General features: G+C 45.5%; 6 protein-coding genes and 3 long non-coding RNA genes across 36 annotated transcripts; 5 read left to right on the top strand and 4 right to left on the bottom strand.

Annotated features, from left to right (window-relative positions):
- The first annotated feature begins 65,071 nt into the window (after window positions 1–65,071).
- IL17B (interleukin 17B) lies at window positions 65,072–78,005 on the top strand. Its single transcript, XM_053299460.1, has 3 exons — window positions 65,072–65,200; window positions 74,040–74,365; window positions 76,887–78,005. Exons 1-3 carry the CDS (start codon window positions 65,180–65,182, stop codon window positions 77,131–77,133), a joined length of 594 nt encoding a protein of 197 aa, XP_053155435.1. The 5' UTR covers window positions 65,072–65,179; the 3' UTR covers window positions 77,134–78,005.
- Window positions 78,006–79,258: 1,253 nt separating this feature from the next.
- On the bottom strand, window positions 79,259–88,079 carry PCYOX1L (prenylcysteine oxidase 1 like). The gene is made up of 6 exons (XM_053299459.1): window positions 87,742–88,079; window positions 84,745–84,951; window positions 84,009–84,183; window positions 83,618–83,829; window positions 83,267–83,407; window positions 79,259–81,291 (listed from the first exon to the last, which is right to left on the bottom strand). Exons 1-6 carry the CDS (start codon window positions 87,860–87,862, stop codon window positions 80,633–80,635), a joined length of 1,515 nt encoding a protein of 504 aa, XP_053155434.1. The 5' UTR covers window positions 87,863–88,079; the 3' UTR covers window positions 79,259–80,632.
- A 1,298-nt stretch (window positions 88,080–89,377) lies between these two features.
- On the bottom strand, window positions 89,378–113,998 carry GRPEL2 (GrpE like 2, mitochondrial). Of its 2 annotated transcripts, none has more exons than XM_053303336.1 (4): window positions 113,842–113,998; window positions 98,146–98,302; window positions 94,341–94,422; window positions 89,378–92,841 (listed from the first exon to the last, which is right to left on the bottom strand). In XM_053303336.1, the coding sequence occupies exons 1-4, from the start codon at window positions 113,916–113,918 to the stop codon at window positions 92,471–92,473; spliced, it is 687 nt and encodes a 228-aa protein (XP_053159311.1). In that variant the 5' UTR covers window positions 113,919–113,998; the 3' UTR covers window positions 89,378–92,470. The 2 variants fall into 2 exon arrangements, with proteins under 2 accessions (XP_053159311.1, XP_053159312.1); XM_053303337.1 differs by having other exon boundaries at window positions 98,146–98,281.
- A 7,211-nt stretch (window positions 113,999–121,209) lies between these two features.
- Window positions 121,210–233,043, bottom strand: AFAP1L1 (actin filament associated protein 1 like 1). 6 transcript variants are annotated; one of them, XM_053300471.1, is made up of 19 exons: window positions 232,750–233,043; window positions 171,686–171,814; window positions 164,926–165,009; window positions 163,261–163,358; window positions 159,036–159,147; window positions 156,419–156,517; window positions 154,962–155,173; window positions 153,689–153,868; window positions 145,618–145,713; window positions 145,039–145,132; window positions 143,679–143,831; window positions 142,901–143,112; window positions 141,343–141,488; window positions 135,366–135,444; window positions 134,364–134,475; window positions 132,276–132,440; window positions 126,768–126,946; window positions 125,065–125,193; window positions 121,210–122,841 (listed from the first exon to the last, which is right to left on the bottom strand). In XM_053300471.1, exons 1-19 carry the CDS (start codon window positions 232,805–232,807, stop codon window positions 122,818–122,820), a joined length of 2,361 nt encoding a protein of 786 aa, XP_053156446.1. In that variant the 5' UTR covers window positions 232,808–233,043; the 3' UTR covers window positions 121,210–122,817. The 6 variants fall into 6 exon arrangements, with proteins under 6 accessions (XP_053156446.1, XP_053156448.1, XP_053156449.1 ...); XM_053300473.1 differs by lacking the exon at window positions 232,750–233,043 and adding an exon at window positions 232,538–232,651; XM_053300474.1 differs by lacking the exon at window positions 232,750–233,043 and adding an exon at window positions 230,334–230,352.
- Window positions 233,044–246,437: 13,394 nt separating this feature from the next.
- ABLIM3 (actin binding LIM protein family member 3) lies at window positions 246,438–442,815 on the bottom strand. 12 transcript variants are annotated; one of them, XM_053297264.1, is made up of 22 exons: window positions 441,868–442,815; window positions 335,367–335,507; window positions 320,914–321,097; window positions 314,125–314,237; window positions 303,725–303,851; window positions 300,574–300,667; window positions 287,995–288,082; window positions 281,263–281,321; window positions 279,648–279,719; window positions 278,565–278,720; window positions 273,500–273,529; window positions 273,011–273,140; window positions 271,952–272,050; window positions 269,864–269,914; window positions 265,283–265,417; window positions 264,395–264,459; window positions 261,907–262,054; window positions 259,002–259,031; window positions 257,881–257,939; window positions 254,274–254,334; window positions 251,630–252,963; window positions 246,438–248,371 (listed from the first exon to the last, which is right to left on the bottom strand). In XM_053297264.1, the coding sequence occupies exons 1-21, from the start codon at window positions 441,881–441,883 to the stop codon at window positions 252,887–252,889; spliced, it is 1,935 nt and encodes a 644-aa protein (XP_053153239.1). In that variant the 5' UTR covers window positions 441,884–442,815; the 3' UTR covers window positions 246,438–248,371; window positions 251,630–252,886. The 12 variants fall into 12 exon arrangements, with proteins under 12 accessions (XP_053153239.1, XP_053153242.1, XP_053153241.1 ...); XM_053297267.1 differs by having other exon boundaries at window positions 265,283–265,402; XM_053297266.1 differs by having other exon boundaries at window positions 271,952–272,044.
- Window positions 280,573–292,117, top strand: LOC128345401 (uncharacterized). Its single transcript, XR_008316440.1, has 3 exons — window positions 280,573–280,822; window positions 281,300–281,480; window positions 292,003–292,117. It is a non-coding gene; the product is annotated as an uncharacterized LOC128345401 (long non-coding RNA).
- Window positions 321,643–339,724, top strand: LOC128345402 (uncharacterized). The gene is made up of 4 exons (XR_008316441.1): window positions 321,643–321,757; window positions 325,687–325,873; window positions 335,349–335,461; window positions 336,537–339,724. It is a non-coding gene; the product is annotated as an uncharacterized LOC128345402 (long non-coding RNA).
- LOC128345403 (uncharacterized) lies at window positions 364,240–366,329 on the top strand. Its single transcript, XR_008316443.1, has 2 exons — window positions 364,240–365,234; window positions 366,097–366,329. It is a non-coding gene; the product is annotated as an uncharacterized LOC128345403 (long non-coding RNA).
- A 6,050-nt stretch (window positions 442,816–448,865) lies between the features above and the next one.
- On the top strand, window positions 448,866–537,005 carry SH3TC2 (SH3 domain and tetratricopeptide repeats 2). 11 transcript variants are annotated; one of them, XM_053297784.1, is made up of 19 exons: window positions 448,866–448,934; window positions 466,726–466,893; window positions 492,657–492,776; window positions 495,944–496,048; window positions 497,798–497,925; window positions 503,385–503,490; window positions 504,839–504,982; window positions 505,594–505,789; window positions 506,557–506,630; window positions 507,605–507,800; window positions 514,380–514,516; window positions 515,091–515,132; window positions 515,227–516,936; window positions 517,045–517,225; window positions 523,877–524,027; window positions 526,693–526,815; window positions 529,959–530,109; window positions 534,183–534,379; window positions 536,681–537,005. In XM_053297784.1, exons 2-19 carry the CDS (start codon window positions 466,821–466,823, stop codon window positions 536,870–536,872), a joined length of 4,026 nt encoding a protein of 1,341 aa, XP_053153759.1. In that variant the 5' UTR covers window positions 448,866–448,934; window positions 466,726–466,820; the 3' UTR covers window positions 536,873–537,005. The 11 variants fall into 11 exon arrangements, with proteins under 11 accessions (XP_053153759.1, XP_053153767.1, XP_053153768.1 ...); XM_053297790.1 differs by lacking the exon at window positions 448,866–448,934 and adding an exon at window positions 483,982–484,102 and having other exon boundaries at window positions 466,609–466,893; XM_053297791.1 differs by lacking the exons at window positions 448,866–448,934; window positions 466,726–466,893 and adding exons at window positions 482,642–482,965; window positions 483,982–484,102.
- Window positions 537,006–574,104: the final 37,099 nt, after the last annotated feature.

The raw sequence follows: 574,104 nt of genomic DNA, 5'->3' as shown, positions 1-574,104 counted from the left end.
AGAGAGAGAGAAGGGGGAGAGAAGGAGGGGTGGCAGGGAAAGCTTGGGGGTGGGGCAAAGGAGACGGGCCTGAGGTCGTTGCCAGCTACATGCCTGGGAACGTAAATGAACTCGCTCAGAGAAAGTTGTTTGTAATAATTTACTTCCTCTCCAGTCCTCCTGCCCCATTTGGGAAAGCAGAGAAGCCTTGAGAACCACATGCTTGGAAGGAATAAATCCTACCTCACTGATGACAAATGTGGAATGCCCTTGGCCTCTGCAAGAGGGGCAAACTGGTGGTGATGGTGGGAAACAACCCTGGGTGTACGCAAGATTAATTAATGTACATTATTTACTTATCACCCAGCTTTAATCACCTTTTTAATACACACAAAAGAAAACATTTTCCTGCTCCTTCCTTGTTAATGTCTGTGTTTGGTGTTGGTGATTATGTGGATGCAGCCATATGGTGGTGGTATGCGGGGGCAACGAAGCCAGGACTTAACCCAGTTGAAGCGTATTGTTCATGGCAGAAGCAGACAGACTGTATAAAGAATGGGGGTGGGGAAGAGGTGTAGAGATGTCCACTGGCCTGGATTGGTCCACCTTGTGATTTCCATTACTTTGAAAAGCTCCATCCAACCAGGCTGAAAAGGGCATCTAGGCATATGGAAAAGAGCAAGTGAAATTCACAAACACCATCTCTCCCCCCGCAAACCCCATGGACATGCGTGTGTGCATCTGTGTGTGTGAGATGGAAGGAGGCAGGAGGGAGATAAGAAATTTTCATATGTCCAAGACAAATCCACCCCCCCCCCCCAGAATGCCATCCTCCATAAACACCATTCTTGTCTATACATCTTCACTTATGGCCTACCAAGGTAAAGGGCTATAAGTACAATGCAGTGCAATAGAGACTACTGTAAGGCTGACATGGAACCCATCGAGCACAAAGCTGCTGCAAGTGGGCTGGTGTTCTGTGGAGGAACATGATGCCACATCAGTTTGCCAAAAACTCTCACTAATGGCAAACTTTACATCACCCTCTGTGGAAAGAACCCCCCTTTGAAAGAACCTGGAGCATAATGGGTATCCTCCCTGCCATTATACCCAGAATCCCAATGCTGGGAAGTGGAGCTCCCTTGAGAGTATTGAGTGCAGAATCTACCCCCACTCCATTCCACTGCCCGCTCAGACCCCTTTTCCATTTTCTCTTCCTCTTTATATGTGCAGCTATAGATCAGCAGGATGAGTACAGGATGAAAAGGCAGCCTTACAACAAGGCCTGGTGAAATGGCTGCTTCAGTCAGCAGCTTTTGGGTGCTATTATCGGTGACAAATGTTGCCTCTGCTTAAATGCAAGTCTAAAATAGCTTTCTAAAAACTTTACTCTCAAATGTCTCCCTGATGCAAGTACTGTACCCCAGAGCATTGCTATACGAAAGCTGAAGAGAACATAAATGCTTGGAGCCCTTTTGGAAACACTTCTTGACCAGCATCACCTAGGGAGCTGAAGACCAGTCCGGTATTATGGGATAGGGATTGGCAACTCAGCCATTTCATTACAGGTGAGCAGGCTAAGGTTGACCCCTCTGCTAACCTGGGTCCTGGAACTGGGGGTGGGGTGGGCAGAGGGGACTGGAGCCACCCCCAAAGATTGGCTGGAGCGGTAAGCCTCCCTCCCTGGATGATTAGAAGAAGATGTCTTATTCTCTAGGACTCCACAGCTGACTGCAGAGCCTTGCTTGCTGTATCTGGGAGCAGAGTTTAGCTGTGAAGGCAAAAGCCAAGCTGAACTGAGCAGCTAGCAGCGCGGTGGGGTGGGGGGGTGGGGAGAGAGACTGAATGCTGGGGAGAGGGGAGAGAGAATGCCTTGAAACGGAGTGTCTAGTTCTTCTGCCATTCTGTCAAAAGCATGAATAGTCTCTTTTCATACAGCTGGGATCCCTTACAGCCTGCCCTCGCCTTTTGAAATTGAGCAGACTTATAATCTCAGTGTCTAACCTTATATTTACTCAGAACTAACTTCTACTCTGTTCAGTGGGCTTACATCTATGTAAGAGTGTGTAGGCTTTGAACTAATTAAACAAATGGCTGTGGTGGCCTTGGTAAATGCAGAATAAGTTATGTTGTTTGCAGATTGAAGAGAAGCAAGGTACACCCCAAAGTGCAAGTGTGTGCGTGCACACACACAGTTAGAATGTGTAAAATGCCTCTGTCAAAAGACAGATATTACAAGAGATCTATCTCTTATATGAGGAAGAAAACCAGCACAGAAATGGGCATAGAGTCTTCTTCTCTTCCTTCTCCCTGCCCATTTTTCTAAATATTGTTTTTCCCTGTACCTGTCTTTTTGATTAAATATTGACAGGTGGTGGTTGTTCTCTCTGTCATATATACACACATACATATGTGTAGGAGTATTTCTTACTCAAAGTCTTGAGACTCAACAAAGCATCACAACTGTTCTTTTGGTGGTTGAATGGCTGGCTTATATATTTCGGAGGATGGGGAGGTTTGTTGCCTCCCCCCCCCACACACACCACCCACTTGATCTATCTGATCGGCTTTTGTGGTGAAAGCTGAGAGTTGCTGCTGGCCTTTGTGAGTAAGAGAAGAGGTGGCCTCTACTCCCCATCTCTGCTCCCCACCCATATCCCCCCGCCATTCCCCTCATATTTCATGGTCAAACCGATTTCATGAATGAACTGATTTCAACAATATCAAATGTGATAGCTTGTAACCTTATTATTTGTCCATTAAAAAGCAGATGTAAAAATGTGCATGAAAAGTAGGCAACATTCACCATGTCCTGACCATCTGGAACCCTCCCTTCCCTACGTTCAACAATATTTCTGGAGCTCCTGTCTGCAAACAAAGAAGCTTTAGCCAATGCAGCAGATACAGTTTCTGATCATTTCCCCTGTTGTGTTTGGGAAAGAAATAGAAAACCTGACCATGTACAGATGGGAAATATGAACCCATGTAGGGTACTAGGAAGTGTACTCCGATGATTTAATTAGCATCCTGTTCAAAACCCATGAAAGGCATTAAGGTGATAGGAATTCTACATCAGCAGTTCCTTGTGTTTTCTTTCACCTTGTTCTTCTGCTAACAAGGATGCCTGTATAAATTCCACACCAGTGTCCTTTATATGAATCTTTGCTACTCCTGATGCTTCTGTCCTCACTCCTAAAAGCAACACTACTGCATTCATAATCCTTCAGCAACTGTCAGGTGGGGAAAGCATGACTTTTGTGTGAGGAATAAGCCAATGTGCAGAAGTACTGTATGCATTTCTAGAGGAGCGTGAGACACAGATTTACTAGCTCCATCTTATCACCTGAGAAACTGAAGCAAGTTTCAGCTTGATTTAGTTTTTCTTTCCACGGCAGTGCCGGGCTTCTTTTTATCTCCTTCCTTGGCACTCCCTACCAGGCACAGAAGGGCTTGTGCAAAGTTTTGTGCAAATCACCTGTTTTTAGTCATTTACCTTCAGGCAGCAGGCCACCAAAGAAGTAGCTGCTGTGTTTCATTAGGTGTGATACCTGGACAGGTGTAACTAAGATCAGATTTTATTATTGACCCCTTTGTTAGACGTGTTGGTCTGCCTGGTAGGGAAAATCGTGAAGACACACATAAGCTCCAAATGAGTGACCCAAAACAACGTCTCTGCTCCCCTGATCTGGCTATTTTGCACAGCCATACAGAAGTACAAAGAAAGCATGCTTCACATTTGAGGGAGACTATGCAACTGGGTAGTAAAACATAAGTTTTGCTCCTGAGCTACAACATATAGGTAGTCAGGAAAAATAAAGTGCCTGATTTCAAAAGCAGAGCCCAGTATTATGAGCATATATGGTGCCGGTGCACAGTAGTTTAGCATGTTGCGTGCGACGAAATTAATCCATTGAGATCCATGAGGATCTTGCTCCAGCAAATAATGACTTCCAATGAGTGCCTAGCTTTGGTACTAGAACAGACTGCAACTCCTTTGAAGACACAGAGCTACTTCACACAATGGAATCTAAGGAATTAGGGGTGGATCATTATGGCCAGTGTTGCATACTTCTTGGAAATATGGGCCTGTTAAATTAGCAGATATCCTTAAAGAAATCCCACTAGTAGGAAGAGGTACATTGTTTCTAAAGGATTGCCTTGCTTACTGTTCTGAGCAAATTAAGAACTCTTAAGTTCTTAACTCTTAAGTTCCTGGACATTACTGAGTTCACCACAAAGACAAATTCCAATTATAACTCATATTACTGCTAGAAATGTTGGCAGTATTCGCTCATACTACTACTAGAAAAATTGGCACTGATACAAGGTAGGATTGGAATCCGTCCTTGTCAAAGTGTCAGAAGGCTTTGTCTATGTCATGGATTGCCTCTCGTTAGATGACCTCTCACACCCCAATATTCAAATTAGCTGTAAATTGTATCAGAGAACTACAAGGATCCAATCCAGAAGCCACACTACATTGTGGGTTCATGCTCATGAGGATATTGAAAGGACAATAATTAAAGATAAGTACTCAAGAGAAAAAGCTTCTTTAAAAAATACTCGTTTGTTTATATAACTTCTAGTACGGCATATACAGACCAGTAGGACATCAAAACATAGCACTGAAAAGTATTGTCCAGGAGCATTGTACTTACAAACTGCAAAGTAAGAAACACTCAAGTGAGGCAACCTGAATTTCCACCTTTTTTTATTCTAAAATTTCTCGTGGCTATTCAAAACCATAACTTAGTGAAACATGTCAGCATTCCAATTCTCTCATAATAGGAAACTTTTGTCACATACACAATTGTTTGCTTCTTCTTCAATCTATTGTTGCTTTAACTCAGACTTATAATTAACCTGTTTTATGTAGTCTTTAAACTTCCTTCACTAATCCTTATGTTTGAGAAGCAAGAGAAAAATTAGATAGGCCCTAAAACACATCCTGAAACATGTAAACATATCTTGAAAGCATTGGGGTTCAGGCGAGGTAAAAGAAAGGTCATCATCTCTAGGTCTAGCTGAATCAAACAAAATAAGGAAAGAAGGGGTGCACTGATTTGACCACTCCCTCATGAGAATGAAGACCATGGAGTTATCCCTTCACAACTCATGAGAAGAACCATCCAGGGGGATGGGGACAAACACTAACAATGTGTGGTGAAAGCCCTTTTCACCATTCTTTCAGGACCGCTCTCTCATGAGAGTGTAAAGCCATGGAGACACACATGCTGCCCAGTCTGGTTCCTCCACACAAGCAAGCCACAGGGACAGGTACCCCAGCAACACCTCTCCCTGCCTTGATGACTGCAGCAAAGCAGGCCCTCTGCCAGCCCATCAACCCACTTGAACATATCCATCTTTATTTTTGCCCAAAACTGTGACCCCTCTCTTCTGGGGTTGCTGTTGGAGATGAACTTCCAGTGCATCGACCTTTTGCACCAACTGTCCTAATGACCACTAGGGGCATTGGGAGTAGAGACAGTGAGTCAGGGTCTCCCTATCTGTCCCTACTCTATGACCCCTGAACTGACTCTGCAGCACTTCCTGTGCTGAGTGACAATCCTTCCTTTCCTCCTAGAGAGCAGATGGAAACATCTCTCTCTCTCTCCTTACCTATCCACTATGTAGTCCTTTAGATCAGAGATAGGTCTTTCCTATCTAAGTGTATTTAACCAATAAATGTTTAGTGTTTAGTCATACAAGGATCTCCATGTGTTTTCTCTAAATAGCTGCAATATCCAAACCATCCTCTGCTACCTACTGTAACTGGAGTGTGTGCTCATTCCTTAGTGCTCTGCTGTTTTACCTATTGTGGGTAAAAATCAACAACCTCTAACAGTTGCAGATAACTGGGGCTCCTCTCTCCTACTTCCCTCCATGCTAGCAGACCTGAATATGCTTCAAAGCCAATCTGAACCTAGGAAATTTGAATGAGAGTTAAGATCTGTCCCTGGTCCCAGTGTTTTCCCAGTCTGCCTACCCAACAACTCCCGGACACATGGAGCATCAAAATATCTTTTGGGTGTGTCAAGGGCTTCCCTGGAGAGAACGTGGTTGCTGTGCAAAAGTTTTATCACTAACCAGAGAGAATGGGGGCTCCACACAAGCGAGGCCTCCCTTTTATATGATGGCTCAACTCATGAGTGTGCAGTCCGATGGAAGACTGAAAGTTGGCAAGCCTAAGTTCTCCTAAGATTGCAACTGAACAAGAGAGGCAACTTTTTAAAGTGGTGGTATTAAAGTGGAGAGCAACTGGCCCTATTCATTCCCAGCACAGCATCCCTCCAGTTGCTGTTGCTGGTTTCTATCTTATATTTCTTTTTTAGATTGTGAGCCCTTTGGGGACAGGGAGCCACTTTAATATATTAATTAATATATCTGCGTAAACCGCTTTGGGGACTTTTGTTGAAAAGCAGTATATAAATATCCATTGTATTCATTGGATACATCTTATTTATTTGTTATTTCTCTGTGTAAACTGCCCTGAGCCATTTTTAGAAAGGCGGTATAGAAATCGAATGAATGAATGAATGAATGAATGAATGAATGAATTGTCCTCCCGAGTAGACTGGCCCTCTCATGAGAGGGTAATCCCCGGTTGGCAAGCCAACACAGGTGCAGGAGTGTGGTTTGGTCTCCATGGATTGCTTTACCAAGGTGAGCCATCACAAGAGCATCCTTGATCACAGCGGGCCAGACCCCAGGATCCTTTGCTCTCCCGCATATACATATCCCCTCCTGGGAAGTCATCATGTTCCCTTCCTGGAGTAACAAGAAAATAGGCAAGGAGGTACGCTGCCACCCCGCTGGACCCTTTTAAACTACAGCGCCGGTGGGGGGAATGCAGCAGGAGGGGTAAGACCACCCTCTCCCGCCTTTAAAGGTATCCCCCTCCACCCTCGAGCTACCCCCCACCAGTTCCATGCACATCCCTACCCACCGCACATTAAGGTCTCCTGTACATTAAGCACACTATATTGATAAGCTCTGAGAGCCCTGAGAGCCCTCAGCATCCCGCTGCTGCCAGAAATTATGCTTGTTCAAGACTGTTTTGTTGCAAGGCTCTTAGGAGGGTGGTGGTGCAATTGCTGTCAGATGAAGGGCTTGCATGGCATTTAAAGGGATTCAAATGCCCTTTCCCTGCTGAGGGTGGGTGGTCCATTCAAAAAAAGGCATGATTGCACTTGACACACCCCCTTGAAGATCATGGCCAATGGCTGACTCCCTGCAGACATTCTGATGCCTTGCCCACAGTCTGGTGATGCAAGCGCTACAGAGCTTGATAGGACAAGGACTCAGTGGACCAGGAAGAGGGAGGGGCTACTCTGCCCTGGAAACAAAGGTTGCTGGGCTCCAGGTGAATGAAGATCTGCCATGCAATTCATGGTTAGAAAAATTAACCATGGGTTTGGCAACCTCCGGTTTAACGTTATGTGCAAATGCTTCCAGAATTTCAGTATTGCAGCTTTCACAGAGCATTTCATTGGGCTGTAACTGAATCTCCTCTTTAAGTTAACTTAACATGGCATCAAACTCAAAATTCCAGTCTCCAAAATAACATGCTTCATCCACTGGTGACAGCTAAGCATATTTAATATGTTTCTCAAAGGTTCAGTCAGAGTATCAGTATTTAAAGTGAAAAGAGATTATTCTAAGCAGGATCAAGCCTTCTTCTTTCCCTACTATAGGTTATTAAGACAAAGATTATGCATATTCAGCTAAATGCTTTCAAAAGCATTTATCATGATAAGGTAATTCTTAAGTTATTCTTAAGCATCTTCACTAAACAAAGCCATAATGATTATCTTATAACTATTTTCTGAAAGAGTTCAAAATATTATGATCCTTATGAACGCACAATCAGAGCACCTGCAGGCAAGAGGGAGGTACCAACAGACTTGGCATAACCTGTAGATAAGTCAGGCCAAACATTTGAAGAGAAAAACCTAAGAGGAGCAAACCCCTCCAAACTGCCCCAATGTAACTCAATGGAGTGAAATGTTCATGGACTTAGAGGGCAATTAACAGACAACCAGGTGGGCAAAGCTAATGGAACTCAGTGGCAAAGAGCAGAGGAAGGTTTGAGAACAGGAATCAAAACAGAGAACAAAAAGAACAGGAAATGTATCAGCTTGAAGAATATTCCTTTATAGGAACATAGGATGCTGCCTTATAATGAGTCAATTCATTGGTCCATTTAGCTCAGTATTGTCTACATTGACTGGCAGCAGCTTCTCCATCTTGTCAGGCAGCAGTCTCTCCTAGCCCTACCTGGAGGTGCCTGGGATTGAATCTGGAACCTTCTGTATGCAAAACAGATGCTGTACCACTGACCTACAGCCCCAGCCCCTCAGTACAGCCCCTTTTGCTTCTGAGAGGAAAGTTGTCTTAAACGATTTAGTTTTCTCACCAGCCATTTCACAACTTGGAATTTCTGAGGAAGAAAAGGTTTGACATGTTTTAGCTCTTGGTGTTGGGGCTTAGCTCCCTTCCCAGAACAACATAAAAACAACTGTATATGTCTGAACTCTCCTGAGGAACGGAAAGGAAAGTTGCTCACTGAATTTGTTAATCTGCTGATCATTGATTGTGTGTGTGTGTGTGTGCGTGCGCACACACACACACACACACACACAGTCACACAATAAACTAATGCACAATTAGATATAATCCATTCCACAACTCCTTTCCCTCCCTACAACCTCAGCAAATATTGATATTGATTTGGGCACATATTGGGCACATGATTGGGCACATGATTTGGGCACATTGATTTGGGCAAATATTGATTTGGGCACATTAAACTGACCCTTCACCAGCCAATAACTCTTGAAACGTTAAGGCTGGATGAAATGTTGCTGGGACTGAGCACCAGAGAAACCCCAGAAATCAGAAAAAAATAAAATTTGTTTATGAAGTAAGGCCCAAGTCAGAGTAGGGACTCCTGTCTTTGTTGCTAACTTTTGCTTTTTCACCATGGTCAGCCATAGGCTCAAGTGACACATACACACACACATACATATTTTGTTGCAGGTCCCTACTTGCATTTATAATTACTGATCTTCAAACTGGTACAATTGGTAAGTACAATTGGTACAGAATGCAGCCACCAGACTGGTCTGTGGAACAACCTGTAGGGACCGTATAACACCGATGTTAACATAACTGCACAGCTACCGATATGTTTCCGAGCGAAATACAAAGTGCTGGTCATTACCTATAAAGCCCTCAAAAGCTTGGTTCCAGGTTACTTAAGAGAGCGCCTCCTCTGTCATGAACCCTGCTACCTATTAAGATCATTTGGGCACATTCCAGATGAGACCCTACAATGGGGTCAGGACATATCTCGGAAGTGTGCTTCCACACTTCCTGCGTCGGGACACCTCAGTCTCTACGCGGACACAACAGGGTGCCGTTCACATTTCCAATGTCTTCTCTTGAATTTAATCACTGCAATATAGAGCTAGGATGTCGTGTATCCGGCGTGAAAAAGTTGCTCTTTTGGGGGGTTGTTCGTTGCTGTGAGACTGCTCCCCCTACTGTTTATGTTTCGAATGCAAGTTGCCCAAAAGGAGGCATTTTGCTGCTGCTGAGCAGCTAGTCTGGAAAGTGCCCTGGAGAGGTCCAGTTACGGTTGCCGCCGGCTTGTTTGGTGGCAACTTGGGGCCAGGCCTTCTCTGTTTCTGCCTGGAGCTTTGGAATATGCTCCCTATCAAAATAAGAGCATTTCCATCTCTGATTGCTTTTAGGAAGACCCTCAAGACACACCCATTTTCTTGGGCTTTTAATTAAAATTAATTTTAAACTGTTTAATTGTTGTTATCCCATGAATTATTTTGATTTTTTTTTTAAATTACGTGAAATAGTTTGAACTGGTTTTACTCTGTTTTATTTTTGTTGTGCTTTAAATTGTGTACACCATCTAGAGATACACATATCATTACCAGGTGGTATATCAATATGATTGATAAATTAAAAAAATAAATTAAAGTTTTATTACATTAAAATTCCTCAACAAATTTCTTTATACATACAATTCCTTATGACATAGATTCTATTGTGTGTTCACAGCTGGCCATATCTCAGCAAATCCCAGATGCAAACTTTTCTGTTTGTTTGGAAAACCTCCTGTATGCAGATCCAGTCTAAAAAGTTGAATTTAACAGCTCCTATTATAATTTAAACAAACTAATGAGTATTAAATAATTCCACTTCCTTAATTCAGCAGTAATACCCATCCCTCAATACTGCATATCATGTAAACTTTGGATAGTAACAAAACCTTTCCTAGTTCCACTGATTACATCACATTTCCCCCTGCTCCATGGGAATTACAAAATCCTATTGCTTCCTCATGATCCCCCAAAATATATTCAGACTCTCACATTGTGTTACCTTTGCATAAAAGGTAAAGGTAAAGTGTGCCATCAAGTCGATTTTGACTTCTGGAGCCCACAGAGCTCTGTGGTTTTCTTTTGGTAGAATACAGGAGGGGTTTAACATTGCCTCCTCCCGTGCAGTCTGAGATGATGCCTTTCAGCATCTTCCTGTATTGCTGCTGCCCAATATAGTACCAGTGGGGATTTGAACTGGCAACCTTCTGCACCACTTAAGGTGACCTTTGGTACAGTACATGTACTTGCTTGGTGCAACTTTTCAATAGTTATGTTATGAAGTGACCTTTTTCTTAGACTCCTCACATGGATTCAGAATCTTCTGTGTTCTTCATCTAACCCCTCCCCCACCATTGTTTTATTATAGTATACCCATCGTGGAAATCATATTATTCCCTGATAGTTCTTCTTCCTTCTTTAAATCCCATGGATAGTCAGTCATATATATGCTCCTCTTTCCCCAAGAAATATTTCCAGACCTTGTACTGCATTCCAGCCTATGCTTCTTTTACATGATATTGCATTATAAAGCAAACTGTACAATCAATATTTGTTACTGTCGTAGCATGAATAAGGCCGTTCACACGACCAGCCCTGCCCAGGCTAGAACTGCCCTCCCTGGCCTGGGTAGGGCTAATCATGAGAACTACCAGGACTGCTTGCAATCCCAGCACTCCTCTGCTGGGCAGCCCGGGTTTTGTACCTCAGCTAGAAGGGAGGTCAGAAGGCACACGCATGCCCTCCAACCTCACCATTTGGGTCAAGTGGGCACATGGACTGCTGGAAGCCTGCTTGGCCATAGAGCCAGGGGGGAGGAGTGTCCAACCAGCAGGCCATTCCCCTGCTTCCTGGCAGCTGGGCTTCACTCCCCCTGGCTCAGGATCAATGTGCTGCACATCATAGCGGCACTCATGTGGGTAAGCGGCATGGTGAAGCCCATAGGGAGCCCTGCTAGTAGTAGTTTAGGAGACACCGCTGCTGTCAAAATCCATGTGCTTGTGTTTACGAACAGAAGCACATGGCTTTGGGATGATGTCATGGCGACCATGTGGGTGCAGACCTGTCAGAAGGCCCTTACGTCACAGGAAATGGTCAAAGGAGGGGCTTATGTCACAGGGAAAGGTCAGAGAGGGGGCTTACATGACAGGAAAGGGTAAGAACCAGGGGTACGCCCTTGCCCCAGAAGTTTGGCCCCCCACCTTCCACTCCACCCTAGAATATGCCCGGGCATGATCTGAAGGTGAAAGTGTGACCCCTCTACAAACACGCCACACCATCCTGGACCAATAGGAACAGGTTTCAGAGCCCAGAAAGGTCCAACTGTGCATGCATGATAATGGGCCAGCGGCCATTTTGTGCAATCTTATTGGCCAAAGCAGGGTCAAGTGACCCCTCTACCAACAGACCCCACAACTCTGTTGCCAGATTTGGCTTTTTAAAAGCCAAATTTTGGGTTACGGCCCATTTGACTAACGAGTATACCCCTGAGGTTCTGGCCACCCTGTCACAACCCCAGGCCAGTAGGAATTGGCTGTGGTTCTCTGCGCCATCTTGTTTTTGCAGTCTCACTGTTTGTGTGATCATGGGGTCTCCTGAGAGATCCTTGGAGTCAGCTGTACCACCATCAGTTGTAAAACTGCAGGACCCCTTTTGCCCTTCACTTCGGTTTGCTAAATTTGGGTGTGAGGCTTCAGAAACCGGAGGTGAAGGGACCTCCAGTTTTCTATTTCATCTGAATTTGGCCAGAACAATTGCTCCTTGTTTAAAATCCTCGAGGTTTTTTGCCCTTGTAATCACATTATTATGCTTTAAAATGCAACCATAAAAAATGCAGCCTAGTTAACACAACAAAACAACTAAAGGCTCATATATGCACTTCCATAAGGAGAGTTGACAAGAAGTATTTCTTCTAGTCCCAGAAGTATCTCTGGGAAAAGTTGAAGGAAAGAGAAGAAGAGGACAACAAACAGCAAGGTGGATGGACTCAACTATGACAACAATGAATGCACCACCGAGAGACCTTAAAGGCCAAGTTGAAGACAGATCATCCTGGAGAGAATCTATCTATGTGGTCATTAAGAGTCAACACCAACTTGATGGCACTTAATCAATCAACCAAAGGAGAGTTGAATCCTGTGAATGCAAGTATGTTGAATAATTAAGTACTTATCAAGAGCTTACTGTGCCTCTTGATTCCCAAACTTAATCTGTGCAAGAGATATCAAATACGTTTAAGTATGCTTTGATGAAGTTCTTCCAAAGGATGCAGTTAAATTCCCTTTTAGCATGGCAAGATGACAATTAGGCGATCACTTCTGTTAAAATAGCTCTGTTACGGTATTCATCTGTCTTATAAAAGCATTCTCATATTCACAGTTCATGTGAGGAAATACAGTTCTACTGGTTCCCTCTGTTCAGGCTTTTAAACCTGTTTCTTCTTTCTTGGAACAGGAGTAGGTTTTTACCTATATTTGTGTTATTTCACTTACTGTACATTGGATTCCTCCTGCCAATTCCCTTTAATCTTACCAGCATATTTGGGTTGTTCTCCTTCCTCCAGTTTCCAGGTGGCAGTCCTTGGCTTGAATCCAGAGGGCCAATCCTTTCTCTGGTTCATACTCATCAGGTTTCCTCAAATCCTCTTGTTGTCTCAAATCATAACGTGGTAGTGAAGAGAGATTTCTTAGGTCTTCCAGAGATCTGTAAAAAAACATCCTCCTTGCCTTTCGGAAGCTTCTGTTTTCCTTGGTGCCTTACTGGCACTTCTTTCCTCAATAGGAATTAATTGTGTCCCTTGTGATTTCCTAAGTAACCCAGTCCTAAAGTTTGAAATACATTATTTTAAAAAACCAACAACTGAAAGGTTATTAATATATGCTTGATTGTTTACTTGGGTGTTTAGTCCAGAATGGATATTCTGCAAAACTGCAGTCCCACTCACATGTGGTTTCAGCATAGTCCAAGCTGTATTAAAACCATCAGTAATTCTCATGCACATAAATGGTATAGTTCAGTCTCTGTTCCAGGGGTAAAAGAGTGGTGCCCTGGTACCTTGAGTTAAGGTACCATATTTCCTGATATTTAGTGGTATAAGAATTCATTGCCCCATCATTTTCCCCCCAAAATTGCTTCAGTAACAGGCAATACAGATTGCAGAAATTAAACCGGTACTCTTCTCTCTTTAATTAAAGTTGGCTGCTTGTAGTTATTCATTAACCCAAAATAACCATTAAGTATCCCACTCTGGGATTCCAGACTTTTACTGTGATCTCTAAAATGCACTTTGTACATGCTCTCTGTGCAAGAGTAATTTCTAAGTCATTTCTCTTTTCATTAAAAATGCTCATGTTTGCAATATTAATTGCCACTCTGGGCTGTTCCCTTTTATTTTTCTGATTTTTCTCTTTAGGCTTTCTTTAGTTAAGCTTTGGGAAGGAGATCTGGTCTTGCAGTAGCAAGCATGAATTGCCCCCTTTGCTAAGCTGGGTCTGCCCTGTTTGCATTTGGATGGTTGAGTACATGTGAACACTCTCTGTTTTAAGATATTCCCCTTCGGGACTTAGGCCTTAGCTTAGTGATAGAGCATCTGGTTGCATGCTGAAGGTCCCAAGTTCACAGCCTGGGATTTCCAAGAAGTTTTACTCTTGGGGCTTTTAAAGCCCTTGAACTCACAGCTTCTCCGGAATGGAGGGGGTGCACTGCACTCACATATCGGCCAGATTGGCCCCTGCAAGTTATCATAGAGCAGTTCACACACAATTTGGGTTTTTCACTGTGCCTTAGAGTGTAGCCCGATTTATATCTAGGGTTAAAAAAATGTCACTTTTTGTGTTGTTTTTTTGGGATAACTTTGAGTTCTCAGTAAAGCTTCCCAGTAAACTTGCGGTAAAGCTGGCTGTGTGTATAAGTCCCAGGTTGGGCTGGGAAAGACTGCTGCCTCAAATTCTGGAGAGCCAGTCAGAGTACTAGCAGACAATACAGAGCCAGATGGACCAATGGTCTGACTCGGTCTTAAGCAGCTCCCTTTGTTCCTAAGCTTAACTCTCGACTTGGTTTTCTCACCAAGAGGGATTATTACTTTTTCTCTCAAGAGCCTCATGCTGCGACTCCAACCATTGCAGATTGCATCTGGTAAGATGACCTCTCACAGCCCATTCTGTAAATTGTATCAGGAAACTCTTATGTGCAAGAATCCAGTCCAGAAATCACAGTACATTGTGGGTCATGTTCATGAGGGTATTGGAAGGACAATAATTAGAGAAGTATTCCTACAAAAAAAGCTTCTTTAAAAAATCACTCTTTACTTCTATAGCTTCTAGTATAGCATATATAGACAAAACGTAAGATATCAAAACATAGTGGCTGACAGACTGTGCAGTAAGCCACACACCCAGGAGAGAAGTGGGCACAAGCACATAGATACTCCTAACAATGGTGGGGGAAGCTCTGTGCATCCTAAGACTTGTGTCAGAGCAGCTGTGGCCTATTCCCATCAGTTCCACTGGAAGCAGGTTGCAGCTGCTCTGATGTAGGGCTAAGGATGCACGGAGCCTCTCCCACCATGGTTAGGCATCCATATGCTGGTGTGTGCCACAGAGTCAGCAAGCCACATCCCCCATGATGCACGGTATGTCAGCTAATATTGATTACAAAGGAGATTTCATGAAAAATAGTTTCAAGGAGCTTAGTAAAGTAATGAGAAGAGTCGGGTGAGAAAGCCATAAGGTGATCTAAATTCCCATCAAACTTTCCATCTCTTTTATCCTAAAATTTATCATCACGTCAGCATTCCCGTCCTTATTGGCACGTACACATTTGTTTGCTGCTGCTTCTTTGATCTATTGTTTAAATTTATGATCAACCTCTCTCATGTAGATGTTAAACTTCCTTCACTAACCCTTATGTTTGAAAAGCAAGAGCAAACTTAGATCAGTCCTACAAACACATCCCAAAACACATCTCTTGAAAACATTGGGTTTCAGATTTTTAGGTTAAAAGTTCATCATCTCTAGGCCTAGCTGAATCAAATAAAATAAGGAAAGAAGGGGTGGATTTATTTCCATATCCATGACAAGAGGGCTTCGTAAATCCCAGGCCCTACTGTGCTATTCTGTGTTTCCCAAGCCAAGTTAATTCTTGAAAATGGCCCTAATAGCAACTCTATTGCCCAAGATGGTCAGGGAGTGAGGAACCTGCCTCCGCTTCCTGAATTCAGCATCCATATCAATTGCTAGTACCCTTTGGTCAAAAGGTCCAAACAGCCCTTTATGGAACTCAGTCTGAAGCTTCATTAGGTACACATCTGTAGATTTACACCAGTTTGTTTCTGTCTTGGATGAAAGAGGATAAAACTGAAGTCTAGCACTGCCAGGAAAATTGCTGACTCCAAGCCGCATTTTCCTTGTGCCTTATCTCCCATACGCAAATTCATAGGCATGCATAGACACACAAACTTGCTGTCAGGCAAAGTTTTACTGAGGTGAGACTGTTTGTTTCTGCTGAGTTTGGGTTAGGCGCCTGGCTCATACAAGATCTTACTAGTACTGCCAAGAAGAGAGGGAGCATATCTATGAAAATAGGGAAGCAAAAAGAACAAAGGGAACTGCAACCAGCCTGTCTGTCCCAAATATGGAGCAGCAACAATAAGAATCAAAATGATGCTGCTTTTGCAAATAGACACACCTAGCCTAAATCAGTTACCCAAGAGAAATTTGAACACTCCTTACTCCTTTGCTTCAGCAAAGTTGATCATACTCAAAATATATTGGGTCAGTTATGCTGCCCACCATCTAGCAGTAGAGGGAGGCGAAGGCACATGCCCTCCTGATTGCTGGTAGTGTATGTGGTGAAAATGCCCAGGAAGTGATTGTGTGCAAGGGTTCAGTTGTAGTTGCTAAGCTCAGCAACTGACAGGAGCCACCCTTCTTCAAATCTAAGACTGCTGATGTCAGTTGTCCACACTGAGCAATCACAAATGAATCCTCGCATACTATTACTTCCTGGATGCTTTCCAGACGGCCACTTAAAATTGCTTCAAAACATATAGGCTTGGTGTGCATTTGTACGATCTGGGTTTTGACACCGTCTTGCACACGGGAACAGCAAGATGCCATTTGAACAACCACAGCCTGTTTTGGGATCTTATCTTAACGTTTCAGGTGTAAAAGCGTTGTATATGCATTACAAAAAATAGCTGATTTTTTACAAAAGTTTTGAGAACAGTTTGCAGGCTTGCTGGATTTACTCAGAAGCAAACAATTCAGCTCAGTGGGTTTCCTCCCAAGTAAGAGTGCATAGGATTGCAGCTATAAATCTGTGGCTTGCTCAGAGGGAGAATTTTTTTAACCCTAACCCAGTGCTCTTACACAAATCATGGTGCTGAGTCCTACACAAACAGGGTGCATGTTTTGGTGGGGTCCACCTAGTGACATGGCTGTGGGAAGTGACTGCAGCTGCAGTAAGTGACTGCCAAGGCGAAGGGGCACCCCCCCACACCCATGCCCAGCTGCAGCGGGGAGGCATGGTGAACAGCGAGCCCCTTAGTCAAGGGAAGAGAGTGGCAAGAAAGTTGGCCATGCACAAATTCACCAAGGGAAAGGAAGTGAGGGGAAGCTGTCAGTCACCTGCTCCCTCCTCCTCCTCCTCCTCCTCCTCCTCTTCTTCTTCTCTCTCTCTCTCTCTCTCTCTGAGGAAGTGGTGTTAAATCCAAAGATTGCTTCAAAATGTTATGGTAAAAGCCGTGGGATTTTACACCACTTCCTCCTGCAGTCTGGAAAGCACCCTGGTCATATTTTACTGCACAGGCATCCAGGAACTGGGAGCACACTTGCCTCCACTGCCCGACATTTGACAGCACAACTACTAACACCAGATTGTGAGAACCAGCCCATTATCATGGTACTTGTCGAGCAGGAATTGGCAGTTGTGGCGGGGAATGGCAGGAGTTGTAATCCAACAACATCTGGGGACTCCAAGATGGGATCTCCTGATCTAGAGGAGTCAAGAGCTTCAAGATCATTGGCAGCCTGTCCCTCTGGTTAAGTGTGGCCCATTGCAAACAGGCCTATGTATTCTTAACCCAGCCCAGCTCTCCTTTCCAGCATATCCCCTTCTTGTGGCTTTTCTATGCCCTCCGTTCTCTTGCCTGCCATACTCCACATGCTGAGCTCACTCAGCCAAGCCATCCCATTTCACGCTAACAGAAAGACAAATAAATGTTGCCATTAAGTATCCTCTATAATTAGCCACCCAGTTTCCCAAATGAAGTGAAAAATGTAACGCTCCTTCTGCTTGCTCACTAGATGGTAAAATCTTGTTCCATGACCCGATAGGGTTGTGCCCTCTGGTTTCTAAGAAGACTTAATAAGGTAATGTTTGGGAGGTTACTATCTTTATAGCCCTTGTCTTATTGCAACTGTGTAAAATGAAACAAAACATTGAGGGTGAAGAATTCCAAAGAGATACTTCATTTTTATACTGTTTTTCCAAGATGCTGTAGAGCAAGACTCCAGCCAGGTTGTCCACCAAGTTTTGGTATCTCTGTCATGAACCACAGTTGCCTCTCCTTCTCCTTACCTCCATGGCTACTCCTCCTCCTGACTTCATTGTGAATGCCTGCGTGGGCTTGCCCAGAGAGCTCTCTGTCTGAAATCCAGGCAGGCCCTTTCCTCGCTCCTAGTTCCTGCTCTCTCTAGAGGTGGATGTGCTCTGAAGCTGGGTGTTGACCCCTACCAGCCACCACGGTTGGCAGAAACCGACATGGCCAGTCTATAAGGGTTTGCAGCTGGTTTCCTGGGCTTACTGTGATTGACGGGTTATTCCAAGGGAAACGTTTCTGCATTTTCTGGTTATGTGATAGAGTGGTCTAACAGGAGCATGAGAAGCTGCCGTCTGGATTAGAGCTAGGGCAACCTTTATGTATCTATTTGAAATATTTATATTTCACCCCTCCCGTACAATACTGCTCTGAGCAACTCACAAAGACTGACTCACTCTACTGATCTGGTTTAGAGTCAATGACCATTTCTGTCATCCTCCATACTCCTTGAGATCACACTTGGGACTCATCCTTGGCTCATGAATTCCAAGGATGCACTGCCAGAATGGGTGTATATGAGGGGAGTTGTTGCTGAAATTCCAGGATCTCACTGCTCAGACAGACTGTTATTGCTGTTTGCTCCTTTACAGTGACTCAGCTCAGAAGCTGTAGTGCAAAACAAAAAACAACCACAAAACCTGCTAGCTGATTCTGTCCAATAAGTAGTAGCTATCTAGTACAGGTGTGGCCAACCTGAGGCTCTAGCTGTTGTTGGGCTACAGCTTCCGTCATCCCCAGCTGCAGTAACATTTTGACTGGGGGATGATGGGAACTGTAGTCCAATAAGAGCTGGAGAGCCTTCAGCTGGACACCTATAATCTAGAGTAACATGAATATGCTTTTGTGGGGAGGGGCTTTAGCTCAGTGACAGAACATGTACTCTGAATGCAGAAGGCCCCAGGTTTAATCCCTGGCAGCATCTCCAGGTAGGTAGTACCAGTGGCATGTTGTTGTTGTTGTTGGGGGGGGGGGTGCTCGGCAAAGTTCTGCACTGGACTCCCCTTGATGGTTAGCTAGTGTTGGCTCCTTCCACCCTTCTACTGAAGGGGGGTGGAATCTTCACTGGTGGCAGCTCCTCCTCCTCCTCCCATCTTTGGAGGGTAGGTGGAAGAGGAGCTGCTGCCAGATCTGCTCCCATTCGCTGCTAGGGATGGAGGGTGTGAGAAGAGGAGCTCTGCCACTGTCAAGTTATTTAGTGGCAGCACCAGCTCCTCCTTCTTTCACTGGTGAGCCCCACCTTCCTCACTGGCACCATCACAGGGGGCTTTGAGAGAAAGCCAATTGGCCAGAAGAGCTGCCATGTAAGCCTCATGGCCAAGAATACTCTCCACATCCTCCTCCATGGCCAATGGGAATGTTCCCTATAATAATGCAGGGGACTTTGGGCGATGACCCAATTAGTAGACTGGGGTGTCATGCGTAGCAGTGGCATGCCACTGGTGTGGAGGATCCAGGGGTCAGCCCAGCTCGGTGAGCAGCCTGTTCAGCCCCTGATGCCACCCCTGTAGATATGGCTGCCAGTCACTGTAGATAGTATTGATCTAACTTGACCAATGATCTGACAGTATAGGACAAGTTCATATGTGCTCCCCCATCAGTGGCATTCAGTGCTTCACAGTACTCAGAGCCAGGGGCAAAGCAAGGCTGGAGTGGGCCCTGGGGCAAAGAGGGAAGATGCCCTCCACGCCCACCTTCTTCTTTAGAGAGGCATGAGGGGGAGAGCAAAGAGCAAGCTCTTATTCAGCCTCAGAGACCCAGGGACATTTGCTCTCCCTTGTCCCCATTCAGTTATAGCGATCCCCCTGCTCAGAGCCAATGGGGAACCTTGAGGATGTCTCTGTTCTTAGTTTCCTACGCTGTGTTAATTAAGTATCTCCTCATTAAGTATTCCTGCAGGCTAGTAGGGTTGTTCACATGACCACTGCGCGGCTAGGGATGGGGAGGGCAGAGGGGAGGCAGGATCGCACCTACCTTCACCCACATGACCTCCTTTCCCTTCCAGTCACACTGCTTGCCCACCCACATGTTTGCTGCTGCAGCAAGCTGCGCAGTGATTTGGAGGCTGGGGAAGCAAAGCCAGGCCTCCAGGAATCCCACAAACACTGAGGAAACTCTTGAAACGGAGGCACTCCTTCCCCCACCTCTATCACTAAAATGGCTGCCGGCAGCCTGAAAAGAGCTTCCAGCAGCCTGGCTGCCCACATGACCAGGCGGAGGAGAGTGCAGACACCACCACCCCGCCTCACTTTTAGCCCACGTAAAAAACCTGTGCTGCCCAGCCAAGGAGCACTAGGATTGGGACCAGTCCCAGCAGTTCTCACGAGCAGCTCTACCCGGGTAGGGCTGAGCTAGCCTGTGTAGAGCTGCTCATGAGAACAACCATAGTATCTAGCTTTTCATCTGTCATGTTACATGGGTAATTATTCCCAGCATAAAAGGTTACATCGTATAATTTTAGTGGAATGACATGTAAATGTGACTTCTGCTTTGAGGTGGATGTGGTACCCTTTGCACCCTTTTTCGTGCAGTGCCTGACTAGATAGCCCTATTGTGTTACTGGATCATTTTGGAATTTCCCTGCACATTAGGGCACTGATATGCAGTGTTCCTTTACCAAAGCTGAACAACTCTCTCATCTGCCTAAGTCAGGCAGTATGAGGGAAGCTACTCTGGTCGTACCCACCTTGCTCGCCACAGCACACGTGTCTCCACAGTGGCTGTTCCAGAATTTCCCCCCGCCCCCAGCATACTATATTCAGTATGAAAGGTGAAACATTATATATTCCCTCGGCTCTAATGAATTCCTGTGTATGAATGGACACAGGTTATTGGCCTGTTCTCAAGATACCGAGGCAAGCTCTTTCTAACAGGGGAGTCGCAAGCACAGGATATGGGGTGTCTGTGTCTGTGAGACTGAGCACGCGCATGGGTTCTCTGAACTCAGACAAAAAACACAGGCCCCTGATAACAAAAGCATTGCTCTTGCCAGTCCAAGTCATTGTACAAACACATTACACTTCCGGTGCTTTAACCAGCCATGGAACACCACCAGCTGACGGAGGACTGTTTCGAGATAAGCTGGAGTTTCTTGGCCCACATATCACCCAAGGCAGCTTGAATAAGTATCTGGCTCCCCCCGCCCCTTTATTATTATTTTTAATAATTGCTTCTGCTGTCAAGATTAAATATGTGAAGGCTGGCATGATTAATGAGCACACCAAGGTCAGAGCACCCTTGCAGGGTCATATACCGAACACGTACATGCCTGAGTTTCACATTTAATCCGGTGCATGCACACAATAGTTCTTCTGAATGAAACACCTGCATTTCTGCATGGTCCGAAGAAAAACATGCAATTGGGTGTACATGTGTACCATGGATGGAATTTTTCCAACCAGTCCAGATGGCAAAAAAATAAATAAATAAAGTGGTTTGGCAGTCTCTCAAACACAAACCATAGATGGTGGATGAGGGTGTCTCTGGTGAACTGCACAGTTCACAACACTTCTGACACTCTTCTTGACTACATGGGGCTTTTTTTCGAGTCCATTCTTGGCCACACTGCTGTGGAGGATACCAACTGTGCTCTCTGAAATGGCTTGTTCTAAGGCATGGGACAAAGAGTTTCATTTTTCTTTTGCAGGCATTAGGGGTGTTCACGGAACCGGCTGGCCTGGTTCAGTTCAAGTCCGAACAAGACTCAAACCAGACTGGGCCAATTCTGTCCAGTATCCCCTCAAATCCGCCCCCCCCCAGTTTGGTCTGGTCTGGTGTGGTGGGGGTTCATGAATTTATTTTTAAAAAATCACTTACCCCCTCTAGGGGACTTCCTCTAGGTGCTGGTGGTGGGTCTGCAGGGGTTTCCCTTTCCCCTGCTGGCATCCTTGCTACCTTAACTGGCCATTTGGCCAGCTCTACGGCCCATTCAGCCCCCCCGTAAGGCCTCGCAGAGGCCCATTGCACAGGTGCGGCAAGGGGTAAGTGATTTTTTAAAAGTCAGACCGAACAGGGGGTGGTTCTGTTTGACCCCAAATGGTTGAACCAAATCGGTTCAATGTTGAACATGTTCGGCGTCGAACCTGTTTGCACACCACTAGCAGGCATTGCTATTTTTGAGCCGATATGTCTATCAGTGAAAGCTTCTTCACATTCATAGCCTACAGGTATGCATAGTCAGAATGGTTTGCACTTGTGTGAAAGTCATCCAATTCAGGAAGGCTGCTCTGGAGAACTGGGACCAAAAATATATTAAAAAAAAACACCCAACTATTCCTGATATTTCCTAAGAGGGCAGTTGTCAAACATTGCCTACTAGATCTTTACAATGGCTGGGCAATTTGGGCACAGAGTACAGCTAGGTCTATTAGCAGCAGCCCATTCAGCAAGAGGCTGTGTGATTTGTTTGGCAGACGATGATTAAGAGGGGAGTTGGCCAATCCATCTCAGAAATCCCTGTGTGACAACTTAATGGTTTGAAGAGAGTGCCAGGTACAGGCACAGAAGTAAATGTTAGGGTTTTGTGAGCCGTAAAACCTTTCTGCAGTCAGAGTCTTGGCTGGTCCTGTTTAGGGTGTGATTTAGCTCCACTAGCAGACACAGGACCAATTAGGGAATGGCTCAAAGTCTTCATGTAGAGTGGTGTCAAAGCCAGCAGTACTGGACGGCAGTAAAGATAGACATGCCCACAAGGCCGAGAACAAGCCTACATAACTTGTGACCCACCAAGCTGATTGCAGTTGTATCACAGGAGCTTGATAAACCTCTTATTGTTATTGGAGTGTGTTTGGTGTTGTTTCTTTTGGAGCTGAAAAAACACAGGGATTGTTGTCAAGCATGTGGCATGCCATCAGGGGTATAGCTATAATAGAACGGATGGGTTCAAAGAACCTGGGGCCCCCAGCTCCTGAGGGCCCCCTAGCTCCACCCCCTCCCTGTTTTCTTCATTATCTTCCTTACTCCAAGAGGCCACAGGAGAGAAGGACAAACATGGACTCCCTGTCCCTTAGCTACACCCCTGCATTCCATAATGCATGGCTGGTGGGACTGCATGTTGCCCTCACAAGGTTCTCATTCCATAAGCAGAAGGGGAGAGTGGATACACAGAGGGCTGGCTCTTGTGACCAAGGTAAGAGTAGGGGGTTGTGGGAGCATCCAGCCTGGCTCCAAGCCCCATGCGTGCTCTCGAGGAATGGGCATGTGACAACAAAAATCAAGGTAGGAGGAGCGGAAAGTGATTAAGGTCATTCTCATGACCAAATGGAGGGTGGGGGGACTTGAGGGAAGGCAGAAACCTGACATGAGCACAGTCAGAGCTCTGTTGGAGAAAAGAAATATATTTAAATTATATTTTGCCCAGACCTGTAAAGGTTTATGGGCAGGCTACTTTGATATATATATATATCTAGCAGAGTATTTCGGGAGCTATCCCACTCCCACTACAGAAGAAGCTAACAGGGTCCCAGGGACAACAGCATGTAGATGATAAACATGGAGACTGGTTTAAGGTTAAAATAATCTACTTTATTTATAAGTACATGATGACAGGAAAGATGTATACCCTAGCTGCTAGCTACATGGTGGTCAGAGAGAGACCTATAGAAGCATTCTTGGGAGAAGGAGGGGGAAGATAGCTGAGGTAATTATCGAGTTGGTCCAAACTGAGCAATTCCTAACCCAGCTACCAGGTCACCTCTCTGAGCAGGTCTGTGTTCAGGGACCCAAGACCATTGAGGAAGCTGGACATAGGATGGCTGACTCCAGAGTTAAAAGGACAGTGGGGGCATCTCAATGGGACCAACCCAAGTTTTTCCCAAGGTGGGAGGAGCCCAGGAGTCCTACCAAGGTGAGCCCAGGGACAAGTCACACCCCACATGCTACACTACAAGGGGGCAGACAGACTGAGCAGGCCAACCCCAGATGTTTTAAGTGTGGGGAAGTGGGACACTTCGAGAGGGACTGCCCCAAGGCTAAAGCCCTAAAGAACATAGTTCACAATAGGAGCCCAGTGGTAGTGGCTGCCCCTAAAGGGCCACCTCCTTGTTTTGATGTGGAGGCTGTTCCACCCAAGAGGTGAGAGATTGTTTGGCTCAATGGCCAACAAGTCACGGCATGGAGGGACACTGGCACCACGTTCTCAGCCATACACCCCTCGCATGTCAAGGCCCAGAAGCTTCCCCAGGCCTCATGGTGCAGGCTATCTTCACCAAAGGCTGAGCAGAAATACCCCTGGCGAAGCTCCCTATCAGGTGGGCTGGCTGGAAAGGAGAATGGGAGTTTGCAGTGATGGGAGAGCTGCCATGCTTATAGGAGAAGATTTAGCTGACCATGTTTGGGAGACTCTCCACCCAGGAGGGAAGGAGCTAATGACGGTGGAGCGGAAGAGGCCGACCCAAGGTACCGGGACCCAGCAAGCCTCACCTATTCAGACTGGAGGTGCACCTGCAGACAGCACCATTGCTGGGGAGAGGCCAGGATTCAACCCAAGAACTGAGGGGCCCAGTAGAGGAGAAGTCCAGCTATGCCCAGGAGCAGAGGGTGATGCTCCTGTCCCAGAGCACCTGCAGCAGGCAAGTGACCAGGATGGAGGCACTGCGGAGGAGAAGGCAGAGCCAGCAGAAATGCTAGGAGCAGCCATCAGCAACAAGGCCGAGAAGTTCTGGAGAGATCAGGAGGCAGACCCAAGCTTGGCACAACTGCAGAAGGAGGTGAGCCCTGAGTCACCACTTCTCAGTGAAACACTGAGCTCCTGGATCGTCATCTAGAATGGGTTGCTGTACCTTGAGTATATCCCTAACACTCACAGGGAGGGTTGCAAACCCCCAGAGGCAACTTATAATGCCTAAGACACATTTTTTAAGTGCATCTCAAAAGTAGTGCATGCCCACCCAAAGGGACACATGTGGGTGGGGAAAACCAAGAACAGAGTAAAGAAAAACTTTTACTGGACTGGATTCAGCCAGGATGCGAATGAGTATGTCAAGTAATGTGATGTTTGCCAGTGGGTGGGGAAGAGCCGGGACAAGGGGCAGACACCTGGACAATCCTTGTCTGGTCAAGGCACACCATTTTGCGGAATGGCAATAGATATCCTGGGACCTAGACAACCAAAGACTCCTAGGGAAAAACAATGCATACTGAATCTAGTGGACTGTGCCACTAAGTGGCCAGCAATGGCCCTGAGCCACAAAGACGCAAAGGCTGTAAGTCAGGCCCTCTTGGACATTTTTGCCAGGATTGGTTGGCCGGGCAAAGGCCTGACTGATGCAGGGGCCAAGTTCATACATGGGGCAATGAAGAAGCATTGGAGCACCAATGGTGTGGAGCATCTCACCCTAGAGTCTGGCCAGCACCTGACAAGTGGATCAGTGGGAGAGGCCCAAGGAACTTTAGGGGCCATGATCCAGAAGGCCATTAAAGAACGTTCCAAGGATCCGGGCTTGGAGCTGCCACAGCTGTTGGATGCCCACAGAGCTGTGCTGCACCCAACCCTAGGATATTCTCCCTTTGAGCTAGTCCATGGAACATATGTCAGAGGGACTTTGGGACAGATGCGACTTCAGTGGGAAGGGAAGGAAGCCCCCCAGGGAGAAAATGTATTGAACTTTGGGGGCAAACCCCAAAACACACTGAAAGAGACCCGGTCCCTTGCGCAGCACAATCTGTGGAGGGGCCAAACAGAGCCAAAGGCCTGGCCTGGCCTGGCCTACATGCCAGGGAGCAGATCTTTGATCCAGGAGAACAGGTGCTAGGCCAGCCAGGACCAACTAACCAAATGAGGAGACGTGGGGGAAGGAGTATCAAACTGCTTTAGAGGCATTAAAAGCAGCCCTCAGAAGAAAAAAAACTCCATCCTCCAAACCCCAGACTTTAAAAGGATGTCACTAACCACTGATACTTCTGAGAGGGGCATTGGGGCAGAGATGATGCTATTGGGTCCAGACAAACCCTCCTATGGATGTGGTCCTTAATCAGAAGTGGTCAGTGGGGGAGAATCACTGGCTACAGGGGGCTCATCACAAGAAGAAGAAGATCATGGCAGGTGCCTTGTCACAGGGACACTTTGAAGTCTCCATTAGAAACTACAGACCTTTGGGGAGGGTGGAGGCAACAGATTCAAGAGATTCAAATGTTATTGTGACTTTAAAAAAATTACTGTGTTGTATGTATAGATATTTTTATTTTATTTTATTTAACGTATTTATATACATATTTATAGATAGTTAAATTAGGAAATTAAGCTTTGTGTTCCCAACCCTTTAGAGACAGGACCTGTCAACTCCTGTTTCCAGCCACCTGTCTTAATTTAAGGAGGGGGTGTAGTGATCAACCACCCATCCCTCTAAAGATTTAACAAGGAGTGAACCCTTGCCTTGACTGACATGCTGGTGAACTCCAGCGCAGCCAATCAGTACACCAGGTGGGTGGGACCTAGAGAGTGGTTGCAGGGAATTCTGGGAACAAGAAAGGCAGTCTTTTTTGGAGAGAGGCACATGCGGAAAGGTTTAGTGAGGGGAAGTGTAGTCTAGGAAAAGTTTGTTTTGTTAGACGTTGCGTTGGAATTTATATTTCTTTGGTATGTTTGTTTTGAATATTCCTGATACTGTTTTATTATAGTTTACCTGTAACGTAATTGGAATAAGAAATTCTAGCCTATGCCCATCCTACCTAGGGTGCTGCAAAAGACTCTTTAAATATTTAAACATGCATTAAGACAACCTATTTTTATAACCTAGTAAGGTTACAGTATTCTTAACCGTATCTAAAAGCTAGAATGCCTCAGACAGAAGGATCTGCAGTAATTGAATAAAACTGGGTTAAGGGGCGTAGTAAGGTTGGAGCAGGCCCAGAGACAAGATTTTGAAATGGGTCCCCCCTCACTGAAGTAAAATTTTAGGTTTTGTAAATTGTGGATGATGCAAGTCATTTAATGGTTCTAGAGAAAGACATGCTGTTGTGGTAGCTCCAGGTCTTAACACTCACATCAGTTTCAGAGGATAAATACAACTGAAGGAAGCCCGGATGGGTGCATGGCTGGGGGAGTCAGTCATGTGACTTGCCTCGGGGGGGGGAAGACAACTGTCTCCCCTTGCCCTATTATAGTTACGCCCCGACTGGGTTTTTTTAAAAAAAGTTCTTTTCTTTTTACCAACCTCTCTCAGTTGATTTTTAACTCAGGAGAAGTGGGGAAGGAGATTTTCTCTGGTGCAAGCATGTCCTCAGATGTTCAGCAGCTATTGGTTTTCTCACCACGTGTGGCCTTGCATATGGAAGATTTAAGAGAGTTTTCCCTGGAATTCCACCCCAAGCCCAGGACTCTGTCGATAAAACAGGTGGTGGTGGCAGCCTTTTGAACCTACCGATAATACAGAAGAGTTTTAGGAGAAGCCTAGCCGGGCAGCTCAGCCGGGGTGATTCAGCATTTCTTTCCCTCGTGTGAGCTTGCTCTGAGACAAAGGCTTTAATCTGCTACAGATATGAACATTTATCTACCCATTTATCGATAGTTTATATGTGTATCCAAAGATAACTGCATATATTCCTCCAATTATTATTTCTTGCCAAAAGTTTGCCTAGTGTGGTCTGGATATGAGCTGCAGATTTGATCAGTTCAGACAGGACTGCAGCTACAAAGATGAGGACCGTGTGTGTGCGTGCGTGTGTGCGTGCACGCGCATGCTCATCCATTTGATCTTCAATAAAGATCAAAGAAAGGCCAGCCCCTGGCCAGCTGCCCTGCAAGCTGCAGTGATAAATCTCTGGTTTGCCAGCCGTTACTTCTAGCAAAATAAAGCCAGCACTTCAGAAGGAGATGGGGACACTGGAGCATGTCCCTATCTGCACACAAAGCAAGAATCTAGGAGCCAAATATTACATGATTGCTCACCAGCCTTGTTTGTTTAGGTAGGTTGCTTGTTGTCTGCAGGGCTGGGCAGAGTTCAGGCTTGCAGAATCTATTTTGGTTTTTGCTAAAATGCCGAGGCCCATCTGTTGTAGTGGAGCTTAGATACGTTCTGTAGCTTCCTGAGGATGGGCACCATGAAGAGAACCAAACTGTCAATTTTGAGACAATGACATATGAAATCCTAAGCAGCGGCTTCCCAAACTGCACTAGGAAGGTGATGGCTGCATATTCTTTACCACACATCAACCAGAACCATATGCAAAATTGTGGCTCAGACTGGTGGGCACAGACTCTTATCATGAAGGAACAGGATGCCTGTGAAAACACACTCAGCACAGGGATTTGTTTTCAGTGCCAGAGCACCCTTTCATGCACAAAGTGTCCCCCACCCCCACTGTCTTCATTTCAGCACCCAACTTGCCTTTTGGAAGGGAGAGGTACCCTTCTTGTTGTTGCTATTGTTAAAACAACTGAGAGTCAGACACCCTTAAGAACGTAACAGCCCTGCTGGATCAGGCCCAAGGGCTATTTAGTCCAGCATGCCGTTTCACCCACCAGGTGCCTCCAAGAAGCCAGGGGGCGAGGCAAGCTTGCCCTCTCTCCTGCTCTTGCTCCCCTGCAACAGGTATTTAGAGGCACCGTGCCTCTGAGGCTGGAGATGGCCTACAGCCACCAGATTAGTAGCCATTGATAGGCCTGTCCTCCATGCATTTGTCTAAGCCCCCTTTAAAGCCATCCAAGCTAGTGGCCATAACCACATCCTGTGGCAGAGAATTCTGTAGGTTAATTATGCACTGTGTGGAACAGTATTTCCTTTTGTCAGTCCTGAATTTCCCAATCTTCAGTTTTATGGGATGACTTCTGGTTCTAGTTTTTTAGGAGAAAAATATCTATCTACTCATGCATAATTTTATATAACTGTATCATGTCTCCCTGAAGTCACCTCTTTTCCAATCTAAAAAGCCCCAGATGCTGTAGAATTATCTCATAAGGAAGGTGCTCCAGGCCCCTGATAATCTTGGCTGTCCTCTTCTGCACCTTTTCCAGGTCTACCATGTCCTTCTTAAGATACAGTGACCATAACCTTACACAGTACTCCAAATGTGGTCACACCATAGGTTTGTATAAGAGCATTATAATACTAGCATTCTTATTTTCAATCACCTTCCTAATGATCCCTAGCATGGAATTAGCCTTTTTCACAGCTGCCGCACACTGAGTCAACACTTTCAATAAGCTGAGTCAACACTTTCAATGACCACAACCCCAAGATCTGTCTCCTGGTCAGTCACTGTCAGCTCAGACCCCATCAGCGTATATGTGAAGCTGGGTTTTTTGTCCTAATATGCATCACTTTATACTTGCTTATATTGAACAGCCTTTGCCATTTTGTCACCCACTCACCCAGTTTGGAGAGATCCTTTTAGAGCTCCTCACAACTGTTTTGGATTTCCCTACCCTAAGTAGTTTAGTGTCATCTGATAATTTGACCACTTTGCTGCTTACCCCAACTTCTAGATCATTTATTAACAAGTTAAAGAGCACTGGGGGACCCCACTTCTTGCTTACTTCCATTGTGAAAACCATCCATTTATTCCCACCTTCACCTCCATCCATTTATTCCCACCTTTCCCGTCCTTCAACCAGTTACCAATCCATACATTTACCTGTCCCCTTATCCCATGACTGCTAGGTTTACTCAAGAGCCTGTGTTGGGGTATTTTGTCAAAAACCTTTTGAAAGTCCAAGTATACTATGCTAACTGGATCACCTTTGTCCACATGTGGCTATCAAGGGATAGCATGCGGCTATCAAGGGGACTCATTTATCTCAAATCTACTTGAAAGAAGGCGGGGAAAGAATAGTAACTGCATTTTGTTTACCGATGACCTCTCAGTGAACAAAGGCTATCAAATCCTAGTTGTTTACAAGAATACTTCAAAAGCACCCCAAATGGTGCTGAGGTGGCATACTTTAAAATCTCAGTTACTCTGTTGCAAAGAACAGATATTTAGGAATATGCAAAGCACACACACAAAAGCAAAATAAATTCCTGATGCACAGTCTGACTAAACAAATTGTTCCCTATGCTGGGTTCCTGAAGCCAACAAACTTCTGGCTTCCCCTTTCCTTGACTCTCCAAACTTCTGATGAGAATCAGTTCTCTTGCAGATCTCTCACCCTGAGAGATTATCCTGCAGCTCTGCCTGTCTCTCTTTGACACCTCTCTTATTTGCTTCTCCAACTCCAGGTCATTCTCAGCACTTTGATCCAGAATGCGATAGCACACCCCTAATAACACATTTCCCTGTTGTCCTTGTGTTTTCACCCATAATGATTCTGTGGAAGACTCTGGTCCTCCTGGTTTTTCTAGCTTGTTGGATTCTATCACTTCTTTAATATAAAGTGCTACCCCACCCGCAATTAGAGATGTGCACGAACTGGTTCAGAGGTCTACCTCCTTGCTGCTGTGGTACACGTCAGACTGGAAGTGCCCAGTGTGCGTGTGCATGTCATACTTGTGCACAAGCACATCGTGCACATGCACACATACCAGGCACTTCTGGTCTAACATGCCCCGGGATGTCAAGAAGGCAAGCTGCTGCCCCATGGGATCCTTTTTTAAGACAGCGCCAGCTGATGAAATGTGGAGCGGTGGGTAAGAGCACCCTCCCTTCTCTTTCAAGGTTAACACTCCCCCTTGAACTGGCCACCAGTGGTTCTGTGTACATCCCTACCCCCAATCCTCTCTTCCCTGCCTTTCTGTAGAGTCTTTATCCAGGAATAAGAGTGTCCCACTGTTTTTCATCATTTCACTAGGTTTCCGTTATGTCCACTATATCTATGTTTTCATTAGCAACCAAGCATATCTTGGCTTGGAGGCTTCTGGCATTAGTACATAAACACCTATACACCAAGTCTCTTACCTGGCATTGGTGTGTGCTGTCTCCCTTTCCGTTTTTTGACCTTTTTGTTTCCATCTGCTCTATTCCTAGTTCTACCCTGTCTCCCTCTGGTTTATCTGAAATGTTTGCACCCTCACACCTTAGGGGAACCAGATACCACCCAGTTCCTGTCGGCCACCCCTAGGCATCATTTTAAAAGCTGCTCTGCAACCTTATTTCAAGCGCCAACAGTCTGGTGCCATTATGGTTCAAGTGGAGCCCATCCCTTTTGTAGAGGCTTTGTTTGCCCCAAAATGTATCCCAATGCCTTACAAACCTAAACCTTTCCTCCCGGCCCCACTGTCTCACCCACACATTGAGACCCCACAGCTCTGCCTGTCTCACTGGCCCTGCGTGTGGAACAGGTAGCACTTCAGAGAATGCTACCCTGGGGGTCCTGGACTTCGATGATGAACTTGAATCACCCAGAGACCTACCAGTAGATCCTGAGCTCCCTTCTTCCCATCTGTAATTTAGAGAACACAAGTAGTGGAAGTGGAAGGATGGGACTCTTCCAGTAGCTTAATCTTCTGGATTATGTCCAGCTCAGCTCCAATTCTTGTTTCAGCTTAGCCTTTGGGAAGCCAAGTACCCATTTTCTGGGCTGTTCTCTATCAGGTGAATGTAGGTGATGCCATTTTTCCTTTGGAAACAAATTTGAAGTCTTATGGTGAATGATGATGTGTAAGGGAGGCTATTGACTTGCGCTGCTTGAATTCAGCACCTAGTCCCCAGGTTTATGCCACGCATACCCACCCTTGCCCTTTTCCTCTTGGACTCTGAGGAAGAGAACAGGTGCCTACAGGTTAGGTGTGGGCTGTACCGTGTGCACAACTATTATAGACCCTTGCCTTCTATGCTTACTCTAAGTCAATAGTTTTTTGTTCCAGTTTTCCTTGACAGCTGCTAGTAACAAGGAGTGTGGAGTGGAAGCTGGGAGGCGGAGGAAGCAGGAAGGAAGTTGCCAGAGTGTTTCTATGTACAATCATTCACACTGGCTAATTTTCCATCAGGTGCTTGGGATCAAGGAATTAGAAACAAAGGCTTGAAAGGAAGAACTCCATGGCTGTTAGCAAGTGACCTGTGGATCTGGAACTTGTAAGGAGATGTGTTGTAAACTCTGCCGCTGTGATAAATGTGCTTGGGTCACAGCAGCAGGATATGCAAGTTGCCTGGGTGCTAGTGGCCTAATTTTGCTAACACACTCTTTATTGACACCTACGGTTGTTTCTCTTTCAAGAGATCTGTGTATTAATAGGTTGCCAGGTGTGGGCAGCAATGGAACATGTCAAGGCTGGGAACAGCTGAGTGACACACCAGTGGAGAGAGCTTTAGGTGATTCATAAGTGATGTGGGTAGCACACCGCCCCTTAGAGCTGAACATTGCCTTTTGGTGTAGTGGTGAGAGTAATGGACATAGCCCAAGGAGACCCATGGCATTCTGTCATCCCTGGGTGGCTTTGGGTCAGTCACTGGCTGACGGGGCATAGCAAGGAGGTTGGAGTAAGCCCTGGCAGAAAATGTGAATATGGGCCCATACCTCCCACCTTCTTCTTCTTCTTCTTCTTCAGAGTGGTACAAGGGGGAGAGCAAAAAGCACACTGTCACCCAGTTGGTGGGGGGCCCTCTATCAGGGCCCCAGGGATGTCTCTTCCCCCACCCACATCCTTGTTCTCTTGTAACTATGCCCCTGCTGATTGACATACTGCACAGCAAGCCCCACATCCAAGGGGGATGCATGCTCACTGCTTCCGAGTCAGCCAAGAGCCTCTCCATGCAGCTTCTGAAGGCAGAGGCTGCTCCATGCCTCTGAAGCTGTGCATCATTGCAGCTGCAACCTACCCCCATTGGGGACATGGACCAGCCGGAAGCTGCAAAGATGTGCTCTTGGCTGGCTCGGAAGCAGCAAGTGCATTTCCCTCTTGGATGGGTGGCTCGCTGTGCAGGATGTCAACTACTGTCTAATCAATCATTCCATTTTTATTGCTCTCAACGCACTTTGGAAATATTCTGAAGCCTCCATCTGTGAAGGAAATGAAATCAATAGAAAGAAAAATCACCGCTATGACACAAGGCAGAGATTATGCTTAGAAGTAATTAAATATATTATTTCTACGCATACTCTCTGCCCTGTATCGTAGCTGTGGCATAGAATACTTGAGCATTCTTTGATTATGGTAGTGCAGTAATGTCATTGTGGTTTCCCACCAATGTCCCCTCCACCCCGCATTGACATCATGGATTTAAAATTTTTACATAGATATAAACAAACAAACAAAGTGGCTCCCTGTCCCCAATCTAAAAACTCACGTAAGATAGACACCAGCAACAGTCACTGGAGGGATGCTGTGCTGGGGATGGATAGGGCCAGTTGCTCTCCCCCCTGATAAATAAAGAGAATCACCGCTTTTAAAAGGTGCCTCTTTGCTCACTTAGCAGAGGAGAATCCTCCAGAGAACAGCAAGTGGCTTCCATGAGGTCCCTCCCACTCAAGTAACTTACAGGATAGCATCTGCTTAGCTTCAGTAGTGGACTGCAAACCATTTTCTGGACCCAGAATGCACTGAGGCCACACAGGAGGCAAGAAAGGGCTGCACATTTGGCAAGTTTTTTATCCTGGTTGTTTGGAGGAATCAGACTGGATAATGTTCTCTTTGTTTGTGCATGTGTATATGCTGTTCACAGTTGCCCTGGTTGAAAAGAAAATGTGCCAAAGGCTTCTGTGAGTTTTTTTCTGGGTGCAAATTATGGCAATCTTGTACAGCCTTTATGTTCACCTCATGGATGTGTGCTGTGTCTGATAATGTGGTATTTTAACATTTTAACATGCATGCTACACAGCAAGTGACTGGTAAATGTAAGGCTGGAAATCAAAAGTCTCAACTCCCATGCATCCAGACGCTAGCTGTTGGGCACTGGTGTTACTTGCACAAAGAAATGACAACTATGTCCAGCATTACAGCTAAAGAATGCTTACACTTCTCCCATCATTCATAATTATTTTTCATTAATAAGAGATAGAAATTCTAACTCTCAGTGAGAATCACGTGGGAGAACAGAGGAACATAGGAAGCTGCCTTATACTGAGTCAGATCATTGGTCCATCTAGCTCAGTACTGTCTACACAGACTGGCAGCGGCTTCTCCAAGGTTGCAGGCAGGAGTCACTCCTATCTTGGAGGTGTCAGGGAGGGAACTTGGAGCCTTCTGCCTGCAAACATGCAAGTGCTCTTCCCAGAGTGACCCCATCCCCTAAGGGCAATATCTTAGGGTGCTCACAAATGTCGTCTCCCATTCAAATGCAAACCAGGATAGACCCTGCTTAACAAAGGGGACAATTTATGCTTGCTACCACAAGACCAACCCTCCTCTCAGCAGATAACTCTGCCAGGGAATGTGAACGAGACTCCTTCCCTGTCCTACTGACACTGCTGATGAATGTCCAGGAGAGGGCCTTGACCTCCTCTGGGTGCCAGTGAGACATTTCTCCTTGCCCTCTCCAGATGGGACTTGTCTCTGTGTTTATGCAACCCATGGAGTCAGAAGAATTAGGCGCTTTCCATTTTGCCCTTTTTAGAGATCTGGGAGTCTAATTCCCACCAAACAATGTTCTTTTCCAACAAGGTTAAAATAAGCCCTTTAGGCTGCGGCATCCTGTGAGCTGCTAGCATTGTGCAAATATGGGCTTGTGCGGAGAGCTATGACACAATGGGAAGGCTATTCACTGTTTATGAGGTGGGGGAGGAGATGATCGGGATGTGATGGGAGGGGCAGCAGGAAAGCCACAGATCTTCATGCCCCCATATGGCCATTCTCTAAACAGCAAGAGCTTTGCTCCAATGGACACTGTCCCATGATGAAAGATCATTGGATTTAGTGTATGGAAACTTGTTCAGCAAATGCAGCGCACATAACTATACAGTTTCAAAGTATTCATATGGTGAAAGGGAAGAGCACGATGCTCTCACTTCACAGGAAACCGAGGCATGCACTCAGAGACTACATTCAGACACAACGGCTAACTGCAGTTAAACCTGGCCACAGTTGTAACTCTGTTATGCCCGAACATGTGAAACTGCAGTTACGGCCCCAAAGCGAACTCTGGTTTTCCTTGCCAAACTCCATTTGGAACTTTTGGTTATTTCTAAGTTTCACCGCCAACAAGTGAGGTTTTGCTGCTGAGGCATTACGTCTGACTGCTGACACAGCTAAAACCACGGTTTTGCGCCGATTTCCAAATCCCTATCATAGAGGTGGGGGCATAGACCCACCCAGGGACTCCGCTGCTCCATGCTTTTGGTGCTTCTTGATGGTAGCCTCTCGGAAAACTAGTTCTGACCCTCTTGTCAGCTATGCAGCTATGGAGTTGCCAGGCTACAAGGATGGTAACACACTCCATCCTGGACTTGTCAGCCTGCACAGTCGCACGGAGGCATCCCTAGTTCCCACTCTGTCCCTGGCTTCCCTCACCTGGCAAGCGGTAGGGCAAGGGCATGGGATGACAGGATGGGCACGAAGTGCTCTGCTCCCTGAGAAGGAGGCAACAGTCATGCACGTTCACAAGCAAACATACTCCAAGTGGCAACTTAAGCGGGGCATCCCATCACAGCTCCAGGAGGGGGATATTTTGCCCGGGGGGGGGGGAGGTTGGGGGAGGGGAGCCCAGCCCCTTCCCCTTTTTGCAGTTTGTGCCCCCACAAGCTTGGGGGCACTAGGGTCAGTCTTGGGTCAACTGAGACCCAAGGATCCAGCCACCTGACCCAGGGCTCACAGAAGGCTCGCATGAAAGGGAAAGGCCATGTGGACACCCTCAGACTACTCATGAGAAGGACCATTGCGGGGCGGTGGGGAGAGAAATGCCTGGAATGGGGAACAACAAATCTCACACAAGAGTGTCAGGCCATGGGGGCTCTGAACAGAGCCAGGATGCCATGTGCAGGCAAGGCATGGAGAGGGCTACCCCAGAGACTGCTCTCCTAGTCTTGGGGACTGCAGACAAGCTCCTGCTAAACCATGCCGCCTGCCAGCATGCCCCCCCATGTGTACATATGCACCCTTCCCAGCACCCCAGAATGACCGCCTCACTGTCCCAGGGTGGCCGGAGAATGGGGGCTCCCCTCTCCTGTGATTCTCCACACATACAGATGTGCATATGGCACACAGACGGAGCAGGACCCAGGATCATGATAGGGTGTAAAGGTCCATCTCAGTGCCTCCCCCTCAGCTCCCATATGGAGCATCTAGATGTCCTCTGGGTGCCTGCAAATGTCTGCCCACGGAAGGAAGGAGGGTGGGAGGGTTTAGTGGGATCTGTTCTGTTTTTACAAAGAAAGGGTGGGAAGTAGGGCCCAGCTACTTCCCAGGGGTGGGTGGGTTACAACCCAGGCTTACTCATGCGCAGGGCCAGCAGGATCAGAATCACTTCAGATTTTGAAGCGATACTTCCTCTGTGCCAATGATGGGCACCACAGCCCATGCAGACTATGCCTGCTCATGAGAATGTCAGGCCATCGGTGCTCTAAGTAGAGCTGTGCTGTGTTGCTGTGTGTTGGGAAGCGGTGGGCAGGGGTATCCCAGAGACTGCTTTCGTGATCCCGGAGATAGTGGCCACGGTGCTGCAGAAATAAGCCCCCCGATTGGCCATCTGCACTGTGCACAGGTGCACCCTCACCTGCGGCCCCTGCAGTCAACCCTACTGCCCTGGTGCTGGAGGAGAAGTGGGAAGTGCCTTCTCCTGCAATTCCCCATGCCCGCCTATCTGCATATGGCATACAGCTTGAGTGGACCAGGGATTTTGAAATTTGTGTAAATACATGGTCCCGTTGGTGTAGTACATAGCTGCGCACGTGGCCATGCTATGGCACATGGGAAAACAGGATCTCTTCTGGGGCTTGTGCAAAGCTTCAGAGAGTTTTGGAGAGAGGGGAGGTAGTGGAGAATATTATCTATAACTAAGAGAGTTGGGAGCCCCACTAAAGCAAGGGGCCCCTTGGATTCCCTGGAGGTTAAGTGGGCTGGCTATTCTCGTGAGCTCACAATACACGGGTGGGGATGTGCCCTTTTATAGGCAAAACCAGTCTACATCCCCACATCCATAAGGGGCTGGCCCTCCTTAATGTCCTGGGCCCTGGTGTAGCGTGTGGTGCCTGGCCCCATAGGAGGGCCTTCTCTGTGGTTGCCCCTCTTCTTTGGAACACTCCCCCCCAATTTGTTCAGCCCCCTCCCTCGCTGCTTTTAAGCCCCTTCTTAAGACCCACCAGTTTTGTCTGGCATTTGCCCTTTAATATTTTTTTTAAAAATGGATTGATTGATTGTTGTTGGTATTTCTGTTGTTCACCGCCTAGAGTCTTTGGAGGAGGTAGTATATAGGAAGTTTTAATAAACAAACAAACAAACAAACAAACAAACAAACAAACAAACAAACAAACAAACAAACAAATCCCTTATGAGACTGCCAGCCCAGCCGGCAGCAAGCTGCTGGATGGAAGGAATTCTCTTGGGTCTGGATGAGTGAAGTTAGCAATTATGTAACTGAAGTTAGCAATTACGTCTGAATGCGGCCAGAGAAAGAGAGAGGTCCCCTAACCTCCGCCTCCCAGCCGCCACTGACTCCCCACCATGGCCGGAGCCGCCCCTGCCCCTGCCCCTGCCGCCCACTTCAGCTTCCCTTCTCTCCCCCCACCCCCGGCAACCAGGCCTGGGCCTGGGCCTGCCTCCGCCGCCACATCTGCACGCAGCCCCACATCCCCACACATTTCCGCCCGCCACACACATCTGGCCGACTTAGAGAATTAATTATATAAATTCCATGGTAGTCTTTCATGTGTGGACATTCAGAAGAACATGGTCAGAGCTGAAAGAAAAAGGAATAATTGGTGCACATTTTCTTCCTGTCCCTACACACCAGTGTAATGTATGAGTGGTGGTTAAAAGGTAACAGGTTTAAATAGAATCCATGACACTGTTAACAAATCATGCTATCACAGCACACCAATGACCTAAGTTCTTGTTTCTATGTATGTCGTTATTCTATTCCTTTAATGACTGCAGCCCGCCTTTCATGTTAGTTTAGGAGGCTCAAGTGTATGCTGCTGTTTTAAGACAGGGGAACACCCATTTCTGTGCAAGGACAGATGTGTCGGACAAATATTTCGAAACAGGTCACATGCCTTTTCTGGGGGAAAGGAAAAAACTACCTTTCCGCTATTCTCGTTCATTTTGAGATAAAGGGGTATGAACTAGCGTGCCCTATGAGTATCACAAAAGATTCTTCTAAGTTCCAAAGCTCATAAATCAATATCCCTGACAACCAGTTTCAGGTTTTCTATTCTTCTGCACGCCCTGAGGTGCATATTCCATTCTGTGTCATCCCCCCACACTCCGCCTGCAATTAATGTTGATTTGGAGATTTGGGGGCCTACTACAGTAAATGTGTGAATATTTTCTTCACCACGAGCCAACGTGTGTTGGGAGAGGAAGGCTTTAGTTCATCTAGAGACATAATTTGTGAACTTGCCAATGAGGAGAAAATGCTGATCATTCTTGCACTAGTCTCCTTCAAAAGTTGCCACAGCTCATAGTAACTCTTTGCTCCTCCTAATTCACAGCCTTGTTTCCTCATCTGGAGAAACTCAAAATTTAAATTGCCTGGCTGACATATTGTGCAAGATTCAATTTGGCTTGTAGCAGAACATGAACGCAGTTGTGCAAAATGCAGGAAATTGCACAAACACAATCATGCAGCCAACAGTTCATTGTTTCCAGTGGCTGTTGATCACGCAATTGCGCTTGCACAGTTTCTCACGTTTGCATAACAGTGCTGTTGCGCAACTGCACACATTAATATATGGCTTTTCAACAGAAGATTTCACAGTGGTTTTCAAAGACAAATAAATAATAAGATGTCCCCAAAGGCCCACAGTCTAAAAAGAAACGCAAGGTAACACCAGCATCAGCCACGGAAGGAATGCTGTGCTGGGGTTGGATAGGGCCACTTGCTCTCCCCATGATAAACAGAATAAAAGGGGCTTTTTTCGGGGTAGCTGCTAACTGAGTAAAGTTATTTAGATACCTGCTAACTTCTCAGTGCCACCACTACTGCCACCATGTGATGGAAGCAAGCTGCACCTTGTGGGCCCACCTATCCGTGCTCCTGCATCACTTGGCACTGCAACCTGCCACTGAAGCACAAACTCCATTCTGGCTTCCACACTCTATGGATGGTCAGTAGGATGCTGGCAGGGAAAGGAGACAGAGCTGCATTCAGACGAAACATGAAACCTGAGTTGAAGGGGCCTCTGGTAAAAGTTTGTGTACGTCTGAATGTGTACAACCACCCAGGCAGCCAGTTTCTCATCACTCTTCAGTCTTGCTGACTGCAGAGATGGAGCTCTCTGTTACATCCAGAGACATCTAATTTGGATGGGAGAGCAGGGCGAGTGGAACCCGCAGGTCCATTGGGCCTGCAGCTCCACATTACATGCGAATGCAGCCAAAGAGAAGCTGCTCATGAGAGCAAAGTGTTCTGAGTGAACAAAATGTTCCAGCTGCTCCCCAGAACTTGGACACCATAACACATGCAAAAAAATTAAAATTGTTTGGTCCTTGGAATAGTCTCTATTCATCCTAATGCAAAAAAAGTCTTTTGACACACACACACCCCGCAATAGTCACATATCCTCCATAAAAGTCTCTAGTTGGCAACCCAATGCTGTAGCAAAATGCAGTACTCTGAGGTCAGAGTTTGGTTAAACTTTGTCTCCATAGATGGAATTGCCAAGACAGCTGGAGCATGTTTAGAGCAAAAGGGGCTGGTGGGTCAAATGATACAGCAGAGCAAGTAGAGTCTCTACTCTAAGAAATTCACCACAGAGAAAGTAAATGTCCAGATTCCAAACTGACTATAAGCTCAATGGTCAGTATACGGTTGCATGCTCCTCTGAGGGGTGAGAAGTCCTGGGGCAGTGCTCCCCAGAGTTGGCTTCATTTGGATGAGAGATTTGTCGTATATTTTGTTATATTTGTTTTATTTACAAGTGTACAAGGAGAGCATAAGTGGAGGCAAACAGCAGGCATTCCTACAAGGCTGCAGATGCTCTACCCCACAACAGGTTCCCATCAAAGCACCCCAAGGTACCTTCAGCTAAAACACATCTACTTCTCTCTGTCTCTTCCAGATAGGAAACATAGTTTACACACACACACACACACACACACACACACACACACACACACACACACACACACACACCCCTCTGTCCCCTCCTCTGTGGGAGTGCCACCTTCCTCACCCTGAGGGAGCTCCTGGTGTCAGGAGACCATCTGTGTGCTGCATGTTATGTTTCTGTAACAGAAATGGGGTGCAGGTGTGGGGGCAAACTGCTTGTCTGAAGAGGCACTTGTCAACCCTCCCACACACATATTTCTGGAGCCACCCTTGCCTGGCTTACCTCAGGCAAACTGGGTACAAACGGAGACAAAGGTAGGCCAGGCAAAGAGAAAATGAAGCTGCCTGTTTCCCTCAGCAGCTGTGACCTTTGGTTTTTCTGTAGAACCTGTTCTGTGAGACTGGTCGAGGGAGGATTCTTACCCCACATGTGTCATGCTCTTGCCCACGGATAGCAAAGAGGAGTTGGAGACTGGCTACCCTCCAGCAGCGGGAGAAGCTGAGGGGAAGAGCTCAGGTGTCAGGCCGCAGGAGGTAGCTGAGACAGGCCAGGGCGAAGGTTTAGGACAAGAAAGCCCGTTAGGAGCAGAAGAGACGGGGGTGTGTGTGTCAAACTCTGAGCCAGAGGACGATCAACCATTAACCCCCCAAGAGCGGAGATGTGCAAAATGCCGACAGCAGGTGCAGACACTCAGAAGGAGTCAGTGCCTCCTTAACAGGGAAGATAAACACTGAATCTCTAACAGCTGGCCAGAGGAGAAGAGCAATTAGTCAAGGACTATAAATCAGTCAACAGGCAAGGAACAAGTTGCTGGAAGCAATGTGTTGTTTGAGCTTGCTGCATCTCCAGCCTTCGGTTATGTGGAACTGCCCAGCTTCATGATTGGACTCCTGAGTTCCAAGTTGCCTCCAATGCTAGATGATCAGGTCCAGTCCAGAAAACTGGATCTGATCTTCTGCACAGCCCCATCTCCTACACCTGCATAGCCTTGTCCTGTTTTGTGGCTACAGTAAAACATGTCTTTCCTATGTACAATCTCTTATCAGCAGAGCTTGAACCTTCCTAGGCTTGGGGTGGAATCCCAAGGAAAACTCTCTTTATGTTGCTATTGGATAAGAACAAAAGTCTTCCACCTTGAAGCCTACACATGGTGAGAAAAATGATAGCTGCTGAACATCTAAGGACATGTTTGCACCAGAGGAATCCCTCCTCAGTCCCCACCTTTACCTGAGTGAAAAACCAACTCAGAGAGGCATGTAAAAAGAAAAGAACTTTAAAAACTAGTTTTATTCAATTACTACAGATTGCTTCCGTCTGAGGCTTTCTCAGCTTTAAATACAGTTAAGAATACTTAGTAGGATTACAAAAATAGGCTGTCTTAGTGCACGCTTAAATGTTTATAGTCTATTGCAACACCCTAGGTAGGGTGGGCATAGGCTAGTGTTTCTTATTTTAATTACATTACAGGTAAACAATAATAGAACAATATCAGGAATATGCAAAAGCACACACACCACACACACACCGCCTTGGGGTTGTCTTTTAACGAAAGGCGGTATATAAATGCAACAATAAATAAATAAATATAACATCCCTAATGCAAAGTCTGACTAAACAAACTTTTTGCTAGACTAAACATCCCGAAGCTATAGGCCCTGGTTCCTTGCCTTGAACTCACCAAACACCTGATGAGAATTCAAGCTTCCTGCCCTTCTGTCTTTCAAGGAACTGCAGAGTTATTCTCCTACAGCCAACCACCATGGCCACATGTCCTTCTCAGCACCTCCAGCCTAGCTTCTTCCCTAACCAAGAACTCCCTTCTTCCTGGCAACAGCTCTCTAGGTCCCATCCACCTGGCGTGCTGATTGGCTGAGTCCTGGAGTTCACCAGCCTGTTAATCAAGACAAGGGTTCACTTCCAGTTAACTCCTTAGAAGGAGGGGAGGCAGGTCACTACAGCAAGTCTTCGATGTGTTTATGACATCCATCTCTACTTTTCTTTGTGGACTGATTCTGCCACAGTAGTTTTGCTATTATGCCCATTTATGGGCAACTTACTGAGAACTAGCAAACTGAAATGGAATCCAAAGTAGAGAGATGTGATGCTGCTTGGAGTGCTCTGTGACCTCAAGAGCCTCCTTCCTGTTACTGAGGGGATGACTCCACCCCTGAGAGGTCAGGCTTGCATCTTGAAAATCCTTCTGGAAGTATGGTTGCTTCTGGAACTGCAAGTAGAGCCTGTAGCAAGGAGGATCTTTTTAGCCACCTGCTACATAGGCAGGGATTTGCATTGGAGAACACAGGCACCCTTCCTCATCCATACGCATGTCACCTCAAAGATTTACCACTGTAATTTGCTGTACATGGAGCTGTTTATATAGATTATGTGGAAGCTTCAGCAGGCACAGATTACAGCAACCTGCCTTTTGACCGAGACAAGTCTCCCAGTCCAGTTTAGGAGATCCATGCATATCTCACTGCCTGGATCAGGAACCATGGGCATAGCATCATAGAACTACAGAGTGGGAAGGGTCTTCATAGGCTATATACTCCAACCCCTGCTTGCTGCAGGAAATCCAGAGCTAGAGCATCCCTGACAAGTCTCTGCTTGGAGATCTCTAGCAAAAGCGAGTCCTCCACTGTCCAAGCCTCTGCCAAATGTTTTCTATTCTTGCCTTCTGGGGCAACAGAGAACAAGTCTTTGTCCTCTTCTATATGACAGTCATAGGAACGAAGGACATTAGAACAGCCTTGATGGATCAGACCCAAGGCCCATCCAGTCCAGCAACCTATTTCCCACAGTGGACCACCACTGTGAAGCCCACGCAAAAGGTGAGGGCATGCCCTCTCTCCTGCAGTTGCTCCTCTGCACCTGACATTTAGAGGCATCTTGCCTCTGAGGCTGGAGGTGGCCTATAGCCATCAGACCAGTAGGCATTGATAGACCTGTCATCCATGATAGGCCTGTCTTTCAGATATCTGGAGGGTGATATTATGTCCCCCTTCAGTCTCTTCTTCTCTAGGTTAAAGCTTCACATGCCCAGTTCCTTCATATCTTCTTCATAGAGCTCATTTTCCAGACCCCTTTATCCACTTGTACTCTAGCCATCTACCTCGCTGCTTCAGCCCCCGTAGTTCTTTTGTATACCAAGGGGCCAGTTTCGAAGCAGGTCAGAGAAGACACTTGGGACTGATCGTGTCCTGGTAAGTTGGCTGTTCCAGTTCTCTCCAACAGGGCGTCAACAGGATCACTGGCAGAGCCAACACTAAATCCCTCCAAGGCTTCTTGGAATCCTGTTGGATACAATAACCTTCTTGGACAGACCATCCTAGGCGTGGAGCCTCTGCCTTTGGTGGAAGCACTGGCAAGGTTTAAAGTGCTGCAGAAGCATTGGATTGGCACTCACTGCATGAAATGTCAGTCTCTGAGGCCAAACAAAGCCCATGCAGAGTGAGGATGCTGCTTTGTGAACAGGTGACTGCTTTCAGTTCCTATACATTCATTCATTTGATTTATATACCATGCTTCCTAAAGTGCCCCAGGGCAGTTTACATAATTAAAAAAAAAACACCATAATAAAACAATTAAAATAAAATAAAAACATTTAAACCAGATTAAAATTAAAATTAAAAATTAGACATCATTAAAAGCCAGGCTAAAATGATGGGTCTTTAACTGACTTTTGAAACAGTCATCAAAACAACGTTGAAAGGTGATGCCTTTCAATGCACATGAAAAAATTCATCAAAATTGCCCCCTTTAAACTCAATCCCAGAAGTACACCTTACTCCACAAGAACCTCTCCAGTCAAGTTTTAAGCATCACAAAGGCTGCTGAGAGTTTTTGGAGATTCCAGCCCAATAGTAATGAATTGTGGTCCTGCCATAATTTGTACACCACTCTGTAGGGGTAAGCAGCGAGGTGGCCAGGATCTCTCCAAACTGGATGAGTGGGCGACAAAATGGCAAATGCATATCAATGTTGGCAAGTGTAAAGTGATGCACATTGGGACGAAAAACCCCAACTTCAAGTATACACTGATGGGATCTGAGCTGTCGGTGACTGACGAGGAGAAAGATCTTGGGGTTGTGATGGACAGTTCATTGAAAGTGTTGACTCAATGTGCGGCAGCTGTGAAAAGGCCAGTTCCATGCTAGGGATCATTAGAAAGGGGGCTGAAAATAAAACTGCTAATATTATAATGCCCTTATACAAAACTATGGGGCGGACACAGCTGGAGTACTGCTTACAATTCTGGTCACCACATCTAAAAAATGACATTGTAGAACTGGAAAAAGTGCAGAAGAGGGCAACCAAGATGATCAGGGGCCTAGAGCACCTTCCTTATGAGGCAAGGCTACAACACCTGGGGCTTTTTAGTATAGGAAAAAGACGACTGCAGGGAGACATGATAGAAGTCTATACAATCATGCATGGTGTGGAGAAAGTGGACAGAGAGAAATTCTCCTTCTCACATAACACTAGAACCAGGGGTCATCCCATGAAATTGATTAGCACGAAATTTAGGACCAACAAATGGAAGTACTTTTTCACACAATGCAATGTGGAATTCTCTGCCACGAGATGTGGTGATAGCCAAAAACCTGGATGGCTTTAGGAGGGGTTTGGATAACTTCATGGAGGAGAGGTCTAACATCAGCCACTAGTTGGAGGGCTATAGGCCACCTCCAGCCTCAAAGGCAGGATGCCACTGAGTATCAGTTGCAGGGGAGTAACAGCAGGAGAGAGGACATGCCTTCAGCTCCTGCCTGTGGCTTCCAGTGGCATCTGGTGGGCCACTGTGTGAAACAGGATGCTGGACTAGATGGGCCTTGGTCCTGATCCAGCAGGGCTCTTATGTTCTTATGTAGCTCGATCCCTTTTTACACAGAAAAGAACCTCTCCCGCCTGTTTTCAGACAGTTTTGTTCTTCATCCCTAAACTTGGTGCCTGGCTCTTTCCATAATTCAATATGGGCTTGAGAGGAGAGCGGGGGTGGGGGGGACATTGTTTCTGTCTTTCATTTTTAAGGAATGCAGAAGATGTACCCTGAGCACAGAGAACTTGGCTCTGATGGGAGAGGCCTCTTAAATTTTTCTCCAAAAAAGAGAGAAATCTACAGAGCAAATGTAGCCATGTCTCAGTCGTGTATAAATTGCATTTCCAAGTACTGACACAACCAAGACTATTGGGAAGCATTGCAGGCACTGCTCTAACATTGGCTGGGACAAGCCAGATTAACTTCCCCATGGCCTGTTCAACTTCTTGTTATGCTGTGCTACATTATGCAGCATGTTACCTAGCATAATGCTATTCAAAATGGAAGAAAGAAGAGTTTATGAAATTTTTAGGAAAGGAGGGACCACATGGATTTCAACAATGTAAGCTTATTGATTCTAGACAACCTTTGAACCATCTCAGCATCTTTGCTAGAAACTGACTTAACATGTATGTGCCTGTAAGACGAAAAGCTGTTGTGTGCCTCATATTCCCGCAGTCACCCAGAAGCAGGTTTGCCACCATTTCTTGTGGCAGCACCCCTGATCTGTGCCATTAACAGCTGTGCAACAAGCAGAAATACAGCAGTGAGACTTTCCCATGGTTGCCATTGTAGGCTGGGTTAAAGCTTCACCTGTATATCACATAGCTCAGAGAATGAAGGCCCTCCTCACAAGCTGAAAAAAAATGTGCCTCCTTTTAAGGACGTATCGGTAATTGAAGGGGTGTGTCCAAAGGACACAAGTCACCCCAGATCCCCCCCCCCAAAAAAGAAGAGAGGTTGCTGAGGGCTCCTCATCTGCCATCTCCCTCACTCATCTGCCTGCTTCTCTCTCCTCCAGCTCACTGCCACTTCTGCAGCTGCAACACGTAAGTCAACATTCCTTGCATAGGACCCAGCTTGCTAACCTGCACTGGCTGCCATGCAGTATGATAATGTCAGTCTGTTGCCCGGTCATGACATCATTATACTGCACCACAGGTGGCGGGTCATCCAGGTGGTTAGGGGAGACAGGGCTGCGGAGGTGGCAGTGGCAGTGGCAGTGGTGGTGGCAACCTGGCCATAAATTTGAACATGGGCCACTATCAATGGTGCTATGCCACTGAAGCTTTTATAGTGCCAGGGCCAGCAGCACAGCATCCAATATTTCACAAACTACTGCCACTACCACGACGACGACGAAGACGAATATGCATATACCACTCTTCAACCAAAGTTCTCAAAGCAGTTTACATATATACAAACAAACAAAGATAGCCATCTTATTTGTCTGTCCCACAAGGGCCCTGTCCCACAAGGGCTCACAATCTAAAAAAGAAACATAAGGTATGTTTCTGTGACTCCTGAGGATGTGGACAAGCTGCTTGGGATGGTGCAGCCTACCACCTGTTCACTGGATCCTTGCCTGTCTTGGCTGCTTCTATCTAGCAGGGAGATTGTTGGAGATGGCCTAATTAATATCATAAATGCATTGCTGAGGGAGGGTAGGGTGCTCCCCTGCCTGAAGGAGGCAATGGTTAGACCACTCTTAAAGAAGCCTTCCCTGGACCCCTTAGCGATGGATAGTTACAGGCCAATCTCCAATCTCCCTTGGTTGGTCAAGGTGATTGAGAGGGTGGTGGACAACCAGCTCCAGGCATTTTTGGAGGAAACTGATTATCTAGACCCAGTTCAAACTGGCTTTAGAGCTGGTGATGGGGTTGAGACAGCCTTGGTCGGCCTGATGGATGACCTTTACTGCGGAACCAACAGAGGGAGTGTGACTCTGCTGGTTCTTCTGCATCTCTCGGCAGCGTTCGATACCATCGACCATGGTATCCTTCTGGATTGCCTGTGGGAGTTGGGGATAGGGGGCACTGCTTTGCAGTGGTTGTGCTCCTATTTCTCGGGTAGATTCCAGATGGTGAAGCTTGGTGACAGTTGCTCCTCAAAACAGGAGCTGTTATATGGAGTCCCCCAGGGCTCCATTCTGTCATGAATGCTTTTCAATATCTACATGAAATCGCTGGGTGAAGTCATCAGGAGGTTTGGTGCTAGGTGTTATCAGTATGCTGATGACATCCAAATCTACTTCTCCTTTTCATCTTCAGGAAATGGCACTCATTCTCTAAATGCCTGCCTGCAGGCAGTAATGGGCTGGATGAGGGATAACAAATTGAAGCTGAATCCAAGCAAGATGGAAGTGCTCATCGTGGGGGCTCAGAATCTGAGGGGTGAGTTAGATCTTCCTGTGCTGGATGGGGTTACACTTCCCCAGAAGGAGCAGGTGCACAGCTTGAGAGTACTCCTGGACCCAGGCTTCATCCTGGTATCTCAGGTGCAGGCCATGGCCAGGAGTGCTTTCTATCCGCTTTGGCTGATGTGACAGCTGCACCCATTCCTTGAAGTGGATGACCTCAAAACAGTGGTGCATCAGCTGTTTGAATGTTTAATTGGTTTTATTCTGTTTTTACAGTTTTGATTTTAATTGTTAACTGGTTTTAATCATTTTTATTCTGTAGTTAACCACCCTGAGCCATTTTGGAAGGGTGGTATATAAATCAAATGAATGATTGAATGAATGAGGTGGACACCATCAACAGCCACTGGAGGGATGCTGTGCTAAAGTTGGATAGGGCCAGTTGCTCTCCACCAGCTAAGTATAAGAGCATCACCACTTTAAAAGATGTCTCTTTGCTCAGTTAGCAGGGGTAAACATAGGAACAAGACTTGTAACCCCCCTCCACCCATTTTCTTACCAAGCATTCATTCATTCATTCATTCATTCATTCATTTATTACATTTCTATCCCGCTCTTCCTCCAAGGAGCCCAGAGCAGTGTACTACATACTTAAGTTTCTGCTCACAACAACCCTTTGAGGTAGGTTAGGCTGAGAAAGAAGTGACTGGCCCAGAGTCACCCAGCAAGTATCATGGCTGAATGAGGATTTGAACTCTGGTCTCCCCGGTCCTAGTCCAGCACTCTAACCACTACACCACTACTGGCCAAGAGCTCTCACCCTCGCATTACACATTGCTGAAGGTTCAACTCTGTAGGCTCTGTGATCATATCTCTTGCATTGCTTTAAAAGCCAGTAAGATTAAAGATTCAGCAAAAGGACACAACTGCCAAACGATCTGCTTTTGACAATTCAAAATGAGCTTCACTGGGAGCGGTCCTTTCATGAGGCGAGGCGGGGTGAGGTGATAGTCTCAGGTGGCAGATTATTGGGCTGCTAGCAGGGCAGGGAGATGCCCTCTGCTGTCACCATTGGAGCTGCTCGTTGGGACTGATCTGACATGCACAGCCTTTGCGAGGAGTGCCTCTCCTCACACTCTTTGCAGAGACTGCAAGAAGCACGAAGAAAAAAGAGGAGACTTCTGGCAACTTTCCCTCCGCCGCCACCCCCACCATTTCCAAAGCTTACAAAGGTCAGTTTTGAAAGAACGCTGGCCCCCACCAGGGGCAAGGGGCAAGGTGACATTTGATGCCTTGCCTGAGCTGCCACAATGTGTTGGGCCACCCCAGGCTGTGCTCACCTCATGGTACCTTCATGTCCACATGTATGCACTGCATTAACATGCATGTATATAAAAGACAAGATGCATCCACTAGGGGTGAGCACGAATGGTTCATGCCAAACTGGTTCACGCTGAATTGGGGCCAGTTCGGGGGTTTGATCCCAGACCAAACCAGCTGTGAGTCAGTCTGTAACTGAACCGAACCAGGCCTGGTTTGGGTGAAGCGGTTCGGCATTATAATGAGCAGCCTGGCGGGGTGGCTAGAGAGGGGGAAAGGTGCTTACCCAGCTGGTGCCACTGCAAGTGCCGCTGCCCGCCTTCCTGGCACGGCCCCAAGTGCGCCCCCCAGTCCTTTACCAAGCCACTGGCTTGGCGGCAGCTAAAGGAGGAGGGAGCACGTTTGAGGCCATGCCGGGAGGGTGAGCCGCAGTGAGGGCAGCCATGCCGCCTGGGTAAGCTCCTGTCCCCCTCTCTCGCCACCCTTAAGGGCCCCCACCCCCTGCACTTGTAAAGGGGAATCCTCACCAGATTCCTCTTTACTAGTAATGGCTGCCCAAACTGCCTGGACCGGTTCGATCAAATGGATCAGGCTGGCCAGCTGGTTCGACCGAACTGGTTTGGAGCTACGTGGCTTTGGTTCAAATAGATTGGTATTCAGACCAAACCACATTTTTTGGCTTGTGCATACCCCTAGCATCCTCCACCAGTCTCCACTCAAGAGGTTTAACTTCTAGAGACCTGGGAGTGAGGATAACCCTGAAGAATGGCAACTCAAAGTAACTCCAACTAAAACAAAAATGTTAGCGGGGCATTCCCAAGAGGCAAACATAGGGACAGTGCTTGAGCGGGGACTGATTCCAGAAACCAGGGGCTGTCCATGGTCAATAGAGTCAAGTGGCACATCTGCCAGACTGGGCAACCTGGTGATCTACACAAGTGGTGAGGCCATGCCAGCAACGCTGAGTTTATGCTCATCTGTTTGAAGCTTATCTCAGTGGCAGTGGAGCATATGCCAAAAAGCAGGTCAAGTCATCTTTCCCAACCAGCCAAGGCTTCCTGCCAAGCTGGCCGTGCTGTGCACTGCTACTCCCAAACACTCATAGAAGGTGACTGCTGAATCTGCCTGGGAAAGGCATTTCAAGCATGAATACTAGTCTGTCCCTTCAGTTCTTGCAATGCCTGGCTAGCCATTATTTAAACAGAAGTCACAACTTCACTTTTGCAGCACCTTGCTAGCTTGAGAAGCGTGACAAGCTGGGGCTGGGTGGGGTAGGGCCATACAACGGAGAACACAATTGGCCTTTGCACTAGCACCACCCTGTGGCATTTCTCTGGAATGACAAGGATGGCAGAGGGACTGCAGTTATCACTCAGGCCAGTAAAACCAAAGATTGCAACAAGCACTGTGCTAATTAATATATTTCCACGAGGTTTAAATTCCCACCTCTCTTCTTCTGCATTGTAGTTCCACACCAGCTAAAATGGGCCTCCTTTCCCCTCCTCCTTTTCCCTGTCAATCAGAAATATGGGAGAAAAGACGAGCAGCAAGAACGACAAACTGCCATGTCAATATGGTCTGACATGGTGTGTGCACCACTGTTGTGCAACAAGAAGGCTATGAGGCAGCTGCTGCCGACACATGGCTGCACAAGCAGCACCCCCCCACACACACACTTTTTCCCATTGTGGAAGCTAGGAGAAAGTGCTGGAATGCTGCTTGTGCAATCGCACATCAGCAGCAGTGTCTTCCAGTTCTGCGACTGTGGTGTGCTCTGTCTCCATAATGGTGTGCAGCATGTTGGCCACTGTGACTACTTTTCTATCATCCCGATGTAAAACCATCCCTGACATCTAATTTAAGCTGAGCTTAAAAAGCAAACAAACATGGTTGAGTTGGTTTCAGACTGGCTAGGCCGCAAGCCCACCTGAAGGGTATGTGAGGGAGATAGAGGAACTCAGTGTGTGTGTGCCAGAGAAAAGAGAGCAAATGTGGGCAAATATAATTTGCTGGGTTCCTCTCTCTTTTTAAAATCATAAACCCAACATTTGTGAACATTTCTGGCTTGTTTTCATTTGACTGTGTATGTCTTCTGGCTCTGGGCCCTAGGAAGGTTTTGGTATGCAGACCGCTGTGCTGAGAAACGTGGTCACCCCCGTGTCTTATTTGAGCATTTTAAAAAGGTCCAATGTCTATGCTACTTGAGGTTTGTAAAAAGCCTTAATTCAGGGAATGTTTTTGCGTAATTTATTGGTTGATCAATTACACATAATTGAAAATGCAAATTGCTGAAGACACCTGTCTCAAATCAAGGTAGACCATTTCCAACAGGGACAACGTCAGCCTACTGCAAATAAGGTGTGTCAGAAGACTGGTATGAATTTGACTTCCATGCGTATAGAGAATCTGCAGGTACCCACAGGGTGCTGCTCCCTTTGTATGACACAAATGATGTGCTAGTCATCATTTCCCTAACAAAAGTTGGAAGAACAGTCTAAACTACACACACAGCAGGATACATAAGTCTGTCTCCACAGGACGGTGGCCTGTTTCCCAGAGAAACGTTTGCCATTCAGTAGAAAGAAACATTATGGAGCAAATTGTAAAATTAGGTCTGCATTCGAAAAGATCTAGCAATGGCTCATAAAATCCTGGTTCCCAGGACAAAATAGCAGCTTCACGGGACAGTTTGGATCAGGAAAAGGGCTGGAGGGGAGAGCTAAAACCCCTCTGCTCGTGTTGCAGCTTCACTCCAGTGTGAGGCCCTTGCAGCCACTTTGGAGGAGAAGGATGGAAGCACCAGGAGATCTGCTCACATCCAGGCTCGGACTGGCCCACAGGGCAACAGGGCACATTCCCGGGGTGCCCCACCCACGGGGTGCCCCTGTGCCCCGCCGCACTTGGTAGCAATGAATACTCCCACCCTTAAGTACCCATTCTGCTCAAAACCCGATGCCCTCCCCACATACATTCCACTGCCCTCTCAGTGCCCCCAGTCCGGCCCTGCTCACATCTCATTTAGTTTTGTCCAACAGGGCAACTAAAAATGACAAGCAAAGGGTTTATCCAAGTAACAGTTATTAGCATGCCCTCGGGGCCAGCGTCATAGGAACATAGGAAGCTGCCATATACTGAGTCAGACCACTGGTCTATCTAGCTCAGTATTGTCTTTACAGACTGGCAGCGGCTTCTCCAAGGTTGCAGGCAAGAATCTCTCTCAGCCCTATTTTGGAGAAGCCAGGGAGGGAACTTGAAACCTTCTGCTCTTCCCAAATTGGCTCCATCCCCTGAGGGGAATATCTTACAGTGCTCGCACATCAAGTCTCCCATTCATATGCAACCAGGGTGGACTCTGCTTAGCTAAGGGGACAAGTCATGCTTGCTACCACAAGACCAGCTCTCCTCTCCAGCGTCAGATCTGGCCAAGCACTGGCCAAGGGCCGAGGAGTGCCCTTATCACACCTCAGCCTTTGTGGGATAGTCCTGCAAGCTGCAAATCCTTCCTGATCAACAGGCCATAACACAAAATTCAGTTCACATGTTATGGATGGAGGGATAGCTCTCCACAGCTTCGCTGTGTGTATGTGTGTGTATATGAGGAAGGGACCAAGCTGCAGAAAACTGATCAACAGACAGAAAATTTGTAGAGGCAAAGGCAAACTCTCATAAGAGGCACTGATCAGTGCAGTCACTGGAACTGTTTCTTTCCAACTCCACATTTGGTGATCAATCTGGCCAAGAGAGTATGGCAACGTTCAAACTGCAGGCAGCTGCACCCAAGGGGAAAGATCCAATCTCATCAAGCCATCCAAAGATACTGGCCTAGATGGCAAACTTTTGTATCTTGGGGAGCTGCTCTAGTCTACAAAGAGAGCTTTAGGAGCCACTAGTACATTTTGCCATACAAATGGACCCTGTAATGAATAACCAAGCATCAGAATAGAACTGGCTTGATCTGGCACAGTGAAGACTCCACAGCTGTAGAGCACATGTGCTCAAGCACAGGCAGGGCATGATTAACTCCATCTGACTGCAGCAGAGGGAGAGATGAGACAGCAGGGTCTACTCCATCCTCTTTCCTCTCAGGCCTCCACTAGCAGTCATTCCCGATGGGCGACATCAGTAGAAGGGGCAAGACAATGAGGACCTCCCCTGCCTACACCACTTCAGCTCAGCCAGCGCCATCAGACTCTTCTTCTCCCAGAACTATTTCCTATGTAGTCATCCCACCTGGTTATTATGTGAAAGTTTTGGTACCTGACTTTGCTTATTCTTCTCTTCCCTTTTTTTCTTTTTGTATCATACCTATTTGATTATAAACTGGTGACAGGGCCTATATTGTTTTTTAGCCTACTTTCTAAGGGGAAGAAGGGTTATGAGCTCACCATGTCGGTGTTAGTGTGTCCATGCCCCTAAAAACAATTGCTTATACAGTTGGATATAAACCAAAGGGAGGGGGACCTAGGAGACCTTGGCAGAATTATTATTATTTATTTTGCAGATCTGCCATATTGTTTCAAGATAGCAGCTACTCAAAGTAGAGGCCAAACCCCTTTGTAACACTTGTGTTGACAATCAGTTACATTTACAGCACATGGGAGGGGATCCTAGGTAAGAGTCATCATGCTAGAAGAGGTGGAAAATAAGTTCCATTTGTTCTACTAGGAACTAACCTATGCATAGCACCTAGAGATATTTAGGTGCTTTTAGTTTGTTTGTTTGTTTGTTTGTTTGTTTATAAACAAATGAATTATCATGAAACTCTGGAATGAATGAATGAATGAATGAGTATGTGTGTGTGTGGAGAGGGAGAGAGAGAGAGAGAGAGTCTCCCCAGCACCACCTGCCGACCTGTTTACCAAGGAGAGTCCTTTCTTTTCGGGAATCTGTCTCTGTTCTCTCCTTGTTTGGGGATGCTTTGTTCTTTTGTATAATTGGTCACATGAATTTCTGAGTCATTCTTTAGGATTCAGCTCCTTCCCTAGAGTCTCTGCAAATTAAATCTCCAGCTATGTGGGTGGATGCATCATATCTCTAGTGTACCTGGATGTAAATGGGTACAAAGCACTAAGGCACTATGTGGTGCTCAGCATATCATGGGTGGAATCTAGTCATCAGCAATGTGTAAAACGGCATGGGTGGGGGTGGGCAGTAATCCTTGAGATGAGACTGGGTTGTTACATGTGGGTCCCTGTTTTCATCTGTGCAGTGTTGGAGGGTATGGGCTTGGCTTGTTTGCTTTGGTGATCTGGAACAATGTGCTCTTTGTGCACTTTACTACCTGCTTTCCATCCGTGGCAGGCTTGTAGTCAGAATTCCAAGCCATGCCTCCCAGGTTGCTTCGCCACACCCCCTGCATATTCACAAGCGTGTTCCTATTTTCACCAGTGAAGGAGCGTATGAGATGAAAAATGCTTACCGTGCCTCCATTACGATTTTGTTGGGCCAGATAAATTTGCCTCTGTCGGAGGTACCACCAGCTGCTGTCTTGGGCTTAGAATATTTATCTTCTAAGAATTGCGGCACAATAGATTTTCTGCATTTTGTTTTCCCTGCTGCAGGGCTAAATAGCAACTAGAGGTGTGACTTTTAGGTCCAGGAAACCATGTTGGGTGTGGCGGGGGGGGGGTAGGGGTTAAGCACTCCCTCCTCTGCAGGGCTCCTCTGATCAAAACTGAGAACCCTCAGCTGCTTTAATATCAAATATAAAAGGGGGGCTGACTATGGATATCCCATAATGTGTGTAATGTGTGGTTTGGCCCCGAGCCTAGGTTCTGTTGCCGTATAGCTCAATGCCCATTTTCTGACACAAGGCAGATGTGGGATCATTTGTTGGACAGGATATAACACAATTGTGGTAAACTGAATGGATGAAGTCTGGTGTCTGGCTGTATTTAGGATTCTACTGTGGAATAGAAAGAACATTGATTTATTTTAGGTGGGGAAAACTGCATCTCAGAAACGAGGGGAAATGTCTAGGCCGGTCCTTTCTTGAGGGGAGGGTCCAGAAGGTGGTGCTGGGGGACTACTGCTCGGCCCCGTGGCCGTTGGCCTGTGGGGTCCCGCAGGGATGGTCTTGTCCTCCATGCTGTTTAACATCTACATGAAGCCGCTGGGAGAGGTCATCCGGGGACTTGGACTGAGTTGTCAGCAATATGCAGATGACACTCAGCTCTATCTCTCCTTGTCATCTGATCCTAGGGAGGCGGTGGATGTCCTGAATCGGGGGCTGGAGGCCGTGATGGGTTGGATGTGGGCTAACAAACTGAAATTGAATCCGGACAAGATGGAGGTACTGTTGGTCAGTAGGAGAGCCAGTCGGGATGAGGAGATTTTACCGGTTCTGGATGGGATTGTACTCCCCTTGAAGGAGCAAGTACGCAGCTTGGGGGTACTACTGGACCCGGCTCTGCTTTTGGAAGCTCAGGTGGAGGCGGTGGCCAGGGGTGCCTTTGCACGGCTTCGGCTGGTGCACCAGCTGCGTCCCTTTCTTGAGAAGGCAGAGCTGGCCACGGTTACCCACGCCTTAGTCACATCACGGCTGGATTACTGCAACGCGCTCTATGTGGGGCTGCCCTTGAAGAATATCCGGAAACTGCAGCTAGTGCAAAACGCGGCAGCGAGGGTTTTATCCGGAGCTGCCCATTGGGACCATATCACCCCCATTTTGAAAGAGCTGCACTGGCTGCCAGTTCGTTTCCGGGTCCAATTCAAGGTGCTGGTTTTGACCTTTAAAGCCCTAAACGGTTTGGGCCTGGAGTATTTGAGGGACCGCCTGCTCCCAAGGGTTGCTGCCCACTTGACAAGGACATCTGAGGGGGCCCTGCTCCGGGTGCCGACAATGAGGGAGGCCCAGCTGTCGTGCACTCGGAACAGGGCCTTCTCTGTTGCTGCTCCTAGACTCTGGAATGCTCTCCCAGTGGCCATTCGTTCCTCAGACTCCATCACAGCTTTTAGAAAGCTTTTAAAGACTTGGCTTTTTACCCAGGCTTTTACATAATCGTTTTTACTGCTGCTTCTGTGTGTTTTTATCTGTTGTATTGTTTTTATCCCTGTTTTATATGTTTTTAGCTTGATGTTTTTATTGCTTGATGTTTTTATTGCTTTTTATTGTGTGTTTTAAGTTTTGTAAACCGCCTTGGGGTTTTCTTTTAACGAAAGGCGGTATAGAAATGTAAAAATAAAAAATAAATAAATAAAATAAATGAGGCTCAGGAGACGAGGCTCTCAAGCTCTAGACTTGAGAAAAAGCAAGTGTTCCTGGTAGCTGCATAACAGGCAGAAATTTCACAGGTGCAACTTTTCCTGTCATGTGAAAACCTAGGAGTGAGAAAAGCTGCCTTTACTGATTTTCTTTCTGTCACACAGCCAAACAAAATATTTAGAACCCTCTTTTTTGGGGTGGCGGGGGGAGTGTGGCTGTAAAGTCATAGATATAAAATTCCTTAGGCTGTGTAGGTAGTTCTCAGATACTGACTAGGTCATCAAAAATTGCTTTGTTATTTCAGACATAGATTGAGGCCTATATCTATAGCCCTCTCCAGTGTAGGCATTATGAAAAGTATGGACATTGTACCCCAGTACAACACTGATGGGGATATACCAGCAAGCCCCAGCCATCACAGAGACTTGCTCCATAGGCCCACCCCACCCCTGTCCATGAGTACAGTGTTTATCTGTAGAAAGCTGATCTAGAGAAGAGAGCTTGTGGTAGCAAGAGGTCTTGTGGTAGCAAGCATGAATTGTCCCCTTTGCTAAGCAGGGTCCACTCTGGTTTTCATTTGAATGGAAGACTGTAAGATATTCCCCTTGGGGGCTGTGGCCACTCTGGGAATAGCATCTGCATACTTGTATGCAGAAGGTTTCAAGTTTCCTCCCTGGCATCTCCAGATAGGGCTGAGAGGGACTCCTGCCTGCAACCTTGAAGAAGCCGCTGCCAGTCTGTGTAGACAATACTGAGCTAGATGGACCAATGGTCTGAATCAGTATAAGGCAGCTTCCTATGTTCCTAGATTACTTCCGTACCTGAGAAGAGATCCTTCCTGTGACTAGGACCACTGTGTAATCAGAAACAGAGAAAGGGTGGGCGAGGAGGGTCCTTAACTTGTCTCCACTGGCTACTTTCTCCCCCCCCCCACCCCTGTGCCACAAATTACCCTCAAGCTACTTTTCCTGTCTCAGGGGAAGAGATACAGGTTCATGTGTATTTTCCTCCATGGGGAGAAATGCAGCTTGCTGGGGGCAACAATGATGAAAAACAGTCATCAGGAGAAAGTGTCTTCTCCGCTCTTGACTGGAGCCTCCAGTGGCTCCTTTTCTTTTCTTTTCTTTTTTTTTTTAAAGCTACACAGTATCATTTAGACCTGGCATACAATGGCAGACATACTGAGCAAGAGTATGTCAGCCTAGTAATGTTGTATTTACATAATTTGAACAAATGCAATATTGCATTACAAAGTAAAAGCCCATTAGAAATAATGGGCTTACTCTTGGGTAACATAATTTGCTTACATTTTGTATTTGTTCAACTTATGTCAATTGCACAAACACAGTGTTACTAGGCTGATGTACCCCTGCACAGTATGTGATCAGCCATTGACTCCAGAGAAAGATCATGACAAACAAAAGTATAATGGAAGGCAAAGTGGAGGCCTCTGGAATCTATTTAACTTTACTCACACTTAACGTTCTATCAGAAGGCCACACACACCCGATAGCGAAATGAAATGAAAAGGAATGTTAGGCACCTCGGTCCAGACGCTTTTGGTGCCTGCAGTTTAGCTGCAGAAGACAAATACAACATGTTTGTCCCTCAAACGTCATAGATACTCCTGAGATGCAAATTCCTCCTTCATTATCCTCCCCGACCTCGAAATGCCAAACTACTGCCTTATTTTTAAAAAAATTCAAACCCAGATTTTCTACTTTCAGTACAAATTTGGGTTAGGATGGAGGCAGAGGTACTCTTACCCCTGGACTTCAGGGTCAAAGTCCAAGGCCTCCACAGCCCCTGGGGGCCCCCAAATCCTCTTTAGTCTGTCCTGGGCAGTGTGGTCGCCCCGGCTGAGCATGAGGATGCTTAATTTGCAGGAGAGTGTGGGCCTCCAAAGGCCTTTAGGTCCAGGCTCCAAAATTACCTAGGTGCACCTCTGGACAGAGGACTAGTGCTGGAGGAGAAATAACAACATCCATGTAATTCCTGCAGTGGTCTTGAGCCACCTTTTGGAAGCAGCCAGAATCGCAAACCACGGCAAAAACCAAGATCCAAAAAGTGAGTAGTACCCTATGTGAAAATCACACGTTTATCAGGCAGAGTGGACTATTCAGCACTATCTGTTTATTGTACTGACATATAACAAAAAGTCCATTGTTAACTATGAATGATGCTTTTGGCATCATTCCATTGTCCTAATATCAGTCATGACTGTTATTGAGGCAATGGAATTATGCCCAAAGCTTATACTCAAACCCATTTGATGTGAACAAACTGACCTTCCCCCATGAGATCTGGGTGTCATTGGCAACAAGCAGGTCTGTACCCAGCTGGTGGCATGGTGTGTACGTGCCACACCAAAAGATTCTCTTTCCTCTCCAGCCTCACTGAACATTTTATAACCTGCCTCCCCTGACTTCTGCAATTTTTTTCTTTGAGGCTGGTTACAGGCCTGGCACCAAGTGAGCTCTCCTCCTGGGGCAAATGACAGCTGCAGGGGATGGAAATCCAGACTGGGACCATGGTGGAGGCAAAATATTAATCCTCTCATCCCCTCACATCACAGTACAGATCAAAGCCCCTCACCGCTCCTATTTAGAGAGGGGGGAAAGCTCAAGCACACCAGCCCTAATGACGTGCTCAGTGATGTATGTATGTATGTATGTATTTAATTTATACCCCGCCCAAACTTATGTCTCTGGGCGGCTCTGGGTGTTAACACATGATGTGGCCTTTAAACTTGACTTGTGATCTTCCTTATCTGAACATTACTTGCTCCATTTTGGAAAACTCCCCCAAAACAAATGAATCAAGAGGTGCAGAGTCTTCATCTGGAGACATGACCAAGCATTGAGAAGACCCAGCTAACATGCAAAATAGCACCAGGGGAAAAAAAATTGCACCTATATTAACTTTATTTTTCTCTGGCACAGAAGGGCACTTCCATGTAGCAGAGAACCTGTGTTAGATAGTTATGTTCAGTGTTGGAAGGTCAGTATACAGTGCATGTGTGTGCAATAGCATTCTTCATGCAGTTCATACCAGTCATGACAATAGATATGGGTAACTCACTAATTTCTTATAAAGAAGTATTGCCTATATGTGAATTTTGTCATGTCTGAAGCATCTCCAACATTATATGGTGAATAACCAGATATCATTGCCTCTTTCCATTAAGTAAATAATTCCAAATCAGAGTCAAGGTAGAAATCAATGGAATCCACTCTATTCTGTGGTGGTCAGACCTCACTTGGAATAGCAGCTGACACAGTGCACAGCGTTCTGGCTTTGGAGCACTCCACCTGGGCTGCTGCACATAAATACATACGCAAGGCAGCACCAATGCTGTTGAGAACAGGAGGTTGCGCAAGCAGCACTGCGGCAGTTATTCCTATTCGCTACCATGGGAAAACTGCAGTTGTGGTGCCTGCACAACTGTTCATTCTCAGCAGTGTCAGGGATGCCTTATGAGTCCACAGCAGCCCCAGCACAGAGTTCCAGTGCCAGAATGCTGCGCATCATGTTGACCACTGTGTCCCGTTCTGGGCCCCATATTTTAAGGAGGACATTGATGGACTGGAATGGGTATATAGGTGTGCGACAAAGATAGTGAGGGGTCTGGAAACCAAGTCCTCTGGGGGACTATTGAAGTTGCTGGGTATACGTAGTCTAGATAAGAGAAGGGGAGAGACAATAGTCTTCAAGAAGGGGCAGGCTTGTTTTGCGTTGCTCCTGAGAGCAGGACTACTACCACCCACTGGCCATCCTGACAGTCTACTGGGCCTGCTGTGTGGCATGAAAGATAGCCCTGACAGTGTTGCACAAGAGGTTGTGCAATCCCTATGCAGCTACACAGTGCTCCTTCCGTTGGAAGCAATGGAAGGAGTGCTGCTTGGAGTCATCATACTACTGACCTCTTGCACAACACCATCAGGCCTGCCTTTCATGCCACACAGCAGCCTTGGCAGGTCCCTTATGCTGGCAAACCACTGTGTAGAATGTTGACTAGTTGATTCCAATTACAAGGAAGCTGATTTAGGCTACCCATTCGGAGGCATTTCCTAACTGTGAGAGCTGTTTGAGGGTGGAACCGTCTGTCTCATGCAGTGGTGGGCTCTCCTTTGCTGTGGGTTTTCAAACAGGGGCTGGATGGTCTCTGGGATGCTGTAGCACTTTTCTGCACTGAGTAGGGAGTAGGACCAGAAGACCTCCAAGGTCCTGTCCAACTTCAAAATTATATGATTCTATGGATCTGGTAACATGGTATTGTAATGGATGCCAGTAATGTGAAGGTAAACACTTACCTTTAATGCATGAATTATAACTTTACAAGGTAGAGAGAGTATGCAGGTTATGGAGTGCCTTAATGAATCCACTCCTTGGGGAAATGTGAAATCCCTCTGGCACATGGGTTTGCATGAGATAAGGGCAGCACATTATAAACAAACAGGGACATATCAGTGCTGATGAGCAATAATCGCCCCAAAGGGATTTCATCAATTCATTACAAGCAATAAATGCTTGCAGAGGCTTCAGATGTATAAAGTTGAGTCAACTAATAGCAAAGGGGCATTCCAGTCCTTTAGCGTTATTAGGAAATGTTTCCAGTTAAATACTCCATTTAGCTGATCTTCTTGTTTCAGACATTAAGTCTTGTAAGCTCCCTACTCAGGAGTGTGGATCTGGTAATTGTTCCATCTGGCCGCTGTGATCAATTTGCTCGATTCTTTGCTGATAAAGTCACCCGCCTTCGACTAGAGTTGGACTCTACCTCTACAGGATCCGATCAAATAGAGGAGATTTCACTTTGTGATGTTACATGGGACACCTTTGAGTTTGTCGAGGATATAGATACAATTCTTTTGGGTATGGGTGCTGCAACATGTTGCTTGGACCCTTGCCCTTCTTAGCTGGTTAGAGTAGCCAGTGGGAATGTAAATTCTTGGCTACAGGAGCTGGTTAACTCCTTTTTACATGAGGGTTTTGTGCCAACAGCCCTTAAAGAGGCGGTAGTTCGCCCTCACTTAAAGAAACCCTCCCTGGACCCTGAGGTCTTTGAAAACTATAAGCCGATCTCCAACCTCCCTTTTTTAGTGAAGGTGTTGGAGAGGGTTGTATGTGCCTAGCTCGAGAGGGTTTTGGAGGAAACCAATTACCTTAATTCTTATCAGTCAGGTTTCAGGCCTTGGCATAGCATGGAGACAGCAGTGGTCGCTCTCGTAGATGACCTACTTCGGGATCTTGACAAGGGTAGTGTCCCTCTCTTGGTCCTTTTAGGTCTCTCAGCAGCTTCTGACACTATTGATCATGCTATCCTTCTCGACCGCCTGTGTGGGTTGGGTATCGGGGGCACTGTTTTATTTTATTTTATTATTTAAGGTTCTGTTCATACCTTAGCAGGCGTGTCTAGTCAGTATGCATTGAGGACAGGTGTTCTGACCCATGGCCACTCCTTTATGGAGTTCCCCAGGGTTCAGTTCTTGCCCCTATCCTTTATAACATCTATATGAAGCCTCTGGGTCAGGTCATTTTCCTGTTTGGGGTGAGATTCCATCAATACGCTGATGATACTCAGCTGTACATTGCCATCCCAGACCATGCTGGGGATGCTGTTTCTGTGCTTGCTCGATGTCTGGGAGCTGTTAAGATCTGGATGGCTCAAAATAAGCTAAGACTAAACCCCACTAAGACTGAGCTAATTTTATTCAGCCCTCATACCAGCCAACAGTTGGATCCAAACCTTTTTTTTTTAAATGGGGTGGTACAGGGCTCCCAAAGGAGCTCTAAAGGTGCTTATCCATGACTTGGGGGTTCTTTTGGACTTGCGCCTCCTGCTTGAACAATAGGTGGAGGCTGCAACTAGAAGTGCATTTGCCCAGCTTCATCTGGTTCTCCAATTATGCCCTTATCTTGATCGGCAGGCACTAACAACAGTGACTCATGCCATTGTCATCTCCCGCTTAGATTACTGTAATGTGCTTACAGTACGTTAAAGATCTACCTTTGAAGACGATCAGGAAGCTTCAATGGGTCCAGAATGCAGCAGCTCACCTACTTATGGGTGCCAAAAGATATGATAGGGTAACACCTCTCCTGCAGTCATTGCACTGGTTACCATTTCACTTCTGAATTCAATTCAAAGTCCTGGTTCTTGCCTTCAAAGCCTTGCAGAACTTGGTGCCTGTTTACCTACAGAATCACCTCTGCCATCCAGTTACATCCCGTCCTGTTAGATCATTTCAGATGGCGCTTTTGTCGGTCCCTGATTTTCGAGAGGTTCTGAGTTCTAGGACCCGCGAAAGGGCTTTCTTGGTTGCTTCCCCACTTCTTTGGAATTCTCTTCCCCTTCAGATTCATCTAACCCCCCACTTTACCAGTCTTTAGATCCTTACTGAAGACCTTTCTTTCCCACTGGGCATTTGCCCTGTAGTTTACTTTATTTCCTTTCCATTATCTATTTTAGTTCGCTATTTTTAATGTAATTTTGATTGTAATTTTTAATGTTACCTTATTTACATGCCATTGTACACCGCCTGGAGTCTTTGGAGTGGGCGGTATATTAAATGCGTCTAATAAATAAATAAATAAATAATAGGACTCAACCAGTACAAATGTAGAATGTATATCCCATATAAGTGTGGACTTTTGTCTATTTTATTGAAAAGGCTCTGGAACCGCTGAACTTTCAGGTTGTCACTTGAAGGTCTATGGAGTTAGCTACAAATGTGTGTGTGTGTGTGTGTGTGTGTACACACAATGAGGCTCTTCTCACAATCGGTGAGAAGAACCATGAGGGGGTTTGCTAGGAGAGCGGGCTAGGCCCGCTCTCCCCGCAGACGAGCAGTCAATCTGCTCCGGGCGGCCACCCACATGACGGCCAGCTCCATCACAGAGCTGGCGGAGGCTGGGGAGTTCAGGAGCCGTGTGGCCCCCGGAGGCTCCAGCATGCCCTGTGCAAGCGTGTAGGGCATGCTGGAGAGACCCCTGAGCTAGGAAGCTGCTTTTCAGCCTCCCAGTCAGGGGTCTCCTCATGAGTTGCTATGGCGTGGAGCCGTGCCGTGGCAACTCACAATTTAAAAAAACCGGGTTTGCGGAGCACTGCATGCCTTGTGTCCAGATGTACATTATGCTGTGAATGAGTACCAGAATTTGCATCGGCAGTCAGTCTGGATATGCAGATCCTCATCCAGCAAGGAGATCAGGGCAACTGCATCTATATTTATTTATTGTAATAATCTATACCCCACTTTTAATCAGGGAACATCTGCAAGATGAATATTTTAAACTCCCAGGAAGCTGATCTGTGGCTTCTTCTGCTTAAGCGTGATGTAATTTGATGAGTATCAAGACAATGCAACTCATGATTAAGCTTCCGGCAGCAAACTTCCAAAATCCACAGGAAAGAAGGTCCATATCTCTTCTCTAATAGCTTGAATAACAGACCATTATGACAAGTAAATAAGAACAAACCTGCTTCTCCCCCTGCCCTATCCATTCAGTCAAAAAGCATATCACCTTGGGCCCCTTCCTATATATGCACAAGGATTATAACATCAAAACAAAAGTAGATCAGAATTTATCACTGGGTACTGGATTGGTCAGCATAACACTGACAAATCAATACTACTACTGCTATGAATATTTATATACCGCTCTTCAACCAAAGTTCTCAAAGTGGTTTACATAGATATAAATAAATAAGATGGCCACCTCTCCCCAAAGGGCTCACAGTCTAAAAAGAAACATAAAGGTAGACACCAGCAACAGCCCCTGGAGGGATGCTGAGCTGGGGTTGGATAGGGCCAGTTGCTCTCCCCCTGCTAAAAAAAGAGAATCACCACCTTAAAAATGGTGCATCTTTGCTCAGTTAGCAGAGGTAGCAGGGGTATACTAGTGCAATGCGATCATCTCATGAAGTTATTTTGATTCCCCTTCCTCATAGGAGCATAGGAAGCTGCTTTATACCCCTGCTAACTAAGCAAAGAGGCACCTTTTAAACATGGTGATTCTCTTTATTGGGCAGGGGGAGAGTAACTGGCCCAATCCATCCCCAGCACAGTACTTCTGGTTGCTGGAGTGTATCTTGTGTTTTTTAGAATGTGAGCCCTTTGGGGACAGGGAGCCATCTTATTTATTTGTTATTTCTCTATGTAACCTGCTTTGAACTCTTCTGTTAAAAAGTGGTATAGAAATATTTGTTGTTGTTGTTCTACTGAGTCAGAGCCTTTGTCCATCTAGCTCAGTATTGTCTCTACACTGACTGGCAGCGGCTCTCCAAGGTTGCAGGAAGGAATCTTTCCCAGCCCAACCCGGAGATGCCAGCGACTGAGCCTGGCAGCTTCTGCATGCAAAACAGACGCTATGCCACTGAGCGATAGCCCCATCTTCCCATCATCACTGCTGTTCAAGTAGGTTGAACTGCATGACAGCTGTGAGAGCTCATTGTGGCCTGCGTCCATTTCTTGGTTCCCTTCCTGGCCCATCCGCAAGCCAGGTTAACATATAATCCCTTTTCTGGTTCTCTGCACTTAAAACATTTTTTCAGTTTTTCTGGTTGATCCCCTGTGTGTTCTCTGCCTCCCAAAGTAGTCTCATGACCTCTCTTTCTGCCTTCATAAATGACATACAGGGAAAGAATGTTCTTTGCCTCTTTGTACTGCCCCAAGATTATTCTAGGCATGCCATAAGAAAACAAGCAAGCTAGCTAGCTAGCAAGCAAGGAAGTGTCAGCTGGACTTTGTGTTGCTACTTCTTCGCCTCACCACACATTCATGCATTTCTAAACTGGAGTGCAGGCCTTCCATTTTGCTCCTGTCCCGAACTGGCCTCTGCACTGCTGCCCCAAAGTGCCTTCCAAGGCGCTGGTTATCCTAATTGCTCTCCCGAGGGAGGATGGGATCTCTACTTGCCAGTCCTTGGACAAGCCTGGCATTGTTCAGGAACCCACCCACTCACGCCTAGGCCTCCTAGGACACCCAGAAGGTCCTGCTCTCATTCTCAGCCAGAAGAAATGCTCCTCACGGCTTCCCAAAATCAACATCCAAGAGTTGCTCCTCTGCTCTTCCCCAGCACAGCAGTTTAGAAATGCCTCTGTTACCATGACGGGACATGGTCTGTCCCCAGGGAAGGCTGCTTAAGTTTAGCAGCTCCTTTTTACTTCCCTCACCCCCACCCCCACCCCAGTGCTGCCAGCAGGTGTTGAAGGCAAATCCAGTCTGTGGACACAATGTGTGCCGATTCCCAGGGGAAATCTATGCGCCTGCTGGGGAGGTAGCAGACAGCACTGACCATTGTCCCGTCTGTCAACATCCTAGCTGGCACCCTGGGGAAGTTTCTTGGTGCCAGGCAGGCCCACCTCCCTGGTGATGAAGAGATTAGGGGTTGTTGCTTCCTTTTTAAAAGCACTCGGCCCCATCTCGTTCCCTTCATTCTGCGGCAGAAGGAGGCCTCTGCAGAGCCCTTGCTCACCCACCCGCTGCGATGGGGTGGGCTCCAAAACTGGTAGGTACTTGGCTGCCTTTGTGCCTCTTTTATTTACTTTCTATTTATTAATGGCCTGTCAGAGTTGTTTGCTTTGGGAAGTGTAAACTTTGCTTCGGTGGACTCTTGCTTTCAGTGCCTGGCATAGAAGAGACAAAACAGCCTCGCAACAAGAAAAAGAGCCCAGCAAAAAAAGCACTTACCCTCACAGCAAAGGAGCAAACTTGATTGCTGTTATGTCACGGGAAGGGTTCACATACACATTATAAGCCCCACTTACAGCCCAGGAGTCTGAAAGCAGCCACACAGGAAGCATCTTGCCAAGGAGAAGAGGATAGCTATCACTGCGGAGGCTCATGGCAGCTACTTCATAGCACAGACTTCACCATTAAGTAAGATAGGACATTGAGAAAACTGCTGAATGGGAGGGGTTAGATAGAGAGACCTTGTAGCAAAGTATACCAGGATCATCTTACAGGCCATCTTGTAAAAGGTGTGGCCTCACCACTAGCGTACACCTCATGGGACTAGGACTGTCACGTATAAATAATGCTGGCATCTTGATCTGAGTCTCTCTGAGCATATACCACCATCACCCACACATGGGCAGTATGAGATCCAATGTAATATAGTGAACACTGTCAGATTGGGACTAGGGAGAAGTTCCATCCCTTTTCAGCCATGACGCTCACTGGATGACCCCCCCACCATTTCTCAGCCTAGCCTACCTCACAAAGTAATTGTGAAGAGGAAGGGGAATCATCACCAGGTATGCTGCCCTGAGCTTCTTGGGGGAAGAATGGAACAGGAAGGTTCCACTAATAAGAAATTGTTTTTTAAAAGGCCAGGGGGCAGGGGGAGAGCCAAGGAAGTATTCCTCAGCTTTTTTGAATTTTAGCCATGCTTCTAAACACAGTTGCAATTTCTCCTCCCCACACTGTCAAACCTGTTTTCCACATACAAGCATGTGTGGGGCATATTGCTGTGTACAGGGATCTGTGAACCTATATATTAGCATCTTCTAAGACTAGAAAAGGCGTCACCTTTCACTCTCCTTCAATGGACACCCAGGGAAACAGGAGGGCAAAATAAAACTAGGGATGTGCGGACCGGTCCGGTGGTCTGGCAGTCCAGAGGTTCAGAGGTTTGGTCTGGAGGTTCAGGCATTCGGGATCGAACCGAACCCACCCACCCCTGGTTCCATCCGGACTGGAACTGAACCTCCAGACATGTTCGTGAATTATTAGGGTGTTTTTTTAAAATAAAATAAAATAAAATAAATTTAAAGTACCTTTAGCACCTTTGGAGGGCTTCCTGTATGCTGCATGGGGGGGGGGGTGTCCACGAGGGTCCCCTTTCCCCCCGTCAGCCTCTGAAGTCACTGCCGCGGCCCAGGAAATTGATCATTTTTGGCCCATTTTGGTCTCTGTAGTGCGTGGCAATGGCCATTTTAGTTGCCGCTGCACATGCATAAATGACCCCTGTGAGCCCTAGCATGACCCAGGGATTCAAGTGGCCACTGCCGTGCACTACAGAGGCCCAAACGGGCCAAAAATGATCGATTTCCTGGGCCGTGGCCATGACTTCAGAGGCTGGTGCGGAGAAGGGGAGCCCTCGTAGACAAACCCTCCTTCCCACGGTATACTGAAGCTCCCTGAAGGGGTTAAAGGTACTTTAAATTAATTTAATTTTTTTAAAAAAATTTGTGTACATGTCTGGACTTGGACCTGGACCAGACGGTGCGGGGAGGGGGAGGTCCGATGTGGGCCGGAACAGACTTGGCCGGTCTGGTTTGAGTCTGGTCTGGACTCAAACCGAACCGGGCCAGCCAGTTCCATGCACACCCCTAAATAAAACCTGGCTTCCCTTCTTCTTGGGTCAGTGTGGTATGGGGGGGGGCAGTGGGAATACCATCACCCCCAAGAAAGCAATATGTACCAGCAAAGGTCTTCTGCAAGGGTGTTTAGCTCACCCAGCTCTTCTCTCTCCGCTTTTGCCCCCATGAGCATCTGTCTCACTATAGGGCTATCTTGCTTCTTCCTCCAAAGAGGCAGTTATGGCTGGAATGCAAGCTAGCAGAAAGGAAGTTTTCATTCACCACAGGATCCCTTCCTAGATCATCATACCTTCCTTTCCTGATGTCCCTCAAGGTGTGTGTGTGTTTGTGGGCATTCCAAGGAAACCTAGGAACTAAGGACAAAGACCCTCTTGAGCATCTATAAAATGCCAAAGAATTATTGCTTGCTTGTTTCTTCATTTCCACATGCTTTGTAGAAACTGGTATCCTTATCCAGTCTGTCTAGGCTGGCAGAGAACCTGAGAGATAGCCTGGAATTGGATGGCAGTCACCATACTAAAAAGGAAAAGGTTTGGACTCTACTCTGGGCATGCTGGCTTGGCTTATCTTCACATGATCAGCCTTGCCAAATGCACCTGTAAAATAGTAATGACCACTTTTCATTTGGATCAGTGCATTCACTGATTTTCTTATTGAGAAGAGCATCATGATGCACCACAATTAGTGTAGCACTAGCGGAGTGTAACAGCAGGAACTGAGGCTTGTTAAGTTCATTGAACACAGTTACTAAGGTTTATTACTTAACTAATACCAAATCATAAACAACAGTCTTATTTGGAATGAAATCATCCTAAGAAAAACAACAGTCTCAAGTATCCAATAAGAAAAACAAACTGACCAGTCTTCAGAACAGATGGCTGACACAGATATTCTAAACTCTATCACAACAAGCCTATACACAGATATGTATATAATATATTAGTGGGAAGAACCAAGACAATGTATATGCACATAAATCCCAACATTCCCCTTCTCATTGACTTATTCCTTAACCCTCACCGGCTGTCATGAGGAATATCTGTATTCCTACAGGCTCAAAACATTAATTGTTAGTTCTTAATTCTAAAATTGTGTCCATTAAGAACATTGTCAGTGACACCCCAGTAAAGAAAACAACAACAAAAAATATTTATATACCACTTTTCAACAAAAGTTTCCAAAGCAGTTTACATCAAAAAATGGTTTTACCTCCATGATAAAAAAAAATCCTCCTGCGGTACAAGCATGCTCCATTGAGGTACTGTCATACCCTTAAGTTAGTTGACTTGCAAAACACTATCTTCGAGAAATATGGAGGTGAATCTCACAATCAGTGAGACCCGCCTCAAGGGGATTTGCGGGGAGAGCTGACTTAGCCTGCTCTCCCTGCAGATGATCACAATTACAGCCGTGGGCTGCCAGATCGGCCACCCACGTGACTGCCGGCTCCATGACGGAGCCAGCAGGGGTTGACTTATAGGTTAGGGTGCATTCTGTTTGAAGTGAAGGACTTTGTGCTGTCTCTTGTCTCAAAAAGACAGTGGAGGACAGACTAGTGAGTCTGTCCTCTAGTGAGTCTAGAGGGTCAAGACATTGGTCATCCCTTCTCTACTGCTCTGACACTATCCCTTTGGAATGTAGATTGCTACTCTCAGGGACTAACTAACTTCCTTCCTGCTTTGCACTTCCTCTCCCTCTTCTCTTCCTGTTCCTTCTACATTGCAACATGCAAGCTCCTCTCCCCTCTGTGCAGAGAAGATGCAGAATCCATCTGCATCCAGCTAGATAGATAGATTAGAGATCCTAACTCCTCACTTTCCTATCTAGAATGGAGTTCTCTAATAAATGCCATATATATTGATTTGAAACTATGAACTGGCTCCAAGTTACTTTACTCTCAGCATACACGCATGCCTTAACTACATTCTGCTGTGTTGTGTCTCTGTGCACTCTGCTATAATGAAAATGGGTTTCTCCTACCAGAGAGAATTCCCAACACATTCAAAGTTCAACATAATGGTAAATTTGCAAAAATGTTCAGCTTTTTTACCTCTTGGCACCTAGCAATGACTGCCCTCAATATGCTTTGTAGGTGACCTATTGGTCAGGCTGCATTCAAAATTCACCATATTGGCAACTTGGAACAATCTCACCTAGCAATGACTACCCCTTAACACCTAACAATATTATCTTACTCCTGTGTCACCCTGGACACAGGAAAAAGTCATTATTACCTGTTCTCAAGAGGAAGGAGTCTCTTCTTGACCTCCTGTCTCAAGAATGCCAAGTCATTGCACTTTTGACCTTTCAGAATAAAATGTTCCATGTCAGCTGGACATCATTGCCTATAATGCCCCTTTCCTACCAGCAAGGACAGAAAAACAAGTAGGTGTGAAGACCAAGCAAGAGAACAGGAGGAAGAGGAGTAATGGATGCACCCTTAACAGTAAATACTTCTGTGTAACTCTCTGCCATGGTTGCCAAGGCTGACCAATGTGGAGTACAGAGTTACCCCATAACAACATTTGCATTTTCATGACATCCGGTGAAAGTTAATTTATAAACTCAACTGCCATCCTATAGCCTGATTTCTGGAAACTTTATAAGTGTTCATGTCTTGTTCTTATGAAGTGAACCAATCTTTTCCTTAGCAGTCTGTATCCACTTATGTGTATCCGAATCAGGTATTCCTTTTATTTTATGCCAGTCTATGGATTCAAGTGTTTTCTTCTCTTTTGCCTAAAAAATAAAATCTTTTAGGTGGAATCTCTTTATTAATCTTGTTTGAACAGCTTACTCCTAATTGTGGTTCAGTCACCCCTTCTTGATCAGATCTCTCTGCAATGTCAATTGATGATTATTATTCAGCTTCTTCACCTGTTGGAAAAACTAAGTCACAATTAGACATTGTATTGACATTAGATTTCTGTTTCTCAAAGTAAGCAACACTACACAACTTGATAGTGTCTGCAGACTGTAGCGGGATTGAGTATTCTATAATTTTTACTGTCTGATTCATATCTCACAAAAATTGCTTCCTCACCTAGAGTCCAATTTCCCCCTCTGCTCCTTAGGGATGCATGTGTGCACTTTACTTCCAAACACTTTGATGTGCTTTAAACTGGGTTTTCTCCCATTCCACAATTCAAAAGGAGTTAACTATTTGGTTTTAGTAAGTAATACCTTTTGTAGATAAGTTGTCTTAATTGCTTCCCCTAGTACTTATTCTCTAGTCCTGCATCGTAGCATGCTTCTGCACATTTCAAGTCCTATTTTTTCTCTGAGCTACTCCATTTCATTCCACTCATATATTGTATCATGGGATACAATAGGGATTGATTCTTTCATGCTTAATTCCCCATTCCTTTAAATACTGCTCAACGTCATTTCTGCCATATTCACCACCATTGTCAGTACACAAAGTCTTAGGTTTCTTCCCAAATCTGTTAGTGACTCTGCTCATATACTCTCTGAGTTTCATCAATACCTTACTTTTCTCCTTCAGTACACAAGCGCGCGCGCGCGCACACACACACACACACACGGATTTCTCCCTGGTGGTTTCACTGGAAAACACCACAAACATCACTATGGATTAAGTCCAAGACCTCACTAGACTGAATTTCCATGTTTGAAGAGTATGTATTTCTTGCCTTTGCTTTAATACACTCAATGAACCTTTTTTCAAACTTGCATGTTTTTATTTTTATCTTTCTCAACAATTGCTCCTTTTGCACCTTGAAGATGCTATCTTTACTTCTATTATCCACCTGACAATGCCATAAGGTCACTTGCTACATTTGCCAACTCTCTTCTATAATCAAACTCATAAAGCTCATCGTCTTTTAACATAGTTCTAACTTTCCTACTTTAAACACAATGATTTATTCAAAAAATAATTCTGCAGTCTCTTTTTGTAGCTGTTTTCACACTCAGTAAAATATGCGCAGCGGGGAAATGACTTGAGTAGCAAGCCAGGGGTTGCCTGTTTGAATCCCTGCTGGTATATTTCCCAGACTATGGGAAGCACCTATAGCGGGCAGCAGTGATATAGGAAGATGCTGAAAGGCATCATCTCATGCTGCGCGGGAGATGGCAATGGCAAACCCCTCCTGTATTCCACCAAAGACAACCACAAGGCTCTGTGGTCGCCTGGAGTCAACATTGACTCGACAGCACACTTTACCTTAACTATTTTGCAAACATGGCACATAACAGGCATCTGGAATGCTTCATTTATTTCACCTGCTCCAACATTACATTTTAGAAAAACTGTGCCTTTTCCTTCTGCAGAATTTGACTGCAGAATTGCCAAGAATATTTCAGCTTTATCACTCATATTAGTTACTTCCTCAGTTTCTGATAAATCCAGTAGATTGGTAAATAAATTTGAAGTTGCTCCACTGTCTACAAATTTTTGTTTTTACTTTGGTTTGTATTAATTCTGCAAATACTCTTGCAGTATACACCTTTCTGTGATTCACAACTTTCCCCTTTACTTTTATGTTTACATGCAGAAGTCTGTTTATTAAAAATCTGCCTTTCTTCCTCTCTTGGAAAGTGCTTTTTTGTTCTTTGTTAGGATGTATACTCTTTAAATGTGAAGTACTTCCACAAACAAAATGTTACCTGCCATTAGTAAGTTTATGAGTCATCATTTTGGACTGTTTCTTCCCTTTCTGTTTGTTGTCTCAGATCAAACTCCAAACAATGTTATTGTACAAAACCTAAAGTCACATACTCCTTTATTTGTAGGAAGTTAGTAATAAATTCATAATGCTTAGGCAAAGTATTTAGCAAAAGCCCAATTTTGGTATAATACTTTCAACACTCCCAAGAAAGAGCCTATGTGCTCCTGTACTTTTTCTCCTCCTTTTAATCTTTTGTTGCACAACTTTAGCATGAGAGCGACATGACTGGTCATAGATTTCTATTGAAAATCCTCCTTCAATCTCTCCCACATTTCTCTTGTGGTTTTCTTATCTTCTACATGATATATCAATTTATCACTTACAGTTAAGGAGGCATGCCCCATGGCCTGCATATTTGCAGCATCCCATGCCTGCTGCTTTCTTCCACTCTCTAATCATCTCTGTTCTTCCAGTACAGAGGACAATTCAAGAGTATTTAGCCACATCATTAAATGCCCAGCTTCCATAGTCAGTATCACTCAGCATCTCTACAACTGGATGCACCTTTGCAGACCCGAAAGTAGCCATTTCTTGTTCATAAACTTTTTACTGCCTATTTTGTTATTTCCAGCAATCTGGGCCCATAATCCCATGTAACAGAGCAAAAATTGAGGCTTTTTATTACTTAACTATTGCCAAATCATAAACTTCTCCATGTCAGCTTCTTCAGGAGCTGGCATATCCTCCCTAAATGCCTTCCAGGAAGCAGTAATGGGCTGGATGAGGGAGAATAAACAGAAGCTGAATCCAGTTAAGACGGGGGTACTTATTGTGTGGGGTCAGAACTCCAGAGATGATTTTGATCTACCTGTTCTGGATGGGGTCACACTTCCCCAAAAGGAACAGGTCCACAGTCTGGGAGTACTCTTGGATCCACCCCGCTCCTTGGTTTCTCAGGTTGAGGCGGTGGCCAGGGGTGCTGTCTATCAGCTTTGGCTGATACGCCAGCTGCATCCACTTCTCGAGATCAATGACCTCAAAACAGTGGTACATTTGTTGGCAACCTCCAGACTTGACTTCTGTAATGTGCTCTACATGGGGCTGCCTTTGTATGTAGTTTGGAAACTTCAGTTAGTTCAGAATGCGGCAGCCAGGTTGGTCTCTGGATCATCTTGGAGAGACCACATTACTCCTTTGCTGATGGAGTTACACTGGCTGCCGATAGGTTTCCGGGCAAAATACAAAGTGCTAGTTATAGCACTAGTTAAAGCCCTAAACGGCTTAGGTCCTGGGTATTTAAGAGAGCGTCTTCTTCGCTATAAACCCCACTGCCCATTGAGGTCAACTGAGGAGGTCCGTCTTCAGTTACCGCCAACTTGTTTGGTGGTCACACAGAGACGGTACTTCTTGGTTGCTGCTCCGAGATTGTGGAATGTGCTCCCTGCTGAGTTACGATCCTCCCCATCTCTGGCTATTTTTAAAAAAACATTTGAAAACCCTTTTTTTTTACCCAGGCCTTCTCAGGTTTTTAATTCAAAATTACTGTTTATTAATTTTATGGTTTTTAAATTATTGTATTGTTTTAATTTTTATATGTGTTATAAGTTGAACTGTTTAAACTTTTATATGCATTTTAATTGTTGTTAGCTGCCCAGAGACATAAGTTTGGGCAGGGTATAAATTTGATAAACAAACAAACAAACAAACAAACAAACTGTCCTACTCTGAGTGAAGTATCATCCCGACAGAAAAAAAAACTTTCTCAAGCATCCAGTAAGGTAAAACAAACTGAAAAATCTGTCTACAGAAGTGATGACTGACATGAACATTCTAACTCTACCACAAGCCTATACACAGATTTACATGATACAATATATGAGTGGAAAGAACAAAGAGCATGTATATACAATATATCCACTGCTTTTATATGATAGCTCAGTGCATGTGTGTGTCACGGTGCGTATGCATGTCACATGACTGATGGCATATGTGCACTAACTGCAAGAGCCCCTCCCTGATTTTGCATCTCCAGATTTCTGCTAAGCAACTGAGAAGTTAAATTCTGATTGGACCTGTACAATTCTGGTCATGCAGTAAAATGAGGTGTTCTCCCATGACCATCATTTCTCTTCAAATATCTGACAATTCCTCTCTAACTTTCTGGCCAATAACTTCACTAGTAGCCTACCAGATGCCGACAGTCATTCTGCTCAAACCCCAACTTACTCTCTGCCTCCTCTATTCCTGGTTACTCCAGCAACTGCAGTGTACTGCCTTCTCCCTTCATCTTTATCCCAGCTTCCTAGAAGGGATCAAGTAGGAGTATCTATGACAACTTGCTACACTGTGAAAGTAATCAGGTTGCTGCCTGTCTTCCTTCCTTCCTTCCCAGATGGTTTTCTGTGCTCTCTACATTTCCTTCAACTTATATGCCATGATAGAAACAAAAGAGCAAAGCAAAGGCACAAAAGGAAAAAGGAGAGGGTCAGCGAAGATCAAGGAGCAACGTTTGAGGGCTCAGGAATCCTCACCCGACCCAGTGCTGAGAGTCAATCCTGGGGCCTCCACAGACTACACCCTTGTGGCAGATTATGAGCAGAGCATTAAAGAGATGGTGAACCAGCTGCAAAACAGCTCTGAGCCACTGGACAGCAAGTGCCAGGTCAACCTGCGACTCTGGATGTCCAACAAGAGGAGTTTGTCTCCTTGGGACTACAGGTGAGATACAGCATGTCCACAGTCAGTCAGTCAGTGAGACTAAAAAAGGGGCACCCAGCTCCTTTTCCCCCTTCATCGTGATGCTCGAGCAATCCATTATCCAAAATGAATAATGTCATAACCTGCCCCTATGGGGAGGGGGTGGGTGGGAAGGTAGATTAACTTCTCTTTCAACTTTTTGCTTAAAAAACACCACCACCACACAGTGCTGGCTTTGCCCCATAAGGATCACCAAGCCACAAAGGCAATAACATTAAAAGTACTAAAGCAGAAGTGGAGGGGCAACCTCCAATGTTATTGTTATTCATTACTAAAACTGTCACAGGCAATGTCCAGTGAGTGTCCATAAGGCACACACAGCCACATTCCACAGGGCACATGTGATACCAACAGCTCTGCTTATCGACTGCATGTCATTTCCCCCAGGTATAAAATATAGCACACCCAGTGCTGGGATAATACAATGTGCCTGCAACAGAAGCACAACCTTGTGGGGAAGACATTTTAGACTATAGCAAATGTTCATTTAATCTACTGAAAATATGACCATGTAGAAAGGCTCACATATTTTCTGAACATCAGAGCTCATATTAGCCTTTGCTGTTAGCCAAAAGGGATAACAACATATTTATATACTGCTTTTCAACAAAAGTTTCCAAAGTGGTTTACATAGAGAAATAATAAATAAATAAGATAAGATGGATCCCTGTCCCCAAAGGGCTTACAGTCTAAAAAGAAACCACAAGATAGACACCAGCAACAGTCACTGGAGGGGTGCTGTGTTGGGGATGGATAGGGCCAGTTACTCTCCACTTGCTAAATAAAAAGAACAACAACATTAAAAAGTTGCCCAGTTAGCAAGGGACAACAGCTGCACCAAGCGTAGCATGGGCTGCAGTGTTCACATGACACACTGAGATGTTGGCAATAGATCCTCCCACCCCATGCTCACATGGCACTATTTTATTCAGGGAACTTCTCCCAAACCTTTTAGCCCTTTTTAATTAAAGGGCTAACCTATAAATGGGGGAAACGATAAAACAGATTTCCCAAAGTGTCCCAAAGTGAATGCTGTTGCAGCCTGGCTGCGTGCGGAAATAAAAATCCAGGTTTCAGTGATGGGTTTGGTGCTGCATCCCTTCCCCACATACATGCCTCACTCTGGTTGTTGCTGGAGTGGATTGAGATATATAAGAGTCTGCTGGAGTCAGAAATGGAACTGGGTCAGACCTGGTTTCTAGGGCCTGGGGTATTTCAGTGAGGTCTGCAGGTTTGGATGAATCCTAGGGGACTAAGAACTTGTTCCAGCATCTTTGACAACCCTAGAGAATGGTAGAGGTGCCACAAGACTGTAGATGGACTAGTGTTCGCCCAGACTTCAAAAGGTGGGGGGAAGGAAGAGCCTGGGAACTATGACTGATGAGTCCTGCTTTGACACTAGTGAAGATTACTAGAACAAATAAAACTGTCAAGATGCTTACAGATGGTTTTACCTGTTAAAGATAAAATAAATCCACATGATACCAATGTGATCAGTAGAAGCCAACTTGAATCTGCCAGACTCTCATATCTCTCTGTTTTGTTGGGTTACTAGCTTAGTGGGTTCTGGGAATACTGTGGAAGTAATTTATTTTGATTTCAGCAAAGCATTGGGCAAAGTTCCTCAAGATATTTCGGTCAGCAAACTGGTCAAATGCAGACTAGATAATACCACTTTCTTAAGGATTCACAACTGGTTGGAAAACCATACTCAAAGAGTGCTCACAAGTGACTCACCAAACTGGAGGGAAGTTTTGAGTGGGGTGCCACAGGACATTGTCCTGGGCCCGGTATTCTTTAACATTTTTATCAATGACCTTGGATAAGGGGTGGGAGGAATCTGCATCAAATTTGCAGATATCACAAAAGGGGGAGGGATAGGTAGCCTCTTAGGAGTCGAGAATAAAATTCAAAATGATATTGACAGAACGGAAAAGTGGGCTGAAACTAACAAAAGGAAATTTGACAAAGAGGAAGTTCCGCATTTAGGTCAACACACAAAATCAAATGCACAGTTATAGGATGCGGGATAGGCTCTCTTCATGCAAAGAGGATCTTGGAATGCAAGCTGAACATGAGCTTGCTGCCCCAGAGGGCAGAGGGACTATATCTAACAGGCTTGTTGCAGGAGGGCAGATGTTGGCTGAGCATTAAGAGAAACATCTTAAAAGGTAAGAGCAGTTTGACAATGAAACCAGTCATAGGGGTGGAGGAACTCTCCCTTGCTGGAGACCTTCAAGTAGCGGTTAGACAGCCATCGGTTGGAGATTTGCTAGCTGCAGGTTTCCTGCATTAAGCAGGGGTTGGACTTGATATGGCTCACAAGGATCCATCCCACTCCATAATATTCCATGTATTGGAAGGTGCAACAATGAGCCAATTGCACTGAGCACTTCCATGTATGGCTGTGACCTGTCACTCCCAATTCTCACATGTCATCTAAATTAGCGTGCATGTTCCGATAAAGCATGTTTTTGTTCAGGATAAACCATGATGCAGCACGTCTTCCCGTTGACATTCCAGAGGCCCACTGCCTGTGTGCAGGATGCATCAATCCCTTCACCATGCAAGAAGACCGCACCATGGTCAGCATTCCCATCTACAGCAAAATCCCAGTGCGCCGTCTGCTGTGTGAACCTGGCAAGCCTCACAGGAAGAAAAAAAGGTGCCACAAAGAGTACAAGATGGTTATGGAGACTATTGCTGTGGGTTGCACTTGCATCTTCTGAAGAAAGAGCAGATCTCCTCTTAGTCCTGCTTCAGGTTCTTTTGGGACACAGCATTGCTCTTTCCTCCCTATCTTCTGCCTCCTGCCAGTTCTAGTTAGCCAAGTCCCTCCCACTCACTACTTGTTCCTGCTCCTGCCTGCATGAGGCAAGCTTACATGCATGCACACATGTGTTTGTCAGAGGCACAATTCATCCTCCTCTGATATCCTGGTAACACCTCATAGACACAAGCAACCTTCTCATAAGTGGTGTGTCTGGGTTTTTTTTGCCCCATGTTAGTGCTTCAGGGTCCATACTAAGAAGACCTATGCAATTGCCTTATTTAACCTTAAGCTGCCATGAATTCACAGCCACTGCTGGTTCCACTCTTTAGCTGCCATGATGCTTACTTGTTCAAGAGTTTAGCAGAGGGGAATTGTCTTGGCATGTGCCAGAAGAGGTTAACTGAGAGACAGGAGAAATGAGTTTCAAAACACAGGTGCAGAGTGGGCTCAAGTCTCTCCCCCCTGCCGCCCGCCCCACTCCCAACCTGGTGCTGCAGCCTTTTGGAGTTTATCACTCTTGCTCAGCGACTGCTTAGTGTGCAAGCTGTCTGCATTCATACTCATCTTCTGAGGGTGGTGGTCAAGTGTGACCATATTTGGGCCAGGAGAACAGCAACAGTCTGAGAAACCTCTGTATGCTACCTTTCTTCTCTGGTAGCACCACCCCCAAAACAGAGGAAATAAAACTTTTGGGCAGAACATAACATCTGCATTAACTGCTTAAGGTCAAACATGAAGAGTCAATTATTTGCTCTGTAGAGAGTGCTCCATTGCCTTTCATGGGGGGAGTAGAAGGCAAGTCTGCTCTTGCTGAACTCTGTCAGATGAGTGGGAGGGAGGGAGGGAGGGGAGAGCCTTTTCACTCCAAGCCTGCTTGGCAGGCTATTATTCATCCTATACAAAGCTATCAAGAAAATGCCTTATCATAACACCAAGCAGTTCTACATGTCCTTAGCTGGCAGCCCTGATAGCAGGTTTTGAGTAGCAGCAGGAAGTGCCAAAGGAGTGAGAGGGAGTGGCATTAAAGCAAACAAAACCAGGAGGAAGCAAGAGAGCTCAAGGCAAGCCATGACGCATTACAGCCTCAGGGCAGGAACGCTAACCTAGAAGACTCTCAACCTGGCATGACTGCCTTCTATCCACAGAAGTCCTTCCTTCTCCCACCTCCCCGCCGCCGCTTCCTATAAAAGGGGCAGCAAAAAATATTCTTCCACGCCATGGAAATGTTCTTCCACTCAGTGACACAGCTCAGTGGCAGCCAGGGCATGTCTTTCTATGTAGGAAGTCCCCAGTTGAATTCCTGGCATCTCCAATTAAAAGATCTCAGGGCTGGGAAAGGGCACCGCCCAAGAGTGCTGAAAAGCCTCAATCAAAGCAGACAACTGGGTTTGATGGACCAACAGTCTGACTTCATATATGGAAGCTTCAAAGGGTGTGTTTGTGAAGCCATCTATATAATTAATTCTCCAAGATGTGCTGCTGGGGATGCGTGGGGATGTGTCACGGAACTCTCGTGAGAGTGGCAGCACCACTCACAAGAGTTCCAGGCTTTGGCCAGGCAGTAGAGCCCAGGTGCAGAGGAGGCGTTAGGAGGTGGCCGGTGGGCGGGTGAAACCCTGCTGGCCTGAGGAGGTGGCTGGTGGGCTGGCGAAGGCGCATGGGCCTGAGGAGGCGACCAGCCAGCGAAGCCCCGCTGGCGTGAGAAGGCGGCCGGCCAGTGGGCAAAGCCGAGCTGGCCTGAGGTGGCGGCTGGCCGGTGGGCAAAGCCATGCAGGCCTAAGGAGGGAGCTGGCGGGATGAGGTGGTGGAGAACTAGGGGCTCAGATGCTCTTTGGCCAGTCAGCTAGTTCTTAGGAAAATGTCATGATGTTAGCAGAAGGCAAGGTCAACCAAGTTAACTATAGAGCAAAGCAGCATAAGACAGAGGGAATAATATTGTAGGCCTAACCCTCCTTATAAAGCAACTGTCTATTCTAAAGGGATTGCCCTTGTACTAGAGCTTCACTGAGCATAAGCTAGTAGCTTTACTTTTGGTTCGCTTAAGTTTCTCAGTACTTCATAGAAGCGCAAGTGACAATTAATCAACACACAGTTAAGGAACTTTATTAGAGGAAGTTAAGAAATATCATGTGGCCAGAACTTACTGCCCTTCCGGGAAAGAATTCACTGATAATTGAATTCACTGAATTAACTGGAAAGAATTCACTGATAATTATGTTTGGGGCAGCACTGCTGCTTAATAATAAAAAGGACTCTTTAACTATTTCACAGGTACTTTAATTAAAGCTCACCATTACTTCAAAACAAAACAAAAACACCAACCCATATCTGGGCTGAGATCTGCCTTTTCTCCAGCAGCCAGAATGTAAGAGTGGGGGCCTCACCATTTTGTTGCGCTTATGGACAACTGCCTCAAGTTATCCCTTTACCATACAAATGGTACTTTCACGTGAGCCCAGCTTGATAAGCATCATGAAAGGAGCATCCAGGATGCCATTCCTGGACTTAAAGAAATAGCATAAGGCTCCAAATCAGGAAATATTCCAGTCTACACAAACACATACACACTTTCTCCTAGTTCAGAAACAATGGGAAACCCTTCCTCATTCTCAGGAGTATGCCCAGCCTATCTTGCAACCCCCAAAACCGCCTCCAGTTTCATTCTACACGATATACAAAGGGCAAGGCAACATCAGATCAGCCATTAGCTGCAGGAATTTGAGGTTACCAAGGCAGTGGTTATGCAGTTTCACATATGTACAGCCAGCAGAGGAAATCAAATGTTGAACCTGAGCTCTAGCCAATACCCTAAAGACCCAACACGGGGCTCCCTGGTTGAACACACTTGACAAGTTTATGGGGCTTGGTAAGCAAAGAAACAACACTACTTGGGGGCAAAAGAGGGGAGCTGCAGCTGCAGCAGGGGTGGCATATCCAAGACTCAATCCCAGCTGAAGGGCCTTTAGCATGGAGGCCTAGGCACAAGGAGGCCAGCACAAAGTAGCTGCCAGTCAGAACTGCAGTTGCTGTGAAGGCCAGAGGGGATCCCATCCTCAGGCTGATCCTTTGAAGCTTACCAAGTGATCTGCAAGGGCACTGCATGGCTGTGGCTCGGCAGCTAAAAGGAGCCACTCAGCCTGAAGAAGACAGTCCGTTCCAACTTTGAATCTGGACATTAGCTTGGTTGCAGCTCAAAGCTGACCAGCTCAGATCCCTTTCCAGGTTGACTCTAGGAAGGCATAGACACATTAGTTTGCAGACTCTCTGAAGCAGAGTGTGTATGTTTGGGTAGGGTGGGGATGCACTTGCAGTAGACAACAGATGTACAGAGGTGGATAGCTAGTCCTCAGCTTACTCTCACACCAAACCTTCAGTGCACTCTTTTAATGTCCCTGCTCTTGCATCCAATAAAGGTGAGGCTCCTGGGAAGTCTCATCTAGCAGTCCTTGCTAAATTCACAGCTCAGTCTTCACTTTGTGCATGAGGTCCTTCTGGTCTATTTTTTCAAGGTCACGATACCAGAGGTTGTAAGCCAAGAGGGCTACGTTTTTGGCTGCCACAGCAGCCATTTCCATTGAGCTGGCTGCCCACTCCATGCTGTTGAGGTAGTAGAGGTTGTCATGGAGAATAATAGGCGGGAGGGTCTTGGCAGATTCGTAGGAAGGATAGGCCTGCCATTCTGTCACCTGGACAGAGTAGTAGGAACGGAACAGAATTTTCAACTCCTGCTTCTCCAGCGGATGCCGAGAATGGACTCGCCATACGGCAGCATCTTGGGGCTGCTTCCTCCTGAAGGTACTGGATATATTGACAGGGCAAATGTTATCCATGGAACTGAAAAAGAGGGCAGGGGCATCTGTGGTGAGGACACTGGCAAAGGGGAAGAGTTTTGGATCTGGGAAGCCAAAATAGGAGGAGTTGAGGTAGCCATGGATGATGGAGATGACCGTGGTGTGAAAGGTTCCTGGAAACTCAGCAATGGGTGGCTCAAAGTTCTGGAAGGCGATTTTGCTCTTGTTATCGTGCAGTTGTGTGGCAATGACCACTATGTCATAGAAATTAGAACCTTGGCCTTCCTCATCCTCATAGTGCACCTGGTAAAAGGTTTTTCCTTCTGGAAAGAGACAAAAGAGAGAGCGAGAGCAAAACAGTAACTCAAATATATCATAACCATCACCTCCTACTGAAGGCTTCAGAGGAACTGATTGGACAAGCAAGAGCTAGAGCTGGGTCAGCCTCCCTATGATACAATTCTGCCTGGGCCTTACAGCTCTCTTTAATTAACCTTGTCCCACCTGTAACTCTCCTGTTGCCTATTGGTTTTAACTTCCAGATCCTATTTGGTTAGTTAGGCAAGCCAATGAGCATCATGTACAACTGACAAATGGATTCTGATCAAAAGTCACAGAGAATGACCAGACAGGAAGCTTGTCTGAAATAAGCAGATGGGGACAAGATGGGAAATTCCAGCTTTGAAAAGTACAGGTGGAAATGATACAAAGCAAGACCAAAATATTAAAGCAGAATTGTTTTATGGAAGGAATGTTAGGTAGGGTGTGCTGTTAACACCACAGCCTTCTGTCCAACAGGGTATTTTTGCAGGATCGGCCCTTTTGAGTTCATAGTCAAGAAGACTGGTAAAATGGTGAGCTCTATTAGATTGGACTGACAAACTGAAAGGGCTCAGTTATAGCTCAGGAGACAGCAAGTATGGAATAAAACGTTCACAAGGGCATGAAATGAGCACCTGCGAAGTGCAGGCTAAGAATGTAACATTTCTACAACAAAAAAGCAACCTAGAGTGAGATGTGTACTAAAGAGGGAAATGTGTGTCTCTCTCATTTCTTGTGCAGTTGACTGATATCTGGAAAGGCCCTGAGTGAGGCAAGAGAACAACAGAGAAAGCCCTTGGCAGCTTTGTTTAGATCAATTTCCACGTTATGCAAATCCTTACCTGCTGCCATATACATATTCAGCCATTTTCAGGGCATGAGCAAATGCAATACTGGGAGTCATCTTGGTCACTTCGCCATAAAAGCAATTAGCAGTTCCAGCAAGGGTCCATAACAATAGAATTTCATAAGCAGAATGCACTGGATCAGGATATAGTTTCAACTAAACCCCTATTCATACTTTATGTTCAATACTTGTATGAGTGTACAGTTCTTCACCTTACATTGAACATAGGTACTGCAGTCCACTTCCTATCTGCACCACACATTTGAGGGACCTGTACCCAGGTCAGAGGTGTAGCTATAATTGAGCAGATGCGTTCAAAGAACCCGGGCCCCCAGCTCCTGACGGCCCCCAGCTCCACACCTCCCTATCTTCTTCATTATCTCCCTCACTCCAAGAGGCCACTGGAGCGAGGGATGAACATCAGCCCTCTCTCCCCTAGCTATGCACCTGACCCAGGTTCACTTTTGAAATGAACATAGGTACAAATTCATACTAAAACATGGAAAAGTGTACAAATATCTGTACACATGTACAACATAATAATATCTGAATAGGGCTTAAGACCTAAGCCATGCCCTGGTGTTTTCCTTCCTAGCCAATGCGTGGCGGGGGAGGGGGGAGTTCCCAGAAGAGATAGATCTGCATTTCTGAAGAGACCATGCCTCTTACCATGCTAATAATTCCACGTCAGCGCCTCTCCTTGTTTGCTCCAGCGTTTTCAGAAAAAGTAGCTTAAAACCAGCATTTTTAAAATCCGGAAATACCTCAAGATAAGCTAGAATTTGCATCACAAAGCCCCACTTAAGTGTGGAGTGAGTCCAAGAGTCTTGAAGGGACACTGGAGTAAGTTTGGCTGGTGTGGGAATGCACACACTCTCTCCTGAATGAGATTCAGGGCAGAAGCCCTGTCTGTAAAGCCTCCAGCGTTCCTTCTTTCCAAAAGGCTGCTAAAGCCGTGTTGGCAATACATTCAGGATTATGAATACAACTAATGGCTTTATATGACATCAGCCCACTCGCCCACCTAGCTCAAAACAGACTACTCTGACTAGCAGCAGCTCTCCGATCTCACAGGCAAAACTTGCTTCCATTTCTAACCCCAGAAAGAGATGTGGCTTTGTTTGGCTCACCTGAACTATGCAAGGAGATGGCTGTCACGGTGGCTTGGATTATGTTGGCTTTTGTTAGCTTCAGCAAACCTGAGCACACAAGCTTGTTGCCACCTTCCACTGCCCACATGTTGCCTTGTGCCCCTGCTAGAGACATGGCCCCTGAAGAAACACACAAGGAAGGTAAATGTCAAAAGAATCATTGTTTACAATATTTATATTCCACTTTTCAAAAGACTGGGTGAATTCATATAGCATCACCTGCTCATACAACACTCCCTGGCCTACCAAGTGCAGCCACTGGCCTACTGGAATGAGGCCCTTTCATCCTTCTTGGCAGGTCTGGAGCAATAGAAAATGGATGGCACTCACCTGCAAAGGCGGGCACCAACACCGACTGCCCATAGCTGGCATGTAGAACGGCCACAATGACATCGTCAATGAAGCGCTGCGTGATGCCCACCTCCAATAAGGACTCTGCCACAGAGCGCTGTGTCATGTTGACAAAGGTGTCACCACCCAGAGAATGCAAGAGTTCCTCAAGGCGAGAGAATGCATAGCCATGAGCCTGGTACTTGTAGATCCTGCAGGACATAAAGAGCAGAAAAATCAGGTGCTCTGGCCTTGCAGCAGATCTCAAGTACCTCCAATGTGGTGTTCTGCATTTCTTCTGTCTGGCAGATCATCACCTAAGTCCAGGGTGTAAAAAGAAGACCAAGCATGACGCTTCCCTCTCATTCCTCTGGAAGCCTCTGTTACATACCTCATGAACTTCTCCATTACCTCCTCCATCCACATCTGCAAACGCAGAAAACTCATGCCATAGTGCCACCAGAGTCGGAAGAGATTCAGTAGGTACCAATCTGTCTCTTCTAGGACAAATTGTTCCCCACTAAAGATGGCGCTCTTTCCTGCCACTTCCCGGCGGTGCTTCAGTCCTATAGAAGGGAACAATGGGGGAGAATGATTTGAATCCCTATGAGAACAAAAATTCTTCATGATTTTTTGGTGTGACTTTACCATTGCGGCCAAGTTACCACTGGTTCTCCTAACCTTGGCACTAAGCATTGATCGGTGGAGTTCTGCCTCCTGCGTGCACAATATACATTTACTCCAGGAAAATCCGACACTGGAGAGATATACAAATCCCCAAACTGGATGCTTTTTCACACCATTTCCTGTCTTGCTGCTACACACCCATCCCCTTCTGCTCTGCTGGCTGCACACAACTCTGGCATACACACAGACATGCATGACTGCTAGGCGTCTGAAAGGTAATTAAGTTCAACATCCTGCATCCAAAAGAATGTCTCATACCTAGCTCCTTTCACAGATTAACCTAGATAACAGAACAATTCCTTATCACAAATAGCATACCCAAAGAACAAAGCTAAAAAGGACCAAGGTTCACGCCACTACTCATAGGCTGTGGAAAAGTCAAACAAAAATACTAGCCTGAAGGGGGTAGTTTCCCATGAGTTGGCTGTGTCCATACTCACCCAGCAGTTTAACAAAGTCCTGCATGTGCAAGTTGAGGGAGTGAATAGAGGCCCCACCACTTTCGTATTGCTGCTTGTTGACGGTTACTGTGGCCAGGCGACCCCCCACCGTGTCCTTTTCGTACACATCCAGCTCCACCTGTGGGCCAAAGTGCTGCTGCAGGAAGTGGGCCACTGATGAGCCACCAATCCCAGCTCCCACCACAGCTGCCAGGGCAAAAGGAGAGGAGTGAGTATGAGACAATCACACAAGTAGAACTTCTGGCTGTAGCCCTGTTCAGACAAATGTAGACATTGTACCCAGCACAGTGCCCATGAGAGTGCACCCATCAGCTCCACCCCCATTCTGACAAGTTTTGAAACTTCCCCTGCTCATCACGAGGACAGCATTTGTCTGAAGAGATAAACTTGGGGACAGATTCTTCCATTGATCTCAAATCGAGCATTCTGAATGGCAGGGAAAGTTTCTCCCTGAATATAGTATTTGTCTCTTCAGACAGAGAGCCAGCGTGGTATAGTGGTTAGAGTGCTGGACTAGGACCAGGAAGACCCGAGTTCAAATCCCCATTCAGCCATAATACTAGCTGAGTGACTCTGGGCCAGTCACTTCTCTCTCAGCCTAGCCTACTTCACAGGGTGTTGTGAAAGAGAAACTTAAGTATGTAGTACACTGCTCTGGGCTCCGTGGAGGAAGAGCAGGATATAAATGTAATTAATAATAATAATAATAATGTTGTCTTCATGGCAAGCATGGAGACAGGGTTGTCAAGCATATCAGCATGGGGACTGAGCTTACACACACACTCTCATTGATGCTGTACTGGGATACAGCTTGCCTGAATACGGTTTGTCTTACTCCCCCCGAGGACCAGAGTATGCTCAACACACCAAAGTTCTACAGCAGTACACTTACTATCTGTATCTGTATTTGGGAGGGTCTGTACCCAGGTTCAGTTTTAAAGTGAATGCAGGTACAATCCATCTGTATAGACAGCAGAATGCATGTACAACAATGTCTGAATAGGGCTGTACTGACTATATAGCGTCATTCAACTGATATATACTCAGTTCTTGTCTAGCAGGGATGTCACATTATTTTATTTATTTATTACATTTATAGGCTGTCGTTCTTCCAAGGAGCCCAGAGCGGTGTACATAATTAAGTTTCTTCTCACAACAATCCTGTGAAGTAGGTTAGGCTAAGAGTGACTTGCCCAGAGTCACTCAGCAAGTATCATGGCTGAATGGGGATTTGAACTCAGGTCTCCCCAGTCCTAGTCCAACACTCAAACGATTTTCAGTAGTTCTTAAAATAAATACTTTCAGTCTTCTTATAGCATCAGCCAGTCACAGCTTTTCCATTTGCAGGCACATGAGGAATTGCAATATTTCTTCTACATCACAGTAGATATAGAGTGTTTGGGGGACAGAGTAGACTGATCCCCCACATTTCCCCCCCTCTTGCACCTGAGCGTGTGCCTTTCTAAAACAGACAATACAGTTGTACTAACAGTCCACAAGGAGGAAAGTGGGGAGGGAGGGATCCAGTCCCCACATGTGGTCATTGCACTGCTATGCTGTTCTGGAAAAAGTCAGATATTCTCTGTTAATAAATGTGACTATTTACATGGGGTGGGGTGTGTGTGTGTTGGGGGAGGAATATGGGTGGACAACAGATGGGAGATGATATCATGTGAACCCCCCAGTAAGAAGTGAGTGAACAAAGTGTGACAAACCTGGACCAAACATGCCACCTGAGAGTGCTCTCTCATACTTATTTGTAATTAAACAAATACGCTTCTTTATTGCTGGGCAGAACACACTCACTTAGGAACAAGGCAGAAAAGTCCAATAGTAGTGTCTAACTCCAATCCAGAACAGTAAGTTTGGGTATGCAACTCTTTCATGGTCATGTTACTACACCAGGCAAACAAATATTTCAAGGGGGGCAATTACTTTCTGCAGTGAGTTAGCAATTCCCAAGATCAGTTGAGACAAACGTTCCACAGCACTGGATCGCTCATAACATTTTGTCGCAGTACTCTAACTTAAAGTCACTGTACTCCAACAAGAAAGTTGGACTTGGAGTGGGCCCCCATGAAACAATTAAAAAAGGGACTTGCTGCCACTCCCTGGGGCATCCCTTTATCATGGGGAGGAGCTGTTCTTCTGAACAGTAACTCTACATACAAACAGTGACTCTCATGTGATAAAGGGATGTGCCAGGAGGGTGCTGGGATACTGCGAAGAAAAGTAGATCTTATCATTATGTTGGCTGAGGAGGTATAATCCGAAATGACCCAACTGTGGTATTTAGTCTCAACAAGCCCTAGGAATTACACACCACAGAAAGCAGTTGTCCCTCTTAAGGCGTTTGCTTACTCTAACAACAGATTAAACTACACTATTAATCACAAGCAAGAAGGCTGCTAGTCAAGAGTGGACAGAGGAAGGCAGTCACCAAGTGTCCCTGAGCCCAGCAGCAGGGTAGTGGAGGGGGGCAGCATTTGTGCATGGACAGAGATGTCCCAGAAAGGAAGCAGGCATAAGGCTACAATCCTACGCATGGGAGAAAATCCCACTGAATAAAGATGGATTTACTTTTAGGTATGTATAGGATTGCACATAAGAAACACAACATCCTGCCTCATTATGGATCACTGGGCTTTGTGTAGCCAAAATTAGCATCAGGATGGATTTCAAAAAGAATATCTGTATCAGAAAATGACATGTGACTAGCAGGAAGACAGAAGCTATGAATAACATCCCTCAGTGCTGCTGGCCCAGTCCTAAACAGACAACTGCCATTTCAGCACCATCACCAGCTTTTTATCCTCATGCTTCCCCCGCCACACTTTTTATTTTCTCACGCTGGGCCTCCCCGCACAGAGGCATACTCCTGCCTCTCCAGACCACCCTATTGTAGGCGGCCTTGATTCAACCAGTCAAATCCGGACACCATGAACCAGCCTCCTTTGAGTAAAGAGGAACGCCTACCTATTTTGCCAGGCGGAGCATCCCCTGATGCAGCGACAGAGCGTTCCGTCCACATCACCCCTACAGCTAGAAATAAAAGGAGCCGGGATGCATGAGGCAGCTGATGCACCTCTGCCATCATGGTGGCAGTGGGGAAGGGAAGCGGAGGAGGAGATGGCAGAGGAAGAGGCTGTGCCTCGCAAAAGTGAGAATGAGAATGCCAAATGCAGTGCGTGCGATCACATCCATGCAATCCAAACGGCAAAGCTGGATCCCTAGTCTGCCTGCCCGCCTACTTCTGCTGCTGCGTGACCCAGAGACGATCTTGTTTCTTTCCACTACTTTACTAGACGCAGCAATTCGTGAGATACTGGGGAGGGAAGGGAAGGAGAGGCAGCTGCTCATTGGCTGTGCCTCTTGCAGCGCCTCCTTTGTCCTCGCTGGTTCGCAGGGAACACAGACAAGGAAAAGAGCTGCCTCTTAAAGAGATACCACCCTTTCGAGAAGAGGTTGTAGTCATTCACTTTGATTCCTACAGAATCAGTGTTGAATGCAGTGCTTAAAATACCAATAGGATGGATGGGGCCCTGGGTCTGACTATTACATATATCAAGTCTCCCTGCTCTGTGTCCAGCTTTAAGTCGTCTCTCATTTATCATACAAAATCACTAATGTTCACAAAGCAACGTGGAGTAGTGGAGTTCTGGGTCTGCGGAGAGGAGCACTGTTTTTCTGCGTTGTCTCTCGGCTTCTGTGCGTCATTCAAAAATAGGAGTTCCAGAACATTGTGGTGCCATTTTGACTTTCATTTCAAGTGTCAAATTATCTAAGGTTGATGCTGCTTATCTAGAAATCCTGACCTTTTCACACAACACTTTCACATCACACACTAGATGCGACAGAAATGGGTTTTCAGCAGTCTCACTCTTGACAAATGCAAAATGCTTATCTGTTTAACAGGGACCTGTTTATTTGGGGGTGAGGCTCAGCTGATGACAGAATGGCTGAAAATCTACACAACCAGATACGAAACTGCAACTGCCAAAGGTTGTCATATCACATCTAACTGATGCCACAATAATTTAACGAGCACCACAGGAAGCCGACAGGCTTTCTTAGACTGAGTTTGCCAATCATTAGGCATTTTATTTTCCTGTTTATTTTTTCTTTTTTTAAAAAGTTGCAGATTTGGTATCTGGAATTCTGCTGAATAACATAGGTATTTTGAGCAAAATGTCAACCAGGTTCCATGCCAAGTTCTATCCCAACCAGCAAAACCCAACTGCATCCATTAATTCCCTGCTGGCTTTATTCACCAAGCAGGTTTAAAAAAAAAAAAATCAAAGCTGGCAATATTATTTTGGAGAATCACTCCCCAAGGAATGTCTTTCTGTGGAACATATTATTTATGGGAAACCTAAAGTGATGCATTTCCCATAACTGTTTAGTAGAAGATCATGCAAGAGAGACCAAAAAAATAAAAAAATAAAAAATCAGCTTGCAGAAGAGCAGTTGTGTTAGTCTGTTTTAGCAAAACAAATAATCCTGTTGATGATTTAAAAATATTTATTGTAGCATAAGATTTCATGGGCTGGCGGCGGGGCGCGGCGGGCGGGGGACAATGGTGCAAGCTCAAAACATTCAACCACAGGATGGATCTGGCACGGGAATTCCACTTTATTTAGTACTGAAGAAAATAAAATATTGGATAGTGGCCACTATCACTGAGCCAGCAGAATATACACTACATGATTTGTTTGTGCAAAGATATAAAAGCACACATTGATTATATCAAAGCACACATTGACTATATCAAAGCACCCATGTAACTTAATCCCCCTCCTCCCCAGATTACTGCCTATTTAAAAATAGCAATAAATAAATCACCATAAATCACCATCCCCAACCCCCTCAGTGGACATAAAGATATCCTATTCATAAGGCATCCACACCAAACATGTTTCAGCAGACAGATTTGTTTGGAAGAGCATAGTGCAGGGAGCTTTGACAATGTGACGTCTATACAACACAGGTTTCCTCTCTCACTCCCATCAAGCAAGAAACTTTGGGTTAATAAGAGCAGCATTTCAAGTGTATGAATTTATATGAGACACGCAAATGGCTAGCTGCCTTCTGAAGCAATTGAACTTTGGAAGACTAATGCTGCATATGCACACCTACCTAGGAGTAAAGTCTATTGAATGTAGGAGTTACTTCTGAGTAAATTTATATAGGACTGCATTGCATAAATACTTTTCTCATTTGCTTGGCAAAGGGGATATCAAAACACCTTGTGCTTGCTAATAAAAAATACCCCAAATCTTAAAACATATTTTAAATTAAAATATAAGAGGTCACTAGACCTCTTATATTACTACAAGGAGAATTCATTCAGGGACCAAAGAGTAATTCCCATTTGGTGCTGCAGACAAATGTTGGACATTTGATTTTAGTCCACTTGCTTGAGAAATTTCTTAAGCAATCATATGAAGCTCCAGTTCCTCCCAGCACACTCTACATTAATAACAACATGTCAATTATGGGGTAAAGTAACTGGGGAGAAATACCAGTGGGGATGGATTTTTCATTTCTGTAGTTCAGGGAGTCAAAATGAAATGCCTCTGGACCATCATAAATAACTAACTTGAGTAACTTGGAAGCTAAGAAAGTTATTGGAACCATCAGAAGACAGAATCTAGTTAGCCTGGTGAGAGTCTAACCAGCCTAAAATGAGTCAGCCTGCTCATTTTGCCATGGCAAATTTACTTTGGAAAAGAAAAAGTGACTGTCATTAGTCTGAGATGAGCCTGTCCCGCTAGGATTCCTTTCTTTGTAGTTACACCTAGCCTTCAAATGAAACAAAGAACAGGTTGGGTGTTTTCCATTGTCTCTCAAATTGAGCTAAGATTCCTCACACTACTAAATATCAGGATATCTTCACTTCCATCTATATACTGTATAAAATTGAAATAAGGACCATACATTTTTAGCTTGCATACTACACAGAAACCAACATTCACTTTTCAGAACCAAACATTCACTCCTCTTCCATCTCAATTGTATCAGTTTCTATAGTTAAATGAAGTCAACTGATCCAGATGTTTTCCCTACTATTTTGCAGGCAGTTCAAGAACACTTCAGATGTTTATTCAGGTATTTCATCTTTTTAAAAAAACACCAAATAGAAAAAGCAGATTTGATATCTAATCATGTATTTTATGAATCAGGAGATTTCATAAGATTATTTGCCAATCAATTACTTGACAGCTCAAATATAATGAAAGACTGTACTTTCCATTTGGAGCCAGGATTCTTCCAGGACTGATCCATATATCAAATTGTGCTTGAAAGCCATGGTAAAAATTTGACAGAACATTCTGAAGCCAAGAGGCCTAGATCTACACAAAGAGTTTAGGAAGTTTTCCTACAGATGGACAGTGGTCCAATAGTTGACTAAATAGTCCATCTAGCCCAGTATTGTCTACTCTGAGTGAGAAAGGCAAGAACTCAGGAAGAGGTCCTTCCCAGCCCTGCTATCCGAGAGATCCTTTAACTGGAGATGCTTGGAATCAAACCTGAAACCTGCATAAAAAGCACATGTTCTACTACTTCGTTTTGACCCCTCTCCCAAGTCTGTTCCTGCCAGCTTCAACCATACAGGTAATGAACTTATGACAGGCAGCAGCAAAAGCAGGATGAGTACGGTAAAGGCCTCCTGACAAGTAGCTAACCCTGCCTCTACCTGCCCCCATTGCTACACTCCTGTGGTTACTTGAATAAGCTACTTTTCACACACTCAAGTCAGCTTTTATTATTGCTCAATATACATAGGTAAAGTGTGTTGTCAAGTCAGTGTTGACTCCTGGTAACCACAGAGCCCTGTGGTTGTCTTTGGTAGAATACAGGAGGGGTTTACCATTGCCATCTTCCACGCAGTATGAGGATGCCTTTCAGCATCTTTCCTATATTGCTGCTGCCTGATATAGGTGTCTCCCATAGTATGGGAAACATACCAGCGGGGATTCAAACTGGAAACCTCTGGCTTGCTAGTCAAGTCATTTCCCTGCTGCACCAGAGAGCTGTTTTTCATTGGCTTTTTCCTGTCTGTTGCAGACAGAATTGGCATAGGGAAGAAAAGAACTTAACTAAATCCAAATCAATAGGACTTTTCATAGAAAAATACATTTAGGATGGAATTGTATACAGAAATCAGTGGGACAAAGATCACTGTCACCCAAAATAACACCCCCCCCTTTGTGCTCTTCCAGTATTTTTTCTGTTCTGCTGCATATATTACTCAGAACTCAAAGAGACTTCCATCTTCAAAGTGTTAAATAATCAAAGCATAAGTAGGAAGGCAAGTATCATACTCCAACTTCAAATACAGTAAAGCCAAGGTTAAAGCAGCTTGTCCAAAATGTCAGGGAAAGCAGCAATCATTCAGACACAGCCATTTCTAGGCTCCAGATTACTCCCTGGAATAAATTCCCCCCTCCAACCCATTGCAATATTTAATGAAGACCTGAAACCAATAACAGAAAAGGTCATACAGCTACTCACCTTTGAGAAACAGCTGGAAATATTTACAACACAGCAAAGCAACATTAAATAACTTTACATCTTGGAAGTCAAGGCCAGACAACTGTACTCATCCTGAGAGGCCAGAACATAATGCTGTCTTAATAAATAAAAAAGATAAGACATGCTGTAGCAGCAATAATGTGGTCAGCTAAATCAGTTCATTAAAATTCTAATGGGCATGCTCATCACATTCCTGTGATTCTACTGCCACACCTACATGTGCATGTCTGATAGTGCGGCCAAGGAGTTTATAGCCATCCAGAGTCACTAATGCCACAGTGCCTGGCTGCATGTCCTCTGCTGGCACATGGCATACTATTTCATGATCGTAAGGGTTGTATTTGCCACCAATGGGATTCATTTTTTGCAGGCCATGCTTAGCAAATATGCTTTGCAGTTTGGAGTCTATGAGAGATAGGCCTTCACAGATCCTCTTCAGAGTCAAAGTTGAGTCATACTGTTCTTCTCCCACAGCAGTCTCAGTGGTCCTCTCCAGGATATCTGCTACCTCTACCAAGTCTCTACAGAAACTCTGAATCCCTGCAAATACACAAATAGACAAAGGTCAAAACAAGGACAGTTCAGGAGGCACATGAAGACATAGCAGTCTCTGCTTCAGAGAATATTACTACAGGTTCCAGGGAATATGGAAGCTGCGCTTCAGGGGCAGCAATGTAGACATTCGTTTCCACTTAGGAGGAATGGAATTCCTCCCAGCTTTTCTACTCTCCCTTGCTCAGTAGCGTGCAGAGCTCTGTTTCAGGATGTGTGTGAATTGCACAGAGATAGTATTTTTTTCCAAATAAACTGGCCTTCAAATGTTATGGTTAGAATTCTGCTATTCCTCTTCCCAGATGTATTTTTTCCCCATGAAACTGCTCCAGTGTGACAAAAAGGGAGTAAGCAACATTCTTGCTTACTCACTCTGAACAGTTAGGCTTGCCAGTTATTCTAACTGCCCTGAGCCATTTTGGAAGGGCAGTATACAAATCAAATAAATAAATAAAAAATAATAATAATCTTCTACAGCCATTACTTTTCAAAGAAGAAAATATCAAACATCTCAGAGCAGTCCAGAAGATGCTCATTCTATCTTACACTTTCACTTTAAAAGCAGAATCACTCCAATTAAAGTGATGAAACTCCAGAGCACCCATACATGTATCAATCACCCTCCACTTATCCTATAACACAACAACAACAAACAACTTTGTTAGTCGCCTAATAACAGAAATTGTTCTCTGGACTCCTCACAACACTACATTAAAAACATCCAATACGTAAAACAAAAAAAGCACAACACAAAGCAAAAAACAAAATAAAACCCAGAATACGATACAAAACACTTTAAAAACTTTTTTAAAAATCAGTTCCAAAAATCAAATCTTGAAAATCAATTTTAAAAATCATCAGTGAACAGAATCACCTGGAGTCTAAAACAACAAAATGATGCTGCCAAGCAAGCCTCATTGGGAAGTCTATTCCATAAACAGGGTGTCACCACTGAAAAGGCCCTCTCCCTAGTAGCCACCCGCCTCACATTGTTTGGCAGGGCCATTCAAAGCATAACATATAGCATGGATTATTTTATTTAAAATGTTTACATGTAAACAGACAATAGTGAAAATTGTGATAAACCAAGATGATTTATTAACTCAGTAACTCTCCAGAATCACAACTATTGAATTTTGTAGCTAATTCCTAACAGTTTGAAGTAACCCAGAGGATGCAAAAAAGAGTGACAGAAAATCAAGGTAGGGAGATGAGAAAACAGAACACAAAGTTGATACTATGTGGTCAGGTGCAGTAGCAAGCTCTGCTTCTGCATGCAGGGGCGTAACAAGGCTGGAGTGGGCCCAGAGACAAAATTTTAAAATGGGCCCCTCACTGATACACACACACACTTCACAATATATAGTCATGTGACTTGCCTCTGGGGGCCCCCTCGAGGCGTGGGGGGCCCCAGACAGCCGCCTCCCCTTGCCTAATAGTAGTTATGCCCCTGTCATGCAGAACATCAGCAGCACTCTATGACTTACCAAACAACTTAGCATCTTCTACAAATTTTTGCGTTCTCCGTCTGACATTTTCAGAATCTGTCAGGGCCCTCTGGTATCTTTCCTGCAAACACAGAAAGAAGCAGTCATTAGACACAAAACATTACCTGAAGCAATAGAATATTCTAATATGCTACAAAGCCAGACAAGGACAGTTCAATGCAGCTTATTAGGCAGCTGCAATCTTCAGTGGATACTTTAGACCAAAATACTATTTTAGGTGAGAAGTCTTAACGGGTTGTTACTTGCTGCAGAAGTGACTGCAGTTATGAGGGCCAGGTTAAAATACACACCTGCCTTGGAATCTTCTTTTGATACTGTTTTCTTCAACACACTCCTCCACTAGCAAAAGAACAACTGCAATGGAGACCTAATTATTATTATTTATTATTACCAATTGTACATACATGTGTATGTATTGTCCCATACAAGATAGCATGTAGTGAAGGCCTCTAGCAACTGTTGGTCATTCACCTTTAGCAGTCTAGTCATTACGGCATGTCTGTACTACGCAGATTGGGTTTAACCTTTTTTTTTTTTTTTTGCTTGCTTGCTAAATATTGATGATAAACATTGTATGCATACCCCACTCCAGACACCTTTTGACGGAGGGTGGGGGATAGCAGAAGGCACTGCTTTCTTTATGAATTGGAAGATACGTTCAGGGGCATTCCTGCAGCTTGAATCAGCTTTAAAAGGCCCGGGCAGTGATCCTTCTACAGTGGCAGCAGCTAGATGGATGGTTCGGCCGGTGTCTGTCATTCCATGTTATTAGCCAGACTTGATTACTGCTGTGCAGAAGGCTCCTAATTCAAACCAGCCAGTGGACACATTGTAAGCAGTCTAAGAAAAGCCTGGGGACAAAACATTCATGGGCATTCATTCAAGGGTTAAGTTCAGTAGAAATCAAATGAATTAATTATCTCTTAGAGAGGAAAAAGGCTGCATTTCCTGGCTGGGATAATGCAAAGCAGGGTGCTGGGAAGGAACAGCCAGGCAGCAAAAGGAAGTTCTTTGGAGGTTAACTTGATAGTAGCGAAGAAAAGAAAAAAATAGAAAGAGTTTAGACCTTGGGATGGGGGAAACTTCAGAATCAGTGATGTGGTCTGTTAAACTCATTTCATCATGGGGATGAGGCTATAGTTTAGTGTGGGAGAGCATCTGCTTTGCATGCAGAGGGTCCTAGGTAGGGCTGGGAAAGACACCTGCCTGAAACCTTGGAGAAGTCAATGGCTGCCAGTCAGTGTAGACAATATGGAGCTAGAGGGACCTACGGTCTGACTTAGTATAAGGCAGCTTCCTATCTTTAGTTCAAAATCTAGCTAACCCAAACTTTGCCCATGCAGAAGTGTGGGTGTGAACGAATGTTTCAGTGGGGCGGGGAGCAGTAACTTTAAGCATGAGTAGAGCAGTTCCTTGCCTGCTCCTCCACCGCCCTGCCAGGCACGGCACTGTGCCTCTCAGAAGTTCACATGCAACTGTAGGGCTTCACTCAGCAGCCGGCGACAGGATGCACATGGCTGCTGGACCTGCTTTACTCATGCTTAGAGGTACCGCTTTCTGCCCTGCCGAAAAGATTCAGTGGGGCGTGCTGAATCAATTCGTGCACATCACTATACAGAGGTTTCAGTATTTGAACAGCAAAAAGCTCATACCTAGTGACCAGTGTAATGAACCACCAAAGGGAGGGGTGGGTGGGAGAAATGAAGGAAAATATATTTCTTTTAATTTGGATTAGGTTTATGGAACAAGGGGTCCAAACAAATTACAATTAGACATTTTAGTACTGCACATTGACTGATGATCTTCTACAGATAGGCCAGGTATTTTCAAAGGACATTTATGATTTTAGCTGAAAAAGGAAGTAAGAACTATGACTCATTAGCCATTCTAAAAGCAATTTATCAGGTAACCTGATTGAGCGAGTGATTGCTTCTCAGCTCCCAGTAGTTTTGGATGACACAAAATATTTAGATGCTTTCCAGACTGGTTTTCAGGTGGGCTATGGGGTTGAGACTGCCTTGGTTGGCCTGATGGATGATCTTCGATGGGCAATCGACAGAGGGAGTATGACTCTTGCTGATCCTTTTGGATCTCTCAGCAGCTTTCGATACCATTGACTATGATATCCTGCTGGGTCGCTTGAAGGAGGTGGGATTGAGTGGCACTGTTCTACAGTGGTTCCATTCCTACCTTTCTGGCAGATTCCAGATGGTGTTGCTTGGAGACTATTGCTCTGAAAAATGAGAGCTAAAGAGTGGTGTTCCACAGGGCTCTATACTGTCTCCAATACTTTTTAACATCTACATGAAACCGCTGGGAGAAATTGTCAGGAAGTTTGGTCTGGAGTGCTATCAATATGCTGATAACACCCAGATCTATTTCTCCATACCTACTTCATCAGGAAATGCCAGGACCCCGCTAAGTGCCTGCCTGGAGGCGATATTGGGCTGGATGAGGGATAACAGGCTGAAGTTGAACCCAAACAAGACAGAGGTGCTGTCTATAGGCGGTTGGGATTCAAGAGATGGTTTAGGTCTGCCTGTTCTAGATGGGGTTACACTCCCCCTAAAATATCAGGTTCATAGTCTGGGAATGCTCCTGGATCCCCAACTCTCCCTGGTTTTTCAGGTTGAGGCTGTGGCCGGGAGCTTCGGCTGATATGATCAGATACATCCATTTCTGGAGACAAATGACCTTAAAACGGTGGTACATGTGCTGGGAACCTCTAGACTTGACTACTGTAGTGCAATCTACGTGGGGCTGCCTTTGTACCTAGTTCAGAAACTACAATTGGTTCAGAATGCGGCAGCCAGATTGTTCTCTGGGACAATGTGAAGGGACCACATAACACTGATTCCAAAAAAAGCTGCACTGGCTGCCCATATGTTTCAGAATGAAATACAAAGTACTGGTTATTACCTATAAAGCCCTTAACAGCTTAGGTTCAGGGTACTTAAGAGAACATCTGCTCTGTCATGAACTCTGTCACCTATTAAGATCATCTGGAGAGGTCCGGTTATGGCTGCCACCAATTCGTTTGGTGGCAACTCAGGACCGGCCTTATCTGTGGCTGCCCCAGGGCTTTGGAACTCGCTCCCTGCTGCAATAAAGAGCATCTCCTTCTCTGTTTGTTTTTAGGAGGACCCTGAAGACGTACTTATTTTCCCAGGCATTCAACAAATCAAATTTTTAAATTTTAATGTGTTTTTATGTCTTATGGTTATCTTTTTATGAATTTTAAATGTTTTATATTTTATATTATGTTTTAATTCTGTACACAGCCTAGAGATTTCAATATTAGGCGGTACATAAATCCAAACAAGCAAACAAACAAATTAGAATAAGTACTTATCTGTCATCACCTGGCCAGCAGATGACAAGTTCTAATACTCTTTTTGAAGTTCCAACCCTTTCTTGTTTCTAAGAATAATTTTTATAGTCTTCCTCAGCTTGCTTACCCACATTCTTTAATATGTTCCTCCTTAGTCATCTCATTTATGTCTTGTAAGCTTGAAATTGTTTTTCCACACAACTTCAACCTTTAAATTTCTGTTATTTGATGTAAGAAATAACCGGATGTAAGAAATAACCGCCATCACTTTGGGACTGGCACATTTCTAATTTTTAATAAATCTTTTGAAACCTTTATCTGATCTCAAGCTATATTTGGGGGGCAAACTATGTGTTAGAAATGAAGCTACTGAATGTTCAGGACACCCCCCCCCCCAAAAAAAACCAAGAGTTACTGAGAGGACAAGCCCCTTAAGTCACCAAGGGTACGTACTGTTAAGACACGGACTTGTTCTTCCAGTTTGATAGCTTTGTGATCTGAACTGTTCTCATTCAGGAGATGCCTAGGTTCATCAGGGGGCTCTTCGGGTCCACAGTCATCCCCTGTGCTCCTTTGCTGAGCAGCAGTGCTGAAGGTAAAGAGCAAACCTCTGAAATGATACAGTGACATAGAAAAAGGTAAACAGAATTATAAAGGCACTACCTGTTTTAATAGTAAATGTTAGTTTTATGTTTTTCACACACTGGACAGGGGTGATGGCAATGGCAACCCTTTTGGTCCATTACAAGGGAGCTAACTTGAATGTTGTGCAACTGGGTGGAAGTCTTTATTCTTTGAGCAACAAATGTATCTTTAGCCTTCTGTGAAAGAAAGGCTGAGTTTACTCACTCAGTAGTCTAAGGATGTTGAACACAACACTGCAGCTTGGAAGGTTGATTCAGGTCTCATTGATGTATAGATGAGCTCTTTTTTTTTTTTTTTTTAAGAAGAATTAACGCTACTGCGATGTCAAAGTTAAATGCCGGCTGGCAGGTAAGATAATGGAGACTGTGCACATCCCTTAGGCATGCACAGTGTACGACTGTCTTTAAAATTACACAGCAACCTTAGTGCATTTTCAACTGGTATCCTCAAGAGGCTGGAAACCCAGGACAGGGTTTCATCTCTTTGCTAGTTACAGCAAGAACGCTCTGCGGGACAAAGACTCATTGAAAATCCTCAGCTTCCTTAGGGTGTTGACAACATACCACATATCACAGTAGACTGTGCACTCCATTGTTCAGCCTGGCTGAATTAACTCACCTGAAAGATATTTGAGGCAGTTTTGCAGACACACAAGTTGTTGTTCAGAAAGCAAAAGGTCTCTATATTTCTCAAAGCCGTGTTTTTGGCAATAAGCAAACTTGGATGCTAAGAAACCATAAACAAAACACCCAAGATGTTACAATTTTGCTCAGGGGAACAGGTCTCAAGGTTTTGCCATCGTTTTTATATGTGGCAATGCACTGAACTCCCATCATCTCCAGCCACAACTGATTGTTGCTGGGGATGATGGGAATTGCAGTTTAACAGGTGAAGAACCAAGGTCATCTACCCTGCTCTAAACACTTAGCTACTGCTTAGCCCTAGTATGACATTATGACAACTAAGTCAATGATTACTAGAGGGGCAATGACACCCAGAAGTTCCCTGGGACGTCAGAATTTTTTAGTCAATAACATTAAGAGAGGCAGGTTAGGCAGAGAAAAACTGAGAAGGGTATTTCAAGATGGTGATCATGTGCTAATAAATGGTTCCCATTTCGAGTAAGTAACATGGAATCAGTCTGCCTTACTAGACAGCAGACTAAGGATTACTGAGGTAATGTATGTTGAGCACTGTGAGCCCTCATTCATTCATTCGATTTCTATACTGCCCTTCCAAAAATGGATCAGGGTGGTTTACACAGATAAATAATAAATAAATAAGATGAAAAAGTGAAAAGTATTATTCCTATTGAAGGCTGAACAGAAAGAAAGTCTCCATCTTGATGAAGTGTGGGCCCTTCTGTGATGAAGACATTTCGCATGGTAGCTCCAGCAGTAAACCCACATTATATTCATAACGAACCTTGCCACCTATTAAGATAATCAAAAAGGTCCAGTTGTGGTTGTCACTAGCACGTTTGGTGGCAACACAGAACCAAGCCTTCTCTAGGGCTGCCCCAGAACTCTGCAATGTGCTCCTGAATAAAATCAGAGCCTCCTCATCTCTGCTGGTTTTTCAGAGAGAGAGATGAAGACATACCTTTTAAATTAGGCATTTCAGTTAACAAGTTTTAAAGTTTATATTGAGATTTAAAATTCAATTAATCATTCTAATGTTTTATTATTGTTGGTTGTTTTAAATTGGTTTTTAGTGTGTAAACCTTCCAGAGATGTCTATATTGGGTTGTATAAAAATATGCAATCAAATCAAATCAAAATAAGCCAAGAGAGATGCCATGGCTTGCAGATGAGAGAATTCATTTGAGAGCCAGGATTTAGGAGATTACTTACTTCTCTAACTATAGTCTATGCACATCTACTTACCCTGATACCAGCTCAGCCCTACCCAATATTATATACCGGGCCTTTTTAGAGTTGCCCCATGACTCTGGAATTTACTTCCTAATGAAATTAGAGGGTCCCCTTCTCTGAATGTTTTAAAGAAGGAACTAAAAACATACCTGTTTAGTCAGGCTTTTAGTGTATAGTTTTACAGTTCCGGGTTTTAGAGTTTTTATTGTATTTTAAATTGTTTTAATTCTGTTAATGTTTTTTTAATTGTGAACTGCCAAGGGACTTTTTTGTATAGGAACATAGGAAGCTGCCATATACTGAGTCAGACCATCGGTCCATCTAGCTCAGTATTGTCTACACAGACTGGCAGTGGCTTCTCCAAGGTTGCAGGCAGGAGTCTCTCCCAGCCCTATCTTGGAGAAGCCAGGGAGGGAACTTGAAACCTTCTGCTCTTCCCAGAGCGGCTCCATCCCTTGAGGGGAATATGTTACAGTGCTCACACTCTAGTCTCCCTTTCATATGCAACCAGGGGTGGACCCTGCTTAGCTAAGGGGACAAGTCATGCTTGCTACCACAATACCAGCTCTCTTGGTATATGTATGGTATACAAATGTACTAAATAAATAAATAATATACCTCCTCTACTTCATCGCTGTAATAACAATTTAAGACACTGAAACAAAGTTACACCTTCTAAACTTGTATTAAAAATGGCAATTGGCACCACACACACACACACACACACACACACACACACACACACACACACCACACACACAGAGACCCGCCCCGTGCTTCTGCAATGTTGAGTGCATCTGCTGAGCTTTCCAATGAGACACTTTAAGGGCCAACACTGATTTAATTTCTCACATGTGGTCATTTCTTTATATCTTTAAAACATGATCCAAGGTGTCCCTGTATGTATTAGCAACACAAAAGCAAATACTTGCTCTTCACTTTCAAGTCATATTTGCATATGAATACAAGTTTCTATTACACAGTCTGGAGTGGGGGGCTGATTACCTGTAACACACCAACCTCTACCCTGAATACACATCAGGGAGTGTTTCTGCTAAATGCCTTTGTTCTGCTCTGAATCATTCAATGATGACCAAGTAGAGCCCTTCAGAAGGGAACAAATGCATGACTGGTGTATATTCAGAGCAGCTGCCAGGAAACCTGCTCCCCACTCCAGGTAGTGCAATATGCAACTTGTATGCAAATATGACGAGGAGGTATTTGGATGTTTGTTGCTGATACATAGGGGCACCTGGCAGTCTTGTGAAGATTTATCCCTACTACCACAAGGGGCCCATGTGCTTCAATTTGTGTGTCAGAGAGAACTGAATAACTGCTGGAAGAGCAATATTGTTTCTTTGCCCCTATAGCATCAGTGTCAATTATTCCCCTCTGGGGATGGAGCTGCTCTAGGAAGAGCATCTAGATTCCAAGTTGCCTCCCTGGCATCTCCGAGATAGGGCTGAGAGAGATTCCTGCCTGCAACCTTGGAGGTCACTGCCAGTCTGTGTAGACAATACTAAGCTAGATGGACCAATGGCCTGACTCACTATATGGCAGGTTCCTATGTTCCTATGTAGTACATCAGGATGCATCAGTGTCTGGCACCTAATGAGGCTCATCGACATGAATCTGTACAACTGCTCCCCCAGTCCATCTTACAAAATACAGGTGTTTGAGCTCTACCCAATACCCAACTCCCCCCCCTTCCCCCTCACGCTTTCCTTTGCCATTATGCTTTGCCTGACAGAGTTCTGGACAACGTGAATGCTGCTCACAACCCTGTGTCATTCTGGTTGGTTCTAACACATGTATTACCAGACAGTTGCTTTTAGATTTTTCTAATGGGCCAACATAGCCACCTACAATGTTTGCATTTAGAATCTAGCCTCTACCAGTTGAAGTGTTTGTGGAGAATTGTGAAAACCTAGGTTGTGTTTAACAGTTTGGTGGCAGGGACTCTCTCGAAGGAAGGGAGAGAATACTTCCTTCCCAGCATCCTTGACACTAGATGCCTAGCAGTGCACAGACCTTTCTGCCCTCTTGTTCAGATGACCTATATCAGACACAGTGTGCCCTCTAAGAGGGATTCCCAGATGTTGTTGACTACAACTCCCAGAATCCCCAGTTGCAATGGCTTTTGCTAGGGGATTATGGGAGTTGTAGTCAACAACATCTGGGAATCCCTCTTAGAAGGACCACTGATCAGACACACAAGGGTGGGAGTGAAGTGCAGTGATGTTCTACCAGCCCAGCAGGAAGAAAGGGAAGTTGCTCATTTCCCCAAAGTGCTGATTTGGCAGGGAGAAAAAATTGTCTGTTCAGCCTGTACAGCAACCTCTCTCAAAAGTTCCAGAATCTGTTGTCAGCCCTAATCAAGCTTTAATCTGCAGTTAGAATGCTAGCTGATTATCCCACTGACTAAAACCTGCAGCCCTACATGGAAAGCTAGTGACATAATATAGTAGCCACAATACAGAATATCACCATGCTAATGGATAACAGATAAAACCACTCATTCAGAGCAGCCTTAAGAAAGAGCTTGCAAAAACTAATAGTAGCTCATAAATCTGCAATCTATTAAGAGACGTTTTACTTTAAATGCTTAAACAAATGCTATGGCTGCTTATATTTAGGGATGATGCATGTGCAGTTTGCATTAGGCACATGGGAGGGATCAGAACACAGAGGGCAATGTGGGAGAGAATGAATCTTTGCCAGGAGACCTATGTGAAACAAATCTCTGCTTGTGTGGATCTCTTCTAGCCACTCTCTTCTAGTCATGGAAATCTAAGTCATGGAATACACAGATCATTTAGTAAAATACATTGCCTTCAGTTCTAAAAGACCAAGTTCTGAAATGATGCAACATGGAACTTGGTACCCATATTCCTTCTAACAGGGATTCCCAGATGTTGTTAACTATGACTCCCAGAATCCCCAGCTGCAATTGCTTTTGCTGGGGATTCTGGGAGTTGTAGTCAATAACTTCTGGGAATCCCTATTAGAGGGAACACAGCTTGGTATATAGGCAGGAATTCACATAATATTTAAAGATCAGGTTCTCAAATGAGTGCCAGCAGAAATGGTTTGGTACTCAGAGATATGAGACATCTCACTTGTTCTTCCTCCACCACTTCAATGGTGCAGCTCTTTGTCCACTATGGGTAGCTCCTGCAGCCACCACTTGCTAGTGGCTCTCCAGGCTCCTCAGAAGAAGAAAAAGGCCCTGTTCTTGTGTGCAGACAGGAACAGGCCCTTGCCCTTTCTGAGTGGCCAGAGAACGGCTGGGAATGGATGGCGTTCATGAAGCCTGATGCTGACACACGGCCTGGGGCATATCTAGGGTAGGGCAGGCAGGGCACGTGCCCCAGGCGCCACTTGAAGGGGAGCGCCATTTTTAATTTTTAAAAAAATGGCTGCCAAAAACAAAATGGCCACCGTGCATGCTCAAATGGCCTCTGTGAGACCCTAGTCCATGCCAGGCCTTGCAGAGGCCATTTGAGCATGCGTGGCAGTCATTATGTTTTCAGCGGCCATTTAAAAAAAATGGCCACCACACATGCTCAAATGGTCCCTGCAAGGCCCTAGAGGCCAGCGGGGGGAGGGGGAACCTTTGCAGACCCACCCATGGCCTTTAGGAAGCCCCCCAAAAGGGCTACAGGTTAAAAAAAATTAATTTAATATAAGTCACTGTACACATATTCAGATTGGCACTATGTACAGAGAATCAGGGCTTGTGAATACTGAGCGGAAGCTTATGAGCTAGGATTGTATTCATTTGCTCTTACTTTTCTTCTTGTGATAAGTGAGTTAAATGTGATGTCTTAATAATATGGCTATTAATGGTGAGTTTGTATTTGAATGAGTGTGCAATCCTTAGTATTAAGGCCCACTGGGAGTTTCTTGCTCTCTTTCTCTCATTTTAACTTTCTTTCTGAAATACTAGAATATATTCCAAGCAGTGACACAGTTTACTTTGTATATCCTTTAATTATTTTCAGAGTATGTGGGAAAAGTCAAGTTCTCCATTTATTTTTCAAACTTATGTAATAGTGATGCTACAATGCATAGTAGAGAATTAGACAGGCACTTCTATTTAGATTTCCAAGTACACCTCCACATAGGATTTGGATATTTCATGAGCCCCAGCATACTGAAATTTGTAGTTTTCCAGCATTTTTTGGTCTGGCTATGTCCACTGCTAAATAGTTTTTGCAATATTAATAGATGAATGAGCTTGATCTGTATTTTTCAGCTGATATTATGGTAACGTTATCTGAAAGATGAGTGTCAGATGTTGGACAGGGGGCGCAATTTCAGTGCTTGCTCTAGGTGCTATTTTGCCTAGATACACCTCTGCACAGGGCACATGTATGCCATCCATTCCCTGCAGCTCTCCATCCACTCAGAACAGGCACGTCTCTGCCCCTATCTGCACACAAGAACAAGGCCTTTTTTGCTTCTGTGTGTGGCCTGGAAAACTGCTGGCAAGTGGTGCTGGGGACAGCTGGAGCAACAGCGAGGGTGGCTGGTGGGCAGGGGGGACAGGCTAGCAAGGTAGCCCCAGACAGTATGCATCTGCATGTCTTTCAAGCATCTGGAGTGCCACACATGAGTACCACTTATATAAATTCCTGTACATAGAAGAAAGCTTCAGTGTCACCTTTTCCCTTTACAAGGGACAAACACATTCTGGGGTGGGGGTGGGGTATGGGGGTGGGGTGGGGGGCAATTGGGCATGTTGTTGCAAAATATAAAATGTTATAAAATGTTTAAAAACATTAAATAATAATTTTTTAAAAATGAAAAAGACCCATCTTGACAATGGAATGCATATATCTGTTGTCCAGAGGAACATTTGTCCTTTGAGCGCTGAGTGTAGACAGAAGTTGCCTAAGCAAGGAAATAAGAATCTTTTAAAAGGCCCCGTATGAGTGCAAAGAGACATGGGGATGAACCAATCTCTTAAACTGGAAAGTCTGAAATGCTATTTTGGTAGGTTGATTAATATGTCAGGCCACACACAGTGGACAAACCTAAGGTCTCATTACATAACAAAGTAGCTCCTGTCAAAGGTCTACACTCCATGCTCAAATTCCCAGAAAGCAACCAGTCTTTTCCAACTACTTTCTGACACAAAGCCATCTTGTATACTCAGATTATCCTCCTAGCAGTCAACAGCATGCAGATTTTGAGTCTACTGAGTAACTAGTTTTATTACTAATAAGATCAAGCTATCCTGAACTTGGACAAAGGTTATCTACATCTACCAAAAAATAAATCTACAGATCCAAGTAAACATCTAATCCAGAGTATTTATACTTAGGCAAGCACTGTTTGATGGCAATTGTGATTAGACTATACACTCAGAATTTCTGTTGTGATTTAAGATCCAAGCCTGAGAGTATATTGTAGATTTAACTTTAGAAATCTAGCTGTAACATTTGTATATATTTTCTCTGCTTTCCTTAACATGGGAATCTTTTTCTGCTTTCAGCATTTCTCTCAGTAAACTGAATCATGATTTTGGAAACACAATTCCATGAATGCTAAAACATGGTTTCTAAATCATCAGTCCCCCTACATCTTCAGTCCAATTCCCAAGTTAAAGGGGGGGGAAATAGATTTTAAGGTTGAACACCCTATTACATTATATTTCTGATCTTTTATTTCATCAACTTGCCTTTTTAAAATTATGAAACAATGGGAAGCTGCCGCTGAGCCCGATATGGTAAACTCAAGAAAAGTATGGTTATAATACACTGTTAAGTGCATTGAAAAGTATTGTTAAGTATATTGAAACGTATTGTTATAGTAGTTTCCAGCTGAGCTTATTCTGCCTGGCTCCCAGAAGCCTCCCTGTTTACAGCTGCATCTCCAGGTTTGGAGATTGCACTTTTGCTATGCTCAGGAGCTGCACCGCAATGTGAACTCCTAGTATATATGATACATGGGGACAAGTCACTTAGTTGGCAGTAGACTGATCGCCCCTAGATTTGAACACCAGCAATACAAACTGGAAAGGGGATTATTTTCACACTCCCTCTTTCTATGAGGGGCCCCCAGCTAAGCAGACTCCAGAACTAACTCTTGTGAGTTGTCTGGCATCTAAGGTCATTTCAGACTTGGAATGAACTCTAAAAACTCCCCCATCTTTTTGCAAGAGAGATAACACCTGTTGCAAATGAAACAATTAGGCCAGGAAGGGAAAGCAGATAAAGACAAGTCCAGCAGCAGCCTCCATCACCATAGGGATGAGCCAGTGACGTAACTTTGAACAGGGTGCCCATCAAAACATTTGAAAGAATTATTGGGAGAGTCAGTCCCACCACAGGATACTCTTTTGATTGACCTGAACACTCTGATTTCCATCACAACTAGCCTTGCATACAAAGGGCAATTCGCACACCGTCTCACCCAGGAAGGACGTTCAATAAAAAAGCATTTTGGGGCAAGTCCACCCAAACAGGTTTAGACAGCAAAGCATGACAACAGAAAGATGCCCCAGAGGCATCTTTTGGAATATAACTGTCCCTAACTCCATGACCCAGTGTGCTCCCTTGTGCTTTATACTGGGGACTCCACTACTACAAGTACTCCCTTCTCCATTAGTGCCGCCTGAGCTGAAATCACTACCTGCTTGATCAATTTGCTGGCCTCACGCCAAAACTCAGCTCATTGTGCCTGGTTTACATTGGTCCCCCTGCCGATCTATCCCGCTGGCCTCACGCTGGAACTCTCCTCATGACGAACCCCACTAAAGCCTTCAACTCCCCTGCTCCCACTTCACCTCCCCGGATGGATGCAGGTCTCCAGCTGCCCGAGTTGGATCATTGTGAGGACAGGTGATATAGTCTCTTGCCCGGCTCCTTCAGGGCTGAATCTATCCCTTTCTTTTATTTCTGAAACCTTGCCACTCTATCTTAATGTACCTCTCTCTAGTCTGCCTGGGAATTTCTGGAACCATCTGGAACTTAAAGCTAAATGTGCCTTACAATAGTCCATTTTTAAACATATTTGTATTGCCTTTATGTTAGGACCACCTAGTCTTATTACTTTTATTATTATTCTTTCAAGAAACTCCTCTTTGATTTAATTAAAACTCCTCTCTCAAGCTGGTTTTCTTGAGCTCATATGCTTGCACAGCTTAAGACTGCTTGGAACTGTCTCCCATTTTAAGCCAAACTAGCTGAACCAGGTGCAGAGCATCTGAGCCTCTAGTTCTCTTCTCAGCTTTCCTCTCACCCCGCCCCCCCACCGGCTGCCACTTTCCTTTCGCCCTCCCTGCCCGATGGCTACCCCTCAGCCATTCTCTTGGCCAGCAGTTTCTTTCCCACCACCCATCCTTTGCTATCTAGCAGCTGCTCGCAAACTCTCGTGAGAGTAGCCACACATGGGATTAGCGATGAGTATGTTTAAGAGAAATAGATAGATAGACAGATAGTTAGAAGATTCCCCACATTCGCCCAAACTGAGGGTGTTAACCAATCACCCTTGAGGCAGTTCCATCAACATAGTATACTGAAATGTATTCTTATAGTATACAATTATAGTATATTGTTACATGCAAATTTCTCTCAATTAAATAGGCCCAGCAAGCAAAATAGTCCAATTTCTTTAAAGTACTTATTTATGGAATACATGTCCCCTGAGCAGAAGTAGGAATACTTCAGTCACACTTCCCAAGTGTTATCCTGAGCACACATAGAACAGTACAGATAGCTCCAAAAACCAAGTTACTGACAAAATCACATACACTGCCTTTACTACCAAGTATTTTATAATGTACAGGAGCGTTTGCCCAAGACGTGATAGCTATTATTATTTACCACGGGTATATTGCCCTGCAAGGATCATAGGGAAAGTACAAAATTTAGCTCTGGAATTTACTATGAGATCATTTCCTTAAATCCTGATATTTTAAGAGATAACAGGCTGAAGTTGAATCCAAACAAAATGGAGGTACTGTCTGTAGCGGGTCAGGATCCGAGAGATGGTTCAGATCTGCCTGTTCTGGATGAGGTTACACTCCCATTAAAAGATCAGGTTCGTAGTTTGGGAGTGTTCCTGGATCCCAAACTCTCTCTAGTTTCTCAGGTTGAGGCTGTGGCCAGGAGTGCTTTTTATCAGTTTTGGCTGATACACCAGATACGTTCATTTCTGGAGACAAATGACCTTCAAACGGTGGTACATATGCTGGTAACCTCTAGGCTTGACTACTGTAATGCACTCTATGTGGGGCTGCCTCTGTATGTAGTTCGGAAACCATAATTGGTACAGAATGCAACAGCTAGATTGGTCTCTGGGTCTACCCAAATGGACCATATAACACTGATTCTAAAAGAACTGCACTGACTCCCGATATGATTCCGAACGAAATACAAAGTGCTGGTTATTACCTATAAAGCCCTTAACAGCTTAGGTCCAGGGTACTTAAGGGAGCACCTTCTCTGTCGTGAACCCTGTTACCTATTAAGATCATCGGAGAAGTCTGGTTATGGTTGCTGCCAACTCGTTTGGTGGCAACTTGGGACTGAGCCTTCTCTGTGGCTGCCCCAGGGCTTTGGAACATTCTCCCTGCTGAAATAAGAGCATCTCCTTCTCCATTTGCTTTTAGGAGGGCCCTGAAGACGTACCTGTTTTTTCAGGCTTTCAACTGAAATTTTAATTTTAATGTGTTTTTATCTATTGTGATTTTTATCTGTTTTTATGAATTTTAAATGTTTTATATTTTAGATTATGTTTTAATCTGTACACCGCCTAGAGATTTATATATTAGGCAGTATAGCAATTCAATAATAAACAAACAAACAACTGCATTTCAACAATTTATTCTCACGTTGCTTGGTTCCCCTTTTTTCTTTTCTTTCAAACTTCTGAAAGTACTTGTCATCAGGATGTATGTTAAGCAATGCAAAAATGGGGTGTGGAGGGGTATCTGAGTATATGGTGTAATAGCCACAAAAAAACACCCTGCAATTTATAACAGTCTTAAAATGGAGTCTAGGGCAAGGCATGTTGATAAGCCTCACTGAGTGCTAAGCACAGATCTCAGGTTTCTTGGATGAAGGGAGTCAGCGTGGTGTAGTGGTTAGAGTCCTGGTCTAGGACCGGGGAGACCCGAGTTCAAATCCCCATTCAGCCATGATACTAGCTGGGTGACTCTGGGCCAGTCACTTCTCTCTCAGCCTAACCTACCTCACAGGGTTGTTGTGAGGAGAAACATATCTATGTACACTGCTCTGGGATCTTTGGAGGAAGAATGGCATATAGATGTCAAAACAAAACAAGGACAGATAATAATGGCTGCTCCTCCAGATTTAGAAAATGAAGTCAGCAGTTACATTGTTCCATCTCCAGCACTAATCGCAGCACACAGGCCGATTGTAAGGCAGAGAACAGGAGTAAAAGTGAAATATGGTAGTTCACAAAGCTGGAAACTACTTCTAAGTGGGAAACTAGGTTGGGACTCAAGAGAAGCCAAAGTAGTAGCATTATCTAGCGGTAAGGAGTATTTTCAACCCTCAAATAATAAAGACCAATCTACTGGTGATGGAAGATAATCTTCCTGCAGTTTCAAGATCTCTCTGCAGGGTGACTAAATGTGGTATTCTCTAAAGTACATACAACTCATAGATAAACCACATTGGTCCATTGGGAGGTGGAAATCCAAGTCACAATGCTAGTAATACCTTTTTTTAAACAGGGCGGAACAACTTTGACCACCTGCAGATATTGAACTGCAACTGACTACAGGCCACTGGAACTGGGGATGATGGGAGTCTTAGTTTAAGAACAGCTGGAGGGCTGAATTTGAGTAACCCCACTTTTTTAGGACCAAGCAAAATGACCAAATCTTATGAACTGGGCACTTATAATCTTCTTCTATATAATTAATTCACTTGGCTGGCCATGCGTGGAGATGCGTGGCAAGGCTCTTTCGGTGGAACTCTCGCGACATGCTGCGGAAGTCCCCAGCATTGGGCGGGAGAACTCCGGCAGTCCAGCGGCAGACTGCTGGGACTGAGGGAGAGGAGTGAGCGCTGCACAGAGAGATTGGGGCCCGAGGGCAGGGGCGGACATTTTGGTGACATCGGCGGATGGAAAATTGAGGCCAGATTGGACGGGCATGGGGGAGACTAGGAGATGGATTGGCTGGGCGGCGGAGGCTCGCGTGCAGCAGGAGGCCATTGAATGGCCGCCGCACTTCAACGGGCACTCCAACTTTGGGAATGGACTGGGGTGCAAAGGAGGGGGGAAGCAGCAGGAGAGAGAGCGTGAATGAGAGAGTGGGAGGGGAGAGTGCGCATTTTGCGCACGGTGGGGGAGAGCACGCGAGGAAGCGCAGTGGGGGGAGAGCACGCATGGGGGAACGCGGTGGGGGGAGAGCGTGCATGGGGGAGAGCGCACAGGGGAGCGCGCGCGAGAGAGAGCGCGGTGGGGGAGCTAGAGAGAGCGCGCGGTGGGGGGAGCGCGCGAGAGAGAGAGAGCGGTGGGGGGAGCGCGCGCGCGCGAGAGAGAGCGGTGGGGGAGCGCGCACGAGAGAGAGCGGTGGGGGAGCGCGCGAGAGAGAGAGAGCGGTGGGGGAGCGCGCGAGAGAGAGCACGGTGGGGGAGAGCGTGTGAGACAGCGCGGTGGGGGGAGAGCGCGAGAGAGAGCGCAGTGGGGGAGAGTGCGGGGGAGAGAGCGCGGTGGGGGGAGAGCGCAAGAGAGAGCGCGGGGGAAAGCGAGCGAGCGCGAGAGTGGAGGGGGGATGCCACAGGCTCGGTGCACTACTGCACAGATGCTCTGTGCGTGGTCAGCTAGTGGCCCTCAAAGTGTGCTGTTTATAACAGTGTTCAGATGGCGTCTAGGAAAATCTAAGGCAGCAGACGTGCAGATTAGTTTCACTAAATGCTAGCTAGTCACTCATCTCAGGTTGCTTTCAGGATTCCTGTGATGAAAAAAAAAGGAGAGCATGACTTGTTCCCTTAGGTAAGCAGGGTCTGCCCTGGTTGCATATGAATGGGAGACTTGATGTGTGAGCACTGTAAGACAGGGCTGAGAGAGATTCCTGCCTGCAACCTTGCAGAAGCAGCTACCAGTCTGTGTAGACAATACTGAGCTAGATGGACCGATGGTCTGACTCGGTATATGGCAGCTTTCTGTGTTTCTATGTATGTTCCTAATCACGGTGGTTGTTCCCTTTTTAGAAAACAAAGTCAAGCAGTCACTCTGCTCTATTCCCAATGCAAATCGAAACATACAGGCCAACACATCTAAGATTTTTATGTATTTTGAATATCACATGATGCAACATGAGTCTGCTTAACTCTTCCAAGATCCCATCTTAAGGCTGTTATAAATTGCAGTTTATTAAAGGATATATTCCCACACCCGATTATTTTTGCTTTGCTTATCATCCACCCTGATGAAGAGTTCTGGAGAATTCACTAGCTTAACATGTTTAGTCATTTGTTTGGTCCTAATAAAGCTATTTCTAAAATTGTGGTGTTTGGCCTTCCAACACTGTTTCCCAAGATATATCTGCAAACATGCTGCCTCTGAAATAAGACAAATGCATTAAGTGGTGCCGCGGGGAAATGCTTGACTAACAAGCAGAAGATTGCCAGTTTGAATCCCCGCTGGTATGTTTCCCAGACATATTTCAAAAGATGCTGAAAGGCATCATCTCATACTGATTGGGAGGAGGCAATGGTAAACCCCTCCTGTATTCTACCAAAAGAAAACCCCTGGGCTCTGTGGGTGCCAGAGTTGACAACACACTTTACTTATTTACTGTAGACATGGGCATGACTCCCAAGAGAGTATTCATGTCTTTCAAATATAATGCACAGAGTGACCTTTAAGTCACAGCTTTAGAAGGTTTACAGAGAATCAGCAACCTACACGTTTTCAAGACTACTAAGAAAATCCCAGATGCACAGAGTGTATTACTAAAACTCTCCACTTCAAAAGCAACCAGTTACCCAAATCTGGTAATCAGAAGTTGTTCTTCAACAACAGAACACAATAAAGAAAAAGGTTTGACACACCAACAAATATTTTGCCTGCCATTTGTTTTTGCTTAGGGCCTTTTACGGCTTTGTATTTCTACATTTATATCCTGCTCGTCCTCCAAGGAGCCCAGAGCAGTATACATAGTTATGTTTATCCTCACAACACCTCTGTAATGTAGGTTAGGTTGAGAGAGAAGTGACTGGCCCAGAGTCACCCAGCGAGTTTCATGGCTGGATGGGGATTTGAACTTGGGTCTCACTGGTCCTGGTCCAACACTCTAGCCATCTTCAAAGTAAGCTGTCAGTATTGTCAAACTATAAGGTGGGGGTAACTATAATACCTGGTACCCAAATACCAGATGAATTCAATGTGATGTGTGAATATCTAGTATGCTACAGTTCAGGCAGGTCATTCTAAAGGTGATGCCTGCAACATCAACGGCCACTTGCGAACATTTGTTTTACCCAGTCAATGTCACTTTTGAATAGACTACAGTCAGGAGGAGAGCCACACTATCCAGCAAAAAAGAAGTGAAGCCAATAGGTGCAAGCATGATTGACCAACCTTTTGTGCAGAAATTTGCAATGCAGTTTGCACCGTTGTGGTTGTCAGAGGAAGGTGTTCAATGTTTATGGAGCTCAAAGCACCTTCTTTCTTTTTAGATTGTGAGCCCCTCTGAGACAGGGAGTCACCTTATTTATTTTTCTGTATAAACTGCTTTGAGAACTTTTGTTGAAAAGCAGTATATAAATATCCATAGTAGTAGTAGGTACTAGGAAGTAACAGTGGGAGGGGGCTATTGCTCTCATGCCCTGCACACACAGGCTTCCTAGAACAAAGACATCTGCCTGGCTTCTGTGCAAAGTGCCGGACTCTATGGGCGCCCTGGTCCAGCTCTTCTGACTTTGTTAAGAGCCTGAGAGGGCTCCAGCACCTTCAAACAGAGCACAAAAGAGGAAACTCCGCCAGCTACCTGAATTCTCCTTTCTCTGCAGCCCTGTGAGGGTGGGGAAAAGAACCCAGGCGCTTGGAGCAATCCTTAGGTGATGTGCAACACTACACTGGGCACAGAAAAAAGCCTTCTCAGGATCTGGATATGGCACCTCCTCTTGCAACTGCCCACACACCACCACCCAGCTCCTCAGCACTACAGGGAGGAAAAAACGGGGAGAGGCCAGGAGAGCAGGAGGCTTTGCCTCGTGATTTCTCAGCAGCAGCTGAAAGCAGAGGAGGCAGCAACAGCAAAGCAGGGGAGACTCTTCAAAGCCAAAATAGTCCCCGGAGCGCCTCCAGCTACACAGCAGACACAGACACAGTCACATCGCACCATAAGGGCGGGGAGCTATCCCCTGGGAAGAGGGGGGGGCACATGAGCACACACCTTCTCCCTACACCTCCCCCAAGCAGCCTCTCTGGGTGGGCAGATTTAAAGATGTCCCACCCATATGGCACAAGGGAACAAGAAAGGCTGAGGGGGGTGGGGGAAGGCGCACGCGGTGGAAGAAGCAAGCGCTCAAGGGGGTGGAATGAGCAACTCCCCTCCCACCCTGGCGGGCAACGGAGGACGAGCTGGAGTAGGGATAATTCAAAGAAATAGCGGCCGGCCGGTAACGCGATAACCCCGTACCTGTTGCAGCGAAACGGATGGTGGCTAAGCTGGAACAAGGGGCTGAGGCAGTTTCGCACAGAGCCACCTCCTGCCATCACCAGACGCAGCGTGGTGGATCACGAAGTACCAAGCGGGAGAAGAAGAGGAGGAGGAGGAGGAGGTGACTACATTTCCCATCAGCCACCACTCTTGTGATACGCCCACAGACCTCTGTCCCCGCCAGCCCTTGCACCAGAAGAAAGCTCCACCCTTCAGAATTTAACTCTGTTAGGGAGGGAGTGCACCTTAAGCCTGCAAGTAAAGGAATAGCAGCAGCCCTTTGAGTGGTGGGTTGTGGGGTGGGGGTGGATTTCCTGTGCTTGAGCTGCTGCCAGTGGAAGTGTTGCTAGGCCCTTTTTAAGTTCCCACAGCCTCCCCGGGACCCCGACCCCCTATGTTCAACAATCAATCCTCTTCATTATCTATAAAGCAGACCAAAACTCTCTCTCATTTTTTGAAACTGGTATCCTTGGTATAGCGATCATGTTTGCCCCACAGCACTTGCTTAATTCTCAAATTTCCTTCCCTTTTGCAATTTGCAGTCACTTCTCACAGTGGCCTTGCAATGCCATTGCATACTATTTTTGGAGTTAGGGTTTACTGTGCCTTAGTAGCTTACCCATTGAATCATGTTACTGGAGATCTGTCATACTTTATTGGTTAAAATTGGTATTTACAAAAGTCGGTTTAGTACATTTAATTCTGGAAGACTCTTTCAACTCCAAATGGAAATTGGAGATTACAGAAAAAAAACCTTTAATATACAGATTTTCTCAAGATGATCTTATGGCTTTGACCAGGCCAGAAGAATTATTGTGCAACGCATCCAGGATGTGGAGTTGCAGATGGAACACACAAAGTTACAGAGTGACATTTACATAGGAAGTCTGGCCCTGAGCGTAGGCCTGCTATATATTTAAGTAATATCTTAATCTCAAAGTTTAGACGAGCTCTAACACTTGCCTGTGTAAATGCTCTACCAACAGCCATACTGCATGGGAGATTCCAGGGTACACAATACGCATTAAGATTAAGCCCTTGTGTATCTGGTAACATTGAAACAACTGCTCATGTTCTCCTGCATTGTGAATATTACAAGGACATAAGACACCAATTAATTGCCCCACTTTTGATTAATTTTCTGGGTCGTGGAGATGATTTTTATTTAAACTATTTGCTTACTAACCTTAACCCAGCTGTTATCCATATTGTGGCCAAATATTGCTATATAATATGCCAAATGTGTATTAATGTGGTCTGATTTTACAAGATTATCTTATTCTTTTTATTTGTTTTATTATTTGTTGAACTGCTGGTCTACGGCCAAAATAAAGTTTTACTTGCTTACTAGTAGCTCACCCCTCAGCCTTTATTTTTGGTTTCTTTGCTGTTTCAATTTTTTAATTGCACAATTCCGACTATGAGTATTTATATACCGCTCTTCAACAAAATTCTCAAAGCAGTTTACATAGAAAAATACATACATAAATAAGGTGGACCTCTGTCCCCAAAGGGCTCGCAATCTAAAAAGAAACACAAGGTAGACACCAGCAAGAGCCATGGGAGGGATGTTGTGCTGAGGGTGGATAAGGCCAGTTGCTCTCCCCCTGCTAAATCTAAGAGAATCACCACTTTAAACGGTGCCTCTTTGCTCAATTAGCAGGGGTTAAGCTGCACATTAGGGTTTGGGGGGAGGGAGTGGGGCATACTTTTGCAGGAGGCTACCTGCAAAAAGGATGCTCCTGGGCCATCACCATCACTCCCACTGCAAGCCCAGAAGCTGGGTTGCTGCTGGTCACCAAGTCTGCCTTCTCCCTGCTCAACAGGTGGCCTGCCACTGGGCATGAGGGCTACCTGCCACCCCCCTCCACTGCTGCTGCTGGGTGCAAAGGCCAGCCACTGCCCCTCCACCATGCCCAGCAGCTGCCCACTGCCCCCTCCACCTTGCTCAACACTTGGGTTGCTGCTGGGAGATGAGGGCCACACACCCTCCCCTTGACTGCCCCCTCCACCATGCCTGGCAGCTAGGCTGCTGCTGGGCATGAGGAACACCTGCCACCCCCTCTCCCATGCCCATCAACTGGATCGCCAGTGGGTGCAAGAGCCACCTGCTGCCCACACCACTGAACGCAGCAGCTGCATTGTTGCACCACTCCCTCCATCGAGCTCACCTACTGGGTTTGAGGGCCACCTTGTCACTCCCTCCACAATGCCCGGCAGTTGAATTACCACTGGGCACGAGGCCTGCCTGCCACTGTGCTTGGCAACTGCATTGCTGCTGGGCACAAGCGCAGCTTGCCCCCCACCCCTCCACCAAGTCTAGCACCTGAGTTACTGCTTCCTGCCATCCCTTCGTAGTGCTCAACACTTGGGTTGCCACTGTGTATGAGGTCACTTGCAGGCCCCACCATGTGGGTTGGCAATGGAGGTGAGGGCTGCCCACTGTCCCTCTCCCTCTGCTGAGCCCCAGCCGAAGGGAAGGGAATGTGGAGAAGGAGAGAGAGAGAGAGAGAGTCCCCCTTTCCATTACCGTCACACAGGTTGGGGGCCTAGTGACAAAAGAGGCAGCAATGGGGAGCTCCTGACAAGTTCTAGCTCAGAGCTCCCCACCGTCTTCTGCTTTTTCCAAACAAGATCAGGAGTGGAGACATGTGGGGAATACAGCCAGTAGGTCCTGGGCCAAACAGCGAGGGCATGTGCCTTTTGTAAAGGAAAGTGTGCTGTTGAGTCGGTGTCGACTTCTGGCGACCACAGAGCCCTGTGGTTGTCTTTGGTGGAATACAGGAATGGTTTACCATTGCCTCCTCCCACACAGTCTGAGATGATGAGGCGAGTCTCACAGTCAGTGAGACTTGCTGAAATGAGGTCTGCGGGGAGAGCAGACTTAGCCCATGCTCTCTGCAGATGATCGCCTGCAGAGCCCTGGGCAGCCGGATTGGCCACCCACGCTGGGGGCTGTGGGGATTGGGAGCCGCGTGGTCCCTGGAAGTCCCAGGATGCCCTGCGCAAGCATGCGGGGCATCCTGGAGAGTCCCTCGAGCCCGGGAGGCTGTTTGCAGCCTCCTGGTGGGGTCTACTTGTGTGTCGCCACAGCATGTAGCCACGCCGTGGCACCACACAGTCCGGAAGCTCAGGTTAATGGAGCGCTCGCTCTGCTAACCTGGGCTAAGGGAAGGGGTACTTAAGAGGGAGCCACGCAGCTCCCATTGCAGCACACTATCACCCGAAAGCGGGCTAGGCTCCCTTAGCCTGCTCTCGGGTGATCGTATCACCTTGATGCCTTTCAGCATCTTACTATATCACTGCTGCCTGATATAGGTGTTTCCCATAGTCTGGGAAACATACCAGTGGGGATTCGAACTGGCAACCTCTGGCTTGCTAGTCAAGTCATTTCCCCACTGCACCATTAGGTGGCTTGTGCCTTTTGTATCCAGTGCTAAAAATGCAGATGATTGAGAGAGGGAGGAATCCTCTCTACTGTGCCTTGCAGAAATTCAGGTAGAAATTAAACAGGTACACAGCATTTCACAGCCTGTGTGAATGAAGTGATGGGGGAAGGTGCACCTGTTTGGGCCTGTCATGGAATGATCAAGTAAACAGAGGCCCTGAAATCTTCCTTCTTTTATCAACCTTCTTCAAGTCTAGTTGAGTTTGTAGCACAGGCTTCAATCATATGCACATAAAGTTGGGAGTAGGCTCCATTGAACTCCATGGAACTTAGTTCTGGGTAAACGGGTACAGGACCAGGCTGTTATAATTAAAATACTGACATGTCTTTAATTTTTATAAGCTTCTAAATTATTAAATACTTCTAATCAAAAAGCACCAAAATAAATGTTCACACACTAATGATTTAAACAACACAAATGCAAGGATAAGCACTATTGGAACTGGAAGATATTTTTGGACCAATTCAAATAAAGCTGCAATGTTTGCAGTTATTTAAATAAGGCTGCAATCCATCCTTAAATGGACAAAATCCCACTGAACACACTAAGATTTACTTCGGGGAGGCGGGGATATACTTGGGATTGCACTGTGTGAGACCAAAGCAACTATGCGGCAACATCTTTAGGCTCCAGTCCAGGTTTAGTAACACAGGGGCAGCTCCCTTCTGAGGCCCTGTGAGGCAAGTGCACCAGAGGACATTACCTCACCTGCTTGCTGCCACTGCCCTGCCTCCGTGTTTCTGCTGCCCCTGCTCTTCCTGTGTTTTCCTCACTGCCCCACCAGCCGCCTTTATCGCTCCACACAGATGGCCTTGCCTTCTGGGGTGCCTCACTGCTGGGTGCTGCAGGTTGGACAGGCCGGAGAGGAGAGCTGGTCTTGTGGTAGCAAGCATGACTTGTCCCCTTAGCTAAGCAGGGTCTGCCCTGGTTGCATATGAATGGGAGACTAGGAGTGTGAGCACTGTAAGATATTCCCCTCAGGGGATGGAGACGCTCTGAGAAGAGCAGAAGGTTTCAAGTTCCCTCCCTGACTTCTCCAAGATAGGGCTGAGAGAGATTCCTGCCTGCAACCTTGGAGAAGCTGCTGCCAGTCTGTGAAGACAATACTGAGCTAGGTAGACCAATAGTCTGACTCAGTACATGGCAGCTTCCTATGTTCGGCAGTAGCAGCTTTGTCCACCGACCTCTCCTTGTAGTCACCCCTTCTCCCCCATTTGCCCACTGTGGCTCGGCTGCTGCCTCCTTCCCCATCAGGTCATTCCTTCTCTTCCCTTCTTGCTGCAGCATAGATGAGAATGGCAAAAATAGAAACATGGGAGGAGGGAGGGAGGGATCTTGAGGAGGCAGCGGAGGTGACTGAGCAATGGTGGGCAGTTGCTAGAGAAAGGTAGCATGCTAACTTACCCCTGCTAACTTGGCAAAGAGGCACCTTTTAAGGTGGTGATTCTCTTTATTTAGCAGAGGGAGAATCACTGGCCCAGCCACCCCCAGCACAGCATCCCTCCCATGGCTCTTGCTGGTGTCTATCTGATGTTTCTTTTCAGATTCCAAGCCCTTTGGGGACAAGGATCCATCTTATTTTTTATTTATTATTTCTCTCTGTAAACCGTGGAAGGGAAGTATAGAAATCAGATCAGATCAGATCTATCAATAAAAATAAAATAAAATAAAGAAACAAGGGTGAAGATGCTGCTGTTTGGCCAGCCTGCATTGCCAAGCAGCAGTGGCCCTGGCCTGGAAGGAGAGGCCAGTGGCCAGGGGGAAGAGGGGTGGCATAATTTGGGGCCAGGCTAGGACTTTCACAGCTGCTGTGGCTAGGGGGTGGGGGCAGAAGGGCAAGCTGCTGTTCACCTCAAGCGGCAACAGGTTGGTGCTGCCTCTCACCCTCCTAACCTTCCTTTACCCTTTTCTATCCCTTTGTCTCCTCCCTCCCCACCAAATTTTGTCAACAAGGTATCTGGTGAGGATGAGCTAGGGAGCAATGGATGATCAACAGGACAGGGGAGATTGACACTGCACGTCCCGGTCTGTGTTCTGCCAGACAAGTGATTGAAAGAGAGCAAGTGTGCACAGAGAGCAGAGCCTCTGCAGCAGTGGGTCTTAATCTGTGGAATGTCCTCTCCAGGGAGGCTCATCTGACCCCAGCCCTGAATGTTTTCATACATCTGGGGAAAATCTGGCTTTCTACATGCCTTTAGAACAGGCCGATTGCCTTGTTGCTTTGTCTCTCCTCCTGCTGGAAGGGAGTGATGCTGCCAGTTTCTCCTTTGTAGTGAAAAAGAGTTAGGGGATTTTAATTAACAGTCATGCACTTTAAAGGTGTTCTAGAACACATTCCCTATTTGGGGCAAAGAAAGTGAGAGCATAAGTAGTGTCATCCACTGGGGAGGAAGTGATGACCTTGAGATGTGAGCTGTTCTCAGTCATAACGGACTCCGTTTTCAGCAAGCTCTTCCAGTTGCATTTGTTAAAGCTCCACTCTTGTGACGATCTGTGTTCCAAATTCTCTCTCCGAAATCTGTGAGTGTTCCCTCCTGATCCTTATGTACAGGTGTAGCTGTAACTAACAGCTCGCAGGATGTCGCTAGAGAAGCATCCAGGTGAGACTAGCTGCTCCTGTGCTGTGGGCATTGCTTGCAACAGTTTATTAGAATAATTCAGGAACACGAAGTAGATAACGGAGGACTGCATGAATGGCTTCCAACCCAACCCTACTGCAATTCCAAGGGACATTTGCCATTATTTCTGCACTGATCCAACCAATAAAACCAACTTTCTGGTGGCAGTGGTGGCTGAAGAGTGCATATAACTTCAGTGCTAGTCTGAAATGTTTTTTTAAAAAAATATTTTTAAACAAACCCAGAATGCATAAGGTGATGACCCAGCTTTGTGCAAAGGGATGTCGTGTTCTAAGCAGCTGACAATTTATTCCTCCTCGTCCATTTCTGTGGCACATAGACAGCTTTGTGTACATTAGCTTTGTCGCATATGGTACTGGCAGCTGTTGCTGTCACAGCAGCATTGACCTATGTTGACTGCTAGTTTAAATATCTGGGTGGAGACACAATGTTGCAAACTCTCACAGGATGACAGGACTGCAGCATGGCCATCCTGATACTGAGCGCATGTACTAAGAGAGATCTCTGTTGAAACCAGTGCAATTTATTTCCAGAGTAAACGTGCCAGGCCAAGGTAGCTAGTTTGCCTACAGATGGAATAGCTTCTGTCTTTGCCACCTTGGCTATAGATAATACTGTCCCTCAGAATTCAGAAAGGATCATGTCCTAAGCTTGGGCCATTTTGAAAGTAATAATTGTAGTCAATAGTGGCCCATGTGCCGGACAGGCCTGCGCTGATGTTAGGGACCTGCCGGGGCTGCTGCACAACTTGAAAAGGCAGCCCTGAAAGCGTCGCATGATGGGGCTGCTGCAGATAGACGTACAATAACTTCTGGGCAGTGCTTCTTCCATTGCTTCCAATGGCAGGTGTCCTGCATGATTGCCCTGCAACCATTTTAAGTTGTTCCACAGCAGCCCCATCATGCTACACCTTTCAAGTTGTGCTGCAGCCCTGGCCAGTCTCTAAAGTCAACATAGGGCTGCCTATCATGTCGGTTACTCTTTTCAGAGCTTTAGCGTATCTCTTATATTATCACAGGTTTCAAAGGAAAATAAGCATCATTCTTGAGCCCCTGGAGTTTTGCAACATTACGGTCAATCATCCACAGGAACTCCCCACCCTGAACCTAAAGAAAGGAGATAATTAGTATATCTGTCCACAGTCTTTGTGGTCTTTTCTGGCAGAAGTAGGTCTGCAGCTAAGACTCCAAGGCCTGTGTTTATAACCCCAAATTGGACTTAACATTTGAAAGAAAAAGGGAACACACACACACACACACCTCTGTACAAAGATAATCTCTTATTGAGGGGCAGGAGAGGGAGAGGATACAGATCTTAAAGTGCAGACAATTCTTAAATAGTAAAAATGTATGCCCCAAGTTGCATCCAGAAAGAGAAGCATCCCACTCACCTCCCCCTATAAAGAAAAGTAGGTCGCCACGGCTTCTGGTCTGTTGCAATGGCACAGCAGGAAGATAATTGCAGGCATTTACTGCAAACTTCACCTTGGAGCTTCTCTAGGCCTCTTTCAGTTTTTATTTCTCTTTACTTTCCAAGAGTACAGCAGGCCTTAAAACTGATCAGACCCTATACATATGAAGGCAGCTGGACTCCACACATTGCAAAAAATAGTTTCCCACCCACCCACACCTTTTACCAGAGAGAAAGGCATTTTTAGAAATGCCAGCATAAAGTTCTTTTGTTATTTAGTGAGCGCGCCTAGAGTCTTCCAGTGATTTGCAGAGGAAATTTGCCTTCAATAGCCATCCAGCTGACCAGATACAGTGCCCTTCTTTAAAATAGCTCAGGAGCAGGGAAACATGTTGCAGAAGCTGTTTCTCTTACCACATCAGTTCACTTGTTCACCCTCCTTTCTCACTTGTCATTGCAAGTGGGAGTCCAGCTCTGCTGCGGAGCAAAAGAGGAGAGGAGAGGGGACAGATGAACTGCTACAATGCTTGAACAAGAGAACTTTCGACTGTCCTTGGAGGAAGGGTACAAGATACTCCATGCCATTCTGTAGCTATTGTTCTTATGTGACCCATTAAAAATCTTAAGCGGCAGCATTAAGAAAAACTATGAAAGTTGACAGAATGCTCCTAGCGCAGGTCAATGCTGACAGTCCTGAGATTTTGAATAAAATACAGTGCTGACAATGTTTTCTCCCTGATGGGCATTTGTTGTGCCTCTGTCTGTGGCCTCAGTCAACAGTCTTGCTTTGCAGTAGCTGCCCTGATCTAGTTTGGCAGAAAGCAGGACAATGGCACAGGCTGACAGTGGCATGGGGTGTAAGTAGCCTCTCTGGAGAGGACCCATTGCAAGGCGCTTCTCTGCCTTGCTTCTTTTCCTTGCATTGAAGGATGCTCACCTGGCTTCCAGTGTGAAAGGAGCTGCAGCAAGGGACCTGGTGACTTGCCCAAGATCTCTGGCCGACTTGACTGAATGAGGACTTCCGAACCATCTCATCATCTCTCCCCACCAGTCCAAAAGAGGCACGTTGCTTTATTACCAAGTGCAAAACCCATAAGTCCAGATAGCTGGCATGCCAGACCTATTTGAGGTGCTCCCCCAGACCACTCAAAGAGGAACATCCTGAGAAGACACACACTTTTTAAAAAAATCCTTGAAAGGACTCCCTTCCCCACCCTGCTTCCCAAACTCCCTCCCTCCCTATTTTACCCCCACCAGTTTGCAAGAGCTCAGCTGCTCATGAATTCTTCCTTGGCTGGAGGGTGGGTGCTCTCTCCCTGCTGGAGAACCAACTTCCCCAGCATCCTTCCGTAATTTCATTGGCAGGTGAGAGGCTCTTGCCTTGTTTAGCCTTCCCCTCATGCTTCTCAGTGCTTGAGAGGAGTTCTCCTCACGGGTGGAAGTCCAGTGACCCTTGCTTATGTTTTCTTCATTTCCCATTCCTGGAAAGAAGGAGAGGGAACAGTGCTGAGGACTGCCGGGTTACAAAGGAGATCCTTTCCAGAGTCTGATACACACTGAAAGACAATAAGGTGCCCACATGACCCTGTAAATGGGGTAGGGAGTGGGGGCAGGATCACACCTACCTCACCCCAAGATGATCCAGTTCTATATTTTGGCCACGCGCCCACACAAGCTGCCCTTCTGGGAGCCATGCAGCCATCCGGAGGGTGGGGAAATGAAGCCTGGGCTCCAGAAAACCCACAATGTACCGTGTGAGAAGAGTTGTGCATTGGGTGATTTCCCCGCGGAGGCAGCACACATCCCCAAAAAATGAGGTGCCAGCACACACATGGTGTCCATGCATGTGCAGGTCTTATTTGCGTGGTCAGCAACACCATGTTGACCATGCAAAAGAGGCTCGCACATGCATGGACGCCATGTGTGTGCTGGCCAGTGATGTAGTCACAAATTCACAAGTGCAGGCGCTCTCCGTGGCAGCCCCCACAGCCACACCCTCCCTAAGAGCCACACCCCATGGCCATGGCCATCCCATTGGCCACCCCCTCACTTAGATGCAATAATTTGGAGGGTTCTGTTACAAGAAGTCAAGGATCATGTAGACGCTAGAGAATGTACTAGAATGAATGAGAGGAAATGCCCACTGAAATGCCATTTGGAAGGAGCCCATGCATTTCAGTGGGCATTCCCTGTCATTCATTTTAGGATGTTCTGACACTTGTCCACTGTAGGACTGCATGCTGACAGTCCCAGGTTCAATCTCTGGCAGCATCTCCAGGTAAGGCTGGGAAAGACTCCTGCCTGACACCATGAAGAGCCACTGCTAGCCAGTGTAGTCAATACTAAGCTAGCTGGACCAATGGTCTGACAGTATAAGGCAGGGAGCATGGTAATAAATGGCTGTAATAGCAAGTGCATGACATTAATTCTATTTGGAAAGCAAAGGGCTTTGGTTCCCAGCTGGGACCCTGGAGGGGGGGAAGTACTGGGGCTGCACCCCTGCCCATCCCTGCAGGAACCGCTCTGGGAAGAGCAGAAGGCTTCAAGTTCCCTCCCTGGCATCTCCCGGATAGGGCTGAGAGAAATTCCTGCCTGAAACCTTGGAGAAGCCGCTGCCAGTCTGTGAAGACAATACTGAGCAAGATGGACCAATGGTCTGACTCAGTATATGGCAACTTCCTATGTTCCACTCTACACCTCTGGTGCTGGCACTAAGTGAGGCTTTTTGGGATGTGTGCTGCCTCAGCAGGAAGCTAGAAGGGGCAGCAGAGAGCAGAGAAGGACCTGCTCTCCACTTTCTTAAAGCTCCCAAACTGCAATACTGAACTGTGCTCGAACCATGGGTCAAACTGTAGTTCACACACATCCCTACCTGAGCCTAAATGACGGTTCATAGAAGAGAAATGTCTGATAAGGCATTAGACAGAGCCACAATTATACGGGCCAAGTACACTTTGTTCTCTACATTTCCTTTGGATGGTGTTTTGGAATGTCTTGAAGTACAAACTTTAATGTATTTATTCAGGAGAAACTCCTACTGAATTAAATGGGACTTACTGCCGAGTGAGTGTAGATAAACTGCATTATAAGAGAGAGGGCAGATAATAGGGTAATGGAAGCAGCATCAGAACCGCAATGACACTGTGCTTAGTAGGCATGGAGGAACTCTGCCTCCGCAACCAGCACCTGCCTGTTTTTGAACAGAATGCTGCAGCAAGGGTGCATCTTGCTTAGAGCGATGGGGGACTGTGTGGTATATAAGCCAGTTTTTTCAGACAGAAGAACTTTAGCATTTCACAGAACCTGGAAATATCTGGAAATGACTGAGTTGATGTTGGAGGATTAATTGGGCAGTGGATCTGTTTATAGGGCAAGAGAGCAAGAACTGGGATTGAGAGAGAGAGAGAGAGAGAGAGAGAGAGAGAGAGAGAGAGAGAGAGGGAGGGGCAGTCTTTGCCATCTCATTTATTATTTTCTCAGCAGCCACGTGTATTAGAAGCTTGCTTTTGAAAATTGGCCCTCTGAAAGCTCTGAATTCTGCAACTCTGACCCAGCACACACAAACCCACATGCCCTGTGCAAGAGACCTTAATAAAACCAGCATCTGCAAGACCACATAATACAGGGGCGATGAAGATTTTGGGAGCAGGTGAGATAGAGTGCAGGGGACTGCTGGTGTTAGCCTAGGGAAGTGGAGGTTGTACCTTGGCCTTCTGCAGCACATTCCCCTTGCTGGCAGGGAGGAGGGAAGGGCTTCGCTTCCGCATTTCTGCCGCACAGTTAACTGGAACCAATTGCTCTGGCGGGGTTCCGTTCGGCTGGCTTACAGTTTCCTGTAAAGGGAAAGAACACCAATGTGAGAAGTGTTTAGCGAGAAAGATACCCAGATTGCAACTAGCCGGTCAATACTAATCTTCTCACATAGCTTATTTGGGTACTCCACATGCAGTGGCATGCAGTGGGGACAAATATCCCTGGCCTGCCATTGTCAAGGAGTCACCACGGGACCCCATTGTCCTCCTCCTGCACCCAGGCAACAAAGAAAGTGCTCAATGGCTGTAAGTGCGAGGTGCAGCCCCTTTCCTGCTGCTTCCCAGCCGGAAAACATAGCACTTGGAGTGAGGGCGAGAATGAATGCACCCAGCCAGCATTCCATTCACTGCCTGGGAAGGAGCTGGAGAGGAGCCACGCGCCTCCCCCCACCTTATGGGTGCTGGCCATGCCCCGTGTCAGCATGCTGATACTGATGCAGGGGGTGTGTCCTGTGTGCAGGGGCACTGGGGGCAACAGCAGCATGTCTCCAGGTCACTGGCAAACCCCCTGTGTTCCTGACTGTCCATGTGAGTAGCAACTGTGATTGGCCAGGGTTCCTGCTCACATGTTGTAGGCAGCAAAGGCCCTTTTCTTATGCAAGCCAAGTGCGTGGCTGAGGAAGCATACCCAGCAGGCTTGTTGGTCACAGGGCAGTGGGGCCTGGGGCCAGAAAGCATGGTCTCAATCCCCATTGCTGTGTTCTGCAAATACACAGAGGATAATGTGAGTAGAGGACTTCAAAGGAGGGCTATACTTGTGAAAAACACATGAGTGTTTATCTTGCTATGGGCTTGCATGATTTTCACATGCAATGGGTGAGCACAAGTACACATACTTGGGCCCAGCATCACTAGACAGCATCCTCAAGCAGCTGACAGGGTCCAAGAGCCAGGCAAGGCCCACCATGGATGCCCAGCTTGCTGTTCCCCGGGGTGGATTGGGCTCCTGCAGCCCAGAACTCTCCTTAGTGATTGAGCTGATAAACAAAAGGTAAAGAGTGCCGTTGAGTCGATTTCGACTCCTGGCAACCACAGAGCCCTGTGTCTTTTTTTGGGGGGGGGGTCGAATACAGGAGGGGCTTACCATTGCCTCCTCCCACGCAGTATGAGATGATGCCTTTCAGCACCTTCCTATATCGCTGCTGCCCGATATAGGTGTTTCCCATAGTCTGGGAAATATACCAGCAGGGATTTGAACTGACAACCTCTGGTTTGCTCGTCAAGTCATTTGCCTAAAAAAAATCTACAATGCAATGCCCTTGCCTTGATGCTGAGTGACTGGGGTGCTGTGTTGGGGCAGGGGCACTGCTTTGTGGCAGGGAAAGGCAGTGACCAGTGCAGTTGTGGAGAAGGGCTCTTGGTCAGGGGCCCAATTCTCCCCGGGAGGCAATCAGCCTGGTATCGGTGGCTCTTGGGCCCCAGGAGCTGCTGAGAATTCTCTCAAGTGGAAGTGGCCCTGAGTGTATACAACAAACCAGACACTGGTATGGTTTTCACAACAGTGTACACATTTTTAAATTCAATATTTGTGCAGGGAAAAGTCACAAAAGCAGCTCTGATTTAGGACTATAAAAAGAAAGCAGCTCTTTGCTCACCTTGTTTTCAGGCTTGGTGGCTACTGTTAGCCCCAGAGCTGGCCCTCCTGCCAGTGACTGCTTCAGCCTGTCTTTCACCTCGGTCAGTTTGAGTTCTAAATCCACACGCCGTGCCTCATTTGCTTTGCACTGCTCCTCTACGGTTGCAACACGATGCTCCAGCTCTTTCAGGTCTTTTCCTATTCCCAACATAGATATAGGGAGCAAAGTCAGCCACAAACCATCATGTGGCTCCACACTCAGATTACAGGCACAAGGAGAATAAAGAAGAATAAGAACATAAGAACAGCCCTGCTGGACCAGGCCCAAGGACCATCTAGTCCAGCATCCCATTTCACACAGTGGCCCACCAGATGACCCTAGGAAGCCCACAGGCAAGAGCTTAGGGCATGCCCTCTCTCCTGCTGTTGCTCAGCCGCCACTGGTATTTAGAGGCATCTTGCCTCTGTGGCCTATAGCTCCCAGACTAGTAGCAATTGATAGATCTATCCTCCATGAATTTGTTTAAGCCCCTTTTAAGGCCATCCAAGCTAGTGGCCATCACCACATCTGAAGACAGAGAATTCCATAGGTTAATTATGTGTTGTGTGAAAAAAGTACTTCCTTTTGTTGTTCCTAAATTTCCTGGCCTTCAGTTTCATGGGATGACACCTGGTTCCAGAGTTACGCAAGAGGGAGAAAAATTTATCTCTATCAATTTTTTTCACACCATGCATGATTTTATATTATATGATTATTATTATTGTTTACACAGACAGGTGCTATTGACTGGTTTGTTTTATCCAGACGTCGAGTCCTTCCCAAGGACCTGAGATGGCTGAATTTTATTATCAATATCGTTGTTGTTATTGTTATAGATATTGTCGCAGAATATAGGCTGTTCCCAGTAAAGTTGCTCTTTGTAATTGGCTGATGGTGATTTCCGTGGCCCCTATGGTGTTGAGGTGCTCTTCAAGGTCTTTTGGAACTGCACCCAGGGTGCCAATTACCACTGGGATTATTCTGGTCTTTTTCTGCCACAGCCTTTCAATTTCAGTTTGTAGATCTTTGTATTTTGTGATTTTCTCTATTTCTTTTTCTTCTATTCTGCTATCACCTGGTATTGCTATGTTGATTATTTTAACTTGTTTTTCTTTCTTCTTGATTACAGTTATATCTGGTGTATTGTGTGGCAGATGTTTGTCTGTTTGTAGTTGGAAGGCCCATAATATTTTTGCATCTTCATTTTCTACAACTTTTTCAATTTTATGGTTCCACCAATTTTTGCCTACAGGTAGCTTGTATTTTTTGCAGATGTTCCAGTGTATCATCCCTGCTACCTTGTCATGCCTTTGTTTGTTGTCAGTCTCTGCGATCTTTTGACAACAGCTGATTAGGTGGTCCACTGTTTCATCTGCTTCTTTACAAAGGCGGCACTTGCTGTTTGTTGTTGACTTTTCTAATTTTGCTCTTATTGCATTTGTTCTTAGCCACTATTAAATCCTCTGTTTCTTTTTTCAAGTTGCCATTCATAAGCCATTGCCAGGTCTTGGTGATGTCTGATTTTCCACTTATATTGTGCAAATATTGACCATGCAGTGGTTTATTTTTCCATTTTTCTGCTCGGTTCTTGACTTGTTCTTTCTTGTAGGCCTGCTTTGTTTCATTGGTGTTGAATAGTTTCTCTTATTGACCATTTGAAGTGCATCTTCTTCACTGTCCTTGATATATTCTTCAAGGCCTCTTTTCTCCTCCTCTACTGTTTGATGGACTTGCAGCATTCCTCTTCCACCTGAGCTGCGAGGGAGGTATAACCTATCTACATCACTGCGGGGGTGCAGAGCATGATTGATGGTCAAGATTTTCCTGGTCTTACGATCTATTATCTCTAGCTCTAGCTGGGTCCAGTCTATTATTCCTGCAGTGTCTCTGATAACAGGTATACCTTTGCCTATTATTATTATTATTATTTATTTACACAGTCAGACAGGTGTTATTGACTGGTTTGTTTTATCCAGACATCGAGTCCTTCCCAAGGACCTAGGATGGCTCAATTTTATTATCAATGTTCCTGTTATAGATATCGTCACAGAATATAGGCTGTTCCCAGTAAAGCTGCTTTTTGTAATTGGCTGATGATGATTTCTGTGGCCCCTATGGTGTTGAGGTGCTCTTCAAGGTCTTTTGGAACTTCACCCAGGGCGCCAATTACCACTGGGATTATTTTGGTCTTTTTCTGCCACCGCCTTTCAATTTCAATTTGTAGATCGTTGTATTTGGTGATTTTTTCTATTTCTTTTTCTTCTATTCTGCTATCCCCTGGTATTGCTATGTCGATTATTTTGACTTGTTTTTCTTTCTTCTCGACTACAGTTATATCTGGTGTATTGTGTGGCAGATGTTTGTCTGTTTGTAGTCGGAAGTCCCATAATATTTTTACATCTTCATTTTCTTCAACTTTTTCAATTTTATGTTCCCAGCAATTTTTGGCTACAGGTAGCTTGTATTTTTTGCAGATGTTCCAGTGTATCATCCCTGCTACCTTGTCATGCCTTTGTCTGTAGTCAGTCTGTGCGATCTTTTTACATGAGCTGATTAGGTGGTCCACTGTTTCATCTGCTTCTTTACAAAGGCGGCACTTGCTGTTTGTTGTGGATTTTTTGACTTTTTCTCTTATAGCATTTGTTCTTAGTGCCTGTTCTTGTGCAGCCAGTATTAAACCCTCTGTTTCTTTCTTCAAGTTGCCATTCTTAAGCTATTGCCAGGTCCTGGTGATGTCTGCAATTTAATTAAATTGTTGTTGCTGTTGATGATGATGATGATAATAATAATAATAATAATAATAATAATAATAATAATAGGCCCCCAGTGAGGCATTACCTTGGCGTGGTTGTGGGGCTTGCGGTTAATTATAATTAAATTATTATTATTATTATTATTATTATTATTATTATTATTATTATTATCATTATCAGCAACAGCAACAACAATTTAATTTATAGTCTCCAGAGGCCATGCAACACTTGGATTTGTTGTTCTTCTCTTGCAATTTTCTAAAATCATTTTTAATTTTAATCATTTTTAAAAATCAATATTTTTTCCGGTTAAGCAATGTTTCTTCCAGTAACCTTCCAGTAACCTTGCAGTCTCCAGCCCTGGTTGTTCAACTGAAGATCATGAGTCCTGTAGCCCACTTGCCACCAGATGTCCAGGGACTCCAGCACCTGGTGCGGTCCTTGTTGACCTGGGTGACGACCGATCTGGTATAGATTTATTAAAGTTATGTCCCACCATATTGTTGATGGGAGAGGCACTCTTCGTCTGGCTCCTCTGGTGAGACCTGTCCAGTATGGTTGCACCTCTGGCATAGCTCTCATCTTCCTCAGAGCATGCAAGCCCCACAACCACACCAAGGTAGTGCCCCACTGGGAGTATATTATTATTATACCCCCAGTGTAATAATAATAATAATAATAATAATAATAATAATAATAATAATTATTATTATTATTATTATTATTATTATTATTATTATTATTATTATTTACATTTTATATCCCGCTTTTCTTCCATGGAGCCCAGAGCGGTGTACTACATAATTAAGTTTCTCCTCACAACCCTGTGAAGTAGGTTAGGCTGAGAGAGAAGTGACTGGCCCAGAGTCACCTAGCAATTATTATGGCTGAATGGGGATCTGAACTCAGGTCTACCCGGTCCTAGTCCAGCACTCTAACCACTACACCACGCTGCCTCTTTATAGACCTCTATCATGTCTCCCTGTAGTTGCCTCTTCTCCAAACTAAAAAGCCTCAGATGCTGTAGCCTTGCCTCATAAGGAGGATGCTCCACACCCCTAATCATCTTGGTTGTCCTCTTCTGCACCTTTTCCAGTTCTACAATGTTCTTCTTCAGATATGGTGACTAGAACGGTACACAGTACTCCAAATGTGGTTGCACCACAGATTTGTATAAGGGCATTATAATATAAGCAGTTTTATTTTCAATCCCCTTCCTAAGGATCCCTAGCATGGAATTAGCTTTTTTCACAGCTGCTGCTCACTGACACTTTCAACGAGCTGTCCACCACGACCCCAAGATCCCTCTCCTGGTCAGTCACTGACAGCTCAGATCCCATCTGCATATATGTGAAGCTGGGTTTTTTTGCCCCAATAAAAGGAATAAAGGAGGCAAAAGGAGAGTAAAAGTTGGGAAGCTTAGCAGAACAATGAGGGACTGCAACAGCAAAGGGAAATCAGCATGCATGTTAGCCTTCCACTGATGTCCAAGGGTTGGAAAACAGGAGTTTGGCAAATGTACCAAATAGTTTTGGCCTTTCCCAGCATCAATGAACTGTAATTAGGCTTGTGTTTAATTCTGATCCAGAACTAAACATGAGCGTAATTGGGCAGAATGGAATGAAAAACATTAAAGCTGAGTAGACCTGAGTCGACACCCCAGCTTTCAGAAAAATAGCCATGTAATTTTCATGGGGAAAACGTGTTCTCCCAGTAGATGGCAGTATTGGACTTTCCTCCATTCAGGGAGCCTGCCACACTTTCTAAATGAAAATCTGAAGCTATGCTGAGTTGGCATTACAGTACTGAGTTGAACTAGACAGATTTTTCTAGCTAGGTGATACTAAGCACATAGCCAGCACTAACGAGTAGGTGCTGGGGCTAAGGAGTAAGACGCAAAGCAAAACAGTGGCTGTGACATCCCTATGAGAGTAATATTTAGCACATAAAGCCTCATAGTGCAGCTATTAGCAGTTATAGAAGCTGTTCACACGAGCAGCCCTACCCAGGCTTCCACAGTCCTACCCGGTAATGGCTGCTTATGTGAAGCGCCGGGATCACACCCAATCCTGGCACTGCCCTTCCAGGTAGCCTGAGATCTTTCCCTGGAGCTAATCCTGAGGCAGAAGGGCGCAAGTGTGCCCTTCCACCCTGGTGACCAATTGTGTGTCTGCTTGGCCTGCCTGCGGACACAGAGCTGGGCGGTTAGAGTGCCCAGCTGTGGGGAAATCCCCCAATGCACCATGCTCCTTGCGTGGTGATTTGTGGGATTTCTGGAGGCTGGGCTGTGTTCCTCTGGTTACTAGATGACCGCATGGCTCCAGGCAGTGTAACTCACATGGGCACATGAGCCGCACAAGCTGCGCGGCCGGAAAAAGAAAGGAGATCGTCGGGGGGGGGGGAGAAGCTAAGAGCACTCCTGCCTCCCTATCCCCAGCCTCTCTGCCCTACTGTCCTGGGTTGTGAGAATGACCATATAGCCTTTAATGAGGAATCAATGAGTCTTCCTTTTGCTCCTAATGGTGAGGAGTCCTAGGAGAAGGGGAGGTGTGTCTCACTAGCTAAGAAGGGGCAGGCTGCAGACTCTGTGCCAAACAGCAAAGTATGTTGCAAGTATATGCCAGTCAGAGTGGAGGGATCTGTGCAGAGTGGCTAGGGGATGAGGGAGGGAAGAGAGAGGAAGTCATGGACTGGGCAGAAGTGGAATTTCCCCTCCATGTCAGGAGGGCTGTACCTGGGCTGCTCTTCATGGCCTCTCGGAGCTCCCGCTTTTCCTTGCGTAGTGCCATAAGCTCATTCCGGATGGATGCTTTTTCCTTCTCCAGCTTGTCTTTCTCCGTCAGGAACCTCCTGGCATCTTCCTCAGCCCGGTTCTTGCCATACTTGTACTGGTTGGCATCTGCACATGCATGCACAGAGATAAAGAACAGGAGCAACCCTGTATTAGGCACCAGTGTGTGTGTGTGTGTGTGTGTGTGTGTGTGTGTGTGTGTGTGTGTGTGTGTGTTGTCCAGTTCTACCATGGCAGCAGAAAAGTTTAAATGTAGACCCATGCCTGAAGGAGAACAAGCTCAGGAACTGCAAGGCCAGCCGTAACAATAGCTTGCACACTAAAACAAAACCCATTTTAAGAACTCACTTGCATGCCCAACACAGCCCCTGCCCATACATTAGTTGTTATTAGAATGGCTGCATCTTCTTGTTGGCACAGAAACAATGACTTATGGGCACATGGGTTCAAAGAACTCATGTGCCCCCCGCCTCGGGTCACCTCCTCTCCCCTTCTTTGCTTGGAGTGAGGGTTGGGAATTTCACTTAACTAGTTGCAAACGTAGCTGCTGCTGGTATCTTTATTTATTTATTATTTACATTTTCTATCCCGTTCTTCCTCCAAGGCGCTCAGAGCGGTGTACTACATACTTAGGTTTCTCCTCACAACAACCCTGTGAAGTAGGTTAGGCTGAGAGAGAAGTGACTGGCCCAGAGTCACCCAGCTAGTCTCATGGCTGAATGGAGATTTGAACTTGGGTCTCCCCGGTCCTAGTCCAGCACTCTAGCCATTACACCACGCTGGCTCAGTTTGAACTCAGATTGGCTCAGATTGAACTCAGTGCAGGAGGAGGCTCCCGACCCAGCACCCAGGGGGAGGCTGCACCCCTCCCACACCCCACTGCTCAGCTGATCTCCATACGGTGTAGCCTTGGATGCCAGGTCAGGAGCCTCCTCCCACACCAAGTTCAAGATACCAGTGGCATCTACATTTGCTCTTGGTTAAGTGACATTCTCCACTCTCGTCACACACACCCCTCCTCCCCAAGCATTGTTTCTGAAGAGAGGGAGCGCCCTTGCCACCAGGGTAGGAAACGCACCGCCACTGGTGGGTGGGCAAGTGAGGGCACCCATCAGAACAGGGGCTGCCTATGCCCTCACTACGCTACTGAGCACAACCACACATCCAATTATGAATTGGACTGTTGGAGTTCTAGCCCAGCTTAGCATTCTTGTGACATTTATTTAAGTGGCATCAATACAGTTAAGATTTACAGCCACCAGTGAAGTGCCCAACTTTTTTTTTTTTTAAGGTATAAGAGTCTGTCAAACAAGCTTCAAAGAGCATAAATCAGTACAGAACTCCAAGGTTTCAGCCCAGCATTCCTTATCACGGCTGTACTGGATCTCCTCACAGAAGGAATCTCACAAAAGGAAGAAGATGTTCCCTGAGGAAAAAATAGTCTTCAGGAACTTGCTCTGCAATCCTAAACACATTTAATTCAGAAGCAATGACTTCAAATGGGACACACTTCCAGGGTGCTTAGGAAAAATGACAGGAATGGTGCACTTCGTTTCCCATTTTTCGTTACTGTGAATGGAGCCAGGATGAGGTCACAAACCTACTCATATATGCACAGATTGCTTTCCTGACACTGGCCATTTCCTGACTTGCTGGCTGCTTGTGCATCCTTTACTTCAGCCATATTCTCCCAAGAACATGCCTATTGTTCTGAGAAGCTAGAGGTGAAACAGGAGCACTTGCTCGAACCCACCCAAATCTTGGTCTGGCCTGGAAATTAGTTTTCCTGTGCTAGCGTATGTGTAAACAATCCCCGTCCATCAGGAAGCGGAACACAGATAATGAACAAGCAGAAACTGGGACACGTTCCATAAATGGAGGCGCAGAGTAGAGGGCGAGTGCTGTGTTGTGAGTGCTGAGAATGGCTCTTTGGGAATGGAAGCACCAAGAGTAACCTGCCCTCTCTCCTCTCAAGCTGTTAATAAGTGAGCGACAATGAGCGCTCAGTGGCTAGACCATACCCAAACTTACTTGATGCATGGCGCTTGACTTTGACTTGTGGATCCACACGGCGAGATTTCTCACTGCAAGAGGAACCATGGCGCTTTACCTGGGATCCCGATGGTCGCCCTGACTTTTCCAACTACAAACAGGAAGCAAGAAAGCATTAATAAACTGATGTTTCAGAGGACATTTCAGAGTATATCATGGGTGGGTGTGAGCAGCGACTAAATCTCCTTCCTTGTAGACACACCTGGATGAAGTACATCGTACAGATGCATCTACCAGCTGCCAAGCACTTGGGAGTCGAACAGGGTCACAGCTCAGGGGATGGGGCCCTAGCCAATTGGCAGAGCCTCTGCTTTGCATGCAGAAGGTCCTAGGTTACTCCCTGGCATCTCCAATTAGGACTGGGAGAGACTCCTGCCTGAAAGCTTGGAGAGCTGCTGCCAGTCCGTGTAGGCAATACTGAGCTAGAGGGACCAATGATCTGACTCAGTAGAAGGCAGCTTCCAATGTGGCCTGGAAGAAGTATAGTGTCAGGAAATGCAATCATGAAGAAGGGCAATGTCAGGAAAGCAAACAGAGAAAACAGGGTGATGGCCTTTTTTGTACAGGTAGACCTCAGCACACACAGTCCCAACAACCGCAGTTTTGCACATCTGTGGTCGGGCAATTGAGACCCAACCTCGGCATATGAGGGGTAACTGAAAGGGTTAAGAACCATGTATCTGTGGTTCCTAGGTGGCCAGAAGCCAACCACCATTTTGATGAAAGGAGCCATTTTGTGGCTCATTTGTGTTAAACAAAATTATGCGATTTTTCATAGAAAATTGGCAGAATTGGGGGTTGCGGGGGCATTGCAGCACAGCTGGAGACCTCAAGAGCATGGTGCATTCTTTTTTTGCTCCTATTTCTGCTGTTTGACTTTTTTGCCATTTTTGCGCTTCCAGGAACCTAACCATGGTTGCAGCCAAGAACAGAAGCCCCGCAGATAACGAGGTCCACCTGTATTTCATTTTTAAAGAATACCTCCACTTTCTCATAAGGTACTTCATCATATAACACCCGGGAGGAGTCTGTTTGGTTCTCAAGGGAGGAGCTGGCCCACCTGAAAAGGCAAAGAAAGAGATAAAAATAAATCTAGCACTGTCTGCCAAATCCTGAACATCTTTCTAAGCAAATGATCGAACTCTCCTTTCCATGAGAGCTAACTCTTAACAAAATGAATCCAAGCTCACCATTTGTAGGTATACATTGTCCAAACAACTTTTCTACACAAGCCCTGTGTTTGGGGTAATGCAGGAGAGGAGATGGCGCTTAGAAAGGGGAGAACTGAAGGAACAGAAGTGTTGGGCTCAAAAGAACTTACTAACAAACTACACATGACTTGGTGCTAGTTCTTTAAACTAAAGTATCGTGGTCTGTGAGTGTGTGATCTGGTTCAGGACTACAAAAGGGGCAGGCACTAGCACCAGGGTCCTGATCCAGAGTAGGGGGTATCCTGGGAGGGAGCTCCTATTGGCACCAATAGGTATCCTCCCAGGATAAATAGCATGTGCAGGGTGGCCTCAATTTGTTATTGGCGCCATGGCAGGAGAAAGAGCTACAACACCCCCTCCCCCACTATCTGTGGTCTCAAATCCACATTGGGGCCCTCCCATACATGCTTTTTTGTATTTAAGCTAAAACCGCATGGAAGGCTTATGCTGTACATTTAAAGTAATGCGCAGTTTGATCCTAAGTCGCAAACTCATGCTTTGACTCTTGGAAATGCGAAAAATGCTACATTTTTAGGAGTACACCCAATATGTTTTCCACAACTAAAAATGTTGTTATGTATGAATGTGGCTATGGGTGCACTTCTCAGGGAGTCAGGAATGAGAGAGCCTCCCTGTCAAATGTACATTGTGTGGCAAATCTGGGCTTGCTACTGCATAATGTATAACACACACAAAATCATATAATTAAAAAGATTTACTCTCCACCCTTTAAATTCACTAATATATATATATTTTTAAAACCCCACCTTTCCATTCCACAAATAAAGGCATAGTGAAATTCCCTTTTATAGGTACATAAAACAGGTTATGCCTGTTAAGAGGTATTCAGTGCAACGTTTATTTATGTTTTACTATGCATCCTAGATTACATTAAGAAAGCTGGACTGGCACTGTGCCACATTTACACCCATATCATAAATCATAGATGCAGGCCTGTGTCTCAGCCCGATACAAGATACAAGCCTTTTCACCACATTCATATCCTTGATAGCCTGCTCTATTCCATATTTTGAGTATGAATTAAGCAGGCTGTCATTTTGATTCTATTAAGTTTTAGAGACACAAACCAATCTATATTGCTAGTGTAGATTAGGGGTGTGCAATTCGGTATTTTCGGTGTTTCGATTCGGACCCGAACCGAAACACCCCTGTTCTGTTCTGTGCCCAAATTTTGCTCACCCGAATCACCCCCGATTCGGTTCAGATTTACCCAAATCCGAATCTGAATCTATTCGGGTAAGAAAAACGGGGCCTGGGGCCAAAAGAGTGGGGTGGGGTGGTAGTGCCTAATGTTGAAGTTCATGTCTTATTTAGATTGAAGTTCATGTCTTGTTTAGATTCTATGATAGCAAATTAGAGTGGATTCATGGTGTGTCATTGAAAATCTCATTTCCTATCATAGAATCCACACTCAGAATACCTCAGAAACAACAGAACCCTGTACGCCATGGGTTAGAAACCCATGGGGGTGGTTGGCACCCTATGTGCACTACACCACCACTCGCTCTGGGCCACCCCAGCACCCCCCAAGTGCACTTATGGGGCTGCTGAAAGCTCCATTCTATTATAACTTATGAGGAAAAACCTTAAAGAAGCGTAAACTTCAACAATTAACCAAAAATCAGCCCTCTGCCCAAATCCTTTGAAAAAATTCAGGTAGCTTCCTTGCCCCTACCCGGCACTACCACCAATCCCACACCGCTCTAGGCCACCCCTTCCCCCCCGACATGAAGCGATACACCCTCCATTATACCTAATGGGGGGAAACCTTAAAAATGCGTAAACTTCAGAAATTCACCAAAAATCAGCCCTTTGCCCAATCCCTCTGCAATTGGGGTGGTAACCTCCACCCATTAGGCACTACCACCCCACCCCACTCTTTTGGCCCAGATCCCACGTTATGCCCCCTATCTGCTCCAAAGACACTAAAACTTCAGAAATTCACCAAAAATCAGCCCTTTGCCCAATCCCTCTGCAATTGGGGTGGTAACCTCCACCCATTAGGCACTACCACCCCATCCCACTCTTTTGGCCCCAGGACCTTTTCAATTAAAGTAAAAGGAAAGCAATTTCTGCATTGAAATCAATGGAGGCAAAAAGGCGGGAAATTCAAAAGGACATCAAACTGAAAATGGAGGGGGAAGAAGAAGACAAGGCTGGCACTTTTCTAGGGCACAAAAAGGAGACCCAAAACACCCAAAAAATTCGGACCCGAAACAGGGGTGATTTGTTTCGGGTCCAAAAATTATTGGGTCTCATCATGGGTGATTCGGTTCGGCTCTGAATCACCCGAAATTGGTCGTTTCAGGTACAGATCGTTCTGTGCCCGAAACGTTTTGCACATCCCTAGTGTAGATGATATTATTATTATTAATTATTGTATTTATTTATTTATTTATTTACACAGTCAGACAGGTGTTATTGACTGGTTTGTTTTGTCCAGACATCGAGTCCTTCCTAAGGACTTGGGATGGCTGAATTTTATCGTAAATGTTGTTGCTGTTGTTATAGATATCGTCGCAGAATATAGGCTGTTCCCAGTAAAACTGCTTTTTGTAATTGGCTGATGGTGATTTCTGTGGCCCCTATGGTGATGAAGTGCTCTTCAAAGTCTTTTGGAACTGCACCCAGGGCGCCAATTACCACTGGGATTATTTGGGTCTTTTTCTGCCACAGCCTTTCAATTTCAATTTGTAGATCTTTGTATTTTGTGATTTTTTTCGATTTCTTTTTCTTCTATTCTGCTATCCCCTGGTATTGCTATGTCGATTATTTTAACTTGTTTTTCTTTCTTCTCGACTACAGTTATATCTGGTGTATTGTGTGGCAGATGTTTGTTTGTAGTCGGAAGGCCCATTATATTTTTACATCTTCATTTTCTTCAACTTTTTCGATTTTATGGTCCCACCAATGTTTGGCTACAGGTAGCTTGTATTTTTTGCAGATGTTCCAGTGTATCATCCCTGCTACCTTGTCATGCCTTTGTTTGTAGTCAGTCTGTGCGATCTTTTTACAACAGCTGATTTTTACAACAGCTTTTTACAACATCGTTTTACAACAGCTTAGGTGGTCCACTGTTTCATCTGCTTCTTTACAAAGGCGGCACTTGCTGTTGTTGTGGATTTTTCGACTTTGGCTCTTATTGCATTTGTTCTTAGTGCCTGTTCTTGTGCAGCCAGTATTAAACCCTCTGTTTCTTTCTTCAAGTTGCCATTCTGAAACCATTGCCAGGTCTTGGTGATGTCTGATTTTCCACTTATATTGTGCAAATATTGACCATGCAGGGGCTTATTTCTCCATTTTTCTGCTCGGTTCTTGACTTGTTCTTACTTGTAGGCCTGTTTTCTTTCATTGGTGTTGAATAGTTTCACGTTATTGACCATTTGAAGTGCATCTTCTTCACTGTCCTTGATATATTCTTCAAGGCCTCTTTTCTCCTCCTCGACTGTTCGATGGACTTGCAGCATTCCTCTTCCACCTGAGCTGCAAGGGAGGTATAGCCTATCTACATCACTGTGGGGGTGCAGAGCATGATTGATGGTCATGATTTTCCTGGTCTTACGATCCAGCGTCTCTAGCTCTGCCTGGGTCTAGTCTATTATCCCTGCAGTGTATCTGATAACAGGTATAGCCCAGGTGTTTATGGCTTGTATGGTGTTCCCGCCATTGAGTTTGGACTTGAGGATTTTTCTAACTCTCCTGATGTATTAACTTCCAATTTTTCTTTTAACTTCAGTGTGTGCGATGTTATCAGCCTGGAGAATGCCCAAGGATTTGTAATGTTCTTTCTCTTCCAGGTTCTTGATCTTGCTTCCATTGGGCAGTTCTATTCCTTCTGTTTTTGTTATTTTCCCTCTGTTCATTATTAATGCAGCACACTTGTCTAATCCAAACTCCATTGCTATATCGCTACTGAATATACGGACAGTGTTTAGCCGTGATTCGATTTCTGACTGGGACTTTCCATACAACTTCAGATCGTCCATGTACAGCAGATGGTTGATTTGACTTGATGTTTTAGATGTTTGGTATCCGAGGCCTGTTTTGTTGAGTATTTGTGAAAGTGGGGTCATGGCGATTACAAACAACAGAGGGGATAGTGAGTCCCCTTGGAAAATGCCTCTTCTAATGCTAACCTGTCCAAGTGTCTCACCATTGATTGTTAACTGTGTACTCCACATGCTCATTGCTTTTTTATAAATATCTGAATGTTTTTGCTGACACCAGTTGTTTCTAAACATTTTAGTATCCATGTGTGAGGCAATGAATCGAAGGCTTTCTTGTAGTCAATCCATGCAACACTTAGATTGGTTTTTCTTCTCTTGCAGTTTTCTGAAATCATTTTGTCAATCAGCAGCTGGTCTTTTGTGCCTCTGGTGTTCGGGCAATTTCCTTTCTGTTCAGCTGGAAGCTGTTTGTTAGTTAATAAGTGTTGCATCACTTCATCTGCAATTATTCCAGTTAATAATTTGAACATGGTTGGCAGACAGGTTATTGGTCTATAATTACTTGGAACTGCACCTTTTGCTGGGTCTTTCATTATGAGATGAGTTTTCCCAGTTGTTAGCCATTGTTCAATATCACCTCCTTGCAAAATGTGATGGAACTGTTTTGATAGTTGTTTCTGAAGGCTTGTTAGGTGTTTAAGCCAAAAGCCATGCAGTTCATCGTCACCTGGAGCAGTCCAATTTTTAATTTTCTTTGCTCTTTCACTTATTAATTCTGGTGTTATTATTAGATCTTGCATTTGCTGGTTACATTTTTTGACCTCTTTCATCCAGCCTGCTTTTTTATTATAATCTATTGGATTGTCCCATAATTTCCCCCAGAATTGCACTGTTTCTTCTTTATTTGGTGTTTCTAGGTTTCTTGCAGTTTCTCCTTCTATGCTTTGGTAGAAACGTCTCTGATTCGACTGGAATTGGAGATTCTGCCTGTGTTGTGTAGTTCTGGCTTCATACCTGCTAATCTTCTTTGACACTGCTGTTATTTGCTGCTTTATTATTTCCAGGACTTCTCTAATTTTCCTTGAATCTAGGTGGTCTTTTTGGATCAGATACTGTTTGGTGTTTTCATTCTTCAGCTTCTTGTCTTTCATATCTTTCAATCTGCTAGCATCTGATCTAAGCCTGGAGATTTTATTTTCTAATCTAATCTTCCATTTAAATGATGTACTACTTTCTTTTTTTACAGGTCCATTGATCTTATATCCGAGCTCTTGTGTTGTTATTGTTGCTGCACTGTACATTAGTTGGTTTGTTTCTTGCAAATTATTGGTTGTTATTTCTGCAAGTGCAGCATTAATAATAATAATAATAATTATTATTATTATTATTATTAATTCGATTTCTATACCGCCCTTCCAAATATGGCTCAGGGCAGTTTACACGGAGAAGTAACAAACAAATAAGATGGATTCCTGTCCCCGAAGGGTTCACAATCTAAAAAGAAACATCAGATATACACCAGCAACAGTCACTGGAGGTACTGTGCTGGGGGTGGATAGGGCCAGTTACTCCCCCCCCACTAAATAAAGAGAATCGCCATGTTAAAAGGTGCCTCTTTGCCAAGTTAGCAGGGATATGAATAGAAATTTCAATTATCAGAGGCTTTATCAAGAACAAGCAGTATCAGACAGGCAATCTCAATAGAGGAGGTGACACAGGGTTTTGGGGTTTTTTTGCATCCAGCTACAATCGCAGAATGCCAGTAGAGGAGGCCCTTACATGTAGGAGTGTCTCACAGCATTGATTATATTGGCTATTTTCTCCACATCCACATAGTCATAGTGTAATGCCTCTGGGGTTGTCTGAGAACCTGTTTCAACTAGCAGAAGCCCAAGCCAGCGCCCCAGATCTTCATAACTGCTTGCCTGTGGGTTAAGACAACAGTTAAAAGTGAAAAGGAGAAACAGTTCATGGAGTAGCAATTAACAATATTACAACCCTCTTCTAAGTAAACATAGTCAAGGGTAGATGTTTATAGCAATCGTTCTCCCTTAACCTCAAACTCCCTGTCAGAGTTCCCCCTAACAGGGATCCCCAGATGTTGTTGACTACAACTCCCACAATCCCCAAGCAAAAGCCATTGCAGCTGGGGATTCTGGGAGTTGTATTCAGCAACATCTGGGAATCCCTGTTAGGGGGAACACTGCTCCCTGACTCTCAAACTGACAGCTATACCATTAACCATGGGAATCTCCAAGTCATGTACAACTCTGCCAGTGAGGCTTCCACAAACAAGACAGGGAATGGTTAGATTCTGAATGGACAGGGCCACTGCCTGTCCATTCCAGCAGATCAAGGCAAGTTCAGACTCTGAGCAGAAAGAAGGCCTGGCAAAGACTAGGGGCTGGTTCACATAACCCTGAAAAGCCAATTGACATGTGGGTTGATGGTACCTCGATGAGTGTGGGCATCAAATAGTGAAGCAGCATGTTATTGTTTCACCACGTGCACTAAATCCCACTTTCCCCCCAGTACAGGCTGATGTTGTGCCACAGAGCCACTGGTCGCACATGTGGAAACCTTTGTAATTGTGTAACCCAATGTCAGCCTACATTGGGGGGACGGGACCAAATGGACAGGTGGTAAAGGAACAGGATTTCTTCACCACACGCCCAAACGTAACCCACATGCTCCCAACCTCTGTTTTCGCCTGCTTTGAGATGTTGTTTGCTATGGATTACCTGGTTTGCCCAGTCATGTGGGTTTTTGTTTTTTTTATGCATGTGTTAATTCAGGTGTCTGAATATCAGCTTTGTCTTAAGATCCAAGTGAAGTTATATTGCACACATGAAACTGAAGCATGGCAACATTCCGCACATCTGTATTTTATGAAACAAGCTGCATGAAGGTGTTAATTCCATCAAGTTGATGATGAGAAATTCTTTTGATTGTTATGAGTAATATGGGTTATCAGTGAGGAAGTGTAGGTGTTAAGGAGATCATCTGATGCCCACACACAATCCATTGGCTTCATCCGGTAGACTAGTCTAGCTATAGAATTAATCATCCTGTGTTATTAAATGTCTTTTTCACAAGCATTGCTCCATGTGGAAGGATTTGGGATCTTGGCACAGTTCATGAAAGGCCCACAAAGTTTAGTTAAGTAGGGATGCCTTGGATATCAGAGTTCTTCTGTTATCCAAGGCATCACTGTTTAACTAAGTTTTGTGGGATGCCCAAGACCCCACAGAACTCTGGCTCTGTTTGCCTGTTTATGTCTTGTCAAGGCAGCAGAGGCATTCTTCAACAGAGTGATCAGGAACCAACACACACTCACCTCCAAGGCTGAAACTTCTTGTCCATTGCGAAGGATGCGGAAAGCAAAGGGGTGCTTGGGGCCAAGTCCTGGTGCCACCTCACAACCCCGCAGGACAATGACATTCACATGTGTTCTCAAGTCAGTGCGGTCCTTGTGGAAATAAAGCATGTTGCCTTTTAAACGACACCAACGTTCTTTCCAGCACTGGTTAACCAAAACATTCAAGTAGCCTGTTGGGGGACAAAAAAGCTTCTGAGTGGCCAGTGTTTCAAAGGGAAAATGCAAAAACCTCAAGGTGATCTCCTAGGAAACCAGAAAGTGTTGAGTAGCTGAGCTTAAGGATGACAAATCAAATCAGATCCTGGGAGCCCAAAATTATTTGGAGATCAGTTAGATGTTTGCCCGAATAATTATTAGTCATTAGGTAACCCATTTCCTCCCACAAAGATGCACTGGTAACAAATCATGTTACTCTATTTTTGCCGCTACATAATTGATTCAAACATTTGAATAAGAAACACTTGGATTTAATTGTTTAGAGTATGTTGATTTCAGCTAAAGCCCACTCACAGCATATTATAGAAGTAAATGCTTGCATGGAATCTCTCTTGTCTTATGGTGAGAAAGGGGATGTCACCTGGACCCTGGGTTGTTTTTTTAGTGCCCCTAGATTTAGCTGTCTATCTCTGATCAGCTTGTAGTGCAAAGAAAGGCATAAGATATGGAAGCTGTCACCTGTTATGAAACGTACTTATGAAACATTCTGCCTCTTTCCTTTGCATGCCCCAATACAAACCACAGCAAGGGATGTCTTCCTCTGTAGAGGATGTCTGGGTGTCCTCAGGAGATGGCTTCTTCTTGGAGAAGCTGATTATTCTGGTGATTTTCCTCCCAGCTGCTCGACTCACAGATCCTTTTAATTCTGCTAAGCCACTCTTTTTGCCTTTCCCTAGAAGCAGAAGGAATACAGCTTAAAATCAGCATGTGGATTTTCTGACCCCAAAAGAATCAGGGACCTATTAAAGTCACTGGAACCAGGCTGTATCCCATTCTATTTATATCTCCAGAATGCCTATCAACCAATGTATTTGTATGCTGCCTTTCCACAAAATTGTGCCCAAGGCAGAGGTGTGTGTGTGTGTGTGTGTGTGTGTGTGTGTGTGTGTGTGTGTGAGAGAGAGAGAGAGAGAGAGAGAGAGAGAGAGAGAGAGAGAGAGAAGAGTTACTGGCCTGGATGCTTCAGTAGGGTATCTATCTATCTATCATATTTTTATACCACCTGATATGTAAATCTCTAGGCAGTGTACAGATGCCAACATTAAAATCACAGGTTAAAATAAATAAAACACAATAAAAACAATATAAATCAAATTATTAAAATTCTAATTAAAAGTTTGAGATAACAGGAAAGTCTTGAGGGTCTTCCTGAAAACAAACAGAGAAGGAGATGCTCTTATTTCAGCAGGGAGCATATTCCAAAAACCTGGGGCAACCACAGAGAAAGTCCAGTCCTGAGTTGCCACCAGATGAACTGGTGGCAACCATAACCGGACCTCTCCAGAACATCATAAAAGGCAGGAGGTTCATGACAAAGGAGGTGCTCTCTTAAGTAACCTGGTCCCAAGCCATTAAGGGCTTTATAGGTAATAACCAGCACTTTGTATTTTACCCGGAAACATATCAGCAGCCAGTGCAGTTCTTCCAAAACCGGTGTTATATGATGCCTTCTTCTTGTCCCAGAGACCAATCTGGCTGCCTGATTCTGTTCCAATTGTAGTTTCCAGACTATGTACAAAGGCAGCCACACGTAGAGCACATTACAGTAGTCAAGGCTGGAGATTACCAGCATATGTACCACTGTTTTAAGGTCATTAAGACTCTTAATGGGTATTAAGAGTTGGTTGAAGATAGCAGATCCAGATATCCCCATGTGGTATAACTTTTGTAAGCCCTAGAATGTGCATGATGACTGAGTTACCCTGAACTAAAATTTACCGGACAAGAGGCCCACCAATTCTAGTGTGGGCTGCTTCTAAAAAAGGGGGCAGCTTCACAGAGGATGGGACCAGGGTTTAGTTTGCAGTGCTGTTTTTCTTGTCATCTCAAGCAAAGCAGTGCCTGGCTCCCAGGGAAGCAGAGAAGTGCTAGGAACTCACCTTGCTCATGGGTATCCCTCCGAGTGCCAGAAGAGCAGTTTTCCATGGTTGCAACACTGTCAGAGTCAGAAGTCTGCTTGTCCTGAGATGGCCTCTGTTCAGAGGAGAACAGCACATACAGTATCCAGTTACTTGCTAGTACTCATTTTTCTACTTCTTTTTCTACTTCTTCTCCAACCCCAATTGTGTATACTATAGGTATCCATTGCTTTCACTGATCTAATGATATCACTGAAAGAAATGATCCTTGCCATTTTCCAAGCTAGCCCCTGGATGCTCTTTGCTTTGATAAAGAACATTGGACAGATGCCAGCATCTCTATGGCAATTCTGACATTTGTTACTCAGCACCTGGTTTTCCACATGACCTCATGTTCATTCCATCCCAAAGAGGATTGTATCCCACTCCTCAACAAAACACTATGCAAGAGCTGAAGCAAGAGGTCTCCCTCTAGGACCTTCTTTCCCATTATGAAGTCATACACTGTAGTCAAAATGTGGCTCTACACATGGCATCATAATCTATTGGCCAAATCCCTAAGAGTGGCATCAGTAGGGGAGGGTTGAACAAAGAGGCTACCTTGTCATGGTCCATTTTGCAAGTGAGCATAGGAGATATAGGGACTTCTGTTCCACTTGGTCCTCCTCCATTAGGACTGCTCACTTCCTTTATCACCTGTAAAAGATGATATAAGTGTTGAGTCTCAGAACAGTGGAAACATTGGTACTTCTCATCTAGAACAGACTTTTCATCACTTAAAGCCAGGATAGCTAACTGGTGGTAAGGTACATCAAGGGAACAGTAAAATGTTTGCCTATATTTCTCATGTAAAAAGAAAAAAAAATGAGTTTACACTGTAAGAGATGGAAAAACAGGTCGTTTAGCTGTAACTTATGATCTGGAGGTCATCCATTGTCAGTCATGAGAAATGAGTTTCTGCGCTTGCGCAGGGACCTTCTGGATGGATTAATTAGCTCCTCTCTGACGCCCCTCCCTGCCCTGCATGTGCTCTGTGCCTTTCTTTTCCTGGCAGTCAGGTGCCATTTTGTTTCAGTTTCTTGCTGATCCGCCTGATGTTTAGATGATCCACACCTTGTGCAATCCAGTGACCAAATAGGCAAGTCAGTCTTGTTCCTTAAAATGCTGCAGCGGAGAGGTACAGGTTAGTCTCATGACTGACAACGGATCACCTCCAGATCATAAGTTACAGGTAAGCAACTTGTTTATCTGGAAGTGATCCGTTGTCATCATGAGAAATGGATGACTAGCCAGCTTTTTCCTCCATGGTGGAGGATGCAGCCATTCCACCCACTACTCTAGAACTCTCTTGAGTACCTCTCTTCCAAAGTTGGCTTCCACCGCCATACTAAGTCTATGGCATAGTGCTTTATGAAAGGTGAGTGTGTAGACCATGTAGCAGTCACACATATGTCCTTGAAACAAAGACCAGATAAGTGAACAGTGGAAGTAGCATACGCTCTCGTGGAGTGTGCTTTTATCAGTTTGGGAGGTTGTTGATCCTGTACCTTATACATTAAGAAAATGAGCTCCACTAACCAATGTGACAGCCTTTGCCTGGACACAGACAGGCCCTTATTTTTATCTTTGAACAAGACAAAGAGCATCTTAGTTTGTCTTCCCTTTAGATAATACAGAAGGCACCTCCTTACATCCAGAGAGTGCAATGCTTTCTCCAATCGCGTTTCAGGCTCCTGAAAAAAGGATGGAAGCACAATGTTCTGATTCAAGTGGAAGTCAGTTACTACCTTTCGTAAGAATGTGGGGTTTTATATGTATAGTTAACGTGAACCACACAGACAGGTAAGCGGGAAGTCAATATTGACTTAAATAAATGAATGTAGTTGGATTGTAAAGCTGTTGTAAAAGCCAATAAAATTTTAAAATGCAAAAAAGAATGCGGGGTCAGTACACATAACCACTTTGTTAGGATAAAATTGTGTATACGGCACATCTGTTCTTAAAGCAGCTAGTTCACTTACACATTGGGCAGTAGTGATAGCGATTAGAAAGATGGTCTTGAACATCAAGTAACGTAGGCTCACTTCACAAAGTGGCTCAAAAGGGGATTCCATCAGAAAGGCCATCACTAGGGATAGGCTCCATTGTTCCGTTGGGTGTCTTATTGAGGGGGTAAAGATTATCAATGTCCCACAAGAATTTCTTGCACAGTGGATGTGAAAAGGCAGAGTGACATTGCCAGCCTTTATGTTTCACTGAAATAACGGCCAGGTGGATCCGCAGAGACACATTGGTTAAACCCGCTTCTTTCAGAGTGGTTAAGTATAACAAGACCTGATTTGTAGAGGCCTTGAATGGGTGGAATCCATGCTCTCTTGCATAAATCGTGAACCGCTTCCACCTAATAGCTTAACTTCTTCTGGTGGAGGTTCTATGACAGTTCAGTAGGATATTTTTCAATAGTTGACCTTGCACACCGTTAGTTGCAACGTCCGAAGGGATGGATGTAATATTTCCCACCCGTCTATCGACAATAGATCGGGGTCCAGTGGAAGATGACAATAGTTGTTCCCCATCAGTCTGAGTAGAGACGCAAACCATGGTTGGCGCAGTCACCATGGTGCCACCAAAATGGCTCTTGCAATGTCTTGTATCAGCTTGCCTACCACCCTGTTGACCAGGGGTTGAGGGGGCAACATATAGAGCAGGCTTTCCCCCCAGTGGTGCTGAAAAGCATCCCCAAGGGACCCTTGCCAAATGCCCGCTCTGGAACAAAACTGTGGAAATTTCTTTTTTCTGGTTGAAGTAAACATATCCACCTGAGGAATGCCTCATCTTTCTATCATACGATCTAGGCATGTTTGCTTCAATTCCCATTCATGATGTTGCTGGTTCCTGAAAGTCCTGCTCAGGTCATCCGCCAAGACGTTTTCCAATCCCTTGATGTGGATGGCAGTGAGATAAACATTCTTGGATATGCACCAATTCCACAGCTGGGTGCTCAGAGCACACAGGGAGCATGACATCGTGACACCCTATCAGTTTACATAGGCGATCGCCGTGGTATTGTCCATTTGTAACTGCACAATCATGTTTTAAGCAAGGGTGCAAAAGACTTCAGTGCCTGGTAAGCCACCATCAATTCTAAGAAACTGATGTGCATTCTTTGTTGTTGCATTGTCCACAGACCCTGAACTTGATGGGCTCCACAATGGGCCCCCCAACTCGACAGAGAGGCGTCTGTCGTGACCCACTGTGTCAGTTGGAGGATCAAAAGCAACCCTGTTTAGAAGATTCTCCCTCACTTTCCACCATCTTAGTGACTTTAGAACTTGTGGGGGCATGTCCAGCAGCATCTCTTGGCTGTCAATGTTCGGGCGGAACAATCTCAGGTACCATAACTGTAGTTGATGCATTCGCAATCGCATGTGGAGAACTGAAACTTTGCATGAGGCCATTAAACTGAGCAGTCTTTGGATCTGCCCATTGTTGGGGATGATCCTCGAATAGGCACACAAGTGCGTACATTTGTTGGTATCTGTCCAGAGGCAAATAATCTCTTTTTGTCTGAACATTCAAGATGGCCCCTATGAAATCTATCGACTTGGCCGGTTGGAGTTTTGATTTGGCCTAGTTGACTTGGACTCCCAAGACCTTCAGTAGACGTAAGGTGTATTGGATTTGTGATTCCAGTTCTGGCTTGTCGCGGTGTACCAGGAGCCAATCGTCCAGTATGGAAATACAGTGATCTCTTGCATTTGTAGATAAGCTATGATTGCTGACATACACTTTGTGAACACCCTCGGTGTTGTTGATAAGCTGAAGGGCAGAACACTGTACTGGAATGCTAAATTTCCCATTGCAAATCTCAAGAACTTCCAGTGGTTGTCCTGAATTTCGATATGAAAGTATGCATCCTTGCGGTCTAACGTGGCAAGCCAGTCCCCCTTGGCCAGGAGCGGAAGAATTCCCTGCAACGTTGTCATACGGAACTTGTGCGTATCCCCATGTTGATTTAGGCTGCGGAGATCTATAATCACCCTGAGTCCTCCATCCATTTTTGGGACGATAAAATAGCATAAGTAGAATCCCCTCAGTAGGTCTGTCCACTGCACCGGTACTATCGTACCTTTCTTCAACAAAGCTTGTACTTCTTGCCACAGCGCCGGGGTTGGGGGAGTGGCCTTGAAGCTTGGCAAAGTTATGAACTCGATAGCGTAACCAGTGTTGATAATTCTTAAGACCTACTGGTCTGATGTTATCTGATGCCATGCCGAGGCATGACTGGCCAATCTGATCACACTGGGTGGCAAATGAGTTGTTATTGAAGGCACGCCACTGACAACCAGAACATTGGTGTTTAAGGCTTCGGCCAGAGATGATGGTACAAGCAGTGGACAGTCTCTGAAATCAAAGAGACTGTTTGGTACTGTCCTTTCCAGTATGAGGGCCTTGGTTCTTATTTCTTTGGCCATAACCCTTCCTTTGATGGAGTTTGTAAGGCTTCCTACAGTCTTTGCGGTCCTGGTACTTGAAACGCTGACGGTTATAGTTCCAATAACAGGAGGAGCCTTGGGTCGAGGCAGCAGCAGTCAAAAACTGACCGTACATTTAGACTTTTTTAGAGTGTCCATCATCGTAGCTGTGGATTCGCTAATCCAGTCTTCATGTTGTTAATGTAACGTGGTAGATCACAACCAGGCATGACGTCTGAGAGAGATTGTCATGGTCATTGTTCTAGACTCAGTCTTTGCCAAGCGCTTGAAAGTGCTTAATTGTTGTCTGGTGAGATCACCCGACTTATTAAGTATTTCACCAAATTTTGTCATAAACTCCTCTGGCTTTAGTGTGGCAAGTTCTTTTTGCAAGGAGTCCCAGAGACAGTAATTGTAGCGGGCCATGCAGGCTGCATAATTCGCTATGCGGACAGAAAGGCTTGCAGTGGAATAGGCATGGTGCCCAAGGACATCAAGTTTCCTACCCTCCTTGTCAGAAGGGGTAGTATGCTGGAGTCCGGACTTAGAAAATGTGCAGTCTATAACTACAGGGTTTGGAACGGGATGTTTCAATAGGTAGGAATTATCATTGTCCTGTATGCGGTACAGAGTCTCCAAACGTTTGGACATAAGTGTGAACGTTTGCAATACCTTCCATGCCATCTTAGCTGCTTTAGTAATGACTGGCAGCATGGCAGATCAATAGGCTGCATAGATTCTACAGCTGACATCATTTTCTATACAGGGTCTTCAAGGTCGGTAGTAGGGTGCTTGACCTCTAGACCCAACATCTCCTCCATCTGCTGAATCATCTTCGTATTGATTTCAGTTGTTCGTTTGGGGAAGTGGATGGTTTCGGTGGCATGTCCGAAACAGGATCCAAAGGATTTTGTGGGGCACCGTCCTCCACATCCGTGTCAGTATCCGAGGACTCCAAAGAGTCGTACGAGTTGTCAGATGACTCCATGGGCTCACCTGGGATCAGTATCTCTGCTGGGCAGGAGGGTGCAAGTGGATCTGGAACTCCTCCAAGAGGTGCAACTGGAAGTTGAGGTGGTGGCGCTACAGGCACCAGGGGTACATCCAATGGCACCGGTGTAGTTTGAACACACTGGCTCAGCACCACTGGAGCCCCAGTGGGCCTAGGAGGTAAATGGACCAGAGGGTGAGCTGGAAGTACTCACTGTTGAATGGTCCCCACTGGTTGTTGCGGGATAAGACCTTGAAGCATATGTTGCGTTTTCCACAATTGGAACTCTGCCCAATCGAATTGTGCAGCTGGTGACAAGTTATGATGAAAACTCCATGCATGAATGAGGTCCTTTTGAGGTACATTCTGTAGAGGGGGAACAAACGTAGATGTTGGTTTCCATGTTGAGGTATTAGTAGTAGTAGGCAGGACTACTGTCGCCACTTGGAAAGACGAAGATTTAGCAGCAGTTCCAAAAGGGGACATTGATGGGGTCAATGGAGGCAAATCTTCCTCTCCATCAACCTCCACATCCTAACATCTGCTTAGGAAACCTTGAAAAGTGGAGCCAGAAGGGGTACTAGTGGAGGAATCCAATATGTTCAGCAGAGATTTCACAGTCCCCTAATCCAGGAGGGCATCATCATTGGTATCGAACAGCAACAATGGAGATTTCACCGACATTCTAGCCAGAGAAAGAGCCAATGGCTTGTATGTTTGTGGAACAACAGTAGCCTGTGGAGAGTTTGGTAGAGCACAGTGAAAGGTGCCAAACCTGGTATCGATGGATGACACCGAGGAGGTCGGGATCGCGACCGATGTCGATTGCACCAGAAAATTCAACGTCAACATCAATGCCGATGTAAAGTTTGCTGCCGATACCGATGGAAGCATAGATGTCACTGTATGCGTCAATGCCAATGGTGGGACGAATGGCTCAGTGGGCATTTGAGAGTCTCCTCTTACAGTGGGGATCGGTATAGAAGGGTCTAGGGGTGTGCACGGAACCGCGGAGCTGCGGTCCAGCACTGGGGTGGGGGGTTACTTTAAGGCGCGGGAGGGTTTACTTACCCCTCCCACTGCTCCCCCCCCCCTCCGGTGCCCGTATTTCATGGAATAATGGTTCATACTATTTCCTCGAGCGCCCCTTCTCCGGCGCTCTGCTGCAGCGATTGTTTTAGTAATGGGGCGGCAGGATACCTCCCTGCCGCCCCTTTCTCCACTTGGCGTCATGGCATAAAGTGCAAAAAGGCTTTAAGAAGCCTTTTGTGTGCGCACGTGCACGTACTTCCTTAAGTAAATGGAGTGGCAGGATAATCTTCCTGCCACCCCTTCTTCCATTTCGCTTTGCTGCAAAGTGCCTGAGTAGACAAGCTCCATGATTATGAAGCCCTCAAATGCAAATTTGGTTTCAACTATGGAGCTTCATAAAATTGTGAGATGGTTGATTTGCATAGCAAAGTACCCTTCAAGCCCCTAAACCTCTGTATGGAGAACAGAGGAGCTCCGGAGAATACAATGCTGGTCATTTCTGGACTCAGCGAAATGTTAGACAGATTGAAGACAGGGAGAGTGCAAACCATTGTTTTCCTACTAATTTGTGTTAATAGGCTTCCATGATCTCTCAGTTGTTGGCTAAGTTAAAATAGAGCAAAATATTTAAACTGGCTTTATTTATTTTGTCCTTTTTGAAGTTTAACCAGCGTTTAGAAGAGAGATCATGGAGGCCCTTTATCATCTCTTGGCCAGAAAGCTTTCCCTATCTCCAATGTGTCTGTTCCATTTCAGCTGGGAATGTTGACACAGGTTTTATGAAGAGATTCCAGTCAGGACTGGAGGAACAAAAGCAGCAGCCTCTCCTTAATTTCTTCAGCACATCCACTCCCCAGCCCTGTCACGTTCATACTGTGGTTTCTTCAGGCCTCAGAATAGGTCTAGTTGAATAAAAGATATCTGCTCAGGTATTTTATTTCAATGCCTCACATGCAAGTTGGGTTTAGCCAACACCACAGAGTGTCCACTGGATCAGGGCCAAGGGAGTATTCAACATTCTGAGCAAGGGAGGACCATAAGAACTGCATCCCAGGCAGGAGGGTGGGAGTGCTGAGAAGCAGAGATATATGTAGCAAGGGCAAAAACAGAAAGATCTAAAAACAACCAAGAGCACAGGGAGGAAGGGAGATTTTAAAAATGCCAATGCTCTTGACAGTATTCAAGCCAAAACACACTTGTTCTGCCAAGTGGGGGTGCGGGGTGGGGACCAAACAGCAACACTGAACCAAAGAGTTCATGAAACCTCTTCTGCACGAATAATTCTTTGCTACCCAACACAACCTGATCTATAAAACCTGTTATGCTTCTTCCAATTCAAATAACTCCATCAAGCATGTATCCCAAGGAGATTTATCTCACTGGTAGAAACCAAGGATGCATGTTTGTGGGGTGGGGTGGGGCAGGGCGGGGGGTGGGAATTGAGAACTGCCAAAGAAACCACCATGCCGCAACCCTCCCATTTTCTCTACAAAGCTGAGTTGCAGGGATTAATCAGTGGTCTACCATAGAGTCCATACAACACCACCCAGTGCCCATGGCAGAGACCTTTTGTGAGTAAGCACAGAGCTACCACTGTGTTTACTTTAACAGCTAACATATGCTAGCTGCTTTAATGGGATAGACAGAACTGGTCTCTTTGGGGAAAAAGACAAAAAGGTGACACCAGACAGTAATATTGAATTCCACCTTTTCCAGGCAGTGCCATAAGGCTGAGTTGATGACTTCATCCCATATAGCTTCCTACAGAATCTGTGCTACTTCAGAACAAAAGCAGGAAACAGTGGGGTGGGTGGGTAAGCAAACAGCTCCTCCCCTGCCCTCCCCAGCTATTCCAGACTAACAGAGGGGGAGCGGAAGGGGGAGGGGGGTCATCAAGGCCTGCCCTGCTGGCTGGCTATTTCTCTCCACAGCTGGTGTTGCAGTCAGGCAGGCATGATAAGAGAATTGAGGAAACCCCCTCCCCACTAGAGAGATAACAGTACCTTTCCCACAGGACCCAGCCACTCTTTTGTCCATCTCAGAAAGTTATCAGAGGAGGAGAGCTGTACACAGAAAGGGTATTTGTTTCAAAAGAAGAAACAGTAGGAAAGATAGGCCACAGAAGAGTTGGGGTTTGGGAAGGCACCAGGCTCCCTGTGGCTGAAAGAGGTACCTTCAGCCACTCTTCAGCTTGCTCTTTGCTCTGCACTGCCAACACCAGGGCCTCCGCTCCCGGCAGCGAAAAGCGCAGCTCATGCTTCTTGCGGCGTCCATCCTTCGGCACGTAGACAACATTGCAAACACACAAGGGCACCTCGTGGTGTGGCTGTCTGTGTTTGGAACTTTTGTAACACTACATTTTTTAAAAAAGAAAGAAATGTTCATTCAGAGTCAGGTCTTTCCTGAACCTTGCAAGGTCTGATAAGAAAAAGCAGGGACATATTGCTTGGGGCAGGGGTGGGGGTGGAGGGGAGGAAGGCAGAGACATTCAGGGAGTCTTGCTGCTTAACTAAGTACCCAGCCTTAAAACCAGAGACTTCTAACACCAAACCAAAGAGTACAGAAATGCTCCAATCTTGCTAGCCTCAGAGAAACAGTGGCCAGAATTCTGTGCAGTGCAGTCTGCTGTGCACGTAGAAGGCAGCCCTGAGGCCACTGTGGAGACAGGCTGTTGTGAAACGCCTCAAAACAGTGTGTCTGGGCACTCGCCTCACACAAAACAAGTGCCCACATGCTGTTTTAAGGATTTTCACACAGAACCAACAGCAATAAAAGCCTGGCCCTGGTAAAGGCCTGGGGCTGCCTATCACCTGCGCAGCAGCCCTGGTGGCCTGCTAATGCCAAGGTTGCACTGAACAGAACACTGGCCAGTTATTTTCACTTAATTTGGGGCCAAACTAGACATTACACACAAAATATATAATATTGTTTCAAGAGTCCCTTAACAAATCCAGGAAAAGCTGCTTCTGGAGGGACAGTAGAGATCAAAGCAGCAGTGGCATCTGGTGGTTAACCGTTTCCCTATTCCAGTTATCACCTGTGCAGCTTCCCCACTCCACAGACTTCCAAATGCATATTTGCATTGGAAACTTCACAGAGAGGGGGGAAATAGATGGAGCAGGGAACAGGTTAAGCATAGCCGACTACTCGTGCTTCTCCAATCAGCCAATACACTATGGTGTATGGACACCAACTGGAGAACCATGTAGATATGTGGCTTATTAATGAGTCCCACCCTAGGCTTTTGCCTTTTTCATTTTTAAGTAGCCCACTCCACTGGCCAGTCAATCCCCAGAAGAGTGGGCCTTTGCCAGTCCCATGAATTTAAAAGAGATTAATTCTAAGATATCTTTGGGACATCTTCGTTAGTAGGATGCACCTACTTCCCTTCCCACAACACATCCTGCTCCTTTACAAACCCTTTGGCACTCCACACACCAACTCACCAGGAGTTTGTTGTCCTTGATGACAGTCAGCTGCTTGGTCCATTGCCCAAAGCGCTTCTTGCGCAACAGGAAAGCACAAATCCTGCAGTCCTTCACCAGGTTCATGGAAGCTTCCTGTGATGGCCACTGATGTGTTAACCTCTGTCCTTTCCCATCATCCTCCTCTTCATCATAAGACTCATAGGAGCTGCTCATAGCATCAGAGTCATTGTCTACAAGGCAGCAGGGAGACCACAGTCAGCTAAGATGCTACTGCCAACATCATTGGTGAAATATGTGGAATGCCAATCTTTTCTCAAGGGGCTACAGCTTCTATCTGTTTGTGTATGTATTAAGTCAGAAATCTTTCAGTGGAGGGACTTCAGAGCTGAACTTACACAATTTGCTTTTCCTTCACACAGACACACACAGAGACACACACCCCGCCGCAGGCCTACTACCTATGACATTTGCTAGTCAAGTTCCAATTCCTATGCGTTCCATTTATGTAGAACATGCTGTCCTGTTTTCACTTTCACAAATACCTGACAAGAGCCTGCTGAGCTGCAGCAAGGCAGGCAAAAGCTATATACACATTTTTACAAAAGGTTTTATGGAGAAGCAGTCTAGAAACACACATTCTGTCTCAACTGGAACCCAAGAGGCATATGCTTGCTATCATGACTCAATACACTGTGGTCTGCTTTGTCTTTTAAGTTCTGGTTTGAACTGACAAAATGTTGAACTTTTCACTGCCTATTCCCAGTTACATTCTAGGTGGGGAAAATGGTTCAGGTTAGAGCAAATATACCAGTTCAAATTATGTCTATAATTCAAACCTTGGAGGAGGGGTAACCATTCTCTAAATTCCCTGCAAATTAAGATAACTTCTAACTAAACTAGGTTTTATAGGAATGTGAGAAGGCCAAAACTATTGTGCAGCCTGTAGAAAAACACAACCAATTCCAGCAAGGTGGAGCTCTTTGGTCAATGCATTTATTGGGTATAGTTTATATGATCCACTGGGCACACACAGCCATGAAACACTCTTGCTACAAGCCCAGCTTTAATTTTTAAAGGGCAAGTTTGTCGGCCACAAGGTTGCGGAGATAGACAAGAGTTTCTGAATAGGAATACTGAAAATGTTATGCAACAGACAAATGCACATTCACTGCAGCTCTGTTGCTGAGTAAGTTGCTTAGTGCTATCATAGGTTAATACAGAGCTTCCTTATATATTGCAATATGCTAGGACAAGGAGACACAGTATTCCTCCTTTACAATTCTCTGCAAAATACAAAGCCCTTAGTATAACATGGAAATAGGTTCCCTGGGATATGGTGGTCTACATTTTTTGGATATCATCTGACTGAATGCCTTCTCCCCCATTCACCAGGCCAACAGCTCAGTACTTAACAGCCAGACGATTCAGTTCTCCCTGTGGTTATACACAACACAAGTCCTTGCAATGCTACCTACAAGAGTTTTTCTGTTCTCCATTCATCCTGGTGATAGGGTAGTTGCTGTCTGCATCTTCATAATATCCATCTTCAATTGAATTTGGGGGACTGGAGCTATCTGCACAGAAAACAGATGGGATATTTCAGACCATCACACAAAGAAAGGCCTCCAGTATGTGGCTTCTCTGAAACACAGAAAGCTGCCTTATACTGATTCGGAGAACCTTGGTCTATCTAGCTCAGTACTGTCTACACTGACTAGCAATGGCTCTCCAAAAGTTCAGGCAGGAGTCTTTCCAAGCCCTAGCTGGAGATGCTGCCAGGGATTGAACCTGGGACTTTCTGCAAGCAAAGCAGACACTCTGCCACTGAGCTATAGCCCTGCTCACCTGGTGCAGGGCTGTGGGGGAACACAAGGGCTGTGGGGGAGATTTTATTGGAAGGTGCTGCTGAAATTATTATTATTTAATATTATTTATTCAATTTTTATACCGCCCTTCCAAAATTGGCTCAGGGCGGTTTACAATAAAACAAAGACAGTTAAAAACAATCAACAATTAAAAATTATAAAATACCATAATCATCAAACGATAAAACAATTTAAAAATCCTGAAAAACAGGTACAATTAAAACCCTTTAAAACAATTTAAAAACCCAAGAAGGCCAGGCCAAATACATAGGTCTTAAGAGCTCTCCTAAAAACCAATCAAAAGTTCAAATTACGGATTTCTGCAGGGAGTGCATTCCACAGCCCAGGAGTGGCTACAGAGAAGGCCCGCCTCTGAGTAACTGGAGACGGACCTCCTCAGATGACCTTAGAGTGCAGTGGGGATCATGCAGAAGAAGGCGCTCTCTAAGGTAACCTGGGCCTAAGCTGTTCAGGGCTTTAAAGGTAATAACCAGCACTTTGTATTTTGCCTGGAAACATATCGGCAGCCAGTGCAACTGTTTCAAAACAGGCATAATATGGCCTCTCCGAGAAACCCCGGAGACCAATCTGGCTGCAGCATTTTGAACTAAATGAAGTTTCCGAACTATGTACAAAGGCAGCTCCATGTAGAGCGCATTGCAGTAGTAAAGCCTGGAAGTTACCAGCTGATGCACCACTGTTTTGAGGTTGTCCCCTTCAAGGATCAGCCAAAGCTGATAGAAAGCACTCCTGGCCATGGCCTCCACCTGAGATACCAGAGTGAGGCCTGGGTCCAGTAGTACTCCCAAGCTGCATACCTGCTCCTTCCAGGGGAGTGCAACCCCCATCCAGCACAGGGAGATCTAATTCACTCCTCAGATTCTGAGCTCCTACAATGAGCCATAGGAAAGCTTAGAGCCATCAAACCACCAGGCCAACTTTGAGAAATGACACAGGAAAGCTTTTACTGCCAATTAAGTTAGAAAAAAAGGCAGGCAATAAGAAAGAGAAGAGGAAATGGGACTCTAATAGGAAAGTTTGTTTTTAAACTGCAAAGTCCTTTCTCGGCCCCTCCTCTGCCCCACGGCCACAGGAGAGAGGATGTCATCATGCAGAGGCAGCCAAGTGACGTATTTTATGACTTCTGCTTGAGAAAAGCTCTCTGATTCTTGACACCTTTCCTGACACTCCCTGCAGGTCACAGGCATTGTTAGGAAGCACAAGACTCTCCCTTTAGACACAGGACTTCTGAGCACTCCATTCCAATCTTTTTTGCTCCCTTTATACCTCATGAAATGTGCCATCAAGTCAGTGTCGACTCCTGGTGACCAGAGCCCTATGGTTGAATTTGGTAGAATACAGGAGGAGTTTACCATTGCCATCTCCAACACAGTATGAGATGATGTCTTTCAGCATCTTCCTATATCGCTGCTGTCCGATATAGGTGATTCCCATAGTACGGGAAACATACCAGCCGGGATTCAAACCGGCAACCTCTGGCTTGCTAGTCAAGTCATTTTCCTGCTGCGCCATTAGGTGGCTATTTATACCTCATAAGGGGCTTAAAATATATGGTAGATTCTCCCTGGAGCTGAAACCTCCATTTCCCCCACCCTTCTCCACAGTTTTCCCTATGTCTTCTGGGCTTTGCTAAGGGAGGCCTTCCCCAGATTCTTGGGCAGCAGGCCTCACTCATTCCTGATGATGCTCGCAATGTTGATGCCATGAAACACCCAGCTCACCAAGAAACCTTTAAACACGCCATCGCTCATTCCCTGGAAGTGTGATTTAAAGGGGTTTCAGGGGACCAACAGGGCTTAGCATTTATTAAGAGAAACAAGAGCAGGTGTTAGGTTCATTTGCCTGCCCTCCACTAATCTATCAGGCAGGCTGAGAGCGAGCGAGATTGGTCTAAGTCAAGCCCCTCACATTCCTGACACTGAGGGCTTACTGGTACATTTCCAGGCAAGTCTGAGCAAACAACTGCTTGTGACATCTGAGAGACAGGGTGGGGTGGGGGCAGGGAAGCAGGAAAAGGAGTGTGGCAGCCCCCAGACAGTGTCATTTCCCTCCCCGGGGCCTACCAATTATAAGCCTGTCAATTGTCAGACACCTGGGAGGAGCCTTTGTTTTTCTAGTCTGATACGGGAGTGCCAGAACACAGAGCTGTGTCAAGACCCAGATTGCTGGCTCTCGCTTTCTCTCTCCAGTTGCCAGTTTGACTTACTGTGGGATGTGATGTACTCCGGGGCTTTGCCTGGGCCCAGTGGCAGGGCTTCCTCATAATAATCTTCAGGAGGAGGAGTGGTGGGCAATGGTGGAGGTGGCTCCCCAGAAACCTGAGAGGAAAAATTGGGGAGGCAACATGAATGACACTGTGCTGTATTAATTCGCCTTCGCCCCCGTCTCCCCATTAAAAACATTGGCAAATTGGATACATTTATAAGGAGCAGTGCATCTAATCATCTTTAGACTCCGAGCTGGGTCTCATGATCAGTGAGACCTGGTTTGTGAAGCTCAGCGGGGAGAGCGGGCTAAGCCCGCTCTCCCCGCAGACGATCAGGGCGGGAGCCCTGGGCGGGCGGATCAGCCGCCCACACAATTGCTGTTTCCGTGACAGAGCCGGCGGGGGCTGGGGAGTTCGGGGGCCATGTGGCCCCCGGAAGCTCCAGCATGCCCTGCGCAAGTGCGCAGGGCATACTGGAGAGACCCCCGGAGCTGGGAGGTGGATTTTCGCCTCCCCTCTGGGGGTCTACTTGTGAGTAGCCATGGTGCGGAGCCATGCCAGGCTACTCACGATTGGGAAGCCCGGGTTAGCAGAGTGCTTGCTCCACTAACCTGGGCTTAGGGGAGGACTACAAAAGCGGGTGACCTGCTTTGACTCAACCAGGCTCAGCTGCGAGCCCGGTGAGTCTCACAATCGGTCGAAAGTGGGCTAAGCACCCTTAGCCCGCTTTCCACTGATCGTCAGAATAGCTCTTCCATGTATGCATGGGCAGGGGGATTCCGGTCATGCTCTCTGCCTCTGTAGGCTCAGTGTGGCCTGGGCACTTTTATGGTCAGCTGCTTGTTTTCAGCAGAAGGACATCCCAGGGGAGAAAAGAATGTAATATTTACTGGGCACTCTTGAGGAGCCTGGCTATGCACTAGCACTAAAACTCCCAATTGGGGTCACAACAGATACTTAAGTAGAGCTCTTCCTTGGAGAGAGTGTCCAGCAAACAAACAAACCACTCCCATCAGGGCAAGAGAAGGGTGGCTTCTAGGCTTCTCTACCCACTCCAAATGGAAGCCTCCTGCCCTCATTTCTCCATGTTCTTCCAGCACAGATACAGCTGCAGTTTGCCACCAAGCTCTCCCTTAGACTGGAGGCATACAATAGTTTTTGAAGAGTCGAAAGTGGTTTGAAAGAGACATGGTGGCTGTGCACACCTATGGTGTTTCTTTTGGTCTCACTATCACTTCTGCCCAAAAAGGCTTTGAAATAATATAAAAGCCTACAAAATGCAAAAAAGCATAACAATGGGATGAATGGATACAGAATAAGCAGCCATGACTTTTTCAGATTTCAGTTTTGTTGCCAGTGGGGGGTGGGGGGTGGTCAGTGGTCGGGGGTGGGGTGGGTGGGGACATTGCCTTTCTCCAGGCTCACCCTGCATCCTCCAGTGGCTGTAGTTTTGACTCAATATAGATCATGTCCTTTCTGAAACAGACTGGACTACAATCAGACACCTGGGATTATCATCAGTGGAATGCATGCAAAAGAGAATATGACACCAACATGGATGGCGTGAATCATGTTGTGATTCCATGGCTTGTCAGTCTGCAATGACTCCCAATTTGTATCTGGGCCCCGTTCAAAGTGCTGGTCATTACCTTTAATGGCTCACGTGGTTTGGGACCAAGATACTTAAAGGGCCACCTATTACTATATGAACCTGCACACCAATTGAGATATTCTGCAGAGGCCATGTTCTGGGTCCCAGAGACACAGCTGATGGGAATGCGTGACAGGGCTTTTTTGTAGTGGTGCCCAGGCTTCAGAATTCCCTCTCCAAGATCACCCATCTGGTCCCTACTCTGCAGATTTTATGGAAATTCTTAAACATGGTTTGTTTTCACTGGGCATTTGATTTGACCCAAATAAAATTTCTCTGTGAAAACCATTTTGGGAACTTTTTTTGAAAGAAGTATATAAATATTTGTTGTTGTTGTAGTTGTAGTAAATGGTACTTGAATGCATGCCGAGTGTTGATTTCCATGGAGGAGGATGCTGAGTGAACAAACGCATGTGGAAATCCGTGCATTTCTAGTGCGAATGGGCTCTAGGTCCATGCTTTATGTGAAGCAAAAACCACCACCTTTTCTTTGGATCATATGCATGCCAGCTGTTCAGTGTGCATTTCTCCAACTACTATCTACACTTAAGACCATGGATTTCCATGGGAATCATGGCTGGGGCAGGAACAGTAGGTTTGATGTGGGCAGGGGGAGGGAGGAGTTTGATACCACCTTTGGCTGCACTTTGCCCCCTGCACCTTCCTGATCCAGTTTCTGTTCTGTGCTGGTGGGTTTGTTTTATTTTATTTTTGGTCACTACTCTTTGGATCACTGAAGCACTTTAGTGATTCATAGGGAGGGAGCAGTTCAGAGCAATTAAGTGCAGCAGAGCCGCTGGAGACCTTGCAGCACTTCAGCACTCTAGATCAAACAGATTTTTAAAAACAAAACAAAAACACCTCACAAAGCATTGACACGAACCAATGGTGGGCAGAAAAAGAAGAGGGGGTGGCTACAATACAAGAAAATGCACAGGAATCACTAGAAATCAGTATGAAAGCCATTATGGTCTGAACAGTCTGCAGTCACTCAGATTACATAAAGTATGTAATTCCAGTAATGCTAGTGAACCAAACCACAGTTTAGAAAGCTTCATTTAGAAAATTTCTCTCCTGAATTGTTGCTGGTTGTTCTGTTTCTGTTGCTTAGGTTTTAAATGCTGATTTGAACATGGTTGGCAATCTATCTATCTATCTATCTATCTATCTATAATTCTTTAAGGTGTACCCGTGGCTAATCTCATGTGTGGCAGCTCTCGTGAGAGTTCGCGAGCAGAAGCACCATGGTGATTGGGCAGTGGAGATTCTATATGCAGATAGGGAGGAAGAGCCTGTGATGGGTAATGACAGTTGGAATGCAACTGTTAGTGGTCGGAAGATATTCTTGATTGTAGAGGAGAGGAATCTATATATATATTTTAAAGGATAGTGGTCAGGGATCTGCAAAGAGAGGGGTCATGAGGGAGGAAAGAGCCAGCCCGAGTTCTTTACTCAGGCTTTTATTGAGATAGAGGAGCATGAGCATACTCTTCTACCTCAGTTCCTGGTTGTGTGGCTGCTCGGACTGCTTGTAAACTGAGCAGCCACAGAGCCTGGTGTCTACAGTGCCCGACAGTGGGGAAATCCCTCAATGCACCACGCTCCTCATGCAGTGCCTTATGGGATTTCTGGAGGCCGGTCTACATTCCCCCAACCTCCAGATGGCCATGCCGTTCCCAGTAGCACAGCTCATATAGGTGCATGAGCAGCACTCAGCTAGATCATGTGTGTGTGTGTGTGTGTGTGTGTGTGTGTGTGTGTGTGTGTGTGTAGGTAGGTAGGTGTGATTCTGCCTTCCCCCCCAGCCCTCCCCACCCTGGGTAACAAGGTCATGTGAATGACCTTAATATAAGGTAATTGAAATGAATGTTCCAAATAGTTAGCTTCCCTAGTTATGTTCCCTGCAGAAGAGGCATAGGGAACTCGCCGGCGGCTACGGGATGAGCTCAACAAGTGGCCGCTTGCCCCTGTGGTAATGCATGCACATGTTAGCCCCCTGCGTATGATGTCATATGCAAGGGGACGTGGTCACCAGCAAAAGACAGGAGAGGTGCCCATCTGCCTGCTGCACTTGGCACCTCATTTGTGTGCTGTAATGGTCGGGGTGGATGTGATTTTTCTCTGCCCAACCAAACTCCAATGGCATGCGAATGAAGCCCAGTATAGTGCACCCAGCATAGGGGACAGACGAGTGGGGATGGACGAGCCACTCTAGTGGATAGCCAAAGATGTGGGGAAAAGTGGGGGTGAGCCTTTGGCATCCCCCAGTAATGCTCAGGGCTGTGGTGGCCAAGGGATGCTTGTCCTCCTGTGCTCAATGGTGGCTATGCGCCTGCCCTGCTGAGTATCTCGTAAAGCTGTATTTTGCAGCCATTTGAAACCACATGGATAGTACTGTGTCTGCAGCCCTTTGCTCCTTGTTATTTGTTTCTGCTTCTGTGAATATTTAAGAGGATCTCTTGGACTCTTGCACAGCTCATTCTAGACACCAAGTGTCCACATAATTCCAGCATAACCAGTTGTCACTATACTGGAGCATGCAATAATAGGCAACTAGCGATTGGGAGGACTTACAGTTTTAGTTGACTGACTCCTTGAAAGCTCCAAGCTGATACCTTCTTTGGTATCCCCATCATCTTCTTGCATATCCTTAAGGTCACGCAGGTCACAATCTGGAGGAAGGTTAGAAGCCAGATGCTGAACAATGCAATAATGAATCCGAACAAGCAATTTCCTGTTACATCACAGATCCCTCCTCTGTCTTAATGCACTTCCCTCCCTCCTACTAGCTGGTTGTGCCCATGAGGGTGGAGGGCATTGGATTTGCTTAGCGTCTAACTTCTGCACAATTACTGGGGATAAGGAAAGAAGAAAGGTTTGAGGAGTCAAGAAGTGGACAGCCCTTTCCTTTCAGGGTACACCTATTAAGTCAAGGGATAGTGGCATTTGGGGACAAAACTCATAACACTGCACATAGGACATTCTAACCTGACCCTGACTCCCTCTTTCTTGGCATTTGGAGGATATTATAATTCAGGGCTCCTAGGCTGGACAGAGTCATGATAACGATAACGGAGAGAGGGAATTACCTGAGAATATGCAAGACAGGCATATTCATGATGTTACAGGTTTAGGCATTAAGAAAAAATAGGGTAATCTAAGACTGGTAAATCTCCATAGAAATCTTCATGGTTCCAACTGCTTACTAATAATGTTCACAAATTTCCCCAAGCATCATCTTAATTGGCTTGCATAGCATTTTGTAATATACCAACAGGTTGCTAAATACCAGATGTGTAAGGAAAGCTTCTGTTGATCTGGTAGAATGTAACTAGCTGACATTCTGAGTGATGAAGTGCTGGGGCTGGTGCAGCATTCTACTAAAGCAGCTCCGGCAATTGTGCAGTTGAAGGGTGATTTTTGACGACATCCTCTTCCTCCAGAAGCAGGCTGGGCTATGCTCTGTGCTATGGAAAAATGAGGGCTGCAAGATCCTCAGGTAACAAATTTTTGTGTGGTTCAGAACACTTCCAGGGGAAGGAGAAGTAACTGAAAATCATCTGAGCAGCTGTGCTGTATTAGCCTGGCAGTCAGCAGCAATAGCAGCAGCACTTTCCCACAGCCCTTCATGACTCAAGGTATCAGCCACCGAAATTCTAGAAAAGCCCATAGCCAGGGTGGGAACAGTAGGCCTCTTTCCTCAGCAAAAGCCAATATTCATTGGCTAACATGTCAGGCAGCCCTCCATTGACATTAGGGACCTGCCAGGGATGCCACGCAACTTGAAAGGCAGCCCCAACAGTGTAGCATAACAGGACTGCTGCGGAATGACTTCAAAATGCTTCCAGGCAGCCATGCAACACTCCTTGCATTGGAAACTGTGGAAGTAGGATGGTGTGACTACCTGGAGGTGGTTTTAAGTTGTGCTACACCATCGGGGCTGCCTTTCAAGTTGCACAGAATCCCCAGTGGGTCCCTAGAGTTGATGGAGGACTGCCTGTCACATCAGCCACTATTTTAAGGTTCGAACTTTGTTCTTTATGGGTTTGCCCTGTGGACATTATTAGAAGGTCAGATGGAGATCACCTCCTTTAGGGAATAATAAAAAGACTAAGACAATGCCGAGTGCCAAAAATGTTTTATGCAGGGCTTGGCATTGTAACCTGACCACCCGGGCAAATGTGAAAAAGAGAATCTCTGGCCATGTGGCATTAGGATGGAGTAGCACACAGTACATACCAAACTCTTCAAAGAGTGACTCCACAAAGCTAGTGCCATTATGTAGAGCTGCTGTATTCATATACATGTAGCTCACGTCCTTCCCTGCAAAGCAGAAAGAATGATACAGTAAAAATAGGGATGAAGGCATAAATACTCTCCATGGGTTTGCAAGGTTTCTAGCTTCGGGAAAGTTTTCCGCATCAGCATATCTGGCACAGAATCCTTACATGTTGCAGAGGTTTTTAGAAAGTCTTATAAATGTTGGCATTAGGGGTGTACATGGAACAGGCTGGTCCGGACCAGACCCGAACTGAACCAGTTGGATCCGGCACCCCCTCGACAACCCCCCCACATTTCGCGAACATTTAAATATATATATATATTTACTTACCCCCTTTGGGGGAGTTGTTGGAGGCAGCGTGGGGGGCAGAGGGTGTCTGTGGAGCCTCCCCCTCCCCCTGCTGGCCTCCCTTCATGCCCATACGGGTCATTTGGCCGGCTCTTCGGCCCGTTCAGGCCTTCCCCTTCCCATGCGGCAGCCATTTTGGAGGCCTCTCAGAGGCCAATTGCGCAGGCACAGCGGCCTCCAAAATGGCTGCCATGCCGGAGGGGGAGGCCCAAATGGGCTGAAGAGCCGGCCGGTATGGGCATGAAGGGAAGCCGGCAGCGGGGGGGTACTTCCCGCCACTGCTGCTTCCAACAACTCCCCCGAAGGGGGTAAGTAAAAAAAAATTAATTTAAAAAAAAGTCTGTGAACCCCGCCGAACAGTTGGGGGGTGTTCAGTCCGGGGTCAGACCAAACAGGGGATGGTTCAGTTCAACCCCGAATGGTCGAACCGAACCAGTTCGACATCAAACACGTTCGACACCGGACCTGTGTGCACATCCCTAGTTGGCATTAAGTACTGAAAGAGGGTATCCTATGAAAACCCTACAGAAACACAGTTATATATAGCTAGAATAAAGAAGTTGTTTAATTGAGAATAGTTCACAAATATACAAACATCAGTGTAGCTGGTGGAATCTTTTGCTCACCTGGTGAAGTGGGAGGCAGCCTGCCTGGATGTGTTCATGACCATTATTCCTATCTCAATATTTTAGTTAATTAACTTAGCATAGCTAGGACTAGTGCTTTATCTACTACTACTTTTGTGAATTGTTGCTGGCTGACATGTTGCACAGTGCACACACTGCAGAGTTGTGTGATGCTACATCCATTGGAAATAATGGGCATAGTGCCACACAACTGCAACTGCACATTTTTAAGTAGCAGCAGAACAGCACTGTTCCGCAACAGCACAGGCAGACACATGCAGTGACATGGGTGGTTCTGAACCTCGCGAGTTAAACTGCACAACATATCACCCACTGTACTTATCTCTTACATTTTAACTTCACAAAATAATGGTTACTTATATACTTCTCCTAGTCCATAGCCATTTGATCTCACCTTTACAATTTGTTTTCTCTTTGTGTATCTCTCTCTCTCTCTGTCTGGTTTTTGCTGCATCAGATTAACATGGGCTACCCTTCTGGGTTAGGCTAGCCTCTTAGGATATAATGGAACAAAACGGATTTATGAGTCATGACATGGTTTGGAACATTGGCCTTTCTGTTATCAGCTCCATTTCTTCATCCTACAGAGACCTTGGCGTGGTTCACACAATTATCAAAATCAGGATAGGAGGCAAGCCACTCTGGTTTGCAGGATTGTGTGAACTCACAAATATCCCTCCAACTAACTGAGCTAAAAGGCACTTTTTAAAAGTGGTGGTTCTCATTATTGAGCAGGGGGAGAGCAACTGGCCCTATTCATCCCCAGCACAGCATCCCTCCAGTGGCTGTTGCTTGGGTCTATCTTATGGGGATTTTTTAAGATTGTGCGCCCTTTGGGGACAGGGAGCCATTTTATTTATTTATATCTATGTAAGCCACTTTGGGAACTTTTATTGAAGAGCGATATATAAATATTTGTCATCGTTGTCCAGCCCATCTTGCTTAAAGCAGGGTAACCCAGCTTTCCTACCCGGCTCTTAACAAAGGTAGGAGAAGATATCTCTCCCGCTTTGATTCTCTAGTCATGTGAATCCACTCATCTGTTCTACTCAGCCATCAGTGAAGATGAGGTGACAATTTCACTTAGATGTGCCTAGAAGAATATATGAACTGGAAGGATCCATCTTAGGTAGCTGGAGTCAAAAATTGACCACTCTGAGCCATTATTTGCTTTTAGGCCAATTCAGCAGTCTGATGGAGTGAGAACAATGTTGCTTTTTGGAGGACCAACATTGGTACATGAATTTATTTTTCAACTGTAACCAGTGGAAGACCTTGAATACCTCACTGCTGCCTGAACATAAGCTACCACAGGAGGATCACAGGGTCTAGATAACCTCCTTGATACATTTCTTGTATCAGTCTGAGCTTGCTTGTGTACCCACAATGGAAAGTATGAGAACAGAAAGGACACTATTTGTAAATACCCTGCATCATCATTACTCAACAAATAACTTATTTTATTAATAATTATGAATATTGCTGCATTGCCAAGAGATTGCAACCAATGGAAGTCCTGAAAGGTTCAGGTATAAAGGATGGAGGTCAGGTATGTTGAGGGGAAGCTTTTTAGAGCCTTTGGGGTCTTTTGTCCCCCCCCACCCCCACTTTTTGACTAATAGTTTTTCAGGATGAAGAGGAGCTTCTTTGAAAGGCTTTATTTCCACCTTTACTTGTTTTCCCCTTTTCAGCCAAACTTTAATTTTTGTTGTAATATTAATACAGTGCCTCTAATTTTTGAGACTTCTAGAGACTCCTCAGCTTGAAGACTGGTAGATGTTAAATTTTATTTCTTTACATTTTGACTGTGAATTTTCTTTAATACTGAGGCTATTCACACTATTGCAGAAAATTGGGCTAGCCTCCGCTAGCTCAATTTTCTGCAATTGTGTGAACCACCAGGATCAGCTGTGAGTCCGGTGGTTCTAGAGCGGGTAACCCGCTCAAGTACCCCTCCCCTAAAACTGGGTTTGCGTAGTGAGTACTCCGCAAACCCGGGGTTTTTTAAATCGTGAGTAGCCGCAGCGTGGCTCTGTGCCACAACGACTCATGAGGAGACCCCCAGAGAGGAGGCAAAAAACTGCCTCCCGGCTCCAGGGGTCTTGCCAGCATGCCCTGCGCACTTGTGCAGAGCATGCTGGAGCAGCCCCTGATCCCCCCAGCCCCCACCAGCTCTGTCACAGAGCCAGCAATTGTGTGGGTGGCCAATCCGGCTGCCCAGGGCTCCCTCCCTCTTGTGTGCAGGGAGAGCGGGCTTACCCCACTCTCCCCACGCACTCTCCAGAACCGGGTCTCACTGATCATGAGACCCGGCTCACTGTCTGTTATTGGGAACAAAGCTTTCAAGTAATCTGAGCAGCAGGAGGGAAAGGGCTTATTTAACTGCATAGTTGTATGACGCTTATATTTTATTGAAAATGTTTATTTCTAGGCTTATTTTCCATGCATGCATCTAAGTTGATTTGTTTAATTTCTCCTCAGTTTTTCTGTAAGACACTTAATGCCTGAATAAACTGCTTTTTTTGAGTAAAACCAGTGAGTGAGTCACTATTCTGTGTTAGGATGTGTGTTCCTCCAGCCACATGTTCTCCTATCGGTTAGCCCACCGATGGGAGCAAATAAAGGACCAGATTTTCAATCAGGACCCAGCAGGCATGCTGCAAAGCACACTCTATTATTCTGAAGCTGGAGCAGCTTCAGCAGGGCTGGGTTGGCCTCCTGCTCTTTCGTTGCTTGTCAGAGGGCAGCTGCTGATGCCATGAGACTTTCCAGTCTGCTGGGAGTGCAAAGCATCTGGGAAGGCATGGAGGCCGCAGAGAACCTTCATCCCCTGATTAACACAGCCCCTAATGCCACACCTATCAGCCCCTGATGCCACACCTGGTTTAATTGTGTTTCATCAGTTTGCTGACCCAAACAGAGGTTTTAGTCATGTGCTTCTAATGGGGTAGGAGTTTCCCAACCCACCACCAAATGGTCGTGAGAACAGGCCTATTGTCTTACCAGCCCGAAACAGCTAGGTACAGCTTCTGCTGTGCTGTTGCATCTCTGAGAAAGAATGGAGTTCCTCATAAAGTTGCTTCTTTGCACCGTAATGTCTGAAGCCTGGTCTATCTACTACATGAAGACTGACCAGGCCTGTTGGGCCTCACCATTGTGCTACGTTTACAAAGGTGATCCTAAAGCATACTCAACACTCTTCTACAGCTCTACATTCTAGGAGATGATGAGAAGGCAATCTTTCAGGAAACTTTCCCTGCCATTACTGATCTTCCCATAAAAAAACCATGGTAAGTTTCCAAGAAACTCAAGGGTTCTCTGGAACACACCATTTGAAAACTGAATTTAGGCTAATGATGCAAAAACACAAGTTTCCCATCTCTGTAGGACTTTGAAGTCCATCATTTCCCCAGTGAATCACTAAATCATGGAACGGGAGGCAGAAAAATGCAGTCTTGGTTCCTTGTCAAATTCATCTGACCCAGAACAGGGACTGGTAAATGCAGATGATCCAATCACATCTCCGACTTGACACAGATCTGCCTGATGGCTTACCAGGATAGCAGTAAAAACAGCAGGTAGTGAATGAATTTTGCATTTACAGTCTAAGGTCCCTGAAAGTGTGTAGCTGCCCCAGGGAAGCTACTGTTCCAGAACTTCAGCCAGCCAATCTCCCTCACCCCCCGCCCGCCACTTTCCTCTAGATTTTCCAGCCAACCTAATAAACAGCACCTAACATGTTGATTTTTTCAAAAGAAAAGGAAGGCAGAGCCACTTCCCACCAGTCTATGAAGATCTAGCAGAGAGGAAAAAGAAAGAACAGTTGTCTGAGAGGTTCAAAGCAAGCATGCAAAGCCGCCATTTTCTTCTCAAGGTAGTTATTGCGCAGAGTCATTTTTTGGTGATGCAGAGTAACAGAGCTATGCGGGGTGTTTCAGGGAGATGACAGAGAGGCTTTCCACTGAGGAAATATAAGCCATTTGCTCTTCCCATGGAAATCCTCTCTCTCAGCAGAAAACAGCCAGCAGGAAGGCTACTGGGAACACACATTTCCACAGGAAACAGAACAATGCCTGCCAAGGTATAGTACAGCAAAATATCAGTATTCCCACTCCCTGCAGGCTCAAGTGCTACAGGTGCCTGCTACACATATGCACATTCTGTATAAAAGTAGCACTTAACAGAAAATAGTGTCCTCGGGAGATGGGGGAGGGGTTGTTGTTGTTAAAGAACTAGCTACCTAAGAGCAAACATGCTAAAACCACCTTAGATGAGGTAAAGGGTAAAGTGTGCCATCAAGTCAATTTCGGCTCCTGGCGCCCACAGAGCCCTGTGGCTTTTTTTGGTAGTACCTGTATACAGGAGGGGTTTACCATTGCCTCCTCCCATGCAGTATGAGATGATGCTTTTCAGGATCTTCCTATATCGCTGCAGCCCAATAGAGGTGTTTCCCATAGTCTGGGAAACATCTCAGTGGGGATTTGAACCGGCAACCTTCTGGAGGTGGCACTAAAGACTTAAAAGTGGAGGATTCTTCATCTTCAAAAGCCTGCTGTTTCACCTGCCATGCATAGGGAGCTATCATAAATACTGAGAAAATTCATGTGTATCCATAGGGCACAAATAAATCAAAGAGAAGAGCAGTCAGCTCTTGCCAGCTATTGTTTTATGTTTGTTTATCTCTGCTCCTCAAGGTCAGCTGGAGGACTCAATTTGTTTGTAATGCTCCACCAGAGGGAGTTATGTACCTCCATCAATAAAAGGGGCAAAATATTCAGCATTATGAAAAATATCTGTGGGCCAAGCTAGACATGACTTAGATGCCACAGGACAACAGTTGTAGTGAGTATAAAACAAGTGTAGAGTATGAGAAAAGGAACTTTTTTATATCTCTATGAGAAGGGGAGTTTTCTCTCTCTCTCTTTCCTGCTTGTTCATGCTGCAGAGGCAGAATTGGGTACGTTCCACCTGGGACATTGTAGGGTTTATGTATTATACCTGCTCTTGAGGACTCATTTCATAGGGCCAAACCAGAAATGACAAAGGAGATCTATGAAAAGACTCCCTCTTTGTTTTCCTTTCCTTTCCTTTTTTTAAAAAAAAGATTTAAAAGTAGCTGGCGTGGGAATGGATTTTTGGATTGTGGTGCTGAAGTAGAGAGTAAAATCACCCTCTTCCAACCTACTATTTATCCTGGAAAGGACAGGGATACCCTAGCTTTATGTTTGCTGCAGCTGCTGTCCTGTAGGTAAGGAACTTTAAAATGGCCTCATCACTGCAGTTTGTAGAACAGTCTAACCACCTAGCATTTATTTCCTGGCAGATATAAAGCCTGCTCGCCATTTTTCATGGCTAGGGTTCGGAACTAGCCTTTTGCCTCACAGAAGTCCCAAAGATCCTAGTGACTAGATCTTTTTAAAAGGGCAAGATACATTCTCTGCTAGCCACAAAGCCTGTACCTGTCACACTGGTAGCAAACAACAATAATATTGTGGTCCACTCATGCCATTCCCTCAAGGTTAAACAGGAGCACTGTACAGACTGAAGCCTGTACCGACATGTCAAAGGCCAGGAATGTGTCACAACACAGCAGGTGAGGAACAGAGTTTTCTTGTGCATTAAAATTGCCTAAGCACTAGGAATTGCACAAAACAGGAAAGCATAGAGAAAAAGCATAAGACTTTTGTGGAGGAATGAGGAATAGCAGCAATGGCCTTCTGACCTGCAGGGGGCTGTAGCTTCTGCAAGATGTTGGAGACGGCCATTTTCTTCTCCATTGTTGTGGAGCTCAAGTATTCATGATCCAAGAGCTTTAGCAGTACATTAAGTTCAGGCAAGAGCTGATCCAGCACTATGGGCAGAAAAGGAGAGAACAGAGTCAGAGCATGGCATAGATTTTTATACTGCATGGATTTAAAAGATGAGTCAGATAAGGTGTACTGTCAGAGGATGGGGGTGGGGGTGGTAGACAAATCCTGTGACACCTGGACAAGTCTTGCAACCTGTGACACCTGGCTAGGTATTCAGGTATTGTTGGAGGAAGAGTTCACTGCCCAGTTAACTTTCTCAGGTAACCAAGCAATATTGTGGGAGTGGGGGCCTTGTGCAGGCCCAGCAGGCACACCTGTGGGCCTGTGCCCAACTTGGCAGGCCTCTGAATATAATATAGAGATACAGTTTGGAAAAAGAGACCAAGACACATCAGTAGTTAAGAAAAAAGGTTTTTATACTGGTGGAGGGTGCACTAAAAATGGAAAACCACCTACACAAACAACAGCTCTCTGGAAAAGGGCCTATCACTGACTGACATAAGGAAAAATACTTAAAAGTAGTCCCAATGAAGTTAAAAGAACAAATTAGGCAATGCCATTAATTTCAATGGGACTATTCTGAGTAATTTTCCTCATCCTGTCAGCCACTGTTTCCTAATGAATTATGCTTTTATTACCTCGTGGTGCTGCCCTCAATGGTGCCCAGATAGAAAAAAAAGGGTAACTGGTCAGCAGACAGATGCTCCTCTTTCAGTCCTGCCTGAAATCATAGCCTGGGAGCATTGCTTTGGAAACTTCATAGAAATATATAGTAGGAATGATGCCAAAAGGTAAAATCTGAAGAAAATTTCCCCAAGGAGAACCATTTATTTCCAGATGGTTTTGTTAGTTTCTGCACATTGAGTGCTAGTTTCTGCACACTGATACTCAGAGCAAGCATCTTTTATCAGAATCTCTGAAGTGGAGAAGTTGGAAGGGATATCCCCAAAATGACTGTGTCCTAGACTAGTGCCAGTTAACATGCACTGACACATTTGCTGTCCTTCACTGCATCCTTTAAATTATTGCATGCTCCCCACCCCCTCAGGCTTTTGTGAAGAAGAATGTTCCATGTCTCAACATGGCAGGAAGTATATGAATGAAAGAAGTCACCCCAGATGCACTCTCAGGAAGGCCCACTTGAACTTTTGCACAGCCTTTGGAAACATGATGTAAGTCGCAGCACCATTTAGTTAATGCTAAGCTAGACACCTTCTAAATGTTCTGCCTCACATCATGGTGGATTACTGAGGGAAGCCAAAGAGTTAGGAGGAAAAGGCTACAATTAAATTTATTAGACAAGCATCCCAGCTCAGCTTGTTTTAACTTGACACCTAGCTGCAAAGAAGGGTGCTGTTTAGGAGACCGCCTCACTTTCAGCATTGATTAAAGTTAGTCTTTCCCGTCATGGTTTAGAAATACCTTTCACTTTGAAATCTGTCTTGTAACTTACTACCATTCCCCTCTCCTTCCCTTTTTGCAATCTGATACCAATAGTAGCCACTTTAAAAAGCAGGACTGTGGTACTCTTAGGGGAAATTTCTTTCAGACATTACAATTTGGTGGTCATGGAGATTTTCATTGCAAAATCATGTGTGTGTGTGGTGGGTGCAATGAATTTTCCCTATGGGATCTGTCCTTGAGAGCCCAGGTGAGTTGTGGACCCCAGGGCAAATCAGCCAGTGCAGGGACCCCATCCAGCTAATTTTAATGGTGGCAGCAGGGGGAAGGGGCTGGGCAGTTGCCTCCCCTCTACCCCCCACCCCAAATCGAGAGACCCTGCAGTGTGGTGTAGTGGTTAGAGTGCTGGACTAGGACCGGGGAGACCCGAATTCAAATCCCCATTCAGCCATGAAACTAGCTGGGTGACTCTGGGCCAGTCACTTCTCTCTCAGCCCAACCTACTTCACAGGGTTGTTGTGAAGAGAAACTCTAGTACACCGCTCTGGGCTCCTTGGAGGAAGAGCGGGATATAAATGTAAAAATAAATAATAATAATAATAATAACTCCTTAAAAAATGTAGAAGACAGAAGACTTACATGTCTACTTTGACCATCAAAAAATGATCATCAAGCATTTCTCAGATACCCCCAAGCTGACTTTTGCAACTCTAAGGACTAGGAACTCCCTTGTCTTTTCTGTTGCTGTTTTAAATGGAAGCAGGGATTCTTAGGATACTGATTTGACTACCAATATCAAATTTCACACTTGCACAATTCTGCAGTTGCCTTGAGCAATTGACAACCCTGTTTAAGAGTTCTCCCTTCTGTTGCAGTCTCCTACATATGACTCCTCCAATCTTCAAGTGCTTTTCATCACATTCAGGCAAGGAATGCAAGAAAGAAACAGCTAGGAGGGGGCTACCGAGCAAGGAATTGAGGGTCTTTCCTCCTGAGCACAATCACTCTTGCCATCAAGGCTCTGCTCTCATTGACTTTCATCCTGTCATATCTCCAATACCACTCAGATGCGTGGTATTACATATTATCCACTCCAATCTAATAAGTAGCTGGCTGTTTGCCTAATGTACTCTGGATGCATTTATAGGCTATCCACTTCTGAATATCTGAATAGCTCAGCAACAAGATATTCATCTATTTATTTGGGATTATTTGAACAGCAGCAGTGATCTGGATATTAAAAGTTGCGCAGATTAGCCACATAGATCCTAGCAATCTTGCTGAAGACAAGCACACAGTGCACGAGGGAAATGAAATGAGAAAGCGAAGAGATGCAGGAGATTAAAACTTCCAGGGATGCAGGATTCAGAGTCATTTGTTATGCTACCCCAAGGACGAAATTGCAGGTTATGTTAAATGTATAGTTTGGCACCACAAGTTTAAATAGCATCTGTGAGAGCAGGGGCAATCAGGACTGTGGTGTGTGGGTATTCAATCTTCCTTGCTGTTCTCTCAATGAAAACTATGCCTCAAAAGATGTTATTCATCTCGGAAGGAAAGCTTCTCTTCTGGGATAATAGTGGCTTTGGGGGTACAATTTCTGTTGGGACCATGGTGCAGCAACATAAGATTAAACACCCCCTCCCCATGGGGCATGATCCTGATCCTGGTTTCCCTTCAATTGTTTAATATATATACAGACAGACACATATATATGGAGAGCCAACCTATGCATTTAACATAATGTTTAGCTTGGCCTTTAGGGTAGCACAACAAGTGGCTCTGTATCCATCATCCCTGAAAATAATTCGGTCCTGAGATAAGGAGCTTAAAGGACCTGACATTTGCATGCTATTTGTATCACTCACATTTAGGGTTGTGCGTTTTGTTTTTCCCCGTTTTGTTTTTGGCCCGAATCCGAAACACCCCCATTTTGTTATTTGTTCAAAATCAGCCAATCCGAAACACCCCAATTTTGTTCTTTGTTCGAAATTGCAAATTCTGAATCCGAAACATTTTGGATTTTGAAAAATGGCCCCGGGGGAAAACCCTAGTGGGTGGGGCTGGTAGTGCCCAATGGGTGGAAACTACCACCCAAATTTCAGAGGAATTGGGCAAAGGGCTGGTTTTTGGTGAATTTTTGAAGTATAGGATTTTTCCCATAGGGAAGAATGGAGGTTTCAGCAAAAGTATAGCTTCATGTTGGGGGGAAAGGGGTGGCCCAGAGCAGAGTAGGGTGGGTGGTAGTGCCCAGTGGAGGCAAGGAAGCTGCTAGAATTATTTGAAAGGAATTGGGCAGTGGGCTGATTTTTAAAGATGTAATGGAGTTTGCACATCTGTAAAGTTCTTCCCCATAGGGAATGATGGACCTCCATAATTCCTGCCCCATAACTGCACTTGGGGGGCACCAGGGTGGCCCAGAGCAAGTGGTGGTGTAGAGCACATAAGGTGCCAATCACTCCCATGGGTTGCTAACCCATGGGGTACTGGGTTCTGTTGTTTCTGAGATATTTGAGTGTAGATTCAGATTCTCTGGTAGCATGTGAGAGTGGATTCATGGTTTGTCATTGAAAATCTCATATGCTACCAGATAATCTATACTCAGAACACCTCAGAAACAACAGAACCCAGCACCCCATGGAGGTGGTTGGCACCCTGTGTGCACTACACCACCACTCACTCCCGGCTACCCCAATGCCCCCAAGGTGGAGTTATGCGTCTTCTAAAACCTCCTTTATTCCGGGGGGGGGGACCTTAAAGAAGCGTAAACTTCAACAATTCCTAAGAAATCAGCCCTTTGCCCTATTCCTTTGGAATAGGGCAAGTGGCAGGCACCCCTTGAGGCACTGCCACCCAACTCACTGTTTTGCCCCTCAGGCCCCCTTTCTGCCCCGAATCTGCCCCAAAGACATGTCAACTTCAGAAATTCTTTAAAAATCAGCCCTTTCCCCAATTCCTTTGGAATCTGGGTGGCGGCAGGCACTCATTGGAGCACTACCACCTGAACCACTCTTCTGCCCCCAAAGCCCCCTTTCTGCCCTGAATCCACCCCAAATAACATGAACATCACACATTAACAACAGCAGAGCTTTGGAAAAAAATCAGGCAGATTTCCAAAGGTCATGCACATCCACATCCCTCCCGCCCAAAATGCAATTGATCTATACACAACAGCGTGAAACAACAACAATGAAATGCACACTGCACCACTGGCCAATGAGGGTAAATGCACACTGCTCCACTAGCCAATGAGGGTAAAATTTAACCTTAAATTTGCTTAAAAGGAGCAAGGAGGCAATTGCCAGCAGATCAGCCCATGCTTTCGCTGGCCAATCTGCGGGCTGGAAAGGCTGGAAATTCAAACAGATGTCAAAATTCAAAATGGAGACTGAAGGAGAAAGACTTTTTGCAATTGCAAACTGGAATTCCAAAACAGCCGAAACAACAAAACATTTTGTATCCGAAACAGGGACGTTTTGTTTTGGCTACAAAATCTTCTGTTTTGAGCATTGGGTGTTTTGTTTTGGCTACAAAACAGCCGAAACGGCCTGTTTTGTGCACAAAACGTTTTGTATCCGAAACGAAACGCACATCCCTACTCACATTCAGCTTGTACAGTCCACCCCAACATCATGCCCTGTCCTAATCTGTGTTCTTTTTTGGTTTTCTTTCTTTGAAATGCACCAGAGGTTAAAGATGGACTACAGAACATTGATGCCTCCTTTATCGGTCATCTCTGTGCATAATAATTCTTACTTTAAAGTATGAACACTTTTTACAACCTCTGGCTGTTGTCATACTGCTGCTCTTCTTCCACCTTAACAGGTTAAAAAAAACAGGCTTATAAATTTATATCATCTAGTGATTTAATCTCCAGAAATTTAAATTCATTTTTCCTCAATTTTGCCTTATTTTGTTCCGATTGAACATATGCCCACCTACAAAAGTGCACCTAAGTAATTTTGGAGCCTGGACTAAAAGTCTTTCCCCTTGCGCGCGCGCACACACACACACACACACCACATCATCCCCCCCATGCGCGTGCACGCACGCGCACACACATAGACAGTATTTTCAATACGTTCTTGAGGACACAAAGAGCAACTGTACTCACAAGAATGCAATATAAAATGGGTATATTAAGGCAAATATGCATGAGCAGAAACATTTCAACATGCAACTTAACATATTCCCATTCCACATATTTCTTTCCCCCCTCTGTCTCTAAAGCAAAGGTCATGCTCCACCACCCAGAACAGACTAAAAAGGATTTGGGGGGCCCCACGGGGTGTGGCGGCTCTGAACGTCCACCTGGAAGTGCAAGGGTAAGAGTGCCTCTACCCACCTACTTACACATCAGTTAAGTCCTCAGAATGTGCACTTCCTCCCTCCCACCAACCAGTTAAGCATTCGCCATGTCTGGTTGTGTACTAACTGGGTGTGGTTTTGGTTTAGTTTAGTTTTTTAAAACAGGAGAGCATACATGAGCATCTAGAAAGCCCTGATGGATCAGACCAAAGGCCCATCTAGTCCAACATTCTGTTGCTCTCACACACAGTAGCCAAGCCAACTAGTTTCCTCTGAGAGGCCCACAAGCAGGGCACGATGGCAATAGGGTGTATGCCTAATATACATACACTACTGCTACTCTAAAAATGTAGAGATCAGCACTGTTCATGGCGTAAATGTGGTACAACGCTGCACGGGGCCAGTGATGAACAATGCATTAATCAGAGAGATGTTGATGATTCCAACAGATGTGATGATATAGCCTTAAGAAGATGCAAGTGCCACACACCATTTTAAACCAAAGTGTGCATGCAAGCAAACTGTTTACTGGTTGGTAACAAACACATTCCTGTGAAACAGAAGAATGTATAGCACTTAACAGAATTGCTAAGTATATGCTTCACTCCCTGAACTTAATGAGATTTAGATGTGCTTGACTTTGACTGATATTGGAAGTAGCTGCAGGGCTGAAGAAATCATCACAATCTGCAGAAGTAGATGTTACAGTTTCTTGGAACAATTGAGTTCTTCATCATACTATTCTATCCATTTTTAATTCCTTAGCACAGGAAACTATACTTGATTTTAAATTTAAGTATTTAGGAGGGTTTATTTTAATTAAATAGGAGAACAAAACTCATTGCATTAAGCAGTTATGTGACATCATTTATGCCGGATCCTCCAATTCTGTGTTGTATTTTATCCAATATCTTTTATGTTTTGTTGTTTAGAAGTTTGTCCCATTAGGGATCTTGTAGAGAGTGTGGGGAGTGAGAAAGGAAAAGGAAGGAGAAAATTGAATTGTTTCTGAATAAACTGAGAGTTAAATCTATAGAAGATTACTTTGTGTTTGTGAGGGAAGCAGCTATAACACGCTCTGCTAGCCTCAGGGAACACAGAACATTGCAAACACTTAATTATAGTTTGGACTCAGATATGCCCCAGTATGATTTAGCTTTTTATACCTGTTCTGAGGGTTGTTGTTTTACTTCAAGTGCACAGCCGCTAGGCTTAGGCAAGCTAATCTTTATCATTCATTACATGTGTTTGTGATAAGGAAGAGGTGTTGTATTCCTGATCTCAACAAAGGGCCCACTGACTGCCACATGGGACAATATAGGTCTTTGTTCTGCAGAAAAATTGGTTTAGTAGAGTGGAATGGAAAGAGTCTCCAAACACTCCAGGATTCACTGTGAACACAAGCCAGTGAGCTGCAGTTGACCTAGAACTCTCTGGGACGCGTCCAGGTGTTTGGAGACACAGGTTTGTACCTCACACCATGATGGCATTTGCTTACAACCATAATGTAGCCCTTACTTCTCATGGAAACTGGAGCCACACTGTCCCTTTCCTCTGTTCCCACCCCACTCCTTCAGGCCTAATTAATGCAGAATGCACCACTGATCCAATATGCAACACAGTCCAAGTGAGCCACAGAAAGTACAGTTCTTCCCAGACTATGTGCAAATTACAACAGATGGCAGTTCAATCATTCAAACAATGTAAGCCCTGTTCACATGGCCAAGTGGACATGTGCTGGGGGAGCATTCACACATTCATCTAAAGAGTCTACTCATGTATAAGTTGGGCATGCACATGCCTTCCACACAACTAGAGTCCTGCAAAAAGCAGCATCCCCACTTGCATGCTCAGAGCCTTATGGCTGGGCATACATAGGCTCTTTTTGGACCTTCAGCTGAACACACTGAAGTCAGGAGTGGATCCAGCAGATATGATCCCACTCCCCACTTCATGCATTCATCTCAAATCTCTCTAAATCAAAATGCAGACGTTGAATCAGATATACCTATGAGTTCCCAGAAGAAAGTGGGGGAAGCCTTCCAAGTTCTGAATGCAGGAAAATATCTCAGAAATGTCTGGTGACTTTGCCCATGAAAAGTGGAGTCAGAAGAGCATCCACTTAGGGCCCATTCCCACAATCCTCTATTTTGGGTCCTAGCCATTCTTGTTGGCGTGTGCAGGATAGTTGTGTGAATACTAACATCTGCGCAGAGTTCTGCATAGATTTATTCATTTATTTATTTGCATACTGATGGTAGTATGTCATCATATAAAAGAAAAAAGACTTGGCGGCAAAAGCAGATCTACACAGATCTGTGGTCCCTGCATTCACAAGGCCTCTTCAGTGCATGGCACTTGTGACTGCATAGCTTCACAGTAGACAGTAAGGAGGTTGACTCAAAACCATGGCTGCTACGTGCCAAGACACATAGGTCCTCAATCTTATCACCTTGAGAATAGGTCCTCAATCTCATCGCTTTGTGGTTGGCAAACAGTGATCACATCTCAGTAACAAACGTTAGCCTGATGATTGTTGACATGAGTCACAATCTGAGTAAGGTAAGTCCCCCAGCAAGCTTCAGGTTTTCAAAATGAGAAATCTCACCACAGAATGCAAGCTGTTAAGTGTCGACCGCAATGGGAATTCCAAAGTGCTGACTGATGGAGATGGCTAGTAAGGAGGAGTGTGCAAACGCACTGCACATTCCTATACAGACACCACGTGAACAAAAGAACCTCAGTCCTCTTCTGAATATGTCTGATGAGAGACAAGTGAACAGACATCCTATGAAGCTCTTTACCCACATTACACAACATCTTTACATTATATCCAAGGTGAAACAACAACACAGGCCTCTTTATAAGGGATCCCAAGTGTATCTCCCAGAGCCTGCATTATCTGAGGAGCTAAAATAGGCTTGGAGAACATCTAGGGAAGGAGCAACCACCAATGATACAATAATACCGGTTTTGTTCGAGAGCAGGGCTGCACAACTTCAGCCCTCCTGCAGATGTTGGGTTACAACTCCCCTCACTATTTATTGGTCACTATAGTTGGGGATTTATTTATTTAGTATATTTCTACGCCACCCCAAATTCACATCTCTGGGCAGTTTACAAACACACACCTCCAAGCAGCAACAGAAAAGACATCCTGACGCATTGGTGTAGCCTCCGCACAGCCAGGAATGCTCACAAATAGTTACTGGAAAGGTGCCCATAAACTTGTGTGCCTGAGGCTGCCGGGATAGGTTACAGGCCTGGGCTGAGTGGCAGCTGAATCAAGAACACTGATGAAAGCAGATATTGGCAGCAGCAAAGTCTGGAGACCAACATTCAATGGAGGCAGGAGCAGGGCTGCAGGAGATGACAGGGAGCCCAAGCTTGGGGGCTTGGAGGTAAGGGTGTGGCCAAACTCAAAATCACAGCTCAGTTTGAATCTGAATTGAATTTGAACCTAACTGCGTCCCACTGAAGCGGTTCAGTTGAACCATCCATTCAATTGAACCATTCAGTCGAACCGGTTTGGTGGTTTGGGCAGCAATACTTGTAAAGGGAACCCAGTGAGGATTCCCCTTTACAAGTAAAGGGGTGGGGGAATCCACTGAAGGACAGCGGGGGAGCAGCAAGAAAGGTTGTCTAAGGTTCTTACAGGCCCGGCCACTCGCCGCCCAACACTAACCAGGGCAGCCCAATCGCCACCATATCACTCTTTAAGCAGGCTGCCCACGTGGCAGTGGTGCAGTTCCAGCCTCTGCGGGTGCACAGAAGCCATTTGTGTGGCCACGCAAATGACCTCCGCACATCCATGGAGCCCACACAAATGACCTCCGCGCATCCACAGAGGCCAGAACCGCGCTGCTGCCACACCAGGCGGCCTGCTTAAAGAGCAATCTGTTAGCGATTGGGCTGCACTGGCAGGCGGCAGGCGTTGGTGCCAGCAGCCATGCCGGGCCAGGAAGGACCTTAGACAACCTTTCTCGCCAATCCCCCAATTGCCATTCCTTCACCCTTTGATGTCAAACTGGCCCACTCAAACTAGGCTTGGTTTGGTTCAATCGCAGACTGAATTGGCCCTTGTTTGCAATCAAGCCACCAAAGCAGCCCAGTTTGATGCAAACTGGTTCAACATTAAATGGTTCATGCACACTCCTATACTGGCTGGGTTTAACAACAAAGTTAGAGACAAGGGCTACAGAGCTGTTGTTCCAGCAACAGGCAGGCTGGACGGAGCAGCTTAGAAAGCTAAGGCTTGGAGGCCGGAGCCTAATGAGTCATGGATTGCAGCTGGGACTGCCTGCCTGGGCGCTTTCCAGATTAAACCCCACAACACTGTCACTACAGATCTCCTAAGTGTGCTTTCGTACTTCCTGTGTTGTGACACGGCAGTCCCTGCGCTAACAGCAAGGTGCTGTTCACATTTCCGATTTTATCTTTGTGATATAGTGCTACAACATTGCAAATCCATTGCAGAAAAATAGTTGTATTTTCCCATTGTAGGAGTTTGAGATTCTGGGGATTGTTTTCAATATAACCCTGCCAAGTTGAAGCATTTTATCCCTGTTTAGCATGTAATCTGGAAAGCAACCTGGTGTAGAACTCCTTCTCACAAAGAGTCCCTTTTCCTTACTCACAAGTTCCATTCTTGCAGCTAAGTGGGCATTTTGCCTGTGTTCACAGAGGGTTTCATGGGCCTTCCTCTGGCGCTGTCCAGTCGGAGAGGGAGGCTCCTCCTGATCCACAGGGGAACCCTCACTCCCAAGATGGTCCAGATAGGGGGTTCTCTCAGAGGGCTCTGGGAAGTTCTCTCCTGTGGCCTCCTCTGGCTCCAGGGCCTTGAGAGCAGCTTTGGAAGGGTCCCCACTTTCTGGGGCTTTAAGGGTGGGGGAGGATGCACTCCCCCCCCCCAACGTTTCCCTTGCCGGTGCACGTCTCGCTAAAAGCCCGTTGGGGCTGCAGCATACCTCCCTGCCACCCCGCTCAGAGGGTATCTGGAAGTAACCGGAAGTAGTAGCTGCGACTGCATGCATCGCTCGTATGTGCGCACACACCATGTACATCACACACGCACAACCAACATGTGCACGCGTGAGCAACGCACGTAGATGCAGCCGCTACTTCCGGTTAACATCTGAGCGGGGTGGCAGGGAGGTACATTGCCTCCCTGATGGGCTTCTAGCGAGATGTGCGCCCGTGGGGGAAACATGGGGTGGGGGGAAGTGCATCCTACTCCACCCTTAAAGCTGCCACCACCCCCGCCATTGAACCCTCGAGCTGGGCAACGTTCGAACCGGTTCAGAGGCCTGTAAAAGGGCCTCCAAACCTATTCCTGCACATCCCTAGTAGCAACTGCAGATGGGCCTCTGCAGATGATATCAATGGGCAGTGGGGCTCATAACAAAAGAGGCATTCTCTTAAATATTCCAGGCCTAAGCTGTTTAGGGCTTTATAGGTTATAACCAGCACCTTGTATTTTGCCTGGAAAAATATTGGTAGCCAGTGTAGTTCTTTTAATATAGAAATAATATGGTCTCTTCAAGATGACCCAGAGACCAATCTGGATGCTGCATTTTGCATCAATTGCAGTTTCCAGACTATGTAAAAAGGCAGCCCCACACAGAGTGTACTGCAGTCATCAAGTCTGTAAGTTACCAGCATATGCCCCTGCTAACTGGGCAAAGAGGCACCTTTTACCATGGTGGTTCTCTTTATTTAGCAGGGGGAGAGTAAATGGCCCTATCCACCCCCAGCACAGTACTTCCAGTGACTGTTGCTGGTGTGTGTCCTATATTTCTCTTTAGAATGTGAGCCCTTTGGGGACAGGGAGCCATCTTATTTGTTTTATTTCTCTTTGTAAACCGCCCTGAGCCATTTTTTGAAGGGCGGTATAGAAATTGAATTATTATTATTATTATTATTATTAATAATATGCACTATTGATCTGAGGTTGCTTATCACAAGAAACTGATGCAGCGGGTTGTAGTCCAAGTTGCAAGGAAGTTGTAGTCCAAAAACAGCTGGAGGGCCGAAGTTGTGCAGCCCTGTTCTAGAGCAACACCGGTGTCCATACAATGATAGCACACTTCCCTCTTCTCCCCTCATAGTAGCACCTTTCCCCATGTTGTTCCCGAGCAAGCTTGGATGAAGGCTAACCGAAGGCCTTGTTGGTATTCGGGAGGACACAACAATTTGTTCTAATATGGAGGCCGTTGTCACTCCATAGGATTCTCCTCCACGCACCTATACTAGGCTAGAAAGAAGGCCCCCTTCACACATACACCCATGAGAACTGCTTCTGCATGGTCTTTCCCACATATTGACCCTGCCTACATTTTCACACTGTTCATACTCGTGCCCCCTTACAATATGGGATTTCACCACATGCTGCTGGTTCACTGTGAAGGGTGCCCTAAGTTAGCAGGTTATGATCAGTTTTAAGGACAAGGCACCACAGCTCAAGACTGGAGTGCATACTGACAGGAGGAGAACTGCCCCAAACCTGGTTGCAAAGAATCATGGTCTCTTGTTACTGGGAACAGGTTTCTAACCCCACTGCACAGCATGTTCAGCATATAACCTTCATAAGCCTTTTCCTGCCACCTCCACAGATGCGCTTTTATCTCCACAAGCCTTCTGTTTCCTCCCTGCTCACCAAGGCCAAGCTAAATATTAGTTCTTCAGTTTAAGTGGATATAAACCAAGGAGACCCCAGCAAAAGGGTCTGAGCACACTTGCAATGAGATGCTACACCAAGAGTTGGCAGCTTTTGAGTTCAAGAATACTGCATGGAGGGGGCAGGGAGGGAGGCATGGAAGGAACTCAGCAGGGCTACAGCTAGCCACAAAAGATGTATATATTCTTTGCATAGCCATTACACGTTCCTGTCAGCCACACATTGCCAAGCAGTGCCATACATGCATATCAAGCCCCACACAAATCTGCACAGCACAGTCCAGAATCACCTAATGTATCCCACAAGTGATATACTGGAGTGGCCTACACACACTCACGCATACACACCCCTACTTTCAGAAATGGCAGGCCCAGGGATATTTGAACAAGAGGAGGGGGACAAATGGCCCTGGGCCCCTGAGGAGGAGGGGGGCCACCAGCTGAGTGACAGCTTGCACTCCACACTCCACTCTCCCCTCCCACTCCTCTGGAGAAGGCAAAGAGGTGGGGGTCAGGGGCACATCTTCAATTTTGTCCCAGGGCCCATTCCAATCTTGCTACACACCTGGGCCGTCCCCCAAGATCTGTAAAGAAGATTGTCTACAGAAACTATTGCAGTTTTTCCTTTTCCTGAACCTTCTCCTCTTCTGGTGCTTAGAAGCAACCACCTGTACAAACTACTTCATCTCAGCCCAAGCCAGAATATTTCAATACTACTAATACTACTGCAACTACAAATAATACATAAATAAGGTGGTCTCCTGTCCCGAAAAGGCTCACAGTCTAAAAAGAAACATAAGGTAGACACCAGCAACAGCCACTGGAGGGATGCTATGCTATTAATAAAGACTTTTATTAATGTTAGCATTTTTATTGTGTTGAAGTGTTGAAGGTGCTTTGGTTACATTCTCCAGGGGTAAAGGCAGGCCCCATCTCCTATATTTCAAGTGGAGATTACCTGATCTTTTAAAATAGCTGCATGTACACTAATCCTTTCATTTGTTCCTTTATTAACTTCTCTCACCCCTTCCCCCCGTTCCCCCACACAAGTGCAAAACTACTCTGGGGATTTGGAGAAGATTTATAGTGACATCACAGGTGCTAGTCAGTCAACAGGCACAGTGCACACCTTCTCTCACTGCAATCTGGCAGATTTTTCTTGTTCCTGGAACTTGATCCTGGAGGGGAAAATATATGCTTGGACTGAATGAAGTGAGGACCCTTCCAAACCAACCACACTGCCACAAAAACGTTATGACTGTCCTTACCCTGAGTAATCTTTACAATCTGTAAGGGAGGTCAATAGTATTATGAGCTCTGTACCGGAGCTTTTCCAAATGCTGACTGAATGCAGCTTCACTACGCTTAGGCTGGGGGTGGGGGAGTTCATATCAGGAAACCATTTACAGCAACATCAGGATGGTGACAGAAGGTGCTGTTATGCAGCCAATGGCATTATTCAGCTTTGCTCCTGACGATTCACGGTTACTGCATATTATAGGCATCCTAGAAAAGCAGCCCTTTGGTGCAGTGCTCAAAATGGCTTAATTTTAGACACTTCCTGCTGCAGAAAAGCCGCCTGTCTGGGAAAGCTCCAGATGGGAGCTCAGGCTATGAGACAGTGGCTTGGCCAAGGCCATCCAGAGAGCTCAGGGCAGGGGCACGCAGGGAACCAGAGACCAGGTTTAATTACCTCTCAGTCTTTTAGCTACTATGCTACATTAAGCACAGCACGGATTTCTGTGGCCCCTTAAAGGCTAACAAATGAATTGTTGTGGCATAAGCTTTTGAGGGCTAGAGCTCACTTTGTCTAACGTATGAAGTGCATGCATCTGACAACATGAGCTCTGGCCTGTGAAAGCTTAGGCCACATTGGTACATTTGTTAGTTAAAGCTTTGTTCTTTCTGTAACAGACTAATGTGGCTACCCCGCTGGAATTCAAAATTCCTAGACCTTGGAATCACATGTTTTGGGCATGGCCCTATAGGTTTAAGGTAAAGTGTGCCGTCAAGTCAATTTCGACTCCTGGCGCCCAGAGAGTCCTGTAGTTTTCTTTGGTAGAATACAGGAGGGGTGTACCATTGCCTCCTCCCATGCAGTGTGAGATGATGCCTTTCAGCATCTTCCTATATTGCTGCTTCTCAATATAGTAGCAGTGGGGAGACGAACCGGCAACCTTCAGATTGTTAGTCAAGCATTTCCCCACTGCGCCACTTAAGGTGAGCCCTTTAGGTTTAGGACCTGAAAAGATATCAGCAAAGATTTCCAGTTCCGTATTACTTAGTTTGTAGACACGTGGAGAACCAGGCACCTCGGATTTTCCCCAGTCTAGGCTGAAGGCAGCTCTTAGGCACCTCATAGAGCCAGATCTGCCCACAAGCTTCAGAACCCTCCTGCCAGATTGTTCAGAGAGATCTGCAAGTGGGTGAAGAGGCATGGTTCATCTACTAATGGTTAAAGTAGGCAGTAGGGGGAAAAATATCCCTAAGCGCCTGCCAGTCTAATGACTGAGAAGGAAGGCTTGTAACCAAAAATTGCAAGCCTGTGAGCTCATGAACTGCTGCCTTGATGGATAGCTCTTGAGTTGGGATGTGAGGAGCTAGGGTATCAACAGACACTGAAAGCGCCTTTGTTTTACCTTCTCTCCGTCAGACTGCCTCATTAAATGCATACTCAAAAATTAAAGAGGAAGAAGAACCACTAATCAAAGGGGCCTGTGATCTGGCATGGGGCACCCGGTTGCTGAGCTAAGGCCACCCAAGAGAGCGCAGAGTGGGGAAGGTTTAATGTTTGGTCTTGTTAGGTTTCCAGTCCTGAAGTGGCAGCTTTAGGAAACAAGCTAGTTTCTGGCTAGGCACCTTACGAACAAATGCCCCTTCGCTCTCCAGGCATCATGTTTGGTCCTCTTCGCCTGCAGCAGTGTGACTGCCATATCAAAAACCATTTGTGCAAGGTTGGGGTTCCTAATACCACTTGAATTTACTTCCCATGTGGGACAGCTGGGTCATGTGGTGGGAGATGAGGCACTGGCATGGCTGATACTGTGTGATCCCGTTGTACAAAATGGAAAGCCCACTGCACTGTTTCTGCAGCCCCTGGAGTGGGTGTAGGCCATGGAAAAACATTTTTGGTGGCAATCATGCCATGGCACATCTGGGATGGCATGGCCCTTAGGCAGGCAGCAAGACTGCAATGAATGAAAAGATTCAGACCACCGGTTACCAGCCATAAATGCTCAACAGTTGTAGTGGAACACAGCATAGTGTACTCATCCACTTTTCCACAACAGGCAGGAGGACACAAAATTCCAAAAATGAATTGGAAATCTTTTTGGCTATATAGCCAAAAGGCAAAATGAACTGGTGTCTTGTGTTTCTGTTGGCTAATACAGGATCAAGACCAACATATCATCTAAGTTATATTTGCAGGCTTTGAAACACCCTGGCACTGTCTCAGTTTTAAGCCTGTTAATCAGTTCTGTTCTAGATAGACACATAACTTTCAAATCATTTGTTATATTTAAATAAATGTGTACTTGCAAATCATCAAGGCTTTCTGAAGATCTTGAAGGAAAGGCAGTTTGAATGGAAAATAAGCATAGGTAACATGATTTAATAAACAAAAGCTACAATTAATTGCTGGAAGAAAGGCCATCTTTAACAGTGTTTTGTTCATCAAATTAAGCAATATGGAGCATTCCTTTAAGCAATATGGAGCATTCCTTTCTATAGTAACACATCAAAATGGGATCAAAAGATCTGGCAGTACTGAGGTAGATCCTAATGGAAGAGGATGTGTTGATACTAATAACTTGGCACTGTGTTTCAAGTCGCCTCACTTTCTTTCTGTTCGACAAAAGTTACAAACTTCTTTCCAGGGTGAAAGTTAACTAGAAGCACAAGCCATCCTTCTCTCAATGCAGGGAGGGGGCAGATAGCATGCCTGTGTAAGCCAGCATGGCAGCAAGTCCCAAAGTAGTCACTGCAGGTTCTCAGCTATAGTTGCATAAATGTTCATGGCTACTTGGAGTCTGTAGGGCAGTTGGATAAGAATTAAAAATTCATTTAGAGAGCTATAAGACTCTCAAGGTTAATGGACAACAACAGCTGTTGGTGGAAGGTGGGGGGAGCCAAGTCCTTTTCCTAACCACAGACAAGTAAACCTTAAGCTGTCTCCAGAATGTAATTTGGAGTATGCTTTGGAAGCCAGGAGGTCAACCTAGATCTAAAATCATTTTTGTGTACTGCCTCTTTAAGAGTCAAGCTCAGAAGGCCTCAGGATGAGAAAGGCCATAGGAAACAACTGGAGGAACAGTTTCAGTTTTGCAGCAGATGCCTACATGAAAGTTGAGTCTGTATGAGCTCCTCAGGGGCCTGAATAGTCCTAGGTCCAGATGGATCAATTACTAGAAACAGTCTTCAGATAAGCTGTACTTTTTATTTCACCAATATAAGCTTTTTCTGCTCTGGTCTTTCTAGCAAGTTGTAAGCAATAAATAGTTGAATTGTTACAAGAAGTCTGGTATGTGCTACTGTTCCCACATAACCAGTAGTAATCATGCTCAATATGGCTGGTTCAGCACACTTCTATCCAAGCATTATTTCCACCTCAGTGTTTCCTCTCATAGGGATGGTTTGGATGATACTTCCATCCCATTCAAACTGGCCCATTGAGAACGGAGATGCATTGAGAGAGTGCCAGTCCTCCTCCTGTCTTTCCTGGACATCCGGATGTTCTCCCAGCACATTGCTTAATGGTGGTGGGGGGGGCATTTTTCTGAACAGCTGCTCAACATGCAGCCCAATTGCTAGTTTAAACTGCCACCCCATGCAATAGAGGAGTGTGCTGAGAGGCAGTCGGGACATCTGGGGAATTTGATCAGGATGGGTACACAGATGGTGACTGGCTAACTTTTGTGACTATCAAAAAACCACTTCCCTCTTGCTGAATCAATATGCCAAGCATTTCAACTAAAAGCCAAAAGCCTGTCTGAATCTGTGTTGGATTTGGATCCAGCTAATGTCTCTTTACAAGAGTGAATGGGAGAGGAGAAACAGAGCTCAGAAACAGAGCTACATCAGAAAAAAAACCTACACCAGGTCCTGTCCTCTGAACACCTGTTGCTATGGCCAATAATGGGACTTTTGCCTTTATGTGCAGCTTGTGCTTCCCAGAAACATCTAGTTGGCCAGTGTGGGAAACAGGATGTTGGGCAAGATGAGCCTTTGGTCTGATCTAGCAGGACTCCTTTTATATTCTCTAGACAGCCACCTCTGCATGTACTCTCAGAAAATAATTTAGGAACCATAAAATGACCATTTCAGATCTTACCTCTGCCAAGAACTCAGCAGGCAAACCAGGCAAACTACTATCACAATCTGGCTGGAATGTGGGAATAATCAAAATACTAATCTCCTTCACTCTTTACTGAGACAACAAGCAGAAAGTGCTTTGAACTCTTAGAAGGCTAAGTATTGTATTCTTGAAAAACAAAAAGTCTTGGAAGACACTGCTTTGCATGTCTGAATGAACATGGTGGGTTGGATCCAAACATCTGCATCCAGAAGGAACAGCTAGTGCTGTCATGCAAATATTTGCCATACGTGTATTGTAAATGGAAGCTTCCATGAGAGTTTCCATTTACAATGGAAGAGTCTGAGGAAGCAAAGAAAATCTCTTTGGATTTAGTTTCACTATTCCTCACACAACACAGTCTAAAACAAGGGGTAAACAGACCCTTAGGAACATAGGAATCTGCCTTATTCTGAGTCAGACCATTGGTTGATCTAGCCCAGTATTGTCTACACAGACTGGCAGCGGCTTCTCCAAGGTTACAGGCAGGAGTCTGTCTCAGCCCTATCTTGGAGATGCCAGGGAGGGAACTTGAGACCTTCTGCATGCAGGCATGTAAGTGCTCTTTCCAGAGCGACCCCATTCCCTGAGGGCAATATCTTACAGTGCTCACATGTCTTCTCCCATTTAAATGCAAACCAGGGCAGACCCTGCTTAACAAAGGGGACAATTCACTCTTGCTACCACAAGAAGAACTCTCCATGGCACTTCTGGATCCAAGCCATAATATATACGTACAGGTGGCTTTCTTACATGGGTTGTATTAAAGGCAGGGGGCAAAATGTACCAGATTGTCTTAATGTACCTTACTTAGACCACTTAGCACGCAATACAGAATCTGAAAACTCTCTTCTTAAGAGGTTTTCCCCCTCTCTGGCACTTAAGGAGTTGAAATTTCAGGTCAGAGGTATTGTTGAAGTCCCTGGGGAAGGTAGTTTTAAAGGGATCACCAAATGGCCTGATGTTTGGGGGAAGGGGTTAACATTCAAGAATCCAGACAGCTTGAGTCCTTTCGCAAGGATGCAAGAAGCTTGTATGTCAATAAACAATATTAGCCCCAGTAGCAGCTTAATCATCTATGTCTGTGAAGCCACAAAGCCCTCAAAAAGGGAAGAAAATAAACTGATCAAAAGCATCTCTGCTTCCTTTAGAGGAACAGAACTCCACATCAAAGTGGGCATGGAAGGGGGGAGGCAGGTGAATGCTCTCTCTCTCTCTCTCTGAAGTAAACAGTGAGGCTGTCATCACACATAGCCTAACCCGGGCTAGGGATGCCCAGCCTGGGTCAGGCTGCGCATGAGAACCCCTGGGATTGGACCCAAACCCGGTGGGCCAGCCTGACCCACCCTCAACTACCTGCTTGTGTGCAAGCACAGGCTGCTTCCAGCCCGGCTACACACAGAGATGGGCACCTAGAGCGCCTGTCTCTTGGGGGATTCACAGAGGCCGGCACAATGAGTCCTGGCCTCTGTTTACCAGCACTACAGGCAGCAGCACAGAGATTCATCCACCATGCTGCTCTCGGCAGCACTGGTCCTGTGGGTGCACAATTTATGTGCCGGTGCAGCCCAGGCTATCAGCAGTCATCTGGGGGAAGGTAGGTTGAACCCTCCCTTCCCCTCTGCCCGCCTGCTCAACCGACTGCACAGATGGTTGTGTAAACTGCCCCAGTATGTCAGATGAAGTGGCCACACTGGGCTCCTTCTCCTTCCTAGAATATTAATGAATAGTCATCCCCTACTACTAGGGTTGCCACATGGCCCTTGGTTTTAAGCATTCTTGCTTCTCAGTAGCCTATTAGAGCCGTTTTTGAAAGGTGCTAACTACCTCATTGCTATTTTTCTAGATTTCTCTACGTGTTTTAGTTCAAGATGTATTGGGTGGGGGGCATATTTATGCTGATATTTGTTACGGCAAAACACATTTGGAAGACAAGTCTAGCCTTATGTACTCTCTGGCCTACTGCATACTTTCAGTGTGTTGATTCAAGAGGCATGAGCCCTTTTTCTCTTTTATCTATTCTTAAATCAATAAGCAGACCCTGAGGCTCTCCACACAAGCGGTGTGGAGAGCCATAAGGGGTTTCGCGGGGAGAGCGGGCTTGACTTGCTCTCCCCACAGATGATCAGGCGGCTAGCCCTGGGTGGGCGGATCAGCCCCCCACATGATTACCAGTGCCATTGCAGAGCCAGTTGGGGCGGCAGGGATCGGGGGCCTCCTGGCCCCTGGAAGTCCCAGAATCTGTGTGTAGCACCTGGGAGGCTTCTGTGGGGAGAGTGGGCTAGGCCCGCTCTCCCCGCAGATGAGCAGCCGCTCGTTGCTGGGTGGCCAGATCAGCCACCCACACAACTACCAGCTCCATCACGCAGCCAGTAGGAGCTGCAGAAATTGGGGGCTGCCTGGCCCCTGGAAGACCCAGAATGCCCTGTGCAAGTGCATTCTGGGGAGCTGCCCTACTCCAGGAGGCTTCTGGAGGCCGGTTTCTGCAGGTCGTGAGAATAGCCTCCTTGTGTTTGCCCAGCAGTGGGATATTCTGTGCTTCCCATTTCCACACTTTGGTTCAAATGCATCCTATCAAAACCGAAAAACAAACAGACCAGACAAGCCGGAAACATGGAGACGCAAAGTAATATCGCCTCCTCATTCCAAGAAATATGGAATTTACTCAATTTCCCCAAGTTACATATAACTGCTGTAACTGGGAATGGTATCTAAATACTCATTCCTCCCGTCAAGTGGCTAAATGTAACACAGGGAAACTACTGTAATTAGTCAATTCCTGGCTCCCCTGAAATGAGCAGGGGCAGAGATCTCCCTTATCTAAACTTAGCGGAGAATAGTTCTGAGGAGGAAGGAAGTACCAAAGACTGGGTAAGGGAAGGTATGTTATGTAACCATCACCCTCCCCAGTGTATCCATAGGGCCCTCATTGATCCCACATCTCTGGCTACAGAACTTCACCACGGCTGCAGCTCCCACGCCCATTCTCTTCCTTCCTCATTACAAGCATTTCCTTCCAGTTGCAGGTGAAGGCCGAATGGGGGCAGGGAACTGCCCATTGTTTGTCGCTTAATACAAAACTCTTCCTGTTGCTCAGGCCTCAAGACAATCAGCTGCTCTGAAACGGAGGCCTATCAAAGGAAATACACAAAACAAACTTTTGGAGAGAACTGAAAATCACAAATAAATGGACACATCTAGAAAAATAATACAGAGCAGATTTGGAGAGAAATTTCTTTTGGGGGATACTGGTGACTGAGAACATAACTGTATCCCAAGAGAGTTATATGAACTGATTGCAGTACAACTATTTACTGCAAATATGGACAGACAGAATAATGGAATTAGATATGAAACTTTTCAAGATGTCAACATTGTTCACATAGAGAGAACGATGCTTATATCTATAAGTATATATCTATATAACATAGCTGTGCTAAGTTAGCTCTGAGTAAATAGGTAGATTTCCAAGACTACGATGACATCAGGCTTAGCCCACCATCAAGCCATTCCTTGATTTGCTCAGGAGCTACTATCAAGTTCAGTTCAACATGAAAAAGACCAATGCATATGCCCACTTGCTCTTATTTTTAAAAGCCAATTTAAGGGGTCAACAACCTACAGATGGGAGGGCTGTGAAGAGTTACAGCTACTGTGTTGCCAGCCATGAAGGCAGTCTTTCATTCTCTTGTACTTAAAATGGTCTTCATTGTACACTTTTTAATTTCCTTTTCGTTTGGCCAGGCGGCTTAATCTGTATAAAGAAGGGTTGGTTCCAGGGCAATGACCCAGAAGTCTCCTCCTGAACTCAAGCGTGTAACAGCTGGTTGTGGTTTAATAAAGGGCACTCTGCACATGCTCAGATACACCCTGTTTAGTTTAGTTGTTTATTTACGATCTTAGATCAAACATGAGATACACTCTGTGAATGTGGCTGGTCCCCCACTGTGAACATTAGCATTGAAAACAGGTTCTGTGACAAATTAAACCCTGCAGACACCATCAGAGAGCCCTCATCTAAGTTGTTGGCCATTCACCCCTTCAGTCTGGTTGCCATCTATGAATGCTGACAACTCTTTTTGATGCCTTAAGAGTCAACATTCACGGACCTTGGGCATCTGTTTTACCTGGCCAACAGTGCTGGAGCAGTTCCATCAAGTGTTCTTCAGGTCCCTTCACAGGCCTCTTCATTCATAACTTCTTTTCAATGGGAGAAATGCAAAGTATGGGCCATAGCTTTCCAGAAAGCCTCCGTTGGAGGGAAACAGCTCTCCCAGAATTGTTCCTTTGTGCTTGCAGTTTCCCAGCAATTCCAAACAGCAAAATAGAACAGTTTACCCCACTCTCTACCAGTCCATTGTCCTGTAATATACATTGAAAAGTGCTACAGAATTAATCTGTTCTTTACTGTTCTTATCTCATACATTCACTTGGCTGTATAGTGATGGTGGACAGAGGAAAAAGAGGCTTAAAGGGCTGGGCAGGGGAAAGCAAGGAGACAGTGACCATGATTGTCAGAGTCATCTTTTGAGCACAAAAGATGATAAGAATATGCAGGCAGTGAGGTGTGGTACACAACTATTTTAGATCCCTTTGCCCATCCCAGTTTTTATGAAGAAAATCAAGCCTCCTTCAGATGGCTAGCTATAACCAAGTTTCAGAGTTAGCTTAGATAAGAACATAAGAACAGCCCTGCTGGATCAGGCCCAAGGCCCATCTAGTCCAGCATCCTGTTTCACAGTGGCCCACCAGTTGTCTTCAGGAAGCACACAGGCAAGTGGTGAGGGCATGCTCTCTCTCCTACTGCTACTCCCCTGCAACTGGCATCTAGAGGCATCTTGCCTCTGAGGCTGGAGGTGGCCTATGGACTAGTAGCCATTGATCTGTCCTCCATGAATTTATCTAAACCTTCTAGCTTCCAGAGTTGGCTTCCATCCCAATTTACACAAAGTACATAGAACATTCCTAAGAATTTCAAAACAGAATTCTTAAACAGCAACTAATTTTCCAAGGAGGTCATTTTTTAAAAAGAAGAGAGTGAGTATAGTGGGCCATACAAAGCTGCCATATTCAGAGTCAGACCACTGGTCCATCTAGATCAGTATAGTCTACACTCTGAGGCTATTCTCATGACCACTAGAAAGCGGGTGAAGGGATCCCAGCCCATTTTCCAGCGGTCATAGGAACCACCGGGCTTGCTAGCCCACCTAAATACCTCTCCTCTAAAACAAGGTTAGCAGAGCGAGTGCTCCATTTAAGAGGGGTTTGGATAACTTCATGGAGGAGAGGTCTATCAACGGCTACTAGTTGGAGGGCTAAATGCCACCTCCAGCCTCAAAGGCAGGATGCTTCTGAGTACCTGTTGCAGGGGAGTAACAGCAGGAGAGAGGGCATGCCTTCAACTCCTCCCTGTAGGCTTCCAGCGGCATCTGGTGGGCCACTGTGTGAACCTGGATGCTGAACTAGATGGGCCTTGGGCCTGATCCAGCAGGGCTGTTCTTATGTTCTAATGACTGGTAGTGGCTCTTCTGGATTTCAGACAGGGGACTTATCTGGCCCCACCAGAAGATGCCAGGGACCGAACCTGGAACTTCAAGTATGCAAAGGATATGTTCTACCACTGAGCTACAGCCAGCATCTCAATCCACTGACCTTTGTTCAGTACCATATCTGCCACTTTCTTTGCCCCTCTTTTACGCTGAGGAGGGCAGATGGTCAATATACTATATGTAGTACATACTACATATGGAAATGTATCCCCCACTAACTGGGCAAAGAGGTACCTTTTCAAAGTGGTGATTATATTTCGTAGGGGGAGAGCAATAGTTCCTATTCAGTCCCAGAACAGCATCGCCGCAGTGACTGTTTCTGACTGTGTTCCTTTTTAGACTTGAAGTCAAGGAAGCACCTGATTATTGTTGCTCTTTTTCTATGTAAACCACTTTGAGAACTTTTCTATTGAAAAGCAGAATAATAATAACTATGACTTGACTTCCAGTGTGTGACCCCTACAGCAGAAAGAAAGTCTGGTGATAGTCAGTTTTGCTCAAGGATTAAGTGTTCACATTGAATATCCCTGAGGCTCTACACACGGTCTGTATTTTTTTAAAAAAATGTTTTAATTCTGCTTTATCATATTAAAAGAAATAACTCAAAGTAACTAACAAGAAATGTTAAGGGGGGGGCGGGGCGGAATTAACACAACATTGCACAAAACAGCAATAGTAAAAATAGAAAGAAGCAGCAGAAGAAGAAAGAGGAGAAGGAGATTCCCAGGAAAGGAAAAGGATAAACCTGAGACCTTAGGCCAGGTAGGGGAGAAAAAGGAGTGAAGGGGTTTCAGGAGTGCCAGAGACCAAACACTGAAGCAGAGAAGCCTGAATGTTTCCATTTTGGAACAGGCGATAAGAGATTTTTCTATCACAAAGACAGTAAACACTCCTTTTGAAAACAAAACATGTTCACACCATTTGATCCTGACTTATTATTCTGACTTTGTTATTGGTCAGAGCCTGCGTAGAAGAGTCTGAACTTGGGAGGGAACAAAACAGCAAGAGCAGCAACACTCAGCTATTGATTAAGTATGAGCTGCTTGTAAAATCCTGTCGTCTTTTGACACCCCCACCCTCAGTTTGGGGGCAATAAAATCTCCTGAATCCTGCCTGGTTTATGCTGGTTTACTTTGGTGTGGCTATCTTACATTCAGAAGCCTCCCCAGTTTCCACAGCTGAAGATAATAATCAGGGGTCATCAACAGAGCACTGGAGAGTGTAAGAGCACACTTAGGCTCTCTTAAAATTCTCTCTTCAAGTGCTGCCATTTGGATGCTGGAGTCCGTCCTAAACCATTATCAGCCCACTTGATGATGATGATGATGATGATGATTAAAACTTTTATACTGCCCTTCCAAAAGGCTCAGGGCGGTTTACATTAAAGTTTAGTACAACTTCTATAGCACCTTTGGCTAGCTGGCTCAAACAACAGAATTAGATCTAATGCCTATGCATCATTAACCTTTCTCCATCTCTGTGGAACACCCCCTCCCATTTACAAAGTTATGGGGAGGCTGAATGAGGGGAGTTCAAATTCATGGGGAAGGGAGTTCAGATGGTGGCAGAGAGCTGGGAGCTCAGGATTGGGGAAGCAGAGGTGGCTGCTGGTGAAGGGTAGGCAATATGTGGAACATTGGTACTGGATGGCAAGGGTTATTTTCAGACGTCAACTGCCAATCAAAACTAGTGGCAATTTTAACATTGAAAATTATGGGTCCACCTGCTGTGGGGAGTTTGGGCCTCCAGCCTAGGAATTGAACATCCCCGATAAACAGAACCCAAAGACCAACAATGCAATACAACTGGCTTGACACTTTTGAACTTTGGTGCTGGAGAAGACTTTTGAGGATACCATGGACAGCCAGGAAAACAAACAAATGGATCACAGAAAAAATCAATCCAGAATTTTCACTCAAGGAACAAATGACCAGGCTAAAACTATCATACTTCAGATACATTATACGAAAACCCAGTTCCCTTGTGAAGTCCATAATGCTGGGAAAAGTTGAAAGAAAGAGAAGAAGAGGATGACCAGCAGCAAGGTGGATGGACTCAATTACAACAGCAATGAATGCAGCACTGAGAGACCTTAAAGGCCAAGTTGAAGACAGATCATCCTGGAGAGACTCTAAGTATGTGGTCGCTAAGAGTCAACACTGACTTGACGGCACTTAATCAATTAATCACAAAACAGAAGAGCAGGCCTGTATTGTGTGCCTAGAACAGCCTGGGGATATAGATGGAAAGTGCTGCTCTGTGCAAACAAATCAAGGAGTCAATGTGGTATTTCTTCAGTTAATGGTTACAAGCAGGGATCTGCTTCTCCATAACTGACTCCTCAACTCAATGACAGAGTTTGGACTCATATAAACAAAGACAGGGCGTCTTTACAGACATTGCTATTTTTGAGCTTGCTTTGCCCTCTAGACGCTTCATAGATGTGCCTAATTTGGTTTCACATTCTGTGCATGCAGTTACTCATTCTGGGGACACAATAACAAGTTGTTTAAAAAAGGGGGGGGGAACAAGAGAGAAAAGATGAAACCAGCATTTGCCATCACTGCACATGAAACATCTGACCATACCATTGACTATACAAGGAAGATTTCAGTGTTTGGATTTTCCTCAAAGAATCACAAAGCACTCATGCAAAGATTCTAGAGGAATATCTCTTTATCGATTACAAAACACTATTTGTACAAAGACTGTATTGGGAACCAAGAAGAGGCAGGATATCCCAATAAGGTTTAGCTCCACTCACTAGGCACTGGGAGGAAAGGCAAAATACATACAAACTATGAAAAAGCCCCCCTGAATTGCCTGAAAGGTCAAATGGCAGCTCTTGCCTCCCATAGCAGCTATGGGTAATGCCTCTTCAGACAGGCCAGTCATAATCACTGAGCACCAGAACTGAACTGGCCAATTAGAGCAGTGAATCCTCAGGAGGCAAGTTTACTGGGTATCATCCTTGCTATTCATCCACTCCACAAGACACCAATGTCCTGCATATTGCTTTCCAATCTGGGAAGCATATATAAAATGACACACTTGCCAATATTTGAACATTTGAGAGTAAAAAGAATGAGACTAAGCCCTGTGAACTCCCCATACTTCAACCCATGATGATGATGAAAGCAAGGCCAAGAAAACTGGGCTAGAGATGCTTATATTTGCATTCTTTCAGCTCTTATTTCCAGATGTCCTGTGGTAAGGCCTAAGCCCATTTAAGACTTTGTTATTCTGCTCCATTTGTAAATTCCTGTCTACACGTTTCTTACTGGCAAAAGGTGCAAGAAGCTCTGATTTGGTCTCCCAGTTCAGGTTTTGCAAGGCTGAACCAGATTGGTTTGGAAAGGAACCTCTTCTCACAAGCAGCGAGAAGGGATTGCGGGTGGGCTGCAGGGAAGGTGTGTTAAACCTACCTTCCCCACAGACGATTGTCTCCTCTTCCCTAGGTAGGCGGATGAGCTGCCCAGACAACCAGAGGCTTTCCCAGCAGCTCTGAGGGTTGGGGTGCCAGGATGTGCCCCCTGCCGGAGCTCTGATAATGCACCATGTGAGTGCTAGATTTTATTTTTTTGCCAAATTACAGAAGAATTGGAAAGGTCAGCATTGAAAATGATCCATTATGAAGTCTACTCCATATTCTTATGCAAGAAGATTCATATAAGCCACTATATACAAAGGATATAGGTATATTTTCTCTATGCATTACAATACAACCCGCAGCACACACATAAACAATGGGCCAATTTAGACAACTGTCATTCAACTGGCCCAATGCATGCTTAGGAATGAGCATGTACACTTCTCGCAATATCTGGCAGACCACCCCCATATAATCACATAAAGTTAGAATATCTTAATTGCACCCAATTGGGCAACTAGAAGACTACTTTAAAGGAGCATGTGTGGCAGCTCTTGCAAGAGTTTGCAAGCAGCTGCCTGGGGGATAGCGACGGGGACAGGGGACAAAATGGCGGTGGTAGCCGGCCGGCCGGAGGGAAAGTGCCAGCTGGCTGGCAAGGGAAAACGCCAGGCCGGTGGGCGGGCGGGGAAGGGAAGCGCTGGCCAGCAAGAGAAAACGCTGCCAGACGGCGAGGGGGGGGGGTGAAGGGAAGGGAAGTACTGGCTAGGCCAGCCAGTGAGAGAAACTGCTGCAGGTGGGGAGGGAGGGAAAGCACCATCCAGGCCAGCAGGTGGGGAAGGGAAGGGAAAGCGCTGGCCAGCGAGGGAAGGCTGCCAGAGGGAAAGGGAGGAGGAGAACGGCCTGGGGCTGAAGGAGGGGGAAATGAACTAGGGGCGCAGATGTTCTGCGCAAGATCAGCTAGTAGTAATGATATCCATAGCAAATATTTTTATTCTCTGCTCTTTATAGATACATCCGTATATGCTTTTTAAAAAGCAGTTGACAAGTCAGTCAGTACTGTATGAATGCAGTTACATTTCACATACCTGGAAGAGAGCCATTAAGTCACCTGGTCCATTTCCTCACCACTGGGAGTCTGTAACCTTTTACATATCAATAGTCTAAAGTACAATCGATGATTCACCAATAACACAAGGTATCTGTGGGATTATTCAGCAAAACATTTAAGCACACAAACCCCATGCAGTAGTCAGATTGTATGCAAAATAGATTAGCTTCATGCCACCAAGCCCCACACAGCTGGATACCAGTGGGAGCTGCTTCTCATTGACTCTGAAATGGTTTTAATTGCTGCTCCAGTGTTGCAGTCTTTGAAAGGGGTTTTGAACTGTAATAATGGGGAAGCATCAGAGAAAGAAAATATTATCCGGTTGCTTAAAAGAATATCTGAAACATTTTTGTGGTCTATTAACCAGGAAAAAAACAACAAATTAGGACAAGAAAAAATCCCAGCTGTTAGGAGTACCAACTGCTTGGAGGCTTTTGAACTAGGTATTTTTGGCTAATTAAAACATACCACACTATAAAAATGCCTGATGGATAGCTATACTGATAAGCCACCATGTCCAGGACTGAGCAATAAAATCAGGCTGAATCACCACCTGCTGTTTGAGGTCCCACTGTCAAAGGATCTGGTAGCACCTTATCTATTTCCCTCCTCATTCATTTCCATGTCACTCCCTCTGCTTGAACAATCTGCCCCATCCCACCCTCCACAGCAATCCAACTCCATCTACCCTTCCTCAAAGCTCAGTGGTGGTCCAGGCTGCCTGGACCACCACTTTCTGCCATCACTGTAAAAGGTTAGGCCAGGGGTTCTCAAGTGTGGGTTCCCAGATGTTCTTCACCTACAACTCCCTCATCCCCAGCCTTCAGACATTGTGATGGGGGATGATGGGACTTGTAGTCCAACTGCATCTAAAGACCCAACCCAAGCTTCAGAACCCCTGAATTAGGCCATTCCTACAGCAACACTCCTTTATCAACCGTTTTCCTCTGTCCTGTCCTCCTTACCCTAGAGCTGTAAACCCTCTGGGGAAGCACTGGCCACATTCACATGTAACGTGAAACTGGAGACTGTACTCGCAGCCATTAATTGCATTGCAGACATCTGTCCAACTGCAGCCTGGCAATCTCCGTTTTCAGGGCAGGGGAGTGGAGCCCCCTCCCTCTTTCTGGTCTGTCAAGGCTGCATCCCAGCAAGCTCTGTAGCGCTCATGTCTCCAGACTGTTGGCAAGGCTTCAGCACATGGCCAGGGGGGCAGCCATTGGCCACAATCTTCAAGGGGCCGTGCCGAGAGCAATTGTGCCCTTTCAGAATGATCAACCTGTGCGGGGGAAATGCATTTAAATCCCTTTAAATGAATTTAAGCCCTTTATCTGACAGCACTTGCACTGCCACCCTCATAAGAGGGAGGGCGAGGCTAGTGGCCCAGTCTGGTCCCAGCTTCTTCTTCCAGGGTATTCTGTAGAGGAGCAGGTGAGGGGACGTGGACAGGGAGGTGGAGTGGCTGTGGTCTATAAGGATAACATCTTCCTTACCAGGGTCCCTGTTGGGGTATCTGACCATACTGAATGTGTGTACTTAAGTTTGGGGACCAGGGATAGATTGGGACTTCTGTTGGTGTACTGATCACCCCGCTGCCCAGCGGAATCCCTTACTGAGCTCACGGACTTTGTCGCAGAACTCACGGATCCCAGACTTTTGGTGCTTGAGGACTTCAATGTTCATTTTGGGACCAACTTGTCAGGGGCAAGACAGGAGTTCATACCAACCATGACAACTATGGGCCTATCCCAAGCGGTCTCTGGACCGATGCACATTGCAGGTCACACACTTGAATTGATCTTTTACTCTGATCAGGGTAGTGTTCTATGGGTGGGGACTCCTGTGATTTCCCCATTGTCATGGACGGACCACCATATGGTTAAGGTTAGGCTTACAACCACTTTCTACCTCCGCAGGGGTGAGGGGCCTATTAGAATGGTCCGCCCGAAGAGGTTATTGGACCCAATAGGATTCCAAGAAGCCTTGGAGGGATTTAATGTTGGCTTTGCCAGTGATCCTGTTGATGCCCTGGTGGAGAACTGGAACAACATGCTCACCAAGACAGTAGACACGATTGCTCCTAAGCATCACCTCCGACCCACTTCAAAACTGGCCCATTGGTATACAGAATATCTATGGGGGCAGAAGCGGCAAGGTAGGTGACTGGAGCGCAAGTGGAGAAAAACTCGACTTGAATCTGACAGATTATGACATAGAGCACATTTAAAGATCTATGCTCAGGAGATACGTGCAGCAAGGAAGTGGTTCTTTTCTGCCCATATTGCATCTGTGCATTCAAGTCCAGCAGAGTTGTTTAGGATTGTGAGGGGGGCTAGTATGCACCCCCCTTCCTTGAATCAGAATTTTGGGTCATCAGTTACCTGCTTTGATGTGTTTAAAGAATTTTTTGCAGATAAAATCTCTCGGATTCGGGCCAACTTAGATAGAGACTCCACAATTAATCTGATGTCTGAACTGGAGGTGTCCAACAATTCCTCTTATGCTACTTGACAAGATCAATTTCAGTTTGTGACTCCTGAGGATGTGGACAAGCTGTTGGAGCGCTGAGGCCTACCACTTGTTCTCTTGACCCTTGTCCAACATGGCTTGTTCTATCTAGTGGGGAGGCTGTTGTAGGCAGCCTAGTAGAAATCCTAAATGCTTTGGAGGGAGGGCAGGATGCCTCCTTGTCTTAAGGAGGCAATTATTAGACCTATTCTAAAGAAGTCTGCATTAGACCCCTCAGAGTTGAGCAATTATAGGCCTGTTCCCAACCTCCCATGGCTGGGCAAGGTAATTGAGAGGGTGGTGGTCTCTCAGCTCCAGGCAGTCTTGGAGGAAACTGATTATCCAGACCCATTTCAAACTGGCTTCCAGGCGGGTTATAGAGTGGAGACTGCCTTGGTCAGCCTGATGGATGATCTCCAATTGGGAACTGACAGAGGAAGTGTGACTCTGTTGGTCCTTTTGGACCTCTCGGCGGCTCTCGATACTATCGACCATAGTATCCTTCTGGAATGTCTGAGTGTGTTGGGGGTGGGAGGCACTGTTTTACAATGATTCCACTTCTACCTCTCAGACAGATTCCAGATTGTGTCAATTGGAGATTGTTGCTCTTTGAAATCTAAGCTTAAGTATGGTGTCCCTCAAGGCTCCATACACTCTCCAATGCTCTTTAACATCTACATGAAACTGCTGGGAGAGATCATCAGCGGATTTGGAGCGGGGTGCCCTAAACAGCTTAAGCCCTGGGTATTTAACAGAATGTCTTCTTCATTATGAGCCCCACTGCCCTTTGAGGTCATCTGGAGAGGTCGGTCTCCAGTTGCCACCAGCTCAGCTGGTGGCCACACAGGGACGGGCCTTCTTGTTTGCTGCTTGGAGACTGTGGAATGTGCTCCCTACTGAGATACGATCCTCCCCATCTCTGACAATTTTTAAAAAACATTTGAAAACCCACCTCTTCACCCAATCTTTTTCAGCTCTTTAAATTTTTTAGGTTTTAATCAGTGGTTGATTTTTAAATTGTTTTAAGTGTCTGTATATGTTTTTAACTTGTTTTATGTTATTGTTAGCCGCCCAGAGACAAAAGTTTGGGGCGGTGTACTAAATCAATCAATCAATCAATCAATCAATGGGAGCCGTGCAACAGTCTCGCACAAGCACAATTTCGGGGTGTGTGTGTGTGCAGAGGGGCACTATTTTTTTGCTACTTAGGAAAGGGAACAGGACATGTTGACTTCCTAGGAGGGGATATGTATATGAGGGAGGGCAAAGGATCCTGGAGTCTGGTTCACTGTGACCAAGGATGCTCTTGTGAGGGCTCACCCCAACAAAGCAGTCCATGCAGACCAAACCACACTCCTGCCCCCATGGTGGCTTGCTGCCAAGGCATAAGGGCTCTCATGAGGAGGCCAATCTACTGGGAAGAACCTTAGGCTCTCCAACCTTTGGTCTTCCATCAAACATGACTTCTGTAATGTATTCTATGTGGGGCTGCCTTTGTATGCAGTCCAGAAACTTCAGTTGGTTCAGAATGCGGCAGCCAGGTTGGTCTCTGAGTCCACTCGGAGACACCATGTTACTCCTTTACTGATGGAGCTACACTAGGTTTCCGGACAAAATACAAAGTGCTAGTTATAGCCCTAAACGGCTTAGGCCCTGGGTCTCTAGACAGTGTCTTTTTCACTACGAGCCCCACCTCCCATTCAGGTCATCTGAGGAGGTGCGTCTCCAGTTGCCGCTGACCCGTTTGGTGGCTACACAGAGACGGGCCTTCTTGGTCGCTGCCCCAAGATTGTGGAATGTGCTCCCTGCTGAGGTACAATCCTCCCCATCTCTGGCAATTTTTTTAAAAAATCTGAAAACCCATCTTTTCACCAAAGCTTTCTCAGCATTTTAAAATTGTTTGTTTTAATTTTATGGTTGATTTTAAACTGTTGATTTGTTTTAACTTTTATATGTGTTTTAATTGTTTTATGTTAACCGCCCAGAGATGAAGGTTTGGGCGGTATATAAGTTTGATGAATAAATAAAATAAAATAAAATAAACTGTGCTCTCATGAGTTGAGCTAACCAAATAAAGGGGCCCCCGCTTGTGTGGGGCCCCCATTCTCTCTGGTTAATGATAGAACTTCTACACAGAGACCCTTTCCTCTCCAGGGAAGCCTTTGATGCACTCAAAGGAGATTTTAATGCTCCATGTCTCTGGGGAATGAGGAAAGATCTTTACTCTCATTCAAATTTCCTGGGTTTGGACCAGCATTGTGCCATATTCAAATCTGCCGCCGTGGGGATCATGGGAAAGGGGAACCCTGATTTCCAGCGGCAGCAGGAGAGTGGGGTTGCCATTCTAGGCAAAAACAAAGATGGACATGTTCAAATTGGTGGACGGGCTAGCAAAGGGCATGTTTTGACAGTTTCTTGGTGGCAGTTGCCAAGGCAGGGAGAGCCATTGCTGGGGTATCCGACCACGTGGCTTGCTTTTATAGAGTAACCTGGCTGGCTGGGTGGCATCTGCTGTCCGGCCCCCATGAGTGTCTCCATGGTTTTACGCTCTCATGAGAGAGAGGTCTGAGGGAGAAAGGAATGTCATTGCACATTATTAGTGATTTGGCTCAACACCCTTGTCCTCACAGACAGTTCTTCTAATGAGTTGTGAATTGGTATCCTCATGGCCCTATAATCTCATGAGTGAGGGGTCCACGCAGGAACAGCATAGGCATGTGCAAACTGGTCCAGGGGTTTGTGATTCAACGGTTCAGTTCAGGGGTTCGGGGTTGAACCAACCCCCAACAGGTTCCATCTGGACCGGAACCGAACCCCTGCACCAATTTGCAATTTCTTTTTTTAAAAAAAAATACATTTTTTTTAGTACCTGTAGCCCCTTCAGGGGGCTTCTTAAAGGCCGCAGGGTGGGGGTGGGGTGTCCACAAAGGTTTCCCCCGCCGGCCTCGCTTATCACTGCCACGGCCCATAAAACCTTCCTTTTTGGCCGATTTTGGCCTCTATAAATTGGCACAGCAGCCATTTTTCCTGCTGCCACACGTGCTCAAATGGCCTCTGCAAAGCCTGGCATGGCCCAGGGCCTTGCAGAGGTCATTTGAGCATGCGCGGTGGCCATTAAAAAAAAAACTTGAGGCAATGCTGACCCTGCTGCCCGGCCCTTCTCATGAGTAAGCCTAGGGACTGCACATGTTCCCCCACAGGGAAGGGGCTTGGCCCCCCTTCCCCAACATCATTGTGCAACCCCCCCCCACACACAAAAAAATAGAGCAGAGCCGTTCAATAATGCCTTGTTTTTACTGCCCTTTAAATCCAATCCTGGGTACAGCTGCCCTAAAATATGTTGTTGTCCCAGGGCTCTAATGGGGTTGCCCTGCTTATGTTGCTACCTTCTGCGTATGTACTTGTGCAGATACATCTTTCTCTTCATTTTTGGAGAGCAAAGCACATAGTGGCCATCTTGCCATCCCATCCCCTTTCTCTCCTGATTGCCAGGAGGGGGAACAAGGGACAGTGTGCGAAGAGGGTATGCCCTTGTGTGACTTTACCATTTGACAGGCTTGGGATGGGATGCGGCAGTGTCCCTGTTGCCGGGTAACTGCTTTGTTGGAGCGGAGACAGGGTGGGGGCGGGGCAAGTGCTTGGAGAGGTGGCCAGTGAGAAGCACTGCAGAAGTGGAGCAGGCACGATCCCGGGTGGTTCTGTGCCGCCCTCTCTATTATGATGATTCCAGAAACTGCAAGAACCGGTGGTTATGGCAGCATCCAGATTCAGATAGAACGCTGCTGCCAAAAAAACCTCAGGTTACAGTGGCAAAACTCTACAAACCAAAGGTTCAAATTGGAGTTTGGCAAGGCAAACCTCAGGTTGCTTTTGCTGCGAAACCACGGTTGCATGCATTGGGACATTCACGATTTCAAACCTCTGCCCAGTCTAACTGTGGCTTTCCATTATGTGTGAATGCAGCCAGTATGTCACTTCTGTATTTCAAGCAGTACCATTGCTGATACTAAATTAGTTGCCTTGGGGGACAAGAGAGGAGTTCTAGGTGTCTTCAAGGAGAGGTTAGATAGTGCTTTGTTGAGGAAGCTCTAGCTCTGGATTTTCTTCATCAAGCAGGGAGTTGGACCAAGCCTACAGGACCTTCTCCAGCTCCAACTCTATAATTCTACATACGTGTCCACGATTCCATACCTGCCAACATGTCCCTATTTTCCCACTCACCTGAATGGGGAAAATAGGGACATATTGGCAGGTACGTTATTAAGTATTCACCTAAGCATTAACTGCCCCAAGGCCCACAGACCTGATGTAGATGACAAAGGTGAATTGCCGGATACAGCCTTTTTCTACCATAAACTTTTTTTCTGTGGATTTTTTTGAAGAGGGAGAGAAAATATAACCAATGGCATTCTACCCCCCACCATGTACACTACATGTTCAGTGTTGGCCAATTTAAATTAGCTTGCATGGCTACTAAGATGAGACCACAACTTCTTCCTCCCCCAATACAGAACAAGCCAAGGCATAGAAGAAACAAAATGCTGGGTGGTCATATTTGCGGTGGCTGCCAGAAACGGCACGGTCTGAAAATGAGACACTGTACAGATGCAGGGGATCTCGTCCTTCACACATTTCAGTGCACCTCAGTGGGTGGGGGGAGAGGGGGATCTTCAGGGGCAGCAAGGAATGTATCTATGCTTGCAGAATATAACCTACTTTTACAAGCAGATACATACATTCCTTCTCTCTCCTTCTCCATAGCTGCATTAAGCAGAAGCATGATGGCAGAGGAGAAGGGGAGTTTGCTGTCACAACCTTTTGTCACCAACTAATCCAGGAATCCTGCATGTCCGGCATTCCTTCCCCTGCCCTGCCCTGCCCTACCCACTCTTTCCCCCATAGCAGATCGTAGTGCAGAACAAGAGACAACTTCACAAGTCTTTTTGTAGAGTCTGGTCACGTTCATGCAGTGCACCAGATCCCAGTAAGCTCCTGCCAATTCTCCCATTTGTCTGTCTAAACAGCTGCTGGGAATCAGTGGTGCACAAGAGCTTCCTGTGCTATAGCCAACCTGTATCTGAATGAGACCTTGCCTTGCCATGCAAAAAGTTTCCAATCAGAAACACCCACAGGCCCATGTGGGAGCACTCTAAGGGGATAAGAGATTTAGTCCTTCCTTCAGAATGACCAGCTGGTCTCCTTCACTTCCTGCAGCTAAACAAATACACTCACCTTTCAGAACTAGAGCTTATCCTTCTAGGAGTAGGAAAGACTTGGCTGAGGAGAACTCCAAGCTGATATCACTTCTGCCTTTGTATGTCCTGCAACAATCTAGCATCACCCATCCACCATTTACTATGGAGGAAAACAACATGGTGCAAGATCGGGTGTTGTGCAGATCACAGGTGTCAGGTGAACATCTGATGAGCATCCAACACACACCACAAAAGGTCACCCCACACAGACATGCCTTAAGCAGCATTACGAGCTATGCCAGAGTTTCTTAACTTTGGGCCCCCAGATGTTTTTGGACTACAACTCCCATTATCCTCAGCCATAAAGGCCATATTTGGGGATGATGGGAGCTGTAGTGCAACAACATCTGGGGGCCCAAGGTTAAGAAACCCTGATCTATGCCTTATCAAGATCTTCCCTACCCTTCGGTCCTCCAACACAAATTAGAGTTGCCAACTCACCAGAAAAAACATACATATATTTATATTTCTCACTCTCGTACACACACACACACACACACCCCCTCTGGATTGGCTGCCAGATTTTTTGTATGAAAGCTAGAAATTTAGACTGTTTCCACAATTATTTTCAACCATGTCAGAATTTTAGTAGATATATTGGCATGCATCATGCCTAACTCTTCCATAGCCACCTCTCACAAGCTCTGTTGAATCAAGTGAGGGCAGGATAGCCAAGTCCAGAAGAGAGTGGTGTGCTTGTGGACACCAGAAGCTGTGGAGACCACTTTTGCATGCTCCACTCCATGCTAAACCTCACGTGCAGGCTTATCTCACCCTGCCAGCACTAGGCCCAGGCAGGGCAGGCCCGAGGATAAATAGTGCCCTGGGCGAGGAGTGTCTTTGTGACTCATTCAAAGATCGAGCCACCAAGCTCAGCTTAGTGCCCTCTTCAAATAGGCACCATGGGCAATCTCCCAGCTCACGCACCCCTAAGGCCGGCCCTGGGCACACCCGGCACAGTAGTGGACAGAAAGCCATTGCTATTCACATCACAACCTTGTCCACCTCAGGCTCCTCTTTCTTGTCCTGAGCAGGGATCTGGATTTTTGAAACCAAAACTTGGCAGCCATAACAGAAAGACAGCTCCAGCATGTGATCCATGGCGTATAGATTTAGTCTATGGGAGAACTACAGCTGGTTTGTACCTAGCTATACTAGCAGTGGCTGTCTGGTGTCAAGTCTGTAAGACTCACACTGCTGTAATCCAGATAGACCTCTCTGGATGTGCATTGCACTGCAGCAGACTCTTTTCTAGTGCATGCCATGATATCTGGCATAATGGAGGGAGAAACAAGAGGCCTGAAGGAAAAGGGCCAACATTTTGAAAGAAACAGCCAGTCCTGCTGAGTAATGCATAAAAACAAACTCAAAGACCAAAGGAGAGTATGTTAATATTACTCACAGCCTAGAATAAACTTACTTTTAAAAACAAACTCTGGTGCAGGCCTCTTCAAAACAGTCACTGTGGAGTAGAGAAAGCAGCAGGTTTGCATGACTTTGGAGCCAGGCCCAACCAACAGATATGTGATAGACAAAGATAATGCGCCCAAGGGATTGTGGAAGCTGAAGCTCAGCATAGCTCAGTGACACAGAGCTGAAAATGAAGCTGGCACAGAGGGACAGACCCCTCATGGGCAGGAAATGCCTTCCTCTCCTTGGTGTTGTTTTCAAGTTCCCCCAATTAAAGCTTCCCCAAGCCCAAGGGAAGGCCATTTCCTGCTCTGGGGAGCTCTGCCGTTCCCGGATTGGCATTGGTTTTGGGAAATGGTACAGTGTAAATAGCTTATGAATAAAATCAGACAAAAAGGGGCTTCAAAGGGCCTCCGGGAAACTGTGGCCAACAAACAGGAGAGGCATTTATATCGACAGACAAACAAAACAGGAACAGCACAATTGGATGAAAATATAGCCATCTCCCCAAAAAGGACATTAAGACCCTCCGGGGGGGTGGGGGGAAGGGACACAGGTCAGTATCATGATTTCCTATCCTAGAGAAGGAGAAACTGAGGCCAACTTGAGCGTGTACAGCACTTGTGCCCAAGGAAATGAGCAACATTTGGTCTGCAATAAGCTCTTTATATACTCCTTCAGAAGATTCCATATAAAGAAGCCAGGTGGGAGTGGGAGCTTGGCAGAAGATCCTTCATATGCTCTTCAGAAAACAAGATGGAACTGTGGACTCTGCTTTGGTCTCAGAGCCATCACTCAGGATCCTAGGTGAGATACCACAAGATCCTAGGTGAGATAGCAAGAAACCATATTATAGCTGCTGCTAACCAAAGGACCCTAAATTCTAGTCAAATCATGTGCTCACTAGACAATAGGCTAATTCACACAACCATTCTTGGGGTAAAACAAGTGTCCTACCCAGGTTTGGGAATTGTGCATGCTCTCATTTTGCAGTGGTGTGCTTGTAAAAAGCACTCCCAAGTACAGGACAGCTAGCAGCATAAATTGTGCATGGCATGGTGGGGATGGGCATAACTTTCTGGGACTCACTGATGCTCACAGTGGGTCTCCAGCATTATCCACTACTGCCCTCTTCAGAAGGGAGGACACAACCTCCACAATGAGCAAGATAAAATGCGTCTGCAGACCCTGGATGGTCATACAATTCAATGAACTGCAAGGTAGCTCTAAACAAGGGCTGCTAGAGGATCTCAACTTCATGTAGAGTTAGCGAGAGCTGGAAAAGTGCTATAATAGTCACCCCCAAGACAAGGACTCCACAGTGAAACATCTTTCCACTACAGGAACTGCACAGACCTGAATGTAATGCCAGGAAATCCTGCCCCAGCTTCTGCTTCCTCGGAGCATCAAAACCAAGAGCTCCACCCAACTCATTAGGATTACTTTAGCTCAGGCTATTTTTTTCCTTGATGTTCCAATCCATTGCCTGTCCGGTGTCTTAAAAGCTACTCAGTGCAACCGTAACTGAAGAAGAAGGCAAGACAGCAGTAGAACTATATCTGATTAAAGTGGTCAGCTGAAGTAAGATGCCTTTGCTGATACTACAACATGCACTTTCACATCCAGGGCTATGAGAATTTGATAATAGTGCAGAAAAGCAATAGAATTCATTTTGGGGCAGAGAATTTGTCACCGCCAAAGATGTCCCTGGCAGCTGTGCAATCCACAGGGACTTATTCCTGGCAATAAAAACTGCTTTTGCGGGGAGAGGAGGGGAGAAAATCACCTCCCCTTCCCTCTCCTTGCACACTGCGCTTGTGAGGCAAACCTCGTCTGCACATAAATTTCAGGCTACTAACAAGGACAGAGCTCTTGCTCTGCCCTCACAAGATTGTGTATCAGGTCAACCAAAGGATGCAAATGATACTCATTTGAAAACTGTATATACATTATTAAATCAAGCTTTTGTCAGCACAGAATAAGACTCTGAGGTTCTAGCCTGGAGGGTTCTGTGGGGAGAGCAGGCATAGCCCGCTCCCCCAGCAGACAAGCAGTTGGGCAGCCGGATCGGCCACCCACTCAACTACCGGCTCCATCATGGAGCTGGTGGGGGCTGCGGGGATCGGGGGCCACTCAGCCCCAAGAAGTCCCAGGATACCCCGCGCGAGCATGCAGGGCATTCTGGAGAGATTCCTGAGGCTGGGAGATCGGCTGCAGCCTCCCAGAAAGGGGTCTACTTGTATGTCGCCATGCACCATGGCAGCACACAAGCAGGGAAACAAGGTTAACAGAGTGCCTGCTCCGTAAACCTCATTTAAGGGGAGGGTGTTTTAGGTGGGCTAGCCGCCTTGGGAGCACTGGGCTCGCCTGCAAGCCCAGTGGTTCCCACGATCACTGGAAAGCGGGCTAAGCTCCCTTGGCCTGCTTTCCAGTGATGGTGGGAATAGCCTCACTGCCTTGCCCATAACCCTTGAAGACGGAAGTTTTATTATTTGTGTTCTGCTGCCCAACCAGACCATGGCTATGGCAATTTAAGATGAGCAACTTAAAAGGCAACCCGACAGTGTACCATGAGGGGGTAACTGTGGGAACAGGGAATGCGGGCCACAGTAAACAGGAAGTACATGACTTGCATACAGAGGTGCACCTAGCTGATTTTGGAGCATGGAGCTAAAGAACTGTGGACACCCCGCTCCCCCCCCCCGCAAATTAAGCACCATCATGCTTGCCCTGAGGACCACACCACCCTGGACAGACTAAAGAGGATTTGGGGGCCCCCAGGGGCTGTGGAGGCCCTGGACTTTGGCCCAGAAGTCCAGGGGTAAGAGTGCCTCTGCCTGAATAGGCAATGCTCTGTAGGCTAAAGCACACAGCACAGTTGGGAGAGAACGAGAGTAATTTCAAAGGCAAGGGTTTTCAAATGTCCTTGCCACAGTCAATATGGCACCTGCTCCCTACCCCCATCTGTGACTTCACAGTGAACTCCAGTAGCACTCAGAACCTCTGAAGGGTAATGCAGTCAGAGATTGACTTCACCTGCATTGTTCCCTCTAACAGGGATCCCCAGATGTTGTTCACTACAATTCCCAGCATCCCCGGCTGCAGTTGTAGTCAACATCTGGGAATCCCTGTTAGAAGGAACACTGTTCACCTGACTCAGAGGGAAGACAGGGCCTCAACTCTGACACAGAATACCTTCAAAGAACAAAGAGAAGTATGAGAACCCTGTTCGCTACACATGCCAGAAGACTCAAGAGAGAGGAGGTGTCAGTGGTAATGAAATAATAGCTGGCTCCTGAGGCAAGTCAACGTCTACAGATCTCTGTTCAAAATCCTGCCTTTCTTCTGTAACCTTTTAGTGGACATTTATGTGATAATTATTAGAATCACTGACATCTAGTCTAACATTTGCACATGCGGTACAGGGGAGGACCAATTTTTGCAGATCTCCCCTGCCCTCTGCAGCCCACTGTGCTCCCTCAAAACATGTCCCCAAAGGTCCCTCATCTCTCAGGAACATATTTTTTGAGAGCTACAATGGGCTGCAGAGGGAAGGGAAGATCTGCAAAAATACCCCTTCCATGTAGTGCATGTGCAACTGCAGTCTGGATATCAACAATTATTTCCATTGGTCCCAATTAACTTCCGATATTTTTTGAAATGCATTTCATATTGCTCTTACTCCCACAAAATGAATCCCCATTATACAATGTCTCACTGGAGATAATTTTAGAGTTGATTAGGTTGGGTTTTCCCTTGCAATACATGGATGTTGTTTCAGATTCTCAATATGCAGATGCATTATCTGGAGTCCAAAGCCTCCTTCTCTTTCCTGCATAGAGCCAATTGCAGTGCATCCTACAGAGAAGACACACAGTCCTTTTGTCACAGCAACTTGGAAAATGGATTTGGGTTGTCCTATGGTTACTCCTTGGCAATGCTGTGTCATATGTAACGTGATCTATTAGGGAGGCATGCAACACAGAAGTCTGCATGGCTGTGACAGCTGTGCAGTAACTGGAGACTTTCCACTGTACCACCATATGGTAGTGGAGTATGTGAGGAGAAAGAGCTTTGGAGTCCATAAAGTGTACTCCAGTAGACACTTCGCAGCTGAGAACAGGATGAGAGTCTCTTTTTTTAAATCAAGTCCAGCCCTTCCATTTCCGGCCATTGCTGAACACTGCTGGAGAATCAGGTGCAGTATCAAGGCCACAGCTTGTAATGACACTTCCTCCTATCAGCACAGCCCTTCTTTTGCTAGGGAGATCAGCTTATGGTCTCTGTCAAGCAACAGCACTGGAAATTCAAGGGTAGATTTGTGAGCACCGATGTAGGAGTTTTCCCTGGATGGAAATCCAGTGTCCTAGAAGTGCTAACAGTAGTGAAGTTCCTGTCCTGCATATTCCACTGTGGACCACCATGGTGTTTATTGATTTATTTTATTACATGTATAGCCCACTCCTTTCCAGACTGGAACTCAAGGTGGTGAACATGTGGTTCCCAGGTGGTTCCCCCATTCAGGCACTGACCAGACCTAGGCCTGCTGAGCATCAGCAAGGCAGTTGTATCATGTGACCTCAGACCAGACATTGAGACCACAGCGTTGCTGCACTGTGCTTGCCCACTCTTTTATTCCATAGCTGGAGCCCAGTCATATTGGGCAGGCAGTCAAGAAACAAGAGCTAACTGTAGTGGCAACACCTTAACAGGATAATCAGGACAGTTCCTCAGTCATGGTGTTTCTAATAATAATAACATAGGAACATAGGAAGCTGCCTTATACTGAGTCAGACCATAGGTCCATCTAGCTCAGTATTGTCTTCACAGACTGGCAGTGGCTTCTTCAAGGTTGCAGGCAGGAATCTCTCTCAGCCCTATCTTGGAGATGCTAGGGAAGGAACTTGGAACCTAGATGCTCTTCCCAGAGCGTTTCCATTCCTTGAGGGGAATATCTGACAGTTCTCACACTTCTAGTCTCCCTTTTGTATGCAACCAGGGCGGACCCTGCTTAGCTTAAGGGGACAAGTCATGCCTGCTACCACAAGACCAGCTCTCTTCCTGTAAGAAGAGGAAAGCCACATGCAAAACCTCTGGCAAAACTATCCATAATGGACCGTATCCCAGTGCTAGCACAATGGTGCAGTTTGTGCCAGTTCCATGTCCCTTCTGCTCCAATCATATGCACAAAGGCATTCACGCAACAGTTCACAGAATCAATCCCTGAGTCAGTAAGGTGAAGGACAAAACAGTTCTGGGCTGTTAGCTACAGAAATGTAGATATTATTGGCACATGGTCATTCAGCAATATTTCCTTTGGGCTTTCTGCGAGTCCCATTCAATATACATTTTGCTTGCCTGAAGGTACTCATTTAATCAGTGTTTTATATCTATCAGCAGGAGCTGCACAAGAAATTCTGCTTCCATTACTTACTGCAGCTGGACAGAAGTTATATCCATAAGAGCACGTGTTCATTCTTGAAACGGTTGTTTCCAGGTTACTTGAGCTCTAGAAATCAATTCACATGTTCTTCTAGCCCTCTGGGGGACATTTAATCCCTCCAGTAATGGCCTGAATGTGGGTGGTGGTGGGGGGGAGAGGATTTCCTGGTATCAGTTTCCACTACTGAAGAGATAAGCCAATTGAAGTTTAACCAGTGGCTTGTCTCTTTGGCAATGGGAACCCCTACAGCAATATCAGAAAGGAATGCTCCAGCTGCCCAAAAGTTATCTCCTGCATGTGGATATCCTGATCAGCATCTACACTTATTTCCCCATGTTATTTGATCCCATTCAGAAAGCACTGCTAGCAGGGGGGGAATTTGCAATGCACATAGAAGCCCTATTTAGGCATTATGTTGAACATTCAAACAAGTGTACAGTGTACATAGGCACAGATCTGCATCTTTCCCCACACTTTATGTTCAATAGAGGTCTAGCAGTAAATTCCCTATCTGTACCATGTATTTCAGGGGCCTGTACCCAGGTTCACTTTTAAAACGAACACAAAAAACATTGCTGTACTAGTGTACAGACGTCTGTACACTCGTACAGCAATGTCTGAATAGGACTATAAACACAGTGTCGCTCAGAATAACTGTAAGCCTCACCAAACATCACATGCCTCACAATGCAGACTCTGCTCCAAAGTTCAAATATCACTGGACGGCTGCAGAAGAAGGGGAGCTAGAGGGTGTCATGACAGATCAAGAAGGCTTGGCTATGCGATTACAGACATTTTCCATTTCAAACATAGCATTAGAATGGTTACAGAGGCTCAACAGCAACTCTTGGTAACTTTTCTGAAGGAAAAGGAATGTCTCGGGGATATCAAGAAGCCAAGGGTCTACATGGTCAAATAGTGCAATATCTGATCCATCTAGAGATACTTTGAAAATTCTGGTCTCCATTTAGCACTCACCTTCTTCCACAGTACCCATGTTAGCACCCTGATAAAGCCTTCAAATGTTAAAGCAGGTAAGGCAGATATGAAGAAAATGCTCGCAGATCCCCTTGCTAAAGAGGGACCACAGTGTTGTTTCTCCTTCTTCTCCTCCTTCTCCTTCTCCTTCTGCAGTGGCTCAGTTTCCAGGGGAAGGAATTGCAGCAATGTGGGGGAGAGCTCTTTGCTGCTCCCAGTAACAGCTGGGGGTGATTCTATCCCATCCCATCCCTCTTTCACAACACACCCTTAAGTTTGGCTGCATTTTAGGAGAGGGTGGAATTCCCACAGTGGATTTTAGGCAGCAGATCAAGAATGATTCAGGATTCCGCCCACCCAATCCAATGTCACCCTTTGCTGGTGGCAAGACAGGACCACATACTGCACACTGGTCTAAAGCCAGCAGAACAAGAGAGCACAAACAACCAGTTAAAGGATTCCCTATGTTATGTCATTCATCTCTTGGGTCCAAAAAACATGCCTTTTCAACAGAAAACAAAATTATATAGGCAATGCTCTATAAAGTCATCTGGGAATACATGCAAACTGAAATACTAAAATCCTGATAGAAAATGTTAGTAGAGTGCAATGGGCAGGGGTTTACCTTTGTTTGAAGCTGCTTGTTGTATTACATTGTACTACTTCACTCACAAGTAGGGATGTGCATGAAACAGATTTTGTGCTTTGTTTCGAGTTCAAAACAAAAACGTAGATGGCTGAAACATTTCGTCAAAACAGTGGTTGAACCGGTTGTTTCGACGAAACAAAATTTTAAATGTTAAGATTTGGAACAATGGGGAAACTTGAGACACTCCATTGTTCCCCCAGGGTAGCTCCTAGGGACACCAAAGTGGGTGGGTGCTGCCTACCACCCATCCCACACACACACAAAAAGAGCAAGTGGGAGATTTTAAATAAATTTTAACCTTCCCCCCAAACACCCAGAGGATCCTATGGGGGTTTGGGGGGGAGTTTAAAAATTTGTTTTAAATCACCTGTTTGCCTATTTCTTTTGTGGGCTGGGTGATAGGTAGCACCCATCATGCCCTACCATCCCACCCACTTTGGTGTCCTTAGGAGCTACCCATAGGGAACAATGGGGTGTTTAAAGTTGCCCCATTGTTCTCTATGGCCAGAACAAGCTGCACTCAGAGTGCACATACAAGTTTTGCATTGCAGTTTGCAATGCATTTTGCAACTTGAAAAACACTGCAGAAACACACAATAAAAGGGAATCTGACCCTCCCAACACAGAATACACATTTCAAACACATTCCAAAAAAAGAAACACTGACCCAGAATCCACTGCCAACCACAGTGCCTGTACTGCGGTAACATCATTGGCACAAGTTGCTCTCTCTCACACAATTATGACTCCTTACGTATGTACAGCTACCACAGCAGCACCCTTAGCAGCAAGCATAGCCATAAGCTCAACTAAAGCAAGTTCAGCAACATTTTGACTGAGTTCACCTTGCAATGCAGATTGCAGAGCAGACCAGAGCAGTACGTGAAGCACAAGTTAGTCTCAAGGCCAGACATGGAGCTCATCACAGCAATCACCAAGAAATTACACACACACACACAGCTGCCACTATCCATTCTCACCGTAACATTGAGGCTATTCTCACGACTGCTGGAAAGCACTCTGCTAACCTTGTTTTTGTGATCATGAGTCACCGCGGCAAGCCTCCTGGCCTTGGGGGTCTCCCCAGAATGCCCCATGCACTCGCATGGGATATCATGGGACTTCTGAAGGCCAAGCGCCCCTGTATCCCCACTGCCCCTACCGGCTCTTTGACGGAGCCGGTAATTGTGTGGGCAGCTGATCTGGCTGCCCAAGGTGGGCTCTGTACTCGCCTGCGTGGAGAGTGGGTCAAGCCCATTCTCCCTGCAGAAGCTCGTGTGGAGAGTCTCATTATCTCACAAAACAAAAAACAAAAACAAACCACAACTAAAAGAATGCAGGCACCCAAGTTCTGCCTTTGTCAATCCAGCAAAACCAGATAGTTATAGTAACAATAGCACAACATATTGTACACAGTGCTGAGAAAACCACAAAATCAAACCTTCCTTGATTCCTTCCTCCTCTCCTGATGTATCCTCTTCAAGAGAGGCATACTATAAGGGCTCTCTCTGCCTCCCAGTTTGTTGGAATAAATTTTGAAACTCCTTCCTTTTGTGTTTCCCCTCCCTCCTCCCTCCCCCCCCACAGCCAATGAGGGCACAGTTGCCCATGACAACACTTGATTTGTATGATGACAATCAACCAAGAAGCAAGGAGATCGCAAGCCAATTGGATGCCAGTGCCAGAAAACCAATCAGCAAGGTGAAAACAGACCTCCAAAATGGTGCTCAAAATGTTTCAAATTGCAACAGGGTTGTTTTGTTTCGAGCTCAAAACACTTGAAATGTTTTGCACATACCTACTCACAAGATATTCCTTCCACTGTGAAAATCCAGCCCTACCCAGGTAGGGGAGCTGTAGCCCAGGTAGAGCTGGTCGTGAAAAGCACCGGGATCGGGACCGATCCATGTGCTCCTCTGCCAGGTAGCCCGGGTTTTGTACCCAGTCTAAACGTGAGTAGGAGGATGCACACATATGCCCTCCTACCTCACAGCCTGGTTGTGTGGAAGCTTAGGCTGCTGGCAGCCTAAGCTTCCATAGAGCTGGCAGAAGGAGCAGCCCAGCAGTGGGGAATCCCCCAATGCCCTGTGCTCCTCGTGCAGTGCATTGTGGGATACAGGAGGATGTAACCTGCTTTACGCCTGCCCCCTATCCCTGCTCCAGGATCACTCATTCACTGGTCATGTAGGTGTGCAGCGTGGCAGAGCCCAGGAGTGGCAAGGATCATGGTGGGGGGGGGGAGAGAAAGGTAGGTAGTGTCCTGTCCTGGGCCTTCCCCCCAGCCCTCCCCAGTCCCAGGAGAAATGGCTGTATGAGCAACTTTTTAGTATTTTAAGCTATAGGGCTAACAGAAGGAATTCTGAGGGTAGGATTTTGATTGGGGAACTGACACTGGAGGAGAAGGACTAATGCCCTCTCTAGTATCACAACTCCAAACAAAATGTAGAGCCTCTCCTCCTGGCTTTTAGGTAAAAATGAAACCATCAGGATATCCAGAAATATAACTAAGGATGTGCACAAACTGGTCTGGCACCTCCCTAGGGAAGCACCAACTCGGATCAGGTGCCTGCAGCCGAACCGGTTCGGCAGGTCTTTCCCTGCTCCTGCACTGCCACACTGCTTTTCCGGGCGGGGCACTCACTCTACAAAAGATTGCGCACAGCGGCGGCACTGCTCCCTGCAGCCTGCGTGTGGCATTGGCAAGCACATGGCCACGGTGGATTTGCAGCAGCCATGTGTGTGCCAACACCGCATGCAGGCTGCAGGGAGCTGTGCAGCAGCTGCACACAGCCTTTTGTAGAGTGAGTGCCCCACCTGGAAAGGCAGTGAGGTGGCACAGGAGCAGGTAAGGACCTGCTTTTTAAGGGATCCGCTCTCCACCCTGCCCGCAGCTGCCTGAACCCATTCGGGCTCATCCCTAAACGTAACTCCTGTATCTTGTCTATTCTGCTCTTAGGCCTAAGACATCTCTCACTGAGCCTTGGGATCCTGTAAGGGGATTCAGGAACAGTGCTGGCCATGGGTTCCCTCACGCTATACCATTCCTGTTTTAAAAGTTCAGCTTCTCACACTCCTTCCTACTGTGCTGGAATACAGCAGAGAGCCCATACACAGAAGGGGCAGAAGTCCAAATGCACCATTGCCGTGGTGCTGGAGAAGATTCTGGAAGACCTACAGCTTTGGTAGCCACTAATCCGCTTGGGCTGACTTTTCAACTCACAAAAACAGGAGCAGAGTAACCAAGTTTCCACCCTAGCATCACCCAGCCAGGAAAGCTGGTGAAAGCTCCAGCCAGGAGAGGAGAGCTGGTCTTGTGGTAGCAGGCATGACTTGTCCCCTTAGCTAAGCAGGGTCTGCCCTGGTTACATATGAATGGGAGACTTGATGTGTGAGCACTGCAAGATATTCTCCTCAGGGGATGAAGCCGCTCTGAGAAGAGCAGAAGGTTTCAAGTTCCCTCCCTGGCTTCTCCAGGATAGGGCTGAGAGAGATTCCTGCCTACAACCTTGGAGAAGCTGCTGCCAGTCTGTGAAGACAATACTGAGCTAGATAGACTAATGGTCTGACTCAGTATATGGCAGTTTCCTATGTTCCTAAAGCTGTCTCTACCACAATCTATACCTCTTTCTGGGTGGACAAGGATATTTGCCTAGTATAAGCAGAATGGTAAGAAATCACTTTCACTGTTCAGTCCTTCTCTGTGATGTGCTTGTCATTGATACCATATTGTTTTCCCCGCTTTCTCATCCCTTCCCTCATCTCTGATTTCATGGTGCACTCCATAAGCTTCAGAGCAATCAGAGCTTGACTCAGCCTCCCACCTGAAGCCCAGAACATAAGGAAGAGGTAGGGTCACACAACCTACACTGCCTTTGCTCTGCAATTTGGAGGCATTCCAAAGTTACTCCAAAAGCACAAGATTTGGAGATGCAACCATCTCCTCCCCCACCCCTCACCACATCCTCTATGCATACCAGGGGACCGGAGGGAGAGGCAAGGTCAGTGATGACCACAGATGATGGCTGGCTAGCTACCAAGGCCAGCAAAAGTTTGTGAGGCCCTACTTCTTTGTAAACATCAGATGCAACATATGATTAGCTTGCCAAATAGATAGTAAAGTTTTTCTTTAACTTGGTAAAGTTTTTCTTTGTGTGTGGCAGAGCCTTGAATTACGCATCAGCAAGATAAAAGAAAAGTTTGTTTAAGAAAAACAGGACAAATTGAAGCATATAAAAAAGATAACAGCATTATAAATATGTTATCAAGGTGTTCTGTCAAAAGAGTGGACATTAGGGTCAAAATGCTTGAGTAATAGCAATTCTATTCTATTCCATGCATGACTTTCAAAAGTAAATCTTGCCTATGTTTCAAGGCTTAGCTCATTTAGTCAAGGTGACACTGACTCACTTCCATAGACTATAACTAAGCACAAGTGAGCACGCAGGTAGTAAGAGTTACCACCTTTTATGGAGGAAAACTCTTCAGATGCAGACAGATAACCACCCTTCTCTCCTCGCCCCAAAGCCTCCTATTTGACTCTGAACCAGTTTTGAACATTTGCTTGTAATTCTCTCTGTCTCTCTCTCTCGCTCTGTATATATAGAGAGAGAGAGAGAGAGAGAGAATGAGAATTAAACTATTATTGTAGGTAAAGTAAATAACTTTTCTAAAATGCTTAATACACTTAGTTTGAAATAAATTAAAGTGCAGAAGGTGCCAGTTTAGTTGTTTCTAGACAAAAAGATTTTCTGAGAAACTCCCACTAATAATGCCCATCCCTGGATATAAACATGGAGAAACTCCAGTGTCCCTTTCTAGACATGGGCAAAAGATTACCTAGCTCAGAAGAACTGGCTCCTGCTAAGTTCAGTGGGGCAGCTGCCCCACAAGAGTCCATGTGAGTGCCACTCATAATCATGGCATGTGCCACTTTGGGCACCTGTGCCATAGCCTGCTGACCTGTCTTCGCTTAACTGTCCTCACACTCCTCTAAGACAGGAGATCCCAGTCTTGACCAGATGTTGTTGGATTACAACTGTCCAATATCATTTATTTAATTTATATACTGTCTGATTCTAAAGGCTCTGGGTGCTTCACACACAAAATATGGAGGACAAATTCAGTTACATTTGCAAATGAAGCGCTCCAAGGCTGGGTTAGGGGTGTGCAGAACCGGCTCGATTCGAAACGAGCCAGTTCAACCATGAACCGAACCAACATCAAAAAGAGGTGGCTGGTCTGCATGCAAACCAAATTGAGTCCAGTTCGATTCAAGCCAGTTCAAACCAGTTCGATGGTTCAAATGGCATGGTGACTGCCATTTTGTCTGGTGTGTTTACTAGTTTTCTCCCTTGCTGATTGGTTTTCTCCCACTGCCTACTGATTGGCTTGCAATCTCCTTGGCTCTGGTTGGCTTGTTGTCATTCAAAACCAAGTGTTCTCAGAGCAACTTTACCCCCATTGGCTGGTGGGGAGGGACAAGGGAAGGGGAGCAAAAAGGAGGGAGTTTCAAACTATATTTAAAGCCAGGCAGTGCCTACCTGGCTTCACTCTACCTCTGGAGGAAGAGCTGGCTGGCTTGCCCTGCATTGCTGCCTTGCCTTGCTCCCCTTCTGCCTTGCTGGACCTGCCTGCTACTTTGCTGGACCCCTGCCCTGCTGGACCCCTTCTGTCCTGCTGCTGGAGCCTTGCTGGGCCCTTTTCTGCTGTAGTGGTGTGCACGGAACCACTGTGGCGCGGTTCGGCACTGAGGGGGGTCTACCTTTAAGGGCGGGGGTAGTACTTACCCCTCCCGCCGCTCTTCCCCCTCCGGCGCTAATTTAGGATTGTAGTTTTGGGGGCGGCAGCATTCCTCCCTGCCACCCCTGCCCCCGTCATTGCCCGGAAGTTGCGAAAATAGAGCATGCACGCGCCCATCGCCGCGCACATCACACACAGCATCACACGCCGCGACGGGCGCATGCGTGCTCGTATTTTCGCAACTTCCGGGCAATGACGGGGGCAGGGGCAGCAGGGAGGAATGCTGCCGCCCCCAAAACTACAATCCTAAATGTAGCGCCGGAGGGGGAAGAGCGGCGGGAGGGGTAAGTACTACCCCCCACCCTTAAAGGTAGACCCCCCTCAGTGCCGAACCGGTAAGGAGGCCTCCAACATGGCCTCCGAACCAGTTCGTGCACATCCCTATTCTGCTGGACCAAGGCTTATCTTTGTCTCTTTATTTGTATTTTCTCTTTTGCAGTGCCAATTGAACCCAGAACCCCTGCTAACTTGGCAAAGAGGCACCTTTTAATGTGGTGAGTCTCTTTATTTAGCAGGGGGAGAGTAACAGGCCCTCTCCACCCCCAGCACAGTACCTCCAGTGACTGTTGCTGGTGTCTATCTTAAGTTTATTTTAGATTGTGAGCCTTTTGGGGACAGAGATCCATATTATTTATTATTATTTCTCTGTGTAAACCACCCTGAGCCATTTTTGGAAGGGCGGTATAGAAATTGAATTAATAATAATAATAATAATAATAATAATAAATTGCTTTTTGTTTTCTTAAGTTATAGCACTCCAGTAACTTAACTGGTTGATGTTCTTCTTTCTGTTCTTTTTTGGGGGGATGGCCCAACTGCCAGTCCCCATCTGCCCTGCTCCCAGCCCAGGTGGGCTGTGCTGCATGTGGAGCCGCTGGACACAGACCACACAGCAGATGAGTTGTCAGTGGTCATCGGATGCCAGGTAGAGGGGATGGCTGTCTGGACAGCCAAACCTTAGCCAAAGCTTCCTGGTCACCAACAATGGTGCCAACTTTTTGAGGGTGGCCCACCAGCTGCAGTTTGTGTCGATCTGTTGTATAGCATACACTCGGCACCTGGTCATGATGGATGTGCTTGGTATTGAAGGCTAGAGCCAGGGAATGTAGAGGCCTCCCCACTGGATGGCCTGCCACTGCCATGGCTGCTCTTGTGGAGAAGTGCTGCAAGACAGCAGCCTACTTCCACCAGAGCAAGGCAGATAGGAGGATGCTCAGGACCAGGTTGCATAAGCTTGGCCTACCTGGAACCTCATCCCTAGGAATGTTGAGACCAGGTGGAACTCCACTTTCTCTTTCTCCAGCACCTGCAGGAGCAAGAGGCAGCCATCCAGTTCGGGGCTTGGAAGTATGTGATCTATCCAACGGGACTGGGTGCTCCTTTCCGAAGTTGTCTTGGCATTCAAGCCATTCTTTGTTGACACAAACAGCTTGTGTGCCAAGGCAGCAGCACTAAGCGAGGCTTTGCCTTCCACTCTTCTCCTGGAGAAGATGATGGGTGAGCTCCAGACTTCACTGACCAGTGGGGAAGCATGTGCCCTGGCAGATGGGCTGAGGGCTGGAATGGTGGCTCAGCAGCAAGTTGGGTCAATCGGCAGAGCATGTTTTGGCCTACCTATATGGCCCAACTATGAAGGGCAATGCCATCACTGCTGGTGAGCTGCTAAGGTGGAGGGCCATCTTGGTTCAAGAGGTTAGGCAGGCAGAAGAGGCTGGGTCTGAACTAGGAGGAAGGTGCTGGAGCTCCTACTTTGAGTGCACAGTTCTCACCCAGCAGCAGCATCATCACCACTTCCCAGTCCAGCAGCATGCTGCCCCTGGCAGCACCAATGCTGCCAGCACATCCTCCCATGCATTCCACCCTGTAGTTCAAATGGGGGTGCCTAGGCGCATTGCCAGGGATACAGAAGGAGCCCACTGTGCCATGCAAGAGTGCCAAGCAGAGTGTTATGCAGTACTTGCAGGAGCTGGTGGCAGACCTAGAGACATAGGCAATCCAGTTCGGGGCAACACATCACCAAGTCTGACTGGACTTGGTGACAGTTGCCAGATGGCTCCTGTCATGCCCACCAACCAGCGTCCAGAGCAAGAGGGTATTCTCCATGGCTGGAGATGTGGTGATACCCCTTTGCTCACACCTGGATGCTGACTTGGTGGAGCAGCTGGTTTTCCTCAAAGCCAACCTCCCCTGTTTGGGCTATTCTGAGCTGGATGTGGAGGGCATGTGACTCACAGTTACCCCCACCCACTGCAACACCACTGTCAGCTCACCCCACCCTGTCTAACCCTCAAACCAGATGTGTCACAGTCTTCCCATTAGTGTTGCTGTCACACATAGACACACATACCCCACCGCCAAGCCCATGATGATGATGATGGATGAGTGACCTGAGGCCTAGCACCAATCAGAGACCATGGTGGAGCAGGCAGGAGGTTTGATTTTCTGGGTTCACTGTGTTAGTGTTAAATTTTGTGTGTTACTTTTTTTCCAAGCAGCACAGATACCACACACGTACCCTGCAACTATGGCCCATGATGAGTAGGTGGACTGGTGCCCTGACATGTGTCAGCCAGGCAGGGCCCAGCAGCCAGTCTGAGACCAACTGACTATCCAGTCACTATCCAGAGAAGAAAAATTCTTATCAAGGAAGTAGGCGTTTTTTCTCCTTTCTCAACACCATTTTTAATATGCATGCTGTGCTATTGCCATTATGATTGATGACTACGGTTTTGCTGGATCTCAGGTAGACAAAGGCAGAACTTGGTTGCCTTCCTTCCTTCCTTGTAGTTTGTCCTACAAACTTCTTATAGTTTCATCTGTGAGATGGTGTTGTGGTGAGAAGAAATGGACAGTGGCAGCTCAGCTCTCTGTACTGTGTGTAATATTTTCTTGGTGATTGCTGCAAGATGAGCTCCATGACATGTATGTCTTTGAACTAGCTTTTTCTTTATTCACTGCTCTGGTCTGCAATCTGATTCTACATTGAAAGGTGTAATCTGTAAAAATGTGGCAGAAGAGGACGTTGTTTCAGTATAGCTTATTATGGCTATACTTAAGTGCTGCTGTGGCAGCTGGTGCAATGGAGCCATAATTGTGTGTCAGTGTGTGAGAGAGCAACTTGTGCCGATGATGCACTGCAATGATGCAGTCCACCCAACTCACAAAACAGTTGGGCAACTGAGTGATTTTTTAATGATTTTTTGAATGTTTTCTGGCTCAGTAGGTCAACCCTAACCCTTTAGGGTTAGCAGAACCACCAAGCATTCAGAACCACTCATTCATACCAGTCTTCAGAGCTGGCCGAGTAAAACAGGCCCCGAGTTAGACTAGGAAGCTGTGCCTGAATGCTCATTCCCGTGCAACTGGGGAAGGAGATCCCTTAGTTTCCACTAAGGAAGTATCGCCCATCCTTTTACATTGGGGGCGGGGGAGGAGAACGGTTGACCTTCACAGAATCTGTCATGTGGTGATGAGATTTCAGAACTGTTTTAATTTCATAGGCCCCAAGCTCACACCCCCAACTCCACCCTGTAAAGCCAAACAGGAAAATAAGAGCTCATCTTCCTTCCTATTTCTCCATGCATTTTGTGCCACTGCCCTGCGGACATTAGTCAGAGCCTGTATTGGCATTCTCTTTCCTCTTTACAGAAACCTCTCCAGCCCACAGAAGTTTGCAACTCTCAGCAGAATCTAGCAATGGTCAAGTGCCTTAAAGGGTTATTTATAGCAACAAATCATTGCAAAAAACATATTGAGACTGCCCTGGCTGCCTAGACTGTTACTGGAATGTGTACACTGTATATAGAAAAGATATACATAGCATTTCCAGACATGCACAGTTAAGATTCCACTATATATCAGTGCTCCACTTCACCATGGGTGAGAAGAGAAGTGAGCCACTGCTACAGATTAAGTCACATACACACTTCTGCAAAGGGAGACACTAATAAAGATGACATTAGGGGAAATGTGAGCACATTTGGAAATGTGCCACAAGTGGTCATCATCACCAAATATTTGAACTCTTAATTTTTTTTAAAAGGAGCAACAAAAACAAGTTCATTTTATTCCACTAGAGCCCTCTTCAGACATTATATTGTACAAGTCTACAGTTGTCTATACACTTATCTATGTACCAGTTCAAGTGAACAGAGTCCCAGCACACAAACAACATGTGGCCCCAACACTGTTTAAACAGGGTTTGGGAACATGCATTTAGGGACTGTTCAGGTGAACAGCTCCCACAGATGACTGAAGGACATCTTGACAGCACATCAGGATGTCCTTCAGTTACATCATGGCAGGTGCACTCTCGACTGGCCCATGGTTGTGTGAATGACTGTACCTGCATGCATTCATTTTATTTGTTTATTCTATTTATATACCGCCCTTCCTAAAGTGGCTCAGGGCAGTTTACACTAAAATAAAAAATACATAACAATTAAAATTAAAAAACCATTTAAAAAGCAGATTAAGGCTAAAATTAAAACATCTCATTAAAAACTAGGCTACAAAGATGGGTTTTAAAGACTCTTCTGAAGGCATCCAAGAAAGATAATCCTCTCATATCCACAGGGAGTGTGTTGCATAACTTAGGGATGACAACAGAGAAGGCCCAATCTCAGGTCACCACCAGATGAACTGGTGGTACCTGAAGATGGACCCCTCCTGGTGATTTCAATGAGCAGAGGGGATCTTGTAGAGAAAGGCACTCTCTCAGGTAACCAGGGCCTAAGCCATTAAGGGCTTAAAAATAATAATCAGCACTTATGCCTGGAAGCATATTGGCAGCCAGCGAAACTGTTTAAGAACTGGCATAATGTGGTCATTCCAGGGTGCCCCAGAGACCATTCTGGCTGCCACATTTTGAACTAACTGGACTACATACAAAGGCAGCCCTACACAGACCACATTGCAGTAGTCCAACCTGGAGGTTACCAGCTGGTGGACCACTGTTTTCAGGTCATTCTCCTAAAATCAATAGCAGCTGGTAAAAAGCACTCCTAGCCACAGCCTCAATCCAAGACACCAGGGGGAGACCTGGGTCCAAGAGCACTCCCAAACTACGAAGCTGTTCTCTCGGGGGGAGTGTAACCCCATCCAGAACAGGACATTCTATCCCGTCTTGCAGATTACAGCCCCCAACAATAAACACCTCCGACTTGCTTGGATTCAGCTTCAGTTTATTATCCCTTATCCAGCCCATGACTGTAGGCAAGCATTTAAGGGGCTAATACAATTTCCTGATATTGATGACAAGGAGAAATAGATTTGGGTGTTGTCCGCATATTGATAACACCCAGCACTAAATGCCCTGATGATCTCAGGCAGCTGTTTTGTGTAGATGTGAAAAAGCATTGGTGACAGAATGGAGCCCTGAGGGACACCATATAGCAGCTCCCATTTTGAAGAGCAACTGTCACCAAGCACCACCATCTGAAATCTACCAGAGACACAGGAGCAGAACAACTGTAAATCTGGGAGCAGATTAATTTAAAATTCATTTAACCTGGGTGCAGGCCCCTCAAATGCATGGTGCAGATTGTACGTGAACTGCTGTGCCTATGTTCAACATAACATGTGAATTATATTATGAGCCTTTTCGGTTGTGGCCCCTCGACTGTAGAATGCTCTCCCGGAAGAGTTTTGCCATGCTCTCCCTCTTAGTGTTTTGAAGAAACAACTGAAGACATATCTTATCCTCTGCTTTTATTTTATTTTATTTATTTATTAAAACATTTCTATACTGCCCAAAACTTATGTCTCTGGGTGGTTTACAACAAAACAAAAACAAAACAAAACATTCGTTAAGACAAAAATGGGGGGGGGAGACACACATTACAACAATTTAAAATTTTTAAATAATGTTTTAAAACAGCATTAAAACCAATTAAAACAACATTAATTAAAAGCCTGGGTGAAGAGATGTGTTTTTAAAGACTTTTAAAAAGCTGTCAGAGATGGGGAGGCTCTTATTTCACTAGGGAGTGTATTCTAAAGCCTCGGGGCAGCAGCAGAGAAGGCCCATCCCTGAGTGGCCACCAGATGAGTCGGTGGCAGCTGCAGACGGACCTCTCCAGCAGATCTCAGTGGGCGGCGTGGTTCATGATGAAGAAGGCGTTCTCTTAAATACCCAGGGCCCAAACTGTTTAGGGCTTTATAGGTTATAACCAGCACCTTGTATTTTGCCCGGAAACATATCGGCAGCCAGTGTACCTCCTTCAATACAGGAGTTATATGGTCTCTCCGAGATGACTCGGAGACCAGCCTGGCTGCTGCATTCTGCACCAGCTGTAGTTTCTGGACTACGTACAAGGGCAGCCCCACATAGAGCACATTACAGTAATCCAGTCTGGAGGTTACCAGCAGATGTACCACTGTCTTGAGGTCGTTCACCTCAAGAAATGGAAGCAGCTGACGTATCAGCCAAAGCTGATAAAGGCACTTCTGGCCACCGCCTCAACCTGGGATACCAGGGAGAGGCTCGGATCCAGAAGGACCCCTAGACTGTGTACCTGTTCCTTCTGGGGAAGTGTGACCCCATCCAGAACAGGCAGATCAAAATCATCTCTCGAGTTCTGACCCCGGACAATGAGTACCTCCGTCTTAGCTGGATTCAGTCTCAGTTTGTTATCCCTCATCCAGCCCATCACCGACTCCAGGCAGGCATTTAGGGATGTTATGCCCTCTCCCGATGGTGCTGACATGGAGAAATGGATTTGGGTGTCATCAGCATACTGGTAGCACCCTGCACCAAATCTCCTGATGATCTCTCCTAGCCGTTTCATGTAGATATTAAACAACATTGGAGACAATATGGAGCCCTGGGGAACACCATACAAAAGTTCAGATTTGGAAGAACAGCAGTCTCCAAGGTACACCATCTTGAACCTGCCCGAGTGGTAGGAGCGGAACCACTTCAAAGCAGTGCCTTCAACTCCCAACCCCCTCAGACACTCCAGAAGGATACTATGGTCGATAGTATCGAAAGCCGCCGAGAGGTCCAAAAGGACCAACAGAGTCACACTTCCTCTGTCAATTGCCAATTGGAGATCATCCATCAGGCAGACCAAGGCAGTCTCCACCCCATAGCCAGCCCAAAAGCCAATGGGTCAAGATAATCTGTTTCATCCAAGACTGTCTGGAGCTGGGAGGCCACCACCCTCTCAATTACCTTGCCCAGCCATGGAAGGTTGTAGTCGTTCAAGTCCAAGGGATCCTGGGTAGGCTTCTTCAGAAGCGGTCTAATAATTGCCTCCTTAAGACAAGGAGGCATCCTACCTTCCCTCAGAGATGCGTTTATAATCTCTACCAGGCCCTCTACAACAACCCCGCTGCCAGATAATATAAGCCATGTCGGACAAGGGTCAAGAGAACAGGTGGTAGGCCGCACCATTCCAATCAGCTTGTCCACATCCTCAGGAGTCACAAACTGGAACCAATCCAACCTAATCACACAAGAGGAGTCACTGGACATCTCTACATCAGAGACTGAGGTAATTGTGGAGACGGAGTCTAAGTCGGCCCACATATGAGAGATTTTTTCCACAAAGAATTCATTAAACACATCACAGCAGGTAATTGAAGGTTCCAGATTCTGATTCAAGGGAAGAGGGGCACTCACTAGCCCTCTCACAACCCTGAACAACTCCGCTGGATGTGAACTTGCGGGTGCAATATGGGCAGAAAAGAATTGCTTCTTTGCCGCACGTATCGCCTGAGCATAGGTCTTCAAATGAGCTCTATGTTGCAATCTGTTGGATTCAAGCCGAGTCTTTCTCCACTTGCGCTCCAGTAGTCTACCTTGCCGCTTCAGCCCCCGTAATTCTTCCGTATACCAAGGGGCCAATTTTGAAGCAGGTCGGAGAGGACGCTTAGGAGCAATCATGTCTATTGCCCCATTGAGTTTGCTGTTCCAATTCTCCACCAGGGCATCAACAGGATCACCAGCAGAGCCAACACTAAATCCCTCCAAGGCTTCTTGAAATCCAGTTTGGATCCAACAACCTTCTCGAGCGGATCATCCTAATAGGTCCCTCATCCCTGTGAAGGTGGGAAGTGATTGTGAGTCCAACCTTAACCAGATGGTGGTCCATCCATGACAATGGGGAAATCACAGGATTCCCCACCCACAGAACACCACCCTGATCAGAGTGAAAGACCAAATCAAGTGTGTGACCAGCAATGTGTGTCAGCCCCGAGATCACTTGGGATAGGCCCATAGTTGTCATGGCCACTATGAACTCCTGAGCCGCCCCAGACAAATTGGTCCCAAAGTGAACATTGAAGTCCCCCAGCACCACAAGCCTGGGGGACTCCAAGTCCGAGACCAAGTCCGTCAGCTCAGGTAGGGACTCTGTTGAGCAGCGGGGCGATCGGTACACCAACAGAAGTCCCAATCTATCCCTGGTCCCCAGACTTAAGTACACACATTCGATATGGTCTGACACTCTAACAGGGATCCTGGTGAGGGAAAGGTTATTCTTATAGACCACAGCCACTCCACCTCCCTGCCCACAGTCCCTCACCTGCTCCTCAACAGAGTAGCCTGGAGGAAGAAGCTGGGACCACACTGGGCCCCAAGCCTCCCCCAGCCAGGTCTCTGTAATACATACCAGGTTGGCACCTTATCTGTTAGGTTCCTTAGTGTTTAGCTTTTTACTGATAATGTTGTATGCCACTCTGAGCAGCAGTGCACTGTAGCGGTGAGGTATACATATATATTAATAATAATAATAATAATAACTGCACCTCTGTACAGATCTGCAGCTGTGTTGGTCCATGTAGCTCAGTGCTGTCTGCACTGACTGTCAGCAGCTCTCCAGGGTTTCGGATGGGTCTTCCCCAGCCCTACCTGGAGACGCCAGGGACTGAATCTGGGCCCTTCTACGTGCAGAGCAAATGTTCTTCCATGGAGGATTGTTGTCCTTCTGCAACAATCTCCTAAGAACCATACGCAGCGTGTTAGAAGTGAAACTATGGCTATCAACTCTTAGCACTTGCCAAGGAATTTAAGGGACTCCCACGCTCACGTAAGTTTTGTAAGCCTGACAAAGCCCCATTAAGACAATGCCACTTGAACAGGCACATTTGTCTCTCATTGTGCCTCTTTTCCTGCTTTGCTCCTTGCTTATCTTGTGGGCGAGTCCTGCAAACATGCTGAGAACAGCACAGGAATCAGTGAAGGCCAATGGGAGGGCAGGTTCTCACAAGCACATCTGGTATGCTAGCCACCGCATGCACTGGGTTCCAGCTACAGTGCCATGTACACGGAGAAGTAGTTGTGTAAATGCTGTCAGCACACACAGGACTCTGCAAACACCAGCTCCTAGCACTCCATTATGAGCATTCCAAATAGCTGCTCCAAAAGCAGTGCTCTAGGAGTCAGTGGTCAGAGAGTTCTGCCTGTGCCAGCTTTCCACACAACTGTCTCTGTGCATAGCATTAGTGACTGGAACGCCATTCCTGTAAGTTACCCCAGAGGTAGTATTGAATTAAAAAAAAAATCACAGACCAAGAGCAACAGGTCAGAATGAACCAGGGAGGGACTCTGAGAGCTCTGGTTCAAACACCCATTCAAAAACAAGTCGAAAGCCATGAGTTGGCCTTCCTTCCTGTGAATGATCAACTCACCATAGAGATTGGTGGACAACAAGGAAAAGCTTTTCAAGCATTCAACAGGGCTACCATGCACAATGAACAGTCTCTCAAAAGATCACCCCCACTCCATCATCAACTAGTAGTAGCTTCTACTAGAGGAACAGCTGTCCCTCCTCAAAAAAAGAAAAAGAAAAAGCAGAGATCATAGTATCTTTGGGGACGACCAAATACTGCCTGAGATTGCCACTTTAAATTAGAGGGGCCAGCAGCTTACCCTATACATCTCAAGTGGAAGCCACTCCACTAAATCCTCTTTTAAGAGAGCGCTAATGCTGAAAGGCCAACGTACATTCATTTGCAAGGACCATTACATTGGCCTCAGTAGAATTTACTTTCGGGTAGACACAAAGAGAGTGAGCCGGACAATAAGCAGCTCAGGATGGCGTGTGCTCCGGATCGTAAACACACAGCACTCGGCCGAGTTCGCTTGTGCGTTAGGTCTTAAGTCATCTGTATTGGTATAGCAACGGCGAAGAAATAAAAAGCTGGGAGCGAGCCAAGGAGTTTCTAATACAATTTGGCGACCGCGCGTGCCCACCCTCGAGCACCCAGGTTACACAAAGCCCCATTAAAACAATGCAGGTTTTTTCCCCAGCCGTTCTGCGTGCGCTCATCCCACACAGATCTATTATTAGGTGACAGCGATTTCTTGTACAATAACCCCAAATCCCATTTTGCCACCTACGTTTCAGCCTTTAAAACAAAAAACACTTTAACCGGAACAAATCTGCGATTACTTTCCCTCAAGCTATCGATTTTCCTCCCCTCTCCCCACACAATGGAAGGTACACGGGGAACGTGCCGTGAATGCGAGTCCAAGTGGGCGTGGCACACTTCCTATTCTGTTTAAATGGGCTGATGGAAAAGCAGCCCAGAGAGAGCCGGGAGCGACGCGCTCCCGGCTGTACTAGCCATCGTGGCTAATGAATGGCATTTGAGCAGTCTATGAGCAAGGCTTTCTAATGGGTCCCCGTAGGCTGAACTGGTGCAAACAGGTTTTGTGGGAGACTGCTCGCATGAGGACAGCGACAGCAGGCGCTACTACTAGAAAACACCGCTCTCGAATCAAAGTGCCTCCTACCCAAAGGGGTGCATAACAAGGTTGACGTGGGCCCCGGGGACAAAACGTGAAGATGGGTCCCACCCTGCCTCCTCGCCGCCTTCTTCAGAGAGCCAGGAGGGAGAGAGCAAAGAGCAAACTGTTGCTCAGCTGGCGGGCCCATCTTCCTCAGGGGCCCAGGGACATTCCCCCCCACCTTAATGATAGTTGCGCGCCTCCAGTGTTGTCCTGTTACCAGAAGGCGGGCGAAAGCGCAGCTGTGGCTTCCCTCGTCTGGGAGCGTGCAAGCGCACACAGCACTGACTTCTTCACCGGGTTGGACAGTCTTGAGTCTTGCTCTCAGGCACAGATATGAAATCGCTGCAAAGCCGCCCAGGTCAACAAAGCACATGAGCCAGCGGATCAATAAGAAGCCGTCTAAGGACGCCGCCCTGGGGCTTTGCTTACCGCTGAGTCGGTCCATGGCCCCGGGCATGACTGGACCGGTCGAGGTGGCTGCGTTCATAGCGCGGTCTGCTCTGTGATGATCACTCCAGCGCGCTTGACTCAGGCACCGACTAGCCAGGGGGATGCTGCTCGCGAGCGCAAACGTCAACCTTTTAAGCCAGCTTCCACCACAGCTCGCGCAGTCCCTCCCTGCCGCTTCCTCAGCGGAGGATCCAGGGTCTTAGCGCCCTTCTCACCGGACCCTCCATTCCTCTGTCTCTCCCGGCTGAGAGAACCTCCGTCGGGACAAGCACGATGGGAGTCGCTTGCCCCGCCCTTCCGGATCAGGTGCGGCCATCTGTACACAATGACAGCAGTTCGGCGCGGATCGCTCTTCCTGCCTGACCCTCTCACTCTCTCCCCCAGCCCTTTCCCTCTATAACCCCACAGTCCCTGTCTTTCGTGTCCGGCTCCGGCGGGGGCCCAGGAGTCAGAAAACCTTTTGATCTTTTGAGAGGGGCACAGTCAGAAAGGGCAAAGTGCATTTCTGAGTGGGGCAGCCAGCTGTGTCCCACACATGAGATTTTTGAAACAGAAATATATTTCGCATTAACACTCTCATCCTGAACATATTTTTTCACCCCAAATAAATTCTGTTGAGTTCATAAATGGGGCAAGTGGAGTGGGGGGGATTACGTGTCTGGGAGTGCTTGCCTCCCGTGCCCCCCCCCCGTGGAGCCATCCCTGTCTGAGATCAGATATTGGCATGATCCTTCCTTTATAATTTCACTTAGTTTTCTTGCTTGTTTGGTGCCCCTCACAACCATTCATCCAGGTCCTTCCTTAAGGGGTGTAGGACTTAGAGCAAGGGGAGGGAGTGTGGGCCCCAGGGAGATGCGAGGCCCCAATTCCTGCCTGGGATCTCCCCCTCCCACCACTGCCAGCCAGAACGTGGCTGCCCACCTCAGCAGCCACACTCTGACTTAGCCGGCCCTGCAGTGCATACTGGTTTGCCAAGCAGAGTACACCAGGCTGGCTGAGTTGGAGGACAACCATGGTGACTGGCAGGAACTGTGCTCTGTGCCAGTGGTGGTCAGAAATCTCCATGATGATGCCACTGGTGGCAGGGCATAGCTCTCACCCACTCTCTATTTTTCTCAGATTAGGGATGTGCACAAAAGCAGTTTGCCCAGTTTGGTTCAAGTCTGAACCAGACTCAAACTGGACCTGGCATGTTCGGTTTGGGCACCCCCAAACGAGGGGTTGATTCAGTTCAAATTTGAACTGGTTCAGGCCTGATTCAAGGGTGCCATCCACATTTTAAAAATTAAAAAATAAAGGTGGACTTACCATTGTCAAGGGCTTCGTCGGCCTAGGAGGCTGCTGCTGCGGTTGCAGGGGGGTCTCTGGTGGTTCCCCTTCCCCATGCCGGCCTCCCCCCCCGGTGGAGGGTTTGGCCTGTTGTGGGACCAATTTGGGTCTCTGTAAGCGCACCGTGGGCCATTTTTGAGGCTACCGCATATGCTCGTGGGTCATTTGCATGGCTGGTCAACCCAGCCAAGCAAATGGCCTGCACGGCAGCACAGCGGCCGAAAAAATGCCCAATACACACTCACAGAAGGCCAAAACAGCCCCACAATGGGCTGAACTGTAGGAGATGGAGGGGGGAGGCTGGTGTGGAGAGGGGGACCACCCCCCATCTCCCTCCCCCCACATTTTAACATGAATGGCACCCCCAAACTGGCCCCAAACCAGCCGGGGGGGGGTTGGCTCAACCCTAGCTCAAGTCAAGCCTAGCTCAGATCACGGTGGTGTTCCGTTGGTGGAGACTCCTAAAGTGTCTCCCTTTTCATGGATGGACCATTATCTCGTTAAGGTTGGTTTCATGGCCACAACACCTCTTCAGGGGTGAAGGGCCGATTAAAAGAGGCACCTTTTAATATAGTGATTCTCTTTATTTAGTAGAGGGAGAGTAACTGGCCCTATCCACCCCCAGCACAGTACCTCCAGTGACTGTTGCTGGTGTCTATCTTGTGTTTCTTTTTAGATTGTAAGCTGTTTGGGGACAGAGAGCCTTCTTATTTATTTATTATTTCTCTGTGTAAACTGCCCCGAGCCATTTTTGGAAGGGTGGTATTGAAATTGAATAATAATAATAATAATAATAATAATATGAAGCTAGAATTACACAACACAGGCAGAATCTCCAATACCAGTCGAATCAGAGACGTTTCTACCAAAGCATAGAAGGAGAAACTGCGAGAAACCTAGAAACACCAAATAAAGAAGAAACAGTGCAATTCTGGCGGAAATTATGGGACAATCCAATAGATTATAATAAAAAAGCAGGCTGGATGAAAGAGGTCAAAAAATGTAACCAACAAATGCAAGATCTAATAATAACACCAGAATTAATAAGTGAAAGACCAAAGAAAATTAAAAATTGGACTGCGCCAGGCGACGATGAACTGCACGGCTTTTGGCTTAAACACGTAACAAGCCTTCATAAACAACTATCAAAACAGTTCAATCACATTTTGCAAGGAGGTGATATTGAACAATGGCTAACAACTGGGAAAACTCATCTCATCATGAAACACTGAGCAAAAGGTGCAGTTCCAAGTAATTATAGACCAATAACCTGCCTGCCAACCATGCTCAAATGATTAACTAGAATAATAGCAGATGAAGTGATGCAACACTTATTAACTAACAAACAGCTTTCAGTTGAACAGAAAGGAAATTGCCCGAACACCAGAGGCACAAAAGACCAGCTGCTGATTGACAAAATGATTTTAGAAAACTGCAAGAGAAGAAAAACCAATCTAAGTGTTGCATGGATTGACTACAAGAAAGCCTTCGATTCATTGCCTCACACATGGATACTAAAATGTTTAGAAACAACTGGTGTCAGCAAAAACATTCAGATATTTATAAAAAAAGCAATGAGCATGTGGAGTACACAGTTAACAATCAATGGTGAGACACTTGGAAAGGTTAGCATTAGAAGAGGTATTTTCCATGGGGACTCACTATCCCCTCTGTTGTTTGTAATCGCCATGACTCCACTTTCACAAATACTAAACAAAACAGGCCTTGGATACCAAACATCTAAAACATCCAGTAAAATAAAGCATCTGCTGTACATGGACGATCTGAAGTTGTATGGAAAGTCCCAGTCAGAAATCGAATCACTGCTAAACACTGTCCGTATATTCAGTAGCGATATAGCAATGGAGTTTGGACTAGACAAGTGTGCTGCATTAATAATGAACAGAGGGAAAATAAGAAAAATAGAAGGAATAGAACTGCCCAATGGAAGCAAGATCAAGAACCTGGAAGAGAAAGAACATTACAAATCCTTGGGCATTCTCCAGGCTGATAACATTGCACACACTGAAGTTAAAAGAAAAATTGGAAGTGAATACATCAGGAGAGTTAGATAAATCCTCAAGTCCAAACTCAATGGTGGGAACACCATACAAGCCATAAACACCTGGGCTATACCTGTTATCAGATACACTGCAGGAATAATAGACTGGACCCAGGCAGAGCTAGAGACGCTGGATCGTAAGACCAGGAAAATCATGACCATCAATCATGCTCTGCACCCCCGCAGTGATGTAGATAGGCTATACCTCCCTCGCAGCTCAGGTGGAAGAGGAATGCTGCAAGTCCATCAAACAGTAGAGGAGGAGAAAAGAGGCCTTGAAGAATATATCAAGGACAGTGAAGAAGATGCACTTCAAATGGTCAAGAACGTGAAACTATTGAACACCAATGAAAGAAAGCAGGCCTACAAGAAAGAACAAGTCAAGAACCGAGCAGAAAAATGGAAAAATAAGCCCCTGCATGGTCAATAATTGCACAATATAAGTGGAAAATCAGACATCACCAAGACCTGGCAATGGCTTAAGAATGGTTACTTGAAGAAAGAAACAGAGGGTTTAATACTGGCTGCGCAAGAACAGGCACTAAGAACAAATGCAATAAGAGCCAAAGTCGAAAAATCCACCACAAACAGCAAGTGCCGCCTTTGTAAAGAAGCAGATGAAACCGTGGACCACCTAATCAGCTGTTGTAAAAAGATTGCACAGACTGACAACAAACAAAGGCATGACAAGGTAGCAGGGATGATACACTGGAACATCTGCAAAAAATACAAGCTACCTGTAGCCAAAAATTGGTGGGACCATAAAATTGAAAAAGTTGTAGAAAATGAAGATGCACAAATATTATGGGTCTTCCGACTACAAACAGACAAACATCTGCCACACAATACACCAGATATAACTGTAGTCGAGAAGAAAGAAAAACAAGTCAAAATAATTGACATAGCAATACCAGGGGATAGCAGAATAGAAGAAAAAGAAATAGAAAAAATCAGAAAATACAAAGATCTACAAATTGAAATTGAAAGGCTGTGTCAGAAAAAGACCAAAATAATCCCAGTGGTAATTGGCGCCCTGGGTGCAGTTCCAAAAGACCTTGAAGAGCACCTCAACACCATAGGGGCCACAGAAATCACCATCAGCCAATTATAAAAAGCAGCTTTACTGGGAACAGCCTATATTCTGTGAAGATATCTATAATTACATCAACAACATTGATAATAAGATTCAGCCACCCAAGGTCCTTGGGAAGGACTCGATGTCTGGATAAAACAAACCAGTCAATAACACCTGTCTGACTGTGTAAATAAATAAATAAATAAATAATAGGCAAAGGTAAGACAAATGAAGCCAATGGACTTAGATGTGCCCAACTGCATTGGGCAGTGATCTTCACTATGTTTCAAGTGGGGGCCACTTTGGGGAGGGGGAACCAACAATGTGAAAGCCATTTCCCACCAAGCTGACTTCTGAACAGTATTGATTTTCCTCGGTGCCAGGAGGGTCCTTTAAGAGAAACAGAACTCTCTTTTAAGAACTCTGTGGTGGGAAAGACTACACTTTTCAGCCCTCTGTGCATGTCTTCCAAGATAGTGCAGAGGCTCAAGATGGCTCTGTTTCCCCTACAGAAGCACCCCCACCGTATCCGGGCAAAGCACAGCACTGCATTGTAAGAATGGTCACCTCTGCTTGGTGCCAGGAGGACTGTGTAGAGTACTCAGCTTTGGCTGAAGTTTTTGCACGGGCCAAACAAACAATTAGTCAGGAACTGTACTTAGGGTGTATGTGGGCTGCCACTGCCCCCCCCCCCGCCCGGGCCTTACAGTGAAGCACACTGGCATAGGGACTGCAGCCCTACTCAGCCTAATCCTCTCCACCCAGGCATCTAGCTGAAGCTGAATGGGATTTGGATGTTGTCTGCCCCACTTTGTCCTGGGTCACAGAAGTAGAACATACAAAACTGACCTCTACTGGGTCAGAGACCACCGAGCTTCATATCAGCTGCACTGATCGGCAGTAGCTTCTCTAAGGTTTCAAGCAGGAGTCTTTCTCAGCCCTAGCTGGAGGTGCCAGGGATTGAACCTGAGACCTTTTGCATGCAAAGCAGATGCTCTGCCACTGAGCTGAGCCCTATCCTAGCCATGCAAGCAGAAACCAAGAACAGGGCATGTGGGAGGGCTAGGAGCTGCTAGTGTACAGGGTCAAAATGGCGCATCTGTCCATGCCCAGGTTGGTAAGTCATAATACACAATTATGTGTATTAGCAAAATGATCAAGGGGTAGGCTTTGAGACAAGCAATTCCGACTCTCCATTTCTCTTTCCCAGAAGAATTATGAGTGTGAGCATCACTAACTTCCTTTCAGCATCTGAAAAGACAAACTTCAGGAATTCTTATGCAGCTATTTTTAAATAAAGTATGTAAAACATATCATTGGGGTATGATTCATAAGCTACTCAGCTTGGTGTAGCCCTGTTGAAGTGGTATCCCATGATTCATGTGGTGACCTCTTACAAACTAGGAAAACAGCTTTAGTGTGGAAAGCTTTTTTATTTTGTGGTCAGTCATACAAGCTGCCCCCACCCCCTGGGGAATGGTGTATCAGGCATCCTGGCACATGAATCAGAACCTGAGGGTAAAAGTTCATGACTGATTTATGTGAAATGCTAATTACAGGTGTATGTGCTTGGTTTCAATGGTCAATTTTTCTTGGCAAAATCATTCTTCATCATCTTAAGAGCCCCTGGTGGCGCAGTGGTAAAACTGCCGCCCTGTAACCAGAAGGTTACAAGTTCAATCCTGACCAGGGGCTCAAGGTTGACTCAGCCTTCCATCCTTCTGAGGTCGGTAAAATGAGTACCCAGAATGTTGGGGGGCAATATGCTAAATCATTGTAAACTGCTTAGAGAGCTCCGGCTATAGAGCGGTATATAAACGTAAGTGCTATTGCTATTGCTATTAAGGTTAAAAAATAATAAGCTGCAATTAATTCCCATACTTTTATATAATTCAGTACATGGACATTTGTGAAACTGGAGATTATTTGGTGGGCACACATATGACAGCTGAAGTGTTTCTAAACTTGTCCATTAACAACTGAATGGACCAGAGGGTTGACCAGAGAGCACTTTGGCTGAAGACACAAAATAAATTTGTGACAAATGCCAGTTCCAGTGAGTATGCACTGCTCTGACAAGTAGCAAACTGTGAGGGGAACATGCAGAATATGGATTCGGATACTACCCTCCAACAGGGGCAGATCTACTATTGAACAAACATGTACAATGAATACAGGCCACCACTAGGGGCCAAATTTCTGACTTAAATCATAATTTCCCCATAGGAATCAATGGGAAACTCAAAATATTAATAACTCCTGAATGGCTGGGCAGAAAACTCTGAAATTTCACTCGATGCTCCTACATAATTGTAGGAGTGGACGTTTAAGGAGATCAGTCCACCTGTTGGTTTTTTTAAATATTAAAACAGCTTTTAAAAAATCATTAAAAATCCACAAGTGGACTGATCTCTTTGAACATCCCTGCATTTAATCCTACCGTCATGTGCTGCTCCCATATAAATTTTGAGAACTTTCTGCCCAGCCATACTGGAGTTATAATATGAGGTGCAAAAAGTGGGGGGGGGGACTTCTTGCTTTATATGAAAGCAAGGAACAGTTTCCTGCAAATGAGACTTGGATGATGGACAGAGTGGGAGGTTAAATTCCAGAACTTTTTGTCTCTTTCTGCCATGAAACAAAGCAGATATGATACTTTGAAACAGTTACAGGAACTTAAAAAAAAACTCATTAAAAATCAACGAGTAAACCAATGAATGTCCTTGAAAGTCTGCACACTTAGTTTTCTGTGAGTGGTCTGAAAAGGCCAACGAGCTAGAAATAGAACCAAGCAGCCACTTCCATTAGCAATAAATGATTTGCTTCTTAAGGATCTATTTCCATGCTGATGATGTTTCACATGTCCTGAAGCAAAACAACTTTGATGTTCCTTACCTCACACCATACTTTTTGTTATTAGTTTGTTGCTTGTAAGAAACCATTAATTGCTTGATGCTTTTCAAGCCAAGCAGTTTCCTACTAAGAATGCACGTTGTGATGGTAATGCCTCTCATTCTCTAGGAAAGAAACCACATGGTTACTCTCTTTAGCAGTAAAGCACTTACCTCTGTGTTGGTGATGTTAATATTGGAAGCTTTTCACTTCCCTTTTTTTGAAACAGTGCAATAATTTATGTTCTTTAGGTAAAGGTAAAGTGTGCTGTCAAGTCGGTGTCAATGCCTGGCGACCACAGAGTCCCGTGGTTGTCTCTGGTAGAATACAGGAGGGGTTTACCATTGCCTCCCCCCGTGCAGTATGAGATGATTCCTTTCAGCATCTTTATCATTGCTACAGGTGTCTGGGAAACATACCAGTGGGCATTCGAACTGGCAACCTCTGGCTTGGTAGTCAAGCCATTTCCTTACTTTGCATTATTCCTTACCTTGCATCACAATTTTGGTTATGAGTTTATTTTCTGCAACTTGGTGGAATCTATGATTTTTAAAGCTTTTCCAGATGATTCCCAAAACCAAGCTTGTCTTATTGTTGGGATGTGCAGAATATTCCGAGCTTGAAACATCCTGGAACAGGCTCAGAACAGGCCATTTAGTGTGTCCTGAGTTCAAAACAGAACACCCTTCAAATGAAAGGCCTGTTTCGAGCTTGGGATGGAATGTCATTCCATTCCTCATTCCAAGTTTGAACATTTTGAGTGTTCCAAGTGCCATTTGGGAGGCCTAAAGTGTTTTCCCCTTCCTGATTGGTTTTGGCACTGGCTTCTGATTGGCGTGCAATCTCCTTGCTTCTTGATTGTCTTATTATCATACAAATCAACTTGATTTGTATGTTATCATACTGGATCTGTATAATAACAACTCTCTATTAGTGCATCATAATAGAGAAACCACAGGCAATGTCATAATTGCCCCCTGCAGGGGTATAGTCAAAGTGTCATCCTTCAGCAATAGGGAGAAATGTAGCTGGTGGGCACCTGTCTATACTATGAACATATATGTATTTTATGCCAGACCTATCCTGAGAATTCTAGTTTGGAGAGAGTGTTGATAGTTTTCACAGTTATTCTTCTTCTTGAAATTCCCATTCATCCCTATGGGGAAATTATCTGATGGGGCCCATGGTCAATTCTTGCACACAGGTCCCTTCAGAGCTTGTTATGCCACTGCTCCATATAGCTGCAACTTGCAAGATAGTAAGGTCGTACACACGACCGAAATTGTGGGCGGGATGGAGGGCTGAGCCTTCCTGCACATGATCACTTTTGGTCTGCAGTCTCTGTCACTTGCCTGGCACACAATCAGTGCCACGATGAGTAGCAGAGCAAGGAACTGAAGGAGAAAGTCCTCTGGCATCCCTCAATGCACTACAACAGGAGCACACTGAGGTGTGGTCAGGCATAGAGCATTGAGGGATCCTTCCTCGGCTGGGTGCTCTTGCTGCCTGGCTCTGTGCGCACACATATGACCCCAAACCTAGGGTTAAGAGCTCATGCTTTTAAACCCAGGTTAAAGCCTGGGGTAAATTTCCAGGCTTGGGGCTGAGGCAGTGCCAAGATTGGACTTGATCCTGGCAGTGCACACGGGCAGCCAAGGCCAGGCCAGGCTGCCCAAACCTGGGCTTGACTGCCCATGTAAATAACCTCATTGTTGCTCATTCCTTGCTCCCCTGAGAGTTTGAGTGGTGGTGGTGCCAGCTGGACTTGGTTTCCTTTGGTTGAGAGAACACTGGAGACCTTGGCCATCTTTGTAGTATTTATTATTTACAAACATATAAACAGAACACATATGGAAACAAAGAGGCATCCCTACAAAGCAGCAAATTAGCTTCCTCCTATTAGATCCTTAGAGAGAGAGAGATCCTGCATCCTGAGGTTATTTATACACATGCACACACCCCTCCTAAGTTGGAGGGGTATAATCTTCTTCAGCCCCTGAGGGCAATCTTCTCTCAAAAGATATCTCCAGCCATCAGAAGACCATTTCCTAACCCACTGATGAATCATCAACAGAGCATTCTGTACTATAATATTAACTAATAATCTGTTTAACCAACTCAACTCTATGTTGAATGACTGGGATATCCAACTAGGATATATTTGCCTTCTCAGGTTGGGGGAATTCTGCCAGTCATTGTTATGGGATTCATTTTGCTCATTTTCCAAGTAGGATTTCTCTCAACAAGATTGTTTTGAATCAAGGCTGCTTGTACTCCAACACAAGAAGTAGCAAAGGAGGGTAGGGTCTTGGCTCTTTAAAGGCACACTTTTGCTGTAGGGCCTTTCTTTTTTACGTTTTGAAGCCTGTACCTATGGGTGGTTTTGCCACCTCTAGTAGACCAAACAGAGGAGCAGGCAAAAGCACAGTGCTAAGAGGCAGACAAAAATGTCAGCCCAACTCTGTGCCATAGCCAGGCCTAGCCACACACATCCTGCTTCTGTCCAGGATAGTCACAAATTCCTGAGGGCTGTGAAACTTGTGGCATCCATGCCATAGGCTGGGCATCCTTTTTGAACTGCTCATCTATGTAAAGAATAATGCTTTTTGTATACCTTGTTTTTTATACTTTCTGCTAACATAATGTTGAAGATAGCATTTTGAATGGCATGAGAGTCTTAAGCAGCCCAGATTCAACTACTAATTCTTGAAGGTTCCAAAGACTGTTACACACCCGAGAATCCACTTGCAATTAGGATGGCTCCCATCAAATGACACATTTTTTCCTGTTGTTAAGAGAATCTGTGCTGACAATGCAACACTCCCCAGAGAAATAAATTCAGATATGCTGCCCAATCCTATGCATGTCTACTCAGAAGTAAGTCTCACTGAGTTAAGGGGGACTTGCTCCCAGATATGTGTGCATAGGACTTCAGCCTTAGACCCATTGATATGAATTGACTAAGCATGTTGTTTTTAACCATAACACTAAAAATGCATTTTAGGATATATTCAAAATGCAAAATTCTAAAAATGTTTCTACAATTATTTGAACTCTTTGAGCAAGAATGTTATTATAGATATCTCTGTGTTAGCCTTTAACAAACTAGTAAAAACATTTTTTAAACAATAGGCCAAAATGTAATGCACATTTAACTCAGTGTTGGATTGCGGCTGATGTGTGTGTATCTGTGTGTGTACACACACAGACACACGCACACACACACCTTGTTGTCTCATGAGTAGATTGAAACTGAAACTTGAATACCTAACACTGGACAATCCTTGGACAATCAACATGGTTGATTGTTGCAATGCAGCCAAGAAGACAGATGTCTGAGTTTTCTCACATAAAGTCTTTCTTAAAGGTTGTATCTCTTACAATGACTAGAAGTTGAAAGATAATGTTATTGTTGGCTTTTTAGCAATGAGAGGGGAGAGTACCTATTTTCCAGACTGGAGGGATATGAGAGTTTAGATATCAGATGAGATATCAGATGAGAATTTACCATGGACGAATAAGTCCCTCTTTTGCCCTAACATCTCTTGTAGTCAGGGAGTAAGAATGTATTATCTTGGTTCCTAAGAAGCCCCATTTCCTTGGTAGATCTTTCTCTGTTCTTGTCTGAGTGCATGAGACTGCTTGCCTATATTGATCCAGGAGGAATAAATGCTACAGCAGAACCACATCACTCTGGAAGGACAAATGGTATGTTGAACATATTCTCTGTGGGATGTAATGGGAAATTGGAAGTACTGAAGGTAAGCACTCATTTATAATTAAGCCCTCTTCCAGCTATTAACTGGTATAACTGACCCACCTGACTTCCCTGTAATTAGAAATCCTCTATCCACACACCCCAATATTCCAGGAGCCATCATGGCTACAACTTCCTTGATTACTTGTAAAAGATTACTCAGAGGAGAAATTGTCATGACTTTAATAAGAGACTAGTGAAACAAAGTTGCCTTTCAGATGACATACTGTTAGAAAGCTATATATAATTCAAGCTTCAGTCTGCATCTCATGAAAGTAAATGCCAGCATTCCCAGTTGATCTGAACAGATCAAGGTACCATGCTCTTTGTGCTTTGTGTGGGATATACTGAGATCTCTACATTTCAGTAAGACAATTTAGACAGATTAAATGAAATACTTAGTTAACTGTGCAGATTGCTGGTAACAAGAAGGCTGTGTACTGCTTCATAAAAATGTGTGAAACCTCTGCATCTTAGAGTCAATTCACACATTTATTATGTATCATATTTATATACGACCCCATATAAAACCTCTAGACAGTTTATAATTAAAACATGCATATACATCACTTGATTTCTTATCACTTGATTACTTGGAAGTTGAATACGTGACTCAGGTCAATGGGAAAATGTACCTGAGTGATGATGCAATGGAAGTCCTTCTGGTTTTTATTGAGTGACAGCTCATTTCCTTTGCAAAAGGAGAAAAGGAGCTGCAGTTGGGAACACCAATGGGAGGCAGCACAATTGCACCTCAGACCCTGCAGCTCCATTTCTTCAAGGCAAATGTAGTTGCTTCTCATGAGCATGAGGAGCAATTATGTTTGCCTTGGATAAATTTCTTGATTAGCTGAAAGTCCCTTTTGCTGGTCAATGACCGAATAAACTTATCTATCTGAAAGTCCCTAGAATTATGCCTACCCATGCAACAGCCTGTACTGCTGGACCTGTCAATTGAGTATGTGGCTTGTCCGTCTATAGTATACTATATAATCTATGCATAAGGGCTGGTGAACAAAGGCATATCAGTAGCTGCTTTCTGCGTTTCTGCTTGGAGTGCATTACCAGAAGTGTACAAAATGGCCCTGGAAAGTCAGGTGCCTTTTCCTCCCTTATGCCCCCATGAATGTTGCCTTTTCCTCCATGACTGGCTGATCCCGTTTTCTCCATGATGCCACAAGGCTATGCAGACTGCACGGCTCATGTTGGTTCTACAATTACTCCCATCAGCCACATTCATAAATCAAGTCAGATGCCCCCAGAACATGTGGATAGTGGAGATCCGATGGGTTGCATGAACACACATCTGATGGCTGAAATAAGCACCATCCAGATGAGAGGTACCTTGCTGTGTTTGAGTGTTCCTATATAGCCTGTATGGAGTTCATAGTTTAATCAGTACAGAAAAGTGTTTTTGAAATCTGAGACTTCCCATAGAATGTTTACAAAGAAGAAAGTCCCAGATACCCTCCATTCTTCACCCTGAGCTCAAAGTGTGCAGAGCATTCAAATATTCATGGCCACAGGGTTGTCTCTACTTCCTTCTTCAATATGAAAAGGGGAGAGACTAATGTCAGGATGGGATGAAGTTTGTCCATGTGCCTCCCTCCAATTGTCTGTATCACTGTACTTCTTTATACTGGTTTGTCTGCCCAGGCAGCCCTTTTCTCTGTAATACCATGGCCAGAGATTGACTCTGACAAACATCCAGGCAAATCCAACAAATCTGGAGCCTTGTGCACTCTAAGATTGTGATTTTTCACTGTGCTACCATCCTACATGAGGTTATGCTACTTCCAATATATATGGAACACACACACACTCATGCTCCCTAAGCACCACACATGGGGATGGAATGGGAAGGAGTGTGTCATAGGCTGTGTCACTATGAGATTGCAAAGGTCCCATCATGAGTCTGCTGCAGGACCACAGAATCACCCCGTTTAGTTGATTTAGGCATTGCATAGGGAAAATCATTATAAAAATACAACCATCTGCATATACTACTGTGCTGAAGTACTCAGAAGTAATCATCGACCCATTATTATGACCATTCAGCCATTATATGGAGGCATAAAAGCTTAAGAATCTAGTGCTGCTTCCTGACATGGATTTTGTGTGTGTGTCCCCCCCCTCCCCGCCTTGTGGTATCTGGGATATTTAGAGTAGTATCAGAAAGGCATGACAAACGGCCTCTAAGCCCAGAGGGGTGATGAAAAACCCAGTAGCTTTCTCTGCTGATATTGGTATAATGCAATTTCAGTTGGTTCTGTAATAGATTTGCTGCTATGAATCTAGGATGAAGTAGGTAGATAAATAATGCACACAGCCAGTAACCCCTGAGAGAAAATCTTGTCCTTCTGTTGCCTACAAGCTAGATGTAATGCTGATATGTAAGTGATCACAGGAATCAGAATAAACTTTGGATATTCCCATTGTATCATTTAAGAGATGGTCACAGTGGATAAAACAGTGATGAGAGAGAGAGAGAGAGAGAGAGAGAGAGAGAGAGAGAGAGAGAGAGAGAATGAGAACACAGTAGTCTTTTCAAATTAGGTAAGAAATCTTTTTTTTTTAATAAGAAAGCAGAACAAGCCTACAGTTTCCCACAGAGATAAAGACATTCCATGTACATTTCTTCAATCGGAAGGCTACCATACTGATTTGATCTGGGATCAGAGGCATTGCTAATAGCCAAGAGAGGCAGGACCATCAAAAATACCAAGCAAAGATGAAGGTGATGCTTCCATGGGTACCAAGGCTTCTCCAAGCTCAAATCCTTTCTTTACAATCAAGCAATATCTGTGTCCATTTGGAATCTCAGCTTTTAGTTCCTCAAGTAGAACTTCTGCTTCTTTAGGACATATTTGATAAAAGGTCTCCATAATCACACCTGATGGGGCATAATTTCATCTCTTTTCTTTAAAAATGAGCCAGCATTTATTAAAAGACAGAGTGAAGGGACAGCTATATCTGTTCCCTTGATAACGGACTTGGGGTGTTGTTGCTGGGCAAAAAGTAGTGTTGACCTTGGATTTGTAACATGAAGTTCTCCCATAGGAGTACTTACTTGCTTAATTGTCTGTTTAAACCTCCCATTATTTGGCTGATGGGCGGGTGATGGTGGGAAAAGGCCCATTTTTAACTGGGCACATTCATGGATGGTCCTAGGACATAGCCAGGGCTGTGTATATTTCATGAGCTTATGTGAGTACAGAAACCATGCAGAAAGTGTGCCGAGTGCTAAATTCAGGATATCAAGAGTCTCTGTAGTTATATTTTATAAAAGAAAATGCTTGGTAAAAATTTCCAGAGCCAAAGTGAGGTTCAGTAACTTTTCCAGTAATCAGAGGAAAGGCCTCTGAGGGCCAAGGAGCAGAACACTGTGCTAATAAAGTCTGTGTTCATAGAGGACGGATCTATCAGTGGCCACCCTCAGTGCTAGCTAAAAGGAATCTCCATGTTGAGAGGCAGTTGAGCTGATTACCCAGCACTGTGGACACACCATTGGGATGGCCATCGTCTTCATGCCCTGTTTGTTGGCTTCCAGGGCTACTGCTCACAACAGGATGCCGGACTAAATGAACCTTGGTCTGATCCAGCAGGGCTCTTCCTATGTTCTTATATGCAAATATGTTTAATTTACATAGTGCATTCAGGTCACAGAATACAGTTTTTTCTTGGTGCAGAATTCTGATTGATTGATTTTAGCAGCACAGTGTGCACACAGCCCTGGGCATGGCTAAGGCAGAGTAATGGGAATTCTAACAGCAAAGATACATAAGGCATCTGGCTTGCCACTGGTGGAAAGAAGAAGCTGGACTAGATGAACCCTCCCTTTCATCCAGCAGCAGGGCTCTTCTGACGTTCTTAAGCAAACATTTAGGCATAAGAGGACGAGAGATCGGAAAGGAAGTTAGCTGCTTGTAAAGCATGCGCCCCAAGATCACCACCTTCTGGTCTTTCATGGGCTGGACTTGGGTTTCAGAGACTCAGGGGTGAGATACTGTAATGCCCAAGGGAAGGTTGCCTGACATTCACATAAGAAAAAGAGAGTTCAGTATAAAAACAGGATTCCACTCCCCGCCCCTCTGAAAATGTTTCCCAAATAACAGTTACATTTTTAAAAAGGAATAAAAGAAACCAAGAGCATAAAAATATTTTTGAGGCTTAAGTTCACTCTACAGGCTTCCAAAGAGAGCAGCCATGGCTCCTACTGTACAACAAAAAGAGTTATACAGAGTTTCAATATAGAGATCTTTCTCTCATTCATATATATATATATATATATATATATATATATATATATATATAATATTATAATATATATGTATATATTTATAGGTATGTATATATTTATAATGCAGTGCTTCTAAAATAGCCGTGCCTGCTTCTTCAGCTCGTTCCTCTTCCACAAGGCCAGGCGGTCAAACTCAGCAATGGTCATGCCAAACACCTGGTAAAATTCCTCTGGTGACAGGTGGCGCTGGAGAGAAAACAGAGTGTCAGGTTGCGCAGGTGTGACTAATGTGCGAGTTTGATGGCATGCACATGCATATGGAATTACTGTGAGGCTGTGTGAGTGATTGTGAGTATCTGAGAGTGCTTCTGACTTGCACTGCTCTATCCTCACGCTGTGTTACTGAGTTATTTGAGTGCAGGAGGAAAATGGCACAGGAGCCACTGATCTCCTACAGGTCTCTGTGTGTATGTATGGGAGAAAGAGAGATAGATAGATCTACGATCATGACATAATTTATCAAGCAGGGCGACTCAGATATGTCATATTAGGATATCTATTTTATTGAGCACTGTCACAATGTGTGCAATAATAATGTTATTATGCTATGATGCATTTCGGTTATCAATCCCAGTTCCCTGGATTTTCCATTGCAAGGAGGTGTAGGCATCCTTGGGTGCCACCAGCAGGAAGTATTTGTAAAATGTAGAAAGGTTGTGCTCACCATGGAGGGGGATGCTGTATGCAACTCAGTCCTACATGGCCAAATGATTAGTGTGCTCAGCTGCTAAACTGTCACATCTAAATCACCCTTGGAGTGCAGCTAGAGCACTCCCAAACAGATGCACATCTAACCCTACATCCTGAAAACACCCAAAGAAGTTGGTTCCATTGGCCTCCAAAGCAGTTTATCCTTACAGTTAGGCAGTTTCACTGAGTGTTTAACAGAAATCTCCCTCCCGGTAATTTAAAACCACCACAGTGTATTGTGTAGCTGCAATATACATGGGAGCATGTTTCAGTGTATGGCCATAAGCATGTGCAGAATATCTACAGACCACAATCAACCCCACTCCCTAGCCAGTGGTTGCCTAGTTACCTCCATCCCACAGAAATGTGCTAGAAGGTTAGAGCCAGTGTTGCATAGTGGTTAACAGACTGGGCTGTGAACAGGGAAGCCCTTGGTTCAACTTTTGATTCTGCCATGAACTCACTACGGGTGCTTAGGCAAGCCACTCTGTCTTCGCCTCAGACACGGTAGCTTACAGATTGTGCAGCACCCACCAATCCAAGAGTGGGGCATGCACACTGGTTCTGTTTGAGTCCACACTGGAAGCAAGCGCAGAAAGGTTCCTTGACTCTTAAAGAATTCCATCATTGCTGAGGCAATGCTTCTCCCATTGGAGAAGCAATGGGGAAATTGTTACTGCAACTTCCAGTATGGGGAAATTGTTACTGCAGTGCTGAAAGCTGAAACCCTAATTCTTAATTCTTAAAAGCCACAGAGCTTAATTCTTAAAAGCCAGTGTGGACAGGGTTTGGATTCAATTGGACTAGTATACATGCCCCACTCTTGGATTGGCAGGGTGCTGTGCAGTCTGTAAGCTGCTAACTGTAATGTGAGCTATTAATACCAGCCTACAGCGCACTCTTGCTGTTAAAGTTACTGAGATAATGTACGTGAAAGGCTTTGAACATTCTCAAGTGCTACATAAATACAAAGTGTTACTAGGTTTTGAGTCACAAAATGTCTGCATATAGTTCAAATATGCTTAACGGAAGGAGTTATTTAACATCTTTGGGGGCTGCAGAAAGGGAAGATGGCTCAAGGTACAGAAAGGAATTGATGGCCTTGCACAACTAGCAGCTCAGAGCAGACCCAGACACCAGCAGGTAGCCTTCCCAACTGTCCCTTATTATGCGGGAAGTCCCGTATCTAAGGCAAAAATCTCTTGTCCCGAATGGGAAGCTGTTCCCCACCCCCCACCCCGCCCCATGATTGGCAGAGCCTGGGGCTATCTCTCATCCCTCAGTGCATTTGCATGGAGCCCTTTGAAGTCCAAACTTGCAGGAGCAATTGCCTGGGTTTATTGACATCTTCCAAGTGGCTAATAATTTACTTCTCAAATGTAAATAGACCCACAGACTCCTGCTAACTGACTCACCATGAGAGAGAGAGAGAGAGAGAGAGAGAGAGAGAGAGAGAGAGAGAGAGAGAGAGTAAACCTGGGGGATTCTCTCAATTTTTCACCTGAAGCTTGCTCTATGTCTAAGTGGGATGGTCTGTGGGAACAAAAAACTTTGTGAAATCATGGGGCTTGAGCTGTTGTTCTGTTGTGGTGGTGGTTACAACTGCAATGTGACTGAGTCCAGCCAGAAGGTGGAGAGCTTCTGCTGCTCACTCACCTGGAGCTTCCTGTGGGTGTCATCATTACTCCTGGAGGCGAAAAGAGCTCCTGCAAGTCAGTGACTGTGGGGTAGCCAACTTGGGGCTCTTTGGCTATTGCTGGACTATTGCTCCCATCGTTCCCAGCAGTTGTGGCTCAGGATGATGGCAATGATAGTCCAGCGGCAGCTGGAGAGTCCCAGGTTGGCTATCCTTGCTCTGGGGAATAGTTAGGCCCGGATGAGCAAAAGGTAGGTAGGGATCTGCTTGTAGGTTTCTGGCTAATGCATGCATGGTTTTGACTCCAACCTTTCTTCTTAACATTATTTATTTTGTTTTAAGCACTTTATGACCCTCCCCTCCACTCTCCCCTCACCCCGTGTGCTTCTGCAACAGTGACCAGAACAGCTTACAGAACATCCATGATGAAGTGTAAAATACTTGCAGGTGGGCATTTTATTCCTTTTGCTATGTAAACTATTTTGAGAAGCTTTTGGTTGAAAAGCGGTATAACTCGAATATGTTCTAAATAATAACAATGTTGGCAATGTTGGCATTATTCAATAGCATATTATTCAATAACATGACGAGGACATCTGAGGGGTCCCTGCTGCGGGTGCCAACAATAAGAGAGGCCCGGCTGTTGTGCACTCGGGACAGGGCCTTCTCTGTTGCTGCTCCTAGACTCTGGAATGCTCTCCCAGTGGCCATTCGTTCCTCGGACTCCATCACAGCTTTTAGAAAGCTTGTACGGACTTGGCTTTTTACCCAGGCTTTTACATAATCGTTTCTACTGCTGCTTCAGTGTGTTTTTATCTGTTGTATTGTTTTTATGCCTGTTTTTATATGTTTTTCTACTTTTTAGCTTGATGTTTTTATTGTCTTTTTATTGTATGTTTTAACTTTTGTAAACCGCCTTGGGGTGGTCTTTTAATGAAAGGCGGTATATAAATGCATAAACAAACAAACAAACATCATTAATACTCAGGCTCTTGATTACCACTGCATACACCTGCCCCTCCAGCCAGCCCCCCCCCAGCCCCCCAACTTGTGACCCTCATTCTGGGAACAAAACATTGGCAACCCAACCAGAAGGGACGCTGGGAGATTTGACTCACCTCTAGCCGGGTTCTGTCCACATCTTTGGGCAAGCGATTTCTCCCCCTTGTTGTCACCAGAAGCAGCTCATAAGGGTATATCTGTAGAGGGCAATAGAAAAATAGATTGCTGGGTCACAGTTCTTTGGTCCGTAAACAAGAAAAGAGTAAGACAATGACAGCAAGCTTTGAGGAGATGTGTAAGTAGTAACAGAGACACACACACATATTTATTTAAGCCTTGATGCTTCACTTGATCATAGGTTACCCATTGAGCTTGTTTATATGGCCCTATCTCTTGATGTTACCGTTGCTACTTGCATGGCAAAACTGCAGTGCAAGCTGACACACAGCAGCACAAGAAATGCTGCAGTGATGGCCGTGTGTCTTGGATACCTGAATGGCTTGAGTCTTGGATACCTGAAGGGAGTACCTGCTCCCAAATGATCGCTCACGAAACAAGGTCATCACTGGGAATTCTGCTCTTTGTCTCGAAATGTAGAAAGAGTTGATTGTCATGCAGTTGGGACAGGGCCTTCTCGGTTATTGCATCTCCTTGGCTTCTCTTGCTGCCTCTTTCAATTCAAGTGCATGAGCTCCTATGTCCAGTGTACATCAATGTGCAATTGCGAGGGCAACTGCAAAAACTACATAATCATCACCTCCTCGGAGCAGACACAGAGTGAAACTTGGTAACCGCTAGATAATATCATTCCAGGTTGATGCTGCCCTAGCAGCATCAGGCCTTTGGCTTATCCAGTTCTATGATTACAGCAATTATGTCAAAAATTGCCTGAAAGCACAAGGACGTAAAAGCTGCTCATAACAGAGACCAGAGAAATAGAAGGAACCCAAGAATCTGAGAATGAGTTTTGATCTTCGGACCAGGCAGGACAATATTTCCACAACTGGAGAGCATGAATGCTCATTTTGAGTTGCCACTGGGGACTGAATGTGAAGTCCAGGTGTGTGGCACAGAAGTTTCCAGCAAAAGGCCTCTCTCTTTTCCTCTCACTGTTTGTTCTCAAATCCCCACCTTCCCTAGTTCCTCTTTTCCTGCCTCTCACTTCATTGTTGATAACAGCCACAGCATTCAGTGCCTCTCCACTGCAAACAGACTCGACTGACTTCCCCTAGAACTCCACCTTACACCCCTGAGAATGCTTCTATCCAAAAAGGAGTGCATGAAAGAGCACCCTTGGAAGCACACAGAGGAAGATAAGATTTTCTTCTCGCCTGCTGTCCATACAGCTTCTGTGTTCAGCATTTGAGACCAGCTTAGGTGAGTTTCCAAAGAGAATGGACACAGGGTTCTAGAACTCTACAGGATTCCCGGGAAAGTGATACCTTGTATTCTGTAAGAAAGAGAAAGAGAGAGAGAAGGCGGGGGAGGTCAGTCTCCAATTCTGTTTTTGCAGTCATAAGATCTTTGCCATTTTTAGACTCTGTTTGGACTATTAGATGAAACCTTCAAAAACAAACTGTTGGATGCTATGGTAATGCAATAAGGGGCATTTATAATGACCTATGGGACTATGACTCTCTTGAACAAAGGAGAACCCTTTAAAAGGAGGGGAATCTGGCAAACCTTGTATCACATTCACAGATATCACATTTGCTTTAATTTCTACATGGTCTACTAGTTGTTAGCCTTCAAGCTGGCAGTTTCTGTAAAAGGGTGGTCTATATTCAGTAAAAGGATGGTCTATAATCTGCAAAAATAAAATAAAATAAAATAAGTTCCTGCCCCCAAGTTATCCTATGTCATTAACCTGTATATGCATATTTGCCTATATTTCTTTAGTTTGCACAATTTACTCCACTTCTTTTTTCTTGGTGTGGGGAACTAAGCTGTAGAGGGAGCTGAAGAGCTACCCACTGAAAATCCTATTCCCTTCTTGTTTTTGACATTTCACCAGAAGTTGACTGCACACTTTCAAGCCTGTCTTCACATTTATGAGGGCTAGAAACTTGGGGACTCAGACAAAACAGAGCATTTGTAAGCAATCCTGTTACTTTCAGTATGAAAGATTTAAGCTTCTGTTTGTCATAGAAACCAATGGGATTTAAAATGGCTTAAATCTGGCTAGATCCTGCCTATGCTTAAAAATAAATAACTAAAGCTGAGATTATGACTTATCTTTGCCAGCCACACACAGTCCTGTCTGTATGCATATCTGGATGAGATTCAGCTTGCAGTAACCAGTTCTGTTGCTTTCTTTCCATACAGCTTTTCCCAGAAAGCTATGGATGGGTTTGAATGATACTTCATCCACTGGATTGAGCCCATAGGATAAGGAGTATCCATGCCGTAAATGTGCATGCCCCTTCCCTCACCCCCTGGTGTGCAGGTGTGTCCTTTGTTGATCTCAGGGAGGGGTGGTTGTCTCGACTGTTCTTCTACATGTGACCCAAATACTAGTTTAAACAAATGTTTGAGTCACGTGTAGAGTGGTTTGGACAAACCACTCCAATGGGCAAAGTATCGCCCCAAATGGCCTTTATTTGCCTTATATCCCAGATATACTGAAATACTCTCTCTAGTAACATTAACTCTTGTAGAAGAAGACCAATGAGCACCCCTTGATCAAGGACACTGGTATAGAATCCTGGAGCACACATTTGGGATCCCCCAAAGCTTCTAATTTTAGCTTCATCCACTAACCTCGCATCCCCCAGTTGACAGCGTTCGTGCTGTCGTAGTGGAAGAGTTCAGCACTAGGAGGCTGCAGAGAAAATAAAAATACAGAGAAAAGCGTGACCAGCATATTGGGAAATTTTGTTAAATATTCTTCTCTTGTATATCTGCTTCCATCAGTGGGTGCCTGGAAAATGTTAGTTGGTAAATGAAAGAGATCTTAAATATTTGCTGTGGGTGGGAGATGCCAGGATAGGACAATATTTCGATATAGTAGTTCAAGTTATTGGTCTTAGACCAGGTAAACTGAAGTTCAAATTCCTGTTCAGCCACAAAGCTGACTGAGTAACATTATGCCAATCACTGTCTCTCAGCCTAGCCTGCCTCACAGGGTTATTGTGAGAATAAAAGTGTGGAGGACCATAAGATCTGGATGAAGGGTGGGGTAGAAATGTAATCCATAATACAGCAGAACCTTGATATTTGCAGGGTTCTGTTCCAGGCTGCAGCAGCGGATATAGAGAAACTGTGAATATCGAGTTATGGGATCCTATAGGATTGTGTGGGTTAAGTTCCCGGTCGGTCAAATATCGGCCAACTTTCATGAGGGGCATGATGATGATGATGATGATGATGATGATGATGATGATGATGATTTTGATTTCTATACCACCCTTCCAAAAATAGCTCAGGGTGGTTTACAAAGAGAAATAACAAACAAACAAGATGGCTCCCTGTCCCCAAAGGGCTCACATTCTAAAACAAAACATAAGATAGACACCAGCAACAGTCACTGGAAGTACTGTGCTGGGGGTGGATAGGGCCAGTTACTCTCCCCCTGCTAAATAAAGAGAATCACCACGGTAAACGGTACCTCTTTGCCCAGTTAGCAGGGATTTCTTACTGTGTTCTGCTGCTCCCCTGGAGTCATGCTGTGCCCCTAAGTTGGCCGAAAATCAGCCATAAATCAGAGTTTTGTCCCCCTGCCTAATTTTTTTAAACAAAGACAGGAGCCATTTTGTAGCTTCATTAAAGAACATGGCAGCTGGAAATGACCTTGCAGTCATTTTCGACCACCTCCAACCCACGAGGTTACCCCCCCCACCCCCCGTGTATGCCGTCGGGTATATTTTTCTTGGCTGTGGACATGCGAATCCGCAGATAACAAGGTCCACCTGTATGAATGAAGCAGTGAAACAGTCTGTTGGGCAGGGGGTGGGGGGAGCCAAGAGATATATCCCAAAGATCAAGGAGGCATCTTTCTGAGCCATTTTTGGAAGAAAGTATCCTCAGCACTAAATACCAGAAACCTCACAACCCACTAATAAGGTATCTGTGGCAACCAGTTTGAGATTTATCAGGTTAACATTTTGTTAAGGAAAAAGTAACATTATTTACTTAGTAAATGTATATCACATCCCGTTTCCAAGAGGTTCAGGATGGCATACATACTGTAGGGTTATCCAATTTTATTGTAACAACTTCCCTGGTAGTCACACTGGTTCTCTGAGATCATACTCTTGTTAGAAGTAAAGGACTTTGCGCTGTCTCTTGTCTCAAAGACAGTGGAGGAACGACTAGTGAGTCAGAGGGCTAGAGGGTCAAGACATTGGTCATCCCTTCTCTAGTGCTCTGACACTATCCCTTTGGAATGTAGATTGCTACTCTTAGGGACTAACTTCCATCCTTCCTGCTTTACACTTCCTCTCTCCCTCCTTTTTCTTCCTGTTCCTTCTGCCTTGCAACATGCAAGCTCCTCTCCCCTGCACCAAGTGTGCAGAGATACAGAATCCATCTGCATCCAGCTAGCTAGCTAGATTAGAGATCCTAACTCCTCACTTTCCTATCTAGAATGGAGTTCTCTAATAAATACAATTTATATTGATTTGAAACTATGAACTGGTTCCAAGTTACTTACTCTCAGCATACACGCATGCCTAACTAAATTCTGCTGTGTTGTGCCTCTGTGCACTCTGCTATAATGAAAAAGGGGTTCTCCTACCAGAGAGAATTCCCAACAGCTCTAATTCATTCTATGGAGCTCTGCAGGCTTTGGGGGTGCTTAGCTCTGAGGAGTATGTTAATGCTGATCCAGCCAGCTCCAGATGGCATTGACCTTTTGCACCAGTAACCCTAATGACCACTAGGGGCATTGGGAGTAGAGATAGATAGGTTCTCCTCTTTCCTCTTTATCTCTGCCTCTATGACCCCTTTATGAATAGAATGTACTCAGGAACTTACTGGGAGCGACCTCCTCCTCCTCCTCCTCCTCCTCCTCCTCCTCCTCCTCTTTCTTCTTCCCAGAAATTAATGCTTCTAGCTCTTTCTCTGGGCACCATGCTTCTATAGGTCTCTCTCTGACCACCATGTAGGCAGTGGTTAGATATAGGTCTTTCCTATCATCATGGGCTTCTGAATAATGTAGATTAGTTACATGAATCTCCATGCTTATCATTTACAAGCTGTTCTCCCCAAGACCCTGTTAACTTCTGCTGTAATGGGAGTGAGTGCTTGCTATCTATCTATCTATCTATCTATCTATCTATCTATCTATCTATCTATCTATCTATCATTGTCCTAAACGTACCTGCCACTAATCCCATGCGTGGCAGCTCTTGCGAGTGTTCATGATTGAGCTGCCAATTAGCAACGGGGACGGGTGGCCTGGCTGACTGCGGAGGAGAAGCAGCCACTGCCAGGCCGGCCAGCAGAAGCGCCTGTTGTTAGGCCGGCAGGCCGGCTAGTTGAGGAGAAGCAGTGGCTGCCAGGCTGCCAGGCAGCTGCGGAGGAGAAGTGGCAGCCAGCAGGCTGAGGAGAAGCAGCCGGTGGCGGCAGGCCAAGGAGAAGCGGCCACCAAGGGAGAATGAAATGGGGCTGAAGCGGGGAACAGGGAGAACTAGGGGCGCGGATGCTCTGCGCCAGGTCAGCTTGTATAAGTAAATACCCCCAACAGATGCCAGTTAACACCTTGTGAGCTTGCTCGGCAGACAACTGTATTTATAGGAAGAAAGGGTAGTCCTCCAGAGAAATGTTATCTGGTGTTTAATTACTAGCCCATTCCATATACATATAACCACGTTACTCTCTTGTTGCAGGGGCTGGCCAAGGTTAGATCCAAGGGTCTTGCGATCCCTAGGCCTGAATCTGGACCATGAAACGCTTTCCTCCAAATTTTTACAGCTGATGAATTATATAGAAGAGCAGACTCTTGCTTTGGCTGAACTCAAGAACCCTGGGAGCAGTTCAGAAACAGGGGAGGTGCTGGCCACTACTGCATGTTCAGGAGGGCTTGTGTCTTCCTAAATCCCTTGCTCCCACTGGGAATATAATCTGATCATATCTTATTGAGACTCTTCAGCTGTTTCCTAGCAACTGTGTCTGAGCCTTATGCCCAACTGGCATGATGGGAATGCACATACCCAAGAGGAAACACTCCCCGCTTTTGAACGCGGAATGAAAGATTCTGAGTTCTCTGATTACAGAGAACTTCCAGTACTTAAGATGTGATATTTTCTTGAAGCTATTTCCCCTCAGAATCACCCCAAAGTGTGGTGCATGTCCCCTACCAATACATATGTGACCTAAGAAAGAATAGTCAGAAATACCACCACCACTTAGTGGCTGAGAGGCTTACCCTGTGCAGCCCATTCCTTCTGTAAGCAGGAAGTGAGGCAGATTTTGAAATGAGGGGATCTGAAAAGTAAAACAAAAAAAATAGCAAGCTTTATCAACTGGAAGTATTTGCCTAGGAAAAGCTCTAGTGAGAGAAAGGTCCTTATTGCCCAGTCACAACAGAAAATTAATTGTATGGAGGAAGAACAGAATAAGGTCCATCTCACAACCATTAGAGGGGAAGGAACGGGGGTGGGGAAAGGCAAGGATGAACCTCCCTTCTACCCAGATGATCGTTGGATCACCTTTTCAGCACGCAGCTGCTCACCCACATGATCTGCACAACTCCAAACAGCATGGATTTCTGAAGGCTGAGAGAATAAGTCGCAGCCTCTGCGAATCCCGAGATGCACTGCATGAGCATTGAGGGATTCCCCCTCAAGCTGGGTGCTCTAGGCAGCCAGCTCTATGTATGCTCAGGCTGCTGCAGCCTGAGCATACACACAACCCCGTACCTAAAGGGTGCACTTGCACCCTTTAACCCTGGTTAAAGGTTGGGGTTAGAAGTCGGGCTGGCGGGGGCAGAAGCACCCGGATCAGGAGGCTGCCCCTAGCCTGGGTCGGGCTGCTCATGTGCATAGCCTTACAGACTGGAATTTGTTTACAGCAACTGTTGCATCTGCAGGAGTGGTGGAAACATTGAATGGAGACTTCTTAAAAGAGGTCACTCAGAAAATCCAAATGGTCCCCTCCCACAATGATAAGAATATAATTGTAAACTAAAAAACCTGACCATTTTCTGCCTGCCATAGTGCCCCACATCTGCTGTCTGGCAACAGGTCACCTCACCCTACCTAAGGACAGAGTTGGCCAGGACACTCACTGCTTCCCCTGGCAATTGCAGACACACTTACTGGGAGTTCACATTAACACACAAACATCATCCCTTATAAAAGGCCTTACTGCTTCTCACTAGCAAAAATAGAGGCTAGGAAGCTGTAGTGTGACCAACCTCCACCCTCGCCTCCACAGTCTCATAAAGAGGATGCTGATCCAGCTCTCAAACTCCCATTAACGCCAGGACCTTTCACTTAAACTGCATGAAAGAGCACAGAGCAAGAGAGAGGCAGGATGGGTACGTACCGCTGTCAGCCAGGTAATGCATCCTGGGAGCTGTAGAGGAAGACAAGAAGTCAGTCACACACTTGGGATCTGCTGCTTTCTCAGGCGAGTGGGTCTTGGCACACCCCAAGGGCTGGGTCGCACTGACAAGGCCCGTACAGGTGCATATGTGGGTTACACATGTTCACATAGAATGGAGAGTGTGAACAAAGGAGTGTGGACCTAACAACAGCTGCAGTGGAGAAAATGCTATCGTAATCATGGTTCACACTGACTGTAAAGGTAAAGTGTGCCATCAAGGCAGTTTCGACTCCTGGCGCCCACCTGTGGTTTTCTTTGGTAGAATACAGGAGGGGTTTACCATTGCCTCCTCCTGTGCAGTATGAGATGATACCTTTCAGCATCTTTCTATATCACTGCTGCCCAATATAGGTGTTTCCCATAGGTGTTTCCCATCATCTGGGAGACATACCAGTGGGCATTTGAACTGGCAACCTTCTGCTTGCGACTGTACCTGTACCTTTTCCCAGTAAGAAGAAACACAGCTGGGCATAGGGGCTGAACATAAAATTACCAGTATCGTGAGTGACACACCTATGAGCAGGATCTGCCAGAAGGAAATGCTTAACCATTCTGTCTGCCCATCCACGTTCTCTGCTTGTACGTAAGCCTCCCAGGATAGTTTTGGTGGTTTTTTGTTTTTGAAGTGTCACTGGAAAGGTGTCATCCTCTAGTTTGGGCCAGTCTTGTCGTTACTCAAACCAAGAAGGTAGCTATCAATGGTCCCATCTAGTGGCCAGCTATTGTAATTGCAGAAACACACCTGCAGTTATTCAACTTGCCCCTCCCCCAAACTCCCTCTGCATGGAGGAAAACTGAAGGTGGGACAGTGTGGTAGCCTATCAAAGATTAATGAAAGCTTTCTTCAGGCTCAGGCTAGTAGGTTGCCTCAGGGAATGCTATAGTGTGAGTGCATACGTGTGAGAGAAGGTGTACATGTTAAGCCTGAAATGCGTGCATGCACGCGCACACACACCCTTGGACAAACCTGGGCATCTTAGAATATATGATTCTTGTGAGCATAATTTTATTGTCAGACATAACTGTGAGCTCAAACACTAGGTGGCAGCACATCATATATTCTTCTAGCTCTCTGATATGTGATACACCAGCAAACCCCACTCTAGCTTAGTACAATATGCACACAAATGGGCAAATGACAAAGAATCCTTCTAAAAACATGAACACACCATGTATTAGCTGATTTAAAAGAGCAAAAGACCTTCTCTGGATGTTCCTCAGCCAATCTGACCCTCTCAAACATGACTGGATACCTCTGCCTGCCCTGTAAAAGGCCAAACAGCAGTTGACCAGGCAAAAGGATGACCATGAGAATGTCGTGAGAAAGCCAGAGCCAGATATGTATCCTAGATGTCAATCTGTATAAAGTAGCTCTGAAACAGAGTCACTCTCTTGTTGAAGATGAGGCATGGCTGCTGAGTAAACTTAGCAGCCATGGAATAAGGAATGGAAACAGAAAGTAGGAATAAATTGACAGTTCCCACTGTCGAGAGAATTAAGAAGTGGGATCCCCCAAGTATCTCTATTGGGTTTGGTCCTTTGCCATTATCTGGACACAGGAGTGCGTAGTGAGGTGGCCAAGTCTGCAGATGGCACCTAATTATTCAGGACTGGACTGTGAAACCTAAAATGGACTGCAAAGTGCTCTCCAAACTGAATGTATGGACCACAGACATTCAGTAAATAAAAAGATATATCAAATCATATATTAATGTATATATAGATATATTATATCTATGTAAGCCGCTTTGGGAACTTTGAAAAGCATTATATAAATATTCTTCATCGTATAAATGTGTAAATAATGCACATTAAAAGCTCAGCTTTAGATATATATGAGTAGTGATGTTGTCTGAGCTGGCAGTAACTAACCAGGAAAGATCCTGTGGGCATATGGATAGCTCAACAAAAGCGCTGCTCCGTGCTGCTCTTGGCAACGCTGGTCATGTGGGTGCATGGCTTGTGTTCTGCCCAGGCTGTGAGTGGTCATCTGGGGGAAAGTAGGTTGAACCCTGCCTTCCCCGCTTCCTGCCCGATTGCGCATGGTCATCCACTGAAACTAATGGGCAGTAGATTCAGGACAGGAGAAGAATAACTACACACACAACATAAATAATGTATGGAATTCACTGCCACAATGAGTGGTAACAGCCACTAGTTTTGATGGCTTTAAAGGGGGATTAGGCCCATTCAGGAAGGAAAGATTTATCAGTGGCTGCTAGTGCTAGTCATGTTAACGAAATGGAAGCTTCCGTTTCAGAGTCAGGAGGCTCTGAATACCAGGTGCTGGGGAATGCGGGAGCAGGCGTGGTGGTGGGGGGGGAGGCAACAGCAGGAGAGGGCGGCCTCCTTTACGGCCTGCTTGGGTCTAATCCAGCAGGGCTTCTCTTATGTTCTTTCTTATAAGAGCCTGAGGAGGAAGCTCCATCATTGGCCAAGATTAATTTCTTTTATCTCACAAATCCCTTTTTGCTGCCCTAAGAACATGTATGTGTTGGAGGGTGGAAACCAAGCTTATTCGGGAAGTGAAGTGAAATTAAAATAATTAGTGTTGCAGCAACAAACTATAATCTGGCTCAATGACAACTGTAACCATAAGGTTGATGGAAAACCTGGCCAAGTTCAGTTCCATCCCACAAAGGACTAGAAGATCAATTTCAGCCATACGAGCAGTGGTTAGGAACTGCCCTTTACAACAAATACAGGCTTAACAATACCTGGCTTGAATTTACACAGCTTCAGGAATAGTTGGCATTGTCCATGATACCTCCATGCAATCATATCTCTCATACAATAGCAAGTGATGGCCCATGAGAAGACAACCTTTCTTTGTATTGTTGCTTACATCCATTCAAGGAGCTTTCATAGCCAGCTGTGTGAAGAGCTTCTCTACTTCCTGCTGAGCTGCGGGGCGGCGTCCAAGGGTCAGCATAGGAATGGGATCGAGCCTTCATTTCTTCCTTCAGTATCAGCCTGCCAATACCAGTCTGGATCTAGGCACCACAGGAGGTTAAGAGAACAAATATGATTATATATATGAATTAGGGCTGATCTGGATGTGTCCCGCATTTTCACCATTCTGCTTGCAGGCAAAAATAAGGGGATGGTTGGCTATCTTTCTTCTTCTTCTTCTTCTTCGTGCATGGAAACATTCTGAGTGTGTGTGTGAGGGGGTGAAACTGAAAAGAGTTTTGAGGTATGGGCTCACCACAACTACATGAAACCCCTGGGAGAGATCATCCAGAGATTTGGTGCAGGGTGTTCTCAGTATGCCGATGAAACCCAAATCTGTTTCTCCATGTTGACATCATCAGGAGAAGGCATATTTTCCCTAAATGCCTGCCTGGAGGCAGTAATGTGCTGGATGAGCGATAATAAACGGAGATTGAATCCAGATAAGATGGGGGTACTTACTATGTAGGGTTGGAACTTGGGAGACTATTTAGATCTTCTGGTTCTGGATGAGGCCACACTCCCCCAGGAGGAACAGGTATGCAGTCTGGGAGTGCTTCTGGATCCACACCTCTCCCTGGTATCTCAGGTAGAGGCAGTAGCCAGAAGTCTTTTCTATCAGCTTCGGCTGATACACCAGCTGCATCCATTTCTTGAGATGAACAACCTCAGATGAACAACAGGTATGCAGTCTGGGAGGCCACGCTGGTCTCCAGGTCATCTCAAAGAGGCCATATCACTACTATACTAAAAGAGCTAGACTGGCTACCGATAAGTTACCGGGCAAAATACAAAGTGCTGATTATCTATATATTTATTTCTCCTAGGCGTACCCGTCGCTAATCCCATGTGCGGCAGCTCTCATGAGAAGCTGCCAGATCAGCGACGGGACGGGGAGAAAACAGCCGCCAGGATGAGGAGGCAGTGGCAGGCCAGGCCGGCCACCAGAATGATGCGGTGGCCGGGCCACAAGGAGGAGGCGATGGCGAAGGGCCCGGCTGCCGGGATGAGGAGGTGGCGGCAGGAGGAGGGGACGGACCGGCTTGAAAGCCGGCCAGAACCCATTGCTGGGCGGGGAGGGGGAGAAGCAGGCTGGGCAGGCCATCAGAAGCACAGATGCTCTGTGCCAAGCCCAGCTAATACTGTAACCTATAAAACCCTAAACAGCTTAGGCCCTGGATATTTAAGAGAATGTCTTCTTCACTATGAGCCCCATCATCCACTGAGATCATCCAGTGAGGTTCATCTGCAGTTGTCACCAGTTTCTCTGGTGGCTATAGAGGGAGGGGCCTTGTCTATTGCCTGCCCAAGACTCTGGAATGTGCTCCCTGCTGAATTCAGAGCCTCCCCATCTCTGACAACTTTTAAAAGGTCTCTATTAATTTGGCTCTGGTTTTAAATTGTTTTAAGGTTTTTATCTTTTGTGTTTTAACTGTTTTATGTTGCTGTAGTGTGCCCAGAGACAAATGTTTGGGGTGGTATACAAATTTGATAAACAAACATACATAGTGGTGGTAGCGGTGGCAATTTTTAATTTTAATTTTACATTTTATGTTGTGGTGGTGGCTGTAAAAATGCTTGAGGTACTAGTAATTTTCCTCACAGCCACGATTATTTTTCCCAGAATGCACTGGGTAATAATACTATATAATGACTTCAGGGTGTTCCCAGTGCATTCTGGGGTGGGTTTTTATTTTATTTTATTTTAAAGATGGATAGGAGTCGTCAACTGTGGGGAAATTACCAGCACTTCAAGACAAGTGCAGCTGAGGTCACCATTGCCAGGCATAAAATGTGTTTTAAAAGAAGAAAAGAATAAGGGAGTGTCACCTCTGCCACCAAGTTGTGGTAAGCTTCACATCCTGAAACTCTTTCCTATTTCACCTTCACATTTCCCTTGCTTGTTTCTAACCCTGAAAACCCCTCCTCACACCAAACTGGGGAGAACCCCTCCCAAAAGTGAACTTAGTTTGGTTCAGAACAGCACTAATATGTATATGCAGCTCCCCTTCCCACAACTCAAATTCTCTTTTTTGACTTCAGTGGCAGTAATGTTAGCAGCATTACTGATGACAGGAACTTGTTGGTGATGTGATATATGTTCCCAATGAAGTCACCAACCATGGATTATTCCATCACAATGTAATGTTATCTGAAGAGACAGAAAACAGTCAGAATCTCAGCTGACTGTCTCTTCTTGTAAAGTTGCAACCAGTATAGCAGTGGGAGGTGGCACTGTTAGGACCTTGAAGGCATACTAGCCAAAGGGGGTGGGGAGAGAGAGAGCTTTTGGGAAGTTACAGGAGGTAGCTGGGTTGAAATAATATTTTCAAGCTCAGCATAAAATGGACAAAGAAGAATGAGTGAAGATAGGCACTCACTTTGTGCATCCCTCGATCAAACCCATCTTCTTCTCCTCCAGATGAGAATCTCCGAACTCGTGGTGCTACAAAGAAATGTGGGCAGGGACAGTCAATTCAAAGAACTGGCTTGCGTGGCATTCAGAGGAAAACCATAGCTGCCAATCAGAAAGGGCTTGCTACGCATGGGGCAACACTGGACATGGGTTTTTGTACTCCAAAGGTAGGGTGCTCCTTTTGGTCCAGGACTTTCAGACCGGCATCGGTTTATTCTTTTCAACTCTCCAAGTAATAGAAACATTTTTTAGTGCTGAGTCACAGCTGGGAAGTCAGAGCCTTAGGTCAACTTAAGGTAAAGTGTGCTGTCGAGTCAGTGTCGACTCCTAGCGACAACATAGCCCTGTGGTTGTCTTTGGTAGAATATAGGAGGGGTTTACCATTGCCATCTCCCACGCAGTATGAGATGATGCCTTTCTGCATTTTCCTATATTGCTGCTGCCCCATATAGGTATTTCCCATAGTCTGGGAAACATACCAGTGGGGATTCGAACTGGTAACCTCTGGCTTGCTAGTCAAGTCATTCCCCCACTGTGCCATTAGGTGGCTTACTCCACTTAAGGTAGCCAGTTACAAAAGATGGTAGGGCTCCTGACTCCTGTATCTTTAACAGTTGGGGAGAAGAGGGAATCTCAGCTGGTGCAGCTTTTCTCACTTCTGTATAACAAGCTTTACCTGCAGAAATTCCTCCTCCTATACAATTCTTAAACAGGAGGCACACTCCTCCCAGTTCCCCCTTCCTATGCCTAATATCCCCAGCATGTCATTGCAGATCATGGCTATAACCTTAATCAAGGCGGTGGTGGTGGTGGTGGGGAGCTTCTGTGTCCTGGAGTGGGGAACATATGTTACCTTTGGGTGACCCTTGAAAAGTCCAGTACTCCGTCTCTGAGTGGTAATATGGGTCTGGAGAATAGGCTGGGCTGTACTTGGAGGTCTGGGCAATATCTTCACTGGTTTTGCTTTTCGTAGCTGCAGGTTGGGTATCTGTGAGGAGAAGAAGAAGAAGAAACAGATAAAGAGACTGACTCAGAAAGAAAACCTGACCTCTTTAGAAGACTCTGGTTCACATTACCCAAGGTGCAGGCAGAGCCATTTGTTTAAATCTGGGTCAGCCTCAATCAATCCTGCATAAAGCAGAAGGTGATAAAGTTCCATTTTTAATGCAAAAGGGACACAAAAGGGAAGGGACCCAGTCCAACCCGCATACTTGCCTTTCAGATCATCATAGCCTCTCCCATTCCCCCCACTCACTGTGGGGTCTTTTCTCCCAGCTGGGCTCTCTTCTGGTATCGGAGCCCAGCTGTGGGGTGGGGAGTGACATTGGGAGAAAGGCTGTGTGGGAAAGGATGTTGTGGATGTGGAGGGTTCAGCACCCCTCCCTGAGCACCCCTTTTGCACTAAAATTTGTCCCCACCTCCTGTATTCTAGAAGACTGAGGTAGACCCCAGTTTAAAAGAATGGGCCCACTGTTACCATGTCTATTAATTGAACTACTTTTCAAAGTCAACAAACAATAAACAGGATAGAAACATAGGAAACTGCCAGATACTGAGTCTGACCATTGGTCTATCTAGCTCAGTATTGTCTTCACAGACTGGCAGCGACTTCTCCAAGGTTGCAGGCAGGAATCTCTCTCAGCCCTATCTTGGAGAAGCCAGGGAGGGAGAACTTGAAACCTTCTGCTCTTCCCAGAGCGGCTTCATCCCGAGGGGAATATCTTGCAGTGCTCACACATCAAGACTCCCATTCAGATGCAACCAGGGCAGACCCTGCTTAGCTATGGGGACAAGTCATGCCTGCTACCACAAGACCAGCTCTCCTCTCCCCAAGCTGAATTTATCACAGGCAAAGTGATAACTGGCAGTTGCCTCTTCATAAAGCTGAGGCTCTAAACCAGGGATTCTCAAACTTGGGTCCTCAGGTGTTATTGGACTTCAACTCCCATAATCCCCAGCCTCAGTGGCCTTTGGTTGGGGATTATGGGAGTTGAAGTCCAATAACACCTGAGGACCCAAGTTTGAGAATCACTGCTCTAAACCAAGCCCTCTCAACTTTGGCCCTCCTGCAGATGTTGGTCTACAACTCCCATAATCCCTGGCTATTGGCCACTGTGGCTGGGGATTATGGGAGTTGTAGTCCAAAACCAGCTGGGGGTGGGTGGGGCTAAATTGAGCAGGCCTGCTCTACACAGAGTATTGCAGATAGGCAATGCCCCATGCGCCAGTAGTGAGTGACACTTGTCCCTGGCCAACAGAGAAGTGGCAAACCCATCTGTCCACTCCCACCCTTATTCTACCAGGAGAATGCCCAGGGTTCTTAAAGCCAGAGCTGGAACTGCCATTGCAACCGTTTCCAAACTGGAAGCACAGCACAGCTCCACAAGAGTGCTGTTTGTTCCTTATGTCAAAAGGAAAACAGAGAGTAAAGGGGACATGCTTCTAGGATAGTGCAGCAGAGGCAGGTGGGGAAGGAAAGAGGGAGCAACGGAAGGAGGGGAGAAGAGCGCAAAGTGCAACAGGGTGGGCTGGGCTCCACTGTCTCCATTATTCCCAAGGCTGGGGCAATGAGCAGCTTGTGCCTGACAGGGATGCAACAGCAGATACAACATGCGCCACATGCCAGGACTAAAGGAGGAGGCCCTGCATGGTCTGGCCTCACAGGAGAGTGACAGGAAATGATAGGGAGAACATGGCTTAGCATAAGGCTTCGGAAGGCTTGGGGTGAAACCCACCACAGTCCTGATGTGGATTAGCACCCCTTGTGGCTCCTGTTTGCCTCTGGAGAGAAGCTGCCATTGCAGCTTTCCTCTATAATAACCCAGTGGGGCTGTGGCGGGAGGGGTGATCTGGATTGGGACTTCAGCAGAAGCAAAGAGTTCACACTCCCCTCTGCCCAATCTGGATGTTCCTCTTCCAGCTGCTACCTAACGATGACAACTCAAGCACACCAGGGCCAAACATCATCATCATCATGATCATCATCATCATCATCATTATTATTAATTCGATTTCTATACCGCCCTTCCAAAAATGGCTCAGGGCGGTTTACACAGAGAAATAATAAATAAATAAGATGGACCCCTGTCCCCAAAGGGCTCACATTCTAAAAAGAAACATAAGCTAGACACCAGCAACAGTCACTGGATGTACTGTGCTGGGGGTGGATAGGGCCAGTTACTCTGCCCCTGCTAAATAAAGAGAATCACCATGTTAAAAGGTGCCTCTTTGCCCAGTTAGCAGGGGGCCCTTGATGCAAACTACTGTAGGCCTAAAGCTAGAGACTGAATGACTGATGTGAAAGGAAGTGAAGGTAAGATAGTAAAGGTCTCACTGGCTGTGATGGACAGGCTCACCCTGTTATTTTCTGTAGTGCTTCACCTATTTGATCAGAGACAAAAGAACTGAGCATGAACACCATGGATAATCATGGCTTTACCTACCATATTTTCAGATCTTTTAAAAAACACTGGCCGGCATCATGACTTGTGAAGCGCACGTGAAGCAAAGGAAGCATGTATGCCTTTCCCACATTCTAGAGTAAAGTAGTGTGGGAACTCATGCAGAGGGGGCATGCTTTTAGCCAATCTCCTCTTCACTCTGAAGCACTCCATGACCGCCCCCTGAAAGAGTCCCTCAAGCTCCTGCAACCCTCAGGGATATATTTTTTTTGGGGGGGGGGTGTCACAGAGTGCTTTAGATGGAAGGGGAGATGGGTGAGAATCATATACACCACTGCACAAGTACCTGTGCCGCTTTGCTCCGGAACACAGTAAATGCATGCATGCTTTCATGTGCTTTGCAAATCAGGATGTCAGCCACTCTGTCTCCAGCCTGATATGGACGATGGGCACATAAAAGATCTCCTCAAACAGCCTGATCCTATGCATCTTCATTGAGAAGCCAGTCCCACTGTGTTCAATGGGACTTACTCCCAGGTAGTGCCAAACTCCAAGGTTTGCTGCAGGGAGCTGGTGGGGTTCTCAGAAACATGCATGTTGGGGTTGCTATAAAGAGAGGCAAAAGCTACTTACAAAGCAGCGGGGTGCAGACAGTCAGCAGGGCAGGATGGTTAGGCAGACAGCAAAAAAGGGAAGGGGGAAGGAAAGAGAGGAGATACTTGGTTACTGTCATAAGCCACAATGCTTCTAAAAGGAAAACCTGATTATGAGCACAGAACAAGTCCCTTCTCCTCACAGCTAGGACCTGCCCAGCACACCTCCCATCTTCCTTGATCTCAGAGCAGTACCCCCAAAGGCCCAAAGGGTGCTGCTGTTGTTCTCTTGCCACGACATCCTGCCTGGCTTGAAGCAAACCCAGCCATGCCTTTCTTGTAGGACCGGTTCCTCCAAAGTTCTTCAGTTATATATCTGGCTTCTTCCACTCCCAGCCTGCTAGTGAGCTACGTCAGATGTTAAAATGTGTGTGCAGCATTCAAAGTTCCAAAGGGGAAGGTGACCAGTTGGGACTTAACTAATTTTAGCACTGATTCCTTCACCTCCGGTGTTATTCTCAAAGTGATATTAACTTCTCTAAAGATGTATAGGCAAGTGATCCTTTTTGTGCAAGCTGATTGGATTAGGAAGTGGACACTGTGTGGACTGTATAACTCTACTCTTGTTTTATTGGCTGATGTTGCTGGAGGGTAGACTACTAGAGCAATCCTATCTGTACTGTCCAAAAATGGAGTTGGTGATGCTTTTTACACATTTCTGTAGTGTTATGGGAGCTGCTTTTCTGTGGGATCATCCCACAGAGCCGTGGTAATGTTTAAAGGCCTGCAACACAGTGGGTGAGGCCAATTGCATGGGTCTCTCTCATGCGTAGGAAAGATCTCTGATTGCGTGGGAAAGATCCATGCAGTCATCCCCACCCATGTGGTTGTGGGCTGTTACCCCACATCAGTGCTGAGAGATGAACCCACAGAAAAGTACTTCTCACAGTGCCAGTATAGCATCTAATAGTCACCTTAATGCATAGAGCAGACCCTTTCGTCTTGCTCCATCTTATTTCCTTTCATTTGCTTAAGTCAGTAATAGAGTAAAAATGGCCAACTAAATAACCCATTGCTCCTTTGCCTTCATTCCCTTTGAGGAGGTCTATGTAGGTTTTGTTTCTGATCTATGGAACACCCTAAGACAAGTCTGAAGGTTTCTACCCCAGAATGAGCCACCATGATGGTTCCAGAACACACAGCCATTTTTGCTTTGTTCTTATCCCTGCCCCAAAGGCCAGAGATCTATCTCCCAAAATGAATGTCCCTTTCCCCCAAGGGTGCATCATGTTCAGTCCTGGCATCAGTGTCAACTCTGTATAATTTCAGTAAAGCTCACATAGCTGCTTCATATGCAGCACACTGCAATGGAAGCTATAGGAGAATCGGACGTCATTATGTGTGTTCATATATGTGCCAAATGCCATGCCCAAACTGTACCGTGTCTTTTATAGATGGGGGGTTTCCGGTAGATGTTACTCTCTGCAGCAGCTGGAGGCAAAAAGAAAGATAATGAAGGGAAGAAAGAGACAGAAAAAGAGACAGGGAAAAGAAGCCAGTGTGTGGATTCTAGAGCCACAGGAGCCACAACATTTGGGAGTCAGGTCCCCGCTGCCCATGACCAACTCACTTGCTTACTCCATTTGGTATGTACCCCTTTCCCAGAAGATCGTGGTATAAAGTGAGGCAACCTTATTCTAAGTATCTGCACAGCAGAGATAGGTTGGGAGCCGGTTTGATGGGGGAAGAAGGAATTTAATCCTGTTTGGAGTGATGTGTGCTATAGACAGCCATAAGACAGAGAATGTGTGCGTGCACAAGAGGCCATGCTGTAAGCATGCTCACTAGTAACAGCATGCAGAGTCAGGCAGACATTGCTCCTTCTGGTACAGTTGGTGGCTTGCTTCAGTTCCTGCGAGGGGAAGTTCCGGTTTGGGTGGTGCTAGCAACCATCATCTCCTTTGTCTGCCAATAGTCTCAGATGTTCTAGGAGTTGGTTGTTCTTCAGAAATACAGGGAGCTAAACCTCACCCCATCCTTGCCAAAGCGAAAAACAAGTCAACCACAGTCTCTTCAAAGAAGAGAAAAGCAAAGCAAGCTGGGAACAGGTGCTACCCTACCAGCACACAGGCTTATTGATGGGGCTGGACTGGTGAGACAGACAAAGGGCCATCCATAAAAGACATCAGCAAAAACTACTGGGGCACTAGTCATCTGAACACCATTTCTGGTGGTGGTGGTGGTGATGACTGGAGGGTCAGATGACAAGGAAAATGCCAGAAAGCATGGGCCAGTTGAGGTGACATGGGGCCTTTCCTGCTACAGCCAAGGAAATGCCCTTCACCCATGGATTGATTACGTGGAAGCCTAAATGACACTGCATGACTCCAAACCCACTTCATTGCCCTGCACTCCTTCAGAGAATACATATTTAGACCCCCCCCCCCAAAAAAAGCCTCCAGCAAAAACCTGGATGTGCCTAAACCCAGGGAGCTAGCTTGGTCCATTACTGGAAGGACAACTGCCAAATGAAATCTGGATTTTAGTTTTGATCACCAGAGAACCAAGGGGAGAAAAGTCAAACCCTAACTGTGGGTTCTATCATTTGACTTCATCCATAGTGTGTTTGTTGTTGGAAATCACCTTGAGTATTTTGAATGGAAAGGCAAGATATACATTTTTAAAATAAACAAAAGTAAGCCTTATCTGCCCCTGATAGCTAAAAGCCAGTGTTCCTCTTCCTGACTTATTTGAATGACCGAAGGCAAGATCTTAGAAATCGTTTCAAGTTCTTTTCACATAAAACAGTGTCTGGAAGAGGCCTAAGCTTGACTTCTGGTTCTGAGGGGACATCCAGTGCTACTAGGCATTTGAGAAGGTGTAGGCCACACATGCTTTGAGTGAGTGAATGATTCTAGATTTACTTTGTGAAAAAACCTGGTTGTAGACTGTGTAGGAAGCAGGCAGGTGGGGAGGCCATACATGTATCTACTTGCATACTGACAAGGGACAGGTGTGGACTTCCCTCCCTTCCCGCAGGAGGGGCGGGGCAGTGGCCCTTACCTGGTGGCCCCTGAAGTCTCTGCTGGAGGGGAGCAGCCATCTGGCAAACCCAGAGAAATCTGGGGGAAGGGTGCAGCGGGCCCTGAGGGGAGCAGGAGGAGTATAAGATAAATTATCTGTCAAGGATGGGTGTAGAAGAGTTCCTAGCTGACAGACAAGCTTTGCCGCATGGCCCTTGAGAAAAGAGAAAGGAAGGAAAGGAGCAGGAAGATTTATCCTCGTATGGGAAAGAAAAGCTGCTGGGGAGGGTAAAAACAGGCTTTGGAAGAGGTGGGGTTAAGGTTGCAGGTCTTGTTTATGGATGGCCTCTACTATGAGAGTGTATCTTGCTGTTGCTAGCTGACTCTAGGCTGGCAATAGCACTACTCATGCAATACACATATCTGGCACATGCCTGCATGCATGCACACACACACAAAGACACAGCGCTCCTTCACAGGCTGGCCAGAGGCCTCCAGAGCCTACCTGGAATGTGGAAATGCTTAGGAGCTTGGTATGAGGTTGGTGTAGAAGACCTCACATCTAACTGGCTATAGTAGGGGGAGCTGCGTCCACTCTCTGTTCCTTGAAAGAGCAGATCAGAGGGAGCAGCAGAGAGAGAGAGAGAGAGGCAGAGGAAAACTGGTGTTAAAAGCAGCCATGTTAGAAGAGTAGCAAGCCACCTGTGAATCAATGATGGGGATGCATGGATGGAGGGGTGGTGGTGGCAGCTCCTACACACCATGGTGAAGGGGGAGTGTGGGGTTCACAGATGAACAGGAGCCAGAGGGAAATTCCAAGGTGCATGTCACCAGGGACAGTTCTAAACCCATTCCAGGGATAGTAAAGATGCCATGCCAGGATTTCCCCAGCAGCACCAACTGAGTGCAGAGTCTAGTGACAACAGTATCAAAGACTAGATTTTGGCAGAAGGTGAGGTTCTGATGAACTCATATATTATAGGAAGCCCAAAAGACTTCTGCTGGACATGCTTTTATCTGTGGTTTACTTTCCTGCTCTGCCGGCTTCCTAGTGCAACATGTCAAAACCCTGTGCTGGCTGTGTTCATGCTGAGAAAGAATTTCTTAGCACCTCCGTCTGTGCACATGAATCCTGTGGCATCCATTGCTTCCCACATCATCTGCTCCTTTCAATTTCAGCTCTAGCAAGTAGTCATCATTCTGGACTTGCCACAGAAAAAGGATGATGCTGTATGCGCAAGTGAAGTGAAATCCCCTAGCAATAAACGTTTCACTAACGTGAGGTGCATGAAATAATTGGAATGTAGCTGCCTATGTGCCTACCACCACTCTGTCAAGAAATGGTCCTACCCAATATAGGAAGCTGCCCATGGGATGTAACTTTTTACCCTTCTTTTTCAGAGAGTTAGGACTTCACAATGCGAGCTCTTCAGGAAATGGAAAGATGTGTTGGCACTGATTGCACCTCAGAGAGAAGTTTGTATGTCCTGATGATGTCGCCATGCAGGTTTCCTTTTGGCAGGTGTACTCAGCTTAATCCTGGTGAGGAGAGTCATGCCCTTACCTGAGCGATAATAATGATGTGGAGAGCGTGGGATGGTGGGTGACATGCCCTGGCGGCTATAGGTAGGGGAGTCAATGTAGCCTGGGCTGGACGCTCGTCTCTGCCTCATGTCCATGCTTTCATAAATATCCTGGAAAAGTAAGAGTACTGATTAAAAAAGACTCAGTCACTACAGAGGGGCACACATGTTAGGTCCACCCCAGCCTCTACTTTTTATTTCATTCTAGATGCTCTCCTCCCTTTTCCAACCAAGGGAAGTGAGGGTGGTAACATCACAAAGACATTTGCCTTTACTGTGATCACTGCTACTTGACTCTGATCTGGGAGTCACCTTTCACAGTGTAACCCAAGGTTTATTGGCAATATACTGTAGTCCCCCCAAGACTGAGGGTTGCTTGGCCCAGCTCCCAGCTGGTGCTCCTTCAGCTCTGACTGTACAAGCTCTTGCCACGGGAGCCTACCTATTAGCCTGGTATGGTGTCTGATTACCTGAGAATATGGAGACAGTGTTCCAAGAGACTGGGAGTGACAGGAGGCCAGAGACAAGGCGCGAGAGAGGGACGAGTGGGGAAAGAAAGAGAAGGAAAGATGATTACAAGCTGACTGGATGACTCAGAGGCCAGAACACAGTTCATCTACCCCCAAGTTACTGTCCACTTAGCAAACCAACAACCTTATTAGAGCTGTCAGGGCACTGAGGGAAACCTGAGAGAGAGGCTCCATCAAAACAAAATGATCATGAAGAAGCGCAGAGCCAGCTACACTTTCCTCTCCTATTGTTATGAAGAAGAAGAAAAATAGAGCCAAGTAATTCTCTTCCCCTCCAATACAGATATTTGCCAGACTGCAGTACACTCTCCTCGCCTGCACTGAACTCTTTTGCCTCCCCCCTTCCACTGCCTCTGCACTCAGCAGCCATTTTCTACAGAGGAGCATGAAATGATGATCACTGCCTGTGAATACACAAAGAAACTTTAGACGGCATATCCAGTTTTTTTAAACGCAGGCATCAGTTAACTTATTACACTCAAGAGGATTCCTTTGCTTACTTCTGTAGGGGTAGAAGTAGGGGTAGATCGAGTATCCTTGATCATCACACATCAAGGATACAAAGGTCTGCATGAAATGTCAGACTTAGGCTGACACCTAGATCTGGTCAACCAGCATGAGCAACACAAAATGCACGTGTCAGACTTACACCAGAGAATTCAAACATGATGAAGATGCAAGTCTTTAATAATCTTTCCCCTTCCTTCCTACTTGAGACAGAAGATGCAAGCCAGGAAATTTAATGGCTGAAATGGTCCTGCCCCAGCCCACAGATATATATGGAGCAGCTGCTTCTCCTCCACAAGACGCAGAGTATCCTCAACACATATTCACATGAGAAAAGGAGGAATGTTCTCAAATACCACAGAGAGAATGGAAATATAAAGCACCACTTGCTGAACAACACAACCCATGCCAAGACGATTCCTGGCTGTTTTTAACTGCGCCAAATATCACTCCTGTCATGGCTGCAGTGCAGCCAATATAAGATGCAAGCAGGGCACTCCAGTTCACTGCAAGTGAGATGTGTCAGACCCGAGCACATATGCAAGTGAGAGACAACGGCCCAGTTCATATGTAACACAAAACCGGGAGTTGGCAAACCCGTGTTTTCAATTTGGAACTGTGAACTGCATTGCAGACGTTCATCAAACTGCAGCCTGCCCATCTCCAGTTCCAGGGGAGGTGAGTCCCTCCCTGCTGCTCAGCCACAGAGACCAATCCCAGCAAGCTCCATGGCCAGACTATGGGCAACGCGTTGGCACATCAGCAGAGCGGCCATGCTCCCGAGGGGGACGTGCAGAGCACAATCGTGCATTTTCAGAGTGCTCCACCTGGGCAGGGGAAAGCCCTTTAAATGCCTTGCCATGCCATTCCAGCACTTCTTCTGGCAACAATGGCACCAGCAGCCCCAAAGAGCCTTGTACCCTGATAGTCCCGCACAAGCATGCATTTGTGTGTGTGTGTGGGATATTTCCCTGTTACTCTGGGAGAGGAGGGGAGCATGAAGACTTCCTAGGAGAGGATATGTAGATGAGGGTGGGCAAAGGATTTGGGGTGTGTGTCTGTCTGTCTGTCCCACCATAACCTAGAATGATATTACAAGGGGTCATCCGGGCAAAGCAGTCCATCTAGATCCAATGAACATCCTGCTCAACTGGCAGCTTGCTACTGTTGGGCTTACCCTCTCATTAGCAGTCCAGTCTTCTGGGGAGACCAATGTGGCTGTGAGGATGCTGGTCAACCCATGGACTGCGAGCTTATGAGTTAAGCCACCCACCCACCCAATGGGCCACCACTTGTGCGGGGCCCCCAACTCTTCATGGTAAAAGATAGAACAAAATCTCACACCCCCATTCTCTGTGAAGATGCAGGCACCCAAAGGAGATCTAGATGCTCCATGTTCTATAGCCTGGCCACGTGCGTGGATGGGGGTGACATTGGATGGACCTCTGAATCTATGCAGAATTCAAGGGCCCGGTTCAATGTTGTGCCGTATGCAGATCTGCCGGCATGGGGAATCACAGGACCCCCCCACTTTACAGCAACTCTGAGACAGTGGGGTCACCATTTTAGGGCACTGGCAAGGGTGCGCATGTCCACATGGGCAGAGGGGCTGGCAGAGAGCACGCCTGACAGCAACTTGGCAGCTGCCAAGACAAGGAAAGCAGTTTCTGGGGTACCCCTCCCCATTGCTTTCCTCTACACAGCAACCTGGCTTGATAGAGAGCCCCAATGGCCTGGTAATACCATGAGGGAGCATTCCATGGGAGAAGGGGATGTTTTGCTAACAGGCATCATGACTGAATTTGCCTAGCATTTCTTTCCCCTTTGCTCTGATGGCTCTTCTTATGAGTGGCAAGGGGGTATCCCCATGGCCAGGCACCCTTGTGAGCGAGTGGTCCATCCCAGGTCGGACAAATCTGTCTTCACTGCAGTTGTGCACTCTCTGAAGACTGGAGTACTGCTGACCCTGGTGCCTGGCCTTTCTCATGAGTAAACCTAGGGTGTGCAAACCCTCAAAGGAGAAGGGGCTGGGGCCCCACTTCCTAAAACTTTCAAGTGGGGGGAAAAACTGAACTTGGCTGCTCCAGAATCCCGGCTTGAGGCTGCCTTCTAAACCCTGCCAGGAGCACCCTCTCCCCCACCTCCCACAAACCATTTGATCCCTGCCCAGTGATGGGGTGCCCTGCTCATATTGGCTATCCCTCCATAAGAGGGACTGTGTACCGAGGAAGGCCAAGGGATGTCTGCTGGTCTAGGGACTGAACGCTGATGGGCTGAGGTAATCCCTCTGTAGGAGGCCCCGCTTGTGGGGGGCACCCAACTCTCAGTGGCAAAAGAGTTAGTTTCAGTGTTCCAACACCCCTTCTCCGTAAAGCCTTGTGTGCACCCATAAGTGGTTCTGATGCCCCATGTGTAAGAGCCTGTTCGTGTGTTTGTGGATGGGAGAGACACCAGGTTCTGGAATAGACCTTTAAACCCATTCAAAATTCCTTGGCTCAGTCCAGCGTTGCACCATATTCACAGGAGAGGGGAGCCCTGGTTTCCAGCGGCTCCAGAACAGTGGAGTCACCATTTCAGGATATGGGCAAGGGTGCACATGTCCACATGGGCAAACAGGGTGACAGAGCACACGGTTTAACTACTTGGTGGCAGTCTCCAAGACTGGGATAGCACTCGCCCGAGGACTCATCCCCATGTTTTTCCTCCACAGAGAAACCTTGCCCAGTTACTGAGCCTTGGTGGCTTGGCACTCTCCTATGAGAGTGATCCGTGGGATAATGGGTGGCAAGCGCTCCAATACCACCTAGTAAATTTGATATTAGTGTTCAAAGATGGGAAGGGTTGCAGAATGCACCTCATAGCGTCCCCTCCCCTACTCCTCACATATGGTTCTTCTCATGAGTAAGCCTAGGGAATGATAATCCCCAAGGGGAAGAGGCTGTGCCATGCTTCCCCAACTTTTCTGTTAAAAAAATAGAACTTGGTCACTCCAGGATCCCTGCTTGGGAATGCCTTTTTAACGGGATGACAGGATGGGCACCAAGTGCTTTCTCCCTGAGAAGTAAGTGACAGTGATGTATGTTCACATGCACAAACATTCCAGATGGCTATATAAGCAGGGCACCCCATCACAGCGCTGGGAGGGGAACATTTAGTATGTGGGGGGATTCCTGGGGTCGATGCCTTTTAGAGAGTGGTGCTGCAGCAGCAGCACTTTGGTGCCCTATATGCCCCAAAGATGCTTTTTATGTGCTGATGCTGGCAGTTGCCAAAGACTGCTCCCTGGTCATCTGAAAGGGCTCAGATGAATGCTGCCTTCAGCTTGTGACAGAATCATTGGGCACTGGATTGCTGAATATCTGGCCTCCTTCTGGCCCAAGCACACTTCTCTCACTTTGTTCCCATTTCACGAACCAACTCCTTGTTCAGCAGATTTTAGCAAGTTCGGGCTGGACCAGCTCAGTCCTGCTCTTTCCCCTTACCCCTCATATGCCAAACATAAAGGGAGGGCTGCTTCTAGGAATGGAATGCAGGAAAACAACAAGCCAAAGCAAAAGGCCAGAACTCATTTAACAAGTCAGGTGAGACACATGCAAAGCAGGTCTGTCTCATTTTCTGTTTTGGGACTATCAGGGCACTCTTTCTCGCATCAAGGAATCCTAGACATGCTAGGACACAGCTGAAGGGAGATCCTTGCTCATATTATACAAGGAGAGGCAATTCTTTGAGGGAGCCCTCCTCAAATTACCAGCTGACATACTGCATAACATTACATGCACATTGCAATGTAACGTTCGTGGAGTTGTGCAAGAGCACTGCTGAACTAAACACAAGAACTATGCAAGCAAGGTTGTACAATTGACAGCCACTGGAAATAATGACCATCAATTGCATTTCTGCAATTCTTACATTTAGCACAACAGTGTTGTTGTGCAACTGTGTGAATGTTACATCGCAAAATGCACGTAATGTTGTGCAGTATGCCAGCCACTCTGTTCTAGTTTCAGTGTATTTGAATAACAAATGCACTCCCTTCTCTCAACCCTGGGCAGACCACACAGACTGGGCAGGATCTTGACAACAATGACTTTTAGTCCTACTATCTAGTAATGACCAACTCCCATTGAAATGAATGGGACTTACGTTAGACATGTCTCATTTATTTAAATGGTGCTTAGTCATGATTAACTTAATCTGGATCTTGCCTACTGCAACTGGAAGTCTTTGTGCTTTTTCTGTCGGTGTCCCAGTAGCAAAGGATGGAAGCAGCATTTTCAGATCGGGTCTCACTTTGATATGTTCAGTCTACCAATCAGTTGATTACTTAGCAATAATCCGGTTGGATTCTGTTTCCACCCCCTCACCCTGTATTATGAATCTCAAAAAATGCATTTAAATAAATGGAGTTTACTCCTAGGGGGACACAGATAAACCTCTGTTTCCACTGCAGGCCGTACTGGCTCCCTGCATCCCTGTCAAAAGTGCTGAGAAGCTGTACCTCCCCATAGCTATATCTCTCCAGCGTCTCGTCCGAAGTATATCTGTGATAGGGCTCATAGGAAATGAGGTCAGGGCGCTGCACCTCGTAGATGGCTTTAATCTTGGGAAGCGCAGCCAGGTCTTTGTAATTAAGGATCTCATTATCCACTTTAGCCTGAGGAAAGGGAAAGACAGAGACAGAGAGAGGAAGATAGAGAATGGTAAAGAAATGGGAATTGGGGTGGAGGGAGAGAAGGGACAAGTTGGAGTATACAGGATCAAGGCAACATCAGAGCTAGGGATGTGCAAATCAATTTGAATACAAATTGATTTGACTCGAATCTGGGTGATCCAAATTTAAATCAAATTACCCCTTAAAATGGCAGTTCGATTCAAATTAGAGATGAATTTTCAAAATTCGATTCAAATTCAATTCAAGAGCCATTTGGTACCTTTTTTTAAACCATTCAGCCACCCGAATGGTTAAAAAAAAGGCACCAAAATAGGGTCAAATCAATTTGAATTTAAATTGAATTTCCAGACTGAATTTGAAACTGATTTGAATTCAAAATGAATTTTTGGAATTTAATTCGAATTGGAAATGAATTCAAAAATTCATTTCGTGCACATCTCTAATCAGAGCAAACAGAGCAGATTGTTACCACAGAGGTGAGAAGAGGGAAGGACTGAACCTTGCAAGAGGTGACAGGCCTCTCCCTAGGTAGATGAGGCAATGGTGGGGAAAGAGCATGGGGACTGGAGGTTGTAACCAACATCATGACTTGCATTGGCTGCACTCAGTCATATGCTGCTCAAAGAAGCCCTATCAGTATCAAAGCTCTTTGGCTTTCATCAGGCATTCAAGGATGGATGCAGACATCTCAGGCTGAATTTGTCGGTCACCTTCGCACAGCTCATTGGATCTGGAAAGACCACATTCCCAGTCCATAAGAGCCCAGTTCTCAATAGCTTCATGGGGCAATCTTTTCTTCTCACACCTCCTAGGACCCATAGGACATGTTTTTTCAAGTGGCACTTATAGGAACTGCAAGCCTTCGTCACAGCTACCATTTGCAACCTTCAGCAACAGGGAGGTACTTACACAGATGACGCGGTTGGGGGAGCCGATGCTGGAGCCAGGTGGGGAGATGGATGTTTCTGAAGTTCTCCTGTGCTGTGTAGGCAGAAAAATACAGAATTAGTCATACATTAAACCCTTCTCAGTCTCTGCCTAATCCATGATACTGAAGGAAACCATTCAACCAGTCTTGATCTGAGGGGGCACACCTCCAGTAATGGCCAAGATGTCACCTATCTACCTATATTCTGTCTTCATATAAGGCTTTCCTCTTGCATAGTCTGCTGTATGTTGCCACTTGCTATCATACTTTGCCATCTTCACACTCAGCATTCCATATATGTAGTTTATCTGAACACTCCACTGCAGACTCAAACAACCCAGCAACTCTGAAATACTGTCAACTATTATGCTTTACCTTGCAGCAGGTACTTGTAGTTAATGCTAATGTATACATGACTATATATAACAAGACCTTAGAGAAGATGTGTGGCTGGTACCATCTTCCTCCTCACATGTCTCCCTGGTAATGTTTGATAAAAGAGAGGTGTGACATGAGGTCATAATATTCAGTGCTTGTGGGTTCTTCTCCACTCCCATCATCTGCAGTTCATTGGCTACTGCTTGCAGGGGGTGGAGAAATGCAGAGTGTGAGAAAGAGGTGTTATAAGTTTCTTTTACTAGACATTATTGGAGAAATGCATGGGAAGGTGGGGAGAGACACAGGGCTACAGCAGCCACCAACTTCAATTAACTGAATCATCTTGTACGAACTCTAGAAGCTGCATAGTAATGTTGTTAGTATGTGTCAATCCTTGCTAAGAGTCCAAATGGCAGAATTAATAAAGGTTGGCCCAGCAGTCACTTTGAGCATCAATATTTTTAGGGGTGCCAATGAAACAGTATGGAATCCAAGAGATGAGCCCCAGGATCCTTTGTGATGTCAGTCACATAAACCTCTGGCTTCTAAGAATGCAGATGATGCTGGTTCCATCTTGAGTCCTGTCCTGTTCTGTCTACCATCCCCGGAACCCAAATGTAACAATAATGCAAGCTAAGCAGGGATAGAATTGACTGTTAGAGGCCCGACTGCAATCTCATTGAGCCTATGCCCCAGATATCTTTTCCTTAACAAAAAGCAAAATTTTGCTGCCAAGACATTGAATTCACAAGTGGTGATTCAATCCCTGCATTAAGAGGTGAGCTTTCTCTTGATTCAGAGCCTAGGGTTCGAAAATAATTCCTTGATGCAAATTAATATGACTGAGGGGTGGGAGTATAATGCACATGGCAGTCCATTTGGGAGAGAAGAGGTTCCCCCTTACTTTTCTTCTTCTTCTTCAGGGAAATGGCTCTCAAAAACAAAAAAACAGGGTTATGCTTATGGGCTGGCCTCCTTGGTTTCAGCATCAAAGCTGTTTAGGCCTGTAAACTCAGTTCAAGCAGACACAACCATGTAGATCAGAATGCTCAGATGCTCCAATTCAGACTTCTGCTTCTCCTGCAATTGCTTTGCAGCTTCAAAGCAAGTCAGAAAACTTTCCAGCCATCTTCCAGCCACTGATATATTTCCACATCAGGTGCTACATCCCATCATTGTTAAAATTCTGCCTTCCATCCACCCCCAGTTCTGCTTTACCTTTAACTTTTTCTCTGCCCTTGCTGCTTGTTTGCAGATGGGGTGCCACACTTCTGACCCTGAAACATAGGAGACCAGCAGAACATCAGAACAACAAACTGTCTGATTTACAGATGTTACCCAAGGTCATAAGAACAATACTTCAGAAAACATTCAGCACTCCTTGCTCCAGGCCGTCAATGTTTCTGGCACGGCCTGCTCCTGCCCCTTTCTGCAAGGTAGGCCATTTTCTCATACATTTTGCTGTTAAAACCACTTTGCAAACTTTTGCTGAAAAGCAGTATATAAATGTTTATAATAAAGTAGTAGTAGTAGTAGTAGTAGTCATAGTAGTAGTAACAACAACAATATTGGCTGGCATGACAGGCAGTGATCCATTGATGAGATCAGAACTGTGTCCAGGCAGGGAGCCTTCAGAGTAATTGCCTTTGACACAGTTTTGATTCGTTGACAGATCACTGCCCTTCATGTCAATAATAATAATAATAATAATAATAATAATAATAATAATAATACCCATTTGATTCTTATTAATGAGGTCCTGGATCTCTTTGCATCAAAGACTACAGTTAACACATGAACATTTTGGCCTGCAAGTCTCTTGGTGCCAGGGACACACAACATTTGTCTTACAAACAGATCTAAATATATTGCCAGTGTTTCAGCATTAACTAGAACTGCAATAATTTTATCTTGGGATGGAAGTGACTGGCAAATTCATTTCACTCAGAATGTTAGCTGGAACGTGACAGCAGGGCTCTACTACTAAAAGGCAAATACACCATAAAGGTAAAAGGTGAAGTTGTGCCGTCGAGTCGGTGTTGACTGCTGGCGACTACAGAGCCCTGTGGTTTTCTTTGGTAGAATACAGGAGGGGTTTACCAGTGCCATCTCCCATGCAGTGTGCGATTATGCTTTTCTGTATCTTCCTGTATCACTACTGTTCGATATAGGTGTTTCCCTCTAGGAAACATGGTAGGGGGGATTTGAACCAGTAACCTCTTGCTCCCTAGGCAAGTTACTTGCCCACTGTACCATTAGTTGGCTCAAATACACCTAACTATAGAACTAAAAAAGACTCAAAGGCCACAAGGCAGGACGGTCCACTTGCAATTTTGTAACGTACACAATGGAGAAAGTGTGCAACAAGTAAAGAGCAAGTGCACCGCATTTAAATATCTCCATGGTGCCTTAACATAAGAACGGCATTGCAGAGCAGCTTTTCAACTAACCCCACAGGAAAACTGACAGGAGCTGGGCAGCATCTAGTTGAGGAAACATCATCCCTAAGGGATAAGGATATAAATGTGTCAGATCATCCGAAAGGGGATAGGGTACAAGTTGGAAATGAGCATATGGAAGGATATGACAGCCATTGCAACAGCATTTGGATAGGGACTATATTCGGAGGGGGGGGTGGGAGTGGGGCTGGGAGGAGAGAATATTGGTACACTGTTCCAAACTCAAGTCTCTGGGTGGTTTAAACAAACATAAAATATATTAAATCAGAAATTAAAACAATTTAAATATATATAGGTGTTTATATGAAAATACTAGAAGACTCTGAGCCAAGGTGGCGAAGTTGGTGTGCTTGGTTGTTAATGAAAACATAGATACAGTGGGCATAACAGAAACCTGGTGGAATGGAGAGAAGCAGTGGGATACAGTGCTGAACACAAATTCTACAGTGGACTGAGAGATACAAACACCATCAAAAGGGAAAGGGACTGGGGCTGGTGTTGTCAAATAGGGTATAGAATCCAGCAAAACCTGAACTCTTAGGAGGGCTGCACTTCTCCACAGAATCATTGTGGGTGCTAATGCCAGGCCTAAAAAGTAATCTGTTACTAGTAACATGCTATTGCCCTCCAGATCAAAATGTAGAGGGTCATGTTGAGTTGGAGAAAGAAATCAGGAAGGTATCAAAGGGAGAAAGTATTGTAATAATGGGCAACTTCAATTACTCTTACATAGACATGTCCAGGTCATCACAAAGAATCCAAAATTGTTAGATACCCTAAATAACTGTGCGAGGAGGCAACCCCAGATGTATTCCTAAGTGGCACCTGCTGTAAGACGTAAGTGCTGTTGAACTGATAAGGAACAGTGATCACAATGATATCAAATACAATATATATGCAAGTGGAAAATTCCCAAGAATGTCCAGTACAAACACTATTGACTTCAAAAGAGGAACTTTCTCAAAAACAAATGGATTGATAATAAGGAAACTGAAAGGAAAATTCAAGAAGGGCAAATATCTGCAGACTGCAAGGAGGTTATTTAAACCACAATACTTGAAGCTGAACTTGAACATACACCACAAGGAGAGAAAGGGAGCACCAAGTCCAAGAGAATGCCAGCATGGCTAACAAGTGGCATCAAGGAAGCTATATATATTGCCTCTACATCTGGAGATAGCATATAGCCATCAATACTATAGCATTTTCAAGAGAACAATGGTGTTCGAGGGTACCTCCTGTCTATAGGCTTCCCAGAGGCATCTGGTTGGCCATTGTAGAAAACAAGATGTTGGTTTGAGATAGGCCTCAACTTGATCCAGCAGGGCTGTTCTAATGTTCTTATGCAGAGCAATAAGCAAGTGAACCTAGCCCTTAAATTAATTCGTATGAAATGGATCACAAGTCATGTCCCCCTATATATAAGCCCAAGATTTGGCCACTCTGTGGAGAAATGGGACGTGGTTACTAGATTCTTAAGAGAATGCAGATCAGCTAGTTCTCATGCAACTCTGCAAGGGATGATCTAGAGTTGCTTCCTTGGTTCTCTCTTGTAGTTCCAGTTTTCCCAATATGGTTGGGATGAGCTGGGAGAAAACAGGAGTGTGAATTCATCATAGTTGAGATTGACTAAGTGATATAGTTGTCCCAACCCTTCCTTCTAGCAAAGCAAAATGGCTGATGGTATGCAACAATACGGCCTGTAACATGTGGCAGCAATAAGCTGCAGCAACAAGCAGCAGTAGCAGGATGCTCAGGGATAAAGGAGTGGGTCAGACAAGGCAAGTGGAGAAGCAGAACTAAGACTCTCCAGGGTGCTAATTCCTATGACCAGCTTTCAGTAAGGCAGGCAGGTCTGTTCTCCACTGGGAGTGAATAGCCATTTTGAAATCAAACAAATAAAATAAATAATAAAGTGAACTTCTGATACTACCTTTCCACTCTCGCCACCCCTTTCCTAGCTACACTGTATGATGGAATGAGATAACGCAGCAAGCTCTTGGAGACACTGCATGCCATTGATTTGTGGGGCTTTATCCACTTTCCTAAGATCCTTCCATCTTAATGGTGTGGTCACAGGAACATGCTATCAGCTATCACTGAAAAGAAGGATGCCAGGAAGAGACACAACACTGACAGTGTAATATGACTCCACATGCATCCAATCTGTGGCTGCATCACCCTCCTAATACCATTGCTACCAGTCCTGGACTGAAAACCAGCTACTTCTGGCTGCTGATAAAGGTTAGAGTAAGGTCACAGGCATTTCCACCACCTTTGAGTACACAGACCCTTGCACGGTTTTAATTAGATATGCTTCTGTCTACCTGGCCATACAAAGATATCATCCAAACTGCCAGACAGATGTGAAAAATGTATAAAGCTCTCATAGGCTCTCAGCTGAAACTGAACCAGCAGACATAACAAGACAGTTCCTATTTTACCAGGCTACTGTGATTTGCATTCAAGAATACATAAGATGGTTGTTTTCTTGCTGTTTAGCTCATTGATTTCACTGTATTGCAACAAGGAATAGGAGAAGGCAAAACACTAGAAGTTGTTCCACAGCAGAAGGAATATTGAACCATGGGAAACCTCCACGCTTATACCCTTCCAAGGTGATGGGTATCTTGACTGTATCACTAAATGGATTTAGCCCATCATCCTTGTCTGCAGTGCAACAGGCCAGGGATCAACATAGATGGAGTACTGGTGTAGTGAAAACTGTGATGGTTGAGCACATCGGATGAGCATCCATCCACTCACTGGATCTGCAGGTGTGTCCAGTGAGAAGATTGCAACTGGCTGACTTTATCCAGAGAAACTATTACAACATTCAGAAAAAATTCTGGCTGTTATACCATCAAATAAGGCACTCTTAGAGAGTGTCTTCTTCGGTACGATCCCCACCGCACATTAAGGTCATCTGAGGAGGTCCGTATTCAGTTGCCACCTACACGTCTGGTGGTGACTCAGAGGTGAGCCTTCTCTGTGGCTGCTCCTGGGCTGTGGAATGCACTCCCGGCAGAAATCCATAATCTGAGTTCATTATTGGCCTTCCGGAGAGCCTTTAAGATCTATCTGTTTGGCCTAGCCTTCTAGGGTTTTTTTTAACTGTTTTTAAACCATAAAGGTTTGGCCTGGTTTTCCAGGGTTTTAAAAACTTAATTGTCTTAATTGTTTTAATAATGGTTTTATGTTGTTTTTACCGTTTTCAATTTTCAGTTAATTGATTTTAGAGTTGTTTTTAATGTAAACCACCCTGAGCCATTTTTGGAAGGGTGGTATAAAAATCAAATAAATAAATAAATAAATAAATAAATAAATAAATAAATTTCTTTTGCAGATGAGGCTGCCTTTGTTCTGACATTGTTTTTTGGAGACACGGGTGCACACATCAGTCTCAAAATGTTTAGATATATAACATGGGAAAGGTAATACATACATCCATTAAAGAAGATGAGTAATAACAACAGGTCTGTTGGATCAGGCCCAAGGCCCATTTTCCATGTAAGACATAAACCAGCCTTTTGGAATTGTTCTGAATGGCTATTTTATGTGAAAAACAGACAACCCACCTCCCCCCGTCCTGCAGCCGATCACTGAAATGTTGCTGGGAGTGCAGACTGCGCTCCCAGATTATCCATGTTGTGCCACACAGCATGGAGCTCCAGAGGCTGGGACAATGCATTTCGGCCTCAGGAGATCCCACAATGCAGCATATGGCATGCACAGCGCAATCAGGGGATTCCCCCTGGATAATTTTTTAAAAATATTTTTTAAAAATAAAATTTATTACTTACCCCTCCGGGGAGCTTCTCAAAGGCAGCAAGGGTGGGGCGGGGGTCAGCAGAGGTTCCCCCTCCCCCCACCAGTCTTCCGCATGGCAAAAATCACCCATTTTTTCTTTCCAGGCCTTTCCCCCTCATGGTGGCCATTTTGGAAGCCGTCATACATGTGCAATGGGCCTCTGCATGGCCTGAGTCATGGCTTTTTGTGTTGTTTTTTAATTGACTCACTAACCCCCCGAATGGCCAGGGGTGTGTGGTTTAGTTCCGGGGTCGGACCGAACAGGGGGTGGTTTGGTTCGACCCCAAACTGTTGAACTGAAGTGGTTTGACTTCGACAGCGTTCAACATTGAACCTGTTTGCACATCCCTAAACAGTTTTAGCCCTGTTCTGAGGGTCAAATTTGCATTTTGCTAAAAAGTGTGTTTAATTAGCATGCTTAAGGATATCTCTCCCTCTCCCTCTCTCCCTCTCTCCACAAAAGGCGGCCATGGGCATATGATCTAGACTGGGACTGTGCTATGTGGGGAAGAGCGCTTAATTCTCCCTCTGCACCATTTTCCCACTGAAAACTGTCCCTGAAGCTGCTATTTGCAGAATACACAAATACAAATACACCAATTAAAATTTCTGATACACTGAACTATGACTGGAGAATTTGAGTGTGTGCTAGTCAATCCTGAGCTTTGCATGTCCATTTAGCTGGTCATCTCCCACCCATACAAAAGATTATCATGTGCTAGTCAATCTTGAGCTTTGCATATCCATTAACTAGTCATCTCCCACCCATACAAAAGGTTATCAGCTTCCATAGTCAGAAAAGTACCACTCTTCCCCCAGTCCTTTCTCTACCCACAGATATGTCCCACTTTTAGGTACCATGCTTCAAGGCCATGGTCACCATAGCAACAGGAGCCCCTCACAGGCAGGCGTGATGGCCAGGTGCAGTACTCTGAGGGAATTGCCATTTCTACACCCACAACACAGTGGCAGGGTTTTTGCTGGCACAATGCTGGCTGATGGGCCAATGTGACACTAATGGCACTTCCACTCCCCCACAATGAACCTTCAACTGCCACCCACACACAGAAATCAGCCCATCCCTAAGCCCATAGTTCCTGTAGTGCGAGAGTGAGATGGAACCGACCCTGCAATTAATGCAGACAGACACAGGGTAATTTGGAACTCAGGGTGACAAGCACCTAAAGGTTGCCCAAGGAACAAAGACCTCCCCCCAGCTGAAAACAGACTTGCAAAATAAAACAACAACTCTAAACTTACAATGAGATGCAGTAATTTCTCCCCTACACTCACCCTCAAAAGAGTCATTAAGGGCACATAACAAAACCTCTTGAAGTGAGCTGAGCTTGTTGTAATCAGAACATTCAAAGAAGTTTGCCTGGTGGCTTGATCATGCGGCTTCTATTTGAAAATCTCAATACACTCCTCAAAAAATGGGATAGATAATATTAATCTCCATTCCATGAAAGGTGTAGTGAAGATTAATTACTGTATCTTTAGGAAAGGTTGGAGTCCATCATGATAGAGGATTTCGTGACCTTCAGAGGGACAGAACATGACTCTCAAGTCATGTTCACAACAGATTTGCAGAATGACAGAGATCCTATGGTTGTTTATGTGCATGGAAGCAGATAGCCCTCTTCACATTGTAACCTCTTGCTCCAGGAGGTCGTGTTCTTACCTGTGAGGTACATCTCTTCCCCTTCTGTGAACATCTGGTGGCAACGGACACATCTGGCACAAGTAGGGTGATAATGTTTTCCTCCTGCCTAAAACAACCAAGGAAAGAAAAGAGAATGGTCTAACAAACGGAACATGTCAATTCACATGTATCAGCACTCCTCTGAGAATTGGCTGATTGATGTATTAATTATTACTTCATCTTACCTTTTGGTCAACCCCAACTTCCTCCCACCCCAAATCCAGCTCACAATAAGAAACAGCACAATTTCTTTTAAAATAATAACCACCCCCACCCCCAATTCAACAGCATAAAAGAGAATGATACCACCTCTTTCCTAACTTCTTTCATAAGTCTGGTGGAACTATGCACATGGCCAGAGGTGGGGCATGGGGGTGGGGAGGGGAGGAAGGCTGTGCTAAATCTACCCCCACCCCCCGATGATCCTGGAACAGTGATGGGAAGTGTATAGCACATAGCACAGCTCTCTGGAGGCCGGGGCAATGAATTGAGTGGTGTATTTCACAATGTATTTCACAGTGTATTTCACAACAAAACATTATTATTATTATTATTATTATTATTACTACTACTACTACTACTACTACTACTACATTTATAACCCGCTCTTCCTCCAAGGAGTCCAGAGCGGTGTACTACATACTTAAGTTTCTCCTCACAACAACCCTGTGAAGTAGGTTAGGCTGAGAGAGAAGTGACTGGCCCAGAGTCACCCAGCTAGTTTCATGGCTGAATTGGGATTTGAACTTGGGTCTCCCCGGCCCTAGTCCAGCATTCTAACCACTACACCACACTGGCTCTCCATGGTGCATTGGGGGATACCCCCATGGAATTGGAGCGTCACTGTGTCCATTTGGGTGGCAAGCAAAGCAGCCCAAGCGGTCACACAACCTCAGAACCAGGGTTAAAGGTAGGCTCGCGCCCTTAACCTCAGTAAAGAAGAGGAGAAGTGTGAGCACTATCCCTTAGGGGATGGAGCCGCTCTGGGGAGAGCATCTAGGTTTCAAATTATCTCCCTGGCTTCTCCAAGATAGGGCTGAGAGAGATTCCTGCCTGCAACCTTGGAGAAGCTGCTGCCAGTCTGTGAAGACAATACTGAGCTAGCTGGGCCTATGATCTGACTCAGTATATGGCAGCTTCCTATGCTCCTTTGTTCCTATGTGCCTAAAAGGCTGGGTCCAAAAGGCAGGTTAGGCGCTGCATCAGTACCGGATCCACCTTGATCCCAGTGCTTCACATGAGCAGCCTAACACAGGCCGCCCTAGCCTGGGTTACACTGCTCGTGAGAACAGCCTTAATTCCATTCATATGTAGCACTGCAGCACAGCATGGAAACAAATGGGGCTTTCCTCTCTTCCTCCTGATCATGGTCAGAATCCTATTCCTGGGATACAAATATGCTCACTGTAAGACCCCAAATTCAATTGAAAAATTATTTATGGTAATTTGTATAGGTATCAAACTGTGTTGTTTTGTGAACCAGTCTAAAGCTGTGCTGTTGTGGGAGGGGGGATTTTTAACCATCTTCCCTTTCCTCTGTGGCCCACTGTGCCTCCTGAAAATATGTCCTTGAGAGTTGCACAGCGGGCTTCAGAGGGATGGAGAGATTGTTTAAAAATCCCACCCTCACACAACAGTACAGTCTTAGTCTGGATGTCAGTCCTTGAAAGGGATGGAAAGGAAGGATAAAAATATTTTGATTGATAGATAGATAGCCAAACGGACATCCTTGAATATACCCAGAACAAACTAGTAACCAATGAAGTGCTCTCAGCACTTGTGTAAAGTATCCTTTGAGTGGCACACATGAACTAACAGCTGTGCCGCTGCATTTTGAATTGATGAAAGTTTCGGGACCATTTTCAAGGACAACCCCTATATATCACAGCATAGTAAGCTTATCTGGAAGGCACAAAGACCTGAATGATAAGCATCTTTGGAGGGGACCCTAATAAACCCTAGTAAAGACAATCAGCTACAGAAGTCAGGTGCAGACAACATTTTTGAAGTACTCAGCCATTGTGCATTTTATTTATTTATTTATTTATTTATGAATTTCTATACCGCCTTTCAATGAAAACAACCCCAAGGTGGTTTACAAAAGTTAAAAACATACAATAAAAATGACAATTAAAATATTAAGCTAAAAATATAAAACAAATCTAATTTTAAAACTATAAAATACAAGCATAAAAACTACAAATGAGTTAAAACACATAGAAGCAGCATAGAAACGGTCATGCAAAAGCCTGGGTAAAAAGCCAAGATTTAAGAAGCTTTCTAAAAACTGTGATGGAGTCTGAGGAGCGAATGGCCACTGGGAGAGCATTCCAAAGTCTGGGGGCAGCAACAGAGAAGGCCCTGTTCCGAGTGCACGACAGACGAGCCTCCTTCATTGTAGGCACCCGGAGCAGAGCCCCCTCAGATGACCTAGTCAAGCGGGCAGCAACCCTTGGGAGCAGGCAGTCCCTCAGATACTCCAGGCCCAAACTGTTAAGGGTTTTAAAGGTCAAAACCAGCACCTTGAATTGGACCTGGAAGCAAACTGGCAGCCAGTGCAGCACTTTCAGAATGGGTGTTATGTGCTCCTATCGGGCAGCTCCAGATAAAACCCTAGCTGCCGCGTTTTGCACTAGCTGCAGTTTCACTGCATGTGGAGAACCAACATCCACAGTCAGATTTCTGACACAATTCTTACACAATGCCTCAAAACTCCTGCACCACATGCCAGTCACAAATGTTCCCAGGATGTTCTCAACAGAACTGCCACTCACCCGCAGACATACAGCAATGTGTCACCATTGATTTGCACGTATACCTGGAAAACTGGGTGCAGGTTAGTTATAAAATCTGATGCCAGAATGACAGATAGTCACTGAAACAAATGTTTGCAATCCAAGCTTGAAATGTTGCAGGGCCCTTTGCAATCAATGGGACCATTCCAGGATTGCAATGAATGAGAGCTTGTGGGATCCACCCTAGTTTTAGCACTGTGACAAGGATATCTGTGAGAGCCGCCCAGGAGCTCAGAGCTGTCATGCTGATGAAAGGGACCACATTTGGCACCTATTTATATCAAGGCAGTGTCTGCTGGACTTGGGCAGGGTGACAAGTCATCGCATACCCAGCCCAGGGTGTCATCGTAGCTGTAAACTACACTCTGGAATAGTGTGACATTATTGCTTTACTGCCGCTAAACCATCACTGTCTTGGCATGGTGGGGAGATCTGCTACTGAGCAAGAGTTATAAGATAACTGAATTTTCAAGTCTAGTCCAAGTCCTCCTTACAAGCAAGAGCTGTAACCATTCTTGCTGTCTAAGTGTGCAGCCCTGATTTCTCTTAGAAGACTCTCCGACTCCCACCAGAGAGCAACTTTTTCTGTTGCCTTCACTGATTATGACAATCCAAGATTAGAAATAGCAACCTACTATTTCACCCACTTGTGAGTAACAGGGCTGTTCTCCTTGCCCTTTAACAAGGATAACAGGTTTAATTGGTAGCTTGTTTTCATTCAAAAGTGTCTGTTAGGATTTCAATTATAGGCTCACTTTCAGGGCTCCAGAGCTCAGATGCAGCCACTGGCATGCCTTGCTACTCTACTACAATCAGCTTCACTCTGTTGCAGAGCATTGCTACCATAGGGACATTTTACAGCAATAGTAATGATAATAATATAAGAGAGGACGAGGGATTATTAAAGGGCGTAGAGAAAGAAAGGATAGTGAAGGCCTTTAATTAGAGAAGAAACTTCTAAGTTACAGCCAGTATGCAGACTAGTCAAGGTTTTCCTAAGATGGGGCCATTTGTGACTCATGAGGACAGAGTTGCTAATCAGACCATCAGTACAGTGTCCAGCAATAGCACAGCCATCTCATAACTTCTGGCATAATATTGCTTGGCAGAAGAACCAAAGTGTGTTGCCCTGCAATGATTCTTTCATTGTTTGCTCTGCATATTCATTCATTCATTCATTCATTCCTGACAGCTGTATCTTGCTCTTCCTCCAAGGAGCTCCAGGTGGCATGCAGCAGTTGCTGAGTCTCAAGTTATAAAACCAACCCTATCTCTCAAGTACCATTAAAAGCTCATTCTTCTAGCTAGGCAAGTATTTTGAGTTGTATCTGCCTCAGCTGCACTTCCTGGTATATATCTTGGCAGAGTTCACACTGCATCTGATTTATGTCCTCACTACTTCAAGATACTTCACCGTCAGTATTCCTCTGAGGTGGAGAAATACTGCACAAGAACATTATTTCCAGCAAACTTGTTGCTTGAAATGGGAAGGCTAGGTATTTTCTTATCAGTCAATCTGCTCACTGTAGGCATCCCCCGGCCAGCCATTTGAAGCAGCAAGTTGAGATGCTATGGTTAGTCAATTCTATTCATAAGACTAAAACCTTCAGTGACAGTGAGATACAAATAATGAACTTCTGTCCCTGGAGTTAATGAGATTAGGAGCTGCATAGGAAAGAACTGCTAACAACCCCCTATACTCTGGAACTTGCAGAGTTGGGTGGTGAGGTTGGTGCATAGAATGTGCTGAATCAGCATCGCCAGAACATGAGCTACATTTGGCAGTCCCAATCTATAGGATGATGACTGTTAGCTCAAATGACTAATGTCTGTCAGTAGAGCTGAGCAATGATCCACATGCTGGTGGGGCAGAGGGAGCATAAGGCTAGCCCTCAGCACTTGCGCAGGTGTATTTCTTTCTGCCAGGAGGCATCTGGTGTTTGGCAATCATTGCTGGGGGAAATGCTGTCTTGAAGGAGAGCTCAGTGGAGGACAATTGAGAAGCCTTTTGTGGAACAGAAACCTGCCCTGGATGCACAAGCAGAAAAACCACCCATTTTTAATCCTAATCTTTTCATGAAAAACCAAGGGCCTACGTAGATATGATGGGGAATGTGTGGCTACCAGTGCCATCTCTTTGGTGATGACAGGGAAAAGAAGCACATGATGTGACATGATTGCAGTCAGCCTATGCAAGAGGCCAATGAATCAGAGCAGAGATGGGGAAATGCTGAATGCAATGACAGCACATCAGACATTGATTATACCAGGCACTATTAGGGAGATGAATAGGAGGGAGAAGCAGGTTGGCAGCGGCTGTCCACAAGTCCCTCATAATGCCTACTTAGGCTCCAAAATGCCCCTAAAATCATGTCAGAGGGGTCATTCTTCTGCCTAGTCTGCACCTGCAACCGCCCTGAGCCATTTTTGGAAGTGCGGTATAGAAACCAAATTCGTCGTCGTCGTCGTCGTCATCGTCATCTGCCCTTAATCTTCAGTTTCTGTTTTCTGCATATGCTGCCACAGCTTTTTCTTCTCCGTCTAGATATTGCAAGTCCTGCCCTTGTCCCCCTCTGCCCAAAACCCCAATCAGTTCTCTTGGATCTGACAGGCACCAAATTCTGTATTTTTCATTATACAGAAAGGCCAGGTTATTTTTATTCCAGACACTTTCAGGAGTCAATTTGTCCACAATGCAAGACTCAGTCAACACATTAAAGTGGCGGCAGGTGGGGAGGGGGGAGAGAAAAGAAAAAAGGCTGAGCTATTCAAAAATCAACTGAGCACAGAGCTTCAGTGGTTTCTTATGCTGCTGCATTATCTGATGTTTCTCCCTTACATTTTCACACTTATAAAAAGCAGAAATTTGGAAATCAATGTGAATGAATCATTGAGAGACACTTAACAACCCAAAGCAACAAATGTTCTTTTCTTTGCAGAAATACTCCAGTGCTTCCCTGCAAATTCAAGCATTCCCTAGAACTCCACACAGATTTACAAAACGTGCAAGCTGAGCCACTGTAGGATTTGGCCGTCACTAAAATGATACATGTGACAGATTGATGCTGTTTAGTGCAACTGTGACCAGAAAACTGCGGCTTTAACCCAACAAGCCATTCTCAGAGGAGAACAAAAGGGGGTTCTGTGGGATTTGCAGCCCAATCCTATGAGCCACTGAACAAAGGCAGCAGCTCATAGGATCAAGCTCTAAGCTCCCAGTAACCCTTTGAGGGCAAAACTATACACTAGTGCTGATCCCAATCCTCACGCTTCTGCAGAAGCATCTAGTGGCACTGGTGGTGACTTCCCATCTGCCCTTGCTCTGTATATGGGTGCTACAGAAGGGCAGCAATGCTGCTCATTTGAGGACGCTTAGGGCAGGGCAGGGAGCCTCTACTCTTGAAGGCATGCTCTGGTTTTTCTGGTTGATAGGAGCCTGCTCTGGGGCATGTGTGTGCCAATCAAATCTAAGATTAAGGGACTGGGGGTAAAATGGGATCACTTCAAGTACACCACATGAAGCTTCTTGCAGAAAAAGCAGCAAAATGTTAGGTAATAAGACCAGTATTATTATTGTTTTAAATTCCCCTTTCAGCCAAGACTGGCTCCCAAGCAGCTTATAATTAAAAGAAGTACAATATAATTAGAGGTACACATGTGGGAGATAGTCACTTTGGGACCCTGGCAGATGGTGACGGCATCTTCTAGGCTCTTCACTCCAGAGGAAGGAGGCAAAAGGAGCTGCAGATGGACTTAGGGCAGGGCTGCACAACTTCGGCCCTCCTACAGATGGTGGACTACAACTCCCATCATCCTTGACTATGGGTCACTGTGGCTGAGGATTACGGTTCAACAACAGTTGGAGGGCTGAAGTCATGCAGCCTGAGTCTTAGGGGCTGGCTGGTGGTACAGATACCAAACCACGACACAGCCTCTCCACAGATCTATTGAGCTTTCTGGCTGCAACGGAGTCATAAATGGCTGATTGTTCTGTCCTGCCTGTTAGGAATATTACTAGAGTTTAGTTCCAGATATGCAGGTCACAGCTTGCATTATTGCAACGGTAGGCAATGAACAGGTCAGAGTTAGGGATGTGCACAAATCGCGATTCGTGCACTGATTCAGAGGGTCCGTTTGGGCACCTTTAAGAGTGAGGACAGCAGGTTCCATACTCTCCTCATTCTTAAAGGTGCCCGAGCCGGCCCTTCATATCAGTGCACAAATGTTGATTTGTGCACATCGCTAGCCAGGGTTGCAGCACAGGGCTTCTGTTTTATTCTTTCAATTCCAAGCAGTCTTGTAATTTCAAATGCACCCTTGCAGGGTGCAGAATATAAAAGGTGTTTCCCCTATCATGTTTTGAACGTATGGGATAGTGCTGGACTAGGACCGGGGAGACCTGAGTTCAAATCCCCATTCAGCCATGATACTTGCTGGGTGACTCTGGGCCAGTCACTTCTCTCTTAGCCTAACCTACTTCACAGGGTTGTTGTGAGGAGAAACTTAAGTATGTAGTACACTGCTCTGGGCTCCTTGGAGGAAGAGCGGGATATAAAATGTAAGTAAGTAAGTAAGTAAATAAACAAATAAATAGAATCTCTGAATATCACAGAAGATACCTCATACCATTGTTTGATAAGAGTGATATGTTCCAAACCCTGCACCCCACCAGGGCTGTCTAAGGACAGCCCTGAGGGATGGTGGGAGTTGTAGTCCAACAACAGTGGGAAGGCCAAATTTATGCAGTCCTGATTTAGAACCAAATAAGAACTGCCCTATTGGATCACCCCAAGAGCCCACCTGGTCCAATGTTCTGTTTCCAACAGGAGATAGTAGATGCCTCTATAAAGCTTACAAGTGAGTACTAATCCTCCTTTGTTGAATATCTCCCACACCAGGTATTCAAAGTCATACTGGCTAGCATCCTGACTAAATTTCTCAATATTACTACTCAGGGAGAAGTCTAAAGGACTACTACATTTCAACAGGACTTCCACTAGTAAATTTAATCAGGATGTCAGCCACTGCCTCTGAATATGGAAGTTACTGGTTTTAAATTGTTTTGAAAAATATATATACTGGATATCCTTGCCACATAATGCAGCTTGTTTTATCCAGTCTTTTTACTTAACTTTGGCATTTGGTCTGCAGTTTCACTGAGCTTGGGGCTGCATTTCTGCCTTGGCTACCTGGCAAAACAACTTTGGTTTGGCCTATAAGGCCTCAGCCATGTCCCTATTGCAGGCGTTTCATCAAGGAGATGCAGCCGCCCGACAGAACAGACCACAACAGCCTTGTTTATTTTGTACTGATTAAAATTACAGGCATTGTGAGAGCTTGATGCTGCCTACTGTGAGGAGGCTACTTATTATAATTCAGAGGGGAGGGGGTGTCATTCCTTTAAGACTCATTAATCATCTATAGCTGGCTGCACATCTTAAAGTCATTTGGGACACCCAGAGGCTTAAGCGTATAAAGGCTGATGATGGCCAAAGATAGTTAAAGGCACTCTTATGCCACACTTTGTCAAGAAGGAGGATAGAAGCCTACTGCTGTCCAGGACAAACAGAGTCCTGAGTGTTCCCCTAGGCATCAAACTCCTGGGCATCCCCACCATCCTGTCTGATCTGTGGTCACTGTAGCTGGCTGGCCTAGTAGTGTCTAGGAAACAGTGCCCAGCATGAGCAAGGAAAACCCTGCAAGACTGAGCCTGTGGGCCAAGGCCGAACTCAAAGGAACTGCAAAGTGTGTGTGCTTGCATTTCTCAGAAGAAAAGACAGCTCATCTGAGGCCCTCAGGATCTCGGGACCACCCTGAGGCTTGGCTGCCTTCAATCACACAGCAGGCAGAACTCTCTTCTTTGCACCAAGAGTCACAAATAGAATCTTCCCAGAGCCCAGCCGACCTTTTTCCACCCCAAACCTACCAAGGTTATTTATACAAGGAGCTTCCACCAGGCTGAGGGAATCCCACAGACCATGACCAGGGAGATGCAATTCAAGGAACTGAGGGGGAGAGTGCTGAAGAAAGGCCGCTTCAAACAGCTTTGGATACAGGGCATTCACAGAAAAGATGAATGCCTGTTTGTCTACTATGTATCTCCTTTTTGAGCAACATAGGATGCAAAGGAAAGATGCACATCTGTAAACATGCCTGAAACCGAGTTTGGATTGGTAAACATGCTAAGGCAGGCTGCACACATGCAAGCAAAAGAAGCATGTGTGCAGCCGCTGCAGTCCTGTTTTAGCAGAGCAAACACTTGTGCATGGAGGGAAGACTTTTGCCAATCTTCCCTTCCCCCAGAAGTGCTCTGCTTTCTGAAATTATGTCCCTGAGGGCTAAGGACAGAGGAAGGGGGATTGGTGAAAATCCCTCCCCCCCTCATGAAAGCACCCATGCTGCTGAAGTGGAACTGTACCTGCTGCGCATGTGTTTCTTTTGCTTGCACATATGCAGTCTTAGTCAAGCTGTTGACCTGCGTTTTCACATCTCCATAGTGTCTGCTATTGAGTTACATGAATTTGCCTTTCCTACTGTAAATGAAGCAGCCCTTAGTCAACAGTCTTAGCCAAAGATCTTGGCTCTGGATTGCATATCCAAGATCACTAGAGTATATTGCCCTCCAAATATATTTTGATCTGTTTTCTATGCATCATAATGCATTCTGAAGCTCACAATCAGCTAGTCTCTGTCACCGAGTTGTAACAACATTCACGAGGTTGTATGCCTAATGCAGCTTAACTGGCCAAGTCCTTGGAATCCAAACACACTTCAATACACACGACAGTACTGCCTTCCTTGTGTCGAGCAGCATGATTAAAACACATTTCCAGTGTCACTCCACATGCGTTGGCTTGGCTGTCTGGGGCAGACAGATGGAAAATGAAGGGAAACCAAGTTACAGCCAACAAGCTGAGTTAATGTGTAAGTGCCTAGCTTTGCAGGGCTGCTGCTTCATATAATGTGGGTCTTAAGATCCTTTCAGTGTGGCTTTTCAACAGTCAGATGGTTTGATGCATGGCAGGTCCATATCAATTTCACCCTAGAGACAGGCCTTTACTAAAGCCTGGAAGCAGATGGTCAGTGCCGGTCTGGAGAGAGAGAGAAAACCCTGACATCAAACTGACAAGCACCTAGCCATGGGTGGGACTGTCATGAATCTTTTTTAGGCTACCAAATGGATCATCTGTGGTGGGACTGATGAACTCCCCCCCCCCACCAGCCAATGCTTAATTTCTAAAAAGAGAGGTGCCAAGATTCAAAACTCTCTGGGATTTATGTCATCAGCTTTGGAAGCCCTTAATTCTGAGTATACAGAGGCAGGCTGCAATTGCTCAGTAGCAAAGAAACTCACACTACACATGCTCAGAGACACTCATGTTCCAAGAATCTGATGCGGTACTAAAAAGAGACTGGGGGGCTGAGTCCCAATGAGCTCTTGCCCCAGTTGAGCCCTGTTCTCAATGGCTGCATGCATTAGCAGAAAGAATGAATTCCCCATTATACAGTCCAAATTGTGTTTTTTAAAAACTCAAGATGTGCAGGGAAGACAAAGTAATCAGGACCTTCCACATAGTTTCGTCTTGAAGGAAAGCCCAACCCCATTTTAATAGACCTGACCTGCTATTAAAATAGAGCTTCAGTTCTGTCATTAACTCCCTGGAGCATCCATACTTAAAGCATCTGATTCTACAAGCCCCCATGGGCTGGCTGCCGGAATGCTTGCTCTGGGCTCTCAAGCTTCCCTTTGCAGGCACAGCTGTCCAGCACTGTGGCTCCTTTTTCATCTGCTAGCATACTGCTGCATGGCTAGCAGTTGCACTGGCTTTGTTGCCACAGCAACAGACAGAGGCTGGATGGAATCTGGATACAGAACATTCTCTCAGGTGGATCTAGTGAGCAAAGCATCTTTAAAATGTGCTAGTATCACTGGAGGGCAGGTAAAGTAATTGATTGGTAGCGGACATACAGTCCAGCACTATTGCTCCAATGCCTAGTCAAAGAGATAAATGCCAGAAAAGTAGCTCCCCCCCCTCCCCAGTAATTCAGAAATGTGTAAGAAGAAAAGAACAAAGATCACCAGGAAATGGGCCTTTGTTTTCAGACTGGGAGCACAGGTCAGGCACTCCATGAACTCAATGCACAGCACAGCCTTTCCATGCAAAGAGATGGGCTTGGTGCCATATCCAGTAGCTCGGGATTTCTGTGTGGCAATTAATATTGTGCTGTGCAAATTGGAGAGATTTTCCTGAAATGGTTTAATTTGCACACTTTGTTTTTATTGGGAAATTGCTCTTTCCAGAACCTGGAAATTTTTGTGCTAGTTCTTGTTGCAGACAGAGCTAAAACTACATGTTATATTATCATTTGAACATATGTGCTTGGGTCGTCCCCCCGCAAATAGGAGCCCCAGGGAGAGTGGTGGAATCTACATCAGGAACAGTTTTCTCTCTAACAGAGATTCCCAGATGTTGTTGCCTACAACTCCCATAATCTCCAAGCAAAAGCCATTGCAGCTGGGGATTCTGGGAGCTGTATTCAGCAACATCTGGGAATCCCTGTTAGGGGGAACAGTGATCAGGACCAGGGTGTGAGAGGTAGAGGGACTTTAATACTTTGATAAAGTTCTGAATTGGGACTGAGGCAGGGACAAAGGATGCTACAGGGACTCTGCATGCTACAGTTCCAATTCAGATCACCGTGCCCTGCTCTTATTTAGGAAGGAAAAAAACATATCCATTCAAATGACAAAATTAACATAATGTGCAGTTTGGCCCTTACAGTTGGGTTTCATTGGCAGCATGATTATGTATAGAGGGAAAATGCAGGGACCGTGTGCCATTGGAAAGGAGTGGAATCTGTGTGGACTGGAGGATTTCCACTACCAGCTTATCAGAAGTCTATCTCAGCCCTCCAACATTTATCAGAACTCCAGTCCACACATCTTTTCAGGTTCTCTATGCCACCATGAGGGCTGGAAACACACTTTCACGTGACAACAATGAAGCATCGACATGCAAGATTCCACTGAAGTGACCAGCTTATAAACTCAAGGGCACATTCCATACTCTGTAATGCAGACACAGCCATGCCAATTCTTAGCACTCCCCACGCCAACTATATATAGCCAGCTATATTTAGCAGCCTCCAGGCTTGTCTATACATTTGTAACATACAGCTGTTGATTCTCCTCCTGTCACTCAGACTGTGAAGTACAATGTGCCTCTTTCCTGGTCATTTGCAGCAACATTAATATAGTCATTCATGCAAATGCACACACACACGCACACACACAAAGCAGTTGTCTGCCCCACAATTGATATAACAATTTCTGTTTTACATATATAAGTGGCTGTACGTGGGGATAAGATTGAAGTTGGGGTGCAAAGTGAATCAACTGCAGAGCCTGATTCTCCAACTCAAGTAGCCCCTTGCTATATAATTCCATACTTATCCAGCTTATCCAGCTTCCAGAGGGTAGCTGTGTTCATTGCAGCAAAGACAAGCAAAAGTATTGTGTCTATAATGTGCACCACACATTATGTGTACCAAGACTCTCTGTGGAGAGCCAAGGACCCTTTGTCGGCCAAGGGAAGTGTCGCAAGTTCTAGTGGCACTTTGTAATCTTGGCTTGGTTAGAAAAGAAACTTCCAAGATCGTGTGTCTCATCTGAATGCAAGAGGTCAGAGATCAGAGCACTAGATGTTTCCTTGACATCATGACAATACTTCAGTCGGTGTTACAGTACAGAGATGGGACTCACCTCCAGGACCCTGCCACTGATGTACCGGCTGCAGGTCTCACACTTAATGCCAAACTGAGCATGGTAGTCAGATTCACAGTATGGAATGCCATCCCTGTGGGAAAGATGCAGACTATGAGGCAGCATGGCAAAGGGAATAGGGCAATGAAGGCGATCCCCCTCCTCAAGCACACAATTCTTTGATGCTGGAGCATCACCCATGCTAAAGTGACAGACACCAAGGCAGAAAGTTGCTTGCTAGCTGCTCGTTCTGGTGCTCAGGCACTGAGTGAGGAAGGCTGCAATCCTAAACTCAATTCCTAGGGGGGAAAGTCCCATTAGGCACAGTGGAACCTATTTCTAGGCATGCACAAGACTATACTGCATGTAACCCTAGTAAGTCCATGGGACTTCATGAGGGAGACTTTGACACTCTTTGGAGGGCTTCCACACTGGTTTTCTATTCATTCGCACTCTGCTCAGGGGAAAGGCACAGATGATGAGGTGTGTTCTGCAGGCAGAAGCAGGTCAACTTCAAGGATCAGAGATGCCCCAGGGCAAGAATCCCTTAGCCACTGGTCACAGAGGTCCAGCATCATTTGTTCTGGTCTCAGAAGCGTTTCAAGGACTGAGCTTGAGGTTCCCTGCTCTCGTGGTCCCTTATGTTATACAGCCACGTCAATCATTCCAAGATGCTGGTCACACTATTGGTGGCAGGCTAACTGTGTGGGACGACAACTAGATTTTGAACTGGAGTAGCATTGTTTAAAGATACACTCTAGCTACAGTGCTATTGCTCACCACTGTCTTCATAGCCTGCTTATGCCTATCCAGGAAGCAGAACAGCTGCCTGACAGTGGTGGTTCTTCAGGGAACAGGGCCTGTCTCAAGGGCTGGACAGTGAGTGAGCTCTTTAGGAAACCGTTTCCTAACCATCTGCTCTCAGCTAAGTTAGAGTAATTCAAAATACACAATATGGGTGGTGAGCAAGAACGAAGTCCAATGCTGTGACCACTAAAGGAGTCAGAACCAAACTAGGATTCTGCTCAACGCAATGCAGAATAGGCTTATGGCCCAGGTCTGGGTTGGTGTGATTTGAGGATGTATTCAGAGGAAGAAGTGTGAGGTGTTGGAGGTGGTAAGGGGCATAAAAGGAAGCAGGCAGGCAGATAGCCAGTATGCCATTCATGTAGTGGCAAGTCTGAGGAAAGCTGCTTTGCACATTACATTTTTTGCACAACCATTAATATTTGTTTCAGGGAAAAGAGCATGTAAAGCTTAATGCGTGAATTGCTGTGTGACTTTTTCTCTTTTGTTTTTTTGCCCTCTTATCCAGTGCATATACACCAGGAATCAAAGGAAGCACTTGTACAGACATTCACAGGTGAAACTTCTGCCTGCTTTCGCCTGTGCAAGTATTCCATTTTGCATGAGGTGACCCAGAGAAGGTGGCCCCTTGACCTAACGCCCATGGATTGCTCCAGGGCAAGAAGTGTTTATTGATTAATCCCTGTGATCGTGCAATTAAAGAATTAATTGCACAGTAAAAATGTAATGTGGCTTTTAAATTAGATGTTAGCAGAAACTGCCCAGTGACTGACTTTCAAGTGCTGATGGCAGTTTTGCAAACAATTATCTTAAGCGAGTTTAAGATAGTTTTACCCCCAATAAAAGTAATGTCTTTGTGTTACTTTGTCAAGAAACAATAATGTTATTATATAGCTTCAAATATCACCCAGCGCTGGGATTCTGTAATACCACTCGAGTTAACTTCCATCCATCTGCCTATGGGAAGTATAGGCAGCATATCCTGCAACCTTCCTCGTGCCTTGATGAATGACAGGTGACCTGCTAGCTTTCCACCAAGTAGGGTTGCTCTCTAGCACCAACATGATTTGATTGCCCACTGAACTTTGTATCTATAGCAGAGGTAGCCAACCTGAGGCTCCTCTGTGAGTTTGTTGTTGGAGTACAACTCTCATCATCAGCCACAATAAACTACAGCTAGGGGGCTACTAGTTTGGATGGCTTTAAGAGGGGTTTGGATAACTTCATGGAGGAGAGGTCTATATTCTACGGCTACTAGTTTGAGGGCTATAGGCCACCTTCAGCCTCATAGGCAGGATGCCTCTGAGTACCAGTTGCAGGGGAGTAACAGCAGGAGAGAGGGCATGCCCTCAACTCCTGCCTGTAGGTACCCAGTGGCATCTGGTGGGCCACTGTGTGAAACAGGATGCTGGACTAGATGGGCCATGGGCCTGATCCAGCAGGGCTGTTCTTATGTTCTTATGGATGATGGGTGCTGTAGTCCAATAACAGATAGAAAGCCTCAGACTGGCCACCCCTGATCTACAGCAAAGTCCACAGTCAGCAATTGGGGGAGGGGGTGGATAGCCCATGGGTATGCTACAGGGGATGACACATTGCAAAGCAATGCAAAAGGGCAAAAGCCCAAAGAATGTTTGCCATGATTTACATTATTAAGTAAATGTAATAAAATAAGTGCCTGGCGTCCAAGTGCTTGCAGTCATCCCAGTGCCTTTGCACTCACTGGTCAGGACAGTGGAAACTGAGAGAACAGGTTTTACGTCTCACAGAGCAGCTGGGAAGAGTACTGCTTGCACATTTCTCCCATATCGCCATAAGCAAAAGAGACAGAGAAGGGACTTTTAAAAAAACCCCATGAAAGCCAAACATTCACAGAGGATCCTGAAAGACAGAATGATGGGCAAAGTTCCCGGGGATTATGGCCTTGCTCCAAGGTATCTTACAGCAGCTTCACACAAACTGGATTATGCTGCTCTGTTAGGTTTCCTGTATAACGTGTGAAAGAGGCAAGCAGCTACCTAATTTCTCTGCATTGACATCCATGAATTTCAGACGGACCTCAGAGTCTCACCACAGAAAGAGACTGAAGTTCCCCTTGTCACATTTGTTTGTTTGTTTGTTTGTTTGTTATTTGATACATCTTACACAGGAAATGCGAAAGAGGAACTTTGAATCCCTTTGTGTGCTTCCTTTCCCCCTGCTTGTTTGCCATGTGCAAAGCCATGCTAGGTGGTGCAGCCTGGCGTTAGAGCACAGCTAAAATGCTTAGCTTTGAAGCAATCTCCATCCACCCCACCTGCAGCAGACACATGAGAGGCCTCATGAGTCAGGAGGAGACACTCACTTGCTAATGTATTCTCCAGTTAGGATGATTCCGCAGGTTTGGCACTTGAAGCAACTGACATGCCACTGTTTCTCTAGGGCCAGGAGGGACTGGCCTTGCTTGATCTCCTCCTTGCAACCCGCACAGTCTAGGGGAACAAGGGGAACAAAGAACATTAACAGCACAGCAATAGTAGACAGATAGATAGATAGATAGCCACCTAATGGTACAGCAGGGAAATGGCTTGACTAGCAAGCCAGAGGTTGCTGGTTTGAATCCCCACTAGTTGAAACACCTATATTGGGCAGCAGCGATATAGGAAGATGCTGAAAGGCATCATTTCATACTGCACGAGAGGAGGCAATGGTAAACCCCTCCTTTATTCTACCAAAAGAAAGCCACAGGGCTCTGTGGGCACCAGGAATTGACACCAACTCGATGGCACACTTTACTATATCTATCTATCTATATCTATATCTATATCTATATCTACACACACACACACACACACACACACACACACAGCCTTGATATATGCATCTCTAGGCCATTTACACAATTTAAAACACAACCATAAAACAGAGTAAAGACAATTAAAACAATTTAACAATAAAAAGTTAAAACAAGCATTTGAGATAAAACCAATTAAACAGTTTAAAATTAATTTCAGTTAAAAGCTTGAGAAAATGGGTGTGTCTTGAGGGTCTTCCTAAAAGCAAACAGAGAAGGAGATGCTCTTATTTCAGCAGGGAGCATATTCCAAAACCCTGGGGCAGCCACAAAGAAGGCCCAGTGCCAAGTCAGTACTGAGTTTGCTGAAGGCTCAGACCTTCCAAATATTATGTGTCATACACCTGTCCTGTCCAAGTTCTGAGGTAAGCAGTAGGCATTTGTCTAGCAGGAAAGGGACTCTGCCTTCCACACAAGTACATCCGGAGGAGCATGTACATCTGCATGAGCATAAGGTGCTCCCTACTAGGGATGTGCAGGAATCGAGATTTGTGCACAGATTTAAAGCACAAATCCAGCACCTTTAAGAGTGAGGAGAGCAGGTCCTTATCTGCACTTCCACCTCTCCACGCAGCTTCCTGCTGTGGCAGCATGCACCCCCCCCCCCGCAGCCTCCACATGCCAGTGGCACTCTCCACAGCAGCCCTCGCGTGACGGCGGCATGGTGGCGGCATGCACATAGCCTCCGTGCATGTGTGGCGGCCATGTGCATGCCACCACCGCTGCCCAAGGGATGCTGGGGGGCACTCTGCCACAGCAGGAAACTGAATGAGCAGTGGAGGAACAGGTAAGGACCTGCTCTCTTCGCTTTTAAAGGTGTAAAATATGTGCGTTGAATCTGTACACAAATCTCAATGTGTGCACATCCCTACTCCCTACGCACCCAATCAGATACACAGGCATCGAAGATGGTGGTGGCCATAATATGGGTGCTGTAGAGAGCAACTTGAATCTTCCTCTTGAGCATCCTTGTTCCGTGGATGTTGCTTACACATTGCTACAGATGCAAGCAGCTGTTCTGTCTGTGAAGACGCTGCTCACATCATCCCCATAGTAGCATGGCTGCCCATGGAGTGCAGAAAAGGGAGCATTCAAGTTGTTCACTAGAAGATTCATTGCATAGGTCACTATCTTGGGTGTCTGTGTATCTAATTAGGTGTGTAGAGTCATGTACAGTGGTCCCTCGACTTACGAAGCACTCAACATCCGAATGTTTCGACATACGAACGACAAAAAATACCGGAAGTCGTTGCCAGTTTAGATGCGGCTTCCTCGACCTACGAATTTTTAGATGCGGTTTCCTCGACTTACGAGTGTTCCGGACCTCCGTGGATGTGCTTTTCGACTTACGAAAATTCCGACCTACGAACGTGCGTTCGGATCGGATTATCTTCGTAAGTCGAGGGACCACTGTAGTCTAATTTGAGGAATGTCATTGCCAAGCATAGCAGCATAACAAGTTTAGGAAATGGTGCAAAATGGTTCCAAAAACCATTTGAGTTATTTGAATCCTATTCACCAAAACTTTAAATATATATACATTTTTATACACAGAGATACACAAAGTGAAAACTGCAAATATGCAACTCAGGCCCATGGAGAATGGAAAACCTGGGATGGAGAGTGACTTCCTGCTTTTGGTCACATCTGCGAACATGACCTGCTTTTACATATTTCACTGTTGTCAAGTGCTCTACTTATGAAACATGTCTATGCAAAGGACTGCAGCAATCAAGCTGGCTCCTCATTTTCATCTGTTATTCCTGGTAAATTGCATGCTGTCGTTTTAGCTCTGGTTTCAGCTCTTAGAGACAATTTCAGTATGGATCACAAGGCACTCACTCTGAAAAACCTAACCAAGACCCTGGGACAACTGGGCAATGAAGGAAATGCCCAGTTCCCCTTCCCTTTCCCATGCAAAGGAAAATGAAGGAACAGAGGTGAGACAAGTGGGTGGAGCTTCTACACATCACCAGATTTTGAGGGTGCCATGAACCACTTTATGCAGTGCTGCTGAGCTCTTCTGATCAAAGACAGGGGATACAGTGGTTTGAATGCTACTGGCAGCCCCCATCTGCTTGAAGTCTCCCACTGAACCCATAGGCAATGGTAGGCATGGAAGGACATTTTTGGAGACAAGCTAGCATAGGAAGAACTGTTCCCTAACCTCTGCCTGTCTTGGCCATGTCCGGCCTGCAGAGGTATTTACCATGTCTGGCCTCCCTTCCTTTCCCATTTCCCCAGCTGCCTGCTGAGACCAGTGGCAGGAACCATATGGGCTCAGAAGCAATGACCTTGTCTGGCTCTTTATTTCTCTCCTTTCAGCACTGAAAATCCTCCAGATTTTGAAGATGTCGCTTTGACTCAAGTTGTGCATGGAGAAGTCTGCTTTTTGAAAACTAAGGGTCAAAGTAGATGTGGCTTTAAGTACAGCACGGGCCCTGGACATGCTTGCTTCCCCCCTCCACCCTGTAAATGGCAGGTACATGGGGGAGTGGGGAGGGAATACATCAGGACCAGGGCAGGAGGGGTAGGGGGCTTCAAGCCTGATCTTCTAGTATAGTCCCGATCTGAACTGCCACCACCCCACCCCCAAATACTATTTACAGAAAAAAAGGGCAACTTCTTTGGTCCTCAATGTTCTTGCATTGGAAGGCCATTCCAGTCTTCCCATCTCACACCCCTCATGGCAACACTAGCAAACTCAATGAAACGAAACCCTGCAAGTTGTTAGCAAAATCTGCATTTTATCCTGACACACCCAGAAGTGATGTAGGGATAGTAAGATCTGTGCAAGTCCCTTGTCTTGGCTTTCTTTTATTCCTCCTAATCAGGGACATAGCTATAATTGAGAAGATGGGTTCAACACTCCAGCGGGCCCCCCATCTCCACCCCTTCCTATTGTCTTCATTATCTCCCTCACTCTGAGGGACCGCCAGGGAGACGGGCGAACACAGGCCCCCTCTCTCCTAGCTACATCCCTGCTCCTAACTCATCAGTCAACACTTTCCCAAGTTTGCTACTCATCCTTTCAGGGTATGCCACTGTTAGACAGCACAGGCAAACCTCTGGCCTTCACTGTATATACGATTCTCACCCCATAGCCTTTGCTTGCTAACAACACATTTACTTACTTACTTACTTACTTACTTACTTACTTACTTACTTACTTACGTACACTTATATCCCACTCTTCCTCCAAGGAGCTCAGAGTGGTGTACATAATTATTTTTATCCTCACAACAACCCTGTGAGGTACGTTAGGCTGAGAGATACATGACTGGCTCAGAGTCACCCAGTGAGTTTCATGGTTGAATGGGGATTTGATCCCAGTCTTCCCAGTCCGAGTCCAACACTAACCACTTTCTGAAGTCATTGCCAGGTGCCATTTTAGCAGAACTGGCAGCGGTGCTTTAAAGGAGGTGGCGGAAAACTGCAGAAAGCAAGGCAGAGAGATGTTGTCTTAGCCTGTGCTCATCCTGAATGCTGCTTGCAGCCAGCTATGAATAATATATGGTGCCCTCGAGTAACCTGAGATGTGCAGGCTAGGAGAGGAGTATAACTGGGAGTAAATGTCAGGGAAGGATATGTCTTTGGGTCAGTGAACCATGGCAAGGGGAGAGAAGAGGGGCAAAACCCCATATGCAGGTCTTTGCATTGTTGTTTCTCAGAAGCCTCTAAACAAGTTCCTACAAATACAGAGCAGGGGGAGGAAAGAGATAAGAATCATTGTGCTGAATCAGCAGACTGAGCTGCTGGCTTGATTCATCATATCTTGTTTCGGGGATTCCAGTAGCAGAAACTGTTGGCTAACAAGTCTAATTCTGAGAGGTCTTTGGGAAATTAATTTAATTCATCTATCTTCTCCTGGGATGATGAAAACCAGAACTCATAAGAAAAGCCTGAGCAGAGCAACAGGAGCTCCTCATGTGAAGGCACTAATATTAGTGCTTATTCAGTTGACAAATATCACAGGCCGAGCCAGTCCAAGGCATTCTGGTTCCTGAGGCAGGATATTCAAATGGATGATGTTCCCCCTGTTGATTCATTAAACATGGAGCACAACCCACTTGAAACCTCTGCACAAATTGCACTGTTATTGCTCAACTCCTGTCTATTTTGAAAATAATGAACAGAACTTCCTAATGGATTGAGCCCCATGGGTCCAAATCTGTCTGTCTTCCAGTCCACCAAATCAGTCTATCTTCCATGAATGGCACTCAAAATATGCCCACTGAAAGCAGCTGCTTCACGTTACCTCATGGTGGAAATTGTTTGTAACTCTGAAGCATTTGAACCTGAAAGAAGAGCTGCCATAAGGCAGCCATCAGTTTCAAAACTCCAGGGACAAGCTGGCACCAAATATGTGGTTGGAATGCCAGGCAAGATTCTGTCACATTCTATAACATCGTGTGATCTAGTGAGGTGCCCCATAAGAGGGAAGGATGCCTGAGTGGAATCACTTCCTAGCCTAATGCAGAATTTAGTGGGGGGGGGGAGTGTATTGTCACCAAGTACACATTTCTGCTGCTTTGGATCTGTCATAGGAACATAGGAACATTGGAAGCTGCTATATACTGAGTCAGACTATTGGTCTATCTAGCTCAGTATTGTCTTCACAGACTGGCAGCGGCTTCTCCAAGGTTGCAGGCAGGAATTTCTCTCAGCCCTATCTTGGAGATGCCAGGGAGGGAATTTGAAACTTTCTGCTCTTCTCAGAGCGGCTCCATTCCCTGAGGAGAATATCTTACAGTGCTCACACTTCTAGTCTCCCATTCAAATGCAACCAGGGCAGACCCTGCTTAGCTAAGGGGACAAGTCATGCTTGCTACTCTTTTCCTTTAAGAGCACAAATGCAGTCTCTTGGAGAAATGGCACTGCCACGCTTGTTCCATGAGGAACTCTGCCATAGATGGCATTCAGCAACTCAAGGTGGTCTCCTTTCCACGGACAGGCTGATAATGTATAAATTATTAAGAAGCCATGAAAACTATGCTACCCTGAATCTTCACACTTGTCTCCATATACAGGGCACCTCTTTTTCTAGTCATGCTTCTTGCTGTCCAGTGATCTGACTTCCATACCTCTTTTCTTTCCTCTCCATAACTGCTAAAGAACATTTGTGCTAGCCAATGCTTCTAAGACTCTGGAGGTTATCAGTGGAACACAGCAAGCCAGTTATCCCAGAGTTCAGTCTGCAGATGCAGCAAACCAGACACACACTGAGCATGCCCTGATTTTCAGTTGATATGAACACAAAACATATAGATATTTTAGATATCAAAAGGTGGCCACCCAAGACATCACCAGAGCAAATGATCACAGCATATTTCTCCCTCACTCATCTTTCCTGGAAATGTGGATGAGCCAATACTGTGATATTCCTGTTAGCACTTTCTAATTATTTCCTGCATCTATGGCAAAACTGAATGTTTAAAACAGTGATCTAAAATAAGAGCAGAAGACTCATGTTTCCAAATGGAACTTACTACAACATTTCCACACAGGTTCCTCTGGAAATGCAAGTGGAATTTTGCTTTTGCAACTTTTAGACATGCAGGCTACAATCCAACACAGTGTTATCTTGGCTTAAGACCAATGAAATCAATAGGTTTAAGTGCTCAACTCTCTGCTGAATTGTGTCCAGTGTGTTGGTCTTGCTTGGCAGCTCCCGACAGCCTGGCCAGGCGCAGGCTGTCACAGGAAAACACTGTTTTGTAATCATAGCGAGGAGTATTGTACAGTTCTCCTCTTAGCAATCAATGTGTCCACGTAAACACTAGGGAGCAGCAACATCTGTTGCCTCCAGCCTGAGATCGCATGGCCTGCATTGCAATTGCATCCAGCTGGCTCACATCCGCATGTCGACTGCTCACTACAAGGTCTCTTTAAGGCAGGCTCCCATTTAGAATGTTACTTGCAAAGTGCCTGCCAGGACTGATGAGTAGGGATGTGCACGGAACCGGCAGGGTAGGACAACTTTAAGGGCGGGGGAGGGTGCACCCCCCCCGCCCGAAGCTAGCTTGAAAACTGGTCCAGCGGGGCGGCAGTGTACCTCCCTGCTGCCTCATCTGCTCTTCAGACTGGAAGTAGGCAGAAGTAGCTTGTGCGCATGTGCATGCGCATTTTGGGCGCGTGCGCATGCAATCTACTTTCGCCTACTTCCGTCCCGAAAAGTGGATGGGGCGGGCGACAGGGAGGTATGCTGCCTCCCCGCTGGACCAGTTTTCAAGTGGGCTCCGGAGGGGGGAAAGTGGAGGGAGGGGTAAGTTTACCCTCTCCCACCCTTAAAGTTGTGCCACCCCCGTCGCCGAACCTTTCAAACCGGACAGTGTTCGAATCTGTTCAGAAGCCCGTAAAAGGGCCTCCAAACAGGTTCATGCACATACGTACTGATGAGCAGAGGGTGGGCATCCTCCCCACTGAAGACTTAAAGGGGGGGCCAGGAGGCAAGGGGGCTGATGGCCTCCTTTCATCAGCCAGTGCTGATTTCACAGTCTGCAAGAGTCAGATCAGGAGCAAACACCTCCCAACTCAACCTCTGCAGGCTTTAATTAAAGACTGCATGCAGGGGTGCACCTAGGTAATGTCAGGGTCTGGACCTAATGGCATTTGTGGGGGGATGTGTGGCTTTTGTTATGGGGCCCAGGGCAGACTTGAGGATGTGTGTGCTGCTGCTTCTGTTAAGTCTTTGCACATGTTCAGAGGCCCTCTCATCCTTGGTATTGGTTCATGCCTTTCCTGTTACTGTGTCTCCAAGCTGGAGAAAGCTCCATCTGAACTTCACCAGATTAACCCACCCCATCAACAGAAATGTGCATGACTTCAATTGTGAAGCGCAAAATGAATTGTGTATGTGTGTGTCCTGAAGCCATGTGTGACATGGCTCCTGCATAGTCACATATGAGTTTCCTTGGTGCGTGCAACATGGATATGAAGTAAATATGGCAGCAGACTTGCATATATGCCTATTCTAGGCAAGACATATGCCTTACCTGATAGTTTTCTTGGGTCATCTTCCACCTCTCTAAAGAGGCAGGGAGCTCAAAGTACTAAGTTTTGAAGATTAGTAACTCTCACACACAAGACCAGCCAGTATTAAAAATACAATAAACTTTGCAAAACTTGCCTCAAGGCTATTGTTGGCCCTACAAGGCTATTGTAAGCCTCCTCCTTAAGGAAGTGAATGAGAACCAAATCAAAGAAAACAATGCCCACTTCTAAGATGCAAGGGGGGCAACCAGGGGCGTAACGAGGCTGGAGTGGGCCCAGAGACAAAATTTTAAAATGGGCCCCTCGCTGATACACACACTCACTTCACATGTGACTTGCCTCTGGGGGGCCCCTCGAGGCGTGGGGGCCCCCAGGCAGCCGCCTCCCCTTGCCTAATGGTAGTTACGCCCCTGAGGACAACCAAGAAACCGCTTGCAGGCAAAAGCAGGAAACTGGCTTTTGTGTGATGGGTTACTTTCATATTCACTGAGAACTTTGATGCTAAACAGCAGCGGACTTGTACCCCAAGATCTGCTGGTAATGACTCCCCTGACTGCAGGTAACGGTCCAGCCCTTGAAAACTTTGAAAGAGGTGCAGGGTGGCAAAAGGCGGTGGCCAACAGCTTCTGTTCCTCATACCATGCCCCCCTCTCAAATTATGTAGGGGCCAAATCTGACTCCTGCAGGCTTTAAAGCAGGCCCAGTGTAAGGACAAGGGCCTGCCAACATCCTCCCCTCTGCTGCTGCTCCTGCAGTGGAGCAGCAGCAGAGGGGTTGCTGCTGACTTCATGCTCCTCCTCCTCCTCCTCCAGGAAGGAAGAGGAGTCTGTATGGGGACGGAGGACCCACTGCAGTGGATGATGCCTGTGGAGCATGCCACTGAGTCAGGGAAGGAAGAGGGGAGGAGAAATTGTGGCCTCTGCAATGGCCGGGCAGTGGTACCTGCTGCCCCTCATGTCTGCCATTTGAGGTAACTGCTTACTGCATCTAATGAGAGGACCAGCCCTTCATCACACAGCTCATGGGGGACAGAGGCACCTGGCTCCTCTGCTCAGCCTACAACTTCAGTGCGACTGAGGCAGCTGCAAGAAAGGAGTCTATTCTCTCCCAACCCATCAATGGCACACTCTAGTAGCAGGGATTACTACCTGCCCACAGTATCGCTCATGTTAAAGGCCTGGATGAAAAGATGCAGAATAAGAAGAGAAAATAACGTCTCGTCATCAGACATATATACACCAGCCCGCAGCCTTTCATTGAGAACTTGTCCACGATGCAAGCAATGGCAGGACTGTGCCTCCAGGGGCCACTGCTTGCTTGCACTGCATGTAGTGGTGGAAGGAATGCCGTGTCTTACTAGGCCAATCATTAACGCCAAAGAACTGCTGCCAGCCCACCTCTGCTTCAGGCCAGGTACGAGCCAGCGAGAGGGGAAAGGGTGAGGCCCACGGTCCCTCAGGTTGCTTCAGCACCTGGCAGAACATGAGCTTTCCTCCTCTACCCCACCACCTTAAGCAGTGGCTATAACTGCATCTGTAGCATGACGAAGGCCCATCCAAGGAGCCATTAAAGGGGGCACTGTGATGCCGTCACCCCCTAGCCACTTTGAGTGGTCCAGTGTATGCATGCCCTCCAGAAGTTTAGCATTGGCAAAAGACAGGTACCATGCTGCCTTCAATACATACAGGTGAAACTCGGAAAATTAGAATATCGTGCAAAAGTCCATTAATTTCAGTAATGCAAATTAAAAGGTGAAACTGGTATATGAGACAGACGCATTACATGCAAAGCGAGATAAGTCAAGCCTTAATTTGTTATAATTGTGATGATCATGGCGTACAGCTCATGAAAACCCCAAATCCACAATCCCAGAAAATTAGAATATTACATGGAACCAAGAAGACAAGGATTGTAGAATAGAACAATATCGGACCTCCGAAAAGTATAAGCATGCATATGTATTCAGTACTTGGTTTGGGCCCCTTTTGCAGCAATTACTGCCTCAATGCGGCGTGGCATGGATGCTATCAGCCTGTGGCACTGATGAGGTGTTATGGAAGACCAGGATTAGCGGCCTTCAGCAATTCTGTATTGTTTGGTCTCATGTCTCTCATCCTTCTCTTGGCAATGCCCCATAGATTCTCTATGGGGTCGGGTCAGGCGAGTTTGCTGGTCAATCAAGTACAGTACACTGTATACTTTTCAGAGGTCCGATACTAGGTCCGAAACTCTAATTTTCCGAGTTTCACCTGTATGATCACATTTCAGCATTTTAAAGTGTAGTAGGGGATAATAATATTGTGAGGTGCTCAGATTTAGGGTTTTTGCACACAAGTTCATTATTAACCTGAAGGGACATAGCATGACCAAGGAGACAATGAAAGAAACTTTGAGATGTTTTTAAAAGAATCTAACAGGGGAATTCTGTGCATATTTAATCAAAAGCAAGTGCCACTATTTTCAGTGGGGCTTACTCCCATGTGAGCACTGTAAAATATTACCCTAAGGCAGGGGTGGGGAACCTTGGCCCTCCAGCTGTTCCTGAACTACAACTCCCACCATCCCCAGCTGGCTGGGGATGATGGGAGTTGTAGTTCAACAACAGCTGGATGGCCAAGGTTCCCCACCCCTGCCCTAAGGGGATGGGGCCGCTCTGGGGAGAACATCTGTGTGCTTGCATGCAAAGGTTCCAAGTTCCCTCCCTGGTAACTCCAAGACAGGGCTGAGAGAGATTCTTCCCTGCAACCTTGGAGAAGCCACTGCCAGTCTGTGTAGACAATACTGAGCTAGATGGACCAATGGTCTGACTCAGTATATGGCAGCTTCCTATGTTCCTATGCTTACTCCTAAAGGTAGCCATAGGATTATCTTTCTAGATACTATAAAGAGAAGAATAAAGTGAGACCTGCTTGACTTACGGCTTGGTCCATGAATCTTGATGGGTTTGTTGCTGATCAACGAATGGGAACATGTTTGGCAAACACAGTCCTTGCCACTGAATGTAACTTTGTCTCCAATAGGGAATGGCTTCCTGAAATAAAGGAAACGTCAGGAAAACATCAGAAATACATGGATTCAAACCAATGTAGGGCTCCAGACACCTAAGGAATTCCTACTGTCCCGGTCAATCCCTGACTATAATTCAGTCAGTATTACCTGACTTGGCTATCCCAGTTCTATTTAGGGACTTTTCTGCTTATGGTAGCAGAAGCTGTAATTGCAGCTAGCTGTCATTCTAAGCAGCTGCTAACTAAAAATTGTAGTTGCTGGCTAGTTGGAGATTTACGTTTTTATGGAAAAATTGATGCATCAAAAGCTGTCTGACTTGGGTAAATGGAAACTAGAGAATTTTCTGGCAACATGCATTTCCTGTGGATCCTGATGACACACATGTGGACCATTCCCACATAGTTCATTCTGTCTGTATTGAGAGGATAAGATGTTATGCACGCTATTGATATCATTATCTGTTGAATGCACTTGCAGCTGTACAGGGATTTAGTTTTACTTTCTTATACTTTTATTTTCCTATGTCAATACTCTTTCCTGTTTTGTATGCCCATTTTGAACATTGTGTTATTCTGAAAAAAATTAATGGATGGATTCTTATGACCAGCCCTATGCTGCCAGACCAGGAAATGGGAGATTAATAGCAAGGCATACGCACTCCCAATTTCCGGTCACAAAAACCTGGAAAATTTGGGCGATGCCAGGTTGGGACCACACCAAACTGACATTTACCCAGGATCAGCAACCCTAGATCACATCCTAGATTCCTGATCCCAGGTAAATGTCAGGTTGGTGCAGTATCAACCTGACATCGTGGAACATTTCTGGGTTCTTATGACCAGAAATCAGGAATGTGCATGCCTCAGGAATGTCCCATTTTCTAGTTCAGCAGTGTCCCATGGATTGTGAGAACCCCTCCAATAAAAGAGAAATAATGTAATGCTCATTCTTTTATTAAGAACATCCTAACTATATTGGACAGCAAGCACCTAAACAGTTGCTTTGAAAGACCATTGGCAGGGCTCTGTTCTTAATCTTGAACTGAGCCCAATTCAAAGTGTTCATTATCACTTTTACAGTTGAAATAGTTTGGCTCTGGGATGTTTAAAAAGACCACCTGCTCCCATACAATCCTGCCCATCCACTGAGACCTGCTAGGTGGAGCGCTACTCTGTGTTCCTCTTCTATCTGAGGAAGCGCTGGTAGGTATGCGGGGCAGAGCTTTCACAGTTGTGGTGCCCAGAATTTGATCCCTCGCCCGGGAAGCCTGTCTGCCCTCTTACCTTCCGATCTTTTTGGAGATTAGTGAAAACCACCTTGTTTAGACAGGCCTGGAATGATGTTTAATTTGTCCCTCTGGGAGAGGGTTTCTATTTAGCTACATCACTGAGGGTAGGTTTATGCTGTTGTTGTGCTGTCTATATTAAAATACGTAGAGGGCACCCATAGTAATGGTGGGATGCTAGTCCTAGTCCGTGCGTATCATTATGAGGAGAGCTGGTCTTGTGGTAGCAAGCATGACTTGTCCCTATAGCTAAGCAGGGTCTGCCCTGGTTGCATATGAATGGGAGACTTGATGTGTGAGCACTGCAAGATATTCCCCTCAGGGGATGAAGAAGAGCAGAAGGGAAGAGCAGAAGGTTTCAAGTTCCCTCCCTGGCTTCTCCAAGATAGGGCTGAAAGAGATTCCTGCCTGCAACCTTGGAAAAGCCGCTGCCAGACTGTGAAGACAATACTGAGCTAGATAGACCAATGGTCTGACTCAGTATATGGCAGCTTCCTATGTTCCTATGATACTACAGCATGCATGGGCTTCCTCCCATATGTTTCTCAACGTGCTCTCAGATGTGGTGATGAAGTCCTGCTCCAGGTACTGTCCACTAAGGAGGTACACTCCATCAGTTCAGAGAGTCCCAGTCCCAACCCCCAACTCCATGATCTTGTTTTCTGGTTTTTCTTTCAACCACTGGCTGGATTGTTTCATTGCTTTGTCCGCACCCCAGCTCCCAACCCCTTCTAAAAAATTATTTCCAGGCCCACAAGAAGATGGTACAGATATTGCCATCATGATCTTTTTGGTGGATTGAATAAATTGACAAAACTACTGATAGCTTAGGATCTAATATTACAATTACAAACTCTTGATTTGAACATTCAGCAACGTCTGCTTCAGAAATAAATAAGCTTACTTTCCCCCTTCAGATGCAATATGGAAGTGAAGTATTTAACCATTTTGGAGTTTAACAGGAACACAAATCAAAAACACTGCTATTTGCATGCGCACCAATCAGAGCTGTATGTGTGCAAAACCAAACATAGGAGAGCAAATATGCAAGAATGTACCCACCCAAAGGTACCAACATGAACGACACCTTTGGAGACCACCCCCACCCCCATACACACAGACACCAGGGCAAGTAAAAACATATATCCTTTGGGCTTCTAGGGTGCCAGCTGTAGCATAAGAGGAGTCGCTGTGAATATTTGAGTTCTGAGTGGGAAAGAAAGTAGGATCTTTCTCAGCCTCCTCTTGTGCACCTTTTAATAAAAGAGGACATGAGGAAGCAACAAACGTTGTGTGATGACCCCTGTAATTCTAGCTATGGCTACCAAAGGGCATGTTTTCATGTCCAAGTACACTAGCAAAGCCACTTCCTTTCCAGCCAAGGGAAGATATATATAATATAAACCTCACATACACACTGGCTGACTAGACTAACATTTTGTGCACCAAATAATGTTTCGTTCATGAAGTGAGAAGGGACAATTTTAGTCAATCCTCCCTTCCTTCTGCAGCCCTTTGTGCCTCCCAAAAATATGTTCCTGAAGATCTGTAGCCCTCAAGGACATATTTCTGGGAGGCACAGAGGCCTGCAGAGGGAAAGGATAGGATCAGAAAAGGGATGGGAAGGGATGGGATCAGCGGCAGAGGGAAGGGATGGAATCAGAATTCCTGTTGGAAAGTACTGCAAATGGTTGCCTCATCACAGTAGTACTACGGACATTGTCAGTAGTAGCTCTGCTCCCTGTCCCCACCACCCCGTTCCCCATTCTTCCTCCCTATTTGATTAAGTCAGGAACATAACACAAAAGTTCTAAGCACTCTGGGAGAAACTGTGGAAATTTTACAGTGCAAATTTGTTTTCAGGAATATGAACTAAGAATAATTTAACAATGGTTAGCACACCTTAACGGTTCTTTCCTACCCACAATCAGATTTTTAAAAATAGCATAAAAATAGGTCCCCCCATATCTATATGAAGGGGGGGGAGTGAGGATTCTAATTCAAGTTTGTGAATGCAGATACTAAGTGGTGATACTGATTGTCCCAAATTAATTACACTGGAGGGGGAAAAGGATGCCCTTGTGCATATGCCATGAAATGCAAAGTAACTTCTCCTGTCTATAAATACACAAGCAATCAGACAGATATTTGAAGACATTACTTGCAGGGAGGGGAAACCAGAATATAGCTTACGGCAAAGAAAACACCATCAGAGAGGGGAGAAAGGCCTGCACACCTGCACAAAAAACGTACCTACTCTTTTGTGGATATGTATGAACATACTCTGGAACGTACCTGCTTGGAGAACTACATTTATTTCAGTTTAATAGGTTTAATAGTTAAGCATGGTGAAGAATAAGCATATTGGATAGGGTAGGGCTCTTACTTAATGACAATTTTGTAGTCTAGGATCAGAACAGCTGATCGCTTTCTAATGGGTGGTGAAAGAGGTCACCATGCCATTAAGCTTTTAGCAAAGGAAGGCTGTACATAGAGGTAAAGTTACAGACTGGATGTTAGGCATCACAGATTTCAAATCCTGGATAGCAGCAAGTCTCTGTTCCATCACCACCACTATGACAGCTGATTGGTGGAGGTGCATACTTCAGTCCACCTTGAAGCTGTCTTTGGAAGTGAGAGAATGGTCTGCTGATGCAGCCTCTCAGGTGACCGACAGGCTCCGACCTGTTTGGGCTCCCTTGATCTCCTCAGAGTTCCAATCTGAGCAGCAAAGTGGGTGGGGCTTGCTGTTGTCCTCTGACACCTATACATTTGCCCTACTTGCACCTGTGCCTCTGCCTTGCTCCACATCTCACCTTGCCTCACTCAGATGTTGTCAGTGCATTCCTTTGTATCCCACAACTCAGTCCAACCAAACGATTCCCAGCAGCGTCACAGCTGCTCCCACACCATTCCTGGTAGTGCTTGAAGCAAACAGAGCACATCAGGTCAGCAATGTGGCTATTTTCCATACCAGTATTACCTAGCACTGGAGGCTGGTGACACTGGAATGTGAAGTAACCACATTAACAGCCCGCCCATGTAAAGGAGCAACCACATGGAGCAACCACATGGTGACCGCTTCCATGCAATTGCTGGTAAAACATGAACTGGCCCTCCATGGTTCTATTCTCTACTGCTCAATGGGTGAGACACTGTGCCTATGTTTTCTCCAAACTCCACTAAGCTGTTATTAAATAACTGGGGCCACTGAGGTTCACCTTGACTCCCTTCAGATACGGGCTGGTACCAGATTAACAAAGCCCTTTGGAGCAACTGGAATGGGGCCCAGAATTGCTGCAGAATGGGTGGAACAAACTCCATAATATAGCTAAGTGGTTCCAGCAGACCACAGCAATGGCAGTGGGGTGTGTACTGAAAGGTTCAGGGGGATAATTTAAGACAGCTTTTCCTGTCTTTCACCTTCACCCATCTTCAGTTTTAATGCTTCCCTAATGCACTCCCAATGCTGTGAATGACAAAATAATAGACTTGTCCTACCAGAGTGCTGCTAAGATCTAGAATAGTACATAGTCCACTACAGCTTCACAGATCTCTTGGGATATTACTAATCCCCCCACTCCCTATCAGCAGGACCATCCACCCACACTCAGACTAATGATTCAGTTGTCACAATGTGACATCAATATTACTGGAATTAACCTCACTCTTACCTGACATGCTCTTAATCCAGTTAATGTGGCACAATAATAAGTCACAGAACCTGCTTAACGATATCCATAGTGTTTTCTCTGCATATGCGAACTTTTGAATGCACAGACTTTCACCATTCTGAGAGCCTGTATGTACATTTTTTTGGTAGTTTTGAGAAGCAGCACATTTTTTGTTGCCAAGGGTATAGACATCTTCCCTCCAAATCATGCTTCACGTTGTTAGGGCATCTCATTTTCCTGGCACTCAAACTGCAACTTGGAGTTCCTAACTGTTAACCACCCTAGCTACTGTCTTCATTACCATTAAGAATCCTGTAGTTACACAACAGTCTTGTATCTATTGGACAGTGACTGTGATATCACTGCTCTCCCAAGCAACTCTGCCCTTTTCCCCTTGCCCCCCTCTATGCTTTGAACTGTCTTCCAGAACACCATCAAAGCCCCCCTCTATGCTCTGAACTGTCTTCCAGAACTTCCAGAACACCAGACAGAATCACTGTCTTCCAATGATGCCTCCTCTCTTATTTCCTTCAGATACTTAACAGAATTCCCAGTGCCCAGACCCTACTGTCACTAAGTCTGCATCTGAACAACTGAGTTGATCATGAATTCTTCCCTTTGGTTACCCAGTCTCCATTTGCTAGTATTTCTTCTCTTGTCTCCCTATGTCTTCCCTGCTAACTGAACAAAAGAGGCAGCTTTTTAAAGTGATGATTCTCTTTATTTAGCAGGGACAGAGCAACTGGCCCTATCCATCCACAGCACAGCATCCCTCCAGTGGCTGTTGCTGGTGTCTGCCTTGCATTTCTTTTTTAGATCTTGAGCCCTTTGGGGACAGGGAGCCATTTTATGTATTTATTTATATCTACGTAAACCGCTTTGGGAACTTTTGTTGAATATTTGTCATATTTGTCTATTGTAATCCCCTCCTCTCACTTTTTTAAAAGTTCCACATACATGAATGTAGTAGTAGTAGTAGTAGTAGTAGTAGTAGTAGTAGTAGTAGCAGCAGCAATTTTAAAATGGACAACATCCAGACTAGTTAGTTATGACTAAGCATCACTGAAATCAAGGACTAACTTAAGCCCCATTAATGTCATTGGGACGGTCATGACTAGCTTAGTTTGGATGTTGCATCATCACCATCATCATCAAATATAAATAAATAAATAAATAAATAAATAAACACCATATGTTCCTTTCTTCATAATTTATGTCGGTTTTAAAAAAAGGTTTATTAAATGCTGAGAATCTGGAGGCTTTCCAGAGAGCTGAAGTGAGTAAACAGGCTGAGAGCTGAAGTGAGTAAACAGGCTTTTCACCATAGCTATCTTCCCCCTTCTCACCAGCAAGGCTATCCCATATTTTCAAATGTTATTAGTTGCCTAATAATAAATGCTGAAGATGGTGAAGAGAAATATTTTTTTTTTAAACATAGGCATTATGTTTGATTCTCTAACTGCTGCTGCAGGATTGGGTCTGTGGCGAGAATAGTGCTAAGGGAAAGGTCCTAGTATATATATCTCTCTTTAGGATGAATTTGCATGGGATCTTCCCTGTGCTTCAAGTTCACCCTTTAGCTTACAACAAGAACAGTGCAGGCAAAAAATTAAAAGCTATGATGTTGTGGATTTCTTGCAAGATGACATTGCACCTTCTTTCAAATAAGTGAAGCATTCTGTTTGGGATCCCCAGCTATTAATGGATAGATACGTTTGTCTGCCACCTATTCAACACACCTGCACATGCTGCACACAAAACACTTGGGGTGGTAAGTCCGACCCAAGGCAGAAATCACCTCTCCAGTGATAAAGTCCTGGCAGCTATCGCAGCGGGTGCCGTAGAGCTGCTGGTAGTCGTGGGTGCAGATGTATTCTCCATTTTTAAAGAAGAAGCCAGACTGAGCTAGGTCACAGCCACACACTAGAAAAGAGAAAACAAAAAGCACAGAGATACAGAAGTCAGCTTTCTATTATCTTTTCAGGCTAGGCATATTATTTTAAAGAACATGCTCGAGGTAACACCATGAGGTTGGATAAATAGAAAACACATTATTTGGCCAAAGCAAAGCCCCTAAAGTGTTAGTTTTGGTCAATGGATCACAATTACCTTGGACTGCTTCACCTTTACTGGGCAATGATGTTTGCTGTGATGACACCCACAACAGATGTGCATTCCTAAATACATGTGCTAAGGAGCAGGCGCGTAACAATGATAGGGCAAGGGGAGACAGTTGTCTGGGGGCCCCACTGCCTGGAGGGGCACCCCAGAGGCACCTCACGTGGCTCCCCATTGCCCCCTGCCCAGCCCCAAGGCCCCTCAGCCACTTGCCCTGTTCGCCGTCTTTACAGCTTGTTCTCCTGGTGGCAATCCAGCAGCTACAAGCTGCAAAGAGCTCCTTTTCTCCCGCCTCTCAGCTGATCGGCGGGTGGGCGGGGCTTCCACGGAGGCCTCCGTGTAGGCTGCAGTGAAGCCTGAACTCGAGTAGGGCCCAAGCAAGCCAGGAAGGAGGAGGTAGCCCGAGTGTTCTCGGCAGCAGAAGACCCCTTGCTGCCCTGCTTAACCCAGACCAGCATTTGCCAGGTAGAGTGTGAACTCCTTTTTGTGGTTACCTTTCCCGCCCCCCCCCCATATATAGGGATCTGCTTGCCATAGGGCTTGGATATGGGGGGGGGGGAACCGAGAAGTCTCTGAATATTTATTTTGAAACAGCTTGGAAAATTTGCTGACTTAAAAAAAACTATCTAAAAAGTCCTATAAGTGGCTTGTTTCATGGCAGAAAATTGCAAAAACTTCTGGAACAGTATTTTATTAATTTTATTTATTTATTCATTCATTTATAAATGCACTTATGTTCAAGTTGTTTTGCAACCCAGAAGGTCTGAGTGAGAACTGTGAAGCATGTGTGGTGCTTTTATTTTATTTTTCTTGTGTGTGAACTGCTCCCCAATAACTTGCAGGGACTTCAGGGTCAATCTGGCCAACATGTGAATGCAGCACCTCCATTCCAGAGGAGATGTGTCTTAAAGGGCTTTAAAAGCCTCCTGTGAAAAACCTCCTGCAATCAAACTTGACTGAATTTGTTCAGAATTCTGAGGAAACAAACATAGGTTCACCCTGCATGGTTGAAAGTCTCCTTTGCTAATCTGCAGCGAGGGGCCCATTTTAATAATTCATCTTTCTAGTGTGTTCTAGGCATTAAAAGTAATACAAATGTATAGTACTCAATGTATATCACTATATATTGTGACGTGTGTGTGTGTGTATTCAGTGAAATGTATTTGCAGGCAGCATACTTATTTTGGAATATCAGACTTAAATCCTTGGGGGCCTGGGGTGTGCGGAGGCCCTGGACTTTGGGGGGGGGGCATTTTAAAATCTTGTCTCTGGGCCCACTCCAACCTTGCTACGCCCCTGCTAAGGAGACCTGACTGTGGAGCCCTGACTTCCATACTCTGTGTGTTTAAGATGCCTGCCACTGCTCCCCTCCCAGCTGCAGCCAGCAAACAAACTGCTTGGCAGCTGGGAGCACGAAGCACAGCCCCTTGTCCACTCCCAGCCGGTGCTTCGTTCATGCACCAGTTGGATGTTGCTTCTTTCCCTCACGCCAAGCGAGGGAGAGAAAGAACACCCAGTCAACATGATGAACCAGTGGCGGCCAGTGAGGGAGGTACGGGGGGTAGTGAGATGTACCTCTAGAAGTCGTTACCGGCTATACCACCGGGACCTGGAAGACGTGGGGAGCAGTGGTGGAGGCCCTGCCTATGGCACTCCCCTGACCTCTGCACATGTGCAGCAGCCATTTGTGGGGCCAACATGGTGTTTGACCAGAATTGCTGTGAGTGTGAGAATGCAGTCTGTGTGACCTTCCCTCCTATCTTTGCAGAGTTTTTCCTGGTGCACACAGGGCTTTACATACAAGCCGTTCTCAGATGCACTCACATCAGGAAATGCATTATGTGAAATGCATTGTGAGACAAATCCAGCTAGCAGTTATTCCTGAAATCATGGCAGCTGGGGAAAATGTTTTGTGACAAAACGCCAAAGGGGTTGGTCGCTGTGTATGTGTAACCTCTTTGAGATCCATTTGGGAGGGGGGTGTGGTGTGCTGAAAAGCATATAAAATAATAGTAATATTAACAATAGCAATTAACACCCACTTTAAACTAGAATTTCTCCAAACAATTGTGTGAGCACAGTACTACTAATGGGTCCCTGAATTCACTGAGTTAGATCTAACATTATGAACTTTAATGAAAGTTAATTATGAACCAGCAAGCAGGGATGGAATTCTCTGGAAGGTTCAAAAAGCCTTTCCCAACAACCAGTGCATAATTATCGGAATCGCTCAGGGCTGGCTCATACATGCATGTACCACACTTGGTTACTCTACAATGGATGTCTGGCAGCTGACTATATGAAAAGATTCTACTAGAAAGCATGGTGTCTGAGGTGATGTGGAATTTCTGCCCACGATCTTAAGAGCTGTGTTGGTCATTCACACATGCAAGACATTACTGGATGTTGATGAACATACATGTGTGTGAACCAGCCTTCTCTGTTTAAGACCTCTCACTTGGAATGCAACACTGAGAACTTTTCTCTGGATAATTTGGATGTATTCTCTCTGTATGATGCCTTCCAGACTTGACCTTTCAAAAAACTAGAGGGCCAAGCACTTCCTTCAGCCCCACAAGATGTCACTGTTGGGTTGCTAGCAAGACCCAGCAAAAAAACAACAACAACCCAGGACTGTTTCTGGGAAGTTTGGGCCCTGCTGAGAGAAAGCTTGGCTGCTGCTTGGGGACATTGTCTGTGACCCTTGGTGCATGACGGCACAGACTGGGCCCTCTTTGATGGAGTATTAGCAGGCAGCAAGATGCTACCTGGGCAGAACAGCCAGGCAAAAGGAAACCTGACCTCTGCTCAGGCAGCAGTTGAGTTCTGCCATCCATCCTGCTTCCCAGGATGATGCTGGCATTTTGTATCATTAGCAGCTGCTGCTGCCACAAAAAGAGAGAGAGAGAAAACAAGCTCTGTGGTGGTTCTTTTCTTCCAGGATGGCTGTGCCTACACACCTCCTTGAGGCAAGTGAGATAAATGTGGAATGAAATGGACAAAGCTGTCTTGTTTTTATGGGGAAAGGTGTAAGTGGGCCATTTAGTTATTTTAAATAACTAAATGGCCCACTTACTTGGGTCATGAGCTCAGGCCCACTGAAAAAGGGGAAGGTTTGAATAGCAGCTTTTGAATTGGTCTGTTCCTTTGTGATGCAGTCCTTTCCTAGCTGCCTGGAGGATTATGTGTCCCAGCTAAGTAGTCAGCTGGCCTATAAGAGTCTCACATGACTTAGTCAGCTGGTCTACCGAACTTGCATGTGGGTTAGCCTTAGGTGCAGTCTGGGGCCAAAGCAGTGCTATAAAAGTTGTTCTTAGCCCAAGGAGGAGCAAGGAGTTTTCAACTCTGGCTTCCGGGTTTAGGCCTTCAGGCAAGTGAGGTGGGAGATGGCATTAAGTTAACTGGGCTTCCATTCTGAGACTGTTTCCTAAACAGTTGCAAAGTAAAACTTGAGTCTCTAGAGAGGAAAATCTTGTGGGCAAATATCACAACCTTTTAGCACAAACCCTTGCTGTGGGTCTGGATAATAATCACTGGATGTAACTACAGTGGGTCTTTGTGGTAAGAAAGACAACCTGATCCTATGCAGAAAGCAATAGCATAGGGAGGCTGGCGGCAGCCTGTGTGTGGCTGCCACCGCAGCCCCCTGGCCCCGCCCCCTGCATCTGACATCAGATGCAGGAGTGTGGTCTCCTTCCCAAATGGGGCCACACAGTCCGTTTGGAAGGGAGATCGGCCTGCACTGTATTGGGCAGCATGGGCCGGAGCGACTCTCCCTGACTTAAAGGCATGGAGAGCCGTTCTAGCTGGCTACCAATGCAGCGTGGGCCGATCCCTCTTCTAAACAGGGCCACGCAGCCCCATTTGGGAGGGAGATCCATTGGACCTGCTGCATTGGCAGCGAGACCAGGAGCAGCTCTCACTGCAGCCGCACTGCCAAAGCAGCGTGGGCCAATTTAGGTTCCAGACGGGGCCACGCAGCCCTGTTGGGACTGAAATAACGCCGCCCCCACGTCTGACGTCGGACTCAGGGGGCGTGTCTGGGGCCATGCTTGCGGTCCCTGATTGGTGGCGGCTCGGGTTCTATGAACCCGTTCGCTCAATGGTGTTTCCACCCCTAGCAGAATGGCATCCATTGATATTTAATTGACTTTTTTTTTCACCTAAAGCATCTGTCCTATGTATATTGATTTGCTTAGGATTAAGCTTCAACGACTTCAATGGGATACACAACTGAGTAAACATGCACAGGATTGTGCTGTACGTCTGCATAGGTTTGGTTTGTTAGTGAGAAAGGAGTGTTGAAATCAGATGGAAGTAGAGAGAATAGGAGGCTGAATGGGTGGCGGAGCTTTAAGGGGAAGGTAGGGAATGAGGATTTTCTTTTCTTTCAGAAGCATATGGCAAATGCTGCCAAGAAGTTCTCCCCTGGTGGTTCTGCATCCCTTTTGAAGTTGGAGGCAGTCTGAGTTCTTTGTCTGCCTGACTAGCCTACTCCAGGGGCCTGGAGACACGGGTTTTCTTGTGGAGCTCTGGAAACCAGCATGGAGTGGAGTCTGGCAGGTGGGCATATTCAGGCCGGTAAGTATGTGGAAGTAGGTGGGTGCTTCCAGATCTCATGTCTTGCAGAGGGTTGTGAGGCTGCAACCTAGAGCACCAGACATCTCCTTTGGCATTAATGATGTCGCAGAAGACTGTGCAGCTGCTGTGTGTCCTGCTTGTTCCTTCTTCAATCCTCTGGCTCACATTCTTCCCATGGCTGCTTCACACATAGCAGGCAAGAGAGGAGTGTAAGTGGGAAAGAGTGGCTAGGTGGGAGTCAGAGTGTTATGCTAAAGGGAAATTCTGGATTAAGGTTGACTGGCAACTCAGGTTTTCTGGACAACTGATGCTTTGAATTAAACATCAGTTACGCACAATCCACACATTCAGAGAACTAACTGATCTCCTTGCTGATTCGTCTACAAAGATTAGCAGGTCACTCCACATCAGCATCACAGCTATGCTACCATCATGCAAGAAAAGTGCCATCAACTTTATACCCTTGCAATAGGAAGCATCTCTTCTGTGAAGTACTTCCTGCTGCCTTTTCTGTTCCCCAGTACGGTCACTGCTCAGAGCAGTCTTTGGAAGCAGCCTGGCTGCACACACTATGCAAGAGAAGCTAAAGACTAGACTCCATAGCTTCTGCAAACCATCAGTGATCTCTCTCCTGCCCTCTGGCTTGTTCAGTGCATATAGACTGACACCCATCTGGCAGAGACCACAAAACTTGCATGTCTGGTATACCACCTAGCAGATTGTTAGACGTTGTAGTAGAATTTCCTTTTCTGAAAAACAGATATTCAAGACAACCACTAGCTTGCGTACAGACACAGATGTAAATAGGAGCCATTTATTTCATGGGCATTACATGCAAATACTCAAGAGCTTAAGAGAAATGTACGGTTTCTGAAACCCCCTGAACATCAGCATCACAACACCCATCAATTCAGCCTGTGGCAACTGGCTGATCTTGACATCCTTTCCTACTGCATTTCAAGTGACATGCTTTGCAACTTTCATCTTGGGCCTGTTCATGGATCATCCTTCACCCCATGCCCCTCAGCACTCAAAGCAAGTTACATTGAGAGTCAGAATGGTTGCTCAGGAGCATTCAGGTTAAGGCTGTGTTGAGTGCTGCACAGAATGTAAATTTTCCTGTCATGTACAAGCAAGCAGTATCATGATGGTGTTCCAAAGAGAGTTAAAAACACATCCAGGGGATACTGGTATTATTCAGAGCCTAAGGCCCTATTCAGACATAGTATGAAACCCTGGGTAGACCAAGCTGTAGTTAATCTGTGAAGCCAGGAGTCATGCCACAGACGACTGACTAACTGCAGTTTGGCAACCTCCAGCTTCTGAGCAGAGGAACCCTTCCTTCTTCCTACTCCACACAGGCTGCATCCCAGCAAGTTCTTTTCTGCTCGTAATGGCAGACTGTGGGTAAGGTGTCAGCACGCTAGTGAAGCTGCAACCATCGACCACAATGCTAGAGGAGGCGTGCTCAGTGCTATCATACCTTTTCGGCAGTGTCCACCTGCCCTCAGCCAGGCAAAGACCTTTTAACACTTTCCTGACACCGCTCACACCACTGCCTTCTGTAGTTGGAGAAGAAGGATCTTGTGCCCCACCCTCCCCTGGGGAGAGAGGATTGGGCCCCTCTTCTTCCACTTGTACTGGTTAAAGATAGACTGCATAAGCGTTCCCTTTACTTTTTCCTCATATGTTCGCAGAATGAGTTTGTTACCAGCAATGGCCATTTGTGACACACCCACACCAGCCAACATTCCCCAGCAGATATGTCAGGAGATGCATTCCCTCCCTCCCCATGTCTCTGGGGATTTCTATTATTTTCCTCCCACAAGACCCACTTCCCTGTCCTGTGCATGAGTGGTAATGTATGGATGTATAGGATTAGATGGCTAGGAATAGGCTAGAATGGTTTAGGATCTGTCCTTTTGGGTTTAGGTAATTTTGATCCATTTTTGTAATAGCTGGGTGGGGAGGGACCATTCTTCATGGTGAACGCATGCTTAGTCCCAGCCAAACCTCATGAGCAGAACTGTCCCTCTAGAGTAGGATTTGATTGCCCAAGAGATGCTTCCAGTGCAGTGAAGATGGATCCTGCTTCTGAGTGGACCATTCTCTCATGAGACTACTTGGCCATAGAGGCACACAGGCAGGCTGGAGGACTTTTACCACCCAGTCCAGTTGACAGTTCCACCAAAGCTCAAGGAAAGGTGCCTTGGCAACATCCCTCCCGGACCTGGCGACTGGCAGGAACTGAGAATATAAGCACCCCTTAAAAGAGTCTGGTCCCCCTGCAATGTATCTCCATGCTTGGTTTAGCTTCTAACAGTCACTTGGCTAGCCAGGGACCATTCTAATCCACGGGTGTCTCGTCCCAGAGTGCCCTGCGGTGGCTGTTTTGCATTCACTGCAGCGTCAGGCCCATCTGGAACTGATTAGCCTGGGATGTAGGATTTATCCCTGGTCTCTCCTTGTTTGCCCACCCAACTCAAAACCACTCAAACACCCAAAGCAGCCTGGACTACTTGGAAGTCTGGAGGGGTTGGGTGGAAAGGGGAAGGTACGGAGTATGAGTTCTATTGTTAACCAGTGGTGCTGGGAGCTCCACCCTGTAGTATGAAGGTTTACCTCATGCAAGTGTAGTCAAATGGAAAGATGAAACACATTGGTGTTTCTGTTTTCTCTGGTGGACTGGCCCTCTCATGAGAAGGCTAACCCGCTGACTGGCAAGCCAGCATGACGATGACATTGTGTTGGGTCTTTCTCACTGCTTTGCCTGGATCTGCTAGCCTGGTGGCACCCTTCATTACAGTGAACCAAACCCCAGGATCCTCTGCCTGCTTAATATACATATCTCCTCCTAGGTGTCAATAATATCTGTTCCTAGAGTACAGATGACTAGCCCCAGCCCTTCACTGGTCCAACAACTGGGGTCTTCCCCGGTATTCTTGAACATGTCCCTCAGTCTGGTCCCCGCCCCCCGCCGCCACTCACCTTTGTGTACATTAGGACCAAAAAAACTACACTCATTGATCGCATCTGAGAGCCCCAGGAATGGGGCTAGATCGAGTGTTAGGTCGATGAAAGGGCTCCTTGCGTGTGTGTCTATTCTTCTTTTAAAATTTAAAGCGCGCTTTCTCCAATGCTGTTCCATCCCTTTAAATGCAGGGACACAACATCCCTGTTCCCAGGCAAAAGCAAATGGAGCAAGGAGACGGCAGAGGGTAGGGCATCTGCTTCGAGAAGCAGCCAGCAAGAAACATGGCTGCTCTAGAAATGACACATTTCTGGGCTGCTTTGAGCCAAGCTTTCGATGGTGGTGGGAGGAGCTTGTGCACGAAACTCGGGTTATAGCGGTGGCATAATTTGGATGACACAATGCTGCCTTCTACCTGAGGTTTCAGCAGCAAAACTCACTACAAACTGAAGGCTCAGATTCAGGTTTGGGAGAGGAAACGGAGCCACAGTTGGGTGACAAAACTGCGGCTTCACATTTTCGTACGATCACAAACTCAAATCTCTGGCACATTTAACTCTGGTTTGGTGTTATGTCTGAATGGGCCCTAAGAATATGGCCCTCCAAGGGTCTAATGAAAGGCACAAGGGGAGGGAAAGGGAAGAGAGATGCACCTCACTATGGTGTGGACCACACACCATCTTACTGTCAGGCTTCCTTGGAGAGAGACTTGGATGCTGCCACTCTGGCTCCACCACCTCATCTGCCCCCACTAGCAAATGGAAGAGAGTATTAGGCTATGTGGATAAGCTGGTGCTTGCAGGGAAAGGCATAGCTGGAGCTTTGGAATGTAGAGGTAAGATTTGGTGAGGATCTGGCATTGAAGCATTCTGTCTGCAGCACAGAGTAGCTTGTTACCCTGCTGGGCTGAATTGCAATGGACAACGTCAGCAAGAAGGTGAAAAGGCCAGCAGCCAGAGCTGGAAACTCTTGCTCTACCTTGGCCCGAGAACAACTTCTACAGCTGAAGGTGAAAAGGCCTTGAGATGCAAACAGTTACAGTGCTTGTTTCTTTGGACTATATATTCAGAGTGAATATCAAGGCATGTTGCAGAATCAATCTGGCACAAAGTACCACCTCTCCACCTCTTTCCTTCAAGTTGATGATATCATGGGGCTCCTGTAGGTGAAAGGTCAATAGGAGGGCAATCAGAGCAGTTTCATAACGAATATCTGGACTTCTTGCAGAGCCAAACTGATACAAAGTACCCCTCCACTTTTTCTCTTTCAGGGTGATAACGTTGTTGTACCTACTCCTGTTACCTTTTAAAAATCAAAACACTTGTGCTTGTTTTTAATTTTCATTGCCCATCATGTAGTCTTTCTGCTTAGTCTCAAGTTCGCTTTGATATGTTTTAATATTTCTGCTATTCAACTTAAACAGTTACTCTTGCTCTCCCTTTGATCTAAGGTTGCCCAACATGACCTCCATGTCTCCAGTGCCAGCATGCAAAAGAGACTGCAAATTCGGGAGCTGCTCATAGTCATCCTCTGCCACTCCTTTAGCATGCTCTGAGAGCACCGAGCATGGTGCATTTCTTAAGCTCATCCTTGCCCTGCTGATGGAAGAGTAAATGGGGAGGAGCAAAGCTGAGATGCTGCTGTAAAAGCTAATGGCTCAGAACGGATGTGAAAGGGCTTTCATACATTTATTGAAACAGCTGCTCTTATGAAGGGGCAGTAATCAGATCTATAAATTGTACAGTGTGAATTACCAGAGCTTGGTACTGCTTCCTGTTAATTCCCTCTCTCATCGTCTTTCACTAAGCAGTGAGTGAGTCATTCTCACTGTATCCGGCACTTCACTATGCCTGTGCCTGACATCAGACTACAAGGGCCCATGTGCCAGGGTGGCCATTTTAATACAGCATCCACACACCACCAGAATTAGAATCTGAAATGGTACCTTTCCCTAATAGAGTATATCAACATAGCAAACTCCGGATGGCTTTACACTAGCTTTTCTGTTATGGCTTCCTGAAACAACTCTGGGGACTGTAGTCTCATGAGGATGATGATCATTCCTCTGCTTCACAAAATTACCATTCTTGGGGACTCTTGTGGAGAAGGAATGGTTGTTAACCCAGCTTAAATTCTTAGGCACATATCTCCATGTACACCTCCAATTACAGCAATAATGTTTGCCCCTCATACAAATACGATACCTGCATATGTCATGGATTATGCATATGTCATGGATTGTGATGTATCCACCAGCTGTCTATGGAAAGAACTGTGCAGCAAGAACGTTCCTTATCCCTCCAACCCATCCATAGCCAGGGCATTATTATCTGTGCTTTTGGACTGGTCTGGGGGGGGGGTGCTTCTGGGAAGGACTTGCTCTTTGACTTGCTGGAATGAGCAGCATGTGGCTAGTAAGCCCATTGGCTTGGCCTTTCTGCATGGACATCAGCTGCAGGGCAAGGGAGTCTGTCGGATGGTTACATGTGAGACTGAAAACAAATGTGTTCAAACATGTTTGTTGGCCATCTTGAAGTCTTAAGTGGTAGAAAGTACATAAGATGTACATCTTTAAAATAAGTGATGCCTATGGAGCTGGAACAACATACCCAAGTCCAGGGACTTTCTGACTTGTTTGCAATTTGTACTCACAATTGTCCATTGTGAGTCCTGTCAGAGTGGGCAGGGAGCCTCCATGACGGGAGGGCCCCATCTGGAGCCCCCTAAGGTCCTTGACCACTTGTCCTGATAATGGCAGGAAGGGCAGCCACCCAACCTAAGAGGAATAAGGTGGCCTGGTGAGCTTGTAGGGGCCTGGCTGATCTTGTGTAAGAACGCTCATGGGCTTGACTCCCCCATTTGTGTAAGTTGGTCATGCTGAGCAGCCTTTTAGGCAGCATTCAGACATAGGATGAAACCTTGGGTAGATGAACCTTTGGTTAATCTGTGAAACCAGGAATCATCCTGCAGACGATAGTTCAAACGCAGTTTCACAGCCCCTAGCTTCTGGAAAGAGAGACCCCTCCCTCTTCCTGGTCTGCTGTAGCCTAGCAAGCTCCATACCGTGCATGTCACCAGACTGTGGGCAAGGCATCAGATGTCAGTAAAGCAGCAACCATTGGTCACGATCTTCAAGGGGTATGTGCCTGGTGCGATTGTTCCTTTTCAGCATCAATCACCCACCTTTGGTAGGGAAAAGGCATTTTCTATCCTCATACCACTTGCACCACTGCCTTGCAAGAGATCCACAGCTATACAGTCTCACACAAGCACAATTATTGATACCCGGGGATGGCAAGGGGCATTAGTTTCCTGTTACTTTGGCAAGGGATTATGATGACTTCCAAGGAGGGAATATGTATATGAGGGAAGGCAAAAGATCCTGGGGTTTGGTCCACTCTGACAAAGGGTGCTCTTGGACTAACAGACTCAGGCCAAGCAGTCCAAGAAGCCCCAATACACTCCTGCCCCCGCACCGATTTGCTGGCTGGGGATTAGCCCTCTCATGAGAGGGCCAGTCCACTGGAGAAAACTGGAGGCACCATGTGCTTCGGGTCTCCATTGGACTACACTCTCATGAGGTAGGCCATCCAACTATAGGGGCCCCCACTGATGTGGGGCTCCCAGTATTTCTGGTTAATAATATGACTCATACTCCATTCCTTCCACTATCCACTTCAAAGAGTCTGCTCCGCTCCACAACATGTGTCTGAATGGTTTCGGGTGGGCAGAGTTGGGAAAGATCAAGGATGGATCCTACATCAACAAACAGGCCTGGCTGGGACTGGTGTTGCGGGATATGTAAATTGGCTGCCACGGGGCATCCCAAGGAAGGGCACCCATGGATCTGAGCAATCCCTGGCAAGCCAGATGGGACAAAACACACACACATGGATATGTGTTGAGGAGAAACTAGACTGTCAGAGAGGACGCTTGGACTCCTGGTTTGCAACTGTCACTGGGACCAGGAAAGGAGATGCATGCGTGTCTCCATGACCAGCCACTCTCATGAAAGAGCAGTCCTTGGGAGAAGGAAACATACATCTATTGCATATTTTATAATCACACATAGCTAGTTTCCTTTGTCTGTTGGATGGTTCTGCTCATGAGGTATGGCTGAGACTGCACGCTTGCACCCTAGGGCAAGCGGCTCGGCCCCCTAACCCCAACAAACTGGTACAAAAAAGTAGAACCACAGAAAAAATCTAGGGGCTATCTTTTAATCCAAACTTTTGGTTATGCCGTTGATGATAGACTTTCCTTTGCATGATACCGCACCAGTCTGGAGTACCTCCAAGCGGGGGGAGGGGGGGCAAGGATGAACATGTGGATAAAGATAAAGTTGTGCCCTCGAGCTGATGTTGACTCCTGGCGACCACAGAGCCCTGTGGTTTTCTTTGGTAGAATACAAGAGGGGGTTACCATTGCCTCCTCCCGTGCAGTGTGAGATGATGCCTTTCAGCACCTTCCTATATCACTGCTGCCCAGTATAGGTATTTCCCACATTCTGTGAAGCATATTCTAGGAAACCTACCAGTGGGGATTTGAACCAGCAACCTTTTGCTTGCTATTTCCCCACTGTGCCATTAGGTGGCTTGAACATGTGGATACACACACACACACACACACACACACACACACACACACACACAGTCAAGGGCAGCCCTCTATACAGTTGGAGGGAGCAGCACTGTCCATGGGAACCTTAAAAATACAGACACTGTAAACGCATCCAAGGCAATCAATGCTCTGCTGCCCAACCAGACAGCACACACAACACCTTTGAAAGGATGCCTTGCTGGGCAGCCACGCTATATCAGATGTGTTATTAATGAAAGGGTTCCTTGCACGTGTGCCCCTTCTCCTTCCCCAGATGAAAGCTGTCAAAACATTTTGGATGGTAATTCTAAGTAAAGGTCCTGCATGCCTGGCAACGTGCCAAGGTGTGGATTGCTGGTGGCCCAGGAAATCTAATTCAATGGACAGAGATAGACACCAGATTAGTGTGTTGTCTCCTTATATGACTGGACCACAGGAAGGTTGCCAAGACTGGGGTTTCAGGGTGAAAAAACACGGTGCAAAGAAAAATGTCCCATAATGTACAGGGACCAGAAAAATGACTATTGGTAGCAGAACCTCTACTAATACTGGAAAAATAACCAGGAATACATATTGATTGATATGGTTTCATTCTAATATAGCATCTTTAATTTGTTTCACAGATATAATTGCCTTTTCCCCCTCCATATGTATTCCTGGTTATTTTTCCAGTATTAGTAGAGGTTCTGCTACCAATAGTCATTTTTCTGGTCCCTGTACATTTTTCTTTGCACGGTGTTTTTTCACCCTATTTCCCCTATTTCCCACTTTTTTGCCAAGACTGGGGTTTCCACAGGTTTATCCCAGAGGTAGCATTGATGGAAACCTTGTCATGCATGGGGTCAGCACATTCGTATTTCTCACTCCCCCAACGGCCTGGCACATGTGCCCTTTGTGGGAAACAACCTAGTTGTTCATGTTCTGGTGTTACCGGAGCTTCATATGTTTGTGCACATATCTCTGCCGCCCTGAATTGCTGGAGATCTCTCTTGCTGTGCCCGTCATGTCTTCCCATCTTTTTTGTGCAAATGGACAAGGGGGACCTGTAAGACGCAGGGGAAAGCAGGCTTTCTCCAATGTGGTGTTGCCAAGCAACAGCAGGAGGGGTGCAGAGGCAGCAGAAGGTGGGGAAACAGCTCCGAGAGGCGGCCAGCGAGGCGGCCCGAGAGGCAACAGCCTCAAGAGGTGGCCAGTGAGAAAAGCGGCTGGCACAGAGCGGACCCATTTCTGGGCCACGACCCATCTCAGAACTTGGCCAAGGTCTGACAAAATCACTGCTATATCATATTTTACACTATTTGATGGCTGTCTTGCAATGGTATTTAACATAAGATAGTATTTGATAGGTGACATATCATATGGCAGTATTTTTTGTCTTATAGTGTTTGATCGGATCGATAACGTGCAGTGATATTTAGTATCTGACAGTATTTCATGGCAATTTGGATTTGGTAGTTGACAGTTTATGAGATTTAATTTTTTTAAGCATGCCAAAATCAAAACCACCAAGAGATGTGAACAAGTCTAAAGCATTTGAATTTTGAAGTCAAACAATAAAAATGCCAATTCAAATCCTGTTTCAAGATTTTCCATTCAAAAATGTGTATAGCAAAACTGAAAAATCTGACACATCTCAAATATTTGCAGATATTTGTTTCCGCTCTAGCCCTAATCTAAAGTATTGAGACAGGAGACAATGGTAGTTTGCTTACAGAGCCCATCACTCCTGGTTGCTTCCCTCATTGCCATCATCATTGAACTGATACCCAGAAACCATAAACTTTGCACAAGTGTTGCATGCTTCGTAGAGGTTAAGCTGAACTCTGCGCTCAAAGCAAAGGCAGCCTTCGAGGAATGGAAGGAATGCTTGACTGTAACCTTTGGGTCCTTTCTGATCCACTACAGATCCCGAAAAGCACTTACCTTGGCAGGTGAAGCATCTGATGTGGAAATGATTACTCTGGACACGCACCACCTCCCCTTTACAGGTGTCTCCACAGCGATAGCACTGGATTATGGTAGGACGACCCCCAGAGTTGTATGGGTTTTGTTGAAAAGGAACTGCTGGTGAAAAGGAAAGGTAGAGCTTGTTAGCAAGGCAGGGGGGGCAGAGACAATACCCATCAGAATAGCTAGCATAGTGAACAGTGCTAGCTCTAGGTGTGAGGGGACCTTTGGTGGGACCTCCTACTTGTAATGTTTTTCCTCACAATGCCCCACAAAAGCATCACAATGCTACATGGGGTACTGGAGGGTGGGGGACATGACAGGCTACAGCTGCCAGTTAGAAGGTTGTTGTTGCCTGTTGAGAATGGGGGAAAACCAACATCTGTCCCCACAGGATTAAGGGCAGGAGTCAGCAATGGGTCCTTCCAGAGTGCTAGGCCCTCAGCAGTTGTCCCAAGGGTGCCAGCCCTGGTGGTGGAATCCAATGGCAGATTTCTTTCTTTGCGGAGGTTTATGCCAAGCATTAATTTTAACTATTGTGTGAACTGCCTTGAGATGGTTTTAATGAAAGGCGGTATAGAAATTTAGCAATCAATCAATCAATCAATCAATCAATCAAAGTATAAATCCCCAGCAGAGACAGGAGAGGCAATATGCCTCAAGGATGAGCAAGTCAAAGGACTGGCGGAGAAAATGTTAAACATATTGCTCACATTCTGGCAACCATTTGTCTTGGAGAAGGCAAAGGAAATGTAAAGGGCATTGCTAAAGGGGACATGAAATATTCTAGAACCTTAGTTCAAGAGCTGAGCACATGTCTTGCATGTAGAAGGTGCTAGGTTGGCATATGTGCTTAAAGGATCTTCGGTAGCTATGAGAAACCCCAGGCTGAGACCCCAGAGAGCCATGCCAGCCCGAAGAGACAACATGAAGCAAGACTGATCAATGGTTGACTCAGTATAAGGCAATTTATCTTCTATCCTTACATTCTTATCTAACAACAACAACAACAACAACTTTATTTGTTAGCTGCCCCATAGCAAATTGTTCTCTGTGTGGCTCACAACATAGGATTAAAACATACAATAAAAATGTCTATAACCTCTATAACATCTCTGTAAAAAGTCTCCTCTGCATTCCTGGCAGTGCCATTTAAACAAAGAAAGATCTAAGGCAACTGGGAAAGACCTCTGTCAGATGGAATAAGCTGCTTTCAGTCAGAGTGGACAATACTTGGCTCAATGGTCCAAAGGGCATATGGCAGCTCCGCATGACAGTGTTCACCCTTGATCCTCCAGCCCTTAAAGGCCTCAAAGGGCATCGTGCAAGTATGCAAGGTAAGTGCCCCAGCTCTGCAACTCCATTCATTCAGAACCAGACCATTCCAAGAAGAAACTGTAGCAAGAGGGATTTCTCCGCCATGCCTTCACTCTCGACTCCCACATCCATCTCTGTACGAATGGAAACATCAAGCTCTTGGTATTTGTCTGTGTGCTACCAAAGGTGTCACCACCCGACATGCTGATGTTTGGGGCGAAAGAAAAGCACAGGACTTTTGCATTCCTGGTGAGAGATGCCTTTCCATAGAGATCCTCAATTCTCATGGGAATCGTCACATCAGAAGTGAAGGTCAGATTTTCCAAGGTTTGTTTGACTAGACTCTCAGAATTCTCCAGGGAAGCATCTGCATGTATTTGAGCCCTTTCAAAGCAGGTAGTAGATTGTAGAGAATCCCAGGAGAATTGATTGAGAGATAAGAACTCTCTAACCCTTTTGAATCCCCTAAGCACTCTGCAAAGGAAAGAGGTTTCCTTACATCTGTTTCTTTTTCCTTGATGCTTGCTCAGCAAAACCTATTCTACAGACCCTATCAAACAAAAACAACCCCTCACCCCCACACTTAAGCACTGTGTTCTTGCTAGATTGTCCTGGTGGCTGATTCCTCATCTAATAGGAGGGAAGGGTCACCTTGTTGCCACAGTGGGCAGAAAACTGGTTTGCAACTGCAGTTTTAAAATGCATGTGGGGAGCACTCTCCTGTTAGAGAGAAGGTGCACACAGATTTCAAAAGATGATTAAAAACTGAAAGTGGTGAAATAGCGTGTTTGGGTTAGCGGGGAGTGGACTTGTGTTATTGATCACCAGTAATGCCACCGGCATTAACTATTACTAATAGGTGCCTATGACAACACAATGCACATAGTATGAGCAACAACAACCCACTTTCTTAGGAAAATAATGTCTTTTCCCAGTAACCAAATACTGCAGCATGATGGCTGGAATAATACAAGTTGCTCACAGCTGAATTGATACCTTGGGAAAAGGTGTGCTGATTTCTTACAGCACACAAGTAATAACTGTTTCTTAATTATGCAAGACAACACTTGTCTGGAAGGGCCTTAAGATGTTTGTTTTTCATACTGCTGCAGTATGAAAGCTACATTTCATTTTTGCCCCGGGTGCTTATTTCCGAGTCCTCTCCACAGTCATCCTTGCCTTCTATGATTCCTATGGGAAAACAGGATCCAAAGTATTTGAGATTATACCTTTTTACTGAACTACCTCTCTTGATAGGGCAGGACTGCTTCAGGCTGCATTGAAGTATTCCAGGCTTCTGAAATATGTCGCACCCAGCTGTCTGGATAGACTGACTGAAATGGACGGTTTAAATTTGGCCAAAGAAATACCTTCTGAGCTTTGAGAGATTGAAGCTTGAAGGAAGCCATGCTTCCTGGGGCTAGCACTGCTTCCCTGTGCTTCTGTTTACTTGCCACCTGCTCAACTCTACATTTGTAAGTAAACATAAGTCACAAAAACACCATTTCATTCTCCAGTATAATCTCCTCTAAAGGCAAAGAACTCTGTAAATAGAGATGCCCTGGAACGTCTTACCATTCAGGGACACACGAATCATGAAACCACTTGACAGTGTGCAAATGCAGTTACAATCATGCTAAGCTTAGTCACAGGGTTTGTTGACACAAAGGGAGGGGGCTAGCATTTAGAGGAGGAGAATTTTGCAAAGATTAAAGATGATACAGACTACAAAGCACAGTGTAAGGCATCTCCTCAAAGCTCTTTTGTGGTTTCCTGTCCCCTTCTGCATCTATCATAAGCTCTTTGTACTTGCCTAAAAGCTTTCCATGGATTTGCCCCACCCAATGGCCGAATTCAGATGTAGCATGAAACCGGTGTTAAATGGGGCAGAGCTTGGAACTCCATTACATCCGAATTCGTGCAACCGTGGTTTCAAGTTGAAAGTGACCAGCAATTTGCCTCACCAAACTCCACTCTGAATCTTTGGTTTGCACAAATGTTTGTTGCTGAGACCTCCAGTTTGGCCGCTAAATAGTTACGTCTGATCCTGGACACCGTCATGACCGTGGCTGCATTCCAATTCTCAAACTGCAGTCATAGAAACTGTGGTGCAGACCTACCCAGGAACGTGGCCACTCCATGGCTGCAGCGTTCCTCACTGGCTGCTTCTCCGAGCAGCAGCTCTGCCTCTCCTGTCACCCATCCAGCTATGGAGTTGCCCAGCAACAGGGACAGCACCACGTCCCATCCCAAGCTTGTCAGCCTGTCAAGTGGCAAAGTCACACAGGGGCATTCCCTCTTCCCTCTCTGTCCCTTGCTGTCCCACCAGGCTAGCAGGAGGGGAAGGGGATGGGATGGCAAGATGGGCACTAAGTGCTTTGCTCCCCGAGAATGAAGCAACAATGATGTATGTTCACAAGCACAAACACTCCAGGTGGCAACATAAACAGGGCACCCCATCACAGTGCCCGGAGGGGAACAAATGGCTGGAGGGGTGTGTGTGCCCAGGGTTGGGTTGAAAAGGCAGCCCCAAATGAGGATTATTGAGCAGCCAAGTTCTATTCTTTTTCACATAAAGGTTGGGGAAGGGGGGGCAGCCCCTTCCCCATGGGGGTTTGTGGTCCCTAGGCTTGCTCATGAGCAGGGCTAGTCACCAGGGTCAGCATTGCTCCAGTCAAAAGAGCAATTCAACATATGTAATGATGATGACCCAAGGAGGACCGTGCTTGTTCAAAAGAGTGCCAAGCCATGAGGACACCCCCTCACAACTCATGAGAAGAACCATCAGAGGGGAGGGGAGTGAATTGCCGAGCAAAATCACTAATAATGTCTGATGATAAAATAACCCTTCTCCCACAGAACACTCTCTCACAAGAGTGTCAGCTCTATATAAAGTGAGCTTACTATATGGAGGAAAGCTGTGGGGACAGGTACCCTGGTGACTGTTCTCCCTGTTGTGGTGACTGTCACCAAGTAGCTGTCATAGTTTGCTCCCTGCCAGTCCATCTGTGGGCATGTGTACCCTTGCTTTTATTTATTTATTTATTTATTTATTTACACAGTCAGACAGGTGTTATTGACTGGTTTGTTTTATCCAGACATCGAGTCCTTCCCAAGGACCTTGGGTGGCTGAATCTTATCATCAATACTGTTGGTTATTATAGATATCGTCGCAAAATATAGGCTGTTCCCAGCAAAGCTGCTTTTTTTAATGGGCTGATGGTGATTTCTGTGGCCCCTATGGTGTTGAGGTGCTCTTCAATGTCTTTTGGGACTGCACCCAGGGCGCCAATTACCACTGGGATTATTTTGGTCTTTTTCTGCCACAGCCTTTCAATTTCAATTTGTAGATCTTTGTATTTGGTGATTTTCTCTGTTTCTTTTTCTTCTATTCTGCTATCCCCTGGTTTTGCTATGTTGATTATTTTAACTTGTTTTTCTTTTTTCTCGATTACAGTTATATCTGGTGTATTGTGTAGCAAATGTTTGTCTGTTTGTAGTCGGAAGTCCCATAATATTTTTACATCTTCATTTTCTTCAACATTTTCAATTTTATGGTCCCACCAATGTTTGGCTACAGGTAGCTTGTATTTTTTGCAGATGTTCCAGTGTATCATCCCTGCTACCTTGTTATGCCTTTGTTTGTAGTCAGTCTGTGAGATCTTTTTACAACAGCTGATTAGGTGGTCCACTGTTTCATCTGCTTCTTTACAAAGGCGGCACTTGCTGTTTGTTGTTGACTTTTTGACTTTTGCTCTTATTACATTTGTTCTAAGTGCCTGTTCTTGTGCAGCCAGTATTAAACCCTCGGTTTCTTTCTTCAAGTTGCCATTCTGAAGCCATTGCCAGGTCTTGGTGATGTCTGATTTTCCACTTATATTGTGCAAATATTGACCACGCAGTGGCTCATTTTTCCATTTTTCTGCTCGGTTCTTGATTTGTTCTTTCTTGTAGGCCTGCTTTGTTTCATTGATGTTTAATAGTTTCGCGTTATTGACCATTTGAAGTGCATCTTCTTCACTGTCCTTGATATATCCTTCAAGGCCTCTTTTCTCCTCCTCTACTGTTTGATGGACTTGCAGCATTCCTCTTCCACCTGAGCTGCGAGGGAGGTATAGCCTATCTACATCACTGTGGGGGTACAGAGCATGATTGATGGTCATGATTTTCCTGGTCTTATGATCTAGCGTCTCTAGCTCTGCCTGGGTCCAGTCTATTATTCCTGCAGTGTATCTGATAACAGGTATAGCCCAGGTGTTTATGGCTTGTATGGTGTTCCTGCCATTGAGTTTGGACTTGAGGATTTTTCTAATTCTCCTGATGTATTCACTTTCAATTCTTCTTTTAACTTCAGTGTGTGCAATGTTATCAGCAGGGAGAATGCCCAAGTATTTGTAATGTTCTTTCTCTTCCAGGTTCTTGATCTTGCTTCCATTGGGCAGTTCTATTCCTTCTGTTTTTCTTATTTTTCCTCTGTTCATTATTAATGCAGCACACTTGTCTAGTCCAAACTCCATTGCTATGTCGCTACTGAATATATGGACAGTGTTTAGCAGTGATTCGATTTCTGACTGGGACTTTCCATACAACTTCAGATCGTCCATGTACAGCAGATGGTTGATTTGACTTGATGTTTTAGATGTTTGGTATCCGAGGCCTGTTTTGTTTAGTATTTGTGAAAGTGGGGTCATGGCGATTACAAACAACAGAGGGGATAGTGAGTCCCCTTGGAAAATGCCTCTTCTAATGCTAACCTTTCCAAGTGTCTCGCCATTGATTGTTAACTGTGTACTCCACATGCTCATTGCTTTTTAAAATAAATATCTGCATGTATTTGCTGACACCAGTTGTTTCTAAACATTTTAGTATCCGTGTGAGGCAATTAATTGAAGGCTTTTTTGTAGTCAATCCATGCAATTTATTTGCATGGATTTGTTTACTTCTCTTGCAATTTTCTAAAATCATTGGTCTTTTGTGCCTCTGGTGTTCGGGCAATTTCCTTTCTGTTCAACTGGAAGTTGTTTGTTAGTTAATAAGTGTTGCATCACCTCATCTACTATTATTCCAGTTAATAATTTGAACATGGTTGGCAGGCAGGTTATCAGTCTATAATTACTTGGAACTGCTCCTTTTACTGGGTCTTTCATCATGAGATGAGTTTTCCCAGTTAGGAACATAGGAACATAGGAAACTGCCATATACTGTGTCAGACCATTGGTCTATCTAGCTCAGTATTGCCTTCACAGACTGGCAGTGGCTTCTCCAACGTTGCAGGCAGGAATCTCTCTCAGCCCTATCTTGGAGAAGATAGATTGGCAACGTACTGTATGCTTTGGTAGTTTGTTTGTTCAATAAGAAACATAAGACAGACACCAGCAACAGTCACTGGAGGTACTGTGCTGGTGGTGGATAAGGCCAGTTACTCTCCCCCTGCTAAATAAAGAGAATCACCACGTTAAAAGGTGCCTCTTTGCCAAGTTAGCAGGGGTTACAAGGGGTTTGCTTGTGCCCCAAAACAGCAAGCCTGCTCTCCTGGGGCCACCGGAAACCGGGGCTGCCCTCTTCTGCAATTCTCTGCATCGGCAGATCTGTATACAGCACAATGCTGGATCGAACCCTGGCATTATTAATAGGTTTTTAAATCTGTCCCTACACAAGTGGCCAGGCTCTGACACATGGAGCATCAAAATCTCCTTTGGGTGCGTACAAGGCTTCACAGGGAGGGGGTGGTAGTTTGCAGTGCTTCTGTTCTACCTTTTATCATGGAGAATAGGGGGCCCCACCCATTTCTGGGTTAGCTCAACTTGTGAGCATGCAGGACTTACAACCTAGGGCATACAGCCACATGGTCATCCCTAGTAGACTGGTCCTATCATGAGAGGGATAGCCCACTGGCAGCAAGCTGCCAGCAGAGCAGGAGAGTATGGACTGCTCTGGGGCCATGGATGTCTGAAGAAGCGCTGGCATGGCATGGCATTTAAAGGGATTTCAATGCCCTTTCTATGACGAGGGTGGGCAGATGGCTCAGAAAATACACCATCGTGCTCAGCACGCTCCCTTCCAGATCATGGCCAATCGCAGCCGCTCTGCTGACGTGCTGATGCTTGCCCACAGTCTGGACATGGAGCTTGCTGGGATGGGCCTCAGTGGCTGAGCAGCAGGGAGGGACTCTCCTCCCCTGGAACTGGAGGCTGGCAGTCCGCAGTTGGAAGAACATCTGCTGTGTGATTTAAAGTTTCAAATTATAACTGGGTTTACCAACCTGCAACCTCCGGTTTTGTGCTATGTCTGAATTTGGCCTATATCTCTGTTCTTATATCTCTTGATATGCCCATGCGTGATCTTTGCTCTTCCAGCCGCACCACTTGCAGTCCCTAAGGGTCTCCTCCTCTCATATACAGCTCTGCTCATTCTTTCTTGCATGTATTCCTATGTTTGGTACACAAACATGGAATTCCCTTCTAGGAGTCCTCCATGCTGCTACCTCCCTTTCTTCAAATGACTACTTTTCCCATGAAGCCTTTTGCTCAGCCCTTTAGTCCTCATCCTCAGGTTAAACAAAGTGTAATGGTGCTTTTTCACATTTATCCCTCATAAAATAATAGGTAGTGCTCAGAGACAAACTGAAAAGATCATAAGATGGTTTGATATTGCATAAACTTTTGTGGCTGACAACACGGCTAAACAAATATAAGGACGTGTATCCCTTGTTACTCTTGCTTCTCCCCTCCCCTCCCTCTGTTCTTTCCACATGGTTTAAATTTCAGCTGTAAGCTCCTCAGGGCAGTGATCTGCCCTTTTGCCTAGGACCCTCTGTAAACCACCATGCTCATCAACAGCACTGTATTCACAAATCATAAACATAATAAACACCTTATTAAAATGGCACCTAATTGTAACATTTTGGATGGGACTTCGGCTGGGAGGAGCCAGAGTGACTGAATGGCAATGATGAACCTCTCCTCCAATGCCTGCTTCCTGCCCTGAGAACAAAGAATCAGCCAGATGCTCAGACAGCAGCACCAGGCTGCTTCAGAGTCTTTTGCACGCAAAGATGAGACGCTTGAGTCAAGAAATTAATCAATGTTTAAACAAACATTTGCACCAAAAAAATAATAATACATCTACACTGGATGATTTATTCATCAATTATTATGGGCTTTGGTCTCCAGGGAAAACTTCTTGGTGGCCATAGCAACCTGTCACCAAGCCTGTGAACTCAGAGTCAGGTAGATAATATGAGGGAATGAGCATGATAAGGAGAGGAATGGGTGTGCGAGCAGCGAAGGTTGGGGAGGTAAATTAAATGGCAGAGGAGGAGGCTGTAGGCATGATTCTTATCTCACCACAGCAAATCCTGTGAATAGGGATTCTCCAGCAGAAATAAGACCAGCATCTGATCAGGGGATCTGTATTTTCCTGCTCTTTATTTCTGCTCAGCATTTTGAGTACAGATTGTTGAGCAAACAGCCTTTCCCAAGTGCAGGATTAACACAATTTACTCCTGATGGCATTCTTCCTTATATACATGCTTGCATTGCTTTCCTCAGTTGCTTTCCACTTGTTTTCCAGAAGATTACTGCTCCCTCATGCCCCTGCATGGTAAACATTACACATGGCATTACCCCCTTTACAGGGGGACAGCTGATCAGGGCAAAGCTCATTATGCCCCAATAATCCAGTAATAATGTAAGTAGCATTAGGAAACTTGTAGGCTCAGATGAAACAATCCGTGGAAGTGGGGGGGGGGAGGTAAAACTGAGAGGAATGCCTTAACTTCACTCCAGCCTAAGGCAGACATGCTTACTTAGCAAAAAATTAAAGCCAAGTTCACCTCATCATCATTCATGCATTAATGCTCTTTCTGAAATGAGGCAAGAGGCTACATGGGAACCATTGCTCCTGGATGTGATTCCAGGGACTCACAGTCGGGATGATTTAGCAGTGAAATATGATGCATCTTCAGTCCTTTGCTTAAGTCATCCAAGTTCTCATTGTGTACACTCTTCACATACATTGCACGAAGAGGAGAGCAGCAGAGAGGGGAACTTCACAAGCCAATTCAGGGCTGCTTTAGTTATAGTTCCTCTCGTTTATGGCAGATACACCACAGGAATGATGTAGAAACAATTGGGGTGGCCCTTCACAGATGTAGGGCCAAAGCACTAACACAAAATGGCTTCTCTATGGCAAGTGATGCTCCTCATCTCCATCGGTAAAATCCAGAACTATTTATTACATGGATTGCAGCTATCATATTATGAATTTAGTGGCCAAAAGGAAGGCAGAGGAAGGCCCAGAGGAGATACACATCATAATAGCATGGATATATGTGGTAAGATGTTCTGGACTGGACTGCTGGGACCACTTGTGACAGAGAAGCTGTTTTTGAGTCTATCTCACATGTTATTCAGGTCTTCAGATTGCCTTAACATCAATTGTGGATTTTCAGTTCTCACATGCCAAGAAGAGCTAAGAGTGTTCAGTAGCTGGAGGGAAACCTCAAATGCACAATACCAGGGCTGTTTACACAAGCAGCCCTACCCAGGTTGGGCTGCTCGTGTGGAGCGCAGGGATTGAGCCTGATCCTGGCACTGCCCTACCAGGTAGCCCAGGATTTTTGCCTGGGCTTATACCGAGGTAAGAGTGGGTGCATTGTGAGCCTTCTGGAGGCCAGGCATTCTTCCACTGATCTCGCTCTCGCCGCACCACTCACTGTAGTGGCAATCGTGTGGCCAAGTGGCGCAACAAGAGTAAGAATGCTCTTGCCCCCACCCCCCAGCCATCACCCTCCCTGACCCTGGGATTTACAGTAGTGAGAACAACCTTATCATCTTTTCAATTGCAATATCCTCATGTGGAGCTTTGGCATATACTGACTATGTTGGAAATGTTGTTCTTACCATAGCTCAGCCAGTGACACATTCTCCACTGGTCCCTCAGGGCCCTGACATTTTGACTTGCCTTTTCCAAGTTAGATAATTTGCCAAGGAAAGACACTGGCCTGGTTCACACAATCAATCATATCTAGATCTAATGTGGGTTACCAATATTAGCATGTTTGTGTGAACCCACACCAAGATGGTTTACAGCCAGAGATGAATCTGAGATTCCTGCCTTGGTATGGGTTCATACAACCACATTTAATGCCACTTTAAACCTAGACTCCAATGCCTGAGTGAATGGTCCCTGTATGAAGTATATGGAGAGTATGGATTTAACACATATCACACACTTTCCTTGAGTCATATCTGACTCTACGATAGCAAGAGGTGAGATGGGTCTGCTTCTGGAGATGAAATAGAATGAAGTTCTCCAACTGTCACTTGGTTATCAGAGATGTTGTATCCATTTTGCTTATCATAATGGTGTCATTCCTGTACATTTGAGCAAACACCTTCCCAGCAAGCCCTCTTATCTCCTTCATGGCTAATACCTGCTATGTTCCAACTTAGAGATGGCTGTGATAGGTGGAACACTAATCTAACATCATTTTGCATATTTACTGACAAAGAGGCATGATGGCTGACTTAAATGGCTACTATAAATGAAGCACGTGAGAGTCTCCTAAATGCATGATATAAAGCATTTACAAACCACCACGGAAGTAGGACAGAAGTGGTTCTCATAGATAGAGAAATATAAACAGCTTATGGGTGTGTTGAAAGCAGACATTGACTGCCTTAATCAATGAATGAGCAAGTGTAAAAGTGTAAAACAGAGAGAGTGACAGCACAAACTAAAGGAAGAACCGGAACAGACTATAATAAGTCTTAAAAGAGACATAACAGTCTATTGGATGGTTGGTTGGGAACTGCATTATCTAGCTTATGACCACATATCCTGAACTGGATGCAATTCAGACATGTGGGTGTAAGTTAAGTATGCCAAGCCCTGTTGATGTGTAGCAGATGGAGCACAACAGACAGGGAACAGGCGGAAACCACAATGTGTTATTAAGACGGCCTTTCCATCAGTCCTATTGATTTCCAGCCACTAGCCTTCTTCCTTTCTCCTGACCACCTTAAAACATGTCTATTATTTATTTATTAAAAGCCGGCAGCATCCAGCCTAAGTTAGTCATGATTAAGTCCCACTGAAATTCATAGGAAGTGTCAGTCATGACTAGCTTGTCTCATTGATTCCAATGGTGCTTCATCACAATGAACTAGTCTGGATACTGCCCAGTATTTACACACTGCTTCTCAACAACAACATGTTCACAAAGTGGTTTGCATAGCAAAAGGCACAAGAAAATGTCTCCCTGCTCCAAACGGGTTCACCGTTTAAAACAAAAGGGAATGAAAGGAAACACTAGCAGAAGCCACTGAAAGGATGCTGGGCTGGGCTGAACAGGAACAGTGCCTCTCCTCCTGCTACATACAAGACAGTCCTTCACTTTAAAGAAGCCTCTTTGCCCAGTTAGCAGTGGTTTAGCACACCACAAAGCACTCCAGCTGCCTCATCTGTGTACCAAGTGGAGGAAATGGGAAACCATAGATCACCATTAAGAACACATAAGCCCACCCCTGCAGGCACCTAGCACTGTAATTCTGTCCCTGGGTGATGTGTTGGCATCTTTGAGTTATCTACTCTCACAGGGGTGCAGAACAGCTTGATCTAATTAACTACCTGTAATTAATTTTTGTGAAGTGCTTTGAGAAAGCACAGGTGAATTATGCGACAGGAATGCAAAACGATCTTTGTGTACTGGCAGCAATCCTGTCCTGGTGTATATGATGCATGTCAGCTGGCAAGGAGGCTGAAGGGCGAGAAAAGCAGGCAAATCTCAGGAAATGGGACATACTGGTATACAAAAGATGGGAGCATGTTGGTGTGACCACTGGCAGTATATGTCGTTGTATTAGGTGCATGTTGGAACGTGGCAGTGCCTTTTCATCAGTATGCATGAAGGGTATTCACACTCGCAGCCTAAACCAGGCTGGGGCAGTTAGGAGTGTGCATGGAACTAGCTAGTCTGGTTTGGTTTGAGTCCAAACTGGACCCAAACTGGACCAGGCCAGTTTGGTCCAGCACCCCCTTGAACACCCCCCCCCCACACACACACTGGATCCATTTCAGTCGGGGGGGGGTCCACGAATTTTTAATTTAAAAAAAAAACTTACCCCCCTCTGGGGGAGTTGCTCGAGGAGGCCGGGGGGGTCCGCAGAGGTCCGGGGGGGTCCGCAGAGGTTCCCCTTCCCCCTCCGGCCTCCCTTACTGCCCAAACAGGCCCATTCAGCTGGCTCTTCAGCCCATTTGGGCTTTCCCCCTCTGGCACGGTGGCCATTTTAAAAATAAATAAATCGCGAACACCCTGAATGGCCGGAGTGGGGGTTCGGTCTGGGGCTGGACCAAATGGGGTGATTCAGTTCGACCCCAAACAGTTGATCCGAACTGGTTCAACGTCCAACAGGTTCAACCTTGAACAGGTTCAACATCGAACCTGTTTGCACATCCCTAGGGGCAGCCCATCCTGGGCTAGACTGCATGCGTGAAACACCAGGAGCGAGGTCAGTCCCAGTGCTGCCCCTGCACCAAGCCCCGCTTTAAAACCTGTCATTTAGCCAAGCTTAAGCCAGCTGTGTTTCGCTTAACCTCAACCAGCAACTGTCTGGGTGATCACTGCCGAGTTAAATGGCTTCCCCACAGCCTGCCACCAAATCTGGCCGCAAGAGGGGGGAGCAGCAGCTGTGCAGAGCATGGTGGCTGCTTTAGCAGGAGCAGCCGCCACACTCATGCCCCAGGGCACCCTGGGATGCAGGAGGGGGGAAGTTCTCCCACTCCTGGCATCTCCCTCTGCCTCATCGCCGCTCATGTGGGTGTGCAGAGCGGTGAAGGACAGCAGCTAGCCACTGGTCTGCCAGGGAAAGCAGGCAAGCTCATGCCTTCTGCAGCCCTCCCACCATCCCCAGTGAGGTTGTGGGAGTGACCTCATGGTGTTCTTATACATGCTTAGCAATGGACTGGCAGTATAATAATTCACAACCCACTAGAAAAGTGTTGGAGATGAACTTCCAGTGCATCGACCTTTTGCACCAACTGTCCTAATGACCACTAGGGGCATTGGGAGTAGAGACAGTGAGTCAGGGTCTCCCTATCTGTCCCTACTCTATGACCCCTGAACTGACTCTGCAGCATTTCCTGTGCTGAGTCACAATCCTTCCTTTCCTCCTAGAGAGCAGATGGAAATAGACATGTGCACGGCCCGGAGCAGTCCGGACTGGCACCGAAGGGGGGCCTTCCTTTTAGGGCGGGGAGGGCTTGCTTACCACTGCCCCCGCTGTCGCCCGCCAGCCCTCCCTCCCTCCCTCCCAGCCGCCCGCCCGCCCGCCCGAGTCCTCACCCGATGCTGTGTAAATAACGAGAGGAGCTCCTGGACAGAGCTCCTCTTGCTAGGAAGTCCTGCAGCATACTGAAGCTTTGCGTGCGCGCGCATGCACGTGCCACGAAGGACGCCGATCGCCGGAGGCCCGGTCTACCCGCCGGGAAAAGGCTGGGTAGACCGGGCCTCCGGCGATCGGAGGCCCGGTCTACCCGTCCTTTTCCCGGCAGGTAGACCGGGCATCCAGCGATCGGCGTCCTTCGTGGCATGCGGCTGGGAGGGAGGGAGGGCTGGCGGGCTGGCGGGCGATGGCGGGGGCAGTGGTATTGGTAGTTTTTGGGCTAAATCTGATCGCGGTGGGGGGGCGGCAGTGGGGGCGGCTGGTTTCCAGCGCCCCGTTATTCTGTTAAATACGGGCGCTGGAGGGGGCAAAGAGGCGGGAGGGGTAAGCAAGCCCTCCCGCCCTTAAAGACATACCCCCCACCCGGACCCGGACCAGCCAGGGCCGAACCGGTCCGGCAGTTCGGCCATTCTTTAGAATGGCCGCCAGACTGGTTCGGGCACACCCCTAGATGGAAACATCTCTCTCTCTCTCCTTACCTTTCCACTATGTAGTCCTATAGATTAGATATAGGTCTTTCCTGTCTAAGTGTATTTAACCAATAAATGTTTGGTGTTTAGTCACACAAGGATCTCCATGTGTTTTCTCTAAATAGCTGCAGTATCCAAACCATCCTCTGCTACCTACTCTGTAACTGGAGTGTGTGCTCATTCCTTAGTGCTCTGCTGTTTTACCTATTGTGGGTAAAAATCAACAACCTCTAACAAAAAGTGGCATTTGATTTGATGCGCTCTCCTTCCAAATGGCTTGTGGGGGAGAAGCAGCCTCTCCCCATTCCCATGCAGACTACCCACCTGCAGAACAGCTCCTCCCATTCCTTTCATGTGATGATGGGAGCCAACGAATGATTAATCATGTTAATCTCTGCACATTTCCTGCAGTAATTGGCCTGTAAATCATTCTCTCAGGAAAATCCACATTGTGTGGCAGTTGCCAAGGCCAGGGAATAAATTGCACTGTGGGTTTTACAGAAGAATGGCTCCTATAACCTGGCAATGTATTCAGTGTGGGTGCAACACATAGAAACTTGTAGCAAAGCTGTAGCCAGCCTGTCTCACTGGGGGGCAGGAGTGCGGCTACATTTTCAGGTATGACCTGAATGGAAAATCAGAGATTTCCTCCTAACCAACCAAAACTTCTATAACCTTCTCACTGAGTTCTACTGTCTAAAAACTGTTTTGTTAGAAACACATAACTTGAATAAGAACAATTATGTTTATGTCCAGTAGCTTTTACCTACTTATAGTGAATACTATCTCCTAAGAATGATAGTGCTTTGGAAAAGTCCACCAGGCCAAATCTTGGGTGGGCAAAGCTGAGCAGGTGAGACAGGTAGAGTGTAGAATTCTGTCACTTTGGGAAGCCACCAGCTGCCACTTCTTCTTTTTAAAAGAAGTGTTTGTATCCTAAAAAGAAGGTTTTATTTCTTAAATTGAAATGTCACACATTTAATAGTTAGTTTTTGCTGAGGGGTGTGAGAAGAAACATTAAAATCCTCACACAGCAGAGTATGCTCTGGTGGTAAAGAAGTTTAGCCCAAGAGATTATCTGGAGACAGTAGGTTGAGTTAAAAAACAAATAAAGGTTTATTAAGAAACTAAAACATCACATACGGAGAGAGACGTAGAACAACATACCCAAACAGGCACTAGCCTTCAAAAACAACTGAACAGTTCTAACTGACTCTTAAGTGACTAAGAGAGACCTATTAACATGACTCATCATGCCTCTAGTGGCCAGAAGACGTGACTGCGGTGCTCTTATGTTCTTATTATGGTCTGCCCTGGCTATGGTCCTTCTCTGAGGTTAAGTGTAACAGCAGAACTGGTGGGTGTGAGGGTGTGACAAACCAGACCTCTATCATCTTGAAGTGAGAGCATCACTCCACAATGTCTAACAGATCCTCCCTTCACCAATCCTAATCTTATCTGACACAGGAGATAGGGCCACTTTGCATCTCACCACCCAGAAGGGGGGAAATTAGAATACTCTTTGAACTATGTACAGGTGTGAGACCCACAGTCACCTAAACCCAGCTCACCCCCTCCCTCATGGCTTTAAAGCTAGGGACAAAGACCTGGCCATCCATGTTCCCCCTTTCCAAGAACTGTGAGAAGCTGCAGAGGTTTATGCTCTCTCAGCCAAGGACCTGCCTACTGATAAACGAAGGTAAAACTCAGTGCTCATAAGTTAGTAAGTGTTTCTGTATTTTCTTTTGAATTCTGTGTGCCTTTCTTTACCTCGTTTCAACCTATTTTCCATCAATTCCTTATTCTGTGTGCAACCCTTGTTTCTTAATAATGTTCATATTCTTAGAAGAGGCTTCAGTCTGATTTTACAGGTTCTGGAGGGTTACTTGCAAAACTCTTCCCCATGTGCCTCCTAAGGCCATTCGCTACTGTTGAGGTTTTTTTCAGAATATCTTGTTGTCTAGAGCTGGGTTGTGTGGACCCTGGCTGTACAGGGCCTGTAAGTCCCAAGCCAGACAGTTCTAGGTTGTTGAAGCAATGTCTAAGCCTGGTCAGTGGCTTTAGATCAGTCCTCAACTGGTGACAGCCTACCTTGAAGGAGTGGCATGCTCCTAGATTTGGGATCAGAGCAATCTCTCTACTGAGAGTAGTAGATCCCAGGAAAGCATAGAAGTCACCCTAGTTTCAGCACAGAAGGGAAGAGCCAAGTAGAATTATTATAAATCCTAGCTCAAGGTCCATTTGAATGAGGAATTTGGGAGTGACTAATGGCTGCACGGTGGTTCCTGCCACAACCACAACTAGGGGTGGCAACTAGCAGGGCTGTCCTTTGGGGATGGCAAGCAGGGTTACTGCCCCACTCTTTTATCCCCCATTAGAATTAACTGGAAGGGAGCCCTGCACTGGCTGATTTGCCCCAGGCCCCACACCCCACCAGGGCTCTCTAAGGACAGCCCTGCCAACTAGGGACTTTTATGCAACTATTTTGCGGACTAAAACCTTTTTTATTTTATTTATTTATTTATTTGCATTAGGAGGAATAGAGACTATTTTGGGGACCCAACAACTTTTTTTGCATATGTTGTGGTGTCTGAAGTTCTGGGGAGCAGCTGGAACATTTTGTTCACTCAGAACACTTTGCTCTCATGAGCAGCTTCTCTTCCTCTATCTCCTTCCCCTTCCTACTGACCATCCATCCAATGGGGAAGCCAGAGGGGAGCTTCTCCTTCAGTGGCAGGTTGCAGAGCAGATGCAGGAGAGGGATAGGTGAGCCTGGCAGGTACAGCTTGTTTCCTTGGTGGCAGCGGTGCTGGCAGTGAGAAGTTAGCAGTTAGCTAACTAACTTTACTTAGTTAGCAGTGACAACTGCTAACTGAGTAAACAAGCACCTTTTAAAGTGGTGAGTCTCTTCTATTTATCATGAGGAGAGCAAGTGGCTCTATCCAACCCCAGCACAGCATTCCTTCAGTGGCTGGTGCTCGTGTTACCTTGTGTTTCTTTTTAGACTATGAGTTCTTTGGGGACAGAGGAACATCTTATTATTATTTATTTTTCTTTGAAAACCATTGTGAAACCTTCTGCTGAAAAGTGGGATATAAATGTTTATAGTTGTAAGTACAAGCAAGTTGGCAACCGTGAGTGCACGCACCACTGCACCAGCATGCAAAGGGGCTGGTTCATCAGCTAGCTGGCTGACCTGCCTCGAGCCAAGAGGTGAGAGCAGACTGGATTATCTGTGGGGGAGGAGGACAGAGGACAGTGTTTGTGGTAAAACTAACCAGATGAGGAATTTACAGTTAAGAAGCAGGGACCTTGAGAACTCAGCCCCTAGATAGGAGACCAAGCAGACATACAGCTCACCTGGTCATCAGCTTCACAGTGCTGAGCTGTATTTATTCTCAAATTATCCAGTTTTTATCAAAATAAAATATAATACCAATAAACACATGCAAATTTTATGCAAACTGGAGACTTTTTGGAGACTTTTTTGGGGGGGGGGTAAAAGCATCCTCTATTTCTATTTTTTTGGTGATGGATATCGATTCACCCCCACCATCTGTACCTGGCAACCCTAACCACAATGGGCTTTGTAGGCCCAGATTAGGTGACAACCCATCTTTGTTGGTCTCTGCATCCTGAGGGCCCTGGCATAGGTTTTATTAGACTTACTAATGTTTGTCATCTTCTTTGGCAGACTTGCCTAGATGGCAGCACAAATTATTTGGTCTACTTGTTATGATGGGGTTGCCACAACAAGAAGGGAAAAACGCTTAAAGGAACTCAGCCAACTCCACAGAAGGGACTGTGGCAACCATTTCCCAAGTTGCAAAGTTTCTTTTCATCACAAGTGGCAATCGGGTTTCCGTAGGGCTTTTCCTCAACACACCACAGGAGGCTCTCCTTTAATGTAGGTGTAGGCTGCTGCACAGGCTTACAAGCTGTAATTGGCTGCCACTGTCCCAGCAACAGAGGAATTAAATAGGTCAGTGTTCCTTGTTTAGCGCCTGAGCCTCAAGCCAATAAAAGAGGCCCCTACTACATCATTAATGACCAATTGCTAAGATGCAGTCTAGGTACATGTGATGTGTAGATTCATTGAAAGACTTCTCCATTTTTTTTCCTTCATTTTTTTTTGCTGATCAGACAAATATTTTTAGGCAGCAGAGGAAAACGAAAAGTAATGGGTAGAGATTGTGTATAACACTTGGTCATTCCTTATTGATGAGCAAGAGTAGTTCATCCTGTTTGGTAATACCAAACCTCCGTTCTATGAAGTGGTCACAGTTTAAATACTGATTTCCATATATTACTGGTAGACTACAATTGAGACTACATTTATTATACTGAGTCTACTTTTATTGTATTGTAGAAGGGTTTTTTTTTGTTTAAAATTCCATTGTGAAATTGCCTGTGATGAGACACATCAATTTCAACAGACTAAAAAGTCCACGGAAGATGGTCCCTGTGCTTGCTAAGGAGAGAATAAGAAATTACAACTGCCAACAGTATGATCAGTTACTTTGATCCCACAATAGGGACCTGAAAGCAACTAGATAAACAGTGATATAGGACATCCCATAGCCAATTCACTATAAACCACTAACAGAAAAGCACCCTTCCTGGGTAATTTGTGAGATCAGGAAAGCAAACATTCTCTAAGGAGCAATGAATCCAAAGATGATTTGACAAAACAGACAGAAAACTAGCTTACATAACAGTACCTTCCTTCTTTTTCATCCCAGTCCTACCCACTTCTGTTAATAGGACACCTTCCAAGATCCTCAACACCCCCTTTTCATTCTGCCTTAGCAAAGCATTTGATCTTGTTAGCCATATGGCCAACTATGTGCAAGTCCCAGGTTTCAAGCCGCATATTCATGGGCCTAATATCACTACCAAGAGACAAAATTGTGCACACACACATACACACACCTTTCTTGTCATTTCTTTCTCATGTGTGATCACCTATGGAACAGAAAAAGTTCCATCTTCGGGTGAGACAGTCTATACATTTAGATCTGCAATTAATCATGAAATTTAATTAATCAAATTTAGATCTGATTTAGAGAAAATGTATCAGTGGCAGAATTTGGATCATATGTCTAGCACCTTAATGTCCTGCTGATCAGGAATGCCACAAAGCTGGAATTGCTGACAAGTGCTGATTACAGTGCCTCTTTGTACAGGTGGGGGGTTGATTGTGAAGATCCCCCCTTTTTTTACATCTAGCTCCATGGTGACTGGTGAAGTTGGAGATTCCACATCACTCCATTTCCAGCAATGAGTTATACTTTGGCATATAACCACAAGTACATGGATGCATGCATTTTGAACCTTTACCAAGTGCTACATGTACCAAAGGTCACCTTAAGTGGCGCAGTGGGGAAATGCTTGACTAACAAGCAGAAGGTTGCCGGTTCGAATCTCCGCTGCTACTATATCAGGCAGCAGCGATATAGAAAGATGATGAAAGGCATCATCTCATACTGCATGGGAGGAGTATGGTAAACCCCTCCTGTATTCTACCAAAGAAAACCACAGGGCTCTGTGGGCTCCAGGAGTCGAAATCGACTTGACGGCACATTTTACCTTACATGTACCAAAACAACAAAACAAGCAGCTTTCAATGTGTTATCAGTAGTTTACATCTCATAAAGAACATTTGGGTATGAGAAACTCTCATGGCTAGTGGCTATGTTAGAACTTTGCCCAACATTTCCAGGCAGACAGTTAACCTAGGCATTTGAGGACTGTAAGAGCATACTTGAGTCATGTAGACAAAAAGCACAAGGATATCTAGAGGGTAACGAAGACTAGGCCAGGGGCAACTGGCAACATTCAGCAACATGTGCTATGCCAGAAAACAGAAAGCAAGTTGCTGATCAGCTAGTCTATAGCTGAACTAGTAACTGTGGCTTGTGCAAACTGAGGAAGCCAACTAGAAGAAGAAAAACAGGATAGCAGGAATAAGGATGGTATCAAGACAAAACAGCTTTGGAAAGTCCTCTCTGTTGGGAGTCACATAATGAGGCCATTCACAAGACTGGGCTGATGCGGGGGGCGGGGGCAGGTGAGGGGAAGCCTGCACTTCAGTTCACCCCAGATGATCATTTTAGGAGCCTTTGGTGCACCGCCGCACACCCAGACGATCCGTGCTGCTCAACTGCAGTGCAGATCATTTGATGCCATTGTCCTGGCCTCCGGATATCCTACAATGTACTGCACAATGAGCACAGTGCTATGGATCTCCTCAGGCTGTATGCAGCCTGAGGATGCCACGATCCTGGCATCTGGGTTAAGGGTGTGCTCACACCTTTAACCTCAGCTATAAGCTGGGTTTGAAAACAGGGTTAGGTGAGCAGGCAGTGCCAGGATCCACACAGATTGCGGCACTACACACAAGCAGCCTAACCCAGGCTGGGCTGCCCTAGCCTGGGGTTAGGCTGCTTGAGAGGACAGCTGTTATGCAATCTGTACCCCAGATAATTCCTTTTTAAGAGAGAAGACAGTCATTGATGCATGTATAAGGGCAAAGCTAATTATGACTTTGTAGGTCAAAACCAGCATCTTGAATCATGACTGGAAGCCAGTGTCCTGGTGCACTGAGTATTCCTCATCAGGAATCAGGCTATTGTGTTCTGCACCAACTGAAGCTTACAAACAGTCATCAAAGGCAACTTCCATGCAGATAACATTTTAGTTGTCTAGCCTTAGTTGTCTAGCCAAGGTATGAATGATGGTTTAAAGCTCTTAATCTGAGAGAGTGAAAACACAGGGATCTTACCAGGTGGTGATGGTAGAAAGTACTGTTGTAGCCAGCGGCGTGGTGTAGTGGTTAGAGTGATGGACCAGGACTGGGAAGACCTGAGTTCAAATCCCCATTCAGCAATGATATTTGCTGGGTGACTCTGGGCCAGTCACTTCTCTCTCAGCCTAACCTACTTCACAGGGTTGTTGTGAGGAAAAACTTAAGTATGTAGTACACCACTCGGGGCTCCTTGGAGGAAGAGCAGTATATAAAATGTTTTTGTTTTTTTTAAAAAAGAGTGATTCCTTGATTTATAAGAATTAATCAAGACGCTTAATATTAGTTGCAGGAATATCTTATTTATTATTTATTTACACTAGCTAACAAGGTAACAATCACTTCTGTAAGAGGGGAAGAGCAAAACCAACGGAAGTGATAAAACAACCAATCAACAGAAGTGAAATCTAACCTCATCTCAAGGACCCAACATTGACACATACATACAGAGGTAACTATGCCTTAGGCAAGAAGTGAGACACTGAGCCTGGTCTTATAATCAGTGAGACCCAGTTTGTAAAGAGAAGCGGGTAGAGCGGGCTAAGCCCGCTCTCCCTGCAGATGAGCAGGGCGGCCGCCCACACGACTGCTGGCTCCGTGACGGAGCCGGCAGGGGCTGGGGAGTTTGGGGGCCGGGCATACTGGAGAGACCCCTGAGCCGGGAGGCTTCTTTTAAGCTTCCCGCTGGGAGTCTACTCATGAGTAGCCACGGTGTGGAGCAGCACCATGGCTCCTCATGATTTTAAAAACTGGGTTTGCGAAGTGCTCACTCCGCAAACCCAGTTTAAGGGGAGGGCTAGGTTGGCAAGTTAACCGCCAGGAAGCCACCAGGTTTGCCTGCGAGCCTGGTGGCTCCCACGATCAGGCAAAATCGGGCTAGGCTCCCCTAGCCCGATTTCATCTGATCGTGGGAATAGCCCCATTGCTTAGTTACACAGTAAAATTCCAACAAGTACTACTGGAGTGGATTTATCATGTCATGGAAATACTAGATTTCTCAAGACAAGGGAACATACGGCGCATGAAAACAAATATTTCCTGCCGTTTATCAAGTACAAAGCAATATTTGGGGTGCATAGTAAAGGGTTTGTCCTTTTGTAGGTGGAAGCTTTAATGGTCACATAAAGAGTTCTATTTGAACTGGGCAAAAATAAGGCCTTTGTGGATTTATTCAGAATTCAATACGTTTGTACCTCTCTGTGTGTGTGTGTGTTCATCTGAGATCAGAATAAGTCCATGTAAGTAATATGTACACAGACTTGTATATACACAGATGAATATAGACTCTCATGGACCTTAAGACCTCATTTATAGAAGGCAGGCAGAAGTGAGCAAGAAAATAATAGACTTCTGAGCAGAGGAAGATAATGCTATAATCTTTCTTCCTTTTATCCATTAATAAAATTGCCTTCTCTGTCCATAGAAGACTCCCACTTGTCATCCTCAATGTATGAAGCAGCATATGGTCCCCAGAGCAGGCAGCCTCCAGCCAATATGTCTGCACTCATGTGTGTGTGTGTGGGGGGGTGAGCAAACACATGACAAAGGTGGATGTTACTCATAGAGCAGTCTGCTGCCAAAAACAGAAAGGCTGGAAAGGGCATCAGCAGCTGGCACATAGCTGGCGTAACCAGCTGATAATCTAGCCCTGAGGGATAGTGTGTGCATTGAGGAAAGGGCTTCTTTGCAGCCAACAGAGAAAAACTGCCATCAAGTTCAACCTGATGTAGCCAGCCCTGTGGTATTGACTGAATCAAGGCTCCAGCAGGGGAAACAGCTGCAGAAGTTTCGTTTTGGCACCCCTTCTCTATTCACAGCTGCTCAGAAGCTCTCCAGCCACCCGCCCCCACCCCCAAGAAACACACAGGTGCAGGGCATGGGGGCCCCCATCAGGATGAAGAGGTGGGGTTGGGAAATCCACAGCTCCACTTTGCCACAACCATTCTTCTGATGTCTTTACCCTCTGCTTAACTCGCTCCTGTCAAAAATACTTTACTGGTACGGTAAAATATCTGTTGCCAAACTGACTGGCAAGAAGATATGAACCCTATTCAGATATTCTTCTTTCAAGGAGCTGGAAGTGCGTTGAAAGGAGGATTACTGCTTGAGGCATGTACAATCATCCCATTTTCTCTGATGAACTTTTTTCAGGATTTTGTATTGTTTCAAAAGCCTAAAAAACCTGTTTCACCAGAGGACAGTGGGACTGAAGAAATATGTTTGTGTGCCATGAAAAGTGATGCATTTCTCAAACCACTTTCAACTCTTTTAAAACTATTGCCTGGGAATTAGAAATGTCAGTCCCACAAGAGGAGTGTCTGGGTATCATGACTGGGGCCCCCCAAGAATGCCTGAGGAGGACTAGGCACCAGTGCTGTTTTAATTGAATTGAATACTAGTGTCTAATTGAATACTACTGTTCAAAATAGGTTGCTTTGATATTCTCTTTCTCTCTCTTTGCAAAGTTGCAGTTGTCAAAAGCATAGGATCTGGATTTAGCTTCTAATTCATCAGCAATGGTAAAAGGAAGGAGGCTCCAGATCAGGACTGGAGAAGTAGCAGAATTGTTTTGTAAGGGCTCGGAGCTGTGATAGCAAGAAGATTTTGTTTATCAGAATGGAAAAGAGTTGGCATGCCATGTGAGCCAAACTGTTAGAGCTGCAAAGGCTATCTAGAAAAGATGATCAGGGGTTTTTTCAGGGCACTGGATAGTTACAAACAGCGTAGAAGCAGGGGCGTAGCTATAAATGAGTGGATGGGTCCAAAGAACCCAGGCCCCTGAGCTCCTGAGGGCCCCGCAGCTCCATCCCCATCTTCTTAATTATCTCCCTCACTCCGAGGGGCCGCCGGAGAGAGGAGTGAACACAGGCCCCTTCTCCCCTAGCTACGCCCCTGCTTAGAAGAAAATGCTTTCATGAACACAAGCAAAGCCAGGCTAAGTTTCATTTCACACTGTGTCCATCAGAGCCATCTGTGGCTCACAGCAAAAAGCCGGCACTTCTGTGCCACTGCTTCTTATCTGGCCCTCGGCATCCCCTAATTAGATCATGAGCAGTTACTGCTTCCACCTGCCTTCCGCTGTCATATGCCATAGCTGTCACCAGCACATTGTGTCACCTCCCTCTGTGTGACAAAGGAAAACAAACAAGACAGGGGTGCTTGTGAAGAGGCCATGCATGCAACTGAGGTGGGGGGTGGGGCACAAGCAGGCACGCTTGCATACCTGCAAGCAGGGGGCATAGAAAGGCAGCCAGATAGACAGAGATAGATCTGATGCGACTAACAGCTGCTTATCCTGAAAATGATGGTACATTTTATGTGGAATCAGCAGCCTGTTTCTCAAGTGTCCCTGATGGTCAGAAATGTCTCTTGTGTGACCCCATTGTGTGCTCCCACAGGCCCGCGTTACCCCTGCAAAGACACTGATTCTCATTATGTGTCCCTGTTCTTTTAAGGTTTACCTGCTGCAAGTGCACTTAATGGCTAATGGAGACAATTGTGGTGCCTTTCAGCTGAGGATTCTGGATTCCCGAGTCAGATTCTGCAAGTATGCAGTTCTTCCAGAGGCTCAACTTATTTGAAAGCCCTAACTATCCATTATGCATTCAAGTTTGATACTTTTAATCCTTGCCCTTAACTGCCCCTCATTGGAAAGGTTTCTTTCCCCAATTTTAGAGTCAAATGGGTCAGAGGCATGATGAAAGGCAAAAGTAGCTGGAACAGTTTGCTAGATTTTCTCACATGAGTGCAATTCAGGTTTTGCCTGTACTGAAGGAAAACCCAGTTATATTCTGTGGTTTTATGTCTTACAGCTTACAAAGCATTGGCCCATGGCAACTGTTCCTTCCTGTGCACCCATACTTAATATAAGTATCCTTCTTCTCCCTTTTTGCATGTGTTGGATATTGATGGGGAAAACTGGATTCAGAAAATGCTGTCTACAGTTTCCATTCCTCCAGGACAAAGGGTCTTTCTCAAGAGCAAGGATTCCTTGTAGGACTCCTTCTTCCATTGTAAAGGGAACCATGGATGCTACCCACAATGTGAGAACCTAAGAACTTTTGGATCACACCAAAGCTCCAAGTAGTCCAGCATCCTGTTGTCTGTCCACAGTGGTCAGCCAGGTGCCTCTGGGAAGCCCAGAAGGGCAACATGTAGGCAAAAGCCCTCTCCTGATGTTGTTTCCCACCAACTAGTGTTCTGAACCTGGAGGTAGCATATAGGCAACTCAATGAGTAGTCACTGGAAGATGCCCTCCATGAACTCCCCCTTTGTTTGTTGTTTGTTTGCATTTATATCCTGCTCTTCCTCCAAGGAGTCCAGAGTGGTGTACACAATTATGTTTATCCTCACAATAATCCTGTGAGGTAGGTGAAGCTGAGAGGTAAGTGAGCCTAGAGTCACCCAGAGAGTTTCACGACTGAACAGGGATTTGAGCATGGGTCTCCCCAGTCCTAACACTCTATACCACATGCTAGTGGCCATCTTGTGGCAGCAGAATCTGTAAGTGAATTATGTGCTGTGTGAACAAGATCTGCATATCTGTCATGATTTTTCAATTTTCGACAAAAGCTGTGCTATTGTGAACTGGGGCAGGGGGATCATAATTTAGATATGGAAAGTCACAGCTGGCACATTTTTATGGTGCAGTTTGGTTAAAATGGGAAATATTGTTGCTACAATGTTCTGTGCAGTGATGCTATATCACCCTTAATTCCCAAATGTTTCTATTTCTCACAGTGCAGGAGTAATGCATATCACAGTGGCCTCAAATCAGCATAACTAATGCAGAGTAAACAACTAGTACAGGTATGACCAAAATTCTGACTGCAGGTGCTTTCTGTTTCTGACTTCCCTTGTAGAGTCCTACCTACCCAGCTCAATCTGTTACTCTTTTTTTGCTTCCCATCCCATTATTCCAGAGCTGGACTTGCCCCGTCACTGGCATGTTCTTGGTCATGCTATGGCCGATACGATAGCCTCTTTGTGACAGGGAGCCATTTCCTTATTCCTTGTTGCTATATAAACCACTTTGAGCAGGGGCGTAACTACTATTACGGTAGGCAAGGGGAGGCGGCTGCCTGGGGGCCCCCACACCTCGAGGGGCCCCCCCGAGGCAAGTTACATGTGAAGTGTGTGTGTATCAGCAAGGGGCCCATTTTAAAATTTTGTCTCTGGGCCCACTCCAGCCTTGTTACGCCCCTGACTTTGAGAACTGTTTGTTAAAAAGCTGAATGAATAAATCAATAATCGACATATTAACCCAAATGAAAGGTGCTTTATCACTCTGGTTTAGCCCTGGATTTATATGATACAACATCATAGCTAATGCTGTTGTGAATTCAGGAGAACAAAAAAGAAACCCGTGTAACATGAGGAAGCAGAAGTCACTTTCCTGTACAATTTCTCCTTTCAGTTTCTGTTAAGAGCATGCCATTGTTCATTTATGCTTCTAGGTAGGTAGACGAAGGTTTAAAAGCCCTCCAAGGTTTTAAGAAATGCTGACTGTTCATATCACTCTGGACTGGTTTCATTGATGAAACCTGCTACATTGTTTGTCTGTGCAAAGTGTGGAATAGTGAAAGGGAAATCTCCTCACACTGTGTGAAGGAGTGGGGGCAGGGTGAATATTTCCCTCTGACTCCAGGTAAACTCTTCCATAGTGCCTGTGTATCACACAAGTGCCCTGTTTTCCCATCAACCTGGACTGTGGGAAAGTCCAAGTGGTTTTTCCTCCTGTTTGTTTAACTTCCATATTACCTACTGCAGAACATAGTGTATCATCTTCAGAAGAGCCTTAAGGAAGCACTGCTCTAAACAGTATTCTATTTGTTATTCTGAAAGCGGAAAAACAAAAGAAAACAAACCAGCCTCTTCAGGCCATCTTGCTGCCTTTGAGAAGAGTGTGGCCATGTCAGGTTATGCAAGGTTGGACAGAGAACCCTGCATGATGGCTCCATGAGGAAGTTCCTGGTATATGCTGGGCCAACGGAAATGTCTTGGTTGAACAGAACAAATAGCTGCTGGACAATGATGAGGGAGACATATATGGGCTGTCAAAAACCGTACATTAACCTTCAAAGCTATGACAACACTATGGTAGCAAAGAAGGCATTGTTGGGGGGCATTGGTCCCAGGAAGGCAGTGATATCAATCATTCTGCCTGGAAGAAAAGCAGGGAGGCAAGGAGAAGAAAGCAACAAAAGATAAAAAGTGAGGGAGAGAATGGTTAATGATGGAGAAAGTTAGAACAATGACAATGCTGGCAGCAGAGGGAAGGAAGAGAAAACAGAGAGAAAAATAGGGAAAGAAACAGACAGGATTTTGTTCTGGCTGGGCTTGTGGAAATTGTTCTCTGTTCTCAAGTGCTGAAGGACACCTGCCATTGTGCGTCGTGTATTGAATAGCCCTGTTACCTGGCAGTACAGCCAGGAGCTTTAATAGCCTGTCTGTTGCTTGCAGGATGTTTACTTCACCAAGATTTGGCAGGCAACAAAGCCAAACGGTAGAAACAGGGGAGAAGAACCAACAATCCAAAGGCAGCTTCCTGACTAGGCCACAGGCTGCCCCTACATTGTTGAGTGGGCAACTTGTGTTTCTCATGTAGGCGTGTGTCCGAACCGGTCCGGCGGCCATTCTATAGAATGGCCGAACTGCCGGACCGGTTCTGCCCTGGTTGGTCCGGGTCCGGGTGGGGGGGTATTGCTTTAAGGGCGGGAGGGCTTGTTTACCCCTCCCGCGCCTCTTTGCCCCCGCCAGTGGCCGTAATCTACTGTAAAATTGGGGCGCTGGAAACCAGCCGCCCCAGCCGCCGCCGCCGCTTCCGCCGCGCCCCCCCCGCGAGCAAATTAGAGATAAAAAAGGCTACTGCCTACAAGGAAAGGCTACTGCCGCCCTGCCGCCCCCCCACCCGCCACCCGCAACCCCCCCACGAGTGCTCACCAAGTTAGAAGAACTTAGAGAGGAGCTCGCGAACAGAGCTCCTCTCTTATCGAAGCCTCCGGCCCAACTGGGGCCTTGGGCGCGTGCGCACGCGCGCTAGAGCTCTTTATCCTATAGAGCTTTTGCCGGAGGCCCGGTCTACCCGCCGGGAGGAAGCCGGGTAGACCGGGCCTCCGGCGATCGGCTTCCTCCGGCTTCCTCCCGGCTTCCTCCCGGCGGGTAGACCGGGCCTCCGGCAAAAGCTCTATAGGATAAAGAGCTCTAGTGTGCGTGCGCACGCGCCCAAGGCCCCAGTTGGGCCGGAGGCTTCGATAAGAGAGGAGCTCTGTTCGCGAGCTCCTCTCTAAGTTCTTCTAACTTGGTGAGCACTCGTGGGGGGGTGGCGGGTGGCGGGTGGGGGGGCGGCAGGGCGGCAGTAGCCTTTCCTTGTAGGCAGTAGCCTTTTTTATCTCTAATTTGCTCGCGGGGGGGGGGCGCGGCGGAAGCGGCGGCGGTGGCTGGGGCGGCTGGTTTCCAGCGCCCCAATTTTACAGTAGATTACGGCCACTGGCGGGGGCAAAGAGGCGCGGGAGGGGTAAACAAGCCCTCCCCACCCTAAAAGATAGGCTCCCCTTTGGTGCTGGTCCGGACTGCTCCGGACCATGCACATCACTATTCTCATTTTCCACACGGAACTTGCAGCATGTCATAACAGAGCTGCAGAAGCTCATTCTGCTCTAGTGGATCACCCAGCACATGGGGTGGATTGGGGTTTCTACATATGATGGTAAGTGTTGTATTCTTTTCAGTATCTGTTATGTTTTGTTGTTTAGAAGTTTGTCCCAGTGGGGATCCTGTAGAAAGTGTGGGGGCTGGAGTCAGAAAGTAAAGGGGAAGGAAAGGAGAAGGAGAAAATGTTTCTGAATAAACCTTTAGTTAAATCTATATAAGATTACCTTTTGTTTTTGCGGGAAGCCGTTATAAAACACTAACCTATACTAGAACACATAGTGAGACTTGAGCAATCCAGAAAAAAACTCTGTAAATGCCCCATAACAAGATGATTCCATGCTCAATCTCAATGCTGTTGCTAAGTAACAGTGATATCCTTCAGAACACGGACAAGCAGGCTATGGAAGTGTATTGTGATAGTGCTGTGCTGTATTACGTTGGAACACAGCAAAAATTATGCAAAGCCAAAGAATGACAAAGAGAAAGACAAGCACACAACCCAGGGACATTGCTAAGAAGCACATAAAAGATCTAGGACCTGGGCCCATAAGTAAGAAATTGGTATACAGTTACTGTATAAAGAAAAGCTAACACCTCCCCCTCAAAATAAATCCGCCACTACAGGAAATATTGCCAGGGCATTTTTCACACAGCGGGCTTTACTGCAAGACGTTACTGAGAGTTCAAAGGTGCTCCAAAAAACCGATGCAAAAAATTGATATTTTTACCCTGGATATAAATCAGGCTACACTCTTAACACGCAATGAAAAACCTGAATCGTGTGTGAAGTGCTCCTCGATAGCTCACAGTGACTTCAGGGGAAAATCTGGCCAACATGTGAATGCACACCCTCCATTCTGGAGGAGATGCAAGCTAAAAGCCCTCTGTGAAAAACGCCCAGGGAGAGCAAGCTGAAGCTATTTCTTACAGCAGACCTGTTCTTGCTCCATTGTCTTCACAAAGGGCTGCCTTTGCTCTCCCTCAGCCTTACTCCTCTACTTGCAGGTGGTGGTAGCCAGTAAGCTCAACCATGTTTTCTCCAAGCTACTGGTTGCCTTGTGGTGATGGGAGGGGACAGAAGAGGAAGGAGCCTCTGCTTGCATTCAGCATCAGACAGGTGTTGCAGGAACTCTATGCTTGATCAGATGTGCAGGTACTGTACAGGAAAGAGGCTGCTGCCATCTCACATGGGGGAATGCCTGCAGAGAATGCAGATCCCATGCATTGTGCATGGCAGGGGACTGTTAAGAGTAACAGTGTGGTGCTGGTGTTGTTAAAATGGCTGCAGCATCAGAAAAAAACTACAAATCCCAGGCCTACCTGCACCCTTCAGGGATCTAAGAGAATTCAGGACCAACAAAAATACCTCTTTAACAGAAGTCATGCTGGAAGGCAAAGTGGCTGGTTGAGTGCTTTGACCAAAGAGGATGGTCAAAGAGGAACCAGAATCCTGCCCCTGACCTGGGTCCCAAGCAGTGTTCCCTGTAAGAGGGAATCCCAGATGTTGTTGATTACAGCTCCCAGAATCCCTAATTGCAGTGGGCTTTGGCTGAGAATGCTGGAAGCTATAGTCAAGAAAAGCTGGGATTTTCTGCTAGAGGGGGCACTGGTCCCAAAAAAAGGAGGGGGAAGAGGAGAGAGCATGGTTGTTGAAGTTGCAGGTAGATCCAGTCTGACAAAAAAGACAGAAGAGTTCTGCTACAACAGCAGGGAGGCTTGCGACAGTTCTGAATTTTCAGAGGCTCCCTGCTGTTGTGACAGAACTCTCCCTATCAATGCCCAACAGAGGGCATGTTGGTCCCAAATGTCTTTTGGAAGGACACAACTGCACAGCTCTAGTGGACAGTCTCAGATGCCAAACAAGAGAATGATTAGCTCTCTTCTTAAGAGATAATCAAAGTGGCTCAAGGGCTAGACAATTCCACAGCAGCAAATCTATTATATATATTGAAGAATTTGTTTGTACTGTATGTTTGTTCATGAAAAATAAAGTCGTACTTCCTGATGACTTATAGGTAAAATTTTGCATACATAATCCTGCCACTGAAATTAGCCGAATGCTCTGCTTCTTACACCAGAATATGCTCGGTGAAAATCTAAACAAGTTTTTTGTAATTTTTTGGATAAATTCTGAACAACATACTTCCTGATTGCCTACAGAAAGGCAGAAGATCTTTCTCTGATTCAAATTTACTGTGATTCAAATATACCATATATGGTAATTATTCAATAAAATGAATAAAGTTCATTTGTTTGTTTGACATATTTGTATACTACCCAAAATTTATGCCTCTGGTGTTTGTATTTAAAATTCTTCAAATTTCAAGATGTTCCTTTACTTCCCTTTCACAAGCACAGTCATAATTTTTTTATTACATATATTTAATTTCTTGAACTCTCCTATAGTGTAATCTGTGCAGAAGTACTTTGCCCAGTCAACAACAGGCCTCACCTACTAGTGAGAAATAGATCTGAACAGCTCTTTTAATGAAACCAGACTTGTTGTTTAAAAACAACCACCACAACAAGCAGACATACAATCTTCTACTCTGGGCAGAATACTTTTATGGTTGATCTCTTCTCCCCTCGAAAATCACTTCTGCTCTGAACCTTGGTTTTGTTTTTATTCTAGTCACTTTATTTAGTAAATTTTAAAGTAACTGGTAGTTAAACTACGATTGGAGATTTTTAACATTTAAACAAATCACTCTGCCATGAAGCACAACTGCTTTGTACAATAAGTAGCTTAACAAGGAGCTGAGCTGTGTGGCAAAGTGTTCTGCTTTGATGTCTTGGAAATTAATAGGCCTTGTAGAACCTGAGCTTATAGATCAGTGCATTACAAGACCTCAACTAATTTGCAGATCAGACAGAGTAAACTTTGCAAAACCAGAGATGCTTGTTAGCTCAGATCTAGTCTTGCAAGTAGATGTTAGAGATTTGTTTGTTTGCTTTTGTTTGTTTTAATGTATCTCCCCTTTCCCGCAAAGGATTCAAAGGGGTTCACAAAAAAATTAAAGATCGGGAATAGAAAAACTAACTAAATAAAAACAACAGTGATTAAAGCCATCCATTAAAACAATGAGCAAAAACAGCCAGAAGACAATTATGAGGTGCTTAGCTCACGTTTATAAAGTGTGCTGTCGAGTCAGTGTTGACTCCTGGCAACCACAGAGCCATGTTGTTGTCTTTTGGTAGAATACAGGAGGGGTTTCCCATTGCCATCTCCCATGCAGTATGAGATGATGTCTTTCAGCATCTTCCTATACCGCTGCTGCCTGATATAGGTGTTTCCCATAGTCTGGGAAAATAATCTGGGAAACATACTAGCGGGGATTCAAACCGGCACTAGTCTTAAACATTTCCAGCCTTTAAGCATTGTTTTGAGCCTTTGTTTACAAATGTGATCAGATAAATTCATTGCATTCTTTAGGGCCTATAAGCCACAGGGCCCAACCAGATTTAATACTAAGATAAAGGGAATATTATCTTGCAGGCAGAGACAGCCAGCTCTGCCCCGCTTTCTAGGTAAAGGGGCTGGCCTCTCAGCCCTGCATAAGCCACTGCCTGCACCACAATACATAGGCTAGAAGAGGCCAGATCAAAATGTATCTAAACCAAATTCACACCTGGCTCTGTGAGAACTGGGGCCTTTAAACATAGCTAAGAATTCTTCTGTCCCTAAGGAATCAGGTCAGGTTCAAAAGATCCAGGATAGAAGGAGATCGGGCAGTCAGTTTGGTGAGATTTGAATAAGGACTGCTGCTGCTGCTGCCGCTGCCGCTGCCTCTACCACCTTGAGAGAGCCACTTGACTTGTCAGCATGGTGCATTTCCCTCTTTAATCAAAGACCCTGGCAGTGGCTCACCAAAACAACTAAATAAATGAAGAAGCAAATGGGATAGAAAGTGTAATGGTGGCTCAGGGCGTTCTGCCACCTGGCAAGCTCTGTATTTCAGGACTAGCTTCCACAATGCAGGCTTCTCTCGGGAGATGCTGTTAATATCTTTGCTTTCCAGCAAAAGATCCCTGCCGGGAACACTCCACTGCTGCCTGGTACAGGATGCATGTGCAGCAGACATGTAAGTTTAAAACTGTGCTTATGTTTGTGCTTGGCTGATACACATGGTGTTGCGTTACTTTGCAGGGGCATTGCCTTCCCCTGTGTTTGCCTCGTTTCTTAGCTTGTACTGTATTCTAGAGATTACAATATTGAAAGTAAAAGGGAGAGGGATTCTGGTCTGCTCGTTTTGCATCAAACCAAGTTCCTATATGTGCTTGTACAAAGAGCAATCTACAGTATGGCCCTAAAGGGTTCTGTTTCACTTCTGCTGCAATTCTTTCTTTGAAAAAACTCCTTGGAAGGAGTGGTACAGTTCCGCATAGCCTGTAACCTTTTTCCGAACAGGAATTACCTTAACGTCAACATGTGCACATCTGTGCAGATTCCATGTCTATGGACATTTATTTATTTATTAGAAACATTTAATATACCACCCAGTCCCAAGATTCTGGGCAGTGTACAAAAAGATGCAAACAAGGCAACATTAAAAATTACATTCTAAATTAAAAACTAAAGTAGCTAACAAAAAACAAATAAAGTAAACTACAGGGCAAAAGCCTGGTGAAAAAGAAAAGTCTTCAATAGAGATTTGAAGAAGGGGCTAAATGAATCTGAAAGGGGAGAGAGTTCCAAAGGAGTGGGGCAGCAACTGAAAAAGCCTTTCACGGGTCCTAGAGCCCCGAACCTCTCAGAAATCAGGGACCGACAAAAGGGCCATCTGATATGATCTAGCTGGACAGGATGTAACTGGGTGGGAGAGGCAGGTCTGTAGGACCATGTACATGCAGCTGTGTGCAGCTGTGTCAGCACATGTGCCTGGATACAAGCATCCATATATGTGTGCAGCTGTGACCATGTGTGTCCTGGAAGAACAGGAGACAAATCTCAAAACAGATTCCACACCCAGTAGCTCTCTAGAACTTCAGAGTTGGGTGAAAGCAGAGTAAGGGCGGTGGTGGTGGGGACAAACAGCTGCTTGCAATTTCTGCAGGAAATGATTGCTGCTGTCTCCAAGCCAAGCCCTAGAGTGGGATACAAACTGGGTGGGGTTCATCTTTAGCATGAAGATCAACAAACAACTCCTCCACGCTGCTGGCATTTGCAAGATAATCCCATTCACTTGCCTTTGGGAAAGACTGCAGGAGTTCACTTCAGGCACTTCAAGACAGTCAGGGTTATAGTCACATCCTGGATTTACTTTAACCTTACTCTAATCTTTACTCTAATCTAAATGAAACCAAGCTTTAATTTGAGAGAATGCAACTTTCTAGTCCTCGTGGCTGTAGAACATATATTGAAATAGGAAAGAGGAATTCTTTGAAGTGCTATCTTCAGTTTTAGGGCTAGTGTTTCAAGACTAGCTTAGCTCTTCAGAAAATGTAAGAAAGGAGAGGAAATGTTAGGAAACCATTATAATGTATATAGGACTATCAGTCGGTGTGCTTGTTTAAATTTGCAGGGTGAAAGAAGTACTCTCAATGGGAATAAATTCCCCTTAATTATAAAAATGTTCAACCTTTTTCAAGTCTGTGTACCACACTACTGCTACTTTGGCACCATTTTTATTCTAATTACTGTGTTCCTTTCTTCGTTATTTAGTAGCATGAGCAGTGTGTCAACTGAGGATCATATATACTGAAATGGATGATTTCACAATGCTACATAGCCAAGCAGATTTGCTTATGTCCTGACATTAATGAGGGCAAATTAAGCCACTTGAGAGTGAGGGAAATGCAACAGTTACAATGGTGATCACAATCAATCAAGGGTATCAAATGAACAAGAGGATGTCATAATGATACATAGCCAATTGAACTTGCCTGTCTTCTGACATCAGTGAAGACAAAAGAAGCACATTTAGGGAGCATTTCCTTTACTCAGAATGAGCAACCACTTTTCAGTGCAATCTTTGAAAAATTACTGAAATGGGACATCTTTTTATATTTCCAAAATGTTTGTAAAAACCACATGTGTACGAGCACATGGCACATGCACACACACACAGAGACTGATTCAACACAGCCCTAATTATTTTGTCAAGGAAATAATATGACCAGAGGATATGAAACAAATTCTGTTAAAAGAACTAATTAAGTCTTATTGTAATGTGTGAAGGGTCACACGTGTAGGTGCACAGCCAGTATGTGACATATGCACACTGCATTATGTTGGATCTGCTACCCAGAGTATCAAGGCATTTCCACAGAAGGCTGATACTGCAGGACAACTAGAAGAGGATATATGCAATATTGTACTTGTTGACAGCACTGCAAGACAACTGGAATGAGGGGGAGATAAATGCTTGATTCAAGTAAATAGATACAATTATTCTGGAAAAATAGAAACCAGTTGTATGCTAAAATGGAGGCATTCATGCTATATTTGGATCAAGGCTCATGGACCTAACCTGTGCTTGAATTACCAGGGGGGTAGTATCTTTTCCTTTTGTGAGGCACCTCCTAGCTACTGTTTTCAGTGGGTTCTAATTTTGACTAACATTGAGGGGAGTAGGGCTTGGGGCTTGTGGGTTTAATTAAAGCCCTCTTATTTCTCCCCTCTGTAATTCAAGCACTGAGTCTGCCTCATGAGTTAACTTTCATGCAGCACCGGAGAGCCTTATTGGATCATACAGTCCATCTCCTGATGGGTAAAGAGCAGGACAAATTCCTGCAGCATTGTCTCTCTCTGATGAGAAGTAAGCAGCTATTAAATGCACATGCTGAAAATAGGTGCTGAGCAGCTTTTATGCAGATGTACCACATCTGCACACCATGCACATGGAAAACATGTAATGTCCCCATATTTTAAGTACTGCTTCTGTGTAGTCATTCTGTATACTGCTTAGCATGTCTTCATGTGGTGGCTGAGGGATTCCCAAGATAATCCTTCAACATGCATTCTTTAAACTCACGGTGCCTTTAAGCAGCCTTGGGACTTCAGCCAAGAGCTTTCCACAGTTCCACTCTTCAAAGCACAGCTAGGAGTATTGCTTAGTTAGTGCTCTGAACTACACACCCAATTCCAGCATGAAGTTTGATTGATGAATGTATCTCAAAATAGCAGCACTTAAAAGAAAGCTGCTCTGCTTATTAATCTAGGGTGCAACTAACATCTGAAAGATGGAGAAGGGCCTGAAGACAGCTGCTGTCCTAAAAATATTGGGCTACTTTAAATCTAGCCCTAGCCAGTAGCTAACAATGGGATGTATAGCATTAATGGTGAGATGAAGCTGGTGAACTCTAAAAATGGTATATGTGTCACTATCTCCTCTGCTAGTTTCTAACCCCGGCAGGGGTGTAGCAAGGTTGAATTGAGCCCTGGGACAGAAAGTGAAGAGGTCCCCACCCCTGCCTTCTTCTTCAGAAAGGCAAAAGGGGCAAAGCACCCGGCCAGCAGGTGCTCTTCCTCGGGGGCCCAGGGACATTTGTCCCGTGCTTGTTCAATTGTAGCTACACCCATGAACCCAAGGCTGCATTGGTAGATGAAATTCCATAGACTTATTCAGACATTACTCTGAATTATGTGTATAGGTGTCTATACACATTAACATGTGAACCTTGGTAAAGGCCATCTCAGATGTAGAGTAGAGATAGTGTGCTGAACATAATGGCCACATTTGCACGTAATGAGGACCGGAGTTGCAGGGACCTGCGATTTCCTTACTGTTACATCTGAACACATGCAACTCATCCATTCTTCAACCTGAGATTTCACTCCTGAGACTCTAATTTGAACCTTCAGTTTGTAGTGAGTTTTGCTGCTCCAAACTGAAAGTCCAGGGAGCTTCATTTTCATCCGAATGCAGCACTGGAGGTTATACTGGGCTGGGCTGGAGTTAAGAGAGAAAGCTCCTCCCTCTCTCCCTCCCTGATTGGCTGTGTGGGCTGTCCTTCAAGCAAGAAGGAAGCCTGCACAGCCAGTTCTCCCTCCTCTCTGCGGCCTCGCTGACTGCAGAGAGTACGCTTTCCCTGTAATGAGACAGGAGAGTGACGGGGGGAGCAGAACTGTGGGTACATTGGATCTGCAGTTCTGCATGGTGGGTGAATGCAGTCAGTGTGTGTGTGTGTGTGTGTGTGTGTGTGTGTGTGTGTGTGTGTGTGTTGCGTGTTTGTTTGTTTGTTGTATTTCTATACTGCCTGATATAGAAATCTCCAGGCAGTGAACATAATATGTGAACAAGCGTACATGCATGCAGATCTGTTCATGCATATGCTGCACACAGATTGTATAGGATTGAACATAATATGTGAATAGGGCTAATCATGCACTCTGTATGGATTGTTTCAACATGATCTAATAGGGCGCCAGAGGTTTTCCAGACTTCAAGGATGATAACTGCTCTATTCTATCTGCTCTAAATCAGTATCAAAAGATTTCCCCAAAGATTTAATATCAGAAGTCAACGTTCAGACTAAAGAAACACTGGTGCAATGAATGCATAACATGTGCTACATGGGGCAATTTTTGTCAATCTCCCCTTTCCTCTGTAGTAAGCTATGACTCCTGAAAATATGTCCCTGAAGACTGTATGACCCTCAGGAATATATTTTCAGGGATCACAATCAGCTGTGATCACAGAAGGAAGGTGAGATCAACTAAAATCTCCTCTCCCCTGTATGCGCACAGCATCAATGAACATGTGCTTCATTAGTCTGGAAGTTGGCCAGAATTCTTACAATCCAAGGGAAAGAAAGGCCTCAGGATCAAAGCCATCACCAAGGATCCTTATAGCAAGCAGAAAGGTTTGCCCCAAAGTAGATACATTTATCTCTAGCATAATTCACATCTCCATGAAAGATGGCTGTTGCTGGCCAATGGTCTTCTCTTCAGCAATAATTCAAGAGTGAATTGCTGTCTATGGAGAACTCTTGTTCCTAATCCTAAATCTTGCAGAAGATATTGCATGAAGTTTTACACACAGCAGATTTTACTTCGGGTTTACCGGGAGGCTTTACTGCAAACTTAAAACTGTCTTTAAAAACTGATAAAAATAGTGGAGTTTTTTACTCCGGAGATAAATCAGGCTATGCTCTGGTGCAGTGGAAAACCCGAATTGCATGTGTGGACTGTTCCTCGATAAGTCGCAGGGACTTCAGGGGTAATCTGGCCGATATGTGTACTTGCACCCTCCATTCTGGAGGAGATTCAAGCTAAAAGCAAAAACCTTGCAGTAAAACTGCTGTGCGTAAAACCTCCTGGTGAAGCATTGCTGGGTGTTTATTAATGCTATCTTCCCCACAGTCATTGGAAGGATGTTAATTTGACTAAAGCTCCAAATATAATTGTTGAAGCCCACACTGTCTCCATCTACCATCCAGAAACTCGGTGTACAGAGGTCCTCACTGGGATACCAAACTCCCCATGAACAGTACTGTCAGACCAAGCTATCTAAAACACCAATGAGTTTGTTACTCCTTCAATAACAGATGTAGCTCAGAAATAACCACTGAAAGAAACTTTTAAATTGACTTTTTATACTGTGATTCAACACAATAAAATATGCTTTCAACGTATCTGTACAACAACTCGCTAATCCACTAGGCAGCCAGTAGTTCTGTTTAATCTGTTTTTCACCGACTGCTCTGGCTTTCCACAACATAGTTATTGTTGGACTGTCACTGAATAATAATATTATAGAATTGTTTCAGACCTGGTGCATTGGTGACGATTGCTTGTTATACCGTCAATCAAGTGCATTGTTGTAAGGTTACTAGACTGCTGAGCACATTTTGGCTACTGTAAACTGGTACCCTCACCTCTGGGGAAAAAGCATGTTGGTTCCTGGAAAGTTGCTTCAGTCACTGAGCTGAACATGCAGCTTTGTCGTCATAGTGTTGCTTACAATGTGCTGCTCATATTATTGATTTTATTTTCTTTCAAGTGAATTGGAGCACTTGCTTGAGTCAGGAGTAGAAGGAAAGGAGTACAAACCTCATAAAAGAGGTGAAGGTCATATTCTAGGCCTTCCAAGAGTCTCTAATCAATGTTGCGGAAGGGATAATTTCCATGAAAAATGATCCCCATCTCTCTCCATCATGGTCATCATTTCACAAGGGGACAATGGAAACTCTGAGAGAAGCAAACAGTCAAGCCACCACCTTAATAAAGTTAGGAATGAGCGCGCGCGCGCGCACACACACACACACAGAATTCTGCTACATGAAGGATGAGAAAAGGACTCAGGATTAAGCCACAGAGGACTAGAGTGGCTCAGCTTTGTTTGTTTGTTTGCTTAATGACCCATTTACTCATTGATGATATTAATCTATGGTTGCTATTTGCATGCGGAAAGGCTCCCGTTGGTGCCAATGGAACCTTTCCTTCAGGACAGCCACAGAGGCCCCTGATCTGGATCTGGACCATTAGTGAGTACAGAGGGTTAAACCCACTCTCTCATGCTGGGGTCCTGATCTGTAATTAGGGATAAGGGGAATCCAGCTATGTATGGAATTTTTAAAAAACCAAACACAATAGCCACCATCACATGTTTAAAGTTTGGATCATTACCTGCACAGCTTGTGACGTGTCTAGCCCAGAGATGGAGCTGTAATTGTGCGCATGAGTTTCAAGAACCCGTGCACAGCTGCCATTGGGGCCACCACACTCGCTGAGATGGGCACCTGGTGGTGGCCCCCCAGCACCCCTCTTCTCCCTGCCATGCACAGCAGTGGCTGCCTCCCTGAGAGACCAACCTGACATTCAGCCGCCACTGCTGCTGCCATCGTGTGTGACGGGGAGAGAAGGGGCACCCAGCATGTGTGGTGGAAAGAGAAGGGATGACACGGGGAGGGGGCACTGGGTTGGGGGAGTGGGCGGCCTGAACATGGGCTGCCTATGCCCTCTCTATGCTACTAGTCTAGCCATATAGTACAACAGCTTGCTGGGTGTTCAGTCATTTGTGGCTATAGTTCAATGATAAAGCATATTCAAAAGGTGCCAGTGGCATCTCCCCCCAAAACCCGAGAAAGCCTCCTGTTGAAAACCCCAGAGAGCTCCTGCCAATTAGTGTAGACAATACTGAGCCAGATGGGCCAATCGTCTGATTCAGTGTAAAGCAGCTTCCTACTTTTATATGTTTTGCTAACCCCTCTCATTTTTGCAGAGGCAGGCAGCAAAAACAGGTGTATCAAGCTCCTGGTTGGCTGCCATAAATAGCTGGCGCACTGCTTCCAGCTCAGTGAATCTCAAGCTGTGCAGGCTTGCCAAAGAATCATCTGAAACATCAACCTAGCCTGACGTTGCCTGACAAACATAGTAGCCAGCATTTGGAGAATCTGCACTACATCACAAGCCTGCATTATGATGGTACACATAGTCCCATGTGCCCAGTATTGCTTTGAGTGCATTAATTTGTGATGTAGATGGGCCACTCTCTGCTGATCCAGAAGGGCTTCCAGTTTCTATGTGCAGAATCGTGAGATTAATACAATCCCTGTATCTTAGTTGGGTGACCTGCCAACAGCAAACATTCTAAGCTTGGCTTTTAGCTCTTACATGGTCTTATGTGGCTTTAGCTCTTTCGCCTGATCCATAGAAAGAGGGCCAAAAGGAGAGGTGGGGTGGCAGCCAGTAATGTGTTTCAGTGTACTAGGGGACTAGGAGATGAGATTGGGGCTAGATGCTTATAAGGCCAAAGCAGATGTAACTTTAATGTCCCAGGTCACAGTATACTGTACCAACAGCCCAACTAGATCTTTACCAGCAAGGAGAAAGGACAACCTGCTCCCACCCATCAACCAGACAGCCAACAGATAACTAGAGCTGGCATGGCCTCACAGCACAACTATCCCCTGCTCTGAAGGAACCTAAGGAAGGGTTCCTGCTTAAGGGCACTGGTTATTTGGAAGCTGCTTATGGAATGCTTAGAGGAAAGATCTGTGTCATTCTTCTTTTTCTTTCCCCTTTTTAAAAATGTAGAATTGTAGATATTTGTGTTAGATGTCATGGGGCACTGGGGATAAAAATCCAGTTAAATTAATCTAGATCTTCTCAGGATACCTGTTGGGTCCAGTACAAAGCCTTGGTACATTTTCTTGAATACTGGATCATGGAAAGAAACCTACCTAAACAGAATAGCTAGTCACACAGGCAGAAATCATAACAGAGCAGTAGGTTAACACAACTTCCACACAGCTTTCAAAGCAAGTGCGTCCTTATAAGAAAGCTGAGGTAGTACAGACCTGTGAGACAAATGTACCACCTCAGTCTGAGTACCTGTGGGCTGGTGTACTTCACATGGAAGCCATTAAACCACTTCTTATGGTGCTTTACAGTCAAGAAACTAGACTGACCACCATGGGGCTCAGTCTATTTTATCCATGCCATTACAGACATGGGGAGGGGCATGCAGGGGGAGATCATTGTTTATAATGACTCACATGTTGGGGGTGCTGCATATGAACTGCTCACCACATGAGCTACCGCACAAAGCAGCTTAAATGGCCTCCATGCGACATCCATAACATGCACTCTGATGCTCTAAATTAGCTCACAAAGCCAGGCCAGAAACATTGTCCCTGACTTGTAAGCTTCCCCATGTGGCCAACTCATGACTACAATGTAAGCGTTTTCTCTTTTGAATTGCCTCTATGCTGGAATCCACTCCAGGATCTGTGAAAGGGCTGATCCAAACATTACAAACTCTACTTGTAGGCCAGCTGGCTACACTCCCCATGTTGGTGCATAATATTTGCATGGGAATACCCTGTGAATCAGTCCACTTGAATATTTTTCCATAGCAGCAGCTGCCGTCATTTCACATTGGTATGGAGCCATTCCACTTCTCAGGGACAACTCATCTGGTAATTCCAATCAAAATGTACATTAACTTGCAAAATGCAATGTTTTTATACCTTGTTTTTTAATAACATTCCTAACTGCCACAACAAATGAGAGGAAATCTAACTGGGAAAATATAATAATAATTTTTTTGCACATTTGAGGGGGAAAATATGCCTTAGAATTCTCTCTAAACTTGTCTTCAGGTCTAATTTTAAAAAGGAATAATTAAAGGATGATACAGCAGAGCCGTTTTATTCATGAATGAAACTGCTCCTTCATTCTGATCTGGCAAAGCAATTCAATGGGGCAAGTAAATCCACTACAGACAATACAGGTGAAACTCGGAAAATTAGAATATTGTGCAAAAGTCCATTAATTTCAGTAATGCAAATTAAAAGGTGAAACTGATATATGAGACAGACGCATTACATGCAAAGAGAGATAAGTCAAGCCTTAATTTGTTATAATTGTGATGATCATGGCGTACAGCTCATGAAAACCCCAAATCCACAATCTCAGAAAATTAGAATATTACATGGAACCAAGAAGACAAGGATTGAAGAATAGAACAATATCGGATCTCTGAAAAGTATAAGCATGCATATGTATTCAGTACTTGGTTTGGGCCCCTTTTGCAGCAATTACTGCCTCAATGCGGCGTGGCATGGATGCTATCAGCCTGTGGCACTGATGAGGTATTATGGAAGACCAGGATGTTTCATTAGCGGCCTTCAGCAATTCTGCATTGTTTGGTCTCATGTCTCTCATCCTTCTCTTGGCAATGACCCATAGATTCTCTATGGGGTCAGGTCAGGCGAGTTTGCTGGCCAGTCAAGCACAGTACACTGTATACTTTTCAGAGGTCCGATATTGTTCTATTCTTCAATCCTTGTCTTCTTGGTTCCATGTAATATTCTAATTTTCTGAGATTGTGGATTTGGGGTTTTCATGAGCTGTACGCCATGATCATCACAATTATAACAAATTAAGGCTTGACTTATCTCGCTTTGCATGTAATGCGTCTGTCTCATATATCAGTTTCACCTTTTAATTTGCATTACTGAAATTAATGGACTTTTGCACAATATTCTAATTTTCCGAGTTTCACCTGTAGGATTGTTCTATGTCTAAATTGAAATGCAATGCAGTATTAGAAGAAGGTGCTAGTAGTGCCCCTCTGCAATAATCATGGATCACACTATGAATGTATTTCTTACATTTTTATCTCACCCTTCCTCCAAGGTCTTCAGGGTGTCATAAAATGTTCTCCAGCGCCTTCTCCATTTTATCCTCACCATTAAATTCTGAGGTAGAATAGAAACCGTGATTGGCTCAGGGTCACCCAAGCGTCATAGGGTCACCCAAGCATCCAGCAAGCATCGTATCTGGGAGAGGAGTTTGAACATAGGATTTTGTTGTCATAGTCCATGATTCTACATCCCACTGGCTCTTATTATATTGTTCATCGGTGTTCCTTTCTCCCAAATTCCTCTTGTTGCCTCCCTCATACGGGGAGAACTATGGGGTACAATGCAGTTCCCCAAAGAATGGAACTGCATTGTGTTCCAAGATCAGCATATTGGGACTGGGGAAGGGTTTATTTAATGAAGTTGGAAACAGAATCCCACTGAGTGGCTGAAGATGGAATTTCATTGTTACATCTGTTTCCACTCAAAAGTATTGCCCAAGCTGTTAAAAATAAAAATAAACAGTGTATTATGCTAAAAGGAGTGTGGGGAGTGGAGAATTGCATCTTTCATTTTCCCTTGAAGAGCTCTGAACTTTTGATGGCTTACAGTCCCTGATGAAACGGTAGTTAAAGATGGACGATTGCTCCTACCGCAGTTGTGCCAGAAATGACTCTTTTTCAAAGAATTACCAAAGGAGAGAAAATGGACAAAGAGGTAGCTCCCAAATACAGCTGTGCTCTGATCCCAAGGCTCAGTGTTTGTAAGCCATACCCTTGATAAGACAGTGGGCTGAGCTCTGCAAAACTGATTCAGTAAGACTATTCCAGCATTTCCCACTGAATTTGTATTTGTTGGCTTACTCAGTTTAACCAGTGAAGGATCTAAAGCTTTGTGAGCAAAGCCAAAGGGGAAAAAACAGAAACCATAGAGTGAGTCAACAGCAGATCTCAAGGAGTTCAGCGGCTAGTCCCTTGCCCTGTAATCTGCCAAGGAAGAGCTGGCAGATGAGAAAATGAATGTCATGTTTAGCAAGCTTTGCACAAGGTTTTAAAGGACGCTTTCATGTCTGAGGAGACAACCAAATCTCACCCAGCACATAGACAGTTGCCTTCCTAGGAAACAAACAGTCCATGACTTCTCACACTCACACTGCATCGTCATATTTCCATATAGGGCTTTTTTTCACTCACTTCCTTAGCATTCCAACTTGAACTGGAGGAGAAATGGAGCTTTCACACACAGCAGTACCCACACTTTTCTTTTTTATATTCATGATTCCATTTTCCATCCACTCTAGGGAGCAGAAGGTTGACAGATGGTTTTCTGTGCCTCCCATTGTCCCCATGTTGCCACCGAGATTGTATTTTGCAATCTTCTTATTGTACGTTGCAAACTTCTGGCTCAACACACCTCCAGCGTACGGAACTTCAGCAGCATTCCCCCCTCCACTTCTGCCAAGACATCCATGGAGCTTAGAATGCACGAAACCAGTGTCTCTTGGTTCTCTGGACATCATTGCTGATAATGTAAGAAATGACTTTCTGAAATCCCACTAAATTGTTCCCCTTTCTTCCTGCCTGATTATCCCATTTAAATTACTTGGCTACAGTCTTATTCACACTTCCATGGGAGTAAGTCCCATTGAATTTAGTGGAACTTTCATGTAAGTAAACACGCATATATTGTGCTGTTGGAGCAGAGGAGAAGGAAGAGGTGGAAAAGTTACACGTTGCAGCATGAGGAGGCGGCTATGGAGGCTGCTGCTGCTACACTTGGCTGTCCTCAACTCATTCCCTGATGCTTCTACCATAGGCTGTAATGGAAAATCACTAAAGTGCTGATAAATTGTTTCATGTCAGAGTGGGATGGAAATTGCAAGCATGGTACACCCTTGTGAGGTTATTATACCATCTGAATTTCAGGCTGATAGGTGCAGGATTTCTGTAAAGGCACACTTTGAGGCTTGACTGTTTGCCATTTAAACCAAAACAACAACAATCTGAGCAGTCGTACAGGAACAATGTTTCTAATGCCACTCTGAAGTGGTTTAGAGTGGTCCCGATTCTCTGCATCACTGAACAAAGTGCTGTAACAATGATTGGGCAGCGGGTGGTGGTGGTGGTGGTGGAGACAAAAGCTTATTTCCCTAAAGGCAAATTTAAAAAAGAGGAATTGATGGCTAATATTATTATTTTTTAAAAAATCTCCAATTAGCAATCAAAATGAATGCACAGCTTGGCCCCAAAACTCATTATTCTCCTCTCCTCCTCTTCTTAGGAGGAAGCCCAATAAAGAGTTGTGAGATTTATTTCTGAGTGAACAAGAATGAGAGTTGACGTTTAAATAAACAAACAACAACAACAACATGGCCTCTGCTTAAAATAGGACTGCAAAGAGTAATGACCAGAGATGTCAAGTGGCAAAGTAGAAAAGGCTCAGGTGCAGGAAGGGTGGGGGAGTTGGGTATGGCCTTGGGAGTCAAGCCTGTCAACCACTTACATGGAAATCTACTCTCCTCAGTTGTCCTATGATCCGTCTGCACATTTGCTTATTGTACAAGTTTCCCTGCTAAAGCTTTCAAATGAAGGGGGAAAGTGATTTGAAAAGAAAGGGGTGTTTCATGGATCCTGAAAAGAAGGCATGGAATCAGAGAACATGATCTGGGCACTGTGGATAATTCCCGTAACAGTTTTCATCATCGGATAAACCATCACCTGGAAGTACTTTCAGATTCCTTCACTCCTACTTTCTTATTAGTGATAACTTAAATCTGATAGATATGTTCCTTCTCTTTATTAGATACGGAAGTACAGCTGCAAACACCATACTTCTCAACTCAATTATTTATTGCTTACAATTCACTAGAAAGGCTCAGGACAAAAAGGCAAACCAAAACAAATACCCCTTAGATGAGTGAAGAAACAATTACAAATTATCTGAGGATCATCTCTGAAGACTTGAGTGCATCTGGACCTAGGACATTTCAATGAGATCAATGCCCCTCAATGAGATCATTCAGTCTCCTGCACTCACACAGACCTCTGCTGCAAAGGTGAAACTGTCCTCCACTTCTTCACATGGTCACTCTTATCCTGAGACTTTCTGGGATTGCCTCTTAAAGAAGAGGCACCCAGCAGTTATCTGATTGGATTGGATTTATTTGATTTGCATCCTGCTCTGTTCCATAACCTCAGAGCAGCTAATAGCATTTTTAACAGTCCCCTCAAAACAATTAATCATGAAACCGCTGGGAGAGATCATCAGGGGGTTTGGTGCAGGGTGTTATCAATATGCTGATGACATCCAAATCTATTTCTCCATATCAACATAATCAGGAAATGGCCTAACTTCCATAAATGCCTGCCTAGAGGCAGTAACAGAGCTGGATGAGGGATAACAAACTGAAGTTTAATCCAAATAAGATAGAGGTACTGACTGCGGGAGTCACCTTACGTGGCAGAGTGGGGAAATGCATGACTAACAAGCAGAAGGTTGCCAGTTTGAATCCCCACTGGTACTATATCGGGCAGCAGCAATATAGGAAGATGCTGAAAGGCATCATCTCACATTGCGCAGGAGGAGGCAATGGTAAGCCCCTCCTACCAAAGAAAACCACAGGGCTCTGTGGGCGCCAGGAGTCGAAATCAACTTGAATGCACACTTTACCTTTACTGACTGTGAAGGGTCAGGACCCGAGAGATGGTTTAGATCTGCCTGTTCTGGATAGGATTACACTCCCCGTAAAAGATCAGATATGTAGCAGAGTGCTTCATTAAGCAGAATGCTCCTGAAGCCCATACTCGCTCTGGTTTCTCAGGCTGAGGCCAGGAGAACTTTTTATCAGCTTCAGCTGATATGCCAGCTATGCCCATTTCTGGAGGTAAATGGCCTTAAAACAGCAGTGCATATGCTGGTAACTTCCAGACTCAACTACTGTAATTACCTCTCCATGGGGATGCCTTTGCATGTAGTCCAGGAACTACAATTGGTACAGAATGTGGCAGCCAGACTGGTCTATGGGACAATCCAAAGGCACTATATGACCGATTTTAAAATAATTCCATGGGCTGCTGATATCTTTCCAAATGAAATACAAAGTGCTGGTTATTACCTAGAATGCCCTCAACAGCTTGGGTCCAGGATACTTAAGAGAATGCCTTCTTTGTCATGAACCTTGCCGCCTATTAAGATAATTTGGGGAGGTCCCGTTACGGTTGCAACCAACTGGTTTGGTGATGACTCAGGACCGCACCTTCTTTGTGGCTGTCCCGGGGCTTTGGAATATGGTCGCTGTAAAATAAGAGCATCTCCACCTTTGCTTGCTTTTAGGAAGACCCTCAAGACACACCTGTTTTCTCAGGCAGAGAAAATTTAAATTAATTTTGAACTGTTTAATTGTTTTTATCCTATGAAGTTGTTTTAACTTTTTTATTCTGTGAAATTGTTTTGTTTTACTCTGTTCTATATTTTTTGTTTATATTGTGTACACTGCCTAGAGATACACACATCAGGTGGTATATACATTAAATAAATAAATAGTGCATTCTCACATCAATTAATTGTGCCTTTTCACACAAGCTAGTGGAGATCATAGCTGATTAGACCAGGCTTTCACATTTCTCAGGCCATATTTATGAGCATGACCAGTCCTCTGGTTTGTATAGGCCCTCATGACAATTTATTATTCATCTGTTTTGCCTTTCTCAACTCTTTTCAATGCAAATTGTGATATGATATCCCTTGATTTCATGGAGAAGTTTCAAGTCACCATAAACTACAAATGAAAGTAAGGCAGAGGGACTTTCTCCTGGAAACAGGGCAGTGCCTCCTCAAAGTTACAGTATGAACTACTGCAAATGAATCTGAACCATAAGATTGGGCAAACCAATGACGCAAACTAAGAATCCAGTCATTCATTCATTTTTAACATTCCCCAGGCTTAGATCAGCATATGGGCCATCACGTAAGCTTCAGAACCACTTAACATCTTCCTAGCTCTTCGAGTTCACTGAGTTTGTACAATATCCAATGGACAAAGTCATTAATTTAATGAAATGGCCTAGTACATAACATTTGGAAATGTTGTGTACACAACTTTTTCAACTTTGTTCATAACATTTGGAAATGCCGAGGGACATATGCTCACTTCCTGTTTCTCCTATGCAAATGCAAGACAAAGGCCCAGGGGTGTCGCTATAATTGAGCGAATGGGTTCAAGAAACCCGGGCCCCCAGCTTCTGAGGGCCCCCAGCTCCACCACTCCCTATTCATTATCACTATCTCCCTCACTCAGAGGGGCTGCTGGAGAGAGCAGCAAACACGGGCCACCTCTCCCCTAGCTACTCCCCTGCAAAGGCTGCCTTTGGGCATCACGCAAAACCGGAGGCAACCATGCAAGAGGTTGGGGTTTGGGGTTGACTGAATGTGGGAACCCTCGGTTCCATTCCAAAAGTTACCCAAGGTTCCCAGCCACAAACTGGAATGTATACTCTTGGTTACTCTTCAGTTTCACTAGCAATAACTGCTTTTAGGAAACAGCGCCATGTTGTCCAAAGGCTGCCACTGTTTGGAACCAGAAGTGAGGGTAGGAAGCTCCTCTCTCTTTCTGTCCCCGATTGCCTGCTGCAGGTGTCCTTTATAGGAAGGAGGAAGTCCACAGAGTCAATCCCCACCCACAGTCTCCCAGACACCTGATAACATCATCTGGGAGCATGGGGGGGGTGGATAGGGGCAAACTGCGGGTCCATTGGACCCATGGCTTCCCATTATGTGTGAAGGTGGCCTCTATCGGTCTTAAACTATTTCCCAGTTCACTGAAGGCAGTTTCAGACTTGATCATGAAACTGAAGTGCCTCATTCTGTCTTTGTAGTTTTCCATCTCATCCACAAGCAGCAAAATATTCACATCTCTCCATGAAAAGGTACAAGCTTCCAATGCAGCTACATCCCATGGAAGAAGGAGATGCTAACGCTATAATTCGGATGAGATAGGAAAGCATGGAAACATGCAAGACTCTTGTGCTTCCTGTTCAGGGCCAACATCAAGGATCAGTAACATTGGCCAGCTGCCGAAAGCTCAGAGCACTCTGAAGGACCCCACTGCTGGTCTCTGAGATCACCTCCATCAACCCCATAGCTCTGTATGACGGAAGCTGAGTTACTCTTGGGGCCTACGCTATGAGGAGGGGGCTCATGGAAGGCAGTTTACTGGGGTGGAGGCTGAAACCTGGAGCTAGCTCTTTTTCTGGTCCCTATGGTGTCTGAAACAAAGTTCACATGATTAAGCAGCATGTCAGCTTCTCTGGCTTATAGTATCTGTTCTGTTCATCTACTTTTTAAAAGGGCTGTTAAGACACATTTATTCACCCAAAGTTTTAATTAAACTTATAGTTTTAAGTCTAAATGTTTTAAGTCATCATTGTTTTAAATTGTTTTAATATTTTAACTTTGTTCTTAATATGTGTTGTTTTATTGTAAACCACCCAGAGATGTGAGTTTTGGGTGGTATACAAACATACTTAATAAATAAATACTATATATATAACTTAATGCATCAGGCTTCTATTCACAGTTGTGGATGATCTGCAGCTATCCAATGTACTTCTGAGATGCCAGTGTACGACCAGTGAGTAACCTTTGAACATAACAACCTTTAGGAATGTAGTCAAGTGCCTGAGACACTTTACCTATCACCACACCCTACAGAGACAATTAATTCAAATTTCACATAGTTGTTTCTGCTCCATTTGCAAGCTAAGTTAACATGATTAAGCAGGAAGCCAATTTCTACAAAACCGGATCCGTTCATCCACTACCAAATCTGACTACTGCATATGAATGTTTCAAGTCACTATTCAAGGCAACTGGTGACAGTCATCAAACTGGGGTATCATAGGTCAAGACAATTAAACATCCCAGGCACAAGCACATCTGCCATTTAAGCATTCTCAGTGTCATGGGTTTTAAGGTACTAGGTGGCACAACAGATGAGAGCTCTGAAAACAGATTTGAAATGAGATGATGAGGTGACCTTGAATGTGAGTAGAAGATGGTTCCTCTCTACGCATCAGCAGCACCATGGGAGAAAGTGCAAAGTGTGTGTCAAATCATTTAATAAGTGAGTGATGAAAGCGGAATTGCTCACCTAGCAAAGCAAGATCTGACATTTCAATCCTGTATATGAGATGATGGAAAGAAACAGACTATAAATGGCCTTAAATGGAAATTTCATATCCAAATCACCACTTCAACAAACAATATTTATGACTGTCTAATCAAAACTTGCATTAATTCATAGAAACAGACATGTGGCAGTTGCAGGGACAAAGAGGCAGAAGCTTTGCTCCGCACCTAACACACTGTTTGCATTTCATAAGCCACCTGAGGGCTGGTTCTCATGTGCACAATAGCGGCCGGTGAAGGCAGTGCTGGGGGTGGGGGATGGCAAGAGGCACCTTTAAAAATAAACCAGCAGGTGCTTACCAGTGTTAGCACAGCACCTGCAAGCTGCATCAAGCAGTGGAATCCCATGCAGGGTGGCGTGGTGGCCACATGGCCCTGGTCTCTGCGTGTGTGCTCAGCCTCCACACACATGCAGAGGCCAGAACCATGCCGTCGCCCTGCTAGAATGCCAGGTGGAGCGCCATGCCTCTCATGGGATTCCAGGAGGAGCAATACTGCTTGAGGCACCTTGCAGGTGCTGATAAGCAACTGCTGCTTTATTTTTAAAGGTGCTTCTCGCCACCCGCCTGGCGCTGCCCTCACCGGCCACTACTGCAGGTGCATGTGTATCACTTGATATCTCTGCATTGGAGTACTGTGCACTGAATGACAGATGAAGGCAGCTGAATGCATAGCAAAGGACTCAGTATGAGGTGAGATGAAACTTCTGTCCACGTTTTTCAGATTTCTGATGGCCGATTGACACATACAAGTCATCACTTTATGATTCAGCCATCAAATGATGAATTTGAATGTCTGAGTCAGTATAATGTAAATAAAGAGCACTACAGACTGCCTTCTTAAGTGAATATTTTGCTAGCCAAGTCTAGCCATTGCTCTATACTTTCTCAAAGTTCGAGTGCAATGGCCACAAGAGTGTTGGGCTTAAATATGAGAAGCCCAGGTTTCAATCCTTGCTCAGCCATGAAGCTAAGCTGGCCATGGGTAAATCAGTCTTTCTCCAACTAACCTCAATCCCAGGGTTGTTGTGCATGACTTGTCCCCTTAGCTAAGCAGGGTCTGCCCTGGTTGCATATGAATTGGAGACGATGTGTGAGCATTATAAGAGATTCTCCTTAGGGAGCAGGAATAACCCCTGCTAACTGAGCAGAGAGGCACCTTTTTAAAGTGGTGATTCTCTTTATTTAGCAGAGGGAGAGGAACTGGCCCTATCTAAACCCAGCACAGCATCCCTCCAGTGTGACTGTTGCTGGTGTCCTCCTTATGTTTCTTTTTTAGATGTGAGCCCTTTGGGGACAGGCAGCCATTTAATTAATTAATATTAATTAATTTCTGTATGCAAAATGCTTTGGGAACTTTGGTTGAAAAGTGGCATATAAATATTTGTCATATTCGTATTAGGGGATGGAGCCACTCTGGGAAGAGCAGAAGGTTTCAGGTTCCCTCCCTGGTATCTCCAAGGTAGGGCTGAGAGAGATTCCTACCTACAACTCTGGAGAAGCCGCTGCTAGTAGACAATATTGAGCTAGATGGATCTATGGTCTGACTCAATATATGGCAGTTTCCTATGTTCTTAAGTTATAAGCCACCTCCAGCCTCAGAGGCAAGAAGCCTCTGAATACCAGTTGCAGGGAAGCAACAGCATGAAAGAGGGTGTGCCCTCACCCCTCTTGCCTGTGGGCTTCTCAGAGTCATCTGGTGGACCACTGCAGGAAACAGGATGCTGGACTAGATAGGCCTTGCTTCAGCAGGGCAGTTAACATGCTGTGGTTGGAAAGAAAAAGGAACAAACAGATCAGTAAAGTGAGGAGGTAAATAGAATGAAGATCACCTGAAGATCAATCTCAGATCAACTCTCATAACATTGCATTTAGCACATGGGCAAAAGGTGGGTTGAGCAAGGAGGGGCAAGAGGAGAACAAACAGGCTGATAATGGTTATGGGAACAAAGTCAGACCATTGGTCCACCTAGCTCATTATTGTCTGCCCAGCCTGGCAGCAGCTTCCCCAAGGTTACAGGGCAGGAGTCTCTCCCAGCAATATCTGGAGATGCCAGGGAGGGAACTTGGAAGCATCTGCATGCTCTTCCCAGAGCAGCCCCATCCCCTAAGGGGAATATCTTACAAGTGCTCACATATAGCTTCCCATTCAAATGTAAATGAAGGTGGACCTGCTTAGCAAAGAGGACAATTCATGCTTGCTATAACAAGACCAGCTCTCCTCCCCTGTGTCTCGCTTTGACAAAGTAGCAGCATCTGCAGAAGGGTTCAAAGGAGAAGACAGCATTTCAGATCACCATGGATAAGAAAGGACATAATGGAAACATTCAAAAGGGTCCTTTGCATGCATGTCAAAATGCTAAAAACAATGAGAGCAGAAAATCAGCTTAATTGTGGCCATTCTGCCTGGGTATTTTCAATGTGTCTATCTGTGGTTTGTCATATGGGCACATTCTAGTCTCCAACCCCTGCCCTAGCCGTCTTACAGACCTATTACATTTGCTGAAGCATATGGTAGTTATGTCATCAACATGGAAGATTCCATTTATGGACTATTCAAAAGAAATATAGAACATTATGTTACTTGAATATAGATTGACTAGCTGAAAGAGAAAATGTGGTTATTAAGTGCTGCCATGGAAGAACAGGGATGTCCCATATAGGCTGAAACGGCGAGAACAAATATTCTACTTTATGACATTGTGCATTCAAAAGCTGGTTATAGAATCCAGACGCGTATCATCTATCACCTTTTAAAGATCTAGCAAATAGAAAGGTTCTGAAATAAATTGGAAGCGAAAGGTTCTGAAATAAATTTTCTGGAGGGAAATAAGAAGTGGGGATCTGTACTGGGACCAGTGCTCTTTAACTTATTCATAAATTATTTAGAAGTTGGTTGTGAGAGAATAATCAGTGAAGTGGTTTGCAGATGGCACTAAACTATTTAGGGTGGTGAAATCCAAAAGAGATTGTGAGGAGCTCCAAAAGGAACTCATGAGGGAAAGGCTTTAATCCGCTACATGGTACGCAGCGGTTGGCATTGAACAGCCACCGGAGGGCCCCAGAGACCAGTTTTTCCTCTGCCTTTTACTCTCAGAGTCTTTGTTGAAGAGAAGCGTGTGTGGAAGGGCTTAGTGAGGGGCAACTGAGTTTTACTGCCTCATGGTCAAAGCCAGCATGGGGGTTTCTCTCATGGAATAACTCTGTAGTTCCTTAAAAGAAAGGATTGCAGGAAGCTTGCTTCTCACCAGGAATTGGGTGAGTTCAAGGAAAAGGGAATTTAGCATAGGGAACAGTTTGTTTAGTCAGACTGTGCATTAGGAACTTATATTTCTTTGTATGTGTTTGCTTTTGCATATTCTGGATACTGTTCTATTATAGTTTACCTGCAACATAATTGAAATAAGAAACACTTGCCTATGCTCAACATATCTAGGGCGTGGCAAAAGCCTCTTTAGACATTTAAGAGTGCATAATGATAACCTATTTTTGTAACTTACCAAGTATTTTTAACTGTTTCTAAAAGCTGAGACAGCCTCAGATGGAACCACTCTATAGTAATTGAAAAAGACTCTGTAACCATTTAAGAGTTCTTAAATGCAATCTATTACTGAAGCTTGAGACAACCTATTTTTGTAGCCTTTTAAATAAAAGTTTTCTTTTTCTGGTTTTTAAAAACTTTTTGCAAGCCTCTCAGAATGGATTTTTCTCAGCAGAAGAAGGGGGATTTCTCTGGTGCAAGCATGTCCTCAGGAGCTCAGCAACTATCAGTTTTTCTCATCCTGTGTAAGCTTACATGTGGAAAATAACCGACCAGAGAGAAGGTAACCTTGGACTTAATTCTGAGTGGCACGCAGGATCTGGTGCGGGATGTCACTGTCATCGACCCTATAGAGAACAATGACCATAGTGCCATCAAATTCAGCATACATGTGGGGAGAGAATCACCAAGGAAGTCTAACACAGACATTTTGAATTTCAGAAGAGGAAACATCTCTAAAATGAGGAAGCTGAAAGGGAAAATCAGGAGAGTCACTTCGCTCCAGAGTGCATGGAGTTTACTCAAAACCACAGTAGTAGAAGCCCAGTTAGATTGTATACCCCCAAAGAGGAAAGTTACCACTAAGTCCAGGAAGATGGCTAACGGGTACTGGCAAGGAAGCCTTAAAAGGGAAGAAGACTTCCTTCCGAAATTGGAAGGCCTGTCCAAATGAAGAGAACAGAAAGAAACACAAACTCTGGCAAAAGAAATGCAAGGCAACAATAAGGGAGGCGAAAAGAGAGTTTGAGGAACATTTAGCTAAAAGCATCAAGGGGAATAACAAAAATTTCTTTAAATACATCAGAAGCAGGAAACCTGCCAGGGAGGCAGTTGGACCACTAGACAATGAGGGAGTGAAAGGGATTATTAAGGAGGATATGGAGGTTGCAGAGAAGCTGAATGAGTTCTTTGCGTCTGTCTTCACAGCAGAGGATACTGAGCATATACCTGTTCCTGAACCAGGCTTTTCGAAGATGGCAGCTAAAGAACTGAGTCAGATAGAAGTGACGAGAGATGATGTTCTAAACTGTCTGGAAAAACTGAAAACTAACAAATCACCAGGGCCGGATGGCATCCATCCAAGAGTTCTCAAAGAACTCAAATGTGAAATTGTTGACCTCCTTGCTAAAATATATAACTTTATCCCTGCAATCAGGTTCTGTACCAGAGGACTGGAGTGTAGCAAATGTAACACCGATTTTCAAGAAGGGATCCAGGGGTGATCTGGGAAATTACAGGCCGGTTAGCTTAACACCAGTTCCAGGCAAATTGATGGAAAGCATCCTCAAGGATAAAATTGTAAAGCACATAGAAGAACAGGCCCTGCTGGGAGTGAACCAGCATGGCTTCCACAAAGGTAAATCTTGCCTGACCAACCTTTTGGAATTCTTTGAGAGTGTCAACAAGTGTGTGGATCAAGGTAATCCAGTTGACATAGTCTACCTGGACTTCCAAAAAGCTTTTGACAAAGTTCCTCATCAACGACTCCTGAGGAAACTTAGCAGTCATGGGATAACGGGACAAGTGCATGTGTGGATTGCTAACTGGTTGAAAGACAGGAAACAGAAGGTAGGTATAAATGGAGAGTTTTCACAATGGAGGGAAGTAAGAAGTGGGGTCCCCCAGGGATCTGTACTGGGACCAGTGCTTTTTAATTTATTCATAAATGATCTAGAAGCATGGGTAAGCAGCGATGTGTCAAAATTTGCAGATGATACCCAACTCTTTCAGGTAGTGAAATCCATAACTGATTGTGAAGAGCTCCAAAAGGATCTCTCCAAACTGGGTAAGTGGGCGACAAAGTGGCAAATGCGGTTCAATGTTGGCAAGTGTAAAGTTATGCACATTGGGATGAAAAACCCCAACTTCAAGTATACTTTAATGGGATCTGAGCTGTCAATGACTGAGCAGGAGAGGGATCTTGGGGTCATGGTGGACAGCTCGTTGAAAGTGTCAACTCAATGTGTGGCAGCTGTGAAAAAAAAAGGCCATTCCATGCTAGGGATCATTAGGAAGGGGATTAAAAATAAAACTGCTAATATTATAATGCCCTTATACAAAACTATGGTGCGGCCACACCTGGAGTACTGCGTACAATTCTGGTCACCACATCTAAAAAAGGACATTGTAGAACTGGAATGTTGGAAAAGGTGCAAAAGAGGGCAACCAAGATGACCAGGGGCCTAGAGCACCTTTCTTCTGAGGCTAGGCTACAACACCTGGGGCTATTTAGTTTAGAAAAAAGACGACTGCGGGGAGACATGATAGAGGTCTATAAAATCATGCATGGTGTGGAGAAAGTGGATAGAGAGAAATTCTTCTCCCTCTCCCATAACACTAGAACCAGGGGTCATCCCATGAAATTGATTGCTGGGAAATCTAGGACCAACAAACGGAAGTACTTTTTCACACAATGCATAATCAAGTTGGGGAATTCTCTGCCACAAGATGTGGTGACAGCCAACAACCTGGATGGCTTTAAGAGGGGTTTGGATAACTTCATGGAGGAGAGGTCTATTGACGGCTACTAGTCGGAGGGCTGTAGGCCACCTCCAGCCTCGGGGGCGGGGTGCCTCTGGGTACCAGTTGCAGGGGAGTAACAGCAGGAGAGAGGGCATGCCCTCAACTCCTGCCTGTAGCTTCCAGCAGCATCTGGTGGGCCACTGTGTGAAACAGGATGCTGGACTAGATGGGCCTTGGGCCTGATCCAGCAGGGCTGCTCTTATGTTCTTATGTTCTTAAGGTTCTTTTTTAATTTGCCCAATACCCAGTTACAAAGAGATCTTGGATTACAGCAACCCATCCACTGGTCCGGTTCTCTGAAATTTTAGGGTGCTTGGTGGCAGCATTTTGAATCTACCGGTAATACAGAATAGTTTTATGAGAAGCCCAATCAGGCAGCTCAGCAGGGATGATTTGGCATTTTCTTTCCCTCATGTGAGCTAGCTCTGAGAAAAAGGCTTTAATCCACTACAGGATCATTAGGAAGGGGACTGAAAATAAAAATGCTAATATTATAATGCCCTTATACAAATCTATGGTGCGACTACATCTGGAGAACCGTGTACTGTTCTGGGCACTGTATCATAAGTAGGACATTATAGAAATGAATAATAGGGGTACACCTAGGTAATTTTGGTGCCCAGACCACCCCGCTGCAAGCACCCACAGTGTGATGCCCCTCGAAGCCTACTCTTGGGGGCCTCCTGATGTGCTGAACCTCCTATTTGTTTGGCCCAGAATCTCTTGCTAACTGTGAGGCATACCTATGCAGTTGAGAGAGATTGTCACAAGCCCGTGACATCTCAGCACAGTGGGGCGGGGGCGGGGTGGCAGGCATGGGGTGGTGGGCATGGGGTGGCGGGTGCAGGATGACTGCAGGAGCCCCCCCCCCAGCCATTTGAAGATGCTGGGCCAAATGGACAGGCCCAGTGTCACTCCAGCCGCCACAATCAGGGAGAGAGAAAAAGACCACTCGGCTCATCCCCCAGCAGCCACCCCTCAGCTGCATGGCAGCAGAAATTAAAAAAACAAGGTTTGGGGGGGACGCAGGGTGGCAGGAGTGGGGTGGCGGGCATGGGGTGGCTGCAGGAGCACACACCCCCCCCCGCCATTTGGAGGCCCTCAGACTTTGGAGGCCGCAGACCAGGGCCGCAAGGTCTGGAGGTTAGAGCACCACTGCTGCCTATAAATGGCTACTAGTCTGGTGGCAACAGGTCACCTCCAGCCTCAGCGGCAAGATGCCTCTAAATACCAGTTGCAGAGGAGCAACAGCATGAGAGAGAGGGCATGCCCTCACCTTTTGCCTGTGGGCTCCCCAGAGGCATCTGATAGGCCACTCTATGAAACAAGATGCTGGACTAGATGTGCCTTGGGCCTGATTTAGCACGGCTTTTCTTATCTATCTATCTATCTATCTATCTATCTATCTATCTATCTATCATATTTTTATACCACCTGATATGTAGATCTCTAGGCGGTTTACAAACTTTAAAATATTTGAAAGTCACAAATTAAAATACATGACAATAAAAACAATAGAATAAAATTATTAAAGCAATTTAAAAAATATTAAAATTAATTCTAATTAAAAGCCTGAGAGAACAGGAGGTTTTTGAGGTTCTTCCTGAAAACAAGCAGAGAACGAGATGCTCTTATTTCAGCAGGAAGCTTACTCCAAAGCCCTGGGACAGCCATAGAAAAAGCTGGTCCTGGGTTGCCACCAAATGAGCTGGTGGCAACCCTCTCCAGACCTCTCCAGAAGATTATAACAGGCAGCAGGGATTATAACAAAAGAGGCACTCTCTCAAATAGCATTTTCTTATGTTCTTAATACTTGGGTTCAAGCCTCACCTCTTCCATGGCCTCATTAATGTACCCTTGGCAATTCACTATATCCCCCCCTTAATTCCCCCTATGTAAAACAGAGGGGAAATGGAGAGAGGAATAAGAGTATTTCACAGGACTGCTGTGAGAGGGAATGATATAATCAGCATTGTAACATACAATAGGTTTGATGTGTTATATAAATTATAAACAGTGATATATTCAAATGCCTTTGTGCTGGGTAAAAATTTCAGAGGCATCCACATCCCATTCCACATGTGAAGTATTCTTTGAAATTTGGAACAAAGGTGACATTAGTGGTGGTGGTGGTGGGGGGTTAATCTGCTCTTTAGATTTTGATGTATAATTAGGCTTTTGGTTTTTTCCTGTTGGTTTTCTTCTTTGAAAGTTTAGTTTGTGAAGTGGTTTCCGTTAGGAGCGTAATAACAGAATGATAATGGCAGGACCGTACCAAAGGAGCTGTGGTCAGATTCAGACCAGGTCAAAGCTAGGAGTCAGGAGCTCCCGCTCTAATCAGGAGCTAACTAGAATCTATCAAACAAGGGCCAAATTAGCAATCCAAAACTGGAACATTCAAAGACCTGAGCAAATTCAGGAAACATGTTGTCAAGTCATGCAAGACCAAGCAATTCTCTGAGGCAAGGCTGAAATGCGTCAAGCATGACTAGAAAAATCACTATCCTTAGATAAATGCTTAAGTTTGAAAGCCCATCTTTTTTTTTAGTTTGTCTTCTTCAGATCCAGAAGTATAATGTATGCTAAATTTAGCAAATATTTAGAGATTTAAGTGTAATCAGGCACCAACTGAGGAAGGGTTCTTAGATTCCATTCAGAGAACTACAAGGAAACAGTGTGAGCTTAAACTTTGCTCTTTTTTACCCCTTTGGCTCCAGAGGGAATAGAAATAAAATTGTGATCTCAGAGCTTGTTATATATAATACAATAAACTGGAGACTGAGACTAGTCAGGACAGTTAGTCAATTAATTATGGCAACTTTGGGGGCATCTGTCTGCATGAATAAACTGCCTTGATGCTAGTTTTAATGAAAGGTGGCATATAAGTATACAAAAATAAACATAACAAAAGCAAAACAAACATTTAATATTAAAGCACCAGTGCTTACTGCTATGGGGATGAGGTCAAAGTTCAAAACGCAGAAATCATTCATACTGGTTTCAATTGATAGTCACACACCTTCTTTTCCATGTGATCTCCACATTCAGCATTAAAAATAGGCGTTTTGACAAATTCATGGAGCGTAGGTCTATCAATTGCTCTTAATTATGACAGCTATGTGGAACCTCCATGTATGTTCAAAGGCATTATTCCACTCTAAATATATCTGCTGGGGCTCAGCAAAAAAGAAAGGATATTTGTAGTAATAATAGTTCATGCCCTTTATGCCCTGCTTGAGAAGCATCTCTCTGTGGGCAGCAGGATAGGTTTTAGTCTGATTTTGCAGGACTCTTCTTATGTGCTTAACTATCCATGTTGCATACAAATCCCATAATTTAACTAACCACACCATTCAGATGTGTGCCACTTCCCCCCGCCCCCGCCATTGTATAGTATAAAGTTCAAATCCTGAGTCTACTAGTATAGGAGTGGATTGCCACCTCTTCAGTCGACCAAAGACTTGAACATCTGCAGCAGTCTGCCTGAATGACCATCAGCTAGCTACTAAGAATAAAGTGACTGTGGAATATGTAGATATCTGTGTAGCCAAATGTCATTCATACAACCCCAGAAGAGTACAAGGAGTTGGACAGCGGTGTGTAGGGAACAATGTAGATTTTAATGATTGATCTCCAGCATTCAAAAAGCATATGGCACAAAGCCATTTCCTACCGTTATCTATCTGGATGCTGTGTGTGTGTATGAGTGAATAATATGCTACAAAGTGTACTGGATGAAAAGGGTATAGAGTCTGCTTATTTTTCATCTGCCATAGTGTTATAATGTGCTATAATGAGGCACAAGACAAAATGTGTGTTATAATGAGGCACAAGTGTTATAAAGAGGCACAAGACAAAAAGCAATTTTTGGCATCTTATGAATTGTGTGGACTAAATTACACAGTCCTTCTGTACATGGGATCTACAGGTGGTGGCATGCAGGTGTGTGCCCTGGTCTTGCACATGCGGTTGACATCACCATGTGCAGATACCACATGTGATCCAAGGCCTCTGCCCCAAAAGGGGTGGATGAACTGTGCACATCAGATGTGCGTATATACCAACAGGGGAATTTCTCTGATGCAGCTCAGAGCTCTTTTTTAAAAAAAAGTTTGAGATGGCATGAAAAGGATGACTTAATCATGCTTCAAGGTGTTACACATGAACAGCTTGCCATGTGAAGAAAGTTGCTATGGGAACAATTGAAAACGACCTCCATGGTTGTTTAGTGCGGATTACCTCCAAGCTGTAGTAACAATTCTAGTTCAGCTTCTCAGTGAGGAGGAAGCCATTCTGTAGTGATGCAGATGTCCACCTGATGTTTTTATGTTATCTGGTATGATTTAGGGCCAAACAAGACATGGCATTACCCCTGCCGCTGGCCCTTGTATGTTTGTTTTTTCAAGTAGAGTAGATTGTATTGCAGGGAGGAGGACAATCAGATTGCAGAAAAGGGGGGAGGTTTCTAAACCCTTTACCCTTGGGGCATGTCCCAACAAAAATTCAAACCACCCCCACCCCCAGGTGTTGCTATTTGCCTCAGAGGGACAGGGAAGCCGCTGTTGTCCCTCCTGGGGCAAACAGCAGCCATGAACTGCAGCACAGGGGTGAAGGGTTCAAACCATCCCCCGCCCTCACTGCAGTCCCCCAACTGATCCCCTCCTGCTGCTGTATTCTTTTGGGGAAAAACAAATGTGCCAGGCAGTGATGTGATTAACACTACATCCAATCCATCACTCCCAGTTTGAGACTGAAACACCACTCACAAGCAACTGCTGATGTCGAAACCCTACTCATGATGCCTACTCATTTACAGAGACAGGTTACAGCACAAGTATAGCCCTTTGTACTTTGTCTTACAGGTCTAGAAAATAATAAACTGCGGTTCAAAGCTGTTGCCATTTCCCTTCAATCATGTGACTGTTTCTACTGGCTGGAAAATAGGGGTTACAATTTTAAGATGAAATGTGACAGCAGCAATTGCCCTTTTTGTCCTGTGTGTGTGTGTGTGTGTGTGTGTGTGTGTGTGTGTGTGTGTGTGACTTTCTTTACCAAATTGATTTTTTTTTAAAAAAAATCCCAGAACAGTCTGTGCCAAAGCCAGACAGGGAATAAGTTCTCAGGAAAAGTCTTCTTCCCCCTCAGCCTGTCCACATGTGCACAGCCCATAATTTTTTTTAATGGCTCATTCGATATATGTTCAGTTGTGAGGCACATAGGAAATCTGTTACTGCCAGTTCCATGACTACAGGCAGCATTTCAAATGTCATGTTTATCTTGTAGTACTGGCAACTTCCATGAATTATTTGCTGTACTATTACCATATGGAACTAAAATGATGTACCTGCCAACATGTCCCTATTTCCCCATTCACCTGAATGGGAAAATAGGTACATATTGGCAGGTATGATATCATCACCATTCCACCAAATAACCAAACATGAGTAGATAGATGCACCAACATGAGTAGCAGCTTCCTGTTTCCTTTATTAATACAAAAATGTTGTCATCCATATGATAACAAGTTGAAAAAATCCCACTTTGGGATAATCTACAGTCCAGAGGATACTCAGGTCTGGGAACATGTTTGGTTGCAAATCACCAAATAATATTACCACCAGTTAATAAAAATGAACACCCACCACAGATAAAATAGATTACATCAGTGAGATATTATGGGCTTCCTTGCTGCCACTCTGTTTTGTAGGGCACACACCAAAAACCTAAAAGGATACTGGGCAGTGTAATATGGCGCACAGGCTTGGTGAATCGAATCTAAAAAAACCTATCAATGAACCTTGGTTTGGGCATTTGGGATATCATAGAATGGGTAGGACATGATTGGAATAGAGTCCAACAACCTCACCAAAAGCCATGATCTTCCACACATGAAAACTCACATCACACTATAAGCCAGCTCTATCAATTGTCCTAGATTAACCCTTATGTTAGACTACAGCTAAGGATCCAGAGTATGCAGAGGCGTTCTTACCCCTGGACTTCCAGGCTGAAGTCCAGGGCCGTCACACCCCAGGGGGCCTCAAAATCCTTTTTAGTCTGTCCCAGGTGGTGTGGTCGTGTTAAAAATGTGTTAAAAATTGGGGGAGGGGGGGCTCCAAAGGCCTTTAGGTCCAGGCTCCGAAATTACCTAGGTGCACCTCTGAGAATATGAAATATGCCCCAATGCTAAACAGCCAGTATTTTTAATTGTAAAAGTAGTCTAGTATAATGAAATGTCCAAACTCTGTCCAAACTTAAACAGACCAAATCTATGGAACTTAGAGACACAGGCCCATGTGAAATTAGAAGTCTTGTAGTTTTTAATATTCAGTAACAAAGGCACAGGCTCTTATCTTATTCCATGCTTTGATATAAGATAGTATGCCCCTGAATTATAGTTATCCTTGAAATTTCACCTGCAACAACAGTGATGGAGAAATGGGCTGGTGGTGATGGGACTCCTCAGGCATAATATCCAAAGAAATTCAAGAGAAGCCAAAAGCATTTAGGTAAAACTAGCAGGGATGTTTCCACACGTCCCTAGGTTTTTGTCACTGGATTTTGCCTCAAGCAAAATATAAAGCATATTCTGGAGGATCCTCATCTGTTGAAACACCTCAGGAATTTCAAGAGACGCCAGAAAAGTTAAAAGAAGACTAGCAACATTTCTCAAGGGTGTTTCCACACATTCCTACCCTGAGGGGTGTTCAAACTTTGCCCTGTTTTTGACCATGCTGTTCAAAACAGAAAATTGGCACTGTGAGAATGTCACAGAAATTATTTTAATAAGATCTGACCATAACACTGAACTGCATTTTTTTTTTTTTACAAGCCCTTATAGAAACAACATGGCCACACCTCTCCTTCTGGAATCCCACCCTGCTCCTGGCTTGAAAGGAATCTGGTAGAACTTGCCTTGCAGATGCTGCTCACCTTAATAATGCATTCATCTTGGATGGCACTTAATAGCTTCTTTGCATTATATTTGCATTAGCCTTCAAGTCTAACACCTACTTCTTTTAACTGTTATCAATCAGTTTCAGCAATAACAAGTCACAAAAAGGAAGCCCTGAAAAATACTGTGGACCTATAAGAGTTCAGCTGAAGGATTTATGGGTAAGTACATCACACACAGAAAGCCAGCTACCTAACACAGAACATGGAATCATAGAGGCTGGGTTCAGACGGAATACAAATCAAGAGGTTCCTTCACCTGTGGTTTTGCTAACCGAACATCTGAATCCAGGGGACTACAGTTAAAGAGGGAAATGGACCTCCCCTGCCTCTGTGCAGGCCCCTCTCCCCAATGTCCGAAGGCGGACAGGAGAGTGGTGGAGGGGCGCACAACTGCGGGTCCATTGGTCCTGTGGTTCCATATTACGTCTGAACTGGGCCATATTTACAGGGTGATCTCACTTTTTAAAAAACCCCTACAAAAACAAAAGGCAGCCAATCAGAGTTCTCTTTAATTTTTTTCAACTGTGTGCGGAATGAGTTTTGTTCTGAGCAGCATTATCAAGACAGTGTGTGCGCACCTGCATTCAGAATGGGACTTTCCTGGTTAAACCTGAGCAGGATCTAAAATTAACTGAGTGGACATACAAGAACTTGTGAGCATGCACACACCTTAGAGGAAACACTGCAGCCAACACCACTGATTTGAATAGGTACCACACAGTTTATTCGCCTTAGCTTCTAAAAAATGTTAGTCTCTGATTTTTTGTGGGAGAGGGTCCTCTTTTTCCTTTCTCAAAAGAGAATAAGTGAGGTTGTATAGAATAATGTTTAACTCTCATCCAAATATATGGTTTTTTTACACATGAGTAGAACTTCTTACTCCCAAATAGTCCCATCGGATACACTGGATGCCTCCCTCAACCTTTTCAGGCCACAGAACCTACAGTAATTTAATCTTTCACTCCAGGGGAGTGCAGTGGTAATCCCCACATTTCAAGCATGGTGTCCTGTGTGACGGCATGACTTACTGAGAATGAAAGTTCTCAGCTAAGACAAATGAACACTTCAGACCCCACACTAATGAGGATCCATATTTCAACAGCTCAGTTCTCAGCATTTCAACGGAAAGGGCACACTGTGGCTGGCCTGAAGGCAATCTGGGATCTGGTCAAGTGCATTCTATAGGCCAGTCACCATAAGAAGATAAGAACATAAGAACAGCCCTGCTGGGTCAGGCCCAAGGCCCATCTAGCACAGCATCCTGTTTCACACAGTGGCCCACCAGATGCCCCTGAGAAGCCCACAGGCAGGAGCTGAGGGCATGCCCTCTCTCCTGCTGTTACCCACAATCATCACATCTTTTACTTGGTTTCTTGTCAGCTGTCCTGGGCACGGACTTCCCTGAGTACACAAAATGCAATGTCTTCTGTCCATCCAAGCCAAACACAGATGACAGTGCTTTCCTTTGGGAATGTGGTTGCATCTCTGGGGATAGGTCTGGCTTCTTGTGTCTTATACTGCCTACACATGTCAACCCCTTTGCTCGGGAGAGTCTCTGCCAGCTATACACTGGGGAAAACATTATTGGATCCCCACTACAATTCTCTGAGAGCAGCTTCAGATGAACATTGCCATGCACACACACACAAGAATATCAGGTCTGTGGTAAGAATTAAATACACACACACACACACACACACACACACACCTGCCCTGATGTCACTGGTGGATGTGTTGATGCACTCTTGGCACAGCTTTCAACTGTGTGAGAGGGATGCTCATCTGAATCACCCCCCTCTACACATGCTTCAACAAGCGGCCCCAAGTGTTGATCCAACTTGCAGCCTACTTGTTTTTGCTGCAGTCCTCCAGCTTGCTTCCCAAGGCAAATATTCCCTGTCAGTGGGTAGGATGCTTTTGCATCACAGCACCATCATATTTTCAGACCATTCTTCTTTGGCTTGCTTGGCATGTGTTGCCAGCAGGGACAGTGTCTTGGAAACCTAACAGCTGCTCATCAACTGCTGGTCAGACCCAGGAATGTAGCCGTACTGAAGCTCTGGCACAAACAAGGTCCAGATGCCTGTAATGGTTGCCAGCTTGGCAATCACTCTTCTCTCCTGTCATGTGGCTTTGTCACTGAACCTTGAATTACTTGTGATCTCCTCAAATCATCTCAGCCGCATCGCAGCACAGAAATAGGAAGATTGCAAATGTATTGCCCACAGCCCCTGCAGCACTTCATGATTGGCATGAAACACATCAGCCAGGACTAGCAGGCCAAGATTCAGTTCTGTTAGGTCAAGGTGCTTCCACTGGAATATAGGAGGGTGCTGCCTACTAAGTCAGACCTTTGGTCTATTTAAAGCAGCATTGTCAACTCTGCCTGGCAGTGGCTCTCCAGGAGTTCAGGCAATATTTGGATTCCTCCCTCAGGTTTCATGATGGTCCCTGCCCCTCTCTCTCGGTCTCAGATTGCAGAGGAGAGAGTTGCTTCACTCCCTCCCTCCCTGCTTGACTAAATTTCTCTTGGTCTGTAGGATTAAACTTCTCTTGTTCTGGCCTCTCACTGGAGGACCCAGACCCCACTTCACCTCTGTGCCGTGGCAAGTGGTAGACTGCTTGTAGACTACCATTTCTGCTTGTCATGTAACCCACTATCTTGGTACCCTCAGTGGCAGAAGAGTAAGGTTCAGCAGACTGTTCAGAGCCGCACACCCCACCTCTATGGTCCATCATCTTGCTCTCTCCACGGAACCAAGCTCCAACTCCCACCCCTTCTGGGCTGTATCTCATTAGGAGAAATGGGGAAAGACCAGAGATATCTTTCTGATGCCAGGCTTACTGAAGTTGACATGTTGTAGTTGCTGATGATGATGACTAAAATCCCTGTTTCCACAAGGTCAGATGCTTCTGAAGGAAACACTAGGTTTGACATTGTGAGAGGAGATGGTTTCATCTGCCCTGAGTAGTGCCTCGGGCTGGTTTGAGACACTATCATCATCAGGGGAAACAAACCTAAAGTTTCCAAAGAGAATCAGGGTGTTCTCCTCCATCTCAAATGGCTTAACATGGCATGGGATAGAAACCACCCCACCACAGAAAGACCATTAATCCCTGGGGTGGTTTTTCTCCCAAATGATTTACAATAGGAATGGGATTCAAACCAGCCCACCAGAGGGACTCCGTTCATTTTGGGATATTTTTCTACCCTGTGTCATATTTGTTATAGTAACATAAATATCATGAGTGGTGAAGGGTCATACTTGTGGGTGTATCGTGCACCAGAGCCCAGGTAAGAGTATGACAGCAAGAGCATACAGTAGCTGAGAGTGCAGTCATTTGCTTGTTTATGCACCTTTATGCAGCTGGGAGTGGAAATCTGTCCCCAAATCTGGATGTATCACTGAGCTCTGAGAAGTGCCATGTTATTCTGCCTTGGCAACATGCATCTTCAGTTGTCTGACACACAGATTTAAGTTAAGACATACACAGACATCTGCTTGAAGCCAACTGTGGGGTATAAATGAACCCACCCATCCCTTAACCAATTTGGCAATGATTTAAGTGAATCAAATGAGCATTTAATTGAAATTATTAAGGTTATTTTTCTAATAGCAACTGATTATATATTTTTTTTAAAAAATCTGACACAGAGGTTTAGCTATGCAAGAGATGAATGTCACTTACAGAGCTCAATTCTCAGTAAATATGTTGGGTGTCTTTCCCACCCGTACCCCAGTAATCAGCTATTATCATGGCACCCTCATTATCCTATTAAAGGCAAGTAGTGACATTCATACATTTAAAATCAACTCATTTATTTATGTATTTATTTTGTCCTGAAAAAATTAATAGACAATCTTGGATCAAGCTATGCACGCAAGAATAAATGCCAACAAAGCAGTGTGAGCTTTAGCGGGAGTTAATTGTTATGGAAGGAACTGTGGATCAAACTTACTGATTCCAATTGAAGATAACTTTTCATATTCATGTCCTTTTTGTTGGAAAGGCTTAATTACTATGGGCAGCTACTTCTATCAGTTGAACTGTACAATGTTGGGAGACCCTATGCCAATCCTGACTGAAGAAAGAGAAAGTTGTCATCCTGGCCATTCACCAGGGCCTTAGGCACATAAATGGTTGGTGGAGTGTACAACAAATAGGTATGAACCATCTGCTGTAAATGTAAACATGACTAAGGCTATGCCAGCACTGGTATATCTCTGCCAAAGACTGTAACATTTTGCTTCTTAATTAATTGTTCCTCGTTGTCTCCATGCAGCATGATTGATGGGCTTTTCACACTGTGCCCTGCTTCCAGTACAGAGGCCATTTCTGCTTCTGTAAGAGCTTGGCTGATCTTTGAATTTGGGGGGTGGGCTTAGCCTGAGGTGCCATTTCAGATTTCAGTAAAAGAGGGCAAGGGTATTATGGGGTGGGGTAGTTGCAGGAGTACAGACAGAGGGAAAGTTTGAGAAGCAATTGCTCACTTAATTTTGGGGTAGTGGTGGAGGAAATATGCTTTTGGGAAAATATGTGCCTTATTAGGTTTGACAAGGGGAGTCCAGTAACACAAGAAGGAGAACCTCACATGTCCAGAGGGATCTGCACCCTGGAGGGCAGGGTGAGATTCAAAACAAGGCTCAAAGGCTTGCCTTGGGACAATTCAAGTTTAAAATCTAGAAGCAGTGTATATCAAGAACACTAAGTTGGGATTACTTCGAATACCTCATAACAATGGTATCACTGCAGTTCTAGCAGCCACTTTGGTTTTTGAAGTGAAGCCTTTGGCTTGCACAGTTGGTACATTTGAATTGTGTCTAGCCAAAGTCACTCAGTGACCAGAGCTAGTCTTCCACCTCCACCCTCCCTAAACAATTAGGCTTAGGCTTAGTGTCTTTTGGTGACTGTTTTGAATTTATACACAGCCTCTTTTTATTCATCACTAGCAGGGCGTAAGGAGCTGGCCAGGGACAGGCTTCAGCTCCTCCCCCGCCACTGCACTTGTGTGCTGGCCACACCCTCTGCAATTTAAGGGGCATTTATTATGAGCCATTTCTTATTCCAGGCATAGGACTGAGGAAACCCAGATTTAAATTTTCATTCAGCCATGAAACATTTGGGGTGATGTTCGGCCTGTCACTCTTCTTTCCACCTAATCATGACTACTGCAATGCGCTCTATGTGGGGCTGCCTTTGTATATAGTCCAGAAGCCTCAGTTAATTCAAAATGTGGCAGCCAGACTGGTCTCGGGGTAACTCGGAGAGACCATATTATGCCTGTTCTCAAACAGTTACACTGGCTGCTGATATGTTTCTGGGCAAAATACAAAGCGCTGGTTATCACCTTTAAACCCTAAACACCTTAGATCCAGGTTACCTTAGGGAGTGCTTTCTTCTGTATGATCTCTATTGCATGTTGAGGTCATCCGGAGAATTGGTGGCAACACGTCTGGTGGCAACTTGGAGCCGGGCCTTCTCTGTAGCTGCTCCTGGCCTGTGGAATGCACTCCTGGCAAATATCCATTATTTGGACTCATCGTTGGCCTTCAAGAGAGCCCTAAAGACTTACTTGTTTGACCGGGCCTTCCAAGGTTTTTAAATTGTTTTAAAGCATTTTAATTGGTTTTAAATGATTCTGATCTGTTTTAAATTTGTTTTTTAATTGTTTTAATCTGGTTTTAAATGGTGTTTGTTTTTGTATTTTACTTGTTGTGCACCACCCAGAGCCTTTGGATGGGACAGTATAAAAATGTAATGAATGAATGAATAAATGAATAAATAAATAAATAATCTGTTTCACTGGTGCGGGAGGAGAGAGAGGTTTTAATGTGACAAGGAGAGATCTTTCTGTTTGTTATTTGTTTAATTTTCCCTCAGCCTAATTTAACTCTCTGGGCTTTGTAACTCCTATCATGTGGATTTGTGAAGAGCTGGCATGCACAGTGAAGAGAGAGAAACAAGTAAACCATGCTGTTGTTTAATAGGGTTTTGAGAAGGTATTACATAGCTTTAAATTAATGTCTGCCACTATGTGGCAAAAGCCAGCTAAATCTAAGGAGACAGCCCTTACTACAGTTACTTTATGGTACAACTACTAGTGGCTCATTAAAAACATATTTACAGAAGATTAACAGCTATAGTTGAGGGAGACTACAACATAATTAGCCTTGTGTTACTAGTAATAGCGGCTTCTTGAATCCTACTGTGTTAAGGGTTTCTGTATCATGAACGAAGAGAACCCCACAAGGCTCCTATTCCAGTGGAATTGTGTTGGCAGCTGTACATCAGATGCATGACCAACCATGCCGGATCTGTGCCCAAGATCCACTGAATACTTGAACAGCAACCAACCCACACATTCTGCACTGAAGACCAAAAGAACTTCTGGTATGATTACAGAATGATTACAGAACTGTTATTTGCACTGCAGCAGGAACCACCTAGGGAGTCCCCCAGGTTGAAGAAACTACTTTCTTATTTTTGAGTGACTCTGTTTTGGTACCAAAGTGATAGTCACTCAACCACCTGAGTTTGCCATTAGGATTGATGATGATTCCTGATGTCCACAGTTTCACAGAAGATCTTTTATTGATCTGATAGATCCGGGCATATCTAGATTTATGCTATATAGGTCATGCTGGGCATTAGCAGAAGCATCCTGCATCACTCGGACATGATGACACTATGCATGCCTAGCACGGCCTACAACATCTGGCATTATGCATGAGCATGGAGAGCTCCTGCAATGAAATGATAAACTGGCATCATCACATCATGCTGCCACAGCAGGCTTTTGCATGTGCTCAGCACTCGGGAAAGCCCCTGAAACCTAGTTGGCCATGTTGGGTGTGTGAAGAAACCTCCAGTGCCAGTACAATACAATAAATCTATTGTGCCTATTTGTGCAGGATACTTCAGCACATACTTGGTGCAGTCTATAGCATTAGGTGAAGTTTTTCAGACTCATAGCAGGATCCATCAAAATCCTACTCAGTCTGAATGTGGGGGTTCCATCCAATCTGCCATTGAATTCTGATGGAGATAGAAGTCTGCAGTACCCCTAGCTATCAGCCTTCTCTGGAAAATATTATCATTACAGGAATGCTGCAATACAAAAATGCTCTAGAACTGAATGAAATATGGATACTGATGTCAATCCCTTCACACCTGATATGAATGGCCCATATCACAGACGTTTTCAGATTTTTGCCAGCTGCATTCTCCTAAGTCTTTACCATACAAGTTGGCACAAAGCACTGTAAGCTGCTTCATTCATAAGAATGTATTCAAATTCCATTCATTGCAGAAAGCCCCAAGGGCCTGTAAATGTAAGCTGGGCTGTGGCCAAGGTCTCTTAACAATGATTTGTTTCCACATGATATAATTTAAACACACATTTGTTCACACACTAAGCATGGAATGAAGTATGGCAAAAGGTGGACTTTTTCCAGAAACAGAAACAAAAGTTCATCTATTTAATTGTGATTTACAGATAATTGTGATTGTATTAAAATTACTATTTCATCTTTCAAATTAACCTTAAAATATAGGTTTCCACCCACCTTTTACAACATTTACTATGAGTGAAAGCACAGAATCAAGTGTGGGGGAATGCAGAATGTTCCCAAGGACCCAGACTACGAGCTCCTTGAATAAACCAAAATATTTCAGAAATGCAAAGATGTTTTGTGATTTGAAAATAAAACGACCTGTTCTAACCAGAATAAGAAGTTCAGTCCTAACTGAAATTCTATTACTCTGGATTAGAGTGTAATATTTCTTTGCATTTCTGATGCTTCCTGAAATGAGTTGATTTAACAAGTTGAAAGGAGGAAGGAAGAAGTTACATACAACCTGGATGTGAAAAGAATATCATTTAGGTAAAGAGCATAAGCAGAGCAGCCCCACAAATACCTGAGGAGATGTATAAAGCATTCCTTAGAGAATTACTGGGGAAACTACTATGTACTCCATTCAAGAATTATCCCAGACATAGACAAACACACCCCTTGATTCCCCACTGAGTTGATATAACCTCTCCTCATCATTTTCCCGACTTCCGAAAAAGCACATGCTGAGGAATGGCAAATCCTGGGCACTGCCTTTTAAAACAAGCACACTGGATGTCAGGCAGAATTGATCACCATGGCAACCCTATTGCTGCTGAGGTGAACAAAGCGGTTAGAAGGAAGAGCGAGATGGAGGAAGTGCATGCAGTCACTGCTGTCTACTACACACGTCATGGCTTAACATCAACAGAGGGTAAATGATGTGGCCATTCTGAGACAGAATCCCAATAAAAGGTTGTTCTTTGAAACCTTCCACAAGTCTAAAGTCTGGCACCTCTATAAGTGGGGGTAGAGAAGACACAATTCCCCTGAATTTAAAGCAGTGCGAATAGTTCCCTCCCCTATGGACTGATGGACTGATCCTGACTTCTCTTTGAGGCTAGCTCAACATCTCAATCTCAATAAAATCAGAATCAAAACACTGCTGCTTTAAGCATCACTTCTTGTGCAAAAGGACGCGGGCGAATATTTGCTATTAAACTCTTTAAAGAAAACGGGGATACTATGAAAAGGGAGCTATACAAATCAGAAATTCTTGGTGAATCTAAGAACTAGCCAAAAGTTCTCATTGTTGCTTTGGGGTATATTTAAATAACTGTTAGGTCCAAAACACATTAAGGACTTAAGGTAAGGGGTTGTGGTTGCTGAGGTGATGCACTACAGAGACTGTGTGAATACAGCTGCAACCTTATGCATATTTACATGGGAGCAATGTAGGACTTATTTTCAAGTTAATGTGCACAGAACTGGAGTATAAGTGATATGGATAAGCAGAGTAAGATGAAACACAAGTGCAGGTAGACAGAAAAAAGTGAGATGGAGTAGAGTGAGGTGAGTCTATAGCAAGCAGTCCCCCCCCCCACCCCCACTGAGTCCCTTGGTTGCTCAGACCAGAGAATTGCGGAGATCCAGGAAGTATGTCAGGATGGAAGAGAGTCCTGACATGGGAACCTGTGGGTCATCTGACTTCCTTAATCAGTCTGTCTGTTTCTCAGTCTCCAGTGTCAGCTCTGAACTGAAGTTTCTGCCAATTTCTGGGTGACGGCTTATGATAGCGCAGAGGGCAGGGAACAGATGCCTGTTTCTCAGTCCAGTGGGACCCATGGCACAGGATACCCCCACATCTGAAGAAACATTTATAGATTCTGGGGTGCACCCCAAATATATTTTGCCATAGAGACAAAACATGTTCAGCTTCATTTCCCACAAAACCACCTCTGTCACTTGTCCTAAAGACTCTAAATGGGATTGTAGAAGAAAAGAGAGTTAAATAAAAATATTACAGTTAGGGCTGGAAAACTGCAGCTGAAACCTGTCGGCTGGAATGAAAAATAACACCCCACTTGAACTGTTTGTTCTAATGAAATATCAAGTCCCAAAGGGGATGTTCCCCTCATGCTGAATTGCCCTTGTGATAGCTGAATGCCAAGTATGGAAACAGCTCCTTGCACTGAGACAGTAACTGCCTGAGCAGCTCAGCCCCTGGGCGTGATACATGACTGTTGCTGAAAAACTGAGGAGGCAGAAGAAGGGTTGGTTGCCTGGGAGAAGGCCCAAGAGAGCACTCAGACAGCAGAGAAGCAGCTCTGGAAAAACTCCTGAGGAAAGAGTTATTGCTCAATAATTGCTGCTGAGTGAAATACCTCAGCCATTTTAATGAACAAAAATGAGGGCAATGAAAAGAGAGAAAACTAGGGCTTGTGCATTTCAGATTGGTGGCAGAGGAGTTGTCAGGATGAAAGGGACAGGCTTCCTCATGGTGCACAAGAAAGGCTTTTCCCAAGCCAATCTGCAGAGTTGATAGCATCCTCTCCTTGCAAGCCAAATTTGGTGGAGCACTGAAATCTGAATGCTAGTAGAATCACAGGATGTTAAGAGCTGGAAGGAACACTATCCATTCATCTCTTTAAATCTCATGCAGTGTAACACGATAACTGAAGAATTCGACAGTCCCAAGTCCATGAAGCTTGTTAGTCAAAATGCAAAGACGAGTTGACACAGCTTCCCCAGGCAACTTTAAGAGACTGAGGCCTTTCTATAATGGTTCCATATCATGCTCATGACTGATAATGATGAACCAGAGTTCCCCCCACATTTTGTTGCCATGTTAAATACCCGAATTCTGTCAAAGAATATTGAAAAAGGATCTTGCAGAACTGGGCAAGGATTATGGTGGGAGTTAGAACGACTTCATACATGACAAAATTCCTACGTGGAAGATCCTTCTGTGTATCAGTTTGTACAAATTGTACATGTAGACTGTCACACGTGACAATCTATTATATATTTTGAAGAGTTGGTTGGTTTTGGTTGATGTGAAATAAAGTCATACTATTTATGGCCTACAGATACCAAATTTTTCATACACAATCCTGCCACTGAAATTTGCTGAACGCACTACTTTTTGTACCAGAATATGCTTGGGGAGAATTTAAATATTTCTACTTCTCCATGTCAACATCATCAGGAGATGGCATAACCTCCCTGAATGCCTGCCTGGAAGCAGTAATGGGATGGATGAAGGAGAATAAACTGAGATTGAATCCAGATAAGGAACTCCAGAGATTTTTTTGAACTGCCTGTTCTAGATGGGGTCACACTTCCCCAAAAGGAACAAGTACGTAGTCTAGGAGTGCTTCTGGATCCACACCTCTCCCTGGTATCCCAGATTGAGGCAGTGGCCGGATGGACTTTCTATCAGCTTCGGCTGATACGCCAGCTGCGCCTATTTCTTGAGATGAACGACCTCAAAACAGTGGTACATATGTTGTTCACCTCCTGACTTGACTTCTACAACATGTTCTATGTGGGGCTGCCTCTGTATGTAGTCAGGAAACTCCAGTAGGTACAGGATGGTCTCTGGGTCATCTTGGAGAGACCACATTACTCCTTTGTTGATAGAACTACACTGGCTGCCAATAGGTTTCTGGGCAAAATACAAAGTGCTGGTTATAACCTAAAAGCCCTAAACGGCTTAGGCCCTGGGTATTTAAGAAAATGTCTTCTTCATTATGAGTCCCACCACACACTGAGGTCATCTGGAGAGGTCCATCTCCAGTTGCCGCCAGCTCGACTGGCGGACACACGGGGACGGGCCTTCTTGGTTGCTGCCCTGAGACTGTGGAATGCGCTCTCTACTGAGATACAATCCTCCACATCTCTGATAATTTAAAAAAAGCATTTGAAAACCCACCTATTCACCCAAGCCTTTTAAATGTTAAAGTTTTAATCTTTTAAATTTTAAGATTGCCTAAATTGTTCTAAGATTTTTGTGTATGTTTTAACTTGTTTTATGTTGTTGTTAACTACTCAGAGGCAAAGGTTTCTGGCAGTGTTCAAATGTGACAAATAAAATAAAATATAATTTTTATTTTAGAATAATTTTTAGAAGAAATTCTGAATATCATACTTCCCAGTTACCTACAGATTCCAAATTTGGCATGAACAATTAAGCCACTTAAATTAACTGAATGTACTAATTTTACTCTGGAATTGCTCTGTGATTATTTTTTTAACATGGTATTTTAAAAAAGAAATTCTGAATATAATTTCCTGGTTACCTACAGATGCCAAATTTTGCATGAATAATCCTACCACTCAAATTAATTAGATGTGCTACCTTTTACACTGGAATATGCTGGGGAAAGGGTTTAAATAATTGTTTTGTATTTTTTAGAAGAAATTCTGAATATAATCATCATATTTTAACTGTTATTGTTCTCAACAGATTTTTAATACTCAATAATCAGATCAATCATTCCAAACAACGTCATCTCCAAGAGAAACAGAAGATCTTTCTCAGGTTCACATTTACTGTGATTCAAATTTACCATATATGATAATTATTCAATAAACTGAATAATGTTGCAGCTGAAATCCTACAAATTCCAAACTGTTCTTTTACTTCCCTTTTTCAAGGACATTAATAAAAAGCTCTATGCCATACTCAGGTGGCCCTCAAATAGCAGAGTCACCCATTCACAGAGCACCTCCCTCCCTGTATAAGAATTTAGTTATGCAGGGGTGGGGGGGATAGTTTAGGTTCCTCGTGGTTTTCTACCTCCCCAGTTAAATGAGTATGCAGGTTAAATAGCCACTCTCCCTGCTTCTTAGCCGGTACCGTGGGGAGACTTAAAGAAGTGTTGTGAGAAGTGCAGGCTGCTCCATTCACTCTCACCTCTTGCACTGCTTCTTTATGCCTCTCTGTGCATCATCTGAGAAGCAGGGAGAGTGGCTGGTTAAACTATACACCTCCCTGCACTTCTCAGTTGATGCATGGGAAGGCTTACAGTTTAAATAGCTACTCTCCCCGCTCAGGCTGCTCCATCCACTCTCACCACAAGAGTGGATTGTAAAGCTAAGGAACCTAACCTCATTTGGGGGAATAGGTCAAGCACTCCAATACTGAGAGTTCTGAGGACATTACCCCCATGATATTAGAGGGCCCCCTGGATTTCATTTCTTGAACTTTCCTAGCAGTGTAATCTATACAAAATGACATGGCCATTCAGTCAATGACAGAACTCACCTACTAATCCTACATATTTGTACATACAGTATACAGACATTAGGAAGTCAAGGCCAATTGTGGCTTCTCAGTCTGTGTACACACAGCTAATTACTATGTATGATTCACACACATTATTACCTACACGCAGGAGTCATGGAAATTTCTATGTGGAAGTAACTTCCATACAGGAATTTAGTCATGTCTGTAGTGATCCTGAGAGACATATTGAGCCCTTTCTTGTGATCAGTGAGAAAGGGCTCAAGGAAGAGCGGGGAGGAAGGCTGCTAGCACTTACCTCCATGCAGATAATCCCTCTGTCTTTGCTGGGTGGGCAGATTGCCCCGACACCATTGTGGGAATTCCCCCGACACCAGCCGGGAGTTCCACAGTTTCCCAGCCCTGGCTGCAAGCAGCCGGGGCTGGCAGACAAGCAGAAAAACAGGGTTAAGGGAGTGCTTGCTCTCTTAACCTTGTTTTGGAGGTGGGCTCCGGAGGTGGGTTTGACACCACGCTGCCACAGGGAGCTAAGTACTTCTCATGCACAGGCAAAACCAGGCTGAGTTTCCTTAGCCTGGTTTTGCCTGCGCATGAGAACAGCCTCATCATATGATGAATGTGTTCTACCCGAGCTGCACAAAAGCACTCTGAATTAATGAGGCGAGTCTCACGATCAGTGAGACTTGCCGGAAGGGGGGTTGCGGGGAGAGCAGGCTCAGCCCGCTCTTTCTGCAGACGATCAAGGTGGCCGCCTACACAACTGCTGGCTCCATCATGGAGCTAGTGGGGGCTGCAGGGATTGGGGGCCGTGTGGCCCCTGGAAGTTCCATGAGCATGCGGGGCATCCTGGAGAGACCCCCAGGGACGGGAGGCTTGTTTCAGCCTCCCGGCAGGGGTCTCCTTATTTGTTGCCGCGGCACTGAGCTACGCCACAGCAATACACAATCAAATAGACAGGGTTAGCGGAGCGCTTGCTCCACTAACCTCTTCTAAGGGGAGGGCTACCTAAGCGGGTTACCCGCTTTGAGGACACCAGACTCACCTGCGAGCCCAGTGGTTCTCATGCTCACCCCAAAGCAGGCTAGGCTCCTTTAGCCCGCTTTTGGCCAATCATGAGAATCTCCTCATTGTGTTTTACCATAAACCAAATGTATAAATAAATCTGTTAGTTACCTTTCAAATCTAGTTTTAAAATAAAGGTGGGGGGGGAGCCTTTAGAGAATGCTATTGTTGTGGCATGAACCCATCAATCAACTGGTTGAGCTTGCCAGGAACAATAGGTTCCCACAGATTTTTAAAAGGGTTAAGCAAAGATGCAATTTGCTTGCCTTCTCCTCCTCTCCCTGCATTCCTTTTCTCCTCCATTTCTGCTAACATGAAGAGCCAGGCTTCAAAAGAAGAAAGGGAGGCTGTCAGTGTGTGAAGCAGGGAGCAGATGGACATTTAGTGCTCGCCATGCTTTTCATCACCATCAAGGAATAATGCTAACTAACAGGCCCTTCAGTACAATGCTAAGTAATGTGATCGTGCTTCCCTGTCAGGCAGCAAGTGAGCAACTGACGCAATGCTCCTTACCACATGGGCTAGCTAGGGCGGGCTACATGAGCTTTTATCCCCCTTTATAGAATGAGCCTCTTTCCCTCCAAACCCCCTCCACCACCACCACCACTCCCTTGCCTCTAGAATACAGACATAAATCAATCCATCCTTGTACAGTAAGCACAGGAGATCCTCTTAACACTCTGGGCTCTGTGCACTACAGTCGGCATTAAGTATGGGCTCAGAGTATGCTAGGTACAAGAACAGAGGCATTCTCTGATAACAAATCCATTCATGCAGTTAAAATAGTCTGCTTTGAGGTCAGTGCTGCCCCACTGCCAAACCACCACAGAAAACAAGCTATTGAGCATTCTCCCCCCCCCCCCCGCCCGCCCGATGAAGAGACATTCCATTTCCAATGGCCTCTGAGAGCCAAGACTTCCATCTCCTCCTCATTAACAACAATTAACGTGCGGTCAGCAGCAGGCCTGGCCAAACTGGCATTTTCCAGACAAGTCCTCCTTTGCAACAGTGTGGACAAAGAGTAAACAAAACAAAACAAAAATCTAGAAATGTGTAACTTTAACCTGGATTCTTAGAAAATAACATTTCTTTCCAGTATATTTATTCACCTTCCTAGATAAAGACTTGTGTAGATATACCTGGAAGATCCTAGGTGGGATTCTTGTGAGATATAAAGTGCAATGTTCTTTAGTTAATTTTGATGCAATCTATGGAGTTCTCAGATATGTGAAAATGCACATTAGCAACAAATATCTTCTTGTGGATTATCAGGTGGGTTGTAGGTAATCTTATATCAGAAAAAACAACTTTGGTCTATATGGCAAAAGAAAGAAACTCAAACTAGATTACACTGAGGCAAGTAAAGAATTCTCTTGCCAACCAATTGCCTTATCCAGGAGGGATGTGCAGAACATTCTGATGGCAAAATGCTCCAGCTCGAAATGGGCTCTTTCAAGTGTTTTGAGCTCAAAACAGAACACCCTTTAAATAAAGGGCCTGTTTCAAGCTCAGAACAGAACAACCTCCATTTTGATCAAAATGTTCCAATGTTCTGAGTGCCATTTTGGAGTGCTGTTTTCTCCTTGCTGATTGCTTTTCTGGCACAGGCATCTGATTGCCTTGTGGTCTTCCTGGTTGGCTTGTTATCATACAAATCAAGTGTTGTAATGGGTAACTGTGCCCCCATCGGCTGTGGGGGAGGGAAGAGGGAGGGAGAACACGTTTGGAGGCAATTTCAAAATGTATTCAAAGGGACTGGGAGGCAGAGCGAGCCCCTATATTCTCTTCAAGATAATACATCAGGAGAGGAGGAAGGAAACAAGGAAGGTTTGATTTTGTGTTTTTTTTTCTCAGCACTGAGTATACTATGCTGTGCTATTGCTGCTATAACTATCTTGTTTTGCTGGATCGCAGATTGACAAGGGCAGAACATAGGTGCCTGCCTGCCTTGAGTTGTGGTTTGTTTTGTTTGTGAGATAGTGTTGTGGTGAGAAATGGACAGTGGCAGGTGTGTGTGTGTGTGAGAGAGAGAAAGATCAACTTATGCCAATGATGTTACTGCAGCGCAGGCGCTGTGGCTGGATTCTGGGTCAGTGATTGTTTTTTGGTCATTTGGACTGTGTCTGAAATGAGTATTCTGTGTTGAGAGGGACAGATTCCCTTTTACTGTGTGCTTCTGCAGTGTTTTTCAAGGCAGGGTTGCAAAATGCATTGCACTCTGTGAGTGCAGCTTGTTCCCCCCAGACTCCTATGGGGGTTTTGTGGAAAGGTTAAAAAATTGTTTAAAATCACCCACTTACCCATTTCTTTTGTGGGTTGGGTGGTAGGTAGCACCCATCATGCCCTACCACACAACCCACTTTGGCGCCACTAGGAGCTACTCATGGGAACAATAGAGTGTTTCGAGTTCCCCATTGTTCCCTATGGCTAGAACACTCAAAAGGTTTTGAGTTGTTCCATTGAAACAGCCGACTCGACCGCTGTTTCAACAGAACAGTTCCGCCATTTTGTGTTTCATTTTCAACTCGAAACAGAACACAAAATCCATTTCATGCATATCCCCTTTATCAAGTATCATTCTTTATCCTTGAAATACTTTTCTAATCTTTTCTAATCTATAGGTTATATAATCTGCCAAAATGAAGGAGAGAACATGAGTGAGAGTGAGAGCGTGAGAGATCACATCATGTGCATCCACATGCCAAATAGGCCCCAGGAAATGATGGTGTTGCAGCCTGACCCTAAACTGTAGCATAGTGGAAGAGCATATGCAGAAGGTCCCAGGTTCAGTCCCTGGCATCTCCAGATAGTGCTGGGGAAGCCCCCTGTCTGCAATCCTAGAAAATGGCTGCCAGCCAGCACTAATGATGCTGACCTAGATGGATAAGTGGTTTAACTCAGTACAAGACTGTGGAGTGGGTCTCACGATCAGGGAGACCCGGTTCTAACGGGTGAGTGGGAAGAGTGGGCTAAGCCCGCTCTCCCCGCTCATGAGCGAGCAGGGAGCCCTGGGCAGCTGGATCGGCCGCCCACACGATGGCCAGCTCTGAGATGGAGCTGGCGGGGGCTGGGGAGCTCGGGGGCTGCGCGGCCCCCAAAAGCCCCATTATGCCCTGTGTGAGTGCGCAGGGCATACTGGGGAGACCCCCGAGCCGGGAGGCTGCTTTTAAGCCTCCAGGCCGGGAGTCTGCTCACAAGTAGCCGTGCCACGAAGCCGCGCCGCAGCTACTCACAAGCAGATAGCCCGGGTTTGCAGAGCGCTCGCTCCGCAAACCTGGGCTAAGGGGCGGGCTACAGGAGCGGGTTAGCTGCTCCAGAACCACCGGGCTCAGCTGCGAGCCCGGTGGTTCTTATGATCACAAAAATCGGGGTAGGATTTTCCTAGCCCAATTTTTGTGATCGTAAGAATAGCCCCTGTGTTTCATATGAGTTGAATAACATACTGATGGCTGGTTCCAAGTTATCCTTCCTGAGGTGACTTTTGGGCAGATACCTTATGGAATCTATCCATGTGAATATGTTCCATCCAATGCTTCCTGCTGAGCCTTGATAGATTCATGGTGAGAAGACAGCTGGGAGCTTTACTTGGTGAACTGGTTCCACAAACACTGGCTCCTCACAGATTTCTTCAGGCTGGCAAATTCAACATAGTAGGGAGATTATGGATTTACTCTAACACAGGTAGAAGCAGGATACTTATTGAAATTCTCCTTGCTTTGATGATCTCAGAGTTAACACAGGTCTTCTCTGCACTAGCATTTCATTGTGGATCACTGCTGATTTGAGCATATAAAATGTGTATCTGATATGTGCAACCTACATGAAGCCATCAGGGAATTGGTGTAGCTATGGTATTGCCTCATTGAGCAATGCACCAGATTGAATAAAGGTAAAGCTCTCTATTTTTCCACAGTTGAAAAATGTGAGTGCACATTTATGTCATGAATCAAACATCTCAACTGGGGCCTATTAATGGAGTCTATTTTGTCTTATTTCCTCCCTTGCCTCTTTCTTCCTCATCTACTCCTCCGAGTTCAAAAGATGCTTGCTCTTGTCCTTTCCTTTTCCTGTCCTTTCCTTTTCCTCTTCCTTATTCTTTGGCCAGTCTCCCTGTCCTGAAAATTAACTAGATTAAGATCGATAGTCTGAGTGATGGGAAATGACAGAACATTCAAACATATTCATTTAAAAGCAGGTATGATTGGCATATGTAAATGCACAATTGTGCAATTCTCTGTGATTTCTTTAAAAGAGGATAGGGGAAGACCCAAAAAGATAGTGCCAAACAAATTACACCCCCACATTCCTATGGGTATGGCAGAATAACTAGCACATAATGACACAGGGCATGTTTGTAATATGAGTCCTGTTCATACAAACATATGTGGGGATAGAAATGCATGAACAAAGTGCAGAGCAGCATGCCTGCTGGCCATGCTACCTTTTCTGCGCATGTTCACCTGCACAACTTGTACGTACAACTGCCCTGCATGCTTGATCAGGAGTAGATAGTATCAGCAGCAGATAGGATTCTTCCATCCATGCAGGGTACAACTGCTGCATTTCCCAAGTGGCCAGAAGTTCAAGTCCCTGTCACCCCAATTCCAGGATTTATGAAAGTTATATCAGTAACAAATTATAATGTCTGTGGTACACTGTCAAAATGGTGTACCACAGTTTTGGTACACCATTTTGAATCTGGGGCTCCTCGGCTCCTCTGGGACTCCTAGACTGCCAACAACCATTCACACCCCTGGCTTACTGTCTGGGATATCTTCCATTCCCAGATCTCTCCAGCTCCTTCCTTTCCCCCCCAAGGGCTTGTCACAGGAATCATAGGCTCTCAGAGCTTATTCTTCTGAAAATTAAGCATATCTCTTTGGCTGCAGAGGCCACAGATGCTTTCCATCGAGGCCTTCCTACTGTTGCTAGGAATCTAGCACTCACATCACAACTGAAGGTTGCTGGTTTAACACAACACTTCTGTTGTTGTTGTAGTTGTGATGTCTATGTGTACTTACTTAAACAACTGTCATTGGCCATGATCCATATCACAATGCCTGTGGCACCTTGATAACAGCGAAGACATTCCCTACCATCACCACTGATGATGATGATGATGATTATAAAAAACAACTAACTTGATTTGTTAGCCACCCTATAAAAACTGTTCTCTGCACAGCTTACAACACCACATTAAAACATGAGATAAAACCACACAACACATTAAATCATAACAGACCAAAAAGGGTGGGGGGATACAAAATACAAGACAAGACAATTTAAAAGACTTTTTAAAAACATTCAGAACCTTGCCCATGTTGGTGTTAGACCTTTAAGAGTTTAGCTTTTCATTTTTCAAGTAGTTTCCATGATGATCACTTCACACATTTATTTATAAGCACTCATGTTACTCCTTTAAAGGGGGAAATTGTATAAAACAGACACAAGGTATCCTCCAGCCTTCCTCAGCAATGCTTTATGAATTATTTTTCGCATAAAATGTGCACATTTTATTTTTGTGCACATCCCCAATTGTATTTTATTTTTAAAATCAGGTGTTTTTACCTTCATAGGAAGGCTTTCCTTAAGGCAAAGAGCCTCTAGCCCCATCAATTCCATATCATCCACTTATCATTGCAGGGTTAAGGCTTGAGTAATAGGACCAGTGAGAGAGGGAAGCGCTCCATGGCTCTTAAAAAACCATCATCCATGCAAATGTGAAGGATTTTATAGCACATAGGCAACTATGGACCTTGTGGGTATCCACAAGGAACTATGGACATGGTTAATGAAGGCAACGGCAGTGAAACTCAATAGAGTCATGAAGAGTCAGTTATTAAGATGACTAAGATGTGCTGGATTGTGCAGAGGTTACAGGTTGCAGGGGATCCAAAGGGCCAGTTACTAGAATGATCAGCTGTCTGCATATCCCTGGGTGTATTGCAAGACTTTTTTTTTTTGGTGGGGGCGTACACATTTGCTATCATAGTTCATACATCTGATGCACTGCAAAGCAGAGCAGGAGTGTGATTGCATCACAGCACAATGGTACTAAAGTGTGTTAACAGTCATTCGTTCTGGCATTTGCACCTGCTGCAATGCAGGTCGACAGGCAGAGTTTGGCAGCAATCAACAATAAGCTTACGAGGCAATTCACACACACATGTCATTTCTGCTCAGCACAGAAGGTGTAATGTAGCACACAGAGGTTTGCGGTACACTTTTCAGTCTGACCACTTCCCTTTGTTTCAGGCACAGGGGGCGTGGCATCACTGTGGTCTGAAACAGAATGGGTCAAACCCTGCATTACTGAATGCATTAATAGCACTCTTTAGTCTCCACACCTTGCCAGAGCTCAGATCACACAGCAAATATATTTTGGGTCCATTCAAAAGACATCTTCAATCCAAGCCACACAAAAATTAAGCTGATGTTCTTGAATTTAATCTGACTTTGATGGGACCATTGATTGTAACAAAAAGGGTTTTTGTTTTGCTCAGAAAGAAAAACTCTAACCTGGAGAGTATACAAAGGGTTTGATTTTTCCAACTGTCCAAGCTATCCAGTTCCCATTCAGATAATGAAAAAGAACAGCCAAGTCACTGACACTTTTTCAGAAGCGTACTTTGAGAGCTATCAGGACCAGTCATGAAACAAAAATTTCCAAACCCACAGTAAATTACAAAATGCTGGCAAAACTAAATCAGGACCAATTAATTGCATTCAGAACAAACCCTACCAACTGAGCAAGGAGACACCTTTTTAACTGTTGGTTCTCTTATATTTAGCAGGGGAAGAGCAAATGGCCTTATCCTTCCAGTGGTTGTTGCTGGTGTCGGCATTATGTTTCTTTTTAGATTGTAAGCCCTCTGGGGATAGAGGACCATCTTATTTATGTATTATTTATTTTTCTTTGTAAGCCGCTGTGAGAACTTTAAAGAGCAGTATATGAGAGAGCTCCAGACGGTCTTGGAGGAAACTGATTATCTAGACCCATTTCAAACTGGCTTTTGGACAGGCTATGGGGTGGAGACTGCCTTGGTTGGCCTGATGGATGATCTCCAATTGGCAATTGACAGAGGAAGTGTGACTCTGTTGGTCCTTTTGGACCTCTTGGCGGCTTTCGATACTATCGACCATAGTATCCTTCTGGAACGTCTGAGGGGGTTGGGGGTGGGAGGCACTGTTTTACAGTGGTTCCGCTCCTACCTCTCAGACAGATTCCAGATGGTGTCGATTGGAGATTGTTGCTCTTCAAAATCTGAGCTTAAGTATGGTGTCCCTCAAGGCTCCGTACTTTCTCCAATGCTTTTTAACATCTACATGAAACCGCTGGGAGGAGTCATTAGGGGATTTGGAGCTGGGTGTACCAGTACACTGATGACACCCAGATCTACTTCTCCATGCCAACTTCTTCAGGAGCTGGCATATCCTCCCTAAATGCCTGCCTGGAAGCAGTAATGGGCTGGATGAGGGAGAATAACCTGAAGCTGAATCCGGATAAGATGGAGGTATTTATTGTGCGAGGTCAGAACTTCAGAGACGATTTTGATCTGCCTGTTCTAGATGGGGTCACATTTCCCCAAAATGAACAAGTTCGCAGTCTGGGAGTACTTCTGGATTCACACCTCTCCCTGGTTTCTCAAGTTGAGGAGGTGGCCAGGGGTGCTTTCTATCAGCTCTGGCTGATATGCCAGCTGCACCCGTTTCTCGAGATCAATGACCTCAAAACAGTGGTACATCTGTTGGTAACCTCCAGACTTGACTTTTGTAATGCGCTCTACATGGGGCTGCCTTTGTATGTAGTCTGGAAACCTCAATTGGTTCAGAATGCAGCAGTCAGGTTGGTCTCTGGGTCATGTCGGAGAGACCATGTTACTCCTTTACTGGCGGAGTTACACTGGCTGCCAATAGGTTTCCGGACAAAATACAAAGTGCTAGTTATAACTTACAAAGCCCTAAATGGTTTAGGCCCTGGATATTTAAGAGAGCGTCTTCATTACAAGCCCCACCGCCCACTGAGGTCATCTGAGGAGGTCCGTCTCCAGTTACCGCCAACTCGTTTGGTGGCTACACAGAGACGGGCCTTCTCGGTCGCTGCACCAAGATTGTGGAATGCTTTCCCGCTGAGATACAATCCTCCCCATCTCTGGCAATTGTCAAAAAACACCTGAAAACCCATCTTTTCGCCCAAGCTTTCTCAGCTTCCTAATATTTTTGGGTTTTAATTTCTGGTTATTTTAAAATTGTTAAATTGTTAAGTTTTTGTATATGTTTTAAACTGGTTTTATGTTATTGTAAACCTCCCAGAGACGAACGTTTGGGGTGGTATACAAATTTGATAAATAAATAAATATAAACATCCATAGTAGTAGTAGTAGTAGTAGTAGTAGTAGTAGTAGTAGTAGTAGCAGTAGTAATACATTAAAATGTTCTCCTCCTACTGAATATAGACAAGACATATGTGGGGGGAAATGTAACACAGATTGAGTAGTAGCATGTTTTCCTTCTGTTCCTAGGGAGTGGCACAAAATAGGCAGGAGGACAGGGGTGTGCACGAACCAATTTTGACAGTTCGGTTTGAGTTCAAGCCAAACACAAACTGGATCACCAGACCATGAGCCAGTTCAAGTCAAACCAGCCCCCTGTTTAGCCTATCAAACCAGGCTGAACTGGTTCAGAACCAATTTGGTGGTTCGAGGGGGCATGCTTGTAAAGAGGAATCCAGTGAGGAGGAGGGGAACCCTTGAACCGCTAAGGAAAAAAAGTGGGAGGGGGACCCTGCCTACCTTTTAAGAGAGTCTAATAATGGTGGCAAGATGGGACCTGTATGTAGTGCAACAGTGGTGCAGCTCCTCCAAATTTTCTGGACCAATCATGGCCCAGTCCCGGCAATTCTGAGGAGTCACACCACCGCCGTGCTTCAGATGGGTGCCCTCTTGCCACCACTATTAGGGACTTTTAAAAGGTAGGCAGGATTCCGCCCTTTGCTTGTAAAGGAGAATCCATGCAGGATTCCCCTTTACAAGCATGCCCCCTTAAACTGTCAAACTGGTTCCGAACCAGTTCATTAGAACCTGGGCCAGTTTGGCTCGAACTTGGATGGAAATGCCTTTCGGGGGGTCTGGTTCTGTTTGAGTCCAAACTGTCGAACCGGGCCAATTCTATTTGAACTAGGTTCAAACAGAATCGGTTCTGCATACCCCTATAAAAGGTTTCCCTCCCTCTTTTGGACTTCAGCTAGGGAGTCACTTTAAATTGTTTCAAGCTCTTATTTGAAACGAAGAATGAAAAGCTAGATGATAACCCTGAGCTTATATACAAACTAGCAAGGTGTGTTGTATTAGCTCAGATAGGATCTGACAAAAAGCCCACAGGACATCAAACAGTGACTGACAACAGAAGATAAGACAGAAGATGACAGAATTTTATGGAAATGTAAAAACCTGAGATTTATATTCAGTTGGCTGTATGAGGGGCGGGGAATACTTCACCTTCTCTGAATAGCTACAAGATTCTGCTTGTCTGCTGAATTCCTCTAAGAATACTTATATAACTTATTGACACATGTGATCTAATGGAACATTCCACAAAAATCGATGGGACAAGTGGATTGGCCATATATTGCTGTTCAGAACTGAGCTACAGTATAGGTTCTAATTTGTGTGGTGACACAAATGGCCTCTGCCACACATAGTATGCTGGTGCATACCAGAACTAGGCTCTGTATAGGGCTCCAACCCACCTGTGGGCAGCACAATAAGATAGCACCATGCTTGGGTAATCAGTCACACGGCTGTGCATGGAACTGCTCGGCGCTCCATCCTAGAAGTGCCAAACCAGTTCTGTGGACCAGCGTTTGAGCCAGTTCAGAGGGCAGGGGAGGCGCTGCCCACCTGCCAGCCCCCACCTCGCCGCTTTCCCCTGCCGGCACTCTTGTAAAAAGTGGGTGCACAGGACAACAGCATTCCTCCCTGCGCTCCGGTCAGCATCGCCACAGAAGTGGCCAATATGCGTGCACATGACATGCATGCATATGCATGTCGGCCACTTCCGTGGTGACACTGACCAGGGCGCAGGGAGGGATGCTGCAGTCCCATGTGCCCACTTTTTACAAAGCACCAGTGGGGGGGATGGGGGGGGGGCTGGCAGATAGGCAGTGCTTTCCCTGCCCCTTAAAGAACCCCCCCTCCCGGGAATGCATGGAACTGGTTCTGTGCACATCCCTAGTCAAATGCTTGGCTGGAACTTAAAATATTTCCATTACTCCACTGGTTTGCTTTTCGCTTCTGACTTTAATAGGGATTCACTCCTCCCTCCTCCTCCTAAATCTGGCAAAAACACCCAAAGAACTGTTTCCCCTTCCTTACAAGAATTCACAGCAGCTCTTCAAATCTGAACAGCAGTCTAATCCCAAAATACAATTTCCCTCCAAGGTAGTTTTGATAAAATAACTGAGTCACATACAATGGCAAAAGTTTGTAATTTCCCATTTCACTGGAATTGTTTTTAAGAAGTGTGTGTGTGTAAGGGGTGGGGTTGAGAGGGAGAGGCTGAATTAACATGTAAAACAGAACTGCAGGTCCAATGGATCCACGGTTCTGTGCCCCCCTCCCTTGCTTTCCTGTCAGAATTTGGATGTTCAGGACAACTGTCTCTCTGCAGTCAGTGAGACTGCAGAGAGGCAGGGGAGCTGACTGTGCTGGCTTCCTTCTGCACTGCACTGCCAATTAGTCTACAGTGAGGGAGGAGCTTCCATGGGACCGAAACTGCGGTGACAGTGTTCAGATGTAACTCTGGTGCCACAAAACTGGAGTTAAAGGTGGTGAAACTCAATTCTGACCAGTGGTTCAGAGTGGAGTTTGGGGAGAGAAACTTCTGGCCCCTTTTCACCCTTAACTCTGGTTTCCAGCATTTGGACATGCATCTATGGAAACTGGAGGTGAAGGGAGCTCCGGTTTCCTATTATGTCCGAATTTGGGAATGGGGGGAGATTGAGAGAGAGAGAGATTGAGAGAGAGAGGAGTGTTAGAGTTGTTCTGAATATTGATAATGAACTTAAATGCAGGCATAACTGGTAAAGAAATTCAGCACTGGGGGACAGAAAGCAAAAGATGGAAGATGTAATGATGAATGTGTGAATAGCCAAAAGCCAAGAACTGAGTAACTGTTAGATTTTATATCTTCTAAAAATGGAGGAACATTCAATATTATTTCTTTGAGCAGCATGCAGACTAGTTAGCCATGACTAAAATGTGCCTCTTTGCTCACTTAGCAGGAACTTTGCCCCGCTAACTGGGCAAAGAGGCAAAATGGTGATCCTCTTTATTTAGCAGGGGGAGAGCAACTGGCCCTATCCAGCCCCAACACAGCATCCCTTCAGTGGCTGTTGCTGGTGTCTATATTTTTATATTGTGAGCCCTTTGGGGACCGGGATCCATCTTATTTATTTATTCCTCTATGTCAACCATTTTGGAAACCTTTGTTGAAAAGCAGTATATAAATAGTTGTAGTAGTAGTAGCTGTCATGGCTAACTTGTTTCAGTGATTTCACCATGCTTTGGTCTGCATGCCCAAAGAAATAATATTGACTGTTCCTCCATAGGAAGGTGATGACTTTCTTATATTTAGCAGAGGGAGAGTAATTGTACCTAACCAACCCTGTACACAGTGCGCGTGTGCACACACACACACACACACCCCTGTATTTATCCAGAGGTACAAATGTGCAGACATTACATGTGTGTATGCCCTAATCATTTGGATCACCCTGATTCTCAAACAGGGATGATGACAAGCCAAGGTGGGAAAGGTAATGATATTCTTCTACCAGACAAAACAGACATTATCTGGAATTTCCAGGATCTTATTGAAATGGAATGAACTGACATTTTTATTAAACTGGCCCACTAGCTTATGTGGATATCACTTGCATAACTGACTATCAGTCCTTGAAAAAAATGCTATCTATAACTAGCATTTTTTTGGTATCATTTTTGTAGCATGGTATCATCCGCTAATATTATATATAATACTAGCTTGGCCGGGCGCAGAGCATCTGCACCTCTAGTTTGCCGCAGCTGTTTTCTCTCTTTCATCCCCCTTGCCCACCCACTGGCAGCGCTTATTTTCGTGGCCAGCCAGTCCCCCACCCTCCCTCTGGCCACCTTGGCCCGCCAGGCTACCCCCTTCTACTGTCTGCCGGCTGGCCGGCCTGGCACCTCCCGCCGGCAGCTGCCTCTTCTTGCCTGCCGCTTCCTCCCACCGACCGCTGCGCTTCCTCTCGGTGGCCAGCCTGCCTCCTCCTCCTCCCGGCAGCTGGCCCACCTCCTCTTCCAGCGGATGGCCCACCGATTCCTCCCACTAGCCACCATGCTTGCTCCTGGCCACTGCCTTCTCCGGCCCACTGCTGGCTGCCATCGCTGTTTTCTTCCTCGTGGCTATCCGGGCAGCTATGTGTGAACTCTCACAAGAGCTGCCACGCATGAGATTAGCTATCAGTACGTCTTAGAGAAATAAATATATAGAAGATAGATGAGCAGATGATACCATGATACAAAGAGTGTAAGTGAAAGGAAAGAACTGAACTGAACGTGATCCAAAGGATATAATCTATTTATTTACCAAGAAGTTGTGACTGACTAAGTTAATTGAGGTGAAAAGAGATGGAGGGTACAATACTGTCCATGCTTATTTGGAAGCAAACCCCATTGAATTTAGTGAGATTTATTTCAGAGTAGACACACATAGGGCTCAGTTGTAAAGCAGCCCTCATTACCCAATACGGCACATAACACCTGCTTCAGATAAATAATCTCCCCTCCCATCAACATACCATCTACATTATTCCTGATAATAAAGCAACACAAAGATCCAACAGATTTAGAAACTAGCACAACACGCTCAACACAGAGATCTCAGTGGTCTTCTTGTGGTGATTACCTCCGCCAAAAGTGCATTGGGTCCTTGCTGTGGTTAAGTTTTCTAGAATACTGCACAATCCTTCATGTAGAGGTTCCCATTAACAATCCATCTGGCTCCCTTGGCCATTGACATGTGCACACACTAACCTAGCAGCAGGAAGCCTGCTGTCGCTGAATGAGATTATACACTCTACATATCCTGATAGGCACCCTGCCGTGTGCTAATGAGAGGATAGTCAAGATTTGTTCTAGCTCATGTTTCTTCCCAATCAAATTATTACTGAAAGCCAAGTGTGGTTAGAAAGAAGGCCCCTGTTCCAAAACAGACCCAAAATAGCTAGCAAAACTTAGGGCCAACATGTAGTTGGTTCCTGTATGTGTGGTGGGGTTTTTTTTTTTTAAGCTGCAGCTGTTTGGGGGGCATGATCTGGATCAGGACCACAGTACATGGGAATGGGGCATTAAACTCATTCCTTCACACTGTAGTCTTGACAAAAATGCTAACTCAAAACTGCTCTTGGTCCCAGGAGTAAAGTTCCTATTGGCAACAATGGCAACTTCCCTCCAAAGGCTGTAGCAGCTTGTGGGGATAGTGCATTTTTGTTAGGACTGCAGCATGAGGAGAAATAGTTAGATGCTACTTCCCTGGGCACTGCAGTCTTGATCCTGAGTGGTCCCCCGATCTCATGACTTCTATTTTAGTTTTAAAAGATACACACACACACACAGAGCCATTTGAATGTTTGATGGAAAGTGTAGTTTGGTCCTCAGCAAAGACGTTCCTTTCATAAGGTGAGGTGAGGCAGTTGCCTCAAGTGGAAGTTTACTGGGGCTTCAGCAAGGTCGTAAGATGCCCCCTGGCATCAGCAACAGAGTGGATCTTCAGGACCCATCTGCGGCTGCTGGCAACCTCACCTCCTCCATGCCCTTTGCATCACTTTCAGAGCTTGCAAGAGTCAGTTGTTAAAGGGGGTTGACCACATCAGAAGTATGGATGGGGCAAGGCAGTATTTGGCACCTCACTTCAGGCACTACAATACCTTAGGCTGCTGCTGGTGGTCCTCAGAGCAAATAGGAACATAGGGACATATGAAGCTGACTTCTACCAAGTCAGACCATTGGTCTATCTAGCTCAGTACTGTCTACTACACAGACTAGCAGCGGCTTCTCCAAGGTTGCAGGCAAGAGTCTCTCTCAGCCTTATCTTGGAGATGCCAGGGAGGGAACTTGGAACCTTCTGCATGCAGGCATGTAAGCGCTCTTCCCAGAGCAACCCCATTCCCTGAGGGCAATATCTTATAGTGCTCACACATGGAATCTCCCATTCAAATGTAAACCAGGGCACAGTCTGCTTAGCAAAGGGGACAATTCATTTTTGCTTGCTACCACAAGACCAGCTCTTCTCCCATATCAGTTCAGACAGAGGCCATCTAGCTCTTTTAAAATGTTGCCGGCTTCTCAGGCATGGTCTTCATCAGGCATGGTATGGGTGCTCAGAGCAAAAATAAATATGGATCTTGGAGAGCCAGCGTGGTGTAGTGGCTAGAGTGCCGGACTAGGACCAGGGAGACCCAAGTTCAAATCCCCATTCAGCCATGAACCTTGCTGGGTGACTCTGGGCCAGTCACTTCTCTCTCTCAGCCTAACCTACCTCACAGGGTTGTTGTGAGGAGAAACAAAAGTATGTAGTACACTGCTCTGGGCTCCATGGAGGAAGAGCGGGATTGTAAATGCAATAAATAGATAGATAGATACTAAAACATTATTTAAGAGCTAGCCTGAATTAAGGAATGGGTTAATCAGAAAAAAACACAGTCACAGTGTTTTAACTCTGTTTTAATCTGTGTTGTTTTTATTGCAAACTGCCCAGAGATGTGAGTTTTGGGCAGTATACAAACCTAATCAATCAATATTTGCCACAATAATGGCTTATTTGGCTGAGGTGAGAGGATTGACATGATGGAGAAACAGAGTTGCATGATTTATAGTGGCACCGAATGAAGGAGGACACTGGTGATCGCTGCTATAATGGCAAGCTACTTTTTTGCTGGGCAGTTATCAGTTTGTGGAAAACCTGAATGAAAGGGGTAAAAGAAGCATAAAGACACTTAAGGAAATGGCCACGTTCCATGTCTATTGAACCACATGGATAGCTGAGTGCTTACCACTGACTATTTTATCCCACAGTTTACCAAAGATGTGATATCCACACATCTGCATCTAACAAGTGGTAACATTGCCCTTACCAGTTGGTAGGATAGGATAACACATCTGTTTATCCTAGGAAAACATGAGTGGTTGAATTTCCCTCACCATTTACAGAACATTAAAGAAGGGCCATACGGACAACAAAATGGGGTGAAATTTCTCACTACGGTTATGCACAGGTGCCATTAGTGTGCTCAACATGGTGTTTCTGGCCTCACAAATGGCACCCGTGCATTTGTAGACTCCGTGTGCGTGCCTACGCCATGCACGGATTCTTGGGGGCAGGGCCGTCGCAGCAGGAAGCTGCATGCGGCTGTGGAGAGTATGTAAAGATCTGCTCTCCTCTTTTTTTAAAGATCCCACTCGCCGCTCACTGCTCCCCTCCCCATACCACCGAGCCAGTGCATGAACCTCGGTGCATGAGGAAATGGCCATGAACCACATGGTAAGCCATACCATGTGGTTCAATAGCCATTTCAGTGCACAAACCTCAGCTCGAGCACATCCCTACAGTGGAGGTAATCACTTTGTAAAGTGTTTACATTCACATCATGGTAATTTATTGACAGCTAACTGTTAATCTGGAGTCCCTCTAACAGGTACCTTCCTGACTGACGATGTAAAGCAAAGAAGCAAGTTCCCAAAACCTCCCATGCTCATTTGTTGCATACACTCATTAACTATTTCAGTATGTTTCCAACTGTGATTAGTACTTGAAACCCAAGCCCAGCCTCCCTCCACACCCTGCCATCCCACACCAAAGGAACCCTGGCAATACTGACAACAGCTGTGATGTTAGGAAAGTCTAGCAATGACACTTGACAGGTTTCAACAAGTGCCTTTGAGTAAGGAGGAAATGCCACTACCAGAAACCAAACTTTATAACATATTCAAATAAAAAGGATTAAAAACAAAGGTATACAGAATATCCATGCTACTGACAGCCAGATATTAGTTGCTAGGCAGGCATTGGCTGTCAAATATCAAATGCTATCAGATGCCAAGCACAATTGTCAAATACTGACTATTACTAACATAAGACTGTCAATCGTTAAATATCAAATACTGTTAAACATAAAATATCACATCTACTGCCATTTACTGCCAGATGCCAAATTGCTCCTCATCCAAGTTCTCACCAGTAAAGTTGACCTAGCACATCGAAAGCTAAAATAAATCTGCCCTCAAAAATTTTCCTGAAAATCTTCTTCTGCAGATCTTGACATTGATGATCTGCCCAAAACAAATGTTAGACCACCGTAAGGCTATAGTCAAGATCAAAATGTGGTGGGGAGAGAGAGTCGGGGGTTGGAGGGAAGGCAGGGATGGACCTGCAGTCCTTGAATCTTTGCAGTCCTCTTCAGCACACCATTTCCCCAGCTTCCAGGAATCCCATAAGTGCGACGAATGCCGTGTCTTGGGGGATTCCCGCAGGAGTCAGGCGCTCTAGGTGCCCAACACAACATATACTTGGACAGTGTGCAGCCCGAGCACACACACAATCCCAGCACTGGGTTAGAGGGCATGCTCTAACCCAGGTAAAAGTCCACGTAAAAAAGTTGGACTTGCCACGGAGGCAGTGCCAGGATCAGCCTCTGTCCCAGCAGTGCACACGAGCAGCCCTACCCAAGTAGGGCTGCCCTAACCTGGGTAGGGCTGCTCATGTGCATAGCCTCAGTATCCGATAACCATCAAGGATGCTGAATCAGTTTCTGGCTCTGAACAGGGGGTTGGACTAGAACAAGGATTCTCAACGTTGGGTCCCCAGACGTTATTGGACTTCCATAATCCCCAACTAAAGGCCACTGGGGCTGGGGATTATGGCAGTTGAAGTCCAATAACATCTGGGGACCCAACGTTCAGAATCCCTGGACTAGAAGACCTTCAAGGTCATTTACATCTCTAAAATTATATGATTCTATGAATAGGGGCATTTTGCCTGCAGGAGTGTATCAAAGCAATGACTTGCAATAACAATGGCAACACTATTCAGGTATTCTAAGTGCAAAAGGTGTGGAGAGACTAAATCCCTAGACGAGATGAAGGAGGCAGGTGTGGTAAGGGTAAAAGTCATAGTTAACTAGCTGCGGTTCTTGAAGCACTCCCATTTACCAGAGGCCTTAAACATAGGTTCTGTCTCTCAGTGATGTTCCATCTTCTTCCATCAAGACTTTCATTAACAGTTTGTACGCTGTTCCATGTCCCATCAGTTCTACAGTGGTTAATTTTGTTAAGAGATCAGCCTGGAGAGGGGAAGTCATAAGAGACTGGCCAGTAGGCTTGACTACCTGATGGGAGGGGCTGATATGTGATCATCTTCCAGGGGCGGAGCTATAATTGGGCAGATGCGTTGAAAGAACCTGAGCCACCCAGCTCTTGGAAGCCACCTGGCTTGCCTCTCGCCCCTCCCCTGAATTCTGGTGGCCTCATTTCCCAGTTGTCTTCTATGCCGGATGGGTATTTTCTAAGCAGAAGCAACATGGGGTGCAAGGTTTGCCCTCTGGGGACTGATGTAACCTGTTGCTGCTTCATAGGAGTGTTCTGCTATTATAGCTCCATCTAATGTTCAATTTGCATACTTGTAGAATAATTACAAACTACCTGGCCTGGGTGCAGAGCATCTGCGCCTCTAGTTCTCCCTTCTTCTCAGCCCCTTGCTCTCAGCCCTCCCCCTCCTCTTCCCTGTTTCCCCCTCCAATGTTTTTTTAATCTCTGGCCAGTCACTTTTTCCAGCCGCCCGCCACTATCTCTGCCCCCTCTCCCCCGGCCACCACCTTCTCCACACACACACACACCCCGGCTGCTGCCACTTTCTCTTTCTCTCCCCACCACCACTGCTGCTGCTTTCTCTCCCCACCCGCCCACTTGCCTGCCCACGTGTTCACTGGCCTTATGTTCCCCACTGCCATCACTTTCCTCTCCTCCTCCCCTCACTTGTGAACTCTCGCAAGAGCTGCCACGCATGGGATTAGTGACAAGTATGTCTAAGAAAATTATATAAACAAAGGCATATATATGTGTGTGTGCGTGCGCGCATCTCAAAGGCACCATAAGCCTCTGGTGATCTCTCCTCCAAGGGAAACTGGAACCCAAGTAACACTGCACCCTTGGGATTTCTCTCTGCTTAGAGATGTGGGATTGGGGCCACATGAAAAACAACTAATTAGCTGTTCCAAGCACTTTCACAAAAGCTCTATCTGAATAGGATTTCACTGTGCAGCAGCCAGCCAGTGGGCTTTTCTGCAGGGTCCCACTGGATTTTAGAAAATGATGGCAGGCATCAGACAATCTCCTCATTCCCCAGAATATCTTCGTTCACCCTGCTACCATCACAATTATGACTATTTGCTAAATTAAGAGTGCTGCTATCATTAGGAAAGTTGCTGTCAGTGTTATGTGGGCATGCTGAGTACTTAGAATAATTCAGTTTCTCCAGTTGGCTTGGTGGGCTGATATTCCTCACTCAGCAGGAGCAGAATTAGAGAGCGTTGTGCTCTTCCGCTCCTCAGAGGGCACTGCCCATTGTGCAAGAGGACAGCAAGCAGGTCAGTCTCGGGATGGAAACATTCACGATACTGGCAGCATAGTATTGTATTTTTAAAGCTGATGATTTGATATCATGTAGGCCTGCACATTTTGTGACCTACTAGGTGAAAAGCAGCTCAACAGCCACATCAGGCAGCCCACAAGAGTTCAATAAACTTCTTTTCATTTGCTGCCTGCCTGGATCGCCAAAAACAAGAGGTTGCCAACCACCTGACAGCACCAGATGGTGGCAGACATCAACTAACAACGCATGTTGTTCAAGGGCTCCCATCACGCCCCCACCATTCCTCAAAGTGTGTGTGCTTCATTCACAGGGATGCTAGCCACTGTGCAAGCCTCAGAGACATATTTTCAGGAGGCACAGTGGACTTCAAGGGAAGGGTAGACCCATGAAAATCACCCCACCCCTTCAGCAGGAGCACCCGTGCAGCACTAGGAGTACCAACGCTGCGTTGTATGTCAGCCACTGAATGCTTCTTCATCATGCCATCTGGAAGAACTGGTTCCATGTACTCTTCCATTCACTCAAATGAATTCCTGCAGCAGTAACAAGCAAATTCCACCATGACATGTGATCACCACCAATGGCAGCTCCAGAGAAGGGAACAAGTGCCTCCCCCAGAAAAGTGGCTTCCCCCCTCAACTGCCCCCCCCATTTATGTTCCAGAAATCAAATATGTGAGACATCACTTGCCCACCCATAAATGCACTTTGCCCCTTCTGTGCCCCCACCTCAGTTTTTTTCCTGGTGCCTCCACTGGCAATCACCGAAAACAGTGCCCAGGCCTTTCACCAGGAGCCTTGCAATAGTGAACAGGGGCATAGCATTGTCATGTGCTTCTTGTTTAATTACAGAGGGGCCTTAATAGAGTTTGCTGGTAAACACTTTGAAACCGCATGTCCCTGGAGATTACTGAGCAATAATACTTAGTGGACGTAAGTGGGATCCTGATTTAGAAGACAAAAATAGTCATTCGGTGCTCTTGTTCCTATAAGGTACTTAACATACAACATCTCCTTCTATGACATGGTGATTACCAGACAACTGTTCCCCAGAATGCATGTCCCTGATCTCGTTCCATCCAGGGACTGATTGCTCAGGCACTAAATAAACTGAGCTAATAAACTAAAGTTTGTCCTAGAACCCTTGTGTTGCTTTTGAGTGATTCCTGAAAGTAAACTCCCATTGTGAATATAAAAAGCTATTTTTCTTCCTCCCCTTTGAAACTAACAAGAGGGATTGTGAGATCAATGTCGGCTGTGCAGCGTGTACAGAGAGATTTCTGGAGGAACTAGCACCTCCTTTTTCTAAGAATGCTTTCCACACTGAAAGCAGCCTCCATGTGTTAGCAACTCTCCCCTTGCTATGGCGGATTGTGCCATACAGTCAAACATTACATCAAAGCTCATCATTACAGCAGGTGTATGTGTGTGTGTGCGCGCGCGCGCGGGCGGGGGGAGGGTTTTCTACCTAGGAACCACAGGAACCCATTCAAATTGGGACCATGGTGTGTGTGTGGGGGGGGAGGGAGGGTTTAAAGCTTTACCCATACCATTGTCCTGATCCAGATCACTCCCCATGGCCAATTGCTCCAGGAGGAAAGTTTCTACTGGCGTCAATAAGAGCTTTCCTCTTGGGGCAAATAACAGTGATGAGGGTGATTAAGATTGGGACAGTGGTGGAGGGGGAGGTTAAAGCCCAGCCGCCACCCCCCCCCCACCATGTTTTCTATTTAGAAAAGAAACCCAGCACTTCGGCTCTAATGATCTGCTTAATGTAACAGGTTGTTTGGGCCTCAGTCATATATGAATCACCACCCTTCCATTGTGAGCCTCCACAACCCGTGGCTACCTCAAGCAAACAGAAACTCACACTGTGGCAGAAGCAATCTGCATGGTAAATAGTTCTACTCATTTCACCACCAGAGTAGCGATAGGGCAGGGATATGTTAAATAAACAAATAGCATTGTTTTAATGTTTGTTTTAAATTGTGTTGTTTTATTGCAAACTTCCCAGAGAGGTGAGTTTGGGGTGGCATATAAATATGCTAAATAAATAAATACTTTGACAGAGGAAGGCTCTTTTCATTGACATACTCACAGTGAGACTAATGCAGATCAGCTTTTGTAAATAGTCTTTCCTGCTTCGACATAAGATGCTTGCCCTGAGACAAACAGGCCAGGGGATGGTGCTTTTCAAAAAAGGTTCCTGCCCTTTGGTCATTCTCTCTCTCAGCTGGATCAATTGCAAAGTATAGAAGTCGTAAGTAACAGCAGCAGCAGTGTAATAGTCGTGCAGCAGAATGTTGAAGACATTTGCTGAAGGTCAGCTCTCCGGAATTGGAGTTCAGGTCAGCATGGGCCCAACACTCTCATGAGAGTTCGCTCAGTTTAATCTCCTTTGGACTGATTTACCTGAAAACTAATATGTTCGTTCACAATGGAGAGTCACACAATGAGGCTCTACACATGATCTGTGTGTCGAGCCCAACTGGGCTCTGCGGGGAGAGTGGGCTGAGCCCGCTCTCCCCACACATGAGCAGGTGGAGCAGGCGCTCAGCCCTGGGTGGCCGGATCAGCCGCCCACATGACTACCAGCTCCATCATGGAGCCATTAGGAGCGGGGGGGGGGGATTGGGAGCCATTCAGCCCCCGGAAGTCCCAGGATGCCCCAGGCGAGTGTGCAGGGCATTCTGGGGAGAACCCTGAGGACAGGAGGCTTGTTGTAGCCTCCTGGTTGGAGATCTACTTGCGAGTCGCCACGGCACGGAGCCACAGCATCTCATGATCTTGCAAATGGGGCTAGCAGAGCACTAGCTCCACTAACCTCATTTAAGGGGAGGGCTACTTTGGCGGGCTGGCCGCCATTCAACCTCTAGGCTTGCCCATGGGCCCAGTGATTCTCACGACTGGGGGGAAACTGGGCTGGGCTCTCTTAGCCTGGTTACCCCATCGTGAGAACAGCCTCCCTGATACCTTGTTGTTAATCTGTCGCACAAGAGAGCTGCCATTAATGTTGCAAGCAACTGTGCAAAAGCCACTATGGGGAGGCATAGGATTGTGCAAAGTCTGTAAGACATACAAAAAGTGAGGTCATTCACACGACCGGGAGGGTGGGAGGGTAGAGGGAAGGCTTTGTTTCACTCATCTTCCCCCCAGATGATTGTCAGAATGTTGGTGGGAGTCCCCACAAGATCCACTTTTGGAGAGCTGGGACAACATGTCATGGCCTCTGGGAGTCCCACAATGCACTGTGCTCCGAGCCCAGGGCATTGGGGGATTCCCCCAGGATATGGGTGCTCCAAGTACCTGTCTCTGTGTGCAGCTGGGCTGGAAGCAGCCAGAGTTCACACATGAGCATGGAGCCCAGGTTAAGGGAGTGCTTGCTCCTTTTACCTCGGCTTACAGCCAGGCTGGGGCGCTGCCCTGCTGGGATCGGGCCTGATCCTGGTAGATCTCGTGCGCAGCCTAACCCAGGCTGGGCTTCCCTAAAATGGGATAGGCTGTGTGTGAGAAAAGCCTCAGTGACTCACTGTCCACTTGCTTAGGTGTGGTTCGTTTCAGATCAATGGCCTAGGGAATTGCTCTTTCCAATTTTCTTGAAAAGAAATGAGAAAATGAGAGAAAGAGTTATTGAGGAAGGGGGGTGAAATCACTCCTATCCAAGGGTTGTAGAAATATGTAGAGATCTTGGGACCTATTTTGGCTAGGAACCCTTTAGAGACAGAGGGGCCATTCACACGACCTACTGGGGGGGAGGGGGAGGCTTCCCAAACATTGCCTTCCACCCAGATGATCAGTGTTTACCTGGTGGGAACATGGAGTGCACTCCCACACGATCCCGTTGTTCCAGCCTCCAAGAATCCCACAGTGTTCCGTGCGCTGCGCCCAGTTCACTGTGGGATTCCCTTAGGGGATGGATGCTCGAGGCACCTATCTCTGTGTCAGCACGAGCTACAAGCAGCTCATGCTGACACACAATCCCGGGAGTCAGGTTAAGGGTATATTTGTGCCCTTCAGCTTGGCTAACAGCCAGTCTGTGGTGCTGGGTTCAACACCACTGGGATCCACATGAATTGTGGTGGTTTTAGGAACATAGGAAGCTGCCATATACTGAGTCAGACCATTGGTCTATCTAGCTCAGTATTGTCTTCACAGTCTGGCAGCAGCTTCTCCAGGGTTGCAGGCAGGAAACTCTCTCAGCCCTATCTTGGAGAATCCAGGGAGGGAACTTGAAACCTTCTGCTCTTCCCAGAGTGGCTCCATCCCCATATCTTGCAATGCTCACACATCAAGTCTCCCATTCATATGCAACCAGGGCAGACCCTGCTTAGCTATGGGGACAAGTCATGCTTGCTACCCCAAGACCAGCTCGCCTCCAAGAGCTCTCCAAGACCAGTTCTCATGGGCAGGCAAGCCCAAGTTCAGCTGCCAAAGTCTGGGCTTGGCTGCTCAAGAGAAACGTCTCAAAATGTGGCTTTTAATGGTGATATCTGTATTTCCCTGAATAGGAAACAAAACAACCCCCTTTTAAAACAGAGGTTAAATACAGTTTATATCTGCATTTACCCAAAAGGAACAGCACTCTGAATTTAAGACTACCCCACAATTTCTAACATCAAACAACTTGGGAGAAAACCTAGTCTTGGATTCAGGTAAACACCGTATTGTTCTAAACTGCAATAGCAGAACTTGAGAGTAGAGCAGATGAAGACTGCAAATCAGATTATATATTAGAAGCTCATCCCAATGAACTCCGTGGGACTGACTTGTAAGCAACTGTGGTTTATGTTGTGTGGCTATGCTAGCTTCAGTGCCCCTTGCATCATTTCTTGACTGCTGTTTTGACCCATGTACTCCCCATAAAACTTGAACCAGAAAGGTGGGCTATATCTTTCTGAACTAGTACTACTGCTTCTCAAAATTGTGGGTTCCGGATTTCCCCCCCTTTCCGATCAAATCAAATAAATGCAATTACGCTTGTGCACTCATGTACCTACTCATTCATAAATAGCTTTAATGTGCTATGTAAAACGAAAAAAGAGAGCCTTGAAATGTTTCTGCAGGGGGCTGTGCATCAACCAGTTCGGTAAGATCATAAACCTCCCACACCATCCAAAGAAATGAGCATTCGCAAAAGTAGAGTTACTGAAGCGTCTGTGGAGAATCCACTGAGATACACAAACATTCACTTTTTTAAAAAAGAATGATAGATGTGGATGCAGAATATGGACTTGGGTGCATAAAAAGATGTGCAGTTAAAAGCGACATGACACATGTGGGTGTTGGAGGGGGGGTGTGGTTAGGAAGAGCCCCCTTTCCCTCTGCCAAACACATATGTCCTCAGCGCTGACTGGCCGACTAGATTGGGAAAGTTGCTCTCTGTGTCTTTTCTGGCAATGGCTCGTATCAAGGGACCCAGCTTCAGAAGAAATGCTCAGAGGCATTGATGTACCTATTTATAACCTTATGAATCTATTTGTAGCTAATTAGTAGTGCTAACTATAACAGGAGGTCAATTAATAGCTTTACACATGTAAATACCAATGCTACAGATTCTAGTCTGGCCCCCTCAAATGCTAAATTAAATTCAGTATCAATGAAAGAACAAAGAGCCTTTCTTCTTATGATGTAACTCTCTCCAGCAAGCTCCTGTATCTCTGTATGTTATGACCCCGTATGTAATGGAGAGAAGACTGCATTCTCTGTTCTTTTGTAGCAACACTCCGGGATACTTTACAGTGCTTGTTCATGGCAGTCCATGTAAACAGCAGCAGGGGTACCCACAGTAAGCGTCTGCCAAGTCTTGGCCTACTTCGGCATCAGCAGGGGGCCAAGGTTGTTGGGTGCCAAATGCTGCCTTCCCCCACTACAGGGATCCACTTTCTCTCCTCCCCACACCAGGGCTCACTTCCTTTGCTTTCTCATCTCCTCCACCAGTGTATGCTCCAGGTGGGTTCTGTACCCACCCACTACCACCAGCAGGAGCAGCAGCAGCAACTGCCCAAGCTCTCCTCTCCTCTTCTCTCCATAAAATAAAGTAGAGGAGGAGAAAGTGGTGTGGAGGCACTCCAGCCGCTCCCTCTCCCTCCACTTTCTCTCCCAGAAGAGAGTGGAGACAAGGAACTGCTGCTTGTGCTGGCAGCCATTGTGGAAGGCAGATAGTGATCATATGGAGTGCATCCCAGCAGGGCAGGGGGAGAAAGAGGAGGCACCACACCCCTGTAGAGTGGGGGAAGAGAGAGGAGAGCTAGCAGCAGCAGACACACAGGCAGGGTGGCGGTGGCAGCACCCACCGCCACCTGAGGCAACTGGCTCATGCTGCTTCATGCAAGGGCCAGTCCAGCTTGGCATGAAATTCCACAGTGTGTTCAAATATCTGTCGGCAGTGATTTGAATGATATGTGCTGCTAAGGCCAAAGGCATGAAGCGCATGACAGATCCTGCCCCTAAGTCACCGGAGACCCTGACTAGCTTCACACCAAACAGCCATCACGTCTAGGCCTGCCAACAGTTTGAAATGGCATGGAGGGGGGGACCACAGGGTGGGATCCAACCGCACAGCAAAGCCATTGCACGCAGATGGCTCCCACATGAAGCTGCCATCCTGCAGGGGCAATTACAAGCCACATCAACATGGTAACTGTTTCATGTGCAGGGGCCTTTGATGATAGCCATACCCAATAGAATATGTTGGGACAAAACAGCTGTTCCTCTCCCCTTACTAGTTCCAGACAGAATCCCGATATTATTGTAACATATGGCTTAGAAATAAGAGGCTTAAAAGGAATCTATGAGGCAGATACTCAGCTGCTATAAACTGACATCGTTCCATGAAAGTCAATGGGGTGTGGTGCTGATTTACTTCCACCGAGATGCCTTTCGAATGTCTCTTGCCTGGCCACCAGATAGTATGAGAAATATTATTTATGATTAATCAAGTCAATAGCACCTTAGTTTGCCAAAGTGCTTTATGATCATCACCATCTCATTTATCATCACAACAAACCTACGATGGTGGGCACAAATATACTTGTTTTAAAAGTGAAGCACAGAGGCTGAGATATTGTAGCTCGCTCATGGCTAAGCAGGGGTCTCCCGAGACCAAGTCCTACACAATATCCACTGAATCATTCTGGGTTCTGATTGATTGATTAAGTGCTGTCAAGTTGGTGTTGACTCTTAGAGACCAAGTAGATAGATTCTCTCCAGGATGATCCGTCTTCAACTTGGCCTTTAAGGTCTCTCAGTGGTACATTCATTGCTGTTATAATCAAGTACATACATGTCACACTATAGGAACATTTGCCTTTTATCCCTTTTTCTGAGTGAGTTCTATGGTCATATGTAAGGCATCGTTTCAGTCTCCATGCCTGGGTTGTGCGTACTTCATATTACTGTGAGGTGCCTCAAGTGTCATCATCTTCTTCTCATCCAGTCTAGCGTGCACTCAATGATATCTGGATAGGCAAATTTCTAGGGAGCCACTATTTTATGGCAATATATATTCTAGCAAGGGAGCACAGAAGAAATCAGATCCCTGGAAGCACATGCGCACATCAATGCTGGAGAAAGAGCCGAGGGGGCGTGATTGAAGTCTAGAGTGTTTCAGAGAAGGAAGAGCTTGTCCGAGTGCTGAAATCTCCTAGGATGAGTGTCACTGAGAGTAGCTGCCAATGGAACCTTTTCTAATTATCTTGGTCAGAAGAAATAAAATACTGAAGAATGTGTAAGCTGGGGAATTAAAACAGTCTGGGATGGAAGCCGCTAAGAGCATTAGCTTAATATTCCACTTTAGGACACTGAGGACTGTATATGACACAAAGACTTGCATGGATGGTAATAAATCAGTCCCTAAGAGGTGCTGTGCATCTTAAGCTCCCTACACTCCTAGAGGATCAGATGGGCATGACCCCAACTTGTTTCAAGGTAAACTATGTGACAGTCACGGGACTTCCAAGCATAAGGAATCATTCATGATGGAGACCTGATCCCAAGTCTGGCAAAATCTCTTCTTCTCCCTCCCCCCCCCCATTAATTCCCAAGATACCATCACATTCATAAGAACATAAGAACAGGCCTGCTGGATCAGGCCCAAGAAGGCCCATCTAGTCCAGCATCCTGTTTCACACAGTGGCCCACCAGACGCCTCTGAGAAGCCCACAGGCAAGAGGTGAGGGCATGTTACTCCACTGCAACTGGTATCTAGCGTCACACTCTACTCTGTGATGGTTAAGCAGCATCCAGGATGAAGCTATGCAGATCGAAACAGGTATAATATTCAGTGAGTAGTGGTAACGGGGCAAGGTTTAGTTTCCCTCCTGGGAATGCATTCCATGAAGTCTCTCCATATAAGTGAACGGTTGGCATTCGTTCCAATGGGGAGAACTAAAGCAGTATATCTGGGGATTCCACTGCAGAGACAGCAGTCTGTAGTACCCTTCACCCTTGAGAGTAGGTGGGTGGCCCTCATAGACAAGGATCCTGTAGTGGATTGTAGCCCCTCAGGGGTTCTTGCAATACAAGCCCTCCCTCCACACCCATCCTGTGCATCATAAGGAGGTGCATTGTGCTAGGAGCAGCATTATAATAAATGAGTACAGACACTGAAAACAGGCTTCCCACAAAGACAGAGAGGTAGGCATACACTTTTGTTTTAATCCTGGCCAGCCCAAGAGTTCCATATTTTTTAGCTTGTGACTAAATCAGCATGGGTTGGTTATTGCTTTTTAGACTTTCATGAAGGTTTAGAAGAAACAATTCATTGTAACATACTGAAAGAGCACAAAGTGCGTTGCAAAGAGAGGAGAGTGTCATTTGGTATCTCGGTGCCACAGTACAGAGGGGAAGACAAAGACACACAAACACGGCGTGACAGATCGGCTCAGTCAATCTGTGCCTATTCCAGACTGGCTCAGCCAGGCACCGGCAAAAGTAGGGGAAGACCCCCAGGTTTCTTGGGTTCAAGAAGTCTGCTGCAGGTGAAAGCCATGAGGCGGTCTTTCTGCCTCTCTCGTATCACACTGCTGCAGGTGGTAAATGTGTCAGTCACCCTGTTAGGCTGGTTGTGAGCACTGCCCACAAATACAATGTGTGGGGGCAACGTTTAGTGGCACAATAATGGATTTATGAAACACTGGTCGGGCAAACAGTAATTATCAGCTTCCAAACTGGCTATTAAGCTCTGGAGAATGAAACAACCACCAAGCGCTTGTCATTTATCTATGTCTCTTGCCTTGAGAGGAAAAAAATACCATCCTGTTCTTTGCTTTTGCGTTCCCTGCAGACATTGAGGCCAGGCCATTGGAGGTACTAACACACACACACACGCACACCATATGTGTGTGTGTGTGGTAGGGAAGGGGCGAAATGCATTTCTTGGAGGAGCAAATTGTGTCCTACAGGTTAGATTTCTGAAAGAAAAAGAATAGTGTCTATTCCACATGAATGCTCCCATCCTAAACATCAACAGAAGTGAGCCTTTCCTTCAAGTTGCCCTAGAGGTCTAGGAATGGGCAGCAGGGCAAGTTACTTGTCTGGGGGCACTTGCTCCCTCACCCCTTCTGAGCCAGGCAGACAGAAAAAAATACCACTCCCTCCCCTCAAAGCTACTTATTTACCAGTTCTTGAATGCAGTGCCCAGGTAGATGCTATAGGTCAGCTGGTGTGTTTTGTTATCCTGCATCTGCTGGCTAAAGAAAGATGTGGTACCTATTGTCTGACTGTGTTAGCACAGCAACCTTTTGCCCAAAACAGATCCCAGGTGTGGCTCACGTGGGCACTTGGAAAGTTAGTTGTCCGTGACCCAGCCTGAGACATCTCGAATCACCTGTTCTCTGGGCTGAAATGTGCTGCCAAGGAATGTTTCCTTGCAATCTGGCTGGGAGCTGCACCAGCACCACCTGTTTGCATCGGGAAACCCAGGACCAACAAGACAGTCAGTCAGCTGGCAGAAAGAAAAAGGGAGAAACCCCAAGACAGACAGAGACACCAAAATCCATTGGCTGTCACTCTCCACGTGGGAATCCACGTCTTCTATACTTAAGACTTCTGGCATTCAAAGTCAAATTCCAAGGAGACTAACACAAACCAAACTGCCATACACAACAGAGCTATATATGTGAGATGAACCTATGAAGCCACCTTCTCTTGAGTCAGACCATTGGCCCATCTAGGTCAGTATTCTCTACTTTGACTGGCAGCAGTGGTGACCCCTGGGGACGTAAGCAAGAGACCTCCCCAGCAAAGCATGTGCTCTACCAATGAGCTATGGGTCTTCCCATAATCGGCACAGTGAGTGTGCTGCAAAGGTGGCTCAGGCTGGCATCCTTTGAGCAGAAAGAGTGAAAGCATAATCAATGGCAAACCCCTCCTGTATTCTACCAGAGACATCCACAGGGCTCTGTGGACAGCACACTTTACCTTTATAACCAAGGGAGGAAGAAAATTATGGAAGTGCTTCGCCAAAAGACAGGAGACAGCAGTTTGAAGTGTCTAATGGCTATGTTCTTTCTTTGCCATCAGGACCACAAAATGGGCACCCTCCAGCACCCAGCCGGATCTTATGCAGCACATATCATAGCCTGTCCCTGCTTATTTGGGAATTCAGAGGTGATGCCTCTGGGAACGCCCCCTCCCTCTCTCCCCCATCACAGACCAAGATCCAGCATAGATCCTTACAGTCTTGTATAATAGGGTGGCACCTGGGTAGGTATGCACCAACAACACCGAGACCCATGACCCCCAAGACTGATTCAACCTGTGCCCCCACCTCTGAACTCTGCCCTGGGATAGTCATTGACAGCAGCGTGCCTGCGTCCACTGAATCGGGGGCACAGGTTGAAGACAAGAGTGAGAAAACTACACCACTGGAGTCATTGCGGGCGGGCGGGCGAGGGTGTGTGTGTGTGTGCGCGTGAGACAGCCGCACAGAGCGCTCAACCCATGTCAGACGGAGCGGAGACAACAATACATTCTAAACCCCGGCATCAAACATATATCGATGTGGGAAGCGGGAGAGGTGCCGGCGCAGACTCTGCGTCTGTTCGTTGCACAGAATGGCAAAGCGGGGCGCGGGGGGGGGGGGGAGAAGGCAACCCGGAGACAGCAAAGCAACCTGAAGCCCAGACTGCTGTGACAGTCTCATCCCCAGGAGGGACCCCGTGCCCAGGAAGCTGCGATCCCGCTTGCCAAGGCAAAGATGCCAAGGAAGAGAGCCGTACTTACTGCTGGTGCTGCTCATCTTGATCCGGCTCTGTGGATCTTCTCATCCAACAAAGGGAGGGGGGAACTCTCCTTTCAATTCTCTCCGTTGTCGCCTCCCGTTCTTCCCCCTCCCTCCCTCCCTCGTTCCTTTCGCAGAGGCTCTTTCGAAAAAAGGTGTGCGTGTGGCCGGGGGGGGGGGGTTGCTTGCTAGAGAAACATACGTGTCTCTCTCTCGGGATCGCTCTTCCCGTTAGGTCCCAGTCTAGTTCATCGGCAGGTGTCTCCTTGATCCCATGCTATTTTCTCTCTGGGCTGCTGTCTTGGCGCTTAATCTTGGGCAGGCAGATAATAAGGTCAAGGGTGGGGTTAGAAAAGGAGAGAGAGAGGGAACACCGGCCTGGGAAGCAGCCAAGGCAAGGTGCCCTCACGCACGCCCCCGCCCCTCTGTCTCCCCCGCCCCGATCCCCGGGGCGCAGCGGCGCGCAGGCAGGCAGCCCTCCTCCTCCGCCTCCTCCGCAGATCCTGAGCCCGAAGCCAAGCTGCCGACGCCGCGCGAGGCTGGAATCCGGGCTCGGTCGGAGCTGTCATGCAGCGCAGCCCAGAGCCAAGCCAGCCAAAGCTCTCTTCTTATAGCTCAAGGGGGTGTGGATCCGGGAAAGACGCGGCGGGGGGAGTCAGTCTCGGCGCCCAGCTTGCTTAGCCGCCAACGAAGAAGCAGCTCATTCTCTCCGCGGCCCCCCAGCCCCGCTTCGCCGCCGCCTCCTTTTCCAGTTCATAAGCCGAGGATCAATTCAAGAGGAGCCCCGCCTAGCGCTCACCTCCTTTCAGCCAAGTTTGTCAGTAGGAGCTTCTTTCAGGTGCAGCAGGAGGAGTTTCCATGAAGACAGGGCTGGATGCAAATTGGGATGAAACGGAGAGACGGGCGGAGTGAGGGAGAAAAATAGCTCCATTGGGCAGGGCTTGCTTGACTGCTGCTGGTCGAAAATGGGATGCCGCCTGCCGCCACCTGCTGGCGGAAATGTGACGGTGCTCATTGCAGGCAATGCCTCGGGTTAACAAGTGGGACAGGTCTATTATTGTATGTTAAGTGTTTTAGTTTGTTTTAGTTTGTTAATGTCAGCAAGGCCCAACTAGAGTCACGTGAAAAATGTTTCATTTTGATAGCCATTGTGATGCAGTGGAAGGAGATTGGAACTGACGTCAAATCTCACTTCGGCGTTTGAGTTGTCTCCGTTTCCCATCCATGCAATGGGCACAACAGCAGCCAAGTCCAGTCCACCATTTCCATAGCAGTGGTGTTGGGGGTGGGTGGGGGAGGCATAGAGAGACTTTGGCCAGGAGCACGATTCACAGCAAGATTCAAAAGCCGACTCTTGGGTATATCCAAGATGAAACTGCAAAAACCAACATCACACCCGGAACCCAAACCTCCGAGTATCTGAAGACCATTTTGCATGCTTGCTTCCCCAGAATGCTTCATAACAAACAAACAGGTGTGCTTCAGAAATAATTTGGTCTGGAACACAGGATCTGGGAGAGCAACTGCCCTCTCTTCCCTAAGGTCCTGGGTAAGGCGGTGATGAGGCAAACAAGGTATCAGTTATAGAGCATAATAAAAGTCTCATATAAGTGTGTAACCATTGTATTCAGCAGCAGCCGTATTTCACCATTTTTAAATTCTGAAGCTAAATGTCTTTGTTTCAGAGGGGGAATTATTTCATGGGAATGTGCCTCATTCCTTCTCTGGATACATTATATGGATACATTCAGTGAGTGGTCCCTATTACTTATTTTGCAAATGTATCTTCCACCTCCTTTTCATTACTAGCCTAAGACGGCCCACAAGTCTTTCCCCACCCAAATTTACACCAGTGGTGCTACATTCTGGAGTTCAAAGGCTGATGCATAGTATTTTATAAGGACAGTCCCTATTTGGGGGGATCTGTCCCTGGTAAATCCCTGCCCCTGTTCTGTCCCTCTGTGGGATGCCATGTTCAATTCCCCCCCACCATGAATTGCTAGAGTTGTCGTTCTTCTGGATTCAGCTTCTTCCACAGAGTCTCCAACTCTTAATTAAATCTCCAACTGGGCAGGTGGGTGGATGCATCTTGTCTGTAATGCAGCTACCGTAGCTATGGCTTAGTACCAGAGAGATCCACATTTCTAATTTTCTTTATTCTAAAAATATCTAGCTTTATCCTATTCCACTAAAATGACTGAGCAGAGATGTGCATGAACCGTGGTTCAAACTGTACAAGCACTTTTGGGGCAGGGAACCTGCTCTCTCCACACACACACACACACGCATGCATCTTCCTGCTGGGGTGGTGCAAGTCCCAATAACCCCCCTCACGGTGCCAACATGAACATGGTGCCCAGGCATGCACGGATGCCATGTGCATGCTGCTGCCGAGCAGGGGTTATTCGGATTTGTGCCACCCCAGCAGGAAGCTGCATGGGGCAGCAGAGAGCAGGTAAAGATCTGGTCTCCTTTTTCTTTAAGGTCCCCCTGCTCAAAAAGTGCTCAACCCACAGTTTGTACACATCCCCAAATGACTGATATAAGAACTCAAGACACACAGCCAGACACTAGCAAACAAACAACAAGATAAACCCAAACAACAATAAACATTCATATTATTCTTTTCCCAGGCCTTTTGTCTTCAGTCTTCAAACCTATTTGTTTGTTTGTTTGTTTTTCTATTTTTACCTTTTGCTGGGAACTCTGCTGCTAATTTATTAGGAAATGACTGTGAGGTTCTGGGGTGGAGGAGATCTACGGTATACCACACCTGATTTTTTTTAATTATTATTATTATTATTATTATTATTATTATTATTATTAAAAATATTTATTTATTTATTTAATATTTATATCCCGCTCTTCCTCCAAGGAGGCCAGAGCAGTTTACATGGGAATATTTATCCTCACAACAACCCTGTGAGGTAGGTTAGGCTGAGAGATATGTGACTGGTCCAGAATCACCCACTGAGTTTTATGGCTGAATGGGGATTTGAACTTGGGTCTCCATGGTCTTAGTCCAACACTCTAACCACTACACCACACTGGCATTCAGATAGAAAAAACTTATATTTTTTTCTGGAAATCAGTAAGAAGCTTATTTTGCAGATTGCAGTGCAACATTCCTAAAGGATCCTTTGAACTTCCACAGCACTATCGTTCACTCTTTGCTTTCTGTGTGACAAAAGGCTTGATTCTATGACACACTTTGAGCCAGTAGTTACTCTTTTAGGGACGGGAAACACCTATATCAGGCAGCAGCAATACAAGAAGATGCTGAAAGGCATCATCTCACACTGCACGGGAGGAGGCAATGGGAAACCCCTCCTGTATTCTACCAAAGACAACCATAGGGCTCTGTGGGCACCAGGAGTTGACACCGACTCAACTGCACAACTGAACCTTACTTTAAATGCCCATCGTATTGATGTTGATGTAACATCGCACATTCTCCCTTGTATTATGCTTCTCTTGCAAGCTGACTCGGTGCTGGTGCTGAAGGGGAAGGGAAGCTGGTGCCACAATACTGGGAGCAGCCATGACAACAAGCAAGTGTGTTGTTGTAACATGACAGAAAACTCTTGTGTGTCACAGAACTGAGCGGAGATGGGACACTGCAAAGATGGGACAGAGAGCTAATTCACTTATGAAGCACCCACAAGCCATTTCTGCCAACACATCCAGTCATCTACATCAGCACAAGCCCTGGAAATATGTAGCATTCTGATGGTCAGATCTGATTGGAATTGACAGCACAGTGGGTGAACTTGGTCCACCTGCCATAAACAGGATCCTTTTGCCGCTTTACCAGTACACATCACTCTGCAAACGGTAACAACAGGGCATATCTTTAGTATCAAGTGCCAGTCTGCATCAGTGTCGTCTCTCACACACCCAAAGGGACCATAGAATGCTGCCAGTTATCATAGCTGAACAGTGACTTAGGCTGTTCGCGGCACACCTGAAGAACCTTTTGGGCCCTTTGCCAAAGTTCAAAGGAATGGCCGTGGAATTTGGAGCGAATGAAAGAGGCTTCTTTGTGCTCTATGAGAACCCTGAACACATTCAGCGGAACGGCCCCATGGTTGTGTCATTGGCAGGTGGGGCCTCTTCTCTGTTTGGTGACAGGATGAGACAGGTAGAAGGCTGTGTGAATTCTGCTTCTGCCTTTAGTTATGCATGGAATGAGATGGTTCTATGTTTTGTGCGTGTTTGTGAGTGTATGTGACTGCCACTGTGGGGTCAGAGGATTGGAATTGGGAGTGTGAGGCTATTATTAGTGTGAGGCTATTTATTAGTACTCACCACACTGAGGATCTGGGGAAAATATCTACGGTATACCACACCTGATTGTTCTGATAGAAAGAACCTCTATTTCTTTCTAAAGAAATAGAAATCATCATCATCATCATCATCATAATTATTATTATTTCTGGAAATCAATAAGAAGCTTCTTGTGCAGGTTTCAGTGCAACATTCCTAAAGGATCTTTTGAACTTCCACAGCACTATCATTCACTCTTTGCTTTCTGTGAGACAAAGGCCTGATCCTATGACACACTTTGAGCCAGAGCTTAAGCTTGTAGGGATTTGTTAAGTGCCCATCGTATTGATGTTGATCTCTCTTATGTTTTGCTTCTCCAGCGAGCTGACTCTGTGCTGGTGCTGAAGGGGAAGGGAAGCTGGTGCCACAATACTGGGAGCAGCCATGACAACAAGCAGGTGTGTTGTTGCAGCAGGACAGAAAACTCTTGTGTGTCACAGAACTGAGCAGAGATGGGACACTGAAGACGAGACAGGGAGCTGATTCACTCATGAAGCACCCGTCAGACACAAGGGGTGGGGTCCACGCCAAGGACGGGGCCCGTCAGAGCTTCCTTCCCCAGTCAGCAGTTCATGGAATCCCTGACTGGGAGCTCCTTTCCCTGCCTCCTCAATAAGGTGGGAAAAGGAGCTCCCAGTCGGTGATTCCACGAACCACTGACTGGGGAAGGGAAGCTTTGCCAGAGCGGATGAGCTCCATCTTCAGCATTGGCCCTGCCTTCTTGTGTCTGATATCAGGTGCAGGAGGTGTGGCTTGGGGGGCACACACACAGTGTGAGGGATTCTAAAGCCTAGGGGGAGGGGGAGCCGCCAGAGGACTTTGCATAGGAAGCCAAGCTCCCCATGCCCCTGTTTCCAGCAATTCACATGTAAATCATTGAATAGCATTATCCTTTATTAAAGGCTGCCCTTTCAGAAAGCTTTTTTCTGAAAGGCAGCACATCATTTAAATAAGTAAATGTGTGTATATTTAGTTAAAGGATGTCTATGCTGCATTTCAGAAAAAGCTGTTCAATCAATCAATCAATCAAAATAAAATAGCACTAAATTAAAGCAATGCAATATTAAAAATTGCAAACATTTAAAAATAAATATATAAAAGCAGAGAAACGACAACAATAAAACCGATCATTCATCAAAAGCTCAGCAGAATAAAAAAGTCTTCACCCGGTGCTGAAAAGCGAGTAAGTAGGTGCTGACTGACAGTCTCTGGCGAGAGTCTTCATCCCTGAAGGGCCCTATCTTTGGTCACCCCCTACTTCTGATGGCAGCAGCAAGTGGCGCAGTGCCTCTGATGCAGATCTTAAAGAAGGGCAGGCAGGTAGGCTCCTATGAGACAGAGTGCTAGGACACTCAGCTAGCCAATCACATGCTAGACTAGGGATTCTCAAACTTGGGTCCTCAGGTGTTATTGGACTTCAACTCCCATAATCCCCAGCCTCAGTGGCCTTTGGTTGGGGATTATGGGAGTTGAAGTCCAATAACACCTGAGGACCCAAGTTTGAGAATCACTGTGCTAGACAAACAAATGGGAGAAGAATGGCTAAAAGCTAAGGATGATGTAGTACAAGGAGAGTTTTCAAGCAGAGTTAGCTAAATGCACTTAAACCACTGGTGTTGGAGGGGGCATCTGAGGATCTAGGTAGAGTTGATGAAGGCTGAAGTCTTAGAAATAAATTATAAATTAACAATTCCCTACAAATCAAACATAAAATGGCTGTGATGTTCCCTGGGGGGCGGGGGGAATCTGGAAAAGAGATCCCACAATGAAATTGATTGGCTGTAGGTTTGGAACAGGCAAAAGGAAGTGCACTTCACAAAGCTATCTTATAGAATTCATTGGCATAAGATTTGTAGGGATGTGCAGACCGGCTCAACGTTGAGCCAGTTCAACGTCGAGCCGGTTCTGTTCAACAGTTTGGGGACGAACTGAACCACCCCCTGTTCAATCTGACCCCGGACCAAACCCCCTGAATGTTCGGGGGTTTGCGGACCTTTTTTGTTAATTTTTTTTTTACTTTATCCCCCTTGGGGGAGTTCCTGCAGACGGCGGGGGTAGGGTCCATGGAGGTTCCCCCTCTCCCCCGCCAGCTTTCTATATGCCCCCCTCCAGCCAGTTCGGCCAGCTCTTCAGCGAGTTTTCACCTTCTCCCCTCGGCCATTTTGGAGGCTGTGCACCTGTGCAATTGGCCTCGGTCACGCAGAGGCCAATCGCACAGGCCCCCAATTGTGCATGCCCCCCTCCAAAATGGCCACTGTGCCAAGCAGGGAAGGCCAAAAATGGGCTGAAAAGCTGGCCGAAACAGCTGGAGGAGGGCATATAGAAAGCCAGTGGGGGGAGGGGGAACCTCTGCAGACCCCGGCCCCAACATCACCTCAAGGAACTCCCCCAAGGGTGATAAGTTTTTAAAAAAAAAACGGAAAAAGGTTCGCAACCCACCCACCCCCAGACCAAACTGAGCTGGTGGGGTTCGAGGGGGTGCCAGGGGGTACCTACTGGGCCAGTTCGGTGAAGAGGACTGTTGTTTTCATGCCAGAGACTTGCAGGCTTCCCAGAGGCGTGATCTGGCTGCCAGTCTAGATGAACCCTTGTGTGATGTGATTCAGCAGAGCTCTTCTTAAGCAACTGTTAAATGAATAATAGATACACGTTAAGGGAATCAGACAGAAAGAAGATGAAGAAGCCTGGCATATGTATCAACAAGAGCCTGGAAAGGACTGAGGCACCCTCCAGCAACTTACAGGTAAGAGTGATTCAGTATGTATTTTTGCTGCTGCAGTTTTATTATTGCAGACTGATCTAGAAGAAAGGTTTCATGATGGGGCTGTAGGTTAGTAACTGCCACCACTAGCTGCTTTGTTTAATTGAATGGCGTATGAGGACTCCTTCTGATGTTACCTTTCCCTACTTACAGTCTCAAAATGTGCACAGAGAACTGGTTAGAAAAATTGGCCACAGAAGCTTCTCACCTCAGTCCTTTCATCTGTATCCAGAACTCTGCCACCAAAATCAGTTGCCACTCTCATCATTTAAACTGCATGATGCCCCTCACTAAATCCCCCCACTAGCTTACTGCCTGTCCGCTCCTGTATTCTTGCTGCCTGCAACCTTCACGCCATCAATTCTACTATCCTCACCTTTCCAAAGATCTTCTGTTCCCTCAAGCAACTTTGCCCATGCCCTCCTTGCTTTCCTTATGTCTGCAGTTCCCTCTGGGTATACCTATGTGGTGACACCTCTGAATCTTTCCTCAACAGTAACGCCTTCTGGCTCAGTCTCTAGAAACTAAAGTTAGGTGTGACTGCACTCTCACACACACTCCCCTTGTAAACCTTGTCACCCTCCTCCTCCTCCCCTTCTCTCCCTCTGTTGAAAATCAGGTTGGAAACTTCTCAGGTGAAGGAACCTATCCTTTGACTTGGGTAACTCTGTATATTGCCATGTACATTGATGGCATACACATGTGCATGCAAGCAAGCAAGCAATACATTTTTTTAAAATGTGAGAATGATGGAATTGTGACCTGGAAAAGATCTACAGAGTTTTACTGGTGCATGTTTCAGACTTATGTATGGTAGTTTCCGTGCTGATGCAGGCATGTGACCATTTCCTGACTACTACTTTACATGTGATTTCAAAATGTTAGCAGGAAATGTAATATAAATTGCATTTGTATTACAAATTAAAACAGTGAAATTCTGGGACCTAGGAATGAGAGATGTGACAATGGGCATCTCTGGCAAAAATGGGCAGAATGTTTCATGCCTCCTCAAGTGTAAACCTCATGTCCTACTTGTTGGAGCTAGGACCCTGGCAGCATCAGCTCTCAGCTGCAATGTTTCATAGTGACCACTGGGGGATGGGGTAGGGTCATGGCTAAAAGTGCTGGACTCCTCCCCTCTTTGTTCTTCCAGTGTTGATCTCCATTTTGTCTCTCCAGTGACAAAAGTGGCTGTTTGTTTTGGTCTCTCTCCCCTTTCAGTCTTAAGCAAAACTTCCCTATCCTTTTGTAGGAAAGGAAAGGAAAGGAAAGGAAAGGAAAGGAAAGGAAAGGAAAGGAAAGGTTGTGCCGTCGAGTTGGTGTCGACTCCTGATGACCACATAGCCATGGGGTTTTCTTGGTAGAATACAGGAGTGCTTTACCATTGCCTCCTCCCACAAAGTATGAGATGATGCCTTTCAGCATCTTCTTAAATCGCTGCTGCCCGATATAGGAGTTTCCCATCGTCTGGGAAACACACCAGCAGGGATTTGAACCAACAGCCTCCTGCTTTCTAGGCTGTGAACTTCTAAATAAATCCTTGTTTTTCTTCAAACCTAAAGAACTGTCTCAAGACCTCTTGCTTTGCTGCTTTCCCACCAAACTGGTTTTGCTCTGCTATTTGGGGACTGAACAGCCATATTTCCACACTACTTACAACTCCTTCTTGGACTCTGATCTTGTACAACCAGGTTCATTCTAGCTCATCCCTGTGCTGAGAAAAGGCAAAGGCAGATGTTTTCTAGACTGCCAATAATAAAATGATAATGAAATTATCATTTATTTTGAAGCAGACTCTTGATGGGAGAAACAGATTTTGTTGCTGTGCAGGTACTTTGTGCATAAAATTAAGCCAGACAGCCATTAACAATTCTGTTCTTCTGGCACTGATATAAGTTATATACATGAGCTCAGTTTAAAGAGAAACTGTGTGATGGCTTGGGTTAGCTAGTTTAAGGTCATCTACATTGCACAGTCAATAAAATAAGTTCTTAGAGTAACATCACTTTTAAGGAAATCTAGCATCCATGGAGCTGGGAATTGGAGGCCCTTTGACATGAGCTATCTATCTTGTCAACAAAGTAAACATGTTTCCAATGCAAAGAGGTTTTTAAGAGGTAGCTGCTAATAAACAACTTTAGCATCCTGGCACAAGCAATCTGACTGATCAAGGGAAATACTACTTTTGGAGGAAATCAGGAGAGCCGGAATACATGAAGATATGGGCAGACCAATCCTGTGTGTGCTTTCTCAGAAGTAAAGCCTGTTCAGTTCAATCAGATGCCCCAAGTAAGTTTCCATAAGACTGTAGACTGTCACTCAGTCAGTAAATCAATCCAAATTTAAATTTCACAAGTATATACAATCACACACACTACAGTATCAAACAGCACAAAACAGAAGAATACTGCAGGATAAATAGTCCACCAAGCTTGGAAGTATGTACTTTAGAAGCAGACAGATAAATCTTAAAATACAAGACTAGCTGGCTGTGAGGCCTCCTGCATTCCCCTTGTCGGGGATCCTCTTTAATCTCCCTGGGGAAAGGCAGACTGTCTACCTCAGTTGGGGAGGAAGGGACGTGAGGGCCCCTCCCCGCATGGGTAGAGAGGACTGGGCCCCTTTCTTCCCACTTTAACTAGTTAATGTTAGACTACAAAATCTTTCCCTCTGCATCTTCCCAGGTGTGCGCATTATGAGTTTTGCCCTGGGCGTCAGTACAAGGGCAGTGTGTTTGCCCTTCCCTCAGAATGGAACATTCCCCAGTGGGATTGAAATCCAACAGGGGAGTCAGTGAAAAGTGCTATTGCATGCGCACATTGGCACACCTTGACATGAACCCTGCACTGCGCCCCTGCCTGTTGGGGACTTGTTTTTTTCTCCACAAACACCCATTCAACCATGGAAAGGGTTTCTTGGAAGGGGAAGGGAATAGAGGGCATATAGCGCTTGCACACCACTCCACATTGGGGTTATCGATTTCATCGTTGATTTCCCTTGGTGGACACACATCCCACTGCTCCAGTCTTGGATACCTCCCAAAGACTGGGCCAGGCTATACAATTAGAAAACCTTAGAAACAGATTGCCACTTCCACCCTGTGTGAGCTACAGCGGCCAGTTACAATATGTCCAGCAGTGTTTTCTCTGTGGTGTGGCCATATGCCCTCACCCTCTAGTTTTTCGATGGGTGTAGAGTTAAACTTATACCGTCCAGAGGTTTAGCCAGGGGGGCTGCACTCTGGATGCATGAGCCCAGAGTGCACTCCCTCTGCACTGTCACCTGGGAAAAGCACTCGTGCTGCACACAGCTGCAAGCATTTATGGGGAACACTGCTGTCCAGGTCCTCTCCCTTGGTAGACAGACTTGCCTTTTGGTAACCTTTGAAGGCGGACGACGACGACTACTACTACTACTAATGATAGTAATAATAATAGTCAGAATAATGTAGCCCATAATATTTTTGCATCTTGATTTTTGACAACTTTTTCCATTTTATGGTCCCACCAATCTTTGGCTACAGGTACCTTGTATTTTTTGCAGATGTTCCAGTGTATCATCCCTGCTACCTTGTCATGCCTTTGTTTGTAGTCAGTCTGTGTGATCTTTTTACAAGAGCTGATTAGGTGGCCCACGGTTTCATCTGCTTCTTTACAAAGGCGGCACTTGCTGTTTGTGGTGGATTTTTCGACTTTTGCTCTTATTGCATTTGTTCTTAGTGCCTGTTCTTGTGCAGCCAGTATTAAACCCTCTGTTTCTTTCTTCAAGTTTCCATTCTTAAGCCACTGCCAGGTCTTGGTGATGTTTGATTTTCCGGTTATATTGTGCAAATATTGACTATGCAGTGGCTTCTTTTTCCATATTTCTGCTCAGTTCTCTACTTGTTCTTTCTTGTAGGCCTGCTCTGTTTCATTGGTGTTGAATAGTTTCTCGTTCTTGACCATTTGAAGTGCATCTTCTTCACTGTCCTTTATATATTCTTCAAGGCCTCTTTTCTCCTCCTCTACTGTTTGATGGAGAAAAGAGGCCTTGAAGAATATATAAAGGACAGTGAAGAAGATGTCCTTTATTGTTACTGGGAACAGCCTATATTTTGTGACAATATCTATAATAATAACAATAATATTGATAATAAAATTCAGCCATCCCAGGTCCTTGGGAAGGACTCGATGTCTTGATGAAACAAAGCAGTCAACAACACCTGCCTGACTGTGTAAACAAGAAATAATGAAAATATTTATGTACCTCTCTTCAACCAAAGTTCACAAAGCGGTTTACATAGAAAAACAAATAATATATAATTAATTAAGATGGTCCCCTGTGCTCAAAGGGCTCACAATCTAAAAAGGAACATAAGGCAGGGGTTGGATAGGGCCAGTTGCTCTCCTCCTGCTAAATTTAAGAGAATCACGACTTTAAAAGGTATCTCTGCTCTTAGTAGTCTTTGCTTGGTGGGACCTGACAGTCCTTGTGATACTTTAAACCTATTTCCTCAATCAAACCCAACAAAGGACATCCTTGGTCTGCCTCCTTCTGTCCCCTTACATATCCACTTGCCAGTCTCCCTTCTCCCTTCTCCCTGATTTCGACAGCATAGGGGTGCATCAGCACATCAGACAGTTGCCTTTGTCTGTGGTTCAACAGCACACTGAAACCTTTGCACACTGGTACATTGGCACACTGGCACATTTGTGAAGTATCTTGAACCCAAATCCCACAGTGCATAACATGAGCATTGAGGAACATGGGTGGGGCATATGTGTGGAAGTAAGCCATCCACATAAATATAACCCCCCATGGAGAACCTTGTTCTTATGATGGAAGGATGGGAGAATTGAGGGCAATAGCGATGTGTGTGCTGGGAAATGTGTTCCATTGTTTGTGCTATCAGGGCTCTATGTGTTTGTGAACAAACTAGTACCACAGTGATAAATCATGGGGGACCTCTCCCGCATCTCCATCTTGTTCTACCATCCCTTTCTTGCTGAGGAACACCCGAGGTCCAAAGCACACAGGGGAAAGGGGGCTTTAAATGCATGAACCTCGAGAATGCAACATCCCTGTCGCCAAACAATGGCAGGAGGAGAAAGGAGATGGCAGAAGGCGGGGCAGCAGCTCCAAGAGGCGGCCAGTGAGAAATGTGGCCACCCTAGAACTGATGCATTTCTGGGCTGCTCTGAGCCAACCACTTGATGGTGGTGGGAGGCGCTTGAGCACAAAACCCAGGTTAGAGCGGCAGCAGAATTTGAATGACACAGTGCTACCTTCCAACCAGTGTTCTCTATAAGATAGAATCCCTGATGTTGGGATTCAGAATTCCTAGCTGTAGTAGGCTTTGGCTGAGGATGCTGGGAGTTGTAGTCCACAACTTCTGGGATTTTCTGTTATAGGGTACACTGCTGGCAACCTCAGGTTTCATCAGTGAAACTCACTACAAACAGAGGGTTCCAATTCAGGTTTGGGAGCAAAAACAAAGTTGTGGTTGGGTGATGAAACCTCGGCTTCATGCTTTCGGACAATCACAAACCTTGACCTCTGGCACATTTACCTCTGGTTTGGCATTAAATCTGAACGGGGCCATAATAATGCTGTGGCCTCTTAAAATCCTCCAAATTCCAAACATCTCATAAAGTGCAACTTGAGTTCTTGGTATGGCCTTATTTAAAGTCATGTCTGTGATAGGGATCCAAAGGAAGGACATACATCACAGCAGTTACCACTATCAAAGAAGCATGCTGTTGCTTAGTTTTAAAAGCAGCCTGTTTCCTTAGCAGTGAGAACCCATCAAGAAAGCAGCAAGCAAAACTATAGTGATATACATGGCTCTATACCCACATACAGGATGAGTGATAACTCTCTCTCTCCATTGCGCATGTCCCTTCTTTGCATTCCACCTTCTGTCTTTATTAGCCAATTCACATCATTTGAAAAACAGAAATGACAGACACAAGAGGATTCTGAAATTTAGGTTTCTGTATCGAACCTATTTATCTGGGTGCAATAGGGTTCAAAGGTGCATATAATTCTACTGACTGCTCACTGATATTTCTGGTAGCATTGGTTACCAAGTGCGAAAAGATCCTGTAAACATCAAGTGATCAGTCTTCTCAGGTCTAAGCTAGGATCTTAGTGAACGACACAGAATTGAAGAAATATGTTAATGCATACATAAATCTATGCAGTTTGAAAGGAAAAGTAACACAGCAAAACAGCCAAGTCAGTTCCTGGGGTAACTGCAGCAAAACCTGTGATCTTACACTAGGAAATCGTTTGAGACTGTAGCCAGTACACAAGGAGGCATCTGGTTTCTGAACGCAGAGTTATTTAAACAGCATTGTGAAGTATTGTAAGGCTGCAGCAGAAGGTTTGCAACAACTGCTGTGATCAAAAGACTAGCCTCCTTAATTGTATGCAGTGAAGTCCCATGCATTGTAAAACTCATACCTTGTTCTGCCCCCATAACTATCAACTCTATGACATGATGAGTAAGGGAAGATGCATGTATGTATTTGTACAGTGTGAACATGTGTGTAGAAAAAATTTAAAAGATTGCTTTGGGGACACTCTTGAACAGACATAGGGAAGGAGTCAGGCTTTCAGCTGTTGCATTGCATACAACTTTAATCACAAGATGTGACCCTGGGTTTCAGGCCATGGAGGACAATGAGGGCCTTCTAAAGACGGCATCATGAAATATGCTTCTCATGGGAGGCTGGACGGCCATCTATCAGGGATGCTGTAGCAGATTTCTGCACTGAGTGGGAGGATGGACGAGAAGAGCTCTGAAATCCTATTATTCAACATGCCCCAAACCCTCATTTACAAGTCTGAAAAGGCCAAGTTCTAAAAACGAAGTCCTGAATGTGACCAAGCCATGATCCTTCTCTAACCCGGAAATTCATTGCGAAGCCACTGTAGGTCTTTCTTCTTTCCAGGAGATTTCTTGGCAGTTGACCCTCTTATTTTGCAGAGACTCCATTAAAGAAAGCACAGACATGTAGTCACAGCCCAGTTTTGGCAAACATTTAATTTTTCTCTCTAAGTGCCGGAATGACTTTATCGCAAGCTATGTTCTCTCCCCTGCCCACCCCATGTTCCTCACATTGTTTTGCTGGGAAACTCAAAATCAAAGTGGTTCCTGCTAGATCTGGGGTACATGCTGTTTCTGAATCACTAGCCAAGATGGAACTGGCAGGCAATTGCACATCATTTCCTCTCCTTCCCATCAAATCTTGCTGACCCACAGGGGTGTTCCTTTCTATGTGTCCTATGTTATGTGTTCATGAGCAGTTTTTCCAATTGCATTGCAATGCCCTTGGGGTTCTTTGGAAAGTCTTTACCCTTCTTGATCCCGGCACCCCAGGAGTCACTTGGTAACCTAGATTAGATGAGGTTCTATTTGCTGAAATTTTACTTCCAGGACCAAGTCTACCCTAAAGCAAATTGGCCAGATTCAGACATAACACAAAACCTGAGGTTGGCGAACCTGCGGTTTCAATTTAAAACTGTAAATTGCTCCACAAATGTTCGTCAAACTGCAGCCCACCAACCTCCAGTTCCAAGAGAGGGGAGTCCCTCCCTGCTGCTTGGCCACCAAGGACGATCCCAGCAAGCTCCATGGCCAGACTGTGGGCAAGCATCAGCATGTCAGCAGAGCAGCCATGATTGGCCGTGATCTTGAAGGCCATGTGTGCTGAGAGCGGTCTGCCTTTAAAGGGCATTTATGTCCCTTTAAATATCATGCCATGCCAGCCCTACGTCTGGCAGCACTGACACTGCCATCCTCCAAAGAGCCCTGCACCCAAATAGTCCCACACAAGTATGATTGGTGGTGGTGGTGGTTGGGGCACTATTTCCCTGTTACGGTGGAAAGAGAGGGGAACACAGAGACTCCCTAGAAGGGGATATGTGTATGAGGGAGGACAAAGGATCCTGGGAGAGGGTCTGTTCCATTGTGACCTAGGATGCTGTTGTGAGGGATCACCCAATCAAAGCAGTCCATACAGACCAAACTACAGTCCTGCTCCACTGACAGCTTGCTGCCGGTGGGCTCGTCCTCTCATTATATGGCCAGTCTACTGGGGAGGACCATGCGGCTGTGACCCCTAGGTCTCCCTTTGGACTGAATGCTCAAGAGTTGAACTAACCCACCAAAGGGGGACCCACTTGTGTTGGGCTCCCAACTCTCCATGGTAAACAATAGAACAGAATCGCTACAACCCCCACTTTCCTGTGAAGCCTTGCACACACCCAAAGGATATTTTGATGCTCCATGTGTCAGAGCCGGGCCACGTGTGTGGATGGGGGGAACACTGGGTGTGTTGATGGATCTATAAAACCTATTTCAAATTCCCGGGCTCAGTCTGGCATTGTGCCATATGCAGATCTGCCGGTGTGGGGAATCGTGGGAGAGAGGAGCCCCGGTTTCCAGAGACCCTGGGAGAGCAGGATCGTCATTTCAGGGCATGAGCAAGGGTGCACATGGCCACATGGGTCGGCAAGCTGGCAGGGGGCATGCTTTGACAGATACTTGGTGGCAGTCACCAAGACAGGGAGAGCAGTCGCTGGAGAACCCGTCCCCGCAGCTTTCCTGCCTAGAGCAGCATTGGCTTGATATAGAGCCCCAATGGTCTAGCCCTCTTGTGAGAGAGTGGTCTGTGGGAGAATTCAGTTATGGTTACAGAATTTGATTGGCAATTCTCCCCTCCCCTCTCTGATGGTTCTTCTCATGGGTAATAAGGGCGGTCTCTCCATGGCCTGACACTTTCTTGAGCCTGGGCCGGCATGCTCCTTTTGTTCTGCAGCTGCTTCTGAGCACTCCGACTGGAGCTCTGCTTATGCTGATGGTCAGCTCTGCTCATGAGTAAGCCTAGGGAGCTCAAAACCCCAAGGGGAAGGGACTGGGATCCTTCTGTGAAAGGGGACCAGTCCTTTTCATCTTTTTTTCTGTGAAAAAAAATAGAACTTGGCTGCTCAAGACTCCCTGCTTAAGGCTGCCTTTTAAACCCAACCCCGGGCACACACCCATACCCACACCCTGCAAGATGTTCCCCTCCCAGTGCTGTGATGGGGTGCCCTGCTTATGTTGCCACCTGGAGTGCTTGTGAACATACATCATTGCCCCTTCCTCCTTAGGGGAACAAAGCACTTAGTGCCCATCCTGTCATCCCGCCCCCTTTCCCTCTTGCTTGCCAGGTGGGAAGAGGGAATGCCCCTGTGTGACTCTGCTGCTTGACAGGCTGACAAGCCTGAGATGGAACATGGTGGTGTCCCTGTTGCCAGGCAACGGATTGGAGACAGGAGGGGCGGGGCTGGTGCTTAGAGAAGTGGCCAATGAGAAGTGCCACAGGCATGGAGTGGGAGAGATCCTGGGCGCATCTGTGCCACCTCCTCTATGAATGCAGTTTGAAAATCAGTTGGAAACCACAGTTATGGCAGTGTCTGGGTTCAGATGTAACCCTCTGGCGGCCAAACCAGCGGACTCAGTGGTGAACCTTTGTGCAAACCAAAGGTTCACTTTGGAGTTTGGCGAGGCAAACCAGAGGTTGCTTTTGTTGCAAAACCACAGTTTCACGAATTTGGACATACTGGAGTTCCAACCTCTCCCACGTTTAACTCCGGGCTTGTGTTAATTCTGAATCCATCCATTACAACTTAGTAGTTTGCCAAGATCTTCTGAAATGATAGAGCAGTCTCTTATACTCTTATACTATGAATAGGGTTTTTGGATTAAAGATCTAACTGGGTAGAAATGTGTACTGCTGTCAACTTCCAGTTTGTAAACATTCAGCTCCTCGAAACGGGTGTAACAAGGTTGGAGTGGGCCCTGGGGAAGAAAGTGAAGATGAGCCTCTCCCCCACCTGCCCACCGCCTACTTCAAAGAGGCGGGGGGGGGAGCAAAGAACAGGGTGTTGCCCAGCTGATGGGCCTCTCTTCCTCAGGGCCCCAGGAACATTTGTCTCCAGTGATCTAGCGAGGGCATACGTGGACCATGTTCTGACCCTGGCAGCAAGAGCCAGAAATGCGGATCCAGCAGCAGGGGGAAGAGAGTGGAGAATTTCACTTAACCAGGGGCAAATTTAGCTGCTGCTCTCTTTTGGTCATTGACTGTAAATAAAGTAATCCGAATCTAGCTGCTGCTTTTATCTTGAATGCAACATGGGAGGAGGCTCCTGACCCAGCATCCAGCAGGGAAAGTGCACCACTTCTCACGGCTCAGTTGATCTCTGTGCTGTGGAGGGAGTTTGCGAGCTTCAAGATGCCAGAGACAGCTAAGTATGCCTCCCATTATGTGAAATTCCTCACCCTCGCCCCCCCAGGCAAAGGAGGGGAGAGGAGGGAGGGAGGGGAGAGGAGGCAAGCTGGCAGCCCAATAAGGATGCCAAGTGGCCTTGGAGGCAGGGTTCTTGGAACCCGTGTGCTCAATTAGAGCTCCACCCCTGTTTGTCTTCCCTGCTTAAACTATAGCTACATCCCTGCCTCTAAAGGATTATTGTGCTTTTTCTCAGGACCTTGGCTTGGTAAGAACAAAGGCATCAAGCGGCCAGGAGAGGACTTGTGGTAGAAAGCATGACTTGTCCTCTTAGCTAAGCAGGGTCCGCTCTGGTTGCATATGAATGGGAGACTAGAAGTGTGAGCACTGTAAGATATTCCTCTCAGGGAGTGGAGCTGCTCTGGAAAGAGCAGAAGGTTCCAAGTTCCCACCCTGAGAACTCCACTATAGGGTTGAGAGAGATTCCTGCCTGCAACCTTGGAGAAGCCACTGCCAGTCTGTGAAGACAATACTGGGCTAGATAGACCAATGGTCTGACTCAGTAGAAGGCAGCTTCCTATGTTCCTAGGTTTATTATTTAACACAGCATAAAAAGGAACTTAAGGAGGATAATTGAAACGCAAAGTAATACTTTAGTATCATGATTATATTTAGCATTAGTATAGCACCTTTGAATGTTTTACATGCTTCACATGTATTATCTTTATGTAATCCTTACAACAACCCTGTATGGCAAGTACTATCCCCATTTTACAGATGGAGAGCTGAGGCTGAGAAGGAGGCCCTGGGTCACCAGGGTGCTTTCCAGTTACATGCTACAACAGTGTCACTATTGTCCACTAAGTGTGCTTCCGTACTGCCTGTGTTTCGACATCACAGTCCCTGTACTGTCAGCAAGATACTGTTCACAGTCCCAATGCCTTCTTTTGGATTTTTTCCTTGCGTTTTAGTCCTACAACGTTGCATGTGCCTTGCAAAAATACAGCTGTATTTTCCCATTATAGGAGGGTTGGGTAAGCTATTTATGATTTCAAAACGATCCTGACAAGCCAAAGCATTTTGCTGCTGAACAGCGTGGAATCTGGAAAGCACCTTAGTAAGCTCATGACAGAGGTGTGATTTAAACCTGATTCAGTTCATAACTCAGTCTTGTAGCCACTAACTATATTATGCCAGCTGTCTTTCGACAATGCTAAGTTTGGCCTATGTACATTGTTACATGTCCCTAGGTTATATTCTTCAAAGGTTTCTTTTTAATATTTACTACAATTTGGCTCATCTTCAATGAGCAGCTCAATTCAAATTTATTTATTTGTTTGTTTGTTTATTTATTCGATTTCTATGCCGCCCTTCCAAAAGTGGCTCAGGGTGGTTTACACAGAGAAATAATAAATAAATAAGATGGATCCCTGTCCTCAAAGGGCTCACAATCTAAAAAAAAAAACACAAGATAGACACCAGCAACAGTCACTGGAGGTTCTGTGCTGGGGGTGGATAGGGCCAGTTACTCTCCCCCTGCTAAATAAAGAGAATCGCCATGTTAAAAGGTGCCTCTTTGCCAAGTTAGCAGGGGTATAGTTAAATGGTAAATAAAAGTTAAATGATAAAAATAAAATCAAAGTTAAATGGTAATTAACTTTTGATATAGTAGTCCCTAGAACTGCAACCTTGTGCCTGTTTATCTGGGTTTATCTTCTCCACTGTAATCTCCATTTGTATCCCAGGGAATGCCTTATTGCTCCTCTAATATGTAAACTGGCAGATCAATCTGATGCTAACCTTGTAAAACATCTGCTTTCAGACAAAGATGCTTTAATTTCTATTCCTGTAGCTAAGTTTAGTTATATTGCTTTTAAAAGGTATAATGGGATATCACCCCCAATCTTAAACTGTATATATGTATATACATATTTTAATGTTTACTGGTTTTTACTCTCTGTTTGGTCAATGACTGTAAATAAAATTACATTACAACACGCTGGGACTTACTTCCAAGTAGGCATGCATACATCATGCTTTGTTAGAGATCTGTGAACCAGGAAGTTTTGGATTCAGATTTAACTTTAATCGCAAGTTCACTAAGTTGACTATGGGCCAGACTGGATGGGATATAGAATTATATGTGGGATTTCCCAGCCTTAAAAAAAATAAAAAATGTTTAGCCTACTTTCCAGTAGGCCTATGAGATCACCCGGTATTCTGTCTGTGTGTCCATGTGTCCCGTGTGTCCATCTGTGTGCCCCCCCCCCCATCAACTTCGCAATGCCTAGACCAATATGAACCAAGTCAGGGTACAGTTGTAGGGACACATAGGGACACTTCAACAGCGTAGTTTGTGATGATGTAATCCACCCTGATCCAAGAGGGCGGACATGTAAACTTTTGAGACACAAGTGGGCTAACTTGTGAACCGCTTAACCAATTTGAACCAAATTTTCTACAGCTGTAGGGACACATAGGGGTGCCCAAATGGCATGGTGTGTGATGATGTCATCCACTCCAATTCAAAATGGTGGCTACATGAACATCTGAGGTGCAAGCGAGCTAATTTGTGGACTGCCTAACCATTTGAACCAAATCAGGTACAGTTGCAGTGAGTAACACACAGGGACACCGCAATGGCATAGTTTGTGATGATGTCATCCACACTAATTCAAGATGGCAGACAAGTAAACTTTTGAGGTGCAAGTGCACTAACTTGTGGACAGTCTAACTGATTTGAACCAAATTTTCTATAGCTATATGGACACACAGGGATGCCCCAAAGGTATAGTTTGTGATGATGTCACCCACCCTGATCCAAGATGGTGGACATGTGAACTTTTGAGGCACAAGTGCACTAACTTGAGGACTGTCTAACAGATTGGAACCAAATTTGGTACAGTTGTAGTGAGTGACACACAAGGACACCTCAATGTTTGTAATGATTTCATCCACCCCGATCGAAGATGGCAGACGCATGAACATTTGAGGTGCAAGAGGTCTAACTTGTGGACCTTAATTTGAACCACATTTTGTCCAGTTGTAGAGACAGTGAAAGGAAAGTAGACTGATTAGTTCTTACTAGAACAACTTGTTACAAAATGTAGTTGTGGAGGCTTTGGTAATTTGTTTTGGAAGACCTATGTGGGGGGTATTTTAAACTTTTTCTCCTCTGATGCAATTTTCGCCAAAAAAGTGGGGGGGATCAGCATAAGAGGAAAGGATTAAAAGCCACTCTCCCCCTCTCCCCCACAGGGCTTCTGAGGGAAATAACAACATCTACAGATGTATGTGTGTGTTCATATAGATACATGCACACACATGTAGTTTGCTGCTGAGGCAAGTACTTATTTCCCATCCTCATCATATCTATAATATGGGGGTACAAACAATGTTGTCCTAGAAGGTTATAGCTTGTGTTATTTTTCATGGAATCTACTGTTATGACAAATATTTATATAATGCTCTTCAACGAAAGTTCTCTAAGTGGTTTACATAGAAAAAATAAATCTAAAATGAAATGGAAGGCAGATACCAGCAGCAGCTGCTGGAGGGATGCTGTGCTGGGGTTGGATAGGGCCAGTTGCTCTTCCACTGCTAAATATAAGAGAATCACCACTTTAAAAGGTGTCTCTTTGCTTGCTTGCTTATTTATTTATTTATTACATTTTATATCCCACTCTTCCTCCAGGGAGCCCAGAGTGGTGTACTACATACTTAAGTTTCTTCTCACAAAAACCCTGTGAAGTAGGTTAGGCTGAGAGAGAAGAGACTGGCCCAGAGTCACCCAGCTAGTATCATGGCTGAATGGGGATTTGAACTCGGGTCTCCCCAATCCTAGTCCAGCATTTCTAACCACTACATTTTCTAGGAGTCCATGTTCTGTAATGTATTTAAGTCAAAGTGCATCTCATATGGGCTTGCCCTGCCCCCCCCATCAGTTAATCTACAGAGACTATGGTTTTTATTAGCCACCTAATGGCACAGTGGGGAAATAACTTGACTAGTAAGCCAGAGGTTGCTGGTTCGAATCCCCGCTGGTATGTTTCCCATCAGGCAGCAGAGATATAGAAAGGTGCTGAAAGGCAACCTCTCCTACTGCACGGGAGATGGCCGTGGTAAACCCCTCCTGTATTCTACCAAAGACAACCACAGGGCTCTGTGGTTGCTTGGAGTCGGCACTGACTCAACGACACACTTTACCTTTATGTTTTTTATTATCTCTGAAGATGCAGCAGTAAAGAAGAACCAACCACTCCAGGAGTGATGCTTTGCTGGGATCTGAAATGTTTAGCACAAGTATCTGCTGCCATCTATTGTCTAAAAGGCATATAGAAATTCTCTCTCTCTCTCTCTCTCTCTCTCTCTCTGGAATGAGAATGCAAAAAGGATGAAGTTAAAACTTTTTTTCTGGATCAGCTTTTGCTAGTGAGATAGTATGCAAGATTTTTGAATTCTTCATCAAGGAGAGTTGTATCATTCAAAGGTTTGTGTACTCTTTTTCTTTGATGGAATTCTTTATCAAGGAGAGTTGTTTGTCTACAACTCAAAAGTGTGTATACTCCCTTTTTTAAAAAATGTGAACCGCTTTGAGAATTTTTGCTCAAAAGCAATATATAAATCATAGTAGTAGCAGCAGCTAGTAAGACAGATCCAGCAAAGGGTGTTTTAAAACCTGCTTTGAGCTTTTTGGTAGATACTCAAAGCACCAGGTTAGCTGCCAAAGGTATCCAGAACTGTCCTTAGGATGATCCAAGAAAGGATGTCTACAATAAACAGTGGTTTGGTTTGGGTGGTGGTGATATATTGAAGTGCAGAGACACATGTATTACTGTTCAATTTAGATACTGAAACAGAAATTGATGGACAATATTAAAGCCCTCCACAAATGTTATTATCTACATATGTGTGTGCAGCAGGGAGCATTGTGAACATACCTGTTGGTTGCTCCTACGTTGAACACCCAATACCTGCAATTAGACAGCATATGTGCATATTGGCCCAGGTGTATAGGGTCTAGTTGCATGATCCATACACTGCAAAACAGTTTACAGATTGTGCAGCTGGAGCCTACATGTGTTGGAGTATATTCATGCTGGCTGGGTCTTATATACTGTACATGTGATTGCTGAGTGAGCACTCAGAGGGGTTAGAATCAGCTGGTACAGTCATGATCCCTCATGACTACGTGTAGCTAATATCTTCATAAGGTTTAAGAATGATATAGAAAGCTCATTCACATGACCTAGGACGGCGGGAAGGGAAGGACTGAGTGGGAAAGCAGGAGCGCTCTTACTTTCCCCCCAAATGATCTCCTGTCTATCTTCTGTCTTCTTTGCACCCCAGCCCACTGCCCAGCCTCCAGAAATCCCTCAATGCACTGTTTGAGGAGCACGGTGCATTGGGGGATTCCCCCCAGATCTGGGCTTTCTAGGCATTTGGCAGCCCAAGCAGGAAGCCCGATCAGACACACGACCGGGTACCGAGGTAGAAGGGCATGCTCACACCCTTCTAACTTGTTAACAGGCTGGGGGAAAACCTCAGGCTATCTGGCATGGCAGCAGCGGGATTGGGTGAGATTCCGACACTCCACACGAGCAAGTCTGGGACTGCTTGTATGAACAGCCTCGGTGTCTCCTGGCAATACAGCAGCAATCCTGAGGGGATGTTCACTTTTCACTTTTGAACCAGATCTAATGAATGAGCTGCGAGGAGATGTCCCTATACTGACTCTAGATTGGAAAAAAGCAGGAAGGAGTGAATGTGCATTGCACATGCAAAATAACGGGCAATTTTCTTTATTAAACTAAGCATCATCTGCAAGTCCAACAAAAAAATATGTTATGCAAGCACCCTGGATGCAACATTCAGTACATTAGAAAAACAAGAGCAGCCCTTACAAGATTTAGAAACTACAAGACAGCAATTTCACCAAATAAGTTTATGGAACCTGTTGGAAAACCTTTTAATTCTGATCACCACAAGCTTTCTGACTTTGAAATCTTTCCCATTGAGAAACCATTCAATCTAAGGATATTAGAAGGAAGAGGAAACTTCTGGATGCATAGACCTAAGACCCTAGCCCACTATGACCTCAGTCTTTGAAGGTATATGAGAGAGAGAGAGAGAGAGAGAGAGAGAGAGAGAGAGAGAGAGAGAGAATATCTTGCATGTCCATTCAGCTGAGAATTCCACCAACCTCAGAATTTTTTAAATTGTCGTATTGACTTGCAGTGGTCCTTTTGGTCACAACTGTGCATTACTGAGAAAGGGGAAACATACGTGCATGCACACACACAATATATGTTAATAACCCTGGTCTTCTGTCATTACAAAGTTTGGAGGAACAACTTTTCCTCTTGTTACTTATGGCAGAACCTGCTAATTATTAATGAAGGTAGTAAAAGTTGATTGAGTGGGCACGTGTGGCACGAATCCTACAAGGCCTCTTTGTCCCCTGCCACAGTGAAGGCCTAGTGATGGCAACATTATCCAGATGGGGGCCAGAGTAAAATATTATTTGGTTCAAGATGTGTTGGTGGCTTGAAAGGAGCCCTTGAAGCAGACTGACTTCTTGTGCTCAGAAGATGGTGGAGTCTGGGACAGAGATTGATGTTGTCTTGGAACTTAAACTGCCAATCATTGTAGCGGCCACTTTATCATTCCTTTTTAGTTGTATATTTAAAAATAAAAGCTCCCCCCCCGCACCACTTGGACTACCTTCTGGGCCATTAATCTCTAGTGCTCAGTCCTCCAAAGGAAACTAATGTTCTAAAGACTGCTATGAACTTTCTGCCACTCAGGAAAGAGGAAACAAAGCGAGGGGGGTGGGGGAGTCCGGTTCTCTAGAACTGTCAGTTTGCCAGCTTTGTCCAAATTTTGTGAACATTTTAAGATGATGAAAAACTAATCCACCAAAAACTCTTCAGTGTTCCCCAGGCATTCATCTTGAAAGGGAAGATGGTCCTGTTCCCATTAACATTCTCCTTGAAATGCTTTTTATGCTTGCAAGAGGTCAGAAGTGAAATCCAAAGGTTCACCTCATCCATTGCTGCTCGTTACTTTTACAGACAACAAAAGTGCAGGTCGACAGTCTCTGACACAGCAAAGTGCGTGGTTCCTCAGAATTTCCCCCAGAGGAAGTGCTGCTGACCTTCCCCTCCAAGCACACCCTCAGCATATCTTGCATACTGTGTAACAATGGGTCTTTTGATTGCCTGCCAGTGAACTTCAAAATGGGGGGAGCTGCTTTATTAAGTTATTTTAATGAGGGTCCTTGCTGTTGTCCTGTCCCTTATCAGAATTCCTGTCAAAGTTTCTAAAGGGAGGAGCTGCCTTCATCTGGGTACAACAAGCTGCAAGCATTTTCCATTCCTCTTAGGCCCGGATATTTACAATCTGACAACCAGTTCCTCCTGTACCACTGAGCAGACTCATTTGCTCTCTTGCCTCTAAACAGGGCTGAAGGCACCAGGACAGCAATATGATCCCAAAGCCCCTCTGTCTTTTCATTCTAGGACACACTGTGATTCTAAACTTCCGCACCTGAAAAACTCCTTCTGATACTGGAAAGCAATGGAGAGGCCTCCCTTAGGAAAAATGAGCTAATTGCATGGGTGGACAGATGAACCTGCTACAAGGAGTCATCTGCTCTGGAAGGGTCCGAATGCAAGACATAGCAGAAAGTAAGTGTAAGAGAACAGCTTTTTTTTTTAAAAAAAAAAAACTTGTTTAAAAACATTAATGTGTGTTTGATATTCTCTCTCTGATTCTGCAGACTGCAGCGAACATATGACCTCCATTCAGGGTTCTATGTTTAGCGATAGAACGGTTTTGGCATTAGGATTGTTCATATGTTACTATCCCTTTAAGAAACAAATCGCAGAAGAAAGAGAGAGCTCTGGGAATGGGAGGGAAAAAGCAGACTCCATTTGGGTTACCTTGATTTGATTACCATGGCTTGGAGTGTGATAATCCCAATCCTTTTCTCAGCAATCCGAATTTCCCCTGTTATAGAGTCCGTGATTCTTAAACTTCTGAGATGTTTGTTTCAGGACCACTAGGCCATGGCTAAGTGATGGCGATTGTTCCACGCATCATCATTCTTACAGTCTTCACTTCTTTACAGGAGGTTCCAGGGGTAGTGTGTTCATTCAGCTTTTGCATGTCCCTATAGGTTCTGCTCTTCCTTCAATATCGGCAAAGACAAGAGCTCTGCTCAGTTAAGAAAACTGGGGGCACTGTACATTTGTACAGCATCAGCATCCCTGAAAATACACACTGAAGCCCTGCCCCTGCACTTATGTTCTTAGAAGTCCCACCCCTACTGTCCACAGTTAAAGCATTTGACTACAGGGACACAGGATTCTAGAGAGAGAGACAGGACTCCCAGCATTCTTCCTGTGATTGGAATGCTGGGGCCTTGTATGGCAAGTGGGTTCAAAACTACTACTGGTTTTTCTTACGGGCTAGAGAATTCACACAGTCAATACAAATATACCAGGTAATTGTCATCAGAAAGTTTCTATATAGATTCTTAGAAGGCAATCCCATTGGCCAAAAATGGGGGTGATGGTCCATACACTTAATTATTTATGTGGTTTTGCAGAAGCTTATAGAACTTTGCTGTGCATCATGCTCACTTAGCAATGCTCTGCCTATGGGTAATCCAAGTGCTGCCTCCATATTCTATATACTTTCAAATATGTTACCTAATTATTCATCATGTATTTCCCTGGGCAACAATATAAAAACAGCTGCAGTGGAAGAGGATTTATAATGGTGGGGATATGAGTAATTGTACCTATGTTAACTGTACTGAGAACATATTCCTGTATTTGACCAGCTCAACTCAAAATCCACATGTACTGTTTATATTGTACTGGTCTGTGACCATAACAATAAAGTGACTGACTGACTGAAATCCACATGCAATTGGAAACTGAATCTTTTGTTCTCTCTGGTTTAATACAAATCACAGGCTGCAAAAACGCAAAGGCCCATTTTCCTTCATGGAAGTCCAACCTTCCCTCTGTTCTGTGGCCTTTTGTGATAAGGCAAACTTGCCTCTGGAGCTTCCAGGTCTCTACTCCCCCTGTCAAAACTGTTTAAATGTGTAATACAGTTTATTTCTGAACTGTGGCTTGGTATCTTAGTGAATTATGTATGGCTGTTCATTTCTGTCCATATAGGCTACAGGACAATAATTTGCTATCCCAAACGAATCATGAGAACTGTGCTGGGGTTGGCCAAACATCAGATGGCCTTGTGAAGTTGTTGTTCCATAACTCTTTGCGGCTGTTTTCTATAGAAAGAGAGATGCTGGTTGCATTTTGCCTGAAATAACAACCTTTTACTGTGTGAACAATGCTGCTGTGTTTCAAATCCTAAGAGGAAAAATGCAAATGGCTGTTATATGCATTGGAATGAGACAGGAGGAGCCTGTAGAGTGAGTCCCACTCCCACGCCCCATTCTTGATTAAGTACTTGAAGTTTTCCTGCTCTAATGAGGAGCACTGTATAAACATTTTCCCCAAAAAAACTTTGAATAAGATGATATATCGTCAATGAAATAAGCATTACTCTGCTCCAAAGAAACTTCAAATGACCTTGTTAATGCATAATATATATTAAAATAACTTACAGATTTTCCCACAAAACATGTAAGCAAACATTTCGGTGTAATATGCCATCCTCAGTGCTCCATTCAGCATGCCGGCTGAAGATACTTAAAGACAGAAGTTGAGAATGAAAGTAAAGGTCGTGTGTGCCATCAGTTGGTTTGACTCCTGGTGTCCACAAAGCCCTGTGGTTGTCCTTGGCAGAATACAGGAGAGGTTTACCATTACCTCCTCCCGTGCAGTATGAGGTGATGCCTTTTAGCACCTTCTTATATTGCTGCTGCCCAATATAGGTGTTTCCCATTGTCTGGGAAACATACCAGCAGGGATTCGAACCGGCAACCTCTGGCTTGTTAGTCAAGTCATTTCCCTGCTGTGCCATTAAGTGGAAATTGAGTAGTAATTAGATAACAGATGACACATGAGGGAAGAGGGAGCAGACCTTTTGCTGAGAAGATAGTAGAGCTCTTCTCACGATCAGTGAGAAGAGCTCCAGGGCAGTCTGCAGGGAGAGCGGGTTACATTTACCCTCCTCACAGAGGATTGTGCTTCCTTCCCTGGGTGGCAGATCACCCACCCAGGCAACCGGAGGCTGCTCCCTGCAGCTCCAAGGGTTGGGGTGCCAGGACGTCCTGCCTTGAGTTGATCCACCCCCCTGGAGCTCCAATAATGCACTGTGTGAGTGTGCAGTGCATTACTGGGGTCCCCCCCCCGAGTGTGCCAGTTGCAGCTGTGAGCAGCCGTGGCTAACACACAAGCAAAAGGTTAAGGGCCTTAACCTCATTTAAAAGGGAGGCTACTTAAAGGGAGGTTTGCTGTATATATATATTTGTATATATATATTTAAAGTTTTAAAAAACTGGGGCATTTTAAGTTGGTGTAATTATTCTGGTAAAGTTTGTATAACAAAAAGGCTCAAAAAGTTGGTGTTTTGTGATTAGTTTTTGATGGATTTTTTCAAAGCTGTTTTAGACATGAATTTCTGAAGTTTTTATACCTGTTCTGAATCATGTTGACATTATTCTCATGACCAGCCCTACCTGGGTAAGGCAGCACTAGCCCAGGTAGGGCTGGTCGTGAGAATCACTGGGATCAGTCCCGATCCTGGCACTCCAATAGGTAGCCCAGATTTTAAACCTGGGCTAAAAGTGAGGTGGGAGAACACACACAGACACACCTCCTACCTCACTTCCTGGCCGTGAGCACCATTGGGGCCCTAAAAACGGCTGCCAGGGGCAGTGGCCATAGAGCCCTGAGTGCAGCTCAGCCAGGGAGAGAGGGGCTCTGCTGCACTGCAGCAGGCTGCCTCTCTGCTACCTATGTAGGGCATTGTGGGATGCAGGAGGACTTCCTCCTCCCAATCCCAACACAGGCGACTGCTGCAGTGCTGCTTGTGTGGGTGTGCAAATGGTGACACCCAGAAGCAACAACAATTTATTGTTTACTGCCCAGAGATGGAAGTTTGGGGCGGTGTACAAATCTGACAGATAGATAGATAGATCAACCAATCTTGTGGGGGGAGGTAGGTAAGATCCTGCCTCCCCCCTACAGCCCTCCCCTGCCCACACCCTGTGGGTTATGCGAACAACTTTATTTTCTTTTACTTTACACTCTGTCCTATGCACATTTACTCAGAAGTCCCAATCAGTTCAAGTGAATTAGTTTAATAGGACTGACTTCCAAGTAAACATGCATAGGATTGGGCTGCATGAGCATAAGTGAATGACTTCAATCCTGCAATGACCTACAAGGACCTAAAGTCATTTGTTGACGCAGCACATTCCAAGTACTTTCTCCTTTCATGCCCAGACCATGCATGGTCACTGTATAAAGAACTGGCCACTTGGTGACACTGGTGAAACCAGCCTAATTTCATATGCTAGCTCCGGAGCATATCTAATGTACAAATCAGACTTGGCTCACAACAAAGCTCATACATTCTCTTAGCTCTGTATAAAAGTATTGGTGAATAGTTGCTTTTGAGTATTGTACTGCCATGGATTGGACTGGGAGTAGTGACATAAAACCACACAGCCCCCTAGGCACCTTAGCATCTCCCTGAGGCATTCTGAGGCTTTGTCATCTGGGTTCTTCTTGGGGCCCCTTCTTCACAAAGGCCTGTAACATCTTGCTATGCAGGTTGATGATGCCTGCACTCTACCTGCATCAAAAGGCCATTGATCATCCTGCATTATTTATGGATTTAAGGCTACTTAGAACGGTTGAAGATGCAAGATAAGGATATTTGTAGAAAAGCTTAATAGAAAAACAAAATAGCCCAAGAGTGAAAAAGCTCTACAAGGTGAGACACAAGTGGAAGTGGGACAGACTGACCCTCTGCTTGGCAGCTATTACTTCAGCAATGGGAAATCAACCAGCCAGAAACAATTCTCCATCCACTAGATACCCTTTTCCTTTTAAAGCAAGGCGGAGAATTTATGCAGGTTGGAGAAACCCCCAATTGACCTGTTCCTGCCACCCAACTAGGCAAGACCAAGAGGAAGAAGCAGGCATGGGAAGAACTGGAACTTGCCCTTCTCCTGGAAGGCAGAGAGTTTACATTCTGATTCTCACTAAAGGCAAGCCTCCCTGTTTTTCTTTCTTTCTTTCTCTGCTTACATGCCTGTTGCAAACTTGTTCCCTTTGGAGAAGCAATGTGGTGCATATGTTCCCTTGGTTCTCTAGGAAGTAGCCTGTAGTGTTTTTGCTGGCTATGTATTGGATCCAAAGAATAAAATGCACTGGGATGTTATAGGCATTGGGGAGTGAAAACATCTGTGTATGTAATAATGGGTGGTATCAAAAACTAAGCTGTTTCTGAAGAGCATGCTATAACTCTGGAATTGGAGTGCTGATGAAGCTGCAGGAAAAACTGAATCAAGACCAGGGCATCATTTTAGGTTTCAAAGGTGGGGTAGGGGACGTTTCACTGCAGGATTGAAAAGTCTGCTTTGGGTTATATTCAAGCTTATATTGCCCCAAAGCAGTGCATTTTAAGAGAATTTGTTGTGGTTACTTTTAAATAATTCCGAATAACCAGAAATCTAGGCCTCCTGAGGATTAATACTCATAGATGGATTTGGAGCATGTGGTAAGGAGACTTTCTCTCTTAAATGGTATTTAGACTGGAAGTAGTCATGCCAGAAGTTATTTTTACTGAACTACTGAGCTAATATATATGATGTGCTACTGAAGCAATGCCACCTAATGGCACAGCAGGGAAGTAACATGCATAGGGAGCAAGAGGTTGCTGGTTCAAATCCCTTCCCAGACTATGGGAAACACCTGTATCAGGCAGCAGCGATATGGGAAGATACTGAAAGGCATCATCTCATACTATGTGGGAGATGACAATGGTAAACCCCTCCTGTATTCTACTAAAGAAAACCACGGGCTTCTGTGGGCGCCAGGAGTCGACACCGACCCAATGGGACAACAACTGAAGTACTATATAGCACGACACAAATCCACACTGTTGTTACTACAGCTGTAGTCATCACATCTAATAGCAACACACACACACACCCCAAAGCTGGTTGGACTCTGTACACTGGGATGTGGTATCTTGCATGCTCTCAAGTGTTTTTCTGCAACACCAAAATATGGCCATCCAAGAGTGAGGCAGACCCTGAGCATTTCTCTTTGAGTTGTGATAGCCATGCTTGTTGAAAACTTGGAGTTGGGGTGGTGGGTGGTGGTAATACAGTAGTAGTTTAAGGACGTATGCATGTGCATGAATTTTTCAAATGATGATTCTATTCCTGTTCTTTTACCTAACTGTGAGGATGGAAACACATGTGCATACCTCCATATACCCCCTTTCTATCTCACTCTTCAAACACTTTAAGATACTTTTTATTTGCTACACTGAAATAGTACTTTCCTGCCAAAGCACTTGAGGAGCTTTATATTGTACTAGCCGACCCGCACAGAGCATCTGTGCACTATTTGGGGCCGGCTGTTCCCCCTCCCTCCTGCCCCACTCTCCTGCCCCCTCCCTCTCCCACCCCTCTCTCATCTCACCCTCCTTCCCCCTCCTGACCCACTCTCTCCTGCCCCCTCCCTCCTGCCCCACTCTCCCTCCCCCCTTCTTGCCCCCACCCTCCTGCCCCACTCGCTCTTGCCCCTACCCTCCTGCCCCACTCCCTCTCCCACCCCACTCTCTCATCTCACCCTCCTTACCCCTCCTGCCCCACTCTCTTGCCCCCCTCCCACCTGCCCCACTTTCCCTCCCTCCCACCCCTCTCTCTCATCTCATCCTCCTTCCCCGCTCCTGCCCTTCTCCCTCCCCCCTGCCACACTCTCTCTTTCCCACTCACCCCCTTTCCAGTCTCTCCGCTGCTTCCTCACCACTTTCTTGTCTTGCCGGCTGGCCGTCCCACTGCTGCTTCCCGCCCCGGCTGCCAGTCTGGGCTTGCCGCCTCCCCTTTACCCGGGACGGCCTGGCCTGCTGTTCTGCCACCGCCTTCTGCCCCCAAGCAGACAGACCGGGCTTTGCCGCCACCGCTGCCGCCTCCCCCTTACCTGGGACGGCCTGGCCAGGACGTCCCACTTCCGCCTCCCGTTTTGCGGCCACCCCGCCGCCACCATCCTCTGCCATTTTTTTTGCCCCCAACTCTCTCGCCCCAATGCCAGGAACTCTCACAAGAGTTCTGCCGCCAAATCCTGGGCACGCATGCCGGCTAAGAGAATTAAATATATAGATAAGAATGGCTTACAATCCAAGAGACAAAAGGAAGAAGAAATGAGGAGGGAAATTAAAATACACACATTCAGGTACCAATGCTTTTACATAATTACATAATGACCAAGTAGAATAGCTGCAAATAGAGGTAGTTCTTGGAGGGGAGGAACCAAATAGCCTTTTGTCTTAGCTGTGCTGATGGAGGGGACCTTGCTAGCTGAGGAAAGACAAGAAATAAAAATACAGCAGTGTTGGAGAAGGTGTTGATGTATTCCTGAAATTACGCTTTGCTAGAGACCTTTGCGTTCAAGATATTGAAGACCTGTAGTGCCCATTCACCAGCCTAAGCAATCTTCCAGCACTCCTGGAAACAATCTCTGCTGTTATCAACATGTCCCATTAATAGACCAATCCATGTTCTACCAGCTAACCTCCACCCCTCCTACAGAGAATGCTGTGAAAAGGAGAAGTGGTCAGAGTGTGACATTTCAGTCGCATATCAGAATCTCATATGTATGCTTCCTGAATAAGGGCAAAATGTTTAAAGAACTGCCCTTTTAACATATTCAGATAATTCTGAAATTGAGTGTTAGAACAAAGTTGCTATTAATGAAACAAAAGCTTTTGAACTGACATTCATTCATTCATTCATTCAAAGCTTACATTGCCGTAAAGAAATGCATTTTAAGAAAATTTGCTGTGGTTACTCTTTAATACCACTAAATAACCAGAAATATAGGTATTCCTGAGGAATCTCTGCTTCTCCAGTACCAACCCTGCTTCTAATGAAGTGGGTTGTTACACACAAAACCTCATGCAACATTAAACCATCTTGTGATCTTTTAAGTTAGCCCCTGAGTATACCTATCTCTTTTATGAGTTATTAAAAGGAAGTTGCTTTAGGTCTCCAATATAAACAAGAGCATTTCTCAAAGTGTCATGCATCCCACTGGATATGGGCATTTGATTTTTCAAAATGTAGGTTCCTAAATTACTTGTGAGAGTGAAACACTGAGCCCTTTCTCATGATTGGAGAAAGAGTTCTAAAGGGGCGAGGGGAGTAAGTCACAAAATACTTACCTGCCCTGCAGATGATCCATTCCTTCCGGCTGGGCATGTGGATCGCTCGCCCAGACATCTGCCAGTTGCTACTGGCAGCCAGGAGGCCCCTGGAACTCCCGTAATGCATTGTGTGAGTGCAGCTCCCAGTGGTACACACGTGCAACCAAAACTGGGCTGGGCTTCCTTAGCCCGGTTTTGGTTGTGAGTATGAATAGCTTCACTGGCTCTGCCATTTGTCAAAAATGTTTTTAGAGAGCCAAAGTAGGGTAATATATTTATTATGATCAACTATGATGGCGCAGTGGGAAATGACTTGCCTAGCAAGCATGAGGTTGCCGGTTCAAATCCCTGCTGGTACCTATATTGGGCAGCAGCGATACAAGAAGATGCTGAAAGGCATCATTGCATACTGCGTGGGAGGAGCCAATGGTAAACCCCTCCTGTAGACAAAGACAACCACAAGGCTCTGTGGGCACCAGGAGTTGACACCGACTGACGGCACACTTTACCTTTATGGTCACAAAGCAGTCAGCAAGCTGTCAAGTTCTCCAAAACTCTTCTTCAGGCTGTAAACAAAGCAAAGCAAAAGGAAGGGGGAGACAAATTTGGATATGAGAGAGTCCGGAGGTCTGTACTCTTCAGATGGAGTGCAGGAGTTTTCATGCAGACTTATTTGGCTTTAATTAGCCTCTGACAGGTGTGAGACAGAGGGATACTAGGATAAAGAAACAAAAACCACCTTATTTGTGCCCTTGCAAGATATATGTATGTTCCAATTAGTGCTGGAGAAAGATCTAAGTGACTTCTAAATCACAAAGTTTTATGCACTGTATACTTTAGGGTACTTTTATCATTCCCAAACCTCTCCTCCCATCCTTGGATGTTAATCAAAACCTTCATGCCTTTTGTTTTGCTTAGAACCAGAGTGGTGTAGTGGTTAGAATGCTGGACTAGGACCGGGAAGACCCGAGTTCAAATCCCCATTCAGCCATGATACTTGCTGGGTGACTCTGGGCCAGTCACTTCTCTCTCAGCCTAGCCTACTTCACAGGGTTGTTGTGAGGAGGAACCTAAATATGTAGTACACCACTCTGGGCTCCTTGGAGGAAGAGCGGGATATAAAATGTAAAATAATATTATTATTAACAACAACAACAACAACATCATTGAACCCAAAGAACAATTCTGAAGAACTCAAAAGCTTCTGGGCTACTTAGCGATTATTCTTGCTGGTCCTAAAAAGATAATGCCTCAGTTTGGCTTTTTTATTTTTGTCTAATGGACAAACATGGATAATTATGATATTTTTGTATTTTGAGAATGTTTTCATGTCTTTCATGTCATTTACAAATGACACGTTCACACTTTGGAAGCTTTTTAATGGAGGAGAGCTTTAGGAGGAGGACAAAGTCCCCCTGCTTCCATTACTTTATTCCATTACATTATTGTGCTCCCATACACACTATTTTATCAGCCTTTCAGGTCATTTGGGGCCAAATTAGGGGACCCTAACCCTAAATGATCTTCTAACTCTGAGGCCTATGCACAAGGTAGGAATCTTACAGGATGTTATTCAAGAGAATGGTGGAATTTGCAGTTTTTAAAACAAAACACAAATCACCTGGATGTGTTGCCCCCTACCCCTGTAAATCTTTAACCATATTAGAAGTACACATAAGCATCCACATGTAAACAAGACCCCATTTAAATCATTACAGAAGGTACTTGTGTGTAGAATTAAAAGCCATCTAAATTGTTTATTATTATCATTATCATTAACATTTTATATCCTGCTCTTCCTCCAAGGAGCCCAGAGCAGTATACTACATACTTGTTTCTCCTAACAACAACCTTGTGAAGTTGGTTAGGCTGAGAGAGAAGTGACTGGTCCAGAGTCACCCAGCAAGTAGGTTAGGCTAAGAGAGAAGTGGCTGGCCCAGAGTCACCCAGCTAGTATCATGCCTGAATGGGGATTTGAACTCGGGTCTCCCTGGTCCTAGTCCAGCACTCTAACCACTACACCACACTGTTGCAAGTACCTAAAGCAATACTCCCTCCCAAGATCTCTCATTTTGTTCATCAAGATGCCCCCTCCTCAGGCCTGTTAGCAATCAAAATACATATAGCACGACCATCTTGTACTGTATTTTGCCTCCTAAAGGCTGTCAGGAAATCCTTTCCACCCTTAAGCAATCAAGGAATAGCCTTCCTGTTTCCTCCTCCTCCCACAAAGACCAATGCCCTGCTCAAGTCTTTGACCAGCTAAACACACCAGGTTGCTGACAACTGTGCAATGGATTTGATGAATTCAGGGCTGCATTCTTTAGATTCCTGAAAGTATGCCTGCCAAAGGTTAGAGCGTATATAAAACAACTAGGCCAGCTATGTTTTCAGTGAGAATGACTTGACAGTCCTCCTCAGAATCTCCATAGAAGACAAAGGATATTCTAGATCATGTGTATGGTCCAGTTGCCCGCATGAGTGCTTCAGCCTACGACAAAGATTTCAGATGGTTGGATTCTTTTCTATATAGATTATTCATCTATTTATTAAATTTTATACTGCCTAACATAGATGGCTCCAGGCATTTCAAAATAAATAAAAACAGATAAAAGCAAAATAAACAATAACCATTTATTTATTTATTTGAATACATTTGCATACTGCCCACTACCGAAGTCTCTAGGCTGTTTACAATACAAAACAAACCAAGAATTAATAGTCAAAACATATAAAAATCAGATTAAAATATCCACAAAACCCCACCCACTAAAACTAAAAAGCTTGGCTGAAGAGATATGTCTTTAGCTGTTTCCTAAAAGCCAACAGGGATGGAGCAGCTCTAATCTCAGTTGGAAGTGTATTCAACAGTCCTAGGGCAACTTACAGAGAAGGTACACCTTTGAGTCTCCGCCAAGCGAGCTGACGGCACCCTCAGACGAACCCCCACCGAAGACCTTAATCGGCAGCAGGTTTCATAACAAAGAAGACGTTCTCTTAAATATCGTGGGCCCAAACCATTAAGAGCTTTATAGGTAATAACCAGCACTTTGTATTTGGCCTGGAAACCTATTGGTAGCCAGAGTAGCTCTTTTAGAACCAGAGTAATATGGTCTCTACGGGACCAATCTGGAAGCAGCATTCTAAACCAATTGCAGCTTCCAGACTATGTACAAAGGCAGCCTCATGTAGAGTGCATTGCAGTTGTGAAGCCTGGAGGTTACCAGCATGTACATCACTCTCTTAAGGTCATTCACTTCCAGGAAAGGGTGCTATTGGCAAACCAAAAGGGTGCTATTGGCAAACCAGGCAAAGTTAAAATAATTAAAAATTAATACTATTCAAAACCACTTAAAAATCACTGAAGGTCAGGCTAAAAAGATGTGTCTTTAGGGCTCTTTTAAAGGCCAATAAAGATATTAAGCCTTGGATATCTATGGGGAGTGCATTCCAAAGCCCAGGAGCAACTACAGAGCAGGCCCAATCCTGAGTCACTGCCAGACAAGCTGATGGCAGCCAGAGACAGACCTCTCGATTACCTTAACATGCAGTGGAGATCATGCTGAAGGAGGCACTCTCCAAGGTAACCAGACTGTATCATTCCTGTGAGGACACATGTTCATTTGTTCAAGACTTGGCTTGCAGAAGATCTGTATTTGGGTGGTTATATTTTCTTTACTTTGAATGCTGTCTCTGGTGATGGGAGAGGCAGGCTATCTGTGAGGCTTGGGTATGTTTGTCTCCACGGTGCTTCAGGTCTCAATTACAGATGTCCAGAACCGGTCCAGTGGTCCAACGGTTTGGTCCGGGGGTTCGTGATCGAACCGAAACCACCATCACCCCCTGGTTCCGTCTGGACCGGAACCAAGCCACCACTCCGGTCTGGCAAGTCCACAAACTTTTTTTAAAAAATGTAAATTAAAAGTAAGTACCTGTAGCCCCTTCGGGGGGCTTGTTGTAGTCACGGGTGTGTGTGTGTCTGCAAGGGTTCCCTCTCCCCCCGCCGGCCTCCCTCATCACTGCTGTGGCCGGATCAATGTAGCCTTTTTGGCCCTTTTGGGTCTCCGTAAAGGTGAGTGGCCGCCATTTTGGCTGCCGCTGCACATGTGCAAATGCCCTCTGCGAGGCTGGGCATGGCCTATGGCCTCTCAGAGGGCATTTGCGCATGTGCGGCGGTAGCCAAAATGGCGGCCGCTTACCTTTATGGAGGCCTGAAAGGGCCAAAAAGGCTACATTGACCCGGCAGCAGCGGTGATGAGGGAGGCTGGTGGGGGGAGAGGGAACCCTCGCTGACCCCGCCGCAGCTACAACAAGCCCCCTAAAGGGGCTATAGGTACTTACTTTTAATTAACAAAAAAAATTAAAAAAAATGTTTAGACAAGACTGGACCGGGGGGGGTGTCTCTGGGGGTGGGACCAAACTGGCCCGGTTTGGCCTCGAACCAAACCGGGCCAGACATTCTGTGCACACCCCTAGTCTCAATTACTAAACTGCCCTCATTAGAGCATTATGCAATGGTCATAATGGTAAAATCTCAATATACTAGCATATTGCTGATCAATGTGTATGTTCTACCGACTCGCATATGTGGTCTAAGCATTGTGAGTTACCTTTCCATAAGCATTTATAGTATTAGCAAGATACTTTAATGCGAGACTGGGATTCAATGATATGTCATTATATGCTAAATTTCAATGAGATCATTGTTCCCTCCAAGGTGTGCACACGTGCATGCACTCACAAGTTTTTAGATGTCCGCTCAGTTCATTTTAGATCCCACTTGGGTTGAATCAGGAAGGCCCTATTCTGAATGCAGATGCGTGCACACTATCTTCAGACTGCCACCCAAAACAAAATACATTCTGCACAGAGATAAAAAATTCCAGTGCCCCTTGACTATAGGGACCACTGAATGACACCTGCCCAATTATGACATAGTTTCCCCCCACTTCTTACTCTCCAATTTAAAGAGGGGGTAGGTAACTATGCAGGCTTTTGTTTGGCCCAAACTTTAAATAAGTTAGAATTATAACTACTAAACAGTGCCACGAATGATGACTACCCTGGCGAATTTACTTATTGGGCAGAGCGCAAGGTCTCTACAATTGATTCCACTACAGTTTCCCTGAAACTATTTGATCATTTTGAGCAATTTAAAATAGCCAACCATCCTTATAGTGATAATTTCCCAGGTGTCCTATATGTGAATCCTTTTGAATGTCACCTTCTCCTGAAGCCTACTGCCCACTCAAAAACAGTGGCCAGAACTTGCCTTTGCTTTCTCGTGTAAGTTGGTCTAACTAAACAAAGGTTCTAAACTCACATCATCTCCATCAGATCCGCTCCTTAATTATAGTCAGCATATCAGATAGCTGTATACTGGAACATTATAATACCCTTATTCATACCTTGCAGCCTGTACTTAGAACAACTAGTTCGATAAAGGCAACTAGTCTTGTGCATAGCTTGAAATCATGGTTCGACCAGGACTGCTTAAATGCAAAGAAGACGTTGATCAGTTCTTGTCAATCTTATAAAGAGCAGTCATTGATGCTCTCTCGTCAAGAACTATTGCAGCAGAAAAACAATACAAACTGCTGTTAAAAAATAAAAAGAGGAATGCAGTAAAAGCATCCTGGCAACAATTGATCTCTGCAGCTCGATCCAAACATTCATCTTTGTTCTGGCATCTTATGGTAATGCTTCTCCAATATGGCCCTCTCGGCTAGATTGTCACATCCCTCCTGTTGTATGGGAAGACCACTTCTGCATCTTATATGCAAAAGACAAGGATAAAGACTATGTATGGTGCAGCAGGGAAGTAACTTGCTTAGAGAGCAAGAGGTTGCTGGTCTGAATCCCCACTGGTCTGGGAAACACCTATATCGGGCAGCAGTGATATAGGAAGATGCTGAAAGGCATCATCTCATATCGTGTGGGAGATGGCAGTGTATTATCCTGTATTCTACCAAAGACAACCACAGGGCTCTGTGGTCACCAGGAGTCAACACAGACTCGACGGCACAACTTTACTTTATTAGAATTACATCCTGGTATTTTACCAGAATGGCCTCCAGTCACAACTACAAATTTCTTCCTTGGCTATTCTTTAAATATATGCAAAAGGTATAATTCCATCGTTATCTTTCTTTACAATTTGGCATGATTTATTATTTTTGAATCATAAAAATTATGGAAGTAAGGGAACAATTACGTTTATTCAGGTTTGGAAAGATAGATTTGTTTAAGAATGTCCTTTATCGAATGTTTTTTTAAAATTTGTTTGGGTGTTTTTCTTCTCTTAATTGTAATATGGTGTGGTTTTTAATTTTTTTTTAAAAAAACTCTTCCCTAGTAATATGTCTCAAGCCAGCAAAAGCTCCAGGAAATGCTTTTATTTCCCCTGAAGTAATCAGAAACAATTTGGAATGGTGGGCCCTATTACCGGCTTCCCTTTTTATGTATATTGATCACACTGCCCATGAACCTAGTGACGGGGGAGTAGCAATTATAATTCCTATCTATAAAAGGTGGGGGAGGGATTTGCCCGCCAATTACAACCCTATCAGTCTCCTGAGCATAGTCAGCAACATGTATGCATGCAAGGCATTTGTATGGCCATTTAATGGACAGGCTTCTCTGAAAACATCCTAGTAGGCAGCCTGCTCTGGAGGTCCACAGGTGGGAATCCTTGGTCTAGTGGTTAGCAGGGGCGTAACTATAATAGGGCAAGGAGAGACAGTTGTCTGGTTGCCCACTGCCTTGGGCGGCCCCCAGAGGCAAGTCACATGACTGACTCCCCCAGCCATGTACCCTTCAGTTGTATTCATCCTCAGAAATTGATGTGAGTGTTAAGACTTGGATCTACCAGAACAGCATGTCTTTCTCTAGTACCATTAAAAAAACCTTAAAAAAAATAATTTAGGATGATGTTCTATTGTGGCACATAAGTAGGTATGTGTGTATAAAATTTACTATGCTTTTTGTTACCACTATTCAGTCTCATATAAGATTTCTTTACTTCATGAGCTGAGCTTCCGTGAGGTGGAATCTTGTCTCTGGGCCGGCTCCAACCTTGCTATGCCCCTGGTGGTTAGTGCTGGATTCAGAGCAGCAATCCATATCCCCTGCTCATACACAAAGCTTCTTGGGCCATCTTGGGGCAATCAGTTTAACCCACCTCTTTGGGGTTTTGTGAGGGGGAAAATGTGGGAGGGGAATCAACTTTATGTTGCTCTGAGCTGAGAAAGGGTAAAAAAATGAATAAATATTGGCTGACATCCTAAGTTTACTCGAGGAAGCCCCATTAGAAGCCTTTCGATTTCAATAGGTCTTCCTGGACTAAATTTAGTCAGGATGTCAAGTCATTAATTATTTGCAATGTGTTGCTGCCCAAAAAAAAGAAGGAAAGGAAAGCACCCGCTCCCGCAAATCTGCAAGAATATACGATACTTTGTGCTGGGAATTCCTTTGGAAACTCCCGATATTTTGTGCTGGGAGTGGGGCACTTCGTTGTACTGGATAACTGGCGGAGTGGGAGGGTTTGATACGTGTTTGTAAAACCCGCTCAAACGCGGCAGCGCGCACTCGGCATATGTACGAATCCGTAACGTGTGAAGCAGAATTAAAGCCTCTCTCTTTCCCACAGTCACACGCCTCTTCGCTTGCTTCACCATCGAATGGCTGGGAGCAAAGCCAGCTCTATAATCTCAGTTGATGTTTAACCAGCGGTGAAATTTCGCAGCTTCAAGGGCACAGAGAGAGATAATGCAAACAGGGGCCGGTAGAATAGCGCAGGCGGCCGGACCAGAATAGCGAGTTTTGCAAACAAACCGGGCAGCCTTTGGGTCAAGCCGATGGCAATCTGTGGCTGTAAACAACCCGCGAGCTGTTTCCTCCGCCGGCCTCTGGCCACTCTTCCCCGCTCCCCACCGTGCGACTTCATTGTTTGGGAAGAAGAAGGAAGGCGGCAAGAGCAAGGCTTCTAGCAGAGCCGCTGCTTGCGCTCGCCTTTCCTCTGCAGGAGCTGTTTACGGTTTGGCTCCTGGGTAACCCACCCACTGACCTCACCACCAGTGAGAGCTGAACTCCTGGGGAAAGGAGGCTCCCTCGCGGGACAGCCCGCCGATAAGCCTCGCTCGGTCTCGGAAGAAATGCTTGTTGTGCTTTGAGCGAGGGAGGGGGCAAAGGCACACACGCGCGCCGGGAGCTCCCCTTGGCAGGGCGGCTGCTGCTGCTTCTGCTTCCTTTCGCTCGCAGAGAAGCCACAAGCTGCGGCTAGGGGAGTTTCTCTGGGCTTGCAGCTGCACGGCCAAGCCGAGAGGCTTTGGGAAGGGAAAGAGCCATTATGATGTTGGGGCCCGGAGAGCACTTGTCCAGATGAACCGCCAGGTCAGTACAGCCGTTTTTGCCCTGCTGTTTGGTAGAGTCCCTCCACACCACAGTTCCGCTCTATACCGTCGCAGCGCCCGTTGCCTTCCTGTGAAAAGCCCCAGTCAGCACAGAGACAGGCAGCGGGATCAAGTGCTGCCGGGCTGTGAACTCTGCCCCATGATCCACTCGCCGTGGAGAGACAGAGGGTGGCACAAAGGCCCTGGCGTGCAAGGATTCTGCCCCCCCCCCTCCCGACTCCGCTCCAGGGCTCTCGCGCGCACTGCTTGAGCAAATCTGGTACTTGCAAGCTGCTCTCTCGCCCGCCCGCCCGCCCGCCCGCGTGCCATTTGCTGCGATCTCTCTTTTGCTCTCACAAGTCAGAGTCATGAGACCACATCAGACGGCACGGGACAAGGACATGGCATGGGAAATCCGGCACGATTGAAACGATAGATACTTTCTTGACTGGATACAAACTAGAGCCTCGAGAAACCTGATGTGGAGATGGCCTGCATACACTTGAACCCAACCCTTCCCCTCCCCCGCAAGGAGTTGAGGGTGGTTCACATGAGGATCTCCTCCCCCCGCCCCATCCCAGTGACCCCACCATCTTGAGGCAGGCGAGGTTGGCCAAAGCAGTCTAGTGCGCTTCCTTCCTTCTTCCCTAGACCAGCACTCTATTCACTAAAACGGAATCCGTGTGCAACTCTGTTAATTAATAACTGCATCTATGGGGAGCATTTGTGGAACAGGCTGTGTTACAGCTAAATAAAATCTAAACAAACAAACATATCCTAATTTTTTCTTATTGTCCCAACATGTTGCCAGCACTCTGAGTGCATGTACCCACCGGGGATGACGTTAACCTTTTGTAGACAAAATCAGTGATGTTAGAGAGAGAATGTATGTGAAGTGCTTTGAACACTCAAAATGAATTCTAGAAAAGCTTATTATTCTGCTGTAATATAATAATTAATTATAATACAGTATAATACTTAATGTAATGATAATATAAGTTTTCTTCACCATTTCAGTGCACTTCAAAGTGGAAAATATCATTTCATCTGCATCTGTGACTGCCACAAAACATGAGGGAACAGTAACTTTTCTGAAGGAATTGCTGCTTTTGCATTAAACAGGGGTGATCTGATTAAGGTATGCACCTTAATTGTTTGCAAAGCAAATCATATGAGTAGATGAAGTTTTGCAGAGTCACGGAAGGAAGTTGAGGAGCTATCTTTAACAAATGTAGGATAAAAAGTCCAGCTGTCTCTCTAGCCCTATTCACACATTATGTGCAGTGCACATAATGCAGTTTGAGTATGGTGTATGCATGTACAATTATTCAGATATATTCAGTGTATGTACAGTAGTACATACACTGATGTGAGAGGGCCTGTACCCAGGCTCACTTTTAGAATGAACACACATACATTCATTCACACAAAAACATGTACATGTTGTGCAGACACCTGTGTCTGCACACAGGTGTGCAGGCACTTGCACACATGTTCAACGTAATGCCTGAATAGGGCTTACAACAGGTTATCCATGTATCACTAATTGCTCCAGATTCCAGGTGCTACACCTGACCACTAGTACAATAAACAGCCCAAGATTCTTAGCTTTAACAAAACCCTTCACCTAACAACTGTTATACCAGACCTGAGTCTGACTGGACATTGCAAAGACAAGTGTACCATGCCAGGATTCCCTCTAATTTTTTTCATCTGTCTGCAGAATGAGTTTTGTTCTGGGCAGCAGTATCAAGGCAGTGTGTGCCCATGTACATTCAGAATGGGGCCTTCCTGATTCAACCTGAGCAGGATCTAAAATCAGCTGAGTGGACCTCAAAAAAACTTGTGAGCACATGCGCACATGCATGCGTACGGCTTAGAGGAAACACTGATCCTCACCCTTACCAACTTGAAAGTAGGGAAGAGTAATGTACAGGAGGCTGTAAGGGCCAAACTACACAGGACGTTAAATACACAGGACATTAATTACACAGGACGTTAATTGGGGCTGTGTGTTTGTTTGGGCTAGTGTAAATATGAGCCTTGGAAGCCCCATTCAGAACTGGAACCACAGTTAACGGTAGGGGACTTTAGCCCTTTGCCATGGCCCTGGATTGGAGTGGGGACTCCTGTGGCTGCTTAACATTTCAGACAATTTGATTAACATCATGTCTAGTTTGGTCGAAGTTCTTAGGTATTATAGCAGCAGAGAAAACCTCCAGAGAAAAAAATTAAAAGGGCCAGGATTCAGCAACACCAGTTGACTATGTGGCCATGACTGTGCCTTGTATAATAAACTCTGACTTCCTTTCAGCACAGAACCCAGTGAACCCAACGCATGTCTGAGAATCCCAGTTTTAACTGTTGATGTTCAAAGCAATCAACAAACCAACCAACCAACCAACCAACCAAACAAACAAACAAACACACAAACAGGTTTCTACTCAATATACTTGGGGGAAATTAAAAAATATCTGAAAGCTGTATTTGCACATCTACCTGTTCCATTCTGAAGTTCCTATATATTGCACGGTCCTTTGTTTGCTGTCTGCAGTCTGAAATAGCAATCACTGCAAGAAAATGTTAAGATAGATTCTCCACTTTGCACCTAACCTTACTGGTTTATCCTTCCCTACGGTAAATAGTTTGCTCTCAAGAGGTGAGAGAAATGTGAAAAGATCTTCATCTCTCTCTGGTGGGAGGTGATTATCTTCTCTGCTGGGTTTTTAGAATCCTGGTCCAAGAAGTAAACAAAAATCTACCCATGTCATCTGGCAGAGCAGTGGGGATGAAAGTGGTCAGAACTGGCCTTATTCCCTATTGGCTGATAAGCAAGGTTTCTGTAATTTTCCTGCACTAGTGAGCTTCCCCAGTGTGATTAGTGATAGCTTTCCTCTTTCTCAAGCCAGAGGGAAGTGATGTATCCAGCTGCTGGATGAGGTAGGAAGAAAGGCCATCTGACCCAGCTGCTGCTTGTTTGCCACACAATCATGGAAGGAGCCTCCAACCTTGTTTTCCCTTCCCAGACAATCAAAAATGAGGAGTGCACACAGGTCCTGAACTAGGGTAGGAGGCATCTCTTACCCTAGTCATCATTGTGTGAACCACCCTGGAATCTAGGAGCGTCTAGGATGCTGGACTTAAGATAGGGAGAGACAATCTGCACCCCTTACAAATGGAGTAGGAGCAAAATCCAGTCCTTTCTCTGAAGATGCTATCGTTATGCGTGTGGTAGTGGTAGTCAAAATAGTCAGCCTGTTCATAATGCAAGAATCTGGAAATCCAAGGCTTACAACAGTCCCCCCGCATCCTCATGCTTGTCACTGTAGATAAGAATGGTTTCTGATTATTGTGTGGAGGAGTGAAGCCAGCAGCCTTTCACCAGGGCCGGCCAGTGAGTAGAATCTTTCATCTATGAAACAGAACATGTTTTTCATAAAGAGACCCATGGTTGCTTTGGCTGAGGTGAATCTATAAAGTAACCTCCCCTCCCCCCCGCCTTTCATTAACCATGGAAAAGGCTTTGTTGTGTCAACTGACTGCACTATAAATATTAGAGAGCCAATGTAGATGTAGTACTGCAACTTCCCTACTCTTTTGTCTCCTTTCTATATTCCCATTTCATCATGTGTTGATTATCTGGTCTTTATCGGATGACTAAATGTACTCTACTGATATAAATAAGAATTTTGCATTAAACAGCTAGGTTTACTTGAAACTGGTAAATTATGTAATGAAAATAAAGGGTACAACCCATGATTGTGAGAGTATAGTGTAAGCTGGGAATAGGCATAGACAATCATCCAGGCATGTAGGGAGGCTGGCGGTGGCCCCCTAGCCCTGCCCCCCGCATCTGACATCAGACGCAGGGCCCGGCTGCCCATGCCCCCGTGACTGACATCAGATGCGGGAGTGTGGTCTCTCTCCCAAACGATGCCCCGCGGCCCCATTTGGGATGGAGATCGGCCCTGCTGCATTTTCAGCGAGGTCAGGAGTGGCTCTCCCTGCCTTTAAAACCCTGCCAATGCATTGCGGGCCAGTTTCGGTCCCAAAGGGGGCTGTGCGGCCCCCTTTGGGAGTGAAATAATGCCCCCGCGTCTGATGTCAGACGTAGGGGGCATGTCTGGGGCCGCGCTCACAGCCCCTGGGGGCAGCGGCCCGGGTTCTTTGAACCCGTTTGCCCAGTGATGGCTCCGCCCCTGCCATCATCACCACCAATAAAGGTAAAGTGTGCTGTCAAGTCGATTTTGACTCCTGGCGCCCACAGAGCCCTGTGGTTTTTCTTTGGTCGAATACAGGAGGGGCTTACCATTGCCTCCTCCCACGCAGTATGAGATGATGCCTTTCAGTATCTTCCTATATTGCTACTGCCCGATATAGTAGCAGTGGGGATTCGAACCAGCAACCTTCTGCTTGTTAGTCAAGTATTTCTCTGCTGCACCACCAGTGCACATAGCTATTATGTCTTCCCCAGTCAAAGCTGAATGCTTATGTCCAGTTGATTTCAATGGTTTGTGTTTACACATAATCTTTTCCCTTTAAACACAAACCCTATTCACACATTATGTTCAACAATATTACGTTCATATGATATTCAAATTATGTTCATACAACTAGTGTACAGGGTACACAGTTGCAGTTTTATACATAGGTACAGCTATTCACATGTTGGCTGTTCACACAAGCAGCCAAGCCCAGATTTGGACAGCCCAGCCTGGGCTTGGCTGCCCGTGTGAAGTGTCGGGATCAAGTCCTATCCTGTTACTGACTCAGCCCTAAGCTAAGGAATGTGCCCCAGGCTCTAAACTAGTTTTAAGAGCGCGAGCATGCCCTTAACCCCAGGTTTGGTGTTGTGTGTGTGGGGGGGGGGGGGTTTACAGGAAGCCAATGCACACACAGAGTTGGACAGCAAGAGTGCCTGGCTGAGGAAGGGATCCCTCGATGCATCATGCTCCTGGCGCAGTGCATTGACTTCCTCCTCCAACTCCCTGCTCTGCCTCTTGCAGCGGCACTGCTTGTGTGCCGCCACAAGCGGCAGAGCCTGTGAAAAAAATCAATTGTGTGTTAACATAAGAACAGCCCTGCTGGATCAGGCACAAGGCCCATCTTGTCCCGCATCCTGTTCCACAAAGTGGCCCACCAGATGCTGTTAGGGGCCTACAGGCAGACCTTGAGGGCATGCCCTCCCTCCTGGTGTTACTCTCCTGCTACTGGTACCCAGAGGCACCCCGCCCCCAAGGCTGGAGGTGGCCTAAAGTCCTCCGACTAGTAGCCATCAATAGCCATCAATAGACTTCTCCTCCATGAAGTTATCCAAACCCCTCTTAAAGCCATCCAGGTTGTTGGCTGTCACCACATCTTGTGGCAGAGAATTCCACAAGTTGATTATGCATTGTGTGAAACAGTACTTCAGTTTGTTGGTCCTAAATTTAGTGTCAATCAGTTTCATGGGATGACCCCTGATTCTAGTGTTATATGAGAGGGAGAAGAATTCCTCTCTATCCATTTTCTCTCCACACCATGCATGATTTTATAGACCTTTATCATGTCTCCCCGCAGTTGTCTTTTTTCTAAACTAAATAGCCCCAGGTGCCCCTAGGGCACCTTCCTATAAGGAAGGTGCCCTAGGCCCCTGATCATCTTGGTTGCCCTCTTCTGCACCTTTTCCATTTCTACAATGTCCTTCTTTAGATGTGATGACCAGAATTGTATTCAGTACTCCAGGTGTGGCTGCACCATAGTTTTGTATAAGGGCATTAGAATATTAGCAGTTTTATTTTCAACCCCCTTCCTAATGAATGAGCCTGCCTTCCCACCAGCCTTCCACCCCTCCAGCTGTTTTGGTCATGTGCATGACCTTGTTATGTTGAACACAGGCACAGGAGTATACTTCCTAACTGTACCATGCATTTGAGGGGCCTGTACACAGGTTCCCTTTTAAAACGAATTCAGGTACAGTCATTCACACAAAAACATGTATAAGTGTAAGAACACCTTGTGTACTCATACAACATAATGTATGAATTGGGCTTTAGTGGGATTCAAAAGTTCTGGAGTGCACTTGTAGTCTGCAGTGTGGTTAACTAACTGTGGTTTGTGAAGTCATGCAGTATTGGAAGCTCTTCTCACGATCAGTGAGAAGAGCTACTCTCCCCGCAGACAATCCAGAGGCAGCCCCGGGCAGCCGGATCAGCTGCCCATATGACTGTTGGCTCCATCATGGAGCTGGCGGGGACTTCGGCGATCGGGGGCTGCGTGGCCCCCGGAAGTTCCAGGATGCCCCGCGTGAGCGCACGGGGCATCCTGGAGAGACCCCCGAGCCTGGGAGGCGCCTTGCACCTTCCCGGTTGGGGGTCTCCTTGTGTGTCGCCGCGTGCCACAGCAATATACAACCCAAAAGATGGGGTTAACAGAGCGCTTGCTCCGTTAACCTCGTCTAAGGGGAGGGGTATTTATGGAGGTTTGCTGCCGGGAACCTTACGGCTCCTGTTGCAGCACACGATTGTCCAAAAGTGGGCTAGACTCCCTGCTTTTGGGTGATTGTGAGAATAGCCTCTCGGTCTGGTTCTAGCCTATAGAATGGTGCTGTGTTGAGTTTCTTATCTTTAGAGTAACATGCACACTTTCAGACATGTGCATTGTAGCTTTTAGAACTCACTTTACCTGGCACAGAGAAAACACATATCACTTCTGCTTCTGCTTTTCTAACCAAGGCAAGGCTTTACAAAGAAGACAGGGTGCTTGCTTACAGTCAGTTGTTCAAGGATTCAAAAATAACCAGGAAGAAATTAGGAATATCATCTCCTTCACTTAAAATTCTTATTCTCATACTAACTGAGTTATTCATACTAATGGGAGCTATAAAGGTTTGTACTGTTTAACAACAACAAAAAAGCAGAGGTAATAAGCCACAGTGTCTCAACCTATCATCAGATGATGATCCTTGTGAACAGAAAATGGAGGGCTTGGGCTAAAGAGAGAAGTCCTTAACTTCTGCCGGTGAAAACATTAGATAGATACGTTTTTGTTGTAACTCTCCATCCACTGTTTTCAGTGTGCAGCAGGCACAGAAGTGAATCACTTGCTGAAAATTATATGAATTAGGTCCAAATTGGTGGATCAGGTTTGTCAAATGAGGTGATGCAATTTGCATAAGCTCACCTTATTTGCATAAGATGCAAATTATGCCCCCCAGATTTGTGAGTTTTCCATATCTGTCTCCAAGAAGAACCTAAGCCAGTTTTGCCAGGGACATCTAGATTATTCCCCACCACCCACCAAAGCTCAGAATGCCAAGAATGTGCTGCCTGGCATTTGAGATACAATCTTAAAAGGCATTGAAGGGAAACCAGCCATTGGGATGGAAGAGTTGAGGCTGGGCTGTCCCTGCATCTTGGGAGCAAGGCCCAGCCACACCTCCCACCCTCCAAATGCAACACAGCCATCAAAAGCCGCATTGTGAATTGAGAGGCTGCTTCCCATTTACTAACAGAGCACTTTTGCAGGACTGATGTACTGGATTGCATTGGTGTTGTCCCAGGGCCTCTAGAAAGATAAACTCCTGGCCTGGGGGCTGGATGGGATGGTGGACCCATGGGCTGCTGTTTTGGTGTCCCTTTCCGGAGGAAATTTTCATTATGGTCCACAGGTGAGTTGTCCACAGCTTCCTTTGTCCTAGCTACATGGCATTGATCTTTCTGTGTACTTATTTCCTCTTTAACCTTATGCGACAACTCAGTGCGAGCAGCATAGCAGAATAAGGTTTTATAGGTCGTCTACCACTGTAGTAGTAAACTTCTGCTGCACACCCTCCCTCGCGCTCTCTCTTTTATCAGAGGGTCAGGCTTAGTTAGGCGGTGAGGAGGCAGAATGAAATACATTCATAAATGGAGAAGAGGAAAGACCATTTATTCAACGTATGACTGTGGCATTGGATCCTTATGGCTTCCCTTCTGGAAAATATATTTCACACTCCCACTTCCATCCTTCCTGCTTCTGGATTTGTAAGGATCAGAATCTACTTTGCAGAAGGCACTTCTTAATGATCCTGGGTTTAAAGAAAGAAAGAAAGAAAGAATTTAATGCCTTTTAGGGCCAAGAACTCGCAAACAGGGAAATTTAGTTTCAGTATATTGTGGTGAGATGTGATGGCATAGGGCCAATGGATAGGAAATGTTATTGTGTCATTAATGTTTGCCTCTGTGCCATTTATAATTTAAAAATCTCCCTTAAATAAAAAAAAGTTAACTTTTTAACCCTTTCTCCATAAGGAATAGATGATGCTCCTCCAACTCAAGCAATTTTTTGCTGCACCTTTTCCATCTCAACAATACCCTTTTTGATAAAGAAGTGGCTAGAACTGTACAAAGGATTCTAAATGCACCCACACCATAGATTTATGTAATGACATTATGCTCCTTGTCATTTTGTTTTCAGTGCCCTTCTTCATCATTTTCAGCAGTGAATTCGCTGTTTTCAAGGCTGCAGCACGCTGATCTATACTGTCTTAGTTATACAGTACATGGGGAAGCTCTCCCCCCACCCGCCTCCATATGTAATGCTTTGGGCATTGGAGTCACTTTTATCTGTGACTTTAAATAGAATTCAAATGCAAGTATGCGCAGCCTTCTGATTGACCTTAAACTATGAGGAGGGCTTGGGTCAGATTGTGGTTCAAATTGGGACTGGTTCACACATGCATGTTCATCACTTGATGGCTGGTCCCCTTCTCATGTTACCTCTGTGGCATGCAAGCCCTTCCTGTACTATTTAGGCAATATCAGAAACCTTAGGTCATTACATGGGAGAACTCCATGACTCAGCTCTATCCCAGAATTGCCCCAGTTTTCAGAAGTAGTGTTGGGAAAGAGCAGTGCTGTGGATTCCTCTCATGTAAACTGGGGCTTTTATGTTACCCAAGCAGCACAGAAAGGAGCCATGAAACCGGGGACTCCTGATCCACAAAAGTGACCTCAGAAGGGCCCTTGAAAGTAAAAACGTGATTGTATGAATAAGTCATGATATATCTACCACCACATCACTTGCACATCACTTCAAAAACTATTCTTTCCCCTGGAATCAGTTCATACCTCTGGCTTCAACTTGTCAAGTATATAGTAATCCAGGTACGAAGTAACCCAGTAATATACAATGTGTGAACCCGCCCTTAGGCTGATCCAAGTCTGAAGCAGTAGTATATATCCTCTCTGTCTGTTCCTCAAAGCCACTGTCAGATACACTGTTATTTGATGTAGGCAAACAGCAAATAAAGACCGTGATGTACCACAACTTCTTTCTGTGTGACTCTTCTAGGGAGCAGTTGTAACAACTTGTTTTAACAGAAGGTGCTCAATTGCAGCATGATTCCTTCATCTTCAAATTAGTTTATCCAAACTATGAAACTAGTTTCAGTTCATCTAAATGCACATTGTTCCTCTTTCAAAACAGTTGGGACTAAAATAAATGCCTAACCAATTTTGTTTGGCAAGGCTAAGGGACAGTTTCACCAGCCAGACAAGCACTGCCGCTAAGCTTGCATGAAAGAAAAGTCCTATCCCTTGTGATGGCGATGAGTCAATTTCTTGCTCTCATCATGACTGATGAATGAAAATGAGACGCTTGAAGCTCTGCGATTACAGTATTTATTTTTTGTCCTGCATCTAATCTGCTCCCTGGTTCCATGTGCTCCCCAGGTGAAGAATCGTCCTCTTGTTCCTCTGTCCAACCTGTGTTCCTGGCCAGTTGGTCCAATCTGCAACAGCACACAGCTGAACCCCCAGAAAGATGTTTCCAAGAGGAGAAGATGGCATCAGGTACTGGGGTGTGTGTGTGGGGGTATTATTTGAGAGTCCTATCATTTTGAAATTATTTTTAAGAATATGTGTATATCACTTTTCATCAAAAACAAATTCTCCAAGTGAGAATATAGCAGATGGAATGAGAAGATGGTTCTCACAGTTTAAAAGGAAATACCAAGACACCAGCTCTGGAAGGGACATTATGATGGGTTGAATAGGGATAATCCCGCCCGCCCCAATAAATGTAAGAGACCCACCACTTTGAAAAGTGCCACCTTGCCCAGTTAGCAGGGGTTTTGTGGCAGTAATGTCATGGTAGTCATAATGGGGAGGAATAATATTTCATGGTAACTGTGATAGTGTTGTCATGCTTGCCTGCTACATTGAAATGGGAGAGGATTCTCTGTTGCAAAAGCTATGTAGATATAAAAATGAGGAAGAATGAAAAAAGAAGTGAGGGGATTTTTGTATTGCCATGAAACTGGAACTGTCTCAATGATATTGTCTGGTAGAATGAATCAGAAGGCTTAGTCCAGGGCGGGCTGATCTCCCTGGTTCTACAAAGTATCAAAATCTATAGAATGACCATGACATGCACATATTGACATATATACTAACACTGAATGTATTCACTTTTGTGGATATGTGTACAAATCTGCTTTGTTTTTGTTTCTGTATTTGTGCACATGTCTATGTGCTTGTGTGTGTGTGCATGCACATGTGTGTGTGTGCATGTGTCTTTTGGAATGATGAGCCAAAACCTTGTCCCTGCCATGGCCTGTGGCTGGATGGTACCTCAGAAGCACTTCACACTTAAAATGACAATTGTGTTTGCTGTGGCTGGCTATATCAGTATTACGCCAACATTTCCCAGAGTAAACATAGATAGTATAAAGGGCAGATACACATCCCTAAATATTTCTGCACATATGTTGGGAAATCTGATTTGCCACAGCTCCCTAGTGCTCATCCACTGCATTTTTGACACATGTATGCCTTTCTCACTTTGCCTGTTTGCTGTGAGAAATGCCGGTGTTCTGTTGGTGTAACCACAGCAGTCATGGTTACCATATAAGCATGTGAAACATCCTGGAGCTGCTGGGCAATTCAGGATGACTTGTTTATGTTTTCTTTGTTCAGTTCAGGCTCTTTTTCTGAGAGGGTGGCAAGGGAGAGGAAAGCCAATAAATGGTCCTGGCCAATACTCGTAGTAGTGTGCAGCTTGGTTTGCCATTGGCTCATTTCAAGTGCTTGGGCCCATCTCCTGCACCCTTCCTTTCTCCATTAGCCTGTGAAAAAAGGAGGCAGCAATAGGTCTGCCTGCTTTTTTCTAATGAAGTGCGTTGGGAATCTTCAAAGGGAAAGCCAAAAACATGGAAGGCTTCATTCTCCTGTAAGAAAAGCCTCTTCAATGAGCACCCACCGAGCTATCTTTTTCCCTTTGCAGCTATAATGTGGTTGACAGTTCCATGTAAATCCAATCCCAGTTTGTTTCACAGACTACCAAGCTGACAATGGAGAAGGTGCATTTTAAGTGAACCTACTTATACAAGCATGGCATTATTACAGCTTGTGTATGTCTTGGCACACATTTGTCTTCTAAGCCTTGCCTGCCCACTGACACAGCCCCAGTTTTTAATCCTGTTTGCCTGGCACAGCTGGAGAAGAGCATGCCGGATTTTTCTTAATGGGGCACAGGCATCATTAGTGAAATTGCTGCCTAAATTTCCTTATTCCAGGAGCTTTATGGCTATGCTTGATGATGTGTGAAGTGGAATGAGCGTGGCTAGATCAGCAGTTATGAGAAATCTCAATTTCCCTCAGAAAACCGATGAGCAAAGTATTATGCAAATCAGCTCCTTTCCTTCAAGAACAGTAGTAACGAGGAGGCCCCTGTTTCCCCAGGGTGGTTTCTATAGACGCACGTTGCTACCCAGATCAGCATGAAAGCAAAAAAAGGAATCTATAAAAGCTACTGAGAAAGTGAACTGCCATTCAAGGCAGTGTTGTGGTGCCTGTATTACATTAAACCAATTACAGGAATTGTTCTTGCTTTCTTTTACTTTGGAGTCAGAGTTCCCCTTCCAATCTTACCCGTCTTCTTGTTTACTGAAAACATTAATTCCCACCTCTGCACTTTGCTCAAGGCAGCTTACAATAAATTCATCATAAAGCATCAAAACAATAAAAACAAAGAGGCAGCCATAAAAATGAAAATGTCAGCAGCGAAAAGCAGCAACTACCACCCTGCTGGAATGTGATAAGCTTCAGTAGATATAGCTGCTTTATAACTTCAATTTCCCCCGCCAAACAAAGAGGCCTCAGGAAGCCCCCTGAACCTTAACAATGAGACTCACTGGCAACACACCTCTCCTAGCAGGTTGTTCCAAAGCCTCTGGGCTACTGCAGAAAAGACCCTGCTCCTCACTGCTGCCTTTAGTGATGGGACTCTGAGAAAGGCCCAATCTTAATTGTAGGATGGGAGATCTATTATTTTATAAATTATTTCCATCATTTATATCCCTCCCTACTCCTCCTGTTTGTCAAACCACTCAAAGGTTGCTACTTTAGATGTTTAAAAATGCTGGATAAAGCAGCATGTCATTTCCCTTGAGAACAGCAGTATTTCTGCCCACCCCGCAAGCAATCAACAAAAATTCATATTTAAAAACAAAAATATTCTGAGGAAATCTTCTCTCCCCCAGCTGGACCAGAGATCCTGGATTCTGAGGCAAAGTGGGCCAGGAATCCTGTCCCACTTTGCCTCAGAACTATCTAGGCAGGTCTGGATCCCAAGTCTAGGTTTTCAAATGAATGGGTGGAAAATCAATGCAAGTCAGGGATTTTATTTTATTTTTAAAGGGAAGTAGTGGACTTTGGGGTGAGGGGTGGGGAACAGTCTCCCCCACTTTGGCAAGACATTGTCCAGTGGTTGAGGATGTGATTTGCATGTATCAATTTCCAGGTGAAGTCCCCACCTTCTCTAATTAAAGGTTTTCAGGCAGCAGGGCTGGGAAAGCGGCTTCTACCAGCCTGAGACTCTGGGGAGCTGCTGCCAGTCTACATGGGCAAATTGGTATTGGCCAGCTCCTGATAGCCATGTGCCCCCTTTCATTATGCCCTTGCTGTACCTCCTCTAAAAAGTTGACAGTAGTCCTTCTGCCTGCCTGGTGACTTGTCAGGTAACCCCAGGGAACTGGATCCAGGAAATCAGACTGCACAGATAGGAGAGGGCCCTCTGGAAACTGAGTCCGTGTCACTGGCAGTAGGGGAAGGGTTCCCAAATGGTAAGTGTTTGTCTCATTGCTGCTTTATGTTCTTTAACAACTGTAACAACAGCAACAACAACAACAACAAAGGAACACACCAGCACTCCCTTTCTCAGGAAGAGATAGTGAGGCGTGCAGTGGCTTGCCTTCCATTGCTGTTGGCATTGCAAGAACAAGATATGAAAAGAGGAGATCACAGGAGAATAGAGTTTGTAGTGGGCCAGGGCCTGTCATTCCAGGAGTCAGTCCAGAGGGCACCAAACAGGGCCAAGTGATGTACCAAATAGTGGTGTGCACAAACTGGTCTGCAGGCATGTTAGAGGCCTGTGAACTGGTTTGCAAATGACCCGGTCCGGCAGTCCAACGCCAGGAGGGTCTCGCTTTAAGGGCGGGGGGTGGGTTGTTCTTACCCCTCCCGCTGCTTTGCCCCCTCCGGCGCTCCATTTTTCAGAGACATTTTCGGGGTGGCAGTGTTCCTCCCTGCCGCCCCTGCCCCCTTGTTGACCGGTAAAAGCGGAAGTAACTTCCGCACATGCGCCTGCCGCCGCCATGCATGCCTCACACGTCACACATTGTGTGTGCATGCTGTGTGGCAGGCGCGTGCCAGCGGCGGGTGCATGTGCAGAAGTTACTTCCGCTTTTACCAGCCAACAAGGGGGCAGGGGCAGCAGGGAGGAACGCTGCCTCCGCAAAAATTTCTCTGAAAAATGGAGCGCCGGAGGGGGAAAAGCGGCGGGAGGGGTAAGTAAACCCCCCCCGCCCTTAAAGCGAGACCCCCCCCCTCCCCGGCATTGGACCACGGCTTCGCAGTCCGTGCACATCCCTAGTACTAAAGTCCCGTACACCTTTCCAACATCCAATATTATTTAATACTCATGCATAAGGCCCATTTAGGTTTAATGGGAAGGATCTTAACTGATTAAGAAAGACAAAAGAGCTCCCTCTCTCAGGTGCATCTTCCCACAACCGCCACCAGTTCCCTCTTGATAATTTCTTGTGAATTTGTCTACAAAGAAAGGTTATGTGCAACAAAAGTTAAATGAATTTGAGTTGCAAATGCTATACAAATCCTTTAAGGAATTTTTCTTTGTAAGGGAGGGAAACATGTCTAAAGCTGCCGTTATTCTTGGAAGTAGGAGGTGCGGACTGATCTCCAGTGACCCTGGGGGCGAAGCAGTTGATTTCAGCAATGCAGTAATCCCTTTTAATTTGGTACTGTAACTGCGAGAGGCTGGAAAAGAAAGGAAGTCTGAATACCTGAGCTCGTAGTGATTCACTTTAGATCTGGCAAACATCTTCTTGTAAGCTGTCTTGTTCTTCGTAGGCCCTAGCAGGCATTTCAGGCAACAGCAACTTCTGCCTGTTACCTGAGGAAGATGTTATGCAGGCGGATTAAACAGAACAATCTAAGTATCCCAGTGCTTTTCAACTCCTTGTTGTAACCAGTGAAATATTGGAAGTGACAGATATTGTCAGCACAAGCATTGCTGGATCACGTCTCCAGAACTATCCTGAAGCCACTCCAGCTGTTGGAGTTCCGGGACTTTAAAGTCACCTCAGTTTTTGCCTGCAGACATCTACCATTTGAAACAGGAAGCTTGTCTCCAGAAATGTCATAAGCCCATAATTCTAATGCATGACATATAGCAATGTGATGGAGATCTCTATATATGCAGAATAATCAACATGGGGAGGGATAGTTCCAAGTGCTGCATTTTCTCTCCTTTAAGTGCTCATTTCTCTTTCTTTCCTTTTTTAATTTTAAAGAGATTGCCCTCTCATTTTCTGTCAAGAGTCGCTCTGGGCAGAGCCTCAATACCCAGCTGCAAGAGGCAGCAAGAAAGAAATTGTGGGCCCTTGAAAATGACGATAAAGATGTTTGCACTCTTTTCAAGGTAAAGCTGTTGCTACTATTATTTCTAGAGCAGCAAATGTATCTGTAATGTTTGGAATTGGTTATAAGCCCAGTAGGGAAAGGGAAAGTCCATCTACAGTGAAGGAAATAAGTATTTGATCCCCTGCTGATTTTGTCCGTTTGCCCTCTGACACAGAAATGACCAGGCTATAATTGGAATGGTAGGTTTATTGTAGCTGTGAGAGACAGAATAACAACAAACAAACCCTCAAAAGCCCAGTGCCCAAAAGTCAGCGATGGATTTGCATTGTAGTGAGGGAAATAAGTATTCGATCCCTTCACAAAAGATGTCTTAGTACTTGGTGGCAAAACCCTTGTTGGCAATCACAGAGGTCTGGTCAGACGTTTCTTGTAGTTGGCCACCAGGTTTGCACACAGCCCAGGAGGGATGTTGTCCCACTCCTCTTTGCAGATCCTCTCCAAGTCAGAAAGGTTTCGAGGCTGATGTTTGGCAACCCGAACCTTCAGCTCCCTCCACAGATTTTCTATGGGATTAAGGTCTGGAGACTGGCTTGGCCACTCCAGGACCTTCATGTGCTTCTTCTTGAGCCACTCCTTTGTTACCTTGGCTGTGTGTTTTGGGTCATTGTCATGCTGGAATACCCATCCATGACCCATTCTCAATGCCCTGGCTGAGGGAAGGAGGTGCTCACCCAAGATCTGATGGTACATGGTCCCGTCCATTGTCCCTTCGATGCAGTGAAGGTGTCCTGTCCCCTTAGCAGAAAAACACCCCCAAAGCATAATGTGTCCACCTCCATGTTTGACGGTGGGGATGGTGTTCTTGGGCTCATAGGCAGCATTCCTCTTCCTCCACACACGGCGAGTTGAGTTGATGCCAAAGAGCTCGATTTTGGTCTCATCTGACCACAACACTTTCGCCCAGTTCTCCTCTGGATCATTCAGATGTGCATTGGCAAACTGCAGACAGGCCTATACATGTGCTACCTTGAGCAGGGGGACCTTGCGGGCACTGCAAGATTTCAGTCCTTCACGGCGTAGTGTGTTACCAATTGTTTTCTTGGTGACTATGGTTCCAGCTGCCCTGAGATCATCGACAAGTTCCCCCCCGTGTAGTTCTGGGCTGCTTTGTCACCGTTCTCATGATCATTGCAACTCCACGAGGTGAGATCTTGCATGGAGCCCCAGACCGAGGGAGATTGACAGTTATTTTGTGTTTCTTCCATTTGCGAGTTATCGTGCCAACTGTAGTCACCTTCTCACCAAGCTGCTTGGCGATAGTCTTGTAGCCCAGTCCAGCCTTGTGCAGGTCTACAACCTTGACCCTGACATCCTTCGACAGCTCTTTGGTCTTGGGCATGGTGGTGAGTTTGGAAGCTGAGTGATTGCTTGCTTCTATGGACAGGTGTCTTTTATACAGGTACTGTAACAAGCTGGGATTAGGAGCACTCCCTTACAGAGGGTTTTCCTCATCTCAGCTTGTTACCTGCATATAGTGAAAAGACACCTGGGAGCCTGAAATCTTGTTGGTTGATAGGGGATCGAATACTTATTTCCCTCACTACAATGCAAATCCATCGCTGACTTTTGGGCACTGGGCTTTTGAGGGTTTGTTTGTTGTTATTCTGTCTCTCACAGCTACAATAAACCTACCATTCCAATTATAGCCTGGTCATTTCTGTGTCAGAGGGCAAACGGACAAAATCAGCAGGGGATCAAATACTTATTTCCCTCAGTGTATCTCCCACCCAGTGCTGCCTGGAGTGAGAGACCAGGTGGGTGCTGGGGTTCCTTCTGCTGTTGCCTGCCTGCTGTTGCTTCCCCTGTGGGGCTGCAGCCTCAGGTTAACATCTGTGGGAAGTGTGGGCAGGATTGGGACCAGCCCCTGAGTGACTCAGCTGTTCCTCGGGTCACCTGCTCAGTTTTGGGCTTTATAGGAAGGCTCTTTGTGGTGGCAGGTCTGCCACCGGTTGGGGGAGCCACTTCAGGGGAGAACAAGGGTGAAGGCTTCTGTTTACTTAGTTTTAAGCTGTTTTAGACTTGGGTCAAAGTTGCTGTAATGTGTTTGGGTTCATCTGGAGATGGGGGGACAGGGGGTGTCTTCATTTACTATGGGGCAGCTATCCCAGTGGTGGTGGGGAATAGAAGAAGTAACGTTGGCAGTTCAGCAGGCCGTTCCAGGGGAAGGGTAGTCAGAAAATTAATAGCTGTCTCCCCTTCCGGCTGTCCTGCCAGCTCTTTGACCTCAGGGAGCACTGTCAACAATCCACATAGCCTTTCCCTGCTCCTCTGTAATGCCAGGTCGATCCAAAATAAATCTAAACTCATCCGTGATTTGATCATGGATGAAGGGGCCGACCTGGTATGTATTACCAAGACTTGGTTGGGGGAGGCTAGTGGTCCAGTTTGGTCCCAGCTTCTTCCTCCAGGATATTCTGTAGAGGAGCAGGTGAGGGGATGTGGACGGGGAGGTGGAGTGGCTGTGGTCTATAAGGATAACATCTCCCTGACCAGGGTCCTTGTTAGGGTGTCGGACCATATTGAATGTATGTACTTGAGTTTTGGGACCAGGGATAGATTGGGACTTCTGTTGTTGTACGGATTGCCCTGCTGCCCAGCGGAATCCCTCACTGAGCTCACGGACTTGGTCACGGAACTCGCGTTTGAGTCTCCCAGACTCTTGGTGCTGGGGGACTTCAATGTTCATTTTGAGACCAATCTGTCCAGTGCAGCTCAAGAGTTCATAGCGGCCAGGACAACTATGGGCCTATCCCAAGTGGTCTCTGGACTGATGCATATTGCAAGTCACACGCTTGATTTGGTATTTTACTCTGATCAGGGTGGTGTTCCGTGGGTGGGGACTCCTGTGATTTCCCCATTGTCATGGATGGACCACCATCTGGTTAAGGTTGGACTTACGACCACTTCCCACCTTCACAGGGGTGAAGGGCCCATTAGAATGGTCTGTCCGAAGAGGTTATTGGATCCAGTAAGATTCCAAGAAGCCTTGGAGGGATTCAATGCTGGCTTTGCCAGTGATCCTGTTGATGCCCTGTTTGAGAATTGGAACAACTTGCTCACTAGGGCAGTAGACACGATTGCTCCCAAGTGTGCCCTCCGACCCACTTCAAATTTGGCCTCTTTGTATACGGAAGACCTACGGGGGCTGGAGCGGCAAGGTAGGCGACTGGAGCGCAGGTGGAGGAAGACTCGACTCGAATCTGACAGATTGCGACATAGAGCACATCTAAAGATCTCTGCTCAGGCAATACATGCGGCAAAGAGGCGGTTCTTTTCTGCCCATATTGCCTCTGCAAGTTCATGTTCAGCGGAGTTGTTCGGGATTGTGAGGGGACTAGTATCTGCCCTCCCTCCCTTGAAGTGAATTTGGAGTAATCGGTTACCCGCTGTGATGTGTTTAAAGAGTTTTTCGCAGATAAAATCTCTCGGATTCGGGCCGACCTAGATGGAGACTCCACAATTAATTTGATATCTGAGCTGGAGGTGCCCAAAAATTCCTCTTATGTGATTCGACTGGATCGGTTTCAGTCTGTGACTCCTGAGGATGTGGACAAGCTGCTTGGAGTGGTGAGGCCTACCACTTATTCTCTTGACCCTTGTCCAACATGGCTTGTTCTATCTAGCAGGGAGGTTGTTGTAGACAATCATAAATGTGGAAATCATAAATGATTTTCTGGGGGAGGGTAGGATGCCTCCTTATCTTGGCAATCATTAGACCTCTTCTAAAGAAGCCTGCATTAGATCCCTCAGAGTTGAGCTATTATAGGCCTGTTTTCAACCTCCCAGGGCTGGGCAAGGTAATTGAAAGGGTGGTGGCCTCTCAGCTCCAGGCAATCTTGTAGGAAACTGATTATCTAGACCCATTTCAAACTGGTTTTCGGGCGGGCTACGGGGTGGAGACTGCCTTGGTTGGCCTGATGAATGATCTCCAATTGGGAATTGACAGAGGAAGTGTGACTCTGTTGGTCCTTTTGGATCTCTTGGCGGCTTTCGATACTATCGAAAGTTATATGCTAGTTATAACTTACAAAGCCCTAAATGGCTTAGGCCCTGGGTATTTAGGAGAGCGTCTTCTTCATTACAAGCCCCACCGCCCATTGAGGTCATCTGAGGAGGTCCGACTCCAGTTACCACCAACTCGTTTGGTGGCTACACAGAGACGGGCCTTCTCGGTTGCTGCCCCGAGATTGTGGAATGCACTCCCTGCTGGGATACGATCCTCCCCATCTCTGGCAATTTTCAAAAAACACCTGAAAACCCATCTTTTCGCCCACACTTTCTCAGCTTCCTAATATTTTTGGGTTTTAGTGACTGGTTATTTTAAAATTGTTAAATTGTTTTTAAGTTTTTGTGTATGTTTTTAACTGGTTTTATGTTATTGCAAACCTCCCAGAGACGAAAGTTTGGGGCAGTGTACAAATTAGATAGATAGATAGATAGATAATATGACTATATGAAGCTGCTATACTGAGTCAGACCATTGGTCTTTTTCACTCTGTATTGTCTGTACTGACTGGCAGCAGCATTCCACGATCTCAGGCAGATGCCCTTTCAATCTTGCTGTCCAAGGTCTTTTTAACTGGAAATGCCTAGGATTTAAGCTGGGGTCTTCTGCCTGCAAGCCGTGCATTTTACCACTGAACTATCGGCCTTTCTCCTTGGCATGCCTGCATAAACCAGCCAGAGATATAATCATTCATTACTTCTGTCATGCTTGTCACTGTACTGGGCAGCAGCATGACCACAGTGAATTGTATAAATCACAAAGCCCACTCCCTACAGGACCAAAATGCACTCGGACAAGTTTATCATAAGAATGAATGCCCATTCATCCTCAGCTGCGGCTGGTGCAGGTGCCGCCAGGTGGCGTGGCAGGAGGCACCTTTAACTTTATATTATTAGGTTTTTACCTCTCCTCCCGCTGCACCTGAAAGCTGTTTTTGAGCAGCGGTGTGTCACCCAGCACCGGCTGCGGAGGATCGGCTCCACCACTCAGCTGGCCTCCACACATGCATGGAGGCCATTTGTTGGCCACGCAAAGGCCTCTGCCAGCTGAGTGGCAGAGCCGATCCTCCGCCGCAGTGGGTACTGGGAGGCACACCGCTGCTCAAAACAGCTTTCAGATGCAGGGGGAGGAAAGGTAAGCGCCTAGTAATTTACAATTAAAGGTACCTCCCACTGCCCCCCTGGTGGCGCCTGCACCAGCCCCTGCTGCTATTCTTCCTTTATGCAAGGCTAACCTGGATTGCATTGCCCTTGCTATAGTTTTGACCTTGGGAGTAGAACTGTCATCTAGAATCCATGTTCCTCTTTACACTGTCGTAATTAGGAAAAGCAAGATATAGCAGGTGTTAACTTTTCACACCATAATTGCCAAGACAAGCATTGCTCCAGGATTTCTCTGCTTAACACCTGTAGCTTCTCATACGCTTTCCCACTCTTCCTTTCCTTGTTCAGGAGCTGTCAGCCAGGCTGGTGTGTATCCAGGCACAGAAGGATCGTTTTCTACTCTCCTTCAAGACTATTGAAGAAATCTGGAAGTTTTCAACATACTTAGCACTTGGTAGATTGCATCAAACTGAGGGGGTCAGGGGGCATTGGCATTCCATCAACATAAGATGAGGGAGGAGCACGGTGGGAGAGCCTTAAAAGAAGTTACCATGTGCCTCACTACGAGAGACACAGCATTGCCAGTTTATATTTAACACTCCACCCATCCCCTACTGCCAACAGTCAGGGATGCAAGGAAGGCATGGGGCTATGCCCAGTCTAATGACATCATGTTCTTTTGTCTTCAATGAGAAGCTGTGAGGAAGAGAGGGGAAGACCTAGAGCCACAGTGACTCTGTGCACCCACAGAAGACTTGAAAAAGAACACTAAACTATGCATGGCAAAGAGCTAGGGTGGCTCAATCAGGGAACAGTTGGTGGGTCAACAGTTGATAGTCATCAGTAGGCTTAAGAAATGAAAACTAACTAATTCGCTGATTAGTGGATTGGTTAATCAGTTATAGGGTTTTTTAAGTATTTTACGATTCTTTACTTTTTGCTTGTGGTTTTTCTAAATGTATTTATACTGATTACAGTATATTGTTTACCACCTCAGGAGCTTTCTGCTGAGAGATGGTCTGTAAATTTTAAAAATAAATATACCGAGCAGCATCCAGACTAACCCTGCCTGAATGTTAGAATGCTACCTGTGTTGGGAGTGATTTTTGCTGAGCCCTATTCCCTCTACTGTCCCTGATCCCCACGCCCACAATATGTCCCTGTGGGCTGGAGGACCCTTGGGAACATGTCAGGAAAGGAGAGCTGGTCTTGTGGTAGCAAGCATGACTTGTCCCCATAGCTAAGCAGAGTCTGCCCTGGTTGCATCTGAATGGGAGACTTGATGTGTGAGCACTGCAAGATCTTCCCCTCAGGGGATGAAGCCACTCTGGGAAGAGCAGAAGGTTTCAAGTTCCCTCCCTGGCTTCTCCAAGATAGGGCTGAGAGAGATTCCTGCCTGCAACCTTGGAGAAGCCGCTGCCAGTCTGTGAAGACAATACTGAGCTAGATAGACCAATGGTCTGACTCAGTATATGGCAGTTTCCTATGTTCCTATGTTCCTAGGGGCAGAAGAAAGAAAAGAAAGGAAAGAAAGAAAGAAAGAAAGAAAGAAAGAAAGAAAGAAAGAAAGAAAGAAAGAAAGAAAGAAAGGCCGACTTGGCAAAAACCACAGCATGTGAGCCATGTGCCTGATTCTGCCCATTGTTTTCGGTTATTTCCTATCAGGCCCTACACTGTATGAAGTGGACCTAAAGACTGGTTCATATTCTGGGTCAAATGTTTTCTTTAGATAGGCAGTGCTGTTTCCATCTTTTGGGAAGTACGAAATACGTCTGCTTTCTTCCTTTGGTATGATTGATTAGGTTACGTGGCTTGCTGTTTGGAGCATCTTCTCTTCACCCCAGAGTATTGGCTGAACTGTGCTCTGGTGGAAGACACAGAAATCGCAGTTACTGTAGATGAAGATCACATGACTACCATGTACCTAGGTCTTCTGCTCCAGGAAGGTGAGGCAGGTCTCAAGGGAACCTGGTGTTCTGCTTGGTGTTGAAGGTGGATCTGCGTAACTGCTGGATGATATATTTTTTGAAGAAATGGGGAAATGGCCACTTCTGTTTCTTTGTCCCAGTGGCCTTCAATGCAAAGTGAAAGTAGAGGCTAATCTAACTAAGTCTAAATAAAGCCTCCAGTGCTTCTCAAGACTGTTTTTACTGCAGACGTTTGGGGCTTTTCCTTTATGCCCAACTTTGTTTGTTCCTTCTCCCTTATTTTGCTTAATACCCAGCTTTTTAAAAAAAACACTTCTGGAGAACCCTCAAAAGCTTGCTGACTACTTCATGATATTTTAGCTGGTCCTAATAAAGATATTATCCTACTGTGTATTAAAAATATATTCAAATAGTCACATTTCAAATGATATCAAACCATATTACATCTCATTTGAAAGAGGAACGTCTTTCACTTCTCTTAGAATGAGCCATCTGTGGGACGAGTTCCACAAATGTGCAAGAGTGTGCATTATGTTAACAATGCACTTGTAACATTGTGCAGTATGTCAGCCAGATTCTCCCAGGCATGACAAGAACCATGGCAATTCTTTCTCTTCTTCTATCTGCAGGAAACTTCTTTGCCCGGGCAATGCTCAGTGACCGGACAGAAGAAGAAGAGGAAGATTTGAAGCTCTACAAGGATGAACTTGTCCATGTGAAAGACATTGGGCATGAAACTAAATGGGAAGGGACATCTCTGTTGACAGATCAGAGGGGCCTTATCCCGGTCACAAATATAGAACCATTGCCGCATCCCTTTTACCAGTAAGTAGGGTGCCTGTGGTAATCAGTTACATGGGGCAGCGATGTTGAGAATTTGTGGCAATATGCTAGGTTCACTTGTACTAATTCAGAGAGTTAAACTTTCAGACAAGACACCATTCCTACCTCTGAAATTGAGGTGGGCTGTGGCTCCCCTACTGTGGTAAGTATTTAATATTGTACACTCTCCCTGGAAACAAATCTTAGAAGCATATTTTCTTCTAGAGACAATTGGGTGTTTATATTGATTGTACATTTTGTGGATTATCATAAAAAAGCATATAAAAATTGTCTTGCTAGGTCAGATAAATATATGTTCCTTCTGCTCTCGTGTCTCCAACAGTGGCAAGCCAGATGTCTCTGGGAAGCTCTTAGGCTGGGCATAATTATATCTGCTTCTTGTGTTTATCCCAAACATTTGTGTGACCTTTAAAAAAAAAAGCCATCTAGGCTAGTGTCCCTCGGTCACCACATGGGCATGATCCAGTCTAAGTTAGTCATTATTAAGTTCCACTGAAATTAACGACTGCCATTTGCCATGTCTAATTTGTCTCATCTATTTCAGTGGTACTTAGTCATGACTAACTGAGTCTAGGTTCTGTATCTTGTCACCATGAATTCCATCAGTGAATTATAAAAGGCATGGCATGCAAGGAAGTAAATTGGCAGCACTGAACACACATGTCAACTGATTCTTTCCACCTAGGATGCCAAGGAAACAGTTGTGTGAAAGAAGCAAGGTGTTTGTTCACTGCGCTTTGCATTCACAGGTGGTTTCTGAAGAACTATCCAATGAGCTGTGGCATCTCTAAACAGATGAGTTCAGCTGACTCCTTGCAGATCAGTAAGTATAACCCAGCTTGTGTAACCTCAAGTTCAACTTGATTAAGCCAGATCTCTCTCTTTGCTGAGTATTGAAAAAGGAGAGAAATGTTGCATTTTTAAGATGGCCTGGAATGGAATGTGCTTTGGAAAGGCAGTTTTAAGTGTGTAAAGTATGGAAAGGAAATCCCGTTTGCATTGCTCTTTGTATGGCTTAAACTAAGAACGTAATCCTAAAAAAAAAAAAAAAATCCCTCCTGTTTGCCATAAGAAGATTGGGTTTGAGGATTCAAACAAAAAAGGTGAGGTGGGGAGGTGATTTTCATATACCATCAACATCAAAAGGTGCTTCTCTCTTTTCCTGCTTGTTCAGGAATTGTTGCAAAAGTGATGACTGTCCACCTCTTCAGAAATCTGTACTTCGAACATAATTTATTTGCTCTCACATTTGTGACCAGCTGTTGTTATCTATCTGATGAATTCAGAAAATATTGCCCTCACTTTGCTTTAGTGACATCATATAGTCAGTTCTGCTTGTCTGCTTATCACCATGGCATCATCACATTTCTGATGTGATCCATAATTAAGACCATTCCATGAAGGAGAAAGAAGATCTAACTAAGGCAAAGTTAGTACCAAACAATGGATCAGAGGAAAATGGCATGAGGTGCAAGAAAGGGCAAAGAGTCATAGAGTTTTCTGAGGAGACTTTTTTTTCCTCCCCAAAAGTGCTGCTTTTGCCCTGAAAACTGAAATTAATGAGCATTTGGTGCAGCTGTCTGTGGACAGCTGTCTGGTAGTAAGAAGAACAAGCTGGGCTTTCAGGTGAAGCCTAAGCAGCATGAGAAGACAAAAATGTTATGGGACACAAAGGGGCTTTGTTTTCATACTCAGATCATAAACATGCCCTTCCCTGACACTGGACACTGTGCTTCCAAGAGATAAAGGTTCAATTGTTCATTGTGCTGAAGTGAGGCTGTTTCATTTTTTTCTCAGGCCAAGGGAGGTGCACGGCCACAGTGGATCACAGAGGGAGAGGATGGGATGAGTTGAGCTTCTGCAAAGGTGACATCATAGACGCTGTTGGCTTTTTCATTCCAGGCCTCCAGTGGTTTATAGGAAAATCCACAACTAGCGGGACAATAGGCTTTGTCCAAACCAAGTGTGTTTCTCCCAAGACTTGTGATCCAATGTAAGTTTTATGTATCCATAGGAAAAACTCATGGGTGGAGGTAAAGACAGAATCAGTGTCCACTGCATGCATGTAGCAGTCCATTTTGAAGTCTTTTCTGTGTGGGGTGATGGAAATGTGGATAGGGGAAGGCGGAGAAACAAATGCTTTTGCTCAGGGCTACTTATTTATTTATGTATTTTTTTAGTTTAAAAAAGCATCTCAAGGAATGTGATGAAAACTATGATATAGTTTATTCTAGTGTCTGTTCATTACTTGAATTGATTTGCTAAACTGAGCTGCTCCAGAATATCCCGGCCTCAGAATACCATTGTGAGGGAAACAAATCTGGAACATGTTCAAAATCCAGAGTCAATAGTTGGAGCAAAAAAGTCAATAGTTGGCGCAAAGACACAAAGGAGGACATATATTTACTTTTCACCCTTTGAAGCTATTCACACGCACAGGCAAAACTGGGCGAAGGAATCCATGGTTTTGCCTGCACATATGAACCGCTTAGGCAGCCACCCTCTAAAACAAGGTTAGGAGAATGCACACTCTTCTAACCCTGTTTCTGCAATCGTCTGCAGACAGCAAGGATCCGGGCCAGCTCTGAGGAGAGGAGCGGAGATTCCCATAATGCACCACGAGCTTGCATGGTGCATTATGGGCACTCCAGGGGATGTGGTGTCGCATCCCAGCACCCCAACCCCCCGCCCCAACTACCAGGAGCAGCCCGTAATCGTCTGGGCAGTGCTCTGTCCGCTGAAGAGGGAGCCCTGGATTGTCTGTGGGGAGGTAAGCTTTTTAAAGTTTCCTCCCTGCTAATCCTCTTGCCCTTTGTCACTGCTCATGAGAAAGGGCTCTTTAATTCATATTTTCAAATCTTTTGAGTTCTTGAGTCTTTCCTCCCCACCATTTAAAAAAAACACACACCAAAAAAACCACTGACCCTTAAAATCTGGGTTTGGTTTTAATTTGCTATGTTTTGGATTCCTCTTTTGATTGTTCCCATGCTCCTGAAGCTGCATGGTATACTGTAGTCAAAGGTTGAAGCTTTAAGCGTTTGTTTTTATCTGTGAAAACTATAAATCTTTTTAAAATGAAAACAGAGATTATAGTTCTTTTAATTGCAAACCATGTGATTTGAGGTGATGCGAAAATAGGTGTTTCTAATGCAGTCCCTACAGCTGGCACTTCTCTTCAGCTGGTTTGGGGCAAAATTGTATCATTAGCATATAATTAGTATAGTTGGGATAATTAGCATCCTCTCTTGCCATGAATTTTAATTAACTGTCAGGATTCTACAGTATGCAAAAAAATGGCTTGCTGTTGCCAGCAAGCTCTGTAGCTCTGTCCTGTGGGAGTTCTGAAACAGAATGTTCCATATGAGCAGGTAATGCTCCTTCCACTTCAGTACTGGGGAAAGCTCTATGTAGGCATTTCCATTGCATGCATGGTGCATGTCCTGACATCTGCTCACATGGAGGGCCCTTCGTGCATCAAAAGTGCATAGAGCTTTGCTCACAGCTAATGGGGATATAGTAGCATCAGGCTTGTTTTAGAGTAAATTGGCAGTTAGGCTGGATATTAGGAAAATGTCTCTCTCAGATGTAAGTATAGCTGGGTGGGGGGAGAAGCTTGTTTAAGGAAGGGCTGACATTTTCAAGGCTGCCAGAAATGGCTTATGATCTAGTGAATCTTGCTGCAATATTCTGGGAGCCTCTCAAGCAATCATTTGAGCCTCTCAAATCATCATTTGCTGCAGGTGCTTGTTAACTAACAGAAAGGCAACACAAAGTGACTAAAGATGGTATTCTTTAATTGCAGCAATCTCTGATTGCAATAGTTGCAAGTTTATAAGTTTGAAGATTCACCATGTAAAGAAAGGACAAAGCAAAAGTTGCTTTATATCAGGTTAGAGAGGCAGTTTACAAATCAAAACAAACAAACCCTCAGCTGGCAATTAACACTTCCAACAGTAAAGTCAATTCAATCCACTTCAGGTAGTTTATCTTCTGGCTAGAGATCTATAAACCAGTAAAAGCCCTGGGATATCTTTTCAGGGAAGATTCAGCTAGTACACCTGTGGCACCAGGGCTGGATTTCAGTTTTAGGGTTTGCTCCAGTTCAGGTATCACCTTGCTGTAAAGAATAGGTGTGGAGCCAGGGCTCAAGCAAAAGACACTCAGAGAGGCTGTTCTCACATGCATCCTAACCCGGCCAGGGAAGCCCAGACTGGATTAGGCTGTATGGGAGAACCGCCAGGTTTGGGCCCAATCCTGGCGGAGAGTACCACTCAGCCCAGTTTTGAAACCCAGCTCTTAGCCAGGGTTAAGTGCTCGAGCAAGCCCTTAACCCTCTTGGATCGTGTGTTTGCTAGGGCTACGTTCAGACCCAGCGGACACAGATTTGGGAGAATCCTCGAATTCATTGTGCATGTCACAAGGTGCATTGTGGGATATCCAGAGGCTAGAAAGCGTCGTCCCAGCCACTGGAGCTCAGTTCTGCTCCACACCATAGATCATCTGGGAGCATGGTTTGGGGCTCCCAGCATCAGACAAGCTCTTGTTTGGGGGTAAGGTGAGTTCAGCCAGCCCCCCCCCCCACTTGGTCATGTGAATGACCCCTCTGTGTGCGGCAGAGAGGAGAGCATAGATAATGGCCCTAGTGTGGCAACAGTAGGAAAAGTTTAAGCAAGATGTCTAAAGAAATTTGCTTGATCCCTTACTGTAGGTTTCCTTCCCCCCCATGATAGGTGCTCATAAAACGGTGAGGATGGCTGGCAACCTTGTCTTAGGAAATTGGCACACTAGATGCTAAAAAACACATTTAAGTCTCTTATGCTGTTCTTAAATCATTGTTTTTATTCAAGTACTAATAGAATTGTAAGCTGAGCAGTTATTGGCAGCATTTATGTACCACAGTGCATAAAATGAATAGATATCCTCCCCCCTGCTAACTGGGCAAAGAGGCACCTTTTACCATGGTGACTCTCTTTATTTAGCAGGGGGAGAGTAACTGGCCCTAGCCACCCCCAGCACAGTACCCTCCAGTGACTGTTGCTGGTGGTGCCAATCTTATGTTTCTTTTTAGAATGTGAGCCCTTTGGGGACAGGGAGCCATCTTATTTGTTATTTCTCTTTGTAAACCACCCTGAGCCATTTTTGGAAGGGCGGTATAGAAATTGAATTATTATTATTATTATTATTTCAACAAAATGGAGCAAGCAAACTGCTATAAATACTTAAGCTCCTATGTAAAATTGACGATACATAGGCCACCATCTTGCTGATGGAAAACAAAGAAAAGAAAATAACATTTTTATTTTTAAAAAGGGAAACATTCATTAATAATACAAACACTAACCATTGCTGTCCCCAGTTTCACGGCATCCATACCTAAAGGTAATATAGATAAAATGCAATTGTATTTAGTCAGCTTTAACCTTGAGATTCTTGATAGATCCTAGATATGTGATTAAGGGAAACTAAATCCCAAGGAAGTTATATTTCATTCTCAGCTGCCCTGACATACTTGATGTGTACATTCTCACTGGACTAAGATGTCTCAGACTCTTCCAAATCACGCGGTTGGTTGCTTGTGGGTTGTCTAGAATCCTTCTGTGATTCAGCGACTGACACCCTGATGAATGAAGCAGGCACGTTGGGAGGGTCTTCATGGGCCACACTGGGAGCCCATACTCAGCTCCTCCAGCCCCACTGTGCTTGTGCTATTGCCCAAGGGGGCTAATACTGCTGAACACTGCTTGCACTCCAGAAGTGCTCTGTAAGAGCAGAAACAGGCCACTGACCCTCATAATGTGTGTCTGCTCTTACAGAGTGCTTCTAGGGCGTGAGCTGCTATTGGAAGTATTGGCCTTTTTGCACAGCATGCAGGCTCCCAGCATGTCCCCTCTGACCCTCCTAATGTGGATGCTTGATTAGTCAGCCCTTGAGGTCATTCACACAGTCAAAAGCTGTGTCCTACCCAGGGTTGGGAGCTGTGTGTGCCCCCAATTTTTGGTTGTGTGGAAGCAAGGTAGGAAGAAAATCTGGGTAGCTTTTCCTTCTACTCTGCCTCCACACAATCACTTCTACGCAGGTTTTCCTCCTACCTTGCTTCCATACAACTGAAAATTGGCAGCACACAGAACTCCCAAACCTGGGTAGAACAGAGTCTTTCATTGTGTGAATGATCTCATTGTGTTTTACTTTCATGTTACATGTGAGAATGGTGTTCATTCAGGAGATAATTTAGAAATCAAATATGTCTCAGCCAGTGAAGGTGCATTTGTGCTAGGAACCAATTTGCATCATGTGAGTGTGGGGAAACAACTTTTGTATGTATGTGTATAATAGATATGTGTGAAATGGTGACACCACAAGATGTCACTGTTGTCTCCCTCAGGAGCTTTCTTTTGCTAATACTCTGGGGAAAAATTTCCTTTGAGTGAGATTTTCCTTCCAGTTTCAACTGATGATGAATGTTATGGCTATTGATTATGTTTCTTCATTTATAGAAATGGAACTTTTAAATGCCCTTTCATCATAAAATAAGCCTGCCAGCTTATTATTTTTATTAGTCACCTTTAATGATATAATGGCAGCTTAGGCACAGGCTATTTAAGAGAACGCCTTCTTTGTTATGAGTCCCGCTGCTTATTGAGATCATCTGGGGAGGTCCATCTGCAGCTGCCACCAGCTCATCTGGTGGCTACTCAGGGATGGGCCTTCTCCATTGCCACCCCGAGGCTTTGGAATGGACTCCCTGCTGAAATAAGAGCTTTTTAAAAGGCTGTTAGATACATGTGTTCATCCAGGCAGACTTGTAGAATGTATCATTGTTTTTAAATTTTAAATTGTTGTAATATTTTGATTTTGTTTTAATCTGTGTTGTTTTACTGTTAACTACCCATAGACATGAGTTTGGGGCGGCATATACATTTTATTTATTTATTATATTTGTGCACCACCCCAAACTTCCATCTCTGGGTGGTTTACAGCAATGTAAACAAATTAAAACAGAAATTAAAACCTTAAAACAATTTAAAGCCACAAGTCAGGTTAAAAATAGTTGCTCTCCAATGCTCTTTAACATCTACATGAAACTACTGGGAGAGATCATCACGAGATTAGGTGCAGGGTGTTATCAATATGCTGATGACACCCAAATCTATTTCTCCCTATTGACCAGGAAATGGCATAACTTCCCTAAATGCCTGCCTGGAGGTTGTAATGGACTGGATGAGGGATAACAAACTGAGGTTGAATCCAAATAAGATGGAGGTACAGACTATGGGAAACACCTATATTGGGCAGCAGTGATATAGGAAGATGCTGAAAGGCATCATCTCATACTGCGTGGGAGAAGGCCATGGTAAACCCTTCCTGTGTGACTTGATGGCACACTTTACCTTTACCTAATGGTGCAGTGGGGAAATGACTTGCCTAGCAAGCAAGAGGTTGCTGGTTCGAATCCCTGCTGGTATGTTTCCCAGACTATGTTTCCCAGACTATGGGAAACACCTATATCTGGCAGCAGCAATATAGGAAGGTGCTGAAAGGCATCATCTCACACTTTGCAGAAGGAGGCAATGGTAAACCGTCTGCAGCTGCCACCAGCTCTTTTGGTAGCCACTCAAGAACGGGCTTTCTGCTCGGCTGCCCTGAGGTTTTGGAATGCGCTCCCTAGTGAAATAGGAGCCTCCCCATCTCTGACAGCTTTTAAAAAGTCTTTAAAGACGCATCTGTTCACCCAGGCTTTTAATTAATATTGTTTTAATGGTTTTAATGCTGTTTTAAAATATTCTTTTAAAAATTTTAAATTGTTGTAATGTGTTAAATTTTTCATTTTTGTCATAACTAATGTTTTACTTTGTTTTTATTCTGTTGTAAACCACCCAGAGACGTAAGTTTTGGGCAGTATAAAAATGTATAAACAAACAAACAAACCCCTCCTATATTCTACCAAAGACAACCACATAGCTCTGTGATTGCCAGGAGTCGACATCAACTCGATGATACAACTTTACCTTTACTGACTGTTGAGGGTCAAGACCCAAGAGATGGTTTAGATCTGTCTGTTCTCAGGAAGAAGCAGGGACTCTCGGAGGAGCAGGTGCTGCAGGAGAAGGCACCTTGGCGCTATTATGTTAACTGCCCAACATAATGGCTCCAAGAGCTTTGTTTTTTGTATCAGACAGGATGCTAATGAAGCACATGATTTGGAACTTGTCCATTACCTTTTTTCCAAAATGCAAGAAGACCATTCTCTCCCAATGCTTTGTTTCCAGTCAGGACCTAGACACTTCACTGCTTTTCTGGGATGTAGTTCTGCTGTGTAACAGAGGCCAAAGCAGATTTGCCTTGGAATGCAAGGCATTCAACTCATGTAACACTTCCTTGGCTGAGTTTATGGAGTTTTATAAGGCTGCTTTATAGCAAGGAATAGCTAGGTAGAGCGTTGAAAGATTACAAATCTCATGGGATTGGAGCCTTTCTGTGTCTCTTTGCAACAACAAGGAACTAGATTACATGTCAGTGGGATGGAAGGATATATCACTAACTGGGTCTCACTCATTTTTCATCCTCAACACAGGAAAAAGGGTCCAGCATTTTTCAGTGAAGAAGAAATAGCCTCCTTTCTCCAGGTTCCATGCAATGGCAGTGAGCTGCATTACAGTAATCTTCTCAGTGAATGGGCACGGACAGACATCACCTCTGTGTACAGGCTTGGTCAGTATTTTCCTTTCACTCCAACTCACACACTGCGGCTATTCACACGATGGGAGAAAATCGGGCTAGCGGAGGCTAGCAGCAACGCACAAGTAAACCGCTGACCGGGAAGCTCAAAAGCAGCCTCCCAGCTCGGGGGTCTCTCCAGCATGCCCTGTGCACTCGCGGAGGGCGCCGATCTGGCCGCCCAGGGCTGCCGCCCTGCTCGTCTGAGCTAAGCCCTCTCTCCCCACTAACCCCCTCATGGCTCTTCTCATGGATCGTCAGTGCTGCATTTCCCCTCAAGCGTGCCATTTCTCCTGCCTGTCCTCTCCATTCATGTTTTGCTTCAGCATCAGTAATCACTGTCAGATAAAATGGAGGAAGTAGATGACTTGTACATGTAGCTTTGTTCTTTTGGTTGTATAGTCTGATAAAGGCAGGATAGGGTCAGCTAGTTACCACTGAGACCCTCAGCTGCTTTTCACTGAAAGTAGTCTATCTTGCTCAAATGGTATTGAAACTCCATTCTTTAGAGGTCTGGAAAACAAAATATGCACCTTGCATGTTTGTTTTGTTTCTTTTGCTCACACAGATGGTTTTGAACCTGTAATGATGTACCCACAAATGGCATCAGGTGAGTATGGATAAAAAGAAAGATGAATTCTGCCCCCCCCCAATGTATCTCTTTGAGGGGAAGCATTTCCTTGTGGCTTGCCTATCTCTTTCAGATGCAGTTGTGCAGGGATTTAAGGATGTCTGGATGTTCGAGGATTGGGGGAAGCAGGCTACTAATCGTTTGCCCACCCTTAGTGATTCAGAGCAGTCCAGTCCAGTTGGTGAGTCTTCACCTTCTGGCTTGGAACACTTACTGCTGCCGGAACCAGATGACCTTGATGACCCCAAGTTCTTTATTGACCTGAATGCCGGGCACATGGAAGATTCTGACGTTTTTGACCCTATATTGACTTTCCTCAACCAAGATGGCTATGTGGCCCATTTCCAAAGTCTCTACGATATCTCTTTTTCCTTCCTTAGTTCCACCTTCTATGGATTCTCCAGTGAGGAGGAACTAGACTTATACCTGGAGACATCCAGGAACTGGGCCAAGAAGGGTCACCTTGCTTGGGCTCACATCCGGATATGCTTTATTTTGGGCCGTCTTTGTGTGAAAAGGGCCAAATTCTCTCAAGCTCGGGTCTATTTTGAGGAAGCCATGAGCACTATGGACAAGGGGTTTGAAGACCTGCCCCTGTTGACCTCATTGCACACAAACCTTGCTGCCATTTATCTGAAGCAGAAGATGAAGCAAAAATTCTTACCTATGATTGGGAAAGGGGTGGCCCTTCTGACCTGCCTGCCTAGTCACTGCTTCAGTTCTGAGAATGAGCTAGAGGTCGTGATGTACATCCTGAGAGAAGCCATTGTGGTGGGCAACACGACTTTGGAAGTTCGGGCCTGCTTCCTTGTCGTTAGGCTCTTCTTGCAGCTGGGCAAATATGATGAGGTCTTGCCATTTGCAGAACGCTTGCAGTTCCTTTGTACCAGTTTCTCCAGCCAGGACTCTAGTGTACCCTCCTTAGACATGACGCCTATCCTGGCCTACCTGTATGACAAAAAATACTTACCATGCATTGCTCTGGCATCAGCCAGGCTGTTTTCCCCCAGTGGTGTAAAGGGGGCACTGACTCCCATTTGGAGAGCTGGAATTGTCCTTGAGAATGCCTCTAAACTCCTGAAAGTCCAAGAGAGAAGCAGCAGCATCCCTGCTTCAGCTTGTCTTTATCTCAATTGTGCGTTGGCTTTCTCCCAAGAAAATGGATCTGTGTCCACAGAGAGAGCCCTGTGTGGAGTTTTATCCCGATTGTACCTCAAGCAGGGCATATTACAGGGAGCTGTTCATTATTCAGATAGAGCTGTTGCCCTTGGCAAAGTGATGGGTGAGGAGGAAGCTTTTGAATCTTCTCTTTCTTTGGGGTGGATGTATGCTCTGAACTGTCAGCCGGAAAAAGCTTCAGAGATCATGTTGTGTCTCCTGCGCTCTCTGCGACAGACAGACAGTGTCACACAGGATGGGGTTGTTCACAACCTTCTAGCCATTGCACTTAAAGGAGAAGGACAGGTGCAGAAGGCAGCAGAGAACTACTTATGGGCTTTAAATAAAGCCCGGGAGACTGGCAACAGGCGGAACCAAGCAATTGCCTTATCCAACTTTGGATGCTTAGCTCTCTCTTGCAAGGCAAACCAGCTAGCGAAATTCTACTTTCTCCAGGCCATTAGGTTATATTTTGAACTTCAGAGTGGTGATGATGCACAGATGGAGCTGGTGCATGTACTGCTGTGGTTGGCCCAATCCCAGGTGGAGAGGCTCAAGACAGAAGAAAGCAAGCTGTTCTATGAGCTGGCCTTGGCAGTTGCCCTGAAGTCACACAATGTGATAAGTGAGTAGTCAGCCTTTGGGGAGGTGCATTAAGGTGATGATTGGCATTCTCTGGGGTTTGCTTGACTTTAAAAACAAAACATTTTGCACCCTGCCCTGTACCATACAGGTCAGCTTCATGTCACGGAGTCCCTCTGCCATTTCTACAGCAAAGTGTCTCCAAATACTGGAGCTTGTATTAACTACCATGAGCACCAAATATTGCTGGCCCAACAGCTCCAGGAGAGAGAAATGGAAGGACAACTTCTGCAAACTCTCAGCCAGCTCTATCAGAGTCTACATACTATGAGGTGAGTCTGCACCATGCTCACCATTAAGCTAAGCATTTGGAAAGGCAAACCACCACTAGAAGTGAATGAGGCATGTTTGACAATCTTCTCTCTATATAATAATTATTATATAGAAAGAAGATTATATATTATATAATACACTAAGGTCGTACGTGGCAAGCCTTGCACACACAATACTTTATCAATTGAAGGCAACAGAACAGAAGAACCGTGGTGATTGGGCAGTGGGGATTCCATATACAGATAGGGAAGAGGAGCGGGTAGGGGGTGAGTGAGTGAGCAAGCAGCAGGGAGCGGGTGAGTGAGTGAGCAGGGAGGGGATGAGTGAGCGAGCAGTGGGGAGGGGGCGAGCGGCAGGAGGGGGCGAGTGAGCAAGCGTGTAGCAGGGAGGGGCAAGTGAGAGAGGAAGCAGAAAGTGAGTGAGCAAGTGAGCGGCGGGGAAGGGGGCGGGCGAGTGGTGGGGGTGGGCAGGCGAGCAAGAGAGTGGGGAGAGGTCGATTGAATGGCAGGGAGGGGGTGGGTAAGAGAGAGAGCAGCAGGGAGGGGGTGAGTGAGTGAGTAGCTGACTCTGAGCAATAAAGCAGGGGCTGTGGCAGGGGACAGGAGAGCAACAAAGTCCTAGCACACAGATAATCTGTGCAGGTTCAGCTAGTTTTTAAAATTTCATTGATTTTGCTGTTGTCCAATGCTTTCAAATTTATTTTTATTACTTTTAACTTTTTTTCTTCTTCAAATGTTAAAACAGAGGCTGATCTAGTATGTATTGCAGAGACTTGGTTGAGGGAGGCTGGTGGCCAAGTCTGGTCCCAGCTTCTTCCTCCAGGGTACTCTGAGGAGCAGGTGAAGGAACATGGGTGGGAAGCTGGAGTGGCTGTGGTTTATAAGAACATCTCCCTTGCCAGGACCCCTGTTGAAGTCTTTGACCATATAGAATGTGCGTACTAGTTTGGGGACCAGGGATAGACTTGGACTGCTGTTGGCGTACCGACAATCTGCTGCCCAGCGGAGTCCGTAACTGAGCTGATGGACTTGGTCTCAGGGTTGGCGTTGGAGTCCCCCATGCTTGTGGTGGTGGTGTACTTCAATGTTCACTTCAGGACCAATTTGTCTGGGGTGGTTCAGGAGTTCAGAGCAGCCATGACAACTATGGGCCTAGCCCAAGTGGTCTTGGGGCTGATGCACATTGCTGGTCACAAACTTGATCTGCTCTTTTACCCTCATCAGGGTGTTGTTCCATGGGTAGGGACTCCTGTAATTTCCCCCATTGTCCTGGATGTACCACCATCTGGTTAAGGTTGGACTTACAACCACATCCCATCTCCACAGGGGTGAGGGGCCTATAAGGATGGTCTGCCCAAGAAGGTTATTGGATCCAATAAGATTCCAAGAAGTCTTGGAAGTATTTAGTGTTGGCTCTGCCAGTGATCCTGTTGATGTCCTGGTGGAGAATTTGAATAGCAAACTCACCAGGGCAGCAGGCATGATCACTCCTAAGCGTTCTCTCTGACCTGCTTCAAAATGGGTCCCTATGGAACTACGGAGGCTGTTCCGTTGGAACTATGGAGGCTGAAGCAGTAAGGTAGACAACTGGCTACCAGTAAGTTTCCAGGCAAAATATAAGCTGCAGGTTATAACCTATAAAGGCCTAAGCAAATTAGGCCCTGGGTATTTAAGAGAACATCTTCTTTGCCATGAGCCCTACTGCCCATTGAGATCATCTGGAGCGGTTCATCTGCAGTTGCCACCAGCTCGTCTGCTGGCTATGCAGGGATGGGCCTTCTCTGTTGCTGCCCTGAGACTCTGGCACTCCCAATAAGAGCCTTCCCATCTCTGCCAACTTGTTAAAAGTCTCTAAGGACTTGTTTTTTAACCCAAGCTTTTAAGCTAGACTGTCATTTTAAATTGTTTTAAGATTTTCATTTAATGAGGCGATCTACACATTTGATAAACAAACAAACAAACAAGAAATCCTAAAATGTCAGTGTCATATCCAAAACAACATGGTCTGTCTTACACTTCCCACAGTGCACTGCACAGTAAGTCCCAAAGCAAACTGGCTGACATTCTGAGTAATGCTCAGTGGGAACTGCTGTATTGACAAAACCATTAGGAAACATAAGAAGTCTCCGCTTTCCATGGAACAGTTCTTGCTAAAATTTGAAGAGATGGCAAGGCGTAATAAATATGTAATGCCTTGGAAATAGGTGGAGATAGGCATGTGCTGAAGGCAGTGTTCCCTCTAATTTTTATTCTAGGTGAGTGGAAACATTTTTGTCCTGGGTGGCATTTTCAAGGTATTGTGTGCACATAACTCTGTCACATGGACATGGATATTAATATTGCGCTGCACAAAGCACGACACACAATTTTTTTTTTATTTCCCCCCGCTGCCCCCACCTCTCCATTTGCAGCTGATTAATAAATAAATAGTACAAGAAGGAACAGGGGAAATCAGTTAGGCAAGAGAGTGCAACCTTACCTAACCCCTGCAGAGGTTTACAGAGGCAGAGGGAACATTGAAGAAAATAATTTACAATTTAACATATTCACAGCTGAAAGATAAATTGGATTAAGTCCACCCTTGTCTTCCATTATATCGATCTCTCATTCTGAAAAAGCCTTGTTTTTCCATCCTTTAAAAACCAACTGATTTGGGGAGGGGGGATCATGAAACACTGGGTGATCCAAGAAAGGTGTCAGGAATGATAAAGGTGACATTAGCTTTTAAAGCCATCTCCTCCATTCAAGTACTGTTGCTTTAAATTGAGGATTAGTTATTTCCTTCTTGTAAACTCACTCCAATCCAAATAATGGCATTGGCCTCATTAGCACTTAACGTGAAACCAGAGATTCTGCCTGCCCACTGCTCGGGTTCTTCTGAAGGAAGGAGGGAATCTTCTCCCTCCATTTGCCCACCGCTCGGGCTCTTCTGAAGGAGGGAAGAGCCCAAGTGGTGGGCAGGCAGAGGTGCCGCTTGGGCTCGCACCGGCAGAAAATGGAGAGAGAAGCTTTCCTCCTTCCTTAAGAAGAGCCCGAGTGGCAGGTGGGCAGAGGCACCGCTCGGGCTCGCCAGAAAATGGAGGGAGAAGATTCCCTCAAGAAGAGCCCACAGCGGGCAGGCAGAGGAGGAGGCGGTTGGTGAGGTGGTGATGGGGGGAAAGGCAGCGGGGCAGGGGCAGCAGCAGCCAAGCAGCAATTTCAGGAATCTGCACCGGGTGGGGGGGCGCATGCACAACCACTCGCCTTAGAGGGGAGGCTGAATGAATACACTGATGAAATAGCAGTGGGGAAACACTCTGGTGGTTTACACTAATTTTGGCTTTTGATAGAAGTGATAAATTAGGCTTGGAAATGCCCTGAGGTGTAAAGACAGTTACTGTTAACTTTTAAAATAAAAATATTAGCGATGTGAGATGCTTCCAAGGCCAATTTGGATCCGAATAGAATCGGACCCTGTTCAGGTCAACTTGAACAAAACCACCATCAGGTTCAGGTCGGGTCAAATTGAATCGGACTGGCTGAATAGGATGTGGTTTGATTCAGATCTCATTTGGCCTCGCTCTGCCCTGTGGAATCCAAATGCACACACTCCCCAACCCCTGTATATACCCAGCAGCCCCTGAAAGTACTACAGTAGCCAGAAGACCCTGCACCTTTCCCAGGTCTACATACAGAGAGGAAGAAGAGGGAAAAACTAAAGGAAGTTTAAATGAAGTGACTTATACTAAAGCAGCCACTGTTCCTTTGCCTCTGGGGGGGAGAAAAAATAAATCTAGAGAGACAATGCTCCTTCCTGTATGGAACAGGAATTAGGGACGTTTGGGTTTGAGTCTGAGGAAGGGAGAGTCTGGGACTTCAGCTGAAATCCAAAGTATCCCTTGGAATTGGACTGAAGTGAGTCAGGAGGTCCTTGAAGCACTGAGGTGGACTCCAAATCAAATCAGAGTCACTTCACACAGACCTAGCAGATCTCTAATTAGAATGTCACTGCTCTGCCTTCATCCCTGTTTGCAATGCTCAGTCATCGGGATACTAACTCTCCAATGCAAGGACAGAACTCAGAGTGAACTCAGAGGAAAGAAATTGAAGCAGCAGACACCTATAGTGTGAGCTCTGTTTAAGATCAACAGGATGCCTCCGTCTCCTGAATGAAAACAGCAGCTGGAATTCACTTACTTGAAAGGCCAATCACTAGGCAAACAGACAGAGCAGCAAGATATTCCAGTGCACTGGTTAGGAGTACGACTGTGCACCCATTTGCCTCACTCTGGATGAACACGAGTATCCACAGATTGTGGCTGAAGTTTTTTTCTGCCCTGTGCTGTCCATTAGGTTTATTACAAACTGACTTTTTTTGTCTTTGGACAAAAATGAGATAAAAGTGAAGCTACCCTGAGCACCTTGGAGGAAAGATGAGATATGAATGTGCTAAATAGATTTATAAGAAGGAAGGAACCTGTCTGTGGCACACTCTGGTGGATTATACCGATTTTGATATTTGATGTAGCTGGCAGATTAGGCTAGGAGATACCCTGGGGTCTAAAGAGAATTGGACTGGAATAGCTTCCATTCATTACAGAAATCCATGCCAGGCAGACATAGCACAGAAAGACACGATGATCAGCAGCCAGCAGGAGTTAAGAGGGCAGCCACTCACGGCAAAAGCCACAACTTTTGCCAGCTGCCACTACAACACTGATTGTGGTTGCTCAGTAACCTGAATGTTAACCATATCATGCATGGTCTGAGTGAGTTCAGAGGAAAGGCATTCAGGAAGCAGATTCCTGTCATGTGACCACCAAGATTATGGCTTACACTAGGGAAATAAAAGGGATACACAATTAAAGGGTTTGTGCATATAAAACAACAACACAACCTCTTCTATGTTTTCAGCTATCACTTAATCCTTATCTTGCTCCTCACATCTCCTGTATCGAGGCCATAGATAGAAGCCCTGGAACAGCTGAAGTACCTGCCTGCCAGGCCCCCTTCTCTTGTCTGCTGCTTCTCAACCTACACACACACACACACACACACACACACACACACACTTGCCCATTTCAGTGGGATTCTCACAGGTGCCCTTATGCTGATGGTGGCTGTTGCCAGATTTGGCTTATTTTAAGCCAAATTTTGGGCTCCTAAAGGAGACACTGGCCATTGTGACCTCATGTTGATGTTGCCCAGCTGAATAAGAGCAATTGGCCATTGTGACCTCATGCTGATGCTGCCTGTTGGAAAACTGACTGACCCATATGCCTTCTTTGTAGATGCTGAGAAATCCATTCTCCTCTGTCATGCCCACATGTTGCCAGGCACTTCCATGAGAAAGTGCACTCTGGACCAAACAGGGTGGTCTTGGGTTTCTTTCTTACATCCCCATCCTCCCAAATGTCTTTTTTTACTTATTCTCCAGTAAGTGAGCATCACTCTCCACCAGTGCTTTTAATGACATGGAGTGGCTGCCCTCTAACTCCTGCTGGCTGCTGATCATTGTGACTTTCTGTGCTGTGTCTGCCTGGCATGGATTTCTGTAATGAATGGAAGCTGTTGCAGAGTTAGCAGTACCACTTGGGGATGAAAAGTCTTCAGAGAGCCAAACTGAGGAAAAACTGCAGTAATTTCCTTTAGGGGATAATGAAAAACTAAAACAAACCAAAAATGAAAACTTAAATTAAAAAAACTAAAATCAAAGCTAAAGCAAAACGTTATCTCCTGCACTCTTGCCTCACCATGTGTAGAATGTTACCTGCATGTGTAATCAATTTACCACAATAAAGGGGTAACAGCCCACAGAGGGTTATACTTGCATGTTGTATATTGCACATTACAGTCTGTGTGCAATTAGAAAGGTACAAATGAGCCTGAGGTTCATTCTTGCATTCCATCATATATAGTTTCTGTTCCCTGTAGTGAAATGTGAATTGGTCTCCAGTATAGGCAGCATTAGAGGCACTCCATTTCTACAGTGGAGCACTCCTTGATCATGACACTACAACAACAGTCCTAGTTTGTCTAAAGTACATAAGAAAAGACCGGCAGGATTAGGCCCAAGGCCCATCCAGTCCAGCATTCTGCTTTACGCAGTGGCCAACCAGGTGCATCTGAGAAGCCTGCAGAAGGGGGGAAGGGCAGTCCCCTTGCAGTGGTGTTGCCTAGTACCTGGTGTTCAGTGGCATGCCCCCTCTGATCCTGATGGAAATATCCAGCTATCCAGTCTAGTAGCCATTGATAGACCTATCCTCCATGAATTTGTCTAATCCCCTTTTAAACCCATTTAGATTGGTGGCCATCACCACATTTGCGAATGTCATAGTTTAGCTACATGTTGTGTAAAGAAGTACTTTCTTTTGTCTGTCCTGAATCTACCTGCATTTAGCTTCAATGGATGACCATAATGTCTTGCACTATGCGGTACTGCAGGAATAGAATGACAGCTGATTACGACATGACTGGCTGGTTCCACTTGCTTTGTAAGGGCTGATTTAGCATGGGGATGCAAGGGGACGGGTCCTCCTGAGTGCAGAACACAGCCGATAGCATTGCAAGGTAAACTTTGCAGAGCTGGTCAGAAAGGGTCAGGCTGATTTGGTTTTACACAGGAGCACTCACTCTTTCTTTGCAATAACAGCACCCCTGTGAACCCTACAGATCTCTGAAACGGGCACTGGAGTGTACCAAACAAAGTCTGAGACTCTTCATTGACCTGAAGGAGACCGTCAAAACAGCACAGGCCTGGCTACAGGCTGGGAGGCTCTACTATCAAATGCAAGAGGACGAGCTTGTGGAAATGTATTTGCAGGTAGAAAAAGAATAAGAAGGCTGGTTCTATCCTGTCTCCTAGAAGCAACTTGAATGTTGTGAAGCTGGGGTTTCAGCCACCCACAAATAGCTAAGTACCAACTGCAGGAAGAATAATGGTCATGTCTGCAAAAACAAATTTTCACTTCTCTCCTGTATAGTAGGTATCTGGCACACTGTAGGTGCTAACTGAGTGTCTAGAAGTAGTACTAGCAGTGACGATGCATTTCCCTGTAACTGAGAGATACTCAGGAGATCTTGGCTAGGGGAGAGGCACTGAAGAGAGGCATAATTCTTGTACATTGCACTTGTGTGCAAATTTCACATATTCAGGAAATTTGCACCTAACTGCCATACTAATAATATGCCTTTCTGGATTTAAAAGCTTAATACCTGACTGCTAGGATTTTTTATTTTTATTTTTAAGATTAGTGAAATTTGTACAAATGTATGTAATTTATGAACTTTCTTGTAGATGTAAAATGTGGGTCTGTTTGCAACATTTGGATTTGGAGGAGGTTATGGATTTGAATGCTAGGAAGGCTGGGATGGAATGTCAGGGCATTAGGCAATAGATGTCCAGGGAATGAAGGACAAAGATCGGAAGCCCTGAAAGGTGGCAGAAGGACATCAGCACCTCGGTCAGTGGGAATGTCATCAAGTCTATCCAGTAGTTTTGAATCTTTAGCAAATGTGATCCTCTAACTCCAAAGTCACAAAGGTTAGTAATTATGGTTTTCAACAAGTCCTCAAGCTTTGTAACAGAAATCCATACTCATATCATTTGAAGTTTAACAGCAGCCATGCAGATGTTTAGACTTGGTTGTTAAAAGGAAATTTTTTATATGTATACATCTGAATATACAGTGAGGGAACTAAGTATTTGATCCCCTGCTGATTTTGTCCGTTTGCCCTCTGACACAGAAATGACCAGGCTATAATTGGAATGGTAGGTTTATTGTTGCTGTGAGAGACAGAATAACAACAAACAAACCCTCAAACACCCAGTGCCCAAAAGTCAGCGATGGATTTGCATTGTAGTGAGGGAAATAAGTATTTGATCCCTATCAACCAGCAAGATTTCAGGCTCCCAGGTGTCTTTTCACTATATGCAGGTAATGAGCTGAGATGAGGAACACCCTCTGTAAGGGAGTGCTCCTAATCCCAGCTTGTTACAGTACCTGTATAAAAGACCCCTGTCCATAGAAGCAAGCAATCACTCAGCTTCCAAACTCACCACCATACCCAAGACCAAAGAGCTGTCGAAGGATGTCAGGGTCAAGGTTGTAGACCTGCACAAGGCTGGACTGGGCTACAAGACTATTGCCAAGCAGCTTGGTGAGAAGGTGACTACAGTTGGCACGATAACTCGCAAATGGAAGAAACAAAAAATAACTGTCAATCTCCCTCAGTCTGGAGCTCCATGCAAGATCTCACCTTGTGGAGTTGCAATGATCATGAGAACGGTGACAAAGCAGCCCAGAACTACACAGGGGGGACTTGTCGATGATCTCAGGGCAGCTGGAACCATAGTCACCAAGAAAACAATTGGTAACACACTACGCCGTGAAGGACTGAAATCTTGCAGTGCCCACAAGGTCCCCCTGCTCAAGGCAGCACATGTACAGGCCCGTCTGCAGTTTGCCAATGCACATCTGAATGATCCAGAAGAGAACTGGGCGAAAGTGTTGTGGTCAGATGAGACCAAAATCGAGCTCTTTGGCATCAACTCAACTCGCCGTGTGTGGAGGAGGAGGAATGCTGCCTATGAGCCCAAGAACACCATCCCCACCGTCAAACATGGAGGTGGACACATTATGCTTTGGGGGTGTTTTTCTGCTAAGGGGACAGGACACCTTCACTGCATCGAAGGGACGATGGACGGGACCATGTACCATCAGATCTTGGGTGAGCACCTCCTTCCCTCAGCCAGGGCATTGAGAATGGGCCATGGATGGGTATTCCATCATGACAATGACCCAAAACACACAGCCAAGGCAACAAAGGAGTGGCTCAAGAAGAAGCACATGAAGGTCCTGGAGTGGCCGAGCCAGTCTCCAGACCTTAATCCCATAGAAAATCTGTGGAGGTTGCTGAAGGTTCGGGTTGCCAAACATCAGCCTCGAAACCTTTCTGACTTGGAGAGGATCTGCAAAGAGGAGTGGGACAACATCCCTCCTGGGTTGTGTGCAAACCTGGTGGCCAACTACAAGAAACATCTGACCTCTGTGATTGCCAACAAGGGTTTTGCCACCAAGTACTAAGACATCTTTTGTGAAGGGATCGAATACTTATTTCCCTCACTACAATGCAAATCCATCGCTGACTTTTGGGCACTGGGCTTTTGAGGGTTTGTTTGTTATTCTGTCTCTCACAGCTACAATAAACCTACCATTCCAATTATAGCCTGGTCATTTCTGTGTCAGAGGGCAAACGGACAAAATCAGCAGGGGATCAAATATATTTCCCTCACTGTAAGTATCCAACTGGAATTATAACTGATCATGTTTTTATTGTAGGCAAGCATGAAAAGTGCATTCACACACAAAGATGAAGGCCCATGTCTACAGTTGTTTAATAATACTATTTAGTAATACTTTTGCACTAGTTTGTGTGTGTGTGATGATATTGCCTGCTCTCATATTCAGGTCTGATCACTTTCCCAGGCAGCCATAGAAACTGCTCTGAAGCCTAGAGAGCTGCATCTGGCCATGGAACTCTACGAAGAGGCTGGTGATGTCTTCTTCAATGGGATCCGGAACAGACAACGAGCCCTGGAATATTACAGGGTAATAACCATAACAAACAGAGGTGGCTCATTCCCAGTCACCACGTGAGGCTAATCACGATGCACCATCTTACCCACCCCCCCGTGCCAGCCCCACCTCCTGGGTATGCCTGGTGCTGATGTCAGTCCCACACTCCCCTCACTGGCCCCACCTGCAGGGCCAGAAGCTAGTGCTGCTGCCGTCCTTCTCCCCCTCTCACCCGGGCATGTGCTCCGTCCTGAGACTGACACACAGGCAGTGTCTCTGCATCCAGTTGCACTGACTCCTCTCTCTCCCTTCCAGCACCAAACGGCCCACTTTTGGTACTAGAGAGGAGAGACAGTGAGAGAGCAACCCCTTTGCTAGTGGTGGTGTAGTGGCAATGGTGAGAGCAGGTAGGCGCCAGCAAATCTGTATGCATGCTGCCTACTCTCGATGCCACCACTGTGCCAGTGACCAACTATCTCTCTCTAGATAAGCTTGGCGCCAGAAGGGAGGATATGGCAGCAGCAAGAGACAGGGACCAGTGAAACTGGAGGCAGTGTGTGTGCATGATGCAGCAAGCGGCAGTACACACTGGTCCCAGGACAGAGCACATTCCTGGAAGTTGAGAAGGAAGAGGGATGGCATCAGTGCCAGCTTCTCACCTAGCAGCAGCACTGGCAAGGAGGGGGAACACTGGGGAAAGACCAGAGTTGAGGTAGGGGCAATGGCAGCAGGTAATTGGGTGACACCCATAGTGGGGGTGGAATGCTTGTACTCACTGCCCCATGACACACTGAGGCTATTCCCATGTGCAGTGGAAACTGGGCTAAGGGGGCGCAGCCCATTTTTCACTGCGCATGCGAACCACCAGGAGCTGTGTGGCTCCCAGTGGCAAATCCGCTTAATTCCCCCTCCCCTTAAACGAGGCTCGCAGAGCGCATGCTCCACTAACCCCGTTTAGTTGGTTGTGTGTCTGCGCAGCTCCGTACCATGGTGACCCATGAGGAGACCCCCAACCGGGAGGCTATAACAAACCTCCTGGTGTTGGGGGGGGGGCTCCCCAGAATGCCCTGCACACTTGTGTGGGGCATTCTGGGACTCCCAGGGGCCAGTAGGCCCCCGATCCCCGCCACCCAAACCGGCTCCATGACGGAGCCGGTAATCATGTGGGCAGCCAATCCAGCTGCCCAGGGCAAGCTGACTGCTCCTGTGTGGGGAGAGTGGGCCAAGCCTGCTCTCCCCACAAACCCCCTGCAGGCTCTCCACACTGTTTGTGTGGAGAAGGAATTCCCTGGCTTCAAATGGAGCGGAGGTAGTTCCTCATGGAACAGTGTGACTGTCAGTCATATTCTTGCTATCCTGTTCCAGACTCTATTACAAGGTAGGGCTCCAGGAGTGCACCAGGTCTTGGATAGCTCCCAGGGCCAGAGTCAGAACCTTGGTCAGCACAGAGGAGCCAGAGCTGGATGCTGTAACATGGTTGAGAAAGTTCTTCCAGCAACCTCTCACAACAAGTTGCCAGTTCTTACAGCTGCTCCTTAGTCCGTGTGAATTGACCCCTGTGCCCCTTCTCTGGTTTATGGACGTATAGCACTTCTGTACTGTTAGCACACTGTATACAATTCCAGACAAGAAAGGGCATGTTCAGGAAATCACCCAAAGAGGTCTCATAGTTTTAGAGGCTGTGCTCACAATCATTACCAGGGCGGGCCCGGAGTGGCAGGGATGAACCCACCTCCCCCCCCCCTCCGGACAACTGACGAGGTCCTCTTCAGTGCACCATTGTATACCCTCATGATCCACGCTGCTCTGAGCAACGCGGATCACTGGAGGCCAGGAAGATGAGTCCTGGCCTCCAGGAACCCCCAAATGCAAATGCAGGAATCCCAAACAAGCAGTGCAGTGCATTTGCATCCCGAGCACACACATGAACCCAGCATCAGCGTTAAGGGCATGCTTGTGCCTTTAACCCTGGCTAAAGGCTGGGTAAAAAAGCAGGCTAGGTGGGGCAGCAGTGCTTGCATCTGCCTTGATTCTGACGTGCCACACAAGCAGGCCAACTCAGGATGGGCTGCCCCAGCTTGGGCTAGACTGCTCATGAGAATAGCCTCATTGTTTTCTGACTTTCATTTTTATGAGCCGCTTGGTTGGCCACATGGTTTGGTTTTGTCTGGTTGTGGGTGAGGTCCATCTGCATCTGAAGATGCAGTGACCTGGCCAAATACAGTGTTACATTATCTTAACCCAGCTACTGTCATGAGCTGACTGGCTTAAAGCTGAAGATTGTAGCTCACCCTGGGAATATAGGCAAAAATGTTCTATTGCATCACTACAGTGTTTCCTATAGCTAGAGGGGGAAAAGGAGAGAATTCCTCTGATTATGGTTAATTTTTGATAGCAGCATTTTTTACAAATATGGACTGGATAAAAGATAGATTGCTGCAACTGTGACTTTCAATTATTTATCACAGGAATTTTGTTTAATTTTAAGAAATGGGTGCACAATTCAATTTGCTTATAGTTGCATGGGAGTTAATTAAATTCAGTCAAAATTATTATTATTAAGAATAACTGGTTTCAAAGCAAAAAGATTGAAAAGAGGCTCACAGTCTTCTAAAAAAAAATATACAAGGGAGACACCAGCAACAACCTCTGAAAGGGATGCTCTGCTAGGCTGAATAGGGACAGTGGCTCTCCTCCTGCTAAATATAAAGTGAGCCACCACTTTAAAAGGTGCCTCTTTGCCTAGTTAAGCAGAGGTAATCATGAAACTCGAAGGCAAGCCCTGATGGGTTCTTCAGGAGCTGATTAACTGAATGGTTACAGAAAAAGCCCATCTCTAGTTTTTCTGGAAGCTCAAACGTCAGAGCACAGTAAGTGAATGAGGTCACATTTAAGCCCATTACCATTTAACTAGGAAATTATAAACTATGAGGCTTACCAGGTTTAGTTTGACTTCTAAGAAATTGATGATTTGGAGCCAACCAACCATACAGAGAAAATTCCAAATGTACTGGGTGGTGGGAAGGTGGAGTTTAATGGCATCTCTCTTTTTTCTTGACAAGTCCACTTCTCCATGAAAGGCAATTTTGTAGCTGGAATGGCATGGTGGCTGTGGCAGCTTGGCATGGTGGGAAACTATGGAGTAACACAGAAGCATTGTTTCATGCTTTTTCCAGGGAGGAGCTATACCTTTGGCTAGGAAGCTGAAAGCCACCCAGACTGAGCTGAGAGTGTTCAATAAGTTGACTGAGCTGCAGATTGGACTCCAGAACTATGAGAAGGCTTTGGAATTTGCTACCTTGGCAGCCAGGCTCAGCGTGGATGTAGGTAGGAAAGGACCTGGGAATTTATAGCACAGCTGTATCTATTCCAGTGATCTTCACTGTTTTACAAGCAGGGGTCACTTGGGCAAAAATCATTCAGTGTGAGAGCTACTTCCCACTGTGCTGACCTCTTCACAGTACTCTGCTTTCCCCAGTGCTGAGAGGACCCTTTAAGAGAGACAGAGTCCTCTCTTAAGAGTTCTGTGGGGAAAGCTCTGGGAGGAGTTACACTTCCCAGCGCTCCATGCATGCCTTCCAAGATGGTGCAGGGGCTCAAAAGGGCTCCCTTTCCCTTAAAGGACCCCCCCCTCCCCAGCACTGGGCACAACACAGCACTGCATAGTGAGAATGGCCGCCTCTGCATGGTGCCAGAGGGACTGTACAGTAGGGATGTGCACGAACTGGTCCGCAGGCCATGTTGGAGGCCTGTAAACTGGTCCGGCGGTTCGACGCCAGGAGGGGTTGGCTCTTTAAGGGCAGAGGGGTTGTACTTACCCCTCCCACTGCTTTCCGCCCTCTGGCACTCCATTCCTTAGTGCAAATTTCGGGGCGGCAGCGTTCCTCCCTGCTGCCCCTGCCCCTTTGTTGATGGTAAAAGCGGAAGTAACTTCCGTGCATGCGCCCGCCACTGACGCGCATGCGGCCACCATACATGTCACATGGTGTGCACACACGCGTCAGCGGCGGGCGCATGCACGGAAGTTACTTCCGCTTTGACCATCAACAAGGGGGCAGGGGCGGCAAGGAGGAACGCTGCCGCCCTGAAATTTGCACTAAGGAATGGAGCGCCGGAGGGGGAAAAGCGTCGGGAGGGATAAGTACAACCGCCCCACCCTTAAAGAGCCACCCACCCAGTGTCAGACTGCGCCTCCACAGTCCGTGCACATCCCTATTGTACAGGATATTCAGTTTGGGCCAAAGCTTCACACAGGCCCAGTAAACAATTAGTCATGGAGCTGCACTTCATGTTGATGAGGGCCACCACTGGCCCCCAGGGCTTACAAAAGAACACTGATCTAATATTATAGAAAGCACATGATGAGAATTTTCCTGCATCAGGACAATAACAATGTAGCAATGAAAAAGCCAATGGTTTCTAACAAACTACTTTTATAAAAGCCAAAATAGATTTAAAAGGCTCAAATCAACCAATGCACTTGCAGTGGTAGAAAAAAAGAGCAGAAAATGCCTCTGCAGCTCTAGGTTAGAAATTGTTTCTCTCTGTTCTCTTCTTTGAGAAGTAAATGGCTCTTTGGAAGAAAAAAAAAATAGGTCTGCATGGATTTGTATGTATTTCAGGAAATAAGGAAGGTATTTTGTCATTCACGGCTGGGGACACAGAGGCAATGATGAAGGAAGGCTTGCTGAGTATATTGTTCATCTTTCCACAGATGAAGCCTTCCAGGTCCAAATTCCAATATCTCAGCCAAAGGTGATTTAGCCAGGACGTTGCAAGACATTCATTGTTAGTGAAAGATGACATTATTAGCATCCACATTGCTGTAGCCAGTAGTCCAGGAATCCCGAATTCAAAGAAACAGATATGGGATCCTATCCACCAGATCATACTGATATCAACGTAGATTTCTTAATTAGTCTTTTAATGTGGGTTAGAAATACCACTGTTGGCTATGGTGCAATGTGTATTTCTCTTAATGATGAAGAGATTTCCCCAGTTCTGATGTAGAAATCTTCTGTAAATGAGCTGTGCCCAGTGTTCTGCCACACTACTCTTTGATTTTCACTACTACTCCTACTATTACTACTACTACTACTACTACTACTACTACAATATTTATATACCGCTTGTCAACCAAAGTTCTCAAAGCAGTTTACATAGAAAAATAAGTAATACATCACAAAGATGGTCCCCTGTCCCCAAAGGGCTCACAATCTAAAAAGAAACATAAGGCAGATACCAGCAACAGCCTCTGGAGGGATGCTATGCTGGGGGTGGATAGGGCCAGTTGCTCTCCCCCTCCCCAAAGAAAATCACCACTTTGAAAGATGCCTCTTTGCTTAGTTAGCAGACATTGTTCAGTAGATAATAAGGCGCTTCACACAATTGGTGTGAAGAGCCAGAGGGGGTTCTGCAGGGAGAGCAGGCTTAGCCCGCTCTCTCCGCAGACGAACAGCCGCTCGTAGCTGGGCAGCTGGATCAGCCGCCCACATGACTACCGGCTCCATCATGGAGCCGACAGGGGCGGCGGGGACTGGGGGGCCGTATGGTCCCCGGAAGTTCCAGGATGCCCCACACGAGTGCACAGGGCATCCTGGATATCCCTCCAAACCTGGGAGGATGCTTGCAGCCTCCCAGCAGGGTTCTTCTTATGTGTTGCTGTGGCGCAGAGCCATGCCATGGCGGCACATGATCAGAAAGGAGAGGGCTACTTTGGGAGGGCTACTAAGTAAGGGGAGGGCTACTTTGGCGGACTAGCCGCCAGAGAACCACTGGGCTCGCCTGCAAGCCCGCTGGTTCTCACAATGGGGAAAAACCCGGCTGGGCTTCTTTAGCCCGGTTTTCCCCCATTGTGAGAATAGCCTCAATATCTACAAATGCTTGTAGGATTGGTGCATGCGGGTTGCTCTTGCTGTCGCTTCCTAGTCTGTTCTGCAATCCTTACTAAGGTTCCAAGAGTGCAGCTTGCCATTCAGTCCTTCCATTCTTCTCCGTGATTTTTTGACTTCTGTGGAAGTAATGCACACCTGCAATCCTGTGCATTGAAAACCTGTCTTAAAAAGAAGGAGAAGCAGCAGCATGCAGAGGTGTTGGCCATTGCATTAGTCCTGCTTTTAATGAATCGAAAGTTTACCTGACATTAAGATGACATGGATTTAATCAATCATGATGATATGACACTGATCTTACAGCACAGGAATAAGAATTCCTACATTGATAAAGCCTGACTCAATACTTGTTTATGCAAAAAGTGTAAGTTGCACTAAGTTTAACAAAACCTATTTTTAAATAATTGTATATAGAATTGCCCTGCACTTCAAAGCTGAAATGTGAAGGGCATTTAACTTAGTGGGACTTACTTTAAAGTAAGCATGACTTGAATAACAAGGCACATCCTCCAAGGCTGGGAGCAGATTGAATATTTCCTCCCCTTCAAAGAAGTTGAGTGCATCTCTTCCTATTGCATAGTGGTGCCTTTCTAAGACATCTTGCCTTCCTTGTCCTTGAACTAATTTACATGTTTTTGTCTCCCTTTTAAAAAATGCAAACCAGCTTCAAAAGGCTCCAGTAAGGATCAGATGAGCATTCTGTGGGAGGGGTGCTTATCCACTTTTCTGCTCAAAATTGTTGTCCCCCACCCCACAAGTTTGGTGTTGATGAGACACACTGTTATGCTGATGAGACTTATTATTAAGTGTGCTTAATAATAAAATAAAATTTAATTTTAAACTCAGAAATAAATTAAAGGAATGGAACTTTGTTCTGAGTAAGCAAGCCTAACATCAGAGTATTATCAATATATATCCCATTCCCTTTATCCCAAGATCTGTGTAAATATCACTTTGACTCATTAAATTCATGTCAATTTCATGTCATATAGGCTTTTTAGTAATCTCAGGATTGTTGATGTGATGGTCTGCACCATAGCATGCTAGCAAAAAGATATATTGTGCAATTTTTCAGTGCACAGGATTGTTGTGCATATTCTTCTCAGAGTGGAAAAAAACTTGTGGCCAGAGCATACTGTGCACACACTGCAGTCTTTGCAAGTTCTAAAACCAAAAGCCAGAGGAATGGTAGAAAGCAACTGCATAAGTCCCACTTTAAAAGCATAGCATTTTAAAGAGGGGAGTGACTTTGGAGGTCTTCCCAACCTCCTGCTCCATGTGAGAAATCCAACAGATGGCTGTTCTGTTTGGAAACCTCTAGCAAGAGAGTCCACCCCTGAGCAAGTCAGGTTCTACAACCAGAACAAGACAAATCAGATGTGCTAAATCCAAGGGGGAAATCATAGGGAGGGGATTTGAGAAGCACCTCTAGTTTTCCTGCAGCCCTGTTCCATTTCATTCATTTTCCAGTCGCCCGCAGCGTTACTCTATCAGCACTTCTTTTTCCAGGAGATCAATTGCAAGAGCTAGTTGCTTTTCACCGTCTGGCAACAGTCTACTATTTCCTGCAGATGTATGAAATGGCTGAGGACTGCTACTTGAAGACGCTCTCTCTGCGGGCACCATCACTGCAAGGGGCTCAGGAGACTATGTATTATTACAAGGTTTATTATCGCTTGGGAGATCTGACCCTGCACAAATTAAAGGTGAGTGAAGCATGCTGTCCTCTGTCTCACTGAAAGATCTGGCAAGTCTGTCCCTGAAAGCTAGATGTTTGTTAGAGTCTGGCCTAGATGAGATCTTTTACTAGCCTATTAAAATAATGAACAGTTTGGTGTCGTCAGATGCTGTGTGTGAATTGTCCCCGTCGGTGCCTCCCATTTATGTTGAGATAAAGCCCTTCTGCTCCTGGTGTCAACTTTGCTCCAGTACTAGAGCCTATTCCATCTTCTTTGAACTCTAAATCCTCTTTGACCTCAATTTCTGCCACTTGGGTTTGCTTACATTTACTACATGCAGTCCTGTTGCCTTTGGCTTCTCTCCCTTTTGAAGCTCCCTCCTAGGTTTCCTTTGCTCTTTCTGCCTGCCTTTTATGTCCCGAAGGGCAGGACTCTTCTTTCAGTCTTCAAGCAACCCAGGGAGAAGCTGCTTCCCTGCTTCCCTCTTCCCTCCTTAATTTTTTCATTAATATTTTCTCTCCAGCAATCTAGATACTACTAATTTTGTTCTGGCTAGGTAGGAAAGAGAGCACTTGCTGAAAGCTGTGCTGGGACTGCATGAGTGCCTCCTGGTGTTCACAGACAGCCATGATGGCTGAAATTGGCAAATGTTACTTTTGAGCAAGGGTAGGCAAACTTGGCACTTCAGCTGTTATTGAACTACAACTCCCATCATCAACTCCCAATTTTTTGTGGCTGGGGATGATGGGAGTTTTAGTTCAACAATAGCTAGAGAGACAAGTTTGCCCACTCCTGCTTTTGAGGCATACATGTAATCACATTTTCAAGGTTGTTGCTGTAAATATGGGGTTATACATTAACAATTAAATGATCTGTGTTAGTCAGTTGGAGAAGAGTTTTCATCTCCAGGTGACTGACTGATTGCATCATTGGCTGGAGAGACCTGGGAAACCTACATTGATCTCTGCATTGCCATGCACATTCAGTCAGACCAATTCTTAATTTCTCTAATTTTAAGAACATTAGAAGAGCCTTGCTGGATCAGTCACAAAGCCTATCTAGTCCAGCATCCTGTTTTCCACAGTGGCCCACCAGAGGCCTTGGGAAGAGAGGAGGAGAGCTAGTTTTATGGTAGCAAGCACGAGCGGTTCCTTTGGTTAAGCAGGGTCCACCCTGGTTTATATTTGAATGGGAGACTGTGCATGTGAGTGCTGTGAGATATTCTCCTTCCAGGATGAAAGTTCTGAGAAGAGCATTTGCATGCAGAAAGTTCCAAGTTCCCTTTAGCATCTCCAGATAGGGCTGAGAGAGGCACTGCCTGCAACCTTGGAGAAGCCGCCACCAGTCTGTGTAGATGATACGGAGCTAGATGGAGCAAGGGTCTGACTCGGTAGAAGGCAGCTTCCTATGTTTCTATGTTCCTATGAATCCGCACAACCAGGAGATGGAAGCATGAGCTCTTTCCTGCCACTGCACCTCTGCAACTAATATTTGCAGGCATCCTGCCTCTGAACATGGAGATCACCTATAGCCACCATGACTAGCAGCCATTGATTGACCTGTCCTCAGTGAATTTCTCTAAGCCTCACTCAAAACCATCCAGCTGGTGGCCATCATCACATCCTATGGCAGAGAACTCCATAATATGTGTTGTGTGAAAAAGTACTTCCTTTTGTTGTTCCTACATTTCATGGCAATCAGTTTCATAGAACAACCCCTGGTTCCAACGTTATGTGAGAGGGCGAAAAACTTCTATCAACTTTCTCCACACCATGCCTGATTTTATAGACCTCTATCATGTCTCCCTATAGTTGCTTCTTTTCTAAACTAAAGAGCCCCAAGAAGTTTTTCACACCCAGCTTTTAGTTCACATCTCCTTCAGAATGGAGGGGGTGCGTTCACATATTGGACAAATTCATTGGTGGGTTGTTGTTTGTTGTTGTTGTTTTAAGTGCATTAGAGTGGAGCCTGATTTATATCCGGTGTAAAAAAAAATCCACTTTTTGCATTGGGTTTTGGGGGCAATTTTGCGGGGCAAAAAATGTTTTTTTCAAACTCACAGTAAAGCCTCTCAGAAACCTGTGGTAAAGCCTGCTGTCTGGGAAAACTCCAGGTGTTGTATCCTTGCTCCAGGCCCAGGATCATTTTGGTTGCCCTCTTCTGTGCCTTTTCCAGTTGTAAAATGTCACTTTTGAGATACAGTGACCAGAACTAAACACAGTATTCCAAATGTGGCCACACCATGAATTTGTATAAGGGCATTATAATACTAGCAGTTTTATTTTTAAGTCCCCTTCCTAATTATTTTCTCTTGTCTTTTCTTCTCAGGATGAACAAGATGCAGCTAACTACTTCCTCTTGGCCTTGGCTGCTGCCACTGAACTTGGTGACCAGAATTGGCAAAGCAGGATTCAGGCCAAGCTGACTCAAATATATAATGCTTCCCAGTGGGGTAAGGGCCCCAAAGGGTGGACCACATATCGGGCCCGATGGCTCTGTGAAGGAAGGGATGCTGTATGACCAATAGTATTGGGGACTCAAGAGCCCTGGAATTTCTGAACCAGGAGAACCAAAGTTCAACCTTTATACCTCATTGCCAAAGAGCTCCCAGTGCTTTCTATACCAAAAGTAAAGGGGAGAAACATGTCCAATGCTTCAGTCTCCTGTGTTTTTGAATCTAGCAATGAGAAAAGCTGTTCACTCCAAGTGGATCCCCTCGCTCATAGGCAAATGTGAAATGGACAAAAGGCAAAGCCATCATCTTTTTAAGGCCACGTATTTTGCCACCAACAGCAACACAGGCTCAGAGGAGTCACCATGCACAGATATAGACCTCCTTAAGCATGCATACCCTGTGTGAGTGTTGCTTGAAGAGCAGATTGAAAGCACAAGGGAAGATGCAAATAAGAGCATGCTTGCTGGAGCATAGTCAGTTTGGGTGAAGTAGCTGGAGCGGATCCCTGAGAGAACGCACAAAGAAGATGCTCAGCTCGCGTGCGTCCATCCTCAGTGCCAAAATGGAGAGTGCCCTTTCATATCCCCCACAAGCATGGGACAAGTGAGTGGGCCTGAGAAATGTTAGTTGCGGCGAATATGCGTCTTTGCCCATGCGTGTCCTCAGAGAGTTTCCTGGTGCAAATGAGCTGTGTTAATGGCACAGAGACATTAATATTAGAAAACAAGATAAAAACAAGCAGAGGATGGAAACAAACATGTACTACAAGTGGTCTTAAAGATACTGTGTATTGCTGAATATGAAAAAGGAAAAGGCAGACAATATAGAAAGCAAGCTCAGACAGCACATTCCACAGCAGAGCTGTGAGCCCATCTTCTCAACTGAATTGATGGAGGAGCATACCAGCAAACTGAACACTCAATGAAGCTGGTCAGTCATATACCTCTCCTCCCACTGCCTCCTTCCCTGCTGCTTTCCACATTTGTCTTCTCCTGCTGGGGAAGTTAACAAAACATTCATCTGAAGCACTGAGCTGCAGGGTATTTTGTTCATTATCTTCAGCCAGAACAGGAGAAGCCAGAAGGAGCAGCAGGCAAGGGAGTGAATGGGCCAGGAAGGGGTAAACCAGGACTGCAGAACTCATGCCCTCCTGCAGATGGCCATCAGCCCTGACTATTGGACACTGTGTCTGGGGATGATGGGCATTGTATTCCAACAATTGCTGGAGGGTCAGAGTTGTGCAGCCCTGGGCTAGACTGATGGGTCTTCAACCTGCATTTGATTCACTGTGAGGCCATGCACACAACAGCAAAGTGCTCGGGTGGGCTGGCGGGGGGAGGCAGGAGCTTGACTGCCTTCCCTGCAGATGAGTGGTGGCCATCTTGGCCTCCGCCATACCTCATGCTCACACAAGCAGCAGCACAGGGGAGTCCAGAGCTAGGATCGGGAGTCCTCCTGATCCCAGTGTGCTTAGTGCCAACAGTGCAGTGGCTGCTCTCAGTAGAGCAGCTGCTGCACTTGACGTGACCACTCCTCCCCCCCCCGGCTCACTGCCCAAAATGGCTACCATCAATTGGAGCAGCTCTGGGAGTGGATGGCTCCCCACACTCCAGACAACACGAGCTGCCTTGGGTAACCCAGGCAGCTCGTGTTGTGAGAATAGCCATCGTGTGTATTCAGACATCACACGGAATCATGGTTTATTTCATCCAGCTGTGGTTCATTTGTATATTTGAACCTGTGCCAGCCAACAAATTGTGGACTCATTAGGGAAACAGTCTGAATCTAAGGTTTGAAGTTGCTTGGTTTGTCCCCAGCATGGTTGAGAGGAGATCTGGTCTTGTGGTAGCAAGCATGACTTGTCTCCTTAGCTAAGCAGGGTTCACACTGGTTGCAAATGAATGGGAGAGTTGATGTGTGAGCACTGGAAGAGATTGCCCTCAGGGGATGGAGAAGAGCAGAATATTCCCCTTAAGGGATGGCGCTCCTCTGGGAAGAGCAGAAGGTTCCAAGTTCCCTCCCTGGCTTCTCCCAGATAGGGCTGAGAGAGATTCCTGCCTGCAACCTTGGAGAAGCCGCTGCCAGTCTGTGTAGACAATACTGAGCGAGATGGACCTGTGGTTTGACTCAGTATATGGCAGCTTCCTATGTTCCTATGGTTCTGCATGATACCTGAATCCATAATTGTGGTTTAATCTCAGATTGTTTTAGTAGCTCAGTCCTCACACGGCTCTCACATAGAGATGGCAAGACTAGATCATGGGAGGTAAGGAGAAGGGACCAAACCTGAAGAAACCATGGTGTGAAGAAACAAATCAAATTTTGGTGATAATCTGTCCAGGTTTGCTAAATAAAGCTTAGTTAAAATAAACTCTGTTTCTGCATGTAAACTGTGTTTCTCTATCCATTTTCTCTCCACACCATGCATGATTTTATAGACCTCTATCGTGTCTCCCTGCAGTTGTCTTCTTTCTAAACTAAAAAGCCCCAGTTATTGTAGCTTTGCCTCATAAGGAAGGTGCTCTAGGCCCCTGATCATCTTGGTTGCCCTCTTCTGCACCTTTTCCAGTTCTACAATGTCCTTTTTTAGATGTGATGACCAGAATTGTGCGCAGTACTCCAGGTGTGGCCGCACCATCATTTTGTATAAGGGCATTATAATATTAGCAGGTTTTTTTTCAATCCCCTTCCTAATGAAGGAGCTGCACATTGAGTCGACACTCTCACCGAGCTGTCCACCACAACTCCAAGATCCCTTTCCTGTTCAGTCACCAACAGCTCAGATCCCATCAACGCATACTTGAAGTTGGGGTTTTTTGTCCCAATGTACATCACTTTACACATGCCAACGTTGAACTGCATTTGCCAATTTGATGCCCGCTCCCCCAGTTTGGAGAGATCAGCTTCCAGGTGAAATAGAGGCTTTGGATGCAGGACTGAATGAAGCCCAACCTGGCAGCCTTGTCCTCAGTCAAGCTCACAATGAGGCGAGTCTCGCAATCAGTGAGACTCGCCAAAATGAGGTCTGCAGAGAGAGCATGCTTAACCCTCTCTCCCTGCAGATGATCAGGCAAGAAGCCCTGGGCACACACGACTGCGGGCTCCATCACAGAGCCAGTGGGGGCTGCAGGGATCGGGAGCCTCATGGCTCCAGGAAGTTCCAGGGTGCCCCGCGCAAGTGCACATGGCATCCTTGAGAGACCCCAGGGCTGGGAGGCTGGTTTCAGCCTCCCGGCGGGAGTCTCCTTGTCTGTTGCCGCGCCACGGAGTTGTGTCGCGGCAATACACGAGCAAATAGATGGGGTTAGCGGAGCGCTTGCTCCACTAAACCTCATCTAAGGGGAGGACTCAGTAAGCAGGTTACTTGCTTTGAGGACACCGGGCTGACCTGCGAGTCCGGTGGTTCTCACGCTCGCCAGAAAGCAGGCTAGGGTATCTTAGCCCGCTTTTTGCTGATCATGAGAATCGCCTCAATGTCTTGTTTGTAAGCCTAGCTCTTACAACGGTTGGTAACTACAGAGGAATGTCCTCCCAGTTCTTCATAATGTCTGTAGTTGGGAAATCTCCACTTGCTCTGGGGCTGAGGGAAAATAGCTCCTGTGTTTCCAGAGCATTTGAGGTGTGACCTGAACTCTACATGTGCAGCAGAAGCAGTTCCATAGTCAGTCTTTACCTGTTCACAATTACCAAATAAAGGCATTCTCTGCTCTGGTGCTTCCCCTTCTTTGTTCAATGCTCCCAGTTGCTGGGTAAATGCCATGCTCTTATTAATGACAAACTCACAGCAATATTACATTTATTTTTGACAAGCCGTGTAACTTCAAGATGGAATCTGGGGTTCACTCACAGCCTGGCATTGACCACTTGTTTTCAAGCTTCCCAGCACAGTCATCTATACTATACATGTGCTTTTAAGGAAACAACATGAAAGCTGAGATTCTTGGGGTGCCTAACTTTGAGCCTTCTTTCAGAAGGTGAGCCTGCAGCCACACCAAAGACATGCAGTGCTAAATATGCCAAAGTTTGAGTTAGAAGCAAGTTCTAGATATCCTGAGGCTTCCTTCCTCAAAAATTTGGTTTTGGTCAGTGCTGCATTAAGAATTTAAGACTGAGCCAGAAGGTGTTTTGTTTTTTTTTAAAGAACTTTATTCCAGAATGTGGGGACTCTAGCAGAGTCCACTGTTTCTCAAAATCAGTCTCCCCAGTGTACTTTTCCAACTGCCACATGCTTTGAGGCCCTGGCAGTAATGGCACTCCCAAAGTCTTGGTTGCTGGGTGTGTGAGCCAGCCATTGAGCCAATTTGTTTCGAATCCAGACCGGATTCAAACCGGCCAAGCTTGGGCTCAGCCCAACTAGATCTGGTTTGGCTTTTGAATCGGGCCAAACTGGTTTGCGGGCTGGCTCAGGGGGTATACTTTTAATTGGGAATCTGGCAAGGATTCCTCTTTATAAGTGCAGGGTATTCCCTACAGTAAATGGTGGGGGGGGGGGGAGTGAGAAAAGGTAGTCATTCCCTTTAAAATGCAGGTGGCTGAAAGTGGCCGAGGTGGTTGAGACAGTGGTGGTGGGGGCTCCTCCAACACTCCTGTCAGCCTCTCAAATGACAGCCTGGGCTGACTGAGGCCATTTCTGTGAGCACCGTGCACGCGTACAGGCCATTTGTGTCACCACACAAGTATAACCCCACTTACAAGCATACTGCCCGAGCTGTGCCACAAGCCAGTTCTTCAAAGTAGGGGTCGGTCTGGTTCGAACTCAGACTGGCACTGCCCTTTGCGGGGACCAGTCTGGTTTGAACTCAGACCACTTAAATCGGGCCGGCTCGATGTCAAGTTGAACCTAGCTCAAAGCAAGCCAGCTTGCACATCCCTAGCTGGTGGCTACTATTTCGCCCCATGTCAGGATGCCCTCAAGTAAAGGCAAACAGCGTTACCCTCACTAATTAACTTCAAGATGGTGTTAAATCATGAAGTGTTACCATGAAGCCAATCAGAAGGAGGATACCATTTCCTGTCCTCACTCTTGAAATCCTTGGAGGAAAAGAATTGTGGCCACAAACGTCTGAGACTAGGGAATGTCGTTACTGCCAGCTCCTTTCTCTGTCCCCCTGAAATTTGCTGGAAATGCCAGGCCCAACTTCATACCATGCAAAATGTGGGTTGCAGAAGGGGATACTAGACAAAAGTGGAGGATTTTGGTTTCACCCTAGATAAGATGGCTCATTGGTTTAATGCAATATGGCTGCTTTTAGTTTCACCTTGTATTCTTTTCCCGCTTAAAGCACTTTTGATGACGGAAAATGCCTTTTCCAGGGAATGATGTATTTCTGTAGAGGATGTACCTCTAAAAGTTTTTCATATAATGAAAAGGGGTGATGAAAGAGGAAGTATGAGTTGTATTTCCTGTTTGTTTGTTTTTTGCTTTTCTCCTGGAACATTCCAAAGTAACTTGTACGTCTCTCTCATGGGGAGATGCATGAGCTGTCATCACATTTGGAGTGGATGTATCTCCCTATGGGGTAGATGCAGAAAGCGTAACTTCTGTGTTCTAATATTACTGGAGAGATGTGAAATCCTAGACAAGTGTGTGTTAATCTCTCTGCTGGTGAAACCTGGTAGACTATCTCACCTGCCTGCCTTATGTCTGAATGCTGAGACTCTGCAGGAAGCCTCAAGACTGAGGTGCAAGGGGTATTAAAGAGGGAATTGGAGAGGATGTAATAGAGGGGTTAAGGCCTTGCTATTTTTTGTGAAAACCCCTGCTTTCCAGTAGTAAATGCCATGATAGATAAGGACAATAATTCTGAACGATGCCAATCAATAGCCCCATCCACATGTTACGTTCAACACCTGTATAATCTGTGTACAGTGTAAACAATTACAGATCTGGGGACATAGGAAGCTGCCATATACTGAGTCAGACTATTGGGCTATCTAGCTCAGTATTGTCTTCACAGACTGGCAGCAGCTTCTCCAAGGTTGCAGGCAGGAATCTCTCTCAGCCCTATCTTGGAGAAGCCAGGGAGGGAACTTGAAACCTTTTGCTCTTCCCAGAACGGCTCCATCCCCTGAGGGGAATATCTTGCAGTGCTCAGACATCAAGTCTCCCATTCATATGCAACCAGGGCAGACCCTGCTTAGCTATGGGGACAGGTCATGCTTGCTACCACAAGACCAGCTCTCCTGTATACAAGTACAGGAGACAATTCACATGTTATAATGAGCGCAAATATAGCAGTACACTTCCTATCTGTACTATGCATTTGAGGGACCTGTACCCAGGTTCACTATTGAAACAAACACAGGTTTGGTCATTCACATAAAACCGTGTACACACATCTGAGTGCAGGTACATCATAATGTCTGAATTATATTTATGTTAAACAAGGAGTTTTAAAATATCCTAATATTCAACTTTATTATGAGGCTGCATTATCATCCTTTCTGCCTAAATTATTTTCATTTTCATTTTGCACTCATCCTTGGGCAAATAAAGATTTATTATTATTATTATTATTTTGCTATCCCTATTCTATTGATGAAATCCTTTGACAACGACATAAGAAAAAACCTGCTTCTACCCAGAACAATCTATTTTTGAATAGTCTCTTGCAGATCTGGGATAGAAACCAAAGGTGATTGGCCCCAACACATTCTCCTGTTTCCCCTGGGCATTCTCCTTGTCCACATTTCTTAGACAAGAATTTTCCCACTGGGGAGGAGGTTAATTCCTTCCTTTCCTGGAGGAAAGCAGGCCTCACCAAATGTTATATGCTTTTAGATTAATTCGAACCCATTTCAGAATCAGATATAATCAAGCTAAGTATGAACCCCTGCTGTCCTTGAGGCCCAAGGTATGCCTAAGAACAAATGTATCAACCTTTAAATAGCTAAATGGGCCACAGCTCAGTGGTAAACGATCAGATGTATTTTACATGCAGAAGGCTTTAGGCTCAATTATTTTTTAAAAAATCTCCCAGGGTCTCAGCTGGCTGGGCTAGGAAGAATCTCTGCCTGAAAACCTGGAGAGCCACTGAGGAGGTACCTGCCCATCAGAGAAGGCAGCATTGAACACAACAGATGAATGTTCTCATTTGCTGTACAACAAAATGATGCTGAGTGTTGTGGCACTGACTGACCAGCTTGCAAAGCATAATTTTGCTTTCTCTTGTACTGTATCTCACCACTAGAGAGCAATAAAAACAGCACTTTCCGGTAATGTTTACTTTTCAGTCCTTAAGTAAGAGGGAGAATCTGTTTTAAATTTAATATAGGCTTCTTAACAGTCTGAAATTTTGAGATGATCTGAGGCATGCTGTCTGACTAGACATGGGCAGAAGCTGACACACACCCCCACCCCCTGCTAGCCAGGGAAAGTTTTTCCTGCATTGTTGCTAATCCTAACTAATTAGTAGTGATTTTCCTAATGTTAGGTGCAAATTTGGGATTCATTTTCCCTCCCCCCAGTTTGTGTAACTAAACAATTAAAAAGGGAGAGTTGCTTCCTAAAATGGCAAGGAATTGGGCTACAGTGCCACCGCCTAAGGGAGAATTTTTGAAAATAATTCTAACAGGTTCAACTTTCATCGAATAACATCTTTAATTGATTACTGAGAAAAACTTGAATGCAATAACATAACATGACCTAAGAAGCCAGAAATTAATTTCCAACTAAAAAACTTATTTTAATAATATTTATTACTGTTTGAAGAGTGCATTTCCAATTTGAATTCTGCATCTAAGAACACACACATAGAGACTGTATTCGTCAAAATCACGACGATCCTGGTTAAAGAGTTAACCAGGATTTCTGAGTGCTGTAGTGTTGGTTGTGAGAAACCAGAATTTCCAGACAAACCTGGTCAAATCGCTGCAACTCAACTGCATTTAATCAGGATAGATACCAGGATCAGATCTTGGTTAACTCTTTAAACATGATTGTGAGCATGCAGCCACAGTGTCTGAAGCACTTACACATATATGCCCATTTTCTCCCCTTTTCACTGATCTCCCAGATTGGTGCTGCTAACACCAACATTTAACCATGATAGTTGATTTTAGATCTGAACTTAGTTACTCAATTCTGGTTAAATGCCAAGAGTTAGCAGCACTGACCTGGGATACATGAAAATGTAATTTTTGCCAATCATAAGAACCTGCCTGTGTGCATGGATTCACATAAACACATAATTTTCACCTGCTGCCTACTAGTTTTGATTTGTCTGAGATCTTCTGAACTGCAGCTGAGGCTGCTGCAGGGAATGAAAGATCAAAAATATTTCTCTATGTGCCTTGTATTAAAGTAACCTGCAGCAGGAAGATCAATTAAAGCAGGTCCTGCATATCTCCCTTAATAATTCCATGCATGATTCTCAAAGCCCAGATGGAAAGCCAAGTGGGTATTGTATGATAATAAAAATAACCCTACTGGAGCAAATTAGTCCAGCAACCTGCTTCCCACAGTGCCCAGCCATATGCTTCTGGTAGGCCCACAACCCGAATATGAAGACAATAGCACTCCACTGCTGTTGCTCCCCAGGAAATGGTATTCAGTGGTATACTGCTTCTGAACTTGAAGGTTCCATATAGCCATCATGACTAATAGTCATTGACATACGCTCTCCATGAATGCGTCCAATCCATTTTTTGGGCAGTGGCCAACAATTGTGGCACTGAATGTCATACTTTAATTAACTGCTATGTGAAGAAAGTACTTCTTTTTCAGTAAACTCATAATTTCAGAGACCTGATTCATAGTTTCTGAATATTTTCAAATGACAGTTCCAGGACTTTCAGAGCCCCTATCTGGCTGAGGTGGTAGCTGTCAATACCTCAAACTGGTCACAACCACCATCCAGTCAAGAGCCTCTTCCTCTGGATTTAATAATCATTCTTCAACTGTGAATTGCAATATAAATCCAATATTAGAATTTTCATTAAAGTCCTCCAGAGATTTACAATATTCCTACATGTAGTGTTCCACTTCTCAGTTGTTCCAACAGAAACACAAAAGAAATGGGTTGAAGAACATTCTGTCAGCATTTATCATCATAGCACTTATTAGTAAGATATCATGCCGCACAATCTGAAGCATGTCTACTTGTTGAGTTCAAGGGAACTTGCTCCCTAGCAAATGCATGTAGAACTGCAGCCTTCGTTCTGTTGAAATACACCCTTGACAGCTGGAATCTGGCACACCTCCAGTAAAGTAAGTGGATGAGCACACCAGCTGAGAACATGGCCCACGGGTTTTGACCTTGTGTGGCCTCTCCAATTCACAGAAAAAATTCTGTGTAGCCTGGGAAAAATCAATAACAGCAAGAATCTTCATTTGAGAATGTCCCACATGGCATAATCCCCCTTCCCAGCTTCCTTTACAGATCTGGGCTGTCTTCCTAGTGCGACGTGAGGTCTTGCTGCCCAAGGGATCATTATGCTCGGTTGCTGCTACAGTTGCTTGAAAACAGAATGAATCTTACAAAGGGCATTCACTAACAAAATGCAGCATAATGCTACGTACCCCACCACTAATCTGCAGACCCTGCTTAGCAAAGGGAGCAATTCATGCTTGCTCCCACAAGACCAGTTCTCCTCCCACAAGGTCATGAGGCTAGTAAGAGCTCCGCTCTCAACTTCAACTGCAGTAGTTCAGGCACCTCAGAGTTCTCTGGAGCCTTTGGGGATTTTTGTGCAGCTTTGACTGGTGTCCAGGACTTGAAAAAAACAAAAGATGAAATAGGCTGCTGTTTGGTTAAATGATCTGATCATGTGGTTCACATTAATCAATGAGTTTCATTGAGAGTAAAAAATTAACAAGAAGTTCACCACTTATGCTCTAAACGTAGCTTGAATGCTGACTGTGTGTGTGTGGAATCTCATTGAACATTCTGAGATGAAGAACTTCTGGGGGGAATGTCATTTGACTCATAAGGCATCTCAGTATTGTGAGCTGGAAGAGTTCACATTACAAAACAAGTAATTATGATTGCTGGCATCATCACTAGTTTCAAGATGTACATTAAATTGTCTTGTAATCAACAGCTTTCCAGTCATCCAAGAGCAGAACATCATTTTTTCCCCCTTCTGTGATGTGGCTCTTATTCTCTTCTTCCTGCCCCATCTAAATATCTTCCTTACCCTTTAGCACCCCAGTCTTTGTTGGAACAGTCCAAGTTTCATAAAAGTTATTACAACAATCCAAATAACTTATGCCAATTACACAATTCTTCATTAAGAACTTGGGGCACAAGACCGGTTCAGCAGAATGGTTGTTTTAACCCCCTTAAATGTACCTGTTACAAATGTCCCCTGCTTTCCTTCCCCAACCAATTAAATCTAGTTCTCCCACTGGAATTAGCTAGATAGAAAGACACTGAGCGCTTTTGGACATAGCGTGGAACCACAGGTTGACGAACCCAAGGCTAATTCTTTAACCCAGGATGGAATTGTCCCACAAATTATCGTCCAATAATTTTCTGGGCAGAGGAGCCCCTCCCTCTTCCTGGTCCACCAAGGCTGAATCTCAGCAAACCGTGGGCCACTTGCGTCACCAGGCAAGGCATCAGCACATCCATGGGGCTGCAACCACTGGCCATAATTTTCAAGGGGGCATGCCAAGCACTATCATGCCTTTCAGCATTGGTTGGCCACCCTCAGGATGGAAAGGGCATTTAAACCCCTTCATCAGACCACTTGCACCACAGCCCTTGCAAGGGCCCAGCAGCCACGCTGCCTCAGACAAGCAGAACTGCTGGTATTGGGGGATACAGAGGGGCACTAGTTTTCTATTACTCTGGGAAGGAATCATGATGACTTCCTAGGAGGGAATATGTATTTGAGGGCAGGCAAAGGATCCTGGGGTTTGGTCCACTGTGTAAAAGGATGCTTTTTGTCTCGTAGACCTAGGCCAAGCAGTCCAGGAAACCCCAACACACTCCTGCTTCCATGTCAGCTTGCTGGCCAGGAATTAGCCCTCTTATGAGAGGGCAAGTCCACTGGGGAGGACCAGAAGTTCCATGAGCTTCAAGTTTCCATCAGACTGCACTCTCATGAGATAGCCCATCCAACTATCTCTGTTTAACAACAGAGCCAGTACTCCACACCTTTCCCTCTCTACTCAATCCTTACAGGCTCCCAAGGTGTTGGAGCTGCTACGTGTGTTTGGGTACTTTGGGGTGGCCAGAGTTCGGTGTCAAGGGGGATGTCTCCTAATACGCGTTCAAAATTCCTGGGCTGGGACCGGCATTGTGGCATATGTAGATCAGTTGCCACGGGGAATCTTGGGTGAGGGGAGCCGCTGTTTCAAGTGATCCCTGCCAAACCGGGTGACCTTGGTGGGCAAAGGAAAACATGCATATGTGCTATTAGGTGACCAGACTGCCTGAGGGAGTGCTTGGACTCCTGCTATCCACCAGTCTCCGGGATTGGGAAAGGTGTGGCTGGAATACTCTTCTCCAGGGCTTGCGGGGATCTAGCAGCCAGGCTGGATGGCAACAGCTCTCCATTTCGCATGTGTGTCTCCATGTTCTTTCACTCTCATGAGAGAGTGGTCTGCTTCAGAGGATTATCCATCCTCATCACACATGAAGAATCTCTCCTGTACTCTATTTTCAGAGAATTCCACGGGACATCTTTTCACCCAAACTTTGGGTATCGCTCCTTATCTTTGCTGGGGAACACCAAGCTGCCTGGGATGTTCCCCATAAGATGCATCCCCATAAGACACATCCACCCCTATGGGAGGAACATAAGATGCCCATAGGGAGGATGGGATGCCTGCTTTCCACTGTGTCTTATGTTCCCCCCTTGAGGGTGGATGCATTTTATGTTTCCCCTTTGGGGAACATCCCATCCCCCCATGGGGGATGAGATGACAGGACGGTCATAGTGGGAGATGGGCATAGGCAGATGGGATGTTCCCCAAGTGGGGGGAATAAGATGCATAGATCCCAAGAAGGGACAGAAGAAGCAGTGGAAAGCAGGCCTCCCCCAATGTGGAGCCCTTGGGAGCTATTGTTGAGCCATTCCTGTGGAGCTTTTGGAGGATCTTCTTGCAGCATTGTGCAGCCCCGGTAAGATGCTGATCATCACTTTAATCAATTTAATTTTAATATTGACAGAGTTTTATTTTTTTAATTAAAATTCAAAGTAAAAATTCAATTTTAATCTTGATAATGAACTACAGTATAGTACTGTATAACTATAGTTAATCTAAATTGCAATTAAAAATTCAATTTAAAGTCATTTGAAAGTATCTATTAAAATTGCTTTTAAATATAGTATTCATTAAAATTTATTCCAGATACTGTACAGTATCCATTGAAAATTGATTCCAAGTACTGTATCAATTTAAAACTGATTTCACATACTACAGTGCTGTACAGTACTGTATCCATTAAAATCTAATATTAATACTGTATCCATAAAATTTGATTTTAAATAACCATTAAAATTTCTTTTAATTATCAATCACTGTGCTGTACTTTATCAGATGGGGGGTTGTCTTGCAAAACTACTGTACTGTACTGTACAGCACTGTACATTCCACCCTCCTTCCTCTCCTGCCGAAATCTCACAGTGTTACAAATTGTTGCTGCCACCAAGGAAAGATAAGAGGTTGCATCCACATTGCTGAAGACTGAGATGTGGTGATTGCATGGGCTGGAGGAAGATACATGGAGGTAGTTATAAAGCTGGGTATGCAAGGTCTAATATGCATTTTTATCACTGGCTTGGGATTCATTACTTAGAAATGTCATCAGAAGAAAGAGATATTCTTGTTTGGTGGATCACAAAGGGGACTATAAATCCACTAATGTGCTGAAGCATGCCACAATGACAAATGCAATCTTATTAGGTATTTGGCATTTCCATCAAAAACAGAGGGAAACATTTTTAAATTGCTCTATTGAAATGTTCAGTTTTGACATTAACAATAGAGAAATGATATTTTTAAAAACAACCCCTTGAATTTCAGAAAAGCAAATATCTCTTCATGGTACAAAATTATCTGAAAGAAAAGCTCCTAATAATTATATTATATTCTTGTTGTTAGTTATTTGATCTCTGTGACTTCACAGTCCAGTCTTCTTTCTTCAACCATGTAAGTAAGAAGAGCAAAAGGAGGGGGAAAAGAGGAAGAGGTAAAGAAAAGGAAGATAGGAAGCAGGAGAGGAGGGGAGTTGTGTGTCAACGGGGCAACTCTTCAGATAAATGTTTGGTCACAAGAGCTGCTGCTCTGGGGCAATAAAGTTCTCATCATAGCATTCCAGAAAGGCATCCCATATTATGCCATTACAATTTATAAGGCATTTCTTCATATAAATTTCACATGCTTCTGCGATGCCAATTGGAGTTTCTATCCAGTTATCAGTATCAGCTGGACAGTTGAGTTTCCAAATGCATAAAATCAGTTGCTTTAATTGCTCAGCAACTGATTTTATGGGCTTGGAAACCCAGCTCTCCACCTGATACTGCTGACTGGATAGTGAACACACATCACCTTTGCAGATCTTTCATTAGCATGTGACATGTTAGCATTTTCAAATATTTAAAGAGTTGTCAGAAAGAAAAATATATAAAGCATGCCTTTGGCAACTAGCCAAAGAGTGCACAAAAGCATTACAGAGTTAAAGGGCAGGATCCAGAGAGCTCCTTGCATGAACAGATGATACTTCTGCGTGGGCAGTGGGGGTTGTCCCTGATTTCTGCTAATTTCTGCTCCAGCTGCAGCCCTCCACAATTTTGAAGGGTCCCCTGATCCTCAGGAGTGGCTTTTGGGGAGGACTGCAAAGGTGGCAGGAAAGCCCATTTACACAAGCTTATGCTTCTCTGGATCTATCCCAATGTAAACTTTTGGAAGCACTTCCTATCTCGAAGAGCAGCTTGGCAATGGAACAGGCCACCTCAAGAGGTTCCAGAGCATCCTTCATTGGCAGTTTTCAAGACAAAAGTGGTCAGATATTTGTCAGCAATGCTTGAGATAGAAGACTGTGATAGGCAAGATTTGGGCTGTATGTTCAACTGAGCATTCTCTCAATCTTGTGATTTTATTGTTGTCCTGACTTCTTTCTTCTTTGCAGTCCATTGAGTTCCCTAAGGATCATTCTTGTCACAAAGTGGGAAGCAAAAAGCGGAAATTTGGCAACAGAAATCTCCCTTCACAAGAGTGATAGGAAGTAGCCTAAGTGCCAACAATTCCTGTAACACTGCTAAATAATACCAAACTGGGTGGTTAGCAGGCAGAGGAGCACAACATTTAAACACGCAGATCATCACGAGACATTCCAGAAATGAGAATGAAAAAAGCACTGAAATTAGTGTCCAAAACACCAGAAGCAAAACAGTGTCTGGCCCAAAACAATCCCCAGAGAGCTCCCTGTATTCTCATTCAGTAAGAGAACTAAGAGATCACCAGTCAGGCACCCGAGGAGACACCTCTGCCTGCCCACTGACGTCATCACTGACCTTTCTGAAAATAAATCCCTGTACCTTGTTCTTTTTAATTGAAGTCCAGATTCTAGCTTGAAGAAGTTGTGCAAATAGGGAAAGCTATTCATATTTCATTTCACCAGCCCCAAAAGTCAGCCACAGCATAGAGAAGAAGCATAGCTCTCTGGGATATGAGCTTCAACTTTCAAAATTTGGGGTTTGGGGCATCCTGCTCCACAACATGCTACCCGTGAGAACCTGGTAAGATTGTTCAGTCTCTGTTCCTTTGGGGCTATGTACAGTAGGACACCAGATGCATGTAATGGCTGACATGATGCACAGTGCCTCAGCAACTCTGTGAACAGCATCAGGGCTGCTGCAGATATGTAAGGCATCCCTTACACCTCTGCTTGCAAAACCACTCATCCTCAACAGCGCCAGGGCTGCCTTATACATTCACAGCAGTCCTGATGTGGTTCACAGCATTGCTAATAAGATGCTCTATCATGTCAGCACTTGTGTGCTTTGATATGTTGTGGAGCATCTGCAAAGCAATGCAGCACTGTAGAGAAACCTACATTTTGAATTTTTTGGGGGGGGGGGACATGGTTAAGTCAGTGCTCCAAATGGGACACTGGACTCTCAAAGGTTTTTTTTTAATTTTAAAAAAACAACAACATTTAAAAGTCCCATGTTTCCCTCAGAGGCATGTGGCAATTCTAAGCTTAAGTAGGGAAGGAATTTGCATTCTAAGCTTAAGTATGGAAGGAAAGCCACCTGGGTTGGGAGATGTGACTCCTCAAGCATTGACTTTCTGCACCAGTATATCCTACTGACCACTAGAGCCTTTAAGGTCATGAGTAAGGGAACCCTTCTTGACTCTGCTCATTGACTCTGTTCTGAGCCCACCTAACAGGCAGACTGATATTCTGAGGCGACTTCCTTCCTTCTTCTTCCTTCTCTATTCCCCAACACCATGAGGCAGCTAGAGGCAGGGACATGGGCTTTCTAGCCTAGCATGTGATTTCCCTAATACACCTTTTGGACCATAAGCACCAGCCTCCAGCTACTCTTTATGAGCCACTCTTCTCACACAGGCATTCTCTGCTGCATAAAACTTTCTCCTCCAACAACCTGCAATTTAACAATTTAAGCATCCTGTGCCACCAGGGCAGCCAAATTAGATTTGTATGGTTTACAAAGAAACATGCAAGTTATTATTTATTTATTTAGCACATTTTTATACCGCCCTAACCCAAGGTCTCAGGGTGGTTCACAACAAACAAATACTAAAAACAATTTAAAACAAATAATAAACAATCAAAAGTTAAAGTTAAAAAGCTAAAAAGCTTGGGTAAAAAGATAAGTCTTTAGACCCCTTTTAAAAGCCACTAGAGATGGGGAGACTCTTATTCTCACGGGAAGTGCGTTCCAAAGTCTCGAGGCGACAACAGAGAAGGCCCATCCCTGGGTGGCCACCAAACGACATGAAGGTAGCCACAGACAAGCCTCCCCTGATGAATGTAGTGGACGATGGGGATCATGCAGAAGAAGACGCTCTCTTAAGTACCGTGGGCCTAAGCTGTTTAGGGCTTTATAGGTTAGAACCAGCACTTTGTATTTTGCCTGGAAACTTATCGGCAGCCAGTGCAAATCCTGTAATATAGGAGTAATATGGTCTCTTCAAGATGACCCAGAGACCAACCTGGCTGCCACATTTTGTACTAATTGTAGTTTCCAGACTACATACAAAGGCAGCCCCACATAGAGCGCATTGCAGTAATCAAGTCTGGAGGTTACCAGCAAGTGTACTACTGTTTTGAGATCATGAATTACCAGAAACGGACGCAGCTGGCATATCAACCGAAGTTGATAGAAAGCGCTTCTGGCCACTGCCAACCTGGGAAACCAGGGAGAGGTGTGGATTCAGAAGCACTTCCAGACTGCGTACCTGTTCCTTCTGAGGAAGTGTGACCCCATCTGGAACAGGTAGATCAATATCGCTTCCCGAGTGACGACCGTGCACAATAAGTACCTCCGTCTTGTCTGGATTCAGTCTCAGTTTGTTATCCCTCATCCATCCCATTACTGCTTCCAAGCAGGCATTCAGGGAGGATATGCCTTCTCCTGATGATGTTGACATGGAGAAATAGATTTGGGTGTCATCAGCATACTGATAACACCCAGAACCAAATCTCCGGATGATCTCTCCCAACGGTTTCATGTAGATATTAAAAAGCATTGGAGACAGTATGGAGCCCTGAGGGACCCCATATAAAAGCTCAGATTTTGAAGAGCAGCAGTCTCCAAGCGACACCATCTGGAATCTGCCAGAAAGGTAGGAGCAGAACCACTGCAAAGCAGTGCCTCCCACCCCCAACACTCTCAGACGTTCCAGAAGGATACTATGGTCGATAGTATCAAAAGCCGCCGAGAGATCCAAAAGGACCAACAGAGTCACACTTCCTCTGTCCATTCCCAGTTGGAGATCATCCATCAGGCCGACCAAGGCAGTCTCCACCCCATAGCCCTCCTGAAAACCAGTTTGAAATGGGTCTGGATTATCAGGTTCCTCCAAGACCGCCTGGAGCTGGGAGGCCACCACCCTCTCAGTCACCTTGCCCAACCATGGGAGGTTGGAGACAGGCCTGTAGCTATTAAACTCTGAGGAGTCCAAGGCAGGCTTCTTAAGAATAGGTCTAATAATTGCCTCCTTTAAACAAGGAGGCATTCTTCCCTCCTTCAGAGAGGTATTTATAATTGCCACGAGGCTCTCCATAACAACCCCCTTGCCAGATAGTATAAGCCACATTGGGCAAGGATCAAGCAGACAGGTGGTAGGACGCACCATTCCGAGCAGCTTGTCCACATCCACAGGAGTCAAAAACTGAAACTGATCCAGCCTAACCACACAAGAGGAGTTGCTGGATACCTCTGCATCTGACACTGCGATAACTGTGGAGTCTAAATCTAGATCAACCCAAATACGAGAGACTTTGTCCACAAAAAACTCATTAAAAGCATTACAGCGGGCAACTGATGGTTCCAAATTCAGATTCAGGGGAGTAGGGGGCCCTACGAGCCCCCTCACAACCCTGAATAGCTCCGCTGGACGAGAGCCTGCGGAAGCAATATGGGCAGAAAAGAAACACTTCTTTGCTGAACGTATAGCCAGAGCATAGATCTTTAAATGTGGTCTATGTCATAATCTGTCGGATTCGAGTTGAGTCGTCATCCATTTGCGCTCCAGTCGTCTACCTTGCCACTTCAGCTCCCGCAGATCTTCCATATACCAAGGGGCCAATTTTGAAGCAGGTCGGAGAGGACGCTTAGGAGCGATCATGTCTACTACCCTGGCGAGCTGATTATTCCAATTCTCCACCAGGGCATCAACTGGATCACCAGCAGGGCCAACATTAAATCCTTCCAAGTCTTCTTGGAATCCTATTGGATCCAGTAACCTTTTTGGATGGACCATTCTAATAGGTCCTTCACCCCTGTAGAGGTGGGACGCAACTGTGAGTCTGACCTTAACCAGATGGTGGTCCGTCCATGACAATGGGGAGATCACAGGAGTCCCCACCCATGGAACACCACCCTGATCAGAATGAAAGATCAAATCAAGAGTATGACCAGCAACATGTGTCGGTTCAGAGACCACTTGGGATAGGCCCATAGTTGTCATGGCTGCTATGAACTCCTGAGCTGCACCAGACAACCCAGTCCCAAAGTGGATATTGAAGTCCCCCAGTACCATAAGGCTGGGGGACTCCAACACCAAACCCGAGACCAAGTCCGCGAGCTCAGTTAGGGACTCTGTTGGGCAGCAGGGTGATCGGTACACCAACAGAAGACCCAATCTATCCCTGGTCCCCAAATGTACGTACACACATTCAATATGATCAGACACTCTGATAGGGATCCTGGTAAGGGAGTTATTATCCTTAAAGACCACAGCTACGCCACCTCCCCGCCCACACTCCCTTACCTGCTCCTCTACAGAGTACTCTGGAGGGAGAAGCTGGGCCCAAACTGGGCCCCCAGCCTCCCCTAACCAAGTCTCTGTGATACACACCAGGTCAGCCCCTTGATCCCTGATCAAGTCATGGATTACTTCAGATTTGTTTTGGACTGACCTGGCGTTACAAAGGAGCAAGGCAAGGTTCTGCAGGTTGTGGGCACTGCTCCCCAAGGTCAAAGAGCTGGCAGGGCAGCCAGAAGGGGAAACAGCTATTAAGTTTCTGATTTCCCTTCCCCTACAACGGCCTGCTGACCTGCTAACGTAACTTCTTCTATTCCCCACCACCACTGGAATAACTGCACCGAGACCAATGGACATGCCCTCCGATCTCCCCATCTCCAGACAGGCTCCAAAACATTCAAAACAAATCCTTCCCATGCCTTATCTCAGCCACCCCCCCCAAACAATACTGAAGCGGGGGGGATGGCCCTCGCCCTCATTGCTCCCCAAAGTGGCTCCCCAAAGGGGTGACCCCCTTTGGTGCTGCCCCTTTGGTGGTGGTCCCGCCGCCACTGGCAGTCTCCTAAGTAGCCCAGGGGTGGGCAGATGGAAGCCCAGGACCCCAGTCTTGCCAACACTCCGCTGTAACAGAGCTGGCAGGCAGAAGTCCCACAGGCAGGCAGCAGTTAACTTCAGTATGGTAATGGGTCCAGTAACTGATGAATGAAACGCTGGTATGAAATTCATAATCCATACAAAGTTGCATTTTGCTTGATAAAACCGATTCCCTAAGCCCACCTGCTTCTAAGGATTTCAGATAGATTGCCCTGAGGCCTTCTAGACACACATCTCTTGAATCCTTCTTCCTCCCAGTCTATCAGGACCAGCTTAGTTAGATTGGCTGCTCTGCACCCTCATTCCAAAGCAGTTCAATTTTAGTGAAGGCATGGGTGCTCATTCTCTCACATCAGTTTCAGTGAACTGCCATTACTAGAATAGGATGTCCACACTCGGCCAGGTGACCACTCTGCCTGGGACAGACTAAAGAGGATTTGGGGGCCCCCAGGGGCTGTGGAGGCCCTGGACATTGGCCCAGAACTCCGGGGATCTCTACAGGATCCCGCCTGGGGGAAATGTCCAAATAAATGAACTTCACTAGATTACTGGATAGAATGCAACATAAGGGTTCTCTTGTAAATCAGATAAATGCAAGGTTTGCTTACATTGCATGATCTAGAGTCACGTGCAGGCACCACAGGAGATGCATAGTTCAATCATTAGCTTTGTTGTTGTTGTTGTTGTTGTTTGTTGTTTCTGACACTGAATTAAATGGAACTAACTCCAAATATGTCTAAGAAGTCTAAAAGTGGAGAGCTGGGAGTCCCAACCAGTAACTGGCTGCATTGGCCAAATTTCTCTTCAAATTCAAGTTTAAAAAGCAGCGTAGAGCTTGTTTCAAGAGCTGCTTTGGAGGAAAAAGAGAAATTCTTCTCCCTCTCACATAATACTAGAACCAGGGGTCATCCCATGAAACTGATTGACACAAAATTTAGGACCAACAAACAGAAGTACTTTTTCACATAACACACAATCAACTTGTGGAATTCTCTGCCACAAGATGTGGTGACAGCCAACATCCTGAATGGCTTTAAGAGGGGTTTGGATAACTTCATGGAGGATAGCTCTATCAACGGCTACTAGTTGGAGGGCTATAGGCTAACTCCAGCCTCAGAGGAAGGATGCTTCTGAATACCAGTTGCAGGGGAGCAACAGCAGGAGAGAGGGCATGCCCTCAACTCCTGCCTGTGGGCTTCCCAGCAGCACCTGGTGGGTCACTGAGTGAAACAGGATGCTGGACTAGATGGGCCCACCTTGGGCCTGATCCAGCAGCAGGGCTGTTATTATGTTCTTATGTTAAGTGTCTCATTGTGAATCACTACTGTGGCGGCCTGATCTGCAAACACAACTCCAGATTGTCCTGCTGGATATCTTGGTGCACATCATGCCCAGCTTCACAGAGCTGCAAAGGAGATTTCCTAAGGCAGCCCCAATGCTGTTGAGAAGCAGCAGTTGAGGAAGCAGTGTTCCCACAAATGGGGGAAACTGCAGGACTCCTGCTTCTGTGACCACTGCTTCAGAACCCTGCCAGGTCTGCCTTAGAAGTCTGCGGCAGTCCTGTAATGCTGTGTGTCATGCAAGCCAATGCGTTTAGCACTAGACCAAGTTGTACACATCCAGGTTTTTTTTAAAGCTAGCAGGGTCCCTCCCCTTCAGGCTTAGTTCAATAAGCAAAAGTCAATGTGGATGCTATGCAGCTACTCTAAGGTGAGTATTTTGCATAAACATGTGCACCACAAAACAGCTAATTGTATTAGCTTGCAGCGTAAAAAATAAAATCGACATCTTGATGGTGATGTTTTCCAATTAAGTGTGGCTAACTAGCGTGAATGAATGGTGCCTAATAATTGTGCATGGATGCCAGAGTGCCTTGGCCCGGTGGTAGCTGGCTGGATAGGAGCATGGGCAGGCCTAGGAAAAAGAAAGGGAGTCATGTTGCCAGCTCTTCGCATCACAATTCCTTGTGTCTGTGTTATGCAAGAGCCTCGGGAATAATTAGAAACTCATTATAAACATTGTTTGCCGCACAGACTACAAGTCCATTGCCTTTCAAGCTGCAGGAACTCACAGAGCCATTTTTGCAGGCAATCTGAAGTATCCCCTCTGCCAAGTATCATTTTTCTGTGACCAAAGGAAGCGTGGCCCTCTGTGACTCTTCCCTTCAAACCAGGTTACTGACATGAAAACAAACAAGTTTTACAAAAAGAACAAAAGCAAGTCCCAGTGCCAGAAATGACTGTAAACAGGGTATTTCCTTCTCCTTCCTCTATCCACTGAGCCTGCTCAGAGTTTCTCCTGCAATCCCAGATGTGCCAGCTGCTCTCAGGATCCACACTTGGATTACTTTCCCTTCAAGTTCCAAGGTTTCAGTCTTGTTTTTAATCAGATGGCATCTAATCAAACAGTTTAGTTCCTCAACAGGAGAATGTATTCATGCATATACAGTATGTATGCATATGTGCATGCATGTTACGGGACAGGCTGAAGTTCCATGGGAGAGCACTTGCTTTGCATGCAGAAGGTCCCAGCCAGGTTCAGATCTAGAGCTGGGAACGATCCCTGGCTGAAGGCCTGGAGAACTGTTGCTGGCCAGTAGAGACAATACTGATGTGGATGAACCAAAGGTCTGATTCAGTCAGTGGCATACTGCACAACATTCTATGTGCCTTTTAATGGAATGTGTGCATAGTTGCACAAGAATGCCCTTGTGCAAACCAGGAATTGCACAGATGCAATTACATGATGGACAGTCATTGAAGGTATTCCCACGATCCACAGAAATTGGGCTAAAGGAGTCCAGCCAGGTTTCTGTGGATTGTGAGAACCGCTAGGCTCACAGGCGAGCCCGGTGGTTCCATAGCGGCTAGCCCGCCTAATTCCCCTTCTCCTTAAACCAGGTTAACAGAGTAAGTGCTCCGTTAACCTGGGTTTTTTGGTAGTGAGACGCCATGGCATGGAGACATGCTGAGGTTACTCATGAGGAGACCCCCCACCAGGAGTTTCCAACGAGACTCCTGGCCTCAGGAGTCTCCCCAGAATGCCCTGCACACTCATGTGGGGCATCCTGGGACTTCCAGGGGCCGGAAGGCCCTCGACCCCCACTGCCCCACCGGCTCATTATTTCCAGTGGCCACCCATTGTGCAACTGTGTTTGCACAATTCTTGTATTATGTGCAAAGTGCTCTAGTGCAACTGCGCACACATTTTGTTAACAGAGGAAAGAGGAACCTTTTTGCCCTAACCATCCCCAGCACAGCATCCCTCAAGTGGCAGTTGCTGGTGTCTATCTTAGACAAACATTTTAGACAACATTTTCTTTGTTTAGATTGTGAGCTTTTTCTTCCTTCCTTCCTTCCTTCCTTCCTTCCTTCCTTCCTTCCTTCCTTCCTTTTCTTTCTTTGTAAAACACTTTGAGAACTTTTGTTGAAAAGCAGTATATAAATATTATTCTTAAAAGCACACAGAACATTGCACAGTATGTCAGCCAGTATAAGTCAGGGTCATGTTTTATCATTTGCCATGCAAATGAAGTGATTGGTTTATATTGAACTTTTGGCAGTCTATTCGTTTGTTTGCATTCTCTGTTTATTTGTAATGCACTAACTCTGATGAACATTGAGATGTTGGAATGGAATTTGGTGCATATGTCCAAGGCATAATGCCAGGGGTGTCGCGAGGTTGCAGTGGGCCCAGAGACAAGATTTTAAAATGCACCCCCCTCACTGAAGCTCAGCTCATGAAGTAAAGAAATCTTAAATGAGGCTGAATAAATATATATTTTTAAAAGGTTTTGTAAATTGTGGACAATGCAAGTCATTTAATGGTACTAGAGAAAGACATGCTGTTCTGGTAGCTCCAGATCTTAACACTCACATCAATTTCAGAGGATGAACGCAACTGAAGGAAGCCCGGGCGGGTGCGTGGCTGAGGGAGTCAGTCATGTGACTTGCCTCTGAGGGGCCCCCCAAGGCAGTGGGCCCCCAGACAACTGTCTCCCCCTTCCCCTATTATAGTTACGCCCCTGCATAATGCTGTGGTTCAGTTTCAAATAGCAACTTGACCCTCACAACTGTTTTCAAAGTAATGAAGGAAACACAAAGCAAATGCATCAAGGATGTCTCATATGAAAACAGGAAACAGTCGATGGTGCACATTCAGGAAAGCATTTTGCATTTCAAGTGTGAAACACAGTTTGAACCTGTAGAAAAGGGGGCAGGGGAAGTTGTAACACACACACACAGCAATGCAATATTTCTCTTGAAGCCTGACATCTGAATGAAAGTTGGTGGTGCATGTTGAGATTACGCATTTCATGTTCAAACCCAAGCTTCCCCACCATCTCTTTTATCAAGAGCACTAGGAATGAGCAAGGTCTCTCCAACATATAAAGGCTCTTGACCCGCTCTCCCTGCAGATGATCACTCACCCCTCCTTGGGCGGGTGGGTCATCCACCCAGACGAGCGGTGAAATGGCACCTGCGTTCCTACGCCTCGCCTCACCTCACCTCACCACATGCCTCGCCTGGCCACTCCGAGGGTTGGTTGAAGGGAAGTGCCACTGCACAGCACCCCAACCCCAGAGCCCCAGTAATGCACTGTGCTAGTGCATGGTACATTCTTGGGATCCCCCTCCCCTCCCTCCCCCAAGTGTGTCCACCACAACTGCAAGTGTGTCCGCCACAGCTGTGTGTCTGCCACAGCTGCAACTTGGCAAATGATTAATTAAACAAAGTTAATGGAGCACTTGCTCCGTTAACCTCGTTTAAAGGGGTGACTCTGTAAGTGGGCTTGCCGCTGATCCTCCTCCAGAAGCCATGCGGCTTCCAGCAGTTTTCATGACCAGCAGGAACTGGGCTGGGCTCCCTTAGCCCGGTTTCTGCTGGTCGTGAGACTAGTTTCATAGTGTATGTTTGCACTAATACAAAATTCTGGCCTGACCAGTAGAATTTGCTTCAAGTTGACACAATATACTATCATCCATCTCCAAAGAAAATCTTTGGAGATGGTAACTTGGCAAAGAGGCACCCCGCCCACTTGGGAAAGCGGCACCTTTTAATGTGGTGATTCTCTTTATTTAGCAAGGGGAGAGTAACTGGCCCTATCCACCCTGGGCACAGTACCTGCAGTGACTGTTGCTGGTGTCTGTCTTATGTTCCTTTTTAGATTGTGAGCCCTTTGGGGAGAGGGAGCCATCTTATTTATTTGTTATTTCTCTGTGTAAACCACCCTGAGCCATTTTTGGAAGGGCGGTATAGAAATCGAATAAATAATAATAAATAATAATAATATTCCGAGTCTGTGGAACTAAGCCCATAATAATAATTAAAATGCTATACACTCCTCTTTTTTAAACCCATCATTGACACTGAACCACTGGATCCAAATAGACTAGTTCCTGCATAAGGAAATTGCACTCCATGCTTCCATTTGTCTTGAAATAAATTCTATAGAACATATATGGGACAAATAGAAAACAAATCTCATTCTAGGGCAATCCCTTATTGCATAATTTTTGTATCACAAGGAGTTTGTTGTGGCCAAACAGGTTTCTGACTTTTCTAATTGGGAACAAGTGGAATATGTTACATTACTCTGGAGTGGAGGAGGATTTGTGGACTTCCTTCCATTGAGGAAAGTAGTCCTCCAGCTAAAGATAACTTGTTTTCAGTACTTGCAAGTATGAAATCTTTTTTAAAGAGTGGCACAGAGAACTGATTTAGGTCATAGTAATTCCCATGTTAGAACCATTATTAATATCTGGGAATGTACGCCGAGGGGTTTTATTTTAAAAATATATGAATTGTTAAAAGAGGGTACTGAAGAATCTGATCTACACAGACAAAAATGGGAAGTAGAACTTAATAAAGCACTTCCAATAGACCAATGGAAATATATGTGCCAATTTGGTATTGAGATTTCAAAAAATATTGCTGTTAAAGAAAACTACTTTAAAATGTTGCTTCAGTGGTATTATACACCAAATAGAACACATCTTACGTACCAGGCAGCATCAGATGTTTGTTGCAGATGCCAATCACATTGGGTAGGATTTCTTCATATATGGTGGGACTTCAAGGCAGTAAAAAAAAAAAAAAATTGCCTTAGTGTAATGCAAAGTATATTTGAAATCATAGGATATTGTTTGACTGTAAACCCCAGTGTTTACTTTTAATGGATTTGAGAAGCGCAGTAAAAAAAAGTAAACAGACTGATGGAGGGTAATTGTTTGGTAGCAGCAAAACTAGTGGTGGCTGAATATTGGAAGACTGCCAAGCATTGAGGAGTGGTATAGGAAGATATGATGGGTTATGCTTATGGAGAAAATAATTGCACTCATTAAAATAAAAATGGGAAAGCTAGGACTATATTTGAAAGTGAATTGAATAAGTTTAGAAGGTTTTGGAATAATAAGTACAGTACAGTCAAGAAAATGTGAGTGAAATGATGCAGTCAATAACTTAAGAAATAATTATACGGTTACTTTAAAGATGGTCACTTCAGCTAAACAAGAGAAAAAGAAAATCAAGTAGGCCAATAGTCCTACCCCATATGTCATCTCTCTTTTTAGCCTACTTTCCAGTAGGCTTATGAGATCATGCTGCATTCTGTGTGTGTGTCTGGCCATGTATCCATGTCTGTCCATGTGTGTCCCCCCCCACTATCAACTTTGCAATGCCTGGACCAATATGAACCAAATCGGATGCAGTTGTAGGCACACATAGGGACACCTCAAAGGTGTAGGTAGTGATGATGTCATCCATCCTGATTCAAGATAGCAGATATGTAAAAATAGAGAGAATTTTTTCTCCCTCTCGCATTGTTGGAGATGGAGTTTCAGTACATCGACCTTTTGCACCAACTACCCTAATGGCCACTCGGGGCATTGGGAGTAGAGGTAGTTAGTGATGGAAGCTATTCCCATGATGAGTAGAAAGCAGGCTAAAGGAACCTAGCCTGCTTTCTACTGATCATCGGAACCACCGGGCTCGCGGGCAAGCCCAGTGGTTCCAAGGTGGTTAGCCCACCTAATTCCGCCTCCCCTTAAATGAGGTTAATGGAGCAAGTGCTCCATTAACCTCATTTTTTTACTTGTGTGCTGCCGCATGTGATGACACATAAGTAGACCCCCAACCAGGAGGATGCAGCCAGCCTCCCAGCCTCAGGGGGTCTCTCCAGAATGCCCTGTCATCCTGATTCGGGTGCCCCCCGATTCTCACAGCCCCCACTGGCTCCGTGACATAGCCGGCAGTCGTGTGGTTGGCCAATCCCGCTGCCCAGGGCTTGGAGGCTGCTCGTCTGTGAGGAGAGCAGGCGGCTAAGCCCGCTCTCTCAGCAGATCTGCCAGAAGCTCTTCTCACTGATAGTGAACAGAGCTTTAGGGTCTCTGATAGTGAAAAGAGCTTTAGGGTCTCCCTATCTGTCCCTGCTTGCCTCTGCTCTATGACCCCTGCTTTGACTCCTCAGGTACTTCCTGTAGTGAATCAGTTCTCCTAGAGAGAAGGTGGAAACATTTCCCTCCCTCCCTCCCTATTCATTATGCATCTGATAGATAGGATAGGTCTTTCCTATCCCAAATGTATTTCACTAATGAACCTATTTAGTTTAGATGCTACAGTGATCTCCATGTGTGTTATTTAAATAGCTGCAATGACTAAACTCTGCACTCTGTAAATGGAGTGATAGCTTCCTTGGTACTTTGCTAAATAATCACAAACCCCAACACACATAACACTAGAACCAAGGGCCATCTCATGAAACCAATTGCCAAGAAATATAGGACTGACAAAAGGAAGTACTTTTTCACACAACATATAATCAATCTATAGAATTCTCTCTGCTACAAGATGTGGTGACAGCCAATAGCCTGGATGGCTTTAAGAGGAGTTTAGATAAATTCATGGAGGACAGGTCTATCAATGGCTACTAGTCAAAGGGCTAGAGGCCACCTCCAGACTCAAAGGCAAGATGCCTCTGAATACCAGTTGAAGGGCAGTAGCAGTAGGAGAGGGGGCATGCCCTCACATCTTGCCTGTGGGCTTTCTCAGAGGCATCTGGTGAGCCACTGTGTGAAACAGAGTGCTGGACTAGATAGGCTTAGGGCCTGATCCAGCAGGGGTTTTCTTATGTTCTTATGACAAAGTGTGCGGAGCACTTGTCTCTCTCAGAATGAGGCTCAACAACCCTGGTGTTTCCAGTGGAAGCTGAGGAGAACCCTGGACAGAAGGTTTATTTTCAAGGCCCTGCCTATGAACAAGAACACAATCATCTAGATATGTCACATTCAAATTTAGCAAGACAACATTTGTTATAAAATGTTAATTTTAAAAGTTGCTTTTTGTCGCCTGTGGAACATATCTATTTCCTAGCTGTCAGTCACCAACCAGCCTTTAATTACAATTATTATTTTTCTGCTATCATATTAGGTTTCTTGAACAATGGAAACTACATTAAATATCTCTGGTACAGATTATTTGATTTAACAAATAACTGCCCTTTCAGTGCTGAAGGCAGAATATATTAAAGCAGCTTCTTACAATAGTGCTTGTTCCAAAAATATAAGTAAATTAGACAAAAGCATTTAACATTCTCTCTCTCTCTCTCTCTCTCTCTCTCTCTCTCTCTCTCTCTCTCCCACCTGCCTGTCCGTCCCTGCTGCCGCCTCCTTCCGCTTGCCTGTCGCTGTTTTCTCTGCCACCGGTTTTTTCCCCACCTGGCTGGCACCGCCATTTTCTTCCTTCCCACCCGTGGCTATCTGGCAGCTCTCCAAACTCTCACAAGAGCTGTCATGCATGGGATTAGCCACGGGTGCATCTTACAGAATTAAATATATAGATATTCAGGTATAGGATGGGGGGTACCTGGCTAGGCAGCAGCACATGAGAAAAGGATCTTGGGATTGCAGTCAATCGCCAGCTGAACATGAGCAAATTGACTGATAAAGCTGGAGAGAAAAAAGCTAATTCAATTTTAGCATTAATAGAATGGTAGTTTCCAAGTCATGAGAAGTAACAGTTCCTCTTTATTCCGCACAAGTCAGACCTTGTCTGGATAATTACCACATGATAATTTTATCAATAATTACCGCAGTCACATGTCCACCATTTTGAATTGGGGTGGATGACATCATTGCAAACTACACCACTGAAGTGTTCCTTTGTGTCCCTACTTAGGGACACCTACAGATAGTTTAGGTGGTTCACAAGTTAGCCCACATGTGCCTCAAACATTTACACATCTGCCATATTGAACTGGAGTGGATAACATCATCACAGACTACACCTTGACCCATCCCTATGTGTCATTCATGACAGCTGTACTAAATTTGGCTAGATGGTGCACAAGAGCCCACTTGCATCTCAAACATTCAATTTGGTTAGGCAGTTCACAAGTTAACCCACTTTCAAGTCAAAAGTTTACACGTCTGCCATCTTGAATCAAGTTGGAGGACATCATCACAAATTATATCCTTGAGCTGTCCCTCTGTATAACTCACTACAACTGTACCAAATTTGGTTCAAATTGGTTAGGCAGTTCACAAGTTAGCCCACTCAAGCCTCAAATGTTTACACGTCCTCCATCTCGAAATGGTGTGGATGACATCATCACAAACTATGCCATTGAGGTGTCCCTATGTGTACCTACAACTGTACCCAATTTGGTTCATATTAGTCCAGGCATTCCAAAGTTAAGAGAGAGAGAGAGCTGGATGATCCTTAAGCTTACTTTCCTTAAGAAAAGTAGGCTAAAAATGAGCAGGTTCAGAGCAGAGCAATGAAGATGGTCAGGGTTCTGGAAAACAGCGAGTGATGAAAGGTTGAAGGAACTGAGTATGTTTCTCCTACAAAAGAAAAGAGTGAGTGTGTGTGTGTGTTCTCATGAGCAGCCAAGACAGGGCTAAGGCAGCTCCCAGCGGTGCCTCGGCAGCAGAACTGGCTATGAAGCCCAGTTGTTCAATGAGGTTAAGGGAGCGAGCTCTCACTTAAACCTGTTTAACTGACTGTGTGTCATCGCCAGCTGCTTTCAGCCAACACTGAGACACTGAGGGGTGTTTTCTCATTGTGGGGGGAGGGTCCCCACAATGCACCACACACTCACACAGTGCATTGTGGGATTTCTGGGGGCTGGGATGATGTGTCCCAGCCCCTGTACCTAAGCACTGCCTCGGGCAGCAGCAGGACATCTGGGTGCGTGATCCACATGCCCAGACCCAGCACCAGGATCATCTGTAGGGAAAGGGTAGATGACATCATTGCAAACTATGCCACTGAAGTGTCCCTTTGTGTCCCTACATAGAGATACCTAGGCAGTTCACAAGTTATCCCACATGCGCTTCAAACATTTACACATCCACCATCTTTAACTGGGGTGGATGACTTCATCACAAACTACACCTTGAGCATTTTTCACCTTTGTGAGAAATGGCTCTGTGCGCCTGTGAAAGTACTCTTCAAATACCTGAAGGCTTGTCACACAGAAGAGGGCATTGCTGGTCTATGACCGAAAAAGTTTTACTTACTTACTTACTTACAGAAGAGTGCATAGACTTGTTCTCTGCTGCCTCAGAGGCAGACTAGATTTAATGGGCTTAAGTTACAGGATAGTAGATTAGTAAACATAAGGAGAAACGTCTTAATAGAATAGAATTGAATTCTTTTTTTATGACCCAAGGTCAGCATAACATGACATAAACAAAACATCTCATAACACAGAAAAATACAATTGGAAGAAGGAAATATGTAAATATGTGCATAAGTATCCACGGATAATAATCAATAAAAATTATAAAATTAATCAAGAAAAGCTCGCTGCCGTAACAATACTGCAATAGAACAAAATTTGGCCACGTTAAAGGTGACATCTAAAATTCTATCCGCAAGAAGATAAGAAACATAAAAGTCTCCTGAACAGCCTGGGAAGGGTGTCAGAAGAGGAATTAATAAGGAGCATCTTAAATCTCTATATAATGAACAGCTCGACAGGAAATGTTGGCTGGATTTGACTTCCCCCATACCACATGGGCATAGTCTGTCCTCCCTGGGGATCCCCAAAAACCTCCCCAAGAGCACTGCTGAAGGTAGCATGTCATGTCTTGCCCTAAAAAAGGCCCTCTGGTAGCACATCATGCTCAGAGCATTCAAATAGGCAGCAGGGCCCCAGCTAGAACGGCTCAAACCCAACCTCCTTTTTAGTACAATCAGGGATTCGGGAGAGTTCTTGTTGAATTTCAGAGTCCAAGAGTCTTTGCTTTAGGATCTGCCTAGCCTGGTCATAACTTAACAAGACCAGGTGAAACTTTTTAATAGTAAGAATAGTTCAGCAATGAAACCAACCACTTTGGTTGGTGGGGTATGGGCTTTCTCTTGGTGGAGGTTTTCAAGCAGAGATGCATTACCCCTCTCCACCTCTATGGCCCTCTCCAACTCTATGATTTTATATCATGAGCCCTTTCTCATGACCAGTGAGAAAGGGCAGGAGGGTTATTTATTTATTTATTTATTATTTTATTTATTTGATTTATATACTGCCCTTCCAAAATGGCTCAGGGCGGTTTACAATTAAAACAAATATAAAACAATGAAAAGCTAAAACAAATTAAAACAATAACACAACAACTAACAATTTTAAAACATTTTAAAACAAAAATTAAACATTGTCCCCAGACCCCGGCTCAAGAAGACACGTAGACTTAGTATGGAAGAAAAGGGCCACAACTTTGTTAACTATTACACAAGGCATGGCAGACTGGAACACCAGGTGATTAATCACCCTTAGAGAAGGGTTAGTGGGGAGGAAGGGTTAGTGGTTAGGGTTAGTGGGGAGGAAGTCTCAAAAAGCTTACCTCCCTGTAGATGAGCAGGTCCTTCCCTCTGGGCAGTGGCGTATCGGGGGGAAACGGCGCCCAGGGCAAGCTCTGGCCCTGAAATGGCACCCCCTGCGGCGCCCCCCCCACCCCCGGCCCCCACATACCTGTGAGGGCGGCACCCCCCAGGCGGCAGATCCCCGGCGGTGGTGGCAATTCGGCAGTGGCGTGCGGCAGTGGGTCACCCACCGAGTGTGGCGGCAGGTCGCCCACCGAGTGTGGCGGCGTGCGTGCGGCGGCGATTTGGCAGTGGCGGGCAGCGGTGGCGGGTTGCCCGTGGCCCGCCGAGTGCAGCGGTGGCTGGCTGGCGGCTGGTGTGGCGGCGATGGGCTGTAGCGCGGCCCGAGTGGCGGCAACGGATCGCCTTCTGAGGATGGAGTGCAGGCTGCAGAGCGACGCCGAGCCTGCCTCCTGGCCCAGCGTCGCTTCCCAACTGCGCAGGAGCCGCCCGCCACCGCCAAATCGCCGCCGCACGCCTGCCGCCACACTTGGCGGGCAATCCAGGGGGGGTGGAGGGGAGCCACTCTTTGGCACCCCCCACATGACCCACCGGGGTGGCGCCCAGGGCACGTGCCCCCCCTGCCCCCCTATCGTTACACCCCTGCCTCTGGGCAGGCAGAGTACTTCATGGGTCAGGTGCTGGATGTTTCCCCCTGTGTCGCCCTGCTCCAAGAGCTCCCATAATGCGTGAGTGTGTGGTGCATTATGGGGATCCCCCTTCTCCTCCCTGGAGCAGACCGGGAGCCCCACAGTTGGCCAGTCATGGCTACAAGCAGCAACGCCTGGCAGATGATTTAAAAGGGGGGGTAGGAGAATGCGTGCTCTCCTAACCTTTTAGAGGGAGGCTCCATAGGTGGGTTTGCCACCACAGTGCTGCTGCGATAGGGCCCAATTCTGGCAGTACACATGTGTGTGCAAAAGCGGGCTGGGCTTCTTTAGCCCATTTTTGCACGTGTGTATGTGAATAGCTTATTTGTCTCCCAAGCCAGGCATGAGATGTTGTTCCTCATGCTTTCAAAGCACCCTTCATAATGAAGGTTATATTGTCTGGAACATCCAACAATGGCTGAGAAACTGAGGAGTTCATTGAGAAGCAATGTGTTTTTAAAGGAGTGTTTGCAAGTCATTGGGAAAGACAGCTATGCCAGAGACAGAGAGTTGCGGCCACGACTTCCCTGTTTTGGGAATGCATCCACTGACAGCAAACAAGCACGGCTGAAAATGTGTTTGGCACTAGCCCCATGTACCCATGAAGCATGCTTATGGAGACTTTCTGCACCTTGAGCAGATCTCATATAAGACGGCTTCCATTAACATGGCTAAACTCACACGGGAAACATTATTATTATTATTATTATTATTATTATTATTATTATTATTATTTCGATTTCTACACCGCCCTTCCAAAAATAGCTCAGGGCGGTTTACAAAGAGAAACAATAAATAAATAAGATGGTTCCCTGTCCCCAAAGGGCTCACATTCTAAAACGAAACATAAGATAGACACCAGCAACAGTCACTGGAAGTACTGTGCTGGGGGTGGATAGGGCCAGTTACTCTCCCCCTGCTAAATAAAGAGAATCACCACGGTAAAAGGTGCCTCTTTGCCCAGTTAGCAGGGGTGAAAGGATGAAAGAATGATATTAAAGGATGAAACAGAGAAGGTTAATTATCTGGATTATGTTTATAGTTCTAAACACCATATATTTGATCATGGAATCATTCAATGGCCGCCTTCAGACTTAACACCAAACCAGAGGCATACATGTCAGAGGTTCAGGTTTGTGATTGCTCAAATGAGTGAACCTGCAGTTTTATCACAAAAGTGACACAAGGTTTCCAACCTAAACCAGAATTTGGTCCTTTGGTTCCACTTGAGTTTCACCACCAAAACCTTGGGTCCAAAAGCAGCATTGTGTTTGTCCAGATTCTGCTGCTGGTCAAGCCAGAGTTGAGAGTAGGAAGCTCCTCCCTCTCTCCTTCTTGATTCGCTGCTGCGGCTTTCCTTCATGCAAAAGACAGAGGAAGCCCATGCAACCAGTCCCTTCACCTTTGCAGTCTCAAGACTTCAGATTGGGCTCTCTGGGAGCACAGCGGGGGCAATGGAGGCAAACTGCAGGTCCATTGGACCCATGGTTTGCTGTTATGTGCAAAGGCATCCTATGTATCATGGATTGGGATGGGGCCATAGCTAACTGGCAAATCTGTTTTCCAAGCACAAGGTCCTAGGTTGAGTCCCTGGCATCTTCAGATAGGGCTGTGAAAGACTCTTGACTGAGACCTTGGAGAGCCACTGCTAGTCACTGTACTGAACTAGCTGGATCAATGGTCTGACTTGATATTAGAGGTTCATCTAGTTGCCACCAGCTCGTCTAGTGGCTATTCGTGGATGGGCCTTCTCCACTGCTGCCCCAAGGCTTTGGAACATGCTCCCTGATGAAACAAGAGCCTCCCCATCTCATAACGTTTTAAAAGGCAGTCATTTGTTCACCCAGGCTTTTAATTAAATACTGAGGCTATTCTCACCATCATAAAAAAAATTGGGCTAAGGGAACCTAGCCTAATTTTGTATGCCCGTGAGAACCACTGGGCTCGCAGCCAAGCCTGGTCTCATGAAAGCAGGTCACCTGCTTAAACAACCCTCCCCTAAGCCCAGGTTAGTGGATCGAGCACTCTGCTAACCCAGGCTTTTCAGTCATGAGTTGCTGTGGCACGGCTCCTCACCGCGGCAACTCACGAGTAGACCCCCAACTGGGAGGCTGAAAAGCAGCCTCCTGGCTCGGGGGGTCTCTCCAGCATGCCCTGTGTGCTCGCGCAGGGCATGCTGGAGCTTCTGGGGGCCACGCAGCCCCCGATCCTCCCAGCCCCCGCCGGCTCCGTAACAGAGCTGGCAGTCATGTGGGCGGCCGGTTCAGCCATTCGGAGCAGACTGACTGCTCATCTGCTCTTCTCACCGATCATGAGAAAAGCCTCTGTTTTAATAGTTTGATGGTTTTAAAAAGTTTTAACATTGTTTTAAATTTTAAATTATGTTCATGTTTTCACCTTTTTATTTGTATTGTTTTGTTGTAAACTGCCCAGAGACTTGCATTTTGGGCAGTATACAAACATAATAAATACATAAATAAATATAAATGAATGAATGAATGAATGAATGTGGGGCAGCTTCCTGTGTTCCATATGTGAATCAGAAGGTGGGGTCAGTATAAGAGTCATGCTGTTTTTACATAAAATATTTAGAAATCACATTTACATGTGATTGTAACCCTAACCCGCTGCTAACTGGGCAAAGAGGCACCTTTTACCATGGTGATTCTCTTTATTTAGCAGGGGGAGAGTAACTGGCCCTATCCACCCCCAGCACAGTACTTCCAGTGACTGTTGCTGGTGTGTGTCTTATGTTTCTTTTTAGAATGTGAGCCCTTTGGGGACAGGGAGCCATCTTATTTGTTTTATTTCTCTTTGTAAACCGCCCTGAGCCATTTTTGGAAGGGCGGTATAGAAATAGAATTATTATTATTATTATTATTATTAATAATAATAATAATAATACATAAATGTACGTTAATACATATTGAATTAAAATATGCTTTTCTCCAACCTTCTGATACTCTGTTATACTGGATCATGCAGGCTGGCAGTGATCCCATGTGTTTTGGTGGGAACTAGCTACGCTTCCTTAAAAGTAATGAACTGTACCAACATATCCACACCCAAGATAGTCAATTGTACATCTTCAACCCTAGTGCTTTAATGGATTCAATTGTAATTATCTTGCCTTTTCACACTATTTCCATAGTTTAATAATAGGTTATTACTAATTAACTAGAAAGCACCTGCCATACAGTGACAGTAAGAACAAAGCATTTACAAGACTTTGAAAGGTTAAATTAGGGTTATTTTGGTTAATAAAGCAGAACACATTAGGAGATCTGAAACCTGCAATCTAAACTTCTTGTTCCTGTCATCACTACCCCAGACAAAGAGATGAAATCCTAATATGCACATAGACCAGGGGCGTAACTACTATTAGGCAAGGGAAGGCGGCTGCCTGGGGGCCCCCAGGCCTCGAGGGGCCCCCAGAGGCAAGTCACATGACTATATATTGTGAAGTGTGTGTGTGTGTGTGTGTGTGTGTGTGTGTGTGTGTGTGTGTGTGTCAGCGAGGGGACCATTTTAAAATTTTGTTTCTGGGCCCACTCCAGCCTTATTACGCCCCTGACATAGACTATTGTCTATATATATGACAATCACAATATGTGTGATTGTCACATATTTATAACTTTGGTCAAGTCAGTTGTTGATGTCAAAGAAGCCCTAAAGCCAGCATTTACTATTTGTTTTGGACTTGTCCTTTAATTACACAGTTTTGTTTGAATGTTCTGAATATTATAAAGGAGATAACAGGGTACATCTTAGCATATGAGCAAAAAATAGTCCTTTTTGGTTATGTCAGAGGGGTAGTTTTTGAGGATGATTTAGAACGGTTGTTTTCTTCTTGTTGTTGTTGTTTGTTTATCAGCTGCAAGGCTCTATATCTCTTTTTGGAAATGTTCATATCCACTATCATTAACAGATTGGAATAAACATATTTGGGACATTGCACTGCTAACAAAAGTAACTTATTTTAGAAGATCAGAACTGAATGTAAAAGTCCTTCTGGAAATATATAGAAGAAATGTATAGGACTATATAGAAATATATAGGAACCAATGCATGACCCTAGTGCTCTAAATGACATTTACTCTTGGTGAAGTGAATTTTCATTTGTAGAAACCAGCTGATTCTAATCTGTATGTTCAGAACTGGTTATTTAATGGAACGATGCAGGGGGATTGATGTTATAAATATATCTTATTTTTATTCCATAATATGATACCTACCTGTCATTGTATTTTGAAGGGAAAACATTCTAATAAAGTTTTAATTTAAAAGTTTTTTTTTTAATTGTACAATGATAGATTGTGTTTATTAGTTTTTGGAACTCAAAATTTAATAATGATGTACTCTTTTTTGTAATTGTATGGTGCATTCTTTGTTATAGTTGTATTTTTGTATTAAGATTTTTTTGTTGAAAAATGAACATAGACTAAGCAGTAACTCGTTGAAAATTTATAAAATACTGTTTTTCTATAGCAAAACAATAGATTCAGAAGTTTGGATGGAACTTTGACCATTAGTCATCTAATTGTTTCTTATTAATGATTAATAATAAACAATGAATCCTTTGAATTCCATATGCAGAAGCCATCTTTGACTTCAGCCAGTTTCCCAGTCTGTTGAACTCCTGAAATTCTTTCCATCCAGTCTGGTAGTAGTGAATTCGTTACTGCTCTTGGGATATAGTTTCTCCAACCTGAGATAGCACATGCTAATCACCTTTCCTCTTCTGCTTAAGAGACTATCATGGAGAATGGTATCCAAATTTTGCTGAAATTAGGATTAATTTCAGGATTGACATTGTATTCTCCTGTCCACAAACTTAGTTGTGCCATAAAGTGTCATCTAAGATCTAGTTCTTGTCACCATTTTGGTGCAGCTGGTGCTGTGAATCACTTATTCCACATGGTGGTGTCACTGTGTTGCAGTTATAACATATTCAAGTGGCAACCATGTGGGCCAACTGAATCACATGGTTTGCTTCCAGACCAATGCCACAGCTCCATCTGGGGACCACTGCCACTGGTGTGGGAACAAATTGCATGATCCATGTGGTTGCCACTTGAAGACATTATCACTGCAACGAGAAGGCCCAATCTGTCAAAGCATTTTTTCCCATGACAGCCTGCTCTGCAGCACTAATGTAAGCAACTATTGCTCCATTTTCTTCCAGAGCCGTTCCACAAGTGATTTGTTTATGCTTTGTTCTGATAATGCAGACGTTTGATATCTTTCCATGTACATGACTGCACTAGTAATCACATTTCCCACCCCCACCCCCCTACTATTCAGATTCTTTGTCTCAGAGCTGCACCAATGGAATGGAAAATCCAGAAACAAGCTGGGGGAAGTGACACAACTTTATAAGTCATAATCTAGCTCAAATTTTGCACAACTAGATGCATGTGTCCCCAGATGGGGATATACATCTCTCCACCGCATAAACAATACAACTAGGTGGGTTGAAGGTCACCGAAGAGCATCACAATGCAGATGCCAGCTTAAATGAACATCTACGATTCCCTGGAATGTGGTAAAGCAGGCCTCATCTAGGAGTCAGACTGCCCTCTGCTCCATGGAGGGGGAGAGGATGAACTCATTACTTGCCACCAGAAATGTGCTGTGCTCCATTCAAGCAGGGACTCACTGGCTCACCCCCAGCAATGCCCTCCGCTCCATGGGAGGCCGACTTGCCACTCACCTCCACTCCATGAGAGCAAGGGGTGGGGAGACGCCCTGCCTTGCTTGTTCACTCCTCCTCTTGATCA

Source organism: Hemicordylus capensis, chromosome 2, assembly GCF_027244095.1.
Source record: "Hemicordylus capensis ecotype Gifberg chromosome 2, rHemCap1.1.pri, whole genome shotgun sequence".
In the NCBI taxonomy this organism is placed as follows: Eukaryota; Metazoa; Chordata; class Lepidosauria; order Squamata; family Cordylidae; genus Hemicordylus; species Hemicordylus capensis.
Note: the sequence above shows the minus strand (reverse complement) of the source record. Positions and strands in the feature narration are given on the sequence as shown.

What these genes read in the sequence shown, in the direction of transcription:
- IL17B (XM_053299460.1), top strand. Translation starts at nt 65,180, where the DNA reads ATGGGGTGGGCTCCAAAACTG. An exon ending in TGGGGTGGGCTCCAAAACTG is followed by an intron (nt 65,201 to 74,039) that starts GTAGGTACTTGG and finishes CTTCCTTCCCAG; the next exon opens with ATGGTTTTCTGTGCTCTCTA. An exon ending in TTGTCTCCTTGGGACTACAG is followed by an intron (nt 74,366 to 76,886) that starts GTGAGATACAGC and finishes GTTTTTGTTCAG; the next exon opens with GATAAACCATGATGCAGCAC.
- PCYOX1L (XM_053299459.1), bottom strand. Translation starts at nt 87,862, where the DNA reads ATGATGGCAGAGGTGCATCAGCTGCCTCATGCATCCCGGCTCCTTTTA. An exon ending in GTTGGTGCCCGCCTTTGCAG is followed by an intron (nt 83,408 to 83,617) that starts GTGAGTGCCATC and finishes GTGTTTCTTCAG; the next exon opens with GGGCCATGTCTCTAGCAGGG. An exon ending in CATCTCCTTGCATAGTTCAG is followed by an intron (nt 81,292 to 83,266) that starts GTGAGCCAAACA and finishes GTCTCTTTCCAG; the next exon opens with AAGGAAAAACCTTTTACCAG.
- GRPEL2 (XM_053303336.1), bottom strand. Translation starts at nt 113,918, where the DNA reads ATGGCAGGAGGTGGCTCTGTGCGAAACTGCCTCAGCCCCTTGTTCCAG. An exon ending in AACAAGTCCGTGTCTTAACA is followed by an intron (nt 94,423 to 98,145) that starts GTACGTACCCTT and finishes CTGTGTTTGCAG; the next exon opens with GAAAGATACCAGAGGGCCCT. An exon ending in AGAAGATGCTAAGTTGTTTG is followed by an intron (nt 92,842 to 94,340) that starts GTAAGTCATAGA and finishes GTGTATTTGCAG; the next exon opens with GGATTCAGAGTTTCTGTAGA.
- AFAP1L1 (XM_053300470.1), bottom strand. Translation starts at nt 208,880, where the DNA reads ATGCTGAGCTTCAGCTTCCACAATCCCTTGGGCGCATTATCTTTGTCT. An exon ending in GAGGGATACCCATGAGCAAG is followed by an intron (nt 143,832 to 145,038) that starts GTGAGTTCCTAG and finishes TTCTGCTTCTAG; the next exon opens with GGAAAGGCAAAAAGAGTGGC. An exon ending in GGAAGACATCCCTTGCTGTG is followed by an intron (nt 143,113 to 143,678) that starts GTTTGTATTGGG and finishes GTCCCCCAACAG; the next exon opens with GCTACTTGAATGTTTTGGTT.
- ABLIM3 (XM_053297264.1), bottom strand. An exon ending in TTGATCGAGGGATGCACAAA is followed by an intron (nt 262,055 to 264,394) that starts GTGAGTGCCTAT and finishes TGTGGTGCCTAG; the next exon opens with ATCCAGACTGGTATTGGCAG. An exon ending in GAAGGAATGGGCTGCACAGG is followed by an intron (nt 254,335 to 257,880) that starts GTAAGCCTCTCA and finishes TTTTCTCTGCAG; the next exon opens with CCTCCTAGTGCTGAACTCTT.
- SH3TC2 (XM_053297784.1), top strand. Translation starts at nt 466,821, where the DNA reads ATGGGTGGACAGATGAACCTGCTACAAGGAGTCATCTGCTCTGGAAGG. An exon ending in AGGTCTTCTGCTCCAGGAAG is followed by an intron (nt 504,983 to 505,593) that starts GTGAGGCAGGTC and finishes TTCTATCTGCAG; the next exon opens with GAAACTTCTTTGCCCGGGCA. An exon ending in CACCTCTGTGTACAGGCTTG is followed by an intron (nt 514,517 to 515,090) that starts GTCAGTATTTTC and finishes TTGCTCACACAG; the next exon opens with ATGGTTTTGAACCTGTAATG.